General features: G+C 36.9%; 22 protein-coding genes, 4 long non-coding RNA genes and 1 pseudogene across 41 annotated transcripts; 14 read left to right on the forward strand and 13 right to left on the reverse strand.

The window, feature by feature from the left end:
* Window positions 1-11165: 11165 nt before the first annotated feature.
* Window positions 11166-26728, reverse strand: LOC123864646 (MFS-type transporter SLC18B1-like). Of its 2 annotated transcripts, none has more exons than XM_045905253.1 (10): window positions 26648-26728; window positions 19070-19239; window positions 18694-18841; window positions 16785-16971; window positions 16009-16124; window positions 15403-15608; window positions 15111-15206; window positions 13591-13759; window positions 12898-13049; window positions 11166-12233 (listed from the first exon to the last, which is right to left on the reverse strand). In XM_045905253.1, the coding sequence occupies exons 3-10, from the start codon at window positions 18769-18771 to the stop codon at window positions 12062-12064; spliced, it is 1176 nt and encodes a 391-aa protein (XP_045761209.1). In that variant the 5' UTR covers window positions 18772-18841; window positions 19070-19239; window positions 26648-26728; the 3' UTR covers window positions 11166-12061. The 2 variants fall into 2 exon arrangements, with proteins under 2 accessions (XP_045761209.1, XP_045761208.1); XM_045905252.1 differs by lacking the exon at window positions 26648-26728 and adding an exon at window positions 22524-22906.
* On the forward strand, window positions 26719-42723 carry LOC123864667. Of its 3 annotated transcripts, none has more exons than XM_045905284.1 (6): window positions 26719-27047; window positions 38838-39078; window positions 40303-40436; window positions 40952-41101; window positions 41714-41903; window positions 42146-42723. In XM_045905284.1, exons 1-5 carry the CDS (start codon window positions 26939-26941, stop codon window positions 41863-41865), a joined length of 786 nt encoding a protein of 261 aa, XP_045761240.1. In that variant the 5' UTR covers window positions 26719-26938; the 3' UTR covers window positions 41866-41903; window positions 42146-42723. The 3 variants fall into 3 exon arrangements, with proteins under 3 accessions (XP_045761240.1, XP_045761239.1, XP_045761238.1); XM_045905283.1 differs by having other exon boundaries at window positions 41714-41899; window positions 42147-42723; XM_045905282.1 differs by lacking the exon at window positions 42146-42723 and having other exon boundaries at window positions 41714-42049.
* On the reverse strand, window positions 42562-48183 carry LOC123864668 (protein takeout-like). The gene is made up of 7 exons (XM_045905286.1): window positions 48029-48183; window positions 46981-47070; window positions 46313-46460; window positions 45130-45263; window positions 43888-44040; window positions 43242-43412; window positions 42562-42961 (listed from the first exon to the last, which is right to left on the reverse strand). Exons 1-6 carry the CDS (start codon window positions 48096-48098, stop codon window positions 43258-43260), a joined length of 750 nt encoding a protein of 249 aa, XP_045761242.1. The 5' UTR covers window positions 48099-48183; the 3' UTR covers window positions 42562-42961; window positions 43242-43257.
* Window positions 48184-49808: 1625 nt separating this feature from the next.
* Window positions 49809-53440, reverse strand: LOC123864666. Its single transcript, XM_045905281.1, has 5 exons — window positions 53296-53440; window positions 52256-52502; window positions 51918-52051; window positions 50666-50806; window positions 49809-50132 (listed from the first exon to the last, which is right to left on the reverse strand). The coding sequence occupies exons 1-5, from the start codon at window positions 53438-53440 to the stop codon at window positions 49981-49983; spliced, it is 819 nt and encodes a 272-aa protein (XP_045761237.1). The 3' UTR covers window positions 49809-49980.
* Window positions 53441-54183: 743 nt separating this feature from the next.
* Window positions 54184-64144, reverse strand: LOC123864672. Of its 2 annotated transcripts, none has more exons than XM_045905290.1 (5): window positions 64016-64144; window positions 60562-60802; window positions 59761-59900; window positions 56135-56278; window positions 54184-55297 (listed from the first exon to the last, which is right to left on the reverse strand). In XM_045905290.1, the coding sequence occupies exons 1-5, from the start codon at window positions 64068-64070 to the stop codon at window positions 55137-55139; spliced, it is 741 nt and encodes a 246-aa protein (XP_045761246.1). In that variant the 5' UTR covers window positions 64071-64144; the 3' UTR covers window positions 54184-55136. The 2 variants fall into 2 exon arrangements, with proteins under 2 accessions (XP_045761246.1, XP_045761247.1); XM_045905291.1 differs by lacking the exon at window positions 54184-55297 and adding an exon at window positions 55808-55946.
* Window positions 64145-70653: 6509 nt separating this feature from the next.
* LOC123864689 lies at window positions 70654-72634 on the forward strand. The gene is made up of 2 exons (XR_006795824.1): window positions 70654-71263; window positions 72525-72634. It is a non-coding gene; the product is annotated as an uncharacterized LOC123864689 (long non-coding RNA).
* Window positions 72566-90369, reverse strand: LOC123864662 (annotated as a pseudogene).
* Window positions 78567-80999, forward strand: LOC123864656 (predicted GPI-anchored protein 58). Its single transcript, XM_045905266.1, has 2 exons — window positions 78567-78724; window positions 79835-80999. Exons 1-2 carry the CDS (start codon window positions 78674-78676, stop codon window positions 80891-80893), a joined length of 1110 nt encoding a protein of 369 aa, XP_045761222.1. The 5' UTR covers window positions 78567-78673; the 3' UTR covers window positions 80894-80999.
* Window positions 90370-92574: 2205 nt separating the features above from the next.
* On the reverse strand, window positions 92575-106743 carry LOC123864669 (circadian clock-controlled protein daywake-like). Its single transcript, XM_045905287.1, has 6 exons — window positions 106593-106743; window positions 100163-100305; window positions 98097-98191; window positions 95464-95597; window positions 94857-95006; window positions 92575-94472 (listed from the first exon to the last, which is right to left on the reverse strand). Exons 1-6 carry the CDS (start codon window positions 106660-106662, stop codon window positions 94318-94320), a joined length of 747 nt encoding a protein of 248 aa, XP_045761243.1. The 5' UTR covers window positions 106663-106743; the 3' UTR covers window positions 92575-94317.
* A 15864-nt stretch (window positions 106744-122607) lies between these two features.
* On the forward strand, window positions 122608-125756 carry LOC123864614. Its single transcript, XM_045905194.1, has 4 exons — window positions 122608-122632; window positions 123030-123187; window positions 124261-124532; window positions 124698-125756. Exons 2-4 carry the CDS (start codon window positions 123121-123123, stop codon window positions 125754-125756), a joined length of 1398 nt encoding a protein of 465 aa, XP_045761150.1. The 5' UTR covers window positions 122608-122632; window positions 123030-123120.
* Window positions 125757-126114: 358 nt separating this feature from the next.
* On the forward strand, window positions 126115-130912 carry LOC123864652. Its single transcript, XM_045905259.1, has 3 exons — window positions 126115-126447; window positions 128166-128425; window positions 129186-130912. Exons 1-3 carry the CDS (start codon window positions 126393-126395, stop codon window positions 130239-130241), a joined length of 1371 nt encoding a protein of 456 aa, XP_045761215.1. The 5' UTR covers window positions 126115-126392; the 3' UTR covers window positions 130242-130912.
* Window positions 130913-132075: 1163 nt separating this feature from the next.
* On the forward strand, window positions 132076-146733 carry LOC123864671 (protein takeout). Its single transcript, XM_045905289.1, has 6 exons — window positions 132076-132599; window positions 140361-140479; window positions 140950-141071; window positions 144104-144237; window positions 144872-145021; window positions 145654-146733. Exons 1-6 carry the CDS (start codon window positions 132536-132538, stop codon window positions 145803-145805), a joined length of 741 nt encoding a protein of 246 aa, XP_045761245.1. The 5' UTR covers window positions 132076-132535; the 3' UTR covers window positions 145806-146733.
* LOC123864670 lies at window positions 142705-158335 on the forward strand. Its single transcript, XM_045905288.1, has 7 exons — window positions 142705-142715; window positions 147977-148118; window positions 151604-151696; window positions 152472-152619; window positions 153285-153363; window positions 154781-154961; window positions 155237-158335. The coding sequence occupies exons 2-7, from the start codon at window positions 148028-148030 to the stop codon at window positions 155386-155388; spliced, it is 744 nt and encodes a 247-aa protein (XP_045761244.1). The 5' UTR covers window positions 142705-142715; window positions 147977-148027; the 3' UTR covers window positions 155389-158335.
* Window positions 158336-159220: 885 nt separating this feature from the next.
* On the reverse strand, window positions 159221-181781 carry LOC123864647 (transcription factor E2F2). 2 transcript variants are annotated; one of them, XM_045905255.1, is made up of 11 exons: window positions 180962-181781; window positions 180389-180594; window positions 172658-172821; window positions 171665-171861; window positions 170714-170958; window positions 169986-170091; window positions 169526-169637; window positions 168828-169017; window positions 168773-168797; window positions 168385-168495; window positions 159221-163772 (listed from the first exon to the last, which is right to left on the reverse strand). In XM_045905255.1, exons 2-11 carry the CDS (start codon window positions 180590-180592, stop codon window positions 163657-163659), a joined length of 1470 nt encoding a protein of 489 aa, XP_045761211.1. In that variant the 5' UTR covers window positions 180593-180594; window positions 180962-181781; the 3' UTR covers window positions 159221-163656. The 2 variants fall into 2 exon arrangements, with proteins under 2 accessions (XP_045761211.1, XP_045761210.1); XM_045905254.1 differs by having other exon boundaries at window positions 168773-169017; window positions 180962-181780.
* LOC123864694 lies at window positions 177460-177933 on the reverse strand. Its single transcript, XR_006795828.1, has 2 exons — window positions 177895-177933; window positions 177460-177537 (listed from the first exon to the last, which is right to left on the reverse strand). It is a non-coding gene; the product is annotated as an uncharacterized LOC123864694 (long non-coding RNA).
* Window positions 181782-185613: 3832 nt separating the features above from the next.
* Window positions 185614-190707, reverse strand: LOC123864678 (protein archease-like). Its single transcript, XM_045905301.1, has 3 exons — window positions 190492-190707; window positions 190382-190406; window positions 185614-186065 (listed from the first exon to the last, which is right to left on the reverse strand). The coding sequence occupies exons 1-3, from the start codon at window positions 190553-190555 to the stop codon at window positions 185675-185677; spliced, it is 480 nt and encodes a 159-aa protein (XP_045761257.1). The 5' UTR covers window positions 190556-190707; the 3' UTR covers window positions 185614-185674.
* Window positions 190708-191606: 899 nt separating this feature from the next.
* LOC123864648 (pre-mRNA 3'-end-processing factor FIP1) lies at window positions 191607-197521 on the forward strand. The gene is made up of 9 exons (XM_045905256.1): window positions 191607-191820; window positions 192203-192433; window positions 193573-193753; window positions 194066-194206; window positions 194971-195041; window positions 195357-195489; window positions 195697-196022; window positions 196805-196866; window positions 197264-197521. The coding sequence occupies exons 1-9, from the start codon at window positions 191671-191673 to the stop codon at window positions 197424-197426; spliced, it is 1458 nt and encodes a 485-aa protein (XP_045761212.1). The 5' UTR covers window positions 191607-191670; the 3' UTR covers window positions 197427-197521.
* Window positions 197522-199497: 1976 nt separating this feature from the next.
* On the reverse strand, window positions 199498-291210 carry LOC123864638 (maternal protein pumilio-like). 7 transcript variants are annotated; one of them, XM_045905237.1, is made up of 16 exons: window positions 290372-291210; window positions 289494-289991; window positions 279997-280129; window positions 279116-279262; window positions 277833-278013; window positions 273719-273950; window positions 272865-272937; window positions 272278-272378; window positions 271125-271304; window positions 218410-218932; window positions 215170-215350; window positions 214149-214249; window positions 204491-204680; window positions 203055-203223; window positions 201363-201521; window positions 199498-201157 (listed from the first exon to the last, which is right to left on the reverse strand). In XM_045905237.1, the coding sequence occupies exons 1-16, from the start codon at window positions 290570-290572 to the stop codon at window positions 200528-200530; spliced, it is 3699 nt and encodes a 1232-aa protein (XP_045761193.1). In that variant the 5' UTR covers window positions 290573-291210; the 3' UTR covers window positions 199498-200527. The 7 variants fall into 7 exon arrangements, with proteins under 7 accessions (XP_045761193.1, XP_045761192.1, XP_045761194.1 ...); XM_045905236.1 differs by having other exon boundaries at window positions 277833-278010; window positions 279116-279265; XM_045905238.1 differs by having other exon boundaries at window positions 273719-273932; window positions 279116-279265.
* Window positions 291211-294115: 2905 nt separating this feature from the next.
* LOC123864690 lies at window positions 294116-317148 on the forward strand. Its single transcript, XR_006795825.1, has 3 exons — window positions 294116-294317; window positions 311559-311563; window positions 317120-317148. It is a non-coding gene; the product is annotated as an uncharacterized LOC123864690 (long non-coding RNA).
* On the reverse strand, window positions 295040-296517 carry LOC123864681 (protein mago nashi). The gene is made up of 2 exons (XM_045905305.1): window positions 296087-296517; window positions 295040-295275 (listed from the first exon to the last, which is right to left on the reverse strand). The coding sequence occupies exons 1-2, from the start codon at window positions 296336-296338 to the stop codon at window positions 295093-295095; spliced, it is 435 nt and encodes a 144-aa protein (XP_045761261.1). The 5' UTR covers window positions 296339-296517; the 3' UTR covers window positions 295040-295092.
* Window positions 298299-301457, forward strand: LOC123864677 (40S ribosomal protein S8). The gene is made up of 6 exons (XM_045905300.1): window positions 298299-298429; window positions 298639-298745; window positions 298911-299010; window positions 299303-299478; window positions 300526-300655; window positions 301313-301457. The coding sequence occupies exons 1-6, from the start codon at window positions 298426-298428 to the stop codon at window positions 301420-301422; spliced, it is 627 nt and encodes a 208-aa protein (XP_045761256.1). The 5' UTR covers window positions 298299-298425; the 3' UTR covers window positions 301423-301457.
* On the reverse strand, window positions 303283-321651 carry LOC123864642 (serine-rich adhesin for platelets). 2 transcript variants are annotated; one of them, XM_045905245.1, is made up of 6 exons: window positions 321259-321651; window positions 320303-320421; window positions 318977-319969; window positions 318216-318494; window positions 308399-308534; window positions 303283-303416 (listed from the first exon to the last, which is right to left on the reverse strand). In XM_045905245.1, the coding sequence occupies exons 1-6, from the start codon at window positions 321272-321274 to the stop codon at window positions 303283-303285; spliced, it is 1677 nt and encodes a 558-aa protein (XP_045761201.1). In that variant the 5' UTR covers window positions 321275-321651. The 2 variants fall into 2 exon arrangements, with proteins under 2 accessions (XP_045761201.1, XP_045761200.1); XM_045905244.1 differs by lacking the exon at window positions 321259-321651 and having other exon boundaries at window positions 320303-320928.
* Window positions 321652-322402: 751 nt separating this feature from the next.
* On the forward strand, window positions 322403-346610 carry LOC123864635 (uncharacterized protein CG7065-like). Of its 3 annotated transcripts, none has more exons than XM_045905229.1 (23): window positions 322403-322696; window positions 324740-324935; window positions 330137-330298; window positions 331204-331321; window positions 331744-331885; window positions 332898-333051; window positions 333755-333921; window positions 334520-334620; window positions 335089-335110; window positions 335493-335559; window positions 336649-336746; window positions 337351-337462; window positions 338107-338293; window positions 338629-338788; window positions 339264-339470; window positions 339676-339774; window positions 340124-340264; window positions 340996-341281; window positions 341598-341795; window positions 343134-343298; window positions 343501-343652; window positions 343878-344163; window positions 344458-346610. In XM_045905229.1, exons 2-23 carry the CDS (start codon window positions 324831-324833, stop codon window positions 345841-345843), a joined length of 4515 nt encoding a protein of 1504 aa, XP_045761185.1. In that variant the 5' UTR covers window positions 322403-322696; window positions 324740-324830; the 3' UTR covers window positions 345844-346610. The 3 variants fall into 3 exon arrangements, with proteins under 3 accessions (XP_045761185.1, XP_045761187.1, XP_045761188.1); XM_045905231.1 differs by having other exon boundaries at window positions 322403-322692; window positions 324736-324935; XM_045905232.1 differs by lacking the exon at window positions 324740-324935.
* An 869-nt stretch (window positions 346611-347479) lies between these two features.
* On the reverse strand, window positions 347480-355955 carry LOC123864637 (DNA polymerase alpha catalytic subunit). Its single transcript, XM_045905233.1, has 11 exons — window positions 355806-355955; window positions 355529-355726; window positions 354918-355105; window positions 354517-354738; window positions 353704-354156; window positions 353154-353327; window positions 352388-352579; window positions 351635-351892; window positions 350928-351057; window positions 348242-350689; window positions 347480-347778 (listed from the first exon to the last, which is right to left on the reverse strand). Exons 1-11 carry the CDS (start codon window positions 355819-355821, stop codon window positions 347552-347554), a joined length of 4506 nt encoding a protein of 1501 aa, XP_045761189.1. The 5' UTR covers window positions 355822-355955; the 3' UTR covers window positions 347480-347551.
* A 117-nt stretch (window positions 355956-356072) lies between these two features.
* LOC123864640 (DNA replication licensing factor Mcm7) lies at window positions 356073-366497 on the forward strand. The gene is made up of 15 exons (XM_045905243.1): window positions 356073-356263; window positions 356341-356444; window positions 356888-357028; window positions 357732-357859; window positions 358323-358641; window positions 359351-359533; window positions 359726-359910; window positions 360200-360368; window positions 360914-361066; window positions 361848-362014; window positions 362616-362782; window positions 363139-363250; window positions 365201-365299; window positions 365753-365873; window positions 366255-366497. The coding sequence occupies exons 1-15, from the start codon at window positions 356233-356235 to the stop codon at window positions 366333-366335; spliced, it is 2160 nt and encodes a 719-aa protein (XP_045761199.1). The 5' UTR covers window positions 356073-356232; the 3' UTR covers window positions 366336-366497.
* Window positions 366498-384533: 18036 nt separating this feature from the next.
* On the forward strand, window positions 384534-534889 carry LOC123864779 (division abnormally delayed protein). 2 transcript variants are annotated; one of them, XM_045905449.1, is made up of 9 exons: window positions 384534-384872; window positions 486431-486574; window positions 503240-503583; window positions 504587-504798; window positions 507311-507479; window positions 529894-530141; window positions 530646-530772; window positions 531388-531556; window positions 531870-534889. In XM_045905449.1, the coding sequence occupies exons 1-9, from the start codon at window positions 384740-384742 to the stop codon at window positions 532031-532033; spliced, it is 1710 nt and encodes a 569-aa protein (XP_045761405.1). In that variant the 5' UTR covers window positions 384534-384739; the 3' UTR covers window positions 532034-534889. The 2 variants fall into 2 exon arrangements, with proteins under 2 accessions (XP_045761405.1, XP_045761404.1); XM_045905448.1 differs by having other exon boundaries at window positions 384536-384872; window positions 531867-534889.
* LOC123864839 lies at window positions 477935-485788 on the forward strand. Its single transcript, XR_006795849.1, has 3 exons — window positions 477935-477947; window positions 482135-482141; window positions 485694-485788. It is a non-coding gene; the product is annotated as an uncharacterized LOC123864839 (long non-coding RNA).
* Window positions 534890-565324: the final 30435 nt, after the last annotated feature.

Consider the following 565324-nt stretch of genomic DNA (forward strand, 5'->3'; position numbering starts at 1 on the left):
GTTTAGTGAATGACAATTGACAATAATTACGTGGTCTATTTCAATTTGAGCATTTTTGTTTCTTTAAATAATATCTTTTGGGCCCCCCAACACATTTTGATAGAGGGCCCGTCTAAGGCTTGCTACGCCACTGCTCCTAGCATCGTCCATGTCATGTTAGATGATCATTTTATTTTATTAGAGTGTTACACATTAGATGTGGGTATTTTATGTGTAGCAAAGACCTTGAAAACTTACCGCGATTTAGGAAAATCCAGATTATTATGCAAATTCGATGACTTGTTAACTTGGTCATAAGTACCTACTACTTAGCCATGTCGTAGGTATAATGACTGGAAATCACTACGTACCCATATTATGAATGCGAAAGTGTGTTTGCTGTTGGTTTGTTCATTAATCAAGGCGCAAGGTATCGGCGTAATTTTTTTAATGATTAAGTTAAAGAATTGGAAAGTAGCAAAGGCTACTTTTTTCCCCGGGAAATCAAAGAGATTCCACGGGGTTTTCAAAAACCTAAATCCACGTTGAAAAAAAAACGGGGAAAAAAGAAAAAAACCGCCATGCTGGAGGAAAAAAGGAAGGAACGTATAAAAAAAACCACGTTGACGAATAGGCAGGTATGCGTATTAGACTACTGGCCCATGCCCAAAAAATTTATGGGTCATATGAACCACCAGGTAACGTATACAGGACGATAAAAGAGCATAAAATAATAAGATTCAGCACTATGCCGTCACTTGTAAGCTGTCCAACAGAGTGCTGGTGAGAATTCAAAAGTGCAGGTAGAGTCACACATTAACATATTTTTGAAGAGAACAATTGATAATATGATAAAATCACTATGCCGTCTAACTGAAGTGAACGGGTGTGTATATAATATCCACATCCCCTACAAACCTTTGGACCAACGAAAATGTACGGCATGTAAAAAAATATTATCTATGCATAAAACACTTTCAAAATAAATTAATTTTATGTTGTTTCAAATCACCCCCCGGACCACGGAAAGAGAGGGGGTTACTACCCTCAATTTTTTCCCCTTGTCGCATGATTTTTGTACGGCGTTGCGGAATAATGGATTAGAGGCTGTATTGAAACAGTATGAAACTAATGCCGTACAGAATGAAATGACCAAATTCACCCTGGAAATCGTCAGAAAATCAAAAAATTTACCGACTTTGTGGCGCACCATTTTTTTACGGCACTGTGCGCATTCTTATTATTTTTCATGGATCTATCGATGGTAAAAATGCCGTACAAAAATATACGACCAAAATGTACTCACTCTACCTGCACTTTTGAATTCTCACCAGCACTCAGTTGGACAGCTTACAAGTGACGGCATAGTGCTGAATCTTATTATTTTATGCTCTTTTATCGTCCTATATACGTCACCTGGTGGTTCATATGACCCATCCATTTTTGAACATGGGCCTGTAGTCTATATTGCGATGCTCTAGCCGGCACTGTTGTCATAATAGTTCCCTTCGCACTTTGACCTAGAATTTGAGACACAACCCCTGAGTGGACAGTCTCTGTTCCCTCACTCTCAATTCTATCAACGTTGGTGAGGTAAAATTTCAAACTAACTTTATTGCTATGCGTTTGCGTTCTTGTTGTTTCAGGTTTTAACAAAACAAATGCACAGGTGAAATACGAGACGGATTGGTCCATTCACCTGCAAATAAAATACTTATTCTTAGACTAATCGAAACACGTACGTACGATGTCGCGAGTATCCGTCTTTACCTGAGTTGTGAATGGGAGGATGTGCAGGATTTTTTATTCAGCTATAAAAAGGGATGCCATTTGCAACATACTGTATTTGTTAGCGATACAAATAGATGGCATTTAATTCTTTGAACTATTTCTGTAAATGGTTTTGTATGGTTATAGCTTAGATTAAGCATTGGTCTCCAGTCTCCTCTACATCCCGAGCGCAGAGAGCGGTGATAGCCTAGGCCCTAGAGGACTCATTGATTTTCCAGGATAAAAAGTAGTCTATATCCTTCCCCAGGATACAAGCTATCTGTGTAAAATTCGATGGGCCTTAAGAAGCTAGCAGACAGGTAGATATACCTTTTTTTAAATACAAGTTAGTCCTTGACTGCAATCTCACCTGGTGGTAGGTAAGTTATGATGCAGTCTAAGATTAAAGCGGGCTAACCTAGAAGAGGTATGGCAGTTTTCTTTAAACCTTTACTCTTTTGGGTACTACTACGTACCGGAACGCTAAATCGCTTTCGTTATTTCCGACTGACCTAGAATAAAATTATAATAAATAAATAATCAATGAAAACTGTGCTAAGCAAGCAGTAGACATCTACTCCAGTAGTTCCCTTTTTTTTGAAGTTTGTAAGCATTAGTTCCAGTAGGTACCCTTATTTCGAAGTTGATTAGTAAAAAATCCAAGACAGAAGGAAGTCGGTCGGATAACATGTGCTGTGAGCTGTCGCAGTCCAGTGCGCGCCCCACTTGTCGAACCACTTCCTTTAACCTTTCCACTTGACTCCCTCGTGTCACCACTTTCTTTTTACGCCTTCATGTTACTACTTTGTATATACGATTTGATACCGTTCTTGTTTTTGGTAGTCTTTTATTTTATAAGTTTAAATAATTTATAGCACAGTCCACAATTTTTTGTACCTAAACCAATTTGCATATAAAAAATCTCCTTCATATAAAAACGATCTTACTCACAGTACGGTCGGCTTTCAAAATCACAGCGATCTAACTTTCATGCCCAAAACTATTTTCCCAACAGTCCAAAATCTTTATTAGAATATAATTGCATAGATTTTCTTTTATTAGTTTATCCAGGACAAAAACTGCAGAGCTGACCAATCTGTTTGGAAAAGCGATGATTGTCAAGCTATTTCCACAGGCACATTTTTAATCTGAACACAGTTCCGAAAACACAATCTTCGATTTTTGGTAAAACTGCGCATCGGAGAATACTAGTGACCTGCTCCGGCTTCACACGGGTGCTTGAGAAGAACTATTCCACTATACCACATGAGTAGATGAGTAGATAGTGTGAGTACTTTTTTTACGTTTAGCGCACGCCTCTAAGTTCACAGATGGGTCAGGTTATTGTAACATACTCGTAATTATTATCATACCTATTAATCTTATTATCGTAGCTTACTTTCACAAAGTATTCGTTTTCAGTTTAAACCTTCTTAGAAATTCCCCCTTTTTATTGGTGAAAACCGTATGAAAACCCATACAATAGTTTCTGAGATTAGCCTGAACACCCACGAACTCAAGCGCTGCGGGGGACTTTAAATGATTATGTAGTGATGACCTCCGGATCCCGGTAGGTAAGCATAATCTTTAGGGCATTATGCACGAATGATTTCCCACTTAGACCTGAGCTTAGACCTAACGATTACCAGCAAATGTGAACAACAATTGTAATAGTATTATGTAACAACTAACAACCAACATACGGTCGCATGACCTTTAATTATATTCAAATATTGCTGTGTGATGGACAAAAAATGATGATTCATCAATAAAGCGTGATTCAGAATTGAATTCTGGCCCATTAATGCCACATGAATTTAATGGTTTTATAATTATTTTGTGTGGGTTTCACATTATTTTATACTTATGTATATATTAAGTATTTATCACTTTTTTATACATTAAAAAACGGAATATTTGTGTTGTGGGGGATTCACGCGCGTTTTTCTTTGATCAGTGATTCCCAACCGTCGCGCGTCGGCAACCGTTACAAGTTACAACGTAAAAATAAGAGTGACTCATCTTCCCACAATAGCGGATTGAGGAGCTTCGGTTTTCAGGGATCCGTTGTAAAATTAGGAACCCTTTAAGGCTAGTTTTAAGTTTTATTGTAATATTTTAAATTAAAAAAAATAAGCATAAAAAAGGAATCCTTAGGGGTTTGTCCAGCCTGTTTGCCCGACCATCTGTGTGTCACAGCCATATTCAAAATAAGCTATAAATGCAGTAAAGTTGACTGCAGTGCAAAACATGTTAGGTACCACTCCATAAAGGCGTATTTTTTTTTTGAAAAAATACCTCTATCGGCATTCCGAGCACTATTAACGTTAGCATGTCGGTGACGCGGCCTTGATGTTTTTACCCTTCACAAAATCGACCGACACGCCTAAACAAATTTTCACTTCAAAAAAAGATTTTTCAGGATAGCCACCTCGTGAATACGTAAAGTATCGTTCAGAATTTTTATCCAAGTAGTATATGGCTACAGAACCCCTTATACGTATTCTGACTTTTGGCTTCTGACACGCAATAAATGAGCAGTTTTTAGGGTTCCGTACCTACCTCAAAAGGAAAAACGGAACCCTTATAGGATCACTTTGTTGTTTGTCTGTCTGTCCGTCCGTTCGTCGTGTCTGTCAAGAAACCTATAGGGTACTTCCCGTTGACCTAGAATCATGAAATTTGGTAGGTAGGTAGGTCTTATAGCACAAGTACAGAAATAAATCTATTTTCTTTTATTTATTATTATGTATAATAGTTTTTGATTTAGCGTGCAAAATGTTGGAAAAAATACCCGAGTACGGAACCCTCAGTGCGCGAGTCTGACTTGCACTAAGCCGGTTTTTATTTTATTTTAACGTTCTTTTCAAACCATTGTTGAATTAGGTATGTAAGAACGAGAAACAATTAGTTATTATTGTTGAGAGCAATGATAAAAACTGATTGATTGCAAGTTAAGGCTAAGATAAAACCTATATAAGGTACAGTGCCTAACTATAAATCTTGTTCACTTTAGTAATACATATTACCTATACATTTTAGGTCAAGTACCTCCTACATACTCGTAAGACCTCGCTGTAATTGTAGAGTGACCTAAATCGTGCACTATTAGGTAGGCCCACTCCAGTAAACTTTGAACACCAAAAACAAATTGTGACAGGAGTAACAGGAATAGGAAATTATAAGGACAAGTGTAAATTAAAAAATTATAACACCCCCGAAAAGTGAAGGTTACAGTAACTAGAAAAGAGTTGATAACTTTCAAACGGCTGAACCAATTTTCTTGGATTATAGCTAAGAACACTCTCGATCAAGCCACATTTCAAAAAAAAAAAAAACTAAATTAAAATCGGTTCCTTAGTTTAGGAGCTACGATGCCATAGACAGATATACAGATACACACGTCAAACTTATAACACCCCTCTTAAGAGAAACAAAACGTGTATTTTGACACGTTTTGTCAAAAACTAATAGGTACAGTAACTTGTTTATTAGGTAGTGTAAACTAGGTGTTAGACATGAGTGAGAATGACTAAAATATAATGACTAAATGTGTGTTCGTTGGAAAAATATAGTAAGTAGGTACTTGAGTACGAGTAGATTCAGTTGATTTTCTTTACTCCTCTAACTACGCAGAGTGCAGACCTGACGTAGTAGGTACCAGACGGACCTACCTAATCAGGGATTTTCAAACCACAACTACTTAACTTACTACTTACCTAACTACCAGGTACCAGGGGAAGTTTTCGGAGTTGACGCACCATTTCACGTCATTTCAAAGTCAAGACTCGTGGGCATCCTCACATTGGTAGGTACAGATTTTTGTTAGCTGTTAGTTAACCTATCTAACTTGTATCCCGGAGATGAATATAGACTACTTTTATCCCGGAAAGAGTTCCCATGGGTTTTTTAAAACCTAAATCAACACATCATTGCGTGCTTCATCTACCTACCTAGTTGAGGTAAATATTGGTTTATGATATATATAAAAAAATATTACCAATCTCAGAGTAATTTACTAGATTTAGATTTTTTAGATTTAGAATTTTGAGGCTTAAAATTCGGAAAAACACCGGAATTTTTAACCGGAACCTTCTGCTAGCTAGAAGTGCTAGAATAAAGTCCTTGAATAACAGCTTAAACGTCATCCTTCCTCTTGTACAAAAGGAAATAAAGTGTTGCAGGCATGGATGTATATGGATTAGCCTTTCCCATACAATTCCGTCCGCAAAAATACGCTTGAATCTTACGTCATCGTCATTGACAAAGTCAAGAGACTTTTGCAAATTCTCTTGACTTTTTGAGCGCGTTTTTTATCTTCGAAGGGCCCATCCATAAACATCGATGGTTGCAGGTAAGTTAAAGGGGTCGTAAACAGTTTATGTGAAGCTAACTAAAATATTTAATAGTAATATAGAATGCTTATTTCTGTTAATCATAATTATACTATTTCTCAAGTACTACAAATACCATAATTCTATTAAAATAGCTTATAGATATAAAAACATAGAAGATGGTTGCAAAAGGAATGTTTGTTATTCTGGCATTTACTTTGTTGAACGTCAAGGTAAGTCGAAACTCTTTAAACATCATTGATCCGGTTTTGTGGAATAATATGACGTATGAGTCACAATAACATAATAATATTATTCACATGTATTTAAATACAAATTATTATATTAGTGCTATTTTATCTACTCTCGTAAAATGTCGTCGTTCCTGCAATTTTTTTATAAACCTAGATGAAAAGTACGTAAGTGCCAACTAATTACCTCATGTAAAAACAAAACGCAATCTAGGTAAGTACTTAAGTATTTATTTCACATACCTACTAATGAAAAGAATGATAAATTATGCATTTATTACATAATCATATATTTCAAACTAACTGACTTTCCCGACTTTGTTCGGAAGAATAATGAGAAATCCATTCTTACTGGGGGATCTACATTATTAGACAAAACCTACACGTTGAATCCCGAGTTTCTAGACAAGTTAAGCTGTACGTTGATATTTTGTTATTTAGTCAGTTTCTCCAATATAGAAGATAGAAAGATTTTTACCAATAATATCATTATTGTTTCATACTAGCTTACATCCGCGACTTCGTTCGAATGGACTACACAAATTTCAAAGCTCTATTTCACCACCTTAGGGGTTGAATTTTCAAAAATCCTTTCTTAGCAAATGGTTTCGTCATAATAGCTATCTATCTCCATGCTAAATTTCAGCCTGATGCGTCCAGTAGTTTAAGTTGTGCGTTGATAGATCAGTCAGTCAGTCACCTTTTCTTTTTATACAATTATTACTTTTAATAAGGGAGAGGAGGCGAAGAGTTTCGTGCGCGACATCGGCCGCCGTATAAGAGAAAGAGGCTGGGATCCGCGCTCTGGGGCTTACCTGGTCCAAAGATTGTCCATCGCTATTCAGCGTGGCAATGCTACCAGCTTGATGAGCAGTTTTGGCCCAGGGGCAACCAGTGGCGGTCTATTTGACAATGTATAATTTATAATTAGTAGGTTAAGTATTGACATTATAAATTAAATTAATTTTAAATTTTAGATTGAATTCATAATATATAGAATATATATATGTAGAATATCATTTAATTGAAATATGAACCAAAGGTTTACAATTTCTGTTCAAAGGAAGTCGCCGCCGCGTGTCGTTTCGGTCTGGACTCCTGGAGCATCGAACAGCACCTTGCGCTACTATTATAGTATTATTATTATTATAGGGTCCACAAGGTCCCTACCTACACACCTGTTTACGGTAATTTATAGTGATGATAAGTATACATACTTATTTTGAATTTTGGAACGTGTCTGGACTCCTGACTGAGTGATATAATAATGCTGGGACAGCGAAAAAAGTATCAGAACAAATGACCTTAGATTGTTTTTAATTTTTTTTTAATATTCATACTAAGTAGAAAGAATTGTAGCAATAAGAAAAAAAAGAAACAGCGCATAGGAAAGCACATACATTTATTTCTTTATAAGATTCTCTCCCAAGGGTCACCCTTGGCACAGGCAGAAATAGAAAGATTTTTTATTCAAATAAACTTTAAAAGTACTTTTGCGAGGTAGTAAAGAAAGAAAAAGGTGGAATTCATTTTTGCTTTATTTAGGGAAACATAAATAAATGATGCTCATTACCTCATCCACATGGGGCTCGATTAAAAAAAAATCTGTGGAACTTTTTGACTTTCCGGGATAAAAAGACAGACACACTTTCGCATTTATAATATTAGTGGGTATGGATATGGTTATAATGCAAAACATGTTTCAAATAAAGTGGGTTGTCAAAGATAGTGCTGTAGACCGTACAGGTTTTTCATGTCCCTAACTCTCTTTTAGCATTTTAGTCTGCAGATCTCAGTTAGGTAGAAATATGAACTCCGAGTCGTGACTTGAGGTCGTCCAACAGGTTTGGTACCAACATTTAAAGTGTTGCAACGGTGCTAATTTAGCAGCCATCTCACTCTAAATCTAAGATGAGAAAATGAGATAAAATGAATTTATTCAAGAGTCAAAATTAGTTAAACGGATTGACCGTGAAATATTCGAAAATTCTATCAATCCTGAACATTCAGCATTTTTGGAATTTATGATAGATACTTATTATACCTAGTATATGGATTTGGATTCTGGGGATATATCTAGAGCAGTATATGTAGATGATTATCTTGACAAAAAGCAGTTTCTCATTTCTAGATGTTATTTTTAAGAGGAAAAGGATAAAGATCTGGATGATTCACGCATTCATTACGTCATCGTGGTAGAGATCATCTCCTTTGTTTCTTTTTTTGCAAAAAGACATAGGTACCAACGATGCTTTACAACATATTCGACTTTATTCGTCATCAGTATTTTTATTACGTACGGCTTATCTTATAAATCAACTTGAGTTAAAATGATAGTTGCTACTTAGTCACTCATAAGCAGAAAATAATTATTATTAGGAAAATAGGAAAACTTTAACGAGTAATTTTTTTTCTATATGCTTACACATATAAACAAAATTACTCGTTAAAGTGTACAATGTGTATCTCATATAATTATGTAGTACATCAATCATATTATACAAAACTAGAGGATGCCCGCGGCTTCGCCCGCGTGGATTTCGAGTTTTTAAAATACCGTAGAAACTCTTTGATTATCCGGGATAAAAGTAGCCTATGTCCTTCCCCGGGATGTATCCCATCTCTGTACCAAATTTCATTAAAATCGGTTCAGCAGTTGGGCTGTGAAAACGTAGCAGACAGACAGACAGATGGACAGACAGACAGACAGACAGACACACTTTCGCACTTATGATATTAGTATGGATAATAAAATAAATGTACTTATAGTAATTAATGAGAAAACATTAGAAGAGCGCTATCTCTCCTTATATTTTCGAGTACTTTACCTATATCTTCTCTCTTACTCATTACCGAGCACAATTTTTATACGCCATGTAGGTACCTAATATGAACGAGTGTATGGTATTATGTCTTTGTAGTAATCTAAGCGTCAAGTGATGAAGCTTTGACCTTTTCTAGATTACAGCAGGAATGTGACCTTTGACGCGCGTTGTTGGGATGCTTTGTGTCCTATAACCATTCCTAAACAAATATTGCAGATCACATCAGAAGACTGTGTTATTTGCCTTTATTGAATCAGATTTTACATTATAAATAGTTAAGAATTGATATTGCAACTTCGTACAAATTGAATGTAATTGTGTTTCATACATAATTGAAGTTAGATTTTTAAAACATCGCGTAGGTAGAAAGTCTTTGATTTTTCAAGATAAAAGTAGCCTATATTAAGTTCATGTCTGAGATGCAAACTCTCTGTCATACCTCGGATCTGTACCAAATTTTGTCTAAATTGGTTAAAGGGAAGGGCTGTGAAAAGGTAGCAGACAGACAGTCATCTTTATAATATTAGTAGGTATGGATAGTATGGGTTAGGTATGTATGACTGTGATTTTGATTTAAAATACTTAGAGAACATACAAAATAAAATCTTAAGTATGTTTTAAAATTCCTGTATACGACAACTATAATAACCAGTTTGTTTTTGCAAGATTTAATTTCAGGCGTTTGTTATTGCTTTAAAGTTGTAAGACGCCGTGCATAACAGTTATAGCAAAGTAACAAGACGTTGATATTAATAGGCTGAGAACATACTGAGAATCAAAGGAAAGAAGGAAAATACAATACATTATAATAAATTATTGAACTTTATTATTAAATAACATTTTTAATGTAAAATACGTACATATCTCACATATCTATGAAAATTTAAATACGATGTCAATTAGCAATCTTAGCCATACTTTTGACATGACAGTTGACACATAGACCAACAAGTGTAAATTAAAAAATTTATAACACCCCCGACAAGTGAAGGTTACAGTAACTAGAAAAGAGCTGATAACTTTCAAACGGCTGAACCGATTTTCTTGGATTATAGCTAAGAACACTCTCGATCAAGCCACCTTTCAAACAAAAAAAACTAAATTAAAATCGGTTCATCAGTTTAGGAGCTACGATGCCACAGACAGATACACAAGATACACAGATACACACGTCAAACTTATAACACCCCTCTTTTTGGGTCGGGGGTTAGGATGCTGAGTCCTTTCTCAAGATTTACGCACTATATTATCTGATGATAGTTTATTCATTTGAGATGCGATGATTTACGACAGTTTCTAAAAAAAATTATTACAACGTCTGTGAGCAAAAACATACGATCATTTTAGTAGGTATTGCTATTACAAATTGGGTAAATAGTTAAAATTTATGTAACTGCATCGCTTCCGCGGCTGTCAGATATTTGTTGTAGAGAAAACGGCCTGAATTCGTAATGCATTTACCAATAACAGACGTCCTTGCTTTCGAAAAGTAGGTACGCCGTCTTGCTATGCCACAGGTTCTTAAAAAATAAGGACTGGGCGTGAATAAGTCTATAGACCTAATATCGGAACTAATAAACAAGTTTAAAGTAAGAAAGCTTTTTCAAGTATATACATTTTTTATAACTCCACACACGGCTATCATATTATGCGATTAGTTAGTACCCCTACCCACCTTCCAACTCAATCATCGGGCTCTTGGCATTTTTTTAAAGTTACCTACTCATGAAAACAAAAGCGTCATCCTTAGAACGCCATCATCAGAGATGCTTAAAGGTAGGTACCATAATCATCGTATTGTATTGGTACGATATAAGAACAAAGCAATCTTATAAAAAGCATAATAGATAGGAACAGAAAAGCTTTTGAAAACTTTCGTCCATCTCAATCTATACTATCTGTAGGGAGACTGCGGGATTTTTCTTTTATCTAAAGTTTTCTTTTAACTAACAAAAAATAAAAAATTAGGAGTCATATGTATAATCAGAAATCAATAAAAAACGATAAACATTTGTTTTTCTATTTAATAAAATATTTACAGTAATTTGTTACATTTAAAGAGAATCAATTATACAAAATATGTCCTTATAGTAAACACATTTAATCACTCATAATTAAAATAATTACGTATAATCAATGGCATTAAGTATATTATGTATGGGAATGGAAAATATACATAAAAAATAATTTATACCTTATATGCTAAATAATTAAAATGTCGTATACCTACTGTGACACCTTTAGTATTGTACCAATTATTATCAATGAAGTACTTTATTAATATTATATAAGTAAATATATTCCGTAATTATCTGTCGTGAATAATCAGAAGTTATTAATCCCTTGGATGGTCGTAAGCAGTAGTTTAATAAAGGCTATAAAAAAACCTTTTTAAAACAAGCTTTTATTTAAATCATGTATTAAAAAGAATTTCCATTTCCCAGATCCATCCCGAGACCGTAGGTATCATCTAGATTTTAGACCTACAGCGCTTTTCAAGACAAATCTAACGAGCCCAAACACGATGATTATGATGGGTACTTGAGCCTTATAAAAGAGAGAGAGAGAGAAAGAGTAGAGATATATTGACTTGACTAAATTTTGTAGATCACGTTCTGTGTCTATGGTTTGCCAAATTTCCGTAAAAATGAGTGGTTTCAAAGTTACATGGCCTCAAACATTTGTAGGTAAATCTTTGAGCCTGTGTAAGAACTACGTATTTTTACAAACATTTTGAAAACCACAGCTACAGATATTAATTTCAAGATCATTGAGTTTGATTGATTGATATTCAATGAGAAACAAAACTACGTTTGTTTGGAGCTTGTTACGATTAACTCTTCATCTACCTAGTATTCTGTGGTTAATTAATGTAGTAAAGTAATGGCAATACATTATGCTACTATGTAACGGAGAGCGAGGCACGGAAGCGATGGTCGAGGCTGCCGTAGGAGGGCCGGTAGCGCGGCGTGCGCTGGCTCCACGGGCTGCGACGGTTCTTGTAGCTGGAGCAGGCGATCAGGCTGTTCATCGCTGGAGGCCGCGACTGTTCCACACTTATGCCGTAACGGCGACTGGAAATCATATAAAGTAAATACATATATTTATAATTCTTATTGATAACCCATATTTAGCCTAATGTTGTTAGTTTATAAGTTTAGTAGTAAGTACTAGTAGAAATTGTTATATTAGATTAAATTATTGTTACGTGCCTACACATTGTCGACGACACCTAGGTGTGCGGAAAAACTGATTAAGTTTATGAATACACCTGTTTTGTAAAATTTGTAAAAATTTGTTCCTAAATAAATAAATAAATATTAAATTTTATTAATTAAAATACTAATACGTCTGCAGAATAATAGTCTAACTATATATTTTGCACGCCATACACAAATGGCAAAATGTGAAGGACCAAGGACCTGTCAATACCATCATTGTTACTCACATTTCGCTAAATAAAGAATCATTTCATTTCATTTCATTTCATTTCATTTCATTAATCGAAGTTTGCAAGGAAACTTCGATTATTTCGAATAAAAAGTAGCTCATGTCCGTCTCCGGGATGCAAGCTATTTCTGTATCAAAATTGGTTTAGTTGGCAGGCCGTGACAAGGTAACAGAAAGAAGAGACATATTTTCAGGGTGTTTTATAATCGCTCCTGTCAAGAGCTAAGCGTGGCGTGACTGAAAAGAAGAGTCTTAAGAGCGAGGAGTAAATTAATGTTAGATACACACCTCTTAGGTTTAGGAGGAGGTACGATGAATTTATCTCCAATCAGCACGCTCTCGTCAAGAGTGCCGTCCAACTGCATGAGGTCACCCGCTGACACAGATACCTCCATCTTGTAGCGGTCACACGTGCATAGGTACAGGAGAACTACCGCCATCTGTTAATAAGAAATAAGGGTTGAAGGCTTTTGTAACTTTGCACGCTAAGATAAGAAGCTTGATTTCGAGGCTCTTATCCCCAACAGACTTCAGCCTGTCGAAGAGACACCAAAACATTTACTTTTTCAAGGCAAAGCAGCGAGCTATCGCCAATAAACCAAGACTACAAGGCCTAGTACGGAGGCCCTAGCCCCTAGGCTAGGAAGAGCTATATCTCATAAAGAAATTGGCCTATTATTTTATCAGTTAAAAAGGCTTAGTCTGAGCCTCTTTCCTCTCCTCTTTCCCCGTTTTGGTAACGCAAAAGATTCAACTTAGGAATTTTTCTAGGCATTTTAAAAAAAATCATGTAGCATAGGAATCTATTTCACAGGCCGAAGCCTTCCACCAGACCAGACTAGAGACAATTTAGAAATTAAAAATTTCCAAATTATCCCTGCCATAAATCAAACCCACATATTATAAGACCATAGTGCTCACCAATGCGCCAGTTATGAGGTCGTCATAACTCAGGTATTTGTTCGTACTAAAAATACTTACTACACAGAAATGAAGGATGACAATAAAATAAGTGGAAGCTCTGAAGAAGATGAATTGGAAGAGCAAGCCCGACACAGTGGGGCCGATGAAAGCGCCCAGCGCGAAGGTAGACGTCCACATACCAGACACCAGGCCATAGGTTTCAATAGAGTTTGGCAATCCACACGAACTGTAAAAACACAAAGAGATTCTTAACCTAGAGTAAGTATTTATTAAGCAAGCTTAGCTTATGTTCTAAGGTATCATACTAATCAAACTTTGAAAAGAATTTAAGTCTGACTATAATATGAACCTGCATTACTGCAAACGTTAGAATCGGTTTATTGCATTTAGCGTTATCTTAATTGCTGCTTTTTCCTTTGATTCAGATTTCAAAGTCGTGTATGTCCTTTTCATCAATTCTCGTGTGTTGTATTGCGGGGATCTTGCATTTTGTTTTGGTAGTCCGGTGTGGATTTGTCACCCAGCTATTGTTTAGGAAGTTTTATCATATTTTCAACAGTGTGTAATGATGGTCCACAGTTTGGAAAACTTTCTATAAGGTTTTTGGTAACATGACATTATCAATATTATCAACTCAGGTAAAAAATCACGATTTTTAATAGGTACAACGGGTTATCAACACTGTGTCAATTAAGTGAGTATTAATTACTTGTTATGAAATGTGGACTACTTTGTTATCCTTTAAGGTTAAGGTTATCGATTTCATGTTATTGTAAGTTTTTTTTTCTATAAACAGTTCTTAGCTTCGTAATATTTGCGCAGTATATTTTAAGGTAAAGTGCGCAAAATATATCTACGTACTTAATAATTTTTTTTTAATTTATAGATTAGCGATTTACTGCAATCAAACCTGCTGCCAAGAAATGATGCAACATATGGTGGATTTGCATTGTTCAATGGTTTTGGTTATAATAACCGCCATAATCCTACAGGCAAAGATGTATTCCATTCTATTAAGCTTTTCATATCTAAAAACTTATTCGTATTGTGGCGCGGTGGTCTCCACATACAGACGCTAAAATTTGATCGAAAATGTTGTGACACTTATGAAGGCACAACATCTTCGATCTCTCGCCATACATCCTCAATCGTGCTAACGAAGTTCTTATTATTTTGGTTGAAAGCAAAATATTATCGCCTGCTGCCGTAATTTTCTACTAGCTGATGCCCGCGACTTCGTTCGCGTGGATGTAGGTTTTTTAAAATTCCCGTGGGAACTCTTTGATTTTCCGGGATAAAAAGTAGCCTATGTGCTAATCCAGGGTATAATCTATCTCCATTCTAAATTTCAGCCCAATCCGTCCAGTAGTTTTAGCGTGAAGGAGTAACAAACATACACACACACACACACACACACACAAACTTTCTCCTTTATAATATTTGTGTGATACCTCTTCCAGGCTAGAGCAATTCAGTCTTAACGTTACTCTATGTAGAATCACCTTTAATTGCTATTTTTATGAAACATAATAATTTTACCCTAATGTATCAAGAATATGTTCAAATAAAATACGTACATTGCAGTACCAAGGGCATCAGCGAATGACGAAACCAGAAGACTTCCGATTCCAAGACCGTGTAGCACCAGACCGCAAATTATGAGCCAGAGCATCCTGAAAGAGAACGAAGAAAAATTTAATAGGTTCCACTTTTGATTTGAAGGATTTTTCATAGTCTGTGAAGTAAATTTAAAATAATATGTTTATTATATTATATTTTTGAAGGTTTTTAGTTTTAGTTTCATTGTTTTAATAATTTAGATTTTAGATGTTCAGAATAAATAGAATATGCTTATAGTATAGCACTTACGTTGTTGTGTAGGGAGTGACATCAATGAAAGGCGCAGGTCCAACAAGTAAGAAAGCACCAATTACGAACATGTGGCCAACCACGGTGATGTACTTGGGCTTGATGTAGGGGTGGTCGCAGAGCCAGCCCCAAGCGGGTGCTGATATCGCGTATATACCACCGTTGACTACGAAGATCACGCCAAGGATTATTGGGGAGAAGTGAAACTGAAAGAAAAGAGCTCTTTCAAAATGTGCCTACGGATATGGATTGGCTTAAATCGTCAAGCGTGATATTATAATATCTGTCTACGTCTGTCTGTATCTGTATCTAAGTAGGTATACTACATTTTATTAAAGTGATTTTCCAGGCATATAGGTACGGAAAAAAATAATGCTATAGAAAAAAGCAAAGGTTAGTCTTTAAGAAAACCCCTGGAATAAAAAGTAGCCAATGTCAGTCTCCAGATCTTTAATTACATATTATATCCAATATCCATATTCCCGATCCAGCAATTGTCTAGATTAGAATAGTACTATTATCATCAATCAACAAGGAATATTCAATATTATTACCTTTTTGACAGATCAAAAAGATAATGATATTGAACAGTTTTTGTTTTCTTACTTCTCGTAAATGTGGTTCGAGTGTCGCCTGTAGAAATCCGATGCTCATACTCGTCGAAATTATACTGATTGCGGCAAGCAATACTCCAGGAATTCTTAGCAAAGACATCATTGTTGCTACAAAAAGAAAAAAGTGGATTTTAATAAGTTTAGCTGCTTCCTAGTTCCATGATTTATTTATAAATACGTAGCCCAAGGTAGCTTTTTTGAAAGGCTTCCTTTCAACCAACTATTTTACACGTATTTAGATCTGGTTTCAATTATTAAAGAGCTATTTTTAAAGAGTCATTAGCTAATGCCTTGTTTAGAATTGTTTGGTGAAATCGGTGAAACTAACGCTTGACGGGGTCCAGCTGTCAACACCTAGATATAAAGCAAAACGACTCATACTAGTCCGCAAAAAGACACAACCACAAAAGAATTTAGGACCTACGTGCCAGACATACCATCTTACCTAAATTCGTAGAATAGGACCTTCATTTTAGGCATTTTATAACCAATATTTTGTCCTCCACTAAATACCTAAGAAGCATCTAAGAAGAACGCAGTTTTACCTTTTTTTACAGCTGCCTTTAGCGATTGCGTGTTTTTATAAACTAGGTACCTACTTACCTACTTATGTTTTTATGAATAAGTGTGACAACGTTTCAGTTCAGCTTGTAGAACGTACTTATATATGTAGTATGTACATTATATTTTGCCATGTTATTATTGCATATCGCTCGTTGCTTTGCGTCATTCCAGGCTTTAGAATATACCTACATAATTATAACTTACGCCCTGTTGGTTTAATATCTTCATCATCGAACGTCTTCGGCAGAGTGACGTAGCACAGTATGGCGGTAAGGAAGAGTGTGGAGCCGAGTACAGCAAAGGGGAGCGAATAGCCGCCCCAATTGTATAAAGCTCCGCCCAGCATCGGTCCCACGATGAGACCAAGACCGAAGAACGTTTCCAAGGACGCCTGTGAATTTTTAAAGCCTATATGATTTCTAATCATGTCCATCATACTTCGTCATACCTATCATTCCAGGGATAGTGTTAGACGACCAACCAAGTTTATTGGTGAACAAAATGATGTAGGTATAAAGGGACTGGTCTGGTCAATAAGATTTAAGATATTGATACCTTCGGGATGTAGAAGTCAAGATTTACTTCGGTTTAGGAGGTAGGAGGTAGTTCGTAAGTCGTACTACCACTGTATAGTTAGCCGCTCAATAATTCGTGCAAGTGTTTTGAGCAAAGTCTACCAATCATAAACTTGCTATGCAACATTTATAGGCACTTATTTCATGAAGTCTGTGATACTCACACTCACAGTCACAGTGCTCTGAGGTTGAAATCTATAGAGCGCACTTTGATTTTGCTTCGAATTAAGTTTCAGTTAAAACGAGACAGATTAATGCCAGCGGTATAACGCTGTCCTGTTTTAACAGTGTCTTAAATATGAGCAAAGTCAAAGTGCGTTCTATAGATCTCAGCCTAAATCTACTAAACCGAAACACGTACGTGTAACGTAAACAAAATAATTTTTGTACCTATATGGTGGTCTCTTTGAGAACACGGAGGCAAATTAAAAAATAACAAAAAGTTTTCCAAACTGTACCTACCCTTACCTAATGGACATAAAATGAATGGGCTTGTTATGAGGATCTCAATCTAAATACAGAAAAGGAAAAGTGACTGACTGATCTATCAACGCACAGCTCAAACTACTGGACGCATTGGCATCGGGTGGCATGTGTGTACTCGTAGGTAGCTATTCTGATGTAGACATCCGCTAAGAAAGAAATTGTTTCCCCTTTTAGGATAAAATAGGGTTTTGAGATTTTTGTAGTAAACGCGGACAAAGTCGCGCGGGAGTTAGCTAGTTTTTTTTAATTTTAAAATGAATAGTTTAAAGTTATTTAAGAAAGCAGATTGATAGTTCCCTTCCCCATTCACGCGAAACCACGAAGCCTAAAATTTTGAAAAAAATAATGGAAAATAGTCCGTCGCTTGTACATGACAGGGAAACTTAGAAGTCTATGAACTTAAAATAACTATTTCAGTTAAATTCTGTAACATTTTCAGATACAGTTTGAATTTAAGTAGGTAACCTAATGAATACAGACCAATGCACAGGAGTTAAATCCATCTTAACATAGAAATTTCGATTACATAACATCTTATTGTGATGATAAACTTGATAATAATAATTTATGCTCGATGATTTCAGGTCACATGAATTGATAAAAATAGGTCAAATTTAAATTGTAAATTATGGCACCAATTAGTAATATACTTGCAATAAATTATATTACTATCGAGTTATTTAATTACTTATAACAATATTACTTTAATGGTTACCATTCAACTTAGGTACTTACTCAGTATAAAATACGATTAGATTATGATTTACTTTGTTAACCGTAACACGCGTAAGTATATGATAATTTATTATTATTACATAAGAACAAAGGTACAAAGGTGGTGGTTATCATAGTACGCTGTACCTACTTTTAGTACGCGACAGGTCGATATACCCCGGGATGCAAGCTATCTCTGTACCCAATTTCATCAAAATTGGTTAAATGGGTAGACCTTGAAAAGGTAGCAGACAGATCACAGAATTATAAATACGTTAGACAGACAGACTTCCACTTGCATATTAATCGTAAAAGATTATTAGGTTTTGACTACTTACAAACATGCTGGCTACATTGTTAGGGAACTCCTTGGCGATGATGGCGAAGGAGGCGGTGAGGAAGGCCGCGTTCCCCATCGCCTCGATGATGCGAATCGTGAATGCCAGGGTTACGAACGGTATGTGTCCGTCTACTTTGTCCAGTAATCTACGAAAGGGAATACAAAATTATATACTTACAGCTCTGCCTACCTCTAACTGTGATGTGATTCGCCAATCCAGTGATCAACTCTGAATGGTAGCCATCGAAATCATTTCATATTTATTTTTAATCAATTGAAGGTTTTTATGAAAAAAATATTTTACTATCACTCAGTGAAGCAGTAATGTTAGGACCAACCAATGTCATTTGAGTTTATGGTTATCATTTACTTACCCGAACAAAATAGCACATGTCGATGTAGTCAAAATCCCCGCGTTGAAGACTAACTTAGGCCCCAGCTTGTTGAGATGCGCTCCGTAGAACGGACTAATGAGGAACACTGCCAGTTCGAACACTCCGAATACTAGCCCGTACTCTGTCGCTGTACATCCTTTCTTTTCAGCCTGAAAAAAAAATTAAATACTTGAAAATTAAATCTGAAGAAACTAATTAGCTGAAGAAACTTTGAAGAAACTAAGTGGCTGAACCAAGAAGAAAGAATTTTCTCGTTTTTCTCGTATCCTAAGCCGTGGTCCGAGCCTCACAGGAGGCGCCCTTAGGAGAACGTTGTCCCCCGACCTCACCAATTATGTCTTCGAGCCCTAGCGCTCACCCCCAGGCAGTGCAGTGGCCAGTAGGGCCTACACAGCATACTCAATCCGAAAAAAAAGGTTGATTTCTGGCGGAATTGATGAAATCTAGAATTGTCCAGTCTGGTGCGAGGATACGGCCATGGCTAGTTACAAACCTGGCAAAGCGACCAAGCGATTTAGCGTTGATGCCATGTAGGAACCGATATGGGGTATGGGTTGAATACAACTGATCATTCCCTTTCCAAGTTAGCCCGCTACAACTACAGACTGCATTCACCGCTTACCATTAGGTGAGATCGCAGTCAATGGCTATTAATTGTAATCGAATAAAAAATTATAATAAAATTCTTTCGGGGAAAGGACAAAATTTGGTAACAAAAGACCGGGAGTAAAAATTTATTTTATTTTATTTGAAAATTGTATAAAATATAATATCTACTCCTACTTGTATTCTAGGAAGGATTCCTCTTTTTACCAAAAAATATTTGGTATTTTATATTTTAGAAAAGATGTATTTTATTTATGTTTAAAAATATGCATCGTATAGTGGTAGGTTCTTGGGATTATTGTATGAGGTATTTGCAAATTGATTTCTTTTCAATTTCCTAATAGGTACTTTAAAATCAAAATTAGCTGTGCTTTATTTAAGTAGTATATGAACTCAACTAGGAAATTATGGCATGTGCTATCATACAATTGTTATTATTATATTTACATAAAATAATGTTATCAATGTGCGTACTTACATGTAATAATTATTGTCATTGATAAAATTATAATGTCCATTTCATTTATCAGTAAAGAAAAGAGAAACAAGTGAGTAGACTAGATTGATAGGCTTGCAAGCTAGGCAATATGCTTGCAAAAAAAATCCATGATTAGATAAATATTAGAATATATTGAGACTATTGAGTAGCAAGCAACGCTGCGTAGGTAGTTTTTATTCTGATAACGTAAAGCGTCTGCCATTAAAATGGTTTTAAAATACACGTGAGCTTCGAAATTCACAATTCGAAAATCATCAAATTTTTTAGTCACTAAACAATCTTTAATTTGAAGATTATTTAGCGATTCAAAAAATCTGCTCTTACAAATGTAAATTTATTTCTTCCTAACTGCACCAGAAAAAAAACTTACCTAATGCCCTAAATATTCCATACTAAGATTATAAATGCGGAAGTGTTTCTGCCTGTCTGTCTGTCTGTCTGCTAGCTTTTCATGGCCCAACAGTTTAACCAATTTTGATGAAATTTGGTACAGAGATTAGCTCCCGGGGCCTTCCCCGGGATGTAAGCTAATGTCTGTACCTCTATAGGCTATAGGCGGGCTTTTTATCCCGGAAAATCAAAGAGTTCCTACGGGTTATTCAAAAACGTAAATGCACGAGGATGAAGTCGCGGGCATCATCTAGTTTTAATTAAACATATCAAAAATTGCGAAACCGGCAGAATTCGAATCTTGCGTCTCTGGGTATCGCGAGCCCTCGAGGCTTTGGCCGCTAGGCCACGGTTTGCTAATCTTCAGTGCAGCAATTTCATATTATTATATATTATTTTGTATGCGATTGTTAATGCCATCTATAAATAAAAGTATCTCAGCCGGGGGCATACAAAAGTAAAAACTGTTGACTGTTTAACAAAGTTTATTAAAGTTTTGTAGACTTTACACGGTTGGATTTATTTTTTATTTAATAATCGTTTTTTTAACTAACTACTAATAAATAATTATGACAGATATATATATAGTTAAAAATTATGTAAGTCAAATAAACATTGTTGATCAAAATACCAAAGTCAAAGTCATTTATTCAAGTTGGGTAGTATTATTATTGTACACTTCATGATTGTCAAACAATGATGAAGTGGTGATAATTAATTATGTAAACGTAAAACAAAAGCCAATTTTGAAAATATATCGCTGGAATTAGAAGATGGATAGTAAATTTTTTTCGATAGTAAAATCTCGCGTAATCGATACGTCTACATATATGATTCAATAGGTACAATTTTAGTAATGTCTGTATCTCTAAACACGTTATTATTAATTAATGTTGCATGTGTAACTAGAAGCGCTTCGTACTTAATTGTATTGTGAACTGATAAATGATAACCCATGTGAGGTTATCATGAACATTCTGGTTGGAAGTCTAATATAGACCTTTGATTTGGGGCACCTAGGTACCTCTGTAATATTGCTCATTAATTTGACCAGCTATTTTCAATGTTGCCAGCCTTTTGCTAAAAAGCGGCTAACCCCAAAGAGTATTTTTTGAGATAACACAAAAAAAAAACTCTTGTTTGCAAAAGAGTTCTTTACGTAATAATATTTTTCAAGAAATATCAGTTTTTAAAAATTTCCCACAAAAATACTTTTTGCAGTTATAAATAGGACATTTTATTTATAAATAGGAGGGTAGAATGTCTATTTTTTGTTTATCATCTATATCTATTAATAATATTATTAATTAGAAATTGTGTCTGTCTGTGTGCTAGTTTTTTCCAGCCCATCCGTTAGTCGATTTGACGATATTTGGTAGGTACAAAGAGGCTTGAATCCCGGAGAAGGACCTGGGCTAATTAAATGGTCCCTGAAAATCACAGAGTTCCCATTTTTATCCCGCATAAAAGAAATATCATCATCTTAGCAATATCTTGGGTATAGTCTACCACGCGGACTAAATGCGGATTGGCAGATTACAGACCCTTGGCAATATAGCTACTAAGGCAATTATAATTATTATTGGTATCAGGCTCATGCTCCTTGGAGCAAGGAACTCTCGTTCTCAGTAATACTTCATGATCAACCCATTTCCGCCCCACTACTGAGTACGGGTCTCCTCTCAGAATGAGAAGGGTTTAGGCCATAGTCAACCACGCGAACTAAATGCGGATTGGCAGACTTTACACATCTTTGAGAATATTATGGTTTTCTCACGTTATTTTCCTGCACCGTTAAAGCAAAGGATATTTAGTTACTTAAAACGCACATAACTCCGAGAAGTTAGAGGTGCGTGCCCGGGATCAAACCTTTGATATCATAACAACTAGGCCTTATATGCCTGCTTTTTTTGAAAAAACATGTAGGTAGCAACTAACCTCTTGTGGAAAAAATGGCGCTTGCAGTGCGACACAAATTGCATTACAAAAATCAGCAACAGAAATAACCGCCACAGTTAACCACTGTCTTCTCGTAAATTCCCGCATTTTGACAAAAACACTTTTAAGAAATATCAAGTAACACTAAAACTTTTCTACATGAATAATATTTTCATTCTCTCATTAGTTTAACTTATTTTGAAAGTTTGTTGTTTGACAATGAAACTATTTTATTTATTTTTTAATTTAATTAAAGTAAACCTTACAATCATTGGCACTTAATAAAAAAAGACAGCATAAGTGAAATAAATATGAGTCAAATAAACCTAAACGTCACAATTTTCCCGATGCGGGTACGTAACTGACTAACTGACAAGGGAGTATCTAAGTAACTGTGCCAATTGAATGATAACTAAGTTATCGAGTCGTCTTGAACGATCCCAAGTTGGTATCCATTGACGCTTGTTTCAACACGGATGAAGGAATTTCTTCTTAAAACAGCAATGTATTAAGAATTTCAGAAAATATCTTACAAATTGAAGTCCATTAAAATCTATAATTAATTATAATAAAACTGGAACTGGACGATTTCTGTATATTAAATTAACTATTTTGAAAATAATCGAAAAAGCATTATTATCGATTCACTCTGAAACTTTTGAATGGATTTGAACTTAATGTAGCACACTTATAATTTTAGCTATAAGTTATAGCTAATACTTTAATAGCTTAGTGAAAAAATTCTTAATATGAACATAACATATTATTACAGCCAGCATACAATACATTTCATTTCTTAGGTACTCGTATGTATTAGTAACGGGTGGTTCAATTTGAGGGTAGCTAAAAGAAAATTCCACGAGGAAGGATTTATGGAATAGGTTAGTCCACCCAGGCGAAGCCGGGGCGGGCCAACTAGTATAAAAATATAATCCATTAATATCAAACAGGTTTTTTTAGTAAAACAGCAATGTATGTAGTAATTCCAGAAAATTCCATTCAAATTCCTAAGGTCAGAATATACTAGACTACAGGCCCATGTTTAAAAATGGGTGGGTCATATGAACCACCAGGTGACGTATACAGGACGATATAAGAGCATAAAATAATAAGTTTCAGCACTATGCCGTCACTTGTAAGCTGTCCAACAGAGTGCTGGTGAGAATTGAAAAGTGCAGGTAGAGTGAGTACATTTTGGTCATATATTTTTGTACGGCATTTTTACCATCGATAGATCCATGAAAAATAATAAGAAAGCGCGCAGTGCCGTAAAAAAATGGTGCGCCACAAAGTCAGTAAATGTTTTGATTTTCTGACAATTTCCGGGGTAAATTTGGTCATTTAATTCTGTACGGCACTAGTTTCATACTGTTTCAATACAGCCTCTAATCCATTATTCCGCAACGCCGTACAAAAATCATGCGACAAGGGGAAAAAATTGAGGGTAGCATTACCCCTCACTTTCCGTGGTCCGGGGGGTGATTTGAAACAACATAAAATTAATTTATTTTGAAAGTGTTTTTAGCATAGATAATATTTTTTTACATGCCGTACATTTTCGTTGGTCCAAAGGTTTGTAGGGGATGTGGATATTATATACACACCCGTTCACTTCAGTTAGACGGCATAGTGATTTTATCATATTATCAATTGTTCTCTTCAAAAATATGTTAATGCCGTACAGTATCAGATGGCCATAAAGTACTACCCTTAAAATGGTAGCGTCATTTTCATCAGCCTAAAAGATATGGTCTGCATTAAAATATACGGCATAATTTTTTCCTAATTTATTTATCTTAATACTATTTAAAACAAGGGAAAAGCGTAGAAAATTGCTATATTTTATTAATCTATGAATATTTAAACTTTTGCAATAATTTGAAAAATTTCAGTTTTTGTATTTATCTATAATTTTTTTTAGAACAGTTTCTTTTGAACGGCAATACTATATAACAATAGTATTTTACACTATCATGTTAAAAAAAAAGTTGCCGTACAGATTCAAATGATTTTACAGCTTTAAAAATTAAGTATACCATGAAATTAAGATAATTATTGATACACATTCAAATGAACACTAATTTTTTTACGGCATTATTTTTAATAGTACTTTTGAGTGCTAGATAATGTTTTGGAACCAAAGCCGTACTTTCTCAAATCACCCCCCGGACCACGGAAAGAGAGGGGGTTGCTACCCTCAATTTTTTCCCCTTGTCGCATGATTTTTGTACGGCGTTGCGGAATAATGGATTAGAGGCTGTATTGAAACAGTATGAAACTAGTGCCGTACAGAATTAAATGACCAAATTTACCCCGGAAATTGTCAGAAAATCAAAACATTTACTGACTTTGTGGCGCACCATTTTTTTACGGCACTGCGCGCTTTCTTATTATTTTTCATGGATCTATCGATGGTAAAAATGCCGTACAAAAATATATGACCAAAATGTACTCACTCTACCTGCACTTTTCAATTCTCACCAGCACTCTGTTGGACAGCTTACAAGTGACGGCATAGTGCTGAAACTTATTATTTTATGCTCTTATATCGTCCTGTATACGCCACCTGGTGGTTCATATGACCCACCCATTTTTAAACATGGGCCTGTAGTCTATACTGTTTTAAAAGTTAACGAGATGTTAAACAATCGAAACAAGATAAAGATATTACAATTAAATGAGTTGTTATTAAATTTTTAATTGCTTTTATTACTGTAAACATTTTGATTGCTACGGGTCCACTATTGTTTAGAGTGAATGACTTGTCTATGACTATGTTTATACATGTTGTTAAATCGTGATTGTATACCTACCTACCCATTTAGATTTTACAAAAATATGGCTGACTGCAGTGAATAAAGCCTTTGAAATAATAGGTAAGCGATATAAATACCTATTTCTTGATTAAAAAAAAAAGTATTATTATAAAGAAAGGCATTCGTATTTACAAATGCCTTTTTTTATAATACATGTTTTTATATAAACTATTTAGTTTAATTTTTAATCTTGAAAGGTAATTAGTTACAGAGCTACACAATTTTTTCAGGTTGATTAAAAAATGTACCTACCTATTGAAAATATTTTAATGAAGTTAAATTTTAATACCGTCACAAAAGTGGGAAAAAATTAAGAGGTTACGTAAAAATACCTACTAACAATGAGAGACAGAGAAAATATTTTAACAATCAAACTATTCAAAAGATTAAAAGTGTATTTTAAGTAGGTACGTGTGTTTTTCGTGGCTAGCAAATATCAAAGGGGGATCCGTAGAAGACCCAGAGTAGTTAACATATCTCGATAGGTTGCGAAGCTGAAGTGGCAATGGGTTCGAAAGATTGATAGATGTAGGGGTTCCAAACTGCTGGAATGGTGACCTCGCACCGTGGCACAGCGTTGGCAGATAACCCAACTGAACCATCCGATAACACCAGACAAGTCGCAGGAAGCCGCTGGATTCAGGCGACACAAGAAAAAAACAGGAAAATTTTGAGATGTGGAAGTCAGACAAGAGACCTATGTCTAGCAGTGGACGTCTGTTGACAACGACGATGACAAAAGCTACACTTCGCACCCGTTCTTGAACTTATTTTGCTGTAAAAAAGTAAAAAAAAAAGAAATTGCGCTCGCTGCGCTTGTGCTTTTATTTAGTGTTTGATCTCACCATTACTTCTTTGAAAACACCAAAAAATTCAGCTTGTTTAAAATCAATTCTAGAATGGTAGCAGATAAACTGAAATCCTAACGACTATGGACTGTATCAAAACTACCCTGTCCTAGCAAACCTTTACGAATTGTTAGGGGATATACTTTTAGTTTGATTTTTGTGCGTCATGTACAAAAATTGAACTTTCATTATTTTCCTCTAGCTCGCTCAAAAAGCTTATCAATTAAGATTTACATCATTCCTCTATAACTTTTTGACCATAACACTAATGTAGTGGTAAGCGCTGTAATGTTATGAATAGGTAATTGGGATGAGGGTTCGATTTTCATCAGGGGCAATGTCTAGACTTCAGGCATGGCTGTTTACCACCCTAGAAGTGTAATTGCAGTTAAGGGGTTAACTTGTCATGGAATAAAATAAACAGCCCATGCCGGGCCCTGCACGTGGTGCTCGTAAATATCTGAATGGCGAGGGGGGGAGCTGAGGCTGAGGGATGTCGAAAACCATGCCCGAATAAAACACAACGCTTGATGCTTTCACTTCAAACAAAATGAGACGCGCGTCCGTCCGCCCATCGACCGACCAGTCGCCTATTGCCAGCTGATTCCGCGCAACAACGGACGCGGCCGAATTCAAAAAATTCAACAAAAAAAAAACTCCAAAAGTGTGTCGAAACGTTTGTGTACCTGAACTGTTATTAAAAAGAAGTCCAACCGACTTCAAAACAAAAAAAAATAACAACTAGACTCGAATGAAAAAGAAAATGGCTCAGCGAATTTTCAAAACATTCCTCGTCTTCTGCTTTACTATCATCTGTCACAATGGAGAGGCTGCGGAGAATGATAACACACTCACTCTGCGTAAGTACAATGCATTTTTAACCGACTTCCAATGACGAAGTCTTCAATTTAAGAATTATTTTAGTTTAGTTTAGTTGTAAGGGTTGAAAAGTGCAACAATGAACAATGCAATTTATGGAGCTAAGAAGGCTGGTGTGCGGCTGGCAAAAACTTTATCTTTCAAGCTTTTTATAGCAAGGAAACATAAGGTTTTTCAAAAAATTCAAGTTTCTCAAAGCTTTTAAATATAACAAATGTTTTATCACTGAAAACAAGGTGCTAACATCGAGACATGCATTACATAAAGATCTGCAATGTCAGAGCACTTATTGTATTAAAATATCTGTTTTGCAACTAGTGTCTTTTGGGTTTCGTGGTCTTGTCGTTGAATACACACGGTTTAAAATGTTGAAATATAGTGCGTTTGGCAACTTAGTGAATTGTGATGAAAAAACTACGACCTTTGCCTTATTGCGTTTTATTATTATGTTAATAATACAACTGTTACCTATCGTTATACAGAAATGCTAATCTCAAGAAATTGATCTGGTTGACACTATTGCCACACGAACGAACATATTAATTATTTTAACCCCATAGATATCTGTCAATGAGAACCAAATGACGTTTGTACTGAAAGTGTAGGGAGTGCGCTGGAGTTACTGTTCTTAAAAGTAAAGCAAACCAAACAAACAAAAATCAAACAAACAATACACGTTTTATGATTATTTCAACATATTGTACCTACATTTTATTGAATAAATCATTGAATTTGAATTTGTCAAAGTATAAAATCAAATTGACTAGTTTGAGCCCTAGAGTTTTATGTACAAGAACGAGATACTAGAGTAAAATAAATCTGCCAAAACTGTTGGATATGCTATGATATGAAAGCACGATATTTTTTCGTCCTATCAAAGGGCAGATACACGCACAATTAACGTTAACTTCAAACGTTAAAAAATCTAGGCTCGGAGAAAGATATGGGAGTTAAATACTACAAAAACAAATCATTAGACATAGGATGATTATGATTGAGGGTAGTTACTTGACAATTTCGCTTGACGGATCGCTTTGCCGGTAAATGACCGACATGATTCTAAACAAATCAACTAGATATTCTGACATAAGCCGATTAAAGAAAAAAAAAACTTAATTTGAGACAACCAGACCTTGTAATTGTTCGCATTGCAATGACTCTCATAAAAACTAGACTTTTTCCTTACCTATTATATACATAACAAAAAAAGCTTATATCGCTATCACGACGAAATTGAAGGCCACACTTTTAAATATAGATTTCGTACTTCTAAAGTATAGGTAAAGTTACTAGCAAGCCTCGAGATTTCACTCGGAGCACAAAAACTCTTGTTCCATATCCCGCGGGAATTCCGAAAAATTTCAACTTTTTAGGTTCAAAGGTTTGGGTTGGACGTTCATGAGTCAGTTACTGTGTCAAGACTTTTATTAACCCTGACCCAAAAAGAGGGGTGTTATAAGTTTGACGTGTGTATCTGTGTGTTTGTGTATCTGTCTGTGGCACCGTAGTTCCTAAGCCAATGAACCGATTTTGATTTAGTTTTTTTTGTTTGAAATGTTATTTGATCGAGAGTGTTCTTAGCTATAATCCAAGAAAATCCGTTCAGCCGTTTGAAGATTATCAGCTCTTTTCTAGTTTTCTCATTAGACCGGGTATTACTATCCGACCAATACATATTAGAAATCTTCCACATAATAAGTACACGTAATTTTAAAATTACCAGACCATCTATGCGACAGTAGGTTAAGTATTTATATTTATCTTGAAATACAAAAGAAGTCAAGCTTTAGGACATTCTCAGACACTTGAGAGACGGCTTTGTTTCATATTGCGTAAATCGTGACTATAATCGGGGTAGATTATATTATCATACAAGGTCACAGAAAATCACCATGCGACAGGCTGACAACCTAATGAGGATCATTTTGCATTGTGTGTGGTCGGCAGCAAAGAAAAGACCGTCAACTACAATTTTGACCTTTTTTTTAAATAATAAAATAGCGAGCCAACGGGCAGGCGGATCACCTGATGTTAAGTGATGTCCGCGGCCTATGAACATTTGCAGCACCAGAGAGAGGTACCGCCGATGCGTTGCCGGCCCAAAAAATATTTTTTGCTATACTCGGAGTTTCTCTTGGTGACCAAATCAGAAATTAGGAGAACCAGAGTCACCGATATAGCTAAACAGATTGCGAAGCTGAGGTGGCAACACATAGTTTTGATAAACCGATAGATGTTGGGGTCCCAAGGTGCTACAATGGCGACCTCAAACCGGAAAGCTCAGCGTTATAAGACCTCCTACTGGGAGAACAGACGACATCAAACGAGTCGCAGGGAGCCGCTAGATTCAGGCGGCGCAATACTGTGGCGTGTGGAAATTCCTACAAGATGTTCAGCAGTGGACGTCTATCTATTGGTGATGATGATGATGACACTTTTTGTATAAGTAGGTTTTGAATTCCTTATTCTATCATTTTCACAAAATATCACAGTTTTGCGTTTCGAACGCCATCCTGGAAAATCACGTTCTTGTAGTTAACCGTTTGTTCTTTGCGATCGTCGGTGGTCGGCTCTTAGAAAAATTCAATTCTACGAGCTTATTTGTGTCAAGGTCACTTTCGAGCTGTCGAAACATGGCAGACATAATGTTTGTGCGGACCCCATGTTTGCGGAGTCTTGCGTATTGTAAGTTGGAATGGAACCGGTCATGTGGTCTGTTAGGGTTACCATAACTTATACAATGTAGCAATCTTGACCCAAAAATGCGTCTTCAGCTTTACTTTTGTTGTTCTCTAAACGCTGGTCTGAGGAAATTCGGCGTCCTAGACGAATAATAACTGGAAAAGACAAAAAAATTGCAACATAACAAAACAATATACTTAACTAACGTAATTTTTATTCAAAAACTAACTAAACTCAAGACAATACATAGATGTAATCGATTTGGGCTACGCGGCAACTACTTATCTAAAGTCTAAGGGCTGCCGCATTTGTTGATTTTACTGGCATTATGTGATTATGGCGGTCGCGTATAGGCACCAATATATTACAAGTATAGAGGGAAAATCTTAGAGGGAGGTCTAATAAGGATATCTCATATTCGGTACCAGCACTCGGAATTACTGGACTGACGCTCCTTGAGATAAAAACAAAATAATTCTGAGTAGGTATAATCACACTTCATCACACTAATTTTATAAAGGCGAAAGTTTGTATGTGTGTGTGTGTTTGTATGTTTGTTACTCCTTCACGCAAAAACTACTGGACGGATTGGGCTGAAATTTGGAATGGAGATAGATCATACTCTGGATTAGCACATAGGCTACTTTTTATCCCGGAAAATTAAAGAGTTCCCACAGGATTTTTAAAAAACTACATCCACGCGAACGAAGTCGCGGGCATCAGCTAGTTTATTATAAGTTTTGCAAAATAAAGTCTTAGGTATTACTAGGTAGGCCAGGTATAAATTCGCGAGCGTAGAGAGCGCGAAAATTATCTTAGTTTTATAGAAACTATCTTTGGGTACATACTGAGGTCAGGGCTGTGGATTGATTGTGGACATTGTGCGTTGATAAAAACCATCTTTTAAAATTTTATTGCTATGCTGCTAACACCTCTTTGCCTCGTTCGCCTTCATGGACGGCGCCTGACTCACTCACTAATTAACTCATCAACACCCAGCCTCCTTGGACCTAGATCACTAAAGTTTTGTACATATTATGCTCCCTTTATAATATAGAGAAGGAATAAAGCCGCATTTTTCGAAATCCCTACGGGAACAAAGTCCCAGATGGTCACTAGTTTCAGACTAAAAGAAAAATAAAAGACTCTGTCCACTAAAAACACAAAACATAGCAAACATAATGATGTTTGTCCACCAGGAAGCCTGCATGTTTGTTAATAATTGGCAGTCATTAAGTTGATTACTTATTAAAATAAGTTGACATCTACATGTTATCTACGTAAGTAGATAATAATCAATAGGTAGGTATTAGGTAACATTGGTACGTTTCAAACAAAAAAATAGTTGATTTTTCAATAAAAAACTGCAGACTGGTCACTGGAACTTTTCCTTTTTAACCGACTTCGAAAAAAGGAGGTTCTTTGTTTCTACACGTGTAGAAACAAAAATTATTTTTTACTTTTTAGTGTTTGTGGTTTTTGAAGTCGGTTTTATTTTTCTTTTGAAATTTTTTTGCAGTCCATTTATTTAACCGATTTAGGCGAAAAGTATTGAGATGAAAGTTTACACCGCAGATGAGGACATACTTTCCGGAAAATAAAAGAGTTTCGCGTGCCATTTTATTTTTATTCTGGCAAATCAAATAGTTGTCGTGGGATTTCTTAAATATGCATCCGTTTACTCGATTTTTCCGTTTGACACAGAGATAGCTTGCATCCCAGAAATGGAAATAGACTACTTTTATTCCGGAAAATGAAACAGACCCCACGGCATTTTTAACAAACTTATATCCACGCGGACGAATTCGCGGCCTCATCTAGCCTAGTAAGGAATACCTATAATATTACTATGGAAAATTACTGTATTGTTTTATTTACACACTTTTATTCTTACATACCTAGTTATTATTTGAATTACCGCAGTAGAATACGTAGGTATATATTTCTAGCAGAATACACAAAGACTCCTAAGTAATTGTAATTCAAAGCACGACGTGTCAACATCCTTGTATGACCCATCTCAGAGCTTATATTAATATTATTATGTAGGCCTAATGCAATCTGTTTGTAGAGCCTTGTATCCAGGAAAACTAAAGAGCGTTGGCATAACTCCGATCAAATGAATAATCCATTCTAGTCCATACTAATATTGCTAAAATGTGTTTGTCTGTCTTGTTTTTCACGGCCCATCCGATTAACCGATTTAACGAAAAGTTTAGGAGATAGTTTGCATTACGGGCCGGACATAGGCTACATATTGTCCCGTTAAATCAAAGATTTCCCACGGGATTCTTAAAGGCCGTTTCACTGATTATATAACTGATTTATATAAAATTTGGTACAGGGGTAGCTTGAATAGGACTTTTAAAAACCTAAATCCACGTGGAAGAAGTCGCGGACATCATCTATTTGGTACCGAAATAGCTTGCAGCCCGTACACAGTAGGTATAGGTTACTTTTTATCCCGGAGAATCGAAAAATTCCAACAGGGTTTTAAAAAAACCTAAAATCACGTGGATGAATTTATGGGCATCATCTAATATAGGATAATAATATACCTATAGCTTTAACAATAAATGCAAAAAATGTTCGAAATACTGTGGTTAGTACAATTTTTCAGGGGATTTTTGAAAACTCAATCCATATGGACGCAGTCATGGGTGGTCTTGGTCGTAAATGTATATTTTCAGGAAAAATTTTCATGAAGAATAATATTTACGATCGAAACAAATTGCTCATTGATCAGAACAATCACTAGGTATATAAAAATAAAAGTATCAGTGAAACCAAATTCGCATAACAATAGGCCATCAGTTAGGGAACAAACGATATTTATTGGAATTGTTACTACGTATTCATAGTATTACAAAAGCTATTTTTAACCGACGAAAAATGAGGAGGTTCTCAAGTCGATGGCATAATTGTATTTTATTTTTTATGTATTCTACATACATTTTTACATTCCGAGTTTGATGGTTATATTTTATTATACTCATAAATAGGGTATACCTCGAAAAAAAATAATCCACCGTCAAGCGTAGAAAAGTAGGGAATGATGGATTCACATGATTCACAATGATTGATATATACATTATCCATACCTAAAATAGCTATAAATAGGCAATTAAACCATATAAATAGAAGATAAATAAATTTATAACTTTGAACAATTAAACAGGTACGCTTGCATAAGTCATAACTTATTCTCCTTTGTTTCAAAGACTTTTCAAGTTATGCATAATATTCAAAAATCACTTGTAATTATTAATACAAATTAGTTTACCGTCCTTGGTTTATTACAAAGAAACATTTACTAAAAGTAATTAAAAAAATATGTTTATGCGACAAATAAAACAATGCTAGCTTTTTCCAAAGACTTCCTTCCTTCTTCAGCATGATATTAGTAGGTAGGCACTACGAGTTTAAACCCGCAACTTCGTCTGCGTGGAAAAAGGTTTTTATAAAAGTCCTGAAACTCTTTGATTTCCGGAATAAAAATTATCCTGCCTCTAGCATGCCTTTCGTTAAAATCGATTCAATACCTACTTGTTAACACGAGAAAAGGTTATAGACAGATATACCTACATACATGCAGGCAATCATTGTTATTAAAACTAGATGACGCCCACGACTTCAACCGCATTGATATAAGTTTATTACAAATCCCGCGGGAATTTGATTTTCTGAGCTAAAAAATATCCTACGTGTTAACAGGGCTCTCTCCGTCACTCGTTTCATACAATCGTAGTTCCAATTTCATTTGAATATTAAGCAACCAAAGTCCATGAAATTTTGCAGACATATTTTAGAAACTAATATCTGTGTCTGTGGTGTTTTAGATTTTTCTAAAAATATGTAGTTTAAAAATTACAGGGGCTCAAAGATTTGTATGAAACTTTGAAACCGAATATTTTAACAAAATCTGGAAAACCACAGACATAGAAATTAGTTTCTAGAATATGTCTGCAAATTTCATGGACTTTGGTTGCTTAATATTCAAATGAAATTGGAACTACGATACTATGAAACGAGTGACGGAGAGAGCCCTCTTATATAAAAATATATAGGTAAGCCATACTAAATTTCAGTCCAATCAGTTCAGTTATTGTGGCATGAAGGAGTAACAAACATCTTAACTTTCACATTCATGATATTACTAGCTTATGCCCGCGATTTCATCCGCGTGGGCTATTTTATGGCTTACTCTAACCAAAATTCTTTCTCGGCGGATGCCTACGTCATAATAGATACTTGCATACCAAAATTCAGCCCAATCCGTCCAGTAGTTTGAGTTGTGCGTTTATACTTGCTAGATCAGTCGTCCTTCAGTCACCTTTTCATTTTATATATTCAGATATTACCAAGAAAGATAGTAAGATTGATGAAGTTATATTTAGGCGAAGTCGCGGTCATTTACCATCATCAATATTGTTCGGCAAAGAGATGACCGGTTGTCCAACCTTGCGGCTCTTTGTATGGGCAGCATAAATTTTAATGTGCAATGCGTGCCGTGAATTCGTTCGTAAATAAGGGATGAGCTATTGGGTCATACGATTGTCCATCACGTGTGACCATAAAATAAAATCGACATTGACCTATAGACCGGATATCTCTTACCTTAATAATGAGTCAGGGTAATCTGGAGGTAAAGTCTGTGCACCTTTTTAATCTCTCATAAATTATAATATCAGTAGTTGCCGAATTATGAAACTGTTTAGACTAGATGAGTTTTCAAAGCTTGTAGGTTCTACCAACTAATTTGTTAAAGGTACATACACCTAAGAAGACATTATTGAATTGAAGACATCTAAGAAAATATAATTGTGCGATGAAGTGACCCAAATATTAAAGCAATAATCATAGTAGGAAACTTGCTTTTGAGGAGGGCATTCACATCAGAGTGGTCCGTCCTGAAAACTTCCAAGCAACAGAATTGCAAATATCCGCTAAATTAGATCATTGCCTTATTGCCCAAGAAACATCACCGCCCAATTACACTCATTTAGCGAAATTACCATCAAATCGCAAAGGATTAGTCATAACCTCAGAGCACAAGATAATTTCTCTCAGTTTCCAAATTCACTAAGAATCTGACCGCAAACCGTCGCATTGGAGCCTTGACACTCTTGCACATTGCGAAATGATTCTCTGTAGTAATCTCACGATCAAAGGCTTGCCGGATACCCTATGTTGACAAATTTTATCTATATAATTCGCCTATGAGCTGTGCAGGTTAAGGTGAATTTTGATTGATGAGATTGCCCAAACATACTACGTAGATGGACACATTTTTTGGATAATAAGCCTCAATAGCTCAACCGGTAAAGGAGTGGACTGAAAACCGAAAGGTTGACGGTTCAAACCCCGCCCGTTGCACTATTGCCGTACCTACTCCTCCTCCTAAAAAAAAAATAGGTTTAAGTTTAGATTACGTATATTATACAATATTAATATTATAAGTGATAGTTGTTAAGGTTGTTGCAATGTAAATAGCAACAGATAAAATAGTTATATTAAAAAAAAAACCTACTCCTAGCACAAGCCTGACGCTTAGTTGGAGAGGAAAGGGGAATATTAGTCATTTAACATGGCTAATAAAAAACATATATAAAAAAAATTGATAAAAACTAAAAAAAAAATATTGATAAAAACTAAAGCACCTAAACAATTTTTTTTACTTAGATTGGCATATGCTTGCATTGCGATTAGAAAATGTTAAATACAAAAAACCAGCTTAATTTTTTGTATAATTGTTTGAATGCGCGACATGGAAAACCCTGAAATAATTGTTGTCTCAATATCAATGTTTAAAAAGGCACTGTACAAAATATGATAGTGAACGTAGAGATTTGTTCGCCTTAATATCGACTTTGCAACAAGTTTGTTATGGCGGACGGCATGAAAGTTTTTAAAAGTCCCGTGGGATCCTTTTGATGTTCCTGTTCGGTCTACCTACACTATGTCGATTTTAGGGATGCAAGCTATACCGATACAGCTCCAAACTAGAAGTCAAAATTGAATATGTTGCGTTGTATAAAACAGATCTTATCCGGGCTTGTGTATTTTATGCATTATCTATGATCTACACATACCGCCAGGTTGGACTACATTTTGAGCACACTCTAAGTACCTACCTGTGTTCCAAACTGGAAAATTGGGAAAAGGGTGACAGACAGACATACACTTTTACATTTATAATATTAGTAGGTACTCGTATGTATGCATATGGGTATCTGATGACATCAAATTGCTTGTCTGACGAAACGGCCCATGGTTTCATGTCTAGAGGAAATAATTAGTTTTCCTCTCGGCCACGGGCTTGTAGCCACACTAACTGTATTAACTATTACGTTGAACAATAATTATTGTGTGTTACAGCGTGTTACACTTACTGCAAAGTGATTTTCATCTTATCTTTGAAAATTTTTGATTTTAACATAATAAACTTATGCATTGATAGAAAAACGCATAAGTGTTGTATTGGGGCTGTACAAAATGCTTTTTTTACCCGACTAGGGCAAATCCTATCTAGGAAAGGTTATGATTTTAGCAGTCTATGTATGTATGTATGTATATTTGTAACTAGATTCTGTGTGTTCCACCGTAGCGTCTAAACTAGACTTGCAACGAATATTCGGTTACTAAATCGGCCGAATATAATAAAAGCAGCCGAATAGGCCGAATACCGAATATCTACATATTATTCGGCCGAATACCGAATACTTAAATAATATATTTTGTCATAGAGAAATAATTGGTAAAATGAAAAATTAAAATCGATTGATTACGTATATATTCATTTCTGTTATAATCATTTAAGTAGTCATTGGTGCATAACAAAGGTACATAATCATCTTCTGAATTGGAAAAATGGAGGATTCTATGTATTTGAATTGTTGTGGTAATCAAAATTTAGAAGGGTAGGGTTCTCATTTCTTTTATAATCATTTATTAAGTTGTCATTGGTACATAAAACAGGTACCTACATAATTTAATCCAATTTAATAAAAAAATCCAGCCGAATACTTTTGCCTAATATTCGGCTATTCGGTCAGGGGCCTCGCCGAATATTCGGTATTCGGTATACTGCCGAATATACTATTCGTTGCAAGTCTAGTCTAAACTAATGGGCCGATTTTGATGAACGAGGTGTCCATTGATTCGTTGTAAAGGTCCGGGTAACATAGCCTATATTTTATATGAAAAAATTGACCTAATGGATGTTACATCAAAAAACTTTAAAATATTTTTACGGAAATGCACGACAAGCTACAGACAGATATTTGTATGTAGAGCGTGTATACTGTATACACATTAAGTTTGATTGATTAATTATTCAAATGAGAACAAAACTACGTTTGTATGGAAAGTGCCGGGGAGCGGCATGGATTTTTTTACTCATTGTTAAAACTAGAAATTCACGCTTCTGGCAACCATGGTCTTAACTCCAAGTATAAAGACAATTTCAAGTAAGACCACTTGGATTGAATGCTTGAATAACAAGACTTCAATATTTGATGAAATATCTTCAAGTATGACACTTGAATGTCGCGCGGGCCAGTTTTCGTCACAAGTAGGTTTCCGGGCCGTTCTTCACTGCATTACATGAGCTGCTTATATAATCAGTGACCTTGTGCAAGAGTTTGTTGTACAAATTACGACCGTTCAAGTTCAAGTGATAAGTTATTTTAGTTTTAATTTAGATTTAAGTTTATTGGATCGCTGGATGCAGGCGACATGATACAGAATACAATGGACTGGTGTCCACTTGTGTACAATTTTGCGATGACGACAACAACGATGGCTTATTCAAGTTCGATCAAAATATCAGAGGACAAAAAATAAAAATTTATTATAATACTAGCTGATGCCCGCGACTTCGTCCGTGTGGATATAAATTTTTTTTTTAAATCCCGTGGGAACTCATTGATTTTTCGGGATAGAAAGTAGCCTATGTCTTAATCCAGGGTATAATCTATCTCCATGCCATTCGTTAAGCCGTTTTTGCGTGATTGAGTAACAAACATCCAAACATCCACACTTTCACATTTATAATATTAGTAGGATTGTTAATAATACCTAAATGGCAATTTGAAATGATATTTCAGATAACAATTCATGTATTGTAATTGGAGAATGGTAACGAATATGCACGTTACAAAATACACTTTGGCAGAAGCGGGACTTGAACCCTTTGCGTCACACAGTCGTCACAAATTAGTTTTTATCTATTCATTGACATAAATAGCAATAAATGTTATTGTACTCTTACCAAAGGTTAAAGGGCTTGAATCTCAACACGCAATAACTAAAAGGGGTATTCTAGTTACCATTAAAATAGTGAAGTATTTTGTTTATCTATTTTGAGTTATTGTATTTTCCGTTTATTATTATTATATTTTCTCCCACTGGTTCAGAAATTAATTCATTACGTCTTATTAAAAAACCCGGTCAAGTGCGGGTTGAACTCACACAGGAAGGATTTGGTTTTTAGGGTTCCGTGCCTCAAAAGGAAAAACGGAACCTTGAGAGAACAAAGTGATCCTTATAGGATCACTTTGTTCTCTGTCTGTCTATCTGTCTGTCCGTCCGTCCATCCGTCCGTCCGTCGTGTCCGTCAAGAAAACCTATAGGGTACTTCCCGTTGACCTAGAATCATGAAATTTGGCAGGTAGGTAGGTCTTATAGTACAAGTAAAGGAATAAATCCGAAAACCGCGAATTTGTAGTTACATTATTTAAAAAAAAATTGTTAAAATTTTCAAACTAAGATAATTATACCAAGTGGGGTATCATATGAAAGAGCTTTACTATATTCTAAAACAGATTTTTATTTATTTTTATGCAGGATAGTTTTTGATTATCCTCAGTGCGCGAGTCTGACTTGCACTTGGCCGGTTTTTGGTGGAAGGAACTCTTTGATTTTGTCGCTTGAGGATGCAAGCTATCTCTGATCCTTGTATCTTGTATCCTTGTATCCATTTTTAATCGACTTCAAAACAGGAGGAGGTTCTCAATTCGACTATGTTATTCCTATATGAAAAAAAAACAAAGTAATTAATTAATAAGACAATATTGTTTCATTCACAGCGGAATACCTACTGCCATGCAGCCGGAGCGATCCCCAACTAGACTCTTGCATCAAAAGGTCCTTCAACCACTTACGGCCGTACCTCGCGAGGGGTCTGCCAGACCTGGACGTACCGGCAGTGGAACCCTTGCTGATAGACCGGCTGACGATGGAGAACGAAGCTGGCCCAGTACGAGTACGAGCGACATTCAGCAACATCACCGTGATCGGACCTAGCAATTACACTGTTACTAAAATCAGGTGCGTGTGACTGAAATACTCCAATATAAATAAATATATAACCTACTTTATTAAACAAAAATCCTTATCATCATGATCAACCCATCGCCGGCTCACTACAGAGCACGGGTCTCCTCCAATATGAAAGGTTTGGTCATAGTCTACCACTGGCAAAGTTGCGTGGATTGGCCGACTCCTTAATAGGTATTATGAAAAAAAGGCATAAAATAGAGGCGTCTTTAGTGCTAAGCAATAATTCAAACTCTTTTTAAATTTTGAGCATCATAACCTCAATTGAGTAGCTGGCAAACAAAACGGTTTAATTGCAAGAAATAAATTTTTACTGTAGAAGCACGGTAATATTATCTATGTAAAGAACTAAATGAAAGCTGTTGAAATTAGGTAGGTACATGATATGATAAGTGATATTAGTATAGCTGAATATATTGTCTATCATATCTACATATTTTGGAAAAAACTCCGTCAGATGTTAGTTATTGTTGTAAGTAAATAAGTATACAAAAGAACCGGATAAGCAGAAAATAAAAAAGCGGATTTTCAAAATACAATGAGTTATGAGGTGTCTATATGCGATTGTATGGCCGTCTCAAATTATTGTGGGTAGCCAGTTGGCTAATAATATTCACCAGCGACACATTTTGACACACTTACCCAGTGTAGTATGGACGATTATCGTAAAACTACTTTAAATGTAACGCGATGTAATAGGTTGTATTATTATGGTGGTATTATGGTAATGTATAATCTTACGTGTGCAGGTTCATTCAAAATTCTACACCATTCAGGTCAAGAGCGACTCTTTGTTATGTTACGAGTAATAAAGATCTACCTTAGGCACTTGTAAAAAAGATAGAGTTTCTATAGTAGAATTGGGCAACTTTGACAATGGAAGTAGCCGAAAAATCCGTTTAGTACCTATATTAGTATGCTTAACGGATATTAGTAGGTGTAACTTACTTAGTATATACTTAATACCTACCGATTTCCACGGAATGGAAACATACAGACAAGGAAACCTAATAAAAAGCTTTTATTAAAAATAGTAACGTTGAAGTTTACGGTTTCGCAAAGCCTCCCTAAAGTCATACCAGACCTGACATTATTGATATACCTAATTTTAGTAATTAATGAATTTTCCCAAACCCAGACACGGAAATCTAACATACACCGCCGCGTTTGAATACTTACTTAATTGATCTAACTCGTTTCTATGAAACCTTTCAGATCAGATCTGAGGAAGCTGCGTATTGACATGGGGCTGGTGCTGCCCCGCATTGAAGTGAGCGGCCGCTACGAAGTGTCCGGGCAGGTGCTGCTGTTCCCTGTACGCTCTCAGGGTGACTTCTGGGCTTCATTCAGTTAGTATCATAATTTTCTAATTCATTAGCAACTTCCAGTTTCGTGACATTGAGTTCTAAATCCATATTCATCCATACTAGCCATACTTCCATACTATCCATACTTAATATTAAATGCGAAAGTGTGTCTGTCTGTCTGTCTGTCTGCTACCTTTTCACGGCCCAAAAGTTTAACCGATTCTAACAAAGTTTGGTACAAGGTTAGTTTATATCCCGAGGACGGACATAGGCTACTTTTTATCCCGGAAAATCAAACAGTTCCCACGGGATCTTTAAAAACCTAAATCCACGCGGATGAAGTCGCGGGCATCCTCTAGTACTATTATGACTGCGAAAATTTTATGAGCGGAATTTCCGATAATCCTTTCTTAGTACCTACGTACGTACGTAGTAGCCTACGTTATTTCAAATTTCTAACCTCCGCGTTCATAGATCAATTAGTCAGGATAAGTCTTTTTATGTGTTTAGAAGATTATTTAACAAACTTTGATTTTCACTGGTCATATCTGTTGCAGACGACGTGGTGGCAATAATAAAGATTTTCGGCAAAGAGATCGAGAGGCAGGCTGTGAAGTACATGACCGCTGACCGCATGCAGGTGGACTTTAAGCTGAAAAGCTCACGCTTCAAGGTCAGGGACACCGTAAATCACGGCAGTGTTATTGGTGAGTTGATAACTTAATACTTTAGACCTTTTATTTTATTATTTTCAATAAGGGTTCAAATCCTTTAATTGGGACCGGAACACCTACTAAACAAATTCATATTTTAACATTTTTTAAATCAAAATTTGGAGAAGTTTGCTCATATAATAAACATGTAACTCCTGCAGAGTCTAAAGTGAGGGCCACACTTTGTTGGCGTGGATTTAGGTTTTAAAAATTTCGTGGGAACTCTTTGATTTTCCGGAAAAAATTAGTGCATGTCGATATTCAGAATGCCTGCAACTTTGTCCATATGGATTTAGGGTGCTTTAAAATCCCGTGGGAACTTTTTGATTTTCCGAGACCAAAAATAGCTTCCCTGGGATGCAAGCCATCTCTGTACCTTTTGACAAAATCGGTTATGGGCAGTGAAAAGCTAACAGACAATCAGACACAATTTCGCACTCATAATATTGGTATCGATACTCATGAATTATTTTAGTACACAAGCTTTACAAATCTCATGCCTAATTTGCAAGGTGAAACATTAATAATCCTATTAACTCTTTCGTGTTTTTTTTTTTGCAAAAAAAATTGATCCTGTGGGTGATCTTCAAATACTCTAAATTTCAGGAGAGGCGATGAATCAATTCTTAAATAACAATGCTGCTGAAATCATTGACGAGATGAGACCGGCAGCTTCCGCAGCCATCGCGAAGCACTTCCGCGTCTTCCTCAACGCTGCCTTCGAGAGAATACCGATCGATGTTTGGCTCACGGCCTAGTGAAGTGATGTGATCAGTGACTTTAAAGTACAAGATAATAGAGAGAGCCTGCGCGTTCCAGACCTCCGTTATTTTATAAAAGCTGAAAGTTTCTCTGCGTATTTTCCCCAACACAGGGAGGAACGATCATCAACTATGAAGTTTGGATCATGCTGGCTTTGGAAGATAACCGGTAATGAAGGTGTAAAAGTCTATGTGTGTGTTACGGGCAATACGCAGAGAAACTTTCAGCTTTTATAAAATAACGAAGCTCTGGCGCGCGCTGGCTCTCAGTCCATAAGGTAAAAGTATCACATTCTCTTTCAAAAAGAATGTCTAGTAATCATCAAATTTTGTTAAATCAAATGTTCTAGCATTTAAATATTTTTGATGATGTGTTATGGGATATGACTTTGCTAGTATGAAGTTGTGTATGTCACACTCTTTTGTTTTGTGCACAAAGGAGTATCTGGTATGGTGTTTTAACAATATTTGATCATTTATTTCATGTAGAACAACTTGTGCCACTAATGCTACATCAAGATTCAGTGCCCAAGAATGCGCTTAGTATTTTTGATTGGTTACAAAAGTTACAGCTTTTCAAAATTCTGTGATCATAACATTAATTTTTATATTACATTAATGTCTCAACAATGTTTTTTGAAGGTAAAATAATTGCATTAATCCTACTGAAATTGAAGGCGAAAAATCTTGTACTTGAGACTAATGTTAAGCTTTATTATTTATTTAGTAAAATAAGGTATTTTATAAATACAATTTATTTGATTATAGTAACGTTAAGACGTTGTGATGATTATAGAATTACTAAGTACAAGTATTCGTGATATTATTAACGCAATAAATAATTTCATAACTATATTATGACTCGCATCATTTCTAAATTGCATAACATTACATTTACTCTAATCACGACTTATTACAACAATATTATTAACTTAACCAAATAATTATTGTAATAAATAATATCACTTTTAATAACTAACGACTAGTAGCGATCGTTTTCTTAATTACATCTTGACGAAATAATACTTATAAGTTCAAGTTTGCAAGCGTATTGAGATCCAAATTCTGTTGAAATATTTTAATTCCGCATATATTTATTTATTTATTTATTGTCAACCAAAACAGATTACAATAATGATTTTTACCTAATTCTTAAATTGCTACATTTTGACCTTATTGTAATCCTATATATGGTCGCACAACATGACCATGGTTTTTAAGGCACGCTTAGTTATTACTTAATATTAATAAATTAAATTTAATATAAACACTTAATAAGTACACTTATACTACAATAAATAATAACCTAAGAATTCGACGAAATAACAATGTTATTCTATTATTTTACTTAATAAAATACATGCATACATATTATATAATACATGCATGCTATTTTATCAGCAATATGTCGTCAGCATCCATTGTGCCGAAAGCGTGGTCTGCTAACGGTTTCAGGAAATCCCTCAAGGCTTCCTCCATCGGTGTTTGAAGTTCTTCTAATAGTGGCTCCCAGTTTTCATTCAGAAATTTGTTCATGGCTTTTCCTGAAAAAATATGATATAATTTAAAAAAACGATTTAGGAGTTCTAGATTACCGCTCTCCAAGTTCCATCAGGTGAGATCACAATCAAATGCTATTGATGTATTGTTATTAATCACTAGCTGATGCTCGCGGCTTCGTCCGCGCGGATATAAATTTTTAAAAGTCCCGTGGGAACTTTATGATTTTTCAGGATAAAAATCAGCTTAATATGCCCCTCCTCTGGTCCTAATCCATGAAAATTACTTCGATCTGCTCCGTTGCAACGTGATTGAGGGACAAACCAACAAATAAACACATTTCGCATTTATAATGTGGGTAGAGACTTTAATATTTAAATTTAAAAGCCTACAGTATAGCTAATAGCTGAGTTAATACTCATTTACCACAGATTTCTTAAAACCCAAACACGATTACGTTGAAAAATATTCTGTAGGTAAATAAGTTTCATCTGGTAAGTACAGAATTGGTTACCTTACCTAAATCATCGTCTCCTCCGAACAGGTTATTCAGTTCCATAACAGCTTTTTTTATATGGAATTTGACATCAAGGCTTTTGCAAGCAAGGGCGTCGGCTGCGTTTTCTTTGGGTGTGCGACCCAGAACTATCGTCACTGTTGCATCGATGTCACCTGCATTCATAAATGAATTGTGATAATTAAGTATTACTGCTCATTAATTATTATGCTCCTAATTATTACGCTAATTAAGTATAAATTCAGTGATACCCTAGTGGTAAGAACGTCCGCCTCCTAATCGGAGGTTGGAGGCTCGATCCCGGGCACGCACCACTAACTTTTCAGTTATGTACGTTTTAAGCAATTAAATATCACTTGCTTTAACGGTGAAGAAAAACATCGTGAGGAAACCTGGATGCCTGAGAGTTCTCCATGTTCTCAAAGGTGTGTGAAGTCTGCCAATCCGCATTGGACCAGCGTGGCAGACTATGGCCTGAACCCTTCTCATTCTGAGAGGAGACCCGTACTCAGTAGTGGGGCGGAAATGGGTTGATCATGAAGTATTACTGAGAACGAGAGTTCCTTGCTCCAAGGAGCATGAGCCTGAGTAAGTATACCAATAATTATAATTGCCTTAGTAGCTATATTGCCAAGGAGTTGTAATGGCGACCTCCACCGGTAAGCGCAGCATTGGCGGAGCCTTCACTAAGTGGACAGACGACATACGAAAGGACTAAGGAGCCTCTGGATTCAAGCGGCGAAAGACCATGGCATAATATACTCGTAGAAGTTTATTTCTAGCAGTGGACGTCTATCGGTTGACGACAATTTTGTGTGATCCTAGATTCGAAGGTCTTTTAATATTTAAATCTACGTGTTATTTTCTTGAAAAATGTATGTACACAATTTATATTTTGGTAATTTATCAGACACTTTGCATGAAGGCAAAAATTGCGAGGCCGACTCGTATTTATCATCAGTTAGTACCTACCTACTACGAAACTTTCATACAATAATAGCGTTCATTACTTATTGGCTAAAATTGATCGACGATAACATGCATCAATCAACAATTTCATCATATTAGCTGGGGATCGTGACTTCGTCTACGTGTTTGAGCTTCATAAAATATGATTTAATAAGCATTAAGAGATAAACTGATAATAATAAGGATGTTCAAATCCCACTCTTTGCTCTACCTTCTAAGATAGGTATAGTACAACGAATACCTAGCTTAAGATTTAAACATGACTATTGAATTACCGTATTTAGCTGAGAATTTTCCATTTCCTTCTATTGGTAGCATCAACAGCTGGCCCTTCAGGCTGTAGTCACCCTTCGTTTTCAGCTCCGGTATGTGTAGCGTAGCGATCAACGAATGGTTCTTTGAGTCCACTCTGAAGACAAAAAAATATTAAAAAAAACCGGCAAAGTGCGAGCCGGACTCGCGCACCGAGGATTCCGTACTCGGGTACTTTTTCCGACATTTTGCACGATAAATCAAAAACTATTATGCTTAAAAATAAATTAAAATCCGTTTTAGAATGTACACGTAAAGCCCTTTCAGATGATACCCCACTTGGTATAGTTATCTTACCTTGAAAATTGAAACACATTTTAATTTTTTTTCTTGACAGACGCGACGTACGGACGGACGGACAAACAGACAACAAAGTGATCCTATAACGGTTCCGTTTTTCCTTTTGAGGTATGGAACCCTAAAAATCCTTTCTTAGTAAGTGTTACGTCATGAAAAGAAGGTATTGTCAAAAATCCGGCATATGATGCAGATTTCATCGGTCACTGCAGCATATTATATGTCAGGCAACGAATTTCAAATTATTCACACAGCTACTCAATATAAACGAGTAATTTCTGACCTTTGAAAATTTTCTTCGACTATTTCCTCAACACTTGTCGATCACTTACATTTATAATTATGATGAAATGCATAATGAGTAATGTGATTGCACGATGATTTAGTACGTGTTTCGAATGTGCTAAAAGTTTTGCAAACTTTACAGTTTACCATTGAGGTAACCGTTTCTGTATTCTGTAAGCTAGACTGATGTTGCTTAAACTACTTTAATACTAATCAATATTACTTAAGTTACTTAAGTTATACCTATTTAAATCTGTTTTCTAGGAGCCAGTTGCATATCAGGCGGTTAAAGTAACATTACGGTTACCGTCAAATTTTAATCATCAAAAGCAAAGTGGGTTGCACAAATCACTACTCATAGGTTTTTTAAAATTATTATCAACATAAGGAATTTTCAATAATAGTCTGCTAGGTAAGGCAAGATAAAATTGAAAGTCTGGTAATGCTGGTACCCGTTACATTACATATTTCCAAAAAAAATATCAAAATCGGCTGAAAATACCTGCCTGTTTGCATTTATGGTTATTGTCTGTGTCCAATGATAGGTATAAAAGCGGAACTTACTCGAGATGCTTAACTCGCATACGTGAAGGACCTCGTACAGTCACATCGCTGAAGGAAGATGTGATGGATATGGGACCGGCGGACTGCTGGATCGCTAGCGTTGGAACAACAAGTGGTTCGCATGGCGGTATACCGTATTCCGGAAGCCCTGGAAATTACCATAGAGACCATAGAATATAGTTATTACTATAGCATAAATTAACTAGAGCAAAGTTAAGTCACCAGTTAAGGCAACTAATCGGCAAAATAGTTTCCCAGAATTCACGCAAGTTTTGAATTTGGAATATGTGTGGTTAACTGATGTCAACAAAAAAAAAAGACAGCGTGACCGTTGACAGCTGTTCAGGGTTATTGAAAATCAGTCAAGTGCGAAGACTCGCACACGAAGGGTTCCGTACACGTAATTTTCATGAAAGCTATTTGAAATTTTTATAGCCGAAATAGAAATCAATATTATGTTAAAATTTCAACTCTTTCAACTTTTTACCTATTACGGGTCACTAAATACAGTCCACTGACAGACAGACAGACGGACTGAAGGGCACACACGTATGGACTGCAGAAGTTTAGTAATAGGGTCCCGTTGGCACCCTTCGGGTAAGGACTAAGGACCCCTACAAATTAATACTTAAAGAAAACTGTACTTAATACGAATGTATCGTGCGTACCTGTTGCTAATTGCGGTATGTAGGCGTTCAGCGCGTCTCGAAGACATTTCCCCAGAGCCTTGTCCTCTCGAGGACATACGAAACCACCGACTGAAATACATGTAAAAAATATTAGTATTTTTATTAAATAAAGAAATCTCTTATATTCAAGACTAGATGATATCCACGACTTCGTCGGCGAGGATATAGGTTTTTTAATTTCCGCGGGAACTCTTGCCTATGTATGTCAGGGTATAAGCAGCCTCTATTCCAAATTTCAGCCAAATCCGTCCAGTAGTTTTTACTTGAAAGAGTAACAAAAAACATACACATACACACATTCAAACTTTCGCCTTATTAATAACAATTATTGTGAAATTTCTATAATTTTTGTAATAGCTGCGATAAAAATGCACATTCTGCGAAAATTTCAACTCTCTACCTAGTACGGTTTACGAGATACAGCCCACTGACGGACAGAGGGACGGTCAAGACGGACGGACGGATGGACAGCGGAGGCTTAGTAATAGGGTGCCGTTGGCGCCCTTCGGGTACCCTGAACCCTCGGGGAACCATAAACAGTGATAGGTTCCTTTGCTCAGTAAGGTTGTTCGCCGGAGTTACTTAAATGCCTGTGTACTTACTGCACCTCAGATGTGTACCTTCAAACCTGTTTCAATTATAGTATCTAAAAGCGGTCAAGTGCGAGTCAGACTCACATTCGAAGGGCATTCGTACTATCGTACAAAAATAACAACTTTTAATTTTTCTTTGTGATGTAAGCACAAATTCACGATTTTCGGATTTTTCCGTTTACTTGTGCTATAAGACCTGCCTACCTGCCAGGTCAACGGGAAGTAGCTTAAAGGTTTTTTGACAGACATGACTGACAGACAGACAACAAAGTGATCTTATAAAGGTTCCTTTTTACCGTTTGAGGTATCCATACCCCAAAAATATACCCTAAAAATGCTCTATAAAGACTCTTGATTGGAGGCTCTCTTAGCCCGACATAGGTACTCAAAAACGAAAATAGGAAAATAATAGTTTAAAACAGGTAGGTACTCACTGTTTATAAAACTTTTTTCATTGCCAAAGACTAAATTCACCACACTTAATAAACACAAGAATTTCCACATTTTTAAAGTTTAAATTTTGTTTAATTATTATAAAATATCCATAGACTTTTAGATTACCAATTGCATTAAGATGTAATTCAATTTCTTTTTCTTTTAAATACATTTTTTTAAGAGACGTGATGATGGTGTTGTAATATCATTCTAATCTCGGTCTGTTATCAAGATCCTTATCACACGTTCTGCTGTGTTTCATAATCCTTATTATTGTATGTAATATCAATATATCGTTATTTACTTATTTTTCTCTTCTTTAATTATCCCAATTACTAGAAAAAAATTTAGCCAGACAAGCTATTGTCAAAACAAGTTCATAACCTTAACCACAGCGGTTAGCGTTCATAGGTTAATCATTCAGTTAGTATGGACGTTTTTTTATGTGAAGATTGTATCTAACCAGCTCTTGTGTTATTACCTTCGATCAATCATTCCAGCGCCGACTGACTTTAACTTAACCCAAGAGACAATTTAGATCTAGTTTCAGACTTATTTGGCTCACAATTCTCCATGGTCACCGTGACAGTGCAATTTTGCATGCACTTTTATAAAATGGCGACAAGTAACTTTACACCAGAAAACCGAAAAACACTCATATTAATCTCAACCATAAACTTAGTGCTGTAAAGCCCTTAATAGAATGCAATGTATAAGTAGCACATTCATCGAAGTGCAATGTTGTAATTCAGATGACGTAACGAATTTGTAGGCCTGTGACCGCACGACACGCTGGCATACTTCGGAAAAGTGGTACAAACATAAGCATTGGCGTTTGTACATAAATGTAGTTTGTTTTGTTTTAGTGCAATGTTTGACAGGTATGGGTGGCATCAATTTGAAATGGGAAAATGAACAAGACACGAAGAAAAATTTCCTGATTTTCATTCTGATTTTTCCTCCAAAAGCGTTTGTTTCTTTCCCGATTTCGGTAGGCATTTCGCAGTTTTCCTATTTGATAGACAATCGGTGAAGGAAAAGTTCTCCATTTTGAAAGAAAACTCTTCTTACGACCATAAATAAGGTCTAGTCTAGAGTGTACTGTATCACTAAGCTTAATTCTAATTAATTCTATGATAATTAACGCTAGTAATAATTAACGCTTTGGCATTGCATATTTTATTTTTGTATTTATTGTAGGGTACAATGCCTTGAAATCTCTAAAAATCATGACGATTAAAATATTTTTGTTTTTAAGACATAGACAAAGTTTATAAATGTATATCGCCTAATTAATTGCTTGTTAAGTAACTCCTATTTACCTAAGCAAGTTGATTATCTCATGTTACAAGTATTTATGTTATGTGGGTCTCATAAAATAGAAACGGTATTTATCTTCTAAAACTTTATTGCATTAATACAAATAAATTAAATAAATAGAGAATAAATTAACACACTCAAATATTATGATTTTAATGATGATAAATATTAAACTTAATGCAGTCAGTTTCATAAAAATGTAAAACACGTGACTAGACACATGACACCCGTATTCACAAACATTACATCCAAACCCACAGGATATAAGATCGCTGAAGTAACCAAAGGTATATTTCATACAACTCCAGATAGCCAAAGCTAGATAGCAGATAGGCAATCATATTTTAATAAAAAGTGAAGACCAATTCCTACGCTTGTATACATACGGGTAGCGATACAGACTAATACCTAAATATTAGCGCGGGATTTTTTCACCTTTTGAAAATTGCAACCGTGCTTCAAAAAATGGTGGCCCGTTTTCAGGGTTGTGAAGTACAAATAAAGGTACCCATGGGAGGAGTTTTCAAATTCCACCAATAACATGAAAAGATGATCACTATCAATAATCTAATTGGTCTAAAATAGTACTGTTTGTGAATACGAGTCTATATATTATGTTGTTTTGAGTATTCTAATTGGGGAAGACCATATTAGTGGGGATGTGTTTCAGGAACTTGTTGGCAATGTCTTCGAGGACCATGCCGAGGGCTGTCTCGACGGCCGGCTGCACTTCTTTTGCTAACTCGTTCGCGTGCATGTGTATTATGTGGTCGGTTATCATCTCTGCAATAAAAATAAAGATCATGATAAACTTAACGGACACATCTCTTGTTATTGATATCTCACTGACTAGCGGTAAAGTAGGTATAGGTATTTTTCATCGTAAAATAGTAGGTAACTGTTGAGTATCTTGGGGGGGTTTTACCACTGGATTATCACCGCTTCCACATATTTTCACACACATATTTTCTTAGAACCTAATAATTAGGAGTTAGTTATAACTTATAACTTTTGGCGCCAGTGGTAGAAAAGATGAGGGGTAATAAGCTGGCATGGTATGAGCATATGATGCGGAGGAAAGAAAGTCATATTACTAGAGGAATGTTAAATATGCATGTGGAAGGAAAAAAGAAGAGAAGAGGAGAAAGTTGAGGTCCAAAGAAGAGGTTGTTGGATTGCGTGAAAGAGGATATGCGTAGAAACGGGGTGGATGATACGTTGACGGATGATAGAAGAGAGTGGAAGAAGAAGAAATGTTGTGCTGACCCCACGTAGCATGGGATAAGGTCAAGAAGAAGAAGTTAGTTATAACTTACCCATTTCACCAGTGGTAGAATGAGCTTCACTTAAAGTTGCTTCAAGGGCTCCCGTGCAGCGCAACTTCACGTTAGCATCCTTTATAACCATTCTTTTGTGGACTCTGGCACCCACCGCATCAAGAGCCGCGGTACATTTTGCTAGAAAATAATATATCTATCCATTAAAATAAACGTCTTTTTTATATGCAACAACATGTTTTTTTGGTTTCATTACCTATGGCTTCGATATGAATCTGAATAGAATATTTGGTTCTCCCATGGAATAAAATAAACGTCTTTTTTTATATGCAACAACATGTTTTTTTGGTTTCATTACCTATGGCTTCGATATGAATCTGAATAGAATATTTGGTTCTCCCATGGAATAAAATAAACGTCTTTTTTTATATGCAACAACGTGTATTTTTGGTTTCATTACCTATGGCTTCGATATGAATCTGAATAGAATATTTGGTTCTTCCATGGAATAAAATAAACGTCTTTTTTTATATGCAACAACATGTTTTTTTGGTTTCATTACCTATGGCTTCGATATGAATCTGAATAGAATATTTGGTTCTCCCATGGAATAAAATAAACGTCTTTTTTTATATGCAACAACATGTTTTTTTGGTTTCATTACCTATGACTTCGATATGAATCTGAATAGAATATTTGGTTCTCCCATGGAATAAAATAAACGTCTTTTTTTATATGCAACAACATGTTTTTTTGGTTTCATTACCTATGGCTACGATATGAATCTGTCTGAATAGAATATTTGGTTCTCCCATGGAATTGTAGGAAGTAATCAGTAAACTAAAATAGTCACTAAGTTTTCACACCTTTTCAGATAATTACTTAATTCTGCTCTCAAGCAAATTAATTCTGCTAAAGTCCTAAGAAGATTTTTTTTAAATATACAATAGCGAGCAATTGAGCAGGCGGGTCAACTGGTGTTAAGTGATTACCGCCGCCCATGAACATTTGCAGCACCAGAGGCCGATGCGTTGCCGGCCTTTCAGGAATTTATTCGTCCGCAACCTGAATAACCCCATGTTGTAATCTAGTGGGAACACCGCCGATGGGAGTTGATTCCACAGTTTATTTTATTATTTACTACATCCATGGTCTGAAGACATTATTGGTATGACTATTCATAGTTGACAAACCATTTAGATTTATATTTTTATTAGATTCTTATTGACGTGGAATTGGAAATGTTTGCCTAATTACATAATTATTATTTTGATTGAATATCTTTACTTACTAAAATTGGCGTGGATTATGCCGGTAGATTCCACTGGCAGCATCTGAAACTCTCCGATTACCACATACTCTCCTGACATCGTCAGACGCGGTAAACTAATATTGCCAGTCACTTTTATGTCTTCTGGGTAGATGCTGTAAAAAAATATTTTAAAATTTGATTTAGAAGATTTTTTTAATAGAAAGGTATCCTTTTAAATTCAATTAAATAACTTAATGGTTATCCTATCTAATATCTTTATATACCTATCTTGATGTTCTATGTACGACTTGTTGAAGAAAACTTATAATATTTTAAACTTTTCATAAATTGTATTGTTGTGTTAGTAACTAACTTACTCAAGTTTATTAAATGTGTAGTTCGTGAGTCCATATATCGTTGTATCAGTGAACCAGGCATCATATTTAAAGCGGTTTTGAGGCATGTTGTGTTGCCTCAGTCTTATGCTTGGCACTTTCAAGGGTTCCAGCGGTTGGATACCGAAGGATGGTATGCCGTGGGCTAGAAGATGCCTTGCTTGTTCTGCTACGCGCTTGATGCATTCACTTACGTTGGGGTCACTGTAGTGACAGACTGGCTTCTTGGCTAGAAACGAAATGGAGACATAATTTCTTTGACAGATCGAGATGGCAACCGCCCCTTACGCCCGCACAGACTTCGCGCTACCCCGGTGCGGGATAGCGCGGGCGACGCGCGGGTGTGTGGGTGTTCCCCCGCCTCATACCCCGATGGCCATCTCGAATTGTTGCGTCCTATAGGTAGAAATCGTTGTTATTCGTCTTCCTAGTATGTTTTTGTATTTTACCAGATATTAGATCACTCCAAATCTATATTTGACAGGCTGCCAGTTTTATGCAAAGTTATGCTACAAGGATATATTACGTCTGAGTACATAATGCATGACTCAATAATTTAGGAATGACGGTAGGTAATTTGAAACTCGATTAATATAGCTGACATGCAAAGTCACTTAGATAGTGATTTCCTGGTTTGTCTAAAATAAGTTGGTATAAATACTAACAATTATTTGTTTTCGATTTACATAGTTTATATTATGACTATCAACTTATTTTTTAGAAAATTTTGAAATAAGTAGACAGTTTTTTATTTCAATAATCTTTTCTGTATGCTTTTGAGTTATCAAGCGAATCTACTTGGTTCAGAAAACCGTGTGAACCGAGAAGATTTCTACAGAAACACGGCGGTTGCTCTTTTCAAGTATTCTATTTACAATTTATTGCCATTTTCATCATTTTTTAAGATCATGTATTTTGAACACTGTCGGATCATTACATTACTTTTATTGTTGTTTGAGATGTTAACTTTTAATGGTTTTTAATACAATATTTTGATTGTAAAACTAAATATAACAGCTTACCCAATTGTTCCATATTGTCTCCATTACTTGTACTATTCTGCTCCGGCACTCGCCTACAAACCACACAGCTGGCAAAAAGGCCCACTATCAAGAACCTGGCTATCGCGATCATCATGATGTCTGTCCACTTTAACTGGATATTCATCTAAGACTGCCAATGAGGCATTTTGCCTTTATAATAGGAGTAACAGGTTAATGTTGCAGCCATATGTGGAAAAAATTTAGCCTCGCATCTAAGGTCTACAGGACGTATAATGTAAGGTTTATAGTACATATTACGAAGTAGGTACTTAGTGCTTAACCTACGTCTAGTTTCTCCTAAGATTAAAGACCTTAATATAGATAATATGTGCCTATAATATATTCTAGGTAAGTATAGGTTTATATCATTTCCTACATGTATCAGGTTTATGTAGTATAACCACATTTAATGAATTTATAAAAAAAAAATATGAATAGTTTTTCTTGACTATGTAATAAGTAGCTGATTAATTTTCAGTAATGTATAGCTGAAAGATAAAAAAAATAAGAAAGCATCTACAGCTTCTAGGTCCTATAGACCTTGGCTAATATACCTTATGTACCTATGCGTTCGAGTATCGTTTATCCAATTCAGTTGAAACTTTGAACAGTTGTTCTTGGCACTTGCGGGAGGGTTTCCATCAACAATAACAATAGGTGGCATGCTAGTGGTTCAAACAAAAGAGGCTTTGCAACTCATGCGGGGCTGTAAATAATAACATTATAATAAAATTGTAAAAATTGTATAACTTAACAAGCTAAAAAATTTTAACTAAAATAAATTTCAAGGTAAATAGTGGTGATATATTTTTTTTTTTGATTTTGTGAAGCTAGTACCTAGGTAAGTTGTGGATGAAAATAAAACGATTCATTATTAAATAATAATTTAATAAAAATAAAATAAAAGTATCGTAAATTGTTTACTATGGCATAAACTGAACAATATCCTTACAATACAGGAAATTATTTGCAAAGCAAAACAGTAGTACAAAATAATTATTGCACTAGTTAGGTACGCGTATGTATCTGCCTTCGTCGATTGTCAAGATCATGAACATATTATTATCATAGTAATAAATTATACGATTTCTTGTACAATCATTTGCAATATGAAATACAAAATACCTGTATAATGTCCGCGAGTTCATCCGCGTGGATTTAGGTTCTTTTAAAATACTGTGGGAATTCTTTAATTTTCTGAGATAAAGAGTAGCCTATAAGTAGGCCGTCTCCATGATGCAAACCTTCATAAAATCGATTAAACTGATGGGATATGAAAAGGTAACAGACAGACAGACAGATAGGTAGACGTCTTTCATAATTATAATGGATAATATGTTTCAGACTACGCTTATTATATTATTGTACCAACTTATAATAACAATTTTTACTCATCTCAAATTAACCTCATCTAAAAGCAGGTACAGTAAGCTCTTTGGTGTCTTGAGAGACAAAATTCAATTTCAACAGTACATTACTGATTGTATCTGTTTAGACACAAAACATAGGTAATAAGAAGTAAGACGTCATTTAAAAATCTCTAGTTAAACATAGGTACATAACCTACACCGGTATTCACAAACGTTACTATGAGGTCTCATAGTGCGCTCGAACGCACAGTGTAGGTTCCACCAATCAGATTACTGTATCACGTCAATTTACAATGATCTGATTGGTGGAACCTACACTATGCGTTCGAGCGCACTGAGAGAACTCATAGTAATGATTGTGAATACGGCCGTTAAACTAATTTATTATCACATCAGGTAACTTATCGCTGTTACTCGTTAAACTTATTCCAAATTGTACATCAGACTAAGTTACGATGCGTCTTCAACAAAAATTTCCTGGAGAGGAATGGTTCCAAATATTTTGTTGAAGAAAGCCTTAAAGATACGGGCGCTGCTATCTTCCACGAGTGGGTTCAGGATATCCAAAACGATTGAGGGGCTACCGTTGAAGAACGCTGCAGCCGATGTTGCTGTAAAAAGGTTTTGCTATTAATTTAAGACATTATGATATGAGTGCGTACAGCTTCTGTAGAAGTGTAAATAAATAACGTTACGGATTTTAGATAATCAACTCAAATAATAATTGGTTTCAGAAGTCCAATGTGACAAAAAATGGCGCCCAAAGCCCAACTATATTGCGCTGTCAACTATGATGAAACGCTGAAATCGTCTAAACTCTAATGCAATAATTATGCACATAAAATTAATTTATTATAATATTAGGTATATTTGGTTATCTGAGTGACTCTCAAAGGTACAGGATGCCGATGTGGAGCGATTACTGGATAATTGCCGTTTGATTTTCATAATATTTATTTAAATCGATCGAAAAACATTGTGAATATCACTCATGTGATTTTAATATAATGACTACGCTGCATAGCATTCTGGTACCCTTGTCTTCACCGGTGAAATAGTGAAGATAAATCTTTTACCAAAAATATTAAATTTCCTCAATAAAGGACATAGTCCTTTGTATATACTATTACTCAATTTGTTTAAAACGCTTTCATTTAATTATTGTTTTCAAAAAATGTCCTTGCTTTCATATCTCCTGTGGCTTTTTTGTCGTCCGGTCGAAGCCCTTGGACCTAGACAGATAAAAATCACAAAGATTCCCTTTAAATAACGTAGACGGAATATATCTGGAATTTTCGTTATTTCCGCTAAATAAAGAGGACGTATATTTTTGCTGAGGTAAACTGCGGGTGGTCGCTATAATTCAAATATGAAAATCCTAACGCAATTTCAGTCTTCTCCAAAAATTCTTTTAATGCAACAATGAAATATAGCATCTCAAAACTTACCAGCAACTGGTCTCTCAGTATCTTCAATAGTCACTTGTCCGTTCCCGATCTTCAGTTTGGTGATGATCCTGTCAGCCTGCAAGTATTCTACGCCATCTTTGAGGACAGGTTTTGCGCTACCCTTGGCAATGACAGTTATATCAGCTGCAAATAACGAAAAAATGTTTAACAAGGTAAAATTAGATTAAAATTTTATAAAACCCCCAATACATTTTTATTAGAATATGGCTGGACACTAATTTGTGTTGATCGGAAAGTAATAACCGGTCTAATGATTAAAATAGAAAAGAGCTTATAACTTTCAAACGGCTGAACCGATTTTCTTAGATTGTAGCTAAAAACACTCTCGATCAAGCCACCTTTTACACAAAAAAAACTAAATTAAAATCGGTTCTTTGTTTAGGAGCTACGATGCCACAGATACACAAACACACAGATAAATTACACAGATACACCTCTTTTTGGGTCGGGAGTTAAAAATATGATTTGAAAGCAAACCATCTTTAAAAAAGTCGCAAAATTAGGTAATTTAAGACAAGAATTTTAAAACGTTTACGTTAAGTATATTACCACCAAAAACATTTCATGTAAAAAGTTAGCCAAGACTCACAAGTTCATAATGTTTTCACTGTTAAAAAGTTATGAGATCTCTAGTAGAGCCAAGCCCCTAGCTGAGCTTAGATTTGTGCTGGCTATGGGACCTATCCCAAGTCCAAAGTAATATAGCTCTTAAATGTTCTTGACTATATCACATTTATAACAATAAATAACAAATCACTCTACTTACAAGCTCTGATTCTACAAACCCTACATCTTGGTAAAAAAAATACGGCTTGGCCGTTTAATAACTTTTAACGTTTAATATGTTATGTCATGTAATAGTTTTACGAACATTAAACGGCCAAGCCGTACTTTTTTTACCAAGATATAGGGTTTGTAGAATCAGAGCTTGTAAGTAGAGTGATTTGTTATTTATTGTTATAAATGTGATATAGTCAAGAACATTTAAGAGCTATATTACTTTGGACTTGGGATAGGTCCCATAGCCAGCACAAATCTAAGCTCAGCTAGGGGCTTGGCTCTACTAGAGATCTCATAACTTTTTAACAGTGAAAACATTATGAACTTGTGAGTCTTGGCTAACTTTTTACATGAAATGTTTTTGGTGGGATTTCATTTCTTTTTGGCAGGTGCCCTAAATTTTTTTTGGATCTATTTCTTGTAGGTACATCATTTTCATGGCCCACTCTCTATCGTTACCTCTTTTTTTAAAAGCTTTTATTCAACTTGCAATGTACTCGTATGTAAGTATATTTGTTCGGGTGGAATCTTGCAACTCAATTTTGAAGCAGATATACCAAATTTCAGTCTTTTAGGACTTCAGGAAACACAGAGATACTTGGTACGTTTGATAAATCTGCCACGGACATCTTATCCTGTAAACTTTAGTATTCGAGCAACAGATTTTACAGATATGCATCTCATATACGAGGGCATGAAGGGGGACCCGATTTCTTAATTTATCTGTTGTTCATAATTCTTGAAATACCTACTTAATGCCAAATTTCAGTCTTCTAGGACTTCAGAAAGTACCCTAGAATTTGTGACTAGAGGTTTTGAATGTCGATAAATCTGAAACTATAAAAGCTAGACAATTGATACTCAGTATCTTATCCTGAAAATATCAGCATTCTACCGACAGAATTTACAGATTTGCTTTCCCATAAGAGTCGTAGAGGGGGGGCATTGCCAATTTCTTAATTTTCCTGTAGTTTGTATGCAATTTCTAGTCTACATACCAAATTTCAGCCTTCTAGGACTTCTGGAAGTACCCTAGAATTACAGACTAGAAGTTTTGACTGTCAATAAATCTGAAACTATAAAAGCTAGACAATTGATACTCAATGCGTTTAATCAATTTGCCAAGGACATCTTATCCTGAAAATATCAGCATTCTAGCGATAGAATTTACAGATTTGCTTTTCTCATAAGAGGCGTAGAAGGGGGGCATTGCCAATTTCTTAATTTTCCTGTAGTTTGTATGCAATTTCTAGTCTACATATCAAATTTCAGCCTTCTAGGACTTCGGGAAGTACCCTAGCATTACAGACTAGAAGTTTTGACTGTCAATAAATCTGAAACTATAAAAGCTAGACAATTGATACTCAATGCGTTTAATAAATCTGCCAAGGACATCTTATCCTGAAAATATCAGCATTCTAGCGATAGAATTTACAGATTTGCTTTTCTCATAAGAGGCGTAGAAGGGGGGCATTGCCAATTTCTTAATTTTTTTGTAGTTTGTATGCAATTTCTAGTCTACATACCAAATTTCAGCCTTCTAGGACTTCGGGAAGTACCCTAGAATTACAGACTAGAAGTTTTGACTGTCAATAAATCTGAAACTATAAAAGCTAGACAATTGATACTCAATGCGTTTAATCAATTTGCCAAGGACATCTTATCCTGAAAATATCAGCATTCTAGCGATAGAATTTACAGATTTGCTTTTCTCATAAGAGGCGTAGAAGGGGGGCATTGCCAATTTCTTAATTTTCCTGTAGTTTGTATGCAATTTCTAGTCTACATACCAAATTTCAGCCTTCTAGGACTTCGGGAAGTACCCTAGAATTACAGACTAGAAGTTTTGACTGTCAATAAATCTGAAACTATAAAAGCTAGACAATTGATACTCAATGCGTTTAATCAATTTGCCAAGGACATCTTATCCTGAAAATATCAGCATTCTACCGACAGAATTTACAGATTTGCTTTTCTCATAAGAGGCGTAGAAGGGGGGCATTGCCAATTTCTTAATTTTCCTGTAGTTTGTATGCAATTTCTAGTCTACATACCAAATTTCAGCCTTCTAGGACTTCTGGAAGTACCCTAGAATTACAGACTATGAATAGTGATGATCATCAGTGAGGGACGAAAACGGCGTATTTTAGGTATCAATAAATCTGTAACCATAAAAGCTAGATATTTGATACTTAGTATATTTGGTACATTTGCTGAGGACACCTTATACTGAAAATTTCAGCTTTCTAGCGCCATCCAGACCGAAGTTATGACGGGTCGAAAATACGGCGAAACACTTCGAGAAAAAGGTACTACGTAGCGCCCCGGCCGCCGTTTGGCTCGTCTTGGCGGGGGCACTGCCGTGCCCCCTGATACGCCCTAAGCGACAATCAACTTCAACCGCATAAAAGCCACCTGTATTTGAAAATGCCACTCCGCTTTGTAGCTGGAGTGGATTATTCCACTCTGGATAAATCTTTAGCTTTTGGATGCAGCAAAGTCTGAATTTTGACGCTCTCTTATTATGGCTACAACAGTAGAGTTATTTTGAGTTTTATAGACCTATACCACAGACCCATTAGCATCTGCGTATTTGTGTCTATGTAGTGCTTAGAGAAAATACATCGGCACCCACATTCAGTTTTTTCAGTGTCTCTTTTTGTAAATTCAGACATAACTCATGCCAATGAAAGAAATCCGAAATAGCGGCGTTAAACATGTTATCTCACTTACCCATTATACATGTATATATTTTGTGAGTGAGACAGAACTATTAGCGCAGTTATTGATTCGAGCTAATTATCGTAATAGTTCACTATACTCACTAAAGTTGCTCCTGAATTTGCCCTTGCCACTGATGTCGAGGGTAAGGATGCGGGAGCCTCGCACATCGTAGTCAGCCGATACGTCCAACTTGGGGATTGTTATTCTCACTTCTGCCACATACTTATTGTTCAAGTTCAGTCTGGAAATAATAAAACTTAATAGTAAAAAAACATTAAGACAAATGAACCGAATTTCCCCGAACCGAAAAAAGTAATTTAAAAAGTTTCAGAAAAACCACGATTGCTGTTTGTACTGCATCTTTTTCAGCCTGCGCAAAGTGCATAAAATTCGCCATTTTGATTTTGCAAGAATTTTATTATTTGTACCTACCCAGTTACACTCGCGCCAAACTCGCGCCATCACTCGAGACGAATCTAATGACGTTTATCAAAATAAATGCTGCGCCGTTGAGTAGTTTGGGGTTAAATATGAAAAATTTGGTCATTCCGAGCTTCAACTGATTCGATTGCAATTATGGCAAAATTAAGTTTTACATTAAGGAAAGAGATATTAAACAATACTATCTACTGATAGATTGTGGATATTGTAGATGTAATGCAATAATTTGCATTGCTTGAGTTCGTTGGGGTCAGTGTATAAGAGTTGCAATAGCATCACTGAAGTGGAACATGTAATAATCATAATCAATCACATGTAACGAGTAGGTAAATTGAGAAAATGTGAAAGTAAAAGTCCAATGTTTGATTTGTTTATTCCTAAGACTTGTATTAAATCAATTAAGGGCTTTTGAAGTCTGAAAGAGTTGTAAGATAAAAGCACCCTTATTAGTATTGGCGTACCTTAGTTTTTCAATCTTGAAGTTCGATCCTCCATACGCCTTCATATTCTTAATGGTGGCCTTCAGTCTCAAGTTGTTGGCAGTTCTATCTAACTTCAGGGTGGGCACTGCGAAAGGGTCCAAGGCTGGTACGCTCACTTCAGGGATCCCGCTGAGAAGTCGCGGCTTGACCGTTTCTACTGCTTGTAGGATGCAGTTCTCAAGGTTTGGGTCACTTCGTTTGCATTGTGGGAAGTCCTCGGCTGAAAAAGTTAAGAATGGGTTTTTAGTACTGTTTTTCGCGACTAAGCAAAGCGAAAAGGAAGGATTATGATTTTATGTCACAACAAATCTCATCTTTCCTTAGTCAGAGCAATCTCTATTATAAAACACAAGAATGTTTCTACCTATGTCCGTTATAGACTTCGAAACCATCCAACCGATGTGCCCTAAACCGGTTTCATTCAAAAGGCAATAATGCGAAGATGGTTTTAGACGAATAGCGTAGCGTTTTTTTGCGTAGCAGTACACGCTGGGTATCTGTTAATTAATATAAAATATTTGACAGGCTACAAGTTTTTACTAGCGACCGATATCTAATATCAGACCTCCCAACTCACTAAAATTTTTACTGAGCACGACAATTGCAACGTATACCTACTCAAATCCTCTTCATCAACGTCCTTATTAAGGGCATAACAAATTTTTACTGTAAGCGATCGATATCTCATAATATCTGGCCTCCACAACTAAAATTTTGTCACTATAAAAGCTATAAACAGTATTATTGAGCCATAAAAACGACGACATACTCGTAAATCTTTCAGTTTGACCTTTACCTGCAGTTACCCAAGCATAAACCATAATCACGAAATCGGCTTATTAAAAAACCTATTTTACGAAAGACTTCAATCTGTCTTTTATTCACTTTCGACATATCCCGACCGTCATGGTTCCACGACATCGTGGTTATTTTATGCAATGCTTTTTCCTACCCGTGTAACCTGCGTTTAGTCAACATGCAATACGGAAAAACATCCATGATCCACTATAATTTAATAATGACAAGCCAATTAGACCTATAGTGTCTGGCTTAATCCATACTTCCATACTACCCTACAGTACTATACTATAATATTATAAATGCGAAAGTGTGTCTGTCTGCTAGCTTTTCGCAGCCCATGTATTCAACCGATTTTGACGAAGTTTAGTGCAGCGATAGCTTGCATCCCGGGGACGAACATAGGCTGCTTTTTATCCCGGAAAATTAAAAAGTTCCCAAAAACCCAAAATCCATGCGGGAAAAGCCATCTAGTAAATAATAATGACTCGAACTGAGACGCAAATGGCAAAGAGAAAGAATAAAATTAATTGGGTTTTGAGATTACCCTAGAAAATAATATGGTGGGCTCTGATAATTGAAAGAAAATAAAATGATAAGGCGATGTACTCTCATCCCTATATCATATAACTGTAATATCCTGTATAACTCATATTCTCACTTTCTTTGGTCACATAATAAACGCGATATACCTATTCATTGAAAGTTTAATGTTTAAAAGAAGAGTAGAGAACACCAGATCACAGTCATAGTAGATTGCCTATACCTAGATGGACAGGATCATTTGAGGACTACGGTGGACTACCCCTTACATGAGTGCATGATGAAGGCAGCTGCAGCTATCAGAGAGGAATGGAGACGGATCTTATTTGTGCGTAGGTACCACAAAAATTCAGTGACGATTACGACCGCTCTGCTATGAGCATAACGACAGGGAAGAAGTATCCTGATTATTTCAAAATAGATGATGGCGCGCTCTAGAAAAGGCCTATGTCCAGCAGTGGATGCATATAGGCTGATGGAATGGAATGGAAATCATCATCCATTTTCCCCCGTGGAATTAGTTTTCTTTTATCCTTATATTTTTAGATTTTTAATCCTTAGATTTTTCTCATAAAAGCCGGCTATGCCCCGTCGTCCCCGGGATGCATTTTGGCTCTGTATCCGTTAAACGAATGGGTCGTGAATAGCCAGTAGACAGACAGACAGATAAACACACTTTGGTATTTGTAATATTACCTACTGATGTTTCGGAAATTAAAATGTAATTTGGAGATTCGAGCATTGATAGAGCATTTTAATATTATATTGGAGGTCTTGGTCATTGATGATTCACTAAATATTTTTCAGGTATGCTAAACTTTGAAAATAAAATTGAAATTGAATACTTGAAAAGAGCAACCGCCGAGTTTCTTGCTGGTTCTTCTCGGTAGGAACGGCATTCCTAACCAGTGGTAGATTATTTTGACGATTCAAAAGCACTTGTAAAAGTTTAATTGAATAAAAATATTTTGAATTTGAATTTGGTTTTGCATTATTATCTTCTATGGGTTCGTATAAAAAGACTCATCCTGTGTCCTAAACCACTGGGGCTAGAAACTTGCAATTGAAATTAATATAGGGAATGAAAATTGTTTGTATGAAAGTCCGCCATTTTCCAAGTTATATCCATGAAATTCGTATAGGTTTTCAGTTAAAAATAAAGAAACCCGTGTTCTACGATTTTGAAAAAAAATCACCCCCCAAGAGCATTGAATAGGGGATGAAAGTGTGCATGAAAATCCGTCATTCTTCAAGTTATAGAACAGCGCGTTTCATACCTAGAGTAAGTAAGTAGTATATAAAGTATATATAGTACGTAACATATAAATACACCTTTGCTAGTGTAAGTACTGGCTTTTTCACAAACACAAAATTACCACGGCAGCATTTTGCCGGTGATCTATGTAACTTTACCGGTTCTACCAGTTCTTCAGAAACAAAGATTTGTGAAAGTAAACAATATAATTAAAAGTCCTTGCTCTACAGCTTCAGTTGGGTTATTTTACTGTACCAATATTTGTGTATGTCGCTATTATTATTTAATGCTATTGTTATATTGTTTTACTTTTCTGTGTCAAGTTTTTTGCCTTTTAGCAAAATTACCTTGGTGCCAACATGCTACATGCTAATGACAATTTTTAGGATTCGACCCAAAGTGTGCTAACGGGTTTTTATTGTTAAACCTTCGCTGTCCGTCCATCTATCCATCTGTCTGTCAGCGGGCTGCAGCTCATGAATCGAGTTGATTGAAGAGTGAATTCGGATTTCCAAAATCGGTCACCCATCCAGTTACCAACCTCAATCAACATTGCTTAGCCAGCATGGCCGTCTGATGTTACAACTAGGCCACACTTTCTTTGGATGTTACGTAGTCTGAATGCTACCGTACATTTTTGCAAGCATAATGCGCGCAAAACAATAGGTAGTCCAATATGAACACGAGGCGTATGATTACGCATTGTACCTTACAAAAGCCGGCTAAACTCTAGTCTTTAATGTATGACCTGCGCAAACTACCATATTGAAACTTCAGATTAGACATACTTGTTTTGCGATCACTGCACTGCATCTTTATATAGTTAAAACTACTCACGTAGAATTTTAGCATTTCCAGCAGCACACACTGCAAGCACTAATAAAATCTTCATTTTATACAATATACTAAATACTAAAATTAGGTTCAAATATGTGATTGCAACTAGCCACCGTCGGTGCACGAATGCGCCCGCTTACCGAATCGGGCAATATTTGTATGAAAGGAAAGGTGGACCGCATAAAGACTGTTGGGCAACTGAAGGAAAAATAAGCAAAATATCTAAATCTTCTGGGAATTAAAAAAATATGCTTGTATGTTTTATTTATTTATGTAGCGCACTATAAGTCACTTGAACATTCATAGTGTCTCAAGTTTTTAATCATAATTTCATCGAATGTCCATAATATGAGAATTTACAAAACGTATAAATTATGCTCGTAAATTAATCAAGCCGGGAATATAAACTTATCAATCCGTGATTACGGATAAGTAAGAAAAAGAGAATTATTTTTAGGTTTACTTATTACAAGAAAAGACGAATTTTTCTTCTTCCTAAGAAAAAAGAAAAATCGTTATCCGAGAAAACGTCTGTACATACAAAAATTAAGAATAAAATAACATACCTCAATTTGTAAAATACTTGTAGGTAGGAATTGTAAGTAAAAATTTTGTACAACATATTATATGCTTTGCATATTATTATACACAACTCTCTCTGATATGTTGGCTAAAAAAGTCCCAATGAAATAAATTAACTTTGTGCATGCACTCGAGGATTAGAACACTCGTCCTAAATCCTTGGATCTAGATAGCTGAAATTTTGCACAAAGGTTCCGTATACAGAACGCTAGTTAAAACGAAGACAGATGATAGTAACTAGAGTAAGTTAGATTACTGATAAGATACAATAAATAAACTACGAAAACAAATATTGAAGAATCCTGTAGTTTTTAAAAGTTGACATATATTTAAAAAAAACATTTGACTGACACTAGAGGTCAACGAACGTTCCGTAAATAGGCCACTCGAAATCAATGCCCCGTTATAGGTGGGGCATTGACTTGAGTTTTGCACGCTATGCAATGCTGGTTTGAAAAATACTAAATCACTAAAACTTTAAGATAAGGGAAATAAAGGGTTTATAATAATAATAATAAAGGGTTTATTGGAATTGGGTTGTTTTATGGTACCTAGTATATTAATGTCGCTAAGTTTTTGCTAGCGTTCTGGTAACAGACTGTATACATACAAGGAATAAGGCCAAATATTTCGAAATTCTCACGGGATATGGAATAAAGAGGCTGTATAACATCGTCGAGCGAGGCTGCGAGCGAGGAAATGACACATGCTAAAAAGTTAGACTAAGTTATCTCAACAAGCAACATAACATAAAAACAAAAAGTATCTCGTAGTTCCGTGCCGTTACATAAATATCGTACCACTGACCGCTCAATTGCATTACCCAACCGTATCATTTTACTGTAGTGATAAAAATACATTCCGTGTTTTCCACGGATTATTATTATAACATTATTCCAATTTCATTTTCGCTTTTCGCTAAATTTTGTTTAAAATAGAAATGCTAAAAATCATGGGTTTCTAGGGATTTGCGCTATGCTTTAATACATCAATCAGAGAATCGGGACTTTGCAAAAGGAAAAACGGAACCTTTATAGGATTACGTTGTTGCCAGTCTGTCTGTCCGTCTGCCCGTCTGTCCGTCTGTCATGTCTGTTAAGAAAACCTATAGGGTACTTTCCGTTGACCTAGAATCATGAGATTTGGCAGGTAGGTCTTACAGTACTTCGTAGCTTTAGTTTTAAGTAACGTAATTAATTATCACCACTATATCGTACAAGTTTAACAATTTCGACCATCAAAAGGAGTACAGTTGTACCTAATTTGAATAAATGATTTTGACTTTGACTTTGACTTTGAGTACAAGTAAAGGATATTTAATCCGAACACCGTGAATTTGTGATAACATCACAAAAAAAATATTAAAATTTGTTTCAATTTTCAAAGTATACCAATTTCAAACTATACCAAGTAGGGTATCATATGAAAGGGCTTTACGTGTACATTCTAAAACAGACTTTTATTCATAATAGTTTTTGATTTATCGTGCAAAATGTCAGAAAAAATACCCGAGTACGGAACCCTCGGTGCGCGATTCGCACACTCGGTCGGTTTTATTGTATTATCAGGACTAAGGTCCTATTTAATCTTATAGACTATCATCATAAGAGGTGCAAATTTTCATAATTATATAAATAGGCTGTCACAGGTAGGTGTATTTGCTTTATATACTGGTGAACCTACAAGTATTTTGTAGGCAGCAATTTCGCAAAAACCATGTGGCCATCTAACATGCAGTCTTTGCAGGGTGCAAATATGCATTAAATAAGTAAACAAACCGTTTACTTAACTACTAAATCCCGGTCAAGGTGGCCCCGATAAATAGTGAACTGCAGAACTCACAGAATAGTGCAGAATAAAAATTGATACCTACTCGTATACCTACTTCAAAATAACGTTGCACTTATGAGTTTGATTTTCATGAAAAATCCAAGTTCTACCTACCTGTAGTATAAAAATTAATGCTTAGATACTTTGTACAGGTTTTCTTGGCATTTGCGAAAGGTTGCTGACATTGCACGGCTATTAGGCGATATCAACCCTGGGAACGGGCCGCTATTTTTTGAAGCACGCTCGTAGGTGTCAAAATACGCGCGTCAATATCTATGTAGTCTGTGTCACTAATAGGCATCACACTACTTACTAGCGTATAAATTATACTAGCGTACAAATTGTCTACACTTTTTAAAATACAAATAAATTTTGCCTATCTGGAATTTTATAATATCTTTGGGTATGAAATGAAAAATAATTCCTTCGCAAAAGCTTTAATGTAATGATTGCCATTTCCTTAGTATTAGGCGCTTTAATTTAGATTTTTCCGACGACGACGTTAAACATTGGAATTTAGCTAACGTAACCTAATTGAGGTAAATCGGTCGTTTAGTATGACTGTTCTAAGAGTGAATAGGCACCATCTGGATAGGCTTTACCATAGGCTGCATCGTCTCTTATCTGTTTGGTGTGGTTGCAGTCAACGCAAGCCTATGATACACCTAAACAAAACCGGTCAAGTGCGAGTTGGAAATGCACGTGAAGGGTTTCGTATCATCGCACAAGAATCTATCTTGTAGTCTTGTACGATGGTATCAAACCCTTCAATAGCCTCCATGTAAATTAAAAAAAGGTCTTGAAATGTTTGTTATTTGTTGTTATATTGGTAATTGAAATATTTACATATTTTGTGAAAATTTCACCCAAATGTCGTATTTTTATTTTGGATTAGGTGGCTAGTAGGTATGTCTATCTATCTAAAGTGAAGAATTAAAACAAAAACTCTTAAATAATACTATAGTTTGTTAAGTAATTCTTTATTGGTGCAAAATAGTTATACTTAATCAAAAACACTGTTGATTCATTATAAATAAATACCTAAAGTAGTGACACCTTATAAAAACTGTAATATTACGAACAAATTATAAGATTATGAACATTATGAAAATAGATTGTCGCAGGAAGACTTTAATTTAAAAAAAATGTTAATCAAAAAATAATCATAGGGAGGTATAGACATCAAGGGTGCTTTTTCAATGAAGCGGAGTGGAGCGGAGATATGACTATGTGACTCCGCCAATCAATCAACCAATCAGTTGATTGATAGACATCGTGATAATTTTATTGTTATATCATCTCTCAGTATGCTTAATGGTCAAAAACACATGTCTCCGCTGCGCTTCACTTTAGTGGAAACACATCCTAAAAGTTACGTGTGCCAGTCAACATAAATTGATCTATGACGTAGATGTGTTCAGTGAATATAAGATCTTTGAAAAATGACGTGGCCATTTTTTTACGTCTTCTATATGAGTGATCGAATTGGTCTTGAACATATCGCCTCGTTCCACTTCAGTAGACAGGCTTTATACTGATAATAATTAATATAATGCTGGTATTTGATTAAAATAGTATAACATAATTATATAAAAGTATAAAATTTATCTTAATCTATAATTTATTTTAAAACTGTTAATTTTCAAAATCTCAACTGAATTACAAACGTTTGTTAAGAAGGTATCTTATAGCAGCGCATTTTAAGCCCAAAAACCAAATACTCCAGGCTAACAATTTCCTTAGCATGAAAATGCTTGTAATTTTTTATTGCAATTTGTGTAATGATTGAGAAAATCGGTCATTCTGGATTCTCTTAGAATTAATCCTCGTATACTTAACGGAAATATTAAAAATATAGTTATTCCTAGTACTTATGTTACATTTTCACTATTTACAATTTAGTTTGTCTGCGTGGGAATTCAATAAAGTGTTAGATATTATATAAACTAGTATTATTTTATCATACATTAAAATTAAAATATTATATTATTGGAAAGATACAGTATCATCAGATAATTTAGTATTTAAGTATAATTTTGTTTATATTTTTAATTTTTATAACCAAACACTGTATTATAATTTTTAAAGTTAAAATTAACGTCGTAAATCAGCCGAAATTGTATAGGGGTGTCAAATCTTGACGCTTTTCCGTAAGTTAATATCCACAAATGACAGATTCAGGTCCGCTTTCCTCTTGAGCGGCGTTGAGTGATATGTTTGATTGACCAATCAGATTGTTAATAGATGACGTGAAAAATTATCACGTCATATCGTTTAAGAATCTGATTGTCGATTAACATCTCCTCTCTGCTCCGCTTCAGTGGAAACTGGGACTTACGTACATAGGTACGTACAGTTAACCATGAAAAATTACAATAGAGGCTCGCACTTGCTAAATATGCAGAGACTTTATTAACTAAAGCTAATTCATAAAAACCCTAAACAAGTACAAATTATTTAATTAATCCAACTTTAACTAATACTACCTACGCACAAGATTTGCTATTTCAACAAGAATTTTTTGATGCGTGTTTAACCAGCGGGGTGATTCGCTAACTCAGTGTCTAATAATGAATGAAAGCCACCGAGCTCATTCTTTAATCCACTGAAGGTTTTCTACGAAACAAGATTTTAAATTACCCAGTGAAGCAGCAATGTAGAACTAATCGACCATCTTCAGTGGAAGACACTGAGTTAGCTAATCACCTAGCTGGTTGGCCTTTACTATACTGGATCACCAGCAATGCCATAGCTATTATATACATAATATATATACATATATTATAATCCATATATAAATGGCTATTGTTTGGCCTGACAGTTTATAAAACACGATTTTAGTTTGGAATAGCCGATCCACCAATTAATTAGGCTACTGCGTCATGTAGCTAAAACGATTTTGAATTAATTTCTCAAATCTAGAAATCTAATTATGAATTTTATTTACCAGATTTATACAATGAACGATTTTATTATGAAGGCATGTTTCTATGAGAAATGTCATTCCATGGAATTAATTTTCCATGGAATTATTGAAACTTATTTCTATAAGAAATAGGTATAGTTCACGACAGGTCCACATGGCAATTTTCTAGTGGGGTGACACCACATACCGGATCATCGATATCGATAATTTTTTCCATATTATTACTTTATTCATCACAATCAAAATCAAATGAACTTATACTAACATCGCTATAAAAATTACTATTTATTATTATTATTATATATTCATTAATTATTCATGTGGTCCTACTTGGACGAATTTTTATTAATTTTAGTTATTTTAGTTATTTTATTTTTTCAGTCATATTTTTCAATACACAAAACTATAACCAACCACGAAATCGATAAACGCGGTCAATACGGACTCGTACAATACTAAAATTATGACCACACGGGTGTGGGGGGGCGTCCCCCTGCACGACGCACCTCGTACCCCGATTGCCATCTCGACTTGTCGCGATCTCTCCCACGAATTAATAATAATTAAGTATACCTAATCATGTACTTTATTAAATGTCGTTTTAACAGCGTTTTGTAAAGCGATTTTATTTGACAGATTTAAAACTAAACACCACCGAAAAAGAGCACTTAGATACATTTAGATCTGGGAAATAAACGGCAAATCCAAATCGAGTTCATTATTTTTAAATATCACATCACGTATCACTATACCCCTAGTGCTAAAACACTTGCTCAGTCTCACGCTTGAAACTTTTGTCATGTCATTAAGATATAGAAAAATCATTTTCCATTGTACCACCGGCCATTCAAGCTACGATAAGGGCTTTGTTAGGAATTTCTCTAAAGGATAAGATTCGCATGAGAACCATGGTCATTGACCTATACTTGCTGTAGGAACTATGGCTGCTAGAGCCGTAAAGTTCTAGAGTGGAGACCGCGAACAGTAAGTATAAGACCTAAGTCCTAATGTATGGTGCCCTCCAGCAAGATGGACCAACAATATAACAAGTGTAAATTAAAAATTTATAACACCCCCGACAAGTGAAGGTTGGGTAAGAACTAGAAAAGAGCTGATAACTTTCAAACGGCTGAACCGATTTTCTTAGATTATAGCTAAGAACACTCTCGATCAAGGCTCCTTTCAAACAAAAAAAAACTAAATTGAAATCGGTTCATTAGTTTAAGAGCTACGATGCCACAGACAGATACACAGATACACACGTCAAACTTATAACATCCCTCTTTTTGGGTCGGGGGTTAAAAATATGGCTGGAAGTACCTGGATGAAGAAGAGTGACAACAGGTGCTTTTTGGAAAAAGCCTATGTTCAGCAATGGATGTATGGAAACTGAAATGATGATGATCATGAATCAGTAAATGTTTGGTGCTTGTAATTGTCAAAAAAGTTATTGAATGCATTTATGGCAATTTAGCTATCAATTTTATAGATAACCAACATTGTAGACGAAATCACTATAATGTCTCTGTGTTTGTCACGTTTGAAAATCAAGGTGCGGTTACAATCCAGTTTCAACCGGCTACAACTAGGTGCAGTAGCAGTTGGTTAAACTTATATGTAACCTGCTTGTTAACGCTTAAGACTAAACGGTTAAAGCAGCATTTAATACCAAAGAAATCGCACCACCTCAACTTCACGTAGTCCTGTCTGTTCTACCCCTCAAAGAGATTGTTAGGCATAATGCCAGAAGCTCGTGAAGGAAATGAAGTGAGCCTATGAGGTCGAGTGGAGTGAGCTGACGAAGCGAACATAAGAATGGTATTGTCTCTCAAAACATAACTACTGTCTGTTTCGTCTGAATTTCAGCAAAGGGTTACGTCGTCTATGAGTATCATGAACATAGCACAGTTGTACGTAGGTCACTCAAAAATTTTTGTCGTTTGATATTCAAACATGTTCATACATGAATAATCCAAACATTGGCGTGTAGTACGCAGATCATTACATTTACTCACAAACTTTAGCCAGTTATCGGTTCGTTTTTGTTTGAAGTGCACACTTTAAAACTAAAAGTATGGCTTCGCTTTCGAGACCCCAAATTCGAGCGATAATTTTTTACAATTTTCGACGGGATCTGTCTAGGCAACAGTGCCAAGAAGAGATGGAACGGGTATTGGGTGATAATGCTCCGTCTCTAAGGACTATCGAAAGGTGGTACAAACAATTCGAGCGAGGCGACTTTAGCTTAGAAGACGATCCACATCCTGGGCGACCGCGTGACGTTACCACTCTTGAAACCGTGTCTGCTGTGGAAAAACTAGTTCGCGAAGATCGTCGAATCACTTATGTGCAAATGCAAGAGATTCTCAAAATATCTGCAGGGACATTAAATACAATATTAAAGGAATATTTACATTTGAAAAAAATTTGTTCTCTTTTTGTACCGCACAAGTTAAGTGACGAACAGAAGGCACATCGAGTAGACTGGTGCAAAAAGATGCTTTTAAAGTTTGAATCCGGCAAGTCTCGTGATTTATTTTCTGTTGTGACAGGTGACGAGACCTATTTGTATTATTATGATGTTCCAACTAAGTCTCAGAATCGGATCTGGGTGTTTGAAGGAGAAGATTATCCGACAAGCACGAAGCAATCCCGATCGATTAAAAAAATAATGATTGTTGTTTTTTTCGGTCGTCGCGGCATTATAAAAACGATACCATTAAATACACAACGCACTGTAACAGCAAGCTGGTACACTGAACACTGCCTGCAGCCGCTTTTCAATAAACTGAAAGAGTTGCGCCCAAACAGTCATTTGCGTACGTGGTTCCTGCATCACGACAATGCTCCGCCTCATCGTGCTCAGCAAACTGTTAATTTTATCAAGTCATCGGGTATCACACTTATGGAACATCCCTCGTATAGTCCAGATTTGGCGCCGTGTGATTTTGCATTGTTTCCATATGCCAAAAAACTACTGAAAGGTCGCAAGTTTTCAACTGATACGGAACTTCTGGATGCTTGGGAAGAAATCTGCGCTACAATATCCGAGGTCAAATGGAAGGAGTGGTTCGACGACTGGTTTGAACGTATGAGGAAATGCATAAGCTGTGATGGAGATTATTTTGAAAAAAAATAAATACTAATAGTGTAACGACAATAATTATTGAGTAACCTACGTAATGAGTTTTCATATCGAATGGCTAGTTATCTTCTTTCACATGACAAATTTTCTAGTGTGATTCCGAACTACGCGTCAATCAAGGGAACAGTTCTTTATATGTAAACTTCGACGTAATTTTATTTGCCATCTCCGTGAACAGATCAGCAAGACTTCTCTCTAGGACCGGACTGATTTCTTGAAGGAATACTTGGGAGTTTTCATTGATGACCCTGTTGGTAGCTGGTCCTAGAACTGGATCGCCATCGAAGAGGTTGGTGAGGTATATGGAGGACTCTCCCACGCGCAGCCTTACCTTCATCGGGTCAAAGGTAAGGTACTCGTCGTCTCCTCTCTTCTCTTTGTGACCTCGCATTGTAACGTTGCACGCGTAGTCCTCTGTAAAAGAAAAGTCACAGAAATTCATATGTGTATCAAATTTTAACGGAATCGGCCCAGTCGATTTGGAGAAAATTGACTGTGATAGACGAACAGACACATACGAGTGATCCTATCATAATGATCATCCCATTCTGAGCACGGGTCTCCTTTCAGTATGAAATATCAAGAGTTCCCTCATGATTTTTGTAAACCAAAATCCACGCGGACGAAGTCGCGGGCATCATCTAATATTGCCTAAATTAGAATTAAACTGAGTGAGAGCCGAATAAATAACAACAACAATAGTTTACAGCACCGATGACAAAATGTGTGTTAATCGGTTAACGTTACGCAGTGTCTAAGGCGAGTTTTTGCTGTAACGAGTTACGAACGCAAGTGGGTTAAAAGGCCCTCGCGTACTTTGTACCTATTAGTATTATTCAATTTCCTAAACTGTTGTAACCTTTCCATATAATTTTCCTACCGAAAAAAATAATTATTATCCATCATCATCGTCCATCACTGGCACACTACTGAGAACGGGTCTCCTCACATAATGAGAAAGGTTGAGGCCATAATCCACCACGCAGCAGTGCGGATTGACAGACTTCACACACCTTTGAGGGCATTATGGAGAACTCTCAGTCATGCAGGTTTCGTCACGATGGTTTCCTTCACCGTTTCTTTCTTTCTTCTTTCTGGGCTGGTTTCCTTCCTTTTCCTTCACCGTTAAAGCAATAAATATTTAATTTCTAAAAACGCCTTTAGCTCGGAAAGTCAAAACATAAAGTCAAATAATTTATTCAAAGTAGTTAAGTACTAGGTACTGCACCCTTTTTGACTGTCAATTGTTGGATTTGTAAGATAATTTAATGGTGATAATTAATTACGTAAACTTAAAACTAAAGCTACGAGGGTTTCAAACGCGCCCAGGTCTGAGAAGAGCCCACTAACTCAATCAAACTCTATTATACCCCTCCTACGAAAAAAAGTCATACTAACTGAAGGATCCCGTGATATTCCCTCGTCCCTGCAGCCGCAAAAGCAGCACCTGTATGTCCATCTTGTACTTGCCGGCGAAGTCCAGCCGAGGCAGGAGCAGCTTGAAGTCGAACCGGTTCTTATCAAGGTCTGACCTGGAATGTCAATTACATTCTGTGCTACAACATGCGTCTTGCTTTGAAATAATTTGAAGTATGCGTAGGTGTGATTTTAATCTTATCTTAGAGTGAGATAATAATGAATAATATTATGATTTTGAATAATATTTAATCAAAACAGACCAATGATGTCTCTTGCAATGAGAAGAGGTTTGGCCATAGTCTATAGTGCGGACCTCACACACCTTTGATAACATATGAAGCACTCTCAGGCATACAGACGCTCTCATTATGGGTTCCTTCTCACTTAAAGAGTTAATAGCAAGTGATATTAAATTGCTTAAAATACACATAGGAGACGGATGATATAAAAATTATAGGCTTTATTATCCTCTTTCCTTTATCTACCTACCACGTATTATTATTTTCCTGGGTAAGAGTATTTTCATGCTTTTTATGGAAATTGAAGAGATTTCAGTTACACATTATATGAGAGTATGAGAATAACCTAGTTAATGCACGATGCCTATGCAAAAGCCCGTAGCCGAAGACCCCCTCTATGAAGAAGGTGGAAAAGGCCAAACCCAAGAAGGGCGGTCGAGCTCTTGCGGCCAAAAAGTGAACGAAATGAGGTTCAAAAAGGTGCTCTTAAGACCGCTTATATACAATTTTTCAGACTACTATACTAGTTAAAAGATTTCTACTTACTTTAGTTCTTGAATGATGAAGTTACTGGGTCCCCGTACTTTGACATCGTTCACAACCGCAGTAAGCTTCGCGCCTTGTGGCCCACGGGCAAGTGCGATCTGCCCCAGGCTCAGCGGTTCAATGCTGGGCACGTCTAGCTCGGGGATGCCCTGAAATAAAACAAACGATTTTGTTTTTTTAAATTTAAAATCAGTCATCATAATATACCTACATTATTGAGCACGAGGGCCTCTCATAATGAGAAGGGATTTGGCCATTTTTCATCACGCTAGCCAAGTGCAGATTGGCAGATTACATAATTATTCACACACCTTATTTTTTTTATATAAAAAATAGCGAGCAAACGAGGAGGCGGGTCACTTGATGTTAAGTGATTACTGCCGCCCATGAACATCTGCAGCACCAGAAGAACCGCCGCGCCGATGCGCTGCCCCCTTTCAGGATTTTGTTGGTCCGCCCCTTGAATAACTCTATTATGTTTTACTCTAGTGGGAACATCGCCAGTGGGAGTTTTTTCCACAGTTTTTATGAGCGTGGAAAAAAGGAAATGGATTACGATATTTTTTAAATTTAAAATCGGTCATCATGACCACCCTACTATTGAGCATGTTGAGTATGGTTTCCACTCATAATGAGAAGCGATTTGGCCAGTATCCATCACGCTAGCCAAGTGAGGCCAAGTCAGCCCATTTTTCATATAACATAGTATGAAAAATAAGGTAAACTCAAAATTTTATTTTGAGAGTACAGCCTTCCTATTCCCAAGAGTCAGGTCAGGGAGGACCGGATTAATACGGCAACCAATAATAAAATTAATTATACCTGTTATGGAATCAACAAGAAAAAATATTTAAGTCGATATAATAATAAATAATTGATTGATTAATTAATTAAAATATATTAAACCCTAAAAAGGGTGAAGCCTTGAACAAACACATTGTGTTAACAATGAGGTTGTATTGGACCAACGCACAAGCCAAACATTTTAATGTTTTTAGGGTAACCTATTACCTCGCATATTATTATCAGACAAAACCCGTGAAGTTGCAGCAAAATAAAGGCATAGAATTAATTAACTAATTAATTAATAGGATTAGCACACATTTAATCATATTTAATTAATTAATCAATTTAACAGACGCAAAGTACGAATCTGTGGAATGTTTATGTTTGTTTGTCTTGACATACTTGTGGATTATGAAATGGAGTGACAATGACATACTTTCGAATTGGCTTCAAAAGCATTTTTTTTTACGTTTTGCCCGAGTGTGAATGTAATCGAAAATACAATTTTATTTATATTTACGTGACCTTTGTAGAACCTAATATGAGTGATCTTTAAATATTTATGGGCTACCTAGTCTTAGTAGGAAGAGTCTGACTTACCTACTTATGGAATTTTCCAAGCCATTCTGAAAGTGGGTTTGTTAATCGATATTATTGTAAAAACAGCGCTTTTTCTTTAATAATTTGAACTACAAAATCTTGAACGAAATATTCAACTTACGCCTGACCGAATTTTAGCCACGACAGTCAATATCCACAATCTTCTGAAGTGCGGGAGCCAATAATATTAAGTATTGTAGGGGAAAAATGTGAGCGAAACACATGCACTATTTAAGTATTCCGTTAGCCTCATAGTCCGATGGGACGGGCGGGACGGCAAACAAACACGACCGAAGATAGATCAGGCTAAGTGCTTACCGATGGAGTTATATGCTCCCCGAGATATGACTTGAAACACCGCCAACTATATAACTCCGGGATAGTACAAACTGAGAATTTTTGAAATAAATAAATACTGGCCTGAATCGATTTCAGGACCTCATCATCCCCGTTTGAAAAATTCTAACCATTAGAGTAACGAGGCAGTTTAAAATTATACGAAATAAAGAAGTACTCTCGTCTCTATTTTAGTAGTAAGGTAGTCAGTTGGTAATTGGTATAGATTCATTCGGACTTATCTACATTCTACATTAAAAAATCAATTGGCTAGAATAGAAACTTCGTTGCATTCTTTAGTTAAGTCATTATATTTAGGGGTCCGTATCTCAAAGGGAAAAAGGAACAAGAACATCATAAGAAAAATTAAGAAGTGTTATTTCATGTAGGATGGTACGAGACCCTTCGTTTGCGAAGCCAACTCGCACTTGGCCGGTTTTTAGTCATTAATAGTAAAACAATAAAAACAAAAGGTGCAGCAGTAATAGGTAGAGAACAACGAGCTGTAACAAATTATCATTTCATCCATTGATATCGTAGTGCAATTGCGTAAAAACAACTTTATCCATGCTAACAACCGCAGTTTCAAGGACAGTTATCATTAGCAGTAATTCAAGATATTGCACTAAGTAGGATATCCGATTACGCCAAATTACGCCAAAAAATTGATTCATTAGAATAATCAGTGTTGCAAGTGTTATATGAATAAAACTTGCTATAACACGCGAACCAGTTACATATGTAGTTATACTATGTAACTGAAGGGTTATTTAGTTAACACTAGAGGTACACAACAGACCCCTAACTTTAAGGCTAGGTCCCACGTGACAGTATATTTGTTTGGAATAGATTAATTTTTGATTGATTTAATTAGATAGAACATGTTATAGTTCGAACAAAAAGTTTGCTACTTTTAAAAGGCCGATTTTTCAATCTCGAAATAATGAAGCAGGTATGAATTGGAGGAACTGGTAAACAAAACGGTCATTGCATCCATCGATATCATAGTCCAATCACATAAAAACAACTTTATCCAACCGCAGTTTCAAGGACAGTTATCATAAGTAGTAATTCAAAATTTGCATTTAATAGGATATCCGATTACGCCAAATTACGCCAAAAAATTGATTCATTAGAATAATCAGTGTCGCAAGTGTTAAAATGAATAATACTTGCTACAACACGCGAACCAGTTACTTAAGTAGTTATTCACATGTAACTTAAGGGTTAGCTAACTTTAGAGTTCAGACCCAGAAAAACCAGAACACGTGACCATATTTTTCCTTGGAATAGGTTCTAGGACCTATTTTTAACCGACTTCAAAGAAAGGAGGAGGTTCTCAATTCAACTGTATGTTTTTTGTATGTTGTTACATGACTACTCCGCCAAATATAAACCGATTTTGTTTTGATATTTTTTTTTGTTTGGTAGGTCATACTTTCCAGGTGGTCCCATTTTAGTTCAGTGAAGATCTGATGAATGTATGAAAATATTCGGAGATAGAGAACAGAACTCCTCAACGGATAAGAGTAAATTGCTCGCGATCGGTGTACTGGCCTAGTAAACTATGGTAGGTATATGGTTTTTAACCAGGTATAGCATATTAGGATATTTTAATAAAGTGGGGCCACCAAAAATTGTGAAAAAAAACTGACTTCAACCACATACATTAAAAAGTTAAAAATAATTTAATTTATTACCGAAATTATTAAGTATACTAAGAGCTCCTAAACTAATGAACCGATTTTAATTTAGTTTTTTTTTTATTTGAAAGGTGGCTTGATCGAAAGTGTTCTTAGCTATAATCTAAAAAATCGGTTCAGCCGTCTGAAAGTTACCAGTTCTTTTCTAGTTACTGTAACCTTCACTTGTCGGGGGTGTTATAAATTTTTAATTTACACTTGTTTCATTCATCGTCAAAGCAAGTGATATTTTATTTCTGTTTGTGAAATGCTTAGAAAGCAAATAGCTCTGAAGCGGTTATCATAACCACTGGCTATCACGGTTATTAACTAAGGTACTATAAAAAAATAATTTTAAAACACTGACGCTAATCACTTAATTACCTAGGTATTTACACCTGACACGAAATATCGTAAATAGTTGCAGTCAATATAAAAATACGTGCTTTTTACCATTTTGATAAAATGTGAGAGCGTGAATCAGGTCTAATGAACAAAGGACTATGTTGTCTTATCCTTAGTATATAAGGCTAGAAAAATATTTACTTCGGAGTTTTCGAACAAACGATGGGACTACATAGCGTGGTTATTCTTGTCGCACTCGGAGTAGCCTGGCTGGTAAGATTTATGTATTTCAAATTCAGTTTTTATAATGTTAACATAATATACTCGTAATAACAAAACATGATATTAATAAATACTTAAATACTGGCTAAATAGCCGCGACTTCGCCCGCGTGAATTTAGATTTTCAAAAATCCCATGAGAACTCCTTGATCCGTGGGAACTCTTTGATGTCACTCTCCAGGTCTTCAATTATATCTATGTGAATCATTTGCTCTATTGCAGTGTGATTGAACGTCAAACTAACAAACCACCAAATAAACACACTTTCGCATTTATAATTTACTAGCTGATACCCGCGACTTCGTTCGCGTGGATGTAGGTTTTTTAAAATTCCCGTGGAAACTCTTTGATTTTCCGGGATAAAAAGTAGCCTATGTGCTAATCCAGGGTATAATCTATCTCCATTCTAAATTTCAGCCCAATCCGTCCAGTAGTTTTTGCGTGAAGGAGTAACAAACATACACACACACACACACACACACACACACACACACAAACTTTCTCCTTTATAATATTAGTGTGATGGGTAACTAGCTGACGCCCGCGACTTCGTCCGCGTGGATTTAGGTTTTTCAAAATCCCGTGGGAACTCTTTGGTTTTCCGGGATAATAAGTAGCCTATGTGCTAATCCAGGATATTATCTATCTCCATTCCGAATTTCAGCCAAATCCGTTCAGTAGTTTTTGCATGAAGGAGTAACAAACATACACACACACACACACACACACACACATACAAACTTTCGCCTTTATAATATTAGTGTGAAGTGTGATAGTGTGATGGGTATTGATGGGTAGTGAAGTAATTTACATCAAACTTTGAAAATTTCTAATTCTGTCAAACAATACACAATCTCTAAACTATAAACTGACAAATATTTTAGTGCTAACTGCTATCCTTATCCGCAGGAAGCATATACCTACCTAATTAATGACAGGTCTAACCTGTCACTAATTTAGAATTTATTTACAATATTTAATATTTAATTAGTATCCTCTCTTTCCTTTTACATTAATAAGGTGTAAGATCAATACTCATAAGTTAGTCAAAATAAATAATTTTGTTTTTTGGATTTCAATTTAAAAAAAACATATTTTTCAGGCTCAATCTACGCTAGCTGGCGTGTGTAATGCACGAACCACTGTGATACAAGTAAAAGTACCTAATCGAACCAATGTAACGGTCAAGTGCCCTAATAAAATAAAAGATCCAATAACGTTCGTGCCATTTAGTAGGGGTCCATGCTACCAGTGCCAAGGATCAACATGTCAACTATGCAAGAGCTTTAACCCAGTGGCTCCTTCTGGAAACTTTGCACGAGGATCAAGAACTAACATTATTATAGACTTTGTCAAGAATAATAAGCCAAACAAACCATCGAATAATGAAACTATAACCAATAAAACTGATGATACCTTACTTATTGTGCAAGACAAATCTACAACAAATAGTTCTAGTAAAGCTTTTGCTCAAGGAGCTGACGGGACGAGCACTGCAGCGGCATCGTCTTCTACAAATTCTATGTCCAATTCTGCTATGATTGTCGCTATGAGTAGTGATTCATCTAATGGTGATAAACCATCTAAGCAAAGTATCTATGTGGAAGATGATACAACGTCTACTTCTAGCGCAGATGCATCTGTAAATAGTAACTCTGATACATCTTCTACGCCACAACAACCGGCTTCGCCTCCACCGCCACAGACACAGCAGCCTGAGTCAGTTCCTCCAGCAGCGACACCACAGGAATCTGCTCCAGCTCAACCACTCCAACAGCCGCAGATATCTCCACAACCAGAACAACCAGCTCCAACACCCGAGCAGCCTTCACAACCAAATACATCTAATCCAGAACAACAAACAACAGCAGGACAATCAACTGCCCCAGTTCAATCCAGTCCAGAGCAACCAAAAAATAAGCCAGCAAAACAACCACCTAAACAAGCACCCGAACAAGCATCCAACAAACCAGCACCCGCGCAACAAGCACCTGAAACCCCAGCGCCCACAAACCCGGCGCCTCAACAACCAGCACCCGAACAACCAGAAGTACCAGCGCCCGTACAACCAGTGCCTGAACAACCAACTCCAGAGCAAAAGCCCAGCAATACAACCACAACAGCAACGGCGACAGCAGTAGCAATAACGGAAAACAACTAAATTATTTATTTATAAAAAATTAAAAATATACCTTTTTTATTTTATGTTATACCTAACTCTTCTTTGTGACTAATTAAATATTATTATTTAATAAATCATAAAAGTATATTGACTTTTATTTATTGCTGGCAGAGCGTTCAAAATTCTTTTTATATCCATACTAATATTGTAAAGGCAAAAAAGCGTGTCTGTCTATAACTTTTCACAGCCTATATTTATACAGCCTAGCCGATACCCTGGGGAAACACATTGGCTACTTTTTATCGCAGAAAGTCAAAGTCAAAAAATGAAAGTCAAATGAAATGAAATGTGGAGTTCCAACGGGATTTAAAAAATCTAAATCCACGTAAACGAAATCGTGGGCAATATCTAGTATTTTTACATATCATAACTATAAAACAGCGGAACATATTTTATGGGTGTAAGTCCTAGTTTTTAAAAAAGACAGAATTAATTACCTCTTTCATTTTCGGTCGCAACTCCTCCACAGAGTTTATGATGCATTTGTCTACATTTGGATCATTTCGTTGGCACACTTTGATGTAAGGAGCTGAAAAAGAAAAATTTGTATTGTTAAAACTATATAGTTAAATAAATTAATATTGAGAAATCTACTTAAGTAAACCAATTAAGATTTTAACTTTTACTACTCCACAACTATAACTTATAGACTTCAATTCCAACTTCATAATAATATATGTAGTCTATTCATAGAGCAATCATGTGGGGTGACTGGAACAAATCTGAACTCATTTTCAAACGTAATGGCCTAAAACTGTACTAAAATTGAGTGCAAAGTTTGTGATGAAACGTTATAATTATAGTAAATTATCAATAGCTTTCATTCAATTTTTTGCTCCTGCTGAAATATTTTATTTTTAACCCCCAACCCAAAAAGAGGGGTGTTATAAGTTTGACGTGTGTATCTGTGTATCAGTATATCTGTGTATCTGTGTATCTGTCTGTGGCATCGTAGCTCCTAAACTGATGAACCGATTTTAATTTAGTTTTTTTTGTTTGAAAGGTGGCTTGATCCAGAGTGTTCTTTGCTATAATCCAAGAAAATCGGTTCAGCCGTTTGGAAGTTATCAGCTCTTTTCTAGTTACTGTAACCTTCACTTGTCGGGGGTGTTATAAATTTTTAATTTACACTTGTTATCACACGGCTTTGTTTGCTGGCTCCACAATTATTTTACGTAGTCGTTCCGTATAGGTGCTACGGGCGAAGCCGCTCGATTGCGGCGTGTATATTTGCACTGTGTTATAACCGACTATTTCGATCTTTACAGTATCACGTTATACCAGTCATTAGCATTATGCGCAACTTGATAGGCAATAGTTCCAGACTGTACGTAAATAGCCTTTTAAGTAGGTAATAAATTATTTATTATACGATTTGTGGGTACAATTTAAACGAGAATAAGAAAATTTCATATCCAGGTATTATTTAAAAGCTATATAAAAAAATCAATGGCCGCATGTATGGAAAATCATCATTTTAAAAAGGGGTAATTTGGCCGAATTTTTTATTGCGTTCGTAATTTGTTAGAACAAAGTTTGTATAAAAGATATTTTTTGGGAAATCCACCGGAAACATCAGAAAGGATGGTGTTTTTGGCTTTTGTTTAGATACACTTCTCATTTTCTTCATTACTAGGTACTTAAATTGCACCCATGCAAAGTCGCGGCACGGGTCGCTAGTTAGTAACAGAATAAAATACTTAGTCATTCATGTTGTTTTGCTATTAGTACCAACTAGATTTAGTAGTCTACAATTAAATCTTCTACGTGACATAAATATGAAATGATCATTTTGCATTAGTTAGCAATTAGCTTGGATTTACAATTGTACACGGTAAATCGAGGATTGAATAACATTTGATATCTATAGCCTTGTAGAAGCATTGTATTGTATTCCTGTAAGTTGAGCACTTTTTGATTTTTTATTTTATATTATTATTTGTTAAATAAAGCAAATAATTAGATGATACCGACGATTTCATCAGCGTAGATTAAGGTTTTTGAAAATCCCGTGGAAACTCTTCAATTTTCAGGATAAAAATAATACCTTCACGCTTCTTTAATTATATCTATTCAATTTAAAAAAAACAATAAACGCGAACACTAAAAAGATAAAAATATTTTAATTAATAAGCGAATATATTATGTATACAAGATTTAATGTAGTTCGACAATAACATGTTTTGGTAGCCGGTGCCAATTAGACGCACGAACCAACTCTTCATATTGTTTGTGACTCCACATTGCCACCTCACTACATTAACTCTTGTATACGTAAGTGCCCCAATGGGGTTTAAACGATACTACATGATAATACTATGTATTGAAAATTGGTAGAAATTGTAAATTTGGATGCCATCAAAGAATGAATATGAATACCTATCAGCTATTCCCGAAAAAGCCATCATCATTAGAAATTCAAATTAAATTTTATATCCAGATTTGTACCAAATTTTACTCACAGACTAAAATCTCACTGATTTGAGTCTAATATTATCGAAATCGTTATTGATATATATTTTAGGTTGAGAAAAATCTGAGAAAGGAAACAATTTTTCACACAAGTAGGTAGAGTTACGCACGAATATATGATTTAGAATAGAATAGAATAGAATAGAATAAAATTTATTCGTTGAAACCGACACATAAACATAGTATTACAAATAATGACGCTTATATACAAAACTAAAAATAAAAAATACAAATAAAAAATATAAAACCTAGAATATAAAATTTAAAATATAAAACTTAAAAACTAACTTAACTTAAAGAGTGTATTATGTATGTACTATGTGTCGTGCCAACGAAAGGGCCCGAACTCAGCTTGATGTTGTGGATACACAATGTACCCACAACGCTGGTATTTACGTACCTACTTTAGCTGTAATATATTATATTTTTGTATGTGTGTGTTTCGCTGAACCTTTATATGTATTTGAATTGAAACTAGATGATGTCCACGACTTCGTCCACGTGGGTTTAGGTTTTTTAAATCCCTAGGAAAAGTTGCCTTTGTCAATTTCCGGAACGCAAGAAAAAATAAAAAATTCATGTAAATCGGGTTAGCTGTTGGAATGTGAAAAGCTAGCAGACAGACAGACAGACAGACACACTTTCGCATTTATATTATTAGTATGGAAGTCATTGTTGTCAGTGAATTAGTGTCACTGATTCAATGCAACATCATGGTAGTATCTAGTTCAACGTATTGTAACTACATGAGTTACATAAACACTGTTCTTAACAAATGACGTATGTTAATAATATCTAAAGTTCTAAATTAACTTTAAATTGTTTCCTATATATCTTCAAACACATAAGATCTCAATACGATAATGCGATAAACTATTATAAACTCGTCAAAGTCAAAAGTAAAAATATACATTCAACGATAATAATTTCGTAATGCCTGTGATTTTAATTCCTCCAAAGGCAAATATTAGATTGGACACAGATGATTGACCTTGCTTAGAGATAGCAAATGCAACTATCAAGGTTGGTCATTGGCCTAAAACATTTCATCGTAATGGACCGAATTAAATTACGCATCATTATAACATTTTTCTAATGTAACCTTTTCATTCAAAGAATATTTTTTTGATTCATCTTGCAAAACTGCTTAAATCGTAATATAATTACTTATAACCGAGCTAAAGAAAAATGATTGCACAAATTACGTAATGGCTTGTTTAGAAAATCTAATTTTAATAGCATGCTTAACTCACATAAACATTGGTTTATAGGAGGAGTGATAACAAAATTAATCTGTGTTGTGTACGCTTTTTCTTTGCACATTTATTTATTATCTTTGTTGTCGTAAACCGATACCTAGACGTCAATTAGATGAGGATGATACAATTTTAGCCATAGCCGGCAAAATAATGTTCGGATTATAGCAGACTAGCAGATGCCCACGACTTTTTTCCTGTGGATATAAATTTTTGAAAACCCCGTGGAAACTCATTGATTTTCCAGGATAAAAGTAGCCTATGTGTCAATCCAGGGTATAATCTATCTCCATTCTACATTTCAGCGAAATCCATCCAGTAGTTTTTGCGTGAAATAGTGACAAACATCCATTCATACATACTTACAAACTTTCGCGTTTATAATATTAGTAGGATACATGCACTTTTAACCTGAAAAGACTCTCAGCGTCCAGGTTGGTGCAGGTGCCGGAGCTGTCTCGGCAAGGAAAAGGGCTCAAATACCGACCTGTACGCCGGTCATTGATTGGTTTATAATTTGAACTACGTCCGACCGCAAGTTTTACAAATCATTTGAGTCATGCTGCAACATTGTTGGCTCTACGCTTTCTAGAATCGAAGCGGTGATTGAGTTATTAAACTTTTTATAGATATTCCGACCTTGACTTATTATAACTAGTGACTTGCTATACTCCCTATGAATATCGGAGATCAGCTTGATAGGAAAAATTCATGAAAAGCTTGTTATAAAACTTAGTATGACGTTAGATGATGAAGAATCAGCAGCAGATGAGTATTGAGAATAATAAGAACTAGCTGATCCACCCGATTTGGCTCACGTAAAATTTGATTACATACGAGAGTTTTATAACAAAAGGACTTATATGCAAACATGCCATTTTTCATTTCTTGCTGCAATATATAAAACAAAACAAGCTCCATAACAATATAGTTTAGGTTTAATATTCTTTTAAAGAATTCTGGAATGTAAATATTCTACCGATGTCTTTAAATACAGGAAGTAAATAAATTTCAGTCTTCTTACTCTCTCTCTAGCACTGTACCCTTCCAAGCAAGGCTTTGATGCTCAATCGATTTTTTAAAGGAATATTTACCCAGAAAGAGGGCCTTATATTATACCAGCTAGTTTTGATTTTGTTCACATATTTTTCCCTTCTATGAAACTGCACTTTTGTTATAAAGGCCACGATACAATATACCTATATGTCCATCTGGAATCTTCCTTTCAATAGGTGAGAGAATTTTTCAAATAGGTGTTCAAATAGTTTCAAATAGTGGTTCCGGAGTTTTACCTCAGCATACACATAAACTTACAAAAACACTCTTTCTTTTTTATATTACTTAGTATAGATGTTCTTCGGCCATGACGGCCTAAGATACCTAATAAGAAAACTGCGCAGAAGATAAACGCAAGTATTTTTTCACCCTCATAGTCCAATGGGACGGCAATACAATACGACCGAAGAGAGGTTAGGCGTAGGATCGATAGCTTTAGGTGCTCCAACTTTCCAAATCTGGACTACTAATGAGGTTTTTATGATAGAAAAGCCCAAATAGGTCTCACCTGGACTTGAACTCAGGGATCATGGCTCACAGCCGATTCAGCTACTCACTAGACTAACGACGCAATCAAGAACTTATATTGTAATTACAACCCAGTAGCGCGTGTTACGGACTCCCTAGTCAGCGAAACGTGCCGCGCGTATCAAATTCCACGCTGAATCCGTCATTCTGGACAATAACACATTCGTTCACCTTTTTCCCACGATTTTGTCCATGGCTTATATATAATTTATATATAGCCTATGTTACTTCTGGATAAAGTAGCTTTCTAATGGCGAAATAATTGTCAAAATCGATTCAGTAGTCTCAGAGTTTATCGGACATAAACAGACAAACAAATATTTCCTCTTCACAATTAATATATTTATTATTATAATAATAAATTAGTATATTAATAGAATGTACAGATAGGTACGTCCTTTCGTTCCGTTATCTACGTAGATACGTATCTTATATTTTTGCTATGCCACTTTATGTAAGCTGATTGATTAAAGCATTTTACACCACAAGTGTAAATTAAAAATTTATAACACGCCCGACAAGTGAAGGTTACAGTAACTAGAAAAGAGCTGATAACTTTCAAACGGCTGAACCGATTTTCTTGGATTATAGCTAAGAACACTCTCAATCAAGCCACCTTTCAAACAAAAAAAACTGAATTAAAATCGGTTCATTAGTTTAGGAGTTACGATGCCACAGACAGATACACAGATACATACGTCAAACTTATAACACCCCTCTTTTTGGGTCGGGGGTTAAAAAGGACTTTATCTTTTACGATCAGCTTCGGGACAGCCGCCCTATTCATTCTACTTTTCAGAATCAACGCCAATCTGATAAACTGCTATAGTATAATGAAGGTCCCCAAAACGGTCAAACGGTTCGATTCAAACGCGTAGATTTTGGTTTGAGTAAAATAACTATTTTGCACCGAATTATTAAGTAAAGAGCTATTTCGATCGTCTACGTTTACGACATCGATTCATCGGTTAACAGGTTTATCAAACCGTTTACGGGTTTGACAGGTTTGAAGCATGTTTGAAGATTTAAATACTTTTGTTGTTTGATGGCGGTTAGGTGCGTCGTTTGATCGTGTTCATATCAAGTTTGATCCAACATGGTTTTCGTACTGCGCGGTAAACACCTACATCTATGTATACGACGTATATGTTAGTATAATAAACTAATACCACATTCACAAATATGTTTCAATTAAAAGCAACTCTTGTCATGGCTTTTTAGCGCAATTCAGCTCTCACAGCACTGCAGCCTAAAATTTAACTTAGCCTCTCTTTCTGTCACGTGAACTCTTATCTTTCTCTCTCTCTCTTATGAGACAAGACATTTACGCGGGAGCCGTCAAAGGGGCGCGCTGTCGTCGTAGGTATATTTCTCGGGTCACATGACCAACTGACTCCGGTCTGCTACTCTAAGAGGAAAACTTTGTCGCTAAGGGCATTTATTGCGATCACGTCACGTAATAATAAACCTTGCGGCAAGGAGGTTGCTAGTCGATGTATCCTAAGTAAATTCTTATGATGATGAGTCTTTAAACCTTCATCAAACATGTGAAGTTTGAATCGAGCTCTGTTTAACTGTTTCGGGGTCCTTTGCGACTGATTAGAGCACTTTTGTTTCCTGGTTAGGTCAATTAAGATTTTTTGTTTTGGCTTAGTTGACAGTGAAAAAGACTACAATTTTGCGGTTGGCTTGTTTGGCTTGCAGTCTAAATACAGAATGTCTGCACCCTTAAGAAAATTAGGATCTATGCAGCTGTCAAAATTAGAAAGACACTGGACCTCACTGGACATCAAGTAGTAAGAAAAAACGAGGAAAAACGAGTTGCAGCCGGCAAAAAATTTTCTTCGGAATCTTCCTTACCACAAAAAGGTCGATGGACTCTACAGTGTGATAGAGTTTTCACTTTCTAAGGCAGTGCCTTTTTACCTGCTGCTATAGGTATTAGTACTTGTAATTTTTTTCAATAGAATATCCCTTTTCCTACCAGCTACAGGGCTTGCGATAATAGTTCAAGAGGTCGGTGGTATTTGAACCTACAAGCCTTCGGATTTCAGTCCACCCCTAACAGTTGAGCTACAGAGGCTTGTTACGGTATCAATATTATCACGCGATATCACGCTCCTTTATCGAGGAAATATTGATGGTATTGAAGGAATTGCAATATATCCGAATGTCTTTAAAACTCTCGGTAGTATAATGTAGCACCCCCTAATAGGACTATATGACGCTTTACAGGTGTGGATGTCGAAATATTGTTAATATGTCATAAGGTTATTGACAGAGTCAACTTTGCTGACCTCCGCAAGAATAAATCGAAGACGAATAATAATGAATATAAGCCTAAGATGGAAATTGCATCCATATTCTAATACCAATCTATACTAAAATAATAAATGCGAAACTTTGCCTGTCTATCTACTACATCACGGCCCAGTTAACTTAGATACATCCCGGGGATGGCGATACACCTGATTTTGTCCTGGAAAATCAAAGAATTCTCCATGGAATTTCCACAAAATCGAAATCCTCGTGGATGAAGTCGCAGACATCATCTATTTTATACAGAGACAGCTTGCATCCCGCAGCTGAATAGACTACTTTTTGTCCCGGAATATCCCATAAGAATTCCCATGGGATTTTAAAAACTTATATCCATGTGGACGAAGTCGTGGGAGTAATCTAGTATAGTATTAGCAAACAATCAGTTAACCTTTAAGGTAAATATTACAAAAGATACCGAGATTGAAGACCTTTTGTAATAAATAAAATTTAAGATTCTTTGTGGCCCAATAGGCGTCATCAATAAGGATTTTGTAGAAAAACAATTTACTTGCAATAAAATCCAATAAGTACAGGTATTTACTTAATCATTATTTTGTTTCTTACAAAATTTGAAAATAATAATAATATATTGTCCTTAGATTGTCATAGTAATTTTTTGGATGTAAAGTAATTTAAACATGTTTTAAATACAAAATATTTCAAATGCTATGGACCATTTTTCCTTCTCTATCCATCCCGTTATTTTAAACTTTTGTATTAATGAACCGGTAATAATTTTTAAAAGAAGACGAAGTAAGTATTATTATTACTTAAAGTAAAAGAGAAGTAAGTATTATTATTTAATATTTTTGGTGCAATAACTAAAATCTGTTTTTTCAACCTCTATGGAAAAATTAAAAAAGAAACCCAATTCATATTTGGAACTTACGTATTTCAGCTGCAACACACTGCAGCGCTAGCAGGATCAACGTGTTGGTCAGCATATCGATTTGCACAACTATTTCGCAAACGCACTAGCGTGGAAACCGCCGTGGTTTCGCCCAGCCGAGTCGCGCTGTGGACCGGCACTGCGCCTTCTCATTCCACCACCAACTCCACTAAGGACACAATATGTGAATGTCTCGGTACTCTGGAGTACATTTGCCCAATGTTTTATCGCTTTCCCTGTCTTTTCGTCTTTGTTGGAGAGAGATGGGAAGGGCATTTTCCGATCGTTGCAGGTGGAAGTTGAGAGCTGTTATCCTGAATGCATTCTGACACACACACGTGACCGTACTATTCACGTGTCGGTATTGCTAAATAGGTTTCAGCGACAAGTTCGTCAAACTGCAATAAATTCATAATATGCCTCAGTAAAATATTAACTATTTATTATTTAATAATTCTCAGATCAACTCTTTCAGAAATGAGATCAGAAATCAAACTTTTAGAAAACCTATTTTATAATGGTAATCCAAAGTTGTGCGTTTTAATCAATTAAATATCACTTGCGTTAACGGTAAAGGAAAACACCGCGAGGAAACTTGCATATCTGAGACTTCTCTATAATAATCTCAAAGGTGTGTGAAGTCCGCCAATCCGCATTTGGTCATCATGGTGGACTATTGACTAAGCCCTTCCCATTCTGAGTTATTAGAGAAGACCCATGCTTAGCAGCGGGTTGGCGATGGGTAGATGATGATGATGTGAAGAATCTGCGGCGTTATTCGACTTGACAGAAGCCGTTACGACTTACGAGCACATCCGCGGTAGCTTTGGCGTGAGAGATATCGCAGACAAACTTCTAGAGTTCTCATCTTGAGAGGAAACCAGTGCTCACTAGTGAGCCAACGATGGATTGACCACTTACCATTACAAGTAAATAGTAAGCACTAAATAGTGCCACAAACAGTACATAAGATAATGTGGGTACTAGGTAGGTATATGGTTTGTAACCTTACACGCTGAAAATATGTTGAAATCATTGACTTATAGGTAGGTGAGATAGTTTGAAGTTGTTGAGTTGAAATTCTACTACCTAACTTGCGTATAGCCTACATTTAGGGCTAAATAACAAACGCTAACTAAATACTAGCCCGCTTCCTTTCACGTGAAAAACGGCAAGTACATGGGAAAATAAGCTAAGAGACAGTCTCTAAAATCCATAAAATCTTGTCTCAATTTTTCTTATTCAACGGTTTTCAAAAAGGAAGAGAGTTAGGTATATAATTTAAACCCACAGTTTAAACCTAACGCACAACAAACCTAGAGAGAAGATACCAGTAATAATTTATTATTACTCTATCAACGCACTGTTTCTATCACGATGTCCCCATTACTATGCCATTACCAAAAAGGGTGACTAGTGAATACCTCGAGGTATTGCTCTTCCAGTTCCTATAATAAACAATCTTAAACCCGCGCAGATGACTGATCCGTGTGGTGATACGCCACCGTGGCTGAAATTTGGTCGGGAAGATATTACAATTCCTATGATTTTCTTCCCAAAAGTGTCGATCATCTCCTACAATAAAGCAGCCTACGGCATTAATTCCGTTTCCGTCGGCGAGCGGCGCAGTGAGGCAACGTGTGGTCAAGGCGATCCGGACTGCGGATTATTGGCAACAGTGGAAATAAGATCTCACTTGCTATGGAGGGTTGCGTAACCCAATAGTGTCATCAAACAACCATTATAAACAGACGAAAGGGCCAGAATTCTACCAAGGGTTTTTCTATCTTTATCTTAGAGGCTAGTGGCACATCTTTTACACGGAAATGGAAACTTGCCAATACCTTCGTAATAGGACCGCGAGAAACTGGGCTTCCTGCTGATCCTACTAGTAAGACAAATTAGTAGATCCACACGGAAACCGCGCTCTTTGCCTCGTATTCCTCATTGCTGAAGGGCGTAACTCCATTCCATTTATCATTATAATGGTAGGAGTTTTCTCGGGATAGTATAGCGGAGGGTACTTAGATCCTACCGCTAAATACCATCGACTATTAAAACGAGGTTTCGGCTCTTATGCTGAGATCTTAGAGCATGTTTTTGACTTTGTTTCAGTTAAAACAGTTTACCAGTGTCTTAGATCTGAGCAAAGTCAAAGTGCGCTGTATAGATCTCAACCTTAGGTTTTACAATCCATACTAATATTATAAATGCGAAAGTGTGTCTGTCTGTCTGCTACCTTTTCACGGCCCAACAGTTTAACCGATTCTGATGAAATTTGGTACAGGGTTAGCTTATTTCTCGGGGACGGACATATGCTATTTTTTATCCCGAAAAATCAAACAGTTCCCACGGGATCTTTAAAAATCTAAATCCCAGCGGCCGAAATCGCGGGCATCCTCTAGTTTTTAATAATATTAGAAGAACAGGGTCCCACTTAACGTACATTCCCAGGCACGGAATAAACAAAGCAAAAGGTCAAATTTACCCATCCGATTTGGTTCTATAGTCGCTCTCCGTTTCGTTTACACTTCCAGATTAACGTTTCTCACTCTCCACTCGGCTCGAGTTGTACACGTTTTGTGGTCTGATAATAATCGGTTCTATACCTACGTTATATTTCATCGTTTACACTTTGCGTGCGTTGTGTGTCCAAGGCCTTATAACCCCGCAAAAATACACAATCATACGAAGAGGCCTAAGACTGAAACTTAACAACAATATGTGATTGTTTGTTTCTCAACCGGCGCGCCGCTGCGCCGGCGCAGGCACGGCATTACGCGAACCATCCGTAAACAACGGATGGCTCAGAAGGATGCTTTGTACACGAGGATTCGATTATCCGCAATTATGGCAGACTAGAAAACCTTATGCGCCAAGGTTTACGAAAGTAGGGGCACTGAACTTAGCTTAGAGTGTACACCTACAAGGTATATTATGTACTTACTACCTGATCTCTGCCACAGTTGTGGGTGGAATAACTGAAATCTAATCTTAGTTGAGTGTCATCATCAGCCCATCACCGGCTCAATACTGAGCACGGGTCTCCTTACAGAATAAAAAGAACTTAGCCGTAGTCTGTAGTTTTAAAGAAAAGTATTTTTTTCAGCTGAGGTTGTGAAAAACAAAAGGCAAAGAAAACCATGTATTTTATTTATTTGAATGATTATAATTTTTTAACTGAACAAATGCTACTCGTCAAAACACGAGTCTGAATTCAATAAATTAAGTAAATTATACATATTTAAACGTCGCGTAGGTCAAATGCAATGCATTAACTTAAGAACTTAAAAATATTTTACATGTTTTTTCAGGCTTACATCAGATATTACTGAATTACTTTAATGCTGGTGATACATTACAGGTGCGGAGAGGGTGTCGCTTGCGCTTGTAAACCGTTCGCATCTAAGAAGGGGTACCCCTTTTAAGATGCGGACAAACTACAAATGCCTAATGTACCAACAAAATTCTTACAGAAACGCGTCATAGTGGATGCTGTCATCCTCCAATTACGTCTGATTGGCTGATGTTATTTTACTATTGGCTAAAATGCGCTGTCGCAGCAAGAATACCATAAATTCAGGCAGCCTTAAGAATGAGATTGATTTGATAGATAAATAAATAAATAGTACGTACACTATTTCTCGAATTTATTAGTTATGTTATTTGACTAACTACTCTTTTACTGTATAGTTAAATATGACATATTTATAAGTAATATCACAATAATTCATTGCTTATTTTTCTTTAAAAGTAGGTACAATACACTTTAAAGAAGTAGAAATAACAAATTAAGAGCAGACAAATAATGCCATTTTTCGTCAATTTTCAGTAAAGAACGCCAAAAATCTTTACTTTGTTTTGTATTTTTAAAATTCGACTAATAAATAATATTTATTGACCGCTAGTGGACTTGGACTAATAAATTCGTTGAAAATATTCTAAAATATTATTGTTCTAAATTGATGTTTATCTTTTTCTTACACAATTTTTAGGCTCAAGGCACAATTGCAGAAGAGTAAAAGCGGCGCGCTGCATCTTTTAAAATATCGTTGTCCAAAATATTGCAAAAGAAACTGTATATAACTTTACCACGTTATGTACATATTTGTGAAAAATAAATTCCGCAAAATAAAAACAAATAGGTACATGGGCGTCCATGAACACATTTGCATCTCTTTTTCATTTTGCTTCACACTGTGCACATTACGTCTGAAAATTCAGTGTTTTTTGTAAAATTTTGGAATAAACGCGTCGCTAAACTTTGGCTCTAGTGCAATACGTTTTGAGCCTTTATACCAATAAGTTGACAGCAGACCTCAAAGTCCACCAGCGCGCAATAACCTCCCATTCAATAACTTACTTATATAACACTTAGGTATGTTATTGTACAAAATAGTTACTAGGCAATGATGTAAATAGATAGGCCCTCTTGAGTAAAAACTATACTAAATCGTAATGCGTTTGAATATGGAACAACTAATTTATTTCTTGTGAAATGTAGGTATCCTACCTCTAGGAAGGTAGGTAGGTAGGTACCTATCTCTTTTTTAATATTTTACTACGCCGTAGTGGCCTACTACGACGGCATTTTTACCATCAACAAACAACACATCCTAATCTCTGAGTGTGCTTTCAATTTTCGACTGAATCAATCTTGTTTTGCAAATTAGATTGATTTTACCAGTGCTATACTATCTTCCTTAATTTAATTAAAAAGCTATTAACCCCAAAAAGTAGTTTTTGAGTTATGTTATTTCCACAGAACTTTCAAAAACTGATATTTAAAAAAAAAATGTGCGTATTTTCACTGACGTATTTATTTTGGAAGAGGCCTATCTACGTACATCATGGTATTATTAGATTACTTGATAAATAGGTTATGCTTTTGGTAAAAGTTCATCGAACGGTATGGGTGCTACGATTTTGTTAGCAGTGTCAAGAAGAATTTTGGATACAGTCTTCTCGAGATAAGGCAGCATGGTTTTCAAGAATTCACCTCTGTTTTGGTGAATCGCCTCGTTTGTTGCGTCTCCTGTAAAAATATTTATAGCAATGTTAATTAAGTTAAAATTAAATGCAATCAATAAAAAAAGCAGATAATATTCGAACCAAAATGCAAAATCTAACTGAACTTAGGGCAAATTTTTCAATCAGTTAGTAATAAATGTATTTTAATGTGTTGACAGTTTCTGTATCGAAAACTCAAAACTAATTTCATATTTATATGTGAGTTTATTTGGCTTTTAGTAAATTAGCCCCAAACCATGGAATCAGGAAGTCCCTATGGCCTTCCCCGGGATGTGAGCTAACTCTGTACCAAATTTCATCAAAATTTGTTAAACTGTTAGGCCGTGAAAAGCTAGCAGACACACTTTCGCAATTATAATATTAGTATCGATATGCATAAAGTACAAACCCAAAGCTTTGTTGCCGTTGAAGAGTCCTTCTAACCGGATGCGATAATCCCTGATGCCGATGTCAACCTTCAAGCTGGTGAACTCGAGGTACTCCTTCCCGTCGCGCATCACCAGGCGCGACCGCAACAGGATGTCGGCTTCGCATTTAACTGTAAATTATAACATATGAAATTACTAAACTTTGGTAGATTATATAATATATGGAATATAGGCAAACAATGTCACTAGGTGCCAAACAAACAATGGCCTTGCAAAAAATTATAAGATTCTTAAAATAAAACTCCTAATCGAATTACTTTACAAATAATGATAATATTGTAACTTTCTATGATATGAAAAATGCAACTGTGGCCGGTAGAATCTGTATTCCGAATCGATGGTAGAGTCACAGACGCAGAATAAAAGACTGTATAGTTCGCGACAGTCGACATGGCAATCGGGGTATGAGGAGAGGGGACAACGAGTTAGCGCGTTATGTCGACCTGTCGCGATCTAAAGAGTCCTACATGAAACTACGGGAAATAAATGATTTTGATTTCTAGAAAAGGATGAGTTCACCCTAATTGTGGATTGCTGTGATCAGCAGATACCCATATAGTTACTTACCAGCATCAGCGACCAGGTTTCCTTCCCCACGCAGAGGCAAAATCAGGATCTGCGTGTCTAGATTGTAGCGGCCATCAAGATGAAGCCTCGGGAACCGGACTCGCCCGCGAATGGTAAGCGTGTTCAAGTCCACTCTGTAATGGAAAATGTACGTGATTACAACGTGACTGCAGTGACGTGCGATGGTGGTTACAGAGCAGATGTGTAATGTGTGCTGTAAGGAATTACTGTATAGAATAGAATAGAATAGAATAAAATAGATTTTTATTCAAATAGACTTTTACAAGTGCTTTTGAATCGTCAAATAATTTAGCACTGGTTCGGAATGCTGTTCCTACCGAGAAGAACCAGCAAGAAACTCGGCGGTCGCTCTTTTCAATCTTCAATCTTTTCAATCTTTTTTGTATCCTACATCAAAACATTGTAGCCTGCAACGGCTATACCCATAACTGCAGCAGTGTGGCTGATGTTATTGCGCCTCGCCTCGTAGTGTGAATGCCTTCAGGATACAGGCTACAGTTCCTTGTATTGGCAAGCCGAGCTCACTAATTAGCCACCTAACACGAGATTATACGCCCCTTTTTCTTAAGTTTTATCTCAGTAAAGAGCTGTTAGAGTTTACGCGATACAGTAAAGGGAAACGTGGTTGTTCAATTTTAGACCGCAGTTCTGTGCGAGCTGAATTGCACTTTATTGCATCGTACTAAGAGTCACTATTTATTTAACAACACTTTTGCAGTATGAGCCTTCTGTACCTGTAAGATATTACTGTCGCATTAGTGCCCTATGTGAGTTCCTCTCGTTGACTGAAACTAGTATCTTTCCGTTGCACTTTATGTGGGTTCAAAATTAAAAAGTGCCATCTACCGTACAACTATATCATTACCACAAAAGAGATTAAAATTAGGATTGATAAAATTATTACAATCAATAATGCGAGAAGACTACACTGTAAGAAATCACTACTCACGAAAGAAAACATACTGCTTCTCATAGATGGCGTGACTATATCGTAACTTTTAATTAATTCATAGTCGGTCGCACAAGCTATACCTAACAAACCAATGATACATATTTTATATGTATAATGCTATTATAATGAATTAACGTCCTTTCTTCAAAGAACTTGTTCTTCCAATAACGTAGTTGTAACTACGGGACATCCCAGGAAAAGTACTGACTACTCGGTACTAAATCCAATTTGCAAGTTATGACTGTAGTTGTGTTATTTTATGAAATTTTTCTAAAACACTCCTCGGCGTTCTCCATACAAGTTTTGTTAGGTTCTCATTTGAATGATAATTAATCAATCATGTAGATACGTTTTAGAAACTAACTTCTGTGTCTGTGGTTTGCCAGATTTCTTCAAAAATATCTTATTAAAGTTACACGGCGGCACTTCGAGCTTGTGCGACTGGATATCTGACTTCCTGAACGAAAGATCCTTCCGAGTAGTTATTGATGGCTGCTCGTCTGAACTCATGGTCACTAATGCCGGTGTTCCTCAGGGGTCTGTTCTCTCCGCTACTCTCTTTCTGCTGCATATAAACGATCTGCTACGACCCGGAATCGTTGGGTACGCGGACGACAGCACAGTAATGGAGAGATACATATCCAGTCCACGCGCTAGTAGTTCTGAGATCAATGAACTCAGGGAGGCAATGGTACTGCGGTTAAACTCTACCCTGAAATACGTTTCAGATTGGGGTGATGCCAGTTTGGTAGAGTTTAACGCTACCAAAACGTAGGCGTGTCTACTTACAGCAAAACGGAGTCCTTTTACCTTGACTCCCACTTTCCGGAATATATCTATTAACATCACTGACCACATTGATCTCCGAGGTCTCGACGTCTCGGCTAACATCAACTTCGGAAGATCCATCGAATCCAAAGCTAAGACCGCCGCAAAAAAACTAGGCATTCTTAACAAGGTCAAGCAGTACTTCACGCCGCGCCAACTGATTACTTTGTATCAAGCACAAGTCAGATCGTGCATGGAGTACTGCAGTCACCTCTACGATGGCTCCGCTAAGTACCAACTAGCGGCTCTGGATGCCGTTGACCGTCGAGCTAGGAGACTTATAGGCGAAGACTCTCCTTTGTTGGCGAAACTTCAAAGTCTCGATCACCGCCGTAAGGTCGCCGGCTTATCGGTGTTTTATAGGATATATTTCGGAGAGTGTGCACAGGAACTTTTCGATCTTGTCCCCCCTTCACCATTTTACCACCGAACCGCAAGACGTCGGGCGAGTTTCCATCCTTATGTCGTTGACATTCCATCTACACGCACGAAACGTTTTGCGTCTTCATTCCTCATACGCATGGCTAAGGTTTGGAATAAACTTCCGCGATCTGTGTTTCCTACCAATTACAATCCGGGTATCTTTAAAACAAGAGTGAATAGGCACCTTCTAGGTAAACGCGTCCCATCTTAGACCACATCATCGCTTACCTATAGTGAATAAAAAAAAAAAAACACGGGTTTAAAGATTTGCTTGTAAATTATTATAATATATTGTTTGGTTATACACGTGTTTAGTCGATATAAGCCCGACTAGTCCAAAACTAGTCATAATAGAAAACTATATATAATAATACATATCATTGGTTCAATATATTTCATAAATACTTACGAAATACTTTTGATACTGAAGTTTCCGGCTCCTGATACTTTCACATCTTTTCCAGAAGCCTTCAATGGGACCAAGTCACCACTCACTGCTACTATCTGAAAATTAATCATTATAAGACTCAATACCGTACCGTAAGAATGAATAAAGAGTAGATTTTAAAATTTTCGGAAAGAAATTAGACTAAGTTGAACATGTAATAGAATAAAAATTTTGTGTAAAAATCTGCACAGATAGTAATCAATGTAAGATGATCATTTATGTTCTCATGTTAGGTATATAATTGAAAAATATCAAAGTATCAAAAAAATATCCCAAAGTTTAAAACATGGTAAGGAAACCTGCATGCCTGAGACTTTTCCATAATGTTTTCAAAGGTGTGTGAAGTTTGCCAATCCGCACTTGAACAGTGTGGTGGGTTATGAGAAAGCCCTGCTTGTTCTGAGAGGAGACCCCTGTTCAATAATGAGCCTGTGATGATGATGATGATAAAATTAAACCAAATCCTTTGATTTCGAGAGGTATGCTTAACAACTAGGTAAGATTCTTGTTTTTCTCGTAATTCAATGCAATGGCAAATAATAAATTTCACCTCACTACCTAGTACCTATAAAAACTAAAGGTAAACAGTGCAAGTAAGAGATGGAAGGGTATATGCAGTTCTTAAGCATTCTTGTTAATTTTATTTTTCAATCTGAATTTTAAATGGGTACATACAACGTTTATTGTATTATAGCAAAAAATACACGTATAGTAAGCGAATGTAAAAAAAAAACTAGGAACTGAAACCTACTTTTTATTTTATATGGTTAAATTTTTATCCGCATAATAAAGTTTGAGTTTCTACCTACTTAGTATTTTTTGTCTTATTATATCGGAACGCATAAAAACAACTCGGTAAAACTACAGGTATACTAGGTTCGAGGAATACAGTAAATAAAGTAGGTATTACAAACAATGCTTAATTTAAAACGTTTTTAAGATCATACGTCAAAAAATAATCATAAAATAGTTTTAAGAGCGTACAACGACGTATTGTGGTTCGCCCTTGCACCTCATATTGATTGCATTCATCTGTGTAAAGTTTACCACTTGAATGCTGACATTTCCTACTCAGCTGAAAGGCTGAGTAGAAAAGGTAGCAAGTTCACGGATGTCAATATCTTACGATCGATTGCAATTCAAATATGTCACACAATAATTGATGAAATAAATAATGCTTGCCTTCATTCAACATATCATAATATAGCATATATATATAATATAAATAATAACAATTATAAATTATATAAATCTATTATAATTTCTATGACTGGAATGAGTTGCAAAGCCTTTTTCAATTTTGAATATTATTTTGAAACATATATTTAAAAAGTTACTGAATAATTACTTATTTGAAAAGGTTTGTCTAGATATTTAAAAGGAAAAGGACTGACTGATTGATTGGCCGATCTATCAATTCACCCAGCTCAATCTTCTAGATGTATATGGTTGATTGAAAGGCATACAGATAGTTAAGTATTATGACGTAGACATCCGTTAAGAAAGGTTTTTAGGATTCCGTACCTCAAAAGGAAAAACGGAACCGTTATAGGAGCACTTCGTTGTCTGTCTGTCTGTCTGTCCGTCGTGTCTGTCAAGAAACCTATAGGGTACTTCCCGTTAACCTAGAACCATGAAATTTGGCAAGTAGGTAGGTCTTATAGCACAAGTACAGGAATAAATCTGAAACCTGCAAATTTGTGGTTACATCATTAAAAAAAAATTAAAACGTGTTTCTATTTTCAAAGAAAGATAACTATACCAAGTGGGGTATCATATGAAAGGGTTTTACCTGTACATTCTAAAACAGATTTTTATTTATTTTTATGTAAAATAGTTTTTGATTTATCGTGCAAAATGTTGGAAAAATACCCGAGTACTGAACCCTCAGTACGCGAGCCTGACTCGCACTTGGCCGGTTTTTTTGAAATAGGGGTTTAAAAGTGTTGTAGTCCTCGCGGGCGAAATCTCGAGCCTAAGCTAGTATGATGTAAAGCTCAATGCGTACACCTATTCCCATCAATTACCTCTGGAATGTAAAAAGGCTCCAAACTCGGCACGTTGAGCTCAGGAATGCCGGAGATGAGTTGCGGTCGCAGGCTCTCGATCGAATTTAGGACGCAGCTTGCGATGGTGTTTTGATCTCGTTTGCATATTTTGATATATTCCGCTGAAAATAATAAAAAAATACTGTTAAAAAAATAAACAGAATTGCATGTACTCTAGGTTCACTCTGCAAACATGTTTAAATTAAAAACGACTCGTGTCTCGGCTTAATAGCACAATTCAGATCGCACAGCACTACGGCCTGAAATCTTACAAATTTTCAGCATCATATACCTAGAACATTTTCCAAAGAAACTAGCACGTTATAATTTCATACAAAAGTAAATTTTACCCTGAAAAGACGGGGAGAGTTAGCTTATGAATATTAAATGATTTAAATTATGATGTCGTTCCGATACAAAAGACATCAACGCGCGTGCATCAGTAATTAATTTATCAAAAACAAATACTAATTAATACTAAATAATAATTAAATTGTTTTAATCTTTTATAACTTAAAAATAAATTTTCATAACCACTATATAAGTAGTTATTTTGATAATCACTTTTTCATAAAGCATGCTTTTCTTGATATTTTTTATTGAACACTAAATGAATGGATTGTAGAATGGTCTCCGAAGTGCAGCAATGATCAACCCTATATAAGTTTCATTTATTATTATTTTTGGGTTAAAAATAAGTTTAAATTTGCAATGTTGGAAATGTTGCATGTTTAGGATATGGTATGATTAGTTATTATAAGAACGCCAGTTTTACAAAAGATATGTGGGAAATATTTTGGAAATAATTTATTTATATATAAAACAAAAAAACTAACCGTAAAAGTTGATAACATCTTAGACTGTTTTGTATCTAGTGTTTTCATTAAAACATTTTCAAACTTTTTAAAACTTTTTCCCATTAAAAGTATTTACTTCAATACTTTTAATGAGAAAAAGCGTTATAATTTTTTGTGCTAGTAAATAAATGCTTTCCAAGTTCCCAAGTGACCGCGAAATAACGTTAGTCTACCAAAGTAAAGATAAAGATTTTTCAGGTTACTAAAATATATTACTGTAAACTAAAGAAATAAATAAACCTATAAAATAAGAAATAGAAAATATGATCTGCTACACGTGCTATACCTATGTATTTACTAATCGGGCTATTTGCTGTGCTATGAGTACATTGAACGGAAGCTGTATCATGCATAATCAACGTGTTTAGCATTGCCCGTAGACTATGCATGTAATATAAGATTATATCTACTTATCCTTAAGAAAACAATACGTCCATGTGTATATTCAATATACAGGGTGTTTGGTAATTAGTAGATAATGACGACACGTACCCATGCTACTTTGATCTGATAAATACAATGCTGAAGTAAAATGACGAAATAAAATTATAAAAATTTCCGTAAGTACAAAATATTTTTTCTATGTCCAAGTTTTCATGGCCCTAACGTGCCCTAACTCACTGAGATCGTTGGCCATGGCCTATCCAAAGATGGCCAACGATCTCAGTGAGTTAGGGCACGTTAGGGTCATGAAAACTTTGACATATATTTTTTTTTAATTTTGTATGGAAATTTTTATAATTTTATTTCGTCATTATACTTCAGCATTGTATTTATCAGATCAAAGTAGCATGGGTACGTGTCGTCTTTATATACTAATTACCAAACACCCTGTATAGTTACTAAAATTAGAGCCTCAATAGCTCAACGGTTAAAGGAGTGGACTGAAATTCGAAAGTTGCCGGTTCCTATAATATATACCTATCCTACCTATATAATATACCTATCCATACAATATTTTACCTTAATCCGAAAGTGTATCTGTTTGTTAATTTTTTTACTACCATACGCTGAAAAAACCTCGATATAAATTTTTTTAATCAAAGTCATTCCACAGGATTTTTAAAAACTAAATCCTTGCAGACGTCACCTTATTGCCATTTATTAAATAAACTGCTATTTAAAAATCTGGAATTATTTTTAAATAGGGATATTTTAGACAGACCCTTACGATTATGCAACTCAAAAGTAGGTTACGGTACAAGGCTAGAGGTTTAACACTGACTGATTTCCATTTGACCTCTGTAAACCATGAGATGTTTTCACTGTTGGCCAGAAAAGATAACTCTACGTTCCACTCTTAATATTATTTTGAGGAAAAACTACTAATGCGTACGCGAAGGTTTTGTTTATTTTAAAGAAACAATGGTTCAATACATTTTAGAACCATTCACCATACACTTTAGCTAGTGTGTCATCGGTTTTGCATCGTAGTATTTACCGGCTTTCAATTTTACAATAGGTACTATACGCACACTCCATGGACTCGGATAGGAGTCCTTTATAGATTAAAGAAATTCATAAGCCATGCTTCATCATCATCGGCCGGCGCACTACAGAGCACGGGTCTCTTGTCAGAGTGAGAAAGGTTTTAACCATAGACCATGCTGGCCAGGTGCGTATTGGCAGACCTCGATCTTTGAGAAAAATATGGTGTACACAGGCAGACATACAAGTTTCCTCAAGATGTTTTGCTTCACCGTTAAAGCCAGTATTTGAATTAAATTAATAAGTATTATTTTGTATTTGATTAAATATCATTAGTTAAATACTTGCCATTTTTAAACTTACTCCTTTTTCAAACAAGTTTCAAATAACTGCCTTGGTTATAAATAGAGCTAAATTTGGTTACTTTTTTGACATCCTTCAACTAAATCTCGGGACTAAAAGTGGTGATTTAATTTACTACAGGTATGCTTAGCCATGTAAATCGTTAATTTTTTCCATCCCGTGGGCATGGATTTCCCGGGATAAAAGTAGCCTACAATTACCTGTATTCGGGATGCAGGCTCCCTCGATACAAAATAGATGAGACCTGTGACTTCCCCGCGTGAATTTAAGTTTTAAAAATCCCGTGAGAACTCTTTGATTTTCCAGGACAGAAAGTAACTTATATCCATCCCCGGTTATCAAACTATATTTATGCCAAATTTCATCAACATTGGTCAAACGGATGGGCCGTGAAAAGCTAGTAGACAGACAGACACATTTTCGCATTTATATAATTATTATTATTATGAAGAATTGATTAGATAACTAAAACTATTAAGACTCGTTTAAATTTTGACCTTATGCATAAGGTTCGATAACAATTTTAGCTGTAGTATGTGTTTTGCATAACGTACCTACTTAATTAATAAATAAGTAGTAGGAAGCTGATAAATTAATCTTAATTTGGACCAGTTATCGTATATTGATACTTTTCCGCTTAGTCCTTTTCCTGTATTACCTATAGAATAAATGAAATAATAATTTGTTGAGACTATTGTTTCTTTTGTGTTTAAACTTTAATAAAGTAAATAGGTAAATAGGTAAAGTATATAGGAATATAGGTAATTTTCAAAGCCATATCCAGTTTTCAAAGACATCGAGAGCTTCACTTGCTAAAAATGTAACCCAGAAAGTTCCTTAATAGATTAAAGAACATTTCAGTGTTGTACTTGTGAAAATTAAAAAAACTATTAAGAATAGACAGCCAATTTTCATGGGTATAAGTTCTACAATTACCGACTATCATGCAAACTTTCATGCTAATTTCATCCCTTATTTAGCCTCAGAATTTCCAAAGATTGTAAAACACATATTTTTTTATTTATATCCTATAATTTAATGATTACCAATTTTCGTCGATATAGCTTAAAAAATGATGGAGTTCGATACAGATTTGTACCCACTATTTAACCCCCTTAAAGGTGGAATTTCCAAAAATAATAAGACATAGATATTAGTTTCTAGAATATGTCTGCAAAATTTCATGGACTTTGGTTGCTTAATATTCAAATGAAATTGGAACTACGATTGTATGAAACGAGTGACGGAGAGAGCCCTCTTAACGAAAGCTTCGACGAAGAAGACCAAGCCGGAGGCAAAGTATAGTAAAGTAGAAAAAGCTACGTCCCATCAATGAATTGTTTATTCATTGAGCAAAAAACAGTCATTAATATAATTTATGTATATCCTTACAAAAATATCTTTCATTGACTCTCCAAAAAAGTGGAAGATGAGTGTAATTAGCATACTATTACTCATTTATAAGGTGATTAAATTAACACTTTAGAGTATGTTTTACTTGAATGCCTTAATTAAGATTGTATCAGTTTCCAATTTGTCTTCCTTGTAGTTGTAGGCAGAGAATTTTATTGCAGACACAAAAGGGAGAAAGCAAGTGAAAAACTTAATTTCGTATACAAGAACATTGTTAAACTGAATAAATAATACTTATTCAAAACAGGAACGGCCATATGTACCTATTTATTGAAAACAAAGTCTCGATGTTTTTAACCCGGATAGGAATATTTAAACGGTGTATTCTTCTTATGGTATGTAAAAACGTACCTAGTAATATTCAGTGTATCCTTTCCGCTCGAATTTTGGCCATGGCGACGAATTTTGACAGAAATTCGCCATCTACGCGGGAGATAGTAAAGACAACTGAACAGGTGTGTGCTCTAACACAGGAGCACTCTCTATTCCCTCATTCTCATAGCCCGATGGGACGGCAATTCTAGACGACCGGCCACCCTCCTAGTATCCGACCGAACCTTGAACTTCGGCTTCGGGCAAAGTCAAGATTCTAGATTCTTTATTTGCAGAAACATTTTTTACCATCAGATGTTATTAAGTACATAATATAGCCCAGTAAAAAAACACCATTGGCCTTGGTGAATCCCCCACTAGGTCGACAGACGATATCATACTGCGACTGCATGGAGCCGCTGGATTCAGGCGGCGCGGCGCAAGACGCGTGGCGTATGGAAGTCCTTACAAGAGACCTACTTATGTCCAACAGTGGGCGTCTATTCGTTGACGGTGATGATGATGATACAAATTGGAAGACATTGTAATAAAATGTATTTATTTCATGTAGGACAACTTGCGCCACTTATGGTAATATGTCAAGATTCAACCAACGGTTTGGAAAGCAAACTCTACTGAGAAGAGCCGTTAAAAAACTCAACAGATACTCATGCATTGATTGAGATAATCTGTCTAGAGGTTTAATATAGGAAAAAAATATAATATAATCTTTATTTTTATTAATATTCATTATACCTACTAAACAATAATACGCGTAGGTACTGTGGTAGGTACGAGTACAACATAATATTATTGTTTGTTTGAATAGAATGAAACATTAAACTACATCAATTTTCGAACGTGGTAGAAATACCAATGATAGGTATAAACAAGGCATAAAGAATAATGATACTTGTAAGAATGCTTCATAATTTAAAGTGGAAGTAAGTACCTATGTACCGCACATGTGACATTTCAAACGGAAAATAAAATAAAGGTCTAACCACAACATTATCATCTGATCAACCCATTGTTAGCTCAATGATGAGCACGAATCTAATCACAGAAAGAGAAGGATTTGGCCATAGTTACTTGGCCAAGTGTGAATTAGCAGACTTCACACACCTTTGAGAACATTATGGAGAACTCTCAGACATGCAGGTTTCCTCGTGCTTAAATACCTTCAAGTAAATGATATTTAATTACTTAAAACGCCCGGGATCGAACCCTCGACCTCCCGACTGACATCTTAACCTAGACAGGCTATCGTCGCGTTTTCTAACCATAAGATAAAGTTAATGAAACAAGTTTTGTATAAATCTAGACCAAAACACTTATGAAATTGGTTTTATTACAAGTTTGAACTCGTAAATTCACTAGATAATGAACTTTAACATCACATCGCTATAACCTTAACCTTCACAACAACACTACAAAAATTAATTGATTCAAGGTAACACTGTAAAAAGTAAAGTAATCGATGTTTAACTATGCAAATAACAAATAAACACCACTTCAAGATCTAATTATTAGTTACTCGTAATAACTAATGACACTTTAGTGAATAGATGTGCTAAGTAGCTCTTATCAACATTTTAGAGTCTTTTGAATGAAGAGAACTGCCGTGATAAACTGTTTTTCTTATTATTACAAATCATTGCCAATTTAATATCTAAATATTATTTAAAAACTATTGGAATTAATGATACCTACTCATCTGCCAATTCATCAATTCTTTAGGTTCTTTTGAAGTGCATTGGTATCTAATTGAACATTAACAACTGTACTTAAATGCACTGATTGATGAAGAGTTCTTTACTTTATTGTTATAATAATAACTCTTTTGATAAATTTATTTTTACATTAAATTAGTTATATTGTTTTGTATTTCAAAGAATAAAAAATGATGTTGAGAAAACATAATAAATAATTATTGTGTATTTTCCACTTTAGTGATCATAGAGTGGGAAGTGTATCATTAGGTAATAACTTAATAAACAATAGCTATCAATCAAATAATTTCGCAAAACACTCACGTATTTGCGCTAAGAGCCCGCCACTGATGACACTCAGCAGAACGAGAATTGAAACTGAACTGTAAACCATTTTTTCGTATAAGCGTTTACGAGATATTCAGTCTACGACAACGCGAGCACTAAGCATTGACCAGATAAACCAATAGTTTTATATAGCTTAAGAAGTGCCTGATTATGTATTATCAAGGTGAGGAAATGAGCGTAAGAAATTAAACTTAAAAGGACATTTATTGCTCTGCGAATTATCGCTTCTCATTTTTTTTCGAAAAGTCATGGGATTTTTGTTACTCTACAGTCCAAATATTCAAATACATATTTCCCTATTTGACATAATAAGCAGACTCTGGTTTAAAACTAGGATTTTTACGATAAAAAAGATAAAGTTATTTACTTAGATTAAATACCTATCTATCTTCCAATGGAAATTCAACATGAAATTTTCAATACAATTTTGTAATTATGAACCAAAATAGGTGTATTTTTCGTCTGAAAGATTTTTGCACTTATTTGAAATCCATTTTTGAGAAAAACAAAGCTTGTAACGTTTATTTCATAGTAGTATGACAACACACCTACCAAGTACTACTTATCGAAATTGGAAGAACCTCCACAGTGGACGACATCAGGCGAGTTGCAGGTGGCCGCTGGATTAAGGCGGCGCAAGAACTGATGCGTGGAAGTCCCTACAAGAGGTCTATGTTGATTATGATTATGATGATAATGATGTGAAAATTATGATTATCCTCCTAATCTTGTAAATCTACGATGGTTTTTGTTATGACGTCATCGATTAACCGTCATTTCCGTCCATTGTCACAACTAGTAATAAAAAAACGTTTTATCCGATTGATTTAAAGTAATAAATACCTACCTGGATTATTTAGGTAGGTATGGTGGAAAAAAATCCTACTGGATTTTGAAGGGAAAACTTCTCTAGTACATTTTTTTTGAAAACAATAAAACTCAAAGCTACCCTTTTCTAATTACTATAAAAATCATGCCCGCGTGGAATGTTGCCAAGAATAATGGCTGCATTTCTTCGCTGGACAGCCAGGCTCATTGCCTTGAGCAAAATATGAGCCAGCCTTTCTGTCACCAGATGAGGCTATTAACCGCGCTGAAAAAATGTCTTGTAGATATTTTTTTTGCTCCATGGCCCCAAGGTTTCCACGGTAAGCGGAAAGTAAAATGAACAGAAACAAGCACATATACTTATAGGAATAAGTTCGCGAGAAAAGTAATAAAATACATTATACTTAAAGTGTTTTGTGGTTTGTCGTATTATTTCATACTTTGATGTTTCGCTACTCTTCGATTGAATAATCAAGCGAAACATCAAGAAAAATCCAAAATATTCTATTCCGGATTTTTCTTGTATAATATATTCAATATTCAGCCTATGCTTATATGTAGGTATAATTACTTTTAAATTTCAAAATCCATTAACTAATAATAAACACCAACAAACATTCGGTTAATCGAATGATTTAATTTAAATTACGCGATAAGGTGAACAGTCAATATAAATAAATGAATAACCAATTTAAAATTAAAACCCTCGAAAATCGAACCTGGAAACTCTAATCTGTAGATGTCTACTAAGTAATATTCTAGAGGTTTAGAAACGATGGCATATTTTTGTATTCTTCATTAAATTCATCATGAAAGGATATAGAGAGGTTTCTAAGGACTCCTTTCAGTCCTAGTTTGAGTCCTCCTTTGAGTTAGCAAGCCTATACAGAAAAAAAACTATTTTATCTTTATAAATATTGCACGGATATCCAAAAACAAAGCAAAGTAATTTTACCTACCAAGGAAGTAAAATTAAATGCACACAACAAATTATATCCGATTCACATTAAATTAAAACGTTGTAGGCTTACTTGATCGATGTATTAAAATAATGAAGTATTTTGGATTTTAATTATTTAATTTAACATCATACAGGTTTCTGCATTCCTAGGGTCACAACTTTATTACATTATAAAACACTTCATATGTTGTGTTTTGACGATATCGTGCTAAAACTAAATTATTTGATTTTACAATAATTATTGTTTTGATTTGTTTGTATTCAAGTAGTGTTATCAGGTAAGGACTCAGGCCCCAAAATAGTAAAGCCGATGACCAACCCTTATAGGATCACTGTGTTGTCTGTCTGTCCGTCCGTCCGTCCGTCGTGTATGTCAAGAAAACCTATAGGGTACTTCCCGTTGACCTAGAATCATGAAATTTGGCAGGTAGGTAGGTCTATAGCACAAGTACAGGAATAAATCTGAAAACCGTGAATTTGCGGTTATATAATTAAAAAAAATTAAAATGTGTTTCAATTTTCAAAGGAAGATAACTATACCAAGTGGGGTATCATATAAAAGGGCTTTACCTATAAATTCTAAAACAGATTTTTATTTATTTTTATGTTTAATAGTTTTTGATTTATCGTCCAAAATGTTGGAAAAAACCCCCAGTACGGAACCCTCAGTGCACGAGTCTGACTCGCGCTTAGCCGGTTTTAAATAAAGGGACCCTCTGCATACGAGTTTTAAACTCACACTGGTCCGGTTTTTCAATAGCCAATCATTTCCCTTTTATAACCCAATGTTAATGAAACAAAAAAACATTATACGTATTTTAATTTGTTATTAAATACAAATAGATCAGCATACTCCGCATTGCAAAGACACTGATAGGCACAACACGTGAGCTTGAGAATCTGCACTTTACATAGTTGGTACAATAACAATAATGGCATATAATTTAATTATTATCATCAATGGATTGTGCTGATTCAGTAACTCCATCTACTTCGTACTATAAATAATAGGTACCTATATCATAAAGAGTTTTTTGTTTTGTTTATTTTGAACCGCTTTTCATACTCATTCATTCATATTCATTTATTCAATTCATGTGGCTCCATTCTTATCCAGAGCCTCGATTACGGTAAAATGACAGCCACAGTGTGACGCTCGTAATCGCCGCTGATTGGCCGAAACTCGCTCACTTTTGGTTGCAAAGCATTGTTGCCACAAGAATACCACATACCATAATATTCAGCCCACCACTTCATAAATGAATGAATTGAATGAATTTAAGATGTAAGTACCTACCTATGTTCTACACTGGCGAATTGGGAATCCTGTAATGCTAGATGTAAGTTTAAAAAAAATAAAAGATTAATGAAATAATATCATAGACGGAGTCAGAACCCTCAGATGGAATTGAAATGGGAATTACTCGTACGATCACTACTTAAATATGCTTAGGTTTACTGGTTGGTCGCATAGAGCAAGAGATCGATGTGATTTTTGCATGGCTATAAAGACTCGTAGAGTGGCATGGCTTTTATCCCTGAAAATCAAAGAGTTCAAAAGGATTTTTGAAGTCACGGGTATCATCTAGCAATATATAAACAATATACGTATAACAAATAGTACAATAACATTCATAATAATAGAGTAAAAATGTTATCCAACGTATTTATGCTTCCTAAGAATTCGCGCAGGTCTATTATATCAATCATCATCGATAAACATATATGCAATATCCGGTACATAAAAATGTCAGGGCTGCATTTAAGTGCACAAATGCAGAAACGGAGTCAAAATGAGGAAACGAGACGCAAAAGTTGAGACAGCTCTATAGAAATTACGGTTTTCTATAGACCGGGTCGTTTATCACACGTTTACAGATAAAGAAATTAAGAGCAATAAAATTTACATAGTGAACACCTTAAATTCGTGTGGATTGTTCTTGCCAATTTGGAATGGAGCATCTTAAGGCTGGACGTCCACTGGTCACTATTGTCTGAGCGATAACTTCTTTTCAGCAGCTGAGGCTGAAATCTACAGAACGCACTTTATCAATATTTGCGGTGTGACGTCGGATCATAAAATTCTACGACAACGCACAACGCATCGTGGGAATTTACATGGGAAACGTGTCGTAAGTGTATTGGGTACGAGATCGTTCCTGCAATGCGACGTCGCCCCGCAAGTATTGTGAAAAAGACGGATTTTTTAAAATTCATTCGTACCAAAAATTTGTAACAGTAAAAAGAAAAATATAAGAAGTTAAGGAAAGCATTTACCTCTTATATTATGAAGTCTCTATCAGTGACCCTTGGCAGTGAGGGAGGTAATAAAAGAAGAATAATAATAACTATAGGTGCCTACAACAAAGATAGGAGGCGGGATTTATGTAAAATTTAATATTATACCTTTTATAGTAAGCTTACGTAAGCAAACATATATTTATATAAACAGACAAACAAGACAGAAAGGCAAGAATAATGTAGAGATATCTAGGTATTCATATAGTCTGTCTCATTTAAACTCTGAGTAAAGGATCTTTTCATAGTTTTCGGAGAGAGACTTGAAATTCTTCTTTAGATGCTAGGCTGCTAGTTATTCAGGCAATAAATAGTAGCCAGTGTGCGCTCCACCTAAAGACATGCAACTAATAAGGTCGACTTCAGCCTTAAGCCAAACTAAAAAAGCCGAGTTTGGGTTGTTATCAAAAAGATGCTGCACCTTAACTCCTAAAAATGGGAGTAAAAGCGCCCTTAAGGGCGGAATAGCCTAATTAGATTATAATAAGGTTGTAAATACTCAAATTACATAAATAGCTACTCGCAAAAGTCAACGACCTGAAAAGGACAGTACAGAAAGAATTCCGGAAATGCACCATATAGTACCTATTCGACGTAAAGAACTAAGTATGCACGGAAAATGTCAGATAACAGAGCGAATTTTTCCAAAAGGGCTTTTACGTCAAAAATCATTTTAATGGCCCAATTATCGTGTTGACCAGGTTGACCGATTCTTGACCGCAAGGAAGTTGTAACAAGGCGTTTTTGTCGCTTGCTAATGGAAAATGTCATGAGCAATTTAGTACATGCAACATGGAAAAATTGTAAGTACCTAAGTACCAACTAACATTATGAATGTATAATTTTGTACAGTATTCACAGCATAGGAGCGTAGCGAAAAAATCCTAAGTCTATGATTCACAGTCAAGCAGCCGAATGAATAAATAGTTATTTGACAACAATATCGATGATATGTCAATAAAATAGAGATACTTTAAGGCTACCTGTGTCAAATGGACTAGTATTTGACGCCTGCCAGTAACGTCGAAACCTCGACGTTTTGTTACAAGTTCCCTAAGCTAAGGCCTCATTCGCACGAGAGCTTTTTTAACGTCCGTTAAAAAAGCGTTCAAATAGAACAAATGCATTCCCAAGTATCTGTTTACACGTCAACGCTTTTTTAACGCACACTTTGTATTGTCAGCGCAACGCCGGGTTTAAACGCAACGCTTTTTTAACGCTCGTGCGAATTAGGACTAACCATCGTGAACTGTGCCAGTGGTTGTGCATTGATGGATTAGTCAGTTAGGACAAGTCTTTCTATATGTATAAATTACGTCAAAATGTGTACTTCAACAACAAAATACCTTCTGGTTCCACATCATACCAGAAAGATCGCATCGTACTTCATGATCGTTGTAATGATATACTGGTCTAATTTATTGCGTATATAAATACAGTAATTATAGTATGTATGTAATAAGCAAAGTAAAATAATATATAACAATTTAGGGCGGGTTTTCCACTGTTTACACTAAAGGGTCACGATTTTCTAACCGCTTCTAAATAATTCATTTCATTTATAATAGGTACGCTTTGTAATTATGGTGTGCTTACTGAGAATCAATGATCGATACAATCAAATGTGATCATCGACTTACTTGTCATGACAATAGTGTCAAGTAGCTTATTATGCTGAAGGTTAAGATGTTTCATCCTATATTCTTACTTACAAGTAAGTAAAAATCTTTTTATTTTACTCGGTCGTATAGGTACACTCTACAGACATTCGCTTGATGGCAAACACACCAAATAGTAAGTAGGGGATTGGTGCAGTCTAGTTGCTAAGGTAGAAGCGCGCCTGAACAAAATGTGTCTATTCATTCTTTCAATTTTTTAATAGGATCTTTAATGTACCTATAGGACATGGCTCAGTGACCTAGGATCTTGATCTCTGTCACTAAAACGTGCCACTCCTGTCCTGCGCTGTTTCGCACCCATTGGGTATTTGAGGCCTTGCAAGTGTTCTTCTTCAAACCATGGTATTTTCCTTAAGTATGCTCGTTTTACAGCACGATTCTTTCCTATTCTCTTTAAATCTACGATCCAGCGGATTCTGGCTGATTTAATCTCTCCAAATATATTATTGCAAGCGCAGGGTTAGAGGACCTTTATCCCTATGCTGGCCTGATGACCTTAAGAAGGTAGCGAGAAGTGGGTGGACGAAAAAAGCAAAGGACCATGTGTGGTGGCGCGCTCTTTTAAGAAAGTCTACCTATATCCAGCAGTGATCGCAAACAGACTGATTGATTGAGATATATTATTAAATAGTTTGGTCACTATTTCTTCTAGAAGAATTCTAAGTCACTTTCCCTAGTTCTTCGTAATCTACATGAGCTGCTCTCGGTTAATTGTTATTGATATCAACATGACGCTAAACCCTAATAAGATAGTTTTCTTACCTGTCTTACTGGTTCAATAATAAATTATAACAGGTCGCAGAAATCAGAAGGCAAGAATTAATTACTCCGTGTGAAATCAAACCTGACAAATACGGGCTATTATATTAAGTAGGTACTGGAAGCTCCTTGCTCGCACAACAAAAAATATAATCCATAGCAATTTTATTAAGTTTGTGCTTAAGTGTGTCTGTCTATTTGTAACCTTGTGATGGCTCAACCGCTGAACTAATCTTGCTGGAAAATTTTCTGAAACTTTTTTTTGAACAATAAACGACTTTGATAAATGATAGGTAGGTACGTCTTTAGATTTCCTTGATGGTGCGAATGTCACTGGGTACATATAATTCTTAAATAATCAAAATAGCGGATTTCATGCGCTTTGCTGTGCGGGCTGCAAAATGTGCAGTGCAGTTTTTTGAAAACTTTGAAATTACTTGTCTATACATATATATATAAATAGCGAGCAAACGAGCAGGCGGGTCACCTAATATTAAGTGATTACCGCTGGACAAGAACATTTGCAGCACCAGCGAAACTACCAATGTATTACCGGCTTTCCAGGAATTTGTTAATCCGCCCCTTGAATAAACCAATGAGGAAATCCAGTTTATGATTTGACTAATTGCAGAGATCGTGATTTCTCAATTAAGTTTGACGATTAACGAATTATTTATGAAATTCCTTACAACAAACTCAAATACAAAATATCTAGGTACTTAATTGAAAACAAGACAAAAAGAGGAAACAAACAATCCTGGGAAAACCGGATCTCCTGTAATCGGAGTTCACAAGAAAACAAGAACTAGTTCATAATCAGTTTACGCATGTTTTACGCCATTATTATCAACCGGAAATATTAAACATGTGAATTATACACCTTTTATAGAAACGATCGATATCTTAATCTATATTTAAGTACATTCTCTTAGTAAAATACAAAGTTTTAGTACCTTTACCTTTTCTTACGCAGAAAATACAAAATATTTTTAATGTGTATGTTTTCACATGTAAATATTACTATGATATTATACTTATGAAATAACACTAAACTAAAGTAGACGATTGTAAGACACATAACCTGAAAAACACTAATTACTTATTATATTTTCCCAGATGGCATTCTCTGAGAGTTAGCCTACAACAAAACAAAGTGGATTTCGGTTTTAAAAATCCTGTGGGAACTTTTTGATTTTCACAGCAAAAAGTATCCCATATGTCCGTCCCCGGAATGCGAGATATCTTTGTACTTTACACTAAAATTGGTTTAACGGATGGGCTGTGAAAACGTAGCAGACAGACAGACACACTTTCGCATTTATATGCAGTATAGGTTACATCACTAACTCAATAGTATAAGATGCATTATATCAACTTTTGCCTTGAATCAATCCATTATCCAGGTTAAGTTATTATAACTAAGAATTAATTTGTTGTGATAAGGATCATATTAAATTATTATTAATATGTCGAATGAAATTGAGTGGTTTTACACATGAAATGTTTACTTGTGTAAATGTACGACATTATTATTTATTGATGAATCGGAATATTTATAGTAGGCATATCACATACTAGCAACCTTCGACTTGGCTAACGTACGTAAAAAACGCCAGGAGGGTTTCTTTTACATTTTTGGTAGTAAAAGTTTTAAATTTTAATCCTAAAAAACAAGTTAGATTATACCTCATTGCTTCGTCCTTTGAGATTAGGTATACATTGTAGTAATACGTCAAAGTATTGCCTTTCTACCACTTGTTTGAAAGCAGAAAATCTGCACTTCTATTTTTTGTATTTTTTGTTGGTACCACTGGAGCGTTCCCATCTCATTCGCGTTTTAGTGCCTCGCCGATCACCACGTTATTCAAGTTTTAAAAAACGTTACAAAAGCGTAGTCACCAAAACGATAGTGATTTATTTATTTATTTATTTGTTACATATTTTTATGTTATAAGGTTTTATTATAATAGTGTCTGGTGATATGATATCACTATGCAATTAATGTTTTGTGCATTGCGATGTTACCTTGACATATGACAACATGGCGATGTTACTTTCACGTGATTTGGAATTCCGGACCATAAGGTATTTCAGTGAAGACGTGTTACCTAATTCTAAACATATTATGAATAGCTTCTGGGACTGTTTACGAATCAAACTAGTGATATGATATATATGATACGTCACTTGGAATCCCGAAATAAAAAGGTATTTACAGTGAAATGTTGCCTACTTCTAAGGATATTGTGAAAATTTGCTAGGATTATTTCCATATCACACTAATAAAATACGACATTACTTTCCTATTGTGTTGTGTACATCTTGTGGGGATGTGACCTTCACATCAATTAGAATCCCGGAACATGAAGGTGTTTACAGTGAAATGTTATTTATTTCTTAGGATATTGTGAATAGTTGCAAGGACTATTTCCGTATCACACTGAGAATATGACATCACTTTCCTATTGTGTTGTGTACATCTTGTGGGGATGTGACCTTCACGTTAATTGGAATCCCGGAACATGAAGGTATTTAACAGTGAAATGCTGATATTGTGAATAGTTGCTAGAACTATTTCCGTATCACACTGGTGATGATATGACATCACTTTCCAATAGTGCTGTGTACATCTCATGGGGATGTAACCTTCACGTCATTTGGAAGCCCAGACCATGAAGGTATTTACAGTAAAACATTACCTATTACTAATGATATTGTGAATAGTTATTAGGACTATTTCCGTATCAGACTAATGGAATGATATCAATTTCCAATCGGTGTTGTGTACATCTCATGGGGATGTTACCTTCACATCATTTGGAATTCCGAAAGCTTTGAAAATATTATCGTGATGGAATACATTTAAAAAGGAATATTATTACCTTTACTTTGATTATTATTTGTGAATGAAATGTGTCTACATGAATCATGAGATATCAAGTGCTATTATCGAGTAAAAATGAGATCATTTGAGATTTACACATATTAAATACCTTCTTCATACCTTCATATAGTTTATACATTTATGTTGCGGTCTTCTAATAAGGATGTACCCTTTCGCTACTGATAGAAAAGTTAAGGGTAGATGGTTTAAAATACCATTGTACAGACGGATTACAACTCGAACCTGAGTTAGTGCCAATGATTGTTGTCGAAACGCAGCCAAGCACGTCAACCATAAAATTAAGCCATCGTCAAGAAAAAACTAGTCTTCGCTTCGCTTTATCGGATATGCTCATGAGGAAGCTCTCACTCATTTTTTCTCTTTAGAATAAAGTGATCAGTCCGTAAATTAATTATTATTAAAGATCCAGCCAGACTGATGTGCGATACCCAGCACAACGAATCTATGACAAGAAAAAACTTCATATTCTTTTTTAATAAAGAAAAATATTAAAGATCAGCTCATACAGAAATACAGAAATAGACTGTGTCTTATACAGCGTGAAGCTAGCCGATACATTCGGGCTTGTAATATTATGATCCGGTGCCAAGATATGAATAATCCCACCCGCAAGAAAACCTCCTGCAACGCAGAAGCCGACACCGGCTCCTATCCAGACTTTAAACCAGGAGCATCCGCTCCCGGCAATACAACAAGCGGGAGCAACGATTATATACGAAGTACGAACCCACGAAGTCACCGCGCTCACGGCAGCTGTGACAGTCGCCGCGCCGCTGGCTCTGGCAGTGTCACCGGGGACCCTCGTCGCTGCACCCGGTACGTTCCGCAGGAACGTTCATTCTACTTTTAGGACTAATGGCAATTAATTTATGACCCAGTCATACTATTGTGGGTAAGAGGATACGGGATTCCATTTCTAAAACCAGTATCTTAATCTCACGACCCAGCATGTCTCCTATCATCTGAATATAATATCATAGACTTTATGTTTAGTGAAGTTATACTTATCACAATGTGATTCGTGTGAAGGATCGTTTCCTTCTTTTCATTTTTTATTATAAATCCAATGGAAATAACAGACTTATAATAAGTCTAAAATTCTTAAACGAAAAATTCTTAAAGTGGGTGCTTACATAACAACATTAAGGTCAATTACAACTACATCAATGAATAGTTGGATGGCCACGTTAGATTTATTTCTTAGGAGTTATAAAAGATTTTACTACCTATCTATAGAAAGTATCTACGATTTAAAATGAACGAGAATTATTCCAATTTAATGGTTTACTATTTTGGTCTGAATATACTTTCCGCCTCTCGTCTTTACAAAACTACGAGTACTAAAGCCGGTGATTTATGTATTTACTCAGATTTTTGGGTTACTTGTCAACTTGGTATATACATAACATATATTTACAAGATATAGTTGATTTTTAAAAGTTATCAGGGTTATCTAAAATTATTTTACAAACAATAAATACTTTAGAGTTCTTAAGATTTATCATCAATGTAAAAAAGAGCTGTACAGCCCGAGTACCTACTGTGCGCAAATATTGCAATTACCTGATTAAAAAAAAAAAAAAAAAAAAAAAAAAAAAAAAACGTTGACCCGTCTGAAGAAAAATGATATTTAATCAATCAAGAGCTAAATTTACATACAAAACTCGTTGTTAATGACTTACTGCGACTTACCCGCGATTTAGTAAGTAGATACGGTACACCTACAAAAACGGACAGAAAGATGTTTTAAATATCTTGTTGTGTAATGCAAATCACTAAGATAGCTCAGCATTGACACATCAGCATTCAGCACAGTCTTTGCAGGATTATTTACATAATGGTAAAAATCTATCGAAGTGACAGTCAATCCTATTTGACAAAATAGACTGTCTAGAATTATTATTTTTTTTTCGGATGCTAACGATATAGGGTAGGGGCGACACGTTGTGAGAAGACCACCGATGGCCAGTGGATTCTGAGTTTAGTTTTGAATCTGTCAAACATATGAAGTAGCTAAAATTACTGTTTTTTTTGGACTTTCAGGTTTTCAGAAAATGGAATCTATAAAAAAAAAAAAAAAAAGAAGGCATTTTATTGCGTACGACAATAAAGTGCTCTCTTTCCTATTTAACTATATAGATGGAGTTAGATGTCCACTTCTTACGAGAATATCAAAATCTATAATTATGCTGTGAAGCTCACAGGAGATTTGTGTTCGCTTCATACATTAGTTTAAAAAACAACGAAATGCGGAGTCACGAAGATCTTATCAAGGGAAACGGGAACTAGAAGAACATGTATTTAAATAAATAGTACCAGCCTTAGGGCAACCACATGTTGGTTTTGGCAAAAAAAAAAAAAAAAAACCCTGGTTTCCACCATTTCAGAGCCTTCTCTGTTCGGTTCTAAATTCAATTTAGACATAATGATAATGCATTATCTGTTTCAGCCACCCTGTTGATTGCATATTATGTTGGTTGCATGGAAGTTATCAAGACGGTACTACTAGGTAGAGAGGAGCGTAGCACCGTCATCTTTGTATATATTATGATCAACTTCGCAAGATGGTGTTGGGTTAGTTTTTTGTAAAAAAAAAAAAAAAAAAAATAGGTGCACACGACAGAACGAACTCTGTGTCCTGAAATAAAGGTATATTGTATATTATGAAGCGTCAACTCCGATGAAAATGTCTATCTGAATTAGCCGGTCAGGCTATAAGCTTGATGGGTTCATAAAACACAGCCATGGCTCAGCTCTATCGTTGATCCTAGGTTCGAGAGTAACGTCTGTTTTTTCATCGTCCTCCAGTCTCAAGATTTGATGTTGTTATACCATGAGATCTGTCCATAGTTTTAGAATTTTTGTTAATTGGAATCCAAATAACAATTTGAATTTAGAATATTTGATTAACGTCACATTACTCATGCTGGTATAATTACACATAAGGTGCAAACCATATTTTGAAAATTAATTTAGATACGTAGTGTAATTGTTAATAATAATATTAATTTAACAAACATCAGTCGAAATACATGACCTAACAAGATCGTCATACCCAGATTCAGCTCAACCTTGCCTAAATGTTCCTTTCTAATAAACATTCACCGAAGATAACTTTATCCAGCAGAAACATTGTTAGAATACATCGATAGAATGTAACCCCTACGAAATAAAAAAAAAAAAAAAAAATGCCCCATTACAATAGTAAGATTTAAGAGTCCGCATAAATCGGTATCTACGAACAGTATCAGTCAGTGGATAAAAATATAATACTTCTATATTTTTTTTTCGCTTATTCCGTCAGGCATGCAGCTACCTCCGCAGCTCACAGTAAAGGTATCAATATTGATATACCTAATACGAAATACAGCGGCCTTAGCGTGGGCAACTCTATGCTGTGTGCCAGAGTTTATCGTAGAGGTATTCAATGTGATCAATCTAATCAGATTGCTCTATCACTCCTATTATTTATTATTATTTATTATTCATAAATCAATCTGGAACACTGAGCAGCTGATTAAAATTTATTTTAAGTAAAATAAATTTGAATCAGCAGCTTTAAAAGTATTTTATTTTTACTTATAATACAGTGATTATAAAAATCACTAAGTATCTACTTAAATACGGATGAAGTAACCGTAATTATGATAATATCTTTTATTTATTTTTGGCTTTATTTTGCTTGTCAAAATTGATAATATAAATACAATATTATTAAACCTAGAAGTGTTTTAATATTTCACTATCTTTCAAAATCTACAATGTATACCTAATCTCAAAGGACGAAGCAATGAGGTATAATTGATGATTAAACGAACTTACCTGAAAGTTCTATCCCAATTATACGAGTTGCTTCGTCCGAAGAGATTAGGTCCCTCCCAGCCCTAGGACCCCTGATAAGTGAAATATTAATGTTCCAGGCAGGCTTTCAACTAAATGAGATGGGAACGCTCCAGTGGTACCAACAAAAAATACAAAAAATAGAAGTGCAGATTTTCTGCTTTCAAACAAGTGGTAGAAAGGCAATACTTTGACGTATTACTACAATGTATACCTAATCTCTTCGGACGAAGCAACTCGTATAATTGGGATAGAACTTCACTTCAGGTAAGTTCGTTTAATCATCAATAATACCCTATTTAACAGGGCTCTCTCCGTCACTTACTCCATACAATCGTAGTTCCAATTGACATATTCTAGAAACTAATATTTGTGCCTGTGGTGTTTTAGATTTTTCTAAAAATATGTAGTTTCAAAATTGCAGGAGCTCAAAGATTTGTATGTGAATTTTTAAGACCGCGTAACTTTGAAACCGAATATTTTAAACAGAAATCTGGAAAACCACAGGCATAGATATTAGTTTCAAGGATATGTCTGCAAAATTTCATGGACTTTGGTTGCTTAATATTCAAATGAAATTGGAACTACGTTTGTATGGAGCGAGTGACGAGAGACCTCTCTAGGGACGGCTTGACACCTCCCTCAAACTTCACTCACAATATTATGTATATGAAAAACATATAAAATATAAAAAAAATTACAAAACGTTAACATTTAACAAAGTAGGTACATCCTGAAAAAGTTTTTTTTTAAGTTGAAACGATTTTGATCCATGGGTTTGTATTATGTTTTATACTATTTTGGATAACGCTTATAAAGTTGGCCAAAACTGCAACGACGAAAAACAGTTGTAAGTATTAAGACTAATTGATTTTCATTGTGACTCTCAAGGACCAAGGTCTCCGTTAAAAACCATGAATCCTTTCCGTAACAAAAATGAGCTCATTAAAGTAAATCATGGGTTTTACCTACGTTTGTTACAATCACCAACCAACAGTGTTTTTTTCGGGCCCTCGATTCTCTACTAATAACATTAATTAATGTTAATTCCTCTTTAGGTACATGGTGTAAGAACTTATAAGCTAACGGTACGGTCTTTAAGATATATATTCTAGCTTACATTCGTACTTCAAGTATGAATGCATACGAGAACATTGAAATAAATGACGATATGAATATGGTAATTATAATAAGCATGAAGGAGAAAATGATTAATAGCGCTTCTATGATAATGGCCTTTGAAACTATCAGACATTCAAGAACAAAACGTTTACTCCACTCGTATCTAAAATTTGAATGCTTATACCTACATAATGCAACTCAAACTAATATTTTCTACTAGCCGATGCCCGCGACTTCGCCCGCGTGGATTTAGGTTTCTCGAAATCCCGTGGGAACTCTTTGATTTTCCGGGATAAAAAGTAGCCTATGTGCTAATCCCGGATATTATCTATCTCCATTCCAAATTTCAGCCAAATCCGTCGAGTAGTTTTTGCGTGAAGGAGTAACAAACATACACACAAACTTTCGCCTTTATAATATTAGTGTGAAGTGTGATAGTGTGACTAACACTAAAAGTTGTTGTATAAAAAAATCGACTTTATTTGAAGCTGAATAATTGTTTCTATAATACGAGTATTTTCCTTTTGCCTGTTGCATCCAAAAAGTAAAGCAAGTAGGTATGAATATTTATTTAACTTTATTTAGCTCCGAGATAGTTTCTTATAAGAAATAATTTAAACATTTTAAATATCACTGGATGCGGAAATACCAACATCTTATCTCTCCACTTTCCAGTTTTTTTGAGTTTCATTTCTTTGAAACCTCGTACCTACTTATTTCAGTGTGGTCATTTTCAACTTATAGTGGATGCGACGGGTCTGCCCGCGAAATTCAAATTTAATTTGGTTTTTCGCAATTAAAAAAACCAATTAAATTTGAATTTCGCGGGAAGACCCATCTCATGCACCTTAACGACTTTTTGACTACGCGGATGAATTATTAATGTTTGTCTGTCTGCCTGCGCGTTAATATTTTGTTATTTTATTGTTGTTGCTTGCGTGAAGTTTTCCAACCATTAATATACATTATGTGGCGCGTTCGAACGCATCTTCATCTTCGGTCTTTGAAAAAGAAAAACTCGGCAGGTAAAAAGAGAAACCTCACTAATCCAAAAAATGTACACACAAAAGCCAAACAAACATCTGTACTCTGTAGGTCAGTTTGTTATATTGGATTCTTTATCGCTGCTTTACATATATTTCCTTTTATTTATATCACAAAGTGTTTAAAAAACTTATAAAATGTGATAAAAAACCGGCCAAGTGCGAGTCAGACTCGAGCACTGAGGGTTCCGTACTCGGGTTTTTTTTCAACTTTTTGCACGATAAGCATAAAAATAAATAAAAATCTGTTTTAGAATGTATAGATAAAGCCCTTTCATATTATGATACCCCACTTGGTATAGTTATCTTACTTTGAAAATTAAAACATATTCCATTTGACCACAAATTCGCGGTTTTCAGGTTTATTTCTGTACTTGTGCTATAAGACCTACCTACCTACCAAATTTCATGATTCTAGGTCAACAGGAAGTACCCTATAGGTTTCTTGACAGACAGACAACAAAGTGATCCTATACGGGTTCCGTTTTTCCTTTTGAGGTATGGAACCCTAAAAATGACGTTGATATAACATTTCGTCAAAATGCGTTACCAAGGCTCTCCGTCACTCGCTCCTTACAAACGTATTTTGATTCTCATTTCAATGTTAACCAATCAAACTCGATGTAATTTTGTAGACACGTTCTAGAACTTAGTACCTATGTCTGTGGTTTTCCAGATATCCGTTCACGTTCCCGGGCTCAAAGATTTTCGTATTTTTAAAGAAATATATATAGAATAGCTTTTTCTACTCAATGGACATAAATATTAAAAGTAATAGTAAAAGTAAAATATTCTTTATTGTACACCAACAAGACATAGTAATATATAAATAACATTATTATTACTAATTATTATACTATTTATTCATTTGTAGAACGTATCTATAAAACTTAATAGAGTTTGATTGGTTAGTATTCAAATAAGACCCATACTACGTTTGCTAGGAGCGCACTACTAATAAACTCCTCTTAACGTAAGAGATAAGATGACCTGTGATCTTAAATAGTCATTATATGCCCCAATTTCATGCATTAATATCAAATTATGTATTTGAAATTCGTTTACCAAAATGTGCACAGTGTTAAATGTTCCAATATTACTAATTGTATTAACTAGTTTACACGTGAGAAGCCAAGGTTAGTGTTACTTTTTGACTAGATTTTTTTAAAACGCTACTCTAGGTTTTCTTAGCATTACTTTCTAAAAGTACCTACCTATATTTAAAATTTAAACACACACTTTCTATTCTTCTATATTTGTTTCCTTTTCTTCTCACTAGTAAGACAAAAAATATCATAGCGATCGATTTTTACAAACACACGTTTATGCTAGGTATTTTTTTAATTCACTGCAATATCACCTGGTGGTTAGTGATGATGATGCTTGGCGGCACGGCTTCGCCAGTAGGGTGGTCACTAGCCACGGCCGTAGCCTCCCACCAGACAACAAACATACATTCTCAACACGGCATATTAATTTGTACACTCATTTCGTTTAAAATCCGTCCTAAAAGTAAAACAGCCACTCTATGTATACTCGGAATCATAACATTGTGTCCGTCTATCCACCCCAGATGGTGGTCAAATTTAACAAATCGGACAAACAAAAGGTTAATCTATACTAATAAATAAAATTGGAGTGTCTGTCTGTAATTTCGAAATAACTACCGCATATTAAGGTCATATGGTTATTTGAACGATACTATAACTGAATCACACGTTTTTAAAATTTTTGTCTGTCTGTCTGTCTGTCTGTCTGTCTGTCTGTCTGTCTGTTTGAAAAGGCTAATCTTAGGAACGGCTGAACCGATTTTAACGGGATTTTCAGAGACAAGTAGAGAGTTGACCAGGGAGTAACATAGGCTACTTTTTTAACCGACTTTCAAAAAGGAAGTTGTGTTTTTCTACCGGTTTATGTACACCGAAATCTCCGAGATTTCTGAACCGATTTGCGTCATTTCTTTTTTAATTGATAGAGGAACTTTGCGACATTGTTTCCTAAAAAATTTGGAGTTCAACTCCTCGATCCTGATGCTGCAGAGGATCTGAACAATCCACACGGGCGAAGCTGCGGGCATCAGCTAGTATTCAAATAAGAATCAAACTTTGTTCGTATAGAGAGCACTCAGAAAACACTCTCTGCTTAGACGCCTTTTAGATAAAATGAGTTTGTTCCAACAACTCATCAGATTGCTATAATATTTTTGCAGATGAAGATTATTCATTCTTTGAAACAACGACGTCAGGAAAACTCGCTGAAGGGGAACAAAAGTTGAGCGAATCTATTCGTAAAGCCCTAGATCATTTCAAACAACCCAACCCTGAAGGGTGGCCAGGATTAGATGTTCCAGATCCATATTTATTGCCAGATACTACACAATCTGTTGGATTTGGTGCGAGCCTGACTTTTACGGAAACTGTACTTCATGGTATAAGTAAATTTCGCGTCCTGTATGTAAAAACTGAAATTGAAGATATGGAGGTATGGAAATACAATGAATAGTGAATTTGAAATCGCATAGCTACACCTAACAGAGCTATTTTACAGAAAACTGCACACAATATTGTCTCTATAATCATAATTTCCTAGGACCACGATTTAACAGTACTACCTACATACAAAAGTTAAAATGGTTTTCTTTTCCAGTGTCGGGCAGCACTTGTAATGGATAAACTACATATTCGTGGTAAATACATTCACAGAACGTGGTTTACTTCCACCATAGGGTCGCTAACATCTAATATTACTGATATTAAAGCCACGGCAATAGCCACGCTAGGCGTTGAACGAAACGGAAAATTAAGGGCACAAGACATATTACTTGATATCACGTTCCAAAATATTGCTATGAATATTGAAAATGCAGGGATCTTAGCCACATTACTGTCGGGGATCGTCAATTCTATGGGATCCTACCTATTTGAATCCATCAAACCTGTCCTCCTTCGGGATGCACATCAGAATATAAGAGAAGAGATTAATAAAAAATTGGACGAAGTCGTTGGAGACATAGAATTCCCTAATACAATATCTCCGATAGACATGATCATAGTAGATGTTAGGAAAAAATTAAGAGAAATGAAAATGGACCCGTTTAAAGTTAATGACTATAATAATACTAGCGGTGTTTTTGAAGTAAGACTTTATAACACATGGTTGACTGGTTTGTCTTCTTTATACCGAATCGGAAATATAAGCCTTTATCTAGAGAATAACACTTTGGTAGCAGACTTTTGTATTGGAATACAAGAACTTGGGGGATCTACTTTTTGGGAAGTAAAAGGCATTGGTGGTTATATATTTGGAGCAGGTAGTAGTTCCTTTTCCGTACAATATATACAAGGGCGGTTTATACTTGTACAGCCGTTGGATACAAGAAGAAGAATGGAACTAAGGGATTTGGAACTGGAACTTGGAAACATACAAATTGGTTTTGATGGCGCGGGAACTCTGGATTATTTTATTGAATTGTCAGCAAATATATTGCCGACTCTTTTAAGATATCAAATAATAGACGCTATTATTAATCCCATCAAATGGAAATTACAGAGAGAATTGGATGACATTAGCATAGAAGGTTTGATAGTAACTGAACTGCCTGAACTAGATAAAATGCAAGCAGATGGTTTCCAGCTTGCTGAACTAAGAATGACAAATAATACAACAGACGAAGTGTTTGATAAAGACGAATTCTTTAACTTTTAAAAGTATTCTAGCTACATACCTATATAATAAGAATTCTAAAAAAAACTACTACCTAATAAACAAAAATAATATTTTTTAAGTATATTAATTTAGTAATAATTTAATTTTAAAACACTAAAAAGTCATATTTAAATCAAACCATAAAACTAGGTACCTAGTCTAGAAGACTTAACAATTGGAAAATTATTATAATAGCAAGATATAATAATAAATAGGCATAGGTACCTAAACCATGTTTTGTTTATGCTTTCGTACTTAATTATCTTTGCTTAGTGGATGAATGATTAACAAATGCATTGTACAGCAAATATTTAATAACGCATAATCAACTAATGCTATATCCTGTGTACCTACGTAGTTGGGTTTTTGTTACTCGTAATTTAATTCGCTAATCGAAGCGTGTCCATTGACAAAATATAACTTTACTACTGTTGTAAACAAGATCATTATTAATTAAAATAAGTATATATACCTATATATGTTAGTAGAAGTATCTACATATTTTACATACAGTAAAACAAATGCAAAGTTGCTCCAGTAGAGATAAAGTTTGACCTATGTGCCCGAAGCGGGATATGATCATTTAGTATACGATTTGGTTGAGTGATTGTTAGTGTAATGTGCTAGTGCTCCAAAATGTGGATTTACACATTGATATTTTTCTCTATGTTTGCCATCGGACAAAGTCAAGGTATGTTGCATATTTTTATAGAAAATAAGGCTCAATTTATCTTGTGTTGTTACTTAGGTTAGATAGCGAGGTATGTGTTGCGTTGCTCTTTGTGTTCATTAAAATATTGAATAGGCTAGTGTGATATAATTTCAAAGGTTACAAAACAGATCAGATATAATTATGGTAACTCCTAAATACTGTAATATTATAACGAAACATGAATATAGTTAAGTTGTCTTGCAATACTTTCATATCGTGTTTAAAAAAATATTCGACGCATAAAATTTGCTTTTTGGGTTCCGTACCCGAATAGAGCCAATTACTAAGCCTCCGCTGTCCGTGCATCCATCCGTCTGTTTAAATATAACAAATATATAATAACAAATTAAAAACATCAAAACTGCCACCATTAAAAAAAAGTACTTAGTATTTCTTGTAAGATGAAAACCAAAATGAAAAATGAGAAAAAAAGATGGTACAGAACTTTCTGACTCCATTACGAGTAAGTGATGCAGTCTTGATGGAAGCATGCTAACTTGGAAGTAATATAGATACCTAGGTACCAGTTTTATTAAACCCATGCCTACCCTTATCGGTTTCTACACGACATCGTACCTAAACGCTAAATCCTTTGGTCACGGCAAGTCTTCCACCAGACCAAACCAGAGTCAATTTAGAAATCATAAATTCCCAAATTTCCCTAACGGGAATCGAACCCAGGTCCTTCCATTTATAAGTCCATAGCGCTCACCACTGCGGCAGGCAGGTCATCTAAAATGTAGGTAGGTATTTTAACATACCTAGTCGAAGTAAATCGTCTAAAGTTGGCACACTCAAAAGGCATAAACCTGGAGTTGAATTGATGGTTTGCTTTGATGACTATGAATCAGCAGCGGGGACATAAACCAAACATGCGCATGTATAAATAAGGCTTATTATATGTTTAGAATTTATAATTTCATTTCATTTTATTGGCCATCCACGTGCTATAGGTACCTACTTTACTTTGAATATATGTACATAGATATAATATCTAATATTATAAATACGAAAGTAACTGTCTTTTTTTTAAAGAATATTATTAGACATGTTGTCATGATTAATATTACCCCTTTCCCCTCCGATTAAGCGTAAAACTTTTGCTAGGAATAGGTAAGTACGACAACAGTGCAGCAAACCGCCAATCTTTCAGGATTCAGTCCTATTGAGGCTCTGAAGCTTTGTTATCTGGTCACGCCTAAAGCGCTGAACTGACTTCGACAAAATTGGGTATGGATATCCTGGAACGGACATAGGGTACTTTCATCTGGAAAATTAAAGGCTTTTAAAAAATTCTTGCGGACGACGTCGCGGACATTAGCTAGTAATATACATTGTACTTAAACACACTCTTTATTACAATAGGTACCTACCTATGTTTTTTTGTCTCAGTAAACATTATGTATCCTTAACATTTTGAATAATAAATAAAATTAATCTGTAATCTTCGTAGGTATTAGGATCAAAGTATTTTAGCAATAAAATTCGCAGAAGTCCACCGATATAGTCAGTTAGTTGTTTATGTCATGTCACGTCATTTTCTGCAAGTTTAGTTGCTAAGACTGAGCAAAAATTGACTTGCGAAGGTTTACAGTTACTCAGTGCTTGCCAGAGCAAACTTCATTGCAAGTTTTATTGCTAGTGGGCAGACATTATGCATAAAGCAAATAATATAATTTTCACTGTTATGATTACAGATGCTACAACAACAACGGCGTCTCCGAATGATCTTGCAAAAGGCGAAGAAAAAATGAGCGAATACATTCTTCAAATTTTGGAGCACTTCAAACAACCGAACCCTGTAGGAATCCCAGGAGCCAAAGTTCCAGATCCATTACGCGTCCCAGACATGAAACAATCTGTTTCCATTGGAACGCTGTATTTTAAGAACACTGATGTATACGGCATCAGCAAATTTAGAATACTGTATGTCAATGCAGAAATTGGGGCTATGGAGGTAAAATAATCTATATTCATAGACCATAGTAATATTATAAATGTGAAATCTGTTTGACTGTCTGCTAGCTTTTGAGGGAGCAACCGTTTAGTCAATTTTGACGAAGGATACAGAGATAGGTTGAATCCCGAGGACGGCCATATTTTTTTAATTTTTAGACGAGCTTAGTACTTTTTACCCCAGCAAATCAAAGAGTTCCCACAGGATTTAAAAATAAATCTCAATCCACTTAGATGAAGTTGCGGGTATCTGGTAATAAGGTATTTGGTACAGAGATAGCTTGCATACCGGATACCAATATAGGCTACTTTTCATCCCGGAAAATCGAAGAATTCCCACGGGATTTATATAGTCCCGCGAACAAAGTCGCAGATTATGTGGTAAGTTAGCTTCAATACAAAATACAAATACAAAAATATATGTAATAATCATATGTGTGTACCCATAACCCATAACCCATCTCTACTAGAATTACTACTAACTTGAGAAATTTTACCCGAACGAAAGCCGGAATGGGTTAGCTAGTCTATTATAAATATCACACGTCATTTCTAAGATAACGCAACGTTGATGTTGATATAACAAAGTAAATATCTTAAAAATACATGGAATTATTTATGCATTTAAATTAACATGTCGTTTGATCGTTCAATTGCCGGAACCAAAAGCGTTACATGAAGCGTTTAGCCAGAATGAATAAATATAATTTAAAATGTATTAATTTCCATAATTAATTTGTTTGTTGGGGATTCTGTTACAGGTTCATGCAGGGCTCGCAATCGATAAGCTTCAAGCTCTTGGAAACTACACGATGTCAACTTGGCTGAACAGAGTACAGGGCCCGTTCACCGTCGACATCACTGGAATTCAAATTACAGCAAAAGCAAATTTAGGTGTAGAACGAGATGGAAAATTAAGAGCCCAAGAAATAAAAATGGATATTTCCTTTAGCACGATTGCAATGAATTTTGAAAACGCTGGTTTCTTCGGTGGCATGTTGCAGGGAATAGTGAATACACTAGGAACGTTACTCTTCGATTCAATCAAACCTTTTGTTCTTAAAGAAGCTTACACGAAGGCGAGAGAAGAAATAAATAAAAAACTAGATGAAGTTGCAGGTGACATGCAATTTCCTAACTCAATATCTCCATTGGATATGGTGATAGCAGATGTCAGAAAAAAGATTAGAGAAATGGAGATGGACCCTTTTAAAGTCAAGGATTACAATGCTACTGCAAGCGTATTTACTATATCATTAACTCATACGTGGCTAACTGGATTATCTTCAGTTCAACGAGTGGGCAATATAACTCTGAAAATGCAAAATAACACGGTGATTGCCGATTTTGATGTCGGAACTCAAAAACTTGAAGGGACGACACAGTGGGAATTATCTGCAATCAGTGGTTTACTCTCGAGAGCTGGTAGATCGTCATTTTCCGTAGAATATATTAGTGGGAGGATTATTTTGGCCCAGCCCCTCGACACTAGGAAAAAGCCAGAGTTCGTGGATTTAGATCTTGATATTGGAAACATACAAGTACGTTTCGACGGAGCTGGAACTTTGGATTACGTCATTGAATTCGTCATAAATGTCTTACCAAATCTTTTACGATACCAAATAATAGACGCTTTAGAAAATCCTGTCATTGAGAAGGTTCAAGAGGAACTTAATAAATTAAACGTCGAAGAGATGATTAAAGCGGAACTTCCTAAGATAGACGAAATGGAAGAAAGTGGATTAAAGCTCTCGGCTCTTCTTGTACAAACTGAGAATGAAGAACCATATGATGAAGATGATTTTTTTAATTTTTAGTGATCAAATTTTCATATTTTTGTAGAAAATTATTGTACAGATTAGTGCTAAATATGTATTTATAACAAAAATAAAGTAAGTCAATTTTTTTATAAGTTAAACAATTTTATTTTAAAGAAACACAGTGACGCAGATAATGTACAAAAACCTAAAAAATTGTTAGGTATGTACCAGGTACCAGCCATCAGACAGCTCTCTTCAATCTAGATTCTAAAGCATTATCAGACGAAAATAAAATCGTGAGGCGTAGCGTAACTGAGCAGATAAAATACTCGTATATGTAAATGGTCGTTCTGAGATGTTACACGATGATATTGACGGATTTACTTTTACACACATTTTGACTGTAAAATTCGACTCGCCGCATGATTTTATTTTGAACCAGTTTGTACCAAATTTCAGGTATTTAAAACGACGATACGAAATTTTAAATCAATCATTCAAAAGGAAGGAGATAAAATTTTTAAGTACTCAAAAAAAGCTTAGTAAAAGCGTTTTATAAGTAGAGATAATATTTGTGCCTTTACCTATGCACCAAACGCACAATGCTTTTATAAGCGCTAACTCGCCAACAAACTGCACAGCAGTTTGGCGAGATGTAAATTATAAGGAATTCTTGTGCATTATGCTAAATAAAATAAAAAAATCAATACAAGAAAATGAAAATAATTTAATCATCATCCGAGTGTGTGTGTGTGTCCGTCACCAATGCAGTGGTTTGAGTGTTGTTCGTCAGTATCACAGCCGTGTTGAATTTTTTGAATCCATTGGTGAAAGTGTGTGATATTAACACACAATATTTAGAACAAGAAATCCCGACTGAATCGATGCTACTATTCCATGGGAATGGAAAAAAAGTCATATTATACTTCTGTGGAAATTACTAGCTTTTCTACTCGAGTTCAGCATGATGTTTTTTAACAGCTCGTTTTTAATGAGGGTCTGTATTATAGAGAGAACCTTATATTACACAAAATCTATAGTTTCTAGATACAGCGTTTACGTTGATAAATCAGCCAGTCAGTTACTCTTTTTACACTAGGTAGGTAGATGTTCCACGCCGCCGGTGAATCGCGGGCAACATCTCGGCGGGTCGGTTTTTTTAAAAAGCCCATCGGAACTTTTTGATTTTGCGCGATAAAATGATATGACTCCTGGGTGCAAACTATTCATATTCAATACGAAATGCCCCATGCAAAAGTTAAATAAAGTAATTTTTCCCACGTAACACAATCTTGTCATGCGTCGTCACTCGTCGCCCGTCCCATAGCGCCGATAAGTCGGTTACTGTTAAACCGGTAACTAACGGTTTTTATCTTGAGATTCGTACCTGTTATTTCCTACAAAACCAGAGTGACAAAAGCTTGGCCACTGTATTTTATTCTTAATTTACCTTAATTATTTATTTATTGAAAATGTTCCAATAAAGCTTAAAACTGGACCTATCCAATTAATGTACAAATCATGCCCTTATAGTGGTGCCAAGAATACTGGCTGCATTCTCGTATAGTTTAGTTTTTCTTGATAAATTCTGAAGGTGATCCTTCGTAGAAATCACAGAACAGGAAAAACTCTGACTCCTCCGACATCAATGGTAGAAATTGCCTGTTTACTTCTTTTGTCGTAGGTAGGTGGATAGGAAGTAATAGTCAAGCATTTTATTAGCAACAACTCTCTGAAAACTACGAGTATAATGATATAGCAATGGCATGTACGTGTTCGTAAGGACTTACTAATAATTTCATCAAATGCATTCATGCATTGCTTGATGAATAAAGTGGAAATGACACAAAACTAAAAGAAATTAACGCAATATTTTAACTTGAATTGCTCCTATATAAAAATATCGAAATATAGATACCGATAGTCTGAAAACTTCGTTCTTCAGTGCAAAAATAATACTTAAGAATATACCGAACTTTGCTTGCAACTGTTATTGACATTATTCTACTATTGCAAACTAAAATTCTTAACTACTTACTTATTATTCTATAAACAATTAGTCTGCAAAAACAAGCTCACCAAGTTTTCACTGAATACAAACTAAGCTTAGCGTACCTGATTATAAAGTTCATCAAAATAAAAACAATCAAACAAGCCTTAGCAGCAAGCCTATAATGGAAAGTGTAGGACTCATCTCGATGCGCCTGCAAACCTGTGAACACATAGCTTCCACGGGCTGTACGCAGTGCACGCCTGCGCCGGTCTTTTTTTTTTTTAATTTTATTTCTTATCCGTGGTATTTCATTCGAAATTTAAATATAATCAATAGTTTATTGTAAAAAAAAGTTAAAATGGAGTTTCGAGTTATATTTCTAGTTTTTGTCGTCGTGGTGGCACCGACTTCCTCAAATACAAGTAAGTTGTATCATTAAAAGAAAGTAGATTAACAAGTACTGTGTGATTTATTTCTAGAATATAGGTATATTTTGACAAAACTAACTCATTTGAAGTTGCAATTTAAAAGAAAAACGCCCTGTGTTAATTATTATCTTCAAATTACTACATACTATTGCGATTAATGTGTAAGGCGTAAAACAGGGCTTTTAATTAATTTCGAAGCCATATTATAATATTCCAAATGCTAAAATGTGCTTGTCTTATTAACTTTTCACAGCCCATTTGTTTAACCGATTTTCATGAAAAGTAAAGAGAGAGCTTGCGAGCCTGCACCCCGAACACTTAGGGTACTTTTTGTTTCGGAAAATCTTTTAATTTTCCGAAATTCTTCCTAGATCCTCTCCTATCTCTCCTCAAATCCTTTTACAAATCCTACAAGATTCGTAAAAGCCAAAATACAGGTGGATGAAGGCAACATCACATTAAAATGTTTTTAACCCCCGATCCAAAAAGATGGGTGTTATAAGTTTGACGTGTGTATCGGTCTGTGTCATCGTAGCTCCTAAACTAATAAACCGATTTTAATTTAGTTTTTTTTTTGTTTGAAATGTGGCTGGACCGAGAGTGTTCTTATCTATACTTAACCCAAGAAAATCGGTTCAGCCGTTCGAAACTTATCAGCTCTTTTCTCGTTATTACTGTACTACACTAATTGTCGGGGGTGTTATAAATTTTTAATTTACACTTGTTATATTAATTTGATCCATCTCTAATTCATTAGCAATTAATCAGCGCAGTAACGTTATTTACATTAATTTAAGGGTATTTAAATTTCTGCAATAGTTTTGTGCGTTTAAATTTCACATACATGCACCTATTTTCTTTTATAAACAACCCAGACCAATTACTGCGCCCTCGTAGTCGCAAACGTTTGGCACCCTCGTAGTTTTTTATTTTAAATTTAATTGGCACAGTAAAAATTATCATTAATACTATCACCTCACTTTAATCATTTAATGAAAAAGATTTCAAGGAAATTCATGAAATGATTTATGAATTTGATCATATCGTCATCTCAATCCATAAATGTACTGCTGACCGAAGATGAGAACTGTGTTTTCATATTCAGACACTCAGAATTTTTAACAAAACCATGTCACTTACGGAGTGTCCTGAATGAGTAGCCAAGTTAGATTCTATGGTTAACAATTTTTATTAACACAAAAGACAGTAAAGTTTCTTATTATGAAACCAGCTCCTCCTGAAGGTAAAGGTTGCTAAAGGCGATATTAAGAGGGGTCTCTCCGTCACTCACTCCATACAAACGTAGTTCCAATTTCATTTGAATATTAAGCAACCAAAGTCCATGAAATTTTGCTGACATATTCTAGAAACTAATATCTACACTTTATATTAAGTATAACATTTCAGTTTTGATTAATATCACAATACTTCATTTTAATTTGTATTTTCAAACTTTTTTAAATGTAACGGATTTTTGTTACGAATATCTGTACAAGTTTTAATGAGCGTGACTGATCGGACAATTTGATTAAAAGCTTAGCGCACATAACCGTTACATTCAGTTAATGTTTTTTAAGAATTCGACATGTGAAAGTCCTTACCACTCTCACTGGTAGCGTTGCAAATTTTAACACTTTCTTCTGAATCATTTCCTTATTGCAAACATTTTTATTTTTATGTCATATCTCACTTGCGTAAATCAATAAATCATAAAATCACAGCGTGATTTCTTATAATATTTAAGAAGACATCAGACTTAAATAATGTTTTTTTTTGCTTTTTACGTGTACGTTGGCATCTGGGTCGGTCGATTACGTCAGTCAACGGTTATTTTAGCTGTACCTATAACTTTTTTTTCAATATCCAAGAATCTTAGAATTAATGAAAAGTATGAAATTTAAAAAAAATCAACTGGCTCTAATAACGAAAATAACAAAACCATGTTCATAGTTCCATTGAAAAAGGTGCCCAGGGCTGGCCCATAATATACCGGTAGGTATCACCAGGCGAACAGAGTGGCCACTCCAGGCTCATGATACTGGTGGCGCCTCAGTGTTGCACATAGTACGATGGTACGGAACCCTACGTATGCGAGTCCGACTCACACTTGACTGGTTTTTAGGGTTCCGTACCTCAAAAGGAAAAACGGAACCCTTATAGGATCACTTTGTTGTCTGTCTGTCTGTTTTATTATTTATAGTTAAAATTGACAATACAAATACACACTTTTACAGTTGTTGTTGGCACTTGTGCGAAGGTTTCTGATAGCCTCAACGTACAATAGATTTCGCGGGAGGGTGATTGCAACGCTTGCCTGGCATATTTAGCTAGTTCTTGGTTCCACATCGATCACAACTTACGAGTTTGAAACAAATGTATGTAATGTAGGTTTACAGAAATGAAGCTAAGTAGAATTCTTTATGAACACAATCCAATCCACACAAAGACATTTTTCCCTGATTATGACTGCAATAAGCGGTAGTAGCAGTAATTAGAAGAAACAATAGCTTTAAGATAGTTATCTAAAACGGAAAATTCCAGTCTTTATTAAGCCTATTAGAAATCTTTTGTTCTAGACTTTCGCTACCAAAATATTACACTAGAAAATACCTATATAACTACTGTATAAAGTCTCTACTTATTGTGTAATAGCGTTAGATATACTTATTATGCTATTAAACATGTTTACGGCATTGTTATGACCCAGGTAGGTATATGGTTGTAATATTGCACTAAAAAAGTAACTTAAAAGAGCGGTAAATTTTATTTATGCACTAAAAAACATGAAAAACTTTGTAATAATAACTATTTATATGATGCCCTTGACATCATCCCTGTGGAATTGGGGTTTTTTTAATGATTCCGTGGGGACTCGCTTCAATTTTCCGGGATAAAAAATAGCCTATGTCCATCTCTTGGATGCAGGCTATCACTGTATAAACCGTCAAAACGGGTAAGCGGATGAGCGGGTAAGCGGTTGGAAAAGGTTACAGACAGACAGACATATTTTCACACTATGAATTAAATTACAACTAAAAGGGCTAAGTATTGTTGAGTATTTAAGTAGAGTTGATGTTACTTTTTGATATAATCAGTGGTATAGGTACGTAAGTGCCAGCTTTGTAGATTTTGGTCTAATTTTACTATTCAAAAGCACTCTGTTTAATGTAGGTATAATTTATGGTAGGTTATAGGTACAAGAAATATAACAGTTTTTTTTATTCGAATAATAAAAAAACTGTTATATTTCTTGTTTGCCATTCTCCTTTACAAGATATATTTTCAATCACTGTTCTGTCGGTACGCTACTTGACAAAATTAAGTTATAATCTAGGTACTCTACCATCTTATCTGCTGTGGTTGGAGCGTCAATTAAGTGCATTACATAAAGATATTTACTGTGCAGTAATATTGTGGCTAACACTTAGGTCATAAGAACTTCTATATTTAACTAAACTTGTGTCTAATGATGGTGCAGAAGGTACGAGAATCGTAGGCACGTTGGGTAACACGGATGTCATTGCTTAGAACACTAGTTTAGATCAAAATAATATAGTACACATCTGTTAAAAAGATAACCTCCTCTTTTTTTCAAGTCGGTTAAAAAGCGGTGATAGCCTTGCGGTTAAGACGTCTCTATTTCTCATGATAGACCAAGTCTTTATTCGGCTGTAAAATCGAGTTAGGTAGGTACTTTTAAATGAAGTTCAGAGTTCCCAAATCGATCTTTATTTTTTTGGGGCAATTTACTCAATAACATGAGTTAATCCTGGAAAATATGAAAAAAAAATATTTTTATTTTATTTGAGACTTGGAAGGATTAATGTGGTGCTGTATAAAAATGACTTTCTAATATAGGTAGAGAACTCCTCAACGTGTAAGAGTAAAAAAAAGATTCCGACGAATTGAGAACCTCCTCCTTTTTTTGAAATCGGTTAATCAGTGAGTTCTTAAAGAGACTGAAATCTGAATTACACAGGTGTATCTAATACCTAGTATAGTTTGAAATCATCTGCCATGGTCTTCCATGGTCCATTGCACACATACGCATTATTATACGACGCTAAAGGGGTCATACGGCGCAATGGAGACCAAAATTAGTCACGTTTGACTGCTCGTGTGGTACCCAACTTGTGTAATACAGGTGTACTTACGCATATTTCAGATGAATAGAAAATAGTAATAAATTCGCTGTACGCACCTACGCGGAACGTTCATAATGTGGTGACTAGAAAAAAGTTGCAATATAAGATTTAAAGTACTTCCAGTCTAAGTTAAATCTTCGTCGTCGTCAACTAGGGCTTGAACTCCGGAATTGCGGTTATGGCGAAACTCCGGAGCTTCGAAAAATTATAGATTTGATTTTAAAACCGGAGTTATCGTGAATATAATCGGAGTTTCGATTTTTATATTTTCAGATAAAAGTCTAGCCTTTTCACCATTTATATACACAGCACAAGTCTTCATAAATTAAACATACGAAATAGGATAAAACTTATCCAATTTATGAAAAAGAAAAATCTTATTAATTAATTTTACCGTCGTAAATTAATAGAGCTAAGTTTATCCTCATTTTTCTAACTGATTTGTTTTATTTCATGCTTAACAGACTTGAACATTTATATAAGCGCAAGAAATATTCAAATGCATTAATTAATCACTTTTTTTTTAATGAAGCTTCCAATCCGGACTTGGAACGCTCGGCATCAAAACCCGACTCCGAATAGTCCGATTTTCAAGCCCTATCGTCAACCGATACACGCACCTTATTGGACATAATATCACATGGGTCTCTTGTAGACGACGACGTAGTGAGTCGATAATAAGTTGATGATGATCGATAGTATCACATCACTTCAATCTTTCAATGGAAAAGTGCACAGCTCATACGCTTATATAAATCACTGTCGGTGGCCCACAAACTAGGTTACTTTGTGGTCATCGAAATCACCTTACCTCTTCATTTCTTCTTGATCAAAAAACCTTCAGTATGGCCATTTAATTGGTTTACAACGGTATAATTGCTATCGGGCCGAGTTTCGCGGACAAGGTCCCTGCATCAACCGGTCATTGAACTGCACGTTTTTATAAGAACCAGTTCATCCGATACTGTTCTGTACGGGTCTTATCACGGAGACGCTGTAGCCTATATCGGTAATAAGCGGTTAATAAGATCGCGTCCTTTCACACGGCTTCGTTCGCGTGAAAATCGGTTCCAGTAGTATATCGGGTTATAAATTCTAATAGGTAAATCTCGGAATCTAATATATTTGCTTAAATGTTTTTCTTATCCTCCTAAATAATATAATAATTATGTACCTAGGTAGGCAAGTATGGTTTGGCAAACAAAGTTTAAAGTATAAAGCGTAATCTTTATTAGACACAATAAGTATAAATTGAGTGTATTTAAATACACCAAGGTACCATACAATTCTTGAATACAAATTCGCCAATTCGCAAAATTCCCATCTATATAGCAACGAGGAAAAAATCACATTGAACTTCTGAGATGCATGAAAATTTAATGTGGATACAGCAATGCAATTAGTGTGCCCGTACAGGCTAAAGATACTAGAGACATATTCGCGAATTTACTGTGTGAATGTGGTTTTGTATTTTGCGTCGTAGATTCAAATCGCTAAACGAAGTTAGAAAGGAGAAAATTACCAAAAAAATATGCGTTTTCCTGAGTTATGTATGCATATGGATACTTAAGTACCTCTGTCTACATTGATTAACATTGGACGTTTTATTACCAACTACACACATGCAAAATTTGAGAGGCTACTGCAAAGTTTTTCTCATCATATAGTTGAAGGTCTATCCCATTGTTGATGGCTATGGAAGCACCTATTGTTGTCACTTGTCCCTATGCAATGTGCATTAAGTAATGCCAAAAACGGTTTTAAGTATCCAAAAATACATTTACCGGTATTTTGCCGTACCTACTTGGTTTTCCGCCCTTCTCTTGGTGCATTTTATACTATTTTCACACTACATACTACGCCTACATCCTACTTCTGAACTAACTACAACTTCTGTAATTACAGGTAGGTACTTAACTCACGTAATGTCTACGATATTGATGAAAAGAGCAACCGCCAAGTTTCTTGCTGGTTCTTCTCGGTAGGAACAGCATTCCGAACCAGTGGTAGATTATTTTGACGATTCAAAAGCACTTGTAAAAGTTTAATTGAATAAAAATAATTTGAATTTGATTTTGAATAGAAATATTTTCTAAAAACAAGTGCTTTTGAATCGTCAAGTCAATATACCACTGACTGGTTCGAAATGCGCTTCCTTTTATCACTTACATTATCTACCTTCTTAATGAATTTGAATTTGAATAGAAATATTTTCTAAAAACAAGTGCTTTTGAATCGTCAAGTCAATATACCACTGACTGGTTCGAAATGCGCTTCCTTTTATCACTTACATTATCTACCTTCTTATAATATCTTTGAATGTATGGCCTCGGTTACATCTGTAAGTTTTACTAACGTAAGTAGATTAACAAAACTGGTTTGCCAAGTAATCACGTAAGTTACTTGCGTGAATAAAACTAACAGGTGTAATTGCGGCCTATAATATGCTTTATTTAGAAAGAAGTAGGTAAGCGAAGATGATTAGGTAGTTATCAAACAGTGGAATGTTTATTCCTTTGTTACCTGAGGGAGCCATATAAAAAAATACTAGCTTAATAAGACATTGGCTACGTAAAACATGTAAATATCTAAAAGAAAAATCCTGATTCATCAACGCCCAGCTCAAGACCTTTACCTACCTACCGTACCTAGAAATCTGAAAGCACAGAAGTTCCCTATATAACGTAGACAAGGTGGAGGTAAATTATTTTGAATCGTCAATTTGCCCCTGGTTCGGAATGCAGTTCCTACCGAGAAGAACCAGCAAGAAACTTGGCGGTTGCTCTTTTCAAGTGTTCAATTTACAATTTTTAATTTATAAAGTACCTATATATTGTTTTCCCTACGCATATTGTCACCGCGGCTGGTGACGAAGATACCGTTATGACTACGACGACGACGTGCGGCTCGCATACAAAGTGCCGTGAGCGAAGAAAGCTGTGTGAATCTAACAATTTGTAATAGATATCTATATATTATTAATTTATAAGTATAAATGGGAAACACTTTTATCGAATAAGTACGTAAAAGCATACTATTATATTATTCTGTGGTAAAAGGTAGATACCTTCGTAAGCCATTACGTGCGAAGCGAGGGCGACTTAGCAGTCAGCTACATATGAATAGGAACAATACATTGCAATGTATTAATCTGTCTCTACACTTTCACTGGCATTGAAACACGTATGTACCGTACCTACTATGTAGGTGTTCCTACGAAAGATAATTTTCTAATCAACTCTGTAATGTGACAAACCACCAGAACTTGATGCATTCAATCGACTTAAAGTTGAAGCCTGCTCTCAGCGTAGGCATAGCTACTTATCAATCTCTGGTTCATACTAAATACCGGTCAAGCGCGAGTCAGATCATTGTCTTGATTCGCTTGATGGGTCTTGACAGACAGACAGACAACGAAGTGATCTTTAATGGTTCCTTTTTCTCTTCAAATACGGAACCCTGAAAATGATGAAATATGCAATCATCATCATCACATTTATATCCTTCAATGTCCACAGATGGACAGCCTGGCGCGTTGACCAGAGCCACGACACTCAATGCAAAAATCTATTTAGTAGGTCCCGATAATACATCCTTTTCGTCTTTTCAGATATATTCGGAGGTCGCTGTTCGAAGCAAGATCCCAACGTTGACACGTGCTTAATGAAGAGCTTCAATCACCTCATCGATCATCTGAAGGAGGGAGACCCTGAATTGGGCATTGAACAGGTATTTTTTTAGTTGGATAAATCTCTATCCAATCAATAAAGCACAGGAAATTAATAGCCCGATGACAATTGGTGGGCGAACGCATTACCAAATAAGTCGAGAACTTGGAAGGAGTCACAGCACGAGGAATACGAGGCATAGAGAATCTCTACCACAATACGTAGGTACTCTACACGATTCTACTTTTAGGCCACGATTACACCTGTGAGTTTTACTCACAGCTTACGTAATTAATTGATAACTTTACTAATAAACTTGGAAGAACGTTTACTTTATATTAGTAAGGTCGTAAACTACCTACGTACGTGAGTAACACTTACAAGTAAACTGTTTTGTTTTTTGTTGCTTAGTAATTTATTCATTAAAACAAACAAATATTTTTTGTTTGGAATGACCTATCTAGTAGGTAGTACACACAGGTCGTTAGATTTTAATCTTACTCCTATTGATGATGCATTTTTCTCTTACAGACAGATTCTATCCTGATCGACGAGCTATCGATCGCGCTGGGCGGCGGCCCTGACGGTTACAAGGCCACATTCAAAGACATCAACGCGAGTGGCGTGGATGAAGTCACCATCACCAACGTCAGGTAACAAAGCTCCTTCCACATTCTGTGCTGTGTGTGCAGAACGTAAAACTCGGATCGCGCCCAATGTAACTTTTCAATTATATACCAAAGCGCTTTCCAAATTGTATCGATGTCAAATCACGATGGCTTGGCATCTCTTTCCCGCCAATACTTATCTTTACGTTACGTTAAAAATTTACACTAGGGCCTCAAAGGTTCTACTCTAGGTACCTATAGACGGGAAAGGGACAGAAAACTTTTCTGTTAAGAGGGCTCTCTCCGTCACTCGTTTCATACAATCGTAGTTCCAATTTCATTTGAATATTAAGCAACCAAAGTCCATGAAATTTTGCAGACATATTCTAGAAACTAATATCTATGTCTGTGGTTTTCCAGATTTCTGTTAAAATATTTGGTTTCAAAGTTACGCGGTCTTAAAAATTTTCATACAAATCTTGGAGCCCCTGTAATTTTAAAACTACATATTTTTAGAAAAATCTAAAACACCCACAGACACAGATATTAGTTTCTAGAATATGTCTGCAAAATTTCATGGACTTTGGTTGCTTAATATTCAAATGAAATTCGAACTACGATTGTATAAAACGAGTGACGGAGAGAGTCCTGTTAACGTTAACTTGAAAGATACACTAGAGCTTCTGAGTAGGTACCTATACCTAATTGTTCGAGTTAGCTGCGTAAATCTGTCAAACTTATATGTAGATACTAGAATTGTCAAATACAATGTTTTCCCGCAATTTTCGAGTCCATACTAAAAACGCATTTAGGTACGCACAGCAACATTAATTTAAGAATTCATTCTCTACTCATTGCTAGTTTCTGCCTCTGTACAGAAATGATGATATTAAATTTTTCCTGAACGCTTCAGGTTATAGAAGCTATTAGGTAAAAGAAAAGCATAATTTAGGTAAGTAGGTATCATCAAACGCAATAGCGTAGAATTCACGTTGCCTTGAAAAGTTTCTTTAGTGCCTCTATTTTTGGGAACTTAAACCGTGAAATATAAATGATGTAACTTATATTTAACATAATAAATTTAAAAACTTTATATTGCCTCACCTTGTACAATAATGAGAAAAAAAAACATCATAAGTATAATATTTATGAAGCTAGTTTGTTTAGACGTGGACATAGTCATGTATAACTAGGACTTGAGTTTGCTATATCTTAATCGTGCGTGTCATTTTAGTACTTATCTCAAGGTCAATAAGGATGTAGGTACCTAAATCTGTAAGTAGGTATTAAGTGGGTTTATGATGCTAAAAAATTATAAATTTTATTATAATCCCAAATTAACAAGTCAATAAACAGGTGCAAATTACTTTATTTTTATAATGCCATCTATAAAGCGAACCCGGAGCTTTTGTGAAGATTATTTTTATTCGTTTATTCCATACATAATATATCTACGAGAAATTATAGCTTGAACAAAATCCAAGTCAAACAAAGCCTGCGTACCTATTACTGCACTGTACCTACGCTTTTTGATTGTCAATTGTTAAATTTCACAAACAAATTGGCGTGATAATTAGGATGATATTAATTACGTAAACCATTTACGGTTCATGAGATACAGCCCGCTGACAGACAGAGGGATGGACCGACGCAGACGAATGAACAGCAAAGGCTTAGTAATAGGGTTCCGTTGGCACCCGTCAAATACGGAATCCTAAAAATGCTCTTTACGGAACTATGGATGTCGAAATGATGGATAATGTACATAATGGTCAAATAGAGACAAAGAAATGTACAGTCAATTAATTCTTGTCACGTGACTCGGCACAGTGTGGGATTATTGACCGCATGCATCATCGGTTCCTGAAATATAAAAGGCCACTAAGTATTTAATCTTTCTTTATTGCTGCGGTCAACCAACAATAACGTCAGTTGATTCCGATACTCATAAAGCGGTAAAGCCATATGCGGTTAGGTCCTTGGCCTTCGTATAAATCAATTCCTATTACCATATAATGAGAACTTTTTATGGTATATGGCAATCAAATGCAGGAATCTCAATGTCACTATCCAAATTGCAAATGTACTTTCTCGCTTTTCAACTTTCTCAAAAAAATGTGTACTTAGTTCGAATAAAAGAAGGTGAACCGACCTACTTTCTTCACAAAAACGTATAGGTACCTATTTTGTTCATTTTTCTTCTCCTTATATTAAACTAGATCATTTCAGTAGTAAGTATCATGTATAAAAAATTAAACAAGTTCTTCAGAATAATGGAAATTGATACCTACGTATGAGTTTGGTAGACTCCAGAGCATTTATGGGAAAAATCTTGTGCTAGAGGTTACCCACCTATAATTTTCTATTTTCAGTCCTCCAATAGGTATGTGAATTTACCTACTGTTTATAGATCATTGGACTACGTAAGAGCTAAGCTGAGACTTCGATTATTAATGCTCTATGAGTTGAAAAAATTGCAGTAGCTAAATATTATAAAACTAAATGAACACATAAAAGCCCTTACAAAATAAAATTGACACACGCTTTTAGCACGTATCAAAGTATGTCATTTTTATGAGTGACCGAGCTAAAGATACGCACTTACTTCATCATCATGATCAACCCATCGACGGCTCACTACAGAGCACGGATCTCCTCTCAGAGTGAGAAGGGTGCTGGCCGTAGTCTACCACGCTGGCCAAGTGCGGATCAAAAGACTTCACACACCTTTAAGAACACTATGGAGAACTCCCAGGCATGCAGGTTTCCTCGCGATGATTTCCTTCACCGTTATAGCAAGTGAAATTTAACTATTTAAAACGTGCACAACTCCGAAAAGTCAGCGCTGCGTGCCCGGGATCGAACCCCCGACTTCCTTCTAATCGGACGTGTTAACCACTAGGCTATCACAGGCTAGGTTAGGTACTTACTTATTTAATACTTAATTTTTACTAGGAACCAAAAATCCGCTAAACCAAATATATAGCAAGTTAAGCTTTTGGTTCCTTGTATATATATCATGGACTTCCGCAAAATAAGGCCCGCTTCTATACAACACTTAATTTCTTCTTTTTCAGATCCGACCTGGACACGTACCAGTTCCAAGTGACGCTGTTCATCCCTCACATCAGTGCGACAGCGCGCTACCGCTCTTCTGGTATTCTTCTATTGGTACGCGCTTCCGGTGGAGGCGACTACTGGGGTGAATATGGTGAGAACCAAAGACTTCTATAGTATACATACATACATACAACGCACTCTAGACAGGTCATTCAGAACAAAAATTGTTGAGGAGTGCAACTCGATCTTCTTATATAACTAGATGGCGTATAGTCATCGAGTTACTCGTATATCTATAGGAAAACGTGTGCAATGTACATGCCTACTATATTTTTTGTCAGAATGACCGTCTAGATTCTAATCTGTAAATTACTTCTGGTGCACGCTTCTTCAAGGCCCTTTCATTCGCTAAGTTGAACACGAAATAATAATTGTGCTATATTATTACGCTAATAATTGTGCTAAATTGTGCTAATTCATGTTTACTTAGAAGATCGGACATATGCAGTGACCACTACTAAATCTACTTTAATAACTAACACACATCTGTTCATCGAATGGGGAGAAACGGAAAATTGGGAATAAGTATCATCCATATGATGGTACCTATGAAATCATGAAACTTTCTTTCTTCTTATTTGTTGATAGCGGGAAAATCTTAAGATACTCGATCCTCAGCGCATATAAGGAGGCTCAGAGAACTCTGAAGGAACATGTGCTAGCGGTGCCGCTTGAAAATAGTATCTATACTTAGTAGGTAATAAAATAATGATATTTTGGTCCAGAACACGTGAAGGCGAAGGTGTACTTCCGCGGCGAGCCGTACGAGCGCGACGGCCAGACGTTCCTGCAGCTCAAGCAGATCAAGCTGGACTTCTCCGTCAGGGACATCAAGATGGGCGTCGAGAACCTGGAACACAGCAACTCAGTGCTACGTACGTTTTTTTAAAACTAAATAGGCTTGTGCTTGACTGAAATCACACCAAACAGGACAATATGCAGCATAACGTTTAACATTTTGTCCTTCATCATCATCACCCGTAAACCCCGTCGCCCGTACCCGTCGCCGGCCTAAATACTGCTGAGCATCGGGCTCCTCAGTAGAATAGAATAGAATAGATTTTTATTCAAATAAACTTTTACAAGTGCTTTTGAATCGTCAAATAATTTACCACTGGTTCGGAGTGCCGTTCCTACCGAGAAGAACCAGCCTACTCCAGAGTCTTCCCAGAATTAAAAGAGTTTTAGCCATATCTAGCCAAGTGTGGATTGACAGGCTTCACACACCTTTGAGAACTCTCAGGTAGGTACATGGGTTTCTTCACGGTGTTTTCGTTCACCGATAAAGGAAGAAATACATTACTTAAAACGCATATACTTAATTCCAAAAAGTTAGAGGTGTGTGCCCGGGATCGAACCCCAAATCCCCCGAAAAAGAGGCCGACGCAAAATATTTAAATAGCTAAGTGGGCCGATTTTTGTAGTGTGCACAAACGGACAGTTTTAGGTACGTAACATCATAACTCATACATGCTCATTTAATGTAATTAATAATTTTGACTTTCAGAAGCTGCATTGAACCTGTTCATCAACACAAACGCGCAAGAACTCCTGAAGGAGATGAAGCCCCAGCTCAAGAGAGACCTCGCAGCCAAGATGTCCAGATTCCTCGAGCGAATCCTCAACAAGGTCCCCTACGACGACTGGATTGTGGACTAAAACATACATTCGATAAATACAAATTTAAATGTAGATAGTATTATTATTTTATGCTGATTCGGTGGTAGATAGGTGTAGAAATCTGAAATCATTTTCCACAGGAAATAATATTATGAAAAGAATGGCACAACCATATTATAAAGACCGGCGTCTCGCACTATCGCGTGGTTTTCTTTCATATTTTTATTAGATACAAACAAATCATTCGCACCTCCACGCGTACAGTGGCCGAAAAGTGCGCAGTATGTACCTAATTGATTTTTAGGTCTCTTTGGTGGACCGAAGGGGTGCGAGAAGATTTCTACCGCGCGGAAGCACGTAATTGGTTGGTCAGTTGGTCAGCCCAACTTTACTCCTATACGCCGCTTTTTGGTCAAGTTCTTTGTCATTCACTATACGTGTTTACCTTTTTTAACCGACTTCCAAAAAAGGAGGAGATTCTCAAATCGTCGGAATCTTTTAAGCTATTCATATAGTTGCCTATGCGCAGTGTATTTTTCAGATTTTACATGTCAATTTGGTGTTAAGGTTTTATGTACAACTGAATATGCACTAATTACTGATATTAATTAAATTGTAGATAGGCAGGTATACCTAGACGTACAATGCAATGTTTTATTCGTAAATCGACACAATTATTACCCACTAAGGCATATTTTCTGTTCATTTTGTGTTAAAAAATATATTTTAATGGGATCAGATTAAATAATAATTCAGATTAAATAATACATCTAAAATATGTCTCATTTTTACGAATGCATATAAAATAAAAATTAACATAAAATTTAATTTATTTATTTAAGACTAGTTTTGTAAGATTTAAAATTTACAAATCTTCGTCCACTACTATTTTTAAACTGATAAGATATCCTACCTAAGGTGCAGTGATTTAGAAATAAGTGTAAGAAAATAAAGAGTTCTTAAAATTGATTTGTTTATTTATAAACCCCTAACTTATTAAAAACAAGGCCATTTTGGATCATTCTTGTTTGCCAGAACTTCCTCTCAAAACTACCACACGAGCACTTACTCATCTATAAGCTGGGTGTACAAAACAAAAAATCAAGAATTTTAACAATATTGAAGTAAGTAGGTATCAAATATAGTTAGGTACATGCCTGTGTGTGTGACATGGTATGTGACAATAAATCCCACTTCTGATCTCAGAAATCAGAGTCACTATTAAGATGTTCCATAATCACCACTCAAAGACAAAGTTTATTAATCTTAATGAATTGATAATGGTAATTCAATCCAGAGCGACGAGCACCGCCGAGGTGGACAAGAAAAACAAAAATTCGTTTGAAGATAAAATTCAGGTCCCGTTAATAGTAAGTGTATCAAAACTTTCCAGGAAAAAAATTCTTTATTTGTAAAGAGTTCACACGTGCAGTTCAAAGCTATTGCCTAATCCTAACCCCTTATAGCCAGGCTAATAAATAATTCAAAAATGGCATCTCTAACTACCAACCTTCGAATTGAATTGATTACGCAGGACACGTAGATTGTAACTCTGCCGTGATAATTTAATCGAGAAGGCAGTAAATCGGTTTTTTTTGGTTTTTTTTAATATTACTTACAAACAAAATAAGTAATATTAACCTACCTAAGTTCACCGAGTTTGTCGAGTACAAACTCGATTTGATGTTGCAACAGGAAGGTCTTAGGAAGGTATAGTGTGCCGAATGGTAGATTCAAACATTTGGAGATATTTTTATAAGTATAAATAAGACTCTGATGTTTGTTATCTATCACAAATGTTTTTCTAAGCTAGAAAGCACAAGGATGTAAGACTGAGATAAATATTCAAGACCTACTAAAAAAACAGTCCGAAAGTATTATGCCGTTTTGAAATCACCAATCGAAAGAATTGCATTTTGAAACATCAAACAGGGACCTACATCTAAAGATTACATTCATACAATCTTACGAGATTTAGTCGAAGAGCTCGCGCAGTTTCGCAAGCGAGAACTGGGTAGGGGAACTTACGCACAACTCACAGTGCACAGTGTCATCGACGGCCAGGCGAAAACATTCAAAACAAAACTTGCAAATCTCTTGCAACGTCCGCACATATCAACAAAACGTAATAATACCAAGTCTAGTTTTAGTTTAACCTCAGTAAAATTTTCTGTTTGAAATATCACAATTTTCTGCTGGATAAGTAAGAGGTACGACTGTTACGTATTTTGGTGATTAATTTTGAGTCGTAATAATCAAATATGCGTTTCATTAAGCACCTAATTAGTGTATGTGCAATAGTGTTGTGTTATTTACAATTAACAAGCTCAGAGGGAGAAGCGGTTGAAATTCGTAAGTATTTTCATGGTATTTTTTAATGTACTTATCATTTTATCTTATGAACCGATCTTTTGATCGGTATATTTAGGTAGCAAATATATTTACTACAGTTATACGACAGTTACCATATTACTACAGTTACCTAGTTTCATAATTTTGTATTTAATGTGTATTAACTACTTATCTAAACAGTTTAAAACTTTGCTCGTAATAAATTAAAGAAGGTGCGTAGGTTTAATCTTCTAGATACGAAAAAAAGATATGCAGCAATCGCAATATGAAAAAGAAATACGTTAAGTATTTGAAATTATAATAGGGATGGGAAAGTATCTACCTAAATGTTTATAGGTACCTATAGGTACTTACCTAACTGCAAATCTTTAATAACTCAAAATTTAAAAAACCCCCGACACAAAAACCCCTATAAGAAAACTAGAAAAGAGCTGAACCGATTTTCTTCTATTATAGCTAAAAACACTCTAGATCAAGCCACCTTTTAAACAAAAAAAAACTAAATTAAAATCGGTTCATTCGTTTAGGAGCTACGATGCCACAGACAGATACACAGATACACACGTCAAACTTATAACACCCCTCTTTTTGGGTCGGGGGTCAAAAAAGCGAGTGTAGGTAGAGCTTATGACTGGCCTAAAATAGGAGACGGTTGGAACTTACAAAGTTATTTAACTCATGGTCGACCTCAGCCAATAGGTACGATTGGTAAGACATTCTTTTGATTTGCATAAAAAGCCCCGTGTTACGAAATAAAATACCTATCGAAAAGTTATCATCTAACTTTTATTTATGATATAAATAACTAGCTGACTCCTGCGATTTCATCCGCGTGGATTTAGGTTTTTTAAAATCTCGTAGGAACTCTTTGATTTTCCGGGATAAAAAGTAACATATGTGTTAATCCAGGGTATAATCTATCTCCATTCGAATTTCAGCCAAATCCCTCCAATTGTTTAGGCATGAAAGAGTAACACATACATACACACAAACTTTCGTCTTTACAATATTAGTGTGAATTCTATACGAAGTACTTTCCTTTAGGTAGTATTATTCTACTTTTAGGATTTTTTCTGTTGAAATCTTGCTTCACCTTCGACCTTGTTAATGCTACCAGGTAGCAAGCCACGGTTGTGGGTCACAACTCACAAGCGCGACTCTTACATAAGTTGCATTCAATAAATTCATCAAGAGCCAGTTTTTTGGTAGAGAAGAACATTTTGCAACAATCCACTTGCAAATTGCAACATCTAATTATTATATTATATTTTTGGCGCCTTGTTTAAAAGCATACCGAAATAAATTAATACTGAGGTCGGTTAGGTACCTACTTAAATAAAATCCCCAGCCTCTAGGGCCTATTCACAGAACACCTATAATGCTTAATAGTTTATGGGCCTGTTGAACCATTTTTATAACGTAACTTTTTCTCCTTACAGAGTAGGTGAGTAGTTTTATTTTGGTGTATCTACATTCTATATCCCTATTTCCTACATGTAGGTAGGTATATATATAGGTACACACGCAACCATTTAGAACTTGACTATCTACTTACACAATATTGATTGGAGAGTTCATCTTTTCCTATGTTTCCGTAAGAAATAATCTTTACTTTTCAAGTCCCTATATCCTAAATCTTACATACTGGTGCTTTTTACCCAAATAGGTAAGTACCCAGTAGGTAGATACCTCAATATTGATTGGAGAGCTAATGTTTTCCTATGTTTCCATAAGAAAAAAGTCTTCGTCAGTTGCATCATACATTCGTAATTAGATACCTATATAAAACAACATCGAAGTACACGTTGTCAACGTATAATGTTTACTTAGATGACATAGGTGTTTAAGTTTATTTTATGTTTATGACTAAGTGCTTCGTAGAAAGAGAATCTATACTAATAAATAAAATTGAAGTGTCTGTCTGTAATTTCGAAATAACTACCTCATATTAAGCTCATAGGGTTATTTGAACGATACCTTAACTGAATCACACGTTTTTAAAATTTTTGTCTGTCTGTCTGTCTGTCTGTCTGTCTGTCTGTTTGAAAAGGCTAATCTTTGGAACGGCTGAACCGATTTTGACGGGATTTTCACATACAAGTAGAGGATTGACCAGGGTGTAACATAGGCTACTTTTTTAACCGACTTTCAAAAAGGGAGTTGTGTTTTTCTATCTATGTACACCAAAATCTCTGAGATTTCTGAACCGATTTGCGTAATTTTTTTTTTAATCGATAGAGGAACTTTGCGACATTGTTTCATAAAAAATTTGGATTCCAACTCCTCAGTCCTGATGCTGCAGGGGATCTGACCAATCCACGCGGGCGAAGCTGCGGGCATCAGCTAGTCTATACTATCAATAAATAAAATTGGAGTGTCTGTCTGTAATTTCGAAATAACTACCACATATTAAGGTCATATGGTTATTTGAACGATACCATAACTGAATCACACGTTTTTAAAATTTTTGTCTGTCTGTCTGTCTGTCTGTTTGAAAAGGCTAATCTTCGGAACGGCTGAACCGATTTTAACAGGATTTTCACATACAAGTAGAGGATTGACCAGGGTGTAACATAGGCTACTTTTTTAACCGACTTTCAAGAAGGGAGTTGTGTTTTTCTACCTATGTACACCGAAATCTCCGAGATTTCTGAACCGATTTGCGTCATTTCTTTTTTAATCGATAGAGGAACTTTGCGACATTTTTTCATAAAAAATTTGGATTCCAACTCCTCAATCCTGATGCTGCAGGGGATCTGACCAATCCACGCGGGCGAAGCTGCGGGCATCAGCTAGTAAAATATAAAGTTATTCAGTTTAATAGGTATTATCTTTGGCTTTTGTATCAGTATGGTATGACTGCTAGAAGTAAGTAGTAATTAGGCACAGAGACATGGGTATTATAATAATACAATCACTTTTAACTGCAACTGCAAAATAGTCAAAAGTAGGTACTTATGAGTTTGACTATTGAGGTTAGGGCGTTAGACGATTCTAACCCCAATTCAATTGGCAGTGTGGCTACTCAGTTTAACGCTTTGATAATCGCGATAATTAGGTATGGCGTTGTTGGACTCGAGCATCACACTAATATTATAAAGGCGAAAGTTTGTATGAGTGTGTGTGTGTGTGTGTGTGTGTGTGTGTGTATGTTTGTTACTCCTTCACGCAAAAACTACTGGACGGATTGGGCTGAAATTTAGAATGGAGATAGATTATACCCTGGATAAACACATAGGCTACTTTTTATCCCGGAAAATCAAAGAGTTCCCACGGGAATTTTAAAAACCTACATCCACGCGAACGAAGTCGCGGGTATCAGCTAGTGATAAATAATTAGAGGTAGGTAGGTACCTACTTAGATCGTAGTTCATAGGTCCCACAGCTACCGATAAAAATATAATATTTTGAGTAGCTAGCTGTAGCTATAGCTAGCTGTTGAACTTATATTCACTTATATAATTATTTGAATCAAAAATTTTCAGAAAAACTGTTTTCCAAGTGCAAAATGAAATCGCCCGACTTCGACGCCTGTATGAAACGAGTGTTTAACAAACTTCGGCCATTTTTCAAAAAAGGTAACTTATCTAACAAATTATTAGCAAAGCTTTGCAAAAAAAACATTCAAGTGCGAGCTGGACTCGCATATGAAGGGTTCCGTAGGTACCATCTTACTTTTGTTAGGTAATATTATGTAACCGCTAACACACGGTTTTCGGATTTTTGCCTTTACTTGTGCTGCTATAAGATAGGTATTAATTACCTACCTATGCTACCTGATTTTAGCAGTCTAGTGTATGTTTGTATCCAGATTCTATGAGTTCCACCGTAGCGCCTAAACTACTGGGCCGATTTTGATGAATGAGCTGTCAATCGATTCGTCGTAAAGGTCCGGCTGATATAGGCTACATTTTATACGGAAAAAAATTACCTAACGGATGTTACATGAAAAAAAGTGAGGGTCTCCAAATTTTTAGTTGTGCTATTTGTATCGAGTGGGGTGTCAAATGAAAGAGGAGAAAGAAAATTCTGAGTTCATAAATATAAATATACCAAGCGACAGAAAAACAATTTTACTATAATATTTCAGCGTTTATTATGACGATCGCAGTCGGGTTTTAGTTTTCAACTTTATGTGATCATAGATCCGCGCTGACTTCTATCACAGTACAAATGTACTGTGCTTCTATTGACTTTATTGCTAAGTAGGTATGTAGGTACATAGATACCTACGTAACTACTTAAATGTTTTATATGGCACGCTAATAATATTAAAACTTTTACTAGCGTACAACACGATTACCACTACCTATCCACTAAGGTATTTTTGAATGAATCTTGTTTTTTTCATAGGTATACCAGAAATGGGCGTAGCACCCTTCGATCCGCATTTTGCTAAGGAAGTGAAGCAGGTGCGCGCCCTCTTCGGAATGGGCTACACGCTTACTTTGAAAGATGTGTTCGAGCGCGGCTGGTCACAGTCTACTGTTACCAAGTTTAAGTAATTTATTTATTTTTATATTTCATTTATTTTTATTAAACTTATAGAATGTACAGGTCATTTTTGTTACATTCAGATAAGAATAAGAAAAATAAGAATTAATTTAATCATAATAACGTCTATTTATTATTATTGCATTTTCTTTAAAAAACTGGTTCAGGTGCGAGTCTGACTCGCACACGAAGCGTTCCGTACCATGGTACAAGATTTACACTTTTATGTGCAACACTGCAAGTTAGTGACTGACAGCGCCATCTATATGTGATTTAGTAAACTAATTATTTCTTCGAACCACAAATTCACTTTTCAAATTTCAGATTTTTTGTTTACCTACTTAAACTATATAACCTAAATAGGTACCTATCTGCCAAATTTCACGATTCTAGGTCAACGGGAAGTACCCTATATAAGTTTTGATCAGTAGGTAAACAGACAAAGAAGTGATCCCATATTTATTGTTATTTTTTCGTTTTTATGTACGGAACCCTGAACAGTTATCGAAACATCAATTTAGACATAAAAATCAGATATCGGTGAAACGATACTTTAGCTCCATCATCAGAATGAACATCAATCGCCGGGCACTGTTGAGCACGGGGTCTGTACTCTCTGTAATTAAAAGTCTGTAGGTAATTAAAAGTTTTTTGTATTTTCTTTATTTTCAGAACCGATTGGGAAAATCAGCGCATTATCTATTCGCAGTATTTTCCAGAAAAATGGCTTGAAGGAAATTATGAATTTAAGGTACGTAGAACTTGCTTATACCCATGTAGAATACGGAACACCCGTACCACAAAACAGGGAGTTTTACAGTCGTCACGGGTAACATTGTACGCTTGTCAAAGTCGATGGCTCAATGGAAATGATGGCATAAAAGTTATAATAATATCCACAACCTGCAAACACTACTTTTAAAATATAATAAAAGCGTTGTGCTTTTATGCATTCAACCAAATAAATAGAAACAATAACATAGCTATAATAAATTATAGGTTTTGTGCAATTTGCAAACATTTCACAAAGTTACCCAAAATTGTATGTTAACTTGGTCATAGCCCTTGAATGTCCAATTATTTAAAAATTGGTTGTCTGTAAAGTCGGTTTTCTGACGATAGTTGAACGTGACAACAAAGGCCGATTGTGCTTCTTTGTCGCTCGTTCCGCGCTCTCGCTTGCACTTCAAGCCTTACATGGAACGCCTCAGAGCGAGGTAACGCCGCATGAGTCATGTTGTATTAGGATCTTTTTAATAACAAACCTCTTTTTTATGTTAATATTCCTTCGTCATGTAATGACAGTAAAAAAAGATATATAGTAAAAAGACATGTAAAACTGATGGTGTCTTATTTAATAAAATAATTTTATAATTAAATTATAAACACTTGGATGAAGGATTATATACTATCTCTATGTATAAACACGACAATGTTGTTTCGTGCGTGCAGCCGGCTCATAGCCGGCTCTATCGAATTATAAGACGTTGTCACGTCAAAAACATCTATCACTGCATCTATGACTTTTTAGCTTTATTCTTTTGTATTGCAAATTGCTTAGAAGTTCTTGGCTCAGGAATTTGCTTATTTCACATATACAAAACTTTTTTAATGACATCATGGAATCCCAAAATCCCTGATACCATATCAATGTTACCCGCTTGTTCTGTACCTACTGTTTTTAACTGCCGGCGCAGACAGCTGTTGAAACTATAATCACAAATTGGGCTTATAAATGGGACGAAACCTAAAACTTTGATTATATTCAATGATCTAAAATAAACACGAATGAACTCGTTTTGTTATACTTTTGTCGGTTACTGTCTGGTCCAGTCTTTATCCATAGACAAATTACGTTATAGAGTTACTTTCAGACATGGACGTCTACATCAGTTAACCTGTTACAGTTGGCACAACTGCATCCGTCATTTTTAGCGGGCTTTCTAACGCAACATTTGGCGCTATTTTCAGATACAGCGCGTTTTATTTTTAAATTTAAAAGTCCTACTCTGAAGTCTATTTAGGCCAGCGCTACTGATTTTTTTCGGAATTCATATTTTCTTTTAAATTCTAGAAAGAAATTTCAATTAAAAGTTTTATTCATTTATCAGCTGGTTTTATTAGTAACTTGCTTACTACTTACTTTTTTATTAAAGGCTTTTTTCCAGGGTGATCTTTTCGGACTTGAAACACTGCGCTCTGGGCGGTGGAACATGACGCTACGAGACTACTCACAGACGACGCGGATCAAACGTAACGGTAGCGGCGTGGACGTCCACGTGGAAGTCGACCACATCGGCGACATGGATATCCATATCGGCAATCTTCTCCAAGGTAGAAGCATTATGGGTAAGTTTATGAAGCCAATAATTAAAATAACCAGTAGCTAAATTACTTAATTCGTCTTCGAGTACTGGAGATTTTCTTGGTACTTAACTCACTGCCTTAGATGTAGAAACGAATTAATGGCTGACGAACCAATGCGCGCACCAGAATAGACATTCCCGCCGTTGTCCCACCAGTATACTTGATAATCTACTGTGCAGATTGATGGAGGCTTTTTTACGAGATACCAGCTGACATTAATTGTTATGTACTTACTCTTTGTTTTACACCAATTTCAGAACAAGTCCTGGATCGCATAATAAACGCAACATGGAAGCCAGGTTTCGCGGTCATAAGGCCGCTCATCAACGACCTAGTCAGCACTGCCTTCACAGATATTTGGAGCAAGTCCTTTAAAGACTTCCCAGTGAAGTCGTTCATCACAGAATAGAAAAATTGTGCCAGCTCATATACCCCTGATGTAAATAGATGTGTTATTTTTTAATTTAATAATAGGTTTATAATAGTATAATAGTTTTGTACTTTCATTAATAGAAAAAATATATTTGTACTAGTCTTCAGTAAATTGTAAGTTAATTTTAAGAGCACGTCTGGGATAAAATGCAGGCTGGCCGCATATTATCTGAAATTGTGTCAGAAAAATCTTACACGCGCCGGAATACGCTGGAAGGCATTATGCTCATAAATTTTGTAGTAGACAATATGTACTAGATATCGCAGAATCAGAATTTTGACCGAGCGGTCGTATGCTTCTGATGTTCACAATTTGAGTGCGACAAAAAGTCTTCTGTCAATTTCTGATAATAATGCGGCTGGCCAATATCCAGTATACCTGCACTTGATAAGCTACACACGTAATATGAATTATTACGATTTAGTCAGTACAGTCTTATTAACATTGTGTACAATATTTTTAATCGCATAATATAGTTTGTAAATAAAAGTCAGTTTTATATTACATATCTCAATATTATATTTATTAAAAAATATAACCTAACTATATATATGACTATATTTAAATTCAATCAACAAATAACGCGCACGTCCATCGAAACTGGAATAATCAACCTCAGTCTTCCAACACGAATGAATCCAACCGAACATCTCACCAACAACAAATGCGCCAACAAGCGTACCAACGTTCCGTGCCCTCCATAAATACAGCATTATATAACATTGCACCTTCAATTTTACATTGAACCAAATAAAGTATTACACAAAAACGTGTCGAAAATGTTCCTATTATATTCACAATCTTGTTTCTTAACTAAATTAACATTGTGTTATTGCCAATTTGTTAAGTCATTGATTCATAGTCAAGTCTGCAATGTATAGGCGGCCGCACTGCAATGCAAAAATGCGCTTGAAACTTAGGATGAGATTTATAGAGCGCACTTTGACTTTGCTCACACTTAAGATGGGGTTAAAACGAGACAGATTTATGTGAGACATATACATTCTGTCTCGTTTTAACTCTGCCTTGAGTCTAAGCAAAGTCAGAGTGCGCTCTATAGATCACATCTCATAACATTTCAGGACCACGCTAAAAAGCACTAACCCAATACTGAAAAGATGAAAATATGCAATTACAAGTTGCATTTTTAACAATAGTGCGCAGCATTGCGTCCCACTAAATTGCGCATTCTATAATAAAATTATATTTTACTGCGTGTGCGAAATTTAAAAAAGCAACATAAGTACTTGAGTCACTAGTAATAAAAAAAAGTGATCCTATAAGGGTTCCGTTTTTCCTTTTGAGGTACGGAACCCTAAAAAACAAGTAGGACAATAATTATTATATTCTCTTTCACAGTTCAAGATGCTTTGGTCATGATGGTTTATTCTTTTTTTATAAACGAGAGGTGATACTGGAACAATTAGACTATTTATTAAATTGAATTCGAATTGACACGAATATTTTATGCAAATAATTTCCTGCGCTTTAATGCTTAAATTTACACATATTAGGAGACACCATTATTTCATTGCGCTTAACAGATAATCCAGTACTCAATATACAAACATAAATTGTTAAGATAGGGGCTTACAAAAACAAACTCCGGGTGTCTATTATCCAGATTTCTAAAGTGCGTGCCAAACAAGTAGTCCATCAGAAAACTAGGCAGATTGCGCACTATACAAAAAATAGATCTCAGCTAGGCTTGTGTGTGTCCTTAGTCTATGACCTGCACAAACCGCCATATTCTTCAAATTGGACTACTTGTTTTGCGCATACTACTCGATTAAATATGGAATTTAAATATAGTTGTTTTTACCCATCGCAAGTAAGAATAAACCAACAACGCAATTTCAACAATATATTGTCTGAATTGAAACATGTTACTACATTAGGACCCTGTGGAGCGTCGAATTGGACGCATTGTCTCTTGTATGGACTAAAATCGTTGTAACAGTTTTTTTATACATTGGTTGCTCTGGCAGTTCATTTCGAACGGACACACTTTCTGCTTGAAATGAACTACAATTCGATTTCTATAATAAGCGTAAAGTATGAGGTTTATCTTAAATATATTACAATTTAATAAATAGACCGACATTGTCACCGCGTCCGTATCCAAATATCTAACAAAGGAACTTAAAAGTTAAACAAAGCCAACGGTACTGTTGAAAATACAGAATACGAAAACAGACGATTCCAATTATTTTCAAATACTTTTTGTCTTTGCACTTGCTGTTTACATGCTGCCGTGTATGTTAAACAAAATGACGCTAGTAAAGATTACAGAAGTTACGGTTTCTCATTTTCTGATAAAATGTGGATAGCCAGCTGAGTAATGTGTGAAAAGTTTATTACATTGCTTGTATGCTGTCGACCTTTATCTAAATAACTCTAAAAAGTAGTTATTGAGTTATCACCAAAAAAGCGAGATAATTTTCAAATAATTATTAACATTTTATCAGAAAATGTAGAACCATAACTTTTGTAATCTTCTGTCGTTTATTATAAGTAATAAACTCTAGGTTTGATATAGGGATGTTTAGAATTATCCCGTAACACTGTGTTTAGCCCAGTTTGCACTCAAACGGAACACCTCCCCTTTCCACAGAGGAGAGGTGTTCAGTTGACCAATCAGATTTTTAGTGGATGATGTGAAATTATCCCGTCATCTTTAAATTTGATTAGTCAACTAAACATATCTCTGTTTACGTGAAAACTGGGCCTATGTATGATCGAAAACTATACACAATGTTTACAAATTATATTTCAGCATTTATACAGAAACTGCAAGTACAATAATTGATCTTATAATCTGATAGTGAGAGGCTTTAAAGACAATCTTCACGCACAATATATTAATTTATCCTATTTCCAGAAACATGTATCTATAAAATAAATTATTAAATGATAAAGAGTAGATTGAAGTTTTCTTTGAAACAAAACGTCCATAACAGTGAAATTAAATAATAGTGGATTTGTGAAACTACAAATAGGAAACAATGGATGATAATGATGATGATACATGAAAGTAGTATAGAAATCTTAAACTAAATTACGAGAAAAATTTTGATTAATTTGTACTTCCTTTTCTCGTTTGTTTTGGCCCCAGTATTTGTGTCACTAATAATTTCATATAAGTTTAAAGAATCAAAGAGAAAAGTTAGATTAACATAAAAATAGCACTAGAACTCTTGAAACAAAACCTTTTTGTCTATTACAAAGGTAATTCTTAAACACAATAGATTTTATTTTTTCAAGATTCATAAACTTAGAGATGATTGCAACTGATGCAAGCAACCATTTTAAATTATAAAAAAATGTTCCTCAGTGCTAAAGAAATCTAAACAACTCAAAAAAACTATCCAAAATTTAAAGATGATTAATCATAATAATTGATAGTCTAAAAAACGCCTTAAATTCATTTCAAAATTTTAACATAGAGTATTGATTTTCATTTCTCTAGTTAAGAAAAAAAAATGATAAATACTTTTATGTATGGCATAATATTGTATATCAAATCTTTGACAAGAGCAACCGCCGAGTTTTTTTGCTGGTTCTTCTCAGTAGGAAAGGCATTCCGAACCAGTGGTAGTTACTTTTGACGATTCAAAGTACTTGTTAAGTTTAATTAAATAAAAATATTTTGAAAATTTTGAATGAAACGTAATAACAATAAGTTAATAATAAAATAGGTGTTGTTGGCAGCTTTCTATTTGCAAATATGTTCTTTCAGAGTAACTCAAGTGTGATTCAGACCAAGTTTGTAATATTGAGATAAAAATTCTTTTTGATTTATTATAAAGCAGTCTTTTCTGTTGCAGAACCTGTGAATAACTTAATGGGGGGTTCCAAATTTTGAAATAACAATTGGATAGTCGACTGACTTCACTCAAAAACAAAAGTTTGCTTGTTTATTTTAGATGACAGATGCTTAACTTTCCAGTCACTATTCCTATTTTTACTAAAGTTTAAAAGAGTGAACATATCATGGGTTTGATTAAATGATATTCTGGAATAAGCCATAAACTATTTCCTTAGAGTTCAATTTTATTTAATTTTTTACAGTTAACAATAAATTATAGAAGCAGTCAACTACCCTCTTGTAGTCCGGCAACCGATCAGAATCCACTTTTCACTTCAAGCCTGTCACATTCGTCACCGTAACGCCCACGTGCTTTTAAATTAATACTAACATTAAATTTATTTTGATATGCACTTATGTATAATTTTTTTTTACAATGAAATTTGTGCTGTACACAATTTAGAGACGAGATGGTAACGCGCGAACTTTTAGTTTATAGATATATGTATTAGTAAAGACGGTTTACCGGTTCGCACTTTGTACTTTAATCAGAACGATAATTTTGAAAGGAACAAGACACCGTTCGCGCGCCCGTCCCGTGCGGAGGCTATTTACAATGACACTAAGGGAGGTCACCCATGGCGACTTTTAGTAGCGATACTACCGCTGGTCGTATACCTTCGACCACGTAACAATGATTTTTCATCGTTACTGTCGCGATCCAACATTCGTGCGATGTAGTGAATACCTCTGAACGCCTGTAGACGCTACAGATGCAAGATGGAATCGGATGTTGGTCGCGTTGTCTTTGTCAATCAATCAATACAGTCGTGCGTTTGCATCGATGCAGAATCGATACTATGCGATTGTATCACTATTTATCGCGCGTTGCAACTCCAACTAACGTTTAAAAGTAGCAATGCAGACGCGTGTTAACGAAACGCGTTACTGAATCGCTGCAAAAAGTCGTTGTGAGCGACCTCCCTAAGCAAACCGAATGAAGCTTAAATAATGTGACAAATCAAAGTTATCAACTAAATATTTGGCAAACAACGGTTTATAGGACATGTAGCAGCGGTGGGATACAGCTTCGCTAATATTTGCACACCAAGCAGACCGGTAGATTTCATATCCGACCAGAAAGCTAACCACAATTTTACGGAAATGTGTGAGCATTTTATATAAAGAGTGCATAACAATTTTATTGTAATCTACACACTTCTGGGTTTCTATGCTCAATGCTCATCCTTGTTGCCTGTCCACGCGTGTAATCTATGTTTTTTACATATTTTCGCAAATCAAATGATAAATCGAGACGGATATAAAATCTAAATCGGTTACCCAGACCTTCAAGCTTTTTAAGTGCGAGCGAGATGCACACATGAGTTTGCACTGTCTGCCACGGCCATACTGTTAAGAAGTTAAGCATGGAATTACCGATGCCAAATATTACTCATCTTGACGATGTTTTTTCTACAGCGTATGATTAAAAGCGTGATAAAAATCATAATGGGTTGCACTTGCATTTGTTGTATAATACACATACACATAGTGTTGTTTTCTCGCTCCCAATAAAAAGGCGACAAGTCTTAAAAAATGAAAATACAATAAAAACTATGCTGTGCTAAATAAACCACCGCAATATTTGAAATAAACCCTTTATGAAACAAATTGTTTATATGTTGTTTAAAATAGCAGTATCCCACTCAAGTTGCAAGAATACACGATAAAAATATAAAACACAAACCGTACCCACCCGCTACTAGCGTTAACCAGGACATTAGAGCTAGCTTTACAATAATATCGAAGGCCGCTAAGATATCACCATTCATTACACCGTAATATGTACAGTCGGGCCGGAAGCGCCGGCGATTTGAGCGAGACTATGTACACTGCGGCCGCGAAACCACCAACCCCCACTACGAACCCACATTCACTACAGGACGCGCCACGAAATTCAGACCTGCTTGGCACGAGATTATGCATCTCATCAACGTTGATAGAATTCTAGCGCCGAAACACTCAAACAGAATGGACCTTAACGCCGTTTTATAGCTCGTTCGTTTACAACCGGCGCTCCAAGCGGAACCACTGTGAAATTAAATTCCGTAGCACTGATGTTCTACTATAAATCTAGGACTTTTAAGGTCTATTTTACACTAATGTTATTGTGATTTGACTCTCCAATTCCATCGACATTGGTTAGACGTAAAATCTCATACTGCAGACTGCACTAGTCGATTTAAGGCCTAAATGTTTTAAGAGTGACTTAAGTCTGAACAAAGTCAAAGTACGTTCTTATAGATCTCGGACTAAGAAACAACCCGGGCACGAAGTTAATGCCCTAATTTTCGTGGCGCTTACTGTACCATTGTACCAGTCTATGCAAGTGTAATAAGTATGTAATTGACGCTTCACTTCAAGTTATAAAAAATATATCTTTTCAGTAATCTCTCTGGGTGCATGCCATGAATCTATATATACAGATAGAGCACTCCTGATACTTGAAGCAAATATCTACTTATCTCTAACCCTTCGCGCACTTCGACTACTGAGCGAGAAATCGGACACCACTGGGATCCGACCTCTCGCTCTGATTTGTAAGTTGAAGTGGGATAGCGATAAGTAGGTATTTCCTTCAAGTAGATTATTGGAAGTAAAAGCTCCACTTCTACTAGCGTCTTCGTTTATTTTTGTATAACACATCACTTAATATCGGATGTAAGAACTGCCCCAATTTTTGCGGAAAGTACGTTGTCGCTATATTTTGTTGCACTCTTGTAGCGTGAAACTAAATTTGGTGTCTAGACGCGTTTTCGTTTGTCCAACTTATTTAAGTTACACACTTGCAATTTTTTACAGACTTGATCGAAACCATGATTTGATTTTGTGCCCGCGGTAAAAGATGTGGGGAATCAGCCTCAAGGATGACCTCGCGAGATCTATAGCCTAAACACACGTACTGAAAAATGATAATGATGTTTACACATTATTTCCAATATTCATCTGTTATAGCCTCACGTTAAAAACGCATCCTGGCCTGCAATGGTATAAATGTGAGGTACGAAAGAGACTGTGTTAAATATATGTCCTGTAACATGTTTTCTATCTCGGTCGACTTAAAACTAAAATTCAAGATTTTTTTAAACCATTGTAACTAATAATAATAAAATATTTATTTAATCAATATTTATCTGTGACTGACCAGTGATAACACATGCTTTGCTCAAAAAATATCAGAAGAATCAATTTTATTACATTTTATTATAAAACTTGCGTAACTTACTCTATTCCCAAAGTATCAGTTTTCTAAAAATAGCACCCTCCAAACATACTTATTAAAATCACATAGACGGTTGATTTAGACATAATACAACCGAAAAACAAAGTACTCATATGATTGTCCTAATATCAAGAAGAAAATAAAATTGCATTTAAATAAATTAAAAAAGTCTCTATTGCAGATTCGATGTTATATATTGCATGTATACGCCATAAAAAACATCACGGCCGAACTAAAATCATGTACAAGGTACAAGTTTAACGGCCGTATTCACAATCATTACTGAGGTCTCACAGTGTAGGTTCCACCAATCAGACGACTGTCACGTCAATTTACAATGATCTGATTGGTGCAACTTTATACTATGCGTTCGAAAGCACTGTGAGACCTCATAGTAATGATTGTGAATACGGCTATAAGCGTACTCTTCCTCGCGAGTCTTTGTGCAACGTTCCCACGGGTACTGTGACGCCGATTGTGCTATCGTCTATCAATTTAGCACACATTAAATCGCAGCTATGATTTTGGGCTCGGAATAAAAGACTAAATTTGAGCCAGTGTACAAAGTATGTTTACTAACAAGGTTGCCTAGCAACCTTTATGCCAAGCATGATAGGTATCCTTGCAGGCCGAAATGTAATGCAATATATAAGGCCGCGGATGCACCAGTGAGATGTACTCACGTAAGTACCTTACATGATTAACTTACGACAAATTTACTAATGTATAAACAATCGTATAAGTAATTTATATAAATAAATTTGTTGTCAAATAATTACGTAAGCCACTTACGTGTGTAAAACTTACAGGTGTTATTGCTACCTTGAGCAAGATTGAGTCAAAAATTAGTTTTCAATAAAATGGTTTTTCGTTTTTATTACATTTCCTCCTGCAAGGGTATTTATTGTGCCTGCCATAGATTGTTAGGCAACTTTGTCAGTGAAACATTCTTTATCCAATTTGGCTCAAATATAGTATAGTTCCACTCCGGTTTCAGTTCCACCGCCAAAATCGGTCATGAAACTGATATGAGAACGGAAATGGCCTGGAGTACCCCGAGCGCTATGGCTAGACATCTAGCCGACATACTTCGTACACTGTACAATACGGGCACCATATAAAACGTCACGTCACCATGACACTCCCACAGTCACTAGAACTCGAAGTCGAACAGTTCCGACAGGCCCTCGTCGTGGTCGAGACAGAAGCCGTAGTCGGTGGCCGACATGGGCGGCTCCAGCGCCAGGAACGGCTCCAGCTCCAGCGGCTCTGGAATGTGACGCACGAAAATTAGCTGAGTTACCTCATACCTATGGCTGGTTTTCTTCTCACGCTGATCGACGATACTGGTACTGATTCTGACGTCAGAATCCAATGGACCGAAGGCCTAACAAATCTTTTTTTTTCTATCTCTCTTCTATCTGCGATCAAGGACTGATCTGATTAGTTATAGTATCGACTAATTTGTGAGTAACTCATGTCAAACTCATTATTTTGAATAATTTTTTAAACTGAACACTTCCAAGTATAGATTTTTATTTTATGTGATCCTGTGAAGATGATACTGCCATTGGCGGAATTAGGAGGAAACCAAATTAAATTTGAATTTCGCGGGCAGACCCGTGTCATCTTAAGTAGGTATTTGTTTCAAAATAGGTATTGCAAGTAAAACCTCCACTCCACTCTCTTCGTGGGTCTATCTGGTATTGTTATCTATCTATCGCCCAACGACGTATTTCATGATCGTAATGTATGGCGTATCAAATTGCATTCTAACTTCATACCATAATTAATCATAAATGAAGTTAGCATTATTTATTTTTATGACAGAAATTTTAAAGAAAAAACAAAGTACAAGAAGTGTGTTAGGTACGTTAAATATCCAGTATTAAATTATTTACATTAATGTGTAATAAAATAAAAATATATGTAAAAATAACTTTACAAAAGGCGCAATCCCAATCAAATTATTATTTTAACACAAGTTACATAATATACATACTCGAATACAAAGTAAACTCTACAAGAATCCTGTGAAATGCACAAGATTCATGAGTCACAAAACATACTGTTTATAGCATAACACCTAAGACATATTAAAAGTAGTCAAACAAACAGAAACAGTTTATATATAGACATAATAAATAAAGTCCTTATTAATACAACAAATACCGGAAACACACTTGTACTATACGATTCAAACTTATTGGCGACTGAGAAGTTATCATAATATCATAAGTCGCATCTTAATAACAAGCACCCCTAGATCAAAACTGTTTCATTTCAAAAACCTCATTCTCTGATCTCTGACTTGTTCATTGATACAGGAAGAGAACTATATGCTTTGTATTATATTTTAAACAAGATAACCATTTTTTAATTTTTATAGCTTCTGTAGATTATTATCAAAACTTAACTTTCCTTAGTGAAAATGATGTTTTTTGAGTTGAAACAGTATTGATATAGGAGTACAATTTTCGTAATGCAACATCTGTATATATATCCGCTTCCACAGCTTACGTCTCAACTGCCAAAAAGATTGAATCGCACTGTAACACGCCACCCAGTCCTCACCCCACTGTATATTGAGTGTAAATCAAATCATAGTATTTTCTCTCTAACCAGAAACACAAAAAACACCTAACGCTACGTGGTTGATGTGCTTGCAGTGTTTTCTGTGAAGCGTGTTATAGTTGCAATTCACGAGAGCGCGTGTTTTTTCGTATTTGTAAAAGTGTAAATGTGTGCGTATACAGGCACGCACACTTACGCAATGCGCATGTACATGACATAACCACAAATAAGATTAAAGCGCGCTCGTGAATTACAAGAACTATACAAGTGTGCCCCAGTCCAAATTATAGATATTATTGGTACACATGCGGTCAGGTAAAAACGGATGTCGTCCAGCGACAAAACAAAAGTGGAGAGACAAAGCTGCGCATGAGTAATGCACTTTCCCACAGCAGACTGACGAACCAATAACGCGGCAGCCCAGATAACTTTATCTCGTACCATCAAATGTTTAATTCGTCCAAGCATCAAATTCATCCTAATCCATAGTATTTAGTGCATGTCTGTCTATCTACTAGATTTTCACAGCCTATCGGTTTAACAGATTTTGAGATAAACAGATACTTAGCTTGCATTCCGGGATAGGGCATGACGAAACTATCGCGGACGAAATCGCGGGCATCACCTGGTAGATTGAAAAATCACCCATTGCACAGGTTCAACGTTAGATTTCTTTTTACCTGACGCATGTGTAAGTTTACACAAAAGTTAATGGGACACAATATTGCATATCAAAGCGTTAAGACAAAAGCGTCAAGCCGTAACCGTCGAAGGCACTCGGTGCAGGACAAGTTAGACAATGAGAGGGGGGTGTTACGATGATGTAGTAGATTAGTAGATGGTTGCAGTTAGTGGGCAGCCCTGAGCTGAATCCCATGGTGCTACACGCGGCACTGGAGCCCCACGGGATGTAGCTCGGGGCCGCCCCGCCGACTCCCGCTCCCGCACACCTACACCTGCTTATGTACAATACACAGACAACCCTATCAGACATCTTTATGTACACATGATTAGATAGACCCAGGGGTGTATTTAACGTAGGGGCAATAGGAGCCAGGACCCGTGAGAGGCAGGCTCCGAGAGGAGGCTCAAACCACTCCTTGCGGTGCTCACTCAGCTTCGGGAGTCTTTCATCATTATAATCCGTACGAAATGAGAACTCACTCGCCATTTTAACTCTATACGTCAACTGTCATGTTACACACGGCTCTGCAATTGATCATTGAACAACCTACACGGACCGCTGGCGCTGAATCGGTCGACTGTAGTTGAATTATCAACTGTTAGAAAACTTGAAAAAAAAGGGATGTTGCCATGTCAAAAGCAAATTATCTTAAATTACCTATCGATTAAATTAAAAAAGCATGTCCAATGTTTATGACGTCACGTTCCACTATTTCATAGAAAATCTCAAACTAATTGCACGTTTCGATAAAGAGTTGTTGATTTGATTAGTTGGCAATATACTCAACTACGGTCAACCGCTCACGCTCGGATCGTGGTTCGTTATGACAGCTTCAAGCATGTGTGACCACACTTAAGTTCTTATTTCGGAAAAACGATTCAAATATTTTATTTTCTACTTTCTAGTAACATAAAATAATAAAACCGCGCGAAGATTTCCGTACCATCGTACAAGAAATAACACTTTTTTTATTTGCATGGCATGGAGGGGATTTTGAAGTTTTTATTATTGGTTACATTAAAATTTCAACTCTCTATCTATTATGGTTCATAGATACATCCCGCTGACAAACAGTCTGACAAACAAAAGGACGCACGGACGGACAGCGGACGCTTATTAACCAACCCCCTTTGGCACTCTTCAGGTAAGGAACACTAAAAATTAGTTACAAAATTAGTAACTTATACATTATTACATACACACCTTAAAATAGCTTAACAAGTTAGTAAAAAGCGAAATGAGAATGAGTATGTACAAGTGAGCACCACAAGGAAACAAAAGCATGCGACAGGGATTATGCCAGTTATCAAATGTGAGGGGTAGGTGAATCTCTAAAACATCTTTTTAAATGTCGATTTGAAACCCGACGTAAAACTAGTCTCATGACTTTTACATCGAGTTTCAACAGTTAATCTATCTGTAATCTTACGATTAATTACTTAGCAATGTCGTTATTTGTCAAAAAAACAACGTTGCTAAGTTACTTATTTGCCGCGGGATAAAGACATGATCCTTGAATGTTTTCAAAGTAAACAAATGATAACTGAAGTTGGCTTAAATCTGTCAATTTATATGGACAAGCAAATATGAAAGTTCACACTTTGACAGCCAATAAGTTTTCAGACATATGTAGTTATGTGTTGGAGATACACCACACATATTCGACGCAGTAACAAAATGTTATAATAAAGGCTTAATGTCCCAAATCCAAATGGTTGGTGATGTGATCTTCAGAAGTGATTCGCAGCGCGTAGCTAGAACTCTGACTGTGATGTGAAGGCAACACATATCACAGTCTAGAGTACTAGCCACAAGGGGCGAAGGTTCCCGTTCTTCAATGCAAGGCGCTAACACCCAATACCTGTAAGCTTAGTTGACTATGCTAAAAGCTAGATGAAATGTTTGCATGAAATTTCCCTCAACTAAGTGCTAATAAAAAAAATTAATATACCTGTCGTACTAAACCCTGATAAATACGATAAGTTGTTAATCACAATAAGAAGTAAATGTGAATGATAAAAAAAATTCAATACGATTTCGAACAGCAGCATTGTCGAATCATCCCTTCTAGAGCAACTTTTGTGCTTAGTGGAAGATGAATGTGTCTATTCCTCTTATTTCCTCTAAAAAATAATAAGAATACAAGGGATATTTCTCGACCTCGGCAGCCTTAAGTTGCATATAGAAATTAGAACCCAGGTTTATTTACAATGATGGCGGCTAAAGCCGTCGGCATGGACTGCTTCCCGCAGTCTGGAAGTGCAGCATAGTAACTGAAAACCAGCGGCCCTTTATGTAAAGCCGCCGGCTTTATCGCACTTAAAGAGGTTTTATTATAAAAGAGGGCCTTTGGTTTGTACGCCATGAGAAAAATATACTTTTTGAAGCGAAACTTCTTTACAGACGATTTGGATAGGGACTATACAGTAAGAAAAAATCCTACTGTTAACTTCCCTGAGACACGAGATAGCACTTCTTATCTTATTGACCAGACTGGACACAGATAATAAAATGTACGGACGAAAGCTTGGTAGAAGCTTCACTTCTGTCGAGCTTCCCGACTCCTCTAAATGAGAATTTTCTCATTTAGAGGAGTGTTTATAGTAACAAATGTGCACCCACCTGACTCCTGGTCCTCGGTCTGCAACTGGAAGCGGCCGCCGCCCATAATGGGCGCGAAGTCGTCGCTGTCCGCGATCAGCGCGTTGCGCAGCCGGCCCCGCGCGCTGCCGCCTGTAAACATTATGATTACTGTTTCAGAGATAGTTTCAATTTCTCCGGAAGATTACTCTGCTGAGGCGTGACACAAGTAGGCAATGCTTGTTAGGTACAGAGTGACCGACAACGTGGTAATTTTATACTGAACTGACGAGTTAGTTAAAAAGTTTGTTTCTGTTGCGTACATATGAAGTGAAACTTTTCACGGGCGTGAGCGGCGCGAGGCGTGACGGCCAGCCGCAGCGTGGGGTCCGTGACGCACGGCCAGGCTGCTGTATGCGAGGGTACTTACTGTCGGGCGTGGACGGGAGTGAGGAAGCAGCGGGCGAGGAGGCAGGCGCGACACTGGCGGCGGGCGAGGAGGCGGGCGCGACGCCGGCGGTAACGCGCACGGGCGTGATCGGCGCGGGGCGCGGCGGCATGGCGGCCAGCGGCAGCGTGGGGTCCGTGACGCACGGCGTGCGCACCACCAGACTGCGCGCCCACTGCGCGGACGTCGACGGCTCCTCGCAATCCGGCTCGCGCTTTATAGGTGTCCTACAATATAAATGGCAATAGTTGAATTCAAGCAAAGGTGTAAAAAGCCAGTGAGGCTACAATGAGGTTTAAAAGCACCAGAAAAGGTCATACGTGTACTACCAACACGCAGCTTGGGTAAGTTACGCTCAAAGTGACGCTCGAATGGAAGGGTTTCGCTCGAAGGGAAGGTGCGCGATGTTGCGCGTACACGAGCGGCTAATCCCAGCTGCGAGTCTGTGCAAACTGGGAAACCAGTAATGCGCGTTTCATTAACAGGATGGAACATAAAATCTAAAATTCTAATGAGCTCTTTTACCTGACCGGGTACTTTTAGATGCACATTTCATTAGGCTCTTCGATCTTTAAGATACCATCGAATTGCTATTTTACTGTACATTCTCAAGGCATACTTATGTGAAGTGAACATACGTGGATGGACGAAATGGACGCTCAGTGAAACCAACGTCTAATGTGCACTTGCTCCTTAACATTACGTTTATCATAATTCAATATAAAAAATAATTACAAAAAGGTAGCGGAGATGGAGCTGGAAGGCATGGACTGCAGCTGCGCTATGAGCGGCGCCAGTAACGCCTTGTTGTCTTCCAGCAGGGGATCTGACGGCAGCAAGCCTGACGCTGGAACAAGGTGCAGCACTTACAACAGTGTTAACCAATATAGTCTTCTAGAACTTAAAAGCACTTATATTGTCAGTGTAACCTCTCTTTCACGCCTCTATTGTCGGATTCCCACATCCAATCTATCTGTAATCTGTTGCTAAGTTAGCTAGCAATGTTATTTGTGAAAAAATGTATGGTATTTTTTGAAAAATAACAATATAGCCAGGTAACTATCAGGACTATTTGCGCGAGATTCACTAAATGCAAGATAAGTTATGGCAGTTCAAAGACAAGTTTCTTTACAGATTCTTACTACAGACAATAATAAATTAAACAATTTTATATTTAAATTAGATTGTTACTTACAGGGTGGAGGAGTTGGCGGCCTTTCTTTAGGACAGAGGTAGACTTCGATTTCACCAGACTTAGATTTAAGATGTATCATGTACCCTTTCTCATCTGGGTGGGGTACCTGTAACAAATATCAATGATTAGAGAATGCCTGGGACTTTGTCTGCGTGGATTTAGGTTATACAAAATCGAAGCGTTAGTGGGCATGTAGCGCATATTTGTGAGACTGCGTATCCGTAAACGCAGCAAATGCAGCGTGGGTACACTCCTGGACTAACTACTTTACAAAGCAAAAGGGAAGACGGCGAACGACCGTGTTGTGGAGCGCTCTTCGAAAGGTCTATTGGCCAGTAGTGGACACAGGCAGACTGATGAATGGATCAATCTAACTCGGCATTGGTAATGTACGCCCAAAAATTGTGTTCGAGCGACAATTCATGCTACAAGATGCGACAATTTCGGTTCGCGATATCTCGCTAACTGCGCGCTATGTGTTCACACTATACCTAGGTACTTTACTTCCATTGTTACAAAAATAATAATAAACACACTGAGCCTGATGTCTGGAGGTACCTTGACAGGTATGATTCCTGATTACGTGAAGCAGTGCTCGGCCGTCAGTTGCGCCGGCGCGTGCTCTGCGACACTTTCACGAACCGCGCGCTTTAAATCCACACTTTACCTACCTAACTTCCGTCGCTGCTACAAGCAAGGTTGAGTACTCAAGGATAATAAATACTTACACTGAGCCTGGTATCTGGAGGTGCCTTGATAGGTATGACAGTCTGATTCCTGAAGTCCTTGATCGACCGCAGGTCTGCGTACGTGATGTAGGCCCGCGACCTGTGCTCGGCCGTCAGCCGCGACAGCGCGTGCTCCGCGACAGTGACGGCGCGCGACACTTTCGCTTCCCGCGCGTTCAGAGCGCGAACTTCGCGCCGTAACCTCCGCATCCGATTGTCTTCGTTTACTCCGCCCGCGCCCAGCCCTAAGTAATTTTAAATCCTAATTAGGAGGTTCCTTATTCCGATTAAAGATAGCTCAATCCACGAAGACGCGCCCCCTAATCCTTGGTAACCTCTGTCTAATTCATCTTCGTGTGCACATACTCTACTTACATATCACTCTTGCACTGTAACCGACTGGTAGTAATTGGGACAAAGAGTAAGGAACGTCATCTTGGATCAAACTATTTGTACTAGTGTGCATTTTATTAAAGAAAAGCTCATTAGTTTAACTCATTTTCTTAGCGGATCTTAGCTCTGGTAGAAAAGGGTTCATGAGCTGAGCTATCATGATCCTTTTTCCATTAGAGCTAATATTAGCTAAGCTTTGAAAATGAAGCAGTCTCGTTGGTGAGCTCTCACACACTACGCATCTTTGAATATCCTTGGTGGAAAGACAGCATTTTATGATATAATGAGGTCTGAGATAATAACATACCTTTATAAATATTTAAAAAAATGTGTTTATCATCAACTCTACACTTTTTCAAAATTAGTTTTTTGTTTGATAAATAATAGTATGCACTAATAAAATTAATATTTGCTATTTATTAACAGCACTATTCTCTTTCAAAAATAACAAATATTTAAACGTGTAAAGTTACAGCCGATATATTTTAATCTGAAGATTTAAAAAACCGGCCGTGACTGGCTTCTGCTAATTTTTATTCCCTGAAGTTTCAAGCTTACCACATTTCCATTGTATATTATTTTTGGACCTCTTCTCTAATATTCCTATGCCCTCTAATACGTTTGTGATGTCGTAAATTCTTCGTTTCTGGACCGAGAGATGCTCCGCTGCTATGTTCAGATCTAAAACACCGTTGGGCGATGATTTGAGTAGAGCGACGAACTTTTTTGTAAGTAGACCTAATGATGTGTCAAACCTGAAACAATACAGATAATACAATAAAGCACGAATGGCCAACGCCAAAGGACCGCAGCCTTTCATGTATGCAACCATGATTTAAGACTATTTGACTTGCCTCACACCTATTGCATTCTCAAATGCTTCGTGTATCTGTTATAATCAAAGACCGAAGACACTCAATGAGCGAAAAAGTAGCTCACAACGGCTGCGTGATTCTCCGGATTATCACGCACGGCTGACGAGCACGGACAGCCACGCAGCGCGAACAAGGCTCGGACGACGTGTCTGCGCTATCACGGCCAATACTCTTTTCCCATGGGTGCGTCGCTGCGGGCTGGACCGCGGCCGTCCATAATATCACACACCGTAGAAAGCCTGTATAAGTACATCCACATCGCAAAATTCGTGCTAGGGCTCTCTCACGACGCGTTCATATTTTAATGTTATAAATGCGAAAGTTTTTCACGGTCCATACGTTTGACCGATTTTTGACAAAATTCGATATAGAGATAGCTCTTGCATCACGGGGACGGACATAGGCTACTTTTTTGCACGGAAAATCAAAGACTTCACACGGAATTTTTAAAAAATCTAAACGGAAGATGTCGCGGGCATCATCTAATAGGTTGTATTCTCATCCCAGACTTCACACGGGATATTTTAAAAATCCACACGGACGAAATCGCGGACATCATCAATTAATCAAATAATTTCCATAAAGATGTTGAAGTGTTGAACGTGCAAGTTTTAAGACGGCAAAAGTGACTTAGATTTCAATAAAATGTACTTTACCTGGAGCAAAAGTATTGTACCTGGAGCGTTCGGTGTACTTCTTCATGGAGCTGGACGGGCGGCTGTAGGGCACGAGCACCTTGGCGCGCTTCTGCTTGGGCGTCTTGAAGTCCGCCTTCAAGGGCACCACGTGCCCCTGGCTGCCTGAACTGCTCTCGCTCAGGTTCAGTCTTCGTTTCACCGCCTACATAATTAATTCATTTTGAACTTTGAGAAATGTCGTTCTTCACAGCTTGAATATTGCTGGCCATACACGATCCTGGCGCGGATCCAGACCTCAAAAAATGGTTGTAGGGGTACAGCCACCCGAAAATCGGCCAAATGTGAGTCAACTCGCTCATGATCGGCATAGTGCATTCCTACGAAGGAGATATTTACAAAATATATGACGACCAAGATTTTGTACAGACAATTTAAAAAAAAAAACTTTTATTCATGCCCTTTTTACTTCCTTCCGAAGGGTTCCGTACCATCGTATAAGAAATAACATTTTTTTAATTTGCATGGCGGCCATTTTGAAATTTTTGTTATTTGTTGTTGTAGCGGTAATAGAAACTCCTACACATTCTGTGAAAATCTTAACTCTCTACCTATTATTTTATATTTATAAAATACATCCCGCTGACTGACGGACAGACGGACAGTGGAGGCTTAGTAACAGCCCCCGCCGTTAGCATCCTTCGGGTATGGAGCCCTAAAAACCATTATATTTAAATAATAATAGATTTACCTACCAAACGAATTGATGAACGCTATAAGACATGATTGAGAAAAAAAAAACACGCTTTTATTCACTAATTCGGAATGTCATTACACTTCGTCAAGACGTAACAGCATTTGTTCTATCCATTATGCCCACAACAAAACGTGATAAACCTCACGACTCACTCTTAGAACAGAGTACGTCATCGTTAATCCAACTATCCCTGATTACACTTTACTAACACCAATTGGTTTTTATTGCTTAACTTAAGCAATGAGTAAAACAAAGAATTCTGCAAACTTATTTAACACAAACTGTAACTGGAAAAAACATAACTATACATAACCAGCCCAAAAACCGCGTCGCACGTTTTGCAAAATTAATTGAAAGCTCAGACAGATAGATGCAAGAGGCATATTCAATAGGCCGATGCAACTAATTCAACGCGAAGCAGTGCGGGCAAAGCCCCCTTCGAGGAAGTGTGTGGGGAGGGTACGTACCCATACCTACACAATACGCGACATAAATTAGAACCCGACACAAAAGGCACCGGGCTCTCGGAAGGGAATCTACCAAAAGAATGCCAATTTCTTATCTCAAAATTTATATTATTATTATTAATAGTGATCCGGCAAATCTATTGTTAGTTTATCTAAGTTATGCTCTCGCGCTGGTTCGTCGAGAAATCAGAGCAGATGTGCCTCTAAGTTTGACTTGTTAGATAAAACACCATTCGACACCCCTGCATTAAAATTTCGCTAAGGGTTATTTACATAATCAATTTATCCTTTCCCATTATTCTAATAGGGATATACTCGTGGTCTATAAAATGAAGTCTTAAGGATATATACCGGTTTGAAGGAGAGATAGATTACAAAAGGCTTTCTGAACAATCAGTTGAAATAACAGGAGCGTGCAACAGTTAAATAACCGATTCATTTATTCATTGTACCTTTGCACCAATGTACTAGTTATGTATAAATGTGAAAAGAGTTCGTCCAAACATTCGAAGGGCGTTGTGTCGTTAGACGATAAGGACAATGACAGTTGCGTTACGCAATGGAGGAGCGCAGGAAGTGAGTACCTGCCACGTGACCCCATGGTGGCTGCGGCCACATGGCGCACGAACGCGGGTGATCGGCCACTCGCGGCATCACTTACTAATAACACAATGCTAACATGTGCGGACACTTGCTAGCTATTTTTAGGCGCCCACACAAAAAAGGAAGTTTAAGGTTAGGCCTCCAGCTGATTTTTCTAAAAAGCTCATCTTTAATATTCAGTTTCCTTCGCAATCGACATTCATTCTGACAAATCGAGATAGTCTTCATCTACCGAAGCCAGAGAGGAATTTTCTCTAATGTCACCAATCAAGGACTGACTGACTGACTGTGAAAACTTCTCAAAAAGATTTATAAAATCTACCTACATGCGCCAAGTCTTCGTCATCGTTCGACAAATGGAACCAAACTTGAAACGAGAAACTTGAAGCCTGGGAGGAATTTTCTCCAATATGCCACCAATCAAGAACTAAGTACTAATTGACTATGGGAACTTCTCAAAATCATTTCCAAAATTCACCTGCGTCCGCCAAGTCTTCGTCAACTTTCGATAAATGGAACCAAACTTGAAACGATTTAAACGATAAATCAGCCAGAGAGAAACTTTCTCCAAGCAATATGCCACCAATCAAGAACTAAGTACTAACTGACTGCAGAAACTCCTCAAAATCATTTCTAAAATTCACCTGCATTCGCCAACTCTTCCTCATTGTTCGACAAATGGAAACAAACTTGAATCGATAAATAGTAGTTCGAACCCATAAAGTTTACCAAAAGAATCGGGAAGTCATGAACTTCAAACAGAAGTCTATAAAAACCCTCTTAGCAATCGTATCATCGGATATTTTAAAAGTCACTTTAGCCAAGTCGAAGTCAAAAACAGTCCTTGGTCGCCACTTTACAAATAAACCAGGAGGTGTAATCAAAATTAAGAATATGACATAACAGGAAGCAAATAATTAAAACTTCCTTCATGCTTCACACTTAAATTGAAAAGTTCATGATAATATGGGAAAGTAGAAATCACATAGCGTTCTTTCTTATTTTAGCTCTACATTTATAATAAAAGCAGCAAGTTAAGCCTTACCTTAGCAAATAACCTGTTTGTCTATAATGTGAGACATTATAAAAACCCCAGTACCTAGGTCTAACTATAGAAACCATAAAACTGTTTTGTCTTTGATCCCATTAGTACATCGAATTTTCTTTTTTGTGAAGCTAACCACCTCAACAAAGTGTGAACTAAAAATCTTTATCTTATCTATTGATTTATTTATTCCAATTTAACAGGGGTCCCCTACGCCGTAAGCAGCTACAGTGTGTCTGTCTATTGCAATCACCTCGGATTGGCCGACACTCTCTCCCTATTGGCTGAAATGTATTGTTGCAGAAATAAATACATCAATACAATAATACACCAATTCAGATTATAGTTATGATGATTGATGCAACTTTTCCGGAAGTAAGTATAAGGGTTTGACACACTGCTAGAAGAAAATCTCTCTTCCTTTTCTTGCCACTTATCCATATTTCGAAACAAGAGAGAAATTATTGTACCTATATGGTACCTATACACAATAAACGCTCATAAACAAAACAAGTGCATAACAGCTATATTATGTTCAGATAATAATATGATAAATGGTAACAATCAACGCAAGCATCTATCCTCTCTTCAGGCAGCACATAACATGCCCTAAAAGAGTACCAAATAAGTTAAATCTAAGCTCAAAAAAGACCACCACCTCCAGAAAAAGCTCAGACCACCACCACCAGTGGGGTGTTGGGATTTGTGTGGTGCTGCGTGGTGGTGGTGCATGTGGCTTGCTTAGTGGCTGGCTTTTCGTGCATGTTTATCAGTGGGAGGGCGGGCGGTGCAAGTTGCATGCTGCATGTTGCAACATACAGATTTATTTGGTTTGGCGGATTATAGCCTATTAAGCTTTTGGTTCCTTGTATATCATGGACTTCCGCAAAATAACGCCTGCTTCTACATATACTACAGAACATAAGGTTATTACCGAGATTATAGGGGAACAAAACAGAATTATTTATCTAGAAGCCAGTAACCATAGCAACTTCCTAATATCCATTAACTATAACTTCCTGGTTACGTAATATAATTACTTACCGATTCTATCAAATGTGTACATGGAATGGCAACTTAACACTTTAACCATGTTTCCGAAGGTTTTCAAAATACATATAGGATTAAGCCCAAAACTCGCTGGTTGCGTCGAAGGCCAGGCCGGGACAATTAGCAACCCATGTATCTGCTATGGAATATTAGAACACCAGGGAGCAGTGGTGTATACAGTGTTCGACGCGGGTAGGCATCAGTTACGAAGATACCTATTACTGGCAAATTATGATGAAAAATAAACATTGAGACATTTCAAGTCGGGAAAGCAATGCTTGTCTGCCTCTATGACCTGCACGCCACCGCCAGGGAGGTATTCTGTATGACATCTTTCACACAAAATATAAGTTTACAAAACTTACCAGCGCCCGCCGCCCGCGCCATCTCGGCTGCTGTGGGCCTAGTGTAGTGATGCAATACATTTTGAATATTATAAACCCAAATGAATGTTTGTTACCTCTTTGCGTCTCAACTTCTTACGCAATTTCAGCAAAAGGCCGTAAGCAATCTTAAAAAGGTATGAAAGATAATCGATTCTTATAGAATTTTTCTAAACCTAAACGCACGCGGACGAAACCGCGCGCAAAGCCTAGTCTTGTAATAAAATTGAAATGTACACAATAACAGCATTAATATCAAATCAAAATAATGATACAATCCTAAGTGCCATATAAAATTATTATAATCTGTACTCTGATAAAAGAAATTAGAAACTCAATTTAAATTGCAAATGTGAAACAGTGCATACAGAACAATGTCCTGGTTGACTAAATACAAAATATGATGTTGAATACAAGGTACCTACAGTGAGGATCAAAGGTTCTAATTCTAAGCCTTGTGCTTTGTTTTGAGTAGCACACGCCCACAAAGCTCAAAATCTATCACATTGTGGCTAATTCTGTTGTACACAATATCTAAACTAAAATGACAGTTCAAAATGAATTGCTATCCCTTTCATTATGCTCCATGCGGAAAAGGATAGTGCTAGATTTAGACCTATCAATTTTAAAGATTATGCAGTGCAACTGAATTAACCACCTTCATTAAACTTAACTCGCCTGCTCCTTTGCTTGCCATTTTTTATTAAAAAAATATATAGCCAAGTGCGATTCAAACTCGCGCACCGAGGGTTCCGTACTCAGGTATTTTTTCCGACATTTTGCAAGTTAAATCAAAAACTATTATGCTTCAAATGATGCAGACGGGACAGACTAACAGACAGACAGACAGACAGACAGACAGAAGACAGACAGACAACAAAGTGATCCTATAAGGGTGCCGTTTTTCCTTTTGAGAGATACGGAACCCTAAAAACTATAATAGGAGGTTGAACAGAAAACATAATCCTTAAACTGACAATTTAGTTTAGTGTGAAGATTGTGTACAACAGAATTAGCCACATTCTTTAAACTAAACTAAAATGACAGCTCTAAATGTATTCATGATGCTCCATGCAGGAAAGGACAGCACTAGATCTGACCTGATAAACCCAGACCTATCAATTTAGTTTAGAGATTGTATACTACAGAATTAGACACAGTTTCTCTGAATTGGTTCAAGTCTGGTTTTGCCAAAAGACTTCTAACCTAGTTGGGTTCGATGACTTTACTAAGCTGTACTGATGAAGTTACTCAAAGATGATCACTGCAAATTCTATCCAGGTTTCATCTTAGACTGCATCATTACCTACTTACCAGCAGATGAGATCTCTGTCAATCTAACCCCCAGTTATTATTATTATTTATTACTGCGTCATTAACTGTACTTAGTTAATCCCTTCCCAAAATAGATTTATAACCTTAGAATTATAACCTAAGAGAAAACTAGGAAAGTAAAAGGATTCTTTTAACATCCTAGCTTCCTAACCTAGTAGAAATCATTCATTAACTTAGTAGAAACCAGTAAAGATAATAATATCAACTTGGTATTATTATTTAACATAACCAAAATTTTTTGTAGTAATTGCAATCAGCATAATATAATAGAGAAAATATTGTATGTGGAGAAAAAACCTTTTTTAATTTATAGTCTTGGCACAATCAGACCTGCTGGCAAGTGATGATACAGCCAGAGATGGAGTGTGCTTGCCTTAAAGATGCCTATTAACTCTTGACTCTTGAAGGTATCTATAATAAGGTGTAGGGGAAAACTGGTACTGGATCTCTACAATTCAAGTTTCAGGTTTAATTGCTGAACAACCCCGATCTCCCTCAAGTAGTATTTCTAGAAATTGGTCATTATAAAAAAATCTACATGTGAAACCTTTCATAAAGATTCTAGACCCAGAGTGGTATATGCACATTGATATATCAGTCCATCAGTTTTTCTTTTTATTTATTAGATTATTTATTAATCTTTGTAATTAATTACCTATATTAATTAAATTAGCATAGCAAACACAAAAGTACCATGAATTTTTAACAAGCAGATAAGAACAACTACTATTGAACTAAATATATCAATGACGAAACAATCTGAGGTACATTGCCCAATATTAAAGAATAATCTTAGTATTCACTACATTACATCTGCTATATCAAGTCATCTCCTCTTAGGAATGGATCATAGTCATAGGTTGCAAATATGAAATCCATGCATAAGTAATATACTTTTTTACAGGTTTTCAAACCATGTTATCACTGGGCTATAGTTGCTTTACATTTAGTTCAATAACCTTAGGCTATTTAAGGTCACTGACCCTATTGATTTAAAAAATATCATTCTGATGATAATGAGAAATGCTGTAAGTAGTTTTTTCAACTGAGCTAGTTTTGTTTGCAAACATATAGAAACATCAAATAAATTATCAAGTACTGAAGTTAATCATGAATTACTGTTAAAAAAAAGTTAGCTAAATAATATTTAACATGTTTGAATTGTTTATAGTTACTACATAATATGTTATGTTTAAAAAATAAGATACCTAAAGCAAATATTTCATAAAGATGGAAAAGATTCAGCGAACCAAATTTTGTTTATGAAAACTTTCAATCAAATCTCATGAAATTACTTACAAATCATAGAGAAATGAAATCTAATATTAGCTAAACTAATTAGGAACTGAGATACCTAGTCCTAGGAAGTTATAAACGCACATGCAGCCTAAGTTAATTTTGTCTGATGGAATAACCTCACTGACATGTGATCTACAGATACATAGATCAAAATATAACAAAAAGCAATGGTAGGCACTTTTTGTAGATCAGATCAGAAGTAAAACAGTAGTAGAAAACTAAACATTTGAAAGAACTTGATTATTGAAAGAGGCTTAACTCTTTTTTAAGATTTTCTTTGGTTCAAGTTTGTACAATGTACATCGGAATTTGTAGGAACCATAAGGTAAGAATGAGATTAAATATGAATTTTATTTAATTTCAATAAGTGTAGTATCTAAGTTATCTAGGCAACATAATTTGATGATATTTTGATTCTTATGAAATGGTATTTCAAATTCAAAAATAAAGTTCACGGCCATATTTTGTCATTCCATATTTCTATACCAAACCTGGTTTTATCAAATCTCATTTATTGATATATTAAATTCAGATTGAATACATAATGCTTTCACAGATGAAAATCAGTTAAATTGCCTGTCTTGTAGTCTAATGAAAAATAGCAAGGACTCTTCAAAAATGTTTAAAAAGTCCAAGGTAATAAGAACTCAACTAGTTTTCTATTGTTGTTATGTTTTACTATACATCTGTTATAATCAGCTGATTTGTTGGAACTTTTGATTTGATAGCTACTTACTGTAATAGAATAGTTAGTGGATATTAATTGAAACTTCTTTTAAGGCCAGGTATGGATTAAATTAAAGGAGTGTGAAATGATTGCTGTTGGAGCTTACCTCAGAAGTCTTCGGCGGTGCAGAGAGTGCCTCGCGCCGGATCTGGTGCTGCGGCGTGGCGCCATAGCCGTGGTCAAGCAGGTGGTAGCTGATGGGCTGGCTGGGGCTGTCGTCGAGGAGCGTAGTGTGCGACGGAGACGCTGTGACGCGTACCACCACCTCAGCTTCGCCCTCCGCCGGCCCTCGCTTCACCCCCCTCGGCATCGCTGTTATTCAATATATCAACAACATAATAACACAAATCAGCCGTGATAAAATTCTTTACTACGACAGACTATAATCATCTCAATTTAATTAGTGAAGAGGTTAGGGGCGCCGCGCGCGCGGAAATCACAAGTCAGAAGCCTCCGAAGCGGAGTGGGTCGATAGCTGTTGTAATGAGCTTTATGTAACCCTTGAGGTCCCTGGTAATACCTGCAGATGTCCAGTTATGCTTACGTCACTTTTTCAACGACATTTTCCCAAAAATATCGACGACCTAGCGGTAATTGCTAGGCTTGGCCGCCTCAAAAACTAAAGCGCAAATACCGAAGATTTTACCTAGTCAACCTATTATAAAATTATTATACTTACGAAAGGTGTAAGCGAACGATATCCAAATACAGAACCATAAAACGACATTTAATGTTTTCGACGCAAACGCTACATTATCGAGTACTCAAAATAAAATGTCCGCCGCTTTGTTGGTCTCGAGTGAACTCGTGGACATCGAGACGTTCGATAACTTTTAATTATACGACACTATCTACTAAACACATATTAAGTTAAACACTGAATTCTTCACTAATAATATAAAATAATAAATTTATCCTAGTCCACATTTTATATCAAGATAAAAATGCAGAGCAATGTAACGACGACAGGAAGCTTTTCAGAACATCTGGCTTGCAAGCAAGTAGCAACGTAGCAGTGGCGCGAACTACGCGCGCAGGCGCGAAGCCGCCGTACAAACCAAGCAACCCCTAGTGACGCCGTTCTCCAAATTCCTCCCCTCGTTTGAGAAGCCATAAAAAATATAACGAATTTTTGAATTTTCGTTCGGCGACCGGTTTTATGCAGAGAAACGCGGCGCACTGCGCTAGGCTATCCCATACCAAGAAGATATCACTGAAACGATTCAATATTTTGAAATGTTACCTTAAAATAAAGTAAGCTTTGATAATTTATTCTGGTACCAACATTGATTATATCCTCGTTTTGAATATAAATACGTATTTACCACTTATCTATTTGGGTATTAGTGATATTATTTTTCGTTATTGTGTTTAGATTGGTTACAGAAAGATCAATAAAGTATTTCATTCCAATACACATGGAAGCTTCTAAGTATATCTGGTATTTTCCATTTATGACTTAATTAGGGCTTCAAGTTTAAAATATTTTGATAAAATAAAGAAATGAAACTGATTGGTGATAAAGATAAATTGTATCTGCACCTATATATTTTACCTAGATACGTAAGTCGTTTTGGCAATCCCAATCTCGGCAACGCACCTATTTTGAAAAATGATGATCCACCTTGGATCCGCCTGATGAATTTAACACAAGCTGATTATTATTATTTAAACTTGACTATTTATACCTACATCTGGTCGATACCCATTGAATAAGAAATTAAAAGTAGGTACTTACCCATCCCACTCTGAAAAAAATAAAGCATAATAAAGAGGGTAGCTGTTTGGATTATCAGAACACAGAAGATTATAATTTGTAAAGAAAAAGGTTCCTAAATATAATAATTTTGTAACATAATTTTGGTCATGTAAATCTCTAAAAAAACAAGAAAAGTGTAGTTTAACAATGTAATAAAGTTTAAAAATTATTTTTATCGTCTATCGAGGCCCTGTCCTGCGAAACGAAGGAAACATTTTTTTATCATTGCATTTTTATTTTTTTACAAGCAAGAATTAAAATTATGACGGAAGTAGGTTTATGGAACATGAGTGACGGAACGGAAGTGACGGAGAGTTGCAGGAAATAATTCTTTATCATAGACACTAATCTATAATCTATGCGTCTATATGAATTTAAAATTAAAACAATTTTAATTTGTAGAATGGAAATGAACTTGTTAGTTAATGTGATTTTAGAGAAAACATCGTGTATTTTCTAATTAATTACAATCTTAGAATACAATTGTAGTGAACAATAATTATTCTGCCCTAACTTACACTAATTATTATCTGTGGAAAACGGAAAGCGCGTCATGAATTCTTCTCTTACCACATTCTTACCACCAAAACATTTAATTTTGTTATAAATTCTATTTCATGCCGAAAATGGAAAAAATCTTTATTACGATGTTACAACTAGAGGCTTTGGTAGGCGACGTGCTAACGTAACTAAATTAGCCAGGCCATCCTGGCTTATTGCTTGATGACGACTTGAGAGTTCACATTATGGCACATACCTACCTAATTTGGTAAACTGATATATCGATAGAAATAAATATGTAATTATATTTATTTAGGCTACCAAGTAGTTAAAAGAGTACTTTTTAACCCACTTACAAAAAGTAGGGGCATTCATGTTTTTCTTATGTTGTCTATGTACGTATGTGAACCTACCACAGAAATCTGTTGTACCTTCGGATTTCTCCGAGGTTTCAGTACCACCGATTTGCAAGTTTTTTTTACAACCCTGATGATGCATGGTACTGCACTCATAAACAGTAGGGATTTAGGAACTGTTGTTGGTAAATTAATTTTGTAGATATCAAATATTGACTTCATCATTGAACTCCAAGTCCCAACTCCTCAACGCTGTAAGGTAGGTGCACACATAAGCCGTGGGGAATCAGGAACTGTTGATAGTGAATTGATTGATATTCTAGGCTTATTATTGAACTGCAAGTTGCAAATCCTATGTAAATCCTGGTGGTGCAGGATACTGCACACCTAAACCGAGGTGGATTTAGGACCTGGTGATGCTAAATTGATGAGGATAAGGATTGAGGTGAGTGAGTGACTTCATTGAACTTAACTCCTAAATCATGCTGCACAATACTGCACAAAGCTATAGGGGCTGAGAAATCATCAGTCTGTGGACATCCTCCTCCTCATTAGCAACTTCCAGTCAGCCTCTTTTTATCATCGGTCCATCGTTATGAGTGTGCCCCTCACAAAGCTTGCTGATACGTGATTTCCACTTTATGACTTTTCGACTCCAACGGCCAACGCCTCTACGACAGGCTAGGCCTACCCACTGCCAGCTTACCATAGATATGTCAGCTTACTAATAGTGTGGGCTAAATCAGTGGCCTTGGTTCTCCTGTCGATATCCTCATTATCCATCCGTATCTCTCAGGGAAACTCCTAACACAGCCCTCTCCATAGCTCATTGAGCGATTTTGAGCTGAGAAATGCCGATTTGTGAATTTATTTTGTACCTACTATTAACGGTCATCTCGTAAACGGTATTTTCAAAATTTGTCTAAGAAAAGTCATTTAGGATTTTAAAATAGGAGGTACACCAAACTTCTTTAGGCTCTCAATTTTCATGTTAAGGATCACGAGGTACCCTGAAATTATTTACCAACAGGACAAGAATTTCTGTGTATAGCGGTAACAGATGTTTATGTTCAACTGTGTTCAACATTACAAAGACTACACATGACGTTGACGGATAGTAGTACTAGTTTTATTGGTAGGTACTAAAAAATCCTGTGATTAATGTACCTACTGAAAAATGGTACCTACTACTAATCTACTAAAAAATCTATCAAGTGCCGGACTCGCACACGAAAGGCTTTTTGACGGGCTCCCTGGCTCAGTGGTAAGCGCTGTGGCCTTATTAGTGGGAGGTCTTGGGTTCGATTCCCGGCAGGGGTTTGGAATTTTATAATTTCTAAATTTCTTGTCTTGTCTGGTGGGAGCCTTCGGCCGTGGTTAGTTACCACCCTACCGGCAAAACCGTGCCGCCAAGCGATTTAGCGTTTCGATACGATGCCGTTTCGAAACCAAAGGAGTGTGGGTTTAATGAAAACTGCCATACCCCTTCCAGGTTAGCCCACTTGCATCTTAGACGGCATCATCACTTACCACCAAGTGAGATTGCAGTCAAGAGCTAAACTTATATCTGAATAAAAATAGGGCTCCATACCATAATACAAGATGTGTAATTATTGGTTGTACAGCGGCAGTAGAAATAGGTAGTCTGTGAAAATTTCATATATCTACCTACTAGCCGATGCCCGCGACTTCGCCCGCGTGGATTTAGGTTTTTTGAAATCCCGTAGGAACTCTTTGATTTTGCGGGATAAAAAGTAGCCTATGTGCTAATCCAGGATATTATCTATCTCCATTCCAAATTTCAGCCAAATCCGTCCAGTAGTTTTTGCGTGAAGGAGTAACAAACATACACACAAACACACACACACACACATACAAACTTTCGCCTTTATAATATTAGTGTGATTACGGTCCACGAGATAGAACTCGACAGACGACGGACAAGTGGAAGCGCGTAACAGCGCTGCTCCCCTTGGCACCCAAAAAAGGCAGTGATAGCTTAGTGTTTAAACTTCGACCTCCTATTTAGAGGGTCCAGGGCACGCACCTTTAACTTTTCTGAGAGTGGGTTTCCATAGTGAGAAAACCTGTATGCCTGAAAATTTGTAGCTGTCAGCGTAGTGGACTATGGCCTCGCTTTACTCATTCTAACAGGAGACCCGTTCTTAGTGGACTGACAATAATTATTGTGATGATGGTTTTTTTTTTCAAATAACAAGTATAGGCACGCGATTAAAAAATTAAATAATCTGATAAAAACTACAAAACTCACTGTGTGTCTTATGTATTATTTAAAAATATAGTATTATAATAAATAATATAGGTGTTGATCGCAAAACACGTAGTCTTTGAACACGAGGCGTATGACCAGAGCTTGTGTCCTTGCTGTTCCTGCGCAGGCTGCTGATTGAACCTCAGATTGGACTACCTACTTGTTTTGCGATCATTCTATCTAATCTATCACTTATGGTTTTTATTTCTGCAACAGTAATTTTTTTAAGTAGTCTGATTTATAAACGATATGTCTACATTCTTCATCACGCTATCAGTTAAACAAAATATAATAATTCAAAATTTACACGTGTCTCATCTGATAAGAAAAGGGCTAACAAATTTTTTGCGCAAAGGATCTTCCTGGCTGTTTAGCGCGGAAATGTTGCCAGCATTCTTAGCAGCATTCCTCGCTAGCATGATTTGTTCAGTAATTAGATAAGGCTAGCTTTAAGTTTTATTGTAACGTTTTCTTTTTTAAATAAAGTTAACAAAATATATTCACTTAAATATCAATAATTACAAACACTTCATATTTATTGTCCTTGGGTTCGTCTATGATTTGCATAGCCGAGTACGTGATAGCTTTCACTTCTGATCCTTGCGGGTGTTTCCCGATCTGGAATTCTTCGCCGAAGCACTTACAAATTATCCTAAACTCCTCAGTGTTAAACTCCGTGATCTCTAGCTTCTTGCAAATCAGAAAAGGTTCAACGGAGAATAGATAGAGCAATTCGTCAAGGAAGTGGTAGAGGAGGCCCATCAAGTCATCGGCGTTAGCTTCGATGGTGTGAACTTCCTTGATCTGCACGTAATCCATATCTGTCATGTAAGCAAACATCGCCATCCCACACTGCTCGAATGCTTCTTTTAATGTATCACCCCATGCATGCAATCTGTAACAGAACAAATTTTTATTGTTAAGCATACTGAAACAATTGAATACACTTTGTAGCACAAGTTTTTAAGGCAAATAATACGTTAAAACTAAACCCCTTTGCAAAAAACGGGTGGTTAATTTTATACTACTACAAAGTTTTTAATGTAAGTATAAAATGTGTTACTGGCATTATAAAAAAGACCTGCACTCGATCTCAAGAAACAGATTCTCTTTAGAGGTAAAAAAAGTTCGACTGAGCCACGGCAAGACTGCTTTTTAGTGACTCAGGCGTTAAGGAACCGGTAGAGTACCTACCCACATGGACTTTAAAAAAACCTACAGACTACAGTTTAGCTCTGCGGCTACCAACATACGCGCCGGAGTTGCCTGATTAAGATTTGCAAGAAATTGTGCATCCTAGACACAATATGGAAACTGCAGTCAGCCCCTGAGGACTGACGTGACGGGTGCTACAAAGAGTTAGACAACGTTATGCAAATACCTACTGTGTTCTGAAGAAATCACTTCTTATGGTAGGGGCTCGTACAATTAATACGTATAGGTGCCCGCTTTTTTGCAAAAGAGTGTATTTTGGATTTCACTGATAAATGTGGCCGCGTTAGAAAATAAAACAAACTACGACATCGGTTATATAATTTGCTATATATCTACAGGTTTCAACCAGGAGGAGGATAGGAGTTTGGGTGAAGCTGAGTGATTGAGTGATTTTATATGCAACAATTTTTCTACGACACATGCACACTTAATTATTAAATTTTATATGAATAAATTGTACTGACTCAGTGCATTAGTTAGAGGGTCCGACGCGACGCGATGTTAGAGCAGATTCTCAGAACACTACGAATTTATTCAAAAAATCGGTTATGCTTATCGAGAAAATACACAGATATTCTTCTGAAGTGCCCAAAAGGAAGCCTATAATTTTAGAACGATGTCAAAGACAAAAAATTGTATTAAAATGAGATATTTGTGTAAGTACATTATTGTTCAATTTTAAATTAGAAAAAAAAGTTTAATTTTAAACTGGAGTTTGCACATTTCGCTCCTCCCATAAACGCTCAGTGCGCAAGTCAGTTTATAAAGCGACTCATGATAGGTACGGTACATACCTAATAAAAGGTCCGTGTAAAACATTCAAGGTACACCTATAGGTTAGGGAACAATAAATCGATTAAATAAGGGCTTACACCTACTCTGATATCCGAGGTGTAAGCCTTTCAGAGCCTTTAAGAGGTGTACCGCTTTTTTGGTGGGTTGGTAACCACTTGGTCACTAGCAGTAGCCAAAAACAAAACTTAAGCTAATTTTGGAAAAGTTATTATCAAAACCATCGTCACTGATAGGCGCGAGGCGAAAGACCCTTACAAATTGCAGGTAACTTACGAAACTTTTACTTCATGACTAAAGTATAGCAGAGAGACAAAATACATATAACATCTTAATCTGAATCAACGCCTAACTTACAAACTACTTCTGGATGAACCAGATAAACTCAGGAATGCGGTAGGTCTCAACTCCCATTTCATAACGGGGCACACACAACGGATTAGAAAGTCTTTTTCATTATAAGTGTTACTGGCAATCCTCTATGAGAGCTTGCATGAAAGAAAATGAAACATCAACGCAACGCAAGTGCCGTTAGAGCCCACGCCTGATTTCCCCAGTCGTACTTTTGTAAGTCCTCGACAAGTGAGCCTGCTAACTTTTTAGAGCATGTTTGTATAAATAATAGGACTCAGGAGTAACAACTCCAGGAAGGAAGGGATTTTAACAGTTAACACCGATTAAATGTGAAAACCGGCCAAGCTGAAGAAAATCTTCTAGGAATTACGATTGCTATATCAACGAACGCCATATACACGCAACGCAACGAAGTTATACGTGGCGTGGCGTGCTATTAAGTTATACGTATAACATCAAAAGGAACTCCAAATCATCATTTGTATCAGAAACATTGAGCAAAAACGTTCCGTGCGAGTAGCTTGGATGTCGACCACATAAGGATGCCAACCCTCACGATTTCTCGCTGTTCCGTGATAGAACTGCTGCCTTGCCGGCTTTTCAGGAATTTGTTGATCCACCCTTTGAATAACATATATTGAAATTTAGCGGCAACACCGTCAAAGGGAGTTTAGTTCCACAATTGCGTGAAAAAAGATTCAGCTAGCATTGTTTGTAGTCAAAGCGCAATAGACACCTTGTAGTGGTGTGCAGTGTGGTTAAAGAAAATATAGGGTGGAATGAGATCAAATAACTCGTCAGATCTCTACCCATTATAAAGATGTTAGAACACAAAAGCTTCCTAACGTTACTTAAGGCTGTTCACAAGTTGGACTGCCCGCTTTTGAATCAATCAGATTGCACAAGTAGATGACATCTGTTCTAAATTGTCTTGCTTAGAACTTATAAATCAACTCGTATGCAATCAAATTACAGGGATCAAATTACATGTAACATCTACCTGCATTTAAAAGTCTCACCAAAGTCAGTTCAGCCATTTTGATGATGAAGGACAAAAGTTTTTAATTTGTGTTTGACAGCCCACAAAATATAACCTTATTAATTACCATAGATAAGCCCATAATGGCCCATAATATTATTTAGATGCAAATAATTGTTTTTGAGTCTCAAAATTATTTTTTACTTATTTTATACTAGATAACACCGCAAGTTCGTCCCGGTGGATTTAGTTTTTTTAAGTCCCAAGGGAACTTTTTGATTTTCCGAGATAAATAGTAGCCTAAACCATGATGCAAACTATTTCTATACCAAACCTCAAAATCGATTAGCAAATGCGATTAATAGGAATAGACAGATAGACAGAATATAAACTTTCACATTTGTCATAATATTAATATAGAAATACAGATTTATAGAAATTTAAAATATTATAAAAGCAAGCAGCATAAGCAAGCAGCTTATGCAACTTTATAAAATTACATTAAGTAAATAATTCATATAGTAATTATTATTGAAATTAACTGTTTGTCTGTAACTTTAAAATATTTGCATTTTTGCAATTATCATCATCCAAACAACAACTTTTTAAATATTCATCAGTCTGTTGAACCATTCTAATCTGGCAGTACAACTATGTGAAGTGACTATGTGAAGGCCAACCTAATTTATTCTCAATCTAACTCTCACAGTAAATAGTTATTCATAGCAGACAATTTTATAGGTAATTGCTTGTTTAGTAATAAGGTAAAGCTGAAAGACAAATCTCAATTTTAAAATTTTGTAATAAGTATCTACAAAGTAGTATTATTTTCTTTATACAGCAGATACAGTAGCTATGTTGCATTTAATTGGAGCTTATTACTCTAATTAAATAAAATACACTATCATTATGATAAAATAGTATTATTACAATTATTTTTGTCAAAAATAGCAAATATTATTTTATAGTTATGTACCCTAATTTCGCTGTACCATCCTATATATAAGTTTAGTGCATTAAATAAATTTAAACATGCCTTATGAATGTTTATATCTGTCGTAGATTTGATCTGTATACCTAACTAAGTCATGTATAGCATGGTAATTATTATTATAGGTAAATACTAAATAAATAATAACAAGTGTAAATTAAAAATTTTCAACACCCCTGACAAATCATTTTCAAATAAATAATTATGTATATCTAGGCAACATCCATCTTGACAACTTGACATTTGTCAATTGACACTTGAATATTATGAACCTAAGGGTTATTATCTAACCTTCTTTTCTACAAGAAAACTAGAAAATAGCTGATAACTTTTAAACGGCTGAACCATTTTTTTTGGATTATAGCTAAGAACACTCTCGATCAAGCCACCTTTCAAACAAAAAAAAGTAAATTAAAATCGGTTCATTCATTTAGGCGCTACGATGCCACAGACAGATACACAGATACACACGTCGAACTTATAACACCCCTCTTTTTGGGTCGGGGGTTAATAAAATACAATGACAGAATCAGTACTGCAATTTAATTTAAGTGAATATTGGTAAGTACAGTATTAGTATCCGTTATCCGCTAAAAATCTGTGAAGAGCAGGAGAGTCCAATTACTTATGTACCTTTATACTTAGAATATTTCAATTGTGTGATAGGCAGTTAATTTTTGCCATTGTTTTAGTAGTGGAGTTGGCCTCATGAGCTATAGCGAGGTCTGCCTTAGGACAAGACTCCAAACTACGGTAGTACTCCCAATAAAAGAGTACCTACCTATGTGCCTAGTTTAAGCAACATTTGTGCAATCGGCCCGAATTTTAGGTTAGAACGATCTATCAATAAATTACTAATTAAAAAGTTATAATTACTCACTGTACATCAGCGGTGTGGTCGAGATCTGTAAATAAATGTTAAACAATGAAGTATTTCGCACACCTAATCCTAAGAAAATGCATTAAAATTTTTATATAAATAGTGCTTACATTCATATTTCACCGGCGGTATAATAAAGTCGTCTTCATTCAAACCACCTAACTCTTCATCCATTTTTAAGAATCTGTATCACTATTTTCGTAGTTCAATAAACAGGTACTTATTGAAGATAAAGTAGCTTCAAAAATCAAAATTATTATTAAAATAAATCACAATATTATTCACAAACATGAAACATCCACATCCATTAAGTAATAAGTCATGGTCTATGGTCATGGTCAACTCTACCTGTAGTCTGTGGTTGGTCTGTGGTCTATGTAAATATTATAAAATTGAACATGGACTTCTTGAATGGCTACCATTATGCTATGGTGAACAGGAAAAAACATAGAGATAATTTGTTTATATACTATCTCTATGGAGATAATCCATGTGCACAGAGTGGTTTTTTTGTTTTTAATTTATTTTACAGCCCTTGATATACATAATCTATGCCTGGATATGACTCCTATGCTTGTATAGTGCACAGACCAGTAATCCGGTAAAGTGCGACAAAGGATCTACAAAAAAAATATATTTGATTTCTGTGCACTTTTCGTTTGATTTTATATTTTTTGTTTACGTATAGATCGTTTCTTCGAATCAATAGTAGATAATCTATGCTTCGAATAGTACCTATGGCGTTATGTTGGCTCGGCTGTCTGATAGGTGATCATTGGCACCATATTGGCATGAGAAGACGCAGATTTTGTTTATTTACATTTGATTTTCATTTCATTCATTCAGGAAAATCAAATGAAAATCTCGATGAAAATAAACAAAATCTGCGTCTTCTTTTGCAAAAAAGGTGCCAATGACTTGGACAGACAGGGGAGCCAACATAACGCCATAGGTACTATTCGTTGAAACGCACTACCTACCTATACACAGAATTTCCAACCACAGACGAACATACTCCTGTGATTGTATTACAATGTTGGGTGCAATGATACTAACAAGGAACATACTACTTGGATACTAAAATCATTAGAAAGCTACAAACCATCTGTCTTTTGATTAAAAAAATCGTAAAAAAATATTTAGCTGCATGTTTACATGTTTTTTGTAGAATGTCAATCAACAACATCGATACATCGATACATCGATATCTATTTTGTAACAAGCCTATAAAAACAAAATGTCAGTATATCTATTGTCTTTGGCAAAAATTATAAAAAATAAAAATAAAAATGGCAGACGCTGCGGTAGAAAATGCTCCCGCCGACGAAAATGACGATAATTGGCTTTATGGAGAATCAACTAATGATCAGATTGAAGGAGATGCACCTGATACTAATGACAAAATTCATCAGCAGCAAAGCACAGGCGACGGAGCACCGGTGAGTCTTTAAAAATAATTGACGTATCTCTCGAATAACCTAAATTTTGTTTATCTGTGCTTTAGTAAATTAAATTACTAGTACAATTCCAATAATTTAGCTAATTATTCTCCTTTTTATATTCATATATTATGTCTGTATTATTCATATTTAAATGTATGTTTATCAAACATGTCCGAATTGAAATCATTAACGTCCGAATGTCTCAGGCATCTCGTATATTGGTGCTCTAATCAGACAAGACGAGATATTTCGACATTATTGATTCCCAAATTGCCCCTAACGGGAATTGTACATGCCACCTCCCATTTATGACCACAGGGATCACTACTGCTTTGGAGCCATCAAAATAACTTCTTTACTTAACAAATAATGTTTCCAGGATGGAGAGGAGAAAGAGCAGGAAGAAGGCGAGGGTGGGGAGGGGAATGATGATTCCCACTTTACTGATGAGCACTTTGGTGAAGTGGGCCGCGACCACGCGGAGCCAGCAAACGGGGATGCGGATAGCCAAGACAATGGAGACTCAGACTCGGATGATAGCGATGATATTAAAGTTACTATTGGGGAAATTAAGTCAGGACCACAGGCTTATTCTGGTATGAATATAAAGGTGAGCTATCTATTTGCTAACATAGTTAATCTATTAAGGATCACAATGTGGTACCTCACACCAAATACCTCCAAACGAGTCCCAGGGAGCCACTGGATTCAGCTTTGTCCAGCAATGATGTTGATAATGATGATGAGCATGTCACTTCACACATCTGTGAGAACATTATGAAAAACTCTGCGGCAAGCAGGTTTCATGGTATGCATGCTTTTCATGGTTTTCATGCTTCTTTGCACATTTTCATCAAAAAAAAAATTCAAAATGTTTTTATTCAATTAAACTTTTACAAGTGCTTTTGAATCGTCAAAAAAATTTACCACTGGTTCGGAATGCTGTCATTAAAGCAAGTGGCATTTAATTGCTTAAGGAGCATGAGACGGGTCTGCCTGCGAAATTCAAATTTAATTTGGTTTTTCCCAATTTGTAAACTAATTCGACAATGTAGGCTTATGGCAATTTAATTGCGCCAATGGCAGTATCATCCTCACAGGTTTATATAAAAATCTACTTGAAAGGGTCCAGTTTAAGAAATTAGCTACAGTATCGACTAATTTGTGAGTAACTCATGTCAATCACATTATTTTGACTAATTTTCTAAACTGAACACTTTCAAGTAAAGATTTTTATTTAATCCTGTGAAGATTATACTGCCATTCTCGGAATTAGAATGCCATAAGCCTACTTTGTCGTATTTGTTTATAAATTGCGAAAAACCAAATTCATTTTGAATTTCGCGGGCAGACCTGTCTCTTGCACCTTAAGGCATATAATGTCTGCCAATCTGCACAGTATGATGGTCTATGGCCTAAAGCCTTTACATTCTAGAGGAGACCTGGTTGATCATAACGATGTCAAATATGTTTATTTTAGTATTTAGTGCCGATTTCACCAACATCAAGTGACGTCCAGTCGAGGAATGAATTGGGCGTAATGACAGTTTTTGTATTGAAAACCTGCCAAAATATCAAATTTACTCTCGGATTAGACTTATTTTACGTTGGTGAAATCGGCCTTTAGTGTTATTACACAAGGGCTAAAAACAAATAAATGATGATTAGTGTGCGAATGTGCAAGTAAAGAACGGAAACTCATTAATTTCAATATATTTGATACAGATATATGTGCAAAACATGTTCTAGCGAGGTGTTGGCCTCGTAGCGTCAGGCGGCGAGAAGCCCCGGCCGGTGCCCGCGGCCGGCAGCAAGGTGACGCTGGAGGACTTGGATGGACCTGGCAGCATCAATGGCGTGCCTGCGCTCGAGTTCAACATTGACACCATCGAGGACAAGCCCTGGAACAAACCTGGTGCTGATATATCAGGTAACATTATTAGGAAACTGTTTCTTCACTATACCTGCCACTTACAAATTTCTAAATTTAAAGGCAACACGCAAAATTCCCAGCTATCACAGACTCCACTGTGTACAAGTGCAAGTAAAAAATTGGGCGGTGCATATCGCATGCAGCATATTGTGCCATACAGATTTGTATCTTTTATTGGATTACAGTCAAATAAGCTTGTCGCTCCTTGTGTATTACGGAGTTGCGCAAATTAGAGCCTGCTTGAACATTGAGTTTTATTGTGGTAGTCCCATTTGAGGATGAGCTAAGCAGTGACATATTTTGCTGCAGACTACTTCAACTACGGCTTCAACGAGGTGACGTGGAGCGCGTACTGCGAGCGGCAGCGGCGCATGCGCGTCAACGAGTCGGGAGCCACGCTGCACACGCAGCCGCCTCGCGCGCCGCCGCCCGAGCCGCGCCGCCCGCCCGGTACGTACTGTGTGTACCAGCTGTACTAGCTATGGCTAACGAGGTGACGTCATCATCTCGGCCAAGAAGCTGCTGCTGTTCCTGGCGGCAGTCAGTATTGGACAAGAACTGTAAAACGGTGGCGATCACAATAGATCGGCAACGGTCATCGTGAAACAGGGTCTGAAGCAGTAAGAAGAAGAAGAACGAGGTGACGTGGAGCGCGTACTGCGAGCGGCAGCGGCGCATGCCTTAAAAAAATATTTAAAAAACTTAATGCCTGAGCAATAAGTAAACTTATTGCTTAAAACGATGATCTGACAATTTGGTGTGATCTTAATTTTGGATCAAAATAGTAGGGAGATTATCCCAAACATTGTTCAAACAACAATTCCTAAATAATTAAATATTTACTGATAAATTCTATTTTGAGTAATGTTTGAGTATTGAAATTTTCTTTTTCTTTTTTAATTGAAAAATTTAAAAAAACATTTATCAACATAAACTTACTAAAAAAAGATAGTGACTCCGAAATCTTGGTTTTTTGCGGAGATATTTACGGGGAATTGCACATTGCAACATACTGACACCTATGTTGGCTATCATTGAACCATATCAATTTGAAATAATTAATTATTTTTCGGGCCTTTTTTGAAGTGTATATCGCAAATCTAGCACTAAATCTTTATAGAAGGTCTAAACGTCTCTGTCAAGCATCTATTATTTTTCATTTTAAATACAAGTAAAGAACTAATGAGAAAATTAATTGCTTAATTTGGTTGTAGGGCCTCCGAGACACGAAGAGATGCCGCCGGGCGCGCAGAACAACTATCAGGCTCGTGAGAACACAATACAGGTAGAATTAATTCGATAAGGCAAGCTTTAAGTTTTATTGTATTATTTTCAATTTAAAATAAAAGGCTAAGAAATAATAGAAGACATACATTTAAAAAACCTATCGGTACCGGAAACTTGGTTCTTTATACAACTTGCAGGTAAAATAAGCTCCATATTATGAGCTCTAACGTTAAGAGACCAGTAACAGGTATAAGATATCATAAGGCTATTTTACCTGCACCAAGTGGTACCAACAGTGCGGTCAGTACCGCCCGCTGCGGGTAAAATAACTATAAACCAGCTTTTGTACGCAAACACTCTTTGTGTGTGGCAGGTGATGACAGCGGAGCGGCGCGAGTACGGACGCACGCACGGCCGCGACGCGCCGCCGCCCGACTACTTCACCGCGCCGCCGCCCGACCACGCCTACTATCCGCCGCCGATACAGCCCTACGAGGAGCCCTGGGGTGAGAGCTCACTACTCCCACAGCAACTCGACAAACGTTGATTAAACAATTGTATTTCATGAAATAGTCCGGCGCTTCACACACAAGCCTCCTGGGTCAAAGTTTCAGATGTTCTCTTTAGTTCTCTTGTAGAAAAAATTGTTTCAGCTGTTTGCATAATGATTTCTAACGCCTATTTTTAACTTTATTAATGTAATTCACTTATAGCTCATCCGGAACAACCTGCCTGGGTTCCCACCGAAATTAAAGAACTGACTCCCGGTCCCATGGGGCCCCCTATGGGGCCGCCCATGGGGATGGTGCCGCCGGTCGGGCCCCCGCACACCATGCCGCCGGTCCACGTCATGGGGCCTTCGTACGCGCCTCCCTATCGCTCGCACCTACCTCCGCATTTACACGAGAGAGAGCGCGATCGAGAGAGAGAAAGAGATAGGGACAGGGAAAGAGACCGCGAGAGGGACAGAGAACGCGATAGAGATAGACTGAGAGAGCGCGAAGAAAGGGAAAGAAGAGACCGAGACAGAAGGGAAGAGGTATGATTAAAGATGATTGTAGATTACAGCAGGAGCTGCGTGAACAGAATGCAACACAATTTTAATACATAAATAAATATATACCTATTGCATCCTTTTGCATATGCTCTCTTAGTTAGAACTTGTGTATGCGTACAATTTACTTCAAACTAATTAAAAGGAGAATGTTGTAGACTTCTTATTTACTACTGCAGTTTGCACATAAAATTATAAGGTCTATTTTCGTTTACAAGACCATTACATTTATAAAAGTCAGTGCTTAGTAAATTAAGTGTAAGTTGTCAATTATTTATTTCAAAATACGACTACAGTTACACCTGTGGCAGACTCGCTGCCCGCGAGGCAATAAAATAGAGTAACAGCTCGCCGCCTGTTGCGCTCTCTGTCGCACTTAAGGGCCTTACGGCAGGCATAGTGACGCACTACTGTCCTGTTGAGTGTCGATGTCGATGTGTATATTATTTAAAAGTATTTAAAACAATTACATTTATTATTGGTCAAAAATACATACATCAGGTCTCAGACTGACAGAATTCAATTGGCATTTAGTTAACTAGTTTGATGAAATTAATACTCATCCATTTTTCGGTTTTTTTTTAACTTCCGTTAGCATGACAATGCGCGCTTGAGGTTAAATATGTTCCCATATGTGTAAATATTCAAAAAACGCCCATTTTAACTTATATTAAATCAATAACACCAATTTATGGCCTCGCGGGTAGCAAGTCTGCTACGAGTATTTATACTATGAATTTTTTAATATAACATGATTTTGTTTGTAGGAGGAGAGGGATAGAGAGCGCGAACGTTCTCGATCTATAAAGCCTGATAGAATTAGAGAGAAGTAAGTTTACCTGCTCAGAATTTAAGTATCATTTAATTTATTTGTACTGGTGCTATCACTGTTTAGATTGCATTGCATTGCATTAAACATGTGCGTTGTATGGCATGATCGGGTTAGTCGTATTGGACCAAGAGCCAGCGGGGGCCAGACCTTCGCTGATCAAAGATCGAACGACGAGCGAATATTGATTAGGATAAAATAATACATGAAATGTAGTATTTTAGTAGTTAGACGCTGATGATGAAATTTTCATCATCAGCGTCTCTCTCATATGAGCAAATTATCAAGTGCGACTTGTTGTACTACCTAACTTAAATTCTTTTTGTTGCATACCTGTTTTAAATAAATCAGTTTGTGTTTTTATTCATTTCATTTATATTCAATGTTTATTTTCTAGGTCGTACAGACGCGAGCGGTCGCGTTCGAGGTCGCGACGCCACAAGTCGCGGTCGCGGTCGCCGCGACGCGAGCGCTCTCGCGACCGCGACAGGTCGCGCGACCGCGAGCGCAGCATCAAGCCCAAAACCAAGGAGCCGAAGGAAAAGGATGAAGACAAATGAACTTGAGCTCTTTGATTGCGCTGTTCGCGTATTAGTATTAAGTAATTAATAAACAACCATGTTTTTGATTATGGAGACATAAATAGCCTAAAGACTTTTCTTGTTTTATTTCATCAGCTTCAACCTAAAGGTGCAACACACTCTGTAAGAGTTGAATGGAGTCCAAACGCTACTACTTTTTTGATAACAATTCAAAGCAGTCAAAAGTACTATGAACTTGTTCAATTAATGTAGTTTTAAGTTTTCAATGAAAAACTTGGTAATATTATTGTGCTTTTGACTGAAAAATGTCGCTGAGTGGTTTTGACCAAGAATGTTCGTCAAAAATCACTTAGGGCGATTACGCACTGCATCCGATCCGAATCCGTGAAAATACGTTCCGAGGTAGATAGAATTGTATACTAGCTTACGCACTAGCTCCGACTTCCGTGAGAATATCTCTGATGTGTCTCTGATTCAAATCGTACATATGACGTAAATATGTCAAAGATGTCCACTGAATAGTTTGAATTTGGATCAGAGATCGGACTAGTGCTTAGGAAATAACCTAGTTTTTTAACGGACTCAGATCGGATGAGTGCGTAACCGCTCTTAATCAGAAATACGAGTAGGTATCCCTGTATCATGAATCATGATCATGGTCCAGGAACATAACATTTACTCTAGGAGACTGTATTTTTTTTTTTAAATAGGTTACGCTAGAAGGTTCATTTTACGGTCCCTTTCAGCTTTACCTTGTCTACCTTAGTTCCGCTATACACGAAGGCGGCTCGCGATGCTCGTTTTCTGCCCCCTTCGCCCTCCACTCAGAGACTACCTGCAAGTTCTGCCTTCGCGTTGTCGAACTGCCAAATTGACCATAGCCCGATATAGCGCATATCGGGCTATGGTCATTTGTTGAAATGGAATTTTGTTGAAATAAAAATATTGTACTTAGTTTCTGTTGCTAGATTAACTATATTGCGGTTGCGCGAGTATCCGCACGCATGAACAATTGATTTTAGATATTAGTTCAATGAGGATAATGTCGATAATATTTTGACTGTGAAAAATACTTTGCGCTGCGCTCCGCCATATGTGCCCCGGCCCTTAGACGATGTAAATATCACATATAGGCAACTAGCGACCCACCCCGGCTTCGCACGGGTAGCTTTTTAAAATTTCCTTATGGATCTCTAATTTTTTGCACAATAAAAAGGCTGTTAGAATAAAAAAGGATTTACACGAGTTTTTTTAACGTCCGTTAAAAAAGCGTCCAAATAGAACAAAATATATATTCCCAAATCTGTTCACACGTCAACGCTTTTTTACGTGTGATCTAAATTCTATTTGGACGCTTTTTTAACAGACGTTAAAAATGCTCTCATGTAAATGAGACCTAACATAGGAATAATGTAGCTTTCTACTGGTGAACTTTCTTTTGGACTTCGTCTGTGATGGCGTTTGCTGGCGCGCGTGCTGTGCTTGTTTGGAGTATTTTTTTTGTTAAGAGTGGCTGGTTTTTGTGTTAGTTGGTGTTTTTTGGTGGTGGAACTGACTGGGAGGCGCTCTAAACGGGCGCCGCGCGTGTGTCGGCGGGCGCCGGCGCAGACGGAGTCCATACTTGTATAAATTCAATAACTTGAAAATATCACAAACTTGACATTGGCTAATCAGAGTAAAGCCAGATTTAAAGAAAAAAAAAAAAAAACTTTCTTTTTCAAAATTGGTTCAGTAGTTCCAGAGACTACTTTCTACAAACTTTACCTCTATAATATTAGTATAGAATAGATTTAGCTTTTACATTTCTAGGAATGACTAAACAGCCGGAGTAGAAAATCCACCGTCCGAGGGATAAATGGACTCGCGGTTCGGAGTATCTACCCGATAAACTAATAACTCGAGCAGTCGACGTGCAGTTTAGTGCGGCTGTACTAGAACTACACGCAGACTGCACAGTTGCATCAGCTGCGTAATAACTGCAATTTTGCAGTCGGCTTGCAGACGATACCTACTTTCATATACAAGCACAACTGCGAATACTTCGTTCCACCGTTTGGTCATGCTTCGAGGAAGTATAATAAAACTACAATTTCTTTGTAATATTATTACAGAAATGCTTTATTAATTAATGTCTAAATAGATGGATCATCATATAAATGTTATCTAGTACAACCTACGACGAGGCGGCCGGAGCCGCGCGCGCGCCGCTCCCGCCGCCCCGCCTCATTCCATCACATACAGGTTTTACAAATCATTTTGTTAACGTTTTTGTACAGCCATATACAATAATTTTATTTTCATTACATCTAGACGTAAAAAATCTGAGGTGTCGTAGGAAACTATGCTTCCTATAAAATAATTACAGAGGGGGAATGAGGAGCAGCTACGCCTGTGAGTGCAACCGGTCGCGGCAGGACCTCGCGCCGCTCAGCTCTACAATCATCACTATACTCTAACAGCGGCGCCCGCTCGGCGCCGCTAATAACTTAAGTTACACGTTACATTAAAATATACAAAAATATCATTTTCACAAAATTATAATCAAACTATACAGTCCGGCGCTAAATTATTCGATAAGCTATGTACGATTTAAGCCGGGTTTAAACTTAAACGAGAGCTCGACTTGAACACTACAACACAACATAATCACGACTATAGTGCCGATTGTCTAGAACTGCCCGCGGCATCACTTCAAGATTCAAGGTCCCCTAGCCCAGCTAATATTAAATCTACAACGAGCTAAATTACGGAAACGCACGGGTCCATCCGACCGCAGCTTTCCTTCGATTCATAAATTACACGAGAATGAGAGACGTTCAAATATTTATACATAGATTCATACGAACAACGAATAATACTAGAACACTTAGAGCTAGGACGCGGCGGTCGCGGGCCGCGGCGACGCGACGGCCGAGCCTTCGGCGTCGAGCTGTACAACTATGGTTACAGTAAGGTTTCGTCTGTACATCAGTCTGCCGCTATATGTACAGGCCGTGCCGCGAGGCGGCGAGCTCTATACTTACAAATGTACAATCGCAATATTCACAAAATTTATAATAGGCGGACATGCCCGCGCCGTCGCGTCGGCCCGCCCCGCGCCGCTAATACTCTCGCGGCCACTACAAGCCGGCGGGCGGCGGCGGCCCGATGGGGCCCAGCTCGGGCGCCTTCATGAAGAATTTCTCCAGCTTGGCGATGATGTGCTTGCCGTAAGTGTACTTGCGCAGCGAGCCCACGTGCGGCCGGATCTTGTGCATCAGCACCTTGCGCTGCGTGGGCTCGGCCACGTCGATCATCTTCTGCACCACGTAGTTGGCGTACTGGTCCTTCATCATCACGTGCAGCGCGTTGTCGTTGAAGCCGCACAGCTCGTCGATGAGCAGCGCGCGCTCCGTGCGCGTGGCGTGCGTCACGCACTTCTCCACCACGTTGGACGCGAACTTGTGCTGCGACAGCTGCAGCACCTTGCCGCGCACGCCGGCCACGAGCCGCGCGCGGTCCTCGGCCGCGCCGTGCTCCAGCACGTGCTGCACCACGTAGTTGCCGTACTGGTCCTGGATCAGCTGGTCGGCGTGCGCGTGCAGCTCGCCCAGCACGGGCGCCGTCTGCTCGCCCGTGCAGTGCTCCAGGATGCGCTGGATCACGCGGCAGCCGTAGGGGTGCGTGGACAGCGCGTACACCTGCCCCGCGAACGCGTTGATGATGAACTGCAGCGCCGTCGGCTCCACGCACTCTATGCACTTTTGTACCTGCAAGTCAACAACCCAACGTTCTATACCGCGCATACAATAAATACTATGTTGTCTTGTAAAAAGTGTACTGAATCTATCTGAATGCTTTTTCAGTCTGTATTCTAAATTGCAGCATTGTTGCCGCTAAATAGATAATTATTTCTGACTCTGTAGATACTTTATCTATAGGCAAGTGTGGTCATTAAGTAATGGGTATACTCACTACATGGTTGCCGTTCTGGTCCTTGACGCACTTGAGCACGTGTCCGTCCAGCTCGCGCACCACCTCCTGCTGCTGCTCGGCGGGGATGGACTCCAGCGCCTTTTGGATGACGCGGCAGCCGTACATCTGCAGCGCCAGCGCCAGCACGTGCCCGCGCACCTGCAACCACGACACGTTACGACAAGCCACACACACGAGCCTAACGGGAGTTACTTTGGCCTATACAGTAATTGGCGTCAAGAGAAGAGGACTCTCCTAGTGGATTACTTACAGTTTCTTAACGCCACTCGTACGTCATTACAATAGCTTATTGTCAAGAGTACACGGGTACCGCGGAGATCTAAGTATGGTACATATAATACACGCACTCCATGACCATATTATGGCCCTTCGTACCTCCACATAGACCGATACACCTTCTCCTGCGCAGCTTATATCCCGAAATAAGCTACTTTTTGTACCGGAAAATTAGAATTCCCATGGGATTCTTAAAACCTAAATCCACGTGAATAAAATTGCGAACATCATCTAGTAACATATAAATAGTGCAATTTTTTGGCACCCTAACGACAAGCTACCTGAGATTTATCGTATATGGAACGGATGCAATATTACGGAATTCACTACTCTGTTATGTTTAATTTCATAGAAAAATTAAGACGGATAACAGAGTTGTATTTTTACTCCCTAAACCACAAAATCAGTTGGTGCATGGATAAAGAAGTCGTGTTTCAGTACATATTTTTATCATGTTAAGTCTCGTTTACCTGCGCGAAATTTGACAATGACCCATGTATTAACGTACGGTTTATTACTATATTATACAACGAAAAGGATCTTTAAAAAGATCTCCTAATTTGGGTACTTTTCGAAGTGCGGGCTTACAAGGTCACAGTAAACTTGACTTGTCTTTGATTTTCTGGGATAATAAATACCCTACTATGTCTGTCTCCATAATACAAGATTTTTCTCAAATCGCTTCAATTCAAATAAGAGCTTTGGATTCGTTAAATAATAACATAATAACAGTTTCGATTCATTAAAGCGAAACAGTGCCTTATGTAAGAATGTAATATGTATACACATCTCTATTACAGTTATATCACGGTGCATAATATCAGGTACATCATATAATCTTAAATCACTGACTGCAAAGTTATTTTCTAATTAAATAATTATGCCTGACTGCGTCCGCGTGGATTTAGGTTTTATTTGAATTCCGTGGAAACTCTGTAGTTTTCCGGGATAAAAATAGTATGTCAGATCTTTAACGCAAAAAATTACGTCAGTCCGATGCTCTGTTGCAGCGTGATTGAAGGACAACAAACAAACACTTTCGCAACTGTAATATCTGTTAGTGGGAATAATTAAGTACAAAATTAAGTATAGTTTCATTATTTCGTGAAATAGAACGTTTGTATATTATTACTTGCTAATGCCCGTGATTTCATCCGCGTGGATTTAGGTTTTTTACAAATCTCATGGCAACTCTAATTTTCCGGAATAAAAAGTAGCCTATGTGACTCTCCAGATCTTTAACAATAGCTTTGCAAAAAAATCACGTCGATTCATTGCTGCGTTGCGACGCGATTGACGGACAAACCAATAAACCAACAAACGCATTTTCGCAATTTATAATATGGATAGTGATTATAATATGTTTCTGGGTAGTCATTGATAAACGGGTGTTACCTTTTGCGCTAACGTCGTTTTCTGTTCCGTGGTGCCAAACTCGAAGAACTTCTGAATTACATAGTTTCCAAATACATCTGTCATTAGGCTATATGCTGAACCGATTATTTCATTGAACACCATCTGTTTCTCTTGAACTGTTGCTCTTTCCAGTTTTTGTTGTATAAACCTGCAATGATAAAAATTTATGAAACATTAGCTTATGCCCGGTCTACGCGGTACATTGTACATTGTATCGTGTTCGTTGATGGCAGTAATCTTAACGCAAGTACCAACAACAACTATACACAGTTTTAAGTCAATCGGATGAAAATGCGCAGATAAGTTAAGAACAGACAGATACACTGACTAACATTAATATTATAATTTATCCTACTATATGAAACAAAAAATGTTTCTACTTTTATGTCTGTTAGACTTTGAAACCATTCAACCCATGTATGTGACCCAAACCAGTTACATTAGGAAGGCAATATGAGAATATGGTTTTAGACCAATAAAAAAGGAAAGGCAAATTTCTTAGCGTACCCCGGCTATCCGCTAGTATAATATAAAAAAATAACAGTTAAAATGAATGCACGTGTCTGACGCGAGTGTTTGCAAAACATATAATTCAGCCTCCTGAACGATTCATGCACCTTCTGTTTGAACGAATCTTTATGAAAGTGTTGATTGACTTATGAAGTTGGGAATAAATACTTGACGTTTACAGTTTATTCGCTGTTATGAAGTAAGTGTTTCAAACTTAGAATAATTCTAAAGTTATCGGGTTTTATTTCAATTGCAATAGATGACCATTCAAATATAATATAGTTAGCAAAGTGTATGGCCATTTTCGCTATATAATTATATTATTGTGTGTATTGAATTAAATTGTATTGTATTCTAGAAAGAAACCGTAATCGCCGTAACCGTAAGTAATAATACACGTTTGCGTAATTATTACCTTCTATGTCATAAATTATATTTTTAGTGCTAATTGCGCTTTATTTACTAGTGTACATTGTTAGTACCTATGAACGGACAGAAATATGATTTATTCAGTAAGCCATATTATATTTTTACTGCGATGATCTCGCGGTTACAACACTTGGATCCTCACCAAAGAGGGATGTTGCACTATCAATACTGCATCGCGCTCCGGTATCGCCGATTTATATTGTCATATATCATCATCATTATCAACCGATAGCCGTCCTCTGCTGGACATTTACAGGGATGAACTTCCACACGCCACGGTATTGGCCTAAATCCAGCGGCCTCCTGCGACTAGATTGGTGTAGTCTCTCCACCTACTACGCGAAGAGCCTTTCATAAATAGTTTTTTTTTCTCATATTTTTTTCTTAACATTGGTTAAGTGATCGTTACTTTTCCAACACAATATAGGTTGTATAGTGCCTGGAATATATAATATTTTATTGATTTATACATTTACCTCGAGCCATGCTGGTCCTGTGAGAATTCTACGATGTGGTTTGCCAGGTCGCGGAGCTGCAGGTTGGGGAAGCGGTTGTTGCGGAAGTCCTCCAGCAGGCGCGAGCGCCCCGCCGCCGGCTTGTCGCCCGCCGCCAGCGCGCCCACCGACCCCACGCCCACACCCACGCCCACGCCTCCGCCCACTAGTTCTGGAAACAACAAAACAAAAACTTGAAACCTGGTACGAAAACATCACAGAGCAAGGATCTTGGATACTTGTAAGCCTACCGTCAAATTTAACAGTTAAAAACTAGGCCCTAGGCTCGCCGAGCCGACTCGAAACAAATCACAATCATTCGCCACCTAGCCTCATCACAATTTTTTTTGTATTGAACACGATCGTCATCAAGTGCAGGCCGATCTTGCAATTCAAAAATCTATATTTACTATAGAAATGCGTCCGTCAGTAACGCGCCGCAGTGCGCATACAAACAGTCGTCGCGTTTCGGCTTGATTCGTACCTCCCAGGTGGACGTCAGACCTTACAATTTTGATTAGCAGCCATATTTGTGCTGAGGGAGCTGAATCTAACGTCGTTTCTTCAGGATGCTATCGTAGTCTTATACTTATTACGCATACATCCCAAAGGGTTGCGGGCTTATGGACTAAAACTGTAATTGATTTTTAAGTCATAAGGAGTCAATTTGTAAAGTACATGGAGTTTTGAGAGATGTACAACACTTATAATGGAATGTTCATGAAATGATCGGTGTTGGAAAAAATTTAAGATATAATACGTATTTGTTTCATACCATTTTGTTTTCTCAATCATCTGAAGAAGCCAGGATAGTACGTACCACCTTACCCTTGGCTCTAGATTTTGAACGCGGTATTACAAGGTTGGGTGTTTTTCGTTAAATCATTATAAAGCCTGTAGAGGATTAATAGTTCTTTCTTATTACTATACTGGCGAGTGTACAAGTAATTGAAGTTAAAAAGTCGTTCCGGCGCTTTCAGCAAGCTGACCAAAATGCTCAGTACAGGTTATAATCAAGTATCAACTATGGAAATACCCGTAACGACCGAAACGGGGAAAACATGCTATCCGACAAATTTCCTAACACAAACTTGGAACAAACCAAACCCACACCAGATATTATAGAAATGTTTTCGAATGATGCCCTTTTTCTTAATCCTACGTACATTTATGTGTATTATGTATCTTTAACATAATATATCTATACTTCATTCATCGTATTGTATCTTATTTATTGGTGTTATTTAGGTTTCAATCTCCTAAATGAATAGGTCTAAAAGTACTGTTATCCTTTTTTACTATAAATACAATACAACTTGCGCTATCTATCTGCAGTTGTCGCAGGTTGTTGTTGCAGGTTTTAATGCTGTTTAATTTTATCTAGTTTTTCGAATGTTGTTACGCCTTTAAAATATAAATAATAGGTTATGTTTTAGTGAAATTCTATAGTTTTAATTGATATACCTAAACCCTCTGACTAATATAAATAAATATTTTTTATAATACACAATGAATGTTCATAGACAGGAAAGGTTTTAATAAACAATAAGCAATCATACAGGCTGATGCATTTTTATTATGGGCAACGCCGAAGAAATGTGAAAAAAAAAACTAGTTAAATGCGTGTCAGAACGCACGCATACGGTAGGATTTCGTTACCATTTTTTTCTGAAACGGTAGTTTTTGAACTGTTTACGAAATAGTTTTAATATACCTATTTTATAAGGAATCACTTGAAAGGATACGTACGTCCAAAGTTTTTTTGAGTCACGCTTTTTCATGTTGCGGAGATACCGTGAAGTTTTTAAATATTTATATATGCCTGTGTAGCAGTAATGTTTCAATATTTTTGCTAAATTTCAACCTAAAACTTTTAGTTTATCATTAAAAAGGGCTGCTATTAATGAATAAGCGGTTTGGAAGAAATAAAAGGTTCTTCGTTATAAATTACACTAATTTGTCAAGAGAGTATGTGATTAAGATACAAAAATCTACCTGCCTTAAAGGTTCAAAGGGTTCTTTGTAGTACGGAACTCTTATTCAACTCATATATTCAACAGCAAAATAGAATCGTAAAAAATGATGATTATTATTCGTTGCATTGTTGCATAATTCTTCACTTCATGACGTGATTTAAATCTAAAGAAAACGACAATGAGTTAGATTTTTTATAACGTACTACAATATTGATTTACGTAGTTTATCTTTAACCGTGTGAGTGCATTGGTTCAGCCTATCTATACTCTATACTAATAAATAAAATTGGAGTGTCTGTCTGTAATTTCGAAATAACTACCTCATATTAAGCTCATATGGTTATTTGAACGATACCATAACTGAATCACACGTTTTTAAAATTTTTGTCTGTCTGTCTGTCTGTCTGTCTGTCTGTCGGTCTGTCTGTTTGAAAAGGCTAATCTTTGGAACGGCAGAACCGATTTTGACGGGACTTTCACAGGCAAGTAGAGGATTGACCAGGGCGTAACATAGGCTACTTTTTTAACCGACTTTCAAAAAGGGAGTTGTGTTTTTCTACCTATGTACACCGAAATCTCCGAGATTTCTGAACCGATTTGCGTCATTTCTTTTTTAATCGATAGAGGAACTTTGCGACATTGTTTCATAAAAAATTTGGAGTCCAACTCCTCAATCCTGATGCTGCAGGGGATCTGACCAATCCACGCGGGCGAAGCTGCGGGCATCAGCTAGTTATAAATAAAGCACATCCTACCCATTAGACCCAAGTTAATTGTGCCACAGTAATCGAGAGGTATATGGATTGTTCGTCAAACGATCTTTCTTTGTGGTTTTCATGCCTCTATGCAACCTCAAAATCAAGTATATTTAATAGTATCTTTACAAACACAAAATATTAGAACAAAACTTTAAGCGCCGCCGCCGTGTTTTCAAAACCGCCTTATGACTTACTGCCATCTCGATTACCACGACAGAAGTAAATAACACCGTTAGTTATTTTATGTGTATGTGGTAATCCAGTAAGAAACACTGTACAATTAACTAAACAAAATGTACCGTAGTTAGTTTGGTGCGGTGATACCGATACACCTAGTTTACAAAATGGATTTTAATATGTATTTTTAATATCAAGCTATTAAGATCGATAGATAGGTAGATTGTTCCCTTAGTATAGTTGCATATCCATCTGAGATGTTTAAAAAATTAAAAGATAAGACAAAAAAATCGCCTGTATTTTTTTCTCACGTTTCTGGAAGACAGTTTATACATCAGAGCTTCACCTTTTAATGGAACGGACGTAATGGACGAATGGGACGGACGTAATGTACTGTAACGGACTCATACATTCAAATTTAAAACGAAAACCCGGTCAAGTGCGAGTGGGACTCGCACACGAAAGGTTCCGTACAATCGTACAATGCTATCTTACACTTTTATGAATTAATCTTTTCTTGAATACATTACACACACAAATTCACTGTTTTCGGATGTTTTCCTTTACTTGTGCTATAAGACCTACCTACCTTTCATGATTCTAGGCCAACGGGAAGTACCTTATGGGTTTTCTTGACAGACATTTGTTACAGATGGACAGACACTCAAAGAACGATCCTTTAAGGGTTCCTTTTTTCCTTTTGAGGTATGGTACCCTAAAAAGCAAATTTTAAGGAAAGAATTATAATTTTCACGACCGTACTCCAAGAACGCGAAGATTAAAATCTTTGCGTTGAGTATCTTGTTATGAAGTCAGTTAACAGAGCTCTCTCCGTCACTTACTCCATACAATCGTAGTTCCCATTTCATTTGAATATTAAGCAACCAAAGTCCATGAAATTTTGCAGACATAGTCTAGAAACTAATATCTGTGTCTGTGGTGTTTTAGATTTTTCTAAAAATATGTAGTTTTAAAATTACAGGGGCTCAAAGATTTGTATTTTTCTTTAAAAAAAGGCCCAACTTTGTGCTCGTTTTTCTAGACAACGAAGCAATTTAATGAAATTTGGAAAAACCACAGACCTAGAAAATTTAATGAATATTATGTAGTAAAAAAATTATCGTTATATATTTTATATTGTTATAATTATGTGGGAACTACGAAAACCAGAAATTACACCCAGAAATCTTGAAAATTTCGTGCTGTCTCGATTTGTGCAAGCGGGGTGGTGAAGTGCGGGGGACGACACGTGAAACTGACAGAAACGGACAGTCTAAACACACGGGCCACATTTAGACTGCACCCGACTCCAAACTTGTCGATAGGTCTAACTAAATACATTTCAACTTGCGTTAGACGTATGCGTTACCTACTCAGACGTTGCCTGTAGATAAAAATATGTCTCATGTTTGCTGGCAATAGCGTATGCATCAAACCCTGCAAGTTGCAACTCTCTTGCAACCTATTCCTCACGCAATACGCACAGCTTTAATATTGTAATTTTTGACAATGTATACTATATGTAATGCCATATCACAGGTCACTCTCTGATTTATTGCTAACAATTTACTTCCAAATGCAAAGAAATCTAAGTGTGTTGAATTCACACTGCCCAATACCAGGACCTTAAATGACATAAATTCATTAATAAATAATCATATGTTGAAAATAAAGGAGAACCCCGTGTTTCTCGGTATAATGTTAGATGCAAAGCTTCTATGGAACACCCACATATCAACACTAGATGGTAAACTCAGCTCTGCTGCTTACACTGTTAGAAAAATTCGACAGGTACTGACGTGGAAACTGCAAAAATTGTATATTTTGCTTATTTTCACTGTATTATGTCTTACGGACTCTTGCTATGAGATAAAGCGGTAGATATTGAGAAAAAAATGTATTACAGAAAAGGACAGGACGTGCAATTTATAATTTAAAACCGCGCGCTGCCATACAATAAAAATATAAGGAAATAAGTACCTTATCTATTATCTTATAGTAGCTTCTAAATATATTTACAACTAGCTAATGCCCGCAGCTTCGCTCGCGTGGATTTAGGTTTTTAAAAATCCCGATCCTTTCATTTCCCAGAACAAAAGTTGCCTCTCCGTAATAGCCCGTCCCCGGGATGCAACTTGTTTCTGTATCACGTAAGAATATTTAAACGGATGATCCTTTTCAAATCCCGAGGGATCACCAGGATTTAGGAATGCAATTTCTTACAGCATCAGGGTTGAGGTCAACGACAAAGTGTTTACTTGGTATAGATACCTTCAATATCAATTAATAATCGACACTTTTTAAATCCCATTAGCTTTAGTAGTCCCCTGCAACATCAGGGTTGAGGAGTTGGAATCCAAATTTTTTATTGAACAATGTCGCAAACTTTCTTTATCGATTAAAAAAACTACCCAAAATTACGCAGTTAGGTTACCTGCCAAATTTCATGGTTTTGAGTCAACGGGAAGTACCCTAGAGGTTTTCTTGACACACACGACAGACAGAGAGATAGACAACAAAGTGATCCTATAAGAGTTCCGTTTTTCATTTTGAGGTACGAAACCCTAGAAAACGTAGGATCGGCATTCCGAACCAGTGGTAAATTTTTCTGACCATCCAAAAACACTTTGAAGTTTACCTAAAAGTTTACAGGAATAAAAATTTATCATTGTATTCCATTCCATTTCATTCTATTCCATTCTGTTCAAAGATAAATAGATAATAAAAATATTTGTCACCGAAACAATAATTTACGATTCATTGACCAATATCAATTTTACTGATGACAATCTGACTATTACCAAAGTGAACGACTACTATAATATCTATTATATACGACTAACATAATATGTATTATAAATTGTGTGCCGTTTGCATTCTCACTAGGTTCTCATTAAGTTTGTTTTATTTGGTTAAACTTTCTGGCATTTATATTGTTATGACGTTTAATTGGCAAATAGTCTGTTTATTGGCTGAAACTCAAAAATTCAGCCAATCACAACAAAGAAAATATTGTAATAATGCTTGATGCAGCTTTCTGTAATTGAAAACAAAATATTTGACATTAACTTGAATGTGACAGTGTTTTCCGAATAGGGTTGCCAGAGGCCCCGTATTTTACTGGTTACCCCGTATTTCAGGATACAGAAACCTGTAATTATGAAAATAAAATACGGGGCAAATAAAACTAAATATTTTTAGGGTTCCGTAACTCAAAAGCAAAAAAGAACTCTTATAGGATCACTTCGTTGTCTGTCAGTCTGTCAGTCTTTTCGTCTGTCCGTCTGTCCATTTGTCCTTCTATCCGTCTGTCATGTGTTCATGAACAAATATTAGTATTTTCAATTTTCAAAGTAAGATAACTACATATATCAAGTGGGTTATCATATGAAAGGGCTTTACCTGTTCATTCTAAAACAGATTTTTATTTATTTTTATGCATATTTTTTTAATGCATAACAGTTTTTGATTTCTCGAGTAAAATGTCGGAAAAAATACCCGAATACGGAACCCTCGGTGCGTGGGTCTGACTCGCACTTGGCCGGTTTTTTACAAATTCAGTAGGAGCTGGCTGGCGAAATCAAACACTGACGTTATGTCCAGTAGAAAGAATATTTTCCTTTTGCGGCAATGCGTAGCCGAAACCCACTCGATATTGATCATGGTCGTAGCCAAGGCGGCGGGGCTTGGTTTGAGGATGTAAGCCTTTTTTTATACAAGTTAGCCCGTGACTTTAATCTATTCTAGTGGTAAGTGATGATGCAGTCTAATTTTTTGGCCGTTAGGGCCATACTAACCATATAACTAGCCATGACCGAAGCCTCCCACCAGACCAGAAATTTTGAAATGGCGACTGCGCCTGGGAAGCCGTCAAAAACCTAAGCCTAAAATAATACTTACACTATTTCTTGCATTTGCTTACCAATTTTTTTTTGGAAATATATCAAACATTTCGCGCTCACTTCACTCGCGCTTTGAATTTCTATTACTTGGTGTAAACCCCGCAATTTCGTTTGCATGAATTTAGATTTTTAAAAATTCCGTGGGGGATTTTCCGGGCTAAAAAGCCGCCTAAAAAAAATGTCTGGGATGCAAGTTACCTCTGAATAGTAAGTACCAAAATTTTGGTAAAGAAGATGGGCCGTGAAAGGGTAACAAATAGATAGGCAAATAGATATACTGTCGTATTCGTAATATTAGTATGGATAGGAAGCTTTAAAAATAAAATCTTGCTATGGCTACACTCGTTTCCCTTTCACTTTAATTTTTTCTGTATTGAACCAAAAACACTTACGCTCACTGCGCTCGCGCTTTTTTATTGTTGTATTTTATCTCACTGTCAAATTGAAATGCGAAATTCCACTAACCAGGTAATTAGCCCATAAAGTTGAGCGAATGTTTTTTCCTCATGACAGGATTCAGTTCCGGCCCTAATAAAACCTCTCCCGCAATCGATTCCTGGCTACGGCCATAGTATTGATACTGTGAAGGTGGAATTACAAATTAAATGTAATTTTAAGTTGAAATGAGAAGATTGTATGCATGAAATGTATAACATTTTGCTTTACAACACTAAGAGTTTTTAAAAGCTATTTAAATAAATAAATCTTTTATTTAAAACCACATTGCAAACACAGTTCACCAATCAAGATACGGCAACATACAGAGAAAAAATACAAAACTTATAAATAAACTGAAATATCTAAATAGGCTTTCCATGCATTTCAGAGAGAACCACCGCCTATTTCTTCAAATACTTCAAATTTTCAAATTTCTTCAAATCTAAACCCCGTATTTTTGATGGTGGTAGCCTGTAAATCAAAAAGAGCCAGGTGGCAACCCTACTTCGACCTAGACAGAATGAAAAATTGTTTTCATTACTCGGTATGCCTACTGCCATAGTGTGACAGAAAGTGTGACGGTAGTTGTGACCTCTGATTGGCCGACTCTCTTTCACTATTTGCTAAAATTGATGATTGCAACAACAATTTTTTCTTTTTTGTAATCGAAAACAGAACACGGACGTCAAACAGGTTGACTAATTGCAATCATTTCTGACCGGCTAACATTGTTCCGCTAGTGGCTCAAACTCACTGTCGCAGCAAGAACATGGTAAATCAGCCAATCACAGCAATTTGAAATTTGGTTATCACAAATGTACCGATCTAGGAACCGAGAATGCACGAACCAGGGCAGATAGAGATAAGAACAATAATATCATACGTAGGAAATCGACGGGGGATCGTTGGCAAGGATAGCCTTAAATAAATGACTAATCAAGTAACTTACAGTGGTAAGGTTGCTGAAGTTCTAACCATTAAATGTCGGTGGATTTCATTTAACACGCTTTAATTACCGAGTTAATTGCCAGTCTACATTTTTATTATAACTGTTATTCATACTACATCGGGTTTATGTAACGTCTAAATATTGCAATATGGCTTAGCCGCTTACCGGCAAGACGTGCAACTGATATATAATTACATATACCAACGTAAAGGGGAATAAAGTGTTCATCGTTTGTTGCAAAAAATCTGTCTGCAACAGATTTTGTACAAAAAAAACTATAATAGACGAAAGCTCCTTGATGTAAAATGTACATTGTACAATGGTGAACCAAAACTAGGATTGTGACAATTTGTCCCGAATTTCATAGTTCTCGTTCCCGTTCGAAAAGCCTCAGGGGTAGTTTCAATGTGCATACATTTTTTTAAATATTGAAAAAGTTCTGTTATAAAAAAGAGAAACATCAGTGCAATTTTGTTATAAACAAGTTATTGTAGTCATGTACAAATTAATCACCTAGTTATTCCATTTACTATTTTACTGTTTTAGATTTTATACATATAATAGGATGGCATTCTCCAAAAAGATAAGCATTGTATCTATTTTTCTTAAATGTTGGAAAAGTTCTATTATAAATAGAGTAACATCAGTGCAATTTTGTTATACTTAATCAAGTTATTTTAGTCGTGTTCAAATGTATCATCTAGTTTTACCAGATACCATTTTACTGTTCTAGATTTTATACGGGCGGCATGCTCCAAATAGGTAAAAGTATACAGATTTTAAAGGGCACCTCTGGTTTTTTTTTTAATTATGAAAAAGTTCTATTATAAAAAGAGTAATCGTGCAGTTTTGTTATAAACAGGTTATGTAGTTGTATTCAAATTAATCACAGTGGGTAGTTATTGCACATACTATTTTAATGTTTTTGATTGAATATGTATATTTTAAAGAATAGCATTCTCCAAATAGGTTTAAAGATGCTATAGGGCGCCTCATTTTTTTAATCTACGGTTCTGTTGTAAAAAAGAGTAACAAAAGGGCAATTTTGTTATATAAACAAGTTATTGCAGTCATATTCAATTAATAACCAAACTATTTTACTGCTTTAGATTTTATACGTACCTATAATAATGGGACAGCATTTTCAAAATAGGTAGTATGTATATAGAATATAGATTTTATAAGGTTCTGTTATAAGAAGAATAACCATAGTGCAAGTTTTACACAAGTTATTTTTGTGTTGAATTAATCAAATCACCTAGTTAATCTAGATGCAAACTATTTTATTGTTTTAGGTTTCATAAGTATGATGGGACACCATTCACCAAATAGGTATCTAGGTTTTATGGAGCGCCTCTGTATAATTCTATCGTCAATAACAGGTAAGTGTCAAACGGTTTGTGGATAGCTGTAAATACATCGATCTAATGCCGTACCAACCTGAGATAGTTCCGACTCCACTAAGTTTGCTCAATAACGATGCTGATGATCCGAACATTCCACCATTCGATGTTAAGCCTTGCGCTAAATTGCTGACGGTTCTGTAAAACAAACAAACAACTGTTCGTATCATGCAGTACGCGCGTATTCCGCGTAGCTATGGTGTTCACGGACTATGTATATTTTAATTTATAATGACACAATGAGGAATGTTAAATCAAATGTGCATGCATAAACGTAGATGTAATTAACATCGGAACAACTGTACACGGTATATAATACGCAGTCTTGTACAATGAATTTTACAAAGCTATTTACAAAGTTACACTTCGGAATGTCCGTCACACGCGACACGCACTGCGACACACTATTCGCCAAAATATTATGTGAATCCGTAGAGCTGAGTTCTCCAATTTTGAGTTATTGTAGACAGCAAACGTTCATTATTCAAACTGATAGTTATCACAATCACCAGTTTTCGCGTCATGAATTAATTACTACTTGGCAATTTATAGATTTTTGTATTCATTCTTTAGACGCGATTTGAGAGTACCTAATTCAGATCTTTTTCGGACGAGAGTAACGTTTAAACTTCACTACCGCCAAACAGAACGGCTGTTTTGCTGTCGCCATCTTTTATGGAGGTGTTTTAAAGTAATAAGTAAGTACTCAATAACACAGAACAAATGCCCTTCTATATTTTTTACTTACTACTACATCTTTATACCTACCTATATAAAAACTCAGCTTCCGTATGCTTATGTCCGAAAATCGAAAAGTAATCGATAGATTGACTTGAAATTTTTACACAACGTTGCATTTCTACATGTTCATGAGTGTTTTTATATACAGTTTTTCAAGAAGCCCCCGCAAGAACGGAAATGATTTTCTTCCTAATGTAACATCAAACTGCCATAAGCGAAGCGTGGCCTATCATGATAAAAACCTTTTGGCTAGTTATTTAGTTATATGCGCGAGGTTTAGTTTAGCGTTAGTGTTGGAGTGTCGCGCGTTTCGGCACCTGTACTTGGCGGTCTCGGCGCCGGGCGCGGCGGACACGGGGCGCAGGCCGACGGGCCCCAGCGCGGCGCCCAGCGGCGGCGACAGCGGCGACGGCCCCCACTTGCGCGCGTACTCCTGCAGCGCGCCCGCCGGCCCGCCGCCGAACTCCAGCGAGTCGCGCCGCGCGCCCACGCCTGCGCCTGCAACAACATACCTCCGCGCTCCACAGTCCGCTCTCCTGCTCTCCGACCCGCCGCGTGCCCACTGCCCGCCTCATCTCTGTACACCGCTATGTACAAATCTGATCGATACTTTGCTATTTACACATGTCATACTTGTTCATTTGAGAGCAGGTAAAATGAACATTCTTTTGATACTGAACAACTAAATAAACAAAATTATTATACAGGTCGTTAGTCTACTGACGGCTCGATGTGTCTCTAGTGTTCTAACATTCTAAAGCTGCGGAAATTCATTCTTTTTGAAATTCATAAATCCGATTCTAATCGACAATTACAATAACTATCTTTGAATCATCAAGATGAAATGACATGTCCCAAAATAGAAATTAAGGTTAAACTACACTAAATTATGAAAAATATCAAATTCTATGTATGTGTACTACTTTATTGAATAATATTAATAAGAATTTTAACAAAACTTGTTATTTTTATTAATATCACACTACACATACATATGTACTTTTAAGCCAATTAACAAAACGACGTAGTTATATTTATGTACAAAAGATGAGGTTTCGATAGTGAGCATGCTTAAAATACACTATTTGGGTAAGAAATATATCAAGAAATGTTCGTTTACTAGCAATTGTGTTGTGGATATTGTAAGAGGAGGAGGATCATCACAATATCGTACTTAATTTAAAACCAGAACAGCCATATCCATATCGAATAATTCACCTGGCCCTTTCGAATACTGTACTATAATCGAATATGTATCCATTGTGTGTGAAAGTGACATAATTCAAATTTTATAGACGTGATATCGAAAAAACCGAACTTTATACTAACTACATTATAAGCAGAATACACAACTAGGCGAAAACTTTGAATAACATCTAAATATTCATGCGTTCCAACATACAATTCTCAAACCAGTATTCATAAGTTATGCAAAAATTATTGCCTATAATGTATTCTTTTTTTTAGACTATTAATCTTGAATCACAAGTCAACAAAATTGGGTTGGAAAAGGGAAAATGTTCTCACTTTCTACCTAAACGCTGTAGGTATATGCGGATATTACACCTGCGAAAGCAATTAGCCACATAAAACTATTAATGAAGATCAATAATTGCAATAATGGAGCAATACCTACATAATGATTGACTCAATAAATGAAAATAAATAACTTTCAACACGCGTTATAATAATTATAAGTCAGTGAATTGTTCGTGCGTCTTTCGACATTTTTCAATTAAGCAAAGGTGGACATTTTCATGCACATTGTAGATAGTATTTTGTGTGATGTGCTCTGTGATGTGATTCGAGAAATGTTCAAAGTATTGACAAGTCTGACAGGGGCAATTTGAATAGGTACGTCATTTTGTTTTAATTAATACTAGGCAACGAGTTTAATCAACATAAAAAAACGGACTGACCTTTCCATTTATTTGAGTTCTAGTAACCGATATTCTAACGTGTAGGTACTTATTGACAACCAGCCCATCCGGTAAACGGTTTGACACAACGTGGCTTAACTAGCGCAATAGGTTAATGTATTAGGTTAAGCGATAATGTCATTACCACTACTACCTAGTTAAACAATCCACAAACAAAAAAATAGTACCTAACGTTATAAAGGTGAATAGTCTGTCTGTCTATTTGTTATCTTACCACTGCCCATTCGTTCAACCAACTTAGATGATAGTATTTATTGCATCCTGGAGACGGACAAGACTATTTTTTATGCCGTAGTCAGTTCCCACAGATTTTTTTTAAACCTAAATCCACGCGGACAAAGTCGCGGGCACCTTTTAATCTTTGTATATTTATTAAACGCTGTTTGTGGATTTTAGTAAAGAAGGTTAAGGATATATACCTACATCAGTAATTCGTGAATTTTAAATTTTTTATGAATATTTAGATCTAATAAAATTAATGTCATGGACGGAAATATTTTATTATTCATAATAAGGTAGGGGTAGTTCCAAAAACGATACCAGTGTAACTTCTAAAGTCTAAATTATTATATTTAATTAGTCACATTTTCAACTAACAGTAATAGACAAATATTTGGTCGGTTAGTATCCAAGAAATTAAATGTTTTATGTAGCAACATATTTTGTATAATTAATATCATGAACCTATCTAGGTACAGACCAAATATCTAATTCGCAAATCTTGAGTGGAGTTAATAATTTATTAATAAACTAACGACCCGCCCCATCTTAGCGCGGGAAGCACGAAGTATCTACACATATGGTTTTGTGTGTATTATTATTATTATTATTATTCTTGTATTATTGTAAGGTAACCCTAAAAAATATTTTTTAAACCAATTTAAAAGGAACAATTCCCCAATACAATATTGTTTTCATAATTCATTTCCCACGACAGTTTACGCAGTAGGTACATGTACAATATGCAAGGTAAGTTTGAGGGCTGAATTTTGCCGATTTTATCAAAATGATAATCATTAATGGCCAATTTACACTCGTCCGTCGTCAACAACCGATAGGGTCAACTGCTGGGCATAGGTCTTTTGTAGTGACTATCACACGGCGCGCAAGAGCGCCACCTGAATCTAACGGTTCCTTGCGTCTCGTTTGATATCGTCTTCACCTATAGTGGCGCGGTCTGCCAACGCTGACTTTTTGGTGTGAGGCCGCCATTCGAGTCCCTTGGAACCCTAACGACTACCGGTTCCCCGAAATATGTGCTCGGCAGTCCGCCCATTGCCACTTCAATTTCGCAAACCGTTGAGCTATGCCGGTACTTTGGTTTTTCTACGGATCATTTTTGAATTGATTACATAGGGAAATTCCGAGCTTAGCTCTCTTTATCGCCTGCTGAGTGATGCAAAACTTTCTTTACACTTATAAATTATGTACCTAAATCTTCTCATAGAAACTATCTATCTATTCATTGATGAAAAGCGTATGAAAATACCTACAATAGTTTCTGAGATTAGCGCGCGACTTTGTTTTACAATAGATACGTGATGGTAATATTGTGAGTGCATGGTGGCGGCGGTGGTGGTGGTGGTGGTGGTGTCGGTGATGCGTGTGAGAGCTCACCGGGTTGCGCCTGCTGCGGCTGCTGCTGCGCGGAGGCGGGCGGCGCAGGCGTGGCAGCGGGGTGCGCGGGTGCGGGCGGGTACTGGCGCGGCGCCAGCACGCCGCCCGGCGACACGAGCCGCATCGGCGTGCCGTTGCGGCCGCCCATCACCAGCGAGCCGGGGTCGTAGTAGGGGATCACGTACTGCCCCTGCCCGTTGACCGGCTGCTCGCCCTGCTGCGGCGTGAGCGGCCTACGCGGCTGCTGCGCCTGCTGCTGCGCCGGCTGCGCCACCAGGCCCGGGTACACGCCCCACGGCGCCGCCACGCCGTAGTACGGCGGCACGCCCGCGATCAGCGCGCTCACGTAGGGCGCGCCCTCTTGCCCCGCGTTGATCACGTACGGCGCTTGTGTGAAGGCCTGCTGCGCGGCCAGCTGCTGCTGCAGTTGGAACTGCTGCTGCTGTTGCTGCTGCAGCAGCTGCAGCTGCGCCGCCGCCGCCTGCCCGCCGGCCGCCGCCGCTTGTTGTGACCGGAACAATTGCTGCAACAAAAATAATGTCATTTACATTTTTATTTTAGTAAGATTAACTGTTTCTATATTGGCGGCGTTACGCGTTCAAGCTTAGCGTTGCTGCCTAAGAAATCTTTATTGCAATATTTGTATCAAAGATTGATACAAAAACTTTTACTTGATATTCTAAAGTTTGATGTTACGAGTATGTGTAAATATTAGGAGTATGGTGAATCCGAAATACGAATGAACACTCCATTATATTAAGGTGAGGTTTGTATGGATGACGTTAGCCGTTGTTGCAGCGCTGGTTCGATAGCAGGCTAACTATGTTTAATTAATAGAGAAACGTATCGTTTATTGTTTTTTATCCGTGGTCGTAGCGCTCGAGGGCTGTTCGCAGCGAAGCGCGCTAATTAACACAATCGTTTAAAAACTTAATAACAAGCCGCATCCCTGTCCAACGCACATGTCGCTACCGGCTACCGGGATTTTCTCTTGTTATTTCACAAAAATGCTCCATACTTTTAGCGAGATTATACGATAGAATTCCAACATTAAATAGACTATCTATTAATGGTTCAAAATTAACAGCTGATGCCCGCAACTTTGGTGGATATAAGTTTTTTAAACATTCCGTAGGTATTTTCAGAAATCGTTTCTCAAGTTAGCTTAAATAAGAAACACACACCGATTCGACAAGCTGTGCGTTGTCTGTCCAGTCAGTGTTAGAGTTTTATTAAGTAGATACAGAATATGTAATCCACTCAAAAAGCTCAGTGGTCGTAAATCAACACTGTTATGTGTTTTGAATGGCACGTAGATATTTAGAATGAGGTGATTCAGTGTGCCAGAGCGTAATGCGAGTGTGATGTCACCGCAGTCGGGCGGGCTCCATACCTGTTGAGAGGAGATTAGTTGGCGTGGCTCCAGGCGCGCACGCCGCTACCTACTGCGAAGTGTAAACACATTACACGACTTCACTACACTACACGCCGCCGCTCCTGCTACCATCTGCCACCTGCCCGTGCCCACTCGCGTCACACTGTTTTCAGTCACAAATCAATCGTTGGACCTTGGCACAAAATGGTCTACATAATGATCTATATTCTACATGCTATGCGAGTCGATGATCAACCCATCGCCAACTGACTACTGATACGGGTCTCCTCTCTGTATGAGAAGGGGTTGGCCATAGTCCACTACGCCAGCCGAGTACGGATTGGCAGACTTTACACACCTTTGAAAACAATTTGGAGAACTCTCAAGCATGCAGATTTCCTCACGATGTTTTCCTTTACCGCCAAAGCAAGTGATATTTAATTGCTTAAAACGCACATAACTCCGAAAAGTTAGAGGCGCGTCCACGAAATCGAACCCCCGACTTCCCAAATAGGAGGCCGAAGTCTTAACCTTCTACAATCTACATGCGGTGCGAGTAATGTTAATGAATAACTTTTACAGACTTTGTCTTAAAAACAGATGTTTTCCTAGCGCTGTAACGAAGTGAGATAAAGATTCGCCGAACGTTTATTACCTACTGCGCCGGATACATTTAAATGATTAGTAAAATACCTACCTAAGCTAAGTGAAGAGATAGTAAACTTCAAAACAGATGCCAGCCATCACGTTAATTTTAATTACGGTGCTCCTATATTCCGGTGCCTATTTCATTTTTCATTAGCTAATTGACACGAAATGATTATCAGAGGTCGAAACTCGGCGGGCGGGTAATCTTAAGTCTCATTCGGTGGGGGATTCGCGTTTGATCTCGCGTCGGCTGCTGCTACGGTAATTGAGCGAGGTGGTGTAATTGCAGGCGCGGGGAGCACGTGCGCTAAGCTGGCCAACTTGACCGCAACAAAATTAAGTCGTGTCGCTGGAAGGTGGCGGCGGGATACCGTCTCGCATTCAATTAGACGTTCAGTAATCCGGCTGCGGCGAGCTTCGATACCAATTACGGGGTTATTAGTGACGGAACGCTCGTGCACGTCTCTGTCTGCTCACGCGATGCTTTGTTGTACGCTTTACAAAATCATAGCTTTAACTGTTTAAGACTTACAAATGCCGTATTCAGCGATTAGGTACAATTTAACCGGGAAGGTTTTACGAACGAAACCAATACATACGTTAAATGATTACAATTATTTGTGTCCTATAGATAAGATGAACATTCTTTTAGGGTTATACGGACGGACTGCATTTAAATATGCAATAAAACGGGCACCCCAAACTGCAATTTTCGGTCGGCTTGCAGTCCCAATGAAGTCCGTCTGTACCTATACATCCTTAAGTTAGCGTATAGATCAGCATTTTTTCAACTTGTTATTAGATATTTATTTTTACATATTTATTGTTCTATTCTATATTACCACAGCAACAGATAAATGCATTAATGAGTGCGTGTAATGGGAAATAGATGCCGAGTCACGGAGCGGGCGGCGAGCGGCCGCGCTCACGGCGTTGGAGACATTTATTATTTACGCGGACGATGACGAGAGGACGTCGTAGCAATGCTCCCGCGAGGATCGCTCTCTCTAGGCGTCGGCAAACAAATTACGCGACAAAGCAATCAATTACAACGACAAGAACGTAGCTGCGCCACTCGAATCGAACGCTACGTCAACAAGAAGCTTTTAGCGGCGTCTACGAGGTGCTTCTACATTTTACGCTCGCGGGCCCGATACTTGCGCATTTAACATCTTTGCAGCGTAATTGTTTAGGTACGGAGAATAATGGAACGTCTAACAATAAAGGAGCAAAGAAAAACATTTTAGAAGTTAGAGAATTAGATTGTTGATCGAATACAAAGCTAATTTAGGGAGAATCAGAGTCGACGGGGTCGGAAGTCCAACGAGATTACCGGGATACCCGCGGCTCCCGCTGTCGCCGTCGCCGCGGCTGACGTATCTTGCTCTAACGAGTTTATCTGCCCCGCGGGCTGCCGCTACCGCGCCGACTCTCATCTCTCACGCTATCAGCGGCTAAATGTAATCAATTTCAATGTAATCATTTTGTTGACAATGTTTTGAAACAAAAATATACTCCATTGCCTCTCTTGTAAATTTTCACGTTAGGTCAGTCTAGATGACTGCTATTTAAGATTTTGTTATGATGTTGGCATTTGTAGAGTGACAAAGAGTATACAATATATATTGCTTTTAATTCAATGATGACGATAAGGTAATTTCTTCAGTACGAAGAATGGAAAACTTGTTCGTGTTTTTAATTACGCGATTTCATTGGGTACCTATTACTGCCTTCGCGAAAGAGCGCCTGTAGATTTTCATGAAAAGGTGGCAAAGGGCGAGGGCGGGCTCGAGTTGGGCGGAGCGAGACCACGCCCACGTCACCCACGCCCTGTCAGAATTACAACTTGATATTTGTATTGACGAACACTTGCCATCATTTTTAAGTACAGGCTTAACACATTTTGCGAAAAGTTATGACAGTACTCAGGTTAATTGGCAATAATAACTTTTGAATAAGTTGTTCCATCAACCTTTATCCATCCAGCCATCCAAGCTGTACAGAAGTAACAGATGATGATCGCCTCTTGGAGTATCTAAAACAATACTAGCGACCGCACGCGGCTTCGCTCGGCGAAAATACAAATCCTCTTTGTTTCCTGGCCCCTGGGGTTTTCGAAAAATCATGAGCCTACGTTAGTCCGGCCTACATTATAAAGAGAACCTCTGTGCAAAATTTTAGCTTTCTAGGTCTAAGGCTGGGTGTTGATGAGTCAGTCAGTGAGTTAGACTTAGGGGTTTTCTTTTTATATCTTTAGATTATAAAGACGAGGCAGGTAAGTAGGGCGTACCTAATATTCGGAACTGAACTAATACTGAAAATTATTTCACTGATAGATAGCTACATTATCACCGAGTGCTATAGCTACATTACTATAAGGCTATAAATGATACGGACGAAGGTGCGGACAAAACTTAGTAACTTATAAATACCTAAACAATAACGATCGGTTAGTTTTCTAAACATATAAAAGTAAAAGCTGTCTGTCTGACTGACTGATCTATCAACGCAACAGCTCAAACTACTGGACGGATCGGGCTTGGCATGCAGATAGCTATTATGACGTAGGCATCCGCTAAGAAAGGATTTATGAAAATTCAACCCCTAAGAGGGTCGAATAGGGGTTTGAAATTTGTGTAGTCAACGGGGCTAAGTCACGGGCATAAGCTAGTGTTTAGCAATTTATATCTACAAAATATCTGAATGACAAAACTGCAAAACTTTGGTATTTTTTTACAGTCGAGCTTTGGTTCAAGGCCGTTCAAAGTGTAGGCATTTTTAAAATGGATGAAATGCAATTCGGCGTGGAGTCGTGTGGACACAAACGTTTTTCATCGTCCCTGTCGTCGTCATTCAGGAAGGGAGCACGCTACAGTGACGCGACGTTGCACTGAGGAAGAAGTATAACTGCTGCAATTGAGCTGCCAAACGGACCAGACTTTTTTTGCTTGATTGATCAAATGGTTTTCTTTTTCATCAAATGTTGTGCTAGATGATGTCCGCGACTTCCTACGCATGGATTTAGGATTTTAAAAAATTTCGTGGGAATTCCTTGTTTTTTTTTCATTATAGGCAAGCGCTTGACCACAATCACACCCGATGGAAAGTGATGATGTGGCCTTAGATGGGACGCGTTTGCCTAGAAGGTGCTTATTCACTCTTGTTTTAAAGATACCCGGATTTTCCAGGATAAAATGTAGCCTATATGTTAAGTCCGTTACATACCTAAATATAAGCTATCTCCATTTCCAGACAAATCAAAGTTGCGGGGAAGAGTAACACATATCCAAGCATCCAAACATTCACATTAAAACATTATTACGATTAGGATTAAGACGTTATTGCAAAGTAGCCAGCCTACCTTTATACCTAGCTCAATTTCCCGATTTAAATTTAATGAGGAGTAGCATTTGTAATGGAGACATTTTAAAGCTTAAAAGCGTGAATTCTCTTAAACGTGGTCTGGTTACATATATTTTAAATACCAAAAATATAGGGCATACGAATATTTAAAAGAAAGTTGGAGTACTGGCGGTCGCATGGTGGATGATGGCTGCGGTCGGTGGTCGGGTGCGGCCGGACGAAGCTTTTATCAAAATTAGCAGGCGCGCCCGCGCCGCGGCGCACCCCGCTCATAAAACACCACCGTCATCGCCGCATCGACGACTTGGGAGCCACACCTAGCTGTCGCACCCTTATAACTCACCCTCCCAGCCGTTATTCCGAGAATAACATATTTTACTAGACTACACATCCATACATAGACATATCCAAATTGGCAGCAAAACAACACAAAGCGGCCACGTCCGACATTTTTCACCCACTTAAAGTCCTAAATGGCTATCATAGGGATAAACACGGTCGGTAGAGATTTAAGAGGCTCCAACGAAACCGGCGAACTGGAATATAGTAAAGGCAACATTTTGAAGAATGTTGGATTTATGAGGATCAGTCCGTCACGTCTTATATTTCCTTGTAAGCAGTTGTTTTATTTTATAAAAGGAGATATTTCAAGTCCCGGCTCGACTGCTTGCACTTACCATACTTAAGTAAATAAGAATAATTGAGAACCGAGAGAAAGTGTTATTTATATGTTGTAAGACTGAAATTGGTTCTAATTTTATTTTAAGACGATCTGAATGGTAATGGCTCTAAATCGGCGACCAAAGTACGTACGTTTGTGACACAATAAGTTGGTCAAGCGGCCGAGGTAAGGCCACAGGTACTCTTGAAGTGGGCGGTTAACTATCATCTGTATGCATGGTAGCTAGCAGCGATGCCTAGCTATTTCTCCAATAATGTTCAAAATTTAAAATATACAAAATTTCATTAAACTTTTTTGAACGAAGCACTAGACTGGCATCTACTGTGCTTATCAGGAAGGAGAACAGACTTCGTTAGAATAACATTATCAAGAGGGTGTTATCAGGAAGGAGCCACGATCCTCAGTAATGAGGGAGCGACTCAAAGAGGAGGAAACTAAACCTTTTAAAGTAAAGATTTTAGATAGCTATAGACGTTATAGTCATGATCGTAATGATCAATACCCACGACCGGTATCAAAATTCTTTAATTAGGTAATTATTATTTATGTACATCTAATATACGAAAAATCCTAACTATGTTAATAACCTTCAGGCTCAAAATGTTGAATTTCGTAGTTGCAAAATGTTGAATCCTAAAATGTTGGATTCGCAAAATGTTGAATATCAATTCCCAAAATGTTGAATCTTAAGTAAGTAAGCTTTTAATTCACATATTATGCTTAAACGTAATTAACAGAAAAAAAGCCAAGTGCGAGTTGGACTCGCGTTCCGAAGGTTCCGTACAAAGTTGTAGCTAGGTATGTAAATATTTCTCTAACGAAAAGATAAACTGGATTCAGGGACAAACTTAACTTTTGAGATAACCCCCGTCACAAAAATGGTCAAAAACTGGCAACTTTGACGGTGAGTCTTTGATTCCTTGCTTAATGGTTAATGATTTATTTGCGTTATGGCTTTGGCCATGGCTACGTTATGGTTAATAGGCTATGAAAATATCTAATAGTAATTATCTTCAAATTCAATATTATTAGTTCAACTAAAGTTTAAAAGATTTAAAGTTTTAAAAGGTTTAAATTTTAGGTTTAAAGGTTAAAAAAGTAAAAACGATTTAAGATTTAAGAACGATGAAAGTATTTTTTACGACTTTTCGACTTTTCTCATAGCTAGTCTCCACCAAGATGCAAATAACTGATGCTTGGTTTGTTAGAAACTTTTTTATTAAAATATGTCTTATTATATGTATGCCAACATAATATACCTACATATTATAATGTACTTCAAAACCAACGTCGGTATTACCGATTACCTACTAGTAACCGAGTAAGTAATTATAGATTGTTAATCGCGCGAAAAAATAAGATGTCTATTGAATCACCTAAGTAGTATCTAGCACGTTATTAATTTCCTATTAAGTACAAATATGATAGAAAAAATGTGGTTACGCGACGCGTGACGGTATAGATCACTTAACTTAGAATCATAAAATGGTAAAAAAAAACTGAAACGTCTTTTGAAATAAATAATCAAAATTGGTGATATGGCTAGGTACCTTACTCGTGCTGGTATGAAATAATTTAGAAATTTGGCTGAGGCACCGAAAGTTAAGGATTCCTGTAGAGATCAGATATAGCAAAACGTTAAAGACATAAAGATAAGAAACCGGTGTAACATAGGCGTGAAATGCATCTGAAAACGATTTCTAACATATTTTCAGCAACTCATTCCGACAAACGCTAGTAGGTCGCGCAGTGGTGCAAGACTGCAACAAAACGGAAACTACTTCCTTATCTAACCACCATTCGAATACTTCTTTACGTAGTATCTACACCTAATACAAGACTATCTCAAAAACAGTTAAGAGGGCTCTCTCCGTCACTCGTTTCCACTCGTTTCATACAATCGTAGTTCCAATTTCATTTGAATATTAAGCAACCTAAGTCCATGAAATTTTGCAAACATATTCTAGAAACTAATATCTATGTCTGTGGTTTTCCAGATTTCTGTTAAAATATTCGGTTTCAAAGTTACGCAGTTTTAAAATTTTCATACAAATCTTGGAGCCCCTGTAATTTTAAAACTACATATTTTTAGAAACATCTAAAACACCACAGACACAGATATTAGTTTCTAGAATATGTCTGCAAAATTTCATGGACTTTGCTTGCTTAATATTCAAATGAAATTGGAACTACGATTGTATGAAACGAGTGGAAACGCGTGACGGAGAGAGCCCTGTTAATATCTCGTCAAAATGTTTACTGACAAAATAGCGATTTTAAAACCCAAGAATACCTCGTAGGGAAAGAAGGAAACAAAGCATTAAGGATGCCAAGGTGGTGAAAATATGAATATATTAAACAGTAATACGAGCAAAGTAATCACACGCACGCAAGAAAACGTTACTACCCCGCACACCTGCAAGAAATATATTTGTAAAACCAATAATTCACCTACGTACACGTTAATTTCGGTTCATTTTCAGAACAATAAATTTGAAGGAAAAGTATACCATTTGGATATATTCATGGTACAGGGTGAGTTAAGAAAACAAAACGATGAAAAACTTAATAGGTACCACAACGACGAATGATGGTATCCAGAGATAATATAATCATTGAACACTTACACTTCGAAGCTTTACCTCTATCTCTAATCTTTTAATTAGGTACCTACTACCCGAGGTACATATTATATCTAGTCGAAAATATTCCATCATAGAGATTTTGCCGTGATTGCTCCCATATCAACATATTATGACTGACTGGTCTAGACTGCAAATTACAAGAATTAGAGAACAAAGTTGCAGTTGGAAACAGAAAACGATAAATTTTGTTTTCACCGATTTATAGAGAAAGCTCTTCTAACTATTCCTTACTTTTTAAGTAGAATTTTGTTAATTTGAAATACTCAAATTTAACACTAAAAGCGAAGAAAGCGTAAAATTAATTAAACAATACGTTACTTTCTAAAGTTTCGTGAGTGTACTGATTCACTTGTACGACTTTTTATTTTGGAATTTAGGAAATGATCGGTCAAATCATCTACATTAGCAAACTCAAATATTTTAATGAATGCTGGTCCAACGTTAATTAAAAGATAAAACTTAACTACTGCTTTTGTTATTTTTACAGCAATCATTTTACTTGTTATGTGTAAGTTAAAGCCGTTAGAAGTAGGTACATCGACCTCTAACGGTGTTTTGATCTCAATACCATATTTTTTTCTACGTGGGTTTTAAGAGGCTGTATGACGCACAGGTGGAATTATGCTATTTTTCCATGAACTAAAATATAACCCTGACTAACGGAACCTTTGCAATCGAATGTCAGCTTATATTGCAGGCTTTCTATGGGGTATGCAGAACGGAGACAGTGAGATGGTCGAGGTGAATGTACGCACAAAGTGTGCCACGAGCCGGAGAAATACTTCGGAATGGATACCGTTAGTGGAACGCGGTCAGGCCGGCAGCGGTACCGCTGTTCGTGTCCACAACATCGCCACTTAATCGCTTTCGATTTAATACACTAAAAAGATTGCAATTAAAATGGTGCGTTTACAGTTTCACCAGACAACAAAATAATGTGGTAGTCAATTAGGTAAGCCGGTATCAAGTTAGATTCGAAGCCTTGTTAAGGTACCCCGACGCTACGTCAGCAACTTGTTCTAGCGTAGTAATCGGAGCGTTTCTAATATCTACGCTTTGACTCGGTTTCACCGCACGCTTCTTGCCTTCGTTCTTATTTATTCGTTTTGCGAAATCGTTTGAAATCTGATACCATTCAAGCGAGTTATTGAGACTCTTAGATTCTCACGAAACTTCACACGGACTTCTTGCAGCCTGAGTTACCTATTGAATTTCCCTATTATAATACCCGGTAGATCGAGGTCGGTTTCGAGTTGACAGAAAAAAGTGGTTACGTACTTGTTGCTTATATTTCAATTGTATATTACGTGAAATACGACTTATCTAAATATTCTATTTAACGTTAAAGTGTTTGGTTCAGTAAAAGCAGTCTTGTGGTAATGAGAGTGTAAAGCGGGGACAAATGAATATTTTTCATAATAATTGGTGTGGGTGCAGCAGGTAAGGCGTGAAGCGCAGCGCGGGTGGCGCGCGGCGGGCGCAACAATTTGCATCACAAATGCGGGTGGAGGCCGCGCTGCGCCCCGGAGCGCGCCCTACGCCCGCGCTTCGCCGCCGACCAGCGCGGCTTCCACCCAGATCAGACAATATCACAATCAACGTCGCGTGGACGCTTTTTGGCCGTTATGTGATTGTCGATTGTGGTTCGCCATAATCGCAACTAAGATTTATTTCCAGCTGCTGTTTCCGATTTCTATTTTCAGCATCATAAATTCTGTGCGGTAATTAAAACATCTGTTTTTTTTAATGGGATGTTTATTACAGAAATTACATCTGATTTTCGCGAGCCATAAAAGCACAGTCAACGATGACATAACTTCATAAGGTGTAAACGTACCTTCAGTTCTATTGTATTAATAAATACTTATGATCTAAAATGGTCGTTTGTCCTGGATGGGAAAAGGTAATGCAAGTAAAAGCAGCCGAGTTGAGAAGCGGTGAATTAATAACGAACTTCTCCCGCGACGCGTGATGACGGCCGACAAGAGTAGCGCATTAGACGCCAACACTGAAACTCGCCAAAATCTCTTCCTAATTATCGCTTCTTATTTTCCGCCGTAATTTTTATTCAAAAATAGAATAATACATAACTTGTTACTTAGACTCGACAAGAATGATCGTTAAAATTTTTGTTGGGTATAAATTAAAAATTGGTAGATAACCTGTCGAAATATTTACGAGAGTTGTTAAAAATTGAATTTTATTCCTTAAAAACGAAAGGGAATCCTCGTGTCCACATACAAAACAAATGAACAATAGTTTGTTAAATTCAAGTTAGAAGTTTTGCGGTGAAATATGACGACTATCCGCGGTAAACGATGCAATCACTGGCGGATTTACAAGACTAACCTACCTCGTCTGTTATTCCACCTTTCTTCATGGAAAAAAATCTTTACCGAAGAGAAGTTCGTTTTGGACTTTTTTTGTTTTGAAACTTATTGTACTACAAAAGGCAGACGGTTTTGTATTTTAATTTAATTTGTAAAGTAAGATATCGGATTTTCTATCCCAAAGCAATAGCCACAAACGTTCCTACATAGGTACTTAGATAATAATTATATATCTATAGAAAAGTGGTGTCTGTACAATGGAAATATATATGTTACGGGCAACGTGATTAATTGGGCATTATTAATAAGGACCGGCCATTATTAATAACGCCCAAGAGCGATGGGCCAAGTGATTAATTTATCACTTTGACCGACCATTATTAATAATGCCCGACGGCCCGTGGTCCATGTAATAAATCAGTGTTTGAGATAGCTTGAATTTATCACTTGGACCGGGCTGTATGAATAATTCCCTACTTGTAGCCGGGCAATGTGATAAATTGGAACGCGGCCGTTGGCAGGGGCGCGTACGTGCGGGAGGAGGGCCTCAGATTAGGTTAGGTTAGGTTAGCTCCTCTTCCATTGGCAGAGGAGGCTCGAGTCACCCACTGCTGGTCATAAGATTATCGAAGCTATCCATCCCATCCTCGAGGATTGGACGAAAAGGAAGCATGGAGCACTCACGTTCCACTTTGTTCAGGTTCTTACGGGGCACGGGTGCTTTGGAAGATACCTGTGCAGGTTGGCGCGAAGAGAGCCCACAGAGGAAAGCCACCAGTGCGGTAGTGTCTCAGACACGGCACAACATACGCCGGCAGAGTGCCAGGCGTGGACGGAGCCTCGCCAGTCACTGGTGGATATTATGGGCAGGAGCTCTCATTGCCCGCCGTGACTAAATCCATGGTGGACAGTGAGAGGGCCTGGCAAGCGATGGTCTCCTTCAGCGAGGTAGTAATGACGCAGAAGGAGGCAGCGGAACGGCTGAGAGAGGAAGCCGAAAGCTCTCATCCCATGCGCTGCAAGAGAATCGGGCGCAGGCGAGCTGCACACGACCGTCGCTTGCCCCCTTGAGTAGGGCCTCCGGGTAATAGACACGGGGAGTCTGTTACCCGCGGGAGAGTAGGTCCTCGAGTTGGAAGGCAAGCCCTTGTTTCCAGCGAGCCTTAAACGGTGTTGGGGCCCCTTTTAGTCCCAGAGCTGTGCCTGCCTTGGCGGGCGCCGTTAGCCGGGTCCCAGTTCAAAACGCTCGTGTCCCTGTGCCTAGCAACAACGATTGAGACGGTATGCCGTGAGGTTTTAGTCGGTAAGAGTCCGACATAACCACCTCGCCTCCCCGAGCACGGTGGTATCCATGAGAATTTTCCCACGTATAAAAAAAAGCTTAGGTTAGGTTAGCTTCTTTCATTTAATAAACAAAAACACTACAGTTCACCTATTTTATTACTTTTCCCAAGATAGGGTGGGCATTATTCATAACGGCCGGGAAAAATGATTAATTATGCTGTTTTAATCACATTGCCCAATTGAGTCGGGCATTATTAATACAGACCGGCCATTATTAATAGTGCCCGGACTTATCAAATTGCCCGTAACATATATAAAAAAAAGTAGCAGGGGTTGTTATTATATCGATGCCGAACCCGAAATTGTAATTAATTTTTTTTTTGTCTGTTTGTCTGTGTTTGTGCACGCTAATATCAGAAACGGCTTATTCGATTTAGATACGGTTTTCACTAATATATTGTAGTAAGCTTCACTTAACATTTAGTGTTTATTTCATGTCAATCGGTTCATAAATAAAAAAGTTATGTCAATTTAAAGAATCACGGCGAATATTTTTAACGTACATGCTGCCCGAAAAGTCACTATTCCACGCGAAGTCGCGGGCACAGCTAGTTATATATATGTATAATCGGTTACTACGCACTCTACGCTAATCACGCAAAATGCCAAAATTGAAATTTTAGGTGATACCAACTCCAAAATTCCGTAGTTTATGGCAAGGTGTTCTTAAATAATTTCTTCTTTTCTTAAATTTCAAGTCTCTTTAATTTTAAGGGTGTCTTAAATTTGAAGACCTTTATTATATTTTATAGTTATATATTTAATTTAGTTCATATAAACTACTTGCTGATGCCCGTGACTTCGTCCGCGTGGATTTAGATTTTTAAAATCCCGTGGGAGCTCTTTGCTTTTCCGGGATAAAAAGTAGGCATGTCACATTATTTTTCATTTAGCGATTTAGCATTTGCCTATACTTATGCACTCTGGCATTACGCATTATGCGACACTGCGAACTGTTTTACGTCTTTTGGCATTTTGCATTTTTGGCGTTGCGCGTATAAAATTACTCAAACGAAGGCAACAGGTAACTATAGCTAAGTCTCTGTTTTAGTACCTGTATATTAGATGGCAAGAAAGGGGTTACAAGATGGGGTTCAATATTGAAATAAATCTCACGTGGAACGACTCGGTTGAAAATTACCCGGTGGCATAAGGCCGCCGGAATGGGTGGAAAAGCGGCTCTTAATTAAATCAAGTGACACGTCTCGTACGTAGCTTCAATCACACGACCTCAATAAAGTCGTGTACCCAACGGATCTATCTGCTCCTTCCATGAAGCTAGTAGCTACAGGCAAGCAGCCATAGGAAAACGTATACCAACTAACGGAACCTTTTAGGTAAATGTAGGGGTAACGTATCATATATATTCACTAAAGATATCACGACATGTAAAATCTGTTTTTGTATAAGTTTCATTCTTGTGATTAATATACATAGAGTATAGTAATTTATCTATTTGACGAAATTAATAAAAAAATCAGGGTTGGCTTTATTTTAAACCAAAAAATGTTCTCTTTTATTTATTAAAAAAACCGTTAGTTTTAACCCTGGCTACAAAAAAAAGGTAGCAGAGGTAAGGTAATTATAAACATTTTTAATCCCCGACCCAAAAAGTGGGGTGTTATAAGTGTGACGTGTGTATCTGTGTGTTTGTGTATCCGTCTGTGGCATCGTAGATCCTACACGAATTAACCGATTTCAATTTAGTTTTTTTTTGTTTGAAAGGTGGCTTGATCGAGAGTGTTCTTAGCTCAAGAAAATCGGTTCAGCCGTCTTATTTACCTACTTTTTAGAGAGTTTTGTGTCGGGGGTTTTTAAATTTTGAATTTTTATCCCTTAATTTTATTAAATATGCATGCTGATATTTTTGTATAGTAGTAGAGGTGGAAAAGCCAAGTAAAATTTTTTCCACAAGCATTTTACAAGATTCGTATACATCGAGTAACTAGGTAGATACTATCAACTTGTTTTTGATGTAAACAAAGAACATCAACAATGCAGCCATATTATATACTACATAAATGATTTAAACTTAGGTACTAAACGCTATGCTATACGTACTGCACGTATTTGGAACAATATTTACATCTAAGTAACATGTTAAGTTCTAATAGCATTTTACGTCACGTGTAACGGTGTTACGGTTACAAAAGGCGTTTCACATAAAACAAACCTATATTTTACATCGTAAATACATTTCACGAAAGTTCACCTTAATAAGCTCCCGTCTATGCGGACCCACGCCTCGCCTACCAAGTCACATTTCACGACTAATTTCACCAAAGGAACACGGTGCCCGTAAACGGGATTTTAAAGAAAGTAAATCATAATCTAATGAAATTTCAGTGGAACGTCGTTTAATGGTGAATTTGCATCGTAGTTCCAAGTTTTAATAATCGAAAGGAAAATATTTCGGCATTTATATTTATAGAAGATTAGGAATCGTAAAGCTCGCTGGTAACAATAAAAAGAAGTAGGCAGCTGGGGCGGGCGGTCGGCGGGTCGCGAACAACTTATGCTGCGGGTTCTCCGATCGCTCTCATTATTTCCATAACAAGTTCACGACAGCCGGCCGGCCTGCAGTCTGCGCTCCCTGACTCCCGGTAACGGCAATTAATTAACTGACTAAACGGTATAGTGTTTTACATTGTGATGTTTACCCAACTCTCCAGCGATAATGTCGCTTGCCATCGGACATTGCTACCTTCGCCTCGCATTAATTAATAAAATATTATTAACCCGACCCACCGCACTAAAAAATTAAAACACTCATTATTGAGCTCGTTATAAAGTTCAGTGCATACAGATTGCTTATTTGCGTAAGGAATAGTTACAAACAGCGTCAGTTGTACGAAGTAAGTAATCACAATGTATTTGAATGAGATCCATTAGTGATAATTAAAGGATACACAGTACACACACAACGTGGAGTATTTTCGTAATTGTAGCGTCGATATACATAGTATGAATACAGAGGGAAGAAGAAAAATGAGGGCGCAATAAAACGAAAGGGACACTTTACTGTTTCTAGGGCTCATGAATCAATGTGCTCGTAATCTTAGAGGCACATGATACTCGAATATACTCCTATAATGTCGTAGTTGGATGCAATCGTAAATTTTAAAAATTATAAACAGATCTAAAAACCTGTTACTTTTTAATCGACCCACCGGAATCCCCTTTGCGAAGAGCTTTTACAGGTCGGCATGTCGTAACAGCTGGCAATCGCTGTTACTTAAATTAGTTAACAATGACACATATTGCTGGCAAACAAACGGAGAGGAATCCTAAATAGACCGCACGCTATTCTTGATCTACCGTCACACCGGTGAGCGAGCGTGAACTGATTCATCTTCACCTCAAGGTACTCACGTGGAATGTACGGATGCGCACGCGTCTAATTGGCTAATTTTCGTTATATAGGTACGTTTTATTTGAACCTCAAGGCACTAGGAATATTGATAGCGGTCCAGAGATTTAGATATTACGGCTTAACGGAATAATGTGATCAACAGACGTGTCGCGAGCAGCGGCCGCAGGCGCGCACGCGCACGGCGAGCTGTTGCGTGTTGCGCAACAGCAGCGGCGACCAGGACGTTGATCTCGCGCTTGAACTTGAGTAGCAGCAGCATTTTTTATCATGTAACTTTAAGTATATATAAACATTCAACAAACACCGATTGTTATCTGACAATTTGCAATTAAAATTCTGGCCCACACCGTTTGGCTTGATGAGGGTGAGTACTATAAATATTAAAATTCTCGGCTGGAGAGTAGTCGTGACACGAGTATTATCCACAGGAAAATAATTTTCCAGCACGCCAGTGTACCAAACGCTGCCCGGAAATTGTAGGAAATTGCAAGAGAAAATGAATCCGACGGTTTGAGAGGTTCGGCTGAAACGAGTGAGACCCTAGGTACTTTACAGGAAAAGCATATTTAGATATCGATAAGAACTTCATCCTTCGTCCCGATACATATGTTATTTTTAGAGCTAATCTAATATGTAGTATGAAATCAGATAAACGTGTGTATACATTACATAAATTACATTAACCTCTTGTGGCGCATTATTTAATGATACAATGCAGATAACTAGCGTAAGCAGTTTAATAAAGTTAAACACGCACGATAAGATGTCATTGTTGCACGTAATGTAATTATTCAAGCGTGCAGATATAAGGAATGCGCGAACTGGTATAAACCGAAAAAGAACAGTAAAATAAAAGAGCTCTCCATCAATCACACGAACAGAGCCCGTGCTTCCGGAGCCAGCTTGGCCGAGCGAAACATTTCTTTGAATAGGTAATGAATATACAGGTGGGTAGGTATCGTGTACCCCGTAACTGGACGTGATATATGCCGTCGTTGGCCGCATGCATAATTTCACTTATTTTATGTGGTTAATTGTCGAAAATGACCACAACTGAAATATATTACAGCGTTCCGACGCCAACACAGCTAGGTGGCGGCTAATGTATTCTACGGCCCGGGTGCTCCGCCTTCACCTTCGCGTTGCCGGGCTCTTTGTGGTGCGGCGCTGTACGCTAGAGGGGTAGCGGGGCCACAATGTGCCAGCTCCGCATTATGCATACGTTATTCTTGACACACGTTTCATGCAAATCATGCTGGGCTATAATGTGATAACCCTTTTACCACTTACGGACTTTGATTGTTTCTGTAACTAGTAGTGCTAAAAGAAAAACATTTGTACGCCATATTCCTATCTCAATATTGTGACGACAAAACACCCTTTTGCGCAATTTACATCACTTTGAAATATCGGGCGATGTTGATTATGTTTTAGGTAGCTACCTACTTTTCACTTAGTCACTCGAACTAAGTTAACTTGCTATACTTATTTAAAAACAAAAAGGCTTTCTAAATGGCATTTTACTGTAACTACGCACATTATTTTTGTAACTAGCTTTACGGCTCTAGGTTCTAGCTCTACAGATTTTGAGCTTGGAATTACGCTCAAGCATCATGCGAACTAGGTAGTAGCTGACTAAAAAGATTATACGGTACAAAATTTGTTTTTGTTTTTTAACTAAATTAAGGCATAGGACTCGATTATTTAGCCTTTACGATTTTTTTAACTTACAAAAAAAGTTTAAAATGTGTAATAAATTCATTTAATAACAATTTCGATCAATTTAATTTTTTAAATTTCTACGTTTTTTTTTATTTACTATAGGTAAGCGCTTGACCACAATCACACTTGATGGAAAGCGATGATGTGGTCTAAGATGGGACGCGTTTACCTAGAAGGTGCCTATTCACTCTTGTTTTAAAGATACCCGGATTGTAATTGGTAGGAAACTCAGATCGCGGAAGAGTATTCCAAACCTTAGCCAATACCACGTACAAAGTCAATACCATTCTTGGGCATATAAAATTCCTGGCTAGTAAACTTTTTTAAAGTAAATTTTCGGCTATAGAAATTACAAAGAAATCAAAATACATACTTCGGTAAAATTAACTTTCAAGCCATGGTTACTATCAATGTGAGTGCAGTTTTCGGGAGCTCTTTATATGACCTGTACGGGACTAACTAAAAGTGCTTCTACTAATAGTGACCTCTAGTAATAAATAATAATATAACGTAGAAACGTACACGACGTAATCAAGATCTTTGTTTTGCATAAACGCAGGTAAATGGGAGAGAAATTTCATAAATTCGTGGGTAAAGCGGTGGATGTAGCTGAAGTGCAGTGCGCACAATCGCTGCGAGTCGCGTTTACAATACCGCTGCATTACAATTTTTCAAAGCAGACACAGGCGACAGGGCATAACAAAAGAGCTAGGAAGGCGCAAATAAACGAGCGCTGCGGCAAGCGAGCGGGCGGCAAGCGTACGGCGACTATACGGCCCCTCTTCCTAATATCTAATGTTTAAAGCTAGGTCTTTCCGAGATTCCATTGTTTTACTCAATAGAGAAAATAAGTTTCATTTCTTTTGATACTCTAATTCTCAATCGGCCGACTTAAGAATATAGGTATATAGGGAGTATTAGTATTAGAGCTTCAATATCGATAAATATAAATTTCAGTGCAAATCGGAGGGAAGCCGGTATGAATAACTTCCGAAATACAAAGGGCGAACTCAATTTGAGTAATGAAACTTTTGGTCTGTAAATACGAACTCTCAAAAAGCTCGGCAAAGCGGTTCGGAAGGAGTATCTCTACATTTAGCGCGTTTTCAGGTCGTAGCAATGAATACGGTAGATCGGGCGGTGCGATATCGCGCGTCCGCGGCCGGCCGATGGTCAGCGTAAAGGCGGCCCGAGTTGCAATATTACATACACCTAGTGTGCTGACTACCTACTACGCTTCTATTACCAAATTACTTTATGAATGGGTCAACTCAAGGCGAATCGGAAGATTATTATTACTCAACTTAATCTTTAGATATAATTTAAGTTTCTGTGGAAATAAACGTGTGAGTTTGTTTATAAAAAACATTGTAAACATTGTTTTAAGTTGACCGGGAAAAAAAACTAGTTTATTTAGACGAGTTGCAATAATACACGTACACCTAGTGTACCTACTGACTTCCTACTATGCTACTTACTACATTATGAATTTGTCAACTCAAGGCGAATCGGAAGATATTATTACTTTACTTGATCTTTAGGTATAATTTAAGTTACTGTGGAATTGACCGCGTGAGTTTGTTTACAAGAACATTGTAAACATTGTTGCAAGTTGACCGGAAAAAAAATCTAGTTCATTTAGGCAAGTTCCTGTCTATTATATTAGATGATCTCGTAACTTAAAAACTATACCTATATGAATTTATTGGAAAATAACAACGTTTTAGCAAATAGATACTTAAGAATACTGGGCAGGCGTGTTGGTCATCGCAGTGCTAGACTTGATTGCGTTGGTGTCGCTGCTGCCCGACACCACCCCGTGTAATTTGGTCAAGTCCAGCTGCCTGAAAATGGTTATACCGCCATTTGTCGGTCGCCAGAGCCTCGATAGTTAACCAGTAGGGGGCACCGCAGACAGGCAAGGTTAACTGTTGGAGCGCTCAGATGGAAGTGCACTCCCTTACCTTGTTGGAGCGGCTGGCGGGAAGTGGCTGGATAAGGAAGGCTGAGGATCGGGTGTGGTGGCGCTCTATAGGGAAGGCCTATGTCCAACATTGGACGTCCACAGGCTGATGAAGATGATGATGATGAATAATTTGGTAACAATTTGTGCATGGTTATGTTTCAAAATCTTTTAGAAAAGAGTCTTCGAGAAACTTCTCACCCAGAATTTCCTAAAAAATACCAGATGTTCGAAATCATCAAATTATTCAAAGTTCTAATATAATTCAAAATATACCTAGGTATCAGAATGGGCATTATTCATTTTTCAGCCACGTTTGAGTTGTTAACACTGTTGATGCGATCGTTATGTGAGAATAAAGTGGGTCATTTTTTTTTAAATTCTGATACAAGTTAGCCCTTGACTGCAATCTCACCAGGTGGTAAGTGATGTTGCAGTCTAAGATGAAAGTGGGCTAACCGGGAAATTGTATGGCAGTTTTTTTATGAAGCCCACAACCCTTGGTTTTTACACGACCTCGTACCGGAACGCTACATCACTTGGCGGCACGGCTTTGTCGGAAGGGTGGTAACTAGGCACGGTCGAATCCTCTGCCGAAAATATCGAACCCGGGACCTCTCACTAATAAGACCACAGCGCTTACCACCAGGGAGGTCATCAGAATAAGGGTAGGATTTCCTTCTATCGGTGTTTACACGACCAGTTAATATTTATTAAATTAACATATTTAGTTATTTTATAAATATTTATATTCATTCACATAATCACAACTATCGTGAGACATGATATAACTAACGAGGGAAGTTTTTGTCAACCAAGATAATTAGTATGTAGTTTGTACGATGTAACTTTGGGACGGGTAAGAGAAAAATAAACAAAAAATTGAACAAATGCGAGTTAGACTCGCGCACCGAGGGTTCCTATAAGGGTTCCGTTTTTCCTTTTGATGTACGGAACCCCTAAAAAACTGTTTCGTATAATTCTAGCTTTTAATTCCATGACTACGGAACTCTACTCGTAACTTATGAGTGACTGACACGCACTGGACCAGTTATTCTACATATTATATTGTAATTTTATTCATCTGGCTTCATAGTTTTAATATACCGGTATCAAGTTGTTGAATCTTTTTATAATATATTTACGAAATGATCCTCTGCGCACATTTGTTTCCAACCTGTATTAAGGATGACAAATTAGCGCGTTTTAGATGAACCATTCGATGCAAATTATAGTATTACTTACCTACTAAGTTGATGTCTGGAACTTCATTCGCGTGAATTTAGGTTTTAAAATCCCATGGGAACTATTTGATTTTCCGGAACCAAAAGTAGCCTATACCCTTCAAAGAAGTCAAAGTCAAAGTCAAAATCATTTATTCAAAGTAGGTACAATTGTACTCTTTTTGATGGTCGAAATTGTTAAATTTGTACAACATAGTGGTGATAATTAATTACGTCACTCACTCAAGATATCTCTGTACCAAACGTCAAAATAAAACAAGTCAAAAGAAAAGCCGTGAAAAGGTAGCAGACAGACACACTTTTACAATCATAATATTAGTATGGATGTATGGATTATTCGTTAAAATAGTTTTCTCCTTTTGTCAATCTACGCAGTAAGTAACCACGGGTAGGTACATTACTCTACTTGTGGGCATCAACATAAGAACATTATTTAACAAGTTTATTATACTTAACATTCTAATTCATTTTCTTAGCGCGCCGATGTACATAAATAGATATATGTTTTTTTGGTTTTCACAAAATAGTGAGCAACATCGTCATCATTAATAAGTTTATTTAGGATTTCATTTGTAATTTTGTAGATATTATAGAAAAGGTAGGTACATCATACTATCAGAAACGTGTCAATAGTGCATGTAATCAGTAATAAGTTAACAAATGTAATAGTTAATTAATGTGTTGGTTGGATAATTTGTTACAATCTAACTGTATCTGGCGATTTAAACAAACCACACTATACGAATTCCGTTAGCGAATTTTCATAAATTAGCACTTATTGACTAAATCTCGTGCAATGGAACGATGAGATGTTAAATTAATATAATGGGCATAGATATAACAATAATATATTGCCAAAAATTAAAAATCAGTATAGGAATTTGCAGTATTTTTTGCAGTCAGATATTTTGGAGCTATGGGGACCCTAAGATACAGATTTGCAAACTTAATTCAGGGCCCCCGGCACAATATTAAAAAAGGCCAATTTTAAAAACAAATACTTAAATCATTAAGAAAAAATTATAAATGTATATTTTATGATTATTTATGCCATCGAGTTATATTCGAAAAAAGTATCTACTTAGCTTAATAGTTACAAGTTTATAAACTAGAATTAGGTACAGCAAAAACACTAGAAAAATCTTATTGGAAAAAAGATGAGGAAAATCACAACAGTGCAAAAACTAATTTAAAGTTTGTGAACCGCTTTCTTTTCTGACACAAAACCTCTTCAACTCACAATTTGTAATTTGAGATCCTTCCCGGCGCTAGCGGCGGCGGCCACCGACGTGGTCACGGGGGATAACCACTGGTGTAAGTTTATATATCGTTTTGGTAAAAGTTTTAGGGAAACGTCCGCTTGGGCATAGGCCCGCTCGAGGCACGCAGCGGTAGCGCCGTCCAGCGCGAGAGCCGGCTCGAGCAGCGCGCCGCCACCCTCGAGGACCACCATTGTCGCAAGGGTTCTTTCTGTCACTGGAGAAACCACCACATGCAACAACAATTTCACTTCACAGAGTACGTTCGCGACTCGATCTACATGTCTGATACGCGGTGCGTGGCGCTCGGGCGGCGAGAGTCGCGGAACTGCCGCGGCGCTCACCTGCCGCGCCGCGCGCCCCGCTCGCGCCGCCCACCGCCGAGTCAACAAACACCGGCGCTGCTGCAGCCGCCGCGCGCCGGAGCCCTTCTTGTACCTACTGCACGACCGCCGGCGACCACTTTCATCCTACTTTCTCATACACGACAATCAACAACAACAATGTTGCTCTGCTTCACCGCCGAACACATCAATAATTCACTAATACCTACTTCTTATTTAGATTGGCAACAATCTCATTCATCATTGAAGTGAGTTAACAATTACTGGGAGCATCCGAGAAGTGGGACATGTTTGAAACAAATGAAAGCGTAATCAAAGCAAAACAAATCACAATTGAAATAAATCAGCCGAAGGAGTTTAAAGGCACGAGGCATCAACGATTGCCACGTGACCGATTTCTATAGCCCTCCGCTCTGAATAAATCAAACATTTCGTCTCAATAGCCAACAAACTTCTAAACAATTAGGGACTCTGTATAATAATTCACGATCCTGTCGAACCATTATGCATTAAATTTTCAGTAACCCAATTGCGACGAAATGGTTATAAATACGGTACAGTCTATGGTACTTAGGTACTGTCACTGGTTTTATTTATTGGGTAGCTGTAGTAGGTACCAGTAGCAATAGACTCCGACACATAAAAACTTCGATATCGAACCTAAAAAATCATAAGCAAAGCGAATATCTATCCCACACCGATAGTGATTCTAACACAAATCCAATTTATAAGAATGTCCTCTGGAGAGATATGTAGCAACAATGTGAAAGTTATGAAATATATAATAGGCATGTTTTTTTTTCATAGTTTTGTCTTTTTTTAACAACTTTTTTCTAAGCTATTTTAATGACAAAACCGAGCCGCAGCATCAATCTTAAAGTCTAGAAAAACTAGAGCGCGTTCATATTTAGGGTTCCGTACCCGAAGGGTGGCAAAGGCTAAATTACTGTCCGACTATCTGTTTATTTCTCTGTTAGTGGACTGTATCTCGTGAACCGTAATAAGACAATTGAAATTGTCACAGAATGTGTATTTATTGATTACTTTCTTGCCTTCGTGTGCGAGTCCGACTCACACTTGATCGATTTTTATCATAACAATTTCAACCGTGACTATCTGTTTATTTCTCTGTTAGCGGACTGTATCTCGTGAACCGTAATAAGATAGTTGAAATTTTCACAGAATGTGTATTTATTGATTACTTTCTTCCCTTTGTGTGCGAGTCCGACTCGCACTTGACCGATTTTTATCGTAACAATTTCAACCGTAAGTCTAAGTAAATAAGCTGTGTTTAAACTGATAAAGAAAAGAATACTAAATCTGTGAGCGTTGCGCCTATGCGACCACTGGAGTTTTGAGATAATATTTGCAAAAGTTAAAACTATTGGAATTGATTGATGTGGGCTTCGAAACCAGGGTTTGTTTGAATGTATATGCGGCAAAAATTAATTAGCTATCAAGAGTAGTATGGTATTAATAGACGCAAGACAATAAGCCACCCCTGCGAGCTCTAGTCAGCGACCTAATGTTCCGCAGCACGCGACTGACTGCCTCGCGCGCCGCCCTCTCACACCCGGTATTCTATTTGCATATAAGTACTTTTTTACAGTTAACAAGAATACAAAATGACGCCCCAGGGCGGAATTTCAAAACGAAAATCTTTCGGTTACATCTAAACGGTTGAAAAAACATTAAAATATTGTTAATGATTATTCGTAAAAATATAAATGAAAATTACAATAGCTTACTTATTTTAATTATTATTCCACGAAGACAGCATAGTTTTTCTTTAAAAGAGCTTATAGCTTCGATTAGTTATTAATTTTATGTTCAAAAATAGTAACTAAAGTTGTAGACAAACATTATATAAATCATACAACATCCTACAATACACACAGAACATAGAGCACAGAGTAAATATAAGCGATATTGTCATCAAAGATTTTCCATATCCTACTCCTGATTAAGGCCATTAAAATATTGTAATGGTCTCTAACACTAATAGTGTTAGAGACCATTACAATATTTTAGATACTAATTAGGTATTTATTTAAAAAATAAAAACATCTGTCAGTTATTTGAAAATTTTAAGGATTTTAAGAAGCAGTCTGTGTCAACAGTCTGCCTGTCTCTACTGAACATAATTAACTTTCTTTCCCACGGCAACGTCAAGCGGAGCATTATAAATGAACTTTGCTGGCCTTCTTACTTTGCAAATTGTTATTCTTATGAAATAACACAAATATTAAATAACACCAGATAATACATAAAAAAGTTTGACCTGGAATCTTAATTTATTACTGTTTATTAGTTATTTTGGCAAAATCATTTGCGTCAATACGATTATATAGATCTTGTTGAGTCAGACATTAGAGAAAACTCAAACTGTAGAGTGAGGTCCAGTAGTCGTTAGGTTACATGACATCGGGATGGACGGTCAGACAGCAATGTATCAGTGCTCAATTATTCACACGGCGCGGCTCCACCCGCCACATCATCCGCTTGCTACCAAATTAAAAGTAAATAACGAAATGAAAACAAGCGCGCCCGCGCCGCGAGGGACTCGCAAACCTTTTACCGTTGTCGAGCAAACAGCTACAGCTAAACACACTATCATTTTATCGGCTATCTATTTGCGAATTCCGATAAAATCGCTGAAATTGTACTCTCCGTATTTAAACAAAAAGGGTTATCTGTTATTCTTAAATACGGGAATTCAGTCATTGATGCGCTACCCCTATTTGCGACATGAAAAATTGCTATAGCATCGCCATATTATATACAAGCGCCACGGGTATTAATAAAGATTTGTTGTTGGTATATTGTTGTTGTTGCATTCAACATCAGCTTAACTTACTTTCAGGATTTGTACAACTTAACATATACGACGCCTGATCGTGTGCATGTACCTGTTTAGTAGAGTCTAGAGTCATTGTGGGGACAAAAAACATACTAGATTGGTAGTCTGTACTATTGTTGATACAAATAAACAACGCACAACGGCAAGACCTACAAGCGCTACTCCCGGCGCGGAGCAATTTCGAAGAACAATGAACCGGAATGAATGGTGGTGCAAAGTAAAAAGTCTATTTACATCATATGCACATTTCCTGCTAAAATAATAGAAAAATGCAGTTTTATAAACCAGAGGCAAATTGGAATATTATAGCTAACTAACAGTTTTTAGTTTAAATTGCAAGCAATAAAATACTGACACGTCTCAGATGATTGAGAATTTCTGTAATAAGAACTTTAGTAGTAATTGGTGAACATTGTATTGGGTACACTTACAATTGTCACTACAAATAGATAGTTACATAAACATAGCGTGAAAATACATTGTGGGATCATTAGTGACAACATCAAGCGAGCCTTTCGTAAAAGTAAGACAGTAACGAGCGGTCGCAGTCATCATGGGGTACGAGAGAAGCCCCTCACAACGAAAATTGTCACAAAGCAAACTATGTCAGGTGCTGTATCATTATTTCGAAATGTATGATGGAAACATGCTGACTACTAGTAAATGTCAATCCTAATTCCTAATCCTATTGTTAACAGTCCTATAAAATTGCTGGTACACGTGACTTCGACGTAACTTTCGGTGTTTTAGAAATCCTGTTGGGATTCTTTGATTTTCCGGAATGAATATCTTATGTCCTTCTCCAGGATGCAAGCCATTTCTGTGCCTTTCGCCTAGATCGGTTCTGTCGTCGACCCGTGAAAAGGTAACAGACAGATAAACACACCTTCGCGTTTATTATTGGTATGGATTGCAAAGAATTGCTCTTGCTAGTATATTTTGTGAGTTTGTGGTGTTCTTAGAAATGCTTGCAGAATCAAGCTTGCCTCCAGCAATCAACATGTCGAAAAGCGATAAGTACCTACCTATATTATCATCTGTATAGCAAAGGAAAAGTTATTTCAAAAATGCCTATAAAGTTTATACCTACCTACCGTTCAATTATTTCTTTAAGTTAGTGTAGTTAGCATTTGTGGTGAAAAGTTTCAATGTTCATAGTTCATAGTCGTTAATGAAGAAATTAGATATAGGTGTTGTTACTACTAAACATCATATGTTTTAAACAATATCGATAGCAATTTACCGATCGCAAAACACAAGATCTTGACCTTGGTCATATTTTAAAGTGACCCCGAAGTCTGATTTAATATGTTTTATAAACCTGTTTTAACTCAATCCTGCTCAATATTAACATTTATAACTTTTAGATATTTGATCAATAGATTATTATTATATAAACTACATATACAATCTGTGTGCTATAGCGTATTCCATTTCAGCAAAATAAGAACAGCATACCAGCATATTCATACCATTCATACCAGCTCTAATTTTTCGTCGAAAAGGTAACATTGTGATAAAATAAAGTGTTGTAAGAAAACGACAATAGACAAGCAGAAAACGGCAATCTGCTGCCGTAACGCAAGTTGAACGGCCGAGGGCGCATCAGAGCGTGGCGCAGTACGCTTGTCTATAAACTTACCAAGTACCAACTCATCATTCACACTTATTTATTAATGCGCAAATAAAGTTTATAAAACTGGCACGATGTGTGATTTACCCCAACATGCTTTTCTTCCTTGATCCTACAGTTCAGGAATAAACAATGGCAATAATCCCACCTAATATCACACTAATGGATTCGCGTTTAGTAACAATAAGGTTCGGCGTATAAGAGGCATAATGAAGGTAGACTTAACAGATTATTGTGACAAAGCATTTTATGCACAATAAAACGGCCAAATTTAAAGAACAATTACCACAGTCAAAGCAGGTATTTCAGAAAAGCGCGACGAGATGTAACAAATCGCTAGCGCAACAAAAGAGGCTTTCTCGCGGCCATTACGACGGTGAGCACAGGAGAAACCGGCGTTCGGTCGGTGTCGAGGGTGGCACGATTAGCGTATGCGGTACTGTAGCAGGCGGCCGCCTCGCACCCGGTTCTCCCCAGGGAACTGCCCAATTTACGATTGCCGCAAAGAATATCTTCGACGTGGCACTTCTGTGGCCCGCTAGTGACCACCGACAATAATTCTATCAGACAAGTATAGGGAACTATCAGCTTTTTAATTGTTAATCAGACGGACTGCAGTATAGCGCAATTGAATACGTAATATAAATTTCCTTATTCGAAGTAGGATGTGAAGTGGAAGATAGGGCGGTGAGGGAACCGTAATAAGGGCTACCATAAAACGTTACATTAGGTAACGGCGGCTTCTGGGGCGGCTATAAATATCTCCGTTCGGAAGTACGGCCGGTGTCCCGCGGGAGGACGACACATCGCAGCCAGTCCGCGTCCGAGAACGTGTTGCGCGAATAAAAACACATCTCACCTCGCGTGTACCGGCTCCGACGTTCATGTGCCTCCACCAATCAATATTACTTAGCAATAACATCGTGCTCTTATATCGAGGACGTCTTTACTTTATGCCCATACTGCAGCACATTTTTATCCTTTCCTTATAAAATTATTAGCTAGCTACCTACCTACTTTTAATTTTCAACGTATGTATTCGTTTGTACATTATTAATTCCTGTGTTATCGCAATGAATCTCATCATCAATCCATCACCAGATCACTACTGAGCACGGGGTTCCTCTCGAAATGAAAAATATTTGAGTCCACATTGCTGGCCAATGGCCGACAGATTTCACACATCTTTATACATATTTACTTTACTTATACCTATTACTTTATATACAAGATTATAGTTAACTCTCCGACATGATCTCTCACATTTCCTCAAGATGTTTTCCTTCACAGCTAAAGCAAGTGATTTGCTTTACGTGCAAAACTCCGAAAAGTTAGAAGTAGGTAGGTGCCCGGGATCGAACCTCCGACCTCCCGATTAAGAGGCCGATGTCTTAACCACTAGGTTATCCCCGCAATCGCCTAATCTACAGCTCTATAATAGTATAAAATGTACCTAATCCTAGATAGGTATGTCTAAGTAGCATTTACAGGATAGGTCACGAGAACCACCAGGTGAATCTACAGGCATTGATAACATATTGAACATTTGAGAAAGAAAAATGATAACAAATGAAACCAGTAAACTGGTAAAGTGGCTTTCGCGAGAGAAACGCTTGTAGTTTCACTCGCCGTTCGATAGTGAAACTAAGCTTTGAACTTAAGTATCTAACAAGAGTTAACTTATTATGTACTAGGTGATGCCTACGATTTCGACTATGGATACAGGTATAAGAATCCCGTGGGAACTCGTTCATTTTCCGAGATACAAAGTTGTAGGTATACCAAGATCTAAAACGTATTGTTTTACATGTATGTGAAAGAAACAGTGTCTGAAACAATGACAATACAACTTAATCATTTGATGATACAATACGTTTTTACTTTTCGACTAGTTTTTTACAAGATTAATCAAAAACAATTTGATGAAGTAAACCTGGCGTAAAACGTTATATCCTTAAAACGAATACACAAACACGTAGGTGGAGATTTGTTTTAATTTTCGAAGTAAGAACTATATCAAGTGGAGTATCATATGAAAGGGCTTTACTTGTACATTCTAAAATTGATTTTTATTTATTTTTAAGCATAACAGTTTTTGATTTATCGTGCAAAATGTCGGAAAAAATACCCGAGTACGGAACCCTCGTTCAGTGCGCGAGTGTGACTCGCACTTGGCCGGTTTTTTTGCACAAACTCGATGTACAGTACATAAAAGGTATTAGAGATGTATTGTACTAGGTTTTATTACCCTGCTGTCCAGGTTTGTTTCAAGTAGCTATTACTCTTCTGAATATTAAACGTTCATAAAATAAATAACAAGTGAGCAATTTCGTTAGAGTCAACACAGGTTTCAACTTTAAATAAGTCAAAATCATCAAATCACCTCAGTAAACGAAGAGCGAACAAACAAAGGGGGACCCTCAAATTGCTTGCGTTATTAGACAGACCTTAAAAGTTTAGAGCGAGCTTAGTTTACAGAGGTAAGCTTCAGGTCGGGTAAGTAAGTTTGCTTTCGGAGTAATGTCAACAGCACGTGGCCAGTTCGAGTGCTATGTCAAAGTACAATGTTACAATGGGACTGACTATAATCATAATAATATGTACAGTACGCGACAGGTCAAAATGGCAGTCGGGGTGGGGACGCCCCCGCGCTACCCCAGTGCAGGATAGTGCGGGCGACATGCGGGTGTGTGGGGCGTCCCCCGCCTCATACCCCGATTGCCATCTCTACCTGTCGTGTACTATACTTAGGCGTGAATCAAAAGCTGGCAGACGCTTTCGAATTGTAAATTATAGCTAGTAGGTAAAACTTTATAATATTATATATTGAGTAATTCTGCCAGGTTCCTTTTTCTGCTGTAGGGTATACAACAAGCACCTTTAAACGCACTAATAATTTTGTGGTCATATGATTAAAACTAAACGCACTAATAATTGTGGTCTTATGATTAAAACTAAAAATAACAGTACCTACACACTAAAATAACATAAGCTCTAAACAGTAACTTAGCTCCATTTATTCGTTCCGTAAAGAAAATGTACGTAGTACGCACATAAAAAGGAAACTAAATTAGTATTCAAAAGATTTTATATGTCGGACAGCGGCAAATAACATTTTAAGGGGATGCAGTGCAGTGACGCAGTCTATGTAGCGACCGCGCGCTGTATACGGTCCCCAGCGGTGCAATACGCGTTGCTGCACGTCCATCAAATGTCACTATCAATTACCAGTGGGGCTCCACCCCGCGCCTGCCACGCCGCTACATCGCCGATAAGGTTATTAAACTGTCGATCTCGACTCATATTTGTGTAATTATAACAGCATATCCCAAGTTCAATTTGTTATTTTAATACGGGGTAGTAGCCGTCGGAAACGGTTATATAATAAGTTTGTAATTTGTCGTAAGGCTTCAGTTAAAATAGGAAAATAATTAAGTTTATTCTTGTTTTCATAACGTCAGACGGACTAACTCGACTCGGCTGAATAACAATCTGCGAGTCGGGTAAACGAATTTTAAATAAAAAGCGGGAGGTCGAGAGGCGAGCGCCGAGGCGGTCCGAAGTTTTGTCATTGTTTCTATATTCCGCGGGCAATTAGCGCAAGTCGGCGCGGACGCGGCCGCGCAATTCTTCGTGCCCAATCAAATTACTGGCTCCACGCTTTTCACCCCGAATCATTAAACCATTCCAATTGCTGTCGCAACATCAACACTTCAACTAATGGTCTCAAAAATTTCATCTCAAATAAATTCATTCTGGAAAAAAAGTTATGCGGCTAAGAATTCTCTCCAATATTATACAATTTTAACGATTATATGAAGGTTAAAGCAAAACTGTTTCTAGAATTGTTTTTTTTTCACATTCTTGTCTGTCTAAAGTTGGTTAGTAAATAAGTAAACATAAAGTAGACCAACATTAAACATATAACTTCGCTAAAGTTAGATTGTACTTTGGATTGTATAGTTTTTTTTTTTTTTGATAGTAATACTTATTATAGTAGTTCCCCCTTAGAGTCCTTTCAAACGTGCCACATCACAACTCGGGAAAATGTAGACGAGCGCACCACCGCGACGCCGCGGATGTTCGTGGCTGATCAATTCTCAGCATCGTAGTACAACTATTCTTAGTAGGTAGTTTGTGACTGCTATAATTCAGGACATAGAAGCGAGACTGTTCACAAACGGCACGTTTACACATTTTTTTTTCACAGTGAGCTTTTAAAGTGACACTTAATTTTTGGTAACGCTTTAAAAGTTTTGGAAAAACATGAATTGCTCTTCTAATTTGGCAGGCAGAGCCTCAATAGAAGGTTTGTAGTGCTGATACATTATCTAGTAATGACACAACATCGTTTGTTTTATTGTTTTTTATCACATTTTTTTTTTTTCAATTAGTGTAATTGTAAGAGAATTTGATATTTTTTAAAAAACCCAAAAATATTCATAACTTTTAGGGCAATTTAAATATGGCCATGCTGTAGAATTTTTTTTTGCTGGAAATGACCTCCTCTATCTCCCTATTGCGTTTGATCCACGACGTTTTGACCACCCTGTACACCTAAGCTTTTTCTTGTCAAAATCTTACGGATAAAAGCGAAAACCTCACGCTTATCTAACCTTTTTTTTGGCAGTTACCGCGCTGCTTCAGGTTTTTGCCACCAATTAGACGAAAATAACTGTTGTTCTGTTTTTAAAGCTAAGCAAAGTAGAATTATCACGTAACACGCTTGTATCAGGGTAGACACAGACAAACAAGCATTAGGTGTGCGGGGTAATTACCGCACCGGTCGGGAGCGGCGAGCGCGGCGGCGACGTCGCCGGCGCTCACGGCGCCCGGTAATTACCAGCTCCACGGGGCTCGGGGCGCGGGCGATCTCCTGTCAAAGCATCGCGTGCAGAGCGTCCGACGCCCGTATTAAACGCTAGCGAAGAACCCGTGCCCCATCTGATAGCATGCAATCAAATTCGCGATCTACATGCTTTTACGTCGGCACCGCCCCTGGACTTACGTCACGCCCGACGAATACATAGTGCCAGTGAACCTTTGGTACCGTACGTCAAGATGCTCATTGTTCACTGCTCCGTTTGGCCGAATTCTTTGTCTTAAAATTCGCTTAAACACTGAAACAACAACATTTCAGAACCAACGTTTCTTTAAAATCTTCCTTAATCAAGGCATTGACGAAACTACGGTACACAAACCTCAGTCACGCGATCGTTTTATCGCACACCTTTATTCTTCCACTTTTATAGAACAGATAAAGTAAATCTAAAAAAGCTTGCATGTCTTTACTACATCGTCGCCCTTGTCGTGACAAGTGGTGTAACCCTCAATATCCTAAAATCGAAGAAAAAGCTTTTAAATGAAGTGAACTTTTAAAACGCCATCACATGTAATTTATTGTCTAGACATTCGCCTTTTTTTACAGTACAAGTGTACATTTACATCACGTATCCCGAAGCAGAATTTTCTGAAAATTCGGTCTGATATTGGTACAAGCACAACATACACAATGTTACTGTGAGAATGTATCTCAGAGTGAAGCTATGAATACAAAAATAAAGGAGCATCGACAAGACAAGAAAAGCTCTTAGAGAGTGGTGAAATCCTCACGAGTCAATTAGGTATTATGAAGTAATGGAGAGTAACGAGCATGATTTACGCGAATCGGCGCAGGGCGCGGAGGCTGGCGCCTTCGCGGGCCACGAGCCACAATGGTCGGCCCACGGGCGCTCTCAATTACAAAGAGGCGCGCCCGTGGGAATTCTCTTTGCTTTCCAACAGACCCGACCACTAATCTTTTAGTCTTACCGGCTTTAGAGTACATCGTTAGTCACCAACATCTAGCCACCTGTATCTTTCACCAAAGGTCTTTTATTTGAATATTATATAGCTTTACACAATATTTAGAGCTTTTTATAACAAACACATTACTAGTTCTAGCCGCCGAGGTGCGCTGCAGTAGATAGGTATGTCAGATAAAACCGAGTCATGTGGTGCGACAGCGTCGGGAAGAAAGTCTGTAGTAAAATGGGTCACGACCCTCAGCAACGAAAGTAACGACTCAGAGAGCGAGCTATACTAAAACAAGTTTGGTTAATCAAAGATTAGCCCTTTCTAAAAACTGGTTTTCGGTTAAAGAATTTTTTTTTGATGATTTCAATTAAAACATTCACACAAAACTGTTTCTGAACGACTTTTAAACGATTCATTGGACGAATTGGTGTTTGAGAGAGCGATCAGGTCGAGTGGCGCGTTTTAATTTGCGCGGCGACACACAAGTGGATTGCGAGCCGCGGCTGCAGCGGCGACGCGTCGAGTGTCCTACTAATTGCAACGCCATGCTATCCCCAACAAGCGCGCGGTGTAAGCCCGATCATCAAACATGCGCCACTCACACGAGTCTCTATGCGTTTAAACTTCAAAGTAAAATCTCCCACAAATTACGACTACATAAATATTTAACAATCTGTGCCAACGCGACAAATTTCACCCAGAGGACCCTACAACTGATAAGCCTGACCAACCGTAATCATATCGCTGTAAACATTAATTACCCTGCCTTGCAGCAATACAAATTATACGAATGTGTGTGAAACAAAAACGGCAGCTAATTATACTGTACCTTATGAATGAGCTTTTTCGCGCCGATTTAAAGAGCCTCAACAAGATCGTCTGAAGTAATTTCTGGAGAAACAAATGAAACGGCTCCCCTCGCGCTACAGAGCGCTTTGCAAACCGCGCGGCCCAAGTAATCGGATAATAAAAAGGGCAAACGCGGTAAATATAAGATGAGGAAGACAGTTTTACGAGCAGTACCTAATTAAGTGGTGAACCAAACAAAAAGAAGAAAACGTTTACGGCGGAATAAGACCCTTTACCGCAACGTGTTAGATATGTAGAGCTTTATCTTACCTGTTCTTTTCATAATTAAAATATAATTGTGGTGAAAATGGTTAATGTTATGATAAATCGATCACACGAAATAAATCATTCCCACGCAGCAGAGAAACGCGAATTATATCATCATTTGAAACTTTCAAAATAATCAGTGCGTCGAAATGCGAAGGCGGGCGGGCGCAGCGGGCGGGCGGTGCGCGTGCGGCGGATATTTTGGGCGCGCAGGTAGATCGGTGCGCGGAATGCGACCTCACCTGAGCGCGTCTGATTCACACGTTGCTAAAACAGTGCGCTCCACATATTTATAAACATACGCGATGTTCGCTTCTCACTCATGGACCCGGCTTTTAGCGCTATGGCTACGTTATTGCTCTACGTCTACATAAATATCGCTACGAGGGCGATGAGTCGGATTCGAGTGGAAAAGCTCAACAACGATTATATATTATTGTTACTGGTTAGTCGAGAACGCAGACATCTTGTGTAGGCGTAGTAAATAAGCCACATAATAGAGTAACAAAAAATCTAATTTGCAAAACCTAGTCTAAAGGGATAATGAAAATAGTGTCTTCGGCGTCGGTACTGTTCAAACATCGTAGTGATTTACGATTTATTTACAGGTTGTAACGATTCAAAGGGCGTAAAGTTTAATTCTGTGCGGGGTTGCGGACATGGGTTCGCTCGGGGCGATTCATTAGCCAGGCCGCGTGAGAGTAAACAAATTAACGCAACGGGCGTGTTTTAGTCTACGATAAAAGGGCGACGGGCAGTGCGCCAGCTGCGTGCGGGCGCGTTGTGGCGCGGACGGCGTCGAGAGGGCTACACGGGCCCGCCAACGGGATCACCGTTGCCAGCCAGCTCGCGGCTAGGTTTTATATTTTGCATTATGACTAACAGAACTAAATGTATCAAGGTTTACATGACCGCATACGAAGCTTATTTAAAACACTTCTATATTTATTAAAGCATTGTTTTATTAAAATAATGCTTTAATTTAAAAAAAATACCAATAAACTGCGGCCTGGCTTCACGGGTTCTCGCTATTTGAGCTTGTCGGCCGTACTGGGCAGCTATATACTCGGTCAATATCGTATTGTAATGTAAAGCATGTGCTACACGGTTTCAAACGGCGGTTTGAAACAGAGGTTTGAAACAGTGTAGATAGTTGTTTTATGCCAAATGTCGTTTGACCTTTAAACACCCTTGGCAGCAAGGCTTGCGTTTGAAACCGCTGTACGAAGCGTTGGTTTGAAACTTGTTTGAAACCGTCTAGCCGCTTGTTTAAAACCTCGTGTACGACAGTCACGTTGCAGCGGCAAGCGCAGCCAGACGTACGCGACGACGACGTTCCCAAAATGAAATGAGAAGAAGAAGAACGAGAAGTAGTTACAGAACTTCTTGAGCTATATAGACTTGCGCTGCCTTTGGGACTTAACATGCGAGTAGTACAAAGACTCGACACAGAAAACTTCTAAGAAGACTTATTTTTCTTTCTTTTTTTTCTTCAATTGCATACAAAAGAGCAAGATACACCCCAACTCTTTGTTCTTTAGATAGGTAAGGCGCCATGACGTCGTTGTAGTGAATATACGGTGCGAGCGTAGAGACGTCCTATTCACGCAACGTTCTATAAAAACTGATGGTTTCAAACATGTTTTAAACCGTGTAGCCGGTAAAGCGCAAATCTGTTTTTTCTGTTTCAAACCGCTGTTTGAAACCGTGTAGCACATGCTTTACTAGCTTATGTCCGCAGCTTAATCCGCGTGAATTACACAATTTTCAACCCCCCATTTTACCGCCTTTGGGAGTTGAGTTTTAAAAAATCCTTTCTTGGCGGATGTCTACGTCATAATAGCTATCTGCAGGTGAAACTGCAGTCCAGTAGTTTGAGCTATGAGTTGATAGAGCAGTTAGTCAGCTTTTCTTTTTATAAAGATAGGTACTTACTTAGATAAGTTACCATTCTTGCAGATTAGCAAAGATGTTTTCACCAGAGTTGAGTTAAACGCTCATGATGATGCAGTATAATAACTAACTTGCACGGTAATACAGTCTACCTTACTACCAAATAAAACTACTAACTAAATGAAGTGTAATTATATCGTTGTGTAGGCATTAATAATAATATTATGTCGGCCATAAATGAAACATCTCAGTGCCAGAAAGTCATGAAGAATACTTTTTCTTTACTAAAGGGCATTAAACAGGAATAAAAATAAATTGTACAATAAGCACAGATATTATTATAAACTATTATTATATATAATGAATGCTAATCTAAGTTTTAAATACCAACTTCATAGGTGCGTGCAATGCAATATTACATACCTGGCCAAATTGTATGTATTTCACACGATAGATTACATCATGCAATAAAACAGTTCAGCAAGTTTAAGACTTCAAACACTTATCAGGTTAGTGAAACTTGGTAATTGCGCTTGAACGGCGAGGAATATAATTTGATGCTATTTGCCGTACGTTTTCTTTTTTATAGCATTATGTACTGAAATGTATTAATAATGTTATTATTGAGTTTTAAGATGAAAAGACTCACTCGTCAAGAATATAGAGCGAGATTTAGAAAAATAGTTACATGTTTATAATCATAGTAATGACTACCAGGAACGTAGCCACGCGCGATCGTTGTCATCATTTTCTCTTTTTATAAATACCTATGAATTACCAAATAGTAGTGTATAGTAGTAGTACTCACAATTAATATAGCAGTATGTGTTATACTTGTATGCCATTACCAGTTTCGGTTAAATCTGCTTTGAAGGTGTAAGTACCTATTTTTGTTGTTATAATTTTTAGTGAAAAACTCTGATGAACCATGACACCTTCAATATAGTACAATACGTGGACGTGAGTACTGAGTACTATGTTTAGACTTTTTTTTAGACGAATAAGCAAAAAATAATACGGCATATAATTTTTGCGGCTAAAGCAAAGTGGCCTTTGTTTGTCTTTAATAACTTTTTTTAAAATAAAACGAGCGACAAAGCAAACGAGAAGCGGGTCACATGATGTTAAGTGATTACCGCCGCCCATGAACATTTGCAGTACCAGAGAAACCGCCAATGCGTTGCCAGCTTTTCAGGAATATTTACGTTTTAAAAGTATACTTTCTGTATTTGGTTATCTTTTAAAATCTGGGGCCTTACCCTTAATACGATCGTTTAAAGTAGTAGTGCTTTAATACTATTTTGACATTTTCATACAAGATTTGATCAATAGAAAATCTAATAGATACGTACGACTAATTGTCTAAAAACGATTCGAAGGGATCTAAAGACCCAAAGACCAGATACTTAGAAAGATCTAAGAACAGATAAAGCGATTGTAAAAATCGTCATGTCTTGTAAGCCTAAGACAATGCATCGTCAGCGGGCCACGCAACGTCATGGGCGGGCGGCGCGGCGCGGCTGTAAATGGCTTCAGTTAATTAACTTTAATCATCCGCGACCATCTGCTAGCCGTGCACGCCCACATCATATTCAGTTACGATACCGAGCCATATGCCCCTGTCCCTGTTAGTTTATCGAGGAAACCCTACACTGGCCTTTCTATAATTAATTACCTATATCAATGATAGGAATAGAATAAAGTAAAATTAAAACGATTGTCATTTCCTTGAATTTTTTTATTGCACAAAGGAAAAAATCCATAATGTGTAGCAGTTTCACCCGTTTCGTATCTTTTTGTTAGTAATAGGTACGGTACAGTGAATAGGAGCAACAAATTTTGCAATTTACCGTCCATTTTTATAAATTCCGTTTCTTTGTATATTATTAAAACATCACAACATCAAAGCTTTTCAAAGTTAATAATATCCCAAATTGAGATGCTGTCGCATTCATACCACAACGTTACGACCTACATTTTACTAGTGATGATGAAATAGACGCATTCTTAAAGTATTATAATTTAATTTGTTTAGGTAAGCTATTCTAATACAAAGATTAAGGGCTTGAACACACAGGTAGCACGGTTTCTACTGCGGTTCTTAAAGTTTTGTACAGAGAACTGTATGATGTCCTAACTGCATTCCACGTAGGAGCTGCGGTAGAGTCGCCTGTCGTTAACGTCGAGCTCTACAATGTGCTGTGATTTGTATTAAAAATCGCACACGTGTATTAGCGCGCTTTTATAATACGTTATTTTGTGCTGTTGGCCGTCGCGTTTTGTGTATTCCAGGTTCCAGGCCCTTAATATGATTGGTAAAGGACACAAAAATTGTTTTTTTGGAACACTAAGGTCGGGTTCAGACGGTAAAACCTATAACATGCCTTTGTGAACATCTCGTCTGGACAATCAACCGATCATATACTTACCTACTCTTGTAGGGAGTGTTGTTAGGCATGATATTTTGTCAAGTTCGCATTAGCATGCATAATCGCTGGTTAGATCTATACATACCCTAAGGGTGAGCCGCACTTGCATATTATATTAATCCTCCGGCAAATTTTATACATATATAAGTAAACCATTGCTCACTACAAGAGGGCCGCACTACAACATGTTTTGACGCATTTTTACAATGCAATGTGGGCGAGCCTTTAGCTTACAGAAATTAGTAAACAAGTGCAAAGTACATAGTAACTATAGCAAGGCAGCAGGTAAAAGCAGTTTAAACTTATATATCACTGCAGATACTACAAGTCAAGTAGTGGCGTGCTGTAGGGCCATTAACGCAGCGTGACGAATCATCCACGGGGGTTCATCGAGGAGGCACTGGGCGGCGGTGGGAGGCGCAGGCGGCAGAGCGTGCCCGCCTAGATCTTATCGCGCTTTCCGCCAACATCGCATCGCACTGTCCGACCCGACCGTGTGTTCCGTGACTGACTTTGCGCTATGCCCTATCTTCACTATTTCTTCTGCCATAAATTAAATTTAAGGTTACCGTAACTTATTATCCATCTATCCTATCGTTTTACTAGGTATGTATAGACGAAGCACAAATTCTATATCTATTTAATTTTCTACTGTCCACTACAGTTGAATTTTAAAGCTCATCTAGTGAGATACTTTTAATCAATATATTATTACGACAACTATGACACAGTGCTACGATATCCAGATTGAGTCAACACAAGAAACAATCTTCTGTTTCGATTGCGGTTAGGTTGTTGTGCAAGCCCGCCTATCTTGCCAAGTACTAAATGCCTATTATTATTTGCAGTGTTAAACAATAGCTAAGCAGATTTAATTTTTTTGCCGGCTGGTTCTTCTCAGTCGATATAGATACTCTTCTTTCCGAAAAACAATGATGAGCCAGTCAGTGAGTCAGGCCTTTTCTTCTATTCAAATCTTGGACGAATTTCTAATGTAGAGGGGAATAATTTGTTTGTTTGTAATCGATAAACACTGAAACTACTGAACCGATTTAAATAATTCTTTCACCATTACAAAGCTTCTCTATACAGTATTAATAAAGGCTATAAATTACGTACATATGTATTGTGGACGCAGTCGCGGGGAAAAGCTAGTTTGCTACTTTTATATAGGTAAGTACCTATTTAAATAAGTTATACGGTGGACTGCGGGCCTATCATTATAATATTCTGTATCCAAAGCGTTTAGCAACAATCCCGTACCGACACCGCGGAAGGCTGGCACGGCGTAATGAGCGGCGAATCCTTTGACCGGCTGCTCCGGCCGACGCAAACGCTGAGCTAATTAGGCGACGCTGATCTGAAGCCACAGCAGAATTAGTGCGATTGCACGACTGGTTTAATTCACTGCTATTATTACTTTATACTCGTCCAGACTCCAGACGTGGGCATTAAGCGCCAAATAATTATTTCACTACTAATAGGCGTCACAAAATTTTTGTAGCAACGAAAATAATTATAAGGTCATACTCATACCCTCCTCTTTCATGCAAATATCAGTCTGAACTTTAAAGGTTCTAATCTATGACTCGTGACACTTAAGAGGGGTTTACTCGTAGTGTATTCCAAACAATTGTAGTTTGGCTCGCATTTTAATACCTACTAACCAATCAAAATCAAAGAAAGTAAATACGTTATAGGAACTAATATCTGTGTGTGGTTTTCCAGATTTCCATTAAAATATTCAACTTCAAAATTACACAATCTCAAACAAACAAATGTTTTAACTCGTGAAACTTTAAAACTTGTTATTTTTCAGGCAGATATTAGTTCATAAAACGTGTCTACGAAATTACATCCAGTTTGATTGGTAATATTCAATTGATAATATTCAAATGAGAACCATACTACGTTTGTATGAAGCGAGTAACGTAGAAACCGCGCCGTTAACAAAGGATGTTTGTTGGTAGCAAAGTTATAGAAAAGAATTGGTGGTGTTGAAACAGAAATGTCACGTGCCCGGATAAATCGCCTATAACAAAATCAGGTTCGTTTCAGTTTGTATTGTTGAACTCGTATGGAGAGAAGTTAATTTGCACTATAAAGTAAATCGTTTTCACGTGCCCCTTTCATTGGTGGGGCTTTGAATTTTATTATCACTAACGTTTTACTTATTTACAAGAGTATGTTACATGAAACGGATAGTTCTACCTACGTAGTAAGTGGGATATAGGTACCAACAGAGAAATCGATTGCTCGGAAATGTCCGTCTGGGCGTCCGCGTCACTCGTTTTCGTACTGCGTAACATGATCATAGCAAAGCCACTGGCAATATTGCGAGCAAAAGCTGGTAACATATTAGATAGCGACAGAAAACGTAAATATTTGCAGTTTAAATACGAACACGTTGCAAGAGGAAAACTCTGTAACCGAATCGCATTAGAATATTTCGGTCAGGCAATTTCAGGAGTCTTACACATGAAATGAAAGCAAAGCTCATCTCATTAATCTGGGTTTCCGCAACTAAGCCGTGATGTGCCGATGGTGACATTGGCAATCCTCGCGGTCGGCGTGGGTCGCCCCTGACAAATCCTCCGTGGCATTTCAGACAAACGTAAAGAGGTTCCACCGAATATTATTAATCTGCGCTTCAAATGATTATAGTATTAAATACAAGATTATATTGGCATCGTAGACATGTAGATTTTGGTATATTCTTGAATATGTATTTCTTTCATACGTACATCTAAGCTTAATGATTGATCTCAGACCTTTTTAGAAAAAAACTTAACTCGAGCTGTTCGCTGTAAAGGATCTCAGCTTTTTGGTACTGACTAGTAATCAAACAAATGGCAGTCTATACTAATTGTTATAAATAAGAAAGTGTGTGTGTCTATCTGCTAGCTTTTCACGGCCCATTCGTTAAACCGATTTTGACGAAATTGATACAGAGATAGCTTGCATCTCGGGGAAGGGCCATAATACGCTACTTTCCATCCCAGAAAATCAAAGTTCTAACAAGTTTTTATTAAAGCTTAAATTCACGCGGATGAAATCGCAGACGGACGTCATCTAGTAAAACTATCACTTAAGAATTAGGGTAAGTGGGAAGTTAATATTTAGCACGTTTTATTCGTAAGTACCATACCATGCAGAGACCAGAGACTGCTCTAAAATACGAATGCGGTTTGAAATTTAATCAAGCCTCTGACCACGACAGCGCATAGCAATTTCTCATAAATGCAGGAGGTAATAGTACAGCAGAACAACAGGGGCAAGCAAACAGAGCGGCCATTGTGCGTGTCGGAGCCTTCGCGAAGTCGTTGTTCCACGCTAGTTGGCGAGTCACCCCGGTCAACACTCACGTTGAGATCGCATTTTATTAATTATTCCACAGTTTGTACAAACCACTATTTTGGTACAATAGAGTAGCTCCCTACCTATTTGTGTATTCTTCTTCATTCTAATTCACAACTGGTTGTTTAGGGTACTCATATTATGTACGCTCTTGAGTTTTAATACGGTTTACCACGGCCTTTAACATCGAGTAGACGCGATTCGACTTTTCATAGAAAACAAATCGGTTCGCGTGACTGTCTCGCGGAAGGTTTGGATGACTTCCTTTGTTTCTACACATAGTTCGTGTTGCGTGGTGTTGTATCACGCCTGCTCACCTGCTTAGAATAAACTATAAAAGTAGTTTCGTGGACATAAATGTTAGTTTTCTATAACGTGTATAAGTATTGATTCTAATAGGTAAACTAGCTGTTGCCTGCGACTTCGTCCGCGTCTCGCAGGAACTGTCTTTTCCGGTGGATTTTCCAGAAAATTTCCTTGAGAAACCTTGTCCTGACAATTACAAACACAACAAAAAAAAGGATTGTCTTTAGTCCAGACGTTTTCAAGTTATGGCGTGACCAAGGGAAATAGGGATTCATTTTTATATAAGTAGGCATAAGATAACTTGCAAAACTATTAATTTACAACTTCTAAAACCTTGTTAATATTACCGTAACTAACTAAAATGATTATTTGAGTAAATTGTTTATTTTAACATAATAAGTTTAAAACCAATTTTAGTCACAACATTGCAAATCTCTACTGATTAAGAAATCAGTACAGACTCGGTGTTGTTAATCAACATCGATTAACTTTTTCGTGGAAACTAGAATAGAAAATTGCCTAAGATCTTCTACGGAGAAAAAGCTGTCCTTGTTGGGAAAATAAATAACAATGGCAAAGCGGGCTGAGCGAGCGATTAATCTAAGTTTAGAGAGTTAACAAGATGGTGAGGTGAAGTGATCAGCGGGAGCGTTGTTGAAGTTTAATAAGCGTTAGTTAGCGGACGGAGGCGCGGCGCTGGCAATAAGGCGTTATCTCCGGTGCGGCCGCGAACGACGCGACGAACAAATTACCGCTCTCATCTCACCCGCCCATCTCCAATCTCCCGACACGTTATAATTCATCTAACACCAGCGCGATCATTGTATCAATTAGGCCGTGAACGATAGACTGCGATGTTGCGCTGCCGATATTTCATAATCGCGATGCATTGACGTGATCGGTGCTGGACGTCGATGCGAACATGCTTTATGACAAAACATGTAACATGATTCCTCGGGTGACATCATCTAATCGCAAGTTCGTAACATAATCAGGGAATCAGTATTTGTGTTGTGCTAGTATGCGTTTTTAATTAAAACCGCTGAACGGAGCGACCTAGCCAAGAAGTGGCCAATTAGGTTTTCAAATCTCAACAGAGCGAACTTAAAAGTGCATCGCGAAGAAGGCTGTTGAAGTCAGACCGTCAAAGCTAGTATAATCTTATAACGCTAGTCTTGACAACTCGTCCAACGTTCTCAAGCTTAAAAGTAATATTTGCGGGAGAATAATTGTCTTTGTACAAATACAAGTTTCGTCGTAATAAAGCTTCATAAGATATTATAATGTCATAAAATGTCTACAAAGTATGAGCCTTATTATCTGGTGGTGGAGCAATTAAGCAGTAAGTTTTGCAAGTCGTTTGTAACGGCTCGTACACTTCAATTTCTCCGCGGTCGCCGAAGCGTGGCAGCGCAATCGGGCGCAGCTGAGTTAATTCGATCCGATTCACGGCAACCGTTCGGTTCATTGCAACATTCATGATTCACCTGTATGCTTCTTCCGCTTAGGCGAAAGACAACGTCACCCCATCAATAGATTCTAGATGCGACTTTAAATAATAGATCTGTTTGTGTAATAAGAATTTATTTCAGTCGACTTTTATGTGTTTAATTTCCGAAAACCACCAACTAGAACAAGAATCTCTGTGGCAGAATTTGATAGCAAAGCAAAAGGGACTTTGCGAGCACCATACTGATTACGGTTCCATATTTAATGAGCCACTCACGTGGGCCTCTAGCAAGCCGCAGGCTAATTTCAATACCCTCCTGATTATTTAATAAACAGCGCCACGCGTTACAACAGAGAAGACAAAAGCGACGGCCCGACAGGTAATTAATTCTAAAAAACATTGTCTTTTTTTCTCAGGCAACAAAGTCTGTATCTTTGTGCGCGGTCCACAAATTACACATTCTCGCAAGCAGCTAGCAGCGTTGCAAAGTGCACGTAGAAAAATGAGAAAATTCACGAGAGAAAGTGTTCATATGTGAGTGCGGGGCGGCGAGGCCGGGCGAGAGGCGCGAGGAGCCGGAGGCGGAGGCACAAGACGGGCGCGCACAGTTTAATTTCCCACGAGGTCGATCTCAGCGCCGCGGAGCGCAACCCGCGGGAATTAATTGCCAGTAATGAATAGTCAAGTGAACGTCCGTTAATTATGTATAGATATTCTCAAATTAGGAAATTATATAGCTACTTAATAAAAAGGAATCATGTTACCTACCAAGAGTACTTTGATAATATGATTTTTCATACGCGTATGTTATATATAAAAACTCGTATTATAATAAAGAGTTCTTTGTGATTTGTGTATGTTGAAAGTAATCTCCGGAACCACTGCACCTATTTGAAAAATTCTTTCTCTATCCAAAGGTAGACCGTACATTATTCTAGAATCTAAATGGACATTACTATCTACTCATTTAGAATACGAAAGTGTGTTTCTTTGTAGGTTGTTGATTTATTGGTTTGTTAATTTAACCTTCGCCGCATTGGAGCAATGGATTAACATTATTGTTTGCACGGATATGGAGACCTGGAAAATGACACAGGCTACTTTTTATCCCGGAAAAACAATGTTCCCACGGGATTTTAAAAACTTTCCACGCCGACGAACTCGCGGACATCAACTAGTATAATATTGTTGTTCAACCGGGCGAACTCGAGGCGGGCCGCTAGTAGTTATATGAAGAAAGATACCGTTGCTTCACAGAAAGATCGTTCACTCTGGTAAGACTGTCATTAGAAATCAGACCAGCAACAATGGAACTTGTAAGTAGATATCACAATAAAAGCTGTTTTTACATACCTACCTACTTACATTAAGCGCATTCTCAGTGTAAATAATGTGGAATTTTCACACGGATGGTAAATTAGACCAAGTTGCAGGTAGCGAAGCGACATACTGTTTTGAGTTCGTTAACCTCATATTATATGCTCTGGTTATTCTCGGCAACTTTTGTTCTGAAGATTAAAGATTTTTACTTGACGCTACCTGAAGTCTAAACCCTAGATAATTGCTTTAATTATAAAAAGGAAGCTTTCCTTGTAACTTTTAATTGCATCTAACTTCACGGCATACAATAAATTTCTCAGGTGAGGCGATGGGATTAGAGTGAAGTCACACTATGCGTCGACGGGTGCGGTGCGGCGCCTGAGCGGTGTCGCTGCATCATGCTACATAGAAATCACTATACCATGCCATACGAAGCGAAAGGCTGTGGGCAGACGGTGCGTTGCGGCGCAGCAACGTTGTTATGTCGCAGCGCCACCGTAGCAGCGTTCGTTTACACCATATATTATGTATGTACAATGTACATATTCGTAAACAACTGATCGGTGCCGTTCCGACGTCGCAACGCATTCAACCCTCCCCGCCTCGTCTCGGTGGTTGCAAGTCCGGTGCGGTGCCGGAGCGCATCGTGTGACATGCCACAGATATTTCTATGTAAAACGACGCAGCGACACCGCTCCGGCGCCGCACCACCGCCGCAACGCATCGTGTGCCCCCGCTCTAAGCCGGAAAGCTAGCACGCAAGAGGTAGTTCAGTTTTGGGTGGGCCAGTTTATGAAATACATACATATGTATTTTTATAAAAATAATTGATCTTGGAGTCTAATATCGATCATTACTTGCCTACCGCCGAAATTAATTTTCAATCTATCTGTAATATGTCGATAAGCAACTAAGAAACGTTGTTATTCGTCAGTTTTTGTATGGACTTCTTTGATTAATAACAAGATTACGTGTATTTACTTACGAGGAAACTACATAAAAAATACACACCAAAATTGTGGCATCGGTAGGATTCGAACCTGCGTCTCCCTTGGGTATCTGTCCCCCGTGAAACTTGGACTACTAGTCATAGGCGGCCCGGGCGCGATACCAAGAGGAGACGCAGATTCTAATCCTGCCGGTTCCGCAAGTTTTGATATGTATGTAGTCTTGTAGTGTTAGTTTACAGTAGGTACATTACAAACAGAAATATTTCCAAACGTTTTACTAAATCGTTCCGGTAAGTGGGCAATAAATGGGACAAGAAAAATAAACATTTAAAATCTTATGGTAATGTTCTGTTTACAACTACCTACTTTTTAATTGTATATCTAATTCCATGCGCAAATCCGTTTTACCGGCCTACGCCTGTCCATATTAGCTCGCAAGTATAAAAACAGCGCAATCAACGATTATCCTTATTAAACCGCAAGCCGGCGTTGTAAACAGAACGCTTTTATATACGCTCACGTGATCAACCTAATCCAATTAATTCACTATATTGTATTTATTGACCATTTGTAATCTCATAAAAAGCTTGGCTGGACTGACTGACTGATCTATCAACGCACAGCCTAAACAGCTGGGGTTTGAAATTTGGACATTTCGTTCCTTTTTTGACGTAGGCATTCAATAAGAAAAGGTTTTTCTCCACCCCAAGGGGGTTAAATAGAGGTTGTTATTTTGTATAGAAGTCAGACATTTTCAAGTTATATCCAATACGTATTCACGATTTAAAGTCCGTCATTTTACAAGTTATATCAATGAAATTTGGTGTTTGGGCTTACGTTTAAAAATGAAAAATACGTGGTTTAGGATTTTTGGAAATTCCACCGATTTTGATTAATTCTAGTGAAGCAAAGTCGGGACGGGAGTCAGCTAGTGCTTTTATAAATAGTTGAGCAAACAAATGCAGTATGATACAGAGGAAAAAGATTTGCCTCGCAACGCAAATCTTAATTTATTAAAGCTATTTAATTATGTAAAACAAACGAATCCACGGGTATTTGCTGAAGAATTGAAATATAAAACATATACTGCGGCTGGTTCTTCACGTTAGAAACATTCAAATTCTAGATCATCTAGGTTCATTTATATTATAAGGGCAGGGGTTTTAAATGAGCTTTTATGTGTCTATTTTAATCAGAAATTGTGTAATTGTATTCGCAGGCACTTGAAATTTATACATAACATTACAAATGCGAAATGCGTACCTATTGCATGTCTGCTACCTTTTCAAGGCCCATCCGTTCAACAGACTTTGACGAAAGGTATCTAGAGGTATAGAGCTTACATGCCGGGGATAGACAAGCTTTTAGTCCCGAAAAATCATAAAGATCCCAAAGGATTTTTAAAAACCTAAATCCACGTGGACAGCTTTTGGAATCGCGGACACAATTATTCGGTACAGAGATGCCATACCTCTTCCAAGTTAGCCCGCAACCACCTTAGACTGCATCATCATCACTTACCACCAGGTGAGATAGCAGTCAAGGGCTTACTTGTAATCTAATAAAAATCACTAAGTACCGATAAACAAACACATTATAATCAATTCCCATATTATAAATTGTGAAAGAGTCTTTATTGGTTTGTCCTTCAATCACATCACATCGCAACACAGCAATGAATCGACGTGATTTTTTTGCATGGGTATTGTTAAATATCTGGAGAATGACATAAGCTACTTTTTATTTCGGAAAATCAGTGTTCCCCAAGATTTTAATAAACAAGTCGATAAGCTAGATGAGCAAATTTCATAGAAACGTAAACTCATGTGGAAAGAATTTAGCTTCTAGAATTATAGCCGTTCGTAGTAAAACCCGCCTACTGACTTTCCAATCATTTTGCAAGATACTGTATGATGCTGATATAATACACTAACAGATGTAATAACAATAAAAATAGTATATAAAACGTTGCTACACGGCATCGGCACTTTGACGACGGCAATTCGATAAGGCGTCATTGTGTTGCGATATTGTATGCGGTCCCGCGATCCTCGCCGATTCTCTCGCGTATATGCGCCGTTACAATCGGTAATGACGTGTGCAGTTAGGGTGTAGCTTTATTACTTCCTAGAGCGGCTTCGACGCGATGCGTGTGAACACGGCCGGAGATTGGGCCCGTAAGAGGCACGCGCCTTCTCCTACATAACGCAAACTATCTGTACAACGTTCATAATAAGTATAAGCGTGATGCTTCAACGGACATGATTATGTATGTTATATTTACGTTACGAGTTACAACTCAACCTGGTTTGCAATGTAATCGTCATCATCCGAGCACTTACGAGTATAATTAGTTTTGGCCTTCCACTAAAAACTGCTATTGGCGTATCAATGTGTGAAGACATCGCATTGTATTCGGTTTCAGTAAAGGCAACCTCTTTGTGTAATCATCATCACCATCATCAACCTGATCAATCCGTGTCTCCTGACTACTCTTATAGTGAATAACAGATTTGAGATGGCACCTTTAACAACATTATGGAGAAATCTCAGGCATGTAGGTTCCCCACAATGTTTCCTTCACCGTTAAAAAAAGTGATACAAGACATACAAGAGACATTTTTTCACATAGCATTCATTCACATGTTAAAGTAAGAGGTGCGTGCCTGGATCGAGTCTCCAAATAATAGGCCGACTACTAAGGCTATCATCACCAATCGTGTGCATTTTAGACCGTAGGTAGGTACATCATTTTATACTTTAGAGATTCAAAGCGTCAAGTAACCTACTGATTAGCTATAATGCAAGAATTTACTCATCTAATATCAACGACAATCAAGGATATCACTCTTCCGAAAAGAATTCTATAAGAGTCAAATTATTATAAAAAAATATATTTTATAGCCTTATGTTTTTATAATAACGCAGCCATGTATTATAAAAAAAAAGAGTTTTTATGAATTGAGATAATCGTTAAATCCGCAATAGAACTTGTTTAACAATATATATTTCAAACAGCTTTTTTATTGTTTAAAAGCTTAGCTTACGTCATCTTTAATCATATTCTGATGGGATTCTGTATCGCTAAGATATATCCAAAGGTCTAATAAGAATTTGGCTCTAGGTCAGTATATTTTATGTCATCAATCGTATTAGTCTTAGTCATGTTATATTTTAACATGTAACTGTGTATAAAAAATAAAAAAATGGTCAAGTGCGTATCTGAACACGCATAAGGTAAGGTTCCAATAATCCGATCTCTTCTCAAGAGTGTGAACCAATTTTTTTTTTCAACTCTTGCTTTTATATTCATTCAGGAGGTAGGAATAGCCCGAATTCTTTTGGTGACAAACATGTTTCAAAATTTAAATAATAAGTATGCCTCTGTCGAACGGTAGCGGGGTTCTATAACTGCAAAATTTTAACTTTACAGCTCTTATAGTTTATTACTTTTTAAATTACTGTGACATACAGATGGAATGGACGAATTTATAATAATGTTTCCTTGTTTCATTACGAAATAACCTTGTTTCATAAAGTTTATAATGACATATAAGGATTTTAGAATACAAGTTGTGTTGATTCTCAGTATAAAAACAAGTATTTGACTAATATTAAAAACAATATCACGTTTCCTAACCTAAATTGTCAACACAAACAGCGCACCACCTTGATTTTTATACCAGAAGATAAACAAAACGTCAGAGTCGTCGATAAAGGCCAGTCGTATGGTCAATCAACTCCAATTAAGCATTAAGGATTCAGTTATATGGTTGCTAGCATAAAGAAAGTAGGTTTACGATTACTTCGGCCTAAAACCGTTGCCTTTCACCGAACTCGGCGTTGTACTATGTTGTGTACCCAACTATCTAAGACTTGTAAAATCACATCTATATTTATGGGTCTGGCTATCAATTATTTGAATGTCTTCTAAAATGAGTGGGATAATGAAGATAAATGTACGCTTTTCCGCCCAAAGTTTTCGCTAGGATCAATTAATATAGAAATCACTGCCAGAATCGCGTACACCTATTTGTGTTGACGTTATCACTATATATCATGCCGTCGTATGTATATTATCTTGCTCTTAAATCCTTCAAAACCAAATAAAATATTTTGTTATGATAAAAATCATCATTATACATAATTCAATAATAACCGGTAATAATAAAAATAAATACGTCACAAATACATCCTACAAATCGAAAAAATGTTGATAATTATTCAAAATGGTGAATACATTTCTGAACAATAACATCTTAAAAACTATTATAGAAGCAGGCATTATTTTGCGGAAGTCCATGATATGCAAAGAACCAAAAGCTTAATTTGCTATAATTTTGTATCAGCGGATTATAGCAAATTAAGCTTTTGGTTCCTTATAAAAATATCTTAACGTTGATAACTTTAAGATAAGTATCAACTTCGAAATTCTATTTCAATGTAAACCCTTTTAGTTTGACGAAGGATACAACTTCAAGGAACTTTAGTCAGGGAAGAATCAAAGATAGACACATACGAGTAGGTTCCTTACGAAGTACGCACACACTCAAAACCTTGCTGGGGAAGTAGCAAACAATGAACGTGCGTGAATTAAACAGTAGGTACCCACACTTCGCATTACGCAACTTTAAATTGCATAGTGCATAATACATTTACGAAACATACTTCAACATTTTCAGTTTAAACTTTGAACAATAAATAATAATCGTCATAATCATCATCATCATCATCGTCAACTGATGGACGTCGGTCTCTTGTAAGTTGTAGGGACTTCCACACTCCCTGCGACTTGCTTGATATCGTCTGTCCAGCTAGTTGGGCTCTGCCAACGCTGTGATGCGGTGCGAGGACGCCATTCTAGTGCGTCAACGTCAAGTCAATCGGTTTCTCGAACTATGTGACCTGACCATTGCCATTTAGCTTCGCAACCAGTTGAGCTATATCGGTTACTCTGGTTCTAATATAGAACTCCCTCATTCCTGATTTGATCACATAGAGAAACTCAAAGATAGCTCTCTCCATCGCCTGCTTAGTGTCTTAGAGATTTCTTATGAAGCTTGAAGGTATAATAATAAATCGTTGACATAGTATTGCATGTAGCATGCCTTACTATATACTTTGGTGGTATGTAATTCTTCTATGCGGTATGATACCTAAATGCTATATACTGGTACGTTTTCGCCTAGATTGAAATATAATTCTCCAAGCTAGGCTGTTTGGGAAGCGAATAGCATCTTGCAAAGGATCGAATCTTTTATAAGAATCACATCCAACCGCACCGCTAGGCGTAGCGGTGCGGTATGTGGCGACATAGTAATTTATTATTATTTATTTATAGATTTAATGAAACTAAATAATCAGTAAGTTATGTATAAATAGTAAATACCACAGAAAAGGGTAAAATTTTCCCATTGAAGCTATTTTTCGCGAAAACAATAGTATTATGTCTGACAGTTGTTTTATTAATGGTGTTTTAATGGCCCTTTGGTAGGTACAACATTAATATTGATCAAGTCTTTTCTATGCCTATGAACAGCTTTTACTTATTCATTATACAAACAAAAGCACATTCATCATGAACAATTTAAAGTTAACAATCTGGGTATCTGATGTTTTTATGATTTTTAAATTGTTGTTTCAATACTAACGATTATAAAATAATCGTTTAAATGGAATGAATAATTCAAAGCTAAGAACCTGTTTTGAGTACGTTAAGAAGATAGAAAGATGTTTACTATTCTAGCCTTAAGCCTTCTACATCTCGCAACCATGCAGATAACATTTTTCATCTTTTATAGCAAGGAAATTAGAAAATCGATACAGAGGGATACCATTAAAGTTGTGTGTAAATCATTGTGTAATAGCAATTATTGTTATAGACCGAATTTATGGTATTCTTGCTGCAACTTAACATTTTAGCCAATGCCAATTGTGTCAGAATCAACCAATTAAAGTGGAAACAAACTAGGTACGGGACGCATCCGTAAGTCGCAGCTGACAACCGCAACTGATATCAATTTGGGACTCGTCTTGCGAGATATCTCTCGGACGTTCGAGCGCTCAAGATTACGTCCGATAGTTTGCACAGTTCAGTATTATAGGTACTATGTATTAATCCAGATACCTATCAGCCGCATCCGATAATTTGTTTCCGCCTTCAGAGGTGATTGTCAAATTTTTGGTGTCAAACCTAGATAAATGAAGACGACTCTAGATTCACTAACCGAACCTGCCCCCCTTCCTCTAGTTTGCGATACATCAATGAAAAGTTTGAAGAGTTTGATGAATCATTTTCATCATCATATAATTATCAGCTTGCGGACGTCCACTGTTAAATATTTCTTAGTGAGCGCCCTCACCTATCCCCAGCCTTCCTCATCCAGCCACCATTTGTAAACGTCAGTCCATCGTGCGGGGGAACGCCTCACGTTACGCTTACTAGTACGCGGCGATCTCCACTCTTGGCATTCAGACGGCCATCATTTCTACAAGCGACCGGCTCACTGCCACATCAGCTTGCTGATGATTTGGGCTATGTCAGTGACCTTGGTTCTCTTGCGGATTTCCTCATTTCGGGGTTACGCGGACGGGTCCGTTGTCTCACTGCTTTGCTCTACTGATGGGTCTACAGTATACCATTATATATCCGTGGCCCCACTGATGAGTCTACGGTATACCACCATGAACTCTTCACTGATTAAGGGTCCTAACTGAGTCGACCGATCGACTGATCGAGCGAGAAAAATACAACGCCTATACGTAAGCAAACTCAGTGCTTCTCACTCGCGTGACAGCCGATTGACGCCAGCGTACTAGTAGCTGTGTCATTACGTTGGAAGTAACGATACTGGTCCAAACGCGCTTACGCTGCGCTGCGAGACGCCGCACGTCAAATATTGTTTATGAGTTTGTATGGAGCAAATCGCACTTGAGCGACGTTACGCGACAAATATAGTCTTAAGATGGCTACAGGGGGGATAAGATGGCTATGGGGAGAGTGAGTGTCACTTCTTTATTATGTTGGTATTCTGTGGTTGAGCACTACCTTAAAGATACAGAAGGCTCACTCCGCAGACGTTTAAATAATATATAGCAACTCTGGTTACGACGCTGTAAACTGCACTGCGATCTAAAGCAAACTCCTCTTTTTCTATCGTGTGAACTCTATCCCTTATATCTCTTTCTTTTAGGATCGAAGGGGATCGGGAGCCACCGACAACTTGCACCGGTGCGGCGTTAGTATATAACATCTCAAGACACGTGTCATAGCGACTCCGGATTGGTAATTTCTGTCTTAACTAAGCACTGACCTGTAGCTCGAATGGCTGGTGGTGCTGCGCGGAATCGGGCGCGGGCTGCACGACGGAGGCGCCGTTGACGAGCCCTGCGCCGCCCACGCCGCTGCTGGCGCCGCCCACCGCGCCCACGCCGCCCACCGCACCCACGCCTCCGGGGCCGCCCACGCCTCCCACGCCGCCTACACCCGTGTACTGTGGACAAACATTACTAGTGCATACTAATCCAACATAATATATTGTATTGGATGAGAACGGGAAACTGTAGTAGCAATCACAATAGGTCGTGAATCGTGATACAGAGAGTGCAAGAGCCAGACACAGCCACTACTCATATGAAGAAAAATAACCAAACCTAATCCCACCTTAAATACAATGCACCATTTTCACTGCCAGAATCAAGTTACATTGAAACGATAGAAAATCGCCTTGGAATGCGTGACGCTTGATGATACATCTACGCATTTTTATTACGCGCATTCACATTGCCGATGCGAAATTTGGATTTGTTCAGTGGTGGTTAGCGGAATTCCACACACCGATTTTTCGCTACATTTGTCCCTGGCCTTAAGCTATTGAGCTACAAACATCTTTAACAGGTCTCATACGAACGAAGAGATGAGAGTTTTCGCTTGGACACTTTCACTGGAATTCACGTCATATGAATCTCACTTATCATAGTTCAAACACTTAGGCTGACGTCTATAGAGCGCATTTTGACTTTGCACAGACCTAAAACACTGCTAAAACGAGACAGATTTATACCAGCTATGTTACACTGTCCCGTTTTAACAGTGTCTCAAGTTTGAAGTGTTCAGTTTAAGAAATTAGTCAAAATAATGAGTTGGACATGAGTTACTCACAAATTAGTCGATACAATATAAACTAATTTCTTAAACTGGACCCTTTCGAGTAAAGATTTTTATATAAACCTGTGAGGATGATACTATCATTGGCGCAATTAAAGTGCCATAAGCCTACTTTGTCGTAATAGTTTACAAATTGTGAAAAACCAAATTGAATTTGAATTTCGCGGGCAGACCCGTCGCATGCTATAAGAAATCATTGTAACTTGTAGAAATATTTTGATTATTGATCTTATTTCTGTTTCCTCTTATTAATCTATTTTTTTTTAATTGCTACTAAACTATTGCTAAAACATGTATACCTGTTGTGTGCTTGCAAAACTGTTGTTGTCAAATTGTGGGTGCTGTTCCATTTGTAATACAAGTTCGAGGTGCTGATTCATTGAGTCGTTCAGAGTCATACCTGCAAAAAAAACATAGTTAAATACAGCACTCTTAAATAAAACAATGTGTTTTTACTTTTTCTACTATATTATTACCTACTATTAACTTTTTCTCATTAATTTTGTACAATACTTACAACACAAGATATTTCATCATAGTGAATTTTTGATTGATATGATAGCGCCAAAATAATGAGTGCAGAATAAGAGGTAATTTTCTATAACATGACAAATTTTTCAACAGCGTCTCTTTCCCCCAACAGGTCCAAATGGTGAGGTTTGAAGCTACGAACGACTGTTAGATTTTTATCCACTCATTCGCCGCTAAGGTTTTGAGGCTTCACGAGCATTTATTTGATGCCATCTTTCTTTCTTTCTTCTCTCTAGGCTGGTTTCCGCACTTAAAGTTACTTATTTGATGTCATACAGTATGTATCGTCGCGTCGTCTGCCATAATCTTTTCATGCCAATTTCGCGGATATTTGGGGAAAAGCAGTCATACTAACCAGGATGGATTTGCGGGTGCTGTGGATGCGGCAACCCCTGCAGTGGCGCTACTCCTAGCATTCCAGGGTGGTGCTGTAAAATAAACATTTATGATAAATATTTTGCCACTACTTTAAGAAAACTTACATCTTAAAAGCTGTTGCTTTTCAATACAAAAGCAGCAATAGCCTGTCTCAATAGAGACGCAATTTAGTTGTGCACTATGCAATGTCTACAGCTATAAAACTGATAGTAATTTATTAGGATAAATGTGGACATAATATTATTTGCAATGAATTTTGTAGATGATGAATGATAGAAATGACAGAACGCATAGACATAGCATAACGTTGTTATTTGTTTACGTCTACGGTACAACTAAATTAAGAGTCTATAGGGATACGCAATAGACCTTCAGAAACTGCATACACTCTAAAGACGCAGCGGAAACTTGAAGAGTGGAGTAGATCCGAGGTTCAGCGTCTTTTTTGGATAACAATTCCTATTTGGCTTTATTTACTTTGACATAGCAGCAACGACTCAGTGCAAACTTTGTATATTCCCTGTTTTTCCCACACAATCTTTAAACTAAAGTGTCAGACATAAATTTTCGTCAGTATTGCTATCCCTTTCATAATGCTAAAATTTGCATAATATGAATAAAGACCTAGAAAAGGAAAGAGATAGAGGTTTAGTAGATCTGTCAATTTAGTTCAGAGATTTTGTACAAACAATTTCATACTGGAAGTAAATAAAGCTAAGAATAAGTTGGTATCAACAATCTCTACCACCTCTGCTCCACTCCATTATTCACACTCTACTCTGATGGTGTGCGTTGCGCCTAATAATAATAACAGTTTCCGTCGGTACGCACCTGCGGGTGCTGCAGGTGCGGCAGGTGATGCAGCGGCTGCGGCTGAGGCGCGGGCAGCGCGTGCGGCGGCAGCATAGAGAAAGCGGCCGCGTCACCATTGCGCACGGCGCCCACACCCATGTTCACACCCATGCCCACGTTGCCCACGTTGCTCACAGTGCCCACGCCGCCCTCCTCCTCTGCGGGCGACGGCTGGCGGGACCCAGGCGTGCGGCTGCAATCAAACAATTGCCTTCAAAACATGACTACAGTATTTTAAGTTGTTTGACAATGAATTATGATATTTTAATCGGAAATTCACTGTGCAAATACAGTAACAATACGAAAATACAGTGACGGAAAATAGTCGAAGAGATCCAAAAAATAAGATATGTTACATGATAATTGTGAGTATAACAAAATCATAACTTAAATCTTTCATACTTTTATAATGCCCAAAGTCAATACAATTTCTAGTTTAGTTAAAACTTTCACAAAAGTTTAAAAAACCGACCAAACATGAGTCAAACCCGCACACCGAGGGTTCCGTAAGAAAGAAAGAAACATGTTACATATAAATAGTTGTTAGGTTTGATTAATCTACCGTCTCAAAAACAATCATTTTAAAATTTCGGTTTCTTGCAAGTAACTAGAATAGGCTTGGAATAGATAGGTGGACAGACTGACTTAGTTTCACCGAAGGGTGAACCTTTTTACAATTTTTGTACGGAACTTTAAAAACGTCTAGGAGCCGATTGCTGGAATGCGATACGGGGTACTAAAAGCATTAAGCACCACGATCCAGCCCCTCATAGTTCAAACCGGTACAATTTTCAAGTTTCGAAACAGTATTTTATTTTTTAAATTGTCGATAGATAAGAACTCAATCGACATGCTCACACAAAATATTCAAGAATTTAATTAATTGCACGCGACATTTCAGACAACTTGACAAATATTTAATCATCATATGTGATAAAATGTGCCATAAATCAAACTGAAGCATTAAAATAACAGTGGTTTAATTAGGCATTACCTAAGAAAATAATATGTTGACACTATGAATCATTGTATTTATAAAAATAAAAATGATAAAAGATTACGGAGAGACGGCGAAGTGTGAGGTGAGCGGAGTGCGGGGAGCGTGGGAAATTAAGGTCGCCACCCGCTTATAGCATTCTACTGACGACACTTTACACAGGCCGATTTAGGGGGCAGCTAGATTGGAAATCAGGGTGGTCCCTTCACATAGGTCTGTTGCTCAGTGTGTGCGCGTGCTAGGATTCGACCTAGAATGACCCTACACAAGACATGTTTAGGAGGTAATCTAGGATTCTCCGCCAACTTTTTCAATCTATATCGGCCCTGTTGCAGTGTCGTGAGTAGAATGCTTTTGTCGTATCGCTCCGAGACTGCCGCTGCTACAAGACACGATATTGAAACTCGGAAGGAAATCTGCGCGAAATGAGTGCATTCCTCAACAACTATTATTTTGTCACTGATAAATGTATGATCTGATACTTGGGAGTAACAATAATTATATTAATAAGTATTTTCAGGATACGATCCTTTTTATTATAAGCGATTTGGAAATGTTTGTTAACTATTTAAATTCTGGTATTGAGATCACATAGATGAAGCCAATGGAAATAAATACACACTCTATGAAAATTTCAACTGTTCATGAGATACAGCTCTGACTGACACTACTTGGACCATGTGAATTACGGTCATTTCACACCTAATCAATGTATCCGTTATCGGTCGATAAATTACTTAGCAACGGTGTTATTTGTCATAAGAAGACAACCACGTTGCTAACTTGCTATGTAACTTATCCACAGGTTACAGATGGATTGTTTATTAACTTCAGTCTGTTTGCTTAATCAGATATCTATGATACTAATATTATATAGAGAGAAAGAGAGAGAGAGAGAATTTTCCGAGTTTGTGTGTACAGTACCCGGCAGGAAATTGTGTACATCGACCTTTAGAAAGAATTTTCGGCATCGTAGAGCGTTGTTCGTTAAGACCGATAAAACGTCACATTGGTATGAGTGATACTACCGGCTACTGTATCTGCATGGTACTTCGGGAGCAATTGCATCTATTGAAAAATTCTTTCACGATTTGAAAGGTACATTCCAGATGGAATCTGGATAGGATGAAGTTCGGTAAACAAACGTGGACGAAGTCACGGTAGGCTTATATACACAACGTAACGCCCACAATTTACAACAGAATGCGCATTCAAACTTCAAGTGTCTAGTGGTGAAGCGCAAGTGAGCGAGTCGCCTTAGCGGCGCTATCCGCGCGTGGCATTGACAGAGGCCACGATCGCCGCGCGGTTATTGCCCGCTTCCACCGCGCCTCAGCCGCCAGCGCCGGCCTTCGCGACCGACGCGGACGCTCCAATTTCGCCCTAAAGACGCTGACACACTATGTTATGAGACCGACCACTAACTTTGTTTTTAGGGTTCCGTACCTCAAAAGGAAAAAAGGAACCCTTATAGGATCACTTGGTTGTCTGTCTGTCCGTCTGTCGTGTCAGTTAAGAAATCCTATAGGGTACTTCCCGTTGACATAGAATCATGAAATTTGGAAGGTAGGTCTTATAGCAAAAGTAAAGGAAAAAATCCGAAAACCGTGAATTTGTGGTTACATCACAAAAAAATATTATTTTTATTTATTTTATAGTTTTTATTTAACACCAGCGACCCGCCCCAGCTTGGACCGGGGTAGCTTAAAATTTTCACAGGGATTTCAAATTTTTTTTTAGAAATAAAATATAGCCTATGTCACTCAGGAATAATGAAGCCTTCTACTGGTATAGAAATTTTCAAAATCGGTTTAGTAATTCCAGAGATTATTATTGATACAAACAAACTTTCAAACTTTACCTTTTTATAACAGTACTAGCTGACGCCCGCGATTTTGTCCGCGTGGATCTAGGTTTTTCAACATCCCATAGAAGCTCTTTGATTTTCCGGGATAAAAAGTAACCTGTGTGGCACAAAGGCTACTTTTCCAGGTATAATCTGTTTCCATTCCGAATTGCAGCCAAATCCGTTCAGTAGTTTTTGCAAAGTCACAGGCATCAGCTAATATTGTAAAGTGTTACTAGGCTCGATGGTTAATAAATCTGACGTGCAATAAATGTGTACCAAGCTTTAAACGTTTATTGAAAGGTGCTCCTAAAACATGGCATGCAGACCATTACTCACTTAAACTGGTTATCTCGATACATTAAATCTGCCATTATTATTGTTCTCGAGCGCCCTATTTAACTACTTCTTTCTTAGCTTGAATACTAAATTTGTTATGTGCCTATTTACTTGGAGGACAAATCACCTTAACGAGTAGCATAAATTATAATTTACCATTAATGTGTTGATGTAACATGCACATTAAAATCCTCTTTTTAGTCACTTCATGTACAATCGTGTTGAAGGATATTTTTAATACACAGAATTATTAGATAATCTGTTAGTTTTGACCTTGTGGTCTAAGATCCTGCATTGCAACAGCCTTCACCCATCTGCTGACCTACGTTTTTTTTATAAATCATAATACATGAACCGAAATGCCGCGTACGGTTTGAGTAACGAAATCAGGTCAAGGCTATCCCTAATTCATTTTTTTTTTATTATTGAAGGTCATTCCACACATTAGAGGTTCGTATCAGAAAAGTTGAGGAAAAACGTTTCGTGCGAGTAAATTGGATGTCGACCACATAGCATGGCAAAGTTCACGGTTCCTTACTGTGGTATAACGGTGAAGAAGGAACAAGATTGTGAAGTTCCTGCCTTCGAAATGTTACCTTCAAAGTATCATGGGCCTTTGATATCAGAAGTTACCACTAATCTCCGCCTTTCGCAACTTCTCGTCGATGGGCTCTTCCGACACCTTTGTCAACTCTTGGTTATGAGCTAACACTGCAATCTATTGACTTCTGCCGGCGGTATTACGTGCTCAGAGACATGCTGTGTTATGAGGTACGGAACGTATCAGGTCCGTCCACCTAGTTGGGGAATGACAATGTGGGCATGTACCCTCCACGCGGTATCCTCGTATTGTGACCAAAGAACTTGAGAACTCTGAAAACCTTAGAGATGTATTTATACAAGCAACTTACTTGAAAGCCTTGTCATCCTCCTGTCCATTGTGCAAGCCGTTGGGCATGGGCCCGTGGTCGTGCATCTCGTTGTCGAAGGGCGAGCCCGCCTTGTCGTCGCCGCGCTCCTCCAGCACCATCCCGCGCAGCCCGGCCACCACTCCCGTCACCTTCTCGCCGCCGCCCGCCACGCCACCAGCTTCTGTGTCAAATAACCATGTTAGTCGAGCAACACAATGACGACTCTCAGCTCTTGTCTAGTTTTCTTATTAAACTGATTAAATATTCAAATTCAAAATATTTTTATTGAATTAGACTCTTACAAGTTCTTTCGAATCGTCAAAAGCATCTACCTCTGGTTCTGGTGATATAAATATAAAACTATCCAACCAATACATATTGGTATCCAACCAAATTCTAATAAGGACAAATTCTTATAAGGCGACGCACTGGCATGGGTAGTGCATAATGTGTGTATATTACACAAACCATTTTAAGATAAAAAGTTTAAAAAGTGTGAAATTAAAATTAATAAATTAAAACAATTAATTGTAAATTGTAATACAGGAAGCAAATGGAAATTTGTCAGTAGAGTTCAAAACAATGGCTTCACTTTCGACTCTGCTTCATTGAACACACTGGAAGTGAAATATTTCGAATAACAAGATATGGCTGGGCATTACAAAACATGGATTTTAGGGTTCCGTAACTCAAAAGGAAAAAATAATTCCTTATAGGATTACTTTTTGTCTCTGTCGTGTCAATCAAGAAACCTAGTGGGTAGTTACCGTTGACCTAGGAATCATGAAATTTGGAAACCGTGAAATCGGAACCGTGAATATGGGTAGGTCAGGGGTTTGATCGGGCGAGCATCTCGAACCTTTCGGAGTTATGAGCGTACTAAGTAACTAAACTTGCTTTCAGGATGAAGGAAAATATCGCGAGGAAACCTGCACGCCTAAGTGATCTCCCATAAGGTTCTCAAAGGTGTGTGAAGTCTGCCTAGCAACGCTTAACCAGCATGGTGGATTATGGCCAAAACCCTGCTCATTCTGAGAGGAGACCCGTGATCAGTGGTGGGCCAGCGATGGGTTGATGATGATGGAGTTTTATCTAGAGGCATAGACTGAATTAAATGCAAGCGTAACAGCGTAGACTGCGTACAGTACCTACGCCTTGTATGAACGCTCCTTCTAAAATATTATGGGAAGTGACTAGTCAACCGCAAACGAAAGGGCCGGGTTATACGTACTATGAGTATGAACACATGCGAAAGAATACCAAAAGTGGTTCTAGCACATTACCTGTAGGCGAGCCGCGCAGCACGTACTCGACCATCTTGACGCCGAGGCCAGCCGAGTCGCGCGGCGACAGGATGCTGCCCGCGTCGCCACCGGGGAACGCCACGCCGCGCCGCGCGCCCATCATCGGCACTCCCACGTTGTGTTCCACTGCTGACCACCATCACAACACCAGTCATTGTTTACTTCTTACGCACGAGAAGAACGGGAAAAGAAGCTAAAATCTAACTTTCTATGTTGATAATGTATGCTTGGAATTTCTCTACATGATCAAATTAGAAATGAGGAGATCCATAAAATCCAGAGTGATCTATATAGCTTAAAGAGTTGCGAAGCTGAAGTGGCAATGGGCGGGGCACGAAGTTCGAAAATCCAGTAGACATTGGATTCCCAAATGTGCTAGAATGGCGACCTGGTACTGGAAAGCACAGCATGCTACCACTAGATGTACAAACGATTTCAAACGAATCGAAGTTAGCCGCTGGATTCAGATTCAGACCAAGGCGTGTGGAAATCCCTACAAGAGAACTATAAAACGGGAAAAGAAGAATCCTCAGTCCCGCAAACAGAGATTTATTTATATTTTATTAGTTACTACTACATATACTATAATACACTACATTCATAATTTGCAGTTACAATCCGGTATACCTAATAGACAAGGAAAACATAGTGAGGAAACCTGCATGCCCAACAGTTCTCCATAAGGTTCTCAAAGGTGTGTGAAGTCTGCCAATCTGCATTGGGTCAGCATGGCAGACTATGGTTTAAACCCTTCTCATTCTGAGAGGAGACCCGTGCTCATTAGTGGGTCGGTAATGGATTGATGATAATGATGACGATGAATTACAATTCTCCTCTTGATTTGATATGAAATGACTAACCTTGAGCAGACCAAGTAGGATCGCGCCACATTTGCTCGGGGTTGAGTTGCAGCGGAGGAAGATGCGGCGGGCCCTTACTGTCACCGCCGGCGCCCGGCCCTTTGTCCCACAGTTTTTTTGCAGCAGGTGCAATCTATAGGACAAAAAAAAAACATTATACACTAATGGCCTCCCGACTGACTGAATTTCGGCCTCAGTGGCCAATCTCCACAGAGATTAGCTATCTCTGCGCAGAAGATATTATAGTGCACAAGTAAATGCACTGTGCATTAACACAATACAGTCTCTATGTTTAAATAGTCCAACACAAATGGAGACATCAGGTACAAGTCCTCTGACCATCGGGGTAATGATCCCACTTTTTAACTCCACACCTACTGAAAATTCCTTAACAGAAAAAGAAATCTAAGTGTCTTTGGCTCAATCTGAGAATCGAACCCACAACCACATCATCCACAGTCGCACAAGCCCAATAGACCAATGAGATGGTCAAAACTTTAAGCTACCATAATATTGTATTTACTAATCATGTTTTACAATGCAAATTGTTTTTGAATAAGATTTATTCCTGTTATAAATGAAATCTAATTGAGTTTATCTGAAAACAAATACAAAAGGAGTTTTCATAAATAAAAATAATAAAGTTTGTTTTTATAAAGTGTATCCTATATTCTAACCTACTCTATGTAATTTTGTTAAGAATAAAGATGTTTAAATAAAATAAAAAGAATAGCTTCCATTTTAAAAAAGATTTTCATAGAAAGTGAGTTCTTGTTTATGAAGCATAACATGTTTTTACTGTAATAATAATAAATCATTTAAGTGGTCTTCTAATTCCAATGCAAAATCAATGAAGAGGAATACAATGCATTAATTAAGCAATTGATTTCTCAAAACTCTTAATAATTCTAAAAAAAATTAATTCATTTATAATTTGTTATGATGCGCAGGAGATATTATAGAATGAGAAAGAGGCTGCGATCCGCGCTCTGGGGCCTACCTGGTCCAAAGGTTGTCCATCGCCATTCAGCGGGGCAATGCTGCCAGCTTGATGGGCACTTTTGGTCCAGGGGCAACCAGGGGTGGTCTTTTTGATGAGGATAAATAGTAATGTTAATTTATTATTATTAATTTATATAAATTAGATGTTATTATCTTTTTATATTAAATCATTTATTTGTTTCAATACTAATTTTATCAACTGTAAATATATGATAATGAATTGATTTTATTGATAACTAGCTGATGTGAGGCATGCATTGCAATGCGATTGGAGCACCACATATTGTACATTGATAGTATTATGTTAGAAACCTTCACACAACTGTCAAAAACTGCAATCAATGACTGATGCATGAATTATAGGTAAGAATGAAAAAACAAACATTAATTTTCATATATATGGGTTGCCATACTACTCAGGTATGACCCTCTCAAAGAGGTGCATAAGATGGAAAAACAAAGGTTTGAGAGTGGCTAAGGCTGCCACAGGCCACCAGCAAAACCAGTGTCTCGAACATGGAATTAGGTGATTGATTCACACACCTAGAGAATGTGGCATACCCTGTATCTACACTAACTAACTTTAGAACCCTTTAACTCAAACCCTGTTAGCTCAACAAGACAAAGGAATTAATCATTCCCTTCCACCAAGTACAAAAAACCATATAACTTGAACATGTGGAAGGAAAAAAGAGAAAAGGACAACCAAAGATGGATGGATTGTGTGAAAGAGTAAGAGGTAGATGATACAGTGATGGATGACAGAAGAGAGTGGAAGAAGAAAACATGTGCCGACCCCAACATAGTGTGGGATAAGGTCAGGAAGAAGTTTTGCAGTAATAAGCTAATATTTAAAAAATATTTAATTTGGAGACTTGCAACTTTAGAATGCATCAAAGTAAACAATATTCATAATGTTTGGTCAGAAACCTTGACTGAGAATCATATTAACACACATGCAACATGTAACTATCTACATTGCTGCCAAGGTTTCACATCTTCAAAAAAGCTAAGTTTTAAGTTGAAGGTTATGTTAAATTTATTTTGTTATTTCATATTTAATGAACACAGACTAAAAAATTGGCAGATCTCACAAAGACACATGTTTATAAAAGTGAAGTTTGTTGTTAGTATAGTGCACGCGAAACAAGTGGTCCAGTCTGAAGTTGCAACATTGCAGTTGGCGCAGGTCATAGACTAAAGATACAAGCCTGGCTGAGATCTTTTACCGCCCAATGTGCAGTGTTTACCTCATGTTTAGATTGGAGTACTTTGCACAAACTATATAAACTATGTATGAGCCATACATTTAACAAGCCTTCTCTGATCTATTTCATTAATTAGTCACATTCTTGTGTAGATAAAATTTCCTTTTGCCCATTCCCATAAATAATGTTGACAAAAGAGAAAACCCTATACAGCCAGAAACAAGACATTCTTATTCAATTCATTTATTTATTGGACAACAAGATCCATTTTAGAACATATCCATTTTATTCTAAGTTCAACAGATTAAACAAAGTAATAAATAAGTAGCCATATCACTTTTTCTGAGAAGTATTTACTGATAAGTTCTGAATAGTCATAGTAGGTAGGTATTCATACAGTATATAATACCTAGTCACACCTGTACTGTAAAATGCTGCACAGGCAACTTTGAAAGTGCTGATACCATAGAATGTGATTTCTTGCTAAGCTGTTATTGAAGCAAACACACATCACTTTGGATGAACTTACAAGATTATGTAGACAGGCTACAATATTATTTTACAGTTTGCAACTTGTAGTTTCCAAATAATAATTCAAATTCATTGGTGCTTATATTGTTGTGAATAAAGTACTTAATGTAAATACAAATCTTATGTTAAATGAAATAATGGGGGCAAAAGCTTAATAGTTGTGTACACAATAACTCTTGAAATGACTTGTAATGCAAACACAGTAAGATTGGAGAGGTCACTTCCCCAAGATTAATGCATACAGCTACACATTCTGTATGATTATACCTACTTTCCTTGTATATTTAAAGTACTTAATATTTAAAGTACATAAAGTAATAACTAATAAGAAACCAACTTCCACTGGCACAACCGCTTCCCAGGCTTGGGAACAACGAAACAAAGTCCTCTGACAACATGGAACATGAAACAAATGGTAGGCATTAATAAGACTAGTGACCATAAGCTAAATCACAAAATAAACTAACTCGCGCGTGATGAAGATTCAATACCTCTAATATAGTTTTATCAATTTCAATGTTCATTCCCACACCGGTGAATAAAATAATTACGAACTAGAAATGGCGGACGCCGGTGACAAGTAAACAAAACAAAAACGGACCTGTTGCGTAGAAAAAACGAAAATTTCGTAATTTTATGACTTAAAACTGCGTCTCCATGCAATTAACTACACGATAAATCACATAAACTTACCATGTCGGGGCCCATATCCTGAACATTAGTGTCGAAAAAAAAGTCACTCAAAGGTTTCATGCGTACAATCCACCTAAAGCTCGATCATGTATCACAATGAAAGCTTAGCGAAAGATAAACGAAACTAAACATTGACCACCCGGTTTAATATAATATTTAAACTATATTTAGTGAAAACACAACACATTCCTTACACTAAAACGTTTATTAGAAGAGAAATAAAACGGGAAGATGTAAACTCAAAAGTACAATGTTGACTTGTTTCGAACAAAGGACATACGCCGACTACAGCGCCTGCGCTAACTTTCCGAGCTCGGGAGCGTCGGATGAAGCGAGGCTTTGTGAAATGTTTGATAGATGGCGCAACGTCTTCTACGAATTTTAATGATCGCGTTATTTCGTGTTTTTAAACCCCGAAGACACAATAAGAAGGGTGTTCTATGTTTGACGAGAGTTTAACCTGTAGACGGATTCCCCTGTCTAGGAGTATCATGGTTTGAAAGAATGTGTATCTGTTTACGCCGACATTTTAGGGTTCAAAAATGATGTACCGATTTTTGAATGCGGTTTTTAAGGTTCCGTACCAAAAAATGGTAAAAGTGGAACCCTTTGCTGCGACTTTCTCCGCCCGTCCATCCGTCTGTCTGTCTGTCTGTAAGTCGATTATTTCAATAGGTAACTATTAAGACTTAATCTATACTAATAAATAAAATTGAAGTGTCTGTCTGTAATTTCGAAATAATGCTTATTTGAACGGTACCATAATTGAATCACACGTTTTTAAAATTTTTGTCTGTCTGTCTGTTTGAAAAGGCTAATCTTCGGAACGGCTGAACCGATTTTGTCGGGATTTTCACAGACAAGTAGAGAATTGACCAGGGAGTAACATAGGCTACTTTTTTAAACGACTTTCAAAAAGGGAGTTGTGTTTTTCTACCTATGTGCACCGAAATCTCCGAGATTTCAGAACCGATTTGCGTCATTTTTTTATCGATAGAGGAACTTTGCGACATTGTTTCATAAAAAAATTGGATTTCAACTCCTCAATCCTGATGCTGAAGGGAACCTGACCATCCAAAACTGATGGGATTTAGAAACTGTCGGTTATAAATTGATTGATATTGAAGGTATCTGTAACAAGTAAAGACTTTGTCGTTGACCTCGAGGACCCAACTCCTCAACCCTGATGCTGTAAGGAATTGCATTCCTAAATCCTGGTGACCCCTCGGGATTTTTAAAGGATCATCATTAAATGTGGTAATCGTGGTACAGAAACACGTTGCCGGGATGCAACGGGACGGGCTATTACGGATAGGCTACTTTTGTCATGCGAAATTAAAAGTTCCAACAGGATTTTCAGAAACCTAAATCTACGCGAGCGAAGCTGCGGGCATCAGCTAGTTAACAATAAACCTCTACAAAGTTAGTTTTGCGGTTTACTAAAAAAAGTGATTCTTACTGTTTTACTTCTTCTCTAGTACGGAACCCTCGGTGCGCGAGTTTAACTCGCACTTGGTCGGTTTTTTCAGGGTTCCGCAGTAAAACAAGGAATCTTTATAGTTTGATCCATTCCATCTGTCTGTCACAGTCAATTTAAAAAAAACAATTTTATTCGACAGTTTCTAATCCCAGTTTTGGTGGTTAGTTAGGTCCCCTGCAGCATCAGGATTGAAGAGTTGATATCCAAAATTTTTATGGAACAATGTCGCAAAATTTCTCTATCAATTAAAAATTTTTTTTTTAATTGATAGAGAAATTTTGGGTTTGCAATTGGGTTCAGAAATCTCGGGAGATTTCAGTGTACATAAATAAAAAAACACAACTCTTTTTTTTAAACCGGTTAAAAAAGAAGCCTATGTTACTCCTTGGTTAATCTACTTGTCTGTGAGAGTCCCGTCAAAATAGGTTCAACCGTTCCAAAGGTTTACCTATTCAAAGAGACAGACAGATAAAGAAACAAGAATTTCAAAAAAACATGTGATTCATTAAAAAAACAGTTCAAATAAACATATGAGCTGAATATGAAATGAGGTAGTTATTTCCAAATTACAGACAGACACTTATTTATTAGTAAGTATACATTGCATTTCCTGAAATAAAATTGCAGGTCCTGAACCTCACGGTTGAGAAGTGCAATACCCTGCATCATCAGGACAGAGCTAGGACTTGATGTTCAATCAAGAAGTCAGTGCTTGGTCCCTACAATATCAATTTAATATCGAAAAAAAAACCAAAATCTCCACAGCTTAGAGTTCAGTACCCTGCAACATCAGGATTGAAGATTTTGAACCCGGTGTTCAATGATGTAGTCTATGTTTGGAAAATACAAAAATATTTAACCATCAGTAGTTCCCGAATCATCACAGTGTGTACCCTGCAGCGTCAGGCTAGGGGAGTTCAGCAGATCCATGTCTGTCTATCTGCTACCTTTTCACGGCCCAACAGTTTAACCGATTCTGACGTGGTACAGGGTTAGCTTATATCCCAGGGACGGACATAGGCTACTTTTTATCCCGGAAAATCAAAGAGTTCCCACTACAGGATTCCTAAAAACCCATCCGCTTAACCGATTTGTATGTTTGGTACCAAGGAAGCTTGCGTCCCTGTAATTGACATAGGCATTTTATCCCGGAAAATCAAACAGTTCCCACGGGATCTTTAAAAACCTAAATCCACGCGGACGAAGTCGCGGGCATCCTCTAGTATTTTATAAGTATAGCCACTGTACCACTTAGCTTTTAATCGGAAAGATTTAATTTTCCAAAATGTTTAAATAACTCCTTCACCAAATTACGATAGAAGTACATACTTCATACCTTTTCACTTTTTCTTTAGTCAAAAGAGGTACATTTTGGAACGCAATTGGCTTGGCTGATTCTTGAGGTATACTTAACCAACAAGCTTTTTGACCCAAGTTTGTGAAATTGACCGTCGCTATTTCGATTTCTTCCTCTGTTTTACTCTTAAGAGATACGTTGAGGTTAATGTGTTCAGTAATAAACTCGCTAAATGCATACCAATCAACTTTTATTGTATAGGTGTTGTTTAGGGTTTTTATTAATTATAGTAGTGCTGATAGTAGCGATAATAGGCGAGTGGTCATCTGACGTTTCGAAACAACTTTCTATCTTTAGGTAGTGCTCTGTGAAACCTTTATAAAGGAAGAAATCTAGAAGATCTGGCCTTCTGTTCGGATCTCCAGGAAAGTATGTTGGTCGTCCTGTACTGAGCGCTTTAGTACTAATCTTGTCCATCGCATTTTTTAGTTCCCTGCCCCTGGTTAAAGTAAGTCTAGAACTCCAGCATTCATTTTTTGCATTCCAATCTCCACCTGCTAGGAATCTTGGGCCCAGAGTTTTGATAAAATTGGTAAAGGTAGCTTCATCTATCTTATGCTTTGGAGGGCAGTATACAGCAGTCACATTAAATGTACCAATTTTGTCATGTATACATATTGTTGTTGCTTGTATATATTCTGTGCGGAATGATGGTGCAAGATTGTGCTTGATGTTCTTTCTTACGAGTATTGCAGTGCCTCCTGACTTGTACCATTATTGGGGTGATTAGTTTGTGTACACACGAAATTCTTGAAGCGAAGTCTGTTGCGTCTGTTAGGTGTGACTCACTTATGAGCATAATGGGCTACTTTTTAATCCAGAAAACCAAAGAGTTCCCACGAAAAATCCGTGGGAATTTAAAAGCCCATCCATTTTACTGATTTATATTAAATCTGGTACAGAGGTAGCTTGCATCCTGGACATAGGCAACATGTTATCCCAGAAAATCAAAGAGTTCCCACAAGAGTTTTAAAAAAACCTAAATCCACGCGGACGAAGTCGCGGGCATCATCTAGTCACTTATACTAACCACAAATTCACGATTTTGGACACGACGGACGGGCGGGCGGGCGGACGGACGCACAGACAGACAGACAGACAAAGTGATAGGGGTTCCGTTTTTAGGGTTCCATACCTCAAAAGGAAAAACTCAACCCGTATAGGATCACTTTGTTGTCTGTCTGTCCGTCCGTTCGTCCGTCCGTCCGTCCGTCGTGTCTGTCAAGAAAACCTATAGGGTACTTCCCGTTGACCTAGAATCATGAAATTTGGCAGGTAGGTAGGTCTTATAGCACAAGTACAGGAATAAATCTGAAAACCGCGAATTACGGTTACATCATTTAAAAATAATTAAAATTTGTTACAATTTTCAAAGTAAGATAACTTTCAGAGTAATAATCCGGACGAACGGACGGACGGACGGACGGACGGATGGACGGACGAATGGACGGACAGACCGACAGACAGACATACAGACAGACAGACAACAAAGTGATCCTATAAGGGTTCCGTTTTCCTTTTGAGTTACGGAACCCTAAAAACATGACAACTAGATGATGGAAATGGAGTGTGAACATGGGAACTCCTCAAAGACATGGAAGAAAGTATAGTTTGAACTTATTATGTTTATATGTGTTTTATTGAGTGCATTACAGCACACATGATGACAAGAATCAGATAAGGGAGATAGAAGGTGGACACAGGATCTTCCAGCCTGGCTAGCATGGGCAGTAGATAAAAATTATATCCCCCGATTATATCCACTGATGTCATACAAATCAGTGGATATAATCGGGAAAATATTTTTTATCTACTGCCCATGCTAGCTGGGGAGGTGAATGTTGGTAAGACAGCTGCTTTGACTCATATTTAAGACTCATATTTGCTGTGGGCATTTTATAGTAAGAGTATAATGATGAATTGTGTTATAGTATAATCCCTTAATGGCAAACTGTAAATACTCATTTTGCTATTATGTATGAGGGAACTGAGGAAACAACAAAAATACACACAATATTATACTCATAACAGCTGACCATTAAAACATATTAGCAAAGACAAAAGGAGAATTATTATGTTCTTAACTGACATGGTTTAGGTGTAAGGTCATGAAATAAATTTTAAACTACAGTAAAGATAGTAATTTTGTTTACAGCATTTAGGATGAAGAGCCTTGGTGTATATATTTTATCCTTATGGATTATCATGTCGAATCCATCCAGGCATTATTTTTGCTGTGCCTATTATTGCATACTTTTAGATGGTATATTACCATATTATGTGTGACTTCAGTAGTCCATTAACACACTACTGAGTAAGAATCTGTGCATAGCGATGGAGCTAAAATTGTGTCAAGTGTGAGTTGGACTCACACACAAAGGGTTCTATACCATTGTACAAGAAACAACACTTTGTTTTGTGATGTAACTACAAACAGTTTTTAGATTTTTCCCTTTAATAGTGCTATAAGACATTGCACAATGCATACCTGCCAAACATGATTCTAAGTCAACAGAAAGTACAAAGTGATTCTATAAGAATTCCTTTTTCTCTGAAGATACAGAACCCTAAAAATGGACTAAGTCAAAAATAAGTATTACTTACATGAAGTAGGCATATTTTGTCAAAGTGAAAGCTATATCTGTTTTTATATTATCTCTTCTCTAACTCTAGGTTCTAAATTTGTTAAAGTTTAAGATAAATCCACTAGAGTTTAAGATAATTCATTATTTTGCAGTTTGAAAGCATTAATAACCAACATTTAATTATTGCTTCTACTCTGATCAATATCAGTTCCAAGGCAGAGAAATTATTTTTAACTTAAATTTCAATTAAAGCTATAGTCTATGTCTATAGTAACTGTAAGTAAAGTCAAACTACTCTCTATGATCTCAGCTTAATAAACAAAGTTTATTTTTATTTATAAAAAAAGTTTGCTTAGCCTATATTTTATTGGTAATTTGGTTAGTAATATGTATTCTTAAAAATTATTAAAAATCCATTTCATTAAGTTTGTATTCATATTTTAAGTTGATCGAAAATCCCTTTTATAGTTACTAAATAAGTTCAATGAAGGAAGGTAGCAGATACTATCTTATATTATACAAATACATTTCATATGATTTTTCACATGCTAACTGTGAATCCATCCTTACTCTCCCCTCAACACTCCCCTCATAGTGCAGTTTACTTAATCAAAAAAATAATTGAGCGTAAATTGACTTACCTGATTTCTAATAGCAGCCATCGGTGTCAGGCCAAGTTGATTCTGTCCTTGCTGTAAAAACTGGTTGGTGCCTGGTGCAAGCATTCCAGGCTGGCTCAAGAACATGAGATGTTCAGCATTCTTGCCTATGCCGTTCATAGCCTGCATAGGATTCCCAGGATGCTGGTGCATATCATAAAGACCTTGTTGGCCCATCTGAGGGGCATTCTGCATCCCTTGGAGAGGAGGGAGCATCATTGCACTGTTCTGTAAGGTTAAATTATTGCCCATAGTGTGGTTCTGCATGGGAGCCAACTGTGTGTGAACCATGTTAGTGGTTAAGTGAGCTGGGTGGCTTCCTATAATTGACGGGTTCATAGTCAGTGTGCCAACGGACGAGGCTATGGCCTGATTCATGTATTGATGTGGGTTCGATTGAGAGTTTTTCATTTGAACTTGGCCTTGTTGCTGAATATTATTCATGACCATTTGTGAAGGATTCTTCCATTTATCTTGGTTCTGAAAAGAATAATAATACTTTCTATAAAAGTATGTTCAGATGAGCACTGATTGTGACACCTATATTTACTATAGACATTTATTATAACCTCCAGAGCATTAATAGTAAACAATGTTGGAAGCAGATTATGGAAAACACATCTGTAAAAATACTTATTTAAAACTGATTTTTCTACTTCATAACAAAGAAAATTAAGTTATTTGATTCAGTTTTTTCTATTCAAGCACTTATAATAACATAATATTATAGATATAGACTGTTTATGTACCTACTGTCAAATACAAGAGACCTTGTTTCTTTTGAAATATCGAAATTAGGCTTTACATAGGCTTTTTCGGGTTTTGTGTGAACAGCTGAGAGAATTATAAAGTAGACAAACCTCTGCAATGGAGTCGTCGCCAACCGCCCAGCGCTGCTTGGGCAACTCTTCCTGGGAGTCGCGCTGGAACACATAGTGCACGGCGGCGTCGTCCTGCGCGCGGGCCTGCGACACGCGCGCGTTCTGCAAGCCTGCTTCGGCCGCCTCTTCCTCGCCACCCGTGCCCAGCCACTTCATTGGGCTACCGTGAGGTTCGAGCATTCAGTTTCACTACACTTCAGACCTTCGCAACCGTAAACACTCGATGATCTGCGATCTTCTGTTTATACACACGATCGACTGTACCGCCGATATTATCAGAGTCAGTTGTCGATTTGACCGTCTACCATGATCAAAATACTACATAGGGCTAGTGGAACCGAGTACTGAAGCCATTTAACGACTAAAGTCTTTTTGTCTTTGTAATGACAGCCACTAGTTTTATCGAAGCACGATGACAGCCGCTAAGAAATCAAAATATTGCATGAAACTGCAACGGTCCGTTTCTTGAATTTATCACAAAGACGATAGGCGAAATTAACGAAATATAGGCAACGGTGTGTGCAAAAACTTCGAGTTTAGCTGCTAAGTATTATGTCCCGAGGTACTAACTGGTGGAACCAAAGATTTGTCGGCGTCGAAAAGTGAATCGAATAAACACAGAAAATAATACACTATTCACACAATTTCTAAACAAAACGGCCACAAATATAATTACTATATGTACACAGGACTATTTACAATGTACAATTTTTACAAAAAACTCGGATTATGCCATTGGCTACCGTCGATACTTTTCGATTTAGAAAAGACTACAAACATCCTTCACTGCCTATCCGCCATAGTCGGTTGCGGTTCGGGCAGATCAGTGTTGCCAGTGGCAGATAGTCAATTGTAACACGAGACATCTCAAAATGTAACATTTTCACGAGAAAAGTAACATTTCCTTATTTTTCGTGGAAAATAAAAGTAATAAGGTACACAGGTTAATATGGCGCTTTATTATACAAAAATTTAAACAGTTTTCTTGTCCCATTAGTTAAGCTTAAAAAGAATCGTAATAATAATTGTTGATTGAATAAATTGACTGCTGATCCTGAAAAAGAAAAACAAATGTAAAATAATAATATACCAATGGATTTAGAAATGTCTTTGAATAGCTATAACTTATTTTGTTAATCAATTTATAATACAAGTGTAAATTAAAAATTTATATCACCTCAACAAGTGAAGGTTACATTAACTAGAAAAGAGCTGATAACTTTCAAACGGCTGAACCGATTTTCTTTGATTATAGCTAAGAACACTCTCCATCAAGCCACTAAATTACAACTAAATTAAAATCGGTTCATTAGTTTGAGAGCTACGATGCCATACACAGATACACAAGTCAAACTTATAACACCCCTCTTTTTGGATCGGGGGTTAAAAAGATTAAAATCGTCTTATATCGGGCGATCTGGCAACACAGGACTGTTTGAGTTTGAGAGGCTACGCACTAGGTGGACTTTGTCTGTGTAGCGTTTGATGGCGCGCGTGTGGTGCCTTTTTGGAGCGTTTTTTTTTTTTTGTTAAAAGTGGCTGGTTTTTGTGTTTCACTGGCGTTTTTGGTGCTAGAACCATGCTGGAACTAACTGGGAAGCGCTCTAAAGGGGTGCCGTGCGTATGTCGGCGAGCGCCGGCACAGACGATGTCCTTACTTATATAGTTTCCCTAACTTAAAAATATCTTCAAACTTGACATTGGCTAATCTTTGTAAAGCCAGACGAGAGAATAAAAAAAAACGCACTAGGTAGGTACGCAGTGAAGAAAATTACGCGGGAATTTCAAATTCGTTTTGTTAACTGAACAATACTAGGTAGGTACCTAACTACTTACCTTGGTCTCAGCAGTCTCAGCAAAGAGATCGATAGATTCGATAGCAAAACTCAAATTTTAGGTTACGCCGGCCGGTATCTAGTCAGCTCGCTCTCATTCCTGTAAAGAAAACCGAAGTTACCTACAACAATAACTAAGTAGTAAATAGCTAAATGAACTTCTGGAAACTAATGTGACTTAATAATAAGATGACAGTCAATACAAAAACGAACTGCTTTCAGTTGCAAATACTATGACTTTGTTTTTGCATTACTGATTCCCTAATTAGTTAACTACTTACTTATTTACTTAAAACTACATTGTATACAACATTTACTTACCAAGCAAGTAGTGTTAGCAACACATATACACAGTCGATAAGGATAACGAACAAACCAATCACTTTCGAATTTTGACGAAATAAAGATACAATTTTTTTTTGTACTTAGATACCTAACTACCTACAATATCACTACCCCGCAACGAATAACTTTTTTTTTTTTTCTCTCGACTGGCTTTATACTGATTAGCCAATGTCAAGTTTGTAGTTATTTACAAGTAAGAAAAACTATATGTATAAGAATGGACTTCGTCTGTACCGGCGCCCGCCAACATACACGCGGCGCCCCTTTAGAGTGCTTCCCAGTCAGTTCCTTGGTCAGTTCCACCACCAATAAACACTAGCAGAACACAAAAACCGGCCTCTTCTAACAAAAAAACACTCCAAAAAGTCACAACACGCGCGCCAGCAAACGCCACCACAGACGAAGTCCACGAATAACTTTATTAGCCAAAACTTGGCCATAACAAAGTTGAGTCACAGAGAAAAACAAACAAAACACTTTTTTAATCACAGAGTAATTACAAAACAAAGTGAACTTAGACCAATAACTTAGAGAAAGTGAAATAAACTAACAAATGGGCCAATTACGACAAACGAAAACTGTTTTGGATGCGTTCCGTTTCACGATTATTTTTGGTTTGCTGGGAAAAATTTGAATATTTTTATGAAGTCCTAAAAGTAACGTAAAGTAACATTTTGAGTCGTGTAACATGGAGGAAACATGAGGGGGTCAAAAGTAACGTAAAATGTTACAAAAGTAACATTCTGGCAACGCTGGGGCAGATGCGATGCGCGCGCAACGCGCAAAGCTATACTATAAACATAAATAAATACACCAAAAAACGTTCCATTACTAAAATATTGAAAATATTATAATTTTAAAAGAATTTTGCTAAAATAATACTCTCATTTCATATTTATTTTTATTAATTATTTTATTAGGACTAAGAGAATATTCACATCATATTAGAGGATTTTTGGTAATTTACGTAATTAAAGACTCAATAAAATAAGTATAATTTTATTTAGATTTTAGACTTGGGCGCGTGTTATGTAATTGATTATCACCACTTTATCGTACCAATATAACAATTCTGACCATCAAAAGGAGTACAATAATACCTACTTTTAATAAATTATTTTGACTTTGACTTTGATTTTACTATTTACTTAGTCATAAAAGTAAAGTAAGTTAGTTTTTAATTTTTCAAGTCCAAAGACAAAAAATAGACCGAATGTAAAAAATATTGCGTAAATCGGAATTGTGAACAAACAACAACAACAACAAAAATGCAATGCAGCCACTGAGCATGCAACAATAGATATTCATAGACTAGAAATAATAAAAAAATTATAGTGAGCATACAGGCATCATCATAGATAACCATAGATATGTAGATAACACATTAGGTGTATACCAGAGATATATACTTACATAGGTACATACCAGAGATATATACATACAAACAGGATTTCTTTGATTATAGAGCAACAGCCAACACCAAACGTTGTAATGTACTTACTACTTAGATTATGTACTAATGTAATCAACTGTGGTAATCAAATATAGTTCTTACAATTCACGAAGGCGAGTGAACTTTACTTGTGGTTACATCGTATACATGGGCATTGCGTAAGTGTGCGTGCATGTTGGACCAATCAGTCGCGAGCAAGCGCTCGCAAACGCACACATTTAGTGTACCTTACTTATACCGATAGGACTTAAACACAAGCATAAGCCACTCGCCTTCGTGAATTGTAAGAACTGTAGGTACCTAAAATAATCGTAAATCGATTTAATATACTTAATCGATTCACCAATCGACAGACTGCATTGGGGCATTGATTTGCTCTATATAAGTATAATAATTCTAATAATACAGTATAATTTAAGACCTATCGATTTATCCGTGATAGTTCTCATATTAATATTAAAAAACCGGCCAAGCGCGAGTCAGACTCGTGCACCGAGGGTTCCGTCCTCGGGTATTTTATCCGACATTTTGCATAAATCAAAAACTATTATGCATAAAAATCTGTTTTAGAATGCGTAGGTGAAGCCCTTTCATACGATTCCCCACTTGGTATATTAACTTACTTTGAAAATTGAAACACATTTTTTTTTATGATATACTTACAATTTTTTCGCTACGCTCATATAGGTACCTAACCACAAACTCGCGGTTATCGGATTTTTTCCTTTCCTTTGCTATAAAACCTGCCTAACCTGCCAAATTTCATGATTCTAGGTCAACGGGACGTACACTATAGATTTTATTGACAGACACAACAGACAACAGAGTGATCCTAAGGGTTATTTTTCCTTTTGAGGTGTGGACCTAAAATAAATTAAACTAGTGGTAAATACTATCTATTATACTGATATGGCAGTGCTGCTTTAAAACTAGTGTTTCCTCTATGGGTTAGCTATAATGAAAATGATACCAATAAGTGTTTAACTAATTTTAAAGAAAACACCAAGAGGATAATTATGTCAGAAAATTAGTTTATTTTTATTTGTTATTATAATGGTAAGCTTAATCTATATTGGCTTAATCTTAAAATGAAGACCGATGAGAGAAAATACAAGGCATTTCAGGTCTTGCACCAAATAGTAAAAGCAGCGTAGTCCCTCCGGGTCACGAGATTGGTTGACATCAACCAACGAGCCAGTCTTGGATGTAGTAAATGAAATGTGCTCCTCACCAATTACTATTTCAAGTTCCTAAAAATTAACAACAAAATGTTAATATCTCTTATAATAGGAATGATCTGTGGGGTTAAATCCAGGGCATGCCCCTCAAACTTTTCAGAATTATGAGTGTTTTAATAACAATCAAATATTAAAAAAATAAGTATGTAGATAAGTAGTTTGTTCAGCGTTTTTTTCTTTTTTGATAGTAGCTGTTTGTTCTGGTTTAAGTTTTGTTTTTGTTAAGCTTATTTCTTAAGCATGTTTGTTGCTCTGTTGTCATTGTACCTATCATTTAATCGTGTATGCCACATCTTCATCCAATAGACACAATAGAGAACCAGTATTTTTGCACATGTTTTACCTTGATATTTTTACAATTGTAGTCAGTTTTGTGGACTGAATAAAAAAAAATTACTTCTTTTTAATAGTGAAGGAAACCTACATGCTTGCGATTTCTCCATAATGTTCTCAAACAGGTGTGTGAGAATTGTTAGCAATTTATTTATACTTAGCCAGTGTTATGGATTATGGACTATACTATACCTACTCATTCTGAGACCTGTGCTAAGTGAGCTGGTGATGGGTTGATGGTAAACAGCAAATTCTGACAGTAACTCATAAGCTTAAAGATGTAATTAAAAGAATTCTAGATTCACACGCTTGTTTAAGATTTAAACAACAAACTTTGAGCATGTTTACAGTCAAAATATGCAGCACTACAAGCAAAACCACCAATTTTAAAATATTGAGGTTATGTTTGGATGGAATAACCATTTAACATTAATAAGTTATTAATGATTTTAAATGTTTATAAGCTGACCGCAGCTTCTTTCCTACTTACTTGTCTGCCAACACGATCTGGTTGTGGCCATAAACGGTCGTCTTCGTGCATAATTTCAGAATCTACGATTATTCTCTTCAGCTCGTCCATAACACACGGGTGCACATAGGCTTCTTTGCGAATCATCGTATCGTTTTTATAGTTGGAATTATTAGCGTAACGTAGTTTACCATCAGGCCGGAACTCGAATTCCAGAAATTCATGACCAAATTTCCCTTTGTGGCCCACATAATACCGTATATAAAAAGACATGACTGTGTATTATCTGGAATTAAACTGTAAAATGAATGCAGCAAGTTAGAGATACACCTTTATTTCAATAACATTTACAGTCCCAATATTACTCATTGAAGCAAAATAATAAAATTTATATTGATGAACTGTTGATGAAATAGACCGCGATGCAATGCATAGGTTTCCGCGTCTACCTACAAGATTATATTCTCATAACGTAGAACTTAGTGTCTAGAACGTAGGTAGTGATTATATTCTCTTTGTACAAGATCACAGATAACGAGTAACGACTCATAGGTTACTTTACTGTCACTCACAGTGTTTCCATTTACGATTTTAATTTTCCCCTAGTTTCTGTAGGATTTCCTAAAAAAAATTGAAATGCCGTGATTTAGGGTATATGATTATTATAATTAACTACATTTTTAATGTCATTCTCGATCAGAATATGTGAAGTCTTGAGTCTGATGACGAGGAAGATGCTTGATCGTAATATTATTGAATTTTCAAATTGTCTAGTGTATCCATAGTATATCCTGAGTATATCATTGAGCCAAACACTGTACAACCAAGTTTTTTTTTGTGTTGTTTGCCACAAGTATGAAGTGGCAATATTTTTTTTTTTCTTTAAATCTGGCTTTACTCTGATTAGCCAATGTCAAGTTTGTGATATTTTCAAGTTATTGAATTTATACAAGTATGGACTCCGTCTGCGCCGGCGCCCGCCGACATACGCGCGGCGCCCCTTTAGAGCGCTTCCCAGTCAGTTCCACCACCAAAAAACACCAACTAACACAAAAACCAGCCACTCTTAACAAGCACAGCACGCGCGCCAGCAAACGCCATCGCAGACGAAGTCCCGTGGCAATATTATATAGCTCAGTCAGTGTTAGGATGTATCCTATACAGAGACATGCTACCTAAACAAGATTGTGCACTGAGACACCAAAAACGAGCCTATTGAGATAGCGCTAAATTGGAGTGTGTCCCTTTCTATTAGGGTGACAACACGATTTGATAATGTAAGACATTTGATGGATTATATGAGAATAGGAGAGGATGAATCATCATGAAAACCCATCGCCGCTCACTACTGAGCACGGGTCTCTTCTCAGAATGATAATGGTTTAGGCCATAGTCTGCCGCGCTGTAGTTATAAAAGAAGAGAAATTCAATTTTTTTTTGTTAAATTTCTGCGAAAAAGTACCAGTCATGTTAAGTATGGGTACCTATAATATAGGTAAGTAAAATTATTTTGTATAATCTGGTGCATGTGTTTAGGTCCTAAACAGTTTTAGGAAGTTCGTAAGCAAGGCATACTTTTGGGAAAATTAATGGTACAGCGTTTCTTTAAAAAAAAGTGTGCACACGAAGCCGTAGCAAAATCTTCCGCTTTAAAATTCATTCCGCAAACTGCCGAATATTTGGTGATATTTCCTGGAACGACAGTGATCCATTTTTGCCTTAAGTCTTCATTTTTGGGAAATCTATCGATAAACAGAAAAAAACACTTCCATTAAACAATCAAATTATGGTTACCTTACTACTTCTGTATAGTATAGTACAGAATGTTCGCCATATTGTTTTGCTTGACACCCAGTGTTGTCATCCTATTAATTTAAAAAAATATAAATAATACTTTTTAAACTAAATGATATTTTAATGACATTATAAAATAAAGATAACAGTATGAAAATTACTGCGAAAACAAAAGAAAGTAATCTTGTTGTTTGAAATTAAATAAACAATGAATAAGAACTTTGTGAGCTACATCATAATTCGTACCATAGAAAATATTTTTTTATGCTTGCAATCCATTAGACAGTGACACACTCCAATTTACAGACCTCTCGCTCGGCTCGTTTTTCCGCTTAGCATAATTATATTAGAAATTGGACTTTATGCCAATGCAACAGAATTTATTTTTGCAGGGAATTAAAGCTGAAGTGCACAATCATGTTTAGGTAGCACGTCTCTGGGTTTGGCATACTCTTTGATGCTTTGATAGGTACCTACTCTTTGATTGCCAGCTGTCAATCTGCCAACTGCTGCTGTCAATTTTCCACTGAACAGAAAAAAAATCTTTTCTCTCTGGCTCAGCCAAGATGGGTGAGTATTTTGCCGTTCACGTGAAATATATCCAATCAAATCCTTGAAAAAGACTTGAAACTTTCTTAATCAATATTTTTACGCGATTGTGATTTGTACGCGAGTGTTAAATATGTTTATATTTCATACGTTACCCTAATAATTGAGTGAAGTGTTGTGCTTTAAATTCGAGGATGAATCTAACACAAAGTTTATCTACTGTTGTGCAGGTATCAGTCGTGACCACTGGCATAAAAGGAGGGCTACCGGCGGCAAACGTGCCCCTATCCGTAAGAAGAGGAAGTATGAGCTAGGTCGTCCTGCTGCCAATACAAAGGTATAAGTTACAACCTACAAAGTGGAAGTTATAACCTAACTTAACCAAAACATTCACATCATATCACGAATAATATTGTTATCTACTTTTCGCTAAATCGTGTTTATACGTCTTGGTAATTTAGTAAAAAAATTACAGTAAGCTAAATTAGTTTGTTGTTTTTAGCTTGGCTCCCAGCGTATCCACTTGGTGCGGTCTCGTGGTGGTAACACCAAGTACCGTGCTCTGCGTCTTGACACTGGAAACTTCTCGTGGGGCTCCGAATGTATGTAATATGTTTATATAGACTCTTAGTATTTCAGAACTTAAATTTACTTACCTTTTTTATTACTTGAGACAACAAAAAAGACTATTGGATACAACACAACTCAAAAATTGACATTCTTCTCTCAATCATACCTCCTTATTTGTAATATGAATGAACATGTCAATTGGACGATTGTTCAGCTTATCTGAATAGTTTACTGTACTGGCCCCTAGTATAAAAAAAAGCCTACTGATATTGAAATCATGTCATACTTAACAGTAGTGTCATATCATATTGTATTGTATTTCAGGCTCAACCCGTAAAGCGCGTATCATTGACGTAGTATACAACGCGTCAAACAATGAGTTGGTGCGAACCAAAACCCTGGTGAAGAATGCTATTGTGGTGGTGGACGCCACACCATTCAGGCAGTGGTATGAGTCACACTACCTCCTGCCGCTCGGTAGAAAGAAGGGTGCTAAGTTGGTGAGTAGAACTAGAAATACTTATGTTTTATTATAATTTAAAATATTGTGACTTAGTCCACATAAGTTTTGACTTGCAAAAATCCAGTGGAAAACCATTGATTTCTTGGGATGTAAAGTACTCTTTATCTGTCTTTGGGATGCAAGCTATATCTGTACCAAATAGATGATGTCAGTGACTTTGTCTACGTGGATAAAGCTCTTTGATTGTTCTGGATTAAAAGTAGCCTATGTCCATTCCCAAGATGCAAGCTATCTCTGTATCAAATTTCATCAAAATCTTACAAATGAGCCGTAGTCCTTCCATTAATTAATAAAGCTTGCAAACACACTTTCACATTTATAATATTAGCATGGATTTGGCATTCATTGGTGATGTGGTACTTTTTGTATGCCTTTACAGTGCATCACTTAAGTTTCACCGAATCTGCCTGTGTCAGACTTTTTTAAAATAAGCAGTCCTACACAAAGACATTTAAATTTAAAAAAAAAAATTCAAGATACATCCTGGGGAACAAGAAAATCATGAATCAAAAAAATTTTGGGTTACCCTTTAAGTGTTTTTGTATCCATTTGTATTCAATTTGTTTTCGTAAAAATACGATCTGTAGTGGCCGTACGCGTGTTAACTCATTCATATTTGTAAGATTCTTATTTTGACGGATTTTATGACGGCCACAACGGGTCGTATTTTCACGAATTACGAAAACGAATTGAATGCGAATGAGTGCATACACACCCTTTGAGTTATGATACTGGGTTAAATATACGTATTTTAAATTTTTTAGACAGTTCTTGGAAATAACTATATCTTAATGGCTGCCAAAGATTTGGACCACTACCATACTTGGTTTGATATACACAGATCAGTTTAAATAACAATTATTAAAAAAGTTAGGTAGGTAGGTGGATTAGAATATTATTATGATGAAACTATGCGTGTCATATGATTTGTACAAAAATGATTAGTATGCAGAAACTGACACTGCTTCATAGCATTGTAACCCTTTCTGTTTGTTTTAATGTTAAATTGTAATTCCTTTTTTAGACTGAGGCTGAAGAAGCCATTATTAACAAAAAACGCAGCAAGAAGACGGCAAAGAAATACCTGGCAAGACAGCGCCTTGCTAAAGTTGAGGCAGCCCTTGAAGAACAATTCCACACTGGACGTTTATTAGGTATAGAGTATTTCCTTTTTTTTTATTGTAAAACACTAACTTATAATGTAGGACAAGCTAAAGCACTCTTGATAAAGGTATCAAGGTGCGTAAATCCCGCACCAATATTTTGTACAAAATAAAAAAGTGAACCAAAAGGGTTCACTTTTTAAAATACAATTGATTGTATGAGCTTTTCCTATCTGGGGTTTTATATACGTAATATCTTAGTGTAGGGTTTAGATAAAGTCATGAATGGTAAAATAAGCCAAATTATTCCACTAATTAATTTGATTCATACATACTTACAAACTTCATTGGGAATAAAAACATGGGCTTGAGTTTAGAAATAATAATGATGAATTAATTGTGATATAATTTTTTGGCCTTTTTTCAATACTATATAATCTGTTTTGTTCTGTTTTCAATGAAGTTCAACAAACCATATGATATTTTCTTTTAAGCCTTTACAATAGGTGCATAAAACTACAAAATAGTACTAGGGAATAAATGATGATATCGAGAAGTTTTGAGGCTGCATTATGGATGGGTGCCGTTTTGGAAACCATCTAGCAGCCATTTATGATTTTTCGTCATAGTTACTCTGATTTTAAACTGACATTATCTACAAGTTAGTTTATTTTTCACATGGACTGACATGTTGTTTTCTTGTTACAGCGTGTGTAGCGAGTCGGCCGGGACAATGCGGTCGCGCTGACGGCTACGTACTGGAAGGGAAGGAATTGGAGTTCTATCTAAGAAAGATCAAATCTAAGAGGGCGAAGTAGGGAGTTTAATGTATAAATAAATGCAAAAAACCACATTTGTATCTTTGATTTTTTTAGTTTAATACCTTACATTGTTGAAAATCGTGATATTCTTGAGGTGCATTTACACTGAAGCGAATACTCGTTTTATCCCTACTCTGTCAAATTCTCTTTGACTAAACCATGCCTAAGCAGCATTATTCAGTCTGTTTATCCAAACAGAATTTGACAGAGTTGGAGTAGAACTAGCATTCGCTGGAACAACTCGAAATCCGAGGCGAAGATATGACGCCCCCTAACATTTCATTAGGTACAACAGATCCTGTGCGATTTATTGCTTGTGTCCTTTGCCCAAGACCATTACGCACCGTCGACTAGTCGCCCGGCAACTCTGTCGACGGCGACCGTTAGAATCTAATTTATATTATGGAAGTCGCCGTGTGTATGCGCACGAATTTCCCGCATCTTCGTGCGTAATGGGTCTAAGACCTTGTCTAGAAGGGGTGAAACCGCCGCGAATTGTTGGCGAGGTACTGGGCGTCAATACATTGCACCCACAAACATCGCGCGAATTTAAAATGCCTCACGCGTGTAGTAGCTACTCGACCAGCGCCAGTCGAGATACTAGTAATGTACTCTGTGGATACTAGGGCTCCTTGGTTGTGTCCAGTTTACGCGCGAATTTCGAATGAGTTCACGTATCTAGAGAAATGGAGTGGCTTGATTGCTCGCATGTTGCACGCTTTTTCTGGACCTCTCTGCCTCTATGACCACGAAGTTTCACACTTCTTTATTTGCTTATAAATTACTAGCTGATGCCCGCAGCTTCGCCCGCGTGGATTGGTCAGATCCCCTGCAGGATTGAGGAGTTGGTATCCAAATTTTTTATTAAATTACAGTAAAGATAATAATTTTGTTTACAGCATTTAGGATGAAGAGCCTTGGTGTATATATTTTATCCTTATGGATTATCATGTTAAATCCATCCAGGCATTATTTTTGCTGTGCCTATTATTGCATACTTTTAGATGGTATATTACCATACTAGCTGATGCCCGCAGCTTCGCCCGCGTGGATTGGTCAGATCCCCTGCAGCATCAGGATTGAGGAGTTGGACTCCAAATTTTTTATGAAACAATGTCGCAAAGTTCCTCTATCGATTAAAAAAGAAATGACGCAAATCGGTTCAGAAATCTCGGAGATTTCGGTGTACATAGGTAGAAAAACACAACTCCCTTCTTAAAAGTCGGTTAAAAAGTAACCTATGTTACACCCTGGTCAATCCTCTACTTGTATGTGAAAATCCCGTTAAAATCGGTTCAGCCGTTCCGAAGATTAGCCTTTTCAAACAGACAGACAGACAGACAAAAATTTTAAAAACGTGTGATTCAGTTATGGTATCGTTCAAATAACCATATGACCTTAATATGTGGTAGTTATTTCGAAATTACAGACAGACACTCCAATTTTATTTATTAGTATAGATTACTAGCCGATGCCCGCGACTTCGCCCGCGTGGATTTAGGTTTTTTGAAATCCCGTGGTAACTCTTTGATTTTCCGGGATAAAAAGTAGCCTATGTGCTAATCCAGGGTATAATCTATCTCCATTCTAAATTTCAGCCCAATCCGTCCAGTAGTTTTTGCGTGAAGAAGTAACAAACACACACACACACACACACACACACACACACACACACACACACACACACACACAAACTTTCTCCTTTATAATATTAGTGTGATTCTGGACACCGAAATCCTTGGATTCCGATTGTCGATACGAATTATTTTGTTCATGGATTCGATTACCGCGACTACAATTTACTTATGATGTAGCGTTCGAATAGAATATAAAAAAATCGAGAAATAAAACTCAATATTATAGTATTCTCGTGTTTAATGGGTCTACCATTTTGCCTGCCATCAGTGCCACGTGGATATTGCTGTCCATCACAAAGTACAGAAAGGGGTAAGTTGCAGAAAATATCACTGGACCACGGTTGCTGCTGTACCCTGGAACAAAAATACTTTTTACACATGCCTCGTGTTCAGTTTGGTCTACCTACTTGTTTACGCGCACTATTCTTACTTCGCTTGCAGAATAAATAGGTAACACACCAAACGCGCCAAATCCGATAGGATCTAATTGCGTTTTCAAAATTCAAAATATTTTTTAACCCCCGACCCAAAAAGAGGGGTGTTATAAGTTTGACGTGTGTATCTGTGTGTCTGTGTATCTGTGTATCTATGTATCTGTGTATCTGTGTATCTGTGTATCTGTCTGTGGCATCGTAGCGCCTAAACGAATGAACCGATTTTAATTTACTTTTTTTTGTTAGAAAGGTGGCTTGATCGAGAGTGTTCTTAGCTATAATCCAAAAAAATTGGTTCAGCCGTTTAAAAGTTATCAGCTATTTTCTAGTTTTCTTGTAGAAAAGAAAGTTAGATAACCCTTAGGTTCATAATATTCAAGTGTCATTTGACAAATGTCAAGCTGTCAAGATGGACGTTGCCTAGATATACATAATTATTTATTTGAAAATGATTTGTCGGGGGTGTTGAAAATTTTTAATTTACACTTGTATTCAATTAGACTTTTTGTTTTGTATGATAAAATAACATGCGATTAACTTTAGATGGCACGACCTATCGTGTCGTGTCTTTTATGTCACGGAAGCATTATTTATTACCTTGAGCATACCATGTGCCATTACTTCCCTACATTAATTTTCGGTTACTTATTTTCGACAATTTCATCACTACATAATGGGAAATTCTCGTCCTTGTCATGTAAACGCGGCAGACCGATGAAAAAAATAGCTAAATCATTTATGCACACAGGAAACAAATCATCTCGTAATTCTTCTCATTGATGTAATTGAAAAGTTGGTATATCAGCAAATCATCATTTCCATCTCGATTAGGCATTTAGGTCGTAATAATGTCGGTGCATGGACGATTTTCTATGATGATGTGTGCCGTGCTGCGGTGTAGGGCTGTACCTACCCGCCTATAAACGTAACTTATTTTTAAGCTATTTTAATCTCTCATTTTTTTATTATCGCCTTATTAGGTACCATATTTAAAAAAATGTTTACAAAAATAAAATAACAGAACAAGAAACAACAAAATAACAGAAACAACAAAAAGTAAAATACAGAAACAACAAAAAAACAGAAACAAAAGAAAATATAACAGAAACAACAGAAAACTATAGTGACGAAAAAAAAAACAGTATTAAAAATATGGTAAAATGGGTCCCACTAGTAGAGGGGTGGGTTGGACCCAAGCCGCCAGTGGCCAGGGCTCCAGAGTGAGGAACCTCCTCACAATGCGTGCCGTCTCAAGAACCACTGCCTTCTGTATCTTACCCTTGATTCAACAGTTGACTAAGCATTGTATTTTTGATTTAACACCTAGTTACCTAAGTTAATTACGAAAACGGCTCGTAGGCTACTGGCATTCCACATTATTTCTTTGTAGTTATATTTTTTGGGTTCCGTACCCGATGGGTGCCAACGGGAGTCAGCCTATTGCTAAGCCTCCTATCCGTCCGTCCCTCTGTCTGGCAACGGGCTATTTTCACAGCATGTTTGTTTTGCCGCTATAACAACAAATATGGCGAATTTCAAAATGACCAAGATGTAAATTTAAATGTACCTACTAAGTAGGTAACTACATAGTGTAGTAATAATTATCTTGTACGTTGGTACTTGGTACGGAACTCCTCGTGCGCGAGTCCGGCTCGCACTTGACCGGTATTTTACCGAACTATGTATGTAGGTACCTACTTTATTGTAAGTTGTTTAGTAAAGCTCTGTACAGGATACTGTCGGGACAATCTCGGGATATGACAACCATAAGTCCATATAATATGACGCGCGGCGCATCAGTGGGCCCAAATGCGCGTGTCGCCGCGTTGCGCCACCGCAGACGAGACAATAGAGTCAGTCTCACTACTTAAAAACGGAATTTGCACTTTTTTATCTTGGCTAGACCGTAAAACGGGGGCATACTTGTTCTGGTGCCTACCTACATGTGTGATTTGAGCAATTTGCTCAGACTAACATTACAAAGAGCTGTTAATGTTCTATCTGTTAGGTATCGCAATTTGTCGCCGCACCACACACACAAGCACCATTTTTGTCGTTTAAGATTAAGATAATATGTGTGTGATTTTTAATTCCTATTCCTCTATAAACAATGTAATTGTAGTAGAGAGAACTACTACAGTTCTTTCAATACGAAACTTGCGACTGGATGAGTCGAGTAAGTCTTGAAAGGTAATGATGTGCGCAACAGATCGATATGATTTTTAAAATGGATTTTAAGTTAGTAATATAGTTAATGACCTGGAGAGTGACCCAGGCTTCTTTTTATCCCGGAAAATTAAAAAGTTTTTACAGGATTTTTGGACATATAAATCCACGGCGACGAAAATGCGGTCGGGCATCAGCTAGAAGCTTTACCGGATTTCAAACGGTCAAGTCAGAAGCGTGAAAATCGTGCGCATGGTAGAAACATACGGACATACGAGTAGGTACATACACACATAGATACATATAGGTCGAATTGCGAACCTCCTTTTTCTGAATTTTTACCCCACTGCAGCAAAGCCAAAAGGAAGGGTTATTATTTTAGCAGTCTATGTACGTCTGTATATGTGTATAATGTATACATACATACATATATATACATACATACATACATATATATATATATATACATTGTATATATGTATGTATGTTTGTATCCAGATTCTGTGTGTTCAACCGTAGTGCCTGAAGTACTGGGCCGATTTTGATGAATGAGGTGTCAAATAATTCGTTGTAAAGGTGATATAGGCTACATTTTATACGAAAAATTTGACCTAACGGATGTTACATCGAAAAAAGTGGGGGTCTCCAAATTTTTTTTTTTGCTATTATTGAAGTAGTCGGTTAAAAATCAACAGAGCGCGCGCAGGTGTTGTTCAAGGATCGGGCGGTGTTCACGGACGCGTAACGGTGAAGACCCAATCTATCCCACGCGTCCACCTCTCTACCACAGTCTCTACCTCGCCTAATTAAGTGGATCACACCGTAACCTTAGACGGTTAGACCTGCCCAACTGCCATTGTTTTGTATCATTAACAATGATAATAATGCCTACCTACTCACGTTATACTGAGGTGTACCTTATAGGCAGGCTATACTAAAAAGTAGAGAATTATAGTACCTATGAGCTTTTTAAAAATATAAGTAAGTAGATTCCATTTATTTGCATATTCATAAATTATGGAGATAGGTACCCCTAATAACTAGTTTTTAACCGACTTCCAAAAAAGGAGGAGGTTCTCAATTCGTCGGGATCTTTTTTTTTAGGGTTCCGTATCCGAAAGATGCCAACGGGATCCTATTACTAAGCCTCCGCTGTCCGTCCGTCCGTCTATCAGCGGACTGTATTTCGTGGACCGTATACTTAATGGGTACGGAGGTAAATATTTCACAGAATATTTAAAATGAATTAAAAAAAATATCGAATTGCTTATCCATGATGGGATGTGGTCTGTAGAAACAAGACGGTACCTACATATTGCAGACATGGTAAACTGAAATTATAGATATATTGAAATTGATATAGGTATTATAAGCATTTATTTAATTAGACTAGTTCTAATTAAACTATAATTACGTACTATAGGACATCTAATTAAATAAATACTGCTTATTATACGTATGATTTACTTATTATCTACCTAAGTTGGTATACACTCAAAATATATAATTGAAAAAAAGATGTAATGCAAATTGTAGATTTACAATAATTATATATTATTAATTTGTGGTTAATTAATTAAATCGTGGTAGTAGACTTAAGGGGATTCCCTTACTTATCTGTGGTTCTTAGGCAAGCCAGCAACTAGCAAGTCGGTAGCGTTGTACCTATCTATTGAACTATTGATTCTATTGTGTTCACTAATCAAGGGAAAGCATAAATCCGTAATTTTGAAACAAAAGGAAAAGTCGAAACTGTTTGGGAGTTGGGACCTCTCGGGCAAAGACGGTACGTTTGAGATATCTACCTACTCGGTTTCAATGGTTCCGGGTTCGTCGAAAGATTTAATTTTTTACCCAGTTCAAAAAAGGAAGAGATTCTCAATTCGACTATAGATAATATATTGTTTTTTTAAATTATTACGATGTGTGTTTAGTATGGCAATAGGCACGCGAGAGAGTGCTTTATAGGTAGGTACCTACTAGGTAGCATCAGTTCAGGCAGAACAACGAGAACGCCATTTGGGATCCCCAACCTCAGTTCATGAAGCCCTTTGCAACCTGGGTGGTCTACTCGGCTTCTAGAGCGAGTTTGGATGGCTGGAGTGAAGACTTCGGCGGGGAGGGGCAACGCACGCACAACCGACGGAAACGTTTAAATGCGGAAACTAGCCCAGAAAGAAGAAAGAAAGAAGCATCAGAAGGTAACATGGTGGTGATAGCCTAGTGATTAATTGTCGGCCTCCCATTTGAGGGGTCCAGGGGTGCCGGGCACGACTTCTAACTTTTCGGAGTTATGTGTTTTTTAAGCACATCACTTGATTTAATGAAGGAAAACATGGCTGGCGTGTCCGTGTCGGACAAAAGTCCCAAAAAAATTAAGATAAAAAAAATATGTCAGAAAACCTGGATTTTACTATCAGCGCGGGACGTCAGCGCAGGTCAATTTCATGATGAAACGGTATAAAAACTATCAGGCTCGTGTCCCGCACGCTTACCGCCGGCGCTGGCGGCAAGCGTGACTATACAACCACAGTCCCTGAGATCTATAGAACGCATTTTGACTTTGCTCAGACTTAAGACACTGTTAAAACGAGACAGCGTTAGGTATATACCTGGCATAAATCTGTCTCGTTTTAACTGAAACTTAAGTCTACACAAAGTCAAAGTGCGCTCTATAGATTTCAACATTAGTGCAGCATATACTAACAAACGAAACTTATCAAGCTCTTGACTTACTGTTCTTGACATCGGGCTGGTACTTGCGGATGGCGACGGAGACGGCCTGCTCGATGCTGCGCACGTACACGCCGCCCTGCGGCGTCATCGGCGTGAAGTCGTGCTGGCGCGGCTCGAACACGTCGCGGATTCCGATCTTATTGCAGCAGAAACAAACGAAACTTGAGATGGATAAAGTGCGCGACATGTTGAAAAAGCAACCAAGGTGGGGACACCCCGCATAGCCCCCGCGCTAACCCGCTGCGGGTGATGTCCCCTGCCTCATACCCCGATTGCCATCCCAACCTGTCGCGTACTATATATACTATACGCTTGGTTATCGGTCTAGATGTGACATCTTGATTCTCGTAATGGTAAGTAGCTAATCATTTGCCGAATCCCGATAGTTTCTAGTCTAGTCAAGTTTCCCTTCCCGATAAAGGCGCATGGTCCTACGAACCGGACAATCTTAAACTTACGACATTGATATAACTAGTCAATATTCCCTTCCCGATACAGGCGCATGGTCCTACGAACCGGACAATCTTAAACTTACGACATTGATATAACTAGTCAATGTTCCCTTCCCGATACAGGCGCATGGTCCTACGAACCGGACAATCTTAAACTTACGACATTGATATAATATCTAGTCGAGTTTCCCTTCCTGATAAAGGCGCAAGGTTCTTCGAACAGGACAATTTTAAGCACAACATTGGTATATCTAGTCTACATAATGATTATGTCTTCTTAGGCATTTTTGAAAAAGTTCTACAACTCTATTTTTCACTAATGTCATTGTAAGCAGATCATTGAATTAGAAGACGAAATAAAAATATGATCAATGAAACAAATCCAGACGCTGAAAAATAAGTAATTATTTACATATACCTGTATATTAACGTTAAATGACAAGTAAACTGTGGAATCAGTTTCGGAATAATAGAAACTGATTTTTTGTTATGTGGTAAATCTCAATAGATGGCGCCACATACCTCAAATTACTGTACTAATTAATGTATCATAACGGGTCTTCATAGATCATAGATCTTCGCACTCACTCTATCCTATATATCCTTTCCTTTCCCACTCATGGACTTCAAGCATACGCAAGTGTAATGCGCTAAGCTGAGATTCAGTGCAACATAATCCATCGCCGGCGTGAGACACTACTTTTCGTGCATAATAAACCACCGCAACACCACGTGCGCGCCGCCATTGTGAAGTTATACATACCGCTCATCGAAAACTGTGTCTACACCCAACACGACACATAGTGCAACAGCGATTTACAAAACCCTGGCCAGGGATCAGTGATGGTAAAAGTGTGGTGACGAGAAAGCTGCAGTTCGGAACAGACTTTGAACCATTCCAGCCACGTAAGTCCAAATTTACCTAACCACTCCCTGGAGGACACACCCATTTTTTCTCCTTCGTCAGTGCTACATTTTTATGGGGCAATTAACCGCTAAATACAGTCCATTAAAACCAAAATAATTTTGACCGCACGTTTTCAAGTATGGTGGCATAAGGCCCCCTTTAATTTTTGTTTTGGAGCTACCATATTTTATGGTCCATTCTCGAACCGGATTTCATAATCTTTTAATCGGATTTATGGGCTTATCCATCCGATTTCATAATAAAATTGACTCGACTCTAATTTAATCAAATTATAGTAATATAATTTTTAGTACCGCCTACCTACGTCGAGTCAATAAGTTTGAATTATTTCAAGTAGCATTCACGATTTATGGATACCTAATGTTGCATTGTGTCGTAATATTGCAGAATTATTAGATTATAAGTACGGCCTACGATATACCTACGTAATTCTATCGTTTGATATTCTAGGTTAGAAGTAATAAAGTATTTTTTATAAAATTTCATATTTACCCGCATGCTTTATTATTTCGGTATAAGATTTAACCATAATAATATAATCCCGCAAACCTGGAAAATAAAACGTATAGATCTACTTATAGGTACGTAGTAGTTAACATTTTAAGTTGTCGTTACTTATAAGACGCAAATAAGGTACCTACATAAGTTCCGCTGTCGATTTTATGAATAGACTAATGTAGGTACGAGCCATTGCGCGCGGAGTAGGTATTCAACCAGCATTGTGATTATTGTTGCACTCAAATACGCGTTCCGTAAATAATATTTTTACGTTTGCAACGCAATAATTTAACCGCTCGCCTAAATATAGGAGTTGTGTGTTTTCACAGTATAACCAACGCATTTTATAGTATATATTTACCGCTAAACTATATTGGTTACATAATATCGATATTTTTTAATTGACATATTTAACCAACATAGGTAAATACCATATTACCTTGTGTTCGATTTATTTAGGTACTTTGAGTTTTCAAAATGACTACAAAGGGTGATTCAGATTTACCGCGTACACATGACGAATGTCAAATGTTAATATTGGAATCGAAACGCGATGCGATGTTTGCACGAATGCAACGAATCTACGATGCCGCCTTGCAAGTAGAAATTGATTCTAGTAAACTACCTAATCTTTTATGCCAGTCAGGTAACCTAGACACTTTACGAAAGGAATTCGAGCAAACATTAGATTCATATAACGCTATACAGTTAAAATTGAATCCTAAAAATCCTATTAATTATCAATCATGGATGTCATTCGAGGAATTATTTTGTTATGTCAAACAAGTTTTAGCGACTAACAGCAATAAAGAATCTGAATCTAACATGGCGTCTTTGTCAAAGTTCCCTAAATTAAAATCGCATCTTCCGCCTATTGATCTTATTTCGTTTAATGGTGATTTAACAAAATGGCCTTTGTTTTATCAGCAGTTTAAAAGTATGATTCATGATAACCCGAATTTAAATAATAGTGAAAGGGTATTTTACCTAGTCGGAAAATTAACTGATAGGGCTGCCGCAGTTTGTTCAGGGTTGCCAGCAACAGCTGAAAATTATAATATCATCTGGGATGCCTTAATACAGAAGTACGACGACCCCCGCTCGCTCGCTTCCGCTTATTTAAATCAAGTGTTGCAATTTAAGCCACTTGCTAATAATAATGATACCGCACTAGATAATTTCATAAACACTTTTGATTCATCGGTAGAAGCACTTAAACAGTTAAAAATTGATTTAACTGATTTTATATTCCTTCATTTGGCTACGCTTAAATTAGATGAAGATACCGTTAAAATGTTTGAGCTTATTAATCGTAAAAAACAAATTCCAACATATAAAAGTCTTATAGATTTTGTGAAGGAACAGAGCAAGGTGCTGTCTAGAGGGAGCAATGTTAATGCACAGTTGCAAAATAAAGCTCGCTCTAAACACATACCTACACCTGTCACGAGGTCTACTAAGTCTACTAAGTCTTTTGTCAATACGGAAAGCGCTCGTAGCTCACATGAAAATCATAAGTGTGTCGTCTGTAAAAATGAAAAGCATGGCCACTTATACAAGTGCGCTGAGTTTATGAAATTAACTCCTAGGCAAAGGTACGAAATTGTTAAAAATAATTCATACTGTACAAACTGCTTAAGTACCTCGCATAAATATTCCGCTTGTAGCAGCACTAAAAACTGCTCAACTTGCTTTCCGCTTAAACGTCACCATTCAAGTTTGTGTTTCGCTAAATCTAGTAAATCAAACTGTAGTGTCGTTGTCAATGCGCCAACGTCACATATCTGTCCGCACCTTTATAATTGCTCATTGTCGCAATCCGCTAATTCGGATGATATGCCTCGCACTGTGCCGAGCAATCACTCTGAAAATAATGTAATTCAACCCGCTCATGCGTCAGCTTCGACGTCCGCTCCGACGTCCGCTTTGACGTCCGCTCGGACGTCCGCTTATACGTCCGCTAATCAACCCGCTCATACGTCTTGTAATTCACCCGCTCATACGTTTGCGCATACGTCCGCTAGTACGTCCGCTTATACGTCCGCTAATTCGCCCGCAAAAATTAATGTATCAGAATCGTCTAATGATTCATCCGCTAACATTGCCGCTTCTTTATGTACTATATCTCGTGAACATCACGACCGCACCGCTACAACCGCCTTATTGGGCACCGCTAAAATTAAAGTACTAGATAAGTACAATCGCTCTCACTTTGTGCGTTGTCTCATTGACCCCGGCTCACAAAGTGATTATATTTCTATAACTTGCTGCAAGAGATTATCATTACCTGTTCACACGCAAAGCCGCTTCTCTGAAGTTCAGGGAATCGGTGGGACTTCTCAAAAGATACTTGGGATTTCCGACTTTAAATTCAAATCTCGTTTTGATGATACGAAAGAATATTCCATACGCCCGCTTGTGGTCGAGCAGATTACGTCACAGCTGCCCGATGCGCGTGTAGACGTAGCAGCTATGAAATCTTTAATACGAAATATACCTCTCGCAGACGATGAATTCTCGGAGCCAGGAACTATTGATGTGTTATTGGGAGTAAATCGCTATTGTGAAATCTTACTTTTCAATAAACTGACAGGTGGTGATAATTCGCCTTCCGCCGTTGAAACCACGCTAGGTTATATAATTCTGGGTGACGCACCAGTCGTCACTCAGCTCCCGCATACCGCTGCTTTTTGCGCATTTGCTCGCGAACCGCTTCGTAAAAATAATAATTTAGAAAACCTTCCGATCTTGACAGAACCTGAAATAGGATTCTTGAACATTGCTCCGCCAGATTGTAAAAATATTAACACCGCAACAATTAATCTTAACTCTGACGATAGTTTCACTGTTAACATTCTTTCTAAGGACACCACTGCAAAGACAATCAATACTTGTATCGCAGGTGAAGAGAATGATTTGATGCTTGATATTAAAATTTTCAAATCTGACTTACGCGTAAGAGACAGTGAAGCTATTCAGAAGGGTTCGGTGAAGGATTCTATTTCAGAGGTTCCCCCTGAGAAAGGTACCGCGTCTGGGTTTAAATTGTCACATAACTCTGTCATATCTAATGATGTTATGTCGACCTCTCTCTTCAGAACTCTTCGTTCATATTGTAACCTGCACGCTGAGATTCTTAATACTTTGTTCAATGTTAGGTTTTGTAAAATCGCTTTCTTTGAAAACGTGACGCAAATGTACATATATTTCGAAATAAATTCCCCGCACCGCAAACATCAAATAATCTTATATAGATTTGATAGTGATGACCCGCCTTGTAAACATAAATTTAACCGCGTCACTTTCGAATTGCGCTCCTCTCCCTTTTTGGCTCTTTGCACTCTGCGCGAAGTTGCTAAGAAGGAGAGAGAGAGATGGCCTCTTGCCGCTGCAATCTTCGAAAGGGACATCTGTATGGGTGACCTTGCTTCCGCTGCTTTTTCCACTGAGGAAGCAGTTGCGATAGCAAACGAGCTAATCCAGATGTTCAAGTCTGGAGGGTTTGATCTAGTCAAGTGGACTAGCAACTCCCCTGAACTCATACGACAGTCTGAGAGTATATCCTTTGAAGATGAGCACACCTTCAAGATTCTAGGTTTACATTGGTTTCCCGCTTCTGATAATTTTGTTTTCAAAGTCTCGCAACTGCCTACATCTTGTACAAAGAGAGCTATACTCTCAGCTACCGCACGTCTGTATGATGGTTTGGGATTTGTAGGTCCAGTCATTTTATTCGCTAAATTACTTATAAAAGAGTTATGGCTTCTGAATATGGGATGGGATGATTTTCCACCGCAACACATTGTTGACCAAAATGAAATTGTTTTGCTTACTCATCTAGTAAGTTCGGTCTACAATGTAATATCCTCTCGCGTAAAAATAAAGAAAGTTCTCGCATTCCCAAATTCAGAAGTCGCCCTCTTCTGGGCACTCTCGTCACCGCACAAATTTAATACTTATGTGGCTAACCGCATTTCACAAATTCATACGCATTTGTCGCCACTTAAGGTGAATTTTTATCATAACGCAGAGGTTCAAAATCCTGCTGACTGTGTATCTGGTGGTCTTATGCACACACAGTCCTCAGGATACGCACTTCGGTTAGAGAGTCCTTCATTGATTTCTGTAACTTCAGAAGAATGGCTTCTAACCAAGCGCTCACCTCAGTACAATTCATACTTACCTGACGATAATTTTCCTTTTCAAAAGTTTTCAACCGCTTTGATTAAAGGTTTAATTAATACCTCTCAAGAATTTGATCGTAATTCATCAATTGATTTGAGTAAAAAAAATTTAGTTCGACTTATTTATCTAAAAACCGCTACATACGTGCTAGTTCTGTTAAAAGACTGCCTAAATGCGAGATTATATTCGCTATTATTAAATAGGTTTCTATTATTGTACGCTATAATTCAGTCCTTCTGGAAACATTTAAAATTTAAACACTTGTATTCATTGCGAGTTCACATAAAGTTCAAAGTCACTTCGCATCCAGTTAAGGAAAGAGTTGTAGTTTTCTTAATTGTTGAAAACGCACCACCCCTCCAATGGCCAATTGGAATTATTACCAAGGTGATGCCTGGCCGAGACGGAGTGGTTCGTGTCGCGCAAGTTAGAACTAAGTCTGGAACTTACGACAGGCCTATAGTTAAGCTTTGTCCGTTGCCAACTCAGTAGTTTTAATTTATATTTAAGTTGTAGTTTACTTAGTTTTAAGTTATCTGCAATATTACGCACCCTTGCAATATGGGTTTTAATTTATAAGTTTAACGCTACTTTATATCCTTTTTACTTAATAATTTGATGAAGCAGAGCCTTCATGCTGAGGGGCGTGGTAAATCTCAATAGATGGCGCCACATACCTCAAATTACTGTACTAATTAATGTATCATAACGGGTCTTCATAGATCATAGATCTTCGCACTCACTCTATCCTATATATCCTTTCCTTTCCCACTCATGGACTTCAAGCATACGCAAGTGTAATGCGCTAAGCTGAGATTCAGTGCAACATAATCCATCGCCGGCGTGAGACACTACTTTTCGTGCATAATAAACCACCGCAACACCACGTGCGCGCCGCCATTGTGAAGTTATACATACCGCTCATCGAAAACTGTGTCTACACCCAACACGACACATAGTGCAACAGCGATTTACAAAACCCTGGCCAGGGATCAGTGATGGTAAAAGTGTGGTGACGAGAAAGCTGCAGTTCGGAACAGACTTTGAACCATTCCAGCCACGTAAGTCCAAATTTACCTAACCACTCCCTGGAGGACACACCCATTTTTTCTCCTTCGTCAGTGCTACATTTTTATGGGGCAATTAACCGCTAAATACAGTCCATTAAAACCAAAATAATTTTGACCGCACGTTTTCAAGTATGGTGGCATAAGGCCCCCTTTAATTTTTGTTTTGGAGCTACCATTATGCAAATTGGCATGAACGCTTTTGCTGTTAATTAGTAGGTCACAATTCATAGGTACGCTGAGCACTAGACATTTTTAGTACCGCGAATAATTCGAACGAACTTACGAGTATCAGATCGAAACAGGTTTTGGTGTACCTACCTATCCATTAATTTCACTTTTTGATAATACATATTTAAGAACACCTAATTATAGATTAATACTAGATGATGGCTGCGATTTCGTCCGCGTGAATTAAGGTTTTTAAAAATTTCAAGGGAACTCTTCGATTCCCCATACTAAAAAGATGACTAACTATGACTAACTATGACTAACTATATATCCGTACGTATAAGCTATCGTTGTCCCAAATAAATGAGGCTCGCGATTTTAAAAATCGCATGGCAACTTTTTGATTTTCTGGGACAAAAACCTGCCAAGTGCGGGTCAGACTCGCGCAACGAGGGTTCAGTTCTCTGATATTTTTTCGACATTTTGTACGATAAATCAAAAACTATTAGTTATGCATAAAAATAAATAAAAATCGGTTTTTTAACCCTTTCATAATATGATACCCCACTTGGTAAAGTTATCTTACTTTGAAAATTAAAAATACAAATTATTTGTTCACGAACACGTTTTGATCTTTTTTTGTGATGTAGCCACAAATTCAAGGTTTCTAGATTTTTTCCTTTACTTGTGCTATAAGACCTACCTACCTAAGTACCTACCGAATTTCATGATTCTATAGGTCAACGGGAAGTAGATACCCTATAAGTCTTCTTTACAGTCACGACAGACGGACTGACAGACAGACAACGATGTGATCCTATAAGGGTTCCTTTTTTCCTTTTGAGGTACGGAACCCAAAAAATCAGCTTATGTCCATCCGCGGGATCAAGTTATCTCTGACCTAGGTAAATACCTATCATAATTGGATAAACGGATGGGCTGTGAAAAGCTAGCAGACATACACACTTTCGCATTTATAATAGGTACTAGGTATAGAAGACGATGCCCGCGACTTTGTTCGCGTTTATTTGAGTTTTTAAAAATCCAGGGGGAACTGTTTCATTTTCCGATATCAAAAGGACATATCCTTCCCACAGAAATCCAAAGATGCAAGCTAGGTAGTTCTGTGCTCCCAAAATCATACCAACTAATTCTAAATCTATGGGTTTAACGGATGGGCCATGAAAAGCTAACAGACAGACACACTTTCGTATTTATTATAATGTAAATTAGTATGGATATGGATGGATATATGAAAGTATAGATGGATTAATATATGGATGTAGGTTTAACAGTACCTGCCCTCCTACTTCCTAGAATTTGCGCTTGCAGGTCAAGTCAAGTGAAATTTTGAGATGGATTTAACGAAAGTGAATTGCCAGACGTGAAACAGGAATGCGGAGTCCGTTTAAGTCTAAAGAAATTTATTATCTTTTGAAAGTACCACTTACCTACTCGCACGTGTCTTGTTTTAAAGATCAAGGTATTTTATTTAAAAACAATAGAGTTTTGTATCTAGCTAGGTTCTTTGGTGAGTAAACAGAAACCATACGAAATCCATATTATGTAATAGCTAAATTTATAAATAAATAATTATTATAAATGCGTTGTATTCTTACAGATGCCTTGAGACATGCCCTAAAACTGAAATGGAAATGGGCTGGTCATATTGTATCGATATTTACAGATGAAAGATGGAAATATTTATAAGCCTCAATAGCTCTAACGGTTGAGGAGTGGACTGAATTCCGAAAGGTCGGCGGTTCGAACCCCACCCGTTGCACTATTGTCGTACCCACTCCTGGCACAAGCTTAATTGGAGGGGAAAGGGGAGTATTAGTCATGATTAGCATGCCTAATATTCTTTAAAAAAAAACTCCCCTTGGCCAGGTCCGGTAATGCGTTAATGTGTCGACTTTTTGTCCCGGTAAATGACAAAGTTCCAACCAGATGTTTAATTTGAATCCACGACGATCATCTATTTGGTACAAAGATAGCATGTATCCCGGAAGCGGATGTAGCTAACCGACTAGACTAGAGAAAATACAGAAATTATAAACTTCCAAATTTCCCCTGCCGGGAATCGAACCCGAGTCCTCTCACTAATAAGATCACAGCACTCACCACTGAGTAAGTATGTCTTTTAAGGTTCCGTACCTCAAAAACAAAACGGAAACCTTATAGGATCACATTGTTGTATGTCTGTCTGTCTGCCCGTCTGACCGTCTGTCGTGTCTGTCAAGAAAACGTATAGGGTGCTTTCCGTTGACCTAGAACTATGAAATTCGGGAGGTGGTAGCTCTTAAAGCAAAAGTAAAGGAATAAATCCGAAAACCGTGAATTTGTGATTACATCACAGAAAGTTGTAAAACAGATTTTTATTAATTTTTAAGCATAATACTTTTTGATTTAGCGTGCTAAATGTCGGAAAAAATACCGGAGTACGGAACCTTCGGTGCGCGAGTCTGGCTCGCACTTGGCTGGTTTTTATTATTAAGTATTATCAAAGAAAATACCTTTTGCAAATCCGTTGTTAGAGTCACATGTCCCTTGACTATAAAACTTGGCACCACCGCGCGCACGCGTCGAGGATGCAAAGCGGCATACACGTCGGAGAGATCCGACTCACGGGCCATTCGGGCCAACAACCTTTCCAGTTCGCCCGAACCTCTCCTGACTGGCAAGATCACTAGGAGATAGTATCTCTCGCTATCCAAGGGAAGACGGAGAGCTGACGCTTCGAGGTGGGGAAGGTAAGCGTATTCCATCACTGAATCGTAATGCATGTAGGCTACCTGTCGAGAAAAAGCCTTTCAAAACAATATTTAGATCGTACCTCTAATGTGGAGATCGCTTGGATGTTTCTCCCAGACAACTGCTCAGAAATGCTCAAATTCATTTATGGCAAGAGTGAACAGGGCATCTTTTAGGCAAGCACGCTCCACAACTTAGACCTCATCATTCCCTTAAACTTTAGAGCAAGCCTATCTCACAAAATATGCTTCAGCAGTTTTCTGCCTGGTTATTTTTGATCATTTAATGAGATCTTTCAATCATTCGTACCTATAGTAGGTACTTGACAAAAAGCCCAATTAATTATTATTTATTATTATTAGCCAAACATTAATAAATTGTTAAGTTAACTTTTGTGCGGGATGCGTAATTGCATTTTCCCCAGCGAAAAAATATGGTTACCACATAATATTTCCCGACTCAGTAACACCACCACGTTTGTTAATCAAATACGTAAGCCATTCATTTAATTAACTGTACTAACCTGAATATTCCTCAGTCCATTTGCCATAAAATTTGTATCGTCCTCTTCTGAATTTTCAGTTGGTAATTCTGTCCCAACATTAAACGACCTATACACCAAGTAATCATCATCGTAAAGTGGGCTTGAGTACAAAAAGTCGAGTACCGACTTCTTTCTTCGTTCTAGTGTTTCTAATGTGGAGGTTGTGGGCATTGTTGACGACTCTGCAGTTGTTTCAGTATTTGTGGAGATTTGTTCAGTTTGCTGCGTTTCGGTAACCGAACCAGCTGATGTCGTTTGAGTATTGGTAGTCATAGTTGAAGAACCTGTACTCAAGATCTCTGTATTGGATGTAGTTGGTAAAGTTGATGTGGTCTCAGTAACTGTTGAATCCGTAGAAATAGTAGTTGTATCGGTTGACTCTTGTGTGGTCATTTGCATAGTTTGCATAGTAGATGCGTCTGTTGATAACATTGTCTCAGTGGTGGAAGGAACAGTAAGTGAGTCTGTTTTTGCACCAGAAGATACTGTCGTCATCTGTGTAGTACTTCCATTCATTGTAGTTGTTTCCATTGAAGTGCTACCAGTAGTAGTAACAGTAGAAGTTGCGCTGGTGGTAAGTACAGGGGTGTCTGCGTTGTCCCCGCGAATATCTACAGTATCTAAAGTTTCTACTTGTGGATTCGGTGTAGTTTCTTCTTTAGTTGCTTTAGTAGAAGCTGTTGATGGATCTTCACGACTTGTAACTTTTTCTGCAATTGTAATAATTGTGGTTGGTGTACTACTACTACTCACTGTGGTACTTGTAGTACTTGTCCTAGTTGTAGTTGTTGTAGAATTATCTAGACTAGTTGTCATTTGCGGGGTTTCTGTAGGTTTGGAACTGGGTGAGTGATCACTCTCTAAATCAAATCCATAAAATCGGAGAATCTTTTTGTAGCTTTCGGTAAAAGTAACATTTTCGTTATTAAGAGCCAATCCTGCGAGAAAGCCCTCCTCAGGAACAAAGTATGTCTGAAAAAATATTTTTGGTGATAATAATTATTAAGTACTTACTTACCTACATTCGAAAAGCCACTTTGTAGAAACTTACCTACCTAATAATATTAACTAGGTATGAGTAAGCATCAATATTCCGATTGTAGCACGCCGTCGAATAAATAACAAATGGTCACCTTATAAAAATTTACTGTATAATATCTAGTCAGTAAGTAGCTAACATAAAATTCCCACATACATAATATTTTAAAGTTCTCACGAATAACTCAAATATAAATCTCCAAGACTTGTACTTTTTCAAAATAAAATAAAACATTGAGTATAATGAATAATAATGAAATAACTCACTTTAAGAGTGCGATGTATATCTCGGAAACCAATCCTCATAACATTCCTGTTCCACGGCAGCTGCATGCTCCGCTGGATCTGGTACGACGACTCTCCGTCGACACCTTCATACAGAGCAACTAAAATACCCATTAACCCATAAGGGGAAAATGCAATATTATTGTCATTTAAAAAGTTGTGTTCCGCCAAAACCTTTAAACCAAATTCGTTTGTAACGTCTACCATGTGAGCTAAAGGGGTCCGCTTGGAGTCCCACGACTTTATTTCTATTGGAATGCCATATTCTGTACCGGTAACTACTCTGGTAATCGCAAATAGGCAAAGATATCGCGAAATACCAGCGGTGGCAAGAGGGCGCGAGCGTCCGGCTCGGACCATCGTGCTCGCGGTTCTGTTTGTGGTCGAGTGGCTGCGAACTCGCATCTAGTTTCTTCGCCACTAATTATTTATTAGCATTGGGAGTTGAGACCGCGGACCTTTCGGTGAACGCCCTGCGTACATATTTACGCGAAAAAATGCATATATTAAGTTATTATTATTCGAAACACGATAATACTTTTTAGGTATACTATGGAGGTACTACGTAATGACTCCACTGAGATTGTTGACCTGTCCCTGTGTAGTCTGTAGGTGAGACACGCCTTTGAATTTCGTTTAGGTAGGTGCTTTAGTATCACACTACTATGTGTGTTTGTATGTGTGTGTGTGTGTGTGTGTGTATGTTTGTTACTCCTTCACACAAAAACCACTGGACGGATTTGGCTGAAATTCAGAATGGAAATAGATAATATCCTGGATTAGCACATAGGCTACTTTTTAAATAAATAAATATACTTTTATTCGGGACTATAAGCTAGGCGCAAACACAATGCATAGAATGAACATAGATAAAACATGAATACTAATAAATTAAACTTAAAAACCTAAATATTTACCTAAACTAAAACATAACTTACTGAGCTTTCCATGCATTTCGGCCGAGACGACCGCCGCTATTTCATAGTTCTAATAAATAATAGACTTGTACTGCAAAGGCACGGTGATCTTCTGAGCTGAATTGCATGGAATTTCAATGAATCTTATATCTACTTATATTAAATCTAAAAATAAACAATTATAAAATCTAAATAACAGTAAAAAAAACAAAAACAGAATGCGTGTCTGTGGCGCCAAACTGTCCCAAAAAGGGAATCGCCTCAGCATAATGCTGTAGTAGTGTACGTGGGTACACTACCTCAGCGCTGTTTTTCAGGCAACCCCTGAAAAAAATCAGCTCGACGTCCCGGATCAGTCTAGATATTATTCTGTTTGACCTGTGCGATTGACCTCCCTATGCAAAATTGAATAAGTCCGCAGATAGCCGTAATATTTACTTCTTCATAATCTCTATCTCCAACTAATTTGTAGATCCAAAGTCTAGGAAACTCCCTGCGCTATTTTTCAGGCTACTTTCCAGAATACCGGATTGATGATAAAAAAGTAAACTCAAGTAAGTGCCACCAAGCTCTTTTGCTTTTCTAATAGTATCTTTTTAAGCTTAGACTTGAAAGCAAATACTGACTTGAGCATAAAGCTATGAGGTTCTGCACTGGCGGTAGTATCGACTAATGTGTCAGAATTAGTCGATACTACAGCTAACTTCTTAACCTGGACCTTTTCAAGTAAAGATTTTTATATAAACCTGTGAGGATGATACTGCCATTGTCGCAATTGAAAATGCCATAAGCCTACGTTGTCGTATTAGTTTAAAAAATGCGAACAACCAAATTAAATTTGAATTTCGCGGGCAGGCCCGTCTCATGCCCCTTAAGGAAATAGTTTTTTTTTCTCGTCTGGCTTTACATAGATTAGCCAATGTCAGATGTCAGGTTTGTAGTTATTTACAAGTTAGGGAAACTATATAGTATTATGTATAAAATAATGAAAAATCGGGATTTGAAATTGGAAAGGAAAAAGCAAATAGTTACTTAGAATTATTATTAGTCTGAGACCACAGAGTACTTTTTACATATCTGAGACTGGATGAAAAGGGCTAGAACCCATAGTTGTAAAACAAGCCAGACGAGAAAAAAAAAAGAAAATTTGACATAAAATGAAAAATCAAAAATGGCTTCCATTCTTTCCAAAATGATGTAAATTGTAAAAATTATTTCTCGCTCTGCTTGAAGTATTTTAAATAATCAATGCTGTCTTTATTTATAAAACTTCTCAATTGGATCTGAGAGAGTATAATGTTTAGCACATTGTGTGATTAGTGATATAATTTCGATGTGTAATGAAGGCGTTAGTCGTTTCTAATCCTAATCGATGACTGCGCATCACAGTGTATGAAGACTATTGTATAAAATAAATACTGGGATATTGATATATTTCGCACATTGTGCGCGTTATAAGGTCAGTATCTTTATTTAACAATTATTATTTAAAGGAACATAGCAGGTACCTATCTAAGATGTCAAACAAAAGAAGTTTAATTTATAACCTATTTAAGTACATTTATTTTACTCTGACTTCAAAAATATAAGAAAATACGTTCTTAGAGCCCCGTGTGTTAATTACTGAAGCTTCGAATATAATATTACGATACTGAATAATATTACTGTATGTTTAAAGTGAGTGATTTAACAAAGTTTTCAGTAACAAGGGTAAGTAGCAATTTATTTATGTTATATAAGAATAGTTAAATGTACTCTACAATACTGCTATTAAATGAAAGTTAATTTGTTAAGAAATTCTAGTTTTAGGATAGGTAGTGTTTTCAAATTTCTTGATAAATAACATAACTCAAAATGAGACCTTATAGGTGAAAAATTATGCTTTAATACTTTTTTCATAGATGTGATTTCATATACGTATGTATTCCTTTTATCCTATTCAATACAAATGCCTAATAGGCATAATTTTGCACTTCCTGCTAACTCCACACAAAGTATTCTTACATATTTTGTGAGTGTATTAAGAGCAGGCAGGTGTCAAGCCGGGACTGTTAGCATTTTTATAGGAGGTATGCACTATGCAATCTGAGTTTGAAATTTTGTTAGTGAATATTGAAGCACCAGGTACATAGCAATTCCGTAATATTAAATTGCTGTTAGTGCTTGAAAATCTGTGATTTATTTTTGTTGTTTTATTACAAAGTTACATTCAACATGCTAGTCAGTTAAAATAACTGTGTTGCCTATATTGGAAAGTCAAAATTATTTGTAAGTTTAAATATCTTTATTTCATGTAGGCCACCAGGTTGCTCTATGATTATTCTATACTCTATCACTGGTTCGAAAAACAGATACTGATAAAAAGAGCCAGCAAGAAACTCAGCAGCATTTCTCTTTTCAAAATGCAAAAATATTACCATAACACTGCTTAAATTCTAAAAAAAAATGTAAGTATTTTTTGTCCGTTGTAACATTTGCTAGAGAATCAAGAGATGCATTGTTTCGGCCAGGCAAAAACAAGAAAAATTCCAACAGAAACTTTTAAAGAAATAAAAAAGCAACTGAGATTTCAAAAAAACATATCCATAACAACTCAAACCTCTGAAAAGAGCAAGATTTGTTGCTCTTCAGTAAAGTTTCTAATTTTGATTTAGTTGTGTATGAACTTAAACAATAGCTATATCTAAGTAAAAATTACAATTACAATATCTATCAATACAAAGAAATAAAATACCTTAGATATTTTCATCAATAGTTCTTGGTAGCCTCTGATGAAAGCACAACAAAAAATATGAAAAATTCATAATGTCCAACAGATGTCACCAAGTCTGCTTTTATTTTTCGTGGAAGTGTGGTGGATTACTTAAAAAAAATGTATATATTAACTTACAAAACAAGTGGTGTCCTCCATTGCTGCAACAAAATGATTCTAAATATGTCTAAGAAATGTTCATGATGATAGTCATTCAATTTGCTTCCATTTACCCAATTTTAATATTTATTTATTATTAAAAGTAAAAGCTTATTTGATGAATCTTGTCATAAAACCCTGTTTATATGGTATTTGCACTCTATGTTTTTTGCACCATAAATCTTACTGAATAATATTGTTATGGTGCATACATAACAATTAATTATAGAACCATTCACAAGGTGCTTGTACTTCAAAAAATGTACAATGTTTTGACTGTATGAATAGTTCTATACTCAGTGTATGTGCACCATTACATATTCTGTATGATTTATCCTGCAAAATAATGTGTGGTACTAAGGTGAATGGGGTCTGAGTATTACACTATGAATGTCAAGAAATCAAGCCAGGATATTGTAGCATTAACTCTAATGTTTATTTTTTACATTCAGTTTAAGTTCATAAAATCGGTCTTTAATATTCAACATACATCGGACAGTGTAAGTATCACTTTATGTACCCATATTATAATATTTTACTGCAATGATAAAAAATGGAAATACTAAGGAGTTATATTGCTTTGTTTTACAGTTGCTGCAGAAGATAGTGAAAAATAAAATATTTGTGATAATAGTTTATGAACATTCTGTGCTCATAAACTAACAAGTGTTAGTGCCTCAAAATGGACCTCCCTGACTGCCCCCCGGGGGCAGAGGGCTATGAAGACACTGTAACCCAAGTGCCAAAACAAAAGCCGGAAATTCAAGATGCACCTTTATGCACTAAGGTAAGAATTCATTTTACTTTTTTGCATTATGTTGAGTATCCTTAAGATTATTATAATATTTCAAATATTTATATAACTATAATAAAAAATTAGACCTCTGTAGACTATGGTTTTGAACATTTATAACTTTCAGGCAACTATATTTTGACATTTTCCTTTGGTACTTGAAATTATAAAATCAAAGTAAAATTAATAAGTAGTAAGTAGTCCTGTGTCATTCTCTAGGATTCGATTATTCAAGTATTGCTTAGTGCCACAAAACCAGTCATTTGGGTTGTTCATTCATTTGGTACGTTTGGATCAATCAATCATGAGGGGTCTTGGTTCATCACGAATTTTCAGTTCATATAATAATAAACCCTAAATACTATGGAATAAAGCATACAAAGCAATGGTGCCAACTTGCCGGCTAGGAAGAATTATTGAATGATATCATTTAATAATTACAGATGTAATCAATATTTTATTTCATTCTTGAATCTTGCCGATTGGTTGAACCAGATAGTTAAAAATGAATGATTGCAATCACCAATAACTTTTACGAGACCTGGGTCAAATGACCGAATTGTTCATGATTGACACAGGACTAACTTAAAATTATAAACCACCCAGTTTTGCTACAAAAAATATTTTAACATTACAAATATACCAGGAATATCTTGGACAAATGATAATGGATCGGTAGGATGACTTGTTTCTGAGGATTAACAAAAGTTAAGAGAAAATTTCAGTGTTTTGAATGTTCCTAACAAGAATAATTAGAAATAATAAAGGCAAAGTTATTGATGAATGATACAATTCAATGTCTGTTAGTGAGACTGAAATTAACAGAGCACACTTTGACTTTCCCAGACTAAAGTTTCAGTTAAAACAATTCAGATCTATGCCAGACATATAACATTGTCTCGTTTTAGCAGTTTCTTAAGTCTGAGCAAACTCTAAGTGTGCTCTATAGACCTACACCTGAGACTCAAGTAAATAGTGGCACAGAAGTTTTCCCCTCCTAATTTGTTGAGACATTTCAAACATTATCCTGAAAACAAGTGCAGTTCCTTCGATTCTGTTTTTATGTTGGAATGGAATAAATTAATAAGACTTATGTACCTGCAAAGCAGTTGGACCAGATAAATAATTTACTATGTGAAATTTATTTCACATTGATTTCGAATGAATGTTCATTACATTAATTTTATGCAAAGGAGTGTCTAGGCATTGATTGACTCTATACAGATTTACACACAGAAACATTTCTGGAACAATTTTGGTGCTAGACACTTTATTTCATAGAGACATCTAAATTACATAGCCCTAAGGTACTGAATAGGGCTGTGCTGGTGGTTTATAGTGAAACACTCTACGACGTGTTTGATTCTACTGGTTATATTTGTAACCCTTTTCAACACAAATCAATTATAAATCACTTCTAACGAATTTATTTACTTTATCAGGCGAATAAATGTAAAAATAAGATGTCATTTAATAGGCTCCAGTACAAACACCCATACATAAAGAAGTGTAGTTCTGTTCTAACTGGAAAATTATTTCTAACTAATTACCTATCTAATAAAAAAGAATTGAGTGATAGGATACATACTAATTTCTAATTATTTTATTTTATTAAAATATGACACTTAATATATTACTCTCTATCTATTTATTTATTTCTTTGCGAAAGCTAATTCGACGTTTTCTTTGCTAAATAATAATATCTGCTAAGCCTGCATTGAATATTTTATTACGAAAGTAATAAAATATCTTATGAAGACTGTACTTTATACATTCTTCATCAGAGTAGTCACTTCCTACCCATCCTTGATATAAGTTACCTCACCTCGTTTACAGAATATTAGGAGTACGACATACAAAAGTTGCACTCCTTTAATCTTGGCCAAAATCTTTGTTATGGACTAGATAAATCACGCACACGACAAATTCCACTTATCGTCGCGCGCGATTGTTCTATATATAGTCGTATTTTTAACCGACCTTCAAAAAGGAGGTGGTTTTCATTTCGGCCCGTATTCGTTTCCGTGGTGGGTGGTTCATAAAAACTTCTGGATCCAACTCCTTAATCCTGATGCTGGAGGGTTACTGCCCGCCTAAGTTATCAAGATTCAGCAAGTGCTCATAGTGAATCTTCTAGGCACCAAGCAACTACTTCATGCTTGGACTCCAAGTTCCAACTCCTCAACCCTGATGATGCAGGGGGATTTCCTCTTAAACTTCTGATCCCAACTCTCCAATCCTGATGCTGCAAGGTACTGAACTCCTAAGCTGTGTAGATTTGTAAAGTTTTGCTTGTGAATTGATACTTTAGGTACTAAGCAATGACTACTTACTCGTACATTAAAAAGCTTTAAATAAAAAAAAAATTAAAAGCACCGACTTCTAAAACCACTACAAAGTAAAAAATAATTTTTGTTTCTACACATGTATGTATGAAGTCGGGCGAGCATAATAAAAGAAACTAGAAATCTAAGTGTGAAGCTTCATTTATACATACATGTGTAGAAACAAAAATTATTTTTTACTTTGTAGTGGTTTTGGAAGTCGGTTTTTTATTTTATTTTTATTATTACATATTTAGTAAACTGAAAGAAGCTATTGTTATATCTAAATACAATATATGAAACGAAAAGTCTTGACCCTCTCACTCATTAACGTCCAGCCCAAACCCTTGGACCTTAGGAGTAATGCCGGATTTTTTTAAATTCCCACGGAATAGCGAATAAAGAGGATTTGTATTCTCGCCTAGTGAAGCAACGGACGTTCGCTACTTGTAAAATTAGGATGCCATATTGAAAGTAATAGTGAAGTGATGTAGTTCGCTGTTGTGCCATTGGGAATGAATCAGTGAACCAATTCCTACTTTTTTATTTTGGATTGATCTCATACAATTTTTAATCAGTACTTAAGTAATCCTGCGTACAATATTTACACAATACGTACCTACATGTATGTGCATAGATAAGTGACACTCCGAGTACTCAGGCTCATGACATCTCGAAGGTCCTAGGTGGAAGTCGCCATTATTCATGGTCTCATTCATGGCCAACTTGTCGCACGACTAACGTACTATATTATAGAATAACGACCCACATGATTTTTTATTATATCCTTCTCTTTTTATCATAACACAATTTTTTTATCAACAAACTATAGCAACCCAGGGAACGTCGATTTACGTTTTATTAAAAATCCAATTGTACTCAGCGTCTTTTTCCTCGAGTACATACGATGAGGACGTTATCGCTTGGTCGACAGCTAGGGTTTTCTATAAACAGAAAAAATATTGGATAACTTTTAATATTATTTAGGTATTTTGTAACAATTTTTTCACGGAAAAGTTAGTTTTTTAAAGTATTTACAGCCTGAAATATTGGGAAAAGTCTATTTAAAAAACTCCTAAATTGCGTGAATTTACATCACGTGGTAGCCCTAACTGAATACGACCCGTAGGGTTAATGTACTTGTAGGTACTTATCACTGAAGGTATACGGACCTTCGCTGTCCGTTTGTCTGTATCTCATGAACCGTAATACTTAGAGAACTCCCTGGCGCAGTGGTACGTGCTGTGGTCTTATTGGTGAGAGGTCGCGGGTTCGATTCCCCGCGGGGGTTTGGAATTTTATAATTTCTGGTCTGGTCTGGTGGCAGGCTCCGGCCGCGGCTAGTTACAACCCTACCGGCAAAGCCGTGCTGCCAAGCGATTAAGCGTTCCGGTTCGATTCCATGTATAAACCAAAGCGGTATGTAATAAAAAAACTACAATACCCCTTCCAGGTTAGCTCGCTTCTATCTTAGACTGCATCATCACTTACCACCAGGTGAGATTGCAGTCAAGGGCTAACTTAATCTGAGTAAAAATAAAAATAAATTGAAATTTTCAAAAAGTTTGTATTTCTTATTAATAGCCGCTATAACAACTAATAATAAAAATTTCAAAATGACCGCCATGTAAATTAAAAAGTACATAATCTTGTACGATGATACGGGACCCTTCGTGCACGAGTCCGACTCGCACTTGTCCGGTTATTTGTCTTGTTTCAACACACACGCATAGACAGCGATGAAGGCCCGACCAATCCAGCCACTGATTAGTGCGGGTAGTAGTAGGCATAATTTTTAAATACATATCAAAAATTGCGAAACCGACCGGATTCGAATCGAAAGCAGCTATCGAAATTTGCAACTCTGAAGACGCAGGTTCGAATCATGCCGGTTTCGCAATTTTAGGGTTCCGTGCTTCAAAAGGAAAAACGGAACCCTTATTCCTATAAGGGTTCCATTTTTCACTTCACTTTGTTGTCTGTCTGTCTGTCTGTCCGTCTGTCCGTCGTGTATGTCAAGAAGCCTATAGGGAACCAAGTGGGGTATCATATGAAAGGGCTTTACTTGTACATTCTAAAACAGATTTTTATTTATTTTTATGCATAATAGTTTTTCATTTATCGGGCCAAATGTCAGAAAAAATAGCCGAGTACGGAACCCTCGCTGCGTGAGTCTGAATCGCACTTGGCCGGTTTTTGATGTGTATTTAAAAATTATTTACAAATTTCCTTGAAGTGTAGGTAAAAACTATCATAAAAATTATAAAAATATCGTAGTAGGCATATTATTAAATAAATAGTCTGATAATACGGACTTGGCCAGCGTGTTAGACTAAGGCCTAAACCCTTTTTATTAGTGGGTCGGCGCTGGATTGAGATGATGATGATCATACAGCATAAATTGCGGAGTATATTGCGTATATGTATCAAGTGTCCGGAGTTAAATAAGCAAGCCAAGCTGTGTCACAGTCACAGCTTGGTTGGCTTGTTCAGGTCTAATTGCATAACTACCTAAATATTGCGAATTGCGATAATAATACCTGAACGTTCTATGAAATTAAACTGGATCACATTTTGGTATGAAATAAAAAAATGTTCGAGCATTGTGTTCGATGTTTTGGGCATGTATTTATCATATTTAAATCAAAGTAAAGGTGAGTATGTTTACAACAATCAAACACAGTTTAACTTTTTTAATTAAATAAACGGAGTATCTTTCAATCCTCGTTTTATTTGTTTAGCTTCCCTTAAGGCGGTTTTCCTTGATATGGTCGGTTTGTGTTAAAGACTTGGTGAATTTTCGCGGTATATTCCATGATTTGACTGGTTTTATTGTAAGATTTTTAATAGAATGTGTGTATTGCTTTGTAGGCGGAGCAAGAGTTCCAGAATCATCTGAACAGCTTGAAGATTAAACTAGAAGATGGAACCTTTCGTTGCATGGTGGAGCGCCGCGGGCGGGACATATCCGGCAAATGGATATATCTATGCTACCCCTGCGCGGCCATGTGCAGCGGGGAGACTGTCTTGCAGGTAAGCATTCACCTATCAGCCTGAATGCGTCCACTGTTGAACAATGGACATAAGCCTCTTAGGGAGCGCGCCACCACACACTCCTTCTCTTCTTCATTCACCCACTTTTCGCCACCTTTTAAAAGTCATTGGTTTGGCTGGAGGTTGTCCCACATTGTGCTTTTTTTTATCGCAAGATACGCTTGCGCCTAGCGACAATCATGCTTAATCAAAAGCAATGATGAGGTTTATTAGAAACTAGAACCTAGAAGAAAGAACTTGCCTAGAAGAAATTAAACTCAAGGCATTTATTCAAATTGTACACTTTTTGACTGTCACTAGTTGAATTTGTAAGATAATGATGTAATGTTAACAGTTAATTAAGTAAACTTACAACTATAGCTACGAAGGTTCCAAACGCGCCCAGGTCTGAGAAGCGCCCACAGCAAACCCAGCTGAGTATCCTTACTATTATCACCACTTCACAAAATTACTTAAACTTATTAGAACCATCAAAGCTGTAAAGCAGCTCATTCCCAAGCTTTCTTATGATTTAAATAATCCTTTACATTGTAATAAGGATTTTTATTAGTTTCAAGAAACTTTTGAACTTGTTGAGGAATATCTCTAATATCTTCTGGAAGCTTTAGTAGATGCTTATTAAATTTCCTAAAGGCTTACATGGTAGAAACACGGTCAACGGAAGGGCATTCAACAATCCACACTTTAATGGTTTGTATCAGCAACATTGAGCAACAACATTTTCTTGCGAGTAGATTGGATATTGACCACATAAGGATGCCAATGTTCACTGTTTCATTGTTCTGTAGAACAGCAGGTTGTGAAGACCCTGAGCATATTTACCGTAGTACATTAATAAAACACTGCTTAGAGATAAGATTTAATTATTTCTACTTATTTTGCAGACTCATGTATCTGGGAAGAAGCACAAAAATAAGCTATCAATGAGGACTATTTGGCCGATTAAGATTTTTGAGGAACACCCTTATATAATGAATGAGAAAGGAACCAGTAAATCCGGAGGTAAGACTTAAAATGTAGTATTCTATAATTCTTACCTGGGGAGACCAATCATAAATCTATCTTCGACTCTGGATGTTAGCAATTGGCTTGGTACAAATATTATAATATGTTCTCACACAGCTACAACTTTTTGAAAGCTAATTGATCTACATTGGCTTTGGAAATTATTTTTTTGTGTAAGAATAGGCTTACTTGACGAATTTAAAGGTGCATAAAAATATAACACTTTAAAAAATTAACATCATCACATGATGATCAACCCATCGCCGGCCCACTACTGAACACGGGCCATAGTTCGTGTGTAATAGCTGGCCAGTGCAGATTGGCAGACAAAAATCTATAGCTAGGTACATGAGATTTGAAATGTAGAAAATTATATTTAAAAATATAAATGTACTACATATAATTCAATTATTTATTAGATGCGAAAGAGACTGAAAATGTACTGCAAAAGATGGCTAAAGAGGTGGAGGAGTTCCAAAAGCCTCGCTCGGAGCTGGACCTCAAGTTCAGCAAGTACTGTGGCGTGCGCTGCCACATCCAGGAAACTCTCGACTTCGTCAAGTGAGTCATCCATACATCGTCATTTATCACACTAATATTATAAAGGCGAAAGTTTGTATGTGTGTGTGTGTGTGTGTGTGTATGTTTGTTACTCCTTCACGCAAAAACTACTGAACGGATTTGGCTGAAATTTGGAATGGAGATAGATAATATCCTGGATTAGCACATAGGCTACTTTTAATCCCGGAAAATCAAAGAGTTCCCACGGGATTTCAAAAAACCTAAATCCACGCGGGTGAAGTCGCGGGCATCGGCTAGTTGAGAAATATCCCTCGGTATGCTAACAGCGGGCGACGCGAGATCACATACCGGAGTTAGAGGTTACATAGTGTAGCAAATTCATTGAATTATTATTAAATATGTCTAGTTGTTGGTGCTGACTGCTGAGCAATCAACGATTGAGCAATACAAGTGGTCCAAAGGTTGGCGCATTTTGTCTGTGTTGTTGCCACGTGAAAAAAGGGTAGATGTCTGCACGAACAGACAGATTTATCCGGTGATGGAAATCACTGCCCTACTATCTAGTTATACCTAATACTTACCATTTGTTATGATTCCTCAAATAAAAATCTGAACTGAATCAAAGTATCTAGAAATAATGTCCCAACTGTCGTATGTATCCTAGTACACATTTTTATTGAGTATACTGATAGACTTGCGCTTGACGACAATCATGCTTAAAAAAGCAATGATGAGGTCTCGGTTGGAGCGCGCTTGCTTAAAATATGTCTATTCACTCTTGCTTTGAAGATGTTTAGGTTATACATGGCAGGAAATACGGACGCCGCAAGGGGGTTTCACACCTGAGCGGTTCAAATCAGAAATGTTGAGCAGAAACTTGTATGCAAGTAGATTGGATCTCGATCACATAAGGATGCCAACGTTCACGGTTTCTCACTGTTCTGTGGTAGAATGGGAAGGAACAACAACATTGTGAAGCTCCTGAGCACTCTTCAAAATATATCCATACTCATATGCGCTACTAACATTAAAAGTAATTTTGTCTGTCCAGAGCCCCGCTTCTCGGAATTGAGTACCTCATCGAGCACCCGCCGGAGCAGGCGCACTACGAGCCGTCGTACATCTGCGTGCTGTGCATCAAGCAGGGCCATCCGCGCACCATCGTCAACCACCTCACCTGCTTCTGGCACCGATACAACTACCTTGTGAGTACTTGACTGTGATACTTAACATATATCTATCTTATGTTATAGCTTATAATTTATGTTAGTTAGTTTATGGTATGTATCAATTGTATTATTTAGCGAACAAGAGTACATTTTGTGAAAATTAAGGGGCCAGGGAATGGATACATCCAATAGCGGAAGCTCCACGGCCTTTAATTATTGTGTTATTAAAAAATTCCGCCTTATGGTACCCGATGTCCTAATTAAAATATGATTGGTTTTACTTACTTACCCACTAAAACCTGACGAGTGGCCGGCCTTAGCACATATATTTGGACTCCAAAAACTCTTAAGAATTGCATTGGCGTCTCCCTTGCACAAACGCTTGTTGGGATTGCCACAAAGGGCTTCCGACTTTATGCTTCGCTATGAGGTATGGCTACTTGTGGCACTATAAGATGCCATTTTCCTAAGGATAAATACTTAGCCTACCTATGAATGAGTAAAAGAATTAATAAAATGAAACTATTACTTTAGTCCTTTTTATTATTAATTCACTTTTGACATCTGTGAATTAACATATGTATTTGGATAGAGAATGGATGATGATCAACATTAATAAAGCAGCACTCATGTACTACAGTCTTTGAAACATCGGCAGTATGAACGGAACACAAAAATTGTGATTGTAGCAATGTTGTAATCATGACTTTCGTGATAAGGAGATGGTGTTTTATTGCAGTTGCGGCATTTCAGCAAAGCTTGCGCAGCGTTGACGCCGTACCGTGCGCAGAACCAGTACCGCGAGGGTGTGGCGGTCATCATGAATCGCCTCGCACAGCGTATTCAGGACAAGTACGGCCGCCTCACGCCCGTCAACATCGACAAGGAAGTGTACGAGAAGGAAAAGTACTGTCTTCTTTCTTATCTGCCACTCGTGAACATAGGTTTCCCAAGAGCGCGTCGATATTGTCAGCATATAACTTAAGTGTAACCTCAACAAGGAGAGAGACAGTTATATTCTCCTTTTTTATCTTCCAATCGTAGACATAAGTCTTTCCTTGAGCGCGTTTCCCAGTGTCAATATTTCCACTCCATGTCATAACTCATAACAGTTATAGTTAGCTTCCAACAGCATCAACTTGTGGTTGCCATTGGTAGCATTTAAAAAAATACCCATTCAAATAATATTCGAAGCCTTCTATTTATTCTTTATCTTTAAGTTTCTTTGGTTCATCACCATCATCAGCCTGTGGAGTCCACCGTTGGACATAGGCCTTCCCTAAAGAGCGCCACCACACTCGGTGGTGGTAGTGAGGGTGGTTTCTTTGGCGATAAGCAGCTATTTGAGTATCTACAAGATTTGCAGTAAATGCTTCAAATGTGGCCCCAAAAAATAAAAGCAATGTTGTTATTTCAAATAGTCAAATTTTTAGACTTATTGCTTAGGTAACCTGTCATCTTAGAAATTTATAGATTAATGAGTGTAAGCTTTTCTTTTTTCCAGAGATCAGATACACCAATGGTTGTTTAGAGGATACCATTTCAGTGAAACTCCGGATTGCACTTTTGAAGAAGTAGTCGATCCTGACTTGATCACTTCCCTCGGTAACTATATTAATTACGCTTTTCTTTACTGATGTATAACGCTTACTATTTGAGAAAGGTCAAAGGACTCGCCATATATTTTGTTCTATGTGTCAATGTTATGTCAAAAGTAACGTTTGGCATGACAGTTGACATAAAGCAAAATGGCGAGTTCTTTCTCAAGATTCTACGCGTAATACATATTACAATCATATTAACTTTAATTTAATTGAACTCTATATTCATGTTGTATAGCTCAAATGTGCATAATAACAAAGTTGGACAATAACGAAGAATTTTAAGTAGTCATCATATTTTACTAAAATTGGTCCTTCTAGTTGGATATGAAATGGTTCTATATTTGTACATGTTTTTGTTTAAATCTTAATTTTTGTTATGTCAACCGATTATTATTATCGATTTAAATATTTTAGATATTTTTCGAGTTTCATATCATAATTAAATATGTCTTCTTCTTTTTCTCAACAGATTCCACCAAAGTTGGAGTTAGGTATGTTAAGTTTACTTTTGAATCTTTTAATATTTAGGTGCACTTGCACCAACCGCTAAATGTGGCTGAGTTAACATTTCTACATCTACAAGGGACAAAGCTTAATTTGCTATAATCCGCTAAGACAAATCTGTATGGTGCATATTGTAATACAGATATCTGTTTTAGCAAATTGTAGCAAGCTCTTGGCTCCTTGTATTTATCTGCAAATACCTGCTTCTTTCTATACAACATTTTCTACATGTGTCCTTTTCTTGTCAATCGATGAATAAACTTGTCAAAAAGAGACACCATTCAAATTTAATTAAGTCAGTTGAAGCAGTTTGGAGCAAGTGGCCCTTGTTATTTATCAAGCATTTGTTAATGAAACGTTTTTCTTTAGAAAAAAACGTGATCCGTCGCCACCAATAGTTGCGGCGCCTACCAAGCCGATCGGCAACAATTATAACGTAAGTCTTAATAATAAGCCAAAATTGATAATCACAAAACTATTACACATATTAATTTTTTCTTTCAAGGCAAGAGTGAAGAAGCACTTTCAGCGAAGTGAATCGCTAACTCAATAACAAAGTTTCAACAAAATAAATGTCGAATGTGCTCGATGGCTGCACATTTATTTTTGACTAGCTGATGCCCGCGACTTCTTCCGCGTGAATTTAGGGTTTTCAAAATCCCGTGGGAACTCTAATTTTCCGGGATATTTTTTTCTCTCTTGTCTCGTTTTACACAGATTAGCCAATGTCAAGTTTGTAGTCATTTACAAGTTAGGGAAACTATATAAGTATGGGCCTCGTCTGTGCCGGCGCTCGCCGACACACGTGCGGCGCCCCTTTAGAGCGCTTCCCAGTCAGTGCCACCACCGAAAAAGCCAGCAAACGCCAACACAGACGAAGTCCTATCCCGGGATAAAAAGTAGCCTATGTGTTAATCCAGGGTATAATCTATATCCGTTCCCAGCCAAATCCGTCCAGTAGTTTTTGCTACAAAGAAAGTGAAATAGTATCAAGCATACACATACACACACACACATACAAACTTTCGTCTTTATAATATTAGTGTGACCATTGAAGTTGTCTCGAATTTTTTTTTTAAATTTCTCAATGAAGCAGCAATATAAGTAGAACAAAATCCAATGTCAAATGAGCTAGGTGGCTATCTATCATTCAGTTTTGAACACTGAGTTAGCGAATCACCCCGCTGGTCTAAGCACGACGTTAACCTAGACGTCATCTTTGCTTACCATTGAGCATGATTGTATCAAGCGCAAGCCTATTTTTACGACTTCAAAAAGAAGGTTCCCAATTTGTTGGGTTTTTTTATGTATGTTCCCCAATTACTCGAAGACGCTTGTACCGATTTGAAAATTATTATTTTTTGTTTGAAAGAGTATATTTCCCAGGTGGTCCCATATAAATTTGGTGAAGATCTGATGAACATCTTCGGGGATGGAGAACAGAACTCCTTGATTCACATTTTAAGAAATGTTATGGAAAGTCTATGGTTACATTTATTAAGTAATTTTTTTTCGGTCTGTTTAGACGCCTAAAAAAAGGCGACCTGACGACCCGTTGGAAGCGCTGTCGGATGTTAGCGACGAGCCGGACTTCCGCTCTGTTCGAGACGACAGGATTCATAGGTAAATAAATCAAAATAAGTGCAGGAATTGATAAATATACGTAAGATTATAAACGGCTAAAACTCGCACGAATTATCATATATCGACCATGTTCGAATCTGTACTAGGTTTGCTTATACAGCGGGTTTGATAAATCATATAATATTATGACAAATGAGGTCATCATGATCAACCTATCGCCGGCTCACTACAGAGCACGGGTCTCATCTCAGAATGCGAAGGGTTTGGCCACAGTCTACCGCGCTGGCCAAATGCGGATTGGCAGTCTTCTCACACCTTTGAGAACATTATGAAGAACTCTCAGGCATGCAGGTTTCCTCACGACGTTTTACTTCACTGATAAAGCAAGTGATATTTAAATGCTTAAACATACATAATCCGAAAAGTTAGAGGTGCTTGCCCAGGATCGAACCCACCACCTCCCAATTAGGAGGCGGATATCTTAACCACTAGGCATCATCTCTTTAAAGTAAATGAAGTATGATGTACCAAGTAGTGTGATATATGTAAATGTTCCCGTTGTCTCTGCTACTTGACTGAGTTCCAGAGTTCGAGCTCCAGATAATTTTATTTACACTTAAAATGATGGTTTGTAACGTAACAGAGCTAGACCGGAGCCGAAGCGCTACGAGCCATATCCCGAGAAGCGGGCCGGGAGTCCGTATCGCTCCCGCTACAGCATTCGCAACATGCCCAGTAAACCGACCGACGATAAGGTACTTCTGCCCTTCAATTTAATTTTCTGGATATTGAGAAACTCTAATCTATTGACCTGCTTCACTTACTGAGGTGCTCTCGGTTATATATGGCCAAAATCTTACCTTCTCTGACCGGCTGTCTGTCTGGTTATAAGGAAGTAGTCAGTAGAAGGAAAAAATATTTGAATACAAACATATTTTAACGTTTATCAAACACAGCAATAAGCAAAAACGTGTTGCTAACAGAACCCATGAAGCAATGTGTTTATCTTTAAGATAACCTGAGAAAAGATATTTTACATGGTTACATCATCATCATCATTATGCGGTAGACAGACATCCACTGCTGTACAGAGCTCTCTTGTAGCAAAACACGCCATGGTCGTGCACCTCCTAAATCCAGCGGCTCCCTGCGACTCGTTTGATGTTTGTTTACTCAATGTTGGTCTTCCAACACTGCGCTTTTTAGTGCGAAGTCGCCATTTTAGCACCTTGGGACCCCAACGTCTGCCGCTTTTTCGAACTATGTGCACTGCCCATTGCCACTTCAGCTTCGTTACCCGTTGAGCTTTGTGAGCTTTATCGGTTACTCTGGTTCTCCTATGGATCTTCTCATTTTTAATTTGGTCAGATAAACTCCAAGCAGAATTTGTTTTGTAAAGGCACTTCCGCAACCGCGGCCTCCTAACTACGAGTACAAGTTGAAGTTGGCGGCCGAGCAGCGCGCCTCGGCAGAGGAGCTGGCGCGCAAGGCGCTCGCCTACCACGAGAAGAACCCAGAGAAGCACCCGCTCTACCCCGACGAGTGGAAGAAGTTCTGGAACCGACGATACAAGGAGATACAGGCCGGTAAGCTGACTTGTTAGTTGTTTAAGCGCCACAACACCAAAACTGAGTACAGGGTATTTTTATAAATTAATACAGCGCTCGAGAGTTGCTCAAAATAATAATATCTTTGTGAAGTGTACAACTGTTCTGTTTTTTTGAAAGGGTATAACGTCAATGATTCTTTGGTACGGCTCAGAGTAGGGGCGGGCAGTAGATATGTCCTCTTGCTCATTTTGTCGTTTGTCTTCTACTCTCGTTTAGGACGTGCCCAAACTTGTTATTTACAGTTTTATATGGTGGCTCCGCTGTCCGCATTCCCACGTGAGATGCAGACTATATGAGATTTTCGTTTACAGAGGGCAAAGACCCGTCGAAGCATGACTTCAAGCCGGAGTGGATCGTGTTCTGGACGGCGCGCATGAAGGAGCTGCACGAGGACGAGATGCGCTCCACCGTGGGAGAGATCTACCGCCGCCTGCGCGTCACGCCGCCCGACGACAAGCCCGACGGGAAACGGTGCGTTGTAACTGCCCAGCGAAGTGTTGTAGGTGCCCAGCGAAATGCGCGGATTCGACGCCTTGTCACAATGTTGTATGAAACACCTTATACAGCGACGCGCGCGTACCACAGTAACCAGACTAGCGTATTTATTAGGGTTTATACAGATTCAGCCTGGACTCCTAACGTGATTTTATGCCAAATGATAGCTTAATCTATACTTGTGCTGAATTGGATATGGAATGTTTACCAAAAAAGTTGCCTAGCCTATTGAGGGATGAAAGCTATTTTGTCGAAGGTGTTTATTCAAGGTAGAGTCGAAAATCGAATCGATAAGAATGGCTTTTACTACATATTTTCATCTTGCAAGGGTGTTATGCCTTTTTATTCATATTTATGTCTTATTTTATTAGTCAACTAGACTACATTCTATTGGAACTACACCAGAATGCTAAAAAAAAAACCAGTGAATTAAATGTAAAGTCTGTTGCAGTAAATCGCCTGATCGTCGTCGGTCACCCGAGCGGCGCAGGTCGCTGGACCGGCGCCGGTCGCCGCTAGGCCCGCGCCGCAGGTCCCCGTCCCCAGGGCTCCGGCGGCGCTCCCCGCCGCGCCGGCGCAGCCCCAGCCCACGACGACATCCGCCGAGGCGGTCCGAGCTCGAGCCGCGAAGAAGATCGCCCGAACGCAGGGACCGCAGGTAAGACTTTTGTATAAGTAAGTGTAAAGTGTAAAGGCGGCTCGAACCTGAGACCCGACGCAGATCGCCTGAACGCCATACCCCAATTGCCATGTCGAACTATATATTGCGTTCATACTCATAAAATCGTTGTAGCATGTCTAACTTTAGTGTTAAATATTCCGGTGGGTCCGGTTGTGTTGAAGTAGCCTTCCTTCTCCCGCAGGTCGCCGGAGCGCCGCTCTCCGCCGCGCAAGGCGCCGCCGCCGCGCCGCGGGTCGCCGCTGCGGTTGCTGCGGACTCGATCGCGCAGTCCGATCCCGAGGTATGACTTTTTTATGACCTAGACGCATTGTGGTCTAAAATCATAAATCGAATACGTAACGAAACGTCATTCAGTAAATTCAGTGGACCCAATCGGCTCGAAGTGGACTGTGCTTAGCGGATTATTCGTCGTTTCAGCATCTTTTTCTTGTTCCTGACCTTATCCCATGTAGAGTCATGCTATGTGGAGTCCATCCCCATTGTCCATCCTTTTTACAGGCGTATCCTCTTTCACGCAATCCATTCCTCTTTTTTTTTGGTCTTCCTTTTTTCATTTCTTCTTCTACATGTATATTGTATACATATTGTTTCGTCGTTGTTAGCGCCTAACGAATATATGTATCGAACAGGGGTCTCAATCCGAGTCCGCCGCCCCGCAAGCAAGTCCGCAGCCCGCTGTCGCGCCGAGAGTCCGCGCCGCGGAACCACAGCCCCGGGCGCGCGGCCTCGGGACTCGACACTGTGCTCGTTTCTGACGAAGAGCTCAAACCGTAAGTCTCGTTTCACTTCTTTTATAGATAGATGAAAGCCTAAGATGGAGCGCGCTTGCCTAGAAGATGCCTGTTCATTGTCGCATTGACAAACATCTGCACAGACGACAGAGTAGGATATAAAAAACATGAAAGTCGATTTATAGTATTTACCAAAAACAGATTGGAGAAAGAGAAAACAAAAATAACCGATCAAGTGCGAGTTGGACTCGCATTTGAAGAGTTCCGATCGTACAAGATATTTTAACATTTTTATGTGCAACACCGCGAGTTAATGACAACAGCGCCATCTATATATATGATTTAGTAAATTAATTTTTCGTGAACGCATTTTAATTTTTTTGTGTGATGTAATCAAAAAATTCACTGTTTTCGGATTTATTCCTTTACTGTGCTATAAGGTCTACTTACCTACCACATTTCATGATTCTAGGTCAACGGAAAAGACCCTCTAGGTTTTCTTGACAGACAGACAGACACACAAATAATGAAGTGATCCTATAATGCCTTTGGCGGTACGGAACCCTAAAAAAGGCACTTGCAAAATATTGTCAAAGATATCTTCATGTATGTGATCTGTACTAATATTATAAAGTTCCGTGTCACATCCTCATTGATTGAGAAGGTAGTTCAGATAAAAATATCCCTTCATAATGATTATTGGAAAGGCCTATGTCCAGCAGTGGACGCATACAGGCTGATGGATGGATGGAATGATTATTCGTCCCCAGCGATGACGGTCTATCGCCATGGAACTCCGATGACTCATTGGGCTCGTTGCTGGAGGCGCGTTCGCCGGTCACGCACCGGTCCCGCACCGGCAGCGTGGCCTCACGCGCGTCCCGGCGTCCCGACATGTACGGCAAAATGAAACAAGCGCCCATGGCACCTCAGGACTTTGGCTCTGCAGAAAATGTTGTCGCTACGCTGAGAATACTTGTTGCGCTTGAAGATTACTTGGGGAGCTTGGGACCGAAAATTGTGGATCTGCTGGCAGAAGCACTCAAAATGGAAAAGGTAGGCATTGAGATATTATTAGTAGGTATGTATTTAGAAAATCTTAGATATGTTAAATAAAGGTTGTTATGAATTATGATTCTTTACGTAAGTCTTTGTCGTCATGAAATCGATAACCTGAAGTTTTCGCTCTTGAAGATACTTCGGAAGCTTGGGACGAAATAAAAGCTGAGACCAAAATTAGTAATTATTATTATTGACATTACTTTTGACAAAAGTTAATGGTGGCTTGGATTTCAATCTGATTGATTTACTTTTAAGGATAAAGGACTCGAATTTTCTGTCTGCTTACCCCTAACTTCTTATTTTCCACTAGGAGGAAGCAAATTCATCAGAAGAGATGCTGGAACAGGAAGCAGCAGTCGTTTTAATCGAGACGGCGAAGGAAAAACTGAAAGGGGCGGTCCAAGCGGGGCTCGTGTCGGGCAGCGCGGCCGCGGCCGTGCGTGCGGCCGTCGTGCGAGCGGCGGCCACTCTGCATGAAGCGGACAAGAGGATCAAGAATAAAAAACAGGTATTTACGTTGCCTTAAGCGCCCCCTGTAAATGATCTTTGTTGGTCTTACATACTTGTCAAATTATTTGACAGTATGCAGCTCTGACGCCTTTGTCAAGCAATCTACGTATTTGATGGAAACATTTGCGGGCGTATTTATTTAACAAATAAATCTCAGTCATTGTAAATGTGTGGTCATTATTACATCCAAAAATGCTTTATAAAATTAGAACTGTATTTTCACTCATTGTAATATAGCGCGATAACGTCACGTCACTACAAAATGACAAAGAAAAACGAGAGTACAGGCAAGATTGACAAAGTTTGATCGTTTACAGTAATTTTGTAAAACGTGACATTTCATTGACAAAGACCGTCGACAGAGCGCTTTACATTTATGGCGCTGAAAAGTGGACATTTACAACTGGCCTAATCCACAAGTTCAAAGGCACTGAGTGAGTTATGGGAAGGGCTATTAAGGGCTAAGGTTTAGGCGTTTCCCTGAAGCCTGAGATCCGGAACGAGGAAATTCGCAGGAGAGCCAAGACCACTGAAATAGCTTAAACCATTAGTAAGCTGAAGTGGCAGTGGGCAAGCCATGCTTGCCATGGCGTTGATGGCCTTTGAAGCCGTTAAAAAGTCCTGGAGTGGAGACTGCGTACAAGTAAACGTAGCGTGGGGCGCCCTCTGGTGCAATGGACTGACGATATAGAGAGCGTGGCGGGAAGCAGCTGGATGAGGAAGGCTGTGTGTGAGGAGTGTGGTGGCACTCACTAGGGAAGGCCTATGTTCAACAGTGGACGTCCGCAGCCAGATATTATGATGATAATATGCTAAACTAGCTGATGCCCGCGACTTCGTCTGCGTAGATTTAGATTTGAAATCGCGTGGGAACTTATTGATTTTTCGGCATAAAAAGTAGCTTTGTCACTCTCCAAGTCTTTAACTATATCCATGCAAAAATTATTTCAATCTGTTGCGACGTGATTTAAAGACATACCGACCAACAATCACACTTTCGTATTTATAAGAGTAAGTGATGTGCGATTACTGGAACTGTTGGTACTTGTGCGAAGGAGGCCGAGCTGCGAGTGAGGCTCGCGGTGCGCGCGGTGCTCGCCAAGAGGAAGCGCCCGCGCGTCCGTCCGCGTAAGCGCCCACCTCGTAGGCGTAGAAACGGAGTAAGTTATCTATCTTCTATCTTATTAATATAAATGCGCAGTGAATTTTGGTGGAGAGTGACAAGTTCCCACAGAATTTTAAAAATCCAAGTGAATGAAGTCGCGGGTATCGTTTAGTTAAATATAAAATGAATATAATATAAGTATATGCCGTATTTTTATTCTGGTTTACATAGCAGGCAGCGGCCAGCGGTGCGGCTCGCAGCGGAGTGGCGGTGCCGGTGGCGGGCGTGGGCGAGGTGGACCGCGAGCAGATCGCGCAGCAGATGGCCGCCGCGCTCATCGCGCAGGGCAAGACTGACGTCTCCTCCGAGGAGCTGGCTCAACTGGTGGACGCTGTGGTGAGTTTCTTTTGACTTTCTGTTTATTATTCCTTCACGAGTTGCCGCACAACCCCGCCGCGCTCACATGGTCACGGAGACCCGTGATCACGGCGACGACGCTCCCGACGCATACTTCTTATCTCATTTCTATTTCACAAGTAGTGCAAAAGCGGTTTCAAATTGTAATTGTTTAATACTATAATTATTTATTTGACTTCAGGTCGGTATGGCCGAAGCGAAGAAACGTGAAACAGAATCGAAGAAGAAAGTGGAGGCGCGCGCGGCCAACAACAAGTCGACGCACGCGCCCGCCGCCGCGTCCGGCACCGCCTCCGCGCTGCAGATGCTGCAGTCCGCTTACGACGACAAGAAGTAAGTTTAAACGCCTTCGTTCGTTGAAGTCAAGCGAGCAAAAAATACTAGAAACGACGCGTGAATTCGCCTGACTTAAACTGTGTAGAAATAAAAATTAGTAGCTTCGGAAGCCAAGTTTTTGAAAAGAATTTTATTTGTAGAATTCGAATTTTTGTACTCGACCAATAATGCAAAAACGTTGTCAAATCACCACGTTCGTTACACATTAAATTTGTTGTGCAGAATAGAGAAAGAAGACGCACCGGACGCGATGGACGGTCTGTCAGACTCGGACCTAGAAACTTTGCTCAAGAACTTCAACGAATTATCAGCAGAGGAGCAGCACAGTCTGATCGCATACTTGAAAAAGCTGGAAGCGCGAGAGCCTGAGCGTGTGGAGAGACTGCGCCAGTATGTGAGCGCGGCAGCCAACAATGCGCCGATAGAAGAAAAGCCTGACCCGCAGCCAACCAGCCTGGATCCTGTCACGATAGAGAGTGATGATGACGACGACTATACTGTGGAAGATGTGAGTGGTGCCTTATCCCTTCTACTCTTATACAGATTCCCATATCCTCAAGAATATCTATTAAGATAGGAAAGAAATCGTCTAGACATGAGCCAGACGAATTTTGTGTTCGTGTAGAAATAATGTATGTGAGAAATAATATTTGTGAGTTGTGACTTGTGACATGTAAGGTTGCATAGATAGTCAAAGATTTATTTTTATATATATTTGATTGACACCCCTCTTGAAAAGCTCGAATTTTGTAGTTCTCTTATTTTAGATTGAATAGTGAATTTGCATTTGTTTTTGTTATAGGTATTCAAATCAGCGACCGAGAAAGTCAAAGAGGATCGTATTAGACAAGAAATGGAGATAGTCAAGAAGTCTTTAGAGGAAACAAAAGCTCCGACCCCTCCACCACCAGATAAACCACCAGTTACAACAGAAAGCTTGAATGTACTAAAGAATATGTCCTCAGCTACAGATCTTTTGGCGCTTGTGCAGGCCGCCTTACAATCGACGCCTGCGTCGTCAGCGCAAACTAAAACTGCTGACGTCGTGACTAGCGCTACACAGCCAAGATCTTTCGGAGACCTGCCCGAGCCACAGAAAACAGAACAGCCAAAACAACTCCTCCAAATCCCACTAACTTTTAACAACCAGACACCCAATCAAAGTGTGGCTCTAAATTCACCAAATCAATCAGATTTTGGGGGAAGCCAAAAAACTCCACAAGCACCAGCTTGGGAGCCGCGACAAATTCCAGACGATTATAATAGAGGACCTTTGAACACTCAGGGACGCGACACATGCAATAGTAGTGGGTCTCAAGGGCCACAAGACAACTTTAACCAAGGGCCAAGAGGATTCCAAAATAATTACAATCAGTCTCAGGACAGTTATAATCAAGGATCCCTGGACATCAACAATGAAGGCTCCCGGGACAATTACAATCAAGGATCTCAGGACAATTATAATCAAGGATCACAAGGGTCCTTCAATCAAGGACCAAAAGGGAACTTCAATCAAGGACCACAAGGGAACTTCAATCAAGGACCACAAGGGAACTTCAATCAAGGACCACAAGGGAACTTCAATCCAGGACCACAAGGGAACTTCAATCCAGGACCACAAGGGAACTTCAATCAAGGACCACAAGGGAAATTTAATCAAGGATCACAAGGGAATTTCAATCAAGGATCACAAGGGAATTTCAATCAAGGATTCCGAGGCCAGGATAGTTATAATCAGGGATTTAGAGGATCCCAGGATAATTTCAATCAGGGATCTCGAGGACAAGACAACAGTTTCAATCAGGGAATGCATGGACCCCAAGACAACTATAATCAAAACCAACGAGGACCACAAAACCAGGGGCAGCAGAACAATTTCAATCGAAATCCACCTCAACAATCTAATTTTAACAAAGGACCACCAAACAACTTTAATCAGGGTCCGAAAGGTCCGCAGAACAATTTTAATCAACCCCCAAGTCTGTTAGATAATTTTAACCAAGGACAATCTTTTATACCAACAAGGGGAACAAATGACAACTCATATAATAATCAGGGTGGAAGAGGAAACTTCAACAGGAATCAGGACAGATCCAACACAAACAAACAGCAGATCGGAAATTTCAGAGGAAGGGGGGGAGGCAGAGGCTTCGGAGGACCGAGAGGTCGTGGTCGAGGTCACTTTTAATGGTAGTCTATAATTATTTTAAGAGGTCAATTTTTTTAGTAAGTGAAATAAAGATTAGTATAGTGTGTACACTTTGAGATCTCACTCGCCATTTTAACACTGTCATACCAAAAGTACGGTTCACCTTTAAATTAAGGCTAACTACACGGGTTTGCCCGCGAAATTCAAATTTAGTTTTCGCAATTTGTAAACTAATACGACAAAGTAGGCTTATGGCAAATGAAGTAGTCTGACTAACTTGTGAGTAACTCACGTCACTCATTATTTGGTCTAATTTCTTAAACTGAACACTTTCAAGAGAAGATTTTTATATAAACCTGTGGAGATGATACTGCCATTGGCGCTATTAGAATGCCATAAGCCTACTTTGTCGTATTAGTTAACAAATTGCGAAAAGCAAAGTTAAATTTGAATTTCGCGGTTAGACCTTAAAGACGAATCATACTTTTCAAATGATAAAATAGCGAACGAGATCTCTAAATGTACGCAATAAAATAAATAAGTCTATTTCATTTTAAGTGTAAGAACTGAAATAATTCACCTTTTTCTCATGATGACTAATAATTTAGGTAACTAAGGATTTTTCCTTAATACTTATTATTCAAATGCAATATCAATATATTTTACTATAATTTAACATTTATTTCACCTCTAAAAAAATTGAATTAGTATGTATGTAATGATTTCATGCAATGTATGTAATGTATGGCATTTTCGCTCAGCGCGATTTCAATAAATATGTAACACTAATTTTGTTTTATTGCTTTTATTTGTATTTTATTTGTACCAGAAAGTTGTTACAATATAAATAAAAAGAAAGAAAAAGTGGAAAGGGAAGCACTTATCTCTATAAGAGATCTCTACCAGTGACCCTTGGCAGTGCGAGAGGTTGTAAAGGGAGTAGAATTGGTACAGCAAAGATAGACAGTAATTATGAAAAAAAAATAACTTTTTTAAATTTCTTACCCGAAGGGTGGCAATTACTGGATCCTATTACTAAGCCTCCGCTGTCCATCTGTCTGTCAGTTGGTAGTATCTCGTACACGGTAAAAGGTGGAAAACTGCGCAGAATGTGTCTTTTTTTATTATTTGTTATAGCGACAATACTTCGTAAATATATCAAAATTGCTGCCATGAAAATAGAAATCATTTGCGAGTCCTACTCGTACCTAACAGATTTTTTACGTCCATGAATTTTTCTTTCTGCTTTTCTTGCGTGAAATTCTGGCACATTGATGTCGGAGGAATCTACCTCTTGCAAGCTAAATCTGTGTACTATACTCTATCGACGGAGAGAAGTTAGTAGAGGGCTATTAAAAATTAAAATTAAACCATTTTGATCGGCCAATCGAAACGAAATCACAAACGAAACTTTTTTTTTTGTTGAAATTGAATTTCGAATATTTTTTGAAAACATGTTTGCGATTGATTGGCCACTTAAAATGCCCACTGAGTTTTTGTTTAGAGTACCAGACGGTGGTGTTGATAGCCGGTAAATTCTTTTATTCTTATTCTGAGACGAGACTCGTACTCAGTAGTGAGCTGGCGATGGGTTGATGTTGAAATTCTTTTGACGGAAATGCGACATGCCAATTATATTGTTATGGAATAAATTATTGAAAGACAGTCCTTAGTATTAACATTTATTTTCTTAAAATTACAAATTGGTAGGTGATAATTTATTTACAACGGAAAGTACTTTTCAGTTTTAATATGTTCCCATTTCCATCAAAGCATCAATGTGTTCAATTTCTGGTAAGATATCTATTTCAACAGGCTCTGGCTTAACTTTTCCTCCATTTTTCTTATCTAACGAGAAGAATCTAAATAATTTAGATAAATTGATTATGGAATACGCAGAATGCGCTAAAACATCCTCTACCATTTCTTTAAGAACTTGGAATGCTGCAACTATTTGTGGAGCCACTTTTGTTTCTGAAAAGTAAAAATAAATGACATTACAAACGCTTTAAGGTGCATGCCACGGGTCTGCCCGCGAAATTCAAATTAAGTTTGGTTTTTCGCAATTTGTAAACTAATACGACAAAGTAGACTTATGGCATTTTAATTGCGCCAATGGCAGTATAATCTCCACAGGTTTATATAAAAATCTTTATTTGAAAGAGTCCAGTTTAAGAAATTAGTTGTAGTATCGACTAATTCGTGAATAACTCATGTCAAACTTATTATTTTGACTAATTTCTTAAACTGAACACATCCAAGTAAGGATTTTTATATAAACCTGTGAGGATGATACTGTCGTTCCTACTGTCAAGCCTACGTTGTCGTATTAGTTTACAAATTGCGAAAAACCAAATTCAATTTGAATTTCGCGGGCAGACCTGTGGCATGCACCCACTACAATACATTATGTATTAGGATTGGTGGAACTACTTACTTGAAGTATTATTTTTGTTGAGATCAAACAAAAAGAGGAAGAAGTTTATCTGAAGATATAAATCCTTTTCAGTGTATTCTCTGAACATGACTCCCTTCTCGCACTGTCTGCAAAGTGGGTAGCCGCTTGCGAAAGTTTGCGGCAGACGAACCGTGCGGTAACCGCACGCGGGGTCCTCGCACGAGATCCAGCCAGCGTAATATAGATTGTGGTACAGACGCATTTGTAAAGTCAGTTGATTTTGTATACAGGCCAAATAATCTATGGGCTTCACGGGACACTTCTCGTTCTGGCATTTTTCTAAAAATGGAATGGTTTCTTTGTCCAATTTCACAAAAGTCTCCCTTATTTTATTTTCCCTCTTGCAGCCTTCGTTCACGCAAACGAACGTGAAATCTTTACAGTATCTATATTTTTCTTGGTCGTTTTCAACTTCGTACTGTTCAGTGTTCGTGTTTTCTTTTTTAATCATTTGTCTGTAACCGGAGGGGTCTAAGCCGAGGCAGTCGGCGACTCTGGCTGGGTCCATTCCTTCTATGGGCTCGCATATACGCGATATAACAGGGTGTAACTGATGCGCTAAGTAGTATCTGTAATCGACTTTAAGGTGCTCGGAGTTTTTCAATTCTTCCACGTGATAAGCTCTTTGCGTTGCTGAATTTGCTGTTCCATCTTCGCAAATGATATAAGGCACTATATCTCCTTTTTTGAATCGTCTACTGTTTTTGCTATTCAATCTCAAAGCTACTTGGACGTGAGGCTGAGCACTTTTGTCGGCGTATTCGTTGGGATTCTTGGTTAGTTGTTTTGTAATAGTCAGCAAAGACAGCGGGATCTTACCGTTCATTAAATCTTCTTTCAGTTTAATCAAATGGTTCTGAATACTTTCGAGTCTCTCGTCGGCCGATTGTTCTGAAAGGATTTGGCTCAGAATAAATTTTCCCGCTTCAGCGGCCAACTGGGACCAATCACGTCTCACTATGTCTAGACCCTTGTGTTCTTGGATATAAACAAACTCGCCGTTTTTATTCTTGCTTATTACCACTGCGGCGTACTTCTTTTTCTTCAAGAGTAGAAGATATTTAAATACGCCGTCGATGTCCAATTCGATTTGTTTATACTTTTTGTTGATTTCTCGTTTGAGGTCATTACCAATTTTGAACACGTAATCGTAGTCTAGGCAGTTCGTATTTATCATCAAACTGTCCGTATCTCCGTAAACAACTTCGTAATTCAATTTCTGAACAATTTCTTTCGTGTCCAATAGAATTTCTCTCCCTTTCATGGTCACTAACGCCGCTAGTGGTTTAGCATAAAACCTTGAGTGAGTGAAGCCTAAGCAACCGTACATGGAATTGGCCGTTAGTTTCAACGCCGTCTGTCTAATATTATATTGCATGTACTGTTCAATTGGCAAATCGGGTGACTTCATTAACTTTTTGACTTCTCGTCTACTTTCCACGAGTTTCCTAATCTGTGTCGGCAGAACACCGAAATCAGTATTAGGTCCGGGCAGAACGAGGTTATTGATGTCATCATCGGAGACAGCGCCGTTTCTTCTTTTGATTGTGGTGAAACAGATATTGTACTCCTGAATGATACTTGGGTATAAGGAATTGAAGTCCATAAGAAGGATGAGTTTATCATAAAATCCTTTCTTAGGGTCGAGCACCAGACCTCCGGAATAAGCTGCTTTCTTTTTTCCTTGTTTCTTATTGACGTTGTTGGACCCTTCATCATTTTCTTCCCCGTCCGCGTCATCGGATGCCGCTTTCTTGCCATAGAGCTTATCAGGCACTATATACTGTTTCTCGGTAAAAGCGTGGAGTAGCAAAAACTCGTTCCTCTCTGATCGACCGCCCATCAGAGTCCGAGACATGACATTTCCGGCGATCTGGGTGATTTGCAGGGCTAACGGGATAACATTGAGTTCGCACATAATTTTAAGGATATAAGACGCATCTTGCATACTCAGAGTGACGAGTTGTAAAAGGTCGTTGCTACTTTCGTAGTAACGCGGCAAATCTTCGAGAGCTACGTCCACGCGTTCGCCTTCTTTAATCTTAAGGACATTAACGCATAAGGTATCAAGATCGAAGCTTCTAGCTCTAATGAGCTCCATAGCGGAAATTTTAATATCGCAAACTAATCTGCCCAAGAAAGCATCCTTTGCCGCGAACTTTTTCTGAGGAGCTACGGATCTTTTTAGCCGACCTAGTCTGGACCAATTTGGAATGCGCGAATCTAGTATATTCCCGATAAGCAAGTCCTGTTGGAAGCCTTGCAAATCATGGCCGACGACCAAATCTGGGTCTAACTTCCAGAACTGTACCATGAAATAGTTTAGGAGCTCCCTTTCAGTGTCACATTTGGTTAGTTTAGTGGCTTTGTACTGAGGCAATTGTTGTTTCAGGTCGAGTGGCCAGATTTCGTTGCATTTTGTCATCACTGTAAAAACAAAAGACCTTATTTTAAAATAATTAATAGAAGTCTGTTTTAGTGTGCTATTTTTGGTAAATAAGTAGCGAAAGTTTTAAATCCAAGCGAAAAATTTAATATATTTAATGTATTTAATTTAATGTATTTAATAAAGACGACGTGTATCATTTCAATACATTTAGAAAAAGTAAAAAAGTAGTCAATATAAAAAGTACTTTATTTTCGTCTAGAATTAATTGCAACTTACCACAAAAATGTTGATTGAAAGGTGGGTTCGGTGGTGGCTTGTGTATGGGAAACGAGTTGTGTGCCAGACAACTCAGCATCAATATCTTAGTCTTATTTGTTTTAGGATCAGTCATTGTTCTCATATTCAGCTGGAAAAAATATCAATAGGAAGAATAAATTATTTTTTTATGAATTCTTTTAATCTTACAGAATGGGATTGAAAAGGGAAAATATTCTCCTATTCATGTTCCTGTAAACTTTAGGTTCCACAATTTCTCAATACAAACAATTATTATGAGGGGAGCACCATATAACTAGCACTAGTATAAGTGTGAGCAAGACGCTGAAGATAAATTATGCGCGCGGATTTCCGCTAGACCTGTCTCTCAGCATCCACCCCTTGCCAGCTCACTACTAAGCAAGGGTCTCCTCTTGAGAATGAGAAGGGTTTGGTAGTAATCCACCACACTGGCCAGTGCGGACCCTTTGTTAAGTGACCCTTATTGACCTTTAACCGATTATTATTTATTATTGACCTACTATTTTTGATATGGAATGTTTTTCCAGCATCAGTTTTCCACTCCTATTTCAATATGGGTACCTTTAAGTCAAGAGTGAATAGGAACCTTCTAGGCAAGCGCGCTCTATCTTAGTCTGCATCATCACTTTCCACCAGGTCCGATTGCAGTCAAGTGCTCGTCTATAAACAAATAAAATCATACTTACAGCTGCAATAACAATGGGCGGGGGTTCCAAGTCGCTATCATTCCTGATAACATTGATATGTTCTATTCTATCGCAGGCCGCTTCTAGTTTGCACCACGACACTTTGGCCTGGACGTTGTCTATTTCTTTCACCTCCAGCCAACATGGGCCTTTAATTTTCCTTTCCAGTAGGAATGTTTCCAAGGAGGATGTGTTGGTGCCGAAAATGTGTGAGAATGTTAGGTACTTCTTGTTGGTCGGTGGAGGTGGGACTGATGCCTTGTATGTAAAAACAACTAAATTAATAATAGCCCTAATACAATATTAATTACTAAATAATAACTCTCCCACTGAGTAATTATCCATACATATTGTATACAAAGCTACACACTTGATTGATTTATTCTGATTTCATTCGACTTCTTTCGATCTTATGCAATATTCATGAATTTCCATACACTAGATTTGTTCTATACTACTATATAGATTTTTCCGGGGACTTCGTGATATCCCTAGATTTGCGAAATCGCTGATCACCATTTTATGCATTATAATATAGTGCTCCTTAGAGAGAATTCACTAGTGCGATTGAGAATCTATGGCGAGAGATTGAAGATCCAGTGGCGCCATCTAGTTTTTGGTCTTTGTTACTTCGTCGCCGCGTGCGATGGCTGTAGAATTCTTTGATTCAAATAGCTTCATCTATTTGTCTATTACCCATATGTGGAAATCGCCACACTATGTTCATTAGTTGTCAGAAAAAAATGTACTTACAGAATATCTAACTTCCAAGTAATCGCATTGGGCGGGAATATCGGGCAGGTTAAAGCAGTAGTTCTTAGTGACCTTCCTTGACTTAAACTCTTTGAGGCCCAGCTCAGTGGCCACTGCCGTGTTGAACTCTTGGTACACGTCCATCATTGTGACCTCCTGGTCCGTGGGCTCTAGAGTTATAGGGTCCAATTTCTAGGAAAAAAGAGATTTTCAATGTAGTTTCTGAGGCCGCGATTACATCTATAAGTTTTACTCACGTAAGTAGCTTAACAACATTTACTAAGGTAAATGTACTTATAAGAGTGTTAACATTAGTTTTATTGTAAGTTAAACTTACAGGATGTAATCGCGGCCTAAAAAATACACGATACAAAATTGAACCAGCGCAATACTCTAACCAGCGTAATTTATTTATTTTTATTCATTTAAACCACTTTATTGCATATATTACAGAATAAAAGTACAGATCATTTATATTTTCTAAGAACTAACTACTTAACAAGACTGGTGAGAACATAAAGTTTGATTGGCAAAAAATGATGGCTGCGACATCGTCCGATAGGATTTAGGTTTTTAAAAACCCCACGGGAACTCTGATTTTCCGGGAAAGTAGCCTGTGTCAGTCTCTAGGTCATGGGTATACCAATGCAAAGAATCACGTTGATCTATTAGTCTGTTGCGACGTGATTGAAGGACAAATCGACGAACCAATAAACCAGCAATCAAACACTTTCGCATTTACAATATGGATAGTGATTATACTCACATATTCTCTAGGCAGCAAGAACAGTTGTCTATTAACATTCTTAACGACCAGACAGCATGAAGCGCAACCAGCCTTCTTGTTTGATGGATTCACATACACTTTACCAAATAAATATACAACTCCAGGCTTCACGAATCTATCTTCCCAAGCATCCAGCCAGTAAAATTTTAATACCTAAAAAAATTTAACAATTGTTTAGTTACAAACTTTTCTTGGCAAAGTGCATTGTCAAGTATGGGCGGGTTTGGAATGCAGCTTAAGGGCCTCATTCATACGAGAGCTTTTTTAACGTCCGTTAAAAAAGCGTCCAAACAGAACAAATGCATTCCCAAGTATCTGTTCACACGTCAACGCTTTTTTAACACGTACAACGTTAATACCCGCCAACGCCGGGTTTTAACGCAACGCTTTCATAACGCTCGTGTTCTCGATAACAATCGAAACATCTCAGCAACATATCGCTAACACATAAATGCATCGTGAATACTATATATAATAAAGTCACGTGAATAATATCTATCATAAGAATAAGATATTCACTTTAGCTTACCTTCTCCCCTTCCTTATTACTTTGTAAAGGCAACTGTCCGTCACCTTGAACCGCCACTACGACTTGATTATCACTCTGATCAGTCCAATTACTAGTTAAGGGCTTCAATTCAGTCTTCACTTTTTTTGTGGGAAAAATTTCAAAATCTTCGTTCAAAAACTCTTCAGCCACATCTGTTATTGTATTACAAGTGTTAGATATACTTGGAGTCTGTTCTTTGGTTTTAGAAACAGTATTTGGACTTGCGTTTTCTTCTTTTACTTCCTTAACTTGACATAATATAGCATCATTGCTAAAGTCATCGTTAAAATCAATGTCTTGTGTGGAAAATTCTTCTATGTTCTGAGTGGCCGAGTCTTCCAGTTCTTGTTTTATTTCTTTGTCGATTTTCCATTTTGGTTTCTTTAATACTGCATGACCATTGGATTGATTTTCAGTTGTATTATTTTGTTCCTATAAATATTGTTATGTAACTATAGCTTTCTCTTTTACTTTAAAGACTTTTTATTTCTTACTGTTACTTTCGTAACAACTTTTTATTTCTTATAACAACAATTAACAAAACAGCATAAAAAAGTAACTAAGATATTGTTTAAATTGTTTAAGTTCCTAGTTGGTTTTGCACTACAAGATTTGAAATAAGTACAAAAGTGATATTATTGTAAATTACATCAGTGAAAGAATCATAATTTGTCAGAGTTTCATACCTACAAAGTAGTTTTGAGGAAATTAGTTGTCTTAAAAAAAAAATTGTTTTGAAAAGAATATTAATTAATTCCTTTTCCTGTTTGTAAAAGCAACAAAAAATCTTACCACAATTTCCTTTTTAGGTTCTTTGCTTTTAACTACAGGAGTAGGCTTTTTCACTGAAGACGAAAGGCTTTTGAAGTAATTCTGTGCATCCCTCTTGCTAGATTCAATGATATTGGTTTTGTTTGGAATAATGGCCTTTGGTTTGACCACTGAGGATGGAGCACTGCCATCCAAATCTGACATGATATCCGATAAAATATTATCATCTGATATTTTTACATCCTAGAAATATAATAAACTCATAAGGTATCCTACCTTAGAAACAAAAAAAAAAAAAATTTTTTTAGAATGCAAATCACAAATATAAATTACTGAGTTAAATATAGAAAATATGAGTCTGTTTTTGTACAATGCACCATTATACACTGTAAAAAAACAATTAAGTTTAAGAAAATAATAACCTCTTTTTTCTTAGTTGGCATAGAACCCAATAGGTTCCTGATGTTGCCCTTCCCAGAAGGCTGAGGTGCCACTTTAGCTTTTCTTTTCAACCCACGTCCGGATTCTTTGCTGCTTGTTGCTTCATAGGAGTCTTGAATCTCATCATCATCAAATATTTCCCTGCCATCTTCCACATAGCCTGTCCCGTCTGAAACAGTAATAAATGTGTAAAACTCAACTTAGATTGTTTCTCTTTAAGGATGAATTTAGTGGAGTTATACATTTATTTTTACAATGCATTTAATTTTGTATACATTTATTTTTACAATGCATTTAATTTTGTGTAAGAGATGTTCTGTGTGATCCTGTGAAAACCTTTTGATTTTTCTCAGTAAAAAGTAGCCTATGTCAGTTGGTGTCAAGATACCTTGGTGCCAAATTTCATCAAAATTGGTACCAAGGTCTTGGTGCACACTTTCGCTTTTATAATATTAGCAGATAAGAGTTAAAGTGAATGTTGAGAGATGACTCAAAAATCCAGATTTGTGGCTCTTGGACATAAAGATCTAGCTTGACTGTCAACCCTCAGTATGTTATGAAGACGGACATCATAAAGGTGTTAAAAGCTTACCGTCCTCAATCCAGTCCTCTTCCTGCCTCTGCAATACACGTTCACTGTACTCTGACTCGTCCACTGTATCGTACACATTTTCCATTTCCTCCACGTCATATTTGTGTTTCGAACCTTTCCCTTTCAGTTGTTTCAACCTCTCGAATGCCGACATACGACCATGTTTGTCCACTTTCTGCCGCTTCGCTCTGGAAGCCGCTGTAAACATTCAGGTTATCGTATGACTATGTAACCTAACTTATTACAATACTCAAGTTATTTAATACAATTATTATACCTATAGAATCCGCCATGGTATTCAATAATATCGCGTTAAAACTTAAAAGTTAAAATAAACAAACAAAAAAACATTCATAAATAAATTATTCCATCATTTCCAAGATTGTTTTTATTTTTGACGTTTGACTGTTGTGACTGTTGGCGCGAAATCCATGGAAAGTTGACTGCCGAAATCAGCTGAAATCCATAATCATACTGAAATTAAAATATTTGTCTATGGCTGGACTAGTTTTAGGTTATTCGTCTGTGATGGAACATCTTTTTCGCGCCAATTTAAATGTCAGTAGTCAAGTAACAACAACAAGGCCGAAAAAAAAACAAAACTTTAAGTTAGCTGCAATCGGTTAATAAATTAGCGGTGTTTTACATGTGTTTTACAGTATTCATTAAAATAAAATATATGATAATATAGTAAAAACATCACAATGGCAATGCGTGACTATGACGCTGATAAAGGTAATGCGATTCTTACTGAAATATTTTACTTTAAAAAAACCGACTGAATAAGGTTGTATTTATTTCTGTTGTTTCAGAAAGCTTTAAAAATTTCTTCATTGATTTCTGTCAGACCGATGATGAAGGCCACAAATTCTTCAAATATTCTGAGCAGCTCAGTAAAGTTGCACATAGGGAACAGGTGAGAGTCATGTTTTTGCTTTCATAACCTGAAAATGTCGATGATCAGTGTTTTATTAGGCTATTATTATTTATTATATAATAATTATGCTTAAAGCCACCTATAAACAAACCTTTGTTCTGTTACAATGCTGAGTAGAGACCAATTAGGAGTGTGGTACTAATGAAATCTGCAATAGTCCTTCCAGGTCAGCCCGCTTCCATCTTAGAATGCAACATCACTTACCACCAGGTGAGATTGCAGTCAAGTGCTAACTTCTTCATCTCTCTGGGCTGGTTTTAGTCTGTTGAGCGTAAGCGCTACTTTATATCTGAATTTAAAAAAAACTGCTGGAAACTTGATGAGTATTTATGACAACCCGTGTCAAGAAGTTACTGTTTGTCTCTACTAATAACTAATCTGTCATTGCCTCATATGATGAATTTCTACATACATCTTTATAGGTATCATTTGTTGTTGAGCTGGATGATCTGAATGAGATGAATGAAGAGCTGGCCGGGGCAGTGATGCAGAACACAAGGCGCTACACTAACATGGTGTCAGATGTTGTGTATGATATGCTCCCGGACTATAAACACAGAGAGGTTTGTAATAATCTCACTGCACACATGCACACACACACATACACACTACATGCACGCCGAGTATTGAATACAAAAAATAAAATAATTAAATTAGTAAATTAAAAAAGTTAATTAAACCTAATAATTTTTGTTACTCAGACTCAATTAGTAAAGGAGAGCACTGTCACCTAAGACACAGGTTTCTACTGAGTTTAGGGACAGTGGATCAATAATTTGTGTCTAGTTTTGTTAGGTTTTACTAAATTATTCTAAATTATATTAGTTGTACGTGCCTTAGTAAAAACTTTGTAATTAGTAATACATAGTTTGTAAAAAACTAGTCTTAAGCTGCTTTCAATAAAATTATTATTTATTTATTGATTTATTTATTATTTATGTGTATTTAAATTTTTTAAATATCGGTTAATTGAATGTTTCAAGTTTTGCCATTTAGGCCATATCTTTGCTAAGAAATTTCTGTAAAAAAATTAAATGACAAAATAATATTAAATTGAACAGATACCCACTAAACATTTTGGCATTTATTCTGATGAAGAACTATTTATTTCTATTGAGGCGTTCACTCTAGTTCACAGATCTTTTGGTGCAACATGTTTTTTCACCACAAGTTTTTTTTCAAATATCTAAACTTTTACAAAAAACATCCACAACCTGCTGTTTGGAAGTCAGTTAAAAACTAAGCTTCAGTTTTTGGTCTCCTCAGGTTGCAGCTAAAGATACGCTGGATGTTTACATTGAGCACAGAATCATGTTGGAGGCAAGGAACCACAGGATTCCTGGAGAGATGAGAGACCCCAGAAACAGATATCCTCCTGAACTTATAAGGAGATTGTAAGTTTTTCTCACCAATTTAAATGAAATTTTAGTTTTCTAAAGCCTATAATGTATTCAGACACAATCAATCTCAGTGTAAGTTTTATTAAAATTGATTCAATAGATGAAAATATATAATCGTTATTCACAGGTTACAAAAAGCAGTAATTTTTTTTTTCATAACTGACATCAAAAGGAGGATGTCCTTAATTGAAGCTCTCGTCATGTATTTATTGGATGCAAATTGGATGAACCAATTCTAAGATTGTTTGATAAGATGGGTTATACCTTCAGTGGTCCTATAAAAAGGTCAAAATCTGATAAAGATTTTCAGAGATAGAGGGCAGAAATCCTCAGACTTTAGTACCACAGTAAACATTTTAATAAGTAATTTAGAGTTCATTTGTATTTGAGTCCATTTTTCAACCATTTCTAGTAGTGTAATCATTAAAGACAGTGTTTTTATTCAAATTTCTTTCAGTGAAGTGTACTTCAAAGACATGTCAACATCCAAATCAGTGCCAATAAGAGAGGTAAAAGCAGAACACATTGGCAAACTAGTGACAGTGAGAGGCATAGTGACTCGCTGCACTGACGTCAAACCCCTGCTAGTAGTGGCTACATACTCCTGCAGTGCATGCGGAGCTGAGACATATCAGCCAGTTCGCGGGTTGCAGTTCACTCCACCGCCCGCGTGTACGGCGGACGAGTGTAGGCTGAACAAGACTGCTGGACAGCTGCACTTACAGACCAGAGGATCTAGGTTCCAGAAGTTCCAGGAGTTGAAGATACAGGAGCATGTGAGTATGGTTTCTGTTTAGGAGTTTTTTTTAGTTTCTGCAGATTTTTTTAATAACTGCAGAACTGGCAGAGATTGATCTCTGGCTATCGCGGCCTTGCAGTGCTTTTATTCCGCTTAGAATTATAGATCATGGGTCCTTTACTGTCATTGCCGAAAGTTTCGATTTATATTTTTTAACAGTTGATACGACTGGTAGTCACTTGGTAGTAGCAACACATTATAATGCGCGTCAGGTTGAGATGGCAACCGGGGTGGGGACGCCCCGCACACCCGCACAGCCTCCGCGTTAACCCGCTGCGGGTGAGCGCGGGTGACGTGCGGGTGTATATACATAACAATCTACTTTTTAAAGGCTCCATAATAAGGAGCTCTTCAAACAAGAGATAGCATATATCTTAAACTATTTTATAATTTTGTTAGTTTTACCTACACTTGAAGAAAGGTCAGAAGGTCAGAAATAAATTTGTATATAAAATTTTGGAATTTATTGCACTAATCTTTCAAGTGTGGTTCAAAGTTTAATGAAATTATAAAAAGTTGGTTCAAAAAATGCTAAGAATCACTACCGGATGCTAGGGGTGCTTATGATTTTTATACTTTCTATTCTTTTTTTTTTTCAGAAAATTTCGCTGTTTCTGCGCATTTAATATTGCAAATGTGAATTCTGGTACCTTTATACAGTAAATAAATCCAGATACTTTTTGCAGTCCGATCAAGTGCCAGTTGGCCACATCCCGCGACAACTGTCGGTATACTGTCGCGGCGACACCACCCGGCGAGCTCAGCCCGGCGACCACGTGGCCATCACCGGGGTGTTCCTGCCGCTGCTCAATACTGGCTTCAGGCAGATGCTGCAGGGCCTACTCTCTGACACATATCTAGAAGCTCACGTGAGTTCTGACCATTCTTCACTCTAATCTCGGCTTGAACATTCCACTGGACTATTTAAAAAAAATTGTGATAATTCATTTGCATTCAGAATCATGATGGCAATTGTTTTTTTTTTCATTTTCATTAAGTTTTTCAAGGTGTGGATGAGAAAAATGATATCTATCTTGAAATTCACGAATCAAATTTTCCAGTGTGTAACATGCTTGAATCAAAGTGACGAAGGCGAGATGGCCGAGCCTCTGACGGAAGAAGAGTTAGCGGAGTTGGCAGAAGACGACCTTTACTCGAGGATGGCGCGCAGTCTCGCCCCGGAGATCTTTGGTCATGAAGATGTTAAGAAGGCACTCTTACTGCTTTTAGTTGGAGGCGTTGATAAGTATGTTAATTATTATAAAGTGGGATGAACTGTTTTTCTCTATTATTTTGTAGCTCTTTACTCATATCAAACTTTTCTGCTTGCTGTTAAAATTATTTTTCTGTCAAAGAGTGAAAAGAAACAATTTTATTGGTTGAATGTGTCAGGGTAAAATAGTTTTTAGACCAAATTGTGCCACATTCTGCCAAATATCTGTAACTAATACACACATGCACACACAAACTTTCGCTTTATAATATTAGTGTGATTCGTTAACACAAGTTCTTCTTTTTTTGTAATAATTTCCTAGGCGCCCGAACGGTATGAAGATACGTGGAAACATCAACATCTGTCTGATGGGCGATCCAGGAGTGGCCAAGTCCCAGCTGCTCAATTACATCGACCGGCTGGCTCCACGCAGCCAGTACACTACTGGAAGAGGATCTTCTGGAGTGGGCTTGACTGCAGCAGTTCTGAAGGTATGGGTTATTTATATTTAGAACTAGGTGATGCCCGCGACTTCGCCCTCATGGATTTTTAAAAATCCTGTGGGAACTGTTAGAGTTGTTGGGACAACGGATAGCTTGTCTTATGTGTTATGGCTTATGTGTTATGTTGCCACAGGATGCAAGCTATCTCTGTACCAAATTTTGTCAAAATCGGATAAAACGGATGGGCCGTGCCGTGAAAAGCTGGCAAGCACACACTTGCATTTATGATATTGTATGGATATGGATATTTTAAACATTTTATGGCAGATGATACAAAATGGTATTAATGCTGTTTTTAAAGTTACATTAACTCAAATCCCATTTTTGTTCCTGCATTAGCGATCTGTTATGCAGGCATTAAGATAGTAGGGATCTCTAGACCTGTTCCATTTACTCATTGCACATTTGAAAAGTATCCACCGATATTTTTCAAACACGCAAATTGTTTTTGTTTTTCGAAATTAGTTCGTCCAGTAACAAGAGTTAATTACCTTGCAAGATATCTAGATTTTTCACCATTTCTGTGCGATCAGGATCCGTTCACTGGTGAGATGATGCTGGAGGGTGGGGCGTTAGTGTTAGCGGATCAGGGCGTGTGTTGCATCGACGAGTTCGACAAGATGGCGCAGAACGACCGCACCGCCATACACGAGGTCATGGAGCAACAGACTATCAGCATTGCTAAGGTGTGTTTAAAAATTATTACAGCAACAATGTATAATAGTAATTGTTGACATATATTGGTAAATCTCTTCCCCTTCCCTCTACCATCTCATATGTAGTGATTTTTTGCATTAAAAGTTTATTGATAAATCGGATGGTGTCGATGTCAAAAATAAATTACTTCCAAAAATAAATAACTTCTTCGTAATGATTAAATAGAGGGTCTATTTAAATTCATGAAATCTACGCCCACTGTTATTTTTGTTTGAAAACCATTTTAAATTATCGACTTATCTAAAAAAGTACGTTAAATTACGTCAAATATTGACGTCACATCTAAGTATTTTATACAAGCTCCCTTACTAAGCGAACGTTTTGAAGTTACGAAGAACGAAAAAAGTACGTTAAATTACGTCAAATATTTATGATGTCACATCTAAGTATTTCATACAAGCTCCCTTACTAAGCCAACGTTTTGAAGTTACGAAGAACGAAAAAGTACGTTAAATTACGTCAAATATTTATGATGTCACATCTAAGTATTTCATACAAGCTCCCTTACTAAGCGAACGTTTTGAAGTTACGAAGAACGAAAAAGGTACGTTAAATTACGTCAAATATTTATGATGTCACATCTAAGTATTTCATACAAGCTCCCTTACTAAGCGAACGTTTTGAAGGATAAAAAGTAAAAGACTAGTAGTCACCATCCCTATTAGGTTTTAATTGCTGAAGCCAACTTCTACCACCCCTTACGGAGCCTTCAGGCTGCTCAAATATTAAACAGAATTAATTAATTGGCAGGCGGGTATAATGACGTGCCTCAACGCTCGCGTGTCGATCCTTGCGGCCGCAAACCCTGCGTACGGTCGCTACAACCCTAAGCGCACTATTGAACAAAACATTCAGCTGCCAGCCGCCTTGCTGTCTCGGTTCGACCTCCTGTGGCTGATACAGGACAAACCCAACAGGTTACAACACTCCTCATTCTCTTTGTTTTTTTTTTATTATAAAAAAAATAGCAAACGAGCAGGCGGCCCATGAATATTTGTAGCACCAGAGGCACCACCCAATGCATTGCCGGCCTTTCAGGAAATTGTTGGTCCCCCCTTGAATAACCCCATGTTGTAATCTAGTGGGAACATGAGTTGATAGGATTCCACAGTTTGGATGTGTGTGGAAAAAAGATCTGGCATAACGGGCATGATTTTAAACTTACTTCGTGGTTTAACGACATTATATTGTAGACCTTTGTCAATATTTAGACTCAGTTGCATGAGTTGTGGCTCCATCAGCAATTCAACATCATAAAATTGTTCGTAGTATATACCTGTTATCTACAATATAATACATAGAATACCCGGCTGAGTTTGTTGTCGGTCAGGGCATATATGCCCCGACCGACAACAAACTCAGCCACAAGGTCACTTCCCGGGCTTTTCCATTTACGTCTAAAAGCACGAATAGGTCTTGCACAAGTAGCAAATCTGTAAAACCTACTAAAAATTAAGTATCAAAGATAAGACCTTCTATGGGTGAATGTCTTCCATATATGAATTTTTTATCACATAGGGACAAGGATCTTGAACTTGCCAAGCATATAGCCTACGTACACCAGCACTCTATGCAGCCGCCGGGACAGACGCGCGCTCTGCCCATGAGGCTAGTGCGACGATACTTGGGCCTCACGCATCGCAAACACCCCACCGTGCCTAGAAACCTCACTGAATATATTGTGTGTAAGTATATAACACATAGCTTGCTCGCTGCTGCAATTGAATTTAAACTTTATGTCTCAGTAGTTAAGATTAATTTTCTTTGAAAGAAAACCTTGAAATTATACCCATCTAGAAATCGCCCAATGCGGCTAAAGAATTTTTCAAAATGCAATCATATTATCATCAGTTCAAAAGGAAATTATAATGCGTAATTTAGAAAGGATTTACCTTGCCCTGTGTCAGCTGGCATATCAAAAGTACCGTTTATTACGGTAAATCGTAACTTTTACATGACAGTTGACACATAAAGCAAATATGGCGAGTCCCTTCACAAGATGTATGATGCACTTTAGTCACAATTTGTTTTTTTTTTTCAGCATCGTACGTGGAGTTGAGGCGGGAGGCTCGGAACGCCCGTGACGTCACGTTCACGTCGGCGCGGAACCTGCTCGCTATTCTCCGCCTGTCTACAGCACTGGCGCGACTGAGGTAACTGAGCACATAGCGCGTGTTCATTTGAATATTTGAAAAGAGCAATCACCGAGTTTCTTGCTGGTTCTTCCCGGGCATTCCGAACTTGAAACTGGGTACCATTGAAATTGGTACACTGAAAACAAAATATGGTAGTCGCATGCCGCGCGCCGCTGCCCTTAGAACCATTACGCACGGATGACTAAGTCTTCTTATTTTGTCTAATGGCTTTTAGTAGTGCTACAGTGCACTTCTAAGTCGCCCGGCGTCTCAGTTGATGGCGACTGTGAGAATCTAATTTGTATAGAAGTCGTAGTGTATATGTGTCATATATGGAATCCACACCATTTGTTTACCTTTTTGTAAAAGAGATCAATACAAGTGGGTAGACAAAAAACATCTGATATAATTATTCGAACGTAGTCGCCGCAACTTCGTGTGTATACACACGGCGACTTTCATATGTATTACAGATTTTAACGGTCGCCGTCGACCGAGACGCCAGGCGACTAGTCGATCGTGCATAATCGGTCTTATGACAAAGTAAATAATAGTCTTATGCCAACGTAAATAACAGTGATGCAATAAAATAGTAAAAAGTCGGGGGTCAGTGGGGACTGCCGATAGATGTGTTTTTTTTTTTGGATTTCTAAATTATTTATACTATCAAAAACATGTCGAGTGCGAGTCAGACCCGCACAAAAAGGGTGTCGTACCATCTAATTTGAAATAGCACTATTTTTTTGTGATGAAACCACAAATTTACGATTTTCGGATTTTTGGGAAGTACCCTATAGGTTTTGATACCCTTGATGGATCTTGATAGACAGATAGACAACGAAGTGATTTTTTTAAAAATCCTGGAGATACGAAACCCTGTAAAGGTGTTGGTTACTCTGCTGGTGTGCGTTACGCCTTAGATATTTAAGCTTTAATAAAAACTGCGCAAAAACTATGACGGAAAAAGATGAATGGAATTATCTTTCGGAATATTTTTCGAGTGATATCTTTTATCTCGGGATTTCCGTGATTCACCCGTATCCCGGATATATAATTGTCGTTCTATTTTTTTTTATCAGTAAATTAGGTACATGTCGGAAGATTAGTTTGTTTTGTAACATACATTTTATTATTAGTATTCAAGGTTGGACGACTAATAATAATTTTATTACTTACTACGATTTGATTTTTTATTTATCAAAATGTGCCTGCGCTTGGTTCTTTCTCTGTAAACTGAATTTCGAATGATTTTGAAAACATGTTTGTGATTGGCTGGTGATTCAAAATGGTTAGCGCCCATTGAGATTTTTGCCTTTATTATTTGTATGGGAACACGTAAAAGAGAGAGTGCTATTCTATTTTCTTTCCGCGGTTAGAGTATCCGTTGTAACTTGTATCCAACAGTTTATTTTCGATATTGTTTCAACGTTAGTAGAGTTGATAATGGCTTGCCAATGAAAACGGCACTGCACCTCGCCGAATATGCACCGACCCTGAAATTTCAGATTAGTCCATTTGTGTAGCATGCATTATACCAGGTACCCCTACCCGACCCCCAAAACTCCTTAATCCCAAATTAATCCGTGCAACTTAGCAGTACACTCCAATGAAATGCGCTCCTCTCGCTCTCACTTTGTTTCTCCTATCCATCTCTTGCTCGCTTGCACGCTTGCTTGTAATATAATCCATACTTACATACTTAATATTATTTATTAATGTGTCTGTCTATGAGCTGTCTGTCTGCTAGCTTTTCATGGCCCAACAGTTTAACAGATTTTGATGAAATTTGGTACAGAGTTAGCTTACATCCCGGGGGAGGACATAGGCTATTTTTTATCCCGGAATATCAGAAAAGTTCCCTAAAAACCTAACTCCACGCAGATAAAGTCGCGGGCATCATCTAGTGATTAATAAAAAGTGTATCAGCAATAAGAATTTAATTAATATTTGGTCATTAACTGTTTTTAGATTGTCAGATGTGGTGGAGAAGGAAGATATATCGGAGGCTATCCGCCTTGTGGAAATGTCCAAACAATCATTGCAACACGTAGAGGAAAATACTCAAAGGTTCGTAATTGTATTCTTATGAAATGGAAACACAATTGAATAAGTATAAATTTTTTGGATGAAAATAATTCGGAAAACTGTTCTAAATATCTAAATTTTCTAGATTTAATCCAAAACTATAAATAATTATGCTGTATTTATTATTTTAGGTATGATAACAATGTCCAAAAAAAGTATATAATAAATAATTACTTTATTTTTGAAACATACATTTTGGTATAATTTGTTATTAGATTCTGTGGTGGCAAACTGGCAACCAATATTAGCACATTGGAGACTCAAAAGGGCTTGAACCTAGGCCCATAAAGTCAGTTGAGAAAAATTGGCACATTGGTTTATTGCCATGTCTTTTTCGGTACACAATATTGAATCTATCTTTATATTTTTTAGACTTGGTTCTGGCCAGTAGTTTATGAAACTGCACATAACTAACTCTAGTAATAATTTTTCCAGGGGCATAAGTGCGACGGACCGTATTTTCGCGATAGTGCGCGAATTGGCGGGAACCAGTAACACTGTGAAGATTGCCGACGTCATCGAACGTTGTGTCGACAAGGGCTTCAAACCTGACCAGGTAACATCATCTAACCTAATGTAAATACGAGGGAATGCCTTTGCACAATCAAGAATCGAATCATATTATTATTATCTGTCAAATTCGTGCCTAACCAGGGAACTCGCACTTAAACATACACAGGCTGATCATAAATTAGGTTGAAGATCACTACCCATATTATAAATGCGAAAGTGTGATTGTTTGTGTGTTACGCCGCAACGGAGCAACGGATTGCTCTAATTTTTTACATGGATATAGTTGAAGACCCTGAGAGTGACATAGGCTACTTTTAAGTTCGAAAATTTAAATCCACGCGAACGAAGTCGCGAGTATTCAGTTAGTCATAATGTTTTCCAATAGTATGAATATGCAGTATATCATTTATTTAATACTTTTTAGGTGGATGCTTGCATTGAAGAATACGAGAATCTCAACGTGTGGCAAGTGAACCAAGTGCGGACCAAGATCACTTTCATGTAATGTGCGTTTAGGTTTGGTTTAGTTTAGTTATTGGATTTGAATTTTGGATTTGGTTTTAAGGATTATTACTGTACCTACTTTGTTACTCTGTATGTTCGTTGAATGACTTTTGTAATGATTCTATTCTATTGTGTGATGAATAAAGATAATAATTTTTCGAGCTATTTTTGTATTATTTTAGGGCGGTCTCTACATTCACGGTGAAGTATTTGTGGTTTTGGAGCCGTGGCTAAATGAATCACTCTAACCAGTACTATCCATTTCGACCATTTATGTTGACTCTAGACTAGAAATTGAATCAAGAAATAATTATTGTTCGGAAAATTCGCGAACCAGTAGTAGTACCGTAGCGTTTCTTTAGACCGTTCTTTGATTTTGCTTAGAATAAGTTTCAATTAAAGCGAGACAGATTTATGCCAGCGGTATAACGCTGTCTCGTTTTAACAGTGGTAAGTCTGAGCACTCATAAAATAATCATACAGTTATTACACAATTTGAACTGGTGGCGAAACGAACTTTCAAAGTTACGATGTTACTAGATGGAACCACAGGTATCTTCGGTAACTCACATGAAGTCGGAATCGAAATGCTAATCTAAGGAGCCTATATTGAACAACTTCAGCAGAGTGAGCTAGGGTGAGGAAACTCTCGGTTTGATCCTGAATCGACGATATGTGAAATATTAGGCTGAACTGTGGGCAGTTTTTATTTGACATAAAGTTATTTCATGACAAAAGTAAAGTTCATTACTATTTAAATGCTAGCAAAACCTGACCTGATTTCGTACTAGGTCATATCTATTAAGCGCCAGCTACACCGTAAGCTAAACTAACCTAGCTTATGTAGCTTAGCGTGCAACTATGTGAGCTACGCTACGCCAGCTAAAGTATCTAGGTTTGCACTTAAAACATGGTATGTGACTTAAAAGGAATAAATGTATGTAAACGAATAAATGTAGGTAATGAAAATAAAATCGGTCAAGTATAAGTTGGACTCACACATGAGCACATCGTACAAGAAATATCACTATTTTTTTTGAAATATTATGGCGGCTATTTTGAAATTTTTACTATTATTGTTGTTATAGATAGCGGCAATAGAAATACACATTCTGTGAAAATTTCAACTCTCTACCTATTTCGGTTCTCGAGACACAGCCCGCTGACCATAGGCTTAGTAATAAGATCCTGTTGGCACCTTTCAGAGTAGGGAACCCTGAAAAACCCGGCGCGGGGGTGAAGGCAGGCAGAAGAGCGACAAAGTTCTGACAAAGCTGCTAGAATCGTCGGGTAGAGGCACTGAGTAGGGAAATGGTAAAGTTCACCAACAGTTAGCAAACTTTGTGGTGTAGGTAAACTAGGTAGGTGAAGTAGGTATGTAAAAAAAGAAGCTGAAGCTATGGAGCTAAGCTAAACTATCTAATTAGTTTAGCTCGCGGTGTGTCTTACGCTTTAGTTACAAAGTGGAATAATTCTTTGGATAAATTAATTTTCATAATAAATAAATTATTAATCGAGCTTTATATTCGAACTTACATTAAAACTCATTAAAAGTTACAAAATTGCGCGATATTTTGGTACAAAATAGTGACCCAAAAGTATCAAAAACACTGTTGGAGTGGAGTAGCTACACCTATAACGTTTTAATTGCTGCGAAACTGCAATGCAGCTTTTGAAACCACCTACTGAATTTTATACAAAAGTCAACATGTTGCCTCTTTACCCAAAAAAAAAATCGCTCACGAAAGCTTAACGGCTGTAATTAAATGTACGGCTCAAATTAAATGATTTCGTGAGGCTTACAAAATTCTGAATTTTATAGTTAAAATCTTGGATGGAAATAAGGAATTAAGTACCTACCTATTTAATATTTCAATTCCAATGAAAAATATAATTCCTTCTGGTGCAGCGGTGTGTACTTAAGATTCCTGGAATTGATTCCCGGCTGAGTCCATTCAGATGGAAATGGAATGAATGGAAACCTTATTATGAAGTTATAAAATTAACTGGTCACTTTCAGGATCTCTGTCAGCTGTCTTCGTTATCACTACCTACATAATTATGAAAAAGTCCTTTTGCATAGTCTATCTGTCTGTTCGCGTTAATCTCAGAAACTATTGTAGGGATTTTGATCAGTTTTCACCACTGGGTAGAGGGGTGGCTCTTTCAAAACCAATGGGGTAGACAGATACGACACTGATACGTCCTGACCTATATAATTTAAAAAAGATTTTACTTAGGTAGTTAGTAGCTTAGTACTGTTTAGTTAGTAGTAAAGTTTTGTATGAGTTTGAGTACAAAAATATTATGTACCTACCTATATTTAGGAGTGCTAAACGTGCCAAACTGTCTCGTCGCGTCGGTTACGTCGAGGTGTTACAGTAGCATAAAGCATTGTTGTTTGAGTTTCTAGCTCATATTTAACTTTACGTTCGTTACATGTATGCTGTTCCATTATAGCCTTTAATTCAGGGCCTTAAGGACGAGACAAGACTGCTGTAGTAATGATGTAGTAGCTACACACATATGTAGTTTGCTGTTGAGCGGATGCTCATTGTGGCGACTGTCGAGATGTAAAGCGAGGCTTCATTTCCCTGATAAACGCGCAAAGGTGGTGTGTACGTAACTGGCTGTTTCGCAATTTTCTGAAGGACTCAAAGAACGCAGAAAATCAAAGATGAATCCTTTGCTTATTAGGGATAGTCTGCACCTAGGTTTGTATGTTACGTTATGACTCATATGAGTTATGAATTGATCTTGTCGCATTCACAGACGTCACGAGTGTAAATTAAAAATTTATAACACCCCCGACAAGTGAAGGTTACAGTAACTAGAAAACAGCTGATAACTATCAAACGGCTGAACCGATTTACTTGGATTATAGCTAAGAACACTCTCGATCAAGCCACCTTTCAAACAAAAAAACCAAATTAAAATCGGTTCAAAGTTTAGGAGCTACGGTGCCACAGACAGATACACAGATACACACGTCAAACTTATAACACCCCTCTTTTTGGGTCGGGGGTTAAAATGAATGGCTAGTTACCACCCTACCGGCAAAGCTGTGTGTTTCGGTAGGATGCCGTGCAGATACCAATAAGGGGTATATTTTGTACCTACTATCATAAGTCAAAGGGGAAATGGGTGTAATGAAAAATGCCTTACTCCTTCCAAGTTAGCTCGCTACCATCTTTGACTGCAGCATCAATTAGGTACCACCAGGTGAGCTCGCATTCAAGGGCTAACTTGTAATGGAATATAAAAAAAGCTAAACATAGCTGCCATGCCATAGAAAATTTTCAGTGTAAACCCTCAGTAACGAGGATTAGGTACCTACTATGTAGAGAAAGAAATAGTATGTGGTGTCGACACTCCAGCTGGAAAGTACTTATGTAGTGAATCTAGCGTGTTACAGTTCACGTAATTCAATTTCGCTGCGGGTTTTACAAAATAATTTTTGATATAGGTCATAGCGAATAAAACAGGTCACGAGGCTCAACGGTTACAGGCGTCAAGCGAGCTTGTTTGAATTTTGTGAAATTTGGATAATATTCGACCCACGAACGATATTTATAAAAAATATGTAGGAACCTACCTACCTAATTGTGTTTAATAATAATAAATAAATTTAAATCTAAATTAAAACTAAAAAAATATCACACTATCACATCACACTAATATTATAAAGGCGAAAGTTTGTATGTGTGTGTGTATGTTTGTTACTCCTTCACGCAAAAACTACTGGACGGATTGGGCTGAAATTTAGAATGGAGATAGATTATACCCTGGATTAGCATATAGGCTACTTTTTATCTCGGAAAATCAAAGAGTTCCCACGGGATTTTTAAAAAACCTACATCCACGCGAACGAAGTCGCGGGCATCAGCTAGTTTGATAATAAATAATTGATCAAATTATACTTTATAAGGTGTTTGAACCAAACGATAGTCATACTGTGAAAATCATTGATATAGAAGAGAGCCACAACCTAAGCTCTAAGTGCCGATTTCATCAATGTCGTTTAACCAATCAATAAATAAATTGGGCGTAATGACAATTTTTGTATTGAAAACCGGCTAAAATATCAAATTTACGCTCGGATAACACTTTTACGTTTGTGAAATCGGCCTTTTACTTAGTTTTGAGATTATCTTGTTTGATTATTAAGTTATCCAACTAAGTGAAAATAAAATTAAATAAATAAAATTGAGAGTGTTACAGAGCGTGCCTACTTAGGTACTTTGACTTTGCTTTGATTTTACTTGGAGTCAAAACGAAACTGAAAATGAACGGTTATAGAGGTCTATAGTTCTAGGTGCGGTTTGTTAAATTCAAATTCAAATTGAAAATTCAAATTATTTTTATTCAATTAAACTTTTACAAGTGCTTTTGAATCGTCAAAATAATCTACCACTGGTTCGGAATGCTGTTCCTACCGAGAAGAACCAGCAAGAAACTCGGCGGTTGCTCTTTTCAAATGTACAATTTACAATAATATGCCATACTGTATACAAGCAATTGCAGCGCCGTGTATTGCTGGAGTGCATCAAATCCAAGCTTTTTTGTCATTTACATAATCTTCGATTGTATAATAAGCTTTTTTCAGGAGCATACTTTTAATAGATTTTTTAAACTTGTGTAAAGGCTAGTCTAAAATTGATTGTGGAATTTTATTATAAAATATTACACTCATTCCCACAAACGATTTTCCAACTTTCCTGAGGCGGAGCGTAGGATATGCGAGCCTATCACGGTTTCTAGTTTGACGGTCGTGGAAATCACCGATTTTTTTGTAACTATGAATGTTTTGTCGTACAAATATATATTAGCGTAAATATATTGAGAAGGTACTGTAAGAATACCTATTTCCTTAAATTTCTCTCGTAGGGAATCGCGCGGTTTTAAATTACCTATAGATTGCGCGTTGTGTTATGTAGGTAGGTAGGAATCTATGAAAGGTCAAATCCTAGTCGAAGTTAAAGTTTATTTTATCCAACTCCTGAGTCCTGACTCCTCGAGCTACGGTAGAGCCCTGGAATAATATCTATACTTAATAATTAATATTTCAAATAATAACTATATACGAGTACCTATACTCAGATAGATCAAGAAAAAAATTTGTTCTTAGATAGACTTGGTTATTTTATTGTTCTAGGAACCTACGTAGATAGACTTTCGGATTTAAAATATTCTGTCTGAGATCGGAATTTAAATATTGACTAAATAAAGCACCAAAGCCTTTCCCAAACTCTTGAAAAAGGTTATAAGATCAGAGGTCACGTATAACGTATTGACGTGACAACGACACGCACTGCTTTTGCTTTTACATGCACAGCTGCCAAACTTTGGTTTCCGTACCTCTATAAAATTCTAGGTTAATACGTGCCAAAGCTGCTAAGTCAACGGGCTTTATAAATTTCGAATTTTCCACTGAAAGGTTCGCATTTTAATAATATTGAATTTGAAATATCGTAGACATCTTATTTAACTAAAACAGGTAAATGTTGTTTAGAAGCAGGCGTTACTTTGCGAAAGTTCGTGACACTCCAGGGACAACAAGCTTACGTAATTTGCTATAATCCGCTGAAACAGATGAATCTGTACGGTGCAACATGCAGCTTGCGATATGCATCGCCTGCCTTCCCAGTGCAAACATGCAAGCAAAGCAAACCATCAAGCAAGCAATACGCACCATCGTCACCATGCAACGCCACACAGATCATCCAAGACACTCTCGGACGCACGTTTCACTCTGACATCGGAGCATTCTCAGGAGATGTAGACCTGGCAATGCACAATTGCTTATTCCAGTTAAACATCTCTCCCTCCAGTCGACTTGTCATAAATGATGTTCGTGATCACCTCGATCGTTGCGGTAAATCGATCGATTTCGATCGATTTTATTAGTCGAGGACCACGCCGCTGTTTGACCAGGAAAAGTAGGTATATGCTGTAGTTATAATCACAGAATATTTATAAAATAAGTAGTGTGCAACAAACTTTTCCAAGTATTTCCATTTCTGAACGAGTTGCTGGCACGAGCAATAAAATGCACTCTGACTCTACGAGTATATTGAAGTGGTTTTAATTTTAATTGTGAATTCCACTTTAGATACTTTCCAAGTATAAATTGATTATTATCTTTTCTATGAAACATAAATACAGTTTTTATTGGTTATCGTCTACCTAGTTTGAAATTTCAAATTAGTAATTTTATGTTGCTGAAATCGATGAACTGTAGGTACCTATCGAAAGTTTGAAAGAAGCGTATCTATTCGTATAACGAAATTATATTATTTTGGAGTCAGAATTGAATATAGGTGCCTAGGTCTAGTCTAGAACTAGGTACCTTTATTTAGAGCCTAAAAGTACTTTTTTTTTAAAGAATTCCTATTAGGCATGCTAACCATGACTAATACTGCCCTTTCCCCTCCAATCAAGCGTAAAGCTTGTGCCAGGAGTGCGTTCGACAATAGTGCAACGGGTGGGGTTTGAACCGCCGACCTTTCGGAATTCAGTCCGCTCATCAACCGTTGAGCTATCGAGACTTATTGGATAGGCGTAGATATCTAACTGTGGCTAGCCTTAGATGACTTTGTACCCTTTATATTTTGAGCTGTTGCAGTTGGAATATATATAAGCAGGCGTCACTTTACGGAATTCCACGATACACACGGAATAACATAATGTACTTAATTTGCTATAATCCATCAAAACCGTAGACCAAAACAGAAAAATCTGTATGTTACAACGAACCCTACTAGAAACAGGAACCATTTATAGCGATATTTTTTTTTCTAATTTCGGCGAACTGTAGCGAATTAAGATTGTCGTTCCTTGTACATATTTTGAGCTGAATAATAACATTTTTGTAGGACTCCATAGCGATTTTCGTCAAAATGTTTACAAATATATTAAATAATACCTACATCACGCACGAGTTGTTTCTATTTCATTTACTCGTAATATAACAACGGCATAATATCCTCTATGAAATCTCAACCACGATTGCGCGTAGGTGCGTTGTCGCCCGGCGCTAACCTTCATTTTTTGAGGACTAAACATGGAGTCTACTTCAATATGGAAAATGAACTTTAAAAAATCAATGTTAAGGTTGAATTTTGTATTTATGGAAATTTAGGAGACGTGGTTATTCAATGTTTTTTCATATAGAGCAGGTTCTGCGCCACCCCGGCTCCCGCGCAGCGTCGCGCGGCGCTTGCGCCACATTCCTTGCGTGTTAGTCACACAACCGTTGGATTAGTGTGGAGATCGAGATTTTATCAGGCCGGGAAGGCAGCCAGGTTAATTAGGGACTCATGACGTTTTAATGATTTGTGAAGACCTTCTGTGAAATTGGTTCCATTCAAATCACTCTTTTATTGTAATTTTTGAAGTTTTATTAAAACTATGGTAGGTACATAATCTAATTCCATGAGATCTATATTTTAAACTATTAATTGGTTAAGTAAAGTTATAAGTTGAGGACAAACTTAACGAAATTCCGCGACCCAGCATGCAGTTTCGCCGCAAAAAAAATTTACGCGCGTTTTTCGTTCCCGTTTTTCCGCTAGTTGCCTAAGTGCAAAAATTTGATGAAATTTAGTGTACCTACTAACAATTCAATGGTGTGAACCTAAAAAAATTTGTAAACATTTAAGTAACTGTTCGTGAAAATAATTAATTAAAGCAAAACGGTAGAGACGAATAATAAATTAACGATCTGCGAAAATTTTTAATGACCAATATTAGTTTAAACAAACGATATAATTAAGGTTAGTATCGGTGGACTTAAAAAGCATGAATGAATATCATGAATACATTTGTCACACATGTAAATAAAAAGTAAACATTCGTAGCAAAACCTGTTCATTCATATCGCTTAGAGCGCGTTAAAGCTCTCTTCTACAGCTATAAGTACGTATTATTTAATAGTGATCTGTAAGAAACATGTATTAAGTAATCATATTTTAGTTAAATAGTGCGTTTCTTTAGCTGGTTACCCATTATTGTTGACCCACCTATATTAATCTAAAGTCTACGGTGTGGCTGAGGATTTTATCACACCTTAGATAGTGTGAGTAGGTACTTACCTATTCTTAAAAAAAATCAACCAGTAAAAATCGTACAATTGTGACGTAAACACGCATGAGAGGACGAGTCTGGCAGTTGAACTGATTAATTTAACCCCCGACCCAAAAAGAGGGGTGTTTTAAGTTTGACGTGGGTATCTGTGTATCTGTCTGTAGCATCGTAGCTCCTAAACTAATGAACCGATTTTAATTTAGTTTTTTTGTTGTTTGAAAGGTGGCTTGATCGAGAGCGTTCTTAGTCCATAATCCAAGAAAATCGGTTCAGCCGTTTGAAAGTTATCAGCTCTTTTCTAGTTACTGTAACCTTCACTTGTCGGGGATGTTATAAATTTTTAATTTACACTATTATTATTATTAAAGACCAGAAAATTCCCTCCATTATTTGTGATGTATGAAAGGATGAGTACTTGTCTATAGTCAATCGATTCAATGTCTATAGAGGGCATTACGGCATAATATTTGTACGGCGCGGCGTAGCAGTGCAGCGGCGCGTCAAAGCCTTGCTTGCGGCGGTTTTCGCGCTTCGATCCTGCACACTCGCCCGCCTATAAAATACCTACCCAATACTCGTAATACAGGTTCCCAATGACCTCTACTAATGCATGTACGCTGGACTTGGGATTGCCGACCTGTTTTTGAAGCAATTTCATTTTTGCCATTGTAGCGCTGATAAATGCAGTGAGCGTCATGTAAGCATAGTCTTCTTCTTTTCTTGTTTGGTGACTTTTAAGTGCCAGACCAGCACAGTGCACTTTGCCAGTGACAAGTAGCTTGAAGGAGGTACAAAGGAAATTGGTCTTGGTGGATGACTTATGAGACATCTGGCAACATGGTGTCAACACGAAGATAATTTGACACAAAATGTCAATTTTAATTCCCGGTACGCTCGGTGGTAAAAAACGACACCAAAAAAAACTGTCATTTTGTATGACACATCTTTTCCAACGTACTTGTATAGATACATATTATGTATATCCATTTCAGTGCAGGTTCCACAAGGAACATGTCTGTAAGCAAAGAACTTGTACTGATTTTATTACTAGGCTTTTTATAATGCAAAGTTTTGACGCCGGCTTGTGTAATTTTATTCTTTAGCTGATCGAAATAAGTAATAACTTATTCCTTGACTAAGGGAACTTCTGTGCAAAATTACAACGACTTAAGTTCAAAGGTCCAAGAAAAGTCAGTAAGTCAATGAGTCAGGAGTTTTCTTTTTACTGTAAGTAGGTACCTAAGCGGTTATCTTTGGAAAAGCCCTCCTGTAATGAATCTTGTTCACGAAAACCACGGTTTATCCTAAATCACAAATAAACCAAAGGTTTTTTTCGTCTTTTATATAAATACGCTTCTCTCTTTTATAATTAGTAATCTACACATCTAATTAAAAGCAAATCTGTTAGTCCATACTTTATATTAAAGTATGGCTTAGTCATAAAAACCGGAAAAAGTAAAGTGTTGAAGTGAAATGCTAGTTATGTTCTGTTCATGTGATCCGCGCGACAATTTTTTATCGAGTGTATCAACAGAGGCGATATTATAAATTAGGCTCATATCTCTGGCGGCTGACAGGCTTTGAAGGGATGGGAACGTACGCCTGGGATGTAGCCTGACGCTTAGTATGAGATTCCACATCTCACCACATTGATAGATTTCGGCGTCGAAACACAATAACGATATAAAAATGGATCAAAACTTCCTTGAATTAAAGTCGAAAATTCAGCACCACTAATTTTAAGTTTCTGCTTGGATTTCTCACTGTGGATGGATGGACGAACATAAACTTTAAAACAAGGCTTTTAGGATCCTTTTTACTTTGACGCTAAAGTGTTTCGATATTCGAATAGGTAGGTACTATTAACGTTGTTGAGATGTAAAGTCTTATACTAAGCCTACTGTATGCGCAGTGTTGTTTGTCTTATGACATTCTTTTTATTAGTTGTCTGTGGACTGTGACGTGCGCTCCGATACGGGGCGGCCATTTTGATATTTATTTTTTGTTAAACACACAGCCGGTTTTGCATTTTCGTAATTCCATTTTAGAGAATTAGATTTTGAAGCAATAAAATAACCTCAAAATCACACGCTACACCACCTCTGTTGTGTGAACAGTAAACTCTATTACTTAATTACCTACTTTAATGAACTCAGTGATTTATCATCCTCTCCGTAAATGACTTCATGACATCTGCGTGAATTGAAGTTTTTTGAAAATCCCATGGGAACACTTTGATTTTCCGGGATAATTAAATAGCATATCCCGGGGATCTATCTCTTAACTAAATTTCGTTAAAATCGGTTAAACGGATGGGCCTTAAAAAATCTCGTGGGAACTCTTTGACTTTCCGGGACAAAAAGTAGGCTATGTCCGTCCCCGGGATGCAAGCTATCTTTGTGCCAAATGGCAAATTTTCATAAAAAATGGTAAACAAATGAAAAGTTAAAAATAATATTATTAGTATTTATCTACCTATGGATGTATTGGCTGGATAGCATCTAGGTATGTGTCCATAATATGAGGGAGCGCAACGGAGTACTCTTAAACGGTTGTTTTATTGTTATGGACCAATAAAAAAGTAAAAAGTATGTAAGTAATGTTAACAATGCACCTTTTTTTATGCAAAACGCTAAGCCACCAAAGATAGATAACACTACCGGCTATCTACTCGCCAACCGACCATAAAATTCTTCAGAAATATCGAAATTGGGCCACTTCAGAAGTTTATGTAGGTAGGAGAAATATAAGTGATGAAAAATAGCAGCCTCACACGAGCTCAATGTGCCATTCATACAGCGCAAGAGATAAATAAAAATGACACCGAGCAACATTTTTCACAAATGGAACAGAGACGCCGAGGAAAGCGAAAAAATTCTATTCTTCACCTCCTTTTGTTATTTCCTTGCACGATATTAATGATTCGGAACTTGTGCTAACAATAGAGCGTTTATTTCTCTTAACTGGACCACAATAATGGCGTTCCCAATCACCCTTAGAAAACGCCGGACTGTTTTAATATATATTTTTTTTTGACTAAGCATTTCAGTGATTAAGCAACAACGCTTTGATATTATAAAAAATTGTGTGTATATTTTTACGATCGATTAAGGTTAAAAGGGTTGCAATATTTTTAGCAAATACATGGATCATTGTATCTAATTCAATAATAAGTTATATAGAACAATTTTTTAAACACTAAAAGTAGAAACCTAAATTTTTAATTAATTCTAGAAACAGAAAATATTGGGAGCCACACGGTCGTCGTATATTATTACAATAGTAAATAGTTTGGTAAGTTGAATAGCCCAAGAGGCTTTTTATCATGCATTTTGATAATACTCATATAAATAATATCCTGTAAACGGTAGAGGTCTGTCCATGTACCTAGGATACACTCTTATAATATCATCTGTGATATATCTGTATTCTACACCTAGTCTTTGGTTCTTCATATTTTGTGGGAAACACAAAACATGAAGAACCAAGTGTTCTACGGTCTCAAAATCCAGCTGTTCTCAATCCGTGTAGGTAGTACGAAGCGATATTATTTTATCTGTTATTAAAGCAACAACTCCAAAATAAATTGCCAATTTAAATCGTATCACCGCATAAAATAAAGGAATTTACGTCAAATAAGCGCCGACAGGTAATATTTCAAGGGCCTTATTAATATTACACGGGCAATTGTGAACGTTTACCCAAACCGTAGGTAGGTAAATGATGACGTCGCACATTCAATGGTTAAAGGTGACCGCATACTTTGAGACAGCCGCAGGAGCCATAGATTTGCCGCATTTTTCAATATCTACTATAATAATAATAATATTTCATTTAATAATAATATTTCATTTAATAATAATATTTCATTTATTTAAGAATAAATTTTTACAGAGTTTAAAAAGCAGGTGTATTCATAAACTCATTACTGAAAATGAAAATGTAGTTGATGTAATTTTCAAGATCCGGCCGCATTGAAGAACTGCTGATTACGTCAGCATCGGTCAGCGCTGACATGGCACGCCTAAAAAGAGCATTCTTTTAAAAAAAATGCAGGAAAGCGGATCCTGGCGTAAGCCGGCGGTACAAATACGAGGAAGAAGAAGATAAGCCGTTCATAGACCTAATTTACTGCGTAAACTGCTGTAGATTTTTTTTTAATTTGTAGACTAGCGCTTGGCTGTAATCAGACCTGGTGGCAAGTGATGATGCAGCCTACGATGTAGCGTAGCGCACTTGCCTAGAAGATACTTATTCACTCTTGACTTCAAGGTAGGTACTAGGTACCTACTCATATTAAAAGTGGTGGGGAAAACTGATGCTGTAAACATATCCTAGCAGTACAAATTCATAGGGGCATTGTGTCCGTGTGTTATAATATATCCACTTTAATTAGTTATGTCAGTCAATTTTTAACCATGCCCCTTCCCCTCTTCGTCCCCTGCGAGTCTTGCGCGTATTTAAGCTGTGTTCGACCTCCTTAATATGTACATATTTTAAGCGTATAAACCTGCACCGGGCGGTGATACAAAGCTTGTTTTATTTGTGAAGATTTTTCATGGGGGCATTGTGTTCGTCTGTTTTTGTGTTCGCTTTTTTTGCTCGGGACTGCTAATCGTCTGCTTGTGTCGACAAGATACGACACGCCTTACAACACGTCGTATTTTGGATTCAGATTATCTAGTTTTCTGGTTGTTTTGGCAACTTAGAATATAGAATTTCATTTAGCTTTTCTATGATAAAAAATTTCGGTCTGGTTACCTCGCGATCTGATTTTATTTTTGTGATATAGTTTATAGCTTAGGCACTAAATGATGCCCGCAACTTCATCCACGTGTATGTAGGTTTTTTTTAAATCACATGGGAACTTTTTGATTTTCCGGAATTGCATTTCTGGAAAATCAAAAAGTTTCATTTTCTTTCATGCTAGGTATATCCACTTGAAATTTGGTTATACTTATTCCTGCAGGAGTTTAAATTTTCCGGGGTGAAAAGAAGCCTATCTCTTAATAAAATAAAATAATGATATGTATTTAATTGATAACCAGCCACAGACCACGATCTCGTTTGGTGTAAGTATATCTATCTTTGAAAGCTATAAATGCAACATTCCATGCCTTCCATGTGAGTCATTTCTACCTAAAGCGAGGGCTTAGCAAAAATACAATTTGAATGTAAATCCTCAAGGTGATGCCCGAGCGCACTTTCAAACAATAGACATAAACGCGCGCAACTGCCTGCGCCCCACGCACGCGCATCTCCGACATTTTTTCCATTTTATTCATATTATAATAACAAGCGATCCACCCGGCTTTACACGGATAGCACAAATTATCTGTAGATTAGATTTTCGGTCGGCAGATGCAATTCACATTTACATGAAATTAATTTTGCTTGGAGGCAACGGAGATGAATCTGAATAAAATCTGAACCTAGGTAGGTAATCCACCACAAGATATTTCATTTTATTTATTATAGCGTACTTATGATGAGATATGACATTGACCATCAGTCAAAATCATTTTATCAAGTCATTGATAAAATCTAATGAAAATCCTCACAGTAGTTTCTGTGATTAGCACGGACAGACAGACAGACGCGGCGGGGGAATGTTTTACCTTATCTAATGACGTAGTAATGTAGTGATTTCCTGTCGCTCATGCAAAAAATAACCGCCAAAGTGACTTCGTATTCATTGTATGCAATAAATGGAATAAAATAAATGTGGCGCCTTCCGTTAGGCCTTTTAAAGGTATTTCAGCGCGAAATATTTGTCAATAATAAATGAGACGTCCCTTTTATTGCCAGCAACGTTCACAGCCCGCGTGTACCTTAGTTTGAAACTATATCAATAAGTTACGTGCTCAAGTGTTGAGCGGATGCGGAGAGTTAAAGTTCAAACGCTTTTACGCGCTGCGCGACGCCACACGACGCGGCATCGCTTTTCTCCATACAAACTCATATACCTAAAGTATATTTGACGTCCCACGTCTCGCTGCGTCACGTTACAGTTACGGAGCGCAGCGTAAGTGCGTTTAGACCTTCAGTTTAAATCTAAAGGATTTCACCGTCTCTCAGCAATAGAAATACGACGCACTGATGGTACGGCTCCACTATGGGGATTCGGCAAATGATTCGAGTTTAGGCAAATTTTACGATAGTTCAGTATTCGGCAAATCAACTGGTCACATTATACGGGCTAGGTGCTGCAAATGTTTTGTGTTTGGTTAATTTTTAAATAACTTTGATAAAACAGCCGGCCAGCAGACGTGGACGCGACATTATGATAGCAAATAGTCCTCCCAAGTCCCAATGTGTCTATTAGATATAAGTATCCCGGAAAAACAGTGACAATCCGTAAGATTTTTAAAAAACGATATGATAACCACGTACCAAAAATTCGCGATATAGTAAATCATTTGTCAAATTTCGATAGTAGAGTGGAACCATGAGAAAAGAAAGAAATAAGAAGCAAAACACCACCGCAGCATCTCGTGCCTTGCGGCGATGAGTTAGAACTGTTAGCAGCCGGCACTCGTAGAGCAACAATGCGACGCGGCGGGCGGCGGGAGGCGACCCAAAGAGCCTCAATGAACCTACCTACCTGGATTATCTATCGGTGATAAATTAAAAATATGGCGTTTCCACGGCATTCATCATCCCAATGGGTCATTTTGGACCAGCGCTATTGTTCACAAAAAATTCCAAGTGTTTTGTATGCAGCTCCACGATTGTTTTGCTGAACTACCGAGAAATATAAAATTCGGGTTGAGTATCGGGTATTTGAAATTTATATTTGTATGAGAATATCGTACAAGTTCAGTTATCTTAATTATCCACACTGTGAGTAACTACCTAATTATAGGTAATAATTAATAAACAAATTATTAATTATAAATGCGAAAGTGTGTCTGTCTGTCTGCTAGGTTTTCACGGCCCATTAACCAACCAGGTTTTTGACGAAACGACCGAAGACGAAGTGGTTTGACCAAGTAATTTGACAAAATTTCGTACCGACATAGCATCCCTCGAAAGGCCTCCATTTGTCTCGGACCATCAAAGAGTTCCCACGGAGTATTTGAATAATCTAAATCCACGCTGATGAAGTCGTGGGCGTCATCTATCTACACATAGTAATGCATAAAAGAAAATTCTTTTTTTTTGCTTGGTCTTCTACTATCTAGAAACCAGTACAACAAGTGTAAATTAAAAATTTATAACACCCCCGACAAGTGCCGGTTACAGTAATTAAAAAAGAGCTGATAACTTTCAAACGGCAGAACCGATTTTCTTGGATTATAGCTAAGAATATTCTCGATCAAGCCACCTTTCCAACAAAAGAAACTAAATTAAAATCGGTTCATTAGTTTAGGAGCTACGATGCCACAGATACACACGTCAAACTTACAACACCCCTCTTTTTGGGTCGGGGGTTATTATGCACGATGTGCGTACAAAGTTGCAGCGAGCACCTCGAGTTGTAGCGAATATTGTAATGTCACAATAACTTCTATATATTGTCACAACTTCTAGACTTCTAGAGGCTAGCCACACCGGTCGCCGCGCTGTATCATATTATTGCAAAGCTGTTTTTTTTTGTGAACAACATGAGTCAAGCAAAGAGGCAATTAGTGGTGCTACGTCCATTGAGACAACCATAACATTATTTAAATTACCAGAAGTTACTTTTCGTTCACTTGAATTTTAAAATTTAGGTTAAAATATTCAGTTCGGGCGAATTGACAAGCTCGTTAATAATTTAAAAGTTGTTCGGTGCTTTGGCGTGTAATTCCCTCAGCATGGCGGGGGAGGGGCGAGGCGAAGAAGGTATGCGCCAGCCGCCAGGTCGACTCTGATAAGCTTTCTTATTTATTTATTTATTTATATTTGTACCAGAAAGTTGTAACAATAAAGTAAATGTAACGAATCTTAGCTAGTGTGTTTTAGTATGCCTACAATAAAACGCTAGTAGTTTAGTACCTACGTAGTAATTCATCCTAACTCCCAGTCATGTCCGCATGGGATTGTGCCAAGAACATTCGCTGCATTTTTATGCTGGACAGCCAGGTTGATTCTTTGCGCAAAAATGAGCAACCAGCCCTCCTATTTCTTAGATAAAATATGTAGAACACATTGATTTAAACTTTGTTTATTCATTGCTTTCCTAGTAACTACCTTAGATCTCCTTGTGACCCGGTCAATAATACAGTACGCACATAGTGAGAAAACATTTTAAATAATGATAACAAAATAACCTATTTGTTTTATTGAAATCGGATATAAGAATGGTTCATAAAACTACACTTTGTATACAAAGAGCTTTTATAGAATAGAATCTACGCTTTGTTCAATCAACATGTAGCTTTACGTCTATAAAAGTTCCGTTTTACATGGTATTACAAGGTATTTACATATCTGTATGCATAATAGAAACCGAAAGGTACATTTACTAAAGACTAGATGAAGCCCACGACTTCGTCCGCGTGGATTTAGTTTCTTTTTAAATCCGAAAAAAAAAACAGCAGTAGCCTACGTACTTTCCCGGAATGGAAGCTTTCAAATTTCGGTTTCACTCTTGTAATGGGAAGTGTCAAACTGAATCCTGCTGGATTGGCTAGAAACTATGCGTAGTAGATCTTAAACTCTAACATTGGGGAAGCTCCTAAGAAATTTGATATTGGAAAGCTCAGATTCGTTTTTGTGAAACGCAGTCGAAGTCGCAGTCATGCAAGTACTATGTAATAGTTGTTTGATCGCGTGGTGCGACTGGTGCATGTTCGCGTGTCAATGGGACTGTGGGCTTTGTTTAGTCAGGGCTATCGGATTTACTGTAGATCCCTTTGTTTTACAAGCATTCCAGGGGATTCTATAATTACAGAGCTACGATATGGGGCTATGCAAGGGGCATATATCTGAACAAAGTTCTTAAAAGCCGGCTGCGCATTGGCAGTAGCTTCTCTGGTTCATAATATCGCGTATCTAGGTCTGTTCTGTTATAAAGGCAACTTAAAATGTAGATAGGAATGTATACCTATTTATGAATTGCTAAGGAGTCCTTACCCTTTTACGCTTCGTAGATCAAGCGCATCTCGTCGGCTTCAGTCTTAGGGAATTTGTACTGGCTATAATATTATAATGATTAATTTAACTTGGTCTTTTTAAATAGTAAGACTTCAAAAACGTAACGTAATTTGCGTTGCGTGATTTCAGTTTTAAATCGAGGAAAATATTATTAAAGAAATTTATTTTTAGGTACCCAATCGTGTTTTTAATGAAACTTATCAATTGCGGAATTACATAAAAATCCTGTTCAGATGTTCAAGGGCAGGAAATGATAATGATAAAACATATAATTTTTAAATCATTTTTTGCTACTTATACTTGATGTATTTGCGTTCAATGGCTTGTTTTAATTTGAATACTGATCTAACGCGCTGAACTCATTCGAACTCGTGATTTTTACCAAATCACTTTTAATTCTACAGTCTACATTAAAGGTAATAAGGGTAGGAATATTATGATAACATGAGACAGACATGATGGGGCCTAAAGTCTTTTACCAAACATCTGGATTAACAACAAGTCTGCAGCGAAAGTTCTGTTAGCACACTGTCTCAGCAGTCGGCAGTCGAGCATGGTTCGATATCAGTGCGCGCGCATCGCCGCTGCATACTAGCCCTCCACCAGTCTGGGCATCACCTAGTGCCTAGTACGACGACAGCCTTATTTATAGAAATGTACGCTAAATGCTTAATGCCTCTTTTACGATAGTTTTCACTATAGGTACACGCTATAAAAATAGTCAAAGTTCGCTATTCTAACACTGGATCATTAAGGGTTTACAGTAACACCTATAGAACCTTGCATTTAATCTTTACATGCAAAAACACATTTAAGAAAATTACTTATCAGTTTACATGAATAACAAAACAAATCTTTTCGTAAATTAGAGATAAGAGCCTTACATTAATTAATTTGATGCAAAGTTGAGTTGTTCCAAGTTAGCAATGAAACTGACAATTTGACGGCAAATAAAACATGTAAAAACTAAAAAGTGTAAACGAGAGGAGAGCTTTTGAGAGCTTCAGTATTTTCAAGTCATTTTATTTCTGTAGCTAATTTATAACAATGGTATCTGTGGCGGCGGCCGGTCGCCCGTTCTGAGTGAGGCCAGTCCGCGAAGGGGCGTCGATGTGGTTATACGTGAGCCCAGAACACGACCGCGAGTTCGCTTCGCGAGTGTACAATTTGATAACAAACGCGATTTATTGTTAAGGAATTTTGAAAACTTGAATTTTTTTATCATTGTTACCTGTGACCATGAAAGTTTTAGTGGTGTTTTTGGTTTTTGCGGCGTCCGCGGCCGCAGTCTCCGGCGCCGCAACCTCGTGCGCCCCGTCTGAAGATTTCTTCTCTAGACACAACATATCAGCTGATGATCGCAACATACCAGGTGTGGATCTTTGTAAACAAAACTATTTACTCGATGATCGGGAAAATTTACAGCTTAATATAGAATTTTCTATGAAAAACTTAGAAGTTTTTTTTACATTATGTTCTCTACTTTTTAGTATAGCGTCAAAAGCTTTTATTATTATGAGTTAAATAAAGCTTTTTGATAAAGCTCCCCATAAAAGTATTAGGTAACTATATGGGAAATATTATATAGGAAGGTACATTATGTAGGATTATAGTTTTAGATCCAGAATAAATACGAGTCTTATGAATGGTAGAGCAATAGGTAGGCGATGTGGATGTGACACAGTATAATTTAAAACCCTGGCGATCCCATTGGCGTAGTGGTGGTCTTCTCTTCCTCTAAGATCCAAAGTTCAATCTTCGATTCGATTAATTTATGGCAACGCGCTTTTTTAAATTGGTTGATCTTGTGAAAGCGTTTGTTACTTATATCGATACTATAGAAACCGCATAAATTATAGGTATTTATTAGGTATGGTTACTTCCATACTATTTATCCTATCTAAAAGATCTAGATGTCTAGGATTCGAAATTCGAATCCGCCCTTCGTAAGTACCTACCTATATAAGGATGAATCTTTTGTTCTGTATTCAAGGGATTCTTGGACAAGTTCTTCAAGGACAAGTTGTCCTTGTGTCCTTTCAGTTTTAGTTTTTTAGTTTTGTCCTCCTAAATCCTCGCGGTTTAACCTTAATTTATCACAGCTTTTTTAAAGAATGCTCTCACATATATTTTAACGTGTTATGAAACTGAAAAGTCAAAGTTCAGTGCAAGCATTGATCATAATGTACCTATACCTAGGTAGGCTCGAAATAAGTGCATGCCTTGATTGCTTTGTATACATGATATAGTTACTATTATTTGTGTATTTTACTATGCCTATTGCCTACTGTATTTATATATGTATGTAGAAAGATAATAAGGAAATCACGGGTCTTCTCTCAGAATGACAAGGGTTTGGCCATAGTCTACTACGCTGGCCCAGTGCGGATAAGTAGACTTCACACACCTTTGAGAACGTAATGGAGAATGCCTTACATGCAGGTTTCCTGACGATGTTATCCTTCACCATCAAAGCAAGTGATATTTAGTTGCTTAAAATAATATGCTTAGCACATAATCCCGAAAAGTTAGAGGTGCGTGTTCGAGGTCGAACCTCCGATGGCCCCGAATAGGACACTGCGCCCTTACGGCTATAATAAGGAAATGACTAGAATAAAATACAAACGCAAGTAAATGTGCGCCTGTTGCAAACCCATTCGTAATAAATAATAACGTTTATTACTGACCGATCTTATCGGTGCCGCGACATTCCGCAGAACTTATAGAATTGTCTCTCTGTATCATAAATAATATCTATCTTCGTCCTTTTATTTTTCGTTCAATTCGTCATAGTTATTAAAATGTACCCCGATACAATGCACTAAGCATCAAGATGCCTGTGTAAACAAAATATCGGACCCTTAAAATATTTCGTCTTTGTGTTAGAGATATGAAAAATCTCTAGGAAATCGAACGATTTTAGTTAAATTTAGTCTTAGAAAAAAAAATTTAAACATGAAATAAATCTTAACTAAGTATATCGTTTATCGTTTTTATAGAGACCGAATAAGTATTTTTCAATATTTGAAAACTGTTTCTGGACGAATTTTTTCGTCGAAGATGCACGGAAAATTTGGACCACTTCCACTTTTCAGTCATTGACCTTTTTAACCTTAAGTGCGAGTGTTTTTAAAATGTTAATAAATAGATCCACTTACAATATAAGCGGCTTTGTTTACACGAACGTGTTGGATATCCACAGCGGGACGAGTGATGAGTGTCAAATGACCGGCGCACGCGCTGGCGTTTGCGGTATTTGGATTATGTTGCTTGTTTTTTTCTATGATTAAGAAAAATATAAAGTTACAACCGTTGTTAGTTTGGATGCAATCTAGCAATAATCAAGTATTTTAATAAGTTGACGGGCTAATTAAAACACATTTTCTTTATCATTCATCTTCAAATTAACCCCCTTTCGAAATAATACACTTACGCTAAAGAATAAACCAGAGCGAACAGTGCTATAACCCAATCATCAAAACATTTTTTATTCGCATTTTTAGTACTCGACGCTTTTATGTCATCTATTACTGAGAACGAGTGGCTCGAAGTGATAATTTGAATTTTGGAAAAAGAAAAAAGTCAACTGGAGCTATATCAAGAGAATAACAGAGGCTGTCTGATAAGGTTTGTTTAGTTTTAGCCAGAAATTCGTTCATAATGTTCTTGATGAGACGATGCGTTATCGTGGTGCAAAATCTATGAGTTTTCCTTTCACCAATCTGATCTTTTTCAACGAATTTACTCTCTGAACAGCGACTATCTGTCTATTCTATATTGTTATACATATTATAAATATGTACTATTATTCTAATATATGAAAACAAACATAGAAATTTTAAAACTATTTTGTTTAGTATAACAAATCAAAGAGGAAGGGTCGTTGACTAAAATTTCAGCATGAATTTCCAAAAAGCTTTATTACATAATAGACTTGCCCGACAACTTTTTGCTAGTACCTACCTATTGGATACCTAACAATGTACGAGAACTACTTTATTGATTGGCAGTTTAAGATGTACGATAAGTGCTGTGTCCAATTTTTATAACCGGTCGCCGTTATTTTTACGGATGACTGGATCAAAAGGTTTTATTATTATTGGTTGTTAGATTGTTGGTAATGTTAAGCGGCTTTTTGTAACGTATATCTTATATCTCTAAAGTTACATGTAATTTTAAGCTGACTGTTAAAATATTAGTTCAATAACCAATTTGCATTTGCTTATTAGGTTCAATCTGTTTCACGGCTAAATTATAGAACTGGCGAAAACTACCTTTGAATAGCCTTTTTATACCACACTATCTTACTATTAAGTATTTTTTCCGACAGTTTTCTATATTACATGACCGTCCATAAAAGGAGAGTCATATTTTCAGGGTTCATATATTATGTAGGTACTTAAATGTATATGTGAGTTCCTTTATTCCACCATAACTTTTAAATGCCTGAACAATGTGTATGTATATATGTATGTATGTATGTATGTATGTATGTATAGGTATCGTTAGAATCCTTACATCATCGTGAGTGACACTGGCTATAATTTTTTTTAAAGAACCAATATGGCAGAGCAGTCATGTTTTACAATTTTTTTATAAATACTTGAAGTTTACTTATAAATAAAAAGAAGATAAACCAACTAAGTGATAGGTAGGTCGGTAGGTCACAGCTTGAACCGTCCGCGTTAGTCTAGAATCTTGAACTAGGTATAACATAGAACCTTACTAAGAAAAGATTTTTGAAATTCCACCTGCGCGAAGGCAGCTAATTAATTTTAATAAATTCCGATAAATGATAAATCTGACGCCAAAATTTTACTTTTATGTCCTGCATATTATAACAAGCTTCCAAATACAAAATATCTATTCATATACCTACTCACATGGCATACCTATATTTTATCATACTCGTGTTGGTTTAATTGTTTTAGTTTTATTAAAAAAGTCAAATAGTGGATGTAACAGGAATTGGATGTTGCAGTGGCGTGGTCGGTGGAGCGGCGCGGCACGGTCGGCGCGCGTGACGATCGCTGAGTGATTAAACGTGTCCAATAAAATACCTAAAATATTATTTATGGCTATATCGTTATACCTAGCGGTTCAGAGTTCAGATGTCAGCCTCCTATTAAGGAGGTCGGGGGTTGACCCCGGGGATTCACCTGTAACTTTTCGGAGTTAGATAGGTGCTTTAACGCTGAAGGAAAACATGGTGAGGAAACCTGAATGCTTGAGAGTTTCCCATTATGTTCTCAAAGGTGTGTGAAGTCTGGTAATCCGCAGTAGACCAGCGTGGGAGACTATGGCGTAAACCTCAGATAACCAGAGACAATTCTACTCCGTGGCCTATACCCTTGTCATTGTGAGAGGAGATCTGTGCTCAATACCTAGTAAATCATCATCATCACCATGATCGCCCCATCGCTAGCCCACTACCGAGCACCACAGGCCACAGTCCACTACGTAGGCCAAGCGCGAATTGGCACACCTTTGAGAACATTACGGAGAACTCTCTGGCGTGCAAGTTTCCTCACGCTGTTTTCTTCATCGCTAAAGCAAGTGATATTAAATTGCATGAAAAATGCAGATAGCTCCGAAAAGTTAGAGATGGGTGCCCGAATTTGAAAACCCGACCTCCCGATCAGGAGGCGGACGGCTACGACCACTAAGCTATCACGGCTTTTTTTATGTCTGTAGGTACATAATACATTGGCACTGAAACAATTTTAACAGTAAGATACGTAATGAGAATGACAATGTTATACGTATAGAGTAAGGTGAATTCGGATCACTATAGTTATGCAGACTGCATGGCGCTCGATGAGTGATTACCTCCTGATTAAAGATACAATGCAAAACGCAAAGAAGTAGGTTCTTCGTGACTTATTATTTCCATCTTAATTATTATGCTCTCTTCATTAGGTAGAGACTTGATGCGTGATGGAAATGGAATAAATCTCATATGCTTTACTGACATAATAATAATTATTTACTTGTTAATTTTACTTCTGGCACCATCCCGCGCTCTGATCAATTATATCATTTCACCAAAGGTTGCCTGTAAGAGTTTGCTTTATCAATAAGGCCGCCTTTGCACCCTTTTGTATAGTCCCAAAATGAATGAGTTTTCGGTACTAATAACTAGATATTAGCCGCGGCTAGGTAGCTCAAAGGAAGACTAACTGAATTTTTGTTACAATAGGTACTTTTTCACGCAATGGTTAACTTGTTTATAATATTTATCTGTCTTATTGTTTGTTCGTCACCTATGTGTTCGCACATCGTTCATAGGATTAAGTTTAAATTTAATACAGTTATTGAGACTTTTCTGAAGGTTTCTGAAGTAAGTAAGTAGTATGAGTAGGTACCTCCCATCAACGTACAATGGTGCACGAGTTGCTATTCGCTTGTAATTTGTAACCATGCCGTTCATTTATATGAACGGCATGGTTATAATTATAATATAAAAGTTATACTTACTGTATTTATACATATAAAAGTTAAGTAGTACATATACGAGTTATTATTTATCATCACCATCCTGTTAGTCATGAGTCTGCTTGGCGCTCATTGAATGACTAAATACGCAATTCAAAATGACATCCATAATAAATATTACGAATATTATGATAGGTACGATAGTTTCATTCAAAGCGCAAAGTAGGTACGAATTAAGTAGTATATACTGATTTTTTTTAAACTAACTAAACAGTGAGAAAGCCTACGGACAGCCATAGTTAATTTTTTCTAAGCATGACCTTTCCATGAAAATTAATAATAATTGATGATTTTTTACATAGGCAAGTATAGTTTCATGTTCATTAGTTATAGTTTCATGTTGAGATTGCATTGTTTTATCACTATCACTGTGATTCTTATGTTACGTTGGCATAACACAAATTGATAATAAGATGCTTATAAAACAATGAATGATTAAATTATGTATACCTAAGTGCTCGTAAATTCTTATTGAATGGCTACTTTTTAAAATTGCATTTAAATAAGGCTTGTATTAAACCAGCGTGAACATCAAAATTCCCTTTTTTTAAGTTATGTAAATGAGTATGTTACTAAAGTAATTTCAGTAAGTAAGATTTTTACACCGACTTTACATTATATTGAACATTTTACTGACTTATGTATGAAGTTGTAAATTATTTTCACGATAGTTATACCGTTTTGCTCGATGGCAAATTGAGCCTCAATAATTCAATTTATTAGATCCTCTGATACACTCTGATATACCAATTTCAGTAAATAATGTATTGTTCATCTGTCCTCGTACTCCGGAAATGAAGCAGTCATTATGGCTGATATGCTATTATCAATATATCATACATCTATTTATACATAAGGCTATATAGGCAATATTGACAGCACGTGGACCGTTGGTTTGATTTCAGCACTCTGGCCGCACTAGCGATCCATCCTATCGAAACCTTTGAGTATTCAATTTTTGGGAGAGTTCTCCTTAATGTCCTCAAAGTCCTTAATGACTCAAATGTCCTCATGTGTTAAGTCTGCCAATCCGCACTTGGCCAGCGTGGTGGATTATGGTCAAATACCATGGGTTGATGATGACGATAGACCGTTGATAATGATTCAGCACTTTGACCACAATAGCGATCCATCCAATCCAAACCTTCGGCATCGGTTCTTCAATTTTTAATTTAAGAAGTATATAATAAATATATAAATGGGTGGGTTAGACACCACATCGCCAATTTTTTTTATAAGCAGTACATTCCACATAATATTAGCAACAGTTTACGTCATCCAGCTGGTCACAACTACCATAGAATGCTACTAAGATCGCGGTCGTAACACGCCTATGTACTTCTCATCAGAAATAACCTTTGACATTCCTACCTAAAGGGCATACCCACGTCATTTTTAGATAAGTACTTCATCTTATCGATATTCTATACCTACATCTTTCTACTAGAGACTTGTCCTGACTGATTGACTGAAGTATCGAGGCACAGCCTAAGCCGCTGGGGTCAGTTTGAAATTTTGATAGTAGGTTCCTTTTACATCGTAGGCAAAGACTTAAGAATGGTTTTTTTTGGGAAGTTCTGCCCCAGGGAGTAAAATAGGGGAGGAAAGTTTGTATGTCCGTCAATTTTCAAGTTATATCCATGAAAATTGTATTTGAACTTTAAGTTATAAGTAAATGCAGAACTAGATGTTTTGAATTTATGGATATCCCATCCGAAATAGGGTGTGAAAGTATGAGAGTCCATAATTTTTAGTCACTCGTACCTATATCCATGAAAATTGGTATTTAGGCTCCAGGTTAAAAATTAAGAAATAAGTACCTAAGTAAATTTAAAACCCTATTTTACCCCTTTAGGGGTTGAATTTTTAAAAATCCTTTCTCAGCGATGTCTACGTCATATTAGCTATCTGCCGTAGACCTCTATCTGCATGCCACAGCCCGATCCGTCCAGCAGTTTGAGTTGTGTGTGTCAGATCAATCAGTCAGTCACCTTTTCCTTTTATATATGTATTTAGATATTTTTATATGTATTCTTTAGAAACTTGTTCTCCACGATAGAACTAATTAAGCAATAAAAAAATCTAAAGTTTCATCTTAATGTGATTACGTCTTGATTGGCGATCACAGGCGTCGACAGCCAGCGCGGCGCTCGCTAAGTAATGCTAAATAGTTAGGTACATATTATTATTGTGAATCGACAATTAATATACATCAAATTAAAGCTGAATAGTCATATTTACATAACTAAGCAAGTACGATGATATAGGTGCGTATCTAATTCTTCTCATAAGTTCTTTTCATACCTACATATACCTACCTAATACCTAACTAGCTTGTGCTCGCGATTTTGTCGCGTGGCCTACACAAAAAACTAACCCCTATTTTACCCTCTTAGGAGTTGAATTTTGAAAATCCTTTCTTAGCGGATTTCTACGTCATAATAGCTATCCGCACACCACAGCCCGATCCATCCAAAGTTAGTTAAAGTGTGCGTTGATAGGTCAGTCAGTCAGCTTTTACTTTTATATATTTAGAAAGAACTTATCCTGACTCACTCAAACACAAGATCTATCAAAACACAGCCTAAGCTGCTGCTTCTAGCTGTTGTACTTGGTGTCACATTTTCAAGTAGACTGTTGAATTAACATAGAGGCACAAGTGTAAATTAAAAATTTATAACACCCGTGACAAGCGAAGGTTACAGTAACTAGAAAAGAGCTGATAACTTTTAAACGGCTGAACCGATTTTCTTCGATTATAGCTAAGAACAGTCAAGCCACCTTTCAAACAAAAAAAACTAAATTAACATCAGTTCATTAGTTTAGGAGCTACGATGCCACAGACAGATACACAGATACACACGTCAAACTTATAACACCCCTTTTTTTGGGTGGCAACAATAGGCAACGCAAAGGACAGACTAAAGATCATAATGAGCAGTTGAATATTTGAAGCGTACCTAGCAAATCAGTTTACACAAACTATATGCACCTACCTAACTCGTTAGCCACTAGTTAATCCAACATAAAATATGTTTATTCCACGCTATGCAAAATATTAATTAAATAGTTGTGCTATTTAACATAACGAAACTAATTAATATTTACCTACATTATTATAATGTTGATAAATATTAATAAGTTACCAGTTAGATAGGTACTAATTGGATACAGTGGAACTATCATCGAGTTCATATAAATGAATAACCTATAGACTTATAGGTAGGTATAGGTACTCCGACTATAATTTGATAAGATTGACAGCATAAAATAATATATTGTGCTTGTACTTTATAGAAGGTTTATTGGTAGTGCGCTCCACGTAACGTTAACTCAACAAACGCATATAGGTACATAGTTTGGCTCTCATTTGAATACTAACCAATCAAACTCAATGAAAAAGAGATACGATCTAGGAAATAGTCTATGTCTGTGGTTTTCCAGATTTCTGGTAAAATATAAGACATAAAATTGTCAGTCCCTTTGTTTTAAAGGGCCTTTAATTTTAAGGCCCTTTGTTTTTAAGTCTATCTTGAATTTTTTATTCTTTGTCATAGTATTAAGCAATAAAGATGTTTAAATAAATATACTGTTTAAACCCTTGTAAGTTTAAAACTAGTTATTTTTACGGAAATATGGCAAACCATAGATATTAGTTTCTAACTGGAACATGTCTACAAAATTACATCTTGTTTGATTGGTTAATATTCAAGTGAGAACCTAATATGTTTGTATGGAGCGAATGGCGGAGAGACCGCCCGCCGCCGTTAAAGTCGTCAAGCGATGTACATGGACGTGTAATGTAAATAAAATGCGATATGTGAAGTCAGCTGGTGCGACTTGACACTTGACCCTGAACCCTGAGCTCATGAATGAAACAAACGCTTATTATACCTCGCTTGCATTATTTTTGCGCTACAATACGGTCATCGCATGACTTAACACAGTTAACGCCGTGATCAATCCATCCGGCACATTACAGAGCACGGATCTCCTTTCAGTCAGGCCTTAGTCTGCCACGCTGGCCCTTCAGCAGACATCACACACCTCTGAGAACATTATGGAAAACTCAGGCCTGCAGGTTTCCCCACAATGTTTCCCGTGATATTTGATTGCTTAAAACGCTCATGAAACTCCGAAAGATGTAGTTTTGTGACCGGAATCGAACCTCCGACCTGTTTCGCCGCTAGTTAACATACAATAACCTATAATATAAAACTTACTTGTACTCATGACTGTTTGATTTATTGAAGAGCGTGAAATGTCAAAATGAGCATGCGGCAATTCGAATATTGAATCAGTTTCCGGCCGTAAACGGTTCTTAGGGGAAAGTCACGAAAAATTACGAGTGAGATGGAACCGCTAGAGGAGGGGGCGCGGGGTGAATGGCGGCGGATAGGCTTTGTTGCTCGCGCTGGCATTCCTCGCCTGGGAACCGGGAACGGGCTCCCTCCGCACTCCTCCGCAGCCCGCGCAATCCTCCCGCACGCATTCCAGCCCTCTCTCACTTTCATTGTTCCCGTCAGTGCGGGAGGTCGCCGCTCCACGTACAAATAATGGAACCAGTTGTTTAAGTGGGGAGGACTTGTTGGTTCACTCCAATAAACACGTTCGTCGTACCCGTAAATGACATTTAGAGAAAATGGGGCAATTGGAAATATCGATAAAACCTCAATCGTTACGGCCGCGTTTTCTGGATTCGACTTGAAATCATTATTCCATTCCACTTTGGAATTTCCACTTCGGATTATGCTTATTGAACATTTATTGAACATTTGTTTCTTTTTGTGTTCGTTGTTTCACGCCGCCATCGATGCACGCTGTATTGGGGTGGTTTCTTGCAAGGATGTAGTTAAAGGATCCATTCCCACGGGTTCTTAAAATATCTAAATCTACGCGAATGAAGTCGCGGGCATCAACTAGTTTAAAATAAAGCAAAAGAGTTCGTTTGACTTCAGATATTGGAAGAAAGTGAGAGACATCTAACAACAGTTAGGCATTATAATTATTATGCGATAAATAAATAGGTATTATGAAAATTAGGTGGCAATTGGCAATTTGCAAACATGTAAGTGGAGTTTAATATGACCTTTTAACTTATGGTATTTAGGGAAGGAAGTTGTGTATACCCATATCCCTAATTGGCTTTTCAATGGTACTGTACCGGAACCCTTGATTAAGTCCCTTAGGGCAATGGCGGTGGTAACTAACCGTGTTTGAATCCTCTTACCAGCATAGACATCCTGGTTTGAACCAATATAAAAATGGCATTCCTCTTTGTTTTAACTGGTAATTTTGGGACATTTTCAGGGCCAGGATCAGATTGTAAATTAGTTGCACCGAAAGCTTATACATTAGGTATATTATAAACTCAGACATTGAGAAAGATTTTAGGATAATTCATTAGATAAGCCATTAGGGCCCAGAAAATGCGGAAAAAACGAAGTATTCAGATTAGTGGATGAATGCTTTTTAACAGTTTTCTTAAGTTATTTAAGAAAATTATTATAATCATTCATCGCACATTACAACCGAGCTAACCTAAGCAACAATGTAACTTACGTTCTCTGTTTCTCCTTTCGTCAAAGTTCTTTCAGTTGTGGGGATGTTCTTGAAATACATTTATAGTGGATTCATAGATCCATGCTCTATTATTCCATATGTCTAGTACGATACCTATTACCTACTATGTCGCTTGCTTGAGGCAGATAAATGTGCTATCAAAATAAGTAAATAAAGCTACATAGAAGCTTCACTAACTAACCTGCTAACTTGAACACTTGATATTTAAAGGTATAAATGTGTATAAATTAACCTAAGGTAGAGTTGCATCTGCAAGTAACGTAACTGCTAATGAAATCGTTCCCGCATAATAACAACTGGGAGTATTATTATTATAATAATTTATCGAAACCAAGACTTAGTTACTGAACCCGAATAGTAGGCCTCTTCCACTTTGAGATCTACAGTTACACTTTTTGCTGACGTTGATGACAGGAGGGGTAATTAAACACACTAAACGCTATTTTTTAACTGAGATGCCCGGAACTACATCTAAAGGTGGTTGGAGGCGATTTAGTAGATAAAGCTAGTCAGCCTCGTCTGTTCAGATTGGAAACGCTTGGTTTCATGTTCCATAAGCGAAGTTTGCAGGAATTGTTATTGAGGGTAGTTCATGTTGTCTCGTTTGGGTATCATTTTGCACCCACGAAGGCTCGATTGATTTCAGTGTCGTTGTCCTGCTTATCCAGTTAATCATTTCTTAGTTTATTCTTGGTAGTCCATATCCATCTTAATCATCTTGATGCAACTAATACAATAACACTCGGGGCTCACTTTTCATAATAAATTATTAGGAAAATAAGCAAAAACTATTCAGACTAACAACATTTACTCATTATAAAAAAAAACTTTAAAACGTTAAATATGAGTAATATGTTTTTATTTAAAGAAAAACAGCAGAAAAACTAATAGACTATTATTAACAGAACAAAATAAAAAGTAAATACTTAACACAAATGACAAGTAGCGCTATGGTATGAACTTACGTAGATATAGATTGCAACGTGTAATTTTTCACGGGGCGCGATGACTCGTCCCTATGAGAGCAAACCAAAATTTTGATTCATTTCGGATGTTCGGAATGCCATTGTGCCCGGCTTACCTGCGCCGGCGCAGGTATCGTCCTTTCCGAAGCTTTTGTTTATGCTATGACAAATACTGAGCAAAGCCTTATCAACGACAAGGGTGGCACGAACGCTATTATCTTTATCGGCGCTTAAGTTTCGCTTGTTAAGTTGGCGAATGGTGATTCTGCTAAACAGCTGTCAAAATGCGGCACACAATTTAGTTAAGATGTTATTTGTATTGTTTGAGACGCTTTTTAAATGCTTTTATAGAAACGAAACACATAAACGTAGAGTAACAGAGGATTCATAGTTGTAATGGAATGCTTAGTAGGTACTTATTGTAGTTGAAGGGTTTATGCTCAACCATTACAAACCTATGTCCGTTTTATAGCTGTCACTTTCTGTCGCTGTTTTTGAGAGAGCTTTTCTTGTAGTGTACCTACATGTTGTTACTCGTACATAAGTTAGGGAATATACTACCACTGCTGAAGCCTGGACTGTCTGCCAGTTTATTTTTGCAAACACACTTCTCTTTGCCTTTTCATGTGTTATCTAATCTTGCTGAACTTTGAATAAATTCTCTTGGCTCGATACAGCAAATTCTAATCGTCAAATGACTCAGCCTTCCGGAACGATGCTATTTAGAAGGCAATTAGGGCTGCGAGCCTACTGACAAATTATTAATTTTTTATAATGAAAGGTGTAAGGATACGGCAGGTGTACATAACTGCCATACCTTTTTCCAGGTTACTGCGTTCCGTATTAAACTACATGACATGATCGTAGTGAAATTCCAACAGAAAATAAAAAATAAATGGCCTACAATATGTACTGTTATTGAAAGAATCCACCACCATCGTCCCTTCAGTGACAGAAAGTAGCACGGAGGTCAGTTTAATTATTAACTTTTTTGTAACGTAATTGTAATGTTGGATGGTTCTTTTCCTGTTAGGTAATGTAATATTATTTTTGAAACTACTTTGTCATAGGCGGGGAGCCACCAATCCTGAAAGCTCTATGAAAGAACTAGGACCTAGGTTCGATTTTCCTTCATTAAAAAAAGGATTTTTGAAAATTCCACCTTTAAAGTGGGGATGAAAATATATATTAAAGTGCCTCATTTCTCAAGTTAAATAACTCATTGAAAATATAGTTTGTCAGGAACTTGCAGAAAAATATTATGAAGAGTGTTAATGGCATCTGAAAAATTCGCCATTTTTGGAGGTTGCAAAAGGATTTTTGGAAATTCTACCCCCACACGGATGTTCAAAAATTCCACTCGAGTGTCGGGGCAGGTCAGCTAGTTAATAATTAAACAGGAAAAGTGTTTTGGTTTTTAGGTAACTGAGGATACATTTTGAATTTACTGGGACGTGTCATCAAAAGCTATAAAAAACGGTAAAGTGCGAGTCAAACTCACATGCGAAGAACCTGCAGTTTGCGTACCATCGTAAATCATATTATTACGCTATGTACTTTTCTTTTATTTTTAATTTGCATGGCGGCCATTAATAAATTCGCCATCATTGTTTTTCATTATTTGTTGTTATAACACCAGTAGAAATACCTATACAATCCGTGAAAATTTCACGGATGTGAACAAATGTCTGCCTATTACTACGGTGAGATTCAGCCCGTTAACAGACATATAAACGGACAGACTGACTTAGTAACATGATCCCGCTGGCACTCATCGGGTACGGAACCCTGAAAGGAGCGTTTTCGCAATCGAATTTACGTGTCGTTTTTTCACAACACGTAGTTTACGAGTGCTCCGTGCTTCGATTACGTAGCAATCGGATTGAAGTGAACACGGAAATCATAAAAGCCAGGTTACGCTGCAGATTTCCTGGAATTTTGAAGGATTCAGATTACTTTGCCAAGCACGTCAATTTCTCGGTATATATTCCATATTAATGGTACGAGTATATAGAGTTTAAATAATCCAATGAAACCTTTCACTGGATATATCATACGCTTTTTGCTTGGAAAAATTATATACGAGTACTTACTTACAATATATCAGATAAAGGTTGGACTATTTTGTTACCATTTTTTGGGTTCCGTACCTCAAAAGGAAAAACGGAACCCATTTAAGATCACTTTGTTGTCTGTCTGTCCGTCTGTTCGTCCGTCCGTCCGTCCGTTCGTCTCCGTGATGCAAGCTACTTTCGCACTATCATAATAATAGTATGAATTTTCTAGACAAAAATTGCGAGCTGGGTCATGATTCATGATAAATCTATTACATTCTAAAGAGAAAAAGTTTGTAAGTTTGTTAGGAGGAATCTCTGGCACTGGTGAACCTGAGTGACAAAGGCTATATTTATTTTACAAAGAAATGAGAGATCCTTGCGAAAATTTTAATAAGCAGGTATGCGAAGCCGGGGTATAATTATATTAGTATCTAATATAATATTTATTACGCATGCGCTAAAAGTGCATACCTATTCAAAGTTTATACTTGTCTACGAAGACTGATAGTAAGTGTTTTTATGACATAAGGGATACCTAGGGGTTTAGTATAGGAATACAGGTTAATTTTTAAATGTTAAGTTTTACAAGTAAGCTTTACTGAGATTTTTTGTCGTCAATTATTATTATCTATGCCTTCAAAGGTCATGGCACTTTTACTGTCAGAGGACAATGCACAATAAAGCCGTCCATGCGTGTCCATGCGGTTCTAATTGCACTTGTTAGACTCTCTTAGTTAATTAACCTGCATATTATTAAAATGTATTCATGCAACTTGGGGTGGGTCGGACGCATAAATAAAAACAAATTATTAACGGAAGTTGCTTTGAAAACCTTCACATTTCCTGTTAATAGAACTTTAAATAATTGTGGGGTAGATTTTTATTAATTAATTCTTTAAGACTCGGCATTTTAAAAGGGACTCACTCGTATTAGGTAATGACAGCCTAAAGCTGATCACACACTAGACGATCGGCAAGCTCTACACGTTCCAAACGCAAAGCCCTCGCCCTTTTGCGACTTTTGAAAGAGTTTTATTTGAAAGCTGTAAGTAATAAAATTATTGTATTACTTACATCTTTCAAATGTTCCGGCACATGTTTTTTTGGGTATTTTTTTATCTAAATTCCTAATGAAATAGAAACACGATTGGATACAATTTTCTCAAAAGAAAAAAAACTTCGAAAACTGTTGCGAATATCTAGATTTTTAGTTTAAATCGGAAACAGGAATTTCTGTAGTATTTAAATTATAATCTCCCTAAATATTAGTTAATTATTTTGTTTATTAACGTAGTTTATTTTTAAAGCACTATGATTGATTTGATCCAATGCGCAGTGGCATAGCTTTATTGCCGTCTTTTCCTCGATATATGTTGTATACCGAGAAACAGACGACAATGAAGTAACATGAATAAACGCATACGCATGGCTAAGGTTTGGAATACTCTTCCGCGATCTGTGTTTCCTACCAATTACAATCCGGGTATCTTTAAAACAAGAGTGAATAGGCACCTTCTAGGTAAACGCGTCCCATCTTAGACCACATCATCACTTTCCATCAGGTGTGATTGTGGTCAAGCTCTTACCTATAGTGAATAAAAAAAATAAAAAAAAAAAAAAAATCTAGCCTTCTCACATTTTATGCTTGGTTCTGACCTTTTAATTTCAGAAGATGACGTCATCAGTAAACCCGTGTGAGCCACGAGCCTGTTTGTACTGTGCACGAGCGTCTTGAATGCGGCTGAATCGGCATTCGTTGCTTATTTTTTTTTGGCACGACCCAGTTTTGTATAGGTACGTGTGAGTTGTACATGAATACTCAGATTCTCTCTATTCATACGTTTGATAATATAAAAGCGTGCGCCGGCCAGCGCATCCGCGACTTATCGTGAACTAATGTGCGATCAGCTGTAGGCGCTGTTAAGTACAGGCGCTAATTACGCCGCTACTTTTGAAGAGTCCATCTTCGGCTCTCCTCTCCGCTTTTAGAGCTCCGAAGAGACAATTCAGCTAATTCGTTTCCATTATTCCGAAGTCCCGCTTCAGTGTTTAATATTTCGCAAATGGCTATAACTTTGAAACTTTTGTCAATTGAAAACGCTATAGTGATTTTACTCCCTGATGGCATAATAAGTCGAAATTATTAAGTTTAATAGAAGGCTATCAAAAGCAGATTGTGTTTTTTTTAATTCAGATTTTTTTGGATCTTTTAATCACTATGCGATTATGCCAGATCCATGTTTTAAACTATGTTTTTATTATATGTTTTAAACTATGTTTGTAAACTATGTTTTTTTTTTTCAGACAAAAAAGTAGCTGAAAATCGTCCGAACACCGTATGGTACAAACACGTACAAATCCTTTGTTCAGACTTCGTATGGACTTGTCAAAAAAGTATTTTCCATTTCCAAACCTAATCTGAGTTTCAAACTGACATGGACAATCGCGAACCGAGTCAAACTTATTGCCACTATGCACCTTGCTTCAACAAAGGAGTCATAAAATATTATATCCGTCTGGGCATCTCTAATTAGAGCCCAACATTATTCTGTGCATTATTTAATTACAGCATCAGATAACGTTCTGCCGTCCTAGTGCGGAATTAATTAACAGAGATAAGAGCTCGCTAATTATTCCAATGTCCATCGGATAGTCTGCCCCGCTTAGCTCGCAGGGCAAGAAGTTAGGTTATCCTAACATTATCTCTTCATTTGATGAAGGCTAGGTCCTTACAATAATTTAACGCGCCTAAATTCATAGTAATATTATACATGCGAAAGTGTTTCTGTCTGTCTGCTACGTTATCACGGCCCATGACTCTGACGAAATTGGGTACTGAAAACTGAAAAGCTATTTCATTATCAAATAGGTGATGCCTGAGGCTTCATCCTCGTGGATTTAGATTTTAAAATTCCCTTTTGAACTATGTAATTGATTTTCCGAGACAAAAATAAGTCCGTCTCCGAGATGCAAGCTATTTTTAACCCCCGACCCAAAAAGAGGGGTGTTATAAGTTTGACGTGTGTATCTGTGTATCTGTGTGTCTGTGTATCTGTGTATCTGTGTATCTGTGTATCTGTGTATCTGTGTATCTGTGTATCTGTGTATCTGTCTGTGGCATCGTAGCGCCTAAACGAATGAACCGATTTTAATTTAGTTTTTTTTGTTTGAAAGGTGGCTTGATCGAGAGTGTTCTTAGCTATAATCCAAAAAAATTGGTGCAGCCGTTTAAGAGTTATCAGCTCTTTTCTGGTTTTCTTGTGGAAAAGAAGGTTACATAACCGTTAGGTTCATAATATTATGTCAATTGACAAATGTCAAGCTGTCAAGATGGACGTTGCCTTGATACATAATTATTTATTTGAAAATGATGTTTTGGAAAATTCTGATACTTTGGATCGTAGGCGCGGAGTAGTCCAAGAAAATCGGTTCAGCCGTTTGAAAGTTATCAGGTCTTTTCGGTCTTTTCTAGTTACTGTAACTTCACTTGTCGGGGGTGTTATAAATTTTTAATTTACACTTGTGTACGAAATTTCAGCAAAATTTTGAAAGATGGGCCGTTGTAACAGACAGACAGACCCACTTCTACATTTATATTGCATGTAATGGGGTAGTTATTAGACACGTGCTATTATAATTATGATCTATATGTATTTATTCCGATAAAGGCATAAAAAGTTATCTTGAGAAAACAGGTCACGAGGTAGATTTTAACGAAGTCGGGATTTAGACCTCCCTCTGGGAGGCGGGAGGGATTACCTGCCGGTGACAGCGCTAATAAAAAAAATATTAAGTCCTTGGGGTGCGGCGTTTATCAAATTTTCTTATTACGACTTTGGATCAGAACGGATGCAAGGTCAATTTGATGAGGGCAGTAAGGATTTTAGCAACAGTTGAGTTTAAGACTTAAAAATTTTCACCACGCGGGAACAACTGCTAATCCGCTTTTCTAACTCTAATTCTAACTTTAACTTTCTAATTCAAACTTCGTATTCTTTCAAATACATAGTTGATCCCTTGAATACAACGAGCACATAGTCGCCGTCACATTAGTCACGGCGTCACAGGTGGTTGTAGCGGTGTCGGTTTCATATCCGACCCCTGCCCGGGGGCTTCCTGATCAGGTTGCTCTGAGGCTATGAGTCACCGGTCACGACGCGCGAGTCAATCGGTGTCAGACTTCATTGATTGTTACATGAGGCCATTGAGGGGATTCGATTTAATATGTCGTTTTCGTTTACTACTAGCCAAATAAAATGGAGTTGAGTGCTTTAGGAATGTGGTGGGAAGTTTCGGTTTAATTACTTCATTTACTTAATTCATAATTCAAAATATTTTTATTCAATTAGACTTTTACAAGTTCTTTTGAATAGCAATATCTTCATATTATTAGTTATGTACCTACTTACTACGGCAGTTAGGTTAGGTCATAAATGAAGATATAAGAGCAACAATTTAAATTCTCACAAAATTTTTACCGCAGTTGTCATTTATGATTATAATATAGGTAAAATTAGCATGTTATTTTTTATCACATTGTATATTGTATAATAATGTTACTCTTTCAGCCACAATGACTGAACTGATTTGGTTGAAATGAAGATAGCTTGTACCCTGAATAAACATATAAGCTACCTACTTTTTATTCCGGAAAATCTTAGTTCCCGCAAGTTAAAAAAAACCTACATACCTTTATCTACGCTGATGAAGACGCACACATCCTGTAGTAACCATATGTGAGGGTTTAGGCAGATGAAACAATTTGTTTCATTGAAAAACCTTATTTAGTAGTGGTCTTCTTCATGGATTAGGTCTCTATACAAATTAAAATACCAAATATAGTTCTCAAACTTCTCTTCCTCCGATAAAAGCTGATGGAAGCAATTAATCCGCACGAGGTTGCAGGAACACCAGGACCACGATCTTCAGAAATGAAGGAACGACTAGAGAGAGAGAGATTTATCAAAAAGGAAAAGTTCATCAAGGCTGTGCTTTCAAGCCATTATGTGGATTGGCAATGTGCCAAATTGCATAGATGTTTTATATTTGAACTTTGATCGTATTCAAAGCAGAGTGCAGTGACGTTGTACAGATGATCGGATAAACTATAAGGTCAGTATATACCGGCGTCGCGTCGACAGGGGTTGGGAAGTAGAACGGAACGAGGCGCACCAGTTCTTGTTGATCCATATAATATTACTATAGTACTATACGCTATCCACGGAATGAAATTAGTATATCGCTCTCCCTGTTACGTAATCCCATAGAAATGACAGAGACAAAAATCTCAGTGGGCGTTAACCATTTTGAGACACCAATTTTGAATGTTTTTTGACAACATTTTCGAATTGAATTTCGAACATTTTTTGAAAACATGTTTGTGATTGGTTGACTAAAAATAGTTAACCCCCACGTAGTTTTTTCTCTGTCATTTGTATTAGATTACGTAACAGAGAGAGCGCTATATTAAATTCTTTCCATGGATAGAGTTTAGCTGACCCTAATATATTTTTGAGTGTATCTACTATATTTTTTTTGTAGCCTCTGAAAAATACCTACTATATATGCAATCAGCCGAAACAATGTTGGCAACCCTAGTATCACGGTATGTGACCTACTTTTCTATCGCTATTCTTTTACACAATATTAATATTTTCAGTCAATTTCGCTGTATAATACCAACATCATTACAAACTTGAAAGCATTTAGTCATAGGAAAAATATCATGTTCTGCGATTGTGATATTTTGCATTTGCAGCATGATAGCAAATTGAGGGGAAATGGAACATCTAACAATTTATTTTCAGCCCACGCGGGATAACTCACTTCCTTCAGAGAGCATCCTACGAACTGAAATCCTGTTATACCTACATTGTATTCTACAAAATGGAAACATACTCAATACTCATAGTTACGTACTCGTAAACTTTCCATTGGCAAATATTTACTTAGATATTTGCCTTTACTTATATGGAAAATTTACTTTTGCACATTGATTTTGGTGGTTTGTAAATTATAAGGTGCGTTTTAATTTTTCAGACCGATATTGGATTTAATAGCTTGTTGGTACCGGTTAATGATATATCTACCGGTAGATACAATAATAAATACTATAGTAACTTTATGAAATCAGTTGTTTTACCTGCTGGCCTATTCTATTCTAGTCTAGAATGGCTAGAATGATATAGCAATAGATGCTTCTTGTATGAAACCGATTTCTTACTTCGATTTTCGTAAAATCCACCGATTACTAATTGTTGGACCAGCTATTAAATTATGGGCTGCTGCTTGTTAGTAGAATAAAATAGAATAGAATACATTTATATTCAAATAAACTTTTTACAAGTGCTTTTGAATCGTCAAAATTATCTACCACTGATTCGGAATGCCGTTCCTTCCGAAGAACCAGCAAGAAACTCGGCGGTTGCTCTTTTCAAGTGATAGATGTTACAACAAATGAGACAAAAATCCTTGGTATCGGAACGGATAGTATGGAGACGGATAGTATTAACACCAATTACTTACATCGACTTAGAGCTTGAGTATTCAAACAACATTTAAGCTGCAAACTTATATTTTGCATCCGTTTCAAAATCCATATTAAGAAACATAGTAGCGCGAGCCACCATATGTTTTTGTGGATAATGACGTCACAGGATGTGCTAAATATATTTTACGGCGTGCAACTAAATAATGTCAGCCACCGACAACGGAGACCGGAGAAGGGAAATGCGAATGTATTGGAGAGATGTGAAGAAGTGGTTTTAGAGTTCGCACACTTGGCAAAGTCCTCAAAGTTTGGTCATTTGCAATCTCTTCTATTTTTAAGGAAACCTTTACGCACTGTTTCTATAACCAAACCAGCACCAAAGGTTAACTGGCAGAGAATAACTCGCCTATGTAAGAATATTCTATTTTGTATTTTTGTAAAAAAGAACTTGTTTTACAAAACAAAAACACTTGAATAGCAAAGTTTTTCTAAAATATTACCTGAATAATGCTGAAGAGGCAGTACAATACGATTCGATAATAGATACTATTATTATTATAGATAGAAACGTTAGGGTAACATCACAGGGTGTTAGAACGGCAATCTTATGTGTCACTAGCTGACGCTCGCGACTTCGTCCGCGTGGATTTAGGTTTTTCGAAATCCCGTGGGAACTCTTTGGTTTTCCGGGATAAAAAGTAGCCTATGTGCTAATCCAGGATATTATCTATCTCCATTCCGAATTTCAGCCAAATCCGTCCAGTAGTTTTTGCGTGAAGGAGTAACAAACATACACACACACACATACATACATATAAACGTATTGTGGAAGTCCCTACAAGTGACCTAAGTCCAGCAATCGACGTCTAGCGGTTGATAATGGTGATGATGGTGATTGTTAAGTACTTTTCTAACGAATGCAATGAAGCAGCCAAGTGCGAGTGGGATTTGTACACAAAGGGTTCGGCACAATTGCGCATTATAAGAGAAATAACATTTTGTAATTTTTATTATTTATGGTTACAGCGGCAATAGAAATACAAAATTGAAAATTTCAATTCTCTACCTACATATTACGGTTTATCAGATAGAGCTTGCTGACACACAGACAGTCCGTCTGTCGCCTAGCGGGAGCTTGGCACCCTTCGCAAGTTTTAGATGCTTTAAATCCTATGTTTAGTTATCAATGATAAAACAGCAACAAAATGCTGCTTATAGCTTACGTTTAAACGACTTTTTGATAAATGGGTCAAGGTTCTATAGAATTTCTGTCATTGATCTTTAGTTGCCAACAGAATCAGTACCATCAGTATCAAATATGGAACTTTAAAACGACTATTTCAACAGGTGAGGACGTTCCGTTCTTAAGTAAAGCGGAATGCAGGAATGAACCTAATCGTCAGGCGTCAAGAGATATGACGTGTCGGAGTCAGAGGCAATTTACCGCTTGATTAGATTAAATCAATTTATCCCTGACAGTGAAATGGCTGTCTTCCTGCCGCTTCGGAACCTGGTATTATGGCTCGTTATCGTCAAGAATTCGACTAAATCGTCTCTCTCATCTAATGTAATACCTACTCAATGTACGGAGATCGGATTACTTACGTATATAATTGGAAATCCAATATTTACTTCTAATCTTATATTGAACTAGATTATTCTACTCTCTATTTTATTATACTAGGCTTTTTGCCATTGTTATTACTCTACCTACTATTGCACTTTATATTTAGAGGTACTTACCTATGTAAATTAAAACTGTCTTTTCAGCACTGGAGAAGCGGATTTAGTTTTTTTTTTAATTCAGTAAGGACTCTTAGGTTTTCCGGTATAAAAAGTACCTACCTGCTTAACCTATATTCGTCTTCGCTATGTCTATCATCGATGCTGGAGGAATCTTCATTTCTATCACACTCTGTGTTAAATATCGAGATGATGCTTGCGACTTCTTGAAAATCCCGTGGGATCTTTTTGTTTTCTGAGACAGAATGTAAATAGGTGGCCTATGTCTGTTTTCACCCAGTCAGCTATCTCTGCACATAACCAAATCAATCTATCAAAGTCGGTTTAATGGATGGGCCAAAAAAAAAAAATTAGCAAATAGACGCTGACAGACAAACTGGCGCATTTATATAATGTTAGTATTGTTAGTTAGTATTAATGTGTCTGTTTTAAAATTACAGGGGCTCAAAGATTTGTATGTAAATTTTTAAGACCGCATAACTTTGAAACCGAATATTTTAACAGAAATCTGGAAAACCACAGACATAGATATTAGTTTCTAGAATATGTCTGCAAAATTTCATGGACTTTGGTTGCTTAATATTCAAATGAAATTGGAACTACGATTGTATGAAGCGAGTGATGGAGAGAGCCCTCTTAATTTTGATTTTCTAATCTACCTATTAAATAAATAATGCAGAATTATTGTCGCATGTGGATTGTGGAGTAAAATAATGCAGTGTTGTGCAATAGTGTTCTATCGTACTTAGTAATAGGCACATTGTAGTGCTTACGACCGAGTTAGGATAACCTAGTTTGAATTGTTTAAGATGTCGTATGCATACGCGTCGCCTATGTTAGTCTGTTGTGGGTTACACTCACGTCAATTTCGTAATGTCTGCATTCAAGAATAACAAGCGTTGTTTTTAAATAAATAGGCATCTTTCTTAGCCACGCGGCAACAAATGCAAATCAATTTAGTGTGTCACACCGTAGTAAATGAATAGAAGCTATTTTTATCTTACGAAATACATATTTACCTAATAGGTATACCTAGGGCTGCCATCCATCCGGGGTTTCTCAGATTTGTTCTAGTCTGCTGTCTGGACGGGTGTCCAGGTTTTGGTTTCCGATTTTCTGATGAAAATTGTTTTACTTTTTTGAATTGGGGGGAGAATTACATTGTTGAAATTTTTCAACTATTGTTACAAAAGTTTAAGGTATCTTGCTTTCTAAATAAATAAATAGTAAGAATTTATATTTATTTAATTTAATTTGAAAAAAGGTAAAAAAGAGAAAACAGAAATATGAGCTTAGATTTTTGACAATAAAAATTGCGAGCAAAAATACCGTCGCTCATGAACATTTGGAGCACCAGAGGAACCGTCAATGCGTTGCCGATTTTCGAGCTCCTTATCATTTTTAACCGACTTCAAAAAAAGGAGGAGGTTCTCAATTCGTCGGAATATTTTTTTATATAGATTTATGTAGATACCTAATGTTGAGTTTGCACCAAAGTAAATAAACACTTAATGAAAATTTCACTTTCTATTACATTCTTTGTCATTAATAAGCTAAAATGAGATGCGCGCCAATCAAGTTAGCATTTCCTTTCGCCGGAAATCGGCCTTGACCCGCGGGCTCGAGCTCGGGTGTCGGGTCTGGCGGGGTACCTACGTCGGCGGATATACAGGCTTAGGAGCGAGGCTTGCGAGGACGTGCGAAGTGCCGCTTCCACCATACTGCAGCGAATATACTAGAGCTATAGATTCACTCATCTCCGTCTTTATACAATGATAATGCTCTGTTGATTCTTTGTAAACTTTATGGCACAGAAGAAAAATAGGATAAGTAGAGGCAGGCACAATGTTAAAACTACGAAATTGAAGAGAAAAGTAATTAAAGTGGATGGGTTCGAGCTTGGTTCTCAGCTTTGACGGGGTAAATCGGCGGATATAAAGATATAAAAGCTTAGTAGGACGTGCGAAGTGCCCTTTCGCCATACTACGGTGAAAATCTGCCAGAATTAAAAACACCCTTTTTCGTCGTCATAAAATGGGAATTGCTCAGTAAACTCAGTTTTCTTCGTTTACCCTATTGCCATCTAGAGGAGAGAAAACGGTTATTAGTAAGGCGCCTTGGTAGAATATTATGTTCAGCAGGCTATAAGATTCACAAAGCGAATGGGCTCTGACCTTTGTCACTGCTTAAGGAACGAGAAGCTTGGGTTTAGTATAATAAAATTGGGTATTGCTAAATCATAAAGATCCAGGTGGAAGATACTAGTTAAATGAAACAGTGGTAGATGCTTTTGACGATTCAAAGGAACTTGTGAAAGTCTAATTGAATAAAATAATTTGAATTTGAAACGTACACACTTCTAATAAACACTGTTACGCTTGAATAAAACAGTTTAAAGCGATAGCTAGTAGCTACACTGAAAGGGAACTCGAGTTCGCAGTGGAGCTGAGAGCTATTCTGTTGAACTACCCGCTCGTTGGAACGAGCCACTTTATTTGAACAATGATTTCGTGCAAATTAATTGTTCTGACTGCATGGTTTATGATGCCATAGCTACGTAGGTAACGATATTTTGAATCTCCTGCTTCGATCGACTTATGATCTGATCTTTATTCTGCAGACATGATGTACATATGATGTAGGTCTCATAGAGATATTGTATGTGTAAGCGCCAAAATTTCACTTTTAACAGCACAATAAAATTTGGTTCAAAAACAAAATCTATACCTGCTAGGTACATACCACATCTCTCGAACACCTCCTCTAAAACAAAAACCATTAATAAGAAAGATAACGTTAGAACAACACAATTAGTCCGGTGCGAAATCTTTGTTCAAATGAAGTGGCTAATTAAGGCGAGCAGGTAGTTCTCCTGAAAAGGACTTAAGGTTCCCGCGAACAGCTATTGTTTGTGATACGAAGGTCTTGATAATACGACGTCAGTACTGTTATGGCTATACCTGTTTTATGAATTAGAACCCGGAACCCTGAACTCAAATATCAAGTGATTCACCATAATCAACCAACACTTATTACTCAATTTCCTAAAAAATGGATGGTTATGTTTTCAGGGTTCATGTACTATATGTATGTATGTATTTTTTTTTAAAAGAATATTAGCCAAGTTTATTATGCCCTATTCCCCTTTCCACTCCAATTAAGCGTACAGCTTGTGCTAGGAGTAGGTACGACAATAGTGCTACGGGTAGGGTTTTAACCGCCGACCTTTCGGTTTTCAGTCCGCTCCTTTAACCGTTGAGCTGTCGAGGCTACAAGTTTATGATTATAATGTTTCTTTATACCATCATAACTTCTAAATGCCTGAACAGATTTGGATGTAGGTGTGGGGTATCGTTAGATCATCCCGAATGACACTGGCTCTAAATTAAAACACCAGACCGCAGTTTTAAAAATATTCCGGGTTCTGGTTTTCCTGTAATACATACATACTTATTATATTAATCCCGGTTTAAGCCAGGCTTTGCTTTCTTTCGATTCCATTTTGTATTGCCTTTCGAAAACCGTTGGCACGAACATCTTGTTATTCAATGTCTTACAGTTTTTTTTTTCTGACTGGCCCTAAGGCCACTTTTATAAAGGACAAACTAACATACAAACACACTTTTGCATTTATAATATTTGTAGAATCGGTAGGTTATCGGTAATCCTTTTAATTTGTAATATTTTGTATAACTTGTACCTAAATGCCTCGACCTACCAATTCCCATTTATAAACTTACGAAGATAAAGGAATAGTTTGAAATTCTGTTTTAGAGGTAACAAGCATTGTGGGAAGGTAGGTACATACCTACTACGTAGTACATACTTTCCTCAAATTAAGGCGATTCGATTCGATTCAGTTCAGGATACTTCCTACACTTGTTTATATCGATTAGAATTCGAGGAGGCGCTAAACAATTCGTATTGAGTGTTCGTGCGATTAATTAAGCTCCGGGTATCGGATCGGGTCCGTTCGACCCGAATAATTAATTCAATTCCATCAATTTCAACTGTCTTCCTTCACTAAAATTATGCAGGAATAAAGATTGCCTTCGGCTGCATGAATCATTTATTAGCCCTACTAATTAGAGCTCCTTGTTTATAATAAAAAATCTATGTTGTATAATTTTATCGTTTGTGCTATATATATATTTTCTATTCGATATTCAATTGATTAACAACATCCGGTAGTTCACATCACTATGATAGTTATAACGAAGTACACATATACTTATGTAATTTTATAAATGAATCTTTAGTGTGAAAAATATTTATAATTACTAATCAATGACTTATTGTTACTAATTAATCTATAATTACAAATTTTAGAACATAATATACCTAAATTCAAATATGTAGGTAGGTACACTTTTTGTATTTGTAATTTATAACGAAATACTGGTTTCTAAGTTAGGTAGTGCCGTAACAATTAAATAAAATAATAATATGAAGAACGTAAAACAAAATCTTGATCATAAAATATACTTAACTAAAATAGGTAGCCTCGACTTTGTCCACTTTTAACTTCTATTTCTTATGAAGCTAAATAATATTTGGAATAAATGGTAGGTAGGGTCTTTAGGTACATCGAGCACTTTAAATAGGTAGGTATCTCTATGCCAAACTTCTTCAAAATCGATTCAGCGGCGGCTGACAGACCAAAAGATTGTTAAAAATTAAACTCTCAGATAGTAAAATCAACCCGTATAATGCAATGTAAATCGGTCGGAGCGCAAACAGCAACTGAGCCAACTGAAGCTTGTCGTTCCACGCCACGTCCTCGCCCTAGCGCCATCTTTTTCGTCTCGATGGAGGGGGCTCTGACGTCACGACCACAGCATAACCACCAACACCAAGCAACACAGAACGTGAGAACGAGGTGTTGCCAACACGGCCATGCTGCATGGTGCCCGCCCCGGGCACCCCACGAGTCGGGATAAAATTACTGCAAAATAAACAACCGTTAACACCTGATTCACATTACCTACTTGTAAGGATCCTTCCTAACTTCCTAAGGAATATTGCCCATTCATTGTCACTTATCACTTCACAATCATACGACAGCTCGCAACTTAACAAGACACCTCCACTATGTACTCGTAAGATCCAGGAATATTGTCCATTCGTTATCACTCATCACAACAACAGCTTTCAATTTAAAGAACAAAACAACCGCATCTAAAGGGACTTTGCCACACTTAGGGGACCAGATTTGTCGTAGTCGAAAACCAACTGCACTTAAAGATCGTTTCGCTCACTTAAATGCAGCAAGTTGGTCAAGACCACTTGCACTTAAAGAACATTTCGCTCACTTAAGCGTACCAAGTTGGTGAAGACCACTTGAAGATCACTTGCACTTAAAGAACATTTCGCTCACTTAAGTGTACCAAGTTCACCTTCAAGTTCCAAACATCATAGAAGACCACTTGAAGACCACTTGCACTTAAAGAGCATTTCACTCACTTAAGCGTACCAAGTTCGCCATCAAGTTCTAAGCATTATAGAAGACCACTTGAAGACTACTTGCACTTAAAGAGCATTTCACTCACTTAAGCGTACCAAGTTCGCCATCAAAGTCAAGCATCGTAGAAGATCACTTGAAGACCACTTGCACTTAAAGAGCATTTCACTCACTTAAGCGTACCAAGTTCGCCTTCAAGTTTAAGCATCGTATTCCAATGTGATATTTTATATTCATGGTACAATATTCCCAATTATCTTTCGAATATTTTATCAAAGTTCAAGCTTCGTATCCCAGTGTGATATCTTATATCCATGGTGCAATATTCCAACTAATTAATCTTCCAAAATTTTATCACGGCTCGCTGTATCAATTATGTTGCTATACATACTTAATTTTAAATAGATTACTCAACATAATACACAAGGTAGCCTTGCCAACACGGTTTTTAATACTCCATGAATATTCTTTAAAGAAGCAATGCATTAGCACTCACGATTAAAATCAGATCATACCTCTTTACTAATTCTCAAAATTCTTTACTAAATTCTGAACACATACTCAATGCCATAGCATCGTGCACCCACACAGTGCTCCGACACTATTCATCCACGTATGCAATCACCACACTATCTTTATCTACCGCGCATCCACGCAAGGGATCACCGGTGCATACAATCATATTTGATCTCATCCATTTTATTTTAACTATCAATGATTTATTATTATAAACGGATCATTTGATTGTAAAGCTGGTGCTATCAAAGTTAACTTTAAATAATTATTATCATACTAAAACTATCACTTTTTAAACTAATCAATATCTTAACTGCAGTTATATTAATGATTTCACTAGTTCACTGCATTATTAATTACGAGGGTTGGTCACCAAATATAATCTTATAACCCACAAACTATTTTAATTCATGAATTACTCTAGTATCAAACAATAATAATAATTGGTATTTCATATTCCATATATGCAAATATTAATTACGCTATCTCAAATAATTATTAGGCTAATTAAAAATGATAAACAGAGAGTCATGGATTATGAGCGACACCGATGCATGCCACTGCCAAAACCAAGACTTTCTTTTTAACTCATTCATCTGTCCATTCACGCAGGGAATTCATCTACTGCCACTGTATGCTATCGAATATTTCTATTCGCACAATATACTCTTACTGTCACTCTTTATTATTTTCGGCCTGTCCTGATTATAGCACAGAATTGCGGCTGAGAGCATAAATGTTGCATTTGTCTACCCTCTCAAGTTAATAATACCCACTTAGCTATCCGGACAAGAATATTTCTTTGTTCAACGCAAATGTGAAGCTTTTACCCAAATTTGTAATATTAGGTATTAACTACCAACATAAATCATAGTTATTTTTTTTTTTAAATATTATTCTAATTTGCATTATTAATGATATACTATGACTTTACAAACTAAATAAAGCTTCATTATCATACTATACACACCACAATCCGTAATTATTATTTGTTTTTGAAGCAGGTACACATCAAATGCAACAAACTTTTGAATTGAACAGACTACAGGCAATAGTTCTAACTCTGAAGAGAAATATTACTTTCATCGTTACTAGTCTGTCTGTGTCTATTTTATTAAAATATAATGTACAATCCTTTTACCTTCGTTCTAGTTCAATCTAATCGACTTGTACATGTATACAAAACGGTTCTCTGTTTGGATGGACAAAAAATAGCTAAAATGCTTTCAGAGGTCAATGTGTATACGAGTCTACTACTATTACATTACTTTTCTCGGGGATAAACCAAATCGGATCACTCTGTTACATTCCGTCCAAGCAAGTTATTACTCCCTAGTACCCAATAGGTACATACCTATAACGTAAAAATAAATTCGCTTAACGCAATTGAATCAAAAGGAATGTTAACACATTTTTTTTTATATTACCCTTTTGTAATTCTGCTAAAAACCCTTGTATCAACAAAAAAATTCAGCTTTATCTTTAAATAGAAACCTTACGTAAAATTATTCATCTTGTATGCCAAAAGTACGCCCTAATATTATAACGATCTAGTCAAACATCATATTGTAATGCATGGTAAATTATTTTGACGATTCAAAAGCATTTGTAAAAGTTTACTTGAATTATTATATCATATTCTATGCTAGTCTAGTCTATTCTATTCTATTGTATATTGAATAGTATATCGAAAAGGGGATGCCTATGTCGATGAGCACGCAGAATATAAAAAATAAAACTTAAACTTCATATGTAAATAATCTTTACTGTAATAATTTAAAGTTATTATCTATCTAATTAATTATTTACTTAGGTAGCACTAAGGTAAACCTGTACAGTACTTATTTAAAACTGCAACAAAGGCTCTTTTTTAAATATTTACTGATTTAAATAACCTGTATAGCAATAATAATAGATAAAACAAAAGAAACAATATTTAAACAAAACTAAAAAAAATGGCTAATCCAAAAATGTTACTACAGTGTGCATGAACTATTGAATGAATATACCTCAATAATATGATAATACGATATAAGAAGATTGTAATAACTTTGTTAACCACTTTTTATTTGTAAGTACTTTTTTTAAAGTCTGATTAGTTATAATAGGACATAATTTGAAAACTCCCATAATCTTTATTTATATGTGACCTTTTTATTTTATTTTTATTTAATGACCATATAATTAATTCATAATTTTTGCTATTCATATTTCATATTTCATAAGAATTGTAATATTACCTTTGATTATTTACATATGTTTTACTTTGCAACGCCCCAACGGGGCTTCATGTTGTAATATTATGATATTTTTTTATTTATGATGTAAGACATGAATGCAAATAAAGAAAGAATAAAGAATTACCTCTATAAAGATACGAAAATTCTAAATATAAGTCACTCGTATGCGCTTCAAACTTGTATTCCTATCAGGAAAATAATAACAGGATATATACACTCCCAATTATGCTTTAAAAGAAGAACAATTACGAAAACTTCCCTAAAAACTAGTATTATAAACGTATGGATGTTATTACTTACCCACACAATTATTCAATGTATATAATATGAAGTACTAAAATGGATACTTGATATCATGTGCGTAAGTACCTACCATTGTAAATGTAAATAGCTGTAATTCCTGATATCTAAAAGACTGTTATGCTCTTTATTGATAAATAAATGTTTTTAAACTGAAATCCCTTTACTAACGATTTTGATATGCGCGGACAACTACTTCCGGTATCCATAAACGCCTCGTGACATGTATCAAAAATATACACTTTTTAACCCCATATATTATGTAAAATTTACTTACAATTAATATAATAACTTATTATTATAACATTAATATTGACATTTAATTAAGAGACATGTTACCATAGAAATTAATTCACTTTTTGGTCTCATCAGGATTATTTGTACGGATTATTCCTGATGAGTATTAAATATTTGCATGCTTATGAAGTAGAATATGAAGGTCGCTACTTAGTTATAATTTTGAACTCAACAACTGATATTCAGCAAATAAACAAATTTCATTTCATTTCAGTATACGAGTTCGGGATTGGTTATCATGATTTATATCTGAGCTAACATTTCACTTGTGAAGTTTGACTAACCTAAGACATTCTTCGATTACTTTTACCACTACCACTATAACATTTTAACTTGTTCGTCACGTATACTACCCACATGTTTAATATTTTTATTATAAAAACTTCTATGTAAATAACTAGCTCAATCGTCACACGTTTTTAAATTATTATCTTCTAAGGACGTATATTACTGATGCTACTATAATAATTGACCCACTATAATTTAAATAATATTTTGTTCGAAAAAAAGTTGAGACAAACGTGAATTTAACATTTAGTTCCAAAATAAAATTCGAACAAACTAAAAGTTAACCATTTTAAAAACATATTCCTTTGAATTTGGAACTAAAAGACAATTTCGTTTACCGATCACTATTCCCACGAGGACCACTTATAGACTGTACGCAATATTAAATCGTGCCAGACTTTTAGCTGATACCTTCAACTTAGTTTAGTAACGAATTATCTCACCTGACTATACAAAAGTTTGAGAATACGATTTAGTAATTTAAACCATATTCACTTAATCTTTAATAATTATTCAAAGTACTCACAGTTTCGGTATCTTTACGAGATACCTTATTACGTTTCCATCGCGGCCGACGGTGTCCTGGCACTTGAAGACCTCTAGGTGGAAAAGTACGTTTGCGTTTCGACCGATTTTTCCTCAAAGCGTAAGTTACTACACACTTCTGATGTTAAAAATTAAACTCTCAGATAGTAAAATCAACCCGTATAATGCAATGTAAATCGGTCGGAGCGCAAACAGCAACTGAGCCAACTGAAGCTTGTCGTTCCACGCCACGTCCTCGCCCTAGCGCCATCTTTTTCGTCTCGATGGAGGGGGCTCTGACGTCACGACCACAGCATAACCACCAACACCAAGCAACACAGAACGTGAGAACGAGGTGTTGCCAACAAGATATATAATATACAAACACACTTTGGCATTTATAATAATATGTAGGTACTTACCTACTTATGATTTTTTTTTGTTACAGGTAATGGTGACGTGAATGGTGAATGATACCTCATAACTCATAAGTTATTTGAAGTGAGACTAATATTATTACGAAATTGCCCGCGACTTCGTTTGAAATCAAAGAGTTCACAAAGATTTTTAAAAACCTAAATCCTTAGGTTTTTTTATAAATCCAGTGGGAACTCTTTTATTTTTGGGATAAAAAATAGCTTCGGGATGCAAGCTGTCTCTTTACCACACACGATATAGGTTTTTTAAAACTCCCCTGGGAGCTCTTTGATTTTCCGCGATAAAAAGTTACTTTTGCCCGTCGCGCTGGAAGCTATATCTGTAGTCTGTACCAAACTTCGTCAAAATCAGTTAAACAGATGGGCTGTAAAAACGTAGCAGACAGACAGACATGCGTTTACGCATTTTACACTTACACATTTATTATATTAGTACGAAGTCAAAGAAACCCGAACTTATTACGCACGGTAGTCAGTGAGTGATTTTATTATAAGCTCTAAAGTCGTTACATAAAGCATGCCATATAAGGAAATACGTAGGTATTATAAAGGGCACTCACAGCCATTGGCCGCATACAGAATGACCGCACGCAACATATTGCGTCGCGGAGATACGGCATGCATAATGGTCCAAGAGTTGATGGGAAATAATTGTGCGATATTTGATATTTACTAGGAGTTTGTGATATAGCCGATTCGGCACATTCGCGATTGGTCAATATTTGTTTAACACCACAGTCATCCCCTAGTAACTTCAACTATTTTTTCGACTTTCATTCGCCTCGCCAGATCGGCAGGGCCATCTGGGATTGTTTTATCTTCGTTGGGTTTTCTTCACCCGTGCTGCTAAAGTTGAATCGATTACGTTTATGTGTGGGCAGGCTAATTACTCTTATGTTGGATATTCATCAAAATAGCATACGACTCCCTAGCCCGGCTGTACCGAGCTGACTATGTATATAGCAACCTGTCCCATCACTACTATTATTTCTAGTACTACTGTGTACTACGTATTGAGACTGTGGTGCTGCAATATTGCTAGATGAACCACGCTGCAATCTACAATTATTGCGAATTACAACTTTATCATATTAAAAAAGATTCCTGAAATGGTTAAATTCGGTATTTTAAGTATTTTTTGTGAATGTATAAAAACAGGATACTTGAATAAAAGTCCTTTCCACAATCCAACTGCAATGGTAGATCTAGATTACGTAGTTTGTCATTTAAAAACATAGCAAATAGCTGGGTAAAGGAATATGAAAACTCAGAGCTCGTCACAAGTAGTTCGTCCAAATTTCCCACCTGCTTCCTAGCTATAAGATATTTAAGCGAAACAGGGAATGCATAGTGCAATAGCGAGTCATTCCTAGTCCAAGTTTTAATTAGAATTTCACGCCAACGCTTTTTAAAAGTGTTGAGAGGCGGTTTCGAGTGGCGCTTCCAAAATCAATGGTTTCGACAGATTTTCTGACGGCCAACATAACGTTTGTGGAATCGCTTTCGAAACGGGCGGAGCCTGTTCTTTTTTATCTGTTTGCCATTTAAAGTTTGGTCTACTGCTGACGATTACGTTCTACTCAAACAGTTGGACGGTTGTTAGCTACTTTTCTCCAGTACCATAAGCTGCTATGTTATCAGCATAAATACTTACAGCAGTGAAATCTTGATGTTTGTGGACGAGCTGGCTTCGTGTTGTAGCACCTAACCTAGTACGGTCAACGGTGTACTCGAACGTCTACTAAGCCAAGTACTGTCCACTTTTTGACCTAAAAAGCTGTTTCACGTAGAACTTTCCTTTTTACTCTAAAAGCTCACTGAAAAGAACTAACTGTAGGCGGTCTTTGGAGTTCTATAATATATATGAGAAATGGTAGTAATATCTACAAGATAATTCATTAAATACAGTAGGATTGTTATTCGTAAAGTTGGAGGTACGGCATACAATTGTTAGGAGCACGCGACTTTTTTTGATCTTGTCCCCCTCTTCACCAGTTTACCACCAAAACGCAAGACGTTCAGGCGAGTTTCCACCCTATGTCATCGACATTCCATCTATACGCACGAAACGTTTAGCGTCATCATTCCTCATACGTATGGCTAAGGTTAGGAATACTCTTCCGCGGTCTGTGTTTCCTATCTAGTAAACGCGTTCCATCTTAGGCCACATCATCACTTTCCATCCGGTGTGGTTGTCAAGCGCTTGCCTATAGTTAATAAAAAAAAAGACTTTTCATGTTGGCACGTCTTCCACTTCACTGAAGCGTTTGTACAGCGATTGTGACTGAGCCCTTATTTTCTAAGCGACGAGGCTAACGAGGTGCGCTACCGACAGATGTTACCAGATCACGATCTGATTTTATATTCACATTTTAAACTATGTAACTCTGTAGTTGCTTCTGAACAACTGCAACAGTTTTTCCCCGGATATATTCTTGTTAGAATCTGCACATCGCAAAGTTAAATAGGAATTTTTAATAATTTCAGTCACTTCAACTTTTGAAAGCTTTTCCTCTTCAGCGTATTAGGTTTGTATTTTTAATGTCCTTAGTTTTGTGTTTTTAGTGTCCTTTTGTATTACTTGTTTAATGTAATCAATCGAATACGTTAATGGATTACATTGTAAATTATGCTTAGTTTTTTATCTGTCTCTTAAAAAAATTTCGACCATCATAATTTTCAGGCAAAACTGTATTTTGAACTATTAAATGCATAAAGTATATCTATAGATTCTTAGATATCACCATAAGAAGCAATCAGGTACTCCCATAATTACCATCATCTATGCTTACAATTAATATTATTGTGGCCAAGAGAAAAATTTGGAACTTTTGAACTTCCGTTACAATGTTGGCGTTTCTTGCTTTTCTTAATAGGGGGAAAAAGCAAACGTCATGGCTTTAAATGTGGGTGTAGCCAGTAATTGCTAGGCAGCGTTCCTTTTAGCTATTTGTAGTCTTCCGCTATCAATATCAATCAGAGGCGGTCATGCAATACAGTTGATGCTCGTTGGCGCCTGATCAATAAACTTCTACTATTTATTGCCATTTTAATAGAGTCACATATTTGCATATTACTATGAACCACACGAAGATGCCTAGGGCGTCGTTGCTATGCTATTGAAGTAGGTCTGAACAGTTTTAAATTATGTTTCATGGACGTCCACTGGTAGCCTTCATTATCAACCCACCCGACTATTGGGTACGGTTAAAAGTTTGGCCATAGTCCTCTACGTCAACCAAGTGACCAAGAGCAAGTTAAGAACTTAAAATTGAAATGATTCAGTAATTGAAATTCAATCATCATGAGTTTATTCTAAACTTTACGACTCTGTACATTCCAGTGTAAATCACGAAAAATATTATGTACCAGATCAATTCAATAAAAAAATCTTTTAATGAAGTTTCTTTTTTTCTTCGTAGACCATCCGATCATTCTGTAGAACTTCAGCTACCATAATCCACTTTTTAGCCCCCGACCCAAAAAGAGGGGTGTTATAAGTTTTACTTGTGTATCTGTGTATCTGTGTATCTATGTATCTGTGTATGTGTCTGTGGCATCGTATCTCCTAAACTAAGGAATCGATTTTAATTTAGTTTTTTTCTTTGAAAGGTGGCTTGATCGAGAGTGTTCTTAGCTATAATCCAAGAAAATCGGTTCAGCCGTTTGAAAGTTATCAGCTCTTTTCTAGTTACTGTATTCTTCACTTGTCGGGGGTGTTATAAATTTTTAATTTACACTTGTAATCATTTAAAGCACTTTCAGTCACAACTTATTAAAAGCATAAAACTAATGAAATGGAACTGCTTTATGTAGATTCCTATTATATTGAATTAATTATTTATGCAGATGATGTCCTACGGTCGTGCACACGATTCCCACGGCCGCGGGCGCCCGGCCCTTCAGAGCGGGGGACGAAACTCATTTATAAAATTGACACCGTGATATGGCCGAAACTGGAGCGCGTTGTGCCCGGTCCATTGAAGTTATATGTACCTACTAGTAGATTATGTCTCAATGGCCCGGGCATTCGAGTCCGAGTGTGAAGGTTCAGTTAGTTGCATTGACGTTTGACTAGTTAGTGTAGGCCCCTAATCTATTCTATATTTTACCTACTCGTATTTGGCGATTGCTGTTTATCGTCATCATCATCATGATCACCCCATTACCGGCCCAATACTGAGCGCGGGTCTCCGAGATAGTGAAAAGTTCATAGTCTGCCAAGGTCACGGATTGCTGTTGTCGCTATCAAAATGACCAAAAATACAATTTTTGGTCGACTTTAGGTTTGTTTGGTTTCCAATCTACTTGGGTACTTACTACTTAAACTGGGTGAATTATGACGTAATGGTGGTAGGTAAGTCTAGGATGGACCTACATCTAACTTTTCTATTTTAATAGGTCATTTTGTTAATACAACTATGACGTAAGACGAATATTTTTGTAATTTACTAAATGTACATTTGGTTCCGTGGTGGTAAAATCATAACACGTTCCAGTTCCCTACGCCAAGTAGAAGCCAATTAGAGGGAAATTGGTTTAATCGTTTCATTGTACCAACATTGATCGTAGACAAGCGCTAAAACTGTCATCGACTAAACGAATGGGTACCTAGTACTTATACTGCCTATGTATTAAATAACAGATAATATCAATCAGTTATTGAGATACCGAGATACCTAACACAATGGACAATCTGCCTTTCAGGGTTCGTTATTTAGATATTTGTATTAAGAAATAAGATCACACGATTGTATTGTATCGATAATGCTCATTATGGTAACTTTTGGTACTGTTATAAATGACTATCTGATCCATCCCGGCTTTACTCGTGTTCTATTTTGAAAATAGGTGAGGGGGTAGAATTTTCAGTTCCGAAATTCGTATTTCTTCATTTTTAACTGAAAGCCTAATTTTCATGCAAATAACTTAAAAAAGGACGAAGTTTCATCCTCTATTTAATACCGTTAGGGGTGGAATTTTCAAAAATGTTTTATTTGTGAGTGTGAGTGCCTGCGTCGTAAAAGGAACCTTTTGTACAAATTTCAACTTTCTAACCCCAATGGTTTAGAGTTTAGACTTGTGTATAGGTACCTATACACAAGTCTACACCTATAGACAAGTCTAGGTCCTCAACGCATGAAGTTCACAACTGGCACTTTTTCCATTTTAAAATCTTTATTACCTTTTTAATCCTCTGTCTAACATTTATCATCTTCTAACATCCATCTTTTTGCGTCGAGGGTTAAAAAGTGACGGCATTACAAAAACTAACTCAGTTAAAACTGTCTTTATGCAAGTTTGCCTATTTACGTACAGTTAAAGTTAACTTGAAAAGTCCTGGGTTCTAATTAACGGGAACAGGTCCGCCGATGAATTAGAGAGTCCAGTGTTATACATACCTGTTTGATATTTAATCTGTATCGTATAAGGGCTTTCGCCTTGGTGTGGGCGATCCAGACGGGGGGTGTTGCGACACCGCTTCGCATTCCTGACACGTTTCGGGTGCTAGTTCGGTAACAGGCTGAAATATACACGAGGCGGACTATTTTATCGGACAAGAAGCTTAATTGGATATTGAATTTGATGTGGCTTGTTAATTTAACCACCACTGCTTCACACGATGATGTCATTGATTTATTAATTTTATTGCGAATGCTCGAGATGGGCAAAACCTGGCGGGCTGACATCTTCTTAGTAGATATAAAAAGACTTGTCCTGACTGACTGACTGATCTATTAACGCACAGCCTGCCGATGGGCTCTGAAATTTGAAATTTTGACAGTAGATTCCTTTTATAACGTAAGTAGGCGGTCACTAAGAAAAAAATTGGAAAATTCTATGCCTAAAAGGGTTAAGTACCTAGTTGATAAAGGTTTTTATAAAAGTCCGTTATATTTCAAGTTATATCTATGAAAATTGGATTGTATTTGGACTTACAGGCAAAGATATGTGTTCAGGATTTTTGGAAATTTCACCCCTTCAACGATTTTCAGGAATTCCTTTCGTACTAAGCCGGGGCGGTTCTCATACAAAGAAAACCTAAATCTAGGTGGGTATAATAGACGTGGGAATGGTACTATTTGGTACAAAGAGATCTAGAAAAAGCGTTGTCTTTTTGTAGATGTTACATAGAATGTTATGCAAAAGTCATTTAATTTTTTAGTCTTAAATAAATTAAAAACATAGTAGGTAAGTGAGTACCTATACCTACTTGATATTTGATCTGCGGATTTTTTTGTCTTGATAAAAGAGATTAGAAGTAATAATAAATTATTAGGTCTTGTTGGAGAACACAAAAAATATATTATCTCCTCGGTTGAATAGCCGCAGTCGCCAGATGATCTGGGATATCAACTATTAGGCCGGATCCACACCTTTGACGATCACTCATGCTTAATGTTATGCGATTTGACTCTACCTAAGTTTTGGCACACCTGGGTCCAGTTTCCAGGTCTCTTTCTGCGTCATATTGCTCATTTCTGAGAGTTGTGACCCCTTTCAATTAATCACAACGGTAGAAGTTTACTTGACACAAATCTATCTAGATCTTTCCACTTACAACTAGATAAAGAGATTATAACTAAAACAGACTAGGTAGATTGTAACTAAAACAGATGATTTACTCGTAACATGCTCTCCGAGGCAGGGCGGAAACTAAAAAGCCAGATCTGACCTCCAAAGGCGGCTAGTTGGGTTGCTTAACAACCACAATTATTGATTAATATACGTTGTCCCAACTAACACGTCCCTCAGCCACATCAGTTTGGGTCAATAAAATCTATAATTTCTAAAGTCTAACTTTAGAAATTATAGATGGCTTAGATATTTTAGCTTAGATATTATTATGGCTCTCGACTTTTGGGATCGCTCGCCCGTATAGTTTCCAACTATAACGATTTAGCGTTCCAGTACTTAGTGAAGTATCCATTAGGAGTTTAATAAAAACTGACTTCACTCATTTCAGGTTCTATGTAGAATGTATAGAATAGAATATAATAGGATAGGATAGGATAGGATAGGATAGGATAGGATAGGATAGGATAGTATAGTATAGGATAGTATAGGATAGGATAGTATAGGATAGGATAGGATAGAACAGAACAGAACAGAATAGAATAGATTTTTATTCAAATAAACTTTTACAAGTGCTTTTGAATCGTCAAAATAACTTACCTGTAGCTAGATAATATGTATTAGGTATGGAAACAAATCTGTGATACCCCGATGCATCCTAGCATGATAAAAATCGGGCCTTTGCCCGACCAACCAATTTGATACAAATGTGGATCCAGCCTTATTTGCGAATTAATAGATTGCGGAGTCCGCTGCCGTGTTGGTGATCTCATTCCTATTTGTTCTTTGAATGAACCATTCATTGTTTATGTACCTACGTAGAGGACCATAATTAATTGTACCTATTTGCTTCTTTTCCTAAACCAAAATTCATGGTCACATATATTCATTATTCTTCTTCGTAAATAAACTACCACAGTCATTTTAAAATAGCCCACATTCACATTAGATTGTATCGTCACTTACCACCAGGTGAGATCACAGTCAAGAGCTAACTTGTTTAATAACAAAATCATATTACGTTAAAACTGAAAAAGTGCAGTGCAAAAATAGAGAACGTACCTACCTATATTATATTTTGAGCAAATCCCTGATAGCTTCATTAAGTGCTTTCGAAGCACAAGTCTTGAGTAGGTAAGTTAGAAGTCAAACAGTTTTAACAAAGAAGAAGTTAACATTTGAACTTGACCGGGGAACTTAGTCATTAAAAAGTTTTCTCAAAAGGCCAGGTTAAGGTTCAGGTTAATTACTGAGGAAACTGTTCTAGAAAAACTAAAAGTACCTACCTATCTACCTGACGATTATTTTGTACCTGAATCCATACCTACTTAAACTTATATTATATGCAAAAATTTACTACACTACTTTGTACCTACACACACTTGTATAAAATGGTTGCCTTAGGCTCATAGGAGTCTAGTCCAGGTAAGGCAGAGCGTGTATGTTGCAAAACTTCGCAGGTTTACTTTGGCGCTAAACTTATGAGGTACATACTCTAGTGTATATGGTTACGTTTTCGAACCAAATGGTTTATGTCACATATCTATGTTTATGTCTATATAGGCAGAATTCAAAGTTACTTCTTACGCCATTTGTACGCATGATTTCTGAAACAGCCTTCTTTTTAAAAGCTTTTAAGCCTACACAATGTAAGATGGCGTCGGAACTCGGAACGGACGCATTTGAGTATTTCGTAGCTGCCGTAGATAAGCTTTAATTTCAATTAACTTCTTTAGATGCTATGGCTGTTAGAGCGATTAGACGGTGATAAATTCCTATGCGATGACAGTAGAACCAAAATATAATGATATTCCTGACATTCTCTGCGGAAAATGATAGCACTGGATATATACCTGTTGTAGTTTAGCTTGAGATTGTATTGATTGTAGATTCTGTTGGTCACATACGTAGTTATATTTAGTATTAGTATTTAGTATTTCATTTATTGCAAGATTGTAAGTAAAAAGATGTTACATAAATTTTAAGTAGGTACGTATCACAATCTGCCATGACATGGCGTGCAAAATTTACTATCTTTACATACATTTTCAATAAGTACATAAAATATCATTCTTAATCAATAGAAAATTTAACAATTCAATATATAAATTAGCAAAAGAAGTTACAGTCATATTCAAAGAAAATTAAACATTAATAGGTAGGTACTCCTGGAGTCACAATTATAAAATAAAAATATATGTCACAATGTTACAAGTCAAAAAATTGAAATATAGAAATATAAATGTATTTCTTCAGGTGATAATATAAGAGAGACCTAATTCCGGACAAGACAAGACAATATCTAAACTAAATTGACAGATCTTTGCCGCAGGGAGCATTTAGACATCTCATTTTAGTTTAAATATTGTGTACAACAGAATTAGGCACAATGTGCGCTCAGCTTTAGCCCACATGCGCCTACGCACCTTTCCCATATACGGATAGATTACTTAGTTCGGCCTCAATTTTGAAGTCGGTAAACAGTCTGTGAGAACTTTTTTTTCAATTAGGCCACGCCAGTTAGAGTGACATAAGTAAATAGCGTTAGTATTGCGATAGCAATCGTACAAGTGTTAACAAGATCGAGTTTTCTTACGATTGAAATCTTAAAGTTGATCTCAACTGATACGTACCTCTATAGTGTTCTACCTACTCAGTAATAATAGATCGATTTAAATTCAATTCGATAACAATCAGAGATCATTTTAAGTTCACTGTTACTTGCGACGTAACATTTTAATGAAATTTAAAAAGTTACGCATCTACATATTTTATTATTATAGATGTTACAAACACATTGATAGTTTATTAAATTGAACATGTTATTATATTCTCTTTGGTCTAAAATCGACGCTAATTTGTACCTAATTCATAATTTTAGACCAAATTCCTCTATCGCATAATTACTTGAAATATGAGTACGACATATTAGTATCATAATATGTATTATTATGTGAGACATACCTACTACAAGTCATCTCCAATAATAAACACTCACTACCTACTTACTTTGCTGGTACAATGACCCTGAAAAAAGATTGCAACTTCAGATCCGACTACTTGCGATCATTGTACCATTTCATTAGTCACTTAGCACAAAATAGCACTTCCGAGGTCTTGCAGATTTTTTTTACTGGACAAAGCAGAGTTTTCTTATTTGTCAAATTGGAATTTGCACACTCTAAGTATGCTTATTTCACAGCAAGATCATCTCTCAGCCTCCCAGGTAAATCATGTCGATTTTAGTACTATTTGATGCTTTCTTGTCCGCGTGTTTTTTGGTTTTCAAAAATTCCGTGGAAAGCGTTTATTTTCCGGGATATAAAGTAACCTATGTCACACGCCAGGTCAACTATATCCATACAAAAAATCACACCGATCCATAGCTCCGTTGCAGCGTGATTGTAGAACAAACAAACACAGTTTCGAGTTTATAATATTACTTAGTAGGATCCCATGCGACATAATTCCAACTATTTAAATTATATTAGAACCACTTAAACGAGTTAATATTCATGGAGTCAGTTCGCAAACATCAGGGAACAATGGCAAACAATACGTCCACGTTGTACCTATGTATTGTAAATTGTAATATGTTTTCGTTTGAATAACGCGCTCATTATGCCCCATACATTGTTTCTGTATTAATTTGCATTGATAGCATATCAAGCCGAGTATTGTAACGTGTCGCATCAACTCTTAACATAATAATTTGCACCTAATAGCTTTTGGTCGCGTTCCGTTCTAACTTAATTTGTTCCTGTTATGTATGTAGATTGTAGAATTTAATTATTATTAATTTGCATCTATCAGAATACACATAATTGTTTACACGTGGGAAGTAAGTGTAGGTAAGTATGTAGATACATACTCGTAACAAAAGATTAAGTATGCTTTATTCATAGTGTATCCCTGCATATTTTTTCTCAATATATAGGTAATCCTTAGTCTATGACATGCGTAAACTGCCATGTTGCAACTTCAAATTGGACTGTGTACTTGTTATACTTGAACCTACTACTAATGATGAGTTAGATGTCAATTTCTATAATTAATCAGTCTGACTATGTTTGCATACAGTGAAAATCTGAAAACTCGGGTTATTTATCCCTGCGTTTGCTACTTGCTATCATGGGATAATCAAACTAATATTATAAAGGTGAAAGTTTGTATGTGTGTGTGTGTGTGTGTGTGTGTGTGTGTGTGTGTGTGTGTGTGTTTGTTACTCCTTCACGCAAAAACTACTGGACGGATTTGGCTGAAATTTGGAATGAAGATAGATAATATCCGAGATAAGCACATAGGCTACTTTTTATCCCGGAAAATCAAAGAGTTCCCACGGGATTTCAAAAAACTTAAATCCACGCGGACGAAGTCGCGGGCATCATCTAGTTTCAATATAAAACGAAGGTATCAATAATAGTTGTTACCTTAGGTGCTTACTCCTACTGCTTGCTATTTTATGCTATAACTATAGCATTTCGAGCATATTTCATCTCGACAAGGTCACTTACCTACTTCAGATGATAAGAAGATCTGACCCAAAAGTGGTAACCAATCATCATCATCGGCGGAAGGCCTGGGTCTGTTCCAAAAAGTTCGTCCATTTGTCTGTCATTAACACTTGTTTTCGAGCTCCTCATTCTAAGTTGCTTGGCATCTGGTCACTCCATCCATCCAGCGAAGTCTTGAACGACCAATGCTTCTACGTTCATGCGAGAGTGCGATGACATTCGGTTCTTTTGCAGTCGCCGATGACATTTTTTTTTTGGCGGTCGAACTCAATAAAACATCTTATTTTATCGCAATAGATACAAAAATCTGCATGGTTCAATTGAAAACTATTTCTGAATACGGGTCGAAGAATGAAAACAAAATCATTGACCGGTGTACAATTATTTCGGTTGTAAATGTCTCATGCTTGGGATGTGAGTGTGCTGGTATAAAATTGGCGAAGTTCCACGGTCCACCGCATGAACTATTCTCGCAAAGGTCAGCCTCCGGTGTCAATACTTAATAGTTCGAACAGATAGCGATGCGACGAATGAATGCACCTATATAGAAATAGTAATCGAAAGATGTTTTATTCTCACATTGTTACAAGTGCTATGGCAAAATTTACTGGTGATAGCTTAGTGGTTAACACATTAGCCTTTTTTCGGGAGATCAGGGGTTCGATCCCAGCCTCCTCCATCTGTAACTTTTCATAATTACAGGCATTACAAAACTCTCAGGCCTGTAGGTTCTTTTCATAAACCTACAGGCTTGAGAGTTTTCCATAACGTTCTCAAAGGTGTGTACAGTCTGCTAATTGGCACTAGACCAGCGTTTCGAACTATGGCCTAACCCCTTCTCATTCTGAAAGGAGACCAGTGACCAGGGGATCGGTGATGGTTTGATGATGTAATCATTCTAGAAGTTTTGGAACCTAAAACATAAAACTCTTGGCTTTTGTGCAGAGATTCTTAGTCGTAATAGTCGTAATACTTTACGTTTATCACGGAAACCGTAATAATAATGTTCGCTTATCCGGACCGCATGACATAAAGGCGCTCGTTTGAATATTTAGGTTAGTGCGTCGGTTGTTGCTCTGAAAGATACTGCCACATTCATCTTGTGATACTAAATCTTGAGACTGAAATGCCTGAGACATGAATTAGACTACGTAGAGCAAAACTAAATTACATGAGTAGATACTGTGCTTAAACCATGATTATTAATAATTATCCACAATTAATAATTAACCATGAATATTAATAATAAATAAGTACAATCATTACATATACCTACTTATCGCCGCTGGCCACTGTCTGAATAGACAAGTAAAATTTTTCCCACATGATTGCCACACGGAAAAAAGTTGTAACAAAGTTACTTACTATTTTCTTTTAAAAATTAGTCAAACACTAGCCAGCAAGATTATAATCAAAGATTATATAAAAGATTATACTTCAAAACGCGTAATTTAGCTTTGTCAATGATAACAATGCCGTCAACTTTGGAAGCTCCCTGCGAATCGACTCATACAGTTGTATTTTATAATTTGGTTACTTCTAGCTGTCCATTTTTTTCAGTGCAACACTCTTAAAATATTTGTAAAAAAATGTAGGTATGTATCTATGTACGATCCATGAGTAATCTTATACCTGATGCGCTCATTTATATAGGATTTTTATAAACACTATATTATAATATCTGTTTATATGAGTTTTGACTCATCGAAACGGTGAGTCATTTTATCATGAGTATCATTCTTAATTACCTGAACGGATCGCGAAGTATATGGTCCTCAGATTAGATTGACCCGTAGAATATTGAAGATTAACATATGATTTTGTATGCTAATTTTCTCATTATACGGTTATTAGATGAAAAATCTATGAAATAGGCGCCTAAAACTCTTTTGTGTGGTATAATTCAAAAATTGATTATGTCGGGGACATGATTGGAACTTTGTTTAAAAGCTTTTATATGCTTTTTGAGCTAACGTAATCGACAGTATCTTTATAATGAGGAGAATAATAACATCTTTGACGCCACTCATTAAGAAGTCTGTAATGTAATGATAGTGCTTATGAATTTGCATAATAAACTAGTATGAGTTTTATAGATTTATCATTTTCATTTACGTAATACTGATTAATAAAACCATCAATAACGCGATTTTCTAATCACGAATAATCATAATCCTGATCCTTGGTATGCCCTATCTATTAGATGGTGCTCGCGAATTTGTTCCTGGGAATTTAAGTTTTTAAAAATCCCGCAATAAGTTTCTTTTTCGTGCATTAAAAAGTAGTCTATTTCACTCTCGAAGTATTTAACTATATCTATGTGACGTAAAATAATATGGACCCGTTTATCTGTTGCTGCGTGATTGAAGGACAAATGCATGAAAAATGAGATGCCTTCTCGCAGGAACGATAATTTTCCCAGGATAAAAAAATATCTGTCACTCTCCTTATTCTCGCCATTGTATAGATTATTTACCTACTGTTAACGCAGCATGCCGTACTTAGATCTCTGGTTGGGTTGGATACTAACGAAGCGCTATGTAAACTAATTAACATAAATGTATGCACACGAGTGCTTACATTTGAAAATTATCTAGCGTAACATCAATGCACATTGCTATCTCCTTTCAGCGAATACGTCGTCCTATTTACTGAATCAAATAACTAGGTCCGAATAATAAGCGATGCAGCCAGATGCGACCACGCTATTCCTGGACTCAGTTACATTAAATTATCATTTTATAGAGGGAAAACTAAAATCTCGGTAGGTATTAATATTGATTTTTATAAATTTTTATATCTAGGACTTTCTGTTGTTAAATGAATGGAAGAACTGTTTTCCCAAAAATCCAAAAATCAAAAAGAAAGTTAGGGGTAACTTTTTACAAAAAAAAAAAAAATTGAATAAATAAATAATAGTCTTTCAAAAATATTTAAAAAAATAATTGTTCTTAAAAGAGGCAGTTGTTGCACGGTACCTGAGATGAAAGTTTTATACGGCAGTGTGGTTTTATCCTGCTGTGGGGTTTTACCCGGCTGTGGTGTTTTATCCGGCGGTTTTTTTATATATTTTACACGTCTCGTCTTTAATAAAATAATTAATTAAAAAAAATACATAATATTACCTTCCCTTATCATGTATAAATAAGGTAAAACTAGTAGAGTTCGAAACGGACTTTACAAAAGTAGCGTTCTTTGACCCCAAGACTTCTTGACCCCTTAATCAGGAGAATTACTTGTAAATATGTGAACATTGGGTGAATGTTTAAAAAAAAACAACTATAAATAGCGTACTTAGGCGCGTTATCTTTGGGTTAATGAAATTGAATGATTAAATTACTATCTTGTGCTTAATTAATTAGCCGAACCGCGAGTCGTGTTTGCAGATAGTGTTCCGTCGTCGCTTGTATGTAGCTTACCTAATTATGTGTAAGTATATCTGTTACTAACCACGCTTTCATTAAAGATTCATACCTACTTAGATTGCATTTATTCCAGAATTTTTATTAAATTACCTACCCATTGCCCAAATTAGTCATCCTTACTAACATTATAAAAAGACAGTGGGTCTACCTGTCTGTTTGTCCGTCTGCTAGCTTTTCAAGGCCCATTTAACTGATTTTAAGGAGGTATGGAGATAACTAATAGAAGTCTTCTATCCCCAGGAGTAGGGTAACGGCATTTCGTAAAACCTCAATCCACGTGGAAGACGTCACTGACATCATCTACATATTTGGTAAAGAGATAGCTTGCAACCCGGAGACGGATATAAGCTACTTTTTATCTCTTAAAAAATACGAAATTTTAAAAAACCTAAATCCACGGAGATGAAGTCGCAGGCATCATCTAGTAAAGTATAATTCGTGCTCGGGTTCCCGTTTTCAGTTTTGGAATACTTATCTATAACTATTTTCCCTTTAACATTGCTGAAAATCTTCCCAATAAGTACTTTCCCAATCTAGTGCTGATTAAGTTTTCTGACACTACCAAAGGCCAATGATGATGTTAAGATTAATTAATTATTTTCAGAAAACTTGGGTGGTCGTAATCGACTTGAAATTATTACGATAAGAGGTGAGAGGTTTCCTTCAAAATGATTATACAAAACTATAACTTTGGGTACGTTAACCTTAAGGCTATTAACTTTAAGACCTACCACTTTGTTAACGAATTAACACACAAAGTTGATATGGCCATCGGTTAAGACAATTAAGGCCTAATGTCCAAGATCAAAGGTTGAATTGACTCATAAATGTTTTAATGTTGTGGAAATGTAAGTTTACAGAGATTTTGTGGTTTATCCCGTTCCGTTGACAAAAACTGATTGTATTTTATTTTCAAAGGCTACAGTCTATGGGACGTGTGACCTCTGGACAACAGATATCAATCAGCGATTGTTAAGCAACGTTAATCCAAGTCGCTAACTAGATGGGTATCATTGTAAGCAGTTAATAATTCAGAGATCAGATTCAGAGAGAGAGAGAGAGAGTTTCTGTGACCACCTCTCGTTCCATCACCCGATCCTGAAAATAGCTTAACAGAATTTCATCAAAGATATGAATAATCACGACTAATAATAATATACCTTCGAAAGAAAGATCGCATTCAAATCGCTCAAGCGACGTAATCCCGGACATAGATATACATGTACATAGGTACATATCTACAGGTCAAATAGATCATTTTTTGAATTTTGAAGTCAGTTAAAATCCTCGACTATACCTAGACTATGCTATACAACACTATCGGTATATTTGCTTTAGAAGCACCTATTAATAAGCCCGTTCGAGTAAGAAGTAACGTACGAGTATTTCTCTAACCGCACAGCTCCTGTGGTTAAGTCGGTGCTTGGATACATGTAAAATTCATTCTAATGCGATGAGCGCAGCTGGTTTAATAAATTTTAGATGTTTTCCTAGAGCTTTTTACAGGGATTTGCCGGTTATTGGTTTTGCTTCACTGGCATAAAGCGGGATAGATTTTTCTTTTAAGTTAGATTTTCTGTGAAAACAACCTCGTGGAACGATGAGTTTTCTTTTCATGCGACAGTTTTCTTTTCAACGCTTTCTATTGAATCAAAGTCACGGTTATATCTACGTACATACGCATATTTATCTACTTGCACCAAGCTTGCACCAGGGCATAGTTAAATTTTGTAATGCTGTCACTTTTTGCAAGACCATAACATTATCTATATCAGCGTCCAAATTCGGCAATCGAGTTAGAATTGAGTTCTGAGTGAAAATTGGTTGGCTTGAAACGTCTCACTATATTCAGTTTAACCCAGTCATAGTATACAATCATCGAAATCATTAAATTACCTTAACGTCATGTATCAAAAAAACTTTTCTTTCTTTTTCTTTGCTTTAAAGCCCACACACACAAATATGTAGCCTTGAACGAATAAATATGTAGCATATATTTTTAAGTAGGTCACCTAGAACCGTATATAATTTACCTCTATGACTTGATTAGGCAGCTGATCATTAGATAGTGGCAGGGTTCCGCCCACGAGGACAACGACCCTTGAAATATCGACTTAATCATCTTAGGGACGGCTTCATCTGCCGAAACCCTAATTAGCCTTTTTAGCGTTCTCTACCTTCGCGCAACTGATTCTTGTACATAGTTGTTTATTTATTCGATGGGCAGAAACATCCTTTTGTATGCTACTTCTGTCTTTTTCGTCTTTTTTTCTGTTACTAACCGACTCCAAAAAAGGAGGTTTTGTATTCGACTCGTATACATTTATCTATGTTTGCGAAAGACTAACTAAACGATTTTGATAATTTTTTCACTATCGTAATAATAAATGTACTTCCACAAAGGTTTTAGTAACAGAAAAATACTACCATGTATTTAGTAGTTTACGGAATGGACTATACGAAACTACTATTTGGGTAGTTACGAAAACTACTTACCTAAAATATACGTAAGTTTTGATTTTTTGTTTGAAGTATGTACATAATTTTTAAGTTTTGTTTTTCTTCCTTTTGAAATAACTAGAGACGTGTATCAGGCCGAGCTTAGCTGGAGAATTAACTCCAGTAGAAATCGTCCAACTGTCTCCAATGATTTTAGGGATGACTTATATTAAGTCGCTTTTAGATATGTCTTTTCTTGCCATAACAAACGTGTGTACTTTGAAACATTTTATTAGACCGGTGTGCTATAATTTTGAGAGATTTTGATGCGTTAGTAGTCTATACACTATAAATACTTATTATGCATATTTTTTATGACCTCGTAAAGATCTACACGCAATATTTTAACCCATGTCCAATTCGCATCGTGGCAGTGTTTTTATGGTATTTTTAGGCGATTTTCTAATCACGAATAATCATAATCCTGATCCTTGGTAGATGGTGCTCGCGAATTTGTTCCTGGGAATTTAAGTTTTTACAAAACGCCTTTAAAAATTTTTTTTTTTAAAAATTCCTGGGAATTTAAGTTTTTTAAAGCAGCCTATTTCACTCTCGAAGTATTTAACTATATCTATGTGACGTAAAATAATATGGACCCGTTTATCTGTTGCTGCGTGATTGAATGACAAATGCATGAAAAATGAGATGCCTTCTCGGAGGAACGATAATTTTCCCAGGATAAAAAAAATAGCTGTCACTGTCCTTATTCTCGCCATTGTATAGATTACCTACTGTGAACGCAGCATGCAGTACTTAGATCTCTGGTTGGGTTGGATACTAACGAAGCGCTATGTAAACTAATTAACATAAATGTATGCACACGAGTGCTTACATTTGAAAATTATCTAGCGTAACATCAATGCACATTGCACAGTGTACCCTATCTCCTTTCAGCGAATACGTCGTCCTATTTACTGAATCAAATAACTAGGTCCGAATAATAAGCGATGCACCAGATGCGACCACGCTATTCCTGGACTCAGTTACATTAAATTATCATTTTATAGAGGGAAAACTAAAATCTCGGTAGGTATTAATATTGATTTTTATAAATTTTTATATCTAGGACTTTCTGTTGTTAAATGAATGGAAGAACTGTTTTCACAAAAATCCAAAAATCAAAAAGAAAGTTAGGGGTAACTTTTTACAAAAAAAAAAATTGAATAAATAAATAATAATCTTTCAAAAATATTTAAAAAACAATTGTTCTTAAAAGAGGCAGTTGTTGCACGGTATCTGAGATGAAAGTTTTATACGGCAGTGTGGTTTTATCCTGCTGTGGGGTTTAACCCGGCTGTGGGGTTTTATCCGGTAGTGGGGTTTTACTCGTCTCGTCTTTAATAAAATAATTAATTAAAAAAAATACATAATATTACCTACCCTATCATGTATAAATAAGGTAAAACTAGTAGAGTTCAAAACGGACTTTACAAAAGTAGCGTTCTTTGACCCCAAGACTTCTTGACCCCTTAATCAGGAGAATTACTTGTAAATATGTGAATATTGGGAGAATGTTTAAAAAAAACAACTATAAATAGCGTACTTAGGCGCGTTATCTTTGGGTTAATGAAATTGAATGATTAAATTACTATCTTGTGCTTAATTAATTAGCCGAACCGCGAGTCGTGTTTGCAGATAGTGTTCCGTCGTCGCTTGTATGTAGCTTACCTATTATGTGTATATCTGTTACCAACCACGCTTTCATTAAAGATTCATACCTACTTAGATTGCATTTATTCCAGAATTTTTATTAAATTACCTACCCATTGCCCAAATTAGTCATCCTTACTAATATTATAAAAAGACAGTGGGTCTACCTGTCTGTTTGTCCGTCTGCTAGCTTTTCAAGGCCCATTTAACTGATTTTAAGGAGGTATGGAGATAACTAATAGAAGTCTTCTATCCCCAGGAGTAGGGTAACGGCATTTCGTAAAACCTCAATCCTGGTGGAAGACGTCACTGACATCATCTATATATTTGGTAAAGAGATAGCTTGCAACCCGGAGACGGATATAGGCTACTTTTTATCTCTTAAAAAATACGAAATTTTAAAAAACCTAAATCCACGGAGATGAAGTCGCGGGCATCATCTAGTAAAGTATAATTCGTGCTCGGGTTCCCGTTTTCAGTTTTGGAATACTTATCTATAACTATTTTCCCTTTAACATTGCTGAAAATCTTCCCAATAAGTACTTTCCCAATCTTTTTTTTTTTTTTTTTATTCACTATAGGCAAGCGCTTGACCACAATCACACCTGATGGAAAGTGATGATGTGGTCTAAGATGGGACGCGCTTACCTAGAAGGTGCCTATTCACTCTTGTTTTGATCTAGTGCTGATTAAGTTTTCTGACGCTAGCAAAGGCCAAAGATGATGTTACGATTAATTAATTATTTTCAGAAAACTTGGGTGGTCGTAATCGACTTGAAATTATTACGATAAGAGGTGAGAGGTTTCCTTCAAAATGATTATACAAAACTATAGCTTTGGGTACGTTAACCTTAAGGCTATTAACTTTAAGACCTACCACTTTGTTAACGAATTAACACACAAAGTTGATATGGCCATCGGTTAAGACAATTAAGGCCTAATGTCCAAGATCAAAGGTTGAATTGACTCATAAATGTTTTAATGTTGTGGAAATGTAAGTTTACAGAGATTTTATGGTTTATCTCGTTCCGTTGACAAAAACTGATTGTATTTTATTTTCAAAGGCTACAGTCTATGGGACGTGTGACCTCTGGACAACAGATATCAATCAGCGATTGTTAAGCAACGTTAATCCAAGTCGCTAACTAGATGGGTATCATTGTAAGCAGTTAATAATTCAGAGATCAGATTCAGAGAGAGAGAGAGAGAGAGAGAGTTTCTGTGACCACCTCTCGTTCCATCACCCGATCCTGAAAATAGCTTAACAGAATTTCATTAAAGATATGAATAATCACGACTAATAATAATATACCTTCGAAAGAAAGATCGCATTCAAATCGCTCAAGCGACGTAATCCCGGACATAGATATACATGTACATAGGTACATATCTACAGGTCAAATAGATCATTTTTTGAATTTTGAAGTCAGTTAAAATCCTCGACTATACCTAGACTATGCTATACAACACTATCGGTATATTTGCTTTAGAAGCACCTATTAATAAGCCCGTTCGAGTAAGAAGTAACGTACGAGTATTTCTCTAACCGCACAGCTCCTGTGGTTAAGTCGGTGCTTGGATACATGTAAAATTCATTCTAATGCGATGAGCGCAGCTGGTTTAATAAATTTTAGATGTTTTCCTAGAGCTTTTTACAGGGATTTGCCGGTTATTGGTTTTGCTTCACTGGCATAAAGCGGGATAGATTTTTCTTTTAAGTTAGATTTTCTGTGAAAACAACCTCGTGGAACGATGAGTTTTCTTTTCATGCGACAGTTTTCTTTTCAACGCTTTCTATTGAATCAAAGTCACGGTTATATCTACGTACATACGCATATTTATCTACTTGCACCAAGCTTGCACCAGGGCATAGTTAAATTTTGTAATGCTGTCACTTTTTGCAAGACCATAACATTATCTATATCAGCGTCCAAATTCGGCAATCGAGTTAGAATTGAGTTCTGAGTGAAAATTGGTTGGCTTGAAACGTCTCACTATATTCAGTTTAACCCAGTCATAGTATACAATCATCGAAATCATTAAATTACCTTAACGTCATGTATCAAAAAAACTTTTCTTTCTTTTTCTTTGCTTTAAAGCCCACACACACAAATATGTAGCCTTGAACGAATAAATATGTAGCATATATTTTTAAGTAGGTCACCTAGAACCGTATATAATTTACCTCTATGACTTGATTAGGCAGCTGATCATTAGATAGTGGCAGGGTTCCGCCCACGAGGACAACGACCCTTGAAATATCGACTTAATCATCTTAGGGACGGCTTCATCTGCCGAAACCCTAATTAGCCTTTTTAGCGTTCTCTACCTTCGCGCAACTGATTCTTGTACATAGTTGTTTATTTATTCGATGGGCAGAAACATCCTTTTGTATGCTACTTCTGTCTTTTTCGTCTTTTTTTCTGTTACTAACCGACTCCAAAAAAGGAGGTTTTGTATTCGACTCGTATACATTTATCTATGTTTGCGAAAGACTAACTAAACGATTTTGATAATTTTTTCACTATCGTAATAATAAATGTACTTCCACAAAGGTTTTAGTAACAGAAAAATACTACCATGTATTTAGTAGTTTACGGAATGGACTATACGAAACTACTATTTGGGTAGTTACGAAAACTACTTACCTAAAATATACGTAAGTTTTGATTTTTTGTTTGAAGTATGTACATAATTTTTAAGTTTTGTTTTTCTTCCTTTTGAAATAACTAGAGACGTGTATCAGGCCGAGCTTAGCTGGAGAATTAACTCCAGTAGAAATCGTCCAACTGTCTCCAATGATTTTAGGGATGACTTATATTAAGTCGCTTTTAGATATGTCTTTTCTTGCCATAACAAACGTGTGTACTTTGAAACATTTTATTAGACCGGTGTGCTATAATTTTGAGAGATTTTGATGCGTTAGTAGTCTATACACTATAAATACTTATTATGCATATTTTTTATGACCTCGTAAAGATCTACACGCAATATTTTAACCCATGTCCAATTCGCATCGTGGCAGTGTTTTTATGGTATTTTTAGGCGATTACCATACGTCGGCGCTGCAGCTTCTTTAGGTAGACATTTGTTTTATTACCGTCCTTTGCCGGGTCATTGGAAACAGGACCCGTCGGTGTTTTGCATTTATTTTCTTCAAAACGTATGGATGGTATTATATTATTATTTTAGGGTTTTGTATTAGATTTGGTGTTTTTATAAACTTAGGTAGGTTTTTCCGTAAATTCGAATGGTAGGTACAGTAGGTATTTGATTTTAAGGTTAGTATAATATTATTTTATTAACTGAGATGTGGTACCTACTTATTTAAATATTTTGAAAAGGTGAAGTGCGCAAGATGACAAATAGTTAAATTTTTTACAGATCATTGAAGCTAGTTATAGATTTTAAACTGACCTGAATTTCTTCGTTTGAAAACCCCTTCACAGATTTTGATAAAACTTACGCGTACGTGTCTAGAATATCTACTGGTTGCATTTCTGTGCTGAACAATCAGGCTATCCCTTGTGCAAAAATGAGCCAGTAAAGTTAACAAACAATATTATATTTCTACCCTACAATAGCAAAAATTATTAACATGATATGATACAGGCAATACGGGATAGATACTCCTATTTCCCGCCTCTCATTTCCACTGGGAACGCTAGTGACTTGTGATACCATTCAGAAACAAACACATTTCATGCATATCGAACACAGGCTTTTCCCTCGTTGCGTGTCTACGAATCTACGTTTTTCGTTGTGGTAAATATATATTGATTCACTATAAACAATATCAATAGCGCGATGTAGAATTTTATCGCATATTACTTATTTATTTTTATTTTTCCTGTACCAAAATCGTAGTTACAAAATAATAATAAATCAAGTAACCACTGTTTACCATCAAACCATATCCATAACCATTGTCAAGTAACATAAGTATTATACATAGTAAACGCATAACAATAGATATTTCATAGGTATAAACTGTTTTTGGTTATTTTTTTACGTTTAGGTAATTTGAACATAGCTAATATATTTACTTATCCCTTTACCATGGAAATTACTTATATTTAAGCTTATATTTCAGTGTTGGTTTTTACGTTATTTCCCAAGTTATGTTTATGCTCAAGTTTCATGTTTGTTTAGGCTAGTCAGTAGCGTTAGTCTTGTTCATAACGATTACCTGCAATACTTGTGCTAATTAGGTTCATATTAAAATAGTATTATAGAGTTTTTTATCCTACTACAAACCCTTGTGATCCTAACTGATAAAACCCCAAACCGCCCAAAACGCCAGGAAAATTGATAGAAACTTGAGTTTTTTATACTCGATAAACATCGGTATCAATTCCTTTTGGGAGCAAATAATGACCCTCTAGTCATCGAATGGTAGCGTTAATAACGCGGTTCGACGGATTAACGAGCCAAGTGCGAAGTTGAGGTGATTATAATTTAATGTTCACCAAATTCAGGTGACCCAATTACGGCCAGAATCTACGTAGCTAAAGCGATTTTTATTAGTAACATGTAACGATATGCTTGGTCCATGTCAGCTCATTTGATGTAAACTCGCGATGATATAGGATGGAGCCTGACCTAATGGAAGATTAGATGTGTTCACAGAGGATTCTTATTTCTTTTCTCAATATAAGTGACTATAAACTATTATTATCAATCTTTTGTTAATTGTTAATGCAGAACCCGGCAGCACGAATTTCTAATATATACTCGTAAGTACCTACTTAGGTACGTAAAGAAACTACTTCGCTAATATTGTAGGTCCGAGTGAGAATGGAATGCAAAACATCGTTAGCCGCTTAACCTAAGAGCTGTAGAGATAAGCTAATTCCTTATGTTACCTCTGAGAATCTCGCAGTTTAATAGATTTTCCAGCTCGCCCCTTTTCAGGCTAACAAAGACCTTTGTACTGAATTCAAGGCTTGAGCACACAGAACGCGTGACGGAGCGAAAAGCGATGACGGTCTACTGCAGCCGGGTCTTCTCCGTTTGACCTATATAAAGACAGGGGTGCACCGTACAAGCCTCGAGGCGTTTGCCCTGGAGTGGCGCGGAGAAGAATGCTTTCTTGGTGACATTCTTTAAGCCGTATGTCAGCTAAGGCTTGCTTTCTTGGCTTCGGGCCTGAAAATCTTGACTGGATGATTCACCAGCGAATTGAGTTGGTCGAGTGGTCGCAGGAGCTCGTGAGATACTTAGTAAAGGCCCGTCTGGTAGTCTGAGTTATTGCCGTGTTTGGGTTATAGCTGTTTGTAGTCGCAATACAAGAAATTGTTAGCACTGTCAAGCGAATAGTTTGATTTGCTTCTATTACAAAATAGTACACTCATACACGCGCATTCAATGTGAAGTCTTGAAGTGCGGTTGTTGGTCAGGCCTTCATAAATAATTAACTCAGTTGAGAAAATATCTGATCATGAAATACAATGTAACGCCTCACATTAATAACTAGGAGTTCAGTAATAATATTACGATAGGTAAATTCGATAGATAGATATCTACTATGCAAATTAACGAAGACTGTTCAAACAACCGATAAGCATCAGCGATTAATCAAGACAGTTAAAACTTAACTTTTACATTTAAACTTAATCTTAAGATTTAATTGCTAATTAAAATCACATACAAGCGCTTAAATGCCATATAAAACGGGTATAATTAACCGCCTACAACTCATTTATCTCAAACATAATCAATATTGATAAAGGTGTCATTTATATAAACTTTTATTATAAAACAATTAATTTTCGATACTTAATATGAAACACGTTTTGTTAAGGAGATCGCACACGGTCAAAAGGTCTGCAAAACTCGCAAAACATTCAATTGTCGTCAGAGAAACTTTAAACACATATGCACACGGAGTGTCGTGGTGCCGAGGCTCAGTATCTTTTCAACCAAATAATACCAACCAACCTACAAAGCTTTATTTATTTTAAAATTGGTTTCAATTGGTATGTATGTAAAGAAAACACGAAGGAAACCCAAAGGACTCTGGTGAAAGATGTATACGTATTCCACTTCTGAAAACATGAACGTCATCCTCAAGAAATGTCACTTTATTAAAAATCTCTATCGTCTTAATTGGTCTTTTATGCGCCCGATGTGATCATAAATCATGCTTTTGAGGTGCCTTGTGGATTTTTTGTATTCGATGACAAGTTGCCTACTCTTGACAGCACGATTTTGCTATGGTAGGTGACTATACAGTCGTGAAGCGGACTAACACCTAATCGGTTTCCATGTGGTATCGTACCAGAACGCTAAATCACTAGGCGTCACGTCTTTGTCAATAGGGTGATAACTAGTCGCGGCCTTTCGTTCCTCTTGCGTCTTTTGGCTCTCTTTTGTGGTATTCGATCACCTTAATGAGTCAATCTCGATGCCTCCATGTAATAATGATTACTTTATAAGGCAGGACATGTTTGGCCGCGCACCGGTCGCGGTCGGCGTGAATTATCACTCGTTATTATCTGCGAACGATTTATTTTTCTTGGCTGATTATTTTTCTTATTTGCTGCGGCTTAGCCTTTGTGTTAAATAAAGAAACCCTCGTCATCCTTGCATTCTTAATGGTGCTACCACAAACGACTAATGACTGATGCGATGGATATTTTTACGTTATTGCATACTTCTTACTATTTTTGGATTCGTATCAAATAATATTAATGTGATACTCAGAGATTTACAATCAGTTGGGTGACTGTAATATAAATCGTACTTTTTAACAGTTGTTATGTGGAAAAGTAGAAGCCTACAAATATATTCTCCGCCATTTTGTCTGATATTATGCACGATACGCTATTCTACTCAATACTCATACTATCTTCCTAACAAGACAGTTATACTCACATCAAAACATGTCTAGAAAATTATGATAACCGTGTATTCTTGGATCACCTGCATTCAATGAATACCATACAACTTATATCAAAATAATGCAATGTAATATGACGAAATGTTACTGGAATTGACTTCATGTGGCGATACCTTTACAGGGCACCAACTTAATCTGATACCTCCCATCGGAACGCTTGCAGAATCGCGTACCTTGCGTTCTTAGGACCTCGCTCGAGGAATTTTATGTAAATTTGTCTTTTTATGGACCGTTTTATATTTTTGTTTAGCATACCACACAGTCTCAAGTGAGCAAAAGTGCCGAATGAAATCGAATCAGTGAATGTGGCGCCTAAAATGTCCCTAATATAAATTTTCTTGGACGTTTAAATAAAGTTAATCGCACCGTTCTTTTAATTAAATTGGACATGATAAAGGACCCATAAATGGGTGGGTCACATCTTAGTCTCAACTTTTTTTAAAGAAAAGGTTAGCAGAAATATATGGAGGGATGGATATAATTAGATTTTGATGTGGTCTTGGCGCCTTTACAATAATTTACACAGTCTACATAAGGGATGTAATATTTAAATTAAGGAGAAGTAGATTATGACATCGCGTCGGTATGAAATACTGTTTACTCGTATAATATAGGAGGACACAAATAAAGAATATTTGGATTAAAACATAACCTCGGCACAACGTCTGGTACAATTTATAGTCTACACAAGGGATGTTACAAATTAAGTGGTAATAAGGGATGTTACGAATGGAAAAGTGTGTTACAAGTTTATATTTGTAATATGTTTTGTCCCGAGACATTTCCCTAGAATAATTGTGCTCTAAGTATATCTAATGCATCATGTTTGATATTATCTATGGTAATCTTCCTTTTGACCATCCGTTTGACATGAACCATTGGATTAAAATCCGCATAAGAATGACTCCTTCACGATTCTCCGTTCGGTAATTTAAGCCCTGGACTAACAAATTCGTCGCGACACTTGGTGGAATCGGAAGTCAAAGTATTTACGCATACATAACGCAATACATTTTTCAATATTGAAAATGTGAGTGACTTTCATCAAGATTCTGCCGCATCGTGAGCGAAAAATCACTGAAGACGTCATCTTTACGGCGTTCTCAATGCCGTTGAAGTATATTGCATTTTCAAAACTAAAAATGTTGCTAGTTGCGCCCATAAGGAGCCCTTATGATACGATTTTGTCCGTCTGTTTGTCCGTCATAACACTTACAGCTGCTTATTTCAGTAACCACTCACGGCGCCACACCATAGAGTGTTACGACGCGGCGCCGTACTGTGGTTGTGTGTGTCCAGCCTTACACTTCCTGCGTAGCTTACGGACTTAAGGTCGTGTGCGATCCGCTTTAATCATATTAAAGTTCCACTGTACGTGTAGATATAGATAAATGTTAATTGTAGTTGATTAGGAGCACGACAGGAAAAGCTGGCGATCATATCAAGGTGGCAATCTCGTTTCGCGGAACACATAATTATTGCCACCGCGTCATGGAAATCATGGAAATTAAACATGTCCACATATTTATCTGTCTATTTACCTATTCAAACAACATTCTCAACATTTGTTGTTGTAGTACGTTAACTTAATGTTATGCAAGTAAAGCCTTTTTTTCTAGCCTTGGCAAGGGTATGGTAGTTTTATTAAACATATCTCTTATCGGTTCCCTTGTGAGTTGTGGGCCGCGGTATCGTACCGGAACGCTAAATCGTTTGGCGTCACGCCTTTGCCGGTAGGGTGGTAACTAGCTACGGCTGAAGTCTCCCATACTGATAGTGATACCCCGATACCGAAAAGTTAGAGGTGCGTGCCCGGAATCGAACCAGCGGACCCCCCGACTTCTCAACCACTAGTCTATCACCATTTATATATAAATATGTACTGTATACCTTCCTTTAGCTTAAACGATTGCCTTGGTTAAACAATGTTGGCACTGCCGCAATGTCTTTGTTTAACATAGTTGACTTGAGGCTGTAATCGAATGGGCGACCCGAATGTGGGGCGTTATGTGTTATATATTACATCTTGAATATACCTACCTTCGTAATTAGATCAGCTTCGAATTTTCCAGTGGTAATAAGGATTACTTATAGAGACAATTGTGCTTCCTTGTCCACTTCTTATCTTTTTCTCTTTATTGCTACAAATTGGTAGGAAATTTAAAAAAAAAGTGGTGTGTGACAATTAGTGATAACACAAATAGTGTTATCACAATAACTTTGTCTCTGAAAACCGAAGAGTTAAAAAAAAGTTAAATCCACGAGGAGGATGTCGAGGCATCATCTAGCAACTTCTAAGTTAATGCAATTTATTTTATTCACGAATTCAAAATAGCGTTTTAAAAAAGTAATCTCGAAACATATTTTTTTTACTCGTGTTGCTTTGACTAAAAACGTCAAACAATGCACAGCGGGGCTGGACAGCGTATTCGCACCACTTGCAAATTGCACGCTCATTTACATAAAAAAACCGAACTTAAAATATCGTTGGCTTTCCGCTACTGCTACTATGATTGTTTAAAAAAAGCTAAAATCGCAAGAAATATCTAATTTAAAATCTAAATACGTCTTGCACGGGAAGAAGGCCCATGGTCTGAGAATTCTGAACTCACAGAACGCTAAATAAAGTAATAATAGAAATGGTATAATTAGCTATCTGCTGTCTGTCGTATAGATCATTTATTGTTAACTAGATGATACCCACGACTTTGTCCCAGTGGATATAGGATTTTTTTAAGTCTGCTGGAACTCTTTGATTTTCCGAGATAAAAAGTAGCCTATGTAATAAGTCAAGATATAAGCTATCTTCATTCATTCCTTAGCCAAATCCGTCCAGTAGCACACACACATACACACACACGCACACACACAAACTTTCGCCTTTAAAATATTAATGTGATATTAGTGTAAAATCTTTACCATCCTTAAGCTTCTTAAACTAAACTTTAACGCTTTGCATTTGCAACCTCTGTTTTAGCTTAGAGTTTTAATAATGCACTTCTCATACTCCCTAGCAATTTCTGAATTATATGTTTGAGATTCGAAAGAAGATTGCGAGTGCAGCGGTTCAAAGAATATTATGCTATTTAATATTCATGCAATGTGTAACGACAGACGCATGACTGACAAGGGGAATTTATGCTAAGGTCATCGGCAATGCAATGCGCAGCGCATACGTGCACTGCAACGTACGAATATCTACCTAGTAGGTAGGTGCCTACCAATTTTAATTACGAGCATCTAGGAATTGGGACGGCATCTACAGTTTCTAGGAATTTTCAATGGACTAGATGAGTTAAATTATGTACGGGAGTACAGGAACCTGTTGTTCGAGAATATTTTGGTCTATTGCTGACCTAATTTATAGGACTTGCGTTACGTAAATATTATGGTGAGTAAAGTTTTGCACTACGATAAATTGGAGAACTCATAATTTAAATCGATTTTTCCTAGCCTTGCTAGTAAATTCCTGGCTTCCAGTCAGATCTGGGGACGTAATTTTAATTTAGCCTACATGGTGTTATATCACGTACTATAACTTCGCTGATCTATGGGGTTTTTGAAAAACGATTAACGGCATCCCTAGAAAAATTATAACCCAGTCAAACATTATCGCAATCTTTTTTTGCCAATAAGAAACCAAAATTAATCTTTGTCTATTAAAAAATTTAGGTCACTTCGTAAGAAAACCTGCATGCCTGACAGTTCTCCAATGTATGTAAAGGCATGTGAAGTCTGCCAATCCGCACTTGGTCAGCGTGGTAGACTATGGTCTAAACCTTTAAGGAGACTCGTGTAGTAATTGATTAGGTGTGTAATTTGTAACTAGATCAGAGAAAACTGTATTTTCAAATAGTATTATCGTTTGATTATAGTCTACTTAATTAATTCAAAACAATGTTTTCGTATATAACTAACGTTAACTAAGTACATGTTTATGAAATTACTGTGGTCCTTTGAGACTGTTCGCTTGTTTAGGGTTGTTCTGCTCTTGTTTGTAATTATTTCTCAGTATTCTACTGTTCTAACGTACAGCAATCAAGGACGTGCCGTAGATGAAAGTGCTCCTATTACTTCGTTAGTTAATTAATTTGTAAACTCTATACCTAATACAAAACTCTAAACTAAGTAAATGTATTTCGTTGTCTATCAAATTAACAGGTCTAACTCTATTATTTTTTTTAACCCCCGACCCAAAAAGAGGGGAGTTATAAGTTTGACGTGTGTATCTGTGTGTCTGTGTATCTGTGTATCTGTGTATCTGTCTGTGGCATCGTAGCGCCTAAACGAATGAACCGATTTTAATTTACTTTTTTTTGTTTTAAAGGTGGCTTGATCGAGAGTGTTCTTAGCTATAATCCAAAAATATTGGTTCAGCCGTTTAAGAGTTATCAGCTCTTTTATAGTTTTCTTGTAGAAAAGAAGGTTAGATAACCGTTAGGTTCATAATATTATGTCAATTGACGAATGTCAAGCTATCAAGATGGACGTTGCCTAGATACATAATTCAATTACTTTGTCGGGGGTGTTATAAATTTTTAATTTACACTTGTTTATACTACTTTTAGACTTATCAATTTAGCTTATAGTTTTAGTTTGGGCGAAAATAAGCAGCACACTTTATCTCGATCGCAAAACTTTTCAAAGCACACGGTATCTTATTTGGGAGTTTGGTTTACTAGTGGTGCATCGTTTCTTGTATCCTTGTAAAGATCTGTTTAATAAGGTTTTTTTTTCTAATACTTCTTTTTGTCTGTTACAGGTTTGTTCACTACTACATTTTGCACCTTAATGGTAAGTGATGAGGCAGTCTTTTGAATCACACCAGGAATCTCCGGTCATGGTAGATATAGCATGAGTATAATCTAATGCTGCACTACTGGTAAGCAAATGAAATTTTAAGAATGTTATTTCCACACTTTGATTTATAAAAATATTTAAGGGGTTAACTGTTAAGCAACGGACTTAATAAGTCTGTTTCCAGAAACAACAATCCGTGTTCTGTCTTTTCTTGGACTCACTTGTCTTTGTGAGTTCAACAGTATACCTTCCTGCTCGCATCTACACTCTCCACGATGTGAAACGAGGCGTCGTTGTTAATACGAGAGTGTGGGCGGCACCCTCGCTTCCGGATTTCGACCAAAATCAAAGGAAGTGTGTTGCGGGCAACTGAATAAAATATACAGAGTGTGGACGGCTAACACTCGTGCAGTTTGCCTTCGCTTGCCCACAACTTATATGAGATCCTCCGGGAGGCGTGTTCGCGAGAGTGTGGATTGAGATCAGATTTTAGTTTGACTTTTAAAACAGAGCTCGTTGGGCTTTTTTCTTGAACAAAGATATTTACAGGGTTTTTTTTGACAGGGGTGAAATGTTGTTAAGATACCCGATCTCTTTGGAGTGCGATCGGTTGTACCCCTAAACCTCCATCGGTGGCTATCCTTAGCACATATTAAGAGACTTCGGGAACGAAGAATGTGCGCCGATGCTCTTGCGCGACGCGCTTTGGTTCATCTTGGAGGAAGCACTTCGCGTGAGATATGGCTCATTGTACTAGCCTTCAGTTTTACCTGTATGAAATTCAAGTAGGTCTAAAACGAACTAGAGTTCTATCTCAGGTTCCTTTTAGAGCAGTATTTTTGAACTTTAAAGTTTTGTCAATCGGTCTACGGAACTGCAGTAGGTATCTACCTTCTCGGTACTTATTTTAACATTGCCATGTCGATAGGAAAATTACAAGGTAGGTATCTATGTCCATGTATAATGTATATGTATCGCAGCAAAAAAGAGGTGTTCTAGACTACACAGGATTGCTTTTTATTATTATACAGTAAGACGGCTAGCTCGTTTTCTAAGAGTTTTTAGCTTTTCGCTGCATGTCAAGTGCCGTGCGCAAACCGTAGCATTTCTCGCTTTGAAGAAAATAATAAGTGCATGCCTGAAAGAAAGTAGCAACTAGGAAAGTCCAGCCGTAGCTCTTTTGCCATTATATGTAAGGACTAGTATTCAATAACGTTATAAATAGCACTTGAGGCAATGTTGTGAGTGTTCAGTTCAGGAAACTCGAAGGTCTTATTGAAATAATATTTTTTATAGAAAATGTTGTTTTGTATATAATTGACGTGAGTTATGTTTATCGTCGAGCAGGTAGCTTCATTATTCTTACGTATAAATCTTTGTTCCCTGTGTGTGTGTGTGTGTGTGTCCACGTAGAGACAGGGCCTACGAGAAGAGCCAGCAAGAAACTCAGCAGTTGCTCTTTTTTTTTAAGTTACAATACGTAAATATATACCTATAATAGGTATTGTATACATAAGCTATGTAACTACATTTTACACTACCTACCTTATAGGCTGATGATTGCTGAAAAGCCGTGTCATCAAGAAAATAATTCGGATAAATAATAAATTAAACGAAATGAAAGAAAGATGAATTTTCAAAAATTCTTTCTTAGAGCTCACTTAATTTAGATATTTGATGCAAAACGTTAAAGTTTTATTAAGTTTTACCTGGTAGACAGAAGATAAATTCATTCTGTATGATTCATAATAATATCTACCTATCGGTTTGGGGTTTTTATAATTTTTTACAAGTATCTTATTTGATTATTACCACAAAAAGTAAGGTTTAATGAACTCTAACAGTATTAAGATACTTGTAAGTATCGATCTGTCACAAAGATTTTTTTGTTGACTGACTAACAAATTGTTTTAATACTAGTAATAAATAGGTACCTCTTGAAAGAAACGAGACATATCGTGCATTATCGCATATATCTGCATATTATACATACATTAATGATAATGACAATGAGTATTTATTACTATGCGACCCGCCCCGGCTTCGTCCGGGTGGGCTTACCTATTCCATATCTAGATAAATATTAAATATAAATGTGTTAGGTATATTATATTACAATACCTTCCTCGTGAAATGTTCTGAATAATAATGAAGCACGTATTGAATTGCACTGAGAAATTTATGTACCAATTTTTTTTATCGAAATCGAATCTCTTATTATTAGAGAAGGAATGAAAATTTATGTATTATGGTTAAAGGTTTGCTACACTGATCGCCAACCGAGGAGTTACATCCTCAAAATTTTTTTAACAGGTCTTCACTTAATTTACACGGGTACAACCCTTGTGAAGAAAAAAAATTGTCAAAAGAGTTATGGAGTAACATTGACAAAAATTATCCTATTCATTCATTCCCTATCCCGAATGATCGCTTTTGTTTTTATGGATAACTACGATATACGAGATACGGGATATAAATCCCGTAGGAACTATTTGATTTTCCGGGATAAAAAGTAGCCTATGTGCTAATCCAGGATATTATCTATCTCCATTCTAAATTTCAGCCAAATCCGTCCAGTAGTTTTTGCGTGAAGGAGTAACAAACATACACACACACACACACACACACACACACACACACATACAAACTTTCGCCTTTATAATATTAGTGTGATAACTATCCTTTATGTTGACCCGGAGAATCAGTTATAAGTAAATGCCAAGTTGCGCAAAGTCAAATACGGAATGAAAGTTATAAATAAATAATTTTTCAAGTTACAGCCATGAAAATTGATATTTGGACCTTCGGTTAAAAATTAAAAAGATATACTGCTTTAGGATTTTCATTTAGCAATTAATTACTTGGACATAGGAAACATATTTTTTATTTATTATTTGATATGTTTTTTTTAATCCCATCCCCCCAAGGAATTTCCATTAATTCCACCTGAGTGAAGCAGGGGCCGGTCAACTAGTAAGCACGTGATATAATATAATCATGTTTAGAGCAGGCACATTATAAACACGTTGTATTATGTATACAAGTTTATTTTTAACAATAATTTTAATAAATTTAAAAAGAAATTCATCAACTTTTTTCGTAACATTCTTCTTTCATCTTTATTTTTTAAATACTGTTCGTATATATATAAGATTTAATTTCTATGCATATTTGTCATTTAAATACTTAATCTCATGTAGTAACCACTTTATATTGTAAATATTATTGTAAATTTTTATTAAGCCTTCATGTTAAAAATTCTGTGTATATCTTGTGTAATGTATATTTTATTTAGGTATAGTATTGCTGTGTACACCTATTAGGGGTTGTCACTTAGATTAGGATCTTTTGTTTTTATGTTTGGACCATTTTTAGTTACAACCTGTTGTGTGTACCTTTGAATAAATAAATAAATAAATAAATACAAGTACATAGTGTGTGACTCTACCACCATATCAACGTATCATCTCTAGTGTATATTAGAATACAACTTTGTCACAGGATGTTATCAATCATGTGCCACGATGTCGCAGCAATCTGAGATATCAATTATATCGCAGGGCGATCAATTAAATTCATTTGTTCGTTTGCATTGTTTGACTAGCTTAACTACTTTATTAGTATATAGTAGCTAGCTGATTTAGCTGCCTTTTGGAACTTCATGATCGCATGAGGTCACAGGTTCGAGAGTTCAAGAAAAAAGTCATTGGATTTTTGGAAATAGCAGTCCAGCGATTAGAAACTTACAAGGCAGTGTTACACTCTCAAAGCCACTGATCCTGCGCCTGATCTCTCTTCGTTCATAACTGCCCATCAGATTGACTTGTCCTTCAATCATGTCGGGGTCATTAATTGTCCCCGCCAACTTCGTCTCAAGTCTCTTTAAAGTCTAGGGTCATTAATTGTTGATGTTTCCGCCCTAGACATTGAATCAGTGGTTGTGGCACCTATACTACGTGGTGACAACTTGAAAGATATGATGTTGGGGTGTTAAATAAAAGATGTAGGTACTTTCACTGGATTACTATACTGTTCCGTTCGATGGTATCTTTAACAGCTTAGCGGGTTGTGAAGCTGAAGTGGCAATCAGCAGGACACATAGTTCGAGACACCGATAGATGTAGGGGTCCCAACGTCCTAGAATGGGTACTTCGCACTGGAAAGCACAGCGTTGAACAGACGAGTTGCAGCCCGCAGAACCCGCTGGATTCAGGCGGTGAAAAACCATGGCGTATGTAGGTCCTTACAAGAGACCAATGTCCATCTGTGAACGTCTATCAATTGATGATGATGAAGATTTCTAAAAATATACACAGTTTATCAAGTTGGCAGGTAATATAGCACCACAATTCAGATTGCAAGGAGGTGAATTAAGAGAATAGAGATTGCATGCGTGTTCGCACATACACTCGTGTACCACGAGGTCAACTCGGGGTTTGATTGATGTAATTTGATTGATTTTTGCAACGTTTTCTTATGGAGCGCTGGCTGTAGGTAGATATATGGACGAAAACTGCTTTATAACGGTCTATTTGACTTCGACGCTAAAGTGTTTCGACGCTTGAATTCTATCAGTGTCGTAAAATCTTATACTAAACTTACTGCTGAATGCTGTCACCTTCACGAATTCGTCATGCTTATGTCACTTGTACTCATTACTTTGACGGGGACGGCCTCACAAAGTTGAAAAGCGTGTCTTCCTGAATGTAAGAGAATTCATAACCCTTTGAGCGTGATCCTTGACACGTTTCGTGTTGTCACATTTTGATTTGAGGAAGACACTTTAGATGTGAAATGAGCTTACTGTGGTAAATATACAATAGCTTTAAAGGTTCAGTATGTGTTTTTGAGTCTTTCATCTAAATACCTCCTGAAATAGAAACAAGATTGGATACAATTTCCACGATAGAAGAAAAATCCTGAAAATCTAGATTTTTAATTTTTATCGGATAGCGAAATACATTTTTCTGTAGTTTTTTAAATTGTAATATTCTTCTCACGGGTGGTCTATGCATAATTGCGATTTTCAATAATGACATTTAATTGATTTTTCTTAGGTATTAGGTTTTGAAATGTTTTGGCATGTTCGTCAAAAGGAACTACATATTTATATTCGTATTCCAAGTGGTATTTTTAGAAAAGAAGTTTTAAAATGGCTAAAAAATGAGCAAGATGATAGATTTAAAAGCTATGTTGAAATAATGAGATTGATGAAATGTATCTATTAGTTTAAAAGTGTGAGAAATGCGTGGGCGACTTGGACGCTTCAACGGTACCAAATTATACGAGTATCTACTACTGATCTATGAATGAACGGGCACGTGATTAGATAACCACTCTGCTGAAAATATGATTTCATTCAATTCGTTTTAGTGTATTTATCTATCACGTGAAACTTCGATGAGCTGTTGGCGTACACCCATGATCGTGTGATCGTTATAATACTTGCTTGATGATTAATTAATACCTTACTAGTATTGAAAAGCTGAAGTGACAAAAGGCAGAGCACATAGTTCGAAAAACCGATATATGTTGGGGTCCCAAGGTTGCTAGAATGGCGACCTCGCACCGGAAACACAGATATCGTTGGAACTAATACAGGTCTAACACTAAAATTGAAATACCTAACGTATTTGAATTTTGACCACATCTCAGAATACTAAAATATAGAACAGGTAGGAACACATTTAGTAATGTATAAAATAATAAGTAATACTAAAATATAAATTATTTTACTAAGGTCGTACATTGAATTGTTATCTAAGTTTTAGGTACTATGTAATTTCCTCAAAGGTTCACAATTATATACCTACTAGCTGATGCCTGCGACTTTGTACGCGAGGATGCAGGTATCTAAAAATCCCGTGGGAACTCTTATTTTCTGGAATAAAAAGTAGCCTCTGTCGGTCTTTAACTACTTATACCCATTCAAAAAATCACGTCAATCCGTTGCTCTATAATGCGCGGTTATTGAAGGACAAACCAACAAATAAACAAACACAGTTTCGCATTTATAATATGAGTAGTAATTAGGTGTTTTGTATTAATTAGACTTTTTGCGTTGCACAGGATTTATATTATAACTCCAATCATGCAATACCCCATGCTTATCAAACAAATCTAAATGCTCGTTTAGCAGCAATTTGTATAGCTGTGTACGAAAAAATAGAATTTTTTTTTTCGCAATGATGCGTTTAATTTTCCTTTTGAAGAATTTCCCCTATTATTCACCTCAAACACATTCAGATTAAATGCAAGCTTTTGTTTGTCGGCGCATATTTATCGTTGATTGCGATCTTTTGAAATGCCACTCCATGCACAATTTCCTTGGCACAAAGCGCGGATCGCTGCATCGTTCAGTTGCTATGTGCTCTGCATTTTAATGAATCACCACTACTAAGTTCGTATACTAAAGTTAAATATTTCTCAAAGGTCACATGAAAAGCGACAAATGGACCGTGGAAATCTAAAAAACCAGACAGTATAGACAGATACCCTTTCGCATTTATAATGTTAATAATAATGGATGTTACCCCCAAAAATCAGAAAGCAATTTAGAAGGCAGAATTGAGAACAATAGAAATATAACGAGAAACTATTTACTTAATAAACAAGTGCTTCCGAATCGTAAAGTGACTGTACCTGTACTAGCTCGGACCATAATATCATGTTATCAAAAATTCGTTTCATGTCTTCTTCTTCTTTGTTAGCCTTTATTATTTATCCATTGTTGGACTCACGGCGTTTCATGTAAAGGACCTTTAAATAATAATAAAAAATATGGCTCCTAGGGACCTGACTGCCTGGATCGACATAATAGTTTTACCACGGTTTTGATGGTTGGCCGGTAAATGTCGCTGGTAGATCACTGCAAAGCTGCGGTCTTCGTGAGCAAACAAGAAAAACCATCGCAAGCCGGACTCGCTCGTCAAAAAGGGATTTTATGATATTGTCACGACTCTACCGTGAAAATACATAGCGTACCTACTAAATGGACAGGTAGGTAGGTTAGGTACATAAACTTGTAACATTTACATAAAGCTTGTCAGGTGATGAATATAAATTTTCTTAAGAGAAGTTGAGCAATAAAAGACAACTTTACGTTAAACTTTACATTAAAAACGTTTTACTTTGCACTAATTGCTTTCACTTATTTTAATGTCTTTTGCATGCTCTTTGTCTTATTTGCAAAATAATTTCTGTCTTGTACAAAATATAATAATCTAAATAAATAAATAAAAAGCTAACTGACTGCCTGATCTATCAACGCACATCTCAAACTACTGGACTAAAAGGATTTTTGAAAATTCTACTTCTAAGGGGGTAAAATAGGGGCTCAAAATTTGCTTATTCCAAACGGGCGAAGTCGCAGGCACAAGCTAGTATGTTGATAAAATTAAATTAGCATTTAAATATTTGAGACTATGAAACGTTTTCCTTACTGTTAGTCAAAAACTTAATTTCCTTCTGTAATTTTAGACGCTTACTAAACTGCGAATGAGGTATCAATCGATGCGTTATTACTTATTATAGTTCGGGTGACTGCATGGGCTACAATTTAAACAAAATCAATATGGTGGATGGTACTTACATCCAACAAAGTGGGGATTTCTGATTTTTTTGCTACCATCGTATTGAGTGCGCTGTCAAATAAAAGTGGAGAAAATTCTAAGTTCATACATACATATAAATAAGTATAAGTGTAGTGCAATATGAAAATATACCAAGGATACCAAGCGACAGAAAAGCAATTTTAATTTATTTCACCATTTATTAAGAGAAGCATGGATTTCTATAAAAATAAAACAGTTAATATAAATACGTTAAGCAATTGCTTTTATCTGCACCAACTAAAATAGCACCTAATCGTGATTCGTGTGAATGTGTTCTGGGAAAATGTTGGATGAAATTGAGTTTAGCTTCAGCGATGCACCGTTGTGCAACTTTTATCTTGACAGACCATAGCAAACGCGAACGCTTGAAAGAGCTTTCACACCTCACTATCTTTAGTAGATGCAGATTCAACATGTGTGAAAAGTATATATCCACACTAATATTTATTTAAGAGCCTCAATAGCAGTGGACTGAAATGCAAAAGATCGGCGGTTAATCCACCCTTTGCACTATTGTCGTACCCCTTCCTAGCACAAGCTTTACGCTTAGTTGTAGAGCAAAGGGGTATAATAGTCATGAATAACATGGCTAATATTAAAAAAATATATAAATGCGAAAATCTGTCTGCATGTCTGCCAGCTTATACCTAACGCCGCGCCCCATCTGTTTAACCGATTTGACGTTTGGTGCACAGATACACTTATGCCGGAAAGTCAGGGAATTCCTACGAGATTTTTTAAAATACTCAAATTTACAATATATTTTAGACGATTTCGCTAATGGAATGGAAAATAATTGTGTAGATAGAAACGAACCCTACTATAACGAATACAACGTACTTAAATTTTTTTTTTTTTTTTTCTTACCATAAAGCTCCATTATATAATGGTAGCTTTATTCCTACTACGATCTAGCCTTAAATTAGGTACTTAAATTGAAATAAATATTCGATACAAAAGACGTATATTTTTCATAGCAAGAAGATAAGCTAAGCTATGAAACGACACTTAAAGCAAGCGCCGCTTTCGCAAATGGCAATACATAATTCATACACGATGAATGTTACTTGCCTCATTTCGCCGTCGCGAAATCTGTATTCCATATTAGCTATGTAAGGCGCATTTATTACGTGGCCAGGGTGAATGGAAGGTGATATTAAATTCCTCGCCTTCGTATGTTTTAAAGATCAGGCAAACGTAATAGCCAATATAAAAAATATTGGGAGTTAAGCATAGTCTTTGGCCCTGACTTAAAAATTTACATAGATACAGCATCTTATATGCTTTAATTATACGTTTTATTTTTTACTAGCTGATGCCCGCGACTTCGTTCGCGTGGATGTAGGTTTTTTAAAATTCCCGTGGGTACACTTTGATTTACCGGGATAAAAAGTAGCCTATGTGCTAATCCAGGGTATAATCTATCTCCATTCTAAATTTCAGCCCAATCCATCCAGTAGTTTTTGCGTGAAGGAGTAATAAACATACACACACACACACACACACACACACATACAAACTTTCTCCTTTATAATATTAGTGTGATTACTAAAGGTACCTATTTAAGTGTGTAATAAACCACTTTCAATTTGTGTGAAGTACATAGTGTCTGAGAATACGTAATAGAAATAAATGTAATTTATATTTTAATGAATACAATCAAGATAAATATGGAATAATGACATTCAAGAGAACCATCTACTTTTGTCATGCCACTCTTAAACTCTTTGATCTGTAGATATACCTACACTTTTAATCTGGCTTGTCTGTTCCCTCCAATTAATTAACTAGAGTACTTCTCATAAAATCTTAAATGTATATATATAATATAATATATAGTCTTCGAAATGTAAATGATTATTACAGCTTATTAGGTATTAGATGGCTTTCATTTCACTATCCAAATATAATAAAAATATAATGTAACTGCTTTACGTTATCTATCTGTTGACATGAGCGTACTACACAATAATAAAAACTTGGGAAATTTTACTATCCTGGGTCCTAACAACCTGGAATAAATACTGTTACTCTAGGAAAAACATTTCTCTTATTCTTCAAGCAGCAAGCAAGTCGCTATTCATTTTCTCCACCGCTAATGTCTTAACGGGATTGTTATAGCATTGCGGGTAAGACATTACGCCTGAGAAGTCGTAAACCATTAATAAACCTTTACGAGTTTGCGACTGCCATCTAGGCCTTTCCAATAATATCTCCGCCTTATGTGTGATTATATAACGTGTTTTGAATTTATCCATTATCCATACTAGTTTATTTTAATGGATGTCATTATTATTAGAAGCTTTAGTATTCCATTAATGAATGCTGATATTAAATTTTTTTCCGGCTCCTTTTTCATTTACATGGGAGCCTATCTGAAAAATAATTGCATTTAATTTCTAATTCAAATATTCGATTTCGGGTCAACGTTGTACACAATATAGAAACCAAAATTTCAGGTTTGTAACTAATTTCGTCTACGAGCTAGAGACTCGTGATACACGGACAGACAAACAGACAGACAGCAGAATGACAATAATAGGCCTCCGTTTTTACCCTTCGGGTATAAAACCCTGAACGGTGAAATGGTGGAGTGTACCACAACCCTTAATTGCAAATCGATAGCTGCCATCTGCTGTCTTCTATATAAATCCCTATATTTGTATATTAAGCTACTGCGGAATTCACGTCGCACGGTTTTTAAATTAAATTCACAATTTTCATTTTATGTTTTCCTTTTTAAGTCGAGTGTGTTTTTTTGTAGACTTTTACACATACGAAACAGATGTGCACTAATTTACAAATTAACTTAAAAAGGAAGAGATTCCAACTCCACACGTATATTTTTATAATTACGAGCAGAGAGTTATCATAATACTGGAGCAGCAATATACCGCAATATGGATTCAATCCTTTGCCAAGTGTCCGCTATATAAACACACGTAGAATGTCAATTTCTCCCAGCCTTTTCATATAACTTCCACAGTTTTTTGACTGAGTTTACTGGCTTTTGCAAGTTATTTTTAACCCCCGACCCAAAAAGAGGGGTGTTATAAGTTTGACGTGTGTATCTGTGTATCTGTGTGTCTGTGTATCTGTGTATCTGTCTGTGGCATCGTAGCGCCTAAACGAATGAACCGATTTTAATTTACTTTTTTTTGTTTGAAAGGTGGCTTGATCGAGAGTGTTCTTAGCTATAATCCAAAAAAATTGGTTCAGCCGTTTAAAAGTTATCAGCTATTTTCTAGTTTTCTTGTAGAAAAGAAGGTTAGATAACCCTTAGGTTCATAATATTCAAGTGTCAATTGACAAATGTCAAGCTGTCAAGATGGACGTTGCCTAGATATACATAATTATTTATTTGAAAATGATTTGTCGGGGGTGTTGAAAATTTTTAATTTACACTTGTTATATTTTTAGGACCTTTGGCATTATAGTGGTCTTGACAACGTTTACCAACCAGTCGTAATTTTTGTCATTGAGCAAATTGATGCTGAAAATTATTTTCAGCTTCCTAGGTCCAAGAGTTTGGGCTGTGGGCGTTATACGAGTTGCTTATCATTCCAAGATTAATGTTTTATACCTGTTATGTGGGTGCGCTTTTTTATTTATATTATTAGCTGATGATAGTTGTTATTCCGGCCATTTAGTTATGTTTCGATTTACGAGCTAAAAAGTAGCTCATGTCACTTTTCAAATCCGTACAAAAAATCTCGTCGATCCGTTGCTCCGTTGCGGCGTCTTTGAAGGACAAACCAACAAACAAACACATGCATTTATAATAGGGCTAGTGAAATAATTATATACTTACTAAGGTTTAAGTCTTCTATGATTTATCTCAAAGCAAGGGTTATATCAACTAGTGGCCCTTCCTAATGATATTTTTTTCTGACTTGCTCTAGATTCAAACACCCTTATGGAAAACTATGATTAAGCTTAGTGTCTATGGAACTCGCTTGTTTACGAGATAATGTTCACTCTTGCCTTGAAGGTACTCATCTTGCTTTAAAGGAAGTACAATATCTATACTAATAAATAAAATTGGAATGTCTGTCTGTAATTTCGAAATAACTACCTCATATTAAGCTCATATGGTTATTTGAACGATACCATAACTGAATCACACGTTTTTAAAATTTTTGTCTGTCTGTCTGTCTGTCTGTCTGTCTGTCTGTTTGAAAAGGCTAATCTTTGGAACGGCTGAACCGATTTTGACGGGACTTTCACAGGCAAGTAGAGGATTGACCAGGGCGTAAAATAGGCTACTTTTTTAACCGACTTTTAAAAAGGGAGTTGTGTTTTTCTACCTATGTACACCGAAATCTCCGAGATTTCTGAACCGATTTGCGTTATTTCTTTTTTAATCGATAGAGGAACTTTGCGACATTGTTTCATAAAAAATTTGGAGTCCAACTCCTCAATCCTGATGCTGCAGGGGATCTGACCAATCCACGCGGGCGAAGCTGCGGGCATCAGCTAGTTATTATATAGTGGCATTTATATAAAGTGGCAGGGAAGAGAGATGCGGGAAATGGCAGACGAGGCGTTGCTTCTAGTAACAAATCATTAAGCTTACCCTTTTAAAAGAAGTTTTTATTTCTTTTTCTTTACTGTTTACTTAGTGTTCATTTAAATAAAGCTCAGGCAAATGTTTCTCTACGGAATAATTAAGAAGAATCGAACTGCGGAACTTTTTAAAAATACAAAAATGTTTGCCTAATACTACTACCACCTTCTAGTGACAAATATTTATGTTTCACACTTTTCCTCGTATTCCTGATTGCTAAGAGTCGCGAGACCTTTGCATTGATCTCATTATATTAGGGGGTTTCTTGATATACGAGTAGTAATGCGGTCTGTAGTGGGTTTCCAAATCTCGAATCGATTAAAATAATAATACGTATGGGCTATATCAACTCTTAGATCAGATTTTAGATACTAACACCACCAGCTTTATGTTCGAAGCACGGAGGAAACAAAAAGTCCAAATTCGGTCACCCCCCAGTTACGAACTTGAGTATCCATTACTTAATGCCATTGATTGACTTATTGATTATACATGATTATACATCTCTCAGGTCAGTGTCGATGTATAATGCAAAAATAATCATTATGATTATTTTGTATTTTTATATATAAATACCACATGAATTTGAAATTTTTTGAATACATTGAACACATATAGTATATACATAACATCCTATAGTGCGGCACTGACAACTTCAATAAAACGAAATTATCAGCAATGATTTAAAACTGGATATAGGCATATAATTGAATTCTTTATTAATTCAGTGTAATATCGTGACTGCAAAACATTCTGGGCGCGACCGAACGTTGTCTCGACTCTCGAAGTCATTGCATGATTAGTTCAGGTTCTATTCGAGAATCGAATGCCTTGCAATAAAATACATCCTTTTGAGGCAAGTTTGACCCTTGTGCCTACGTAATTGAGACTAGTATTGGATGTATCGTGTAAAATGTTTCGATACCCCAGACATGAAAGATATTCGTATCGTTCAAGTTGAAACAGGCGGTTTACAGACGGGTTTACGTAGCTGGAAATGCACATTTTATTTTTAACATCAAACAAAAACGTGAATTTAAATAATTATAACAATTAAATTTATAAGGCTTAGCGTAGCTTTTGTCTAAGTTTTCTTAGGATCAAAACACGCGATTTCAACAACAGAAAAAAGTGTTCTAAAATCGGACCAACAGTAAATGGTTTATTTTCAAGATGGCTGCAGCCAGTCTGTTTCAGGTCTAAATCGTGTGATCGAGATACAATACCTATCCGGAAATTAGACCATTGCAAAAATTACACCATTTTTTAAAATATTTTCAAGTAAGTTAATAAAACTGCGCAGATTGGTTCATTGATTCATGCATTGATTTCAACGCAAGTCTCAGTATTTCGAAAGCTTTTTGCCCTATAAAACACAAATAAAGTAAGACCTGTAAATTAAAGTCAGCTCACGCCCGGCAGATTGTTTCCACAAGCGGAATAATTAAAAGTAAACAGCTCGGAAAGACGAATTTATTTACACGCTTAATTAGTTATGCTAATTTTTTATCAAGCTTTATTGGTTTGTTGTTTACTTTTTACTGATTTTATATTCTATCATTTCGCCACTAGGCACGACTTTGTAATTTTTTTTCTTTTTCATATTTTGCTGATGATTTTAGGTTTATTTCGTGGTTTGTTGACATAATATAATGTAAATAGCGGTTACGTACGTCGTACATAGGTACCAACTACCAATACGATGATTTGGATACAGTCCCGTCGTGGCCTAAAAACCTAAATAAATAAATAAATATACTTTTATTTGGGACTATAAGCTAGGCGCAAACAGAGTACATAGGATGGATACGGATGAAATAAAAAAAATACTAATACTAATAAAAACTTAAATACTTACCTAAATATTTACCTAAAACCTAAGAGTCCAAATCCCGTTGTATGCGGAAGTATCTGGGAATTCACCGCATTATTATCCCAAAAAAACTCACACAGTTATGTGACTAATGAAAACAGGTCACGACCCTCAAGCAATACGATGATGATGATGAAGGAATATGATGCACAAAGAGGCTGACTGAGAATTACATTTATATTTTTAACCCCCGACCCAAAAAGAGGGGTGTTATAGGTTTGACGTGTGCATCTGTGTATCTGTCTGTGACATCGTAGACTAATGGTCCGATTTTAATTTAGTTTTTTTGTTTGAAAGGTGGCTTGGTCGAGAGTGTTCTTAGCTATAATCCAAGAAAATCGGTTCAGCCATTTGAAAGTTATCAGCTCTTTTCTAGTTACTGTAACCTTCACTTGTCGGGGGTGTTATAAATTTTTAATTTACACTTGTTATTTCTGTTGTTGATGTCACAATTACCTATAGCTTTTCGTTCAAGACAGTCTTAGTCACGATTAAAAGCTAACCATGTTTATTTATTAATAAAATTAAATAAACAGCTAATATAACTTAGCTTAAAAAGTTCTTTTGGCAAAAGTAATAAATGAAATTAAGCACTCAAGTCCGCTTTCATCGCATAACTGAAAATGAAAAAGAATTTATTTTATCGGGTTAAGTGCTTTGTGGACTCGCTCTCTCTATAATCCCACAAATTTTAATTACATTAGTGCGAAGGACTAATCCAGTAATGGATAAAGTGATTCTTCTGTAGCTAAAGCTGGGTCCACATTGTCCACTTTTTGCTTCAAACGTTGCGCAGTTACAAACACCATAAAAACTCAATACTATCTCGGAAAAGCTGCATCAATCATTTTAGTTAGTCTCAATTGGTGTGATTGACTGAATTTATGAGATTCTTGGTGCAATAATGCATTAGCATTTTGTGCCCTGACTAATACAATTAATTATAATACATTCCGCGCAAAAACATCAAGAAATCAGTAGAAATGTGACCACAGCCTAAGCTGAGAGTCCGGGTTTTAAGCATCACACACACCTGTGACTAGAAACTAGAAAGTTAGTTCGTAAACTTCAAACGACAATGGGTTATTTGTTGCTGGAAAATGTATAATCCATATTGATTCTTGTTATGAAGTCTGACTTCTGACAGTATTGGTAATGCTTGAACATAATATCTACCGAGTTTTGAACATGCAGCACATTAACAAGTCTTTAACTTAACACTGGTTATAAATTATTATGATACTGTATAATATTGTGTATCTTTATATGCCTACATATCTTTTTGTAAACGTAATAGTTGACTGGTAGGTAGTACTTTCCTCTCTCTGCATCGAAATGCTTATTGCTAGTAGTTTTCGTGGGATAGTAATGCTGTGGGTTAGCAGGATGAGATTGCGTCTCGTGGGTAAAGTCTGCCCTCCGCTCCACTCCACTCCACTCTCTGCATTTTTCTCGCAGAAGTCAGAAACATAGAAATTGTATAAGTAGAGCAGTTTTTTCGCGGGTTTTTTTTCGCGCGGGCAGGGGTGTGGTTTCATACAATTTCCATAGAAAAAACCATGAGGTGAAATTTTGTGTGCGGACTTACACAAGGTTTACAAGTTATTCTGTCTCTATTATGTGCAAAAAGAAGTACCTACTTAAGAACAGTCTATTTAGTAGGTATAAACTATCTCTACCCTGACTTTCCATTTATAGCTGGAATTTACGTAACCGTTATTTTTATTCTTACTCATAATTAATACTTGTAGGACTTGCTTCCCTCGCCGAGTGGTGAAGCCTTAGTTTTTTTTTCTCAATTTGGTCCCGGCCGTCGCTACAGCCACGTGGCGCGGATGCAGACCACTGACCTCTTCCAGTACCTACAAGTACGCTGTACTTGCTGACCTGTTTTTGAAGCAACTTGAGCGCCAAATTGGCGTACTCGGAGCGAACTCGAAACTACAAATGTTAAGTATAACGCAGATTACTTAAAACTTTCATAGATCTAAAGTAAATTTTTAAAACCGAACAGTGACAAATAAATTTCAATTTCAATAGTGTCAACACGAAGACCATTTTATTTAAAGTGTCCATTTTAATTCGCGGTAGGCTCGGTGGGCGCTTGTTTGAATCGGCACTAAAAATAACTGTAATTACAAATGGGACACCGTACCTATCTAGCGTACTCGTAATGTCCATATCTGTGATGCAGACGATGTCGAAAAGGGTTTATTTTTAAAGTCCGCCGCCGCCCCGTCTGAGAACGAAGGCAACGAGGCAGAAAATCGCGAGCGTCCAAGTAATCTGATATACAATCACAACTAATTTCACTCAATCAACGGACAGACAGCCTCTGTTCGTAATACGATCATCATTCATTAAACTTTACGAAACATCTCTCAATAATCTGTATAAATATATAAAAGTAAAGGGTGACTGACTGACTGACTGACTGATTTATCAACGCACAGTTCTAACTACTCGACGGATCGGGCTGATTGGCAGGCAGATAGCTATAATATTTATGACGTATAGATATCCGCTATGAAAGGATTTTTGAAAATTCAACCCTTACGCCCCGGTAAAATAGCGGTTTGAAATTTGTGTAGTCCACACGGACGATGCCGCGGGCATGAGCTAGTCTATAGGTACATATAAAAAAATCATAACCCTTGTATGAAAATCCGTCCATGAAACTTGGTATTTTGATTGGTAAATTCCATCCCTAAGAGGGTTGAGTGGGGGATGGTATGACAGTACATCATCTTTCAGTTATATCTATGAAACAGATATTTGGACTTTCGGTACAAACTAAAAATGTTTCAGTTCAGTAATGTGTCAAGTTACACTCGAGCAAAGCCAAACGGGTCTCTAGCAGACAATATTCAGATTTTCTGGTTATGGTGTAACTATATTGTTAAGGAATGTCTTAGCATCAAACAGTTATTGCTGTTAGTCTTTGCGACTTTGATCGATTGTAGAGATTAGGTTAGGTCAGCGAAATATCGGACTAAGAGAGAAAATTCATTATTCATTTAACCGTGGGTAGTGCATAGGTCTAAGGTCACGCAATATTAATACTATGTTTTATCTACCTTAGATACTGATATAATACAACCTACAAAGCTCGCATTCCGATAAGTCTGTCATAGGATTTATCTATTGGAGCGAGAATTTCTTTAGGCGCATTGGGTGATTTTCCGATGAGTAAAAACGCGACACCGACGTGTTAATGTTAATAGTGCTCAGAGTGCAGATAAATATAAAAACGAAACAAATGTGAATGTGTTAATGGTTTTAAATTACAAATTATGAAATTTTAGTTTTTGATGCTAAATAACTAATTAGAAAAAAAAAAATATTTTTGACATCATCTCAATTGCATCATCGCACATCGTAATTGAATGCAAACCACAAACATGGCATAGATAAAAACACTATTATATACATGTATTTGTATTCACGTTTGTTAAAGGACGACCTCGTTAGTCGTTAATGTAGTGTCGGTTGCTGTTAATTAATACCTACCGCATTACCTGATTCAAACAGTAGGGTTGAGGTCCTTTGAGTGTCCATTTAAATGATGTTCCGCGGTCCCAAACCCACTCATTCACTCGGCGTTCGTAATGAGTGCTCTAAATTTGATTCCATGAAAATGGACTGGTTTCCATTTTTTTATGAATTAAGTAATTATAAAAATATGAAGTAAAATATAACAAAAATAATATGAGGGTGTCATTCAAATATCTCAACAAGTGAAACTTTTACAAGTACTTTTGAATCGTCAAGAGTATCTACCACTGCGCACTGGTTCAAAATGCCTTTCCTACCTAGAAGAACCAGCAAGAAACTCGGCGGCTACTCTTTTCAAAGATTTGATATACCATGCCATGCCATGTATAAAATAAGTAAGCGAGCTGCAGCTCAAATCCACGCTATTTTATCATTTACATAATGTTCGATTGTAGAATATGCTTTTTTCAGGAGAATAGTTTTAATAGATTTTACTTAATACTCTAGAAACAACGCGAGAGCTCACGAAAACTATTGAGCGATTGAGTGATTTGTGGTGGATGCTCTCGGTGGACGTCAATTTACCTTGAAGTGATGTCACACTCGACAGAGAGCCGCAGCCCTACTTAAATTTAAATAATTAATTTCTCAGTCATTTATGATGAATTTGGAAAAAAATGACAGATTATTAGTATTGATCTATATTTTATTTCCGTAGCCATAAATGTGATATTAACAATATCATGAAACGTCTCCATTGTTCGCAAATGCCATCTCGAAATAGGGCAATCCACCCGCAGAGACAAATTGAAATAAAACATTGCAGCAGAGAACATCGGTCAGGGTAAAAAGATGCAAAACAGTTTATTCGCCGTAAGCTAAATTAATGCTTCGAACCGCGTCGCAGCGCACATTTTGTCGGAGTTGCATATTGCAGTCATGGCCTTTTAATTTGCGGGTCAAGCGTACTCGGTACCGCAGAAGGGTTTCTTTTTGTTTTCGCTGCAAAGAGTTTTTATTTTAAATCTGCGGCTCTAACGAAGCGAGGTCTTGTAACACACGACGCCGACTTGCAGCTGTCGCGAGCGTTCGGATAAAAGTGTTCTATTGTTTCACGTAACCAAACAAAATAATCCAAATATACTACTTGAAAATATACACTAGTTAGTTTTTAGGTTTACGTAGTAAACAAAGGACCCCCTTATAGTTTCGCCATGTCCGTCCATCCGGTAACTCTTCGTATATTCTTATTATTTTCATTTTTCATGATTGCACCAAGGTCTGAAATCTTCGTTTCATAAATTTTAATTTTAATAGGTAGGTTACATGATGCCTGTGACGTACCTACGCGTGGATTTAGGTAAAAAATATCCGTGGTAACGCTTTGATTTTTTCGGGATAAAAATTAGTCTGTAACCTAGGTATCTCCGAGATGCAAGCTACTCGTATCTTTGTACCAACTAGATGAAACTCGTAACGTCCGCGTGGTCTTGGTTTTTAAAAATCGCGTGGGAACTCCTTGAGTTTATAATATTAGTGTGGACGAGTTCTTATTAATTTCCGGAAAGATTCCCGAAATTCGTGCACTTTGCGGTAGATTCATTGTCTCGGCGCATACACAAGCGTGCGTTCACGCTCAAACCCGTTCTGTGGCCGGTCAGCCGTTTTGTTGCTCCTTTGCCGTGCCTTTGTGTTGCATCGCGGAGCTTTTTGTGCGAACATCCTCGAGAAGCGCCGCCGACTTGTAAATAGATAAAAAGACGATCGCATTCCTATTGTCTTATCAGTTCGTTCGCGATATTGCGCTTTCGTACATCTGCTAAACATACCTAAGTCCTTCAATCAGTTTAAGCTTTGCATCAAATAGCTCAAGAGGAAATATCGCTTGCGACATGAGGCTCTTTCCATCCATTTTATATCGGTTTTTCGTTGAAAATGCCTTAGTTCGATCTGTGAGCTTACAATTTCTTACAAAAATAAGACTGTGCCTTTCGTAGACTACTTATAGAAACCCCTATTTTAACCCAGTAGGGGTGGAATTTTCATAATTCCTTTCTTAACAGATATTTACGTCATAATAGCTATCTGCATGGCTTTCAGCCCGATCCGTCCAGTAGTATGAGCTGTATTTCAGATATTTGGATGACCTTTTCATTTTATATATTTAGATGAATGAAAACTGGAAACTTTATATAATAACAAATTGTCCGCGAATTTTTGCGTCATTGCTTCAGCCAGTCGCGGCTTTGCCTGGCTTTATAGGCTTTATCGCAGCGAGGCCGGATTAACTTGACATTTCAACTTGATATATAGGAGTATTTAATATGTCGCTGACGAATTTTTAGCACTAGATCTGATATAAAGTGCCAGTTTTATAGGTTATCCCCTATGATGTGATCCATAGCCATACTTCCATACTGTGATATTTTAAATGCGTAGGTATGTCTGTCTATCTGCTAGTTTTTTTACGGCCCATTCGTTATGAAAGTTACAGAGATACCTTTCATCTCAGGGAAGGATATAATGATACTTTTGGTCTCGGAAAATCACGGGATTTTAAAAACCTAATTCCACGTTTTCACACTAGAAAATAGCGCCATATAGCCACCATTTTGAGTTTCTTCAATTCGTTATAGCCAGTATCACTCGAGATGATTTAAAGATTGTAACGATACCCCATACATCTTAAGTTCAAGCATTTAGATGCTTATGGTAGAACAAAGAAACTCACATAGATACATACATAAATATAAACCCTGAAAACATTTGAGGCATCTTGAGGCAGTGTAAAAAGGAAAATTTTCCCATTAAGTACATACTTTTCAACTTAGCTAAAAGCTTAAGTAAAAGCTGTTCCTAGAAGAAATGACAAGCAATTATTATTCCAATGGCCGGAACTTGTACTAGTCGTACTTAAGTGATTTTAGTCCGTCCCCTTTATAAATCTGCCGTGGAGCTATTAAGATTTCGGACTTGGCGAACCAAACAAAACTTTAGTTTCAATCATTGGTTTCAATAATTTTTGGATTTTTACTCATACCAAAGGGTTAACCGAGTTAACCCATAAAGTTAACCAGTTATGCTTCTTGTCCGTTAGTATTCCACAATTCCTCATAAAAATGCCAAAAGTTCATAGATTTCATCGAAATCTATCTATCTAAGATGGTTTGTTGCCCTAAATTGACAGGTCTAAATCTACTGCTATCTTTTTCCACTGGGAACAATATGAAAAGGATACCAAAATACCTGTCCTAAAGTCCTGTTACTATAATGACATGTCTAAGGACCTGTTATGACCAACCGCCAGATAAACTTTTAAATTTGACATTTTGACATAAATATGTATTTCCAGTACAAAAATATCATAACAACTTTTGGTTAGATAAAGTTTATCCGGCTGTTGTGATAAAGCCCCAAAATGTAAGATCTGCCGGCTAGCATGGGCAGTAGATAAAAATTATATCCCCCGATTATATCCACTGATGTCATAGAAATCAGTGGATATAATCGGGGATATAATTTTTATCTACTGCCCATGCTAGCCGGGCTGAAATCTAAAATATTAAAGGGTAAGGTGACTGACTGACTGACTGACCTATCAACGCACAGCTCAAAAACCGGACGGATCGGGCTGTTTGGCATGCAGAAAATAGCTACGAGTATTTGAAAATTTAATTAAATAGAGGATTGAAATTCAGTAGTCCGCGCGAACGAAGTCGCGTGCATAAGCTAGTGGTATATACGAGTAGATATGTTTAGAGATTGTGTACAACAGAATTAACCACAGACAACAACCTCTTCATCATTAGAAGAAAAAGTGGCCATTGCGCGTTGAAGTAATATAATATTATGAAGACGTAGCTAATAAACATTGGCATGTCCCCTCTCAGTGGGAGGCTGTATCGTAACCGGTAAACGGCACTGTACTCGGTTACGACGTATTAAGAAAAGCACCTGCTGTGTTTTTCGCACTTTGCCTGAAATAATTGCCAGCCGGAAGATGTGTATCATTAAATAATACTGCTTTAATTGGGGAAAATACTTCGCGGGGTGTTTCGGACTGAATCGATTTGATTGAATGTTGGGATATAAGTTGCTATTTTTTACTTTTTGACATTTTTAACAAACAGATATGGAAAAGTTATGTTTTACTAGCCGATGCCCGCGACTTCGCCCGCGTAAATATATAATAAAATCAGACATATTAAAGGCTACTTAGGGCTGATTCTTCCAGCGCCAATAAAGCGTCAACAGACGAATAAAGACATTTTGACAGACCCAATACAAAATCTGTTACAACATTTAAAATCCTCAATCTAAAATCGACCTTTAAGTAACATTTGTCATTACCTAATAGAGTAAGTAGGTAGGCACGTTTAAAGAGCCAACTGGCACTAAAATTACAACGCTCCTTTTCTGCCTCACAGTAATCGAGGAATATATAATTGCCGACACGAACTAGGACTCGAGCGTGCTTCTAAGTTCTAACATTCAAGACTTGGTCAAACAAAACGGCAGCGACCTACGACCGCAACGTTTTAAAACATTGTTGAAAAGGCGCTCACTCTGCGAAGCGCACGTAGAAGCCGTGCTACTGGAGTCACATGCCGTTGCTTTCATGATCCATAGTGTGATCACGATGTGCTTACTTTGCAAAAGGTCTGAGTTAATCTTACACTGATGAGTACGCTTTTTAATGAAATACTTCACAGACTGATTCGGTAGTATCGCAATGCCTGATAAGCACACTTAAAGTGTCGCCGTACGTGCGACCAATGTAAGTACGCGTCTGCTTTCAGCATGGCATTTAACTAGGCATAACAAATCGTAAACCGTGCATGTTCAGTATGATTTCTTGGAGCCTGAGCAAATCAGTGGGATACATCCCTTTCGTGCCTTTTCTAAAGCTTTATAGATGAAAAAGCTGCGAGAAAGCTTTGTCGGAATGATCATGCATGGACTGTTACCGTGCAGTTGTCGTCACGCTTAGTGTATGACCAAGCCTTTATTGCACAACGTTGAGACTTGAGGTATACTTAGCTAGCATGCAGGCAAGCTCGAGTGTTTGTAACACAACTTCTGAAATAGGTGTAAATTACACTACGCTTGCTTTGTAGGCGAACGCTACAATTTGCAAATAAACTTAGCAATTTCAATATTTGCTAGCCTCAGGGTAACTTCAAAGCTGAGAATTATAAAAGCGAGTGCTCAAGTTACTTCACAGGCAATGGAAATCAAAACATTTGTTTTTCATGGAATTAAAGCAACTTTTTAAAAAGGTGTCTGAAAATGGTTTGTTGTTATAAACGGCACGGCGTGTTTTTTTTACGAAAGTTGTTTTTCAAACTTAGGTAAATGCAGTTTAATTAAATTATTACGTTTGAAAAACACTAGATAGATTTTTGATGGTACGTTTTCTTATTTTCCTGTTTCTGTATTCACTTCTCTGTTGTTTCCCCGATAAATGCCTATAGTACGCGACAGGTCGAGATGGCAATCGGGATGGGGATGCCACGTACACCCGCACAGTTTCCGCGCTATCCGGTGCGGGATAATAGCTATCTGCATGAAGCTATTCCGTCCAGTAGTTTAAGCTGTGCGTCGATAGATTAGTCAGTCAGTCAATCACCTTTTATTTCTAGGTTTATACCTATTTAGATGAAGATAGGTTAGGTACTTTGATGTAGATTTATTTTATTTTACTGAAAATTTTGCAAGCTAGCTTTATCTAAGTAATTACTGTATAAATCATGCCCGCGTGGAGTGGTGCCAAGGCATTGGCTGCATTTCCGCGCTGGACAGCCAAGCTGATCCTTTGCTCAAAAATTAACGGAAGGGCTGGCTGCCCTTTTGTCACCAAATGAGGCTACTAATCGCGGCGAGACGCCTCGTTATTTTTGACGTGACAACGTCCTATAATTCGATAGAGCCGGCTGCACGCACGAAAAAACATGACTCATGCGGCGTTACCTCGCTCTGAGGCGTTCCATGTAAGGCTTGAAGTGCAAGCGAGAGCGTGGAACGAGCGACAAAGAAGCACAATCGACCTTTGTTGTCACGTTCAACTATCGTCAGTAAACCAACTTTACAGACAACCAATTTTTTTTTTAGCACTAAGACTGAATGATAATAATATAAGATGTTATATTACTTAGGGCCAATTTTTCAATCGTCAAATATCTTTTATCTGAGGAATATTGACGTATTGACAGATTTCCTATACAAAAATGTCAAACCCTCAAATTTATTCCTGAGATAAAAGTTATTTGTCGATTGGAAAATCGGCCCTTAGTTATATTATTTTCGCTAAAACGTTTAGTAACAGTATAAAAGCGTCGTTTGCCGGAGTCGCATGAATTATAATGATTTATCGCCCGCCTCGTAGCGCTACCCGGTAGCGATCGATCCGGACACTTTCTGCTACTAAACGGTTCTACGTTAATTTTCATTTGGGAGCCTAACCCCATTTAATAGATCCATTAGAAGGAAATGTTTATCATATTTATCGTTTCCAGCAACTATTATTAATCGTCTAATGAAAACTGATTTGAAAAACTGTAAATCTACGTCATTCATAAGTTACAGACAGTCAAAAAACCATGTTACTACTTAATATTTTACTTTAGCTTTGATGCTGACGGAAAATCCGTCATATTTGATGCTTTATCCATGAAAATTGCTGTTTGAGCTTTCGCTCAAAAATGAAAAGTATACTTATTTCAGGATTTTTAGAAATGCTATTCTTAAAGAGATGATGAAAGTTTTAATGAAAGTGCGTCATTTTTCAAGTTATATAACTTGAAACAAAAACTATATGAAACTTGAGCTATCAGGCAAAAATGAAGAAGTACTTTATTGTAAGTATATCGGGATTTTTGGAAATTGCACCTACTCACCGATTTACTTTTTCACGAACTTTAGCGAAACCGGGTCAGTTAGTAATAACACAGTTAGAATAATATTACAATAAACCAATTAGCGTCAGATAAAAAGTTGCGCTATTCAAAATCCATAAATAATTAACAGCAGGTATACAAATATACAATCAAAATACTTACCTACCTACCTGCATACCTTATTAATCAATCACGTAAAGCCATAAACCCATTAGCTTTTGTTTTTCGCGTGATTATATCGAGTTTACGAGCGTTTTGATAAATATTTTTACATATTTTCGTCGTCTTTATGTCCATCTATTTTATCAGTAGAGATCAAAAGTTGTCATATAAATAACATATAATTTTAGTCGTGTGTTCCACGTGGGCGGTGAACCGCTGCGACATCGATAATTTTTGTATAAAAATTTTCATTCTTTATTTTATCCCATTTCTTATGCTATCCATTATGTTTTATAGTTAAGTATTTGCGTTAACTTTTGGATTGAAATTATAATTGGCTCGTAAATTGATTTCTTTGCAGAGATGTAAAATTACTAGAGAATGCAATGTTCCTCAAAATATCCTAAATATGACTAATGTAGTTCAATTATTTTTTTATAGACTAACGCTTGGCTGTAATTAGACCTACTGGTATGTGATATTGCAGCCTATGAGATACGATGGGAGCTCTTGCCTAGAAGATGCTTATCACTCTTGAATTGAAAGACCTATAATTATTTTGGAGGAAAACTTTGATGCAGGAAGGGAATTCCTTAACTAGCGGTGTGAATTAGAAACGAGGAAGCAAATCGTTTTGGACGTGTCCATAGAATTTCGGCTACGTACGGATGCAGAACTTGATGTTGCCTTACGATACGATAGTATAAAGGTGTTGGAGGAACCAGGTCTAATAGTTCTTGGGCACATTCCGAAATAAACTATATTCTGTAGAATACCAATAGATAGGCAACTTAGTGCCGCAATGTTCCAAACTTTAAATTTAGAACTAACCAGAGCTTCGTCACCAATTAGTCTTTTAGGGCGACGATCCACCGTATCCAATGCATCAAGCTGGTCAAATTCAATGATCGTAATAGTTGCCATTCCGTTAATAGGGCAGAAGCTGCTTTAACTTTGCCTTTAAATAATATCTTAATCTTTATTATAAAAGAATATATCGCCTGATGTAAGAGGTTTCGTAAGCGTAGCAGTGAAAGGTAACTCATAGCCAGATCAAAGGATTTCTAGCTGCAATCTACCTATTTAAAATTTGATCAATTTAGATGGGCTTACTAGAGTTTAATTCAAAGTCAATAAAATGGCAACAAGTAGTACCCTATCTAACAGAAATCTTATTAATATTTTTGGAACATATGAAAATTCACTACATACTTACTAAAACAACGAAATCTATAACCAAAACAAATATAATGAGTTATGATGTAAGTAATATACCTAATCCATCAGTACGGGAGCTAATGTTTGTCCGGCCGCAAAACAGGGCGTATTGATGGGGCAGGCTATCGATATTCGATAAAGGTAATGTAATGGACGGCCGATGAGAAATGATTGTTTCCCAAAACTGACAATCTACACAAGACTAGTAAACTTGTCTCTAAAGGCCTTCCGAGACGGTCAAACGGCTTAACATAGCAAGCACGTGATTTTTGCTTGAACCAAGGATCTTGACCGTTTACAATATGCTTGATGCTTGAGTCAAGCATTTACGTGCTTGACCATGGTTGTTGCGATTTAATATTTACTGACGCGTCGTTCGGACAGAGTTTGAGAAATGAGAAAAGTGCCTTTTGCTGGTTCAAGCTGCTTAACGGGCGCATCAAGCTGCTTGAGCGACCAAAACGAAACTACGTGGTTGCCATTAAGCCGCTTGACCGTCTCGGAAGCCCTTTAGAGTTCCATGAAATAAGTGCTAGAAGATTCAGATAGACTCAGTACAGTTCCTATGCAAAAAAATATACGTATACAAAAATAAGTAACACGTACTCAATTACGTTTTATCTAAAACTAAATTAATTAGTACATTGACATCGAAAATATGCCTTTTATGTATGAAAGGTATAAGGTTTCGTACCTACTGAAATATGACGCAGCCCGTCTCTTTTACGTAAAAATTGCATTAGCTCGCATTCTGCCGTGCATTGACACGCCATGCCCCGGGGACGAGGTGGCTTGCATACGAATATAATGCGTTGTCAAAGGGTTATATGATACTCTCTTAAAATCCTCTTTTATCATGCGATTAAAGGATAATTATCGTATGGTATACAATGGTCTTATGAAAGAATATCTTATTGTAATATAACCCTTTGACAACGTATTACATCCCTGTGCATATATTTGCAACGAAAGAAAATGACTTTGTCCTAATTACTGAAAACTAACACGAGATTGTTTTTGTCATTTGTCACGGCGCATTGAGCTTTCGCTGATAGAGCCACAAAACCTTAACTTTGTAAATTGTTACGTACACTTTTTACGTGCCTAAAAAGTTAGCTTTTTCCTTACTTGCGTAGTTCGAAAAACCACTCTACACTTCTACTCTGCAAGTGTGCCCAGTAACCCTGTCAGTATGAAGAAACACTGTTAGCAAGACGAGACGATCTGCCTCGCGGATTTTTCATCGCCAAAACTTCGAGAAAGGGTTATTGTTACCTTTATTAAGTACTTTCTGATTGTGCTTGGGCGTTAAGATGGATGCGAAATGTCATTTTTCGGTGTTAAGTCGCTAGGGGTACTGTTTTATCTGTCGTATATATTTTGTCGTGTAGTGTAAATGTTACCGCGCTCTTTTTCAACTCGTCACTGCTGAGGGCTTCATTACGCTTGAAATGGAATATCCCCGAGCATTATTTACGACGACCCGCATGGATTTAAAATGCTTTTATTTTGCGGGCATTAATCGCAATATTAACTTCGGTTTTTTGGTTATGAGATTGTTTTAGGTCGAGGGTCATAGGTCTTCTTTTACAAATATAATTACATATTATGAAATGTGTTGCCTGCTTTGCTTTGGTCGGTTTTCAAGAAAAACTTAGAACAAGTTACGTCAAACTTCTAAAATTGTAAGGAGATAATAAATAACGACGTCGGTAGGTGCTTAGATACTTAAGTATTGCCTTGCTTATTGCATTAATTATTACCTCGACGCTCATATCACGTTTTCATCTTAAGTGGGCTCTACACTCGCGGCGCGAACGGCCGCGAAAGCCCGCGACAACTGCGAATCACGAGTGTAAATGTTGTTCACGCCTTCACGTTCGCGCTTCGCGCCTTTCCCCGATCAGTGTCGGTTTTTGGTCCGCGACAAAGGGTTTCGTCCATAGTCACGAACAAGACTGTGAAGATTTGCGAGTGTGAAATAACGGCGCGAATTCACGTGCGAGTGTAGAGCCGGCTTTTCTCTTGAAAAGTTCTTCTTGGCCCTATTAGCTACTCCGGAACTTTTAGAGACCTTACGTCTAATTTCTGATTTATCATCGCAGGCATCATCTAGTATATTATATTTGTAGCTACAAACGGGTAAGCTGCACTATTGTATTGGGATTTAGCCGATGGAAATTAATGTTAGAGCGTTTTGTACACAAATCGATAGTTCCCGACAACAAAGCACCACGGCAGGTCATTATTCATGTAAGCCCTGGATAAACAGTCACAACTTTTACAAATTAAACATTTTATTATTTATAGACTTAGGTATAGCTTACAGCTTATCCGTACGGATATTATAGGGAATGCGAAAGTGTGTCTATACGTCTGTCTGCTAGCTTTCGTTTAACCGATTTTGATGAAAGATATATAGACAGTTTTTATTATAGAGAAGGCTAACTTTTGTCCTGGAAAATCAAAAATTCCCACGGGATTCTCAATAACCTAAATCCACGCAGACGAAGTCGCGGGCATTATCTAGTATTATTATATTCATAGATGCAAATCAAAATTAATTTTACTAGGTAAAATATAAACTCAATTTTTATTTAGTTTGTCTGGTAAATAGTTTAGCTATCTATTTAGTATTGACACAGTTGTTCCATTTTCAGGTCAGTTTAATTTTCACTGCATTGACCTTTTAAAAACGGCATTACGGCTGACATTAGAATATGACGTCAAGGCCGGAAATGCACTGTTAATCTTGACCTTGTCCCGTGTTTGCCGTTTATCGTGAGCATTCGTGACCTTTTGTCATGTGAAGACGTTTTCAAGCCATTCGATACATATAATAGACAAATCACAGGGCTAGGTATAGGGCTATTTTACAAATTCTCGGACGTTTTTAACCCCGACCCAAAAAGAGGGGTGTTATAAGTTTGACGTGTGTATCTGTGTATCTGTCTGTGGCATCGTAGCTCCTAAACTAATGAACCGATTTTAATCTAATTTTTTTTTTTTTGTTTGAAATGTGCCTTGATCGAGAGTGTTCTTAGCTATAATCCAAGGAAATCGGTTCAGCCGTTTGAAAGTTATCAGCTCTTTTCTAGTTACTGTAACCTTCACTTGTCGGGGGTGTTATAAATTTTTAATTTACACTTGTAGTATTTAAACCATTTGCATTCTTACCGAATGACAGAATATTAAATCATTATCAGTATTGTTCAGATTAATTAACCTATGTTTAAATGAGTAATTAAATAGCGAGTTTTAGGGAGTAGAAAAACATTTTCCTTAAAGTAGTTTTTTTATTTACTTAAATTTTCTGAAAGTATACAGATTACTGAAATATGTACTAATATTTTACCCGCAGCTTCGGGTCGAATGGTAGCCCTTTTGCCCCGGTTTAAATCTAAATAATATGTGCTATGTCCTCCTTCAGGTGTTTAAGCGTCGTGCCTATTATAGTAGGTTGAGTAGGTAGGTAGTTGAGACATTAGAAAGCAAAATACAAACAAATTAACACATTCGGATTTATAAAATATATTTTAATATTATAAATATATTTTATAATTATTATATTTCCAAGCGAAATCGAATCTAATACACCTTAGAGCAATTTTATCCGACACTTTATACTAGAGACGTCATATTTTTATAAGTACTTCACCTTATTTCACCGAAGAAAAGGTTCTTGGAGATCCCGTAATCAGGCGATGCGACGACGACGTGAGAGATGTACCTACCTAGGGGGATATTTTCTTTTAAAGCCTTATACCTATATAAATTTATTGTACCCGTAATAGAGTTGGATTAAAGGGAAAATAAGCACTATCTTTTGCAAGTACTTTTACTCATTTAGGTAGAAAGCGAATTGGCTTTTTACCCTTCTGCGCCAAAGCCTTTTGGCTTAAGGGTTATGATTTTAGCAATCTATGTATGTATGTTTGTATCCAGATTCTGTGTGTTCCACCGAAGTGCCTAAACTACTGGGCCCATCTTGATGAAGAGTGTCGTTGTAAAGGTCCGGGTGACATAGACTATATTTTATACGAAAAAAATTGTTTAACGGATGTTGTTACATCAAAAAAAGTGGAGGTCTCCAAAAATTTTGTTTGCTATTGTATCGAGGGGGATGCCAAATGAAATAGAATCTTGGGCTCATGAATATAGAATAACGACAACATTAAAATATATCAAGTGACAGAAAAGCAATTTTATATTCTAATATTTCAGCGTTAGTTTTCGATTTTATCTTGTCTTTCAATACCCTCACAAATTGGGACAAGTTTAAATGATAGATCTGATTCTGAGACATATCACGAGTATAAGTTATAAGTATATCCCATGAACTAAAGCTGAATATTTGATTTTAGAAACTTCTTCAGGTTGGGCGATTTAAGAATGGGTAAAAACTTCAAGGTACTAAGGTAAACTACATGGCAATGTTAGTTAATAGCGGCGATAGAAATGTAAAATACAAATAATGAAATTGTTTTGCTAGTAGGTACAATTAATTTGAAAAACCAAAAAAAAACATTATTATTTCATAGTTTTAAATTTTCACTGCCGTTGTTGCCCACTGACTGCCAATTTTTGTTTTATCCCCCGCCTAGCATCGTCCGATATACTCGCACGAGTAAAATATAAAAGGGGAACGCTCAACGCTGATGCAGACAGTGCAGATGGCCGCTGGAGTAAAATCGAGGGCACAGTGGAAATCTGCATTGATATTTCACACATACGTCCGTATATATCCGCATGCCGCATTCGCGCCGTTGCACGTTGATTAAAACCTGTGGCGGTCATTATTTAATACTGGCTGTCTAATAAAAGCTCTGCCAGTTCTATGCTGCTTCGTTGCTCACTTTTTGTTTGAAATAAATTCAATGTAGGTACAGACCTGTATTTCTTGAATGCAATAGTACCTAATGTGTATGATATCCATATAGCACTATATCACCACCTTTGCTTTGCTTATAAAGTGGCGCGTAGTTTCATTCCAGGCATGAGTTCGAGAGTTTGATTACGAGTTGATTCATTATTTCATCATCATTGTCAACCGAAAGACGTCCACTTCCACTGCATTGTTGTATAATATGTGTAATAAGTTATATAATATGTGTTCCAAATTTTAGCACAATCGGTTGGCAGGAACTGGTCTAAAATTCAGTTGCAGTTGAAATACGTAATAAAGCTTGTAAAGAGATATTGCAAATATCTCTTTATTTTGTGAAGTTGAAGAATGCCACAATCTGTACCTTCCATTAAAAATACATAATTGTACTACTACTCGCACTTAGGCCTAGACTACTAAACCCAATTTAATTTGGGCCAGCTCTCATAACGATGACCGCTTTTATCTTTATCTACTAAAGTTGTAGGCCGCATGCCGATGAGCACGATCTCACCAATATCAATAGAAAAACAATAAAAGCGCGTGTAAAGAGCAGTTTTATAGGAACATCCACAAAAATGCGGCCTGACACGGCCATGTGTTGGTTAAGTTATCATAAATGTATTAGAATAGCGTTGATAGTCTATTTCAGTTTTACTGCACTTTAGAGCTTATCATCAAAATAAAATATTTGGGAGATTCCAATCTGCCCACTTTCCTCATTCTCATATATATTCCTTAGGGTTCTGTGGCAAAATGATTACCTACGAGAATACCTAGTGTAACGTAAAACTAAAACACGTTACCTACTTAAAATGACATAATAAAATTAGTAATAAGAATTACCAGTAACTGAATCATGAATTTACCTAACTTTTCTAATATGAAAAAGTTAATCAATTCTTGCGAAAATAAATTTGAAATCTGTGTATTCACCTTTTATCTTCGTTGTACCAACTCTTCTTCCTTTACAACCTCTCCCACAACTAAGGGTCACTGGTAGAGACACTTTTCCTTTATCAATGGATAGAGATGTTTTAAAAATGTGCTTCGCTTGTCAATTTTTATATTTCTTTTTTTTCTTTTTTTACAACTTTTGGTACAAAGTAAAAAAAAAATATTTCAGTAAATTGTGCTTAAAATGTCTTTATATGGACAATTGGATAACCTAAAATAATTTGACGTTGAAACTACATAAATGTTTATGTTTATAATCATACTATTTACATGTGGCAGATTGAATATACCAATTTGCATCTGGAATAACAGTTGATTTTCTCTGGAGTGTTTCCATTTATCAACACGAAGGCACAATTACAGATAGCCTACGGAACACAGTCCTCTAACACCCACTTTACCGGCAAGCGACGGTTATAAGAATCACGTTTTGTGAATACAGTAAATTATCTTAATCGCCGTGTTGGCGTAAATGGCAAGCGCGAGCATTTGTCTTCGTGTCGTTTGATATAAATTACGATTCTGGATTAAGTTTTATTATCTTGATCCTAGATATGCCAGGGTTATTTATATTAAAGCCTATCATAGATGAGTTTTATTATAACAGGCTCAAATAAAAATATAATTTGTAAATAATTTGAGTATCCTATAAAACTAGTAGCTATTAAAGTATTTTGAGAGTGCTGTAAATGAAATGAAACTTTTGATACGCTCATTGACCCTTCTACATTATAAAGAGATGTGTCTTGATTGATTAACATACATAATTAACAGATCTACTCGTATCAACACACAGCCTAAACCGCTGGGGCAGGCTGGGGTTACAAAGTTGAAATTTTGTTAGCAAGTTTTTAGGTACTCACTAAGAAACGATTTTTGGAAATTCTACCCCCAAATGGGTTAAATAGAATATGAAAATGTGCATGAAAGTCCGTCATTTTTCAATTATATTCATGAAAATTGGAATTTGGGCATGGGTCAAAAATTAAAACGTCTCAGGATTTTTGGAAAATCTACTCGAGCGAAATCAGGGTAGGTCAGCTAGTTTTTTATATTGGCTCACTATAGTTATAGTCAATAGGCTAGGGTGTGATTCGTTAATTTAGTTACAGTGTGATTTACAAATTGCATCTTGTAGGCAAGCGCGCTCCATCTTAGGCTGCATCATCACTTGCCAGAAAGTCTGATTGCAGCCAAGCGTCTATGAAAAAAATCAATCCTTTTTGGAATATTTCCAAGAATGCTAGCTAGTGACTAGTCCCTTTATTCCCAGTTGTTATGTTGATCAGTTATATTGACAGAACTACGGGGAATATCTACATCAAGCTTGCAATATTTCCGATTTCGAATTGAACAAACATAAATACAGCCAACAAACAATTGAGCCAATCTCCAATCTCTGTGTACCCATGTACTGTGTACTTCTGTACTCGCCTTTGAGTATGTGAATTGCAGTGAGCGTGTACTCGACTCCATTGATTGTCTTTTCTACACAAACAAGTTGAAGACAAGTTTATTGCCGATCTATTTGCCGTAAACTTGAGATTTATGTTTGACACTAAACACACTTAACACTAACTACCTACTGTTTCAATTACTTAGATGCTCATTATATTGTAATAGAATAATTGAATACATTATGTGTTTTCGTAAATTTTTTTTAATCCTTGCTATCAGCTAGGTATCCAACAGTGGCAACTCGGGAACATAAACTTGCATGGCCAATATGAATAATTCTACCTTAACAATGAACACCATATACGTTGCAGTGGTCTATGGCTCTTTCTTATGTTTGAAGATTATGATTTGTGTTGTCTACAATTTGTCTATTTATAATAATAATAGTTCTTGATTTTGATTGTTAACCCTCAATAGGAACTAACTTTCTATATGTGTATCAAGTACGATACAATTTAGATAGGGAGACATCATGATATACAAGCTGAAAATGGTAATAAAGCAAAACAGTATATTTTTTATTTTACTGAAATTGTTGGTTTGTTTACGATCTACCACTCTTGCACTACTAAATAAGTAGGCACTTTTATAGATATTTCGGTTCAGTCAGGCATGATTGTGGTCAATTTACCATACGGGACCGACGACCTTAAAAATTGGCGAGAAACGGGTGGATGAGGAAGGCAGAGAATCGTGTGTGGTGGCTCGCTCTCCAAAAGACCTATGTCCAGGATAAAGGCTAATAAATCGATAGAAAATTTAAAGATCCTTCATATTTTTAAGGATTTAAAGACGCAAGCGTGTTCAACAGAAATCCGTGAAGCGTAGATTAGCTCCAACTTAAGCTTCCGAACTTACTTTGAATATAAGACTTTAGAAGACTTTCGTAAGAACTTGTGACGGCGTCTTATAAAAGATTATTCTAGCGAGAGAACATTATATCATCCTGTTATGATGATTTAACTTTTGAGTAGCTTTAAATTCCATCTTAGGTATAAAATTGACTGCTAGAAACATCTTAGGTTAGAGTAAAAAGTATAAACTCACACAAAGCACGGGAACTTCACGCCAAAAGTCACACCGAACGCGCGCGTAATCTTTGTAAAACAAAGAACTGTAAAAAAGCTACAGAGCATTTCCACAGTTCACGGCATTGCTATTGTAACTATAATAATCTAAGCCTATAATATAGCCTATAATAATCTATAGCCTATAGGCCACCTTTTTGACTATAATCTAAGGGACTTTATATAGAAAAAACGCCTCGGGTTCGCGTACCAGACTCTTTGAAGGCAAAATGTATGGTGCTTTATGAAACAAAATACAACAAGCGCCCGACGCGCATGTTTCGTTCCATAGATCACCATAATACATTTTCACAGCATCCCATCCGCACGCCCAGTAGTCTTGCTATATCAAGTCCCAAAAATATTTGCTTAGCATTGAGATTAATTAACAATTTTTTAGTGCTCCGACTCAAAGTAAAACACGGCTGTGTTACCACCTCGGTCTGAATGTCTGTCAGAGATGTTCAGAAAACTGAAATTTAGCTCATATTATATGAGCTTTATACAACGGTTCCTCATGAATAGACGTTCTTTGACATATCAAGAAACCACAGGTATTTTAAACTGAATTCAGTCAGCCCGCCTCTTTGTGCAGTCTATCTAGAACGAGTAAATCCACGCGGCGCCGGTTCCGGTCGCAGACTTTATCGTTTCTTCATGTCTGGCTGTCTGGCTATTCAGCCGTGTAGTCGGCTCGTCGGTCTGTCTGTACATTACACTCGCGCTTAGACGTGCATTGTGTGTGGGTTTTCACACGGCAGTTTTGTTGGTTATATATTCTTAGTGCCTTTATTTATAGTATCTTTCGATAGAGACTACTTCAATAATATAAGATGATACCAGCTACCTAATAATATTATGGTGTTTAGTAATATTATGCTGTGTTACAGCAATTTTTAGGGTTCCGTACCCGAACAGTGTCAATGAGACCCTATTACTAAGCCTTCCTGTCCGTTCATCCGTCCGTCTGGCTATCTGTCTGTCAGGGAGCTATCTCGTGAACCGTTATAAGTAGAGAGTTGTCACAAAATGTGAATTTCTATTGCCGTTATAACAACAAATAATTAAAAAAAACTAAATTGCTGCTATGAAAATTAAAAAAAAAAAATTAAATAAATATTCTGAAATACACATTCTGTGAAAATTTCAACTCTCTGCCTATTACGGTTCACGAGATATAGCCCGTTGACAGACAAACGGACGAATAGACGGACGGATGGACGGACGAACAGCGGAGGCTTAGTAATAGGGTCCCGTCGGCACCCTTCGAGAACGGAACCCTGAAAATGCTCTGTAATCTATACTAATGGATACCATTGACCATTTGGTCGATAAAGGACTGGCACCGCTCAGTCTACGACGACGCACGCCAGGTAGAGTATATACTGTGGTATTGATACTAGACTACTAGAATAATAGGAATAGCATTGAACTCATTGGATATAAATATATATTTACGTAAGTATTTAAACTAAGCAGCAGACATGTCGATATGTCATAGATTGCCTTGAATGTGTAGTCTTTACTATAAACTGATATAAGTACCGACGTCGGATGTATCGGCACCGCCCAGTCTGCGGCTATGCGTCCGTAACCTTGGCGCCGGCTGCCGACCGCGTAGCAATTATTATAGGCACTACAGCTGTTGTACTTAATTACTTTATAGTCGGGGTGGTTAACTGGTAATAGGTATTTGTATAAGTGCATAATGATGAGATAGGTATAAAAATCGAGTTTAATTTTATGCGCGCTAAATGAGTTGTCCAATCTGAACTCGAGGCATGATTGCTCATTGTACAAAAACCTAACGAAATTCTCAGTTGGGCTTGTGTATTTGATCCTAAGTCAAACCGTCCCGTCAGATTGGACTAGGTCACCTACTTGTTTTGCGTGTATTGATGGGTAGTAAAAAATGATCTAAACCCTTGGTAATTTTTAAATTACAGTAGGTAGGCATAACTTTTGACGTCGGCTTCACCAGTATGAAATTCTAGTCCTCTAAAAACCGCAAAAATTTCGTCTCAGTAAGTGTGGGCGCTCAAAATTAGTGCACATAACTTTATGTACCTAATAGTAGAGATAAAATAAGTAGTTAATCAGAATTAAATTATAATATCATGCTGGTTTTATCACACTAATATTATAAAGGCGAAAGTTTGTATGTGTGTGTGTGTGTGTGTGTGTGTGTGTGTGTGTGTATGTTTGTTACTTCTTCACGCAAAAACCACTAGACGGATTTGGCTGAAATTTGGAATGGAGATAGATAATATCCTGGATTAGCACATAGGCTACTTTTTATCCCGGAAAATCCAAGAGTTCCCACGGGATTTCGAAAAACCTAAATCCACGCGGGCGAAGTCGCGGGCATCGGCTAGTCACCCATAAAACTAGTAGTGATGAATTCAGTTGAAAGAATAAAATTGGATATTTTTATCCTCTCAATGGCAACTGAATCTGCGGTCTTTAAGATAAAGAAAATGAGTTGCGTTGCAATATAAATTTTATTCCGTCCTTGCAGAGTTGAAATTGTAATGAATGATGCAATCTTAGCAATTTACGTAGCATCAGTGTCTCGCCTTGAACTTGAGCGGGCGTTCACTGTTTGCGACAATGTGCCAAATTGTTTTTAAGACTTCTACACACAAGACGCGTAGCGAAAACGTGCACAGCGCGGATTATAAACATTGTGCGCAATGAAACTGTACAAAGGCATCATAAAAGGCGTCAACAACATATCTTATATCGGAGCGCGTATAGGAGACGCATCACAACAGTTGGACGAGTTTCAAATCTTCGTACAGTTCCTTGTATGAAAAATAATTGTACGCGCGATAGTAAAACAGTGACAGCGTATATTATTATCAGTCATTTGAATGACCGACTTTGGAAGTCCGAATTAGCGCTTTCCATTGGCCCTAGATCGGCACTTACGCCGCGTGATACTAACCATGAATGTAATATTCGAAATTTCGTTGTCAGTCGAGTTATACGCGGAATGATCTGGGAGCCCACTGCATTATAATTATCCCAATAAAACTCCTATTACGTGATTAATGGAAAGTAATCCCGACCATCAGCAATGGGAATACCATGAAGACAGAGAAAGGCCGACGTTTTCAGTGTAACGTTCTTCGACGCGACGTTTCCGCTATTTGTTTTTCCAAGCCCTAAATGATTCATTTGCAAATGAGTATTTTTGGTATCGAAATATCTTTTGAGTGCTAGTAGGTCTGTGTAGTACAGGTATCTAATCTCAGTTTTATTACTTTTATAATTGTGTTCACTGCTTTATCTTGCTTCTAAAATATCTTCTTGTGAGGAGATTGTGTGATTTTTTTTTAATTTTCTAGCGCAGCGTTCCAATTTTGAAAAATCATGAAACGTCGTTTGTTTATTGGTACATACTGGTGATTTTTTGCTGCAAGTGAAATCGACCACGCGTTTAGAGTGCCACAAAAGAACAATCCAGTGACACGCAGTCTAGTAAAAATGATTACATATTTATAAAATATACGAAATAAATTCTATAAACTTTCTTTGAAAGTAGTTTTCATTGTGGGACCTATACAAACCGTCGTTCTCACATTCGTTACTTGTTCCGAGAAAAATCACTTGCCTCTCCACTCTGATTACTGTTGGAAGAGCTCCAAAACTTGCGAATAAATAACGCTCGGTCACCCAACCCTCCGGAAAACGAGATTTGAACGCTTTTATATGATTTCCTCATCAAAAATCATTACTATTTTTATTATATTTTTATTTGTTCGAAAATAACCACGAAAATTACTTACCTAATAGAAATTATATCCATAGGTATTAAAAAAAAATAAAGATTGTCTACAAACTGAAAAAAATACCTAGGTGTTTAATAATTCAATAATTAGACTGATCCTCTACAAACTCTATAATTTCCTAAAATTCAGAGATTTTACAAAAGTCAGAGTGATTATTAACTGAAGTTGTCTTAAAGGCTCTTAATGATTTAGTGTTCTAAATAAAAGATTGGGTTGACCCTCGTCAGTACCACCTGTCGCGGGTCTGTACGACCCACTTGCTGTACTTACGCGATCTTTATCATTATTATACCTACTTATACACACATACTTGCACACAGTCTTTACTACCCTTTTAGCTTTCTTGGCAAAAGGCTTAAGCGAAGTCCTTTAGAAGTTTTATATTGTAGATAAAAGACTATGTAAAGTTATGCTCTTATTTTTTTAAAACAATGAAAGACTTTTAGTAAAGAGCATAGCAGACGCGATACTTTTAGTATCAGCGATCGGCGATTTAGTTGATTTTCGGAAGCTCAATGCCGCGTTTGCACACTCCACTCCGCACACAACAGTCATACAATCTCCAGTAGGTATACCAAAAGTATCGTGTGTGCTAGGGCCCTGGCCCCTAAGTGTAAAGAATAATTACTTAGGTAGAGACTCTCAATAAATGAGTAGGTATTACCTAATTAGTTTGACCTTTACGACGATTATTTCAGTTTCAATTGGATTGGTTTGAATTATGAATTTTCGCAGCAATTTTCTTAAATCTCTGTTTTCGGGCAAAGATATATAATTCGAACTTGATCTTTCCTGGGAACTTTATTAGGTATTTTGCCATACGAGAATCGAAATGACTAGGTATCACAAAATATTTTGATAAGACAAATTATTATTATTTGTTTTCCCTCGCATAATTAAGAACTTTTACTTTCCTCCAGAAAGCATTATTATAATATGAAATCTTATTATCGAAGATATTCCTTGGCAGTGTTAAGCTGGGACCGCCTTCCTAACGAGATTAAACAGGTCCAATATTTTTACACTGTAGTGTAACATTTAATTTTTATCATTCAGATACTGGTGCTATTATTTTTCTGCATTTCTTAACAATTATATTTATTTTCTTTCTCCAAGAATAATTTTAAAATTTCCTCGCATTCACTTGAAATCGATTCTAATTTTCTTATTTTCTTGTTCTCAGGTTCAGTATGTGGAGGCCAGTGCTGCGGGCGAGGGAGAGAAACACAGCTAAGAAATGTTCTCCGACGAAGAGCAGAGCAGCGCGTTGCGACTGCATTGAGGCCCATCACGGAGCTACTACTAGCCACAAAAAGAACGTTGCAAGGTAATTTGACTCATCTTCAGTGTCATAAAATCGTATAAGTTCACTTAAATACCAGTAATAAATAAGTTAACTTAACTATAACTTTAAATTCTATACTCTACATTCGAGCCAGAGGGTAGACATTACCTACCCTTTTCTCCAAGCTATCATATTGGACACATTTTGCTTTGACTCATATATTTTCATTCATCAAGAAAAGCACACCGGCATGTTCGCTTCAGTCGGTCAATGTATAAAGAATGAAACCTAAATAATGGTTTTCAATCAATTCGATTAATCGCGAACACGGTTCGGTGTGAGTGGGTACCGTAACATGATATTGTCTACGGCGTACGTTGTTCTATTTTCCAGTTTACAACAACAAAACAAAGTCTTACTCATACTAGATACGAGTACAACCTCTTTTCTTCAGTATCTCATGAAAATCAAAGGCTAAAACTACCAAAGGGAATACAAGCACTTGGCAAACTACGGCTGGATTTTTCTTTTTCGTCCCGTTTTCGGAGTAATTAAGCGGGTTTGTGTATCCACCCGACCTATTTACAAAATCTATCAGGGTTGTGTCTAAGCAATTAGTGCTCAATAGTCTTTAATCAGTGCTCGCAAAATTTCTGAATATTTGAGTTTGTTTACTGCAGTTTCTGTTGCAAAGATTCAGGAGATGCATAGATAGGGTACTGTACAATATGCAGAATGCAGATGGACTATGGCATAAAGCTTTCTTATTCTGGGAGACTCTTACTCATTAGTCACAAACCGGTGATGGGTTGATCATTGATGTAGGAGGAATGATTATAATAATATTATGGACTAAAAAAACAAAACAGTAGGCAATTTAAGAAATAATAATTTTTCTCAGGTGAATTTTGTATTATAACAACAATCCCAAGTTTTGAGTTTACATAATTAATTATATTAGCACCATTATATTAACTACCTTATGTATTCAATAATACAATCAAAAAGTCTGCTATGGTACCTATTTTAAATAGGCTTCGACTTTTTTGACTTATAAGAGACATTATTCTGCGAAACATTTTTATTAATTTCATCTTCTAACTATAGGTACAACAGGTCGAGATGGCAATCGGGGTATGAGGTGGGGGGACGTCTCAGTTCCCACATAACCGCACGTCGCTCGCCCGCTCTAGTCCGTATCGGATTGGCGCGGGAGCTCAGCGGGTGAGCGGGGCGTCCCTACCCCGTTTGCCACCTCGACCTGTCGGTACTATACTTTTACTAGCTTCGTATAGGCATAGAGCTATGCCTGACCTACCTATACGAAGCACCTGAACTATTTTGTAACTTAATACTAAGTTCTGGCAACAAAGCTCGCATAGTCACGAAGAAGACGAGGGGATCATAATTTAATCATAACTTTTCTTATAAACTACATATTGTTTGCCTGGCATTACGAACGTTAAGTCCCGTCAACCGAAGAGGTTCAGCGAAACATTATTAATATGTGGCAATATTAATTTCGGTGCTACCAAACGACAGATAATGGATATCATCATCAATGGATCATTCAACTGGCAATATACCACAATGCTGCCTATATTACATGAGGCATTATTAGTTTAACAGGCGCATTATTATCTACAATATCTTGCCTACTCGTAAGTCGTGAGATTGTGCTTGGCTGCAGTCTTCAGATCAGCAAAGTCTTCACTGAGTTTGAAATCTATAGAGCGCACTTTTTTTTTTTCTCTCGTCTGGCTTTACAAAGATCAGCCAATGTCAAGTTTGTAGTTATTTGTAACAAGTTAGATAAACTATACAAGTATGGACCCCGTCTGTGCCGGCGCTCGCCGACATACGCACGGCACCCCCTTAGAGCGCTTTCCAGTCAGTTTTAACAAAAAAAACACTCCAAAAAGGCAGAGCACGCCCGCCAGCTAACACCGACACAGACAAAGTCCCAGAGCGCACTTTGACTTTGCTGAGACTTAAGTTTCAGTTAGAACGAGACAGATTTATGCCAGCGGTATAACGCTATCTCGTTTTAACAATGTCTGAAGTGTAAGCAAAGTCAAAGTGCGCTCTATAGATCTCAGCCTGAGTGTGGCAGGCGTGAGTCAGTTACAGTATGTTTAAAAAAACTTTTACATTTGAAAATGGTGTCATACATCCGAAATATTTTCAAAAAAAAAATATATAACCAGTGTCATTCGAAATAATGTAAGGATTCTAATGATATCCCATGCATAGGAATTTGTTCAGGCATTTAGAAGTTATGATGTAATAAAGAAACCCACATACATACACATATGAACCCTGAAAACATTACACTCCTTTTTTGGGCAGTCGTGTAAAACTAACAAAATGGGATGCTAAAATAATAGCAGTGAATAAATTGCACCGCGCGATATATAAAATCGATAACGCCTAGCTTTGCGGATTTAATAAAACCGGCATAAAGCAAACATTTCAGCATAAGTGCGGTTGGGTTACGATAAACAAAGACTGTATAAAATAAACTCAAACAATAGTCTTGTTATAAATGGTAAAAATGGAATAAAATGTAACGATAAAATACACAACGAATAAAGGTGCCCACGCACTTGAACTGAACTGCAGCTGAACTGCGCGTCGCGGCAGCGCCCCGCACGATATTCTCTCCAGCCGCAACGCGCGTACCGCGTAGCGCGTCACTGCCGCGTGTTCGTTCGAGTGCGTGGGCATCTTTACAGTCGCGGTCCCCTATGATGAGACTCACAGTAAATCTATATAGGTAGGTACTAAGGTTGAAATCTATAGAGTCTGACTTTGCTTAGACTTAGTTTTAGTTAATATGAGACAGATTTATGCCAGCGGTATAGCGCTGTCTCGTTTCAACAGTGATTTAAGTCTGAGCAAAGTCAAAGTGCGCTCTATAGATCTAAGCCTAATTATTTTCATTCTGAGAGGAGACCCGTAATGAGGTAGTGAGCTGGCGATGAGTTGATGATGATGACGATTGTTTTTAACCCCCGACCCAAAAAGAGGGATGTTATAAGTTTGACGTGTGTATCTGTCTGTGGCATCGCAGCTCCTAAACTAATGAACCGATTTTAATTTAGTTTTTTTTTGTTTGAAAGGTGGCTTGATCGAGAGTGTTCTTAGCTATAATCCAAGAATATCGGCTCAATTATTTAAAAGTTATCAGCTCTTTCCTAGTTATTACTGTAACCTTCACTTGTCGGGAGTGTTATAAATTTTTAATTTACACTTGTGTTTGTAAAGTTTTCTAAAACTCTAAGCTGACATTTTTGATACGCTGTGAGTGTGTTGTGTTTTTCCATCGCGATCGTACCTATGGTAGTGTACACATTGACCAAATGTTTTGAATCAAACCAAACACCGCACCCAGCACCGCAGCACCAAATGATTGATTGAAAAACATCAATTGATCATAGTGTGCATTAATTATACGTGTTAGAGATTGTTTTTCTATATACGGCTTTGGGAGTTTTGTGATGTTTGTGAAGGACTGTAAGAACAATAAATACTTGGGCCGGGATAGAACGATACTTGTTTACCAAACACTCTGAGCGCCGACCAATTGGGCGGCCTGTATACAGTGACACTGGCTGCCATTGTAAATATTAGAGTACGGGGGTCGATACATGGCTATAATAATTATAATTAATTATTCTGATCGACTACGCAAAGGGCTGTGATTACGGGTGCAACTTTTTTTTTTTTTTTTTTTTTTTAACTCTTTATTAAAAAGCTTAGTCACTAAGTGACTATGTCGCTTTATTATTTACAATCAACTTCACACTTACATTAACTTACTTACTTCGAATCTTAAAAAATATTCTACTTAACTTATATAGTAATTTAGCTTGATCACACGCAGGAAATGAAAGAAACGTAACACAATCAAAAATATTAAAATTTAAATCAAAAATATTACATAAGCTTAACCTAAACGATTCATTCCGAACACACTCCAACAACACATGGTAAATATCTTCAATTACTCCACACGTGGAGCAATTGGAAGAATCTGACTTTTTCATGAGAAAGGCAAATTTATTAGTAGGAATGTGTCCGGAGCGAAGCCTAAAAGCTGTAATTAGGTCTGATCGACTGGTTTTGTATTTATCAAACCAACAAAACCTCCATGGTTGGGACTGCATCGTCCTGTACCAAATGCCCTTCTCCCTGGATCGCTCATCAAAATACTCGTTCCAGAGAGAATAACACCTCACTCTTACATGCCAAATAAGATCTGAAAAAAAAGGTTCTAGTGCCATGTTCACACCATCGAGGCAGGCTTGTTTAGCAAGGGTGTCCACCTTTTCATTGCCGGTAATGTCAACATGCGATGGAATCCACTGTAAATAAACAGACTTAGATCCTGAATTAAAATCCAAGATTTGTTTTATAATTTTGTAGGCAATCGGGGAGCCTCGATAAGTCGAGGTGCATCGAGCCAAATGCTGCAGGGCACTTTTCGAATCGGTAAGGATAACAATCCTGCTGACATCAACTGATTCAATGTATGACAACGCTTCTGAAATAGCCAATAGTTCAATAACCATTATACAATGGTTTTGATCGTATTTAAATTTAGAATAGCTATTAGTGAGCTCATCATAAACTGCAGCACCAGATGCGTCGTATTCTTTTGATCCATCTGTGTAAATTGGGTAAAAGCTGTTATAAGAATTTGCAAGAAATTGCTCGACTACTGTTTTTAATTGGTGTGCAGTATACTCTTTTTTAGGTTTATTAATAGAGGGAATATCACATCTAACAAAGTCATTAACATTCAAGTTGCTCACCCAAGTTTCCAGGGAAAACATTTCTAGTTGTCTACTTCTATATATGGGGACAGAATTTAGTTCTTGATGAATCATTACTAATAGAGGTTTACGTTTATTTAACCAATTACTTGGGGTTTCACATAATTGAGATAATTCACTCAGCAGGTCTATCACCTTATTACTATGAAAAGATTTAGCTTTAAACCAAAACTTGCCCGCTAAGTAACGTCTGCGAATATACAGCGGTTGTAGAAACAGCTCGCTTTCCATAGCATGTATGGGTGTCGTTTTAATGAAGTTTCCTATTATTCGCATGGCTCGATTTTGTACCATATCCAGCTTCTTTAGATGACATTTCGCGGCGTTATCGTACAAAAAACTTCCGTAGTCTAACCTGCTCCGAATAATAGAAATGTAAAGACGTCGTAAATGCGTAGGGTGGACACCCCAACTAGACCCTGTTAAAATTTTGAAAATGTTTAAAAATCGTAAAACTTTTTGGGTAGTCTCCTTTATATGTTTACTCCAACGTAGCGAGCGATCAAGCCAAAGCCCAAGGTACTTGACATTTTCCACAAGTTCTAGTTGACAATTATCGACCTCAAGGTGTATAGCACTTTGTCTTCTACCTTTCGAGAATAAGCAAATTTTACTTTTAACTGGAGAAATGTCAAGACCTAAATTATTGATTAACTTATTAAATAATTCTAGTGCTATTTGTACTTCGTTTTGAGCACGAGTGAGATTCTTATCTGAATAGTAAATTACATAATCATCAGCAAATTGCGATATCTTGACACTGTGCAAGGACTGAATCTGTTGACATATCTGTATTGTTGCCACATTAAACAATAGCGGAGACAAGGGATCTCCCTGTGCTAATCCTAAACAAGCAGTTCTGCTTATTTCATCGTCATGAATACGAATTTTAAGTCGTCGCTCGTTAAGGAAATTCCATAAATAATCACATATCTTCACACCAACACCATGATCGTGTAATGTTTTCAAAAGCATTGTTATATTGACATTATTATACGCATTATTTATATCGATAAAACAGGCAAGAGTTGTTTGGTTATGGGAGAAAGCCATCTGTATGGTAGACACCAATCGACTTAAACTATCGTGACATGATCTAGCTTTCCGAAACCCTACTGTAGCCTCGGAGAAAAGATTATTATGTTCAAAATACCACTCTAACCTTTTATGTATAATTGAATGAAATGTTTTACACAAACAGGAAATTAGTGAGATTGGTCTAAAAGATGAGCTTAAATTAGGGTCTCTGCCTGGTTTTGGTATTGCAATTATTGTTATATCCCTCCATTGCCATGGAACTACATTAAGTGAAAAAAACAAATTATATAGCTGCAACAAAATAAGCAGTCCCTTCTTGGGTAAATTCCGTATCATAGAGTACGATATACTATCACATCCAGGAGCTGTGTTTTTAGATTTGATTGAGTTTTCCACTTCACATATGGATATAGGGCATTCTAACTGTGGGTTGTTAATATTAAAAATAGGGGCTGGTAGGGAAACATAGTCGGGGGTAAAAGATTTTAAAAAAGAATTAGCATTTTCGTTATCAATATAGGGCCTCGAAACTCTGTGACCTTTAAACCAGCGCATGCGATCCCACATTTCTTTAGCGGTTGAAACCTCATCAAGCGACGAACAATCTTTCTGCCAAGACAATGATTCCGCCCTTCGTATTAATCTTTGGGATTCCTTAATCTTGTTTTGAAGTATATCTAAATTAGCTGGGGTAGGGTTTTTTCGAAATTTTGAAAGCGCCAACCGACGTTCAGCAATTATTTTTGATAAGTTTGCATTCCAATAATGCCTAGGGGTAAATTTTTTAGCAGGGTTCTCATTAATTTTAATAATAGGTATGTATTTATCTGCTGCTTCAATCAAATGATTAATAAAAAGATCATATGCTTCTTGGGGGTCGAGGGGTAGGATAAAGTGAGAAAAAATATTATCCAGATAATCCCTATATTTCGGCCAGTCCGCTTTTCTAAAATTTCTTCTTACAGTGGGCTTAAATGATGGATTAAAGTCTATTGCAATTTTAATAATTAGGTGATCACTGCCTAGTGACTCGTTACACACATTCCAATTTAATTTGAGAGCTAAATTTAGAGATGCAATCGATAAATCAGGAGCAGATTTTTGTAACCTACCATTAACGAGCTTAACACGTGTCGACTCTAGATTGTTTAATGTGACAAAGTTGCTTTCAAATAAAGCATCACATATTTGAGTACCTCGAAGATCCGTCCTATTAGACCAGTTGGAGTGATGGCCGTTAAAATCACCTAAAATTAAGCTATCTTTATCCACAATAGATAACACAAATTCCCAATCACTCTGACTTGTTCTAATAGAAGGAGGGCAGTATACAGCAATTATATCTTTTAAAACTGGACAGTTATAAATTTTAACATGCATTAACTCGATACCTGTATTACTCGTATTTAATATGGGAACTGTTTTTGCTTTAACAGATCGATGAATAAAAACTGCAATGCCCCCATAGCCATCCCACCGATCTTGTCGGAAACATTCGTAACCATAAATATTTAAATTTGTATCGACATCTAACCATGTTTCACATACAACTGCGATATGAATTTTCTCTTGATTTAACAATTGTTTAAATACGACTAATTTGTTTTTGATACTTTGAGCATTCCATTGAATTATTTTTAGACTACTTTCCATTAAATTTATTAAATAATTGTTTAATTAGAGCAAGGCTAGGAAATTTATCTTCAGCAAAAGTTAAAAACCATTCCCATATTAGTTTTAACACTTCTACAGTCTTCTTCGTTATAGAATATGACTTCATAAATAATATTTCAGCAATTCTTTCAAGTAGTTCAGCACAGGAGGCTTTCTTTTTAGTTGTCTCTTCATCTCCACTTTGTGCAAGATTGTCTTTCGTATCTCCTCTTCTGTTCCAAAAATCATCCTCTTCAAATTCCCTATCTTTCTTTTCTTTACCTTTCCTCTTTTTCTTCTTGTTGGATTCATCTCGACGAGAAGTTGTAGGTTTAGGTTCATCACTATAATTTTCTTTAGCAGCTTCGGCATAGCTTCTTCGAGGTAGAGATTCCATAGATTCGGCATGAGATAGGTCAGTATCACAGGATGCAAATTTGGGAAAATCTTTTTGATTCGGCGGAGATGGCGGAGCATACATTGTTGAAGCTTTTTTGAAAGTAACATTAAACTGTGACATTATTTCACGTATTTTTTTCTCTTTTTTGTAGATCGGACATGACTTATTCAGTGACCAATGTGGGCCTGAGCAATTAACGCACTTGAAATTCGTAGTTTCGCAATTATCGTGATTTCCTGTACATTTCGGGCATACAATTTTTTTATTTGGGCAATTATTTTTGCTATGGCCAAAACGCCAGCATTTGGTACATTGAGTGACTGAAAAAACATACTTTTCGATTTGGATTCTCATATCGCAAACATATACATATGAAGGCACTGCCGTACCTTTGAATCCAAGGCGAATTGTTTCGCTTGGTAACCATCCAGTTTCGTCATCATTTCTTCGCATGAGTCTTTTCACTGACACTAGTTCGTGTTCTGTGCGTATGTTTTCTTTAATTTCTTCTTCAGGTAACTCAATTTCTACATTTCTAATTATCCCATATGATATCCCCACTTCATAAGTTTTTTGTATTCTCCATCCTTTTTCTAAAAAGGTATTACACGAAACCAGTTTTTCAGCGCTTTCTATATTACTAAATTGGATACGGACTTTGTATGGATTAACGTATCTAATTCTAGTGACGTCAGTAATATTTTCGCTACGAAGCAATTTAGCCAACTGAAACTGTTTTGGAATCGACTCCTTAGAGTAAATTCCCACTTCTATTGTATTTTCTTCTTCAGTGTTCTTCTCTGTGTACGTTCTGGCCCTTCTTTTGCCGTGTCTACCAACATAAGTCCATCCATTCGTAGAGTCTGACTCCCTCGCTCTTTTATTCGCCCCTCCTGAGTTAGATTCTTCGTTATTATTCATGTTGGAGTGTCGAGATTCGCCGGACATACTCTCGTCCTCAGGCAAGGGCGGATCCAGCATTGTTCAACTTTATACGCCCGAGCGACGCCGTCGACTCCGCACGCGCAGACACTGCCGCGAACGCGCTCTTTCGAATACTATCGGAGCAATAAATACACACCCTCGAGACAATACCGCTCTGAGCGAGCGTTCGGTGCGAACTGGGGTGCAACTTTTGCGTTTTTAGTTAAAAGGAAAAATGGAACCCTTATAGGATCACTTTGTTGTCTGTCTGCCCGTCCTTCCGTCCGTCGTGTCTGTCAAGAAAATCTATAGGGTTCTTCCCGTTGACCTAGAATCATGAAATTCAACAGGTAAGTAGGTCTTATAGCACAAATAAAGGAATAAATCCGAAAACCGTGAATTTGTGGTTACTTCATTACAAAAAAATTAAAATGTGTTTAAATTTTAAGTAAGATAACTATACCAAGTGGGGTATCGTATGAAAGGGTACCTGTACATTCTAAAACAGATTTTTATTTATTTTTGTGCAGAATGTTTTTGATTTATCGTGCAAAATGTAGAAAAAATACCCGAATACGGAACCCTCGGTGCGCGAGTCCGACTCGCATTTGGTCGGTTTTTTTTTGTGAGCTTCGTTATTCGAATTGTGGAATCAACTCCCTTCGGCGGCTTTTTCACTGGATTTCAAAATGGGGTTATTCAAGGGGCGGGCGGGTCAACAAATTCCTGAAAAGCCAGCAGCGCATTAGTAGTTCCTCTGGTGCTGCAAATGTGCATGGGTAGCGGTAATCACTTAACATCAAGTGACCCGCTTGCTCGTTTGTTCACTTTTTATATTTAAAAAATGCTGTAGTACAGCCATAAAATCATAATTTCTTATATCGTGTGGATTTGACATAAAATAGAAACGAGTCCGCATAAATGAAATTTATTGCTTCCTTATTGAATTTCGGGGCATCATCAGAGCATAGTGTAACTGGTAGGTATTAGAAACTGTCTCACTTTTAACTAAAAAAACACAAATAAACTAAAAAATCATAATGGTTTTATGCCAAAATTATTACGATTTCATAATCATTTATAATATGTAAAAAAAATTATAATAAACAATTAGGATCCTGCTCATAAAAGCTACTCAGAAAAATTCCAAAAAGTTTGAAGAATAGGTACAGACAGTGTAGCGTACATATAACACCAAAGTAATATAATGATTGACTGAGTCTGTGGCACACAAACTCGAATTTAAACTAGAAATTGACAGTTCTAAATCTAGTGCTATCCTTTTCCGCAGGGAGCATTATGAAAGGGTTAGCAGTACCTATAGACCTGTAATTTTAGTTTAGAGGTTGTGTACAACTAAATTAGCCACATAGGATATTTATTTAACGTAATAAACTAAATGACTGTAACTACTTACTGCAAGAATTCGTTACACTGTGGTGGCACCAAACGACTACTTCATACAACAAAACAGTTTTATTTACAGAATCTTTATATTCCATAAAATTTAATGACCAAAGCTTTTAACTCAGAAACGACTTAGTTTAGTGTCGTTAAGGCATCAAATGCTACTGCCATTGCCTGTTTGTTCTACTATTTTACAGGCACTTTTGATGGGAAGATTAACTCTGTAAATACAATTACTAGGATGAAGAAGGTCATAAAATGCGGTTCCCACTGTAAATGTGTTACGCTTACGAATTAAGAGACTTTTAAACTCTCCGCAATCCATACCTATTAATATAATAAATGCGAAAGTGTGTCTGTCTGTCAGTCAGCAAAACTTTGCAAAACTTTGCAATTAGACATTGTAAGGTCTACTTCTCCTGAGGATGCTCCGGTGTCGGGGCGAAACGCGCGTCGAGTGGTGTTGGGATATGGACTTCCGCAAAATAACGCCTGCTTCCATAATAGGTTGTAGTTGTTATCGTGCTATTAAGACCATGTCACTTATTAAGCAAGCTTTTTTAAGGGTAACAAAATAATTAGGTATATGTTTTCATGGGATATGAAAAGGGTAAGAATGGAGTGTGGACAGATGTGACAAGCCCTGAGTTTAACCCTATCGCCTATAGCGAACACAAGTGCAATGACCTCAATAATGAGCAGGTTAAAACAATGCGAGCTCACCCTCGGTATGAGTGAAAGGAAGTGGGGGTCCTTTTTGAACACTAGTGTTTTATGTTCACCGATAAATAAGCTTGATACTTGATTGTTTTGTTGATGGAGTGCGCCAAAAGTATTGATTGGTCACGAAGTGGATATTCGCTTGAAATTCAAGTTTTCTTTTTAAAGTAAAAGCCCGTTAAATGTTGCCTGATGGAAAGACAACAGCGGCAGTGCGGCGCGACGGAAACAAACGTAACTATTAATTCGATTCGATTTTTAAAACTTTTCTATGTACCTAGCAATTTTTTTAGCTTTCCTAAATTTCTAAAATCCTGTTAAGTAAAGATTATTATCGTCATCCTTTTAGATTAGATACCACTAGAACCCGGGAAAACAAAAAAATATATGGCAAATATTATATATATTTTAGAAAAAAAGCATTAATACCAATCATCACCATCGCATGCTTCTTTGAAAAAAGAAGTTTGATGATGATCATCCGAAAAGCTTTTTTATCTAAAGCTGCCTTTTTAATTTTGGCTAACTATGCCTTGTCCAACGAATAGAGACATTGAAAATTCGAAAGCTCTTTGAAAATAGATGTAAGTAGTACCTACCTAACGAGTGGAAATGAAATCATATATCTAAATGAATCTATTTTTATGCACTTATGAAAAATATAGGTAGATAAATTATGTAATAGGTAGGTAAGTTATGTTATGTCAGCCCCATTTGAAGCTTTGAAATAAATCCCGATACAATAAGAAACATTTTCTTTGGTCTGAACTTCTTCACAACTTCCATTTATTTTGCGAACAAAATCATAAAACCACTTTGTGAGTGTTCATCAAAAAGTTGTAAGTCAATTTAGACTTGCTTCTACATTTTTGCTTGAACAATTTCAGTTATTTGTTGTTCTAAATGCCCCAGTCTGTTGAATACATTTTCATTTTATCTCAATTAGCTGCGGAGTTATCCTTTTGGAATACATGAATATATTATTTAATATTGGATGAAAGCACACCAAAATGTCTTGGGCTTCATTATCGTCGAGGCACAGATTGAAGAGGTCAAGAGAAACGAGACAACAAAATGTGGCTCGAGAAAATATCCGTCTAAACTCGGCAGTTTTTTTTAATTTATAGATAATTTTAATAATTTAATAATTTTAATAATTTTTAATAACTTTTTTTAATATTTTTTTTAACTATAAAGGTTTATTTATATATTTATGGCGCCTGGCTGCAATCAGAGCTATTGGCAATGATGCAGGTTGAGACGGAGTGCGCTTACTAGATGATACCTATTTCCTTCCTCATTATTGAGGAGAAACTCAAGGCAATTCAAGGAAACTCAAGGCAACAAAGAAACTCAAGCAACAGCTACCCCGACTTCATGCACCGTTGCGTATTCAAATTACGTACGTATAAAATGACACTCATTATTTCGATTTCAACGTGAAGTTGAAAGTAGTAGAGTAAAGTACTTCCTCCTATAAAATCTGTTAGTGACTTTGCTGTGTCTCGCCTGACCTTGAGACTCTCGCCCAATAGGTATAATATAGCAGTTGAGACTTCGGTTTGGCGGATTGTATACATATAAATATACTATGACTAGGTTGGTACTTTCTGTAAGATCAGGCATTTTCCATTTAGCTATAGGCTCTATGTATTTACAAAATATCCTTCATTGATTCGATTTCTAATTTATAACTACTACTACGAGTCTATACCTGAAAAACCCGTGAATGTTTCCAAGTTTTCCTACTCTCTATATACCTACTTACCTAATGAATAATAATAATTGCCTGACATCATGGTGGTGGACCGGGCACAGTCGAGGGTGTTTTTGGTGGACATCACCATCCCATATGACGAGAACCTCGTGAGAGCTGAGACAGAGAAAAAACGCAAGTGTCTTGATCTGGCTTACGAGGTTTCTGACATGTGGCATGTGGAGTCCACTGAAACCATCCCAATCGTTATATGATCGTACGGGTTGATCCAGTCAGCCTCGCTAACCATCTGAGGCGACTGGGGTTCCGAGGCAGTTCGCTCGCAGCCAGGATGCAAACAGCGGTCTTGCTAGACTCGGCTAGGATAGTCTGCCGATTTCTCAACCTGTCGCTCTGACCCCAGGCTGTTTGGTCTCTCCTGCCGGGGTGCAATCCTCCGTCCGGTACAAGTATGTATTATGTAACATGTATGTAGGTTTATTTATATTTATGTATGTAGTATATTATATTTCCTTTGACTTCTACACGAATCTATTTTGGACCCTGGCGTGAGAGTAAGTAAAATATCAAAATAATAATTGAGACCAGCACGCCTGCCGTTACTTTCAGATCGGTCGTACCTTTTCCACTGCGTATTCCACTTACGAGTACGTTTTCCAATTTTCAATTTCAATATATTATTCAAGCAAATGTAGGTAACTTGTTTATATGCTTCAAGCGCTTTATATAGACACCTACGTAAAAGGCTCCATAAAGGGCGTCTGGAGGACTACGGCTGAAAGACGAACGGCACTCGAATTTATCGAATCGCTTTAAAAAAGTCAAGGTTTTATTTTTAGGGATTTCGCAGACAGGAGGTGGTAGCTTATAATATTTAACCTTCTTTTTTTAGCATTTAAACTATCGTGAGTGACATGTATCTATACCATGTAAATTGTAAACAATTTGTCGTTGACCACGAAGACAAAACTCCTCAACCCTGATGCTGTAAGGAATTGCATTCCTAAATCCTGGTGATCCCTGGGGATTTTTAAGGATCATCAGAACATCAGATCAGAAATAAGTTGCATCCCGGGGACGGGCTATTACAGAGAGGCTACTTTTGTCCTGGGAAATCAAAAGTTACCACAGGAGTTTTAGAAACTTAAATCCACGCGAGCGAAGCTGCGGGCGTCAGCTAATTATAAATAAAAATAAAAATAAGTACCCCGAATATGCCCGAATATAAGTAGTTAAGTACCCTCTTCGCGGAAAGAAGTTGATATAGCGCTCTCTCATTACGTCCCATACAAATGATAGAGGCAAAAATCTCGTGGGCGCTAACCATTTTGAGTTACCAACTTCTCGGATAACCTCGAGGTTTCCTTCATCTTGCACTTACCGCACGATTGCTCTGTGCAGATATCTGTATGTAATATTACATCCTTATTTATAGGTATATTTAAAATGTTTAGGCCTCAAGACAAACTTTACATAATTATACTAATTGTTTGCTTTGTTCCTATTTATCGTCCTCAGGAGACATCTCCTTGGTATTTGATCACACACCTGGTCGTCCTGGCATTACGCCGTGTTATCTCGTCGGAATGCAGGCGGGGGATCAACGCCTCTTACATTCCTGCGTCGAGATATAAATTCATTCTAAATATTTAAAACCAGAAATCCTCAAACTTTTCACACCCAGAAAGGTGCGGCCGACGCGGATACTCATTTTAAAATATTTTACAATCGTCTTAAAACAATATAAAACGCAGATTTACAATCGTCCTAAATCTAAAACAATATAATATATTATGGTATTGTGATAAATTACACTATAGTCATTTAAAATAGGTAGGCACCACTTTTTAGGTACTTTTGCGATATGCGCTTGAAAAACGGCTCGGTTATATATTAAATACATAAAAATCATCCGTTTCCCGAAAAATGAAAACGATGGTAGGTATATTTTTCGAATGCAAACTGAGTAGCCGTTTTCATCCAGTATTTTGAGAAGCATAGTCCTACACTTAGCCACCATCGAATAGAAAACACACTAACCACTTAAACCCCGCTTCTATTTAATTAAATATCCTTATGTTATCGTTCGCTACAACATAAAGCAAATTAAGAGTGCGTGAAGGTAGTGGGTATTTGAGAACGTTTACACAAGGGCTTGAAAGCCTTTGATGTCTAAGTCTGAGCCGAGCTCTTTGAAAGAGTATATGCCACGGCTGCTTTCCCGCAAATGATATGAGTTTGTGTACGATCTAACTTTTATGCGAGGGCTTTATTTTCTACCAAATTCCAAATTCTGGTGGAAGTATTAAAACAGCGCTCGTAAGTTGCGTCGGGCTTCTAAGTAGACCAAATAGTACATTTAAAAAAAGGTGTCTGACTGGCTGACTGATCTATCAACGCAAAGCTCAAACTACTGGACGGATCGGGCTGAAATTCAGCATGCATATAGCTATTATGACGTAGACATCCGCTAAGAAGAATTTTTAAAAATTCAATCCCTAAAGGGGTTAAATAGGGGTTTGATATTTGTTTAGTCCACGCGGACGAAGTATAGGTATAGACTTTAAATGGGTAATAAAGTTCTTGTAACCCTTTTAAGGTTTCTAGTGCAGCGTAGCAATATTAATCTCGTAAAGTAGTCCCAGGTTAGTCTGGTTTCACACGCGGCGTTAAGAGTCCGTTTACAGAATTACCGATTTTTTTAAACTATAGCTGTCCGATATTATTTAGATATAATTTCAGTTATGAACAAAAATATCCCTTCAATTCCTTCAGATCAATCCCTTCTTAATGATTATACATAAATGACTGTTGTTCCTGGCCTGCAAAAAAACGTGTGAGTGCGATTGCCGCATAAAACCAGTGACCAGACCGAACCATGGTCGGCATATTCTAAGAAATCTTGTTTTCCAAAACTCAGCACCATTTCAGCACAGAAAAAAAAGAATTAAACACGTATTGTTCACGACAGGTCGACATGGCAATCGGAATGATAGCGCGAGCGACGCGCGGGTGTGCGGGGTGTCCCCCGCTTCATAATATCTCGATTGCCAACACGACCTGTCGCGTACTATACATTCCCAGTTTCATGTTGGGCAGACATATAATTATCACCGGTACAGGGCTCATCCGGTACGTGGCCGCAGACAGTCGTTATACTGTTAATTTAAAAACGCAATTACAAAGGACATTCTTGGTCTTATTACGCTGAAAAAAGCCTTATAAAATGCAGTCTATATTTTTTCATTAACATTAGTATTACATTTAAAGAGTTTTGAAAAAATATTAGTGCCGCTAATTAAAACTAGAAATAGACCGTTCATAATAGTTTTTATTAACTCCCGACCCAAAAAGAGGCGTGTTATAAGTTTGACGTGTGTATCTGTGTATCTGTCTGTGGCATCGTAGCTCCCAAACGAATGAACCGATTTTAATTTAAGTTTTTTTGTTTGAAAGGTGGCTTGATAGAGAGTGTTCTTAGCTATAATCCAAGAAAATCGGTGCAGCCGTTTGAAAGTTATTAGCTCTTTTCTAGTTAATACTGTAACCTTTACTTGTCGGGGGTGTTATAAGTTTTACGCTGACGCTTAGTTGGAGAGGAAAGGGGAACATTTAACATGGCTAATATTCTTTTCTTTAAAAAAAAATACTGAGAATTAGCTTCATCATCATGATCAACCCATCACCGGTCTGCTCTCAAAATAAGAAGGATTTAGGCCTTAGTTCGCCAAACTGGTCTAGTAGGGATTGTATCACTTCACACATCTTTGAAAACATTATGAAGAACTCCCAGGAAAACATTGAAGAAACCTACATGCCTGAGAGCTTTTCACAACTGACATGATGTTAGTGAAAGAGAGAGAGTTCTCCATAACGTTCTCAAAGGTGCGTGATCCGCATTTAGCCAGCGTGGTACACCATGCCAAAACCTTCTCATTACGAGGGGAAACCCGTGCTCAATAGTGAGCCGATGGATTGATGATGATGAACAAAATTATTTTTGTCCACAGAACACCTAACAGCGTTATCATATCAGTCGCAGAACAAGACTGCCATATTCTTCACTCAGCTGTACAAAAGCCACGCGATACGAGCGCAGGCGCCGCTCGCCGCGCTGTACGACGATATAAGAATACTTCTCAAATCAAACTCAGATGAAGACAACGGAGACGAACTGGGCACTCCATCACCTAAGGACTTGACTATAAGTGCTAACAAGTTCTTTCGGGAGGTGTTCCCGATCGCGTACCAAAACGTGCTGAAGTTAGACATGAAGCAGTTCACGCCGGAGTATGAAGCGTGTTTGAAGGACGCGTATGACGCAGTCCAGCCATTTGGAGATGTTCCACAACAGGTGAGATTTTAATATAATGTAATGTTGTACTGAAATCCATTACGCCTGCGATGTAATGTACCCTTTTCAGTTCATGCTGCTATTGCTATACTAGATGATATCCGTGATTTCATCCGCATAGTTTAGTTTTAAGAATCCCGTGGAAACTCTTTGATTTTCCGGGACAAAAATAATCAATGTCCATCCGCGAGATACAAGGTAATCATATCAGTTAAATGCATAAGCTGTGAAAACTTAGCAGACAGTCCAACATTTCGTCAATATTAAGTAATTAAGTATGGATTTAACTACTTTGGAGGCAAGTTCTTTTTTTAATGCATGAAACTAAATGATATTTTACTTAATACCTCATAAAGTATCATCTTATTAAAAAAATAGGCTGCGACTTCAAATAAGAGCACTTTCTCATCTCATAAAGAACCACTTACCTCTTTAGCCCGTAAAAAGTAGGTAAATTAACCAATTTGAGCGTAATTTTTTCAGCAAAAATATATCTTTAGAAGCTTTTATGAAGAAGTTTCAATTTAAGTAAAGTATAAATAAAATGAAATGGAGCGGTGATAGCCTACCTAGTGGTTAAGACGTGGGCCTCTCATTCAAGGTGTAGGGGGTTCGATTCCGGGCCTTCGCACCTCGAACTTTTCTAAGTTATGTGCATTTTCAGCAATTGGGCACTCACATTCTTGGAAATTCCACATCCAAAGGAAACAAATAGGGAACGAAAGCTCGTAAGGAATGTTAAAAATATCACCCCCACCGCTTTTCGAATATTCTACTTGACTGAAACCGGATCAACTAGTAGGTACGGTCGGCCTCAGAATTCGAGTAGCAATTCCGCGAAACTATTGCATCAAAAATCTGTCGCACTTATGACCTTTTCTATAAACACGCCATACATCTAACGCATGTGCATAACTGTGCTACGCGAATATGATCATTAAGGTGCTAAACGACTTACGACCTTTGACTGTACTTTATATTAAGCTAAGTTCTTCTTTTCCAGCTTGGCGTCTCATTATCACAGTCGCTGGAAGCAGCACGGGCGTTACTCCAAGTGCTGGTGGTGGGAGCAGGCGCGCTGTCTACCACCGAGCGTGTTCTCTCCTCCTCAAATGAAGAGTGCTCCACCAAGCTGCTGCGGATGGGCGGCTGTTCCCGCTGCAAAGGCTTCGACACGAGCCCTTGTAGGAATTACTGCTTGAATGTTGCGAGAGGGTAAGAGTTATTTTTGTACTATTTAAGCATAGGTACATAGGGCATACTGATGCTCATACCAGCGGAAAAATATGTAAGTATCATCATCATCAGCCTGTGGACGTCCACTGTTAGACAAGGGCCTCTAATGAGCGCCACCACATATAGCCACTACCCGCCAGTCTCTTTATATCGTTCGTCCATTGTGCTGGGCCCTATACTACGCTTGCTTATACGCGGTCTCCACTCTAAGACTTTTTGGCTCCAACGGCCTTCGCCTCTACGACACGCATAGCCTGCCAACTGACACTTCAGCTTTCTAATGGTTCGGGCTATGTCAGTGTAATTGGTTTTTCTGTGAATCTCTTCACTCAGGGAAACTCCTGATACAACCCTCTCCATATCTCGTTGAGCGACTTTACTACACACATAAGTGAGGACGAGAAGAACATACAATATTATATCTAGGTATAAGTAAACCTATGAAAATTCAGATTGCTCAATACTGTGGCATGTGGAAATCCCTACAAGAGACCTGTCCTGATCTCAAATTGTTTCTGATAAATAATATTGAGAAACTATACTATAATAGGTTATAGTATAGTTTCTCAATATTATGCTCGCTTCGTAATGTAATTTTTAAAAGCTACCTACTTTTGCTTGAAAATTGCTTGCTACCTGTTTGATTACCAGTATAGAAATACGTGAAGTTTGATAGAGTTGCTCTCGAGCTAAATATTTGTACACTTTTCGAGAATACTCGATCATGCAAAGAGGTTGAACAATGTATGTACTTGAATATTATGCAAACTTGTCAAAGTACCGTTACGTATTCCAGTTAGATATTTCTTTTCCTCCACCAAAAAATATATTTATCAAGACTTGGATAGACACAACGCGAGACGGGAACGTATCCAACGCGTCTAATAGGAGTAGTTTTATCGGAGGCCAGCTGTGCTCTAGTGTAACTTTTCAAGTAAAATCTATCATTTAATATAGACGGAAAAGGATTGGAAAAGTTTTCTGCTTCATAGTTGTACTTATATGAGAGAACTCTCAATTTAATACCTTACAAATACAGAAGATTTACTCCGCGTAGGGATTTAAATAAATAGTGACCTTTTTATGACGCAACAAAGTGAAATTCAGCTCGCACAGTTACAGTACAGTACTGCAGTCTAACTAACCACTGCGGTTTCTATCGCGTAAACTCTTAGGTATCTCATTATAAGAGATAAGATTTACGCGGGAGCCGTCGAAAGGGAGCGCTACCGTAGTTCGGGTTACTTTTCGGGTCTTTGTAATACAAGAACTACAAGTGTAATTTCAATCAACGTGTAAACGCGACTGCATAATGTTGAAGCAGTCGCGTCGTCCCGCTTTGTGTTTGCCCAGGTCTTTTTTGACTAAAATAATACTCGATAAAATAAGGTAAAGTTTGTTTTACTTTCATAATTTATATTCTACCCTTTATAATGCAACCCGTGCGAAAATAGTTTAGTATAAGATATCATACCTATGTTTTACGAAGTTCATACTTTATAGTAGCGTTCTAATAGGGTAACTTAGAAAACTTAGAATTGCTTTTAGCTTTTAATTATGTTGCTTGTTTAAGGCTAAAAGTTCTTACACTAACGAAGGTAAATAAGTAATTTTGCAGACTAGTTCATTTCTCTCCGTATAAAACTTTTATCTTAAGTTTTTTATACGACATCTTTTTAAGTGAGTTGTTACCTACATTTTTGCACTTAGGTTGAATAAAATTTTATCTGTGAAGCGAAACACAAGTTTAGGTATATGCTAAAATTTCACTAAAGTATACTTATTAAAGTTCTCTCCATCGTCCGCTGAGAGACTCAGAGGTTTTTGACGAGACCCATAGTTAGATGTCTCGGATTTTTAATATGACGTCATCACTAGCAACACTTAGGGTCTTCAAGCATTGAGGAATTTTGCACAAAAAGTCATATCGAAACTTGCCGAACGTTGCCCAGCCGATTCTTGGAGTTTATCTAAGTGATGAAATCCGAATTAGATAAGGAGATCCGTAGCCCGTGCGTGAGAATCAGAGTAACTGACATAGCTCAAAGGGTTGCGAAACTGAAGCGCGAAAACTCGATTATAAACGTTGATGTCCCAAGGTGCCAGAATGGCGATTTCGCACCCGAGAGCGCAGCGTTGGTAGAGTAAGTACCTACTACGAGTAGGTAGTTGGACACCGACATTAAAGTAAAAGTCGCAGGACATTATTATAAAATTTTTATCACTATAATATGATGCCCGCAACTTCAGTCACGTTGATTTAGGTTTTTGAAAATCCCTGGGAACTATTTGATTTCCCGGAACAAACACCATGCTATCTCTGTTCAAGGTAAATTTCGCCAAAATAGGTTAAATGGATGGGCTGTGAAAAGACAAACAAACAGACAGACACACTTTCGCATTTATAATACTACAAGTATGGATTAAGTAGTTATGTATAAGGAAGCCGAGGCGGGTGAATTAGTGCTGATATACGTAACCTGTTGGGCAGGTGCATAGGCTCCCTGGTGGTGGAGCTGGACGCGCCGTGGGCGGGCTACGTGGAGGGCGTGGAGCGCGTCGCGAGGCCGGACGCGGACGCGGCGCTCAGGGCTCTGGACTCCAAGGTGTCTTCCGCTATCATGCACGCGCTGGAGAACCACGTCATTTTGGAGAAAAAGGTAAGTCAAAGTATAAACACATTTTATGTTAATTTAAAAACTATTTAATGTTAATAACACTTCTGTGAGTATCTATCTTGTATGTTCTTTATACACAGTAGGTACTATCCATTTCGACCATTCGTGTTGACCCTCGTCTTAAAAAATTTAATTGGGAAATTATTGTTTAGAAAAATTCGCCTTAAAAAATTAGTACCCCGCCGCGTCGCTCGGTCTCATGCTGAAATCTTTAGAGCGCACTTTGACTTTGCTCAGACTTAAGTTTTAGTTAAAACGAGATAGATTTATGTCAGCGATATACCACTGTCTCGTTTTTAAGTCTGAGCTAACTCCAAGTGCGCTCTATCTAGCTCTAATCATCAGTTCAATTGTCGTGTGACGCTCGGACACTACTAATGTTTCTCATAGATTCGAGTGTAAAAAAGTGTCTAGTATTCCAAAACAAACAAGTGTAGTTGATAGTACGGCTGGCAATTGACTTGGCCAATGCTCTAAAACTACTAAAACACCGTATAAAAAGGTGTCTAGGGGAGATAGACTAATGCCTAAACAGACAAAAAATACCCAAGACCAATCCCAAGCAACTGAAATATTTATTAAAAATACTTGAACACCTAAACAGACGTAATTACTCCCAGATTCATATTTTATGTGAATAATAAATTATAGGCCTACAAACTATTTTCTTGTTCATTATAATACCACGGACGGAGTAAGTTTAAAATTAGTTAAGTTCCTTAACGAGTCTCGAGAATTCAACAGCAAATACCTACCTACTTAGTTGGAAAAAAATTCTTATATAAGAGGAGACGATCACTTGTTAAATAATTGTTCTAGAAACTGAGCTAATTGTCGTCGAAACTTTTCCTGGAACATCTTGTTGAGAGGCGAAACACGTTTCGAGTGTAGTCGAAGTCAGCTTGAGACTTGGGACAACTTCCAAGTCTTAAGTTATTCACCACTCCGTACATACATTTGCAAATGCTCAACATGTTCGCAAGTATTGTGTAAGTCCAATTTTCATAACAATACTGAGGTAATTCGAATAATAGGTACCGATTTGTACGTTCCTACCAATTCTACCATATATATTTCCAAAAGCAAGTTCTTTTTGTGCCGTTACGAAGCGCCTCACTAAGCCTAGCAGGAAGTAAACTTTACACTTTGTGTCAAATGGTCTGCGTGTTGACTAGATGTCCAGCGGCGGGGTCTTCTCCGTTTGGAGGTCAAGACGGGGTACAGGCCTCGAGGCATGGCTTTCTTGCCCGGGTGTGGCGCGGGGAAGAACACTTCCCCGGTAATGTTCTTTAAGCCTTTTTTTGACTAGATCTGTCATCATCAACATTTAGTTCCAAGTACGCTCATATAATGCTCAGTGCTGCTATCAGCGCCGAAATGGATAGTCAAGTTGCTTCAAAAACATGTCAGTCGCTTACCCAAGGCACTATAAAAATTGTATATCATTGCTTCACTACTCATCGGTATACCTACCTGCATTTATATCAGATTGTCGATCATGCTAGATGAAAATATTGAAGACCTGAAGAAATCTTCAAGTTAATCATTTACAAACTCAATTCTAACTTCTAATCCTGTTACTGAATTAACGTTAGGAATTTGAACCGTTACAGACAACAGTAAACCTCTCCCATTTATATTTCAAGTGAAGATTAAACAACGAGATGAAAATGAGATTTGTTAATTAAACTTTTGATCTAGTACACATTTATAATTCGCATACCTAGAAATGTAGACATTTGGACCATTTCGTAGGTAGCATGTGAAAATCACGTCAAAAGTCTTTTCATATGTAACACTTGCCACCTCGCTAAGTACATAATAGTCTGAAAAAACATGAAGCTAAATTTCACGAAGTTTGAATTTTTTTACATTTCCTTACCTTATTTTTCTAAATTTCGCATAGGTACACACGGTAAGCTAAGACCAAAAAATATCAGAACTTTATCACAATTAATGTAGCAAACGATAGTAAGTTCAAAAATTAAATTCCGTAAAAATCACCTGTGAAATTACTGTTCTGCACAAATGATTTCACTAAATTAAAATAGTTTAAAACTAGCAATACTGCCTATCTCTACCTATAATACCAGACTGGCCTATCTGCTTAGTTGAATTCACAACGAAAATTCATTTGCTGCCGTAAATTATACGTGAACAAAGCGAAATAAACTCTCCTGAACTGATTCGGGGAACTGTTTTGACGTACAATTTGTTCGTGTTGAACGAGATAATTTTCTGCACGATAAAATATGATCCTCACTATAATTTCCCTTGATTTACTGTTCTACCGGAAACTAATAGAAGTTCCATTTTGCATGCAATTTTAGCATGAAATTGCTGCCACAGCCACCGAGATATGAATTGTGGCTTGTTACGCGATCGCATTGCGACTGTTACCCAAAAATGTAGCTCCGTCGAGTCTGTAGTGTCTGCAGTAAAGTTATCAAACGTTTTCACACCGTTCGCTCGTCGTACTTGGCAGAGAGCCATACGTGAAGAGATTTCCGTTCAGCTGAAAGATTCAATAACATAATTCGCTTATCGACGAATTTAAGCGTTCACAATACTTATAAAGAGTGCTTAGATAAGGAGTGACTGGATTTTTTAAGAAACTGCAGCTTGAAAGTTGGAACATAATATTGACCTTGTATTTTCTCCTCTTAAATCTTACTTACATCTTGAATTTTCCCCTTTAAAAATACTAGATATCGAATTGATATAATGACATGGGATATATTTTATCGTTTAACCTAGTTAGGCACTTTTACTTAAGTTGATTCGTATAATATGTGGATTGAGGGAGGTTCCCAAGTCCTATACTATTATGTGATTAATGGCTAGAACATGAACCTCAGCAATAAGGAAGAGAACGAAGCGATAGAATTGTCATTGGAAACATTGATATAAGATTAAGTCGGGAGCTGCATCATTGTGTTCCTGGTGAGCCTCAGACGGGTGTGTAGGGACTTTATTGGGCCCAGAGGAGGGTCCTTATTAGACGCCGCTGACTGGGTTGCGATTTGGTCCCATAGCCCAGCCATCAGATGCGTGAGACCCCGTGGGGTTTTAAAAGGTAAGAGTCCGACATAACCTCCGTGCCTCCCCGGGCGGTATACATGAGATTTACCAAGAAAAAAATAATGAAAGAATCTATATCATTGGAAATTAAATCTCGAAAATTACTACGACTATGTAATAATTTTGACTTTCGTACAACAATAAAAATCTTTAAAACAGACATTCGGTCTCTGTTTCACAAGCACGAATAGTTCATCGCATGGTCGTAAAGTTTGAAATCTTTCCTCAGATTAAGTTTACGCGATGTTATGGTACCATAAAGATGGTGGAACGGTCGTAGGCGAGGCGAGGCAGACGTGGGTGTGGATCGACCCAGCCCGTACAATATGTACTTACAAAACTGTTATTGTTTGAGGAAAGCCATTGTTGGGGGGTTGTTTGACCCAGTTGAAACAGTATACGTTAATATTTCTTCGACTTCCTGAGTTATGAACTAAGAGCCAGCGTGTGCCAAACCTTCGTTATTTTATAAAAGCTGAAAGTTTCTCTGTGTATTGTCCCCACCACAGGGAGGAACGATCAGTGACTTTGAAGTTTGGATCATGGAAATCCCTTGCCAGACTTTTAAACTATAAGGGCGTCTGGCAGGGTGGTTGCCATGATACTAAGTGTCTGGCAATGTTCTAATACTATTCTGAAGAAAATATAAAAAAATAAGACTTCATATACTTTGACGTAAGGGTTTTTACACCTTTTTTACCTGTTATCTGCCAAAGCCACCATGATCAAACTTCATAGTCACTGATCGTTTTTCCCTGTACCTATTGGCGACAATACACAGAGAAACTTTCAGTTTTTAGAAAATAACGAAGGTCTGGTACGCACTGGCTCTCTTTCTATCATAAGTTTTAGCCGGAAACATGCTAGTTTCCGATATATCTAACTACTACCTATCCATATTATTATAAATGGAAATGTTTCTTTCTTTATTGGTTTCTTAGTTTGTCTTTCAATCACGTCACAACTGAGCAACGCGTCGACATGATTTTTTGTATGGGTAGATATATCTAGACATAGACTACTTTTATCCAGAAAAATCAGAGTTCCCATGGGGGTTTTATTTTAAAATTTAAATCCACGCGGATGAAGTCGCTAGCATCAGCTACTAGTAGTATTTTTTTTTTTTTTTTTTAAAGAATATTAGCCATTTTAATTGAAATAATATAAGCTCTACAATTATCCTACTCTGATACTCTGCTTTTGTCTCATTCTCACGAAGTTCAGTTTCTGAAGGTTAATAATTCTACCGCGTGTAAACTGCACACATGTTTTTTAATTAGTGTAATTTCGTACTAATTACCTAAATATATAAAAATCACTCGATAGAGTCAAAATCGTGTAAAATAATTGAAACCAATTTTTACAAATTCACTTTTAATTTGGAAAGGAAACACTAATTAGCTCAAACGGTGCCATAAAGACAATTGGCCGTCTGCTACATTAAACTTCCAAACAGAAATGACCTCTAATAATGTTACTTAGCCACACTACCGATATCTTTCAAGTTTCAACTCGCAGCCATATTGTCGCCGTTTGCGACACATTATTCAAGCATTATTCATTCCACTTTGAAGGATTCCTTATGGACTTCGTCTGTGTTAATGTTAGCTGGCGGGCGTGCTCTGCCTTTTTGGAGTGTTTTTTTTTTGTTAAAATTGACTGGTAAGCGCTCTAAGTGGGTGCCGTGCGTATGTCAGCGAGCGCCGGCACAGACGGGGTCCATACTTGTATACTTGTTACAAATAACTACAAACTTGACATTGGCTAATCTTTGTAAAGCCAGACGAGAGAGAAAAAAAAAGGATTCCTTATGCATATCCATACTAATATTATAAATATGAAGGTATAGGTACCTACCTGCCTGACGCCTGCCTGTCTGTTACTTTTCCGCTGACTTTGGCTCAGAGATAACATGCATTTTAGAAGAGGATAGTAGAATAATTTTCATCCCAGTGATACCAAAAAAACTCCAATAGATTTTTAAAACCGCGTAGATTTAGGATGAATATACATAGGTGTACATAAAAATAATCACGAACGTTCATATCAAACATTGGTGATAGTAATAGGCTTTTTTACTAAAACCATGAAACAAAATTAGTAGGTACAAGATTAGCTTTTCAGCCAAAAATATCGCATCCAAATATAACAGAGAGCTGATAGCGTTTTGAAATTGATAAGAGAAATAAACTGACAGCCAGAGTCTAGATTTTAGAATTTATTTAATTATTTTTAATGAAAACTACTGCTAACTTTATTCCCCTGTCTGTGGTACAAATAGTAATAGAGTAGTCAGTTAGGTATTTCTGGCTAACCTATACAGCGCTCTACTTTTTCTAAGTTATTTTAGTCTGTCTGCTAACCTCAATTCTGAAACTCCAAAGACTTTTAGATCTACTGTGACTAGCATAATGCCTTTTCAGCCTGCCAACCTCAACCTTTTTCATTAAAATATAATAAGTTAATTTGAAGGACTATATGTAATTACTTTTATCACTAAGTCTCATTATTCTATTTAAATCCATACTAATAACATAAATGCGAAAGTACGTCTCTCTGTCTGTTATGTTTTACGGCCCATCCCATTCCATCTTGCATCCCAGGGCTTCTTTATGAGGCTATTTTTGTCCCGGAAAATCAAAGACTTCCAATGGATTTTTATGACTAAATGAACATGGACAAAGTCGCGGCCATCATCATCATCACGATCAACCCATCGCCGGCTCACTACAGAGCACGGGTCTCTTCTCAGTATGAAAAGGGGTTTGGCTACAGTCCCCCACGCTATCATCTAGTTTAAAATATTTAAATTAACAAATTTAGTGCCCAAGGAACCCTAAACAAATCGCAAAGACAATAGGGTCGTATTAGCGATGGCAGACAAAACACAGACATCCCGTTGACTCACTGATTATGTCATTCATACATCAAGGACACTGATTCCGTACCCATTGTGACTCTGAATGAAGTTAATGAGTAATATATAGCCGGAAAGGATTAAAATTTTATTTACATAAGGATGTATGGAAGGTGAATGTGCTCTAAGACTGAGTAACAAGTATTTAGAGCGAGAAGTAAAATAAGTACCTTACACAGTGTGTTATTTTTTGGTGCGGGCAATGAGATGAAACAAACTATACAAATATAATTTATTATTTGAACTAAAGGACCATGGCGTCGATTATAAAGAAAATAAAAAGGTCAATCACATGTTCTTGAAATAATGATCGCACGGAAAAATATTCAAACTGCCCATTTTCATTTGAACTCAAGAAATACTTATGTCTGAAATAAAAAGCAAGAGCAAGTAAGTCTTTACAGGATATATCCCTCTGGGTTCGTGAAATGTGCACCAAGATCCTTCCTAAATATGACGACACTTTTGCTCACCTTTAAAGTAACATTGTTACATTTGTGGCCTGTAGGTTAACTCAAAGTAACTTTTATGAAAGAATTTAAATTCGCAAATCATTCACTTACTCCAAACCTTTTGGAATAATAAAAGAAACGTGGTTTAAATCAAAGATTTATGGAAGGTTTTATGCTACAAAGCAGTTGCTAAAGCTTGAAAAGCCTTTCATAGTAGGTATAAAAGTATTGGAAAATGTTGACTTTCAATTTTCATGGTAATAGGTTTGGGTTCCACTCTCTGTATAGACTGTTCTTTTTATTTTAAACTAGATGATACTCGTGACTTTACGTGTTTAAAAATCCAGTGGGAACTCTCTTATTTTCTGGTATGAAAAGTATCCTATGCCCGTCTTCAGGATGCCAACCACCCATGTAAAAAGTTAATATCGGTTCTGCAAAGACAGACATTATCACATTTTATTGATGGATATAAGTTTTTATAATCCAGTGAGAACTCTTTCATTTTCCGGGATAAAAAGTAACCTATCTTCGTCTCGAAGATGCAAGCTATCTCTGATTTCTGTAGCAGATTTTGTCGCAATCGGTTATATGGGTGGGCCGTGCAAAGATAACGGTCAGGCAGACACTTTCGGCATCTTATAATTGCATTTATATTAATATGCTATACTCAACTGATAAGATTTTTAATATCACCTATGCCGGATGCTTTGTATCTATACTTGTTATTTTTTGTGCTTATAAAGAAAAATTCATGGATTGAATAACTATGATTAGTAAACCCCTTATTTTCAGGACTTAAAAAATCTGCATTACACCTACAAATTTGCTAAGAAAAGTTAGTTCATATTTATGGCGTACCGTCTCCAATTTTTACATAATGAATGTAAAGAATTCGAAAAATGTATATAGTCTAATCTAGTTCGTATTATAACAGAAGCACATAGTTTACAGTTTTTTTATCTTTATATTATGTAAAAATATGTATAATGTGCTAATTTCGAATACAACGTCCATAAAATATAATCTACATAGCTGTATAAAAATAGCGAAAACTTTTTAAATTGTTTAAAATGACCAAATAACAAAACAAAAATATCATGACAATGCGTTCATCCACCCATAAATAAATTATTAATCTTTAACCAATAAAAGTCGTAGACAAGTTATAAAAATCGCTAATTTAAATAAATTAAGCATGGATGTTGTATAATTCCGCTATTATCTAAATAATGTATAGTGATATTGAAAAGTCATCGACACGAATGATAAAGCAATCGAATTAACCTCCGCCAAGAAGCGCCGGCGCCCGCCCACGCTTTTGGTTTTCGCTCAACTGAAACAAAATAAAAAAAAAATAAGATTTTAAAATAACTCCTCACTATTTACGATCCTTATTTGCTTATTCAATTAGCGCTTATACGCGCTTCTTCTGTTCATTTATTAAGTTGCAATTTCATTAGATTTTCTCTATTTTTTGAGAATTTCAAATCACTAACTAAACACCATTACGACAATGAAAATATACCTACCTACAGTGTAGAGCCAGATTACTTTGCCATATTATAAGTGATTATTTTATTACTCTCATTTATTTATTTTTTACATTTTATCCTATTTTTAAACAATAAAATAACAAAAACAACAGAAAAAATAACAGAAACACAGAAAGAACAAAAAATAAAATAACATCAACAACAAAATCAATAAATAACAGAAACAAAAGAGAAATAAAATAACATAAACAACAAAAAACTAAAGTAACGGAAAAAAAAAAAAAAAACATTGAATAAAAATATGATAAAATGTACCCCACTGGCAACAGGGTGGGTTGGACCCAAGCCACCAGTGGTCAGGGCTCCAGAGTGAGGAACCTCCTCACAATGCGTGCCGTCTCAAGAACCACTGCCTTCTGTATCTTACCCTTGATCCAACAGTTAAGCGACAGTTTCTTAAGATGTTGGTCGAAACTGTTCGCAATAAGACCGTGGACTGATACAACTATCGGTACAATAATCGCTGAGTCAACACTCCACATGGCAGTAATCTCGTGGGCCAGGTCCAAGTATTTCGATACTTTTTCCTTTTCTGCTTTCACTAGATTATCATCATGTGGAATAGTGACATCAACAATCATTGCTCGACGCGCTGATCGGTCAACTAGCACTATATCAGGTCTATTGGCTACAATATACCTGTCAGTGATAACCGACCGATCCCAGTAAAGCAGGGCACTGCTATTTTCAAGAACTGACATTGGGTCGTACCTATAGTACGGCACCTCAGTATCTACAAGGCCATACTGAAGAGCAAGTTGTTGATGGATTAATAAATTAATTAATTAATTAATAAACCGTAAATAGTGATTATTTATTATTAGCATATAATAACTGATTATTTATTATTATTATTACTTACTTTAGTAGGCAAGGCATTTTAACTTTAAGGTTGCTCGTACAGCAACCATATAAAATTTATTATTAAACTGATAGGTTTGTACCTATAATAAAAAGAAAACAGTAATATTCTATAGAAAGTTGTCTTTCTAATAACAAATGTAATATTTAAACTGTAGCAACTGTAAAGTAACCGTTTCTTGGCAGCCCTGAGATAAAAATTGAAAACGATTTGTGCTGAAATTTCATCGAAAAGTTTTTGGAACTTGGCGGATTAAGCCTCTAGCAGTCTAGCCCCTTACTTCACGGCTACTTTCACGGTAGATTAGCAAATGAAATCCAGTTTTAAAATAGACTTATCATTGCGTGTTGCCAGTGACGATAATTTTATGGATCCGAGATATGGTCGCTAACTATGGGCTTAATAAGAAATCTCATAGTCACTCAGTGGTCGATAGAGAGAGCTATGCTTGGAGTTTTTCTACGTGATCAAATCAGAAATGAAGAGATCCGTAGGAGAACCAGAGTAACTGACATAGCTCAGCTGAGAAACTGAAGTGGCAATGGGCAGGGCACATAGTTCGAAAAACAGATAGATGTTGGGGTACCAAGATGCTATAATAGACCTAGGCGCGTTTGGAACCCACGTAGCTTTTGTTTTAAAATTTAAGTTTACGTAATTAATAATCACCACTATAATATCATCTTACAAATCTAACAATTCTGACCATCAAAAAGAGTACAAGGTTACCTACTTGTATACATGATTTGACTTTTGAATGAAAATCTCTCTCTAGAAAGCTCAGCGTTGGAAGAACCTCACTAGGTGGGCAAACGAGTCAGAGGGAGCCGCTGGATTCAGGCGATGCAAGACCGTGGCGTATGGAAGTTCCTACAAGAGAGCTATGTCCAGCTGTATATGTACGCCTATCGGTTGATAATGATGATGACAATCTCTTCGTGTATCGAAGCAGTTACTCGTAGGTATAATAAAAGGCTCGTATTGCTTCTGCCTAGCGCCGGCGTCTGCCCACGCGCGAGCTTTCTCTCTACAAATGCTACTCATTTATTTTACAGCTTTGTTTAATTATGCGTAAATGGAAATTAGCGTAATTTAAAGGCAATTTAATCGTCGTAAAAATGGCGTCGCGTCGCCGTGAAAATTGTAGCGTCTGTGGCGGCCGCTTAGAAATTAATTTATGCTTACATTATGGCAGTAATTAGGGAAATAAATACCTGCGGGTAATATTCGGGTACCCAATGAAAATGAAATCAGAAGACTATTAAAGTATACATCTTTTGAAAATTTCACTAAATGCCAACCGAAGCTAATGTTGTATTTCTGCGCTGCATGCGCTTAACAGCTAAGCTAATTCTTTAACCTTCGATTATTAAAGGAGAAGTAAATTTCATACCTAAAACGAGAGACGTACACATTGGTAATTTGATGGAAAAACTTACCTATATATTTAAAAATTTATATGTGTCTGTCTGTGATACCTGTACCGAATGGTTGAGTTAGGTGAGGTACTTTGAACAGTTGGTGTTGACACTTCCATGAAGTTTTTTGTGATAGTGCCCATCAAGGTTTAATAGATAGTACACGAGTCGCATTGCGAAGCATTCCTGACATTAGCTAGAAAGTATGACTTTTCATATTTTCCATTACGAAGTTTTTACCATTACCTATCTATTCTACGTCTCTACACTTTAAAAAAAAAGAAAAGAATATTAGTCATTTTAATCATGACTAACATTTACCTTTCCCCTCCAACTAAGGGTAAATCTTGTACTAGGAGTGGGTACGATAATTATAGTGCAACGGGTGGGGTTTGAACCGCCGACCTTTCGTCCGCTCTTATAACTTGTGGTTCAGCTATTGATACTTAATTCTTTTTCGTTATTGTTCCCAGTATTTTAGCTGGGATCTGCTTATGCTTATAGTAGTCTAATTTCTCAATAGATTGTTCGCTAGTATGAATTTTCATATTTTAAATTACAAGTAGGTAGTATACTTACTTTTATTCATCTTCGCTCTTGTTCCCGGTATTTTGTAGAGGGTCCGCTTATTCTAAACCAATCGGGCTATTAAAGTGTTTTCACCTTATTTATTTCGCAATAATAATAATTTATTCTTCATGGACAATAATGCAGCTAATGGCTAGTATATTTTATGCTCAGGTCATGGCACGCGTAGGCGCCGCCCGGCTCGTCTTTATGAAGCAATTTATTGATGTATCGCCGCATCACACTTATTTACTAAACTTCAATTTATCTTTACAATACCTATTCTAGACCCACATGCACAAGGACTAATAAACTAATTTAGGTAAGGCTGTCACTTTTTTGGAAGAGTATAATGCGAACCAAAAGTAACAGCGTTAAAAATTTAACTCAATCGCCTGTTTAAGTTTAGTCTTTTTAGGATTCCATGCCTGAATGGTGCCAACGGAACTTTTTTACTAAGCCTTCGGTGTCCATCAGTCTATCCGTCCATCCGTCTGTCTGTTTGTCAGTGGGCTGTATTTCATGAACCATAATAAGTAGAGAGTTGAAATTGTCGCAGTGTTTTTATTTCTATTACCGTTATATCAACAAATCATAAAAATATCAAAATGGCTAACGTGTAAACTAAAAAAGTACATATCTAAGCTGGTACGATGGTACCGAATCGAATAGGTAGTAGTTAGCATACCATAGCCATGCTGGCCAAGTGCGGATAAGCAGACTTCACACACCTTTGCGAACATTATGTAAAGCCTTCACGCAGATTTCCTCACGATGTTTTCCTTCATAATATACATACTTGACTTGAAAAGATTTTAACTTTTTAATCGAACAAACTAGAATACCTATAATGAAAATTGTACTCGGACTAGACAATTATTACATAATATTTTTAACGTCCATAGAGTATCGATGGTGCATCTAATTAAATTAATTAATTAATTTAAAAAAAAAAGCTAAAGGTGTGTGCTCAGATTGTACCCCTAACCTGGGCTATCACAGCGCTCGCGCCTCTGGGCATGCCTAATTAATACTTATGGCTGAAATGCCTATGCATCCCACATGACAAGCGTAGGTAGGCGCTTCGCCATCTCCTGATTATTATCAAACAACTTAAAGTATTTAATAGCTCATTATGAAAATAGATACAATGACTATATTTCTCCATGTAAGAATAAAATTAATGCCTGTTTACATCTGCCACGAGCTAAAGACCATAGATATTAGAGATCTCGAAATGCGCTGCCATCTAATTAAAGACGTAGGTAAAAGCTATAATAAATAATAAATAATTTGTATTATACCAACTATTTATCCATTATACTGGTTAAAATATCATAAAATTTGCGTCATATTATATTTTTATACCTATTATTATAGCGGTAATTTACTGAATAACAAAAAACACGAATATTTCTAATATTTCTATTAGGTACTAGTCAGATTGCGATCTATTTGCGGAACATCACTACCTCCTGTATAGTGGCACCTCCTTTTGGCACGAGGAAATGCAATGTATTTCCGTGCTTATCTACCCAAGTCTTCCGATTTGGGGAGATTGCTAGTCCGTACAAATCGGACACTGAGCTATGCTATCAGACTTCCGTAAAGGCACTTTTTCTCCTCTAAAAAAAAAGATAAATGAATTGAAATCTCTCTGAAATGAAAAATCCTACAAAACTACATGCTTGACTTCAGCAAAAGTGCGCCAGTACAAAATAAACCTGGCTAACCAGGTCAATCCTTAGAAAAATATAGTTAGTCACTAATGATTAACTATATTTTTCTAAGGATTTCTCTTAGATTATTTTTAACGACCTTCCCTGGCGCAGGAGTGATGCGATTGGTCTTATTAGTGGGAGGTCCTGGATCCGTTTCCTGGCAGGGGCAATTCGGTCGTGGCTAGTTATCGTCCTACGGTCAAAGCCGTGCCGCCAAGCGATTTAGCGTTCCGGTTCAATGATGGGTAGAAACCGATCAGGAGTATTAGTTTAATGAAACTGCCATACCCCTTCCAAGTTAGCCCGCTGCTATTTTAGACTGGATCGCCTACCACCAGATGAGATCGCAGTCAAGGGCTAACTTGCATCGGAATAAAAATATATATTAAAAAGTACAAGGGTCATGACATGCGTAGGCGCAGTGCCGGTCTGTAGAGTACGCAACTTATTGATGGCCGCATCACACTTATTTATTAAACTTCAATACGTCTTTATGGCTATGATAAATTCAGCCCACTACCGATTTTTAAATTGACCGGTTTTCTGATTTTATAGCTTTGGTCATAGGTGAAAGTTAACGGAATCTAATATTAGCATAATATCGCTGTTCATATTTTTTTAAACAATAGATGTAGAACTTTAATTAATAAATAAATAATTTTTATTTCAGGCAATATAAGTCACAAGACAACCAATAACAAACAAGAAAAACACAAAATAACACAGTACCTATGATGCAGATACAGTGAAGCATTTTTTAACTAAGCAAATTACTAAGATATCTCTCTATACCGGTGCTAGCCTAGCGGTAAATAATGTAATTCGTCCTTCTACTCGGAGGGTCCGAATTTCGATCCCGGGCATGCACCTCTAACTTTCCGGAGTTACGTGCGTTTAAACTAATTAAAAATATCACTTGCTTTAATGGTAAAGGAAAACATCATGAGTAATCCTGAGAGTTCTCCATAATCTCAAAGGTGTGTGCAGTCTGCCAATCCGCATTTGGCCAGCTTAGTGGACTATGGCCTAAACCCGTCTCATTCTGAGAGGAGACCTGTGCTCGGTAGTAGTCCACTGAGCATAAATCAGCTTAGTGATTCGCTATATCAGTCTCTACCGCTGAATGATAGCCACCGAGGTTGGTTGGTTCTACATTGTTGCTTCATTGGGTGATTGATATTAAAATATTCATTAACCTTCAACGGATTAAAAAATGGGATTTGCTAAGTACAGTGGAGTAATTATGAACATTAAAGGGCTTTTATTTTTGTTGATATTTACCTATCTGCTTTTAAAGTAAAGTCTATTTTCCAAGGAAAGAAGGTTAGGCTTAGGGTTAATGCAATGAATATTAAAATAAGCTAGGTATTTGTTATGAATCGCAAGCCTATATCAATAAATTAGTTATTTTGCAGCGGATGCTGTTTTATGGGCGGTGTTAGCGGCTATAAATTAGAGCTAGAGAACGGCGCTAAGCCGATCACGTTGAGCCATACGCCGTTATTTATGATAAGGACGGTTTTACGTTCAGTTTTACAACATTTTCCATAAAGAATTTCAAAAACTAAGTTCTCTGGTGGAACTTATACTGCCGTGCCAATAAAAGTTGGTTAGGTTAGCAGCTGACAGCTGATATCGACATTTAGCACAGAATTAGCTGGCATTCTGTAAATGAAGATGGGTTACTTTCTATCCCGGAAAACTGCCGGTAAACGAAAGAGATACCACAGAATTAAAAAAAAAAACATAAAACCATATTGGACAAAGTGGCGGGCATCAACTACTTCTCAAATAAATGATTTTATCAACAGTTAAATAAAATATTGGCGTAAGTAACCTTTTTCTAAAAAAAATTATTTGAATTGTCTGTGACAAAAGCTCTCGGCTCCGGCTGCCATCTTCCGCCCCTGAAAAAATACCAGAAGCTCAAACAACACAAAGTTCGTTCTATTTTAGCTACACTTTACAATGAACTCTGCTTTTGACAATTGTTTTTAGTTTTTAACTCTTTTCACTGGAATACTGAGTTTTTATAGAGAACAATACCTTTTTTTGGTATTTTGTTTGTAACCTACTTAACATAAAGACAAATTGCAAGGCATAAAACACAGGCAGGCGTCTATAAACTCTAGAAACGGACAAACATACAAAAATTTGAATTTTGATTCATACTATATACATACACCTGAAAACCATTACCCTCTTTCTGGTGCAGTCGAGTAACAAGTAAAGTTGTACAGGTCATGTACCATTGTACAATTATTTAAATGAATTAGCCCATCGACTCCCACAACTCACTATAAACCTATTTGTTGAAAAACCATTTAGTACAATAAACTGGCGACATGCAATCGTGTTACTAACAATTATTAAAAATTTTAATATGCATTAACGTTCATATACAATTTTATCTTTTAATTGTTTTTATTTTAAAACTAGCTGATGCCCGCAGCTTCGCCCGCGTGGATTGGTCAGATACCCTGCAGCATCAGGATTGAGGAGTTGGACTCCAAATTTTTTATGAAACAATGTCGCAAAGTTCCTCTATCGATAAAAAAAGAAATGACGCAAATCAGTTCAGAAATCTCGGAGATTTTGGTGTACATAGGTAGAAAAACACAACTCCCTTTTTGAAAGTCGGTTAAAAAAGTAGCCTATGTTACTCCCAGGTTGGTCAATTCTCTACTTGTCTGTGAAAATCCTGTCAAAATCGGTTCAGCCGTTCCCAAGATTAGCCTTTTCAAACAGACAAACAGACAGACAAAAATTTTAAAAACGTGTGATTCAGTTATAGTATCGTTCAAATAACCATATGACCTTAATATGTGTTAGTTATTTCGAAATTACAGACAGACACTCCAATTTTATTTATTAGTATAGATTATTAGAAAGTATATTTCGTAATAATAATGTTAAATTTTCAATTTATTAAATCATTAAAGCTTTTTAATGCTTTTCTGTTCTGTTTGTAATGCCGACTTCAACCAACCTACCTTACCTTATAACTGCGCGGGCACGCACCCGCAGTTAATTGCTATGCACATAACTCTGTAAAGTTAGATTTTCTGAGTTATGTAAGTAATTGTCTTAAACAATTAAGGCATATCCCTTGCCTTACGATGAGGAAAATTACCGTGAAAAAATCTGCATGTCGGAGAGTTTACCTAAATGTTCTCAAATGTGTTTGAAGTCTGCCAATCCGCACTTGGCCAGCGTAACCAAACCCTCTCATTCTAACAGGAGACCCGTGCTCAGTAGTGTGACGGCGATGGGTTCCATTTAAAGTAATAGGTAGATTTTGAAGTTAATCTGAATCTTTAATATAAAAATGTCTTTAATGATTCAAGATTCAGACAACTTTCAGAGTTCAGAACTTTATTGAAGAAGACATAGTGGAGTAAATAAAGCCGTGAAATAGCCAATCTTAGGAAGTCCTCAGAAACAGCTCCGATTTTGAGGATTTTTTTTTTAAATTCTTGGTTTTTATACATTATTTAAAATCAGAAACGTTTTGAAGCGGGGAAATAATTTTTAGTATTTTTTTATCCATATGTGCGATATTTATACATGAAGTCCAGAAAAACGCTAACTTCTCTTTGAGAAGTTGTAGAGGAGGTCAAATGCTACAAATGACCTCTAAACACTTATGGGCGAAAACCGCCCGTTTTTGAGTTATTGATCGTTTTCAGAAAATTACGTATTTGTTTCTTTTAAAATTCATTAAAAAAAAAGTAAGGCATATTGCCGACTTTTTATTTAATTTCTAAGTACTAGACATCTCAATTAATAATTGTGAATACTAAAATAAAAATAATCTTTGTTGGTTCCCCGGTTAGGGATCCAAGACTGTACCAGTTTTAAAATTTCTATTGGGTTACTTTGCCAAAAAAGCTATTTTTTTTTAAAGTTACAGAAATTTTTGGCCTGCAAATTATTTTTGAAGCTTCTACACATTTTCAGCTATCTAATGATGTACAAAACTTTAAAATAAGTTGAAAATTAGCTAAAAAAGGATAAAATAATAGCACAAGGGAGAAATTTCTTAACGCTTAAATTTTAAACAAATCGTTCCTATCGATCAATTGTGCTATCCCGTGGCCGATTTTATGATCAAACTTGACCAGATCACATATTCACAGTAAACTGTTACCTCTTTCTAAGTCGAGACTACCTCTAAACAAAGAAAAAAACGATTTGTTTAAAATTTAAGCGTTAAGAAATTTCTTCCTTGTGCTATTATTTTATCGTTTTTTTAGCTAATTTTGAACTTATTTTAAAGTTTTGTACATCATTAAAAAGCTGAGAATGTATAGAAGCTTTGCAAATAATTTTCAGGCCAAAAGTTTCTGTAACTTTAAAAAAAAATAGCTTTTTTGGCAAAGTAACCCAATAGAAATTATGAAACTGGTACAGTCTTGGATCCCTAACCGGTGAACCTACAAAGATTATTTTTATTTTAGTATTCACAATTATTAATTGAGATGTCTAGTACTTAGAAATTAAATAAAAAGTCGGCAATATGCCTTACTTTTTTTTTTGATGAATTTTAAAAGAAACAAATACGTATTTTTCTGAAAACGATCAATAACTCAAAAACGGGCGGTTTTTGCCCATAAGTGTTAAGGGGTCATTTGTAGCATTTGACTTCCTCTACAACTTCTCAAAGAGAAAGTAGCGTTTTTCTGGACTTCGTGTATAAATATCGCACATATGGATAAAAAAATACTAAAAATTATTTCCCCGCTTCAAAACGTTTCTGATTTTAAATAATGTATAAAAAACTAGAATTTAAAAAAAAAATCATCAAAATCGGAGCTGTTTCTGAGGACTTCCGACGAAAATGCTTCGTTTACTCCACTAACATGGGGCCTGACAGTTTCAAATTTGTAGCTTGTGGCTATATTTGTAATTTTGTACGTTCATTTAGGCGGATGATGTCTCAACAACAATATTTCAATATAATCATAGTCGAAACAATATAAATCAAATTCTGTAGATAAATTACTTAATCACAATATTTGTAAAGGTTACATCAGATAGATGATCGATAATATTATGATTGAGCCAATTACATAATCAAATACTTTTGTTTATTACGTATCTACAATATTTTTATTTTTACAAAGATCTCTCGTGGGGTTCATACTTCACATTGTATCATAGTCTCTCTACGCATAAAATATTGCTACATCTATGTTCGCTAGTTGTTTGGCGTAGTACCTACAGGAACAAAGGTGTGTGGTGTTACACCTGTGACACTTTATTATAATTTAAACATAGAACAATGAGATTAGTCATTTGTATCCTTTCAAGGAAATCTTATGATATACGTATAATCAGCAATGATATACGTTCTATGAATAGCTACTCAGTTAATTATTATTGATAAGTATTGCATAAAACATCACTTTGACCAGAAGACGCTGTATTCTGTAATCAAATCATATTATTATAATTCAGAAATTTCTTGAAAACACATCGAAATAAGAACTTCTTCCCTTTTTAGGGTTCCGTACCTCAAAAGGAAAAACGGAACCCTTATAGGATCACGTTGTTGTCTGTCTGTCTATATGTCTGTATGTCATAAAAGTCCGAAAAATCAGCATTGCGTTGCGTGCCTGGGAACCAAGACTACCGAATAGGAAGCTGACGCCTTAACCAAGCTGTCACAACTTCTAAATAAAACGTATTTGGTATAGCCACCTACTTTTAATAAAAAATAGAGTCTACTTACCAATTTAAATGCAAAGAGCGTACATACTTTTTAACATTAGAGCTATCCCTCTTAAAACGGAGACAAGAAAATCTTTTTCTTCCCTCAACGGTCTCATTAAATACCATCAGTGGTAATTACCTACGTGTTCTTTTTCGAAATGCTTGCATTAAATTATGCGCTCTAAACGAGTATGCGGTTTGCGGTCGGCTTTGCGGTCATTTGATTAGTTTTTGTGTTACGTAAAATGATGGAAAGAAATATAAGGTATAAAAGTATTCTACAAAGTGCCTAGAACACAATGGGCCAAGTCACTTGGCCCATGCACTGCATTGGCCAATTGGTCTTCATACAAACATTAAAGGATTTTGGCGTAATTCGGGAAGTGTTTCTACTGCATTATTGCCAAATATGCAAAAACCTACAAAGTCGAAAAAAATTAGCAGTCAGTGGGGACGACCGACAGAAGTGAAAACTTAAAACTATTAACTAACAGCGGTTTTCTTGGATTTTAAAATTAAAAATTAAACTTCCATAATTTGTAAATTATAACCATTATTATATATGAAAAAAGCTGTGATAGCCTAGTGGTTAGAACGTCCGCCTGCTAATCGGAGGTCGGGGGTTCGATCCCGGGGACGCACCACTAACTTTTCAGTTATGTGCGTTTTAAGCAATTAAATATCACTTGCTTTAACGGTGAAGGAAAACATCGTGAGGAAACCTGCATGCGTGAGAGTTCTCCATGTTCTCAAAGGTGTGTGAAGTCTGCCAATCCGCATTGGGCCAGCGTGGCAGACTATGGCCTGAACCCTTCTCATTCTGAGAGGAGACCCGTACTCAGTAGTGGGGCGGAAATGGGTTGATCATGACAATCATTATTCAAATTCAAAATATTTTTTAGACTTTTACAAGTACTTTTGAATCGTCAAGAGCATCTACCACTTGTTCGGAATGCCTTTCTTTCGATTTTCCTTTATACATCTTTCCTTTTCTTTTATTATTATACATACATCAGTTTTGTTTTTGTATCTATCGGCGCTTCGAGTACCTAACTACTAATAGACAACATTACCATGTCGGTGACGCGTCCTTGCAATTTTTACCCATCCCATAATCACCCAAAGCACCTAAAGAAGTTTTATCCAAAACTTTAGTATGGGCACTATAATACTTCTTAGCAATTATTAACAAGAATTTTTATGAAGTTAAGTACCTACATGTATAGAAAATGGAAGTATGCGTGCAATTTTTAGCACACTTGCTCGGAATCACGGTGGGAGCTACGCGAAATGCGCGACTATTTGCGTCTGCAGCGAGGTAGTCGTTTATTTGCGTGTGTCGCGCGTCGGTAAGGGCGTTCACACGAAGCCGTCTATTTCCGCACGACTCCGGCACTACGAAGTGTTGCCAGGTGTCCTGCTCTTTCCGGGACGTCCCGATTCAATAAAGATGGAGCCTACTGGCCGAATCGGCAACTTTTTATCCAAACGTCAAACCGCTCGCTTAGTATGGAAGCTTGTATAAAATACAGGTGTGCCGTCGTAACTTCGTCTTCTTTTCGTCTAACTTTTTTAGTTATATCGATAAGAAATGTAAATGAAAAAATTGGGTATGAATTTTACGAATTTTGGAAGACCCACTATGTGATAATTAATAACACTAAATTTATTATAGAGATAGGAACCATCCCAATTAAACTATAGGAAATACAGTTCCGAAATATAATTTTTTTAAAGACATAATAATATGGGCTAGTCACGTGGGTTGTTAAAAAATACATACTGTAGCTTTCGCCACCGGCAGTGTAGGGACTGTGGTCTAAACGGACAAAAAGCACTTCACGGCTGCAATATCAAGATAGATGCAAGTTCAATCCTTACCGGTTCTGATTTTTGATATAGATACCTACTACCTATTGTATCAAAAATTTATTTCAGGAAAACACTACAGTTCTATTGAATCGGAGCTATAGTTCCATTGGATCCCAATTCAATGGGAGTATAGTTAGAAAAGTTCCATTAAATCAAAACGTCGGGATATGAAATTTTCATGCTCCGAGAATTTCATGAAAACAACGTTATTTCCACCAACTTAGTAAAAGCGTGTTGAAATCAATGACAATTTTTGTGCGTTGGTAAGGGCGTTCGTATTAAACCGTCTATTTCCGCACGATACCAGTATTTGTGTTGCCAGCATTATTAGCTCAATTTACAATCAGGATATAATAACTTTTTTCTTTTTTGATACAAAGACAGAGGAACATGTTTCGCTTTTCAGCACTTCATCGTACTACGTTGTGCAGTGTCCCGATTTATTACTTAAGTCCCGTTTCTAAACTTCCAACTCTAGTCAACACAGCGCCAGGGGCCTACAGTATTCGCGTTCCTGACAAATGACTTGAAACTGATACGAGTAATTTATCTTCATATTTTTACAAAGACCTCATACACCTTGTATTGTACGCCGCATTGATTGATTGACTTTGTCGATGGTTATTATCGAATGTTTTTGTATCACTTTTTGCCCGTCTGCGTCTATATATTTAGTATGTCTGTTTTTTCCTAGCGTTATTTCTCTTAATTAAATGCTAAAGCGATTTTGACATTTGCACTTTAGAATTTATAAATAAAATTAACAGTGTATTCAACCTGGAGAAGAGGACACCAAACTATCGGACTTTCCAGAACCAGAACACTTATAGTAACAATAGCTGGGAGGTTTTGGGTTCATCCAATTGTTCATTGTCCTTGTTTCTTTCTCCTAGCTCGCGTATAATAAAGGCAAAGCCACACATACCTACTCTTTGAAATTTTCACCAACAAGGCGCTATGTAACCTTTCACTCTTTGAACCTTCAGAAGGAATGCATTATTGGTGACAACATAGTTGGACCACTGCCCGACTGTAGTCACCTATGTTAGAAGCCGATTTACAACCGTGTATTAGGCAATCCAATATTATATTTTTTCAAGCGCATATCGAACCTGTTTAAGAACGCTCTACAAATTCTACTCATTGTAGTTAGAATCACAGGCTTTAACCCTTCAAGAGGAAAGTGATTGTACTTTTTATTCAACCTCAACTCCATAAGTAGCATAATTTACCATTCTTGAGTAAGACAAGTATTTTCATTTAACAGACTTTACTATCTACAAGTGCCCCGACCACATCAATATATGTATACAGAAGGTAGAATAAAGAGTCTGTAATTAGCATAAAAAGTCTCAGTAAATGGTCACTCGCGTATAGAATTAATTATATGGACGCGATACTTTGTTTTTGCGCCAATTTGCGTGTTAGTATTTTCTTTTACAACTATTATTATAAAACAGAAGTAGTGTAAAATTACATACATTTAAAATAAGTGCCTAGATGATATTATGGACTTTTTTTATTATAATGAATTCTGAAATAGCGCAATAATGTAAAGCAGTTAGTATTAGCGCAGTATTGTGTTAATAAGAATTTTTTATTTTATACTAATAAGTACTTATTCATACAAAAAAAATGAGAAGAATAAAGAAAACTAGATTAATACCTAACTATAGCCGTGTCTTGATAAAAGATCTCTACCAGTGACTCTTAGCAGTGGTCGAGACTCGAGTTGTAAAGGAAGAAGAATAGGTACCTACCTACAAACAAAAACAAATTGGTATTATGAAAGTTCTTAGAAAAATTTTAGTATTATCAGAGCCATGTTTTAAAAACATTCTTAATATAATTTCATCGAATCATCTCGTCGCGTCGTTTTATTTAATATTGAAGATGTTTTAATTAATGTTTGATTAATAGTAGGTATCTACTAATTTATCCTTACAATTTGGCTGGACTCACTATACCCAATTTTTTAATATATAAAACACAAAAACTGTTTCTACCCCAAAACCGAGAGAGAATACCTTTTATTAGAAAGGCAATAATGCGAAGGTGTTTTTTAGCATAGTAGCACACGCCGGGTATCCACTAGTATGATTTATAACTACTAACTAGATAGTGCGAGTAGACAGTTCCTTCAACTATTGAATGAATATACTGAATGAATGAATGAATGATGATGCATTGAGAAATTTGTTTGTAGAAGTATAAAAATCTTTTTTTTTTGTTTAGGTACGGCAAGAATGCGGGCCGCCATCCACACTGGACGTCCCCAACCCTGCCTCGTCCTGGTCCACCCCCGGAGCCACGAGACGGGACTCCCTTCGCGCCCCACCGCCTGATACGGAGCTCCTGCAGTTTGCTGCAACCCTGGCTGCGAGCAAGAAGCTGTTTGCTAGTATTTCGGATAGACTGTGTGACCAACCAGACTTCGCAAATGAGAATAACGAACAATGCTGGAATGGAGAGACTATAGGAGAGTAAGTACTTACAGGCAACTACTGAATTTACTTAGTCCCAAATATAATTTTGCAAATTTACTCAAAATTATCTAATTAGTACTCCATATTTTCAAAAGTTTTACATCGAGCTACGAGATGATGTCTGTGACTTCGTCCGCGTGGATTTAGGTTTTTAAAACTCTTTAATTTTCTGCTGGGATAAAAAATAACCTATGTCACTCTCTAGGTCTTTAACTATATCCATGTAAAAAATACCATGTCGATCCGTTGCTCCGTTGAAGCGTGGTTGAAGGACAAACCAACAAATAAACATACTTTCGCATTTATAGTGATTAGTAGGGATATTCTCTTAATAGTGATTTGATACTCATCTAATCATGCAGTGCCATAATGTTACTTGAAATTAAAAACCATAATCTAAACATCACACTCTACACTCTAAAAGAATTTAGTCAATAAGGGCTTTTACTTGTTTTTTTTTTTTGTTACGGAAGGTATCTAAATATGTATCTTTCTCTACAGATATACAAAAGCATTGGTCGCATCAGCATCGTTGAGTGATCAGAAATACAATCCTGAGATCACCGCGAGCACACACCAAGACTTCAGAGTTGCGGCACTAGGAGATAGGTTGCGACAAGCACGACAGGTAAATAAGTATGCCACTTTAGAGGGGTCTCTCCGTCACTCGCTCCATACAAACGTAGTTCCAATTTCATTTGAATATTAAGCAACCGAAGTCCATGAAATTTTGCAGACATTTTCTAGAAACTAACATCTATGCCTGTGGTGTTCCAGATTTCTGTTAAAATATTCGGTTTCAAAGTTACGCGGTCTTAAAAATTCACATACAAATCTTTGAGCTCCTGTAATTTTGAAACTAAATATTTTTAGAAAAATCTAAAACACCACAGGCACAGATATTAGTTTCTAGAATATGTCTGCAAAATTTCATGGACTTTGGTTGTTTAATATTCAAATGAAATTGGAACTACGATTGTATGGAGTAAGTGACGGAGAGAGCCCTGTTAACTCATTTTAAAGCAGAAATTCCTCTAGGGTACTCTTCATTTACCAAAAGTTAATTAAGTAAAAAACCTAAACCAAACCCAAGGATACCGTTTTTTAACATAATTTAAACTGTTATTGAAGCAGAAACCCCTTTACCAAAGTAGACATGGACTGAATGGTTTAAATACAATTAAAAATAATAAAGTTAGTAAATTAAACGAGGAACCGCTAAGTTTTTTTTTTTGCTCTACAGTTATTAGTGTCTCATTCCTGGGGTGGATCTGCACCCGCGGCGGAAGCTTTCATGCAAGGAGACGAGGCCGGTGACGAAGGGTCAGGGTCAGGCCGGAGTTACAGTGAAGATGACGCCGCATACGATGCTGAAGGTTCTGGGGAAGAAGGTTCTGGCATAGAGGAGGAAAGTAAGTATCAATGTTTTCCCTTCTTTAAAATATCTAAAGACTACCTACTGTTATAATAAAGCAGTTTCATTCCTACATAGCTATTTGTCAAATATAACATTTAGATTTTAAAGTGCAAAGGATGTGTATATCTACGTACGTATATCAGCTACGTAGTGTAAGGGTTTATAATATATGTCTCTTCCTTCTTATTCTATTCTATGTTATTAAGAATGGCAAAAGCAATTTATTCAGAGATAGCACAATTCAAAATCATATTATTATGTTTACAATATTTGGGAATGTACCTAAAAAAAACATTTTCTACCAGCAGGCATCAAAGAATCGGAGGAAACAACACATTCTTCTACTCCAAACATATCATCAGCTGCCAGATTCAGTCCGCTGGTGTCCGTTATCATCAGCTTTGCAACATATCAGTGTCTGCATTACTTGAACCAGTTCAGGCCAATCAAATGCATCAGTGGAATCCTGTGAACGAACTAGGTACATACTTAAAAATGTCCATATCATTACGTGTAAAGTGATTTGAGTGCTACGAGTATGTGAGGACTTAATGAGGACTTTTAACAAGAAATTATTGAGTAGTATTATGTACTATTGGCTGTATTTGGAGTATATGGATTAAAGATCTTTGAAGATGGAGGCATATTATGTTTGTGAAGAAGGTTGGTATCGCAAACATTAAGATTTACATGTAATGTAGTGAAAATCTTTAGACAATGAACGAATATTTACCTACTACAGCTATAATGTCTCCAACTTGTAAACAATTTGTCACTTTTCTAGTAATATGAGAATCTAAGCATTCAAGCAAATTACCCTATAGTAGTATCTATTATTGGATGGAGAGAAATATGTAGATTGTAGGTACTACTAATAGCAGTAATAAATGTAGTTCAAGCAGTTAATAACGAAGTTATAACAGCTTTACCTATGTCACTAAGAAGAATCTCAGATTTGCTACCGATTTGTAGCAACTTGAAGTTGAGAACTCTTTTGTAGGTTTAATTTAATAGCGGATGACAAAAGTGTAGAAATGTAAAAGACAATTAATTATACCATGAAAAAAATTATATTACTGTGGAAGTATAAATTAACAGGAAATATAAGTATCCTGCGTAACTAGTCTAAAACTAGTATTTAATTCCAGCTTCCAAATCAACTACAGAGTTTTATAGGATAGAGGTTATTATGAAGTCTCTAATGAAATAAAAGATGCATTTAAAATATATCATTTTAATGTGTAATGTACAGCATATCAAAATGTTTAATCGATTTGTAAATATATTCGGGATTTTTTTATAGAGTAAAATGACTCTTTGACGTTAGTCAGTATCTATTTGTAAAGGTCAATATTAAATTAATTAGCGAAACTTTAGATAGCTTTAGCATATCATGACTACATCATATCGAAATAATTAACGATTATACAGCATTCGTCCCTCAAGTTATACAATATTTAACGCAATAAAAGTAAGGCTACAAATTATAAACATGTTTCGCTTGTTAATTTAATATCCTAAAATTTTAGTGTTTAACTCGACGTGAATATTACGTGAAGAATCTCTAATCAATGTTGAAACTAGCTGATTGGCAATAAATTTATTAGAGAATTATAAAAATTAGACATCAGTGATACAAAATATATAGAAAGGATTGTACAGTTATGTAAATACCCTAAAATCCTACTGATCTAGGTGCTTAGCTAGTAACATGTTTTGTTGCCATATTAATGTTACGAATATTATTATTTATAATTCTAATTAAGTCATAAATTAATCTAATATTATGTGATACAGATTTAGAACGCTTAAGTTAATGCGAAGTGTACTGCATTATTTATAGTTTATTTAAAACAAATATATATTCGCCAACGTCGATGTATTAGAATATAGGCATGCACTCCATATAGGCAAAACGCACTGCCAACCCTGTCATTTGAAATTGCATTTAGTGCTAAAGAAGAACAACTTAAAATTTGATAAATGTAGACAGAGGAATTAAGAAATTAAATAAGTGTTGCGATTAATATAGTCTATATTTAAAAGTTCTATTTGCCCTTAACATTGGCCTAGAAACGGTAATAAAAATTAAGAGTAACAAAAAAATTGACTCTTAAAATAACTTACCTACTTGTAGAATTAGCTACTGTAAATGAAACCATAGGACATCATAAGTACATCATTTAATTAACGACCTATTTAGGCCTATGTTTTATTATTCATAATAATTTGGCGTCATTTTCTGAAATATGATTTATAAGTGGATAATGGAATTTATAAGTTAGGATGATCTCTATTCTTTTACAATTCGGGAGCTTAAAATCTATTGTAGGTATATTAGCACTAGGCCCACTAAAGTATTCCAATTCGATTTATTTAAACTAACCTTTAATTTCATATGAATTAAATATGAGATTGAAAAACTATTATTATAGTCATTTTTTTTTGTTATTTTACCAAATCTCATTGTTTTATAAGACTTTATTTTGCATGTTTTAATTATTATTTCATTTGACGATGATTTAATTTGGCTTAAATGTAGCAAATGTTCCAACTTAATTGCAATAATAAATACGTAAAAGTTAGAAAATGGAAATTATATTGATTGTGGTTAAGATCGCCATTTAATGGTTGATTTGAGAAGTGTTTTGAATGCGTTGTAAATTATTAAATTGTCGAAGACGGTGAGGAGAAGTGAGGACCATGCAAGGAATCTATCCGATGTTACTCTTACCGACATGCATCATTCCCATATTAAATGAGTTTTAGGCAAACAATATTACGATTCATATTGCATTACACCTAATAGACAGACGGTCAAGCGATAAAACTAATGATATATAGTGGTATCAATATTTTGTAATATAACGTTAAATAATGATATTATTTGCGTCTCAAATAACGTCAAGTAATTTTATTTATTGACGGGATAACGTGATAATTATTTACTAACCGTTTGAATCTTGACTATAATATTTAAAACAATATTCTATGGTTGCGACTTGCGGTTAATGAAATTATTATATGTGTAATTATTGTATTAGAAATTGTAGAAAAACAATTTCAGCATGAAACTCATTTAGATGTTTAAAGAAGGCTCTTTCGCTTAAACTAAATAAGTAATTCATATAAAATAGATTGTTGAAAAAAAAATATGTCTCTGAGGCATATATTTTAGAGTATTGCTTCACTATTAGAAATTGTAATTTAAAATAGATAGTTATTTGCGTGGGTAAGTTAACACGAAATGGATCCCTAATCTATTGTAAATATCATTGGACAGATAGTGTGTTTATATTATGAAAAATAAATTCTGTACCATACATTACTGGTTTATTTTATTCAAAACCTGAGTTCAAAACAATCCATTTATTTTGTACTATAAAAACTGTTAGTCTGTTTGACTAACAGTTTTTATTTATTTTTATTAAAGATTTTTTATGCGAAAAAACTTTTATAAGTGCTTTTGAACTATAAACACTTCTGTGTATCTTGGTTCACAGAATACGTCTACTTACCAAGTTTCAACAGCATAGTTTTTATAGTTATGGAAAAAGTGGCTGTGACATACGGACGGACAGACAGACAGACAGACATGACGAATCCATAAGGGTTCCGTTTCTTGCCATTTGGCTACGGAACCCTAAAAACACGACTGCTCTGCCATATATAATTATTTTCAAAAAAATTATAGGCAGTGTCATTCGGAATATAAAATGTAAGGATTTTAACGACACCCCATACATCCAAATCTGTGTCATTCAGAAGTATGGTGGGATAAAGAAACTCACATACATGAACCCTGAAAACATTACACTCCTTTTTTTGGACAGTCATATAAAATTGTTGTGCTTGTGCAAATTTCGGTCATATTATCTTTGTCTGCTGTTAAAATTCCATATAAATATACCGTATTATTTCAGAAAATATTCCATGGTTGCGAAATAGCAGAAGCAACTATTTTAAAATAGCATTTACATATACAAATTCCATTTGCTAAAATCTCGTATGCAATGCCTTTTGTATCTTTCCCTACATTTCACAAAAATACAAAAGTACCTTCGCGACCTGAGTCCCCCTTTCAGGACATATTTTATTCATACGTTTCATTGTTCGAACAGTCTCGTGTAATAATGAAAAGTATGATACATTACTGTCTTTACCCGTTGTCATTGTTTGGCGACCTGGTAATATTGTAAGACTCACTGTTGTTAAATCAATAAAGGCTTTATATCGGTCCCATGAAAGATGAATACGGATGAGCTCGGGAAAACACTACGTAAATAATGTTTGAGTATTGTCATCATCATCATCAACCCATCGCCGCCGGCTCATTACTGAGCACAGGTCTCCTCTCAGAAAGTGGACCATAGTTCATCACGCTAGCTAAGTTCGGATTGGCAGACTTCACACATCTGTGAGAATATTTTGGAGAACTCTTAGGCATCAGATTTCCTCACGATGTTTTCTTCTCCGTTACTTCGAAAAGGTGCCCGGCCTCCATCATCGCTTCACTGTGAGTATATTAGGTAAGTATATCTAGGCAAGAATTACACGCGCTACGAATTTTTTTTATCAATATCATTATGACTGAATTTAAAGTACTTATTCTTGCTCGCATTTTAAGCATAGAGCGAAAGAGTGTCAGCTTAAGTGATTGCGATTAGCCCTCATTATAATATTTCATCTGATTGGTGAAACCTGATAGAATAAGAAAAAACGAGTTACTTCACTTAGACTTTCCACTGTGCATTGAACCTAGAGGAATAGAATAATTAATATCCTAACTTCAGACCCGCTATTCACAACGCGAAGTTGAAATCGATTGGCATCTTGGCATCTGGTAAATAATAACTACAGGCTTGGACTTGATGACTTTTGCTCGCAACTCGGCGGGATAGCTCATTTATTAAAAATAAATGGCATTTCAAAGTAGCTCAGTGTAAATAGGTATTATAGTTAGGGTGCATACGAGTACCTAGTAGTAAACACTAGTTGTAACCGGCTAGCTTCCAAAGATTGAGCCTTACATTCCTAACAGTCTATTTTCGAGACATCACGTCTCATACTAATAATGTTCCATCAAGCTTTCTACTCCTGTCATATTAAGTTTATTGTGTAGGAAGTCTTCATTCCTTCAGGCATGATTTTTATTTCATTTTTACATTACAAATAGACAAAAATGCATAGAGTGTATTTTCGTAGATATTTCAGAAGTAGGTTCCTAAGGGTTTTTACCGTTTTTCATCATGATCAACCCATTTCTGCCCCACTACTGAGTACGGGTCTCCTCTCAGAATGAGAAGGGTTTAGGCCATAGTCTGCCACGCTGGCCCAATGCGGATTGGCAGACTTCACACACCTTTGAGAACATGGAGAACTCTCAGGCATGCAGGTTTCCTCACGATGTTTTCCTTCACCGTTAAAGCAAGTGATATTTAATTGCTTAAAACGTACATAACTGAAAAGTTAGTGGTGCGTGCCCGGGATCGAACCCCCGACCTCCGATTAGGAGGCGGACGTTCTAACCACGAGGCTATCACGGCTTTTTGTTACCGTTTTAAAATTTACCGTTTTTACAATTTTACAATTTTATCATCATCATGAATACCTGTAGGTACGCTACAATGCCAATTACTTACCTATATCCCAGTCCCAAATTACTATTTTTATCGGATTCTATCCTCGATAACTTATTTGCTACGAATTGCTGCACCAGATAGGTGTTTTCATCATCCTCAAAGCCATCCATCCATCTTAATTTAGATATGTCACGCATTTCATAGACTCTCAAGCTTTCTGTAGAAACTTATTTGGTACCTACTCTTATTGTAACATCTTTCATGAGCCGTAAGTCCATCTTTAGGCGACATTGTATAGCGTGCAAAACTCGGGTCAATGCCGTGGAAAGTTCGTTGACCTCTGGCGTCAGTCAGATGTTTTATTTGAAATATACATATGATGAACTTTAAAAAATACAGGATTTAAAAAAACCTAGTTTATTATGGTATCTTATTAGTAATCATCAGTACTGTCACCAGTCTTCGTTTTTGCAAGCCTTCTGGTTACACCCTGTATATAATTTTACTATAACGTATTCGCCACAGACTTAGCCTCTACCACACGACCAAATATACGTCGCAAGTTCAAAAACAAACACTGGTCGCCTCATTTTGCAGCATATGCAAAGCTTACTTAGTATTTGGATATCTACTGGAAATACTATTTACATACAGTATGGAATTTAATTTGCTTGACAACATTAAATAATTTTCAATTCAATAAACTGCTCGAGATATTACGCTGCCCAGCATTAATATTTTGTCTAGAAGTGATTGCTTCACTTCAAATCAATATTTAGCTAATTAATATCAGCGATATAAATGTCTCTAATTAATATCTAATTGAGTATCAAAACAAAGTAAAATGTTTTAACATTTTCTATAGTTATGCGAATTAAATATGTTCATAATTTTACTTTGGGCCTCAAAATTTGATGTGTGCAAAGTAGCCGATTTCAGATAATTATTATCATATTTTAAGATGCTTTGCAGAACGCTAAGCAAGCACTTAGTTGAACTTGGACAAGAACTGTTTTGTTATTCAATTTCGTTGTACAAATCTAATTTTATCTTACCTACTCTAAATTACTAATGACATGGGCAAACACTAAACCATTCGCTCAAAAAAAAATTACTTGGAAAATGTAAAAATATGATTTTATTGTATTAGGATGCATGTAGGTACGTCAATGGCACTGCATTTGCAACGCACAAAGTCCGTTACAAAATCACTTCCCACTTCCTCCGTGAGCAATATTTCATTCGCATGACAAGATGTCGGATTATGCGAATTGCAATTCAATAACTCGGATATCTTGCCGTATGAATTAGAATTAGTATGGTGGGGTCGCCGTGTCGAGTCGTGTCACCTTCGTGACTCGGGGATTGTTTCTATTCAGTAGGCTATGTGCACACAAACACAGGAAAACCTAAACCATGCCTTTTTTGTATAATTAATCGAGCTAATAAAGAGGCAGCAGAGTTATTTAAAAATAAAGTGATCTATTTTTGTTTGTACTTAAAAAAACAGCAAAATGTAATTATTTTTAGAGTTGCATAATTGAAGGATGCCAACGGGACCCTAAAGACTCCCCTTTCCGTGCATCAGTATATCTGTCAGCTGGCTGTATCTCATGAATCGTAATATGTAGAGTTGAAATTATCACGGAATATGTATTTCTATTGCCGCTATAACAACATATACCTACATATAAGAACATATTATGAGAATTTAGAACCAACATATAAGAATTTTGTGTGCTTTATTACTCTATTCTTGAAAATTACAATAACATTAAGTAAATCATCCTGCATTCAGAAATTATTGAGATTAAAGTGACCGTCTTTTGTGACCACGAACATTCTGTTGTAAACTTTATGCCGCAAGTATCTACGCATACACAAGGCATAGTCTATTCTAACTGATAAGTTTCTACCATGTATCCCCAGCCTTAGGTTAGGTATTGCAGATTGCATTAGATCATTAGATACGTTGTAGTGATACCAATCGACATAATTATGCCACCATAATCGAAGCATGTGAACTTTCAAAGCTCTTGACATCTTCTTGAATAAAACATGTATTCACGAAAACCAGTTGACCAAATGATCTGATTTTGAAAATTCTTTCACTGATAGATAGGTATGTAAATTATCCCCGAGTGCTATATGCTATTTTATTAAAATTAAAATAAAACTAACTCAAAGTAGGTACCTACTATTGTACTCCTTTTGATAGTCTGAATTGTTAGATTTGTAAGATGATAATATAGTGGTGATTTATTTATTACGTAAACTTAAAACTAAAGCTACAAGGGCTCCAAACGCGCACAGGTCTGAGACGAGTTCACAACAAACTCAGTTCTTACTCGAACGAAGTCGCACGCAAAATCTAGTAAGGATTATAAGCTGTTAATCTAAATGCTAACAACCGGAACTGATGATTTAACGGCTACATTCTGGAGCAACACTCACACTTAGTTATTGCCATTAATAATGTCTCTTGTAGACTATTATTTTTGCACATCTAAAATAGATAGAGGCGGGCACTAACCCAAGTCTGCTATGTAACGGTACGGAGACGGAGTAATATCTGAGATCAAAGAATGACAGTAAATGAGTGATGGGAGCACTGTGTAACTCCGCATGACATCAATGCACGAGATGCCGATAGATATCTCTCACAAGTCCAGAAAGAGTTAGCCAATTCATTTACGACAATTTTTATTTGCTATATCATTGACCGATGACCTGAACAAGGTGGCGGGGAGCTGGTGGATGGGGAAGGCGGAGGCGCTCTGGAAAGGCCTATGTTCAGCAGTAAACGTATACAGAGTGATGGAATGGAATATAATTCTAAGCGGATCCTAGTAATACAGTCTACAGAGGTTCAAGAACTAAGTACTTAGGTAGATAACGCAGAGAAGTAAGCAATGCATCCGATACTGGTTCGTAAGAAATCACGATCTGCACAAAGATATTTAAGATAGAGCTCGTAAACATAAGTATTTAAGTATATAAGCTTCTTTCTAAAGCACCATTGTCCCATAAAATATTTTTATTTATTTAAATAACTGGAAGGAACAGTTAGCTACTTTACAAATGACATTATTATTTTAGGGTTTCATTTAATTTTCTCCAGTTAGGGTTCCAAAACTGCACCAGTTTCATAGTTTCTATTCCGTTACTTTGAGAAAAAAGCAATTTTTTTTTTAAATTACATACATTTTTGGCCTGCATATTATTTTATGTTCCTTACATTTTGTATGCCTGGAGTGCCATGCAACCTAAACTATTGGACCTTATTGCTGTGAGACAGTATTTACCTATCTACTTTAGTTTTACTAGGTGTATATGGACTAAAACGCAATAGTATCTGCATCAACCGCACAATTACATGAGACTACCTACGCATGATGTAACGCGATGTCTACTCGCCTGTTAACCACGAGAGCGTCGTAACGTCGCGTCATGACAAAACATACACAAATGGCTACTGTGTATTTTACCTTTTAAAGATACCACCTTAGCATTAATTAATTAAAAAAGCGGTGATAGGCTATTGATTAAGTCTCCCAGTTGGATAAAGGAAACCATCGTAAGGAAACCTGGATGCCTGCGTTCTCCATTATGTTCTCAAAGGTGTGTGAAGTTTACCAATCCGCACTTGGCCAGCGTGATGAATCGTGAGGCTTCTTCTCAATCAAAACCCTTCCCGTTCTGAGGATTCCCGATTGATGATTTTGGTCGGAAGGCAAGTTACGTAGTTGCCCCGTTCTGAGCCGCAACCACCACGTAACTTGCAGAGTGGGTGTAAAAACACAGCACAAGATGAATAGGTACTTAAATGATTTTTCTTTCTTCCTTTATGACTTTGTGGGAACGACCTCCATCCGAAGTGGCGGGAAGCGGCTGGATGAGGAAAGCGGAAGACGATGCATTTAGTTGCGAGCTCTCCACTCCATAAAGCCTATGTCAAACAGTGAACGCATGTGAGCTGATTTATAGACATATTGACGTATCAAATTTAGTTATTTAAACGAGTTTACTTCCAATGCGTTAAACAATTCCACCGAAATATGAACACGAAATTGATTGGAAACCATCGACGAATCGTTTATTGAAACCGCAGACAATCGTTCGATGGAAAATCGAATGAAACAAAAACTATATTGGAACCTGTTCTTATTATTTCAGACAGACAAAATTAATTGTTTTGAGATAATTAAAAAAAGTATTAGGAGCTGTCGGTACCTATTATAAAACTATAAGGGCCTGCACCCACACAAAGTGCAACGGCAGGGAAGATGGACGGCAACAGCACGACAGTAGACTACATATTGCTGCATTGATCTTTATATTATACTAATTGATTGATATACATAGCCTTGTAAAAGCAAAGGTCTTTTGCAAGGATCTCCACATTCTTAGTACGGTCTTAGTCGCTTTCCGGTACTGGGTGACCACTCACCGAAACCCCGATTCTATCCGTTCTTTGAACTATGTGTCCCTTTCACTTCAGATTTGCGACTGTGGAGTTGAGTGGGCTACTCTTGTTGTCCTATGGATGTCCTTATTTGTAATTTGAGCGCGTAGGGATACTCCAAGCTCTCTCCATCGTGCATCGTCCGCTGAATAACCCTGAGCTTTATCCGAACAAACAAACGTCATAAAAATTATCTTTTTATGCAACTCATTTCCTAAGTTATAAAAACTAACCACTTGGCTAGAAATGGCTATTATAAGCAAGCGCGTTCAACGCTAAAGGTTAACAACTCGAGAGCTCGTAAACTCGCAAACAACCATAGTCGTTATTTTAAATTAAAACGCATTACGTTTTGCAAGTGCCATCTTACATGAAAATTAATTTAGAACATGGTGACTTTTTTGTTATTAAAAATTTCAACAAAATGTTTTCGTCCAAGGTAAATGTGTCACGAATAAATAGCTGGCACAACGTTTCAGAATTAAAGAGATCCAAAAAATAGGGGTTTTTGGATAGATATTTTAAATCAAAACCCAGATTTAGTTTAGCCATGTTTGATGAAGATTCGGTCAACCGTTACTAAAACGTGATACAAACTATAAGACGCATCAATAAGTCACGGCTGATAGCGGCGACTCTTTGCTGATAGGTGTGCAGTGTGCACAGTCGTCTTGTAAGATATGTCCCGGACGTCCGCTAACGTCCGAGCGCTCAAGATTACGTCCGGACTTAGGTAGGTACGTCTGACAATGTGCACAGTTCAGTGTGTTAGTTCTGTCTTATATATGTTTCTGTCTTTAGAATTATATTTATCATTTACAATGTATCACTATAATACCTACTGGCGACATGAGGATTATTGCATTTGCAAAACTGAGAAACATAATAAATGGATTCTAAGGGAGATCACCCACACTCAATGCTTTAGAGAAGCATTGATTACAATATACTAACTACATCAAGAATATAATTACACGCCTATTTAGAAACCATAAAGGCAGAACTGCTGTTTAATAGCCCTTTATTTAAACAGAGCCAAGATCTCCACGAAACCCTATAAAACTCCCACACACAGGGTAATGGTTCTTATAAACAACATGTAAGTACGCACTTTCTAACTGACTGTAGATAATTATCTAGAGAAGGAGAGAATTATTTCGTAATCTAAAAGGTTATCAATCAAATCGTCGGTTGTTTAAATAACTCCCAAACTGTGATGCAGGTACACCTACGTCTTAATTTATACTCGTCAGTCGAAATGCCGCATAAGATTCTAATCTCTGATACTCTTACTATGTATTTCAATTGAGAATAATATCGGCCAGGCTCGCATACCTACCTATCAAAATTAAATACAGGTAGGTATTTGTTTCATGCAAGACAACTTTTGTTCTCACCCGATACGCCACGACTGGTTCAGTGAAGTGGATTTTTAGGATTCCACAATAAACGCCCGTAACTCTAGGTTCCTTATTTAGCTAATAAGTAACAACTTTCCACGCGACTAATTGTAGGTACGACGAACCCAGAAAAGCACGTTTACATTAATAACATTCTATTCCATAAAGAATTGAGTTATTACGATAATAAAGGTGTCCTCCGAACTATAATAAAAGATTGATCATAGTTGTTAAGTAATTCGACGATAAAGAGGCGACAACACCCAATTCCTAAATCTTAAAAAAAAGATGACACGGCCGTAAATAAGGCGAACTGCAGCCGCTGACGTAATGTGAATAAATAAACGATAACGTTTAATCTCAAGTGAAATCAATGGCATTTCGTGACACCGAGCACGTGGGACGAACGCGCCTGATGAATACATAGGTACCTTAACTGTTAATTGATGAACGAAACTTCTCATACTTATTTTAAGCTGTGTATACAAGAACTGCACTATAATAAAGGCAAATCATGCAAAGGCTGAAACAAACAGATAGCGGGACGACTACTGCATGGAAAGACAAGACCTGGTTTCACACGGCATTAACACCGCACGTTTTTTTTACAGGATAAATCTTAACGAATACGTAACGTACGGCGCATATCCATAATAGAGATTCACGTTGACACATTGTTTGTACTATAAAAAACGCACACAGTTTTAACCGTATGAGTGGTTCTATACTCAGTGTGTGTTGCCACTACGTATTCAGTAAGATATACTTATCCTGCAAAAAAATGTGCGGTGTAAGGTGTTAATGCTGAATGGATGAGATCTCAAACTCGCGTGCACGTGTACAACTTGTTAGGTAGGTACTATATTATTAGACTGACGGCATATTATCAGAAATGTAAGAAAACATCTGACGTGAGTTGGAGGGCACTCTACTTGAACATTTTTAACTAAAACCCCGCAGACTCACTGCAGACTGTCACAATATTACCAAATAGAATACGTAGGTACGCTTCTGATGTACACAGAGTGAGTGGAACAGAAAGTTTTCTATGACAATTTCTGGTAATATGAGGCCAGCCTTATTAAACATGTCGAACAGAAGCACACGGTAACGATGACTCAAACACAGGCTGAAACATTTCCCATAGTGGGAACTCCTTCATACAGTTTTTTGTGTTACATAGCCGCGTTGAACACGCGTGTGTTTAAGGCCTTAAATACCGCAATCAAGGCATCTAAAGCAGCTTCGTAACGCACAGAGATATACATACAATCTTTGTTGACCTGAGATTTTTCTGATAACTCTAGAGAATGCTTGTTATTACCTTTTAGAAGGACAGTAGGTACTTTTTTTATTAAAAAATGTTTTGTAACTGGGAAAATCTTTAACTTTTATAACTTCAATATTGGAAATAGGTAAATTCATATATCTTTATTTCATGTACAGCTGGTTTTCTTACGTAGGAGTACCTATATTATTATAGTAGTATTGTAGGAGAAAAGAGGGTAATAGCGAGAAAATACAACAAAAAACAGCATCGGGAGATCCCCTGTTTCATTTGATAGGCGTGTACACGGTTTAATTTGATTTCAAGGCTGCTAACCTTATAATACAATTTATTTTTTTAATTCAGAATATTGACCATTTTGTCTAACGGAATCTGGGGGCCTATGGGGGCCTGGGGGGGGGGGGGGGCCTATACAAGCCACAGGCTCTGGGCTGCAGCCTAAAAAGCCCTTATAAAGATCTGCCCATACAATTACTATAAGTTTAAGCGTAGTTATCTACGCTTAAACTTATAGTACCAAGTGTTTTGCCTAAGTATTAATAAATAATTGTAAAGAAACATTTATTCGCCCGCTAGAATAAATCCAGGCCCGTAAACATGTCTTGTAGGCCGCCCACGTACCTATCCACAATTTGTTTCACGTTAATCTCGCGTGAAAGCAACTGATTAATGCCTTTGTTAAGCTAATGAGACTCGTGCCAGGTTACTTAATCAATAAATTTTAAATAGCGTTATCATATGGCGCCTGTCGTCAACATCTTTTAGGCCGGCTACATACTTAGCGACCGACGCTTATCGCTCGAAAATTGTAGTCGTGATTTATTCCTATTTCGATAGAGTAAGGACTATTTATAAAACTTTCGAGTCGTTTAATTATTCGAAACTAGCTGACGCCCACGACTTCGTCCGCGTGGAACCCTTAAACTTTCTGGCATAAAAAGCCATTATTAGCCATATCTCCATTCCGAATTTCAGCTAAATCCATTCGGTAGTTTTTTCGTGAAAGAGTAACAAACATACATATATACACACTACACACATGCATTGCATACACACAATCTTTCACCTGTAATAATATTAGTGTCATGTGATGAAAAACAAGTTTGGTACATCAATAGGTATTATTATGGTTGTTTTTGTAAACTTTTAAGTAAAAGATATGACCTTTCCACCACCTAGCCTTCGTGATACTTAAACAGACGGACGCGAAGGATGGACGGTAAGCGAAGGCTTAGTAAGGTCCCGTTGGCACTCTTCGGGTACCTACGGGACCCTTATAAGTAAGACAGTATTAAAAGAAGATGGTTTCATTAATATGAAATGTAAGTTACAAAAATAAAAAGGCAAAACGTTATCATTCCATCAGCCTTACGTCTCACATATCCGTTGATTTCGATCTCGGAGTCCAAAAATGAATATAGAGATATAAAGCTCATGAATTATTTTGTACATAATTAATTATATCGTAAATGATTTTTCATATTGGATAGTTGCATTGGTAATAATAAAACATGACATGACAAGAAACTAACACAACTTGTGATTTAAAACTGAAATTATCTAAATACATTGAGTATAAATGATTAGGTATCTGTGTCGTACGTAAGTTGTTCATGTTTTTCCGTTTTACAGATTATTTTTTTTTATTAACTATTTATATGCCCGTCAAAATCTGGAGCATTATATACGGGTACTTGTATAAAATGTATACTTAAAAGGATAATCGGAGGTTTGGGATTCGATCCCGGGCACGGATTTCTAACTTTTTGGAGTTATGTGCGTTTTAAGTACTTAATTGAATAGGCACCTTCTAGGTAAACGCGTCCCATCTTAGACCACATCATCACTTTCCATCAGGTGTGATTGTGGTCAAGCGCTTACCTATAGTGAATTTAAAAAAAAAATTAAATATCATTTGCTTTAACGGTGAAGGAAAATATAATGAGGAAGCCTAAGGTTCTCCATAATGTTCTCAAAGGTACGTGAAATCTGCCCATCCGCACCGTGGTGGAATATGGCTAGAACCCTCCTCAATCTGAGAGGAGGCCCGTGCTCTGTAGTGAGCCGGCGATGGGTTGATAATGATGATGATGATGATATAAAAGCATCATGAAATATTTGATTTATACAGATCTACACTAATACTTTTGTAATATATCAGATTATTTATAATAGATAAGTATATTAGGTATATATGATCAGAATATATCGTTGGCGCACAAATTAGCTGAGCACGATTTGCGTGCCTGCCGTATATCTAAGAGCTAGGGGGTAGGACTGGTGTGTGCCACCTTTATAAATCAAGCTCCAAAGGCGCCGATCGAGACCAATAAATTGATGCTAGCCGTTTAAAGCGGTACCGTATCATTTGTTATACCGACGTAAACAACTAAACTTTTTTGGTCTGTATATGCGCTAGGCAACATGTATATTTCAGTGCCCTAAAGTTTATACATACCTACTTAATTGGATTAATGAACGCGAGTCTACCAACGCTACCCTTTCCAGTGTGGGTTATCCAAGTTATCTGATATAACTAAACGAATTATACACCAATCCAAAATAGCAATTATATACGGAACATATAAATATAGGGTTAGGCCAAAAGAAGACTTTTCAAGGGTCGGTATTGTCGCGCTAATGAGTATCCGAGCAAACTATATTTACACTAATCTATTCTGATTTCTGATAACTGAATGAATTTGATACCAAACGAGAGCAGGAAGTATAAGGAGCAAGAAAATGTCAAGTTGCCTGAGGTTTGCACGTCCGACGGAATATGCCTTTCATGCAAATCCGAGGAAATCCGCGATGTCTAGATCCAGCTATTCAAAACTTAAATTCACATAAACGATCCATAATATCCTCAACCATATCAGCTTACATCTCAAACAATATGATCTCGCCTAAACCGAAGCCAGAAGTGCCTACAATACAGCAATTTGACAAATTGCATTGTCGTACACGGGCAAGCTATTTAAATGCAAATTCTATGAATTGCCGCGACGTTCAACTTAGATCGAACTTTACGGAGCTTTCGATTCCAAGACAAATAGTTTTAAGGAGATTTATTGAATTCTCCCGATCCGCGATAACCGCATACCTAAGTACCTATATAGGAACTCAAACTTATTATAACAAGATATATATATATATGCAGGTGTTCTGTGCTATGCAGTAAAAGCTATCAGCATCAACCGATAGACGTTCACTGTTAGTAATATTAGGTCTCTTGTAGGGACTTACACACGTCACGGTTTTGCGCCGCCTGAATCCAACGGCTCCCTTGACTCGTTCGATGTCGTCTGTCCACATAATCTTCCAACACTGTCCTTTTCTGTGCGAGGTTGCCATTCCGGCACCTTGGTACTCCAACCTCTATCAGTTTTGCGAACTATATGCCCTGCCTACTGCCATTTCAGCTTCACAACTCGTTGAGCTTTGTCAGTTACTCTGGTTCTCCTACGGATCTCCTCATATTTGATTTGACCACGTAAAGAAACTCCAAGCATGGATCTCTCCATCGGACAAAAAACGGGTCGGCGAAATTTACCATACTTTTTTTTTTAATTTTACTGACTTGGCTTGGCTGCAACCAAACCTGCTGGTAAGTGAGAATGCAGCCTAAAGTAGAAAGCGCCTGCCTAGGTGATGCCTATTCTGATGACTTGAAGGTAGCCACATTAAAAGTGGAGGGGGAAACTGATGCCGGAAGGGCGTTCCATATCCAAGTGGTTCCAATTGGAAACGAGGAAGCGAATCGCTTCGTACGTATCTATGGAAACTGCGCTGTGCCTCAGGTTGACGCGACGAACTCACTTGTGATGTCACGAGTCGAAATTCTCTAGTGAATATGAAGCTTTCTTCGGATTTCGTCTCGCTACAATATAGGGACTTGCGATTACGAATTGAAGAGGATTAACATTTACGAGCAATAAAATGATGAAGTCATTCAGAACTGTCATGAATGAGGAAGAGAAAGCGTTTGTAATATGATATACCATTTTAATGGATATAAGTCTGTGTTACACTAAGCTACTGTAAGAACACTAATCGTAATAGGTCAGTACTTAGAATAGTCCCGAAAGTTGAAAATTTTAATTGTCCATGTTCGGCGGGGCAGAGCTAAGGCATCCCATTGACTTTACCCGAATTCGAATTTCCGCGTAACACACGCTAACACCCACACACACACACCTACACACATACACATACATATATATACACACACACGCGCGCGCAAGCACGCACACGTACGCACGCACACGCACACACGCACGCATGCACACACACACACACACAAAAATATTATTAGATAATAATTTGTAAAGCCCGTAACGTTAAAATTCAACACTATAAAGTCAAGAGAATCTCCATAAATTACACAGTGTGAGCAAAACATTAAAATGCAGTGCCTCGTTACCATGAAGACAATTAGTGGGCGCTCACGTTACATGCTAGGCCTGAGAGGCTAAATATTGTTGACACACATTTCATATTAGCTCCGCAAACTGATACTGGCTTGTTTAATGTCAGTTTTATGAGGGAACCCTTATAAACCTCTTTATAAACATAAGAACTATTAATTAATTATTTATGAACATTTAATAATAATAAACTCGAAGCTTTTTCCATAATTGTCTGTCTGTGGCTCTCTCTTTCACCTCCCTAAGTATTGATCCGACCTTAACTTTCTTCTTGATCTTAACCTTGGTCTTCCCCCTTTTACCTTTTACGCCTTTCTTCTTCTTCCTTTTGACGTTGGCGGCTTTGCAAGGTTTTCTTCCATACTCTGTATCACTCCCCTTTCCCCTAGCTTGCCGTCGAAATGATTTTGTAAATAAGAGACGAACTATTAATCCGATAGATTTGTCTTTAGCGTCTGATTTGTCGTTACGTAATTAATTATCACCATTATATCGTCCAAATTTAACAATTTCGACTATCAAAAGGAGTACAATTGTACCTACTTTGAATAAATGGTTTTGACTTTGACTTTAACCTTTTTTGCAGTAGAAAATAGCTTGTCATTGTAAAAAACAGTCCACAAAAGGACCACAAGTTATAAAAGTTCAAGTACCTAACTCTTTATAAAGCAGAGACGCTGCGTAAAGCGGTTGTCTATTTACCCTCATTAACATTAATTAGCGGCAATCAGCGGCTCAACATTTCACTAGACTCCACAACCACATTCTCTTGAAAACTTGCAAATGAGAGTAAAAAGTGAGGAAAGCATGCCCGCCCGTAATTAGCGGCGCGATTGTTGTCATAGAATGACTATTTAGTAGCTATTTCACGAGACAGCGTAAGTTATGCCTACTATAGTGTGTATGTATCTACAGAGTTCAAAGATTAAAAACACAGGAAAGAAAAATCAAATTAAAGAGATTAACAAAAAATGTTATATTTTTGGGAATTTTAATCCTCCACTTAAAAAAACTACAGAAAAAAAATAGGTACCTTTTCTTATATTTGGATGGAGCAGAGTTTACAATTTTTTCCTGTCGAGGAAATTATAAAATTCTATTTCTTGAGGAATTTATAATTTGTAATTTTTGAAAGATTACACTTGTGATTTAGAAACCAAACATGCGATAATGCTAAAACTACGCTATCCCTAGATAGGGAAAATAATACCTATTTTAGACTGGGGGTTGTCAGACTGTACCTACCTACTTTATGGGAACTGTGAATGTGTAAAGTAACAATAATTAGGTAAGTTCGTTTAGTGGCAAAGGCAGTAGGTAACGTCTAAAAATATCATTATATTTATGATTTAATCATATAGTTACCATACCATAGATCATGTTCCATTACTTTTTAATTAGACAGCGAACTCAACGAAGAAACCAGCGTTTTGTAGAATGACAAAGTAGGACGGAACCGCCTTTGAAAGAAAGACGATCTTATCAGCACGTCAAACGGTGTTCGAGCTGTGTAAACGGAATACGCAAAGGGACAACGGTCTATGCGAACATATTATAAGTACAGTATAAACTCTATATAACGACACCGAAGGGACTGTGCATTTTATGGCGTTATAGAGAGTTGTCGTTAAATGGAGAGAAGAAACATCAGAATTAGAAAAAGAAAAAGTTTATTTATGTGCATAAAAAAGAATGTTATTTGAACGCTAGAAAGTTTGTGAGCAACTAAGAATATGATAAGGTATAGATAATCCATGACTCCTACTTATGAGTCATGGTCAACAACAGTGTACACTGTAAACGTACAAGCAATCCCAATTTGTAAACAAAAGAACGAATTTCTTAGAATGTTCGGTATCCATGATGCCGACAGTCGAGTTTATTGCGGGCTAGGATAATAAAGCGACAATAGATCGTACACAGCTGCGCAGTTTTTACTAATTTTAGCAACTTAAAAGGTACTTTTTATTACTCAATTGTTGTCGTTATTGAGAGTGGGTGTAATGCTATGTAGAGTGAAACATGGTATGAAAGACAAGCTAAACCAACCGAAGCCAATTGATTTCGACGCTTAAGGGAGTTTGTCGTTAAATAGAGTGACGTTACATGGAGTTTACACTGTACTTGTTTCATTTTTAACTCTCGACCCAAAAAGAGGGGTATTATAAGTTTGTCGGGTGTATCTGTGTATCTGTCTGTGGCATCGTAGCTTCTAAACTAATGAACCGATTTTAATTTTTTTTTTTTTGTTTGAAAGGTGGCTTGATCGAGAGTGTTCTTGGCTATAATCCAAGAAAATCAATCCAGCCGTTTGAAAGTTATCGGCTCTTTTCTAGTAACTGTAACCTTCACTAACTGGGTGTTATAAATTTGTAATTTACACTTGTACTTTTGTTAAATTGAACCAGCAATGCAATGTCAATATTAAATTCCGCAACGAAAAATTCCATAAGAGAAGCAAAGTAATCGAAACAACCATGAGGTTATGCAAACTGATGGCAGTAGGTACTAGGTAGTCTAGGTACGCGTTCTGGAGCAGTATAACAGGTAATTTTTTCCCCCAAACAACTTGACTATATGACAATTATTATAATATCAATTTAATCAGACATTTTATACAGAAGGAAAACATTTTTGTGCAAAAACCAAACAGCTGAACAATCTTACACCTAGGTCGGTTCGGTTTATTTTTGAAAAAAAAAACAAATAAGCCAAAAAACGAACAATGAATATAACCAAATTAACTTTTTAGGGTTCCGTACCTCTAAAAGAAAAAGGGACCCTTATAGGATCTGTGTTGACTTTGTTGTCTTTGTGCATCTGTCGGGTCTGCCAAGAAAACCTATACGGTAGGTAAAAGGTTGACCTAGAATCATGAAAGGCATGTAAGTAGGTCTTCTAGTACCTACAACTTAAGGAAAAAATCCAAAAAACCGTGAATATGTATGAACATTGCAAAAAAAAAATTTGTTCACGAAAAAAATAATTTACTAAATGACATTAGGTTGAAGTTTTCTACATAAAAGTGTTTTTAGTAGGTTTGTGCGATGGTACAAAACCCTTCGTGTGCGAATCCGACTCGCACTTGACCTTTTTTTTAATAATAACTGGGTCCTATGAATATATCTATCATAGTCACGATAAATTCAGCATAAAATTGATAGTTATGAATTTGAAAGGCCAATGAACCGGCATGCTCAATCAATTAGACGGTGCTGCAGAACCTTGAGGTGAATTCGCTACGATATTTCGACTATGCAGACAATATGACTAAGCTATAATAATTAACATCCATATCAATATTATAAATGTAAAAGTGTGTCTGTTAATCAGCTAGCTTTTCATAAATTTTAACGAAATTTGGTACAGAGATACAACTTGCATCCCGAGAACGCACGTAGGCTACTCTTAATCCCGGAAAATCAATTTCCCATCCCATGTGATTTAAGATGTTTTTAAAGAAAAACTAAATCATCTAGTTATTTATGCAGATAGCCAGACAGACAGACAGACATACAGACAGATAGATAGATAGACAGATAGATAGATAGATGGATGATAATATATTTAATAGAACCTAAATTCCTTTTGCAAACTTGAGATTGAGAGATAAAGATGCTGTCATTGCTTACAACAACCTAATCGCAACTTAGGTTGCAACTACATATTTCAAATTCAGACAGGTAGGGTATAACTTATTATACCAACTAACTTAAAATATCTGTCTGGGCACGCAATTTTGACACAAAAACTGAGCTCTATTACTATCAAATATATAAATTAACCGGTCATTAGCATAAATAATTTATTAAGCTGTTTGTGAGTACAAATGCATGTTTTGTTCGTATCAGATGAATGCATGTTATCCGGTAGGTATTTATCAATTAATGCTGATCGCACACCTGAGAAATTGCGCCGCAAATCGGCATTGGCTCTGTGCCCTTTTATGTCACTCAAAGTTTAAGTGCTGGACCTAAATGTGCAGTCCATGTCAGAGCAGGACAGATGCACGAGGTGAGGTAGGTAGTGGCTGCGTTCTTTCGGTAGAGAAAATTTTACCATTTTGGCGCTATTTTGGCATTTAATTGTGGCTTTGATTAGAAAATCTTACATGACATACAACATCCATTAATAAGGACGAGCCACGACCGCATGGAAAGTGAAAAAACAAACTATCTCACGCGCTACATTTTGGTGGCAAGTGCGGCTCGTATTGCTAGTGTGTGATCAACTTTAAATAAACTGAGACCTATAATAGAAAACTAACGGTGACCCCAAGGTGAAGCTTTCGCATTATATTACCTTTATAGCTAGTGTTGTTCAGTGTCCCGCTTCAAAGAAACGTACCGATATTAGAGGTCACATTATTAATTCAGGACGGCCCTTGCCTATCTGGAACAAAGCCTATTTGTAGCGGTATCCTTGTCTTGAATATTAATGGAAAATACCTAATAATAATTAATTTAACGAAGAAACAACAAGCTTTGCTTTAGGTATAATGGAAACATTAGTCTCTTTATTAAATTCTATCGTAGAGCTAATCTCTGAAAATAATACAACTACTTACTGGCTATTTGCGCGGTTGTAGTAGGTAGATAAATATTCTTTACTTTTCTTATCTCGTTTTTTCTGCAAAATAAGAACCGTGTAGAAACTGATAAAAGGTATGGATTTTATAAAACTGTCATATCCCCTCCAAGTTATCCCGCTTCCATCATCACTTACCACCGGGTGAGATGAGACAAGAAAAAATTTCATCAAGTCTCAATTTTTCATTCAATATTCCCAGTGTATTATTTCGATACCAGCTAAACAACTCTATTTTATTATCTTTTCTATTCTCATACGCGAACTTATGTCGCCGAAGCGCCGATAAAAATATTAATAAATTAACATAACGACATTTTTAAATTGTGATATTGTATGTAACGGTCAATCGGAAGCTTATAAATAATAAAGGTACGTGTCAGGGCAGGTTAATACCTATCTAATACCTGTCACTCCGAAGAGATAAAGTTGACCATTTGTTAGGCATCAGTCACACTGCCAGAGATAAAAATTAAATGCTCACAGACAAAGTTGTGCAAATCGACAAACGACAAATTATTTTATACAGTATCAAAAATAATATTCCAAGTTCCAACGCAGCTGTCCCTAAAAATCGAAATAAAACGAACAATACTTAATTAGTCGAAGAAGTATCCCAAACCCAATTAAAAGTGTAAAAACTGAGTGCCAAAATAAATTCACCATTGCCAGACTCCCAATTTGAGATGTGGAACTATAAATATCAATTAAAGTGCCAATTCGGAACTTGGTCCGAGCAAGCCCCAGACTGGTTCCTTGGGCTTCGCATGCCAACCGCATTGTTTGATAATATATTTTGTTCAAACAAATTATTTCACGATCTATTGAATTGAATGCTATTGAGTGTGCGAACGACAAAAACTTCAAGTTATAAAGCACGAGTGAAGAATTTTATTGTGCCACTTTTTGATAATAATTGGAATTATAATCATAGGTTGCTTGGATTTGATGATGTGATGAAGTTTATAACGATGTTTATCACATACATAGTGCTTCTTAATTTAACGAGGGTACTTTTCTTTGATTTTAGCCTTATTTCAGCAAAATAAAAAACGAAATACCTACATAGATACACCCAAAACCACAATCATAATAGGTACATACCTACTAATAAGTTAAAAAACCGGCCAAGTGCGCACTGAGGGTTCCGTACTCGGGTATTTTTTTCGACGATAAATCAAAAACTATTATGCATAAATAAAAATCTGTTTTAGAATGTACAGGTAAAACCCTACCACACTTGCTAGAGTTATCTTATTTTGAAAATTTAAACACATTTTAAATTTTTAAATGATGTAACCTTAAATTCATGGTTTTCAGATATATTCCTTAATTGGTGCTATAATACCTACCTACCTACCAAATTTCATGACTAGGTCAACGAGAAGTACGGAAAGAAGGTACGGTTTCTTGACAGACACGACGGACGGACAGACAGACAGACATCCGGGTTCCGTTTTTCCTTTTGAGGTACGGAACCCTAAAAACTGCCAATACTGATTCCCACATCACTATCAACATCATCATCGTCTGGAATAGGTCTCTTGTAGTAGGAACTTCCTACCGCCATATTGGTGTCGCGGGTCGCCTTAATCCAGCGGCTCGTTTGATGTCTCTGTTCACCAATTTCGGGTGCAAGGTCGCCATCTTAGAGCTCCAATGTAGGTATATCAGTTTTGCGAACTATATGCCCTACCAATCGCCACTTCAGCTTCGCAACACGTTGAACTATTTAGGTTACTCTAGTTCTCCTAAGGCTCTCCTCATTTCTGAATTCTGATATAATGGCGTAGAGAAAGACCAAAATATACTTTAGTATCTCTCTTCCGAATGGCTGCTTTTATTTTGCTTTTATTTCAAGTAAATAGGCAATTAATGTACTTCGTCGCTTTTTGCAAACTTCACTTGAAGGGGAGAATCGCAGCCAAGTATAGTAGGTACTAGAAGACGCAACTTGGAGTAAGTTTTTAATTCATCGCGAAATGTTATGCCCACTGTTAATGGCCTCTGTTTACGCTTTTCGATTTCAGTGAATAAGTTCTGAATAAAATGGCGGTGACTTTGTGTCAAATAAATTATGAACTTCGAATACTTTTGGGCAGTCACTGCGAGGAAGATCTTATCGGATCTACTTCTATTTCGATTTGTTTGCAGTGGATACCTAAATCTAAATGATGGGACTGTATTACAAGTAGGGACATAAATAGTCTGTGCATTGCCGAGAACTAAATAACAGTATTTTGTGAACGAAGTGAAGTTTTCATTCCATTTTTAGGGTTCCGTACTTCAAAAAGAAAAACGGAACCCTTACAGGATCACTTTGTTGTCTGTCTGTCTGTCTGTCCGTCCGTCCGTCCGTCCGTAGTGTCTGTCAAGAAACCTATAGGATACTTCCCGTTGACCTAGAATCATGAAATATGGCAGGTAGGTAAGTCATATAGCACAAGTAAAGGAATAAATCCGAAAACCGGGAATTTGTGGTTACATCACGAAAAAAAGATTCAAAGTGAGATTACTATACCAAGTGGGGTATCATATGAAAGGGTTTTACTTGTACATTCTAAAACAGATTTTTATTTATTTTATGCTTAGTAGTTAGCTGTTTTTGATTAATCGTGCACAATGTCAGAAAAATACCTGACTACGGAACCCTCAGTGCGCGAGTCTGAATCGCACTTGGCCGATTTTTCAAGACTTATATCACTTACTTTAGTTTCGATTCGAATTGAAGTCACAAGTAGTCTTACTTTTTAGGGTACTTTTATTATTTTAAGGAATAAACGATAATACACAAACACAACGCTGAATAATAATGTGAATAGTTATAAAATGACATTAGTTTTCATTACACTTCATTTCATTTGATCTCTTAGGCAAGAAGTAGTAAGAAGTTCCAAATTATTTACCTATGAATACGAAATCGATAAAACCGTTCCTTTAGATTCGTCTGGCTGGTGCGTTTACCAAGCGAAAGGAATAATGCTTAATCATTTGGCTTGTTAGTGGTATCATTTGTATAATGTTCTCTGCAGAAAAAGATAGCACTTCTGACTTGGTAACTTTGAGATTTTCGTACAACTGAATTAGCACTACTCACTGTAGGTGGGCTAGTCAGAAAAAGAAACGTAGGTATTTGTGTGTAAGTGGTAGCACGTTCTCAAATACGTGTGGAGCTTTTCTGTCAAATAAATTATGATCCAATTTACTTAATCGCATGGCAATAAAAATATTTTGCTAATAGTCACAGCTTATGTAAATTTAATGGTAAAGTAATTTGCATATCAAATTCGCTTTTTTAACGTTACAGTGTAAATAATGTCTGTTTTTTAAATTCTTTCGAAATTTTGTTGTAATGAAAAAAACAATTTTTCAGTTATTTTACTAAACAACAGATTTATTTATAGAATGTTAACTTATTGAAAAAAAATTGTTGGAATGACATAGGTAATAGAAGTTTTGAGACAGGTTAGGATACAATATGAAATATAATGTTAAAAGTTATGTCAAGGCTAGGTGCTAAACTGCAGCACCTATGCTTGATTTTATTGTTTCTAAAATTAACATTTAGGTCCTACTCCTACAGTCTGCACGTAATGGCGTCGATTCTGAAGTTTTTGTCTAAACTAAACTTAGAGTAACTGCATCTTTTTCTTTTTAATATTGTTAAAAAAGGATGGAAAATGAATTTTAAATTAAAGACAATAGTGCTACTCTGCTCAAGACTGGCACCTAAAATCGCGAGATTTAAGAATTTTAATTTAAATTATGTTTGTCTGTCCGTCTCTTATTTCAATGGTAAGAAAAAGATGCGAATGCTCTCAAATCTACTTGCCATCAGACTCAGTAGGTAGATACCAATGTACACCTGTTACATAAATACCTACCAAAGATAACCAGCTTCTTAAACAATAAACCTAAAACGCCTTTGAAAGTATCTACCACCATAAAGTATTAATTGTCACGTTTAACGAGCATTGTTGCTTCGGTGCGCGAGAGTCGGTCATGCGGGCAGCATTGTACAGTTTACGAGGCAAAATCGTATTTTTTGAGATAGGAATGCAAATAAAGTATTAGACATAATATAATGCATGAGAAAGTTACGTAGAGCAAGGTAAAGCCATTTTGTTTAAACTAATACTTATTATTGAAGTGATAACTTCTTTAGCCGCGTTGAGCGATTTTTGGTCGGGGCAAAACTTAAAAGCCAGCAGTTCTGTACTAAGCCAAAAATAACACATATAAATAATCGATAGGTAGGTACACGACACATAGACGATAGGTACACGAAAACTTTCTTTATCCCAATTTGAACCTACTTATGTAAAAGTAGAAAATCGGAATTAATCGAAATAATACCTAAGTGTCTGGTAAATACTAACCACTTAGGTACTTAAAGTTGTGAAAACGTGAGAACGCATATTTAGTATCTAAATTAACTTCTTACGTTGCCTCAGGCCACTACTTATAACACATTTGTCGTGAAGTTGTTATTGATAAACATAACACATAAACATACAAAAACACTTAAATGTTAACACTTCTTTCAAGCTAGTCATCCATTGAACATAATACAAGTGGTGTTAAATTCAAATGCCTGGAGTAGGCGTCGCATACAGAGTTGTTGATAGAATAGGAAGGCGTTCCCCTTTACCTAACTGGATTTTAAGGTTAGGCAACTTCAGTCTTAAATAAAGAAACTTAGTTTAATTCTTTGAGATTCTACGGGCAAGCTTGGACACTATGCGCTTTTAGAAACCAAGCTAACGTTTACAAAACCTCATAAGGCATAAATCACAAAAAAAAATGTAGATACCAACAACTAGGTACCAACCTCACTGAATCGAAGCAGAATTTCCGCTTAGAATTATTATTTCTCAGTTTTTGAAAGGGATATGTCGCTTGACTTAATTTCCCCTAGATTTGACCCCGGTCTTTAAAATGCAGATAATTTCGCAGGCAATTGGTAAAATCCCGCACATGATGACCTGCAATTTTCCACCTAACGACTCCTAATAATTTCTCTTGTAGAGTGGGAAGCGAGTGGTTACTTCCTTATATTTTAGAGATGAGCTCTCGTATTGTGTACGCCCACTCGGTGAGATTGAACAGACGGGCGCCTACATAGACAATCGCTGATCTCGACGAATAATTATTATAACCAATTATTTTGGATCATTGTCTAGCCCACGCTGATATTACGAGCACTGTGCGAGTACGAGGAGTACTTAAATATATTATAAACCTGGGTACTTACAGGTACCTACTATAGTTTATCAGTCTATCTCCGCGTCATACGCCTTATTGATGGTTGAACACGATAATGATGATGATAAAGCGGGCGAAGTCGCGGGCAACTGCTAGTCACACTAATATTATAAAGGCGAAAGTTTGTGTGTATATGTGTGTGTGTATGTTTGTTATTCCTTCATGCAAAAACTACTAGACGGATTTGGCTGTGGATTGGAGATAGATAATACACATAGACTACTTTTTATCCCGGAAAATCAAAGAGTTCCCACGGGATTTCGAAAAACCTAAACCCACGCGGGCGAAGTCGCGGGCATCGGCTAGTAGTCTACACACGCGCCGTATTCTATCCTAAATGAAATATTGCCATAGGCATGTTAGATAGGTCTCTTGCAGGGAGCTTGGAATCACCTTAGCTGTGGTCTCTAACATTCGTGGACAATTCAATTCAATTCGTTGTGTCGATCTGATACTGTCACTTTAAACCATTACTCTTGGTATCGATGTCGTTAATAGAATGCATCCTTTTTAGCCATTCAGTAGGTATGTAGTTACAGTAGACAAATAGTATTACGGTAAGTAATTCGTCGAATGCAAGCAAGCAAGGCAAAAAAGTCTATGTTGAACCTATTCGTAAATAATATGTCCAGCTGTGGATACCTAGATATACCAAAACAGTGAAATCCAAAATTTTGGATCGTCTAGAATAGTCAACAGACGGCCTACATACTAGCCCTCGGTAGCAAACTGAAATGCCTGATATCCAGCCTATTGTTAATAATGTTTAGGTTGTATTTATAATATAAAAAACTCATACAAAACAATAAGATATCAAAGCTAGAATTCTAGATACATCTCGATTATTTCCTTTTTTTAAAATGGTTCCAAAATAACTTTTAGATTTGCCATTACATAAATTTAATCATTGTGTAAAATTGCACTTATTAAGAACTTCATTATATTTCGTTAGTCATCCAAGACCAAAGAGTCCATGACGGTCACATCCAAGTGACTCAACTCTTTGAAACGTCCGGACGATAGTCATTGCAAAACCTCATTTATTTTTGGGTCAGACAACCCTAATCCATATGAAATCAAGATAAATTAGCATTCGATTAAAATCAAAATAAAAGCAGCCCGACGCATTCGATGGTTGTTATAGCTTATACCTACCTACTTAGTTAAAGTTGAATATGCAAGTTGAATTTAGACATTCGTTTGCTGCAGCTCCGCAAACTTGTATTAAATACAAAGATCGCTATCACTACCCTCACTTTTATTGGTTTGTTGGTTTGTCCTCCAATCAAGTAGCAACGGAGAAACGGATTTTTGCATTGATATAGTTAAAGACCTGGGGAGTGCATTACGTACTTTTTAGCCCGGAAAATCAAAGGGTTCCTAGGGAATTGTTAAAACCTAAATCCACAGTCCACGCGGACGAAGTCGCGGGCATCATCTAATAATATCTAAGCATAAGCATGAACAGAAAGACACAAAAACAAACTACACAGTAGAAAAAGTTTAAATGTCCTTGAAATTTTTAATACAAAATTAAAATTACAAAATGTCATTGAACTCTGCAGTGATTGTGTTACAAACATGATTGACAGATTTTCATTGTTAGGAGCGAGTACTTAGGTACCTACCTAAATGCCGCAAGTACTTTATTTAATCGACATCATCATTAACAACCGATTGACGTAAACTGCTATTACATAGGTCTCTTATAGGGTCTTTCACACGTCATGGTCTTATGCCACAGAGCTTATGCGCCGCCTGATGCTACCACTCTACAAAAGACAATAATTGGAGACCTGTGGACAGTGATCGTCTATCGGTCAATAATGATGATGATGATGAATTACGTTTTAAAACTAAAGCTAAGTGGGTTCAGAAAGCGCCCTGGTCTGAAAAGAAGCCCACAATAAACTCAGCCGAAACCGACTTCGGCTAGAATCATTTCAGAATACATTCCATAACATTTTGGCAGAAATTGAAGTGGCAGGTCGTGATTACCTATTTCCCGTATTAATTTGGCTGTTTCAGCCCTCTGAAAGGGCCATTTCCGTCCCTTTATCAAAGCCCTGTACTCTACGCGAACAGCGTTTAGTGTTGAAACCACTCTACTAGACTTTATTCATAGACTACCATTTTGCTTTTATCGTGTAGTTTGTAAAATTATCTATCGCTTTATGGTGGAATATAATAGGAAAATAAAAAAACTTTGGTTAAAATTTTGAACACTACATTATTATCTTACAAATCAAATAAATGTGTTTTTCTTTTAAAGCTACTTTGATCATATAACTAAATATATAGGTACTATATCATTTGACAATCTGAATAGAAAAATTAATGTTTTGTGTCTATTTGTCTATCTATTAGTTTTCTACGCGTTCGGGCATCGTTTATCAATATTATCAGACTGAGTTGAAATCTACCTACCTATTTAGAGGTTGAAACCACAGTTGAAACTTTGTACAGTCGTTGTTGGGATTTGCAGGAAGGTTTGACGTAGTACTATGATCGCACAAAAAACAATGTTAATGATATTTATGTAGGTACCTACTACCTACCAATGGGTAGGTAGTATTTAAAATGTTAAATCTGTCAATTGTAAAATATGGAGAGAATCTTTTAACGCGCAACGCTGCGCTTTTAGATCACCATTCTAGTACCTTGGGACCCCAATATCTATCGGTTTTCCGAACTAAGTGCCCTGCGCAGTGCCCATTACCTATTTACTTCAACTTCTCAATCCACCCTGAACTATGTCGATTACTCTGGTATTCCTAATATGCTTGGAGTTTTTCTACGTGATTAAATCATACTTAGCCAACATCAATTACCTATCAAAGTATTTCAAACTGATTAAAGACACAATTACTACAAGCATAATAGATAGCGACACTCAATCATACTTTCTGCTGCAAGAAACCGCCTCCTTCCGGAAGACATAAGATTATATCGATTCATTCATCAGTTGCACTCATACAGTCAATAATCATTTCATACAACTAGACCGTGAGAAGAATCATAAGTGACATTATACTTTAGTCTACCATTGAATCAATACAGCCCATAGGCTATATTGATTATATTTATTGGCTATATTGATTGAGATAAATCAAAAATATTATGCATAAAAATAAATAAAAATCTGCTTTAGAATGCACAGTTAAAGCCCTTTCATAATATGATGCCCCACTTGGTATAGTTATCTTACTTTGAAAATTGAAACATATTTTAATTTTTTTAATGATGTAACCACAAAGTCACGGTTTTCGGATTTATTCATTTACTTGTGCTATAAGACCTACTTACCTGCCTTTCATGACTCTGGGTCAACGGGAAGTACCCTATAGGTTTTCTTGGCAGACACGACAGACGGACAGACGGACAGGCAGACAGGCAGACAGACAACAAAGTGATCCTATAAAGGTTCCTTTTTTCCTTTATAGGTACAGAACCCTAAAAAAGTACCAGGTTGTATAAAAGTTACTTAGTAACAATCACGCAGGATGACAATGACCTGAAACGTTCATAAGTTGACAAAAAATAGAATTGGAATGGTATATTTGAAATTGACCACAAAAACTGCTTCCACATAAAAAGGTATGAACGCATCCGTGAAGATGGATAATTTAAAATTGTAATGTGATACCATGCAAAAACCAAGAAGGGATTTATTCCACGCAAAGGGTGAAAAAAGAGGATTTCAGGAATAAAGATAAAGAGTGGGTACCTAAGTATACATAACAGGCTTTTTTTATTCAGATACAAGTTAGCCCTTGACTGCAATCTCACCTGGTGGTATGTGATGATCCAGTCTAAAATAGAAGCGGGCCCGTACCCGGTTTTTACACAGCATCGTAGGTACCGGAACGCTATTATCGCTTTGAGGCACGGATGTGCTGGTAGGGTGGTAACTAGCCACGGCCGAAGCCTCCCACCAGACCAGACTAAAGATTTAGAAATGATAAAATTGCAAACTCCTGCTGGGAATCGAACCCGGGATACTAGTAAGACCACCCACAGCGTTTACCACTGCGCCAGACAGGTCGAGGTATTTCAAAAGGAAACTCATTAAAGTCATTTTCTCCCCTGTGGAATTTTACTTGGTGTTTATTTTAGCACCCGATTTTATTACCGGGCGTTTACCTATCTTGATTTTACTTTGCTTGTAGTACTTCTATTAACTTCTAAAGAGCTTTTATGTAGCTGAAATACGTCGTTCTATCTCAGAATACTTAATAGTATCTAACAGAGTATAAATGAAAAAAAGTGTTTTTCTTGTGATCTTAAGCACCCTGAAATAATAATTTTTCCTTAAGTAGGTAAAATACGAGTAATTTCAGAGATACGTAATTTAATTCGGTATACCTAGAGATACTTACGTAAACCTATCTATTTTCTTTATCTACATCTTTAACTTTTTCTATTTGTATTATAATTTATAATATTTTCTACACGGTATTCACGATTTCGTCCGCGCTTTATTATAATTTCTTGCTTACAGCAATAGTAGATAAATTAATATATCAGTGAAAAAAATTTCAAAATCGGATCCAGACATTACTCCTATATCCAAACTTACAATATTTATAATATTAATGTAGATTCTAACCTCATCTAAATATTTTTTATGAATTTAAAATGATTTAAATGAAAAACCGGGCCGCTTTTTAATCTCTTCAAAAATCCCATGGGATCTTTTTGATTTGCCGAGATAAAAATTATATATCCGCCTTCATGATGCAAGGTAGTTATCTCTATACCAAATAGAACATACCCGCGACTTTGTCAACGTGATTTAGGTATTTTTTCAATCCCGTACGAACTGTTCAGTTGTTGCTTTTCCGGGTCAAAAGTTAGCCTGTGTCCGTCCCTGAGACATAAAGCTATATCGCTGTCAACTGTACCAAAAGTCACAATCGTGAAAAGATAACAGACCTACAGACTTACACATACATAATAATATTATTAGTATGGATTGATAAAATTTAATCAGTTCAATTATTTTTTGTTCTAATGACAGCCATTTTAAGCGATTTCAAATAAAGACATACGAAATATTTTTAATTAAAATTCCAATTACAATGTTTCCAAACAAGCTCGGTACGCACCTTGTTAATACTATCATGGAATTTGAAACGTTTTAGAACTGATATTTATAATTTATACGAATAAATTGGCTTAGTCTGCCCTGTGTCATGTTATGGTCCACGCCCGAATTCGTTAAAAGAGACATATTTATGTGCCATAAGCTGTTATGACAAAATATATCTGATTGTTATGGGCAGATAATATCATACATATTAGAAGGTATATGTAATTTCCATACCGGAAATAATAAGATATTATTTATTGGGAAAAACTGATTCACAAATTGCAGCGTAGAATCAAAACACAATCAGTATTTTTTAAACTTTATCAAGTTTCAGGCAAAAGCTAGTAATTAATAAGTGGCGTCGAGCAACACGGAAGCTGCACTTACTTAATCTCTTTTTAAGTATTTACGTAACCACCTCCGCCCATGGAGTTGTTTTGATAATTTCCGTAATTTTTTATACAAATTCTCAATCAATTAAAGTTTCCGCTGCCCACGCGTGTCTATACCTTAGCTACTACAAAGTTACAAACCCGTCTATGTATTAACAGGGCTCTCTCCGTCACTCGTTTCATACAATCGTAGTTCCAATTTCATTTGAATATTAAGCAACCAAAGTCCATGAAATTTTGCAGACATATTCTAGATACTAATATCTGTGTCTGTGGTGTTTTAGATTTTTCTAAAAATATGTAGTTTTAAAATTACAGGGGCTCAAAGATTTGTATGAAAATTTTTAAGACCGCGTAACTTTGAAACCGAATATTTTAACAGAAATCTGGAAAACCACAGATATAGATATTAGTTTCTAGAATATGTCTGCAAAATTTCATGGACTTTGGTTGCTTAATATTCAAATGAAATTGGAACTACGATTGTATGAAACGAGTGACGGAGAGAGCCCTCTAAATCTTTATATATTTATACTGATTTGGTTTCGACGTGCGTGCTTAATTGAGCTTATATTTTATCGGCCACGCTTCAGTGTTAATAATATTGCCTACCTAAGTGGTCTAGACAGGATTATGAAAAGCAAAAAACGTAACTATCTACTATCAACAGCTATTAAAATCTGGTAGTCATGTTTGTTAGGATTCCGTAGCTTGTCTTAATAGAAAAAGTATACCTTTAAATAGATCACATTCAAAACAGTTACCATCAGCCTCCTAGTATGAAGGTCGGGGCTCTATCCCGCACGCTTTCCATGTTGTGGGAGTAACTAATTATTATGTGCGTTTTATGCAATGAAAATACGAGTAGCATTGCTATGACGGTGAAAAAAAAACATCGTGGGGAAACCTTCTGATGAGTGCAGATGCCTGAGAGTCCTCCATAGTGTTGTCCTCAACAGCCAAAGTCAAAGTCAAAGTCGAAATCAAAGTAGTTATTCAAAGTAGGTACAATTGCACTCCATTAGAGGGTCGGAATTGTTAAATTTGTACGATATAGTGGTGATAATTAATTACGTAACTTAAAACTAAAGCTAAGATCGAATGAACGCATGTAAATTGTTTCTAGAAACATTTTGGTTGCGCTTCATATACTGCCAAACGATAAGTACAAAATCGTGTAGTCGAGTTCCTTTACATGAAACTAACTCAATAAAACCAAATTTACTTTTTCAAGGAAAGGTCGATCAGATTGAAAATAAATCGCA

This window comes from Maniola jurtina, chromosome 4, assembly GCF_905333055.1.
Source record: "Maniola jurtina chromosome 4, ilManJurt1.1, whole genome shotgun sequence".
Lineage (NCBI taxonomy): Eukaryota > Metazoa > Arthropoda > Insecta > Lepidoptera > Nymphalidae > Maniola > Maniola jurtina.

Coding starts and splice junctions, on each gene's coding strand:
- LOC123864646 (XM_045905252.1), bottom strand. CDS start 22,631: ATGCGGGAATTTACGAGAAGACAGTGGTTAACTGTGGCGGTTATTTCT. Junction 15,609..16,008: donor TCGAACCACATTTACGAGAA/GTAAGAAAACAA, acceptor CTTTTCTTTCAG/TTTCACTTCTCCCCAATAAT. Junction 15,207..15,402: donor GTCACTCCCTACACAACAAC/GTAAGTGCTATA, acceptor GTTCTCTTTCAG/GATGCTCTGGCTCATAATTT.
- LOC123864667 (XM_045905284.1), top strand. CDS start 26,939: ATGAAAAAGAAAATGGCTCAGCGAATTTTCAAAACATTCCTCGTCTTC. Junction 39,079..40,302: donor TACACTGTTACTAAAATCAG/GTGCGTGTGACT, acceptor GAAACCTTTCAG/ATCAGATCTGAGGAAGCTGC. Junction 41,102..41,713: donor AAATCACGGCAGTGTTATTG/GTGAGTTGATAA, acceptor TCTAAATTTCAG/GAGAGGCGATGAATCAATTC.
- LOC123864668 (XM_045905286.1), bottom strand. CDS start 48,098: ATGTGGAAATTCTTGTGTTTATTAAGTGTGGTGAATTTAGTCTTTGGC. Junction 45,264..46,312: donor ATGCGAGTTAAGCATCTCGA/GTAAGTTCCGCT, acceptor TTTTGTCTTCAG/AGTGGACTCAAAGAACCATT. Junction 44,041..45,129: donor AAAATTCTCAGCTAAATACG/GTAATTCAATAG, acceptor TTATGAATGCAG/GTGACATCGATGCAACAGTG.
- LOC123864666 (XM_045905281.1), bottom strand. CDS start 53,440: ATGAATATCCAGTTAAAGTGGACAGACATCATGATGATCGCGATAGCC. Junction 52,503..53,295: donor AGACAATATGGAACAATTGG/GTAAGCTGTTAT, acceptor TTTCGTTTCTAG/CCAAGAAGCCAGTCTGTCAC. Junction 50,133..50,665: donor TTCTACCACTGGTGAAATGG/GTAAGTTATAAC, acceptor TTTTTATTGCAG/AGATGATAACCGACCACATA.
- LOC123864672 (XM_045905290.1), bottom strand. CDS start 64,070: ATGAAGATTTTATTAGTGCTTGCAGTGTGTGCTGCTGGAAATGCTAAA. Junction 59,901..60,561: donor TTCAAGATTGAAAAACTAAG/GTACGCCAATAC, acceptor TATTATTTCCAG/ACTGAACTTGAACAATAAGT. Junction 55,298..56,134: donor TACTGAGAGACCAGTTGCTG/GTAAGTTTTGAG, acceptor ACCTTTTTACAG/CAACATCGGCTGCAGCGTTC.
- LOC123864656 (XM_045905266.1), top strand. CDS start 78,674: ATGGGACTACATAGCGTGGTTATTCTTGTCGCACTCGGAGTAGCCTGG. Junction 78,725..79,834: donor CACTCGGAGTAGCCTGGCTG/GTAAGATTTATG, acceptor CATATTTTTCAG/GCTCAATCTACGCTAGCTGG.
- LOC123864669 (XM_045905287.1), bottom strand. CDS start 106,662: ATGGTTTACAGTTCAGTTTCAATTCTCGTTCTGCTGAGTGTCATCAGT. Junction 98,192..100,162: donor AGCCTTTTTACATTCCAGAG/GTAATTGATGGG, acceptor ATTAATTTTCAG/ATAGTAGCAGTGAGTGGTGA. Junction 94,473..94,856: donor CAACGGCAACAAAGCTTTGG/GTTTGTACTTTA, acceptor ATATTTTTACAG/GAGACGCAACAAACGAGGCG.
- LOC123864614 (XM_045905194.1), top strand. CDS start 123,121: ATGTGCACAGTGTTAAATGTTCCAATATTACTAATTGTATTAACTAGT. Junction 123,188..124,260: donor TTTACACGTGAGAAGCCAAG/GTTAGTGTTACT, acceptor ATATTTTTGCAG/ATGAAGATTATTCATTCTTT. Junction 124,533..124,697: donor CTGAAATTGAAGATATGGAG/GTATGGAAATAC, acceptor TTTCTTTTCCAG/TGTCGGGCAGCACTTGTAAT.
- LOC123864652 (XM_045905259.1), top strand. CDS start 126,393: ATGTGGATTTACACATTGATATTTTTCTCTATGTTTGCCATCGGACAA. Junction 126,448..128,165: donor TGCCATCGGACAAAGTCAAG/GTATGTTGCATA, acceptor TTATGATTACAG/ATGCTACAACAACAACGGCG. Junction 128,426..129,185: donor CAGAAATTGGGGCTATGGAG/GTAAAATAATCT, acceptor ATTCTGTTACAG/GTTCATGCAGGGCTCGCAAT.
- LOC123864671 (XM_045905289.1), top strand. CDS start 132,536: ATGGAGTTTCGAGTTATATTTCTAGTTTTTGTCGTCGTGGTGGCACCG. Junction 144,238..144,871: donor CGACTACTGGGGTGAATATG/GTGAGAACCAAA, acceptor ATTTTGGTCCAG/AACACGTGAAGGCGAAGGTG. Junction 145,022..145,653: donor ACACAGCAACTCAGTGCTAC/GTACGTTTTTTT, acceptor TTTGACTTTCAG/AAGCTGCATTGAACCTGTTC.
- LOC123864670 (XM_045905288.1), top strand. CDS start 148,028: ATGCGTTTCATTAAGCACCTAATTAGTGTATGTGCAATAGTGTTGTGT. Junction 151,697..152,471: donor TCGGCCATTTTTCAAAAAAG/GTAACTTATCTA, acceptor TTTTTTTCATAG/GTATACCAGAAATGGGCGTA. Junction 154,962..155,236: donor CCAAGGTAGAAGCATTATGG/GTAAGTTTATGA, acceptor CACCAATTTCAG/AACAAGTCCTGGATCGCATA.
- LOC123864647 (XM_045905254.1), bottom strand. CDS start 180,592: ATGCCGAGGGGGGTGAAGCGAGGGCCGGCGGAGGGCGAAGCTGAGGTG. Junction 171,862..172,657: donor AAGTACACCGAACGCTCCAG/GTACAATACTTT, acceptor GTATTGTTTCAG/GTTTGACACATCATTAGGTC. Junction 163,773..168,384: donor GACCGAGGACCAGGAGTCAG/GTGGGTGCACAT, acceptor GTCACATTCCAG/AGCCGCTGGAGCTGGAGCCG.
- LOC123864678 (XM_045905301.1), bottom strand. CDS start 190,555: ATGGATGAAGAGTTAGGTGGTTTGAATGAAGACGACTTTATTATACCG. Junction 190,407..190,491: donor ACCGCCGGTGAAATATGAAT/GTAAGCACTATT, acceptor ATTTATTTACAG/ATCTCGACCACACCGCTGAT. Junction 186,066..190,381: donor GACCACACCGCTGATGTACA/GTGAGTAATTAT, acceptor GTTCTGTTACAG/ATTGCATGCATGGGGTGATA.
- LOC123864648 (XM_045905256.1), top strand. CDS start 191,671: ATGGCAGACGCTGCGGTAGAAAATGCTCCCGCCGACGAAAATGACGAT. Junction 191,821..192,202: donor GCACAGGCGACGGAGCACCG/GTGAGTCTTTAA, acceptor TAATGTTTCCAG/GATGGAGAGGAGAAAGAGCA. Junction 193,754..194,065: donor ACCTGGTGCTGATATATCAG/GTAACATTATTA, acceptor ATTTTGCTGCAG/ACTACTTCAACTACGGCTTC.
- LOC123864638 (XM_045905234.1), bottom strand. CDS start 290,572: ATGCTCGAACCTCACGGTAGCCCAATGAAGTGGCTGGGCACGGGTGGC. Junction 280,130..289,493: donor TGGCTGCTATTAGAAATCAG/GTAAGTCAATTT, acceptor TTTGTCCTATAG/ATTGCACCTGCTGCAAAAAA. Junction 218,933..271,124: donor ACCAGCCATTCGAGCTACAG/GTCAGTGCTTAG, acceptor TTTTTGTTGCAG/CAATTGTTCCGGTCACAACA.
- LOC123864681 (XM_045905305.1), bottom strand. CDS start 296,338: ATGTCTTTTTATATACGGTATTATGTGGGCCACAAAGGGAAATTTGGT. Junction 295,276..296,086: donor CAGATCGTGTTGGCAGACAA/GTAAGTAGGAAA, acceptor GTTAATTTTTAG/GAACTTGAAATAGTAATTGG.
- LOC123864677 (XM_045905300.1), top strand. Junction 298,746..298,910: donor GTCCTGCTGCCAATACAAAG/GTATAAGTTACA, acceptor TGTTGTTTTTAG/CTTGGCTCCCAGCGTATCCA. Junction 299,479..300,525: donor GAAAGAAGGGTGCTAAGTTG/GTGAGTAGAACT, acceptor TTCCTTTTTTAG/ACTGAGGCTGAAGAAGCCAT.
- LOC123864642 (XM_045905244.1), bottom strand. CDS start 320,725: ATGCGAGTTCGCAGCCACTCGACCACAAACAGAACCGCGAGCACGATG. Junction 319,970..320,302: donor ATATACATCGCACTCTTAAA/GTGAGTTATTTC, acceptor ATATTTTTTCAG/ACATACTTTGTTCCTGAGGA. Junction 303,417..308,398: donor CCAGCCCGATGTCAAGAACA/GTAAGTCAAGAG, acceptor TTTTTGTTCCAG/GGTACAGCAGCAACCGTGGT.
- LOC123864635 (XM_045905229.1), top strand. CDS start 324,831: ATGGACCTCCCTGACTGCCCCCCGGGGGCAGAGGGCTATGAAGACACT. Junction 334,621..335,088: donor TGACTTGATCACTTCCCTCG/GTAACTATATTA, acceptor TTTTCTCAACAG/ATTCCACCAAAGTTGGAGTT. Junction 335,560..336,648: donor CGATCGGCAACAATTATAAC/GTAAGTCTTAAT, acceptor CGGTCTGTTTAG/ACGCCTAAAAAAAGGCGACC.
- LOC123864637 (XM_045905233.1), bottom strand. Junction 353,328..353,703: donor GTAATAAGGAAGGGGAGAAG/GTAAGCTAAAGT, acceptor AAATTTTTTTAG/GTATTAAAATTTTACTGGCT. Junction 347,779..348,241: donor CAACAAAAATAATACTTCAA/GTAAGTAGTTCC, acceptor TTTACTTTTCAG/AAACAAAAGTGGCTCCACAA.
- LOC123864640 (XM_045905243.1), top strand. CDS start 356,233: ATGGCAATGCGTGACTATGACGCTGATAAAG. Junction 356,264..356,340: donor TGACTATGACGCTGATAAAG/GTAATGCGATTC, acceptor CTGTTGTTTCAG/AAAGCTTTAAAAATTTCTTC. Junction 361,067..361,847: donor AGACTATCAGCATTGCTAAG/GTGTGTTTAAAA, acceptor ATTAATTGGCAG/GCGGGTATAATGACGTGCCT.
- LOC123864779 (XM_045905448.1), top strand. CDS start 384,740: ATGAAAGTTTTAGTGGTGTTTTTGGTTTTTGCGGCGTCCGCGGCCGCA. Junction 503,584..504,586: donor TTGGAGATGTTCCACAACAG/GTGAGATTTTAA, acceptor CTTCTTTTCCAG/CTTGGCGTCTCATTATCACA. Junction 507,480..529,893: donor ACGTCATTTTGGAGAAAAAG/GTAAGTCAAAGT, acceptor TTTTTTGTTTAG/GTACGGCAAGAATGCGGGCC.